Here is a 576,716-nt window from a genome sequence, read left to right as displayed (position 1 = left end):
TGCCACAGGGTGCAACAAGGTGACCCTCCTTTTCAACCCAGCAGAGCGTTTCTAAGGATGGTGGCAATGAGGGAAGCTTCCTATTGCATCAGAGGCAACAAGGTTCTGGGTCAGCTGGAGCAGTAATGCCCTTCCAAGACTAATTCTGCAATGTGGCTCTGGAAGATGTTTCTGAAAATTCAGCCTTAAAAACTGTTTATCCATCGAACCTTTGAACTATCTGATATCTCTCAATAAATTCCTTCCTGGTTAAACTAGCTCAAGTGTGAGTATCTGCTAAAGCTTAAACTATGCCTACCCTATGATTCAGCAATTTCACTCTTAGATTAATACACGACAGAAGGATTGCATATATATCTAACAGAAGAAGGATTGCATATATATCTAACAGAAGACTTGTAAAAATATTTATAGCAGCTCTATTCATAATAGCCAAAACCCAAAATGCCCATCAAAAATAGAATGAATAAATTTTAACATACTCTTGTCGTGAAACAGCACATATCAATTTAAAAAAAGAACAAACTACTGCCACACATAACAACATGTAAGTATCTCATTGACAGTGTTGAGCAAAAGAAACCAGGGACAGAAGAGTCCTTACCATGTGATTCCATGTGTGTGAAAGTTTAGGAATAGGTAAAATTAAAACTAATCTCTGGTGATAAAAGTGAGAATAGTGGATACCTCAACAGAGAAGTATGTAATGAGAAGGGGCACTGAATAGGCTTCTGGGCTTCTAAAAACGTTCTAGTCTTGATCGGGGTGCTGGATATGGAGTGTATACATATGTAAAACCTCACTGGGCTCTATTTATGTTATACTTCAATGTAGCAAGAAAGAAAGGAAAAGAGGCAGGGAGAGAGGGAGGGAGGGAAGGAAGGGAGGAAGGAAAGAAGGAAGAAAGGAAGAAGACTAGCTACAGTGGATTCTATGGCTGGCAACCAGAAATCCTGACTAGAGCAAGAGTAAATAAAAAAATGAATAACAGTCTGATGTATGATTAGATAGCAAGAATATATAGTGGGCTTAAATCCGTACTTTTTCCAGCAACATCCATCAGCTGTGGAGTGTAATTAGAGGAAGAGGACTAATGCTGAATGCCTATAGCATGTATTATATGAGGGTACTTTTCATGTGCCTTCTCATTTAAACCACATAATCACTCTGAGGGAGGTGTTACCATCTTTATGTTTAGAGCAGGTGATAGATTCAGAAAAGTCAAATCATTTGAGAGTAAAGAGTAGTAGAGTGGAAATTTGATTCAGGCCTACCTGACTTCAGTAACCATTTGCTTTCTGTGACACTCTGCTTGGAAGAGTAAGAAGCCTGGGCTTAGAAACTAGAAAAGCAGTTATAAAGGAAGGTCAAGGGTCATGGTAATCTAAGGGTAAACTCTTCACTGGATACAGTCTAGGTAAAAGTGAAAATGTCATCAGGAGATAAATCAGAAAATAAAATCATGTTAAAGGACCAAAGACCATACTTAGTATGAAAAGTCGATGTAGTATGAGAGAAGAGAAGTTAGGGTGAAAGCTTAGAATCTTAGAGATGGAAAAATCAAGAGTAATGAAAATGTTCAGCTGGTAGAGAACAGTTGAATATATGAGTACTCAAGGTATATGGAATTTTGCAAGCTTTTAAAAGCAGATGTTGGAAATGTAGCACAGGCCTACCCTCGGTCACAGTTTGTTGGCAATAAATCAAGAGAAATATGCCAGAAATTACGGAGTGTCTCATAGCTTCATGGAAATAAGGAACAGGCCTGGTTCCGTGAACTCATGGTTCACATGCAAAGAAAAATTATGAAATGTAAAGGATAGCTTACAAATGATATGTACAAGTAGGTCTGTCTTTCAAATTAATTTTTTTTACATTTTCTTTTGTAGACCCACATACCTATTTGATTTATGTATTTCATTTTGTTTTGTTTTAGTTCTTCCATAATGAACACTTCCCACAAATGCAGTGTTTGGGAAATGTCTGGTCGTTGTCCTGGTTTGGCAAATACTGGCTGTTTCATTCTTTCTATTTGTATAACTACAAATGGAAATGAAGCTGAAATTTTAGAAACTGATAAAAACTTATTCTGAATTTTCCTCTCTCAATATCCTCATCATCTTTCTCTCTCTTCCTACTATTTCCTTTTTATATAAATTATGAGGGAGAAAGGTAAAAGGGAGAATGGGAAATTCCTTTGTGATGAAGGTAACACAGTTAGGAAAGGGGCATGTTGACTGCTTACTACTGTTGGTGCATCGTCATTTTAGGTTTAAGTCATTCCTAAGTTAGAATCAGTGTATAGCATATTCATAACTGCTTTCATTTTAGGTTAGTCAAAGTGCCAATAAGCTGAACTTTTGTATACTGCCTTGGGTGCTTCCCAGCGTCTTGTAGTTAATTCTGTCTGAAAGGTGTAATGAATGATCTCAAGCCTATAGGTCATGAAGGGACCACTATTTGAGCCTACAGACCATGTCGGGAAACCAAGTTATCTGGTGAGAATCCATCAAAATTGCTGGAGTAAAATTATTGTTTTTTCCTGTATTTGAAATAAATCTTCTCTCTGTGTACTTTAATATCTTCCTTGAACAAAAAGGGTTGCTCCATACCACACCTCTATATTCACATACTTATTATGTTGAGGTTTGTTTCTATGGTCATTACAGTAAGTTTTTTTTTGTTTTTTTTTTTTTGCGGTACGCGGGCCTCTCCCGTTGTGGAGCCCAGGCTCCGGACGCGCAGGCTCAGCGGCCATGGCTCACGGGCGCAGCCGCTCTGCGGCATGTGGGATCTTCCAGGACCGGGGCACGAACCCGTGTCCCCTGCATCGGCAGGCGGACTCTCAACCACTGCGCCACCAGGGAAGTCCCCTACAGTAAGATTTTGATTTTTCTTATTCCTGACTGCCTTCAGGAAGGAAACAGAAAATATAATGATTAAGGAATCAAGTAAATGTTTTGTTTTTGCTCTTGTGTTCTAAGTAAAGCACAGGGAAACACCCTTGTAAATGGAGCCCACATACTTAGTCAGCTGGACCCTCCACAACTTCACAAGTGCACATCTTTGAGAATGACTTACATTTTCAGGCAGAGAATTCCTTCTAGAAGTCCAGTATTTTGAAGGCATCTCCATCAACTAGAAACATCCAGAGATATAGAAATTACTCGAGTGTCACACTGTGGTGAATTCAAAAAAAAGATGCTATAATAACCTCTGCCTCTTCCTATAAATAAGCAAATAAAAAGAGACCCCCTTTATCAGATCAACTGGTTTCTGACATTTAACATATATTTGTGGATATAAAATAAGGTGATTAAATGTGAGTTTTTTGCCAATGCTCAAGAGCTATTATTAAAAGCTACATAAGAATTGTATCATCAAATAGACACCTAGGACCCCATACAGGCTTCACTGATGGGCACTGATGGATATGAGAAGACACATTTAGCTGTTTGACTTTTTGTTACAACTGACCAGCAAATTTCTCCAATTAGTCATTTCAGTGATATGATATTCTGTATCGTTTCCCCCCACCCTTGAAAACTGATAAAAGGTATTTGCCTTTTCTAATCCAAGTCATAGAAGGTGAAGACAGGAAAAACCCAGGGGAGTAATTAAATCGACCATCTTTGAGTTGGCAGTTCTATAAACTGCTGGAGGCAACTTAGGGTCATTACTGGTACCTGGGTTAGTTCCACACCTGAAAGGATTTATTTTCAGGGCCTATGGAAAGAGAACAAGGAGTAGTGCTGGCAGTCTCCAAGGGCAACAATATAGAGAGCAATGCCCAGGTTGGGTCATCCCAGTCAGAACTAGCTCAGCTGTATAGGCTGTGTGTTGGGAGATGCCCCTTTAACTGCCCCAATTCACTGCTTCTTGTCAAATTCATATTAAAATTTCAGATCTTTCAGAAAGACACCTTCAGCTTGGCTAAAAGAAGATTCTGATATATTTTAATACTAGCACTTATTCAGATTCCTTGAGGGCAGAAATTTTATCTCATTCATTTTATATCCTTAGTACCCACCACAGAGTCTAGCAAAAAAAGGTGCTTGATCATCTTTTGTGGATAGAATTGTTGATAGCTGCTAAAGGCACTTAACCAGATTCCTAAATATGATATTCTGGCCAATACCACTGTCCCATTTTTTTTTTACTGAGTTAGATATTAATGCATATATGGTTTAGAAAAAATATAATAAACTTTATTTATAGAATCGCCTCTATTGGACCAATGTCACCTGGAAAAATGGCATTTCCATGTGGTTCAACTTCATAACTCAATTTGGTTTTATAGCATTTATATTTTTCAAGGCATGTTCTTAGTAGGAAAAAATTCTCCACTACCTCTTAGAGTCTCCAGCTGAGCCTAAGAAATAAACTGACAGAAAAGAGATTAACAGGAGAAAAGCATACAAATTTTACTAATTTTTTACATGTACATGGGAAACTTCACAAGAGAATAAAACCAGAGGAAGTAACCAGAGCAGGAAGCTTTTATACACCTTAGACAAAGAAATGATCAATTTGTGCAGAAATTGCAAGACAGAGGGGTTTGGGCTAGGGGTAGCAAACGATGAAGTAACTAGGAAGATAAGTGTTAGTTAACAAGATTTGTTTGTACAGATTTTTCAGCCCCCAATTCCCCAACTCTAGTGATAAGAATGTCTTCTTTCCTCCTGGTACAGGGAGGGTACCTTTCATTTGAGAGTTTTTTCTCCTGCTTTCAGGAAGAAAAAGGAAGGTCAGAGTGTCTTTCTTACACCTACTGTTTCTTAAGTCCCTTTATTTCAAAATAATCAATATGCCAAAGGAAACATATTCTGTTTTCCTTCACCATGTATAGTGTTACTATGAAGTAGGTTAAGACAGGAGCATGCGCATTTTACAGAGTGGTTAAGTGCTTTCCCAAGGTTTCCCAACATTGCAGACAGGGCCGAGGTTAAAATCAGCTCTTTTGCCTCAGTTCATTCCACCATCCTTGCCAACAGTACTGAAAGTAAAATATGTATATATATATATATGTATCTTTCCTCCTTTTCATATATGTTCCCCTAAAGAGCATTAGATTCTGTGTGTTCCTCAAGTTATAAGGATACCTGTCACTTTAAGAGCTGATGGACCAAGATGCAGTTTGAACACTGAAAATGCATATTTAAATACAGAGCAATAGGGAATGAAGTATTATAACCAAAACGTTATTCAAACCATTTAACAGGCTAAAATTCCTAAATCCCAACAAGCCCTAAATCACCCCTACCAAAAGTTGGAATCATTTTTAAAGAGGTTACCAAGACATGTTTTGTTATTATCCATCCATACACTCGTTAGGTTTCAAAATGAAACCTTATAAAAGATTTTCTACCCCTATCCTCTGGGAAATTTTCAACTGCCCAGTTTTATTTTTTGCCCATAGCCAAAACTAGAATTAATTTACATAAAATATTCCCCCAAGCCGTAAACCATTTAAGCATTTTTTTTCCCAGAAGTAATCTTACTATTACTGTTTTCTGTTTAAAAAACAAAAAAGTATATATATATATATATATATATATATATATATATATACACACACACACACACACACATATATATATATTCATAGTAAACAATCTCAATGACATCTGGGGTTTTTTAAGAAGAAATTTAGTTCTTGAATAAGGATAAATATTATTTTCATCTAAAAATCTGATTAAAGCTCATAAAAGTCTGACATAGTGAAAAACAAAACCTAAATAAATTTTTTTGGTATCAAAAATTCAGATAAACCTGGAACTAATGAGTATTTTTTTCATATTTTACTTAAATTCTGAGCTATTCTTACCCCCCAAAGGTTTAAATTAATAATCACTCAAATTCCCCAAAACCTCAAGTTCATATTTTAACATATTTAATAATGTCCAAATACTGTCAAATTCTGATTTGACTAAAGTTTTCGCAATTGACTTGTCCCATGGGTATTCGAAATCAAGTTTTCATATTGTATTTTTAGGAGCAGGTGAAATAGATATAATAGTTCCTAAAAATACCCTAAAGCTCATTATAGTTTTCTCCCCCAAAGTCTAAAAGTACAGTGTGTCTTCTGTGAAGGCTATCTCTGCTGGGCAATACTGTTTCCAGAAGACAATTCTAGAGGTGACTGTCCTGGGTCTGTGAGTGGAACAGCAAGGCAGGGGAGAAACAAGAAGGTTTGAGCCATCTGGAGGCTTGATTCAATGGACATACTTGCATAAAAGATTTGATTCAGAGCAAGCGTTTGAAAGAGATTTTACCTCTGAAAGAACAGCAGCTGAGGAAGAGAAGATGAGATTTGAGAAAGCAGAGGGGTTGCTGTCTGGGCAAATGGATAGGTAGCCAAACAGTGAACCACTTCTGTGCACTGTGACAATACCCTGAAGTTCAGCCACCCTCCTGGGATCTGCCTTGTTGCCGCAAAAGTGACTGTTTCCCCAGTTAAAAAACAAACCAAAAAAACCCCACCCGTGTTCCAAATAACATGTGCTTCACAGTTCACTCAGCCTGTTATACGATGAAATCTTGCTGTTTATGCACTGCCAGGAGTGGACCCATTTACATACAATCCACATGGCATCACCAAATTTTCAGAATTACCCCAGATGGTACAACACACGATTAACTATGTGCACGTGGGAAAAAACTCGTAACTGTCACTCAGTCTCCCTGCCCCTTTGTGATGCATGGCACTGCGGGGTTAACATGACATCCTAATTGGGGGTTCCAGGGAGGACCTAAATTTCTTTTACATTGTATCCCTATTCCTTAAGGGTCATCCTGCCCTCAGACAAGCTAATCCGTTCACCACCTCCTTTAAGCAAAAATATACTACCTCCTAAGTATAGGATATCTTACAGTAACTAATCTTGTGTGTATGTCGTGTGTGTGTGTGTGTGTGTGTGTCTGTATGTGTGTGTGTGTGTATGTGTTTCATTCATCAACAAATATTTACTGAGTATCTCATAAATACGCTAGACCCACTCCAGGTAATGGAGATAAAAAAATAAAAAAGAAAGGCAAGGTCCCTTCTCCCATAGAGCTTCCTCTAGTAGAAGACAGATAATAAGCAAGGGAAAAAATAAGCAAGGTAGTTTCAGAGATAGTAATTAGTCATTTCATTTACAATGAGCTATGATTTCTAAGAAATCATTTTACATACTAAAATAAATTTAACCCATAAATTGTTTTCGTATGTAATGGAAATATGAAATATGAAGGCTGACCTGTTCCAGTGTTTAGACACTCAGTTATATTTTTTTCTTTTCCATTTTGCAGTTTCCTTTTCATATTTTGGGGCCATTAGTTGCCTTTTCTAGTCACAAACATTTTTGTAGACTCTTAAAAAGAGCCTAGAGCCTTGGCACTGTGTTCATAAACCCTGATGAATAAGTGGACTCTCCTTGTAGACTATATAAAGGTCGGTATTTCATGCTGAGGGTAATGGGAAGATTTACTACATACCAGGGGAGCTCAGCCTTCTTCTGTCCCAACACACGAGGATGCACACTCCCTTTAGTTACAGGGTTCAACTCAGAGGGTATTTCTAACTCAGGGGCTTATCAGAAACTCCATAATTCAAAAAGAGTCATGTACCAAAATGTTCATTGCAGCTCTGTTTACAATAGCCAGGAGATGGAAGCAACCTAAGTGTCCATCATCGGATGAATGGATAAAGAAGATGTGGCACGTACATACAATGGAATATTACTCAGCCATAAGAGGAAATGAAATTGAGTTATTTGTAGTGAGGTGGATGGACCTAGAGTCTGTCATACAGAGTGAAGTAAGTCAGAAAGAGGAAAACAAATACCATATGCTAACACATATATATGGAATCTAAGGGGAAAAAAAAAAAGGTCATGAAGAACCTAAGGGTAAGACGGGAATAAAGCCACAGACCTACTAGAGAATGGACTTGAGGATATGGGGAGGGGGAAGGGTAAGCTGTGACGGGGCGAGAGAGTGGCATGGACATGTATGCACTACCAAATGTAAAATAGCTAGCTAGTGGGAAGCAGCCGCATAGCACAGGGAGATCAGCTCAGTGCTTTGTGACCACCTAGAGGGGTGGGATAGGGAGGGTGGGAGGGAGGGAGACGCAAGAGGGAAGAGATATGGGAACATACGTATATGTATAACTGATTCACTTTGTTATAAAGCAGAAACTAACACACCATTGTAAAGCAATTATACTCCAATAAAGATGTTAAAAAAAAAAAAAGAAACTTCAGGATGTTGGAGATTAGTAAATCAAAAAGAAGCATACATATGGAAAGCCTCTGGTGGGATGTATTTCCACTTTGAAAATTACTGCAATATACATCTATAGTAACTTTTGTTAAAGTACTTTTTTGCTTGCATGTTAATCAGTGTTGAAAAGTTAAACAATAGCATCCCAAGCTGTTGCTCCAGGAAGGGAGGACAGTTAATGATGTTGCACAGGAAACATCATGGCTGTCATGGGATCACCAATGGGGGAATTTATTTTCAGTTTTTCCCCTAATCAGAAAATGTATGCTTCTCAAAAAAAAAAAAAAAAAAAACACAAGTAGTTTTAACTCATTGCTTATCAAAACAGCACACAGAAAGCAAAGAGGCCAGATCACAGGAAGAAACACAGACAGCTTAAAAGGCCACAGGTTAGTCCAGGAAGACAGTTCAGCTTTTCACTTCTACAATCAGACTTGTGAGTCATATCCTGTCTGTGAGACCCTGGACAAGTTAGTCAGCATTTCTGAGCCTCAGTTTGCATATCCATAAAATGGGATAGTTATTATCCCTACTTCATGGCGTTGTGATCATTAAGTGAGGTGATCCAGGTTTGCACCAGCAGCTCAGTAAATGTTAGCTGTTAGCAGAGAGAGTGGCTGCACTGAGCAGAAAATGACGTTTTTGGAGGACTAAAGAACAAAGTAGGTAGGTGGTATTTTGCAGAATTTATTATTTAGAAATTCCCATGTCAAAATTTGGTATATGGGAGAAATTGTGACTAATCATATCAGGCTGATAATTTTTTTCATAATTAGTAGTTAGAATTATAAAAAGAGAAAGCAAACTTCCAAATGCACTACATCGTTTCAGAATAGCTTTGAATAACACTTATGTTAGAAGCTCAGAAGTGGCCTAAGTTTGAGAAAAACAGGAAAAAGTAGAGTCTAGTTTCTTTTACATCAGTTCTTTATAGAGGAGGAACTGAAATCCAACCACCATGGTGTCAGAAACCCCATGTATATACGTTAATTAATAAAACTATAACGTGGAAGTAGTTCTCGTTCATTCTCAACTAATTGTTATGATGTATTCTTAAAGTTTTGATTGAAAGATTCCTTCAAGTTATTGGAATTGATAGAAACGTGGCCTGAATAAAGTCTTCCTGGTGCCCAGATGGCTCTGGCATCAACCAGGCGTGTTTTTATCTGACCATACTGCAACTGTGTTATACCTCTACATTTGTCATCGGTTTCGTTTGTTCATGTGTTCATTTTATGATGAGAAACTGACATTTAGTAAAAGACCATCATTAATCATCGACTTAGCAGAGCCATGATAGAACCCTGGACTCTTGATGGCTCCTAAGGACTCAACCCACCTTCCCTGACTAACTCTAGGATAGGGAACCAATCCTGACCACGTCAATGATGGATTCTCCTGTGGACATGCCTGACTCCAGGACCATCAGTCAGGCTACAACACAGCTTCAAGCTACATGGGAATACCATGATTCTTGGGAAACAGACTGCAGAGCATCATAAACCAAACCTACTTGAAAATAGGGCTGTGTACTTTCAGAAAGGTTCTGGGAAACTGGCCAGACATTCATGTACATTTTTTTATGTGTTAGCTGTGGCACAGGTATTTTGAGAAGCACTTTGGGAAGTCACAGCAGGAACTTGGCTTTTGTGTTTCGAAAGTGCCAGCTTTATTGCAGCTCAAACAGAAATAAAAGGGAAACAGCATCATTACCTGGCAGGTTTTTCAGTGCAGTTTCAGCAGGGATTCTCGCTTTTCTAGCTTTAACATGCTTGCCTCCCCAGCTTTATGAAAAAAGAATGCTAACTGGGAAGAACCTGAACCAAATATGAAACATGGTTTCAACAGTTTCATACCATTTTTACCAGGAAGTGCTTTCACTGGAACATTTTGGTTTACTGAGAACATAGGTACCTCTTCTTTTGAGAGACAGAACATTCTTTTATTTGATGAACTTAAGAGCCTTTTTACCTTCAGCTAGACAGAGGGAGGAGAGAAATGGAACTCCAGTGGAAAAGTAATTGTCCATCTCTGTCATGCACTTTCTTGCTGAGCTACATAATGGTTCATAAGCTCTTAACTGAAACTTATAAAAGTGTTCCCAATTGTTAGTTCAAGGTCTGTAGCCAGCTTAGAAATTGTTGAAATGTACAAAATAAATGAAAAAAAAAAAAGCAGCAGGGAAAGAAATTCTAGGTCATGCTTTTAAGAGCTGCTTGACCAAAAGAAAAAAGTTTCTTTCAGAGAATGGGAACAATTTCAGTGTTCAGTTTTGTATGCCATTGGTTTTGTTTGGGCACAATATATGCATCTCTGGTGCAAATGACTCAGTGATTGAAGAGGGTTTAATTCTAGGTCCCATGAAATGCAGGTACATTGAATGGTGTGGAATCCTGCCTAATACCAGTAATCCTAGATTTGTGTAGTTTAGTTAAACCTCCATTGCACTGTCTCTTGTAACAGTGGTTAGAAAGAAGAATTTTGAGTTGAGGTAAGAGACAGGAGACGAAGTGATAGCATAGCAAGAGTATATTAAATTTTCAAGACAGTCCTAAAATTTCTGCAAGAAACCTGAGGAAAAAGATTGCAGTGCCCATAGGAAATGGCACGCATGAGTGAACTGATGGTGCCAAGTCAGGATATTTTGCTGTGTCAGGGCACGGAGTCATCATCTGCATTGGGTAGAATGCACTGTGGTTTTCCCATTAAGCAATGCAGAGCCTAAGGGTTCCCCAAATAAAACATTCCTGTCACTCTGCATCTCTTCCCTTCCTTCCCTCTGATCACCCAGCTCTGATTTATTTCTAGTCAGGTCTCACTCAAACATCACTTCCTCAGAGAAGCCTTCCCTGATTTGGTCTCCATGGAGCTGAATGTCTCTGTAGTATACTCTCTGACCTCATGTAGTACCTGCCATAGTTGATTTTGTATTTGCATGAGTATGGGGTTCGTGGTGGTCTCCCATTGTCTCCTTAGAGCTCAGCCCAGGGCCCGGCCAGGTCTTCAAGAGATGTTGGTTAATGAATGAATAAGTGTAGGGATGAATAAACAAGTAAATTGAAGGAAGGCTAGAATAGAGGCACTGGAGTGAATGTATCTCCTACTGAGAGGGAAAAGAAGTCAACAGTCTTGACTGTGTTTTTAGAACCAAAACAGACCATCCTATCTTAACTTTCATAATTTATGCATAAAATTCAGCAAAATTATGTTCTTTTCCCACTCTTTATAGAAGTTCTGAGGCTGCCCATCTTAACATTTCACACAATGCCCACCATTAAAACACACTCATGCTATATCAAAAAAATTAAGCCATATCTGATATGGTGGAATAATTAGTCTGTACCTGAGATTGGTGGATCCCTGACAGGGAGACTTCAGAGAAAGGAGACTGCTAAGGCAGACACAGGGCTTCCACATTTTCTCCTGGTGTCTCCCATGAACAGTAATCACACAGCTCTCTATACACTGAACACCCTGGTGACACAGCACAGACCCACTTCCTGAACCTGCATTAGCCTAGTTTTTTACTGTGCACTTTTAAAATGACTTGACTATAGAAGAGTAATATCTGTATCTCTGTGGTAATGAATTAAAGCAAAAACTAATCATCTCCAAGGATTTAAAGTTAGATGGTAAAAACAGGCTGTAAAACTTAGTTCTTTCTACCCTCACTTTCCCCCTTTCCTCAGAAGCACAGGGCTTTCCACCCACTACACAGCTGCCTGGAAGATGCTGCATTCTAGATTCAACTTCAGTGACAGTCATGGAGAGAAGTCTAACATGAAATCCCAGTGAAAATAAAGATGGCTGAGGTCATAAGTCAGCAGTGATAAGTTTAGATAATGTTCTAGCTCTTGAAATGTCAAATACTGGCATATCACTTTTAATGTAGGTCTGATTCAATGCTCATTAAATGAACTACCCAGTCCTTACTTCTTTTGGCTCTGTTTTCAAAATTTTTTGTAAAATAAAGGGCATGCTCTTATGATTCTCAACTTTTTCAGACATATGCAGCTGTGTTTCATGAATGATCATACGATTTGTAGTACTTCATTTAAATTATTACACACTGGCTTCCCTTCTTCTCCTTTTTTTACCCTTACAGACACTGTAACTGTCATATGTGTTCCAAAGCCCTGTCTAAATTGTTCACACAACCTAAAATACTTTTAGAATCTCACCCATTCAAGAAAACTTGACTAATTCCCTACGTTCTAGAATTACCATTAGACCTAAAATTATCTTGAATATTTTCTGTAAAATTTATTCAAAATACTTGCTCATTTATTCATTTATCTAATAATTTTTGAGGTTGAAAATATATTTACTTCTAGGAGTCAGTAGCCCTAAGCTTGAGTTCTACTCTGGATGGTGTAAGACCTTTGAAATTGAACTTAGTATCTCAGTCACTAAGATTTTTACTCTTTTGAACTAAGGGGTTAGACCAATGCACTGTAAAGGTCTCTTCCAATTATGATATTTACGATTAAATTATAATTGTGTATGTTGATGAGTGACAGGCATTCTGCTTCGCTTCTAACATATTTTATCTCACTCAAATCTTCTCAAAAATGAGATAGATGCTATTATTATTATTGACATTTTACTATTGAGAAAAGGAGGCACAAAGAGGTTATAAAACTTTCCTAAGATCGTACAACAGGAAGCAGTGGAGCTAGGATGGAAATCCGGGTGTGATTTAAACTATCCTGCATGATGTCTAAATCAGAGGTCAGGAGAGTGGAGATAAATTTACCCAAATGTTAAATTCAGTCACTTCAGAAAATGTCAGTGTTATCTCTGGTTATGAATTATTATGGATTATTATGAATTATTCAGCCACATAGAAACAAGTAAGAATATGTTATGTTTCCAGCTCTGCATGGCCCCTAAGCTATACTCTATCCACACACCTCCCCACGGTGCCTCCCCTCAGCACACGCCACCACATAAATATATAGGCTCATGTGTGCATATGAGTGTGTGAACCTGCACACAGTTCTAGATGAAGAATATCTTACCTACCATACATCTATCTTAAACCACATAATGATTTTTTATAAATTGACCCTTACATAATAAGATTAATGTGCTTGAAATTGGAGTTTTATCAAGATAATGGTACTTTTGATTTCATTTCTAAGAAATACCTACAGAGATAGCCACACATAGGCAAAGCCACTGCCTAAAACTATTTGACCCCCTTTCTTAGTTCCAAAATTTTTTTTCTCTCTCATTATTTTTGCTTAAGGTAGCAATAGAGGAGAATCAAAAATATATTCAATTTGATAAAAATCAGTTAAACAGGATACTGAGCTAAACTCTGGGTGACCCTTATTTTTATTCCTGGTTCATCAATTTTGAAAGCAGTCTCCATAGTCTGTAGTAGTGTTGCAATACAATACATTCTAATGTAAAACTGAAAAAATGTGGGCAAAAGAAAGTGTATAAATTTCTAGTCATTAGCTTAAGCAACTAACTTAGCTATTAGAGTGCATATTTTTATTATATTCTGGTAGTAATTGCTTAGTTAACCTAACATATTCTCATTTAAGTAATTTCAAATTTGACTCAAGAAAAATAAATAATATGTGGAATTTTAATGGAATGATAAATTTAGTTTCCCTTAGGCAAATGTATGAGTAATTAATAGAGAATTACATACCCAAATATTGGTTGGAAATGGATTGAAGAAATAATACACAGGGCTTCCCTGGTGGCGCAGTGGTTGAGAGTCCGCCTGCCGATGCAGGGGACACGGGTTCGTGCCCCAGTCCGGGAGGATCCCATGTGCTGCGGAGCAGCTGAGCCCGTGAGCCATGGCCGCTGAACCTGCACGTCCGGAGCCTGTGCTCCGCAACGGGAGAGGCCACAACAGTGAGAGGCCCGCATACCGCAAAAAAAAAAAAAAAAAGAAATAATACACATATATATAGATATAGATATATAAGTTAAAGCATATAAATTTTTAAAAAACTGAATATTTGTCAAATCTCTGGAGGAAAATGCTTCCTAAGTTTAAAATCTTATAAAATAAATAAACATGCAAAAATATCATAAAATTAAAGTTGGGGAATTCCACTTTCAAAATCAGTGTACTAGATAATTTGGACCAGCCTCCTACTAAGAACTAGGAAAGCTGAATAAAATACAAAACATATACTCAAAAGCATGAAAAAGCTAAAAAATAGTAAAGAATTGGCTGCCCAGCATCTAGGGAAATAGTGAAATTGAGCAATGCAAGCCTGTCATTTGAGACTACTTTTGCCTTTACTGATGCAGCTGAAAGGCTGAGTGGCACCTTTGAAAGCTTCATGAGGTTAGGGAGCAAAAGTTCAGGTACAATAGCTGAGCATGAAGGTCCTGATAAAACACCTCCCTTTAAGTAGGAATCCTGAAGGGCTGTACCCTAATAATCAGGAAGAGCCAGAGGTAGACAACAGTTGGCACACAATACAGACCAGCTTGGCTGGCATCATTCATGTAACTCGGAAAATCTTATTTCTTGAAGTTGAATTGAAAAATATCTGAAATTGCTATTGGACTGAGACTAGAAGAATCAGATGAAACATTTCTCTTGTATGAAGAAAATATTACCCTAGGATTCAAATGATTTCTACAAACAGGTTTCTAAATGCCATATCAAGAGTACCATCAATGAAGATACACCATGAATGAGGAGATACATGAGGCAAGAAAGCACCATGAATGACAAACAGTGAAAGCAACAGCCGGTAGAAATAGGGGCTCCATAAATTAGAATTATCAGGCACAGACTTTAAAGTGACTGTATTCAAGAACTAAGAAAAATGGCAGCCAAAGATTTAAAACTATAAAAAATTACATAGCCAATGTGAAAAAGAACCAAATGGGAGCTCCATAACCAAAACATATAATAACAGAAATTAAGAACTCAGTGTTTTAAAAGGCTGACCCTCCTGCAAGTAAGAAGAAATCTTCTCCTGCCAGATTGCCTTGGGCTGGGACATCAATTTTTTTCCTGCCTTAAGACTTTAACTGAAACTTTGATATTTCTCGGGCCTCTAGCCTGCTGGCATTTGGACTGGAATTACAGCATTAGCTGTCCTGGGTCTCCAGCACGCTGACTGCGGGTCTTGGGACTTGTCAGCCTCTGTAATTGTGTAAGCCAAGTCCTTATAATAAATAATATACAGATATGTAGATAAAATAACTCAGTGCTTGGTTTCAGTAAACTTGACTGAAGAAAGAATTCATGAACTGGAAGATCGCTCACAATAAAATATCTAGAATGGAGACAAAGATTAGAAAACAGAGAAAAGTGCTTGAGAGACAAAAGGGATATAGTGAAAACATGTTACATACAATAATTGGAGTTTCAGAAGGAAAGTAAAAAAATGAATGGATCAGAAACTATATTTGAAGACAATGCCTAAGAATTTTTCAAAACTAATGAAACTGTATAATTCATAGATTAAAGACTGATGAACTCCAAGTTGGATAAATAAAAAGTTCACATCTAGATGTATCATAATGAGACCAATGAAAATAAAAGACAAGAAAGCTTGAAAGTTGCTGTGGTAGGCAGGATTCTGAGATGACTCCCAAGGTTCCTACCCCCTGGTATACATACCCTGTATAATCTCCTCCCATTGAATCAGACCCATGAATATGATGGAATAGTCCTCCCTTGATTAGGTTACATCACATGGCAATTGTGGTGGGATAGCCACACCTCTGATTATGATAAATTATGTGACTCACTAGTAGCAGACTGTGGAGAATGATTCTCCTACTGGACTTGAATAAGTAAGCTGCTGCCATGTTGTGAGATGGCCACGTGGCTAGGACCAGATGGCCTCTAAGAACTGATAGCAGTCCCAACCAATAGCCAGCAAGAAAACAGGGACTTCAGTCCTACAACTGCAAGGAATTGAATTCTGCCAAAACCTGAATGACCTTGGAAGAGGATCCTGAGACTCATGAGATTGCAGCCCCAGCTGCCCCTTCGACTGCAGCCTTGTGAGACCCTGAGCAGAAAATCTGGCTAAACTTTGCTTGACCCTGACCCGCAAGAACTGAAGAACAGTTCTCACAAGAACTGTGAGATAATAAATGTGTCTTGTTTTAAGGTAACAAGTTTGCAGTAATGTGTTACACAGCAACTGAGACTAATACAGGAATACTTGGGAGATATTGCAGGTTCAGTTCCAAACCGTCACAATAAAGGAAATATTGCAATAAAGTGAGTCACACAAATTTTTGGTTTCCCAGTGCATATAAAAGTTATGTTTACACTATATCGCACACTATATCTATTAAGTGTGCAATAGCATAATGTCTAAAAACATGTACAGACCTTAATTTAAAAATACTTTATTGCTAAAAAAGGCTAACCATTTTCCAAGGCTTCAGGAAGTCATACTAGTAACTCAAAAGATTGCTGAGGGCTTCCCTGGTGGCGCAGTGGTTGAGGGTCCGCCTGCCGATGCAGGGGACACGGGTTCGTGCCCCGGTCCGGGAAGATCCCACATGCCGCGGAGCGGCTGGGCCCGTGAGCCATGGCCGCTGAGCCTGCGCATCTGGAGCCTGTGCTCCACAATGGGAGAGGCCACAACAGTGAGAGGCCCGCATACCGCAAAAAAAAAAAAAGATTGCTGATCACAGATCACCATAAAAATATAATGAAAAAGTTTTAAATATTGCAAGAACTAGCAACTGAGCAAATACTGTTGGAAAAATAACTTGACACAGGGTTGCCTTCAATTTGTAAAAAACACAGTATCTGCAAAGTGCAATAAAGTGAAGTGCAATAAAACAAGGTATGGCTGTACAGTACCCAAAGAAAAATATTCTCTTCAAAGGAACAACAGAATTGATAGCCATCTTATGAGAAATGATGGAAGCCAGAAGACATGTACAAAAAAGAAAGTAACTGCAAAACTAGAACTCTATACTCAGCAAAAATATCTTTCAAGAATGAATTTGAAATAAAGATATTTCCAGACACACAAAACCAGAAAATTTGTTACCAGGAGACCCACATTAAAGGAAATTCTAAAAATGTTAGTTGAGAAGTAAACAAATGATCCCAGATGAAAACTGGAAGCTACAAGAAGGAATGGAGACCAAAAGGTAAAGTAAGTATGTGGGTAAAAAAAAGTAAGTATGTGGCCTCTCACCGTTGCGGCCTCTCCCGCTGCGGAGCACAGGCTCCGGACGCGCAGGCTCAGCGGCCATGGCTCACGGACCCAGCCGCTCCGCAGCATGTGGGATCTTCCCGGACCGGGGCACGAACCTGTGTCTCCTGCATCGGCAGGCGGACTCTCAACCACTGCGCCACCAGGGGAGCCCCTGCTGGGTCCATATTAAACATAATTTATGCAGTATTGGTATTTTTACAATAATGTCTTTCTCGCTAAGAACAAGATATGTATCATTACATTTGGTCAAATTGTCTTGGGCCCTCAGAAGCAATTTAAAGTTATTTTCACATAGATTTTACAAAGTTTGGTAAGGTTTATTTATAGATATTGCTGGTTGTTACTGTAAGCGCAATCCTTCCATTAAGTTTTGTGGTTTTTATATGTTATACAACTATTGCTTTTTGCATATTAATATTATAGTCAGCTACTTTAAAAAGTTCTTACCTATTGCTTCTATTATTTTATCATCTGATTATTTGGAGTTTCTATATATATATAGTTGTTATGGACTGAGCTGTATTCCCCACAAATCCATATGTTGAAACCCTTACTGCCAACGTGATGATATTTGGAGATGGGGCCTTTGGGAGGTAATTAGGTTTAGATGAGTTCATGAGAGTGGGACCCTCATGATGAGATTAGTGCTCTTATAAAAAAAAAAAGACATTGGAGAGTTTCCTTACTCTCTCCACCATGTGAGTACATAGCAAGAAGGTGGCCATCTGCAAGCCAAGAAGAGAGTTCTCACCAGAACTCTACCGTGCTGGCACCCTGATCTCCGACTTTTAGCCTCAGAACCATGAGAAAATTAATTTATGTTGTTTAAGCCACCCAATCTGTGGTATTTTGTTATGGCAGCCTGAGCCGACAAAGACAACAGTCAAATCTTCTGCAAATAATTGTCATTTGCTTCTTTCCTTCCCATTTTTATATTTCATCTTCTTCCTATTTAATTGCATTAGCAAGTACTCCCAGAAAAATATTAAATAATAATGAAGATAGAATGGCTCTAATATTTCACCATTAAACATTCTGTTTAAGGCTTAGTTTTCAGGTTCTGTATGATGTAACATAATATTAATAACAATAACTAATAATTATTGAATGCTTAGTGTGTTCTGTGCCCTTCATATATAGTGATTGAATTAATCCTCACATTAACTCTCTGAGGAGGTTCTATTTTCTCCATTTTACAGATTAAGAAACTGAGACACAGAGAGGTCATGCAAAATGTCCAAGGTCACACATTCTCCTCCTATAACTAGCCTTGCATTAACCATTACATTATAGTTACTGTTTCATGTATCAGTTTCCTCACTATTCTGTACTTCTGGAGGGTCGGAGCTCTTAAGGCAAAGCCTAGAATATTATACATTAAGCATTCAGTAAATGCTTGCTTGGGGAAGAAACGAAACAGCAGGTTTCTGAAAAAACAATAAATTCTGTGTGGGATATGACAAAACTGAGTGGCCTGCAGAAATTCTGGGGCAATGTCCTATAGACAGTTGAGTAAATACATCTTGAGCTGGGGAAACATCTTGGCTAAAGCTAAGATTTGGAGTCACAAATTCCAGTTTATTAATTTGCTCACGCTTCCTAACATTAATTTTACATTTCATTATTAAGGATATAGAAATGCTAGTCAATAGAGAATGGCATTGAATAGGGGCTTTGAAGTCATGAGAATGTTTGAAAGTACACATGGGGCACATGTAAAGTAAGCAGAAGGGGTAAGGAAGGGGCATGTGGTATTTCCTGCCAGTGCTGAGGATATGGCTAAGCAATGTGCTAGGAAACAAGCAGTGTAATTTTGTGCGCACACATTTTCTTAATAGATTTTCTCAAGAAAAACTTTATATATTTTTAAATTCTTCTGGTCTGAACAAGAATAAATTGTCTGGAAAAGAAACTCTTTCTCAGCTCCACAGATACACTTTATCTTATTCTTCCCTTCAGTGATCCTTATTGTTTTTCCCACTGTTGATACTACTTAAGCTACAGCAAATGCACTTAACCTATTGCTTTATTTCCTACTGCATTATCTAAAATTGCCCACAGTGTCTTTAGTATTCCTTCGTTGACACAGGGAACCAATTCATATCTTAAAACCACTGAGTCATCAAAATAAATTAAAACATGAGAAACCCTGGCATGCAGTAGAGTTGCATGCTCACTGATGGGACCAATTTTAATGAGAGCAAACAGTGCAAGGTACAAGCCAGATGTCAGGGGCTGGAGAGTCAAGGGGAGTAAAGATAGAAGGAACCAGGCAAGATGACAAAGTAAACTGGCAGAAGCACGGCTCCAGGGTCCTGTATCAGCTTCTGTTTCTCCCAACACTAAATTCCAGCACTGTGGCCTCCCCAGAATTCCCAGCAAACATGTTTGTCCAGAGCTGTGTTTAAACACAGAGTAGCATTAAGAGAATTCCAAGGTAAAATCTAGGATTAAAAAGAAAACTGTAACGACTGCCTTCTATATTTATATCTGTAATGCCATTTTGTTTGTTTGGTGGGTTTTTGTGGGGGGGGGTGGAGGGAATGATTTGGGGGTTTTTTGCAGAAAATAACGGAAGCCCCAATTAAGACTAGGTTAATCAATAAGAAATTTTCTGTGTTACATAAGGGCAAGTCTACAGATTGATTCAGCAGCCTGGTGGTGTTAACAAGGGTACAAGCTCTTTCCATTTTTCTGGTCTGCTGGCCTTGCTTTTCCCTTCTCTCCGAAGCTACTTCACCTTGTGGTCATGGCTGGCAGGGGGCAGGAACGGAAAGGGACTTCCTTAATCACATACTGCAGGAGGGGAAGAAAATATCTCCCCTAGTTAGAGAACATAAGATACTCATTCTGTTGAATTGGGCAAACCTGAGATGCACATACCAACAAAAGCCATTAGGTGTGTTCTAGGTGCTCATCCTCCTTAGGCAAATCAAGATCCAGTCCTGGGGTTTCAGATGAGAAATATACATGAAAAAGAGGGATTTTACTTTGGGGGTGGGGGGGTGGGAGAGATGAAAGGGAAAAATTGAAGCTAAATAGGAAACAGATCAGGTCCTCTACATTCCATCAGAAAATCTGACGTAACAATAATAGGCACAGAGTTTGCTATGTTTTCCAATCCAGTATATTCTGTCATTTCATTGCTATCTAAAATACTTTAATTGTACATTAAAATATCATCGTTTATTGTAATATTTTTATGAAAATACTGACTTTAATGTAGAGTTGAGTATGATTGCATTGCATCATATTCATAGAACCATTTTGACCAGAAAAAAAAAGTACTACTAATTTCTAATAAGACTCACTGTGAAATTCAACAGAGATCCAGCAAACAAGTAACATGAGATACACATGCACTTTTGTATTATGGAAGGTAGAAAGATAGAAAATCTTTTAAATCATAATTATTTTCTGAGACAATCAATGGCATGTTTTGTTTATTTAAATATTTCTTGTAGCACCTATACCCTTTATCAGTAGTTTTCACAGTGATGTTAACACAGGAACATTTTTTGAAATGAAAGCTTGCGTGAAATGCTAATATATAAGACAAGTAAAAAGTGGAATTGTTCTGATTGAAGTAGAAGTTCCACCTATCTTGTCTGTTTTTTGTTTTGTCACCACCTCTCACCATGGTGGGAATCGGTGCAGTGGGGTGGGGGCTGGGGGGGTGGGATCTGGTCTGTGAAGCAGCTTGAAAACAATTGCTCTGTATTATTGTCAATTATCATGGAAGGAGAAAAAAGTAGAGGGCTCTTGGTATTAAAATGACACTGCCAATAATGCTAATTTTTCTATGAAGACTCAGCTTCACATCCTTCCTAACATTAATTTTACATTTATTATGAAAGATGTAGAAATGCCTGTCAATAGAGAATTCCATTTAATAGAACGTCATATTATTATCAAGAGGATGCTGCACTGTGAACCAAAATAACATAATAAACCATGTTCATGTTCATGATAAAGAAATACGAATAAACTAAGTGTTGAAAAGGAGTGATTCTTTTGCAAATGCATTATTATACACTTTTTTGTATGTAAGGTTATTTTCTTTTTTACCTTATCAATTATGTACTGTAGATCAATTTCATTCTGGTTTAATTATGGTTTGGCTCACACACTTGCTGTTACCAAATCAATACAACAGAGTATAATGCATTATAAGCAAATATGCTATTGTGTGATTAGTGCTATCGGAAATTTCAAATAAGCCATTTGTTGGAATCACCATAACTCTTCCTTAACATGATAAAGAATTTAGTTTATCCTCGTGTTTGGGTGTTTTGTGTGGGAGCTGGGATGGCCTTTCAGATTTGTCATGATTTAAAGAGAACAGGTCAAGACGTTACCCACCGCACATCCTAACTTCCCCACAGCTGGGGTAGTGAGTATCTCGGTCCTGCAGGGATGGCTGATATATCACAGAATGAACTTCTGACTCCAGCTTTTACCTCTGAAAATTGATCATTAAAAATAAATAATTAGGCATTTTTCTTGCTTTTTTGAAATGGACCAGCAGAATAACCACACAGCGTTAATGGATGAGGGGAAGTTCTCTGTAAAGAAGAATCCCAGCTAACAAATGTAAAAGGAATAGAATCAACATTTTGTAACCCTGAACTAAAAAATTATTTCAGACAACAGTCATCAATAGATGCCAAAATTATCAGGGGATATGCTGAAGGAAAACTGTAGTGAAAGGACCAGAGTGCCATCCCCTGAAAGTCATGAATTAATCTTACTATCATAAAAGTGGCATATTATGGGCAAAGGAAGTATACATGCCATGTATGAAGTATTTTGGTCCAAAAAAAATTGGAATCGGACTTTAGATCTAACTTTAAGTCTACACAATAACAGAAACAGGACTTCCCTGGTGGTGCAATGGTTAAGAATCCACCTGCCAATGCAGGGGACACGGTGTCGAGCCCTGGTCCGGGAAGATCCCACATGCCGTGGAGCAACTAAGGCCGTGCGCCACAACTACTGAGCCTGCGCTCTAGAGCCCGCGTGCCACAACTACTGCGCCCGTGTGCCACAGCTACTGGAGCCCGCGCGCCTAGAGCCCGTGCTCCACAACAAGAGAAGCCACCACAATGAAAAGCCCGCACGCCACAACAAAGAGTAGCCCCCGCTCACGGCAACTAGAGGAAGCCAGTGAGCAGCAACGAAGACCCAACGCAGGCAAAAATAAATAAATAAATAATAGAAACAAGTTAAACTGCACCACGAAGAAGCAACAGTCAAATCCAGGAAATGGGATTTTGTACGGGTCAATGGGATATTTCTTCAATATGGCAATGGCTTGAAAAAAATAAGACCAGTGTCAGGGAGAAGGGGAGAGGAAGGCGTAAGATAAATAATAACCATAAACAACATGCGAACTATCTTGTTTAGATCCTAATTCAAAAAACTGTAAAAAGACATTTTTAAGAAAATCAACGAAAGTTGAATATGTAGTGGGTATTAAATAATTTAGGGAATTATTTATTAACTTTTTTTTTTTTTTTTTTGCGGTACGCGGGCCTCTCACTGTTGTGGCCTCTCCCGTTGCGCAGCACGGGCTCCGGACGCGCAGGCTCAGCGGCCATGGCTCACGGGCCTAGCCGCTCCGCGGCATGTGGGATCTTCCCGGAGCAGGGCACGAACCCGTGTCCCCTGCATCAGCAGACGGACTCTCAACCACTGCGCCACCAGGGAAGCCCATTTATTAACTTTTAAGTATAAAATTGCCATTGCGGCAATATTATAAAATATCCAAACTTTTTTGGAAATTAATGTTAAAATATTGAGAAGTGAAATGACATCACGTTTTGTATTTATTTTAAACTACTCCAGCCAAAAAGAAGAAAAGGTGGGGTGAGGTGGCAGGGATGGGAAAAAGAGATGAAACAAATATAGCTGACTGTTGACAAGCATGAAAGCTGTGTAATCAGTAGAGGTGTACACAGGACTATTGGCTCTACTTATTTGTACATTTGGAAATTTTCATGACAAATTTTTAAAGACAAAAAATTTATTTTCCAAGTTTCATGAGGTTTTTCTTTCCCATCTGGAAAATAATGGGAATATTAGAGACTTTAGTTTATAATATGTTTGAGAACATGCACGCAGAATGGTTCAATTATAAATACAACACACATCTCTGAATTTATTCATAATTAAATAAGAAGTATGGGGCAATTTGGAACTTTCATTATATGAAAAGAAAGGAATACTCATTATTCCTCCCCTGATATATATGTTGACTATTCAGTGACACTGTATAAACATAGAGCAAATGATGGAAGAATATACTTCCTTTAATAAAACCCCATTATTCTGCTTGTAAAGAAGGGATTGTATCTCAGACTTCTAGCCCCAAGATGAAACTGTCCAGCATCATTAAAATTGTAACACAAACTTCTTTTTAACTGAAACTCCCATTAAAATATGCAGAGGGAAATTGTACTTTCATAATCCACTTATTTCATATCAATTTCTAAGGGTTAATCTGTATATTTGTATTAATTTCTACAAATCTAGGGGCATGAGAAAATTGTAGGCCCATGCCTACATGGGGCCTACAATATATGTTTGAATTGATTAATATATGTTTGAATACTTTGAATTTTTAGATAGGGTGTCATAGTATTGACTAGAAACATCATTGATAATCACATCTGAGGAGAGAGAATGGAAGATGGAGAATACTGAGTGTCGTTGGATTCACATATTTGTGCAGAAGGAACATGTTAGACTCCCGGCATTATAAGCCTTTAGACAGAATAGGCTCTTTCATTACTAAGGTGTTCACTATAGTGGAGATAATTTGGAATCTTTATATTCTCCTTTACAAACCAAGGGTGCGTAGGTAAGCCTTATCACTCTTCTTTTTTTCTGTCTGCATTTTAGTGCAGTTTACACTCTTGAAAAAAACACTAGCTGTCATTTAAAAGAATACATCTTTTCTCCAGCTCTGGATTTTTGTGATTCTGTCTTCATTATACCATTTGTGATGGACTCAGAGTCATAATAAATGAGGTTTTATGGGATAATCCTTAACCATTTTAGGGTTACAGATCCTTTTGAGTGTCTGTATCAGTCGGAGTTCTAGTTACAAGCAACAAAAGCCTATTCTGCCCAGTGTAAGTGGAATATTGATTCATTAAAGGGATATTGGGTAGTTCACAGAATTTCTGGACATGGTGATGAATTAGCTTTGGGGCTATGCAAGCAGAAACCATATCCAAAATCTTTCTGCAGAACTGGTGCCAGTAAGGACAGCCCTGCGGCCTCTCTGACATCCTCCATGGCGTCAGGACTCACTCTTGGTATGACTGCCACCACCATCAGAGTGTACCCTACATGACCCCCCACCATGTTTTCATCTCCAGTTCCGGAACAGTGGTAAAGGGACCAGTGTTCACAACTCCAGCTCTGCATTTGTCTGGTATTTTTAGGTTTAACAATGGGAAATGAACAAGGCTATCATATCCCAGGCCAATGAAGAAAAAAGGATAACTATCTAATACAAAATCTCTAATGAATGTAGATTTCCCCGCCCCCAAACACACACACACACACACACACACACAATTTTACGCATTTCTGAAGGTTCTTGAATTTTCAAGACTCATCTGTTGGGCTCCTAGAGAGAAAATGGGTCCTGGTGGTGTTGGTGGTTGTCATCATTATTTGAGAAAACAAATCCTGCTACACAATATAAAGCCTATAGAGAATTAGCTCTAATTTTCTTTTTTTTTTTTTTTTTTTGGTACGCGGGCCTCTCACTGTTGTGGCCTCTCCCGTTGCGCAGCACGGGCTCCGGATGCGCAGGCTCAGCGGCCATGGCTCACGGGCCCAGCCGCTCTGCGGCATGTGGGATCTTCCCGGACCAGGGCACGAACCCGTGTCCCCTGCATCGGCAGGCGGACTCTCAACCACTGCGCCACCAGGGAAGCCCTAGCTCTAATTTTCTAAATGAAATATTTAGACTTATTTATATAACGGTTTGAGTTCTAGATGAGAAGTGTGGATATGGCTGTGTGTTTAAAATGAAAAGAGTTTATGTAAATAAACTCTTTCATTATGAGCTTCATGTCCATAAAATTCCTCAGTTATCATCATGTTAATGAAAGGATATTTTTATTACTACCCATGTAACTGTAATATTAGTCAGGGCCCCATGTGTCCTGTCCTCAGCTGTGAATCATATGTATATGTATATCTATATCTATATCTATATGCAATCCAGCTCTCAGAACTAATTTCAAATGAATTTCAATTTTTTGGTTACATTTCTCAAGAAATATTAAGGATCTAATTTGCAATTCATGACAATACTTGTTAAAATCTGCTCTCCTTACCTTCCTTCCCTCAGTCTCTCATATCCTCTAGAGTCTCTGGAGTTGTGCTGTCTCATAAAATAGCCACTAACCACACATAACTATTTAAGTTTAAATTAATTAAAATTAAATGAAATATAAAAGTTCCTCAGTCACACAATCCACATTCATGTACTAAATAGTCACGTGTAGCTAGTGGCAATGTTGTTGGACATTTCAGGTAGAGAACAATTCCATAGTCGCAGAAAGTTCTACTGAACAGTACTGCTCTAGGGCCTCACCTCAACAAACCACCAAACTTTCTGACACCCACCCAAATTGCCATCTGTCACCCCCAGCATCCTCAACTCTTTGAAATGAAATGGCAACACTCTGTTTCAACCCTTTCTCCTTTACTTCCATCTCAGATCACCTCCTTCTCTACTATTCTTTTTTTTTAATTTTACATCACAAATAGATCCAGGGACTGAGCTAACAAAGACAGAAAGCTCTCTGAGATATAAGCATGGAGTCAGGCAGGAAATATTTACATGTTAAGACGCCTTTTCACAATCATATCAGTATAATAATACTATTATGTACTAAATGTCTTCTGATGTACTCATCACTTCTAATGCTTATAATGACCCTTCAGAATAAAAATTACATTAAAGTTACATTAAATTTTATTTAAAAAACAAAAACCTGAGGCTTGGAGAACTTAAATCTGTTACCTACAGTGACACAGCTAGTAAGGAGTTAAGGCCAGAGGCAGATACATTATTTCCTAAATGTAAGGCCCACTTTCTCTCTGCTCTACCACACTGAAAAACAGTATCTCTCTGAAGATATAAAAATGGACATTCCCATGGCAACACAAGAAGACAAGGGTAAGATTCCCAAAGAGCTCCCTTAGATACGCTAAATGAGAAGCCTCTGCCACATACATTTTTAAATAAGCTCCTTGAGGAAAGAAAAACCGACTTGATCATATCCCGGCATAGTCTGGCCATGGGCATTTTAAAGATTCAAAATTCACTATGAAAATGACTAAGAAATGTTTTCCATTTTGGACTTCAACACCACTTTCCAGCTCTTATAGTTTGGCCTTAAAAATAAGTACAAAATGTATAGTCAAATAAGCAGATAGAAAAACGTCAGTTTTACCCTCATTACTGATAGTCTATGCAAAACCATCTGATTTTAATCTCCCCCCTTGATTTACCTTATGTTTTAAAAATTCATCCAGCCAGTGAGAAATAAATGCAAAACGAGTATAGTGTTATGTTCTAGGGTTTGCTAGAAATTCAAATGTGGGCGTTACCAGTTTGCTATAAAAATCGAGGTAGGGGGGCCTCCCTGGTGGCGCAGTGGTTGAGAGTCCGCCTGCCAATGCAGGGGACATGGGTTCGTGCCCTGGTCCGGGAAGATCCCACATGCCGCGGAGCGGCTGGGCCCGTGAGCCATGGCCGCTGAGCCTGCGCGTCCAGAGCCTGTGCTCCACAACGGGAGAGGCCACAACAGTGAGAGGCCCGCGTACCGGGAAAAAAAAAAAAAAAGTTAAGAAAAAATATTTTCCTCTTCTGGAATTTAAGAAGAGCTTGGTTTAGAAAAATAAAATGATACATTTAGAAGAGAAAAGGGGAAGTTGGACCTTGCTAACCTCTCCATTTTCCTTTTCCCAGTTGTTCAGCACATTTCCATTTTGTCAACAGCAAAATTGTTTTTTAGAGTGAAATTGGACCAAATTCCAGCCCAGAGTATTGGTATTTGTCTCTTCCTGGCTTAGGAAGTGTGTGTGTATCTCCAGACAGAATTTCACACACATTATTTAATCAAGCTACACAATGGTTTTGCATGTCAAGTGAATTTGGGGAATTATATTCACTAATGTCTGAGAGCTCTTTACCAGCATCATATGTGGTTTCAAATATTAACAACAGCTGTTGAATGGGAGATACTATAATTTTCAGATACTCTATCTGTTCAGTGAAGAAAGTATAGATTAGGTTTTAATGAATCTTGATAGACTAAAGAATGAATTTATTCTCCTCTTAAATGTGGATTATCATAGAACCAAGTTGAGAAAAAGAGATAAACACAATGAGAAGAGACTGCTACAGTGACTTTCAGGGTAGAAATAAACCTCTTCTCAGTTGTAGTTACATCTGTAGCCCTATCTTTTCTATTTTTTAACCTAACTAATCCTGAAATATTTTCCAACTCTACTGCCCTTGGTTTGCACTTAGCAAAGCATTAAATCTTCAGGATTTGTGAACAAGCTTTCTAATTAGTTCACAAACTACAGAAATGGTTCTAGTAGTGGTCTAAAATTAGAAATAATAGGATGTCACCAAACACCAAACTGAAAGTCCTCAGTTACTTACCCTCACCCCCTTTCCAGGTCCCACTCAAATGTCACCTCCTTTCTTCCCTGACACCTACAAAGTGGCATCTCCTTTCCCTTCGGGCTGCCATTGCCACATACACCGAGTCTAATGAACTCATGAAGAAAAGGAGTTTATTCCCAGCTAAGAGCATAAGAATTGACTGGAAGGCTAGAGATGGCTCAGCAAAAGTCAGCCAAAGGGGATAACGATTTTATCAAAAATTTCAATCCTCAAGTCACTCTGGAAGACAGGCTGGTGGGCATGACCTGGTTCACAAGATCACACCTTGGCTAGAGAAATGCAGAGCAACTGGAGTTACAGCTCCCCAAGACTGCAAGGGAGAGATAACTCCCAAACCAGAATCAGGCACTGTCGTGAAAGAAGGGGGAAAGCAAAATGAGCTGCGCCGTTCACTTGGCAACTTGTCAGGCTCTGCCTACCAATGCCCTCTGGTGTTCGTCTTCAAATGTTACTTGAGTTGCATTTTATTATGTAACTTATGATTAATTTACTTACATTTTATTTTTCCTACTAAATTGTTAGCACCTTAAAGGCAAAAATAACATGTCTTTAAATTACCTACAGTGCTTCATACAAAGGAAGTGCTCAATAAAATTTTATTGATTTAAGACTAAAAGCTGTAATTGCTTAAAGGTTTGTTCTACATCACTGTAAAATCACTTTCGAGGTTCTTCAACCATTTACTTTGGAAACCCCCTTAAAAAGCTAGGTTTTTTGATATTTGCAGCTGTTTTTTCTTTCAACAATATTTGGTATTTCCTTGGCAAGAGAAGCTGCTGGAATAGTTGCTGAGTATGAGAAGAATGTGTCAACAAATGAGGAGTTCAGCATTCACATAGGGCTTATTCAAATCTTAAATACTTACTGCACACCCTAAAGATATGAGTTATTGCAAAGTAATGAGACTGTAGCCAGTAAAGGATCTGAGCTCCAAGAGTCAAATTATGTCAGACCGCTTTCAATTCTCTGCTGAAAATACTGCAAATTAGATCAGGTCCTAACCATCTACAGTGAACAAAAGGCTCTGCACAAGTGGCTATCAACCAGAACCCCAGAGGCTCATCTCCCACAGCTGCCCTTCACAGGCACATGCTGGCTGCAAGGCAAGCCATGGAAACGTGATGCCTTCCTTTTCCACTAACTGGCTTTTTCACTCTGGGTATTATTTGCTTCCTTTGGTCTTCAGCTTCCTCTCCTGTAAAATAAAGATGCTGGATCAGAACATCTCTATGGTCCCTCCTGACTCTACTATTCTTTGAATCTATGTATCTATGTCTCTCATCTTTAAATGAGCACCAAAGCATACTTTATACCTAATAATAATGATAATAATAATGTCTAACATTTACTGAGTCTACACTATGAGCTAGGCTGACAGTTTTACATAGCTGTTTATTGTTATTTACCACAGTCGTATCAGGTGCTACTGATAATTGCCATTTTCTATGTGAAAAAAAATGAACCTAATGTCTATATATGAGAAACTAGGGTTGTAACTAAGTAGCAACTTATGTAAGATCACAAAACTAAAAAGTTTTTAGGGTAAGGATTTGTATCCAATTCCATCTCACTCCAGACCTTGAGTTACCAATTCCTACAGTCTACAGCCTTGAAAATGTCCAGTCACCATACATTCAGCCTTGTTAAATCAACGACAAGTGACGAGAGAGTATTTACCTAAACTACTGACTGGAGACTGTTTCAGAGCATTGAGCCTAGATTAACCAAATATCCACAACTATTTTAATACCAGAACACGGATGCTTTTTTTTTTGCCACAGTACTACATTATCATTTCCTCATCATAATTCCTCCACTCATCATCACCGTGTTCAAATGCATGCTGTGAAAGAAGAGTAGGTGAGAAACCATCACTCGGCCCACCATCATCTGTGGAATGTCTATTTCCATGGGTCGTAACTGTCTGGAGTGCAGCAGGAGACTTCAATCTCAGTCATTTAAAGGAGTAGTTGGTCAGACTCATAGATACAGAAAACAAACTCTTGGTTACCAGTGGAGAGAGGGAAGGTAAGAGGGGCAAGATAGGTGTAGTGGATTAAGAGGTTCAAACTATTATGTATAAAATAAGCTACGATGATATATTGTACAACACAGGGAGTATAACCTTTAAAATTTGTGAATCACTATGTTGTATACCTGTAACTTATATAATATTGTACATCAACTATACTTCAATTTAAAAAAAATCAAAAAGTGAGGGACTTCCCTGGTGGTCCAGCAGTTGACTCCACGCTCCCAATGCAGGGGGCCTGGGTTGGATCCCTGGTCAGGGAACTGGATCCTTCATTCCGCAAGTAAAGATTCCGCATGCTGCAACTAAAAAAGACCCTGCACACAGCAACAAAGATCCTTAGTTGTGCCACAGCTAAGACCCACTGCAGCCAAATAAGTAAATATTTTTTTAAAATAATAAAAAATATAAAAAATCAAAACGAGGGGCTTCGCTGGTGGCACAGTGGTTGAGAGTCCACCTGCCGATGCAGGGTACACGGGTTCGTGCCCCGGTCCGGGAAGATCCCACATGCCGCGGAGCGGCTGGGCCCGTGAGCCATGGCCGCTGAGCCTGCGCGTCCGGAGCCTGTGCTCTGCAACGGGAGAGGCCACAACAGTGAGAGGCCCGCGTACTGAAAAAAAAAAAAAAAAAACGAGAAAAAACAGTGGTTGGTTTTTACAGATGATTCTCTGGAAGGAATGATCAAATCTGTGTTTGATTATTCTATTGCCTGAAGCAAAAACCTTACCTGAAACAAAATTGTACAAACGTAAGTTTATTTCTGTCACCCTCATTTTCTCCATGCTGCCCAGGCTACCCTTTATCAATAATGCTGCTTGTCTCTCCTCAGGCTTTATACCCTCATCCTCTCTCCTTTTCAAAACCTGTTCTTGGAAACTATTGAGACACATAATATTCCAAAGTATTTAAGGGTGACAGTAATTAAAAGGTATGAGTGCTGAGACCATCTGTCTTAACATGGCTTAATTAAGAATATACATCAGCTGAGGCCCCCGGACCGGCTTCCGCGGTTGCCATGACGGCGGCCGTGTTCTTGGCTGCGCCTTCATTACCTTTGCGCCTGCGCTCGCCCTCTGCATTTTCACCATCGCCACCGCCATTGCGCATCATCTTCCCCGTCATTGGAGCTTCCTTCAGGTTGGTGTCTCTACTGCTTTACTCCGTTGTTTGGTTCATGGTAGCAACCATTGCTGACGACAAAGATGGACCAATACAGAAATATCTGCTGATCTTTGGAGTGTTAGTCTCAGTCCTTATCCAAGAAATATGCTGTTTTGCATATTATAAACTTTTTTTTTTTAAAGCCCGTGTGGGCTTGAAGAGTATAAACCCAGGGGAGACAGCACCTTCTATGTGATTAATGGCTTATGTTTCTGGTTTGGGCTTTGGAATCATGAGTGGAGTATTTCCCTTTGTAAACACCCTGTCTGACTCTTTGGATCCGGGCACGGTGGGCATTCATGGAGACCCTCCCCAGTGCTTCCTGAATTCAGCTTCCATGACGCTGGTGATCATATTGCTGCACGTGTTCTGGGGCGCTGTGTGTTTGGATGCCTGTGAGAAGAAAAAGTGGTACGCCCTTCTTGTAGTTCTTCTCTCCTATCTGCTGGTGTCAGCCCGGAGCTTCATAAATCCTCGTTATGGATTAAAGCTGGTGTCGGCATACATCATCCTGGTGCTCATGGGCGTCTGGACATTCTTCGTTTCTGCCGGAGCCTGAAACTCTGCCAAGACTAGGACTCGGTCCTCTTCAAGCAGCGCTCCAGATAACCTCCAAGGACCGGCGCTTCTGAAACAGTAAGCTGAGCCTTTAGAAGAAGCGCAACTGTGTCTTCTTCTAAAGGTACATTTTCCTGGTGAAATTTAGAATAAACAGTACTATCTAGATACGATATGGCTTTCATGCAACGGCTTTCTGAAAGGGATACATCAGTGGTGTGCAGCCTGGCTGCAAGTTGGAATCACCTAGGAAAACAAAGACTAATGTTCTGGGCTCCACCCTCCAGATTTAATTTGTCTGGGCATTTGGTAATTTTTTAAAGCTTCTTAGATAAAACTCCGATGTGCAGCCAGGTTGAGAACTGTCCACGTCCAAATAGGAACTTTCTGAGAAAGTAAAGTAAATAAGAATGAGATGTTTAGCTATCTCCTAACTCAGTTTGTGTTGAGCAGGTGACTATCTGAATGTCAAATAGAAGTCCTAGTTGGCCCTTGCCTTTTTAAGTTCTGAAGTCACAAAAGGCTAAAGGGCTATCATCTCTGAACTGTTTTCTTGTACTTCATTAGTACTGTTTTATGAGAACTTGGTAGGCTGTGCTTCTAACTACATCTTCTGTAAGTCTTTCCTGGGTCTGCCCCAAAGCAGTGTTTACTCACTGAGTGCTAGTTGCATCTCTGAGCAGCTCTGCAGGTTGCTGAGTGATGTACCCTGGGACAGGCTTCACTGCAGCTGGTGGAAGTTTACTGAAAGCAGGAGGAAAGCAAGCCACTAGGGTGGTGTTGCCACTTTGAGTTTGCTCCTGTAATACTGACTAGCGCTTCCGCCCAAATAGTATAGTGGAAAATTGAAAATACGTCTTAAACTGCCATGTTCATGCTTTTACATAATCCATGTAATCTTTAGATCCAGTAAATGTCTCTGGGTTTTGGTAGCAGATAAAGCATTCACTTTATAGGAATATCTAAGATGTTTTTTTATCCTCCAGACAACCCTTTTGGTTTCCTTTATAAAGAGGAATTGTGCCTTTTCTAATTAGAAATTGTTCCAAGTTGATGGTTTTTAGGGAGCTGATGGTGTGAAATGGAAATTCCCTACACGTTAAAGTGAGAACTTCAGTGAATCGCATATGTGCAGTAGAACAGCCCAAAGAAATAGAAGCAGCAATGAAAGGGCTCACCAGTGACATGAGGGGTGGAAGAAATTTGACAATACTGTGGTGGGGAAGAATAATGGACATGTTTAAAATGGATGTGGCCGGTATTTTGGGCTAGACTCACATCTTTCCATGGACCAGAACCTTTCATGCAAACTAGACCTTTATCAATGAAATCCCCTCTCATGTTTAAATTATTTGAATTTCTCAATCTAGGGGTTCAGGAGGAGTAGGGTTTCTAGCAAGACCTTAAACAGTCCCATAAGCAATTATAGTTATTCCCCTAAAGTTTATTTCAGCACTAATACCAATGCTACCTCTGGGGTATGCAATTTTCCACTTTTACACAAGATTTTCTTTAGACTAGGTGAGTCATACAAGCGTCAAGGACATGGAGACTGAACAGTAAATTTACTTTGTAGAGCTGAGGGGAACAAGATACCCACTGAACTGGGGTTCATTCCTATTGGAGCGAGGTGTTGTTTAATAAACAGAATAAGAAAAATGTGGAGTTGGTTTATTACTGTTGACTTACAAATCTCTTAAGTGGATAGTCTGATAAAATATTTGTGGATCTGCAAAGTCTAGAAAAATCTGAGAGTATTAATATTACTCCTGCTTGAGCTCTGAGGATGTCCTCGGTGCATTGGTAGTTTAATATTAAGTAAAGAATCTGGGATATTGGGAAATCTCATTTATAAAAACATCTTGGGCAAGAAGAAAATTTTCTTTGCTGGTGAGACTGTTGTCTTAGTTCCAGAAATTATTTGATAATCCTTGATTACCTGGGAATAGAGAAACTTTGTAATCCTTATTTCCCTCGCGAGCATGGCCGTAGTCAGCTTAGGCACTATTGTTGCAAACAGTCTTGATTTGCCTATGCCAAGGAAGCCCGGGGGAGAGTAGTCTACCTCTGTTGCTGTGGATATATTGAGATGTGCTTTTTTAATTTTAAATTTTATTTTTGGCATGTGTTATCTGTGATGAGCTTTCCGTGCCCTGATGCTGTTTGGAGAGGAGGTGGTGGTGGTAATCTTGTATGTTCTCCCCTACACAGGGCTTTCTCAGTTTGGAGGGAAATGTGGCTATATTCCAAGCTGACCTTGGAATGTGAATGTCATTGCAGCCCTTGACTATGTTGCCACGGGAATAACAGAGATTGATTTTGGATCCCTAATAAGTTTGTATTTTAACCCATTGGAATTAGTGGTTGTAACTGGAGAAGTTTTGTTACCCTTGATCCTGGCCTGCCTGACTGGCAGTTTAGTAGTAGCAGCCTCTTTTAGAGCATCTTCATGAAAACATGGCTAAAAGGAATAAATGGTATTTGCAGACTGTATAGAAAGTGGCTTTTGCTCCCAATGTTTTATTTTTGTTCTCAAGCACATTTCAGTATTTGCTCAGAGTGGAAGATACACATCAAAAGTGCTAGGGGTTCTTATCCGTAGAGTTGGTGCGGTACAAGCAGTCATGATAGAATCTGCCTTCTACCTGGTATTCTTCCCACTTGCCTCAAACTAGCCCCAAGACAGGGACTGGCAGTTAGAGTGGGTCTGATGGCTCCAGGGAAACCAGGGCTCCACCATTCCTAACTCCAGGTAGACAAAGAAGATGTCACAACAAAACTATTTTAAAGTTCTTTGCTTAGTGCACTTTGTTTATGATTGCAATGTTTATATTATATTTCTCATTTAATAAGAGACCTCATACCATTAAATTTAGTGTTTAGAGGGGTGGGAACTGTCTTTATGGACAATATGTAGCATTTCATATAAGTTATACTGTTATGTCATATATACCTTGCAATATCAGACCTTGCATTCAATACACAATGCAATAAACTCTTTCCAGCCCTGTATTTTTCAAAGAACAATGAAAAGATTGTCACTTAAAAAAAAAAAAGAGGACTTCCCTGGTGGTGCAGTGGTTGAGAATCTGCCTGCTAATGCAGGGGACACGGGTTCAAGCCCTGGTCTGGGAGGATCCCACATGCCGCAGAGCAGCTAGGCCCGTGAGCCACAACTACTGAGCCTGCGCGTCTGGAGCCTGTGCTCTGCAACAAGAGAGGCCGCGATAGTGAGAGGCCCGCACACCGCGATGAAGAGTGGCCCCCGCTTGCCACAACTACAGAAAGCCCTCGCACAGAAACGAAGACCCAACACAGCAAAAATAAATAAATTAATTAACAAACTCCTACCCCCAACATCTTAAAAAGAAAAAAAGATTATAGATCAGCTATGTCAACATGAATTAGTTGTTTGTTCCAGGAAACTTTGCCTGGGAAAGATAAAGCTACAAACCAATTAAAAAAGAAAAAACTTGGGCTTCCCTGGTGGCGCAGTGGTTGAGAGTCCACCTGCCGATTCAGGGGACATGGGTTCAAGCCCTGGTCCCCAGGAAGACCCCACATGCTGCAGAGCAACTAAGCCCGTGCACCTAGAGCCTGTGCTCTGCAACAAGCGAAGCCACCGCAATGAGAAGCCCGTGCACTGCAATGAAAAGTAGCCCCCGCTCACCGCAACTAGAGAAAGCCCGCACACAGCAACAAAGACCCAACGCGGCCAAAAATAAATAAATAAATTTATCTTAAAAAAACAAAAGAAAAGCATTTGTTTAAAAATAAAAGAAAGCTAAAGTCTTTACAATGGGCCACAAGGATGACAAAGTCTATACAACACAGCCCCACCCCAGCCCTATTGCCTCAATGACTTCACCCCTACTGCCCTCCTACCAACTCACTCTACCTCACCATTCCCACATCCTGCTCTTCTCAAACGTTCCAAGCATGAGCTTGCCTTACAATCTTTGCTCTTGCTATTTGCTCTGCCCAGACACCAGTATGGTTCACACCCTTGCCTTCTTCAGGTCTTTTTTTAAAATATCACCTTTTCAGTGAGGCCTCCCCTCATCATCCTACTAAACATTTCAGCCTCCATGACAGTAATCCCAAGTTTCCTCCTTAATACCTATCACTTTGTGATTTATAATATACAGTGATTTACTTATTTATTTTGGTATTGTCTATCTCCTGCTACTAGAACATAAGCTCCTTGAAGAAAGGGATTTTTGTCTTGTTTTGTTCATTGCTGTATTCCCAGTTCCTAGGACAGCCAGTATGTAGTAAGCACTCAATTTTTATTGAACGAATTAATGGGCAAACCCCGTGTCTGTAGCCTGACCAGCTGGTCAGATGATGGTTCTAATCACTGATGTAGAAGTATGAGAGGTGGGGAAGAGGAGCTTATGAACTCAGTATGGGATCATTTGCCCAGTACCACAACTGTAATATTAAAAGCATGACACTTTTACATATGTCAAAACTGTTAGCAAAATTTCAACTTTCTTAGAAAAACAGGGGCCAAACTCCTCTCTGAGAGAACCACCTACAGAATTACAGAGCTACACTCACTGATGGGGCATGTGCATTGGTTTCCTGCAAGTCAACCAATAACACAGTGAATCACTATACATCAAGGAGATGCCAGCAACTCTGCCACTGTTCAGCATGGCACAGGACATATAGTGATGTGGATACTCGGAATAAATATGTTTGGGGATTCTGTTTGAGGTCTTGTGTATCTAGACACAGGATTGGCAAATAATCGTCAGATAATGTTAAGGTAATTTACTCAACTTTTCATCTAACAAAGGTTAACATTTATTGCCCAAATTATAAATCAAATATCAAATAAGAGGTAGACTAATGGAGAATAAAATGGGTTAAATTGCAGAGAAAATGCTAGCAAGGTGCAGTTAACTTCTTGGTACCTAAATTTGTTTTCCTTTGTTTCCTTCACAATTTAGAAACCTAATCAACTCTAAATAGTGTTTTTCAGCCCTGGCTGAGAACAAGTTTTCATAAATCTGTATTTCTCAAACTTTAGCATGCATCAGAATCACCTGGAAGACTTGTTATTGCTGGGCACCAAACCTGGAGTTTCTGATTCAGTAGGTCTTGGATGAACCCCAAAATTTGCATTTCTAACAAGTTTCCAGGTGATGTAAATGCTTCTAACAAGTTTCCAGGTGGGACCACACTTTGAGAGTCACTGTAAGTTAATAAGACTTTCCGGGACTGATTTGTGACCCATTTGACCATTTCAACTGGGCTCTTTGCTGACTCCGAGCTGAAATTTGTTGAGTTGAATATATGAATATAGAACCAACAAATGGTATAAAATTAATGTAAATTATTTTTTAAACCTTTTACTTAATTTGGTTTAATTTTGACATTTTTCATCATAAGTCTGTCAGTTTCTTTTTCTTCTCTTTTTTTGTAATTTTTGGTTAAAATGGAAGTGAGCATTTACATTTGTATGATGGGATAAATATTTTTCATTGCTGAGCTAAAAGCACAGTACCATGTGCTTTTAGTTTTCTCTCGTATACTAACTTTTTGTTTTCTCCTAAAGTTAGTAATTGCCTCATTTTTAATTTTGCTTAGTTTTCTGTGACCTATCACTAATGTGATAGATCTTTCCAATGCTTCTTGATATTTTCTAAATGATCAGACACATTGGATGATCACATAATACATTTTTTTTTCTTAGATACCCCACTCCAACTTCCTGCTCTAATCTGACAAGTAGTTTTCTAGGTTGGCTGCATAATTGTTATCCTAGAATATGCGTTGTCATTTTCCTGTGTTGGATCCACTATTTCCTAATCCCATGTCTTCCTATTTCTTGATTTACTTCCTTACTTTGTTGAAGTGTTTACTCCAGTTGCATCATAAGAAAGAAAACAGGGTGAAATAAATTGTGTGAGCTGACACATGCCTGAAAAATTGCGTGTTCTTGACTAGATGGGTACAGTATTTTGACTAAAATTTATTTTCATTTCAATTTTTGAAGATTTTGCTCTATTTATTTTTCTAACTCCATTGTTGCTAGTGCAAATTCAGATGCTATTCCAATTTTCTTTTTCCTTTCTATGTGACTTTTGACTTTTCTCAAACTCTTAGGATCTTCCCTTTCACCAGGTGTTCTGAAGTTTCACATTAATGTGCCTTATTGGAGTTTTTCTCATGGGCTGGGCACTGAGTGGGATATTTCAGTTGAGGAACTCACACATTTCAACTTTGAGAAAATTTTTTATATGGTTTATTTGATAATTTCCTATATGTGTCTGCGGAACTCCTATTAAGTAGATCTTGAGGGTCTTTTATTACCCTTTAAATCCCTTATTGATTCTTTCCAATTTTCCATCTGTCTTTTTTTTAAAGCTTTATAGGTGTTTTGCAACTTTATCTTCAAAGCCTTCTGTTGAATTTTTATTTTAATTAAATTTTATTTTATTTTGTATGCAAGTTTATTTTAATTATTTGAATTAAATATTTATTATATATTTAATTTCAGGGAGCTCTTCCTTTTCTCTTTCAGAGCATCCTCTTATATCTTGAGATCATTAACTATAGCTTCTTGGATGTTCTTTGCTGCTTCATGTATTATTTCTTTTTCATCCAACAACTTTTTTTTTTCATAGTTTGATTCCTCTCTTTCATTTTGAAGCTATTTCTCTACATCAGCAGATCTCAAACATTAACCTACATCAGAATCATCTGAAAGGCTTATTAAAACACAAGAGTACAGGGCCTCATCCCCAGAACGTTTGATTCAGTAGGGCTAGGATGGGGCCAGAGAATTTGCATTTCTGACAAATCCCCAGGTGCTGCTGATGCTACTTGTGCAGGGACCACACTTTGAGAACTACTGTTTGAGGTGATATAGGGTTGTAAACCTCACAGAGTAAAAATTACTGATGTGTGTACAGATTAAGGACCTGCTTCTGGGTTCTCTGCTTAGATCCTTCATCAGCAGAACCCCTGACACTGTGGTTTTAACAAAACCCCAGAATTCAGTGCTTTGTGAATTGGGCTCAGAATGGACTCAGTTTGGATGATAGTGATTTTAAATTTTTCAATATATTTTATGCAAATAAAATCTATAACATACAAAAATATGACACCCTTATAATTCCAAATTTTGTGCTTATAAAATAAACAGTTTTCATAGAAAAGAGCAGAGAATACATTACCAAGAAGTTTCCAGAAAGAGTTCCAGATTTAGGATATCACTCTGACTTTAACTACTATAATATAAAAGAAGGAGCAAATTGTATAATGCATCCTGATTATTCTTTATTAGCTATTGAAGTCTTCCTGGTGATGAGTGGAAGTTTGAAAACTGAGTTGCAGCCTCCTGAATGATAATGACAGAACAATCTGGAAATTATGTACTACCCACAGAAAAAAAAGGGCTCTAAGTGTGTACTTTAAGAGTACCTATCTCATAAAAGATATTATCATTTATAGTTTTCTCTTTTCATTGGCTCTACTTCTCTTGAAAATCCTAAACTCTGCAATGTTCAAAAATAAGACAAACAGCTCTGTCTAGTGGCAGATTTGATCATTGCAGCCAAAGTCAAAAATAGTATTCAATTCAGACCCTTTTTAAAAATTTGTCTACAACTTGGCAAGCAACATTGACAGGAGGTGGCTATTTTATCCCAACTCAGGAGACACAATGGATAAATACTTAAAGCCATCAGTCATGACATTTCCATTTGGGACTTTTTCAGCAGTTTAAGAGAGACAGGTGCAAAACCCCACTCAGTTATTTAACTTAAAAGGAAAATGTTTTTATTTGTAAAATTGTGCTTTTCAGATAACTTTGTTCAAAACATAAGTATACACCTTAGCCTGTTCTTATCTTCACTCTGCTTTCTTTTTTCCCTTCTCCCCTTTCCTGCCTTTAAGAGGAATCTGGAATTGAACTGTAAGTCAGAATCTTGTCTTTCCTCATATGGCAGAGATGAGCTGCCCCGCAGGACCTGGGGTGTCCTGCCTTTGACAGCTGTTTCCACAGAGCACTGTAGAATGTGAATAGGATACCATGTGGAAAAAATGAAGAATAGCAGCTATTTGCTCCTGATTCTACCATAAAGCATTCAGAAAACAGTCGTCCTTTTCTTGCAAGCACTGGTACATTGAGACAGAACCTTACTATTTTCCATACATTTCCACTTCCAAAAATAATGTGAGGTATCTTAGAATAAATTTAAAAGGATAAGTAAAATCAAGTTTTTTTTTAAAAAGGAGATGATGAATCCAACAGTGGATGAACACTGGGCCCATGGTATGTCTGGGCATAGGATAGAGGTGAAATTTGCTGAATTGAATTAAAATTTATTGGACATGGAGGATGAGAATTTGGTTGATTTTTAATACATAACAGTTACAAGATATTAAGCATATGGCTGTACCCCCAAAGTGAAATGATCAAACGTTAAAATAACACGTGTTTGCTAAAGATGATCTTCAAGAGTGTAATTAATATTGAAGAAATCAGGGGGGTGGAGTCAAGATGGCAGACTAGGAGGACGTGGAATTCGCATCTCCGCACAAATAGGGCACCTACCAGGCACCAGTGGGGGATCACAGACACCTAAGGAGACAGGAAGAACCCCCAGTGACCGGGTAGGATGGGGGGTGTGGGAGGAGTGAAGGGGGAGGAGAAGTAGAGGCGGGACAGGACTGGCGCCCCTGAGGGGCGGCTGGGGGAGGGGAAGGGATCCCATGCCCGAAGGGGGAAACTGGGGAACCATCGGGAGGGCAGAGGATCAAAAGGGAGTGTGGCCAGGTTTCCCCTGCCCACATGGGTCCCCAGGAACCTGCTGAGATCCCGGACCTGATCCTCTGCCCACCTAAGCCCCCTCCAGCCGTGTGGGTCCTGAGGGAGGGAAGGGGGAGCAAAAATAAAGGCCGCACCTCTGAGACCAGCACCCCTGGGGGGTGGCTGGGGGAGGGGAGGAGTTCCTATACCCGGCAGGACTGACCCACGGTTAGGGGTCCAGCAGTGATGGGGGAGACTCTGGTGGAGACCGTGGAGGGGGGGCGTGAAGGAACGGAAGGGAATGGGGCCAGTGCTTTCCCTGCCCACTTAGGTACCACAGAACCTGTTGGGCTCCTGGGCCTAATCCTCTTCCCTCGGAGCCTCCCTCCTGCCGCGCAGAACCCAAGCCCCGCCCCTACACCCCCCACCCAGGGCCCTACCTCTATACTCGGAGACCCCCTCTGAAATCCCCTCCAACCGCACTGGGCCTAAACCCCACCCACACACCCTCACCCAGGGCCCTACCTCCAAACTTCAGAGCTCCACCTTCCGGGAGGCCCCCCTTTGGACGTGCTGCATCTCCTCTTCTGCACAAGTCCTAAACAGAGGCCCCGCCCCACGCTTGAATGTCACCCCTCCTAGCCCCGCCCCCAAGGCCTTTTCTGGATGTGTGGGACCTGAGGCTAGGCCCCACCCCATGCTCAAACATCACCCCCAACCCACCTAGGTCTCACCCAACCCTAAACCCCGCCCTTGCCTAATTTCCACCCCAGCCTAAACTCCACCCCCCATAGCCAAGTCTCCGTTTTGGGGTTTTTTTTTCCTCTTTTAGATTGGGGTTCTTTTTTTTTTTTTAACATCTTTATTGGAGTATAATTGCTTTACAATGGTGTGTTAGTTTCTGCTTTATAACAAAGTGAATCAGTTATACATATACATATGTTCCCATATCTCTTCCCTCTTGCGTCTCCCTCCCTCCCACCCTCCCTATCCCACCCCTCTAGGTGGTCACAAAGCACGGAGCTGATCTCCCTGTGCTATGTGGCTGCTTCCCACTAGCTATCTATTTTACGTTTGGTAGTGTATATATGCCCATGCCACTCTTTCACTTTGTCACAGCTTACCCTTCCCCCTCCCCATATCCTCAGGTTAATTCTCTAGTAGGTCTGTGTCTTTATTCCCATCTTACCCCTAGGTTCTTCATGACCTTTTTTTTTTTTCTTAGATTCCATATATATATGTTAGCATACAGTATTTGTCTTTCTCTTTCTGACTTACTTCACTCTGTATGACAGACTCTAGGTCCATCCACCTCACTACAGATATCTCAATTTCATTACTTTTTATGGCTGAGTAATATTCCATTGTATATATGTGCCACATTTTCTTTATCCATTCATCCGATGATGGACAGTTAGGTTGCTTCCATGTCCTGGCTACTGTAAATTGAGCTGCAATGAACATTTTGGTACATGACTCTTTTTGAATTATGGTTTTCTCGGGGTATATGCCCAGTAGTGGGATTGCTGGGTCATATTCTAGTTCTATTTTTAGTTTTTTAAGGAAACTCCATACTGTTTTCCATAGTGGCTGTACCAATTGACATTCCCGCCAACAGTACAAGAGGGTTCCCTTTTCTCCACACGGTCTCCAGCATTTATTGTTTCTAGATTTTTTGATGGTGGCCATTCTGACCAGTGTGAGGTGATATCTCACTGTAGTTTTGATTTGCATTTCTCTAATGATTAATGATGTTGAGCATTCTTTCATGTGTTTGTTGGCAATCTGTATATCTTCTTTGGAGAAATGTCTATTTAGGTCTTCTGCCCATTTTTGGATTGGTTTGTTTGTTTTTTTGTTATTGAGCTGCATGAGCTGCTTGTAAATCTTGGAGATTAATCCCTTGTTGCTTCATTTGCAAATGTTTTCTCCCATTCTGAGGGTTGTCTTTTCGTCTTGTTTATGGTTTCCTTTGCTGTGCAAAAGCTTTTAATTTTCATTAGGTCCCATTTGTTTATTTTTGTTTTTATTTCCATTTCTCTAGGAGGTGGGTCAAAAAGGATCTTGCTGTGATTTATGTCATAGAGTGTTCTGCCTATGTTTTCCTCTAAGAGTTTGATAGTGTCTGGCCTTACATTTAGGTCTTTAATCCATTTTGCGTTTATTTTTGTGTATGGTGTTAGGGAGTGTCCTAATTTTATACTTTTACATGTAGCTGTCCAGTTTTCCCAGCACCACTTATTGAAGAGGCTGTCTTTTCACCACTGTGTATTCTTGCCTCCTTTATCAAAGATAAGGTGACCATATGTGCGTGGGATTATCTCTGGGCTTTCTACTGTTCCATTGATCTATCTTTCTGTTTTTGTGCCAGTACCATACTGTCTTGATTACTGTAGCTTTGTAGTATAATTTGAAGTCAGGGAGCCTGATTCCTCCAGCTCCATTTTTCGTTCTCAAGATTGCTTTGGCTATTCGGGGTCTTTTGTGTTTCCATACAAATTGTGAAATTTTTTGATCTAGTTCTGTGAAATATGCCAATGGTAGTTTGATAGGGATTGCATTGAATCTGTAGGTTGCTTTGGGTAGTAGAGTCATTTTCACAATGTTGATTTTTCCAATCCAAGAACATGGTATATCTCTCCATCTATTTGTGTCATTTTTAATTTCTATCATCAGTGTCTTATAGTTTTCTGCATACAGGTCTTTTGTCTCCTTAGGTAGGTTTATTCCTAGATATTTTATTCTTTTTGTTGCAATGGTAAATGTTTCAGATTTTTCATCATTAGTGTATAGGAATGCCAGAGATTTCTGTGCATTAATTTTGTATCCTGCTACTTTACCAAATTCATTGATTAGCTCTAGTAGTTTTCTGGTAGCATCTTTAGGATTCTCTATGTATAGTATCATGTCATCTGCAAAGAGTGACAGCTTTACTTCTTCTTTTCTGATTTGGATTCCTTTTATTTCTTTTTCTTTCTGATTGCTGTGGCTAAAATTTCCAAAACTATGTTGAATAAGAGTGGTGAGAGTGGGCAACCTTGTCTTGTTCCTGATCTTAGTGGAAATGCTTTCAGTTTTTCACCATTGAGGACGATGTTGGCTGTGGGTTTGTCATATATGGCCTTTATTATGTTGAGGAAAGTTTCCTCTATGCCTACTTTCTGGAGGGTTTTTATCATAAATGGGTGTTGAATTTTGTCGAAAGCTTTCTCTGCATCTATTGAGATGATCATATGGGTTTTCTCCTTCAATTTGTTAATATGCTGTATCACGTTGATTGATTTGTGTATATTGAAGTATCCTTGCATTCCTGGAATAAACCCCATTTGATCATGGTGTATGATCCTTTTAATGTGCTGTTGGATTCTGTTTGCTAGTATTTGGTTGAGGATTTTTGTTGATTCATTTATATTTTCTCTAATAAACCTTTTACTTTATTCTTTATATTTTGTTATTGTTCTGCTCATTTGGCATGTTCCCCCTTTTTTTTTTCTTTTTTCTCTTGTGGTTTTATTTTACCTTGTTGCAGTTCTTTCAATTATATTTTTATTTTTCCTAATATATTTTTTAATCTTTCTAAATTTGATTTTTATTCTTTGTTATTGTACTGCTCCTTTTTTTTTTTTTTTCCCATGCCACACAGCTTGCAGGATATGAGTTCCCAGGCCTGAGGTCAGGCCTGAGCTCCTGTGGTGGGAGCTTAGAGTCCAAACCACTGGACTAACAGAGAACCACAGACCCTGGGAATATTAATCAGAGTGAGGGCTCCCGGAGGTCCTCATCTGAGCACCAAGACCCAGCTCTATCCAACTGCATGCAAACTCCAGTGCTGGACGCCTCAGGCCAAACAACCAGTAAGATAGGAATACAGCCCCACCCATCAAAAAAAAAAAAAAAAAAACATGAAATGACAGAAACATATGTTACAGACAAAGGAGCAAGGTAAAAACCTACAAGACCAAACAAATGAAGATGAAATGGGCAACCTACCTGAAAAAGAATAAAGAGTAATGGTATAGATGATCCAAAATCTCAGAAACAGAATGGAGAAAATACAAGAAACATTCAACAAGGATCTAGAAGAACTAGATGGCAAACAAACAGTGATGAACAGCACAATAACTGAAATTAAACATACTCTAGAAGGAATCAATAGCATAATAACTGAAGCAGAAGAACAGATAAATGAACTGGAAGATAAAATAATGGAAATAACTACTGCAGAAGAATAAAAAAAAAGAATGAAAAGAATTGAGGACAGTCTCAGAGACCTCTGGGATAACATTAAATTCACCAACATTTGAATTATAGGGGTCCCAGAAGAAGAAGAGAAAAAGAAAGGGTCTGAGAAAATATTTGAAGAGATTATAGTCAAAAACTGCCCTAACATGGGAAAGGAAATAGTCAATCAAGTCTAGGAAGCAGAGAGAGTGCCATACAGGATAAACCCAAAGAGGAACACGCCAACACACATATTAATCAAACTATCAAAAATTAAATACAAAGAAAAAATATTAAAAGCAACAAGGTAAAAGCAACAAATAACATACAAGGGAATCCCCATAAGGTTAACACCTGATATTTCAGCAGAAACTCTGCAAGCCAGAAGGGAGTGGTAGGACATATTTAAAGTGATGAAAGAGAAAAAGCTACAACCAAGATTACTCTACCCAGCAAGGATTGGATTCAGAGTTGATGGAGAAATCAAAAGCTTTTCAGACAAGCAAAAGCTAAGAGAATTCAGCACCACCAAAACAGCTTTACAACAAATGCTAAAGGAACTTCTCTAAGCAGGAAACACAAGAGAAGAAAAGGACCCACAAAAGCAAACCCAAAATAATTAAGAAAATGGTAATAGGAACATACATATCAGTAACCACCTTGAATGTAAATGGATTAAATGCTCCAACCAAAAGACACAGACTTGCTGAATGGACACAAAAACAAGACCCATATATATGCTGTCTACAAGAGACCCACTTCAGACCTAGGGACACATACAGACTGAAGGTGAGGGGATGGAAAAAGATATTCCATGCAAATGTCAATCAAAAGAAAGCTGGAGTAGCAATTCTCATATTAGACAAAATAGACTTTAAAAAACAGACTATTAGAAGAGACAAAGAAGGACACTACATAATGATCAAGGGATTGATCCAAGAAGAAAACATAATAATTATAAATATTTATGCACCCAACATAGGAGCACCTCAATACATAAGGCAAATGCTAGCAGCCATAAAGGGAGAAATCGACAATAACACAGTAATACTGGGGGTCTTTAACACCCCACTTACACCAATAGACATCTTACAGACAGAAAATAAATAAATAAACACAAGCTTTAAATGACACAAAAACCGGATAGACTTAATTGATATTTTTAGGACATTCCACCTGAAAGTCGAAGAATACACTTTCTTCTCAAGTGCACACAGAACGTTCTCTAGAATAGATCACATTTTGGGTCACAAATCAAACCTTGGAAAATTTAAGAAAGCTGAAATCGTATCAAGCATCTTTTTCTGACCACAATGCTATGAGATTAGAAATCAATTACAGGAAAAAAACAGTAAAAACACAAATAAATGGAGGCTAAACAGTGTGCTGCTAAATAACCAAGAGATCACTGAAGAAGTCAAAGAGGAAATCAAAAAATACCTAGAAACAAATGACAATGAAAACACGATGATCCAAAACCTATGAGATGCAGCAAAAGCAGTTCTAAGAGGGAAGTTGATAGCAATTCAAGCTCACCTAAAGAAACAAGAAAATCTCAAATAACCAATCTAACCTTATAACTAAAGCAACTAGAAAAAGAAGAACAAAGAAAACCCAAAATTAGTAGAAGGAAGGAAATCATAAAGGTCAGAGCAGAAATAAATGAAATAAAAACAAAGAATAACAAAGATCAATAAAACTAAAAGCTGGTTCTTTGAGAAGTTAAACAAAACTGATAAACCTTTAGCCAGAAAGGTTTCCTCAAGAAAAGAAGGGAGAGGACACAAATCAATAAAATTAAAAATGAAAAAGGAGAGAGGGCTTCCCTGGTGGCGCAGTGGTTGGGAGTCCGCCTGCCAATGCAGGGGACGCGGGTTCGTGCCCCGGTCTTGGGGCATCCCACATGCCATGGAGTGGCTGGGCCTGTGGGCCATGACCACTGGGCCTGCGTGTCCGGAGCCTGTGCTTTGCAGCGGGAGAGGCCGCAACGGTGAGAGGCCCGCATACCGCAAAGAAACAAAAACAAAAACTAAAAAAGGAGACATTACAACTGACACTGCAGAAATACAAAAGATCATAAGAGACTACTACAGGCAACTATATGCCAATAAAATGGACAACCTGAAAGAAATGGACAAATTCTTGGAAAAGTACAACCTTCCAAGATTGAACCAGGAAGAATTAGAATATATAAACAGACCAATCACAAGTAATGAAATTGAAACTATATTTAAAAATTTTCCAACAAACAAAAGTCCAAGACCAGATGCCTTCACAGGCGAATTCTGTCAAACATTTAGAGAAGAGTTAACACCTATCCTTCTCAAACTCTTCCAAAAATTTGCAGAGGGAGGAACACTCCCAAACTCGTTCTACGAGGCCACCATCACTCTGATACCAAAACCAGCCAAAGACATCACAAAGAAAAAAAATTATAGACCAATATCACTGATGAACATAGACGCAAAAATCCTCAACAAAATACTAGCAAACGGAATCCAACAACACATTAAAAGGATCATACACCAGGAACAAGTGGGATTTATCCCAGGGATGCAAAGATTCTCAATATACGGAAAACAATCAATGTGATACACCATATTAACAAATTAAAGAATAAAAACCATATGATCATCTCAATAGATGCAGAAAAAGCTTTCGACAAAAGTCAGCACCCGTTTATGATCAAAACTCTCCAGAAAATGGGCATAGAGGGAACCTACCTGAACATAATAAAGGCCATATACAGCAAACATCATTTTCTATGGTGAAAAACTGAAAGCATTTCCTCTAAGATCAGGAACAAGACAAGGATATCCACTCTCACCACTGTTATTCAACATAGTATTGGAAGTCCTAGCCACGGCAATCAGAGAAGTAAAAGGAATACAAATTGGAAAAGAAGAAGTAAAATTGTCACTGTTTGCCGATGACATCATACTATACATAGAAAATCCTAAAGATGCCACCAGAAAAGTACTAGAACTAATCAACGAATTTGGTAAGGTTGCAGGATACAAAATTAATGCACAAAAATCTCTTGCATTCCTATACACTAACAACAAAAGATCAGAAAGAGAAATTAAGGAAACAATCCCATTAACCATCACAACAAAATGAATAAAATGCCTAGGAATAAACCTACCCAAGGAGGCAAAATACTTGTACTCAGAAAACTATAAAACACTGATGAAAGAAATCAAAGATAACATAAATAGATGGAGAGATATACCATGCTCCTGGATTGGAAGAATCAGTATTGTGAAAATGACCATACCCAAAGCAATCTACAGGTTCTGTGCAATCCCTATCAAATTACCAATGTCATTTTTCACAGAACTAGAACAAGAGATTTTACAATTTGTATGGAAACACAAAAGACCCCGAATAGCCAAAGCAATCTTGAGAAAGAAAAATGGAGCTGGAGGAATCAGGCTCCCTGACTTCAGATTATATACAAAGCTACAGTAATCAAGACAATATCATACTGGCACAAAAACAGAAATATAGATCAATGAAACAAAATAGAAAGCCATGTACATATGGTCACCTTATCTTTGATAAAGGAGGCAAGAATATACAATGGAGAAAAGACAGGCTCTTCAATAAGTGGTGCTGGGAAAAATGGACAGCTACATGTAAAAGAATGAAATTAGAACACACCGTAACACCATACACAAAAATAAACTCAAAATGGATTAAAGACCTAAATGTAAGGCCAGACACTATAAATCTCTTAGAGGAAAACATAGGCAGAACACTCTACGACATAAATCACAGCAAAATCCTTTTTGACCCACCTCCTGGAGTAAGGGAAATAAAAACAAAAATAAACAAATGAGACCTAATGAAACTTAAAAGCTTTTACACAGCAAGGGAACCCATAAACAAGATGAAAAGACAACCCTCAGAATGGGAGAAAATATTTGCAAACAAATCAATGGACAAAGGATTAATCTCCAAAATATACAAGCAGCTCACGCAGCTCAATATCACAAAAACAAACAACCCAGTCCAAAAATGGGCAGAAGACCTAAAGAGACATTTCTCCAAAGAAGACATACAGATGGCCAACAAATGCTCAACAACACTAATCAGTAGAGAAATGCAAATCAAAACTACAATGAGGTATCATGTCACACCAGTCAGAATGGCCATCATCAAATAATCTACAAACAGTAAATGCTGGAGAGGGTGTGGAGAAAAGGGAACCCTCTTGCACTGTTGGTGGGAATGTAAATTGATGCAGCCACTATAGAGAACAGTATGGAGTTTCCTTAAAAAACTACAAATAGAACTACCATATGACCCAGCAATCCCACTACTGGGCATATACCCTGAGAAAACCGTAATTCAAAAGGAGACATGTACCACAATGTTCATTGCAACACTATTTACAATAGCCAGGACATGGAAGCAACCTAAATGTCCATCAACAGATGAATGGATAAAAAATATGTGGCTCATTTATGCAATGGAATATTACTCAGCCATAAAAAGGAACAAAACTGAGTTATTTGTAGTGAGGTGGATGGACCTAGAGTCTGTCATACAGAGTGAAGTACGTCAGAAAGAGAAAAACAAATACCATATGCTAATACATTTATATGGAATTTTAAAAAGCGGTACTGATGAACCTAGTGGCAGGGAGGAATAAAGATGCAGACGTAGAGAACAGACTTGATGGCATGGGTGTGGTGAAGCAGAAGCTGGGATGAAGTGAGAGAGTAGCATTGATGAATATATACTACCAAATTTAAAATTGATGGCTAGTGGGAAGCTGCTGCATAGCACAGGGAGATCAGCTTCGTGCTTTGTGATGACCTAGAGGGATGGGATAGGGAGGGTGAGAGGGAGACTCAAGCGGGAGGGGATATGGAGATATATGTATACATATAGCTGGTTCACTTTTTTGTACGGCAGAAACTAACACAACATTATAAAGTATTTATACTCCAGTAAAGATGTGAAAAAAAATATTGAAGAAATCAATTAGAAATTTACAGTTTAATATATACCCAAGAAACATTCCAGTGTTAAAAGAATATTTACTTTCTGAAGATAAGTGTAGCAATATGCTTTTTGTTAAAAAATTATAGTACCCCGCAATATAAAAAAGGTAAAAGAAAACCATAATACAAGATTTACAGATGAGCACTATTAATATTTAGTGTAAATCTTTTAAGGTATCGTTCCTATGCTAAAAGTAGTTAATTACATTCTGAGGAGAGAAATTATTCTTTTGTATGTATTAATATTGTGCATATGGGTGAAGACTTATCGTGAACATAAAAACGAAAAAGTTGATCCAATAGGAAAAGTAAGTGAACCTATTTTTTTAAAGTGCGATTTAAAAGATTATTTTTGAAATATATCAAAAAGGTGAATTTGTGGAGTCAGCATTGTGAAGTCAAAAAGGTAGATTTAGAAACCCCCAAAATGGCAATGATGCACATGCTGTCAATTTTGACATTATATTGAGGCTGGAAGGAGAAGAAATATGTTGTCAAAATTTCCCTCAATGGCAACATTCTAAATTTTTAAGCTATGAAATTATCACAATATTGTGTAAGCAACAAACCATGAAGTCTAAGAATCCTGAGCATGATTTAGTGTTATAATCAAATAAAACCCACCACAAGGCTAATGTGACACATATTTAATGATACACATAATCACTGTAGTATTACACAGCAATTTGGCATAAATGGCAAATGATTACATAAATGACTGAAATTAGCATGACTTTCACATAGTCAAATTAAGCATTTCTGGGGTCAGCTGGGGAGAGGGATAACAGAATAGAGTAAAAAGCTGCTTCAGTAACTTGCCGAAGAAAACCTGGCTGCTGGGGGTTGAAGAGAAGAAAAAGAAAAAAGGTGGGGCGTCCAACAAAGGAACCAAGGAAGTACTGTTTGTGGCTCCCTGCTACTTTCTCTTGTCTGGTCTCATCTGGGGGTTTCTAGAAGATTCAAGACAATTTGATCTTTCCTGCAGATAAATGGTAGGACTCTCCAAGCTCCAGACTTTTGGACTTACAGAGAAATCTTCAAAGCCAATACCTACAATTACTGCTACTGTCACTCCCATCATCACCACTAAGCAGAGCCCCTATACACTGTCTGAAGTATCAGCCATTTTTCCAATTAACAAAAAACAGCCCAGGGATGGTTAACAGGTGCACTGCTGGGTGTTCACGCTTGGACACAGCAAGAGCACTGGATGTTTGGGTTTCTGGGAAGGGGCTTACAAGGTGAGAGATAAAGGCAGCACTGAAATGAGAGTAAGAATGAAAAGACAGAATTTCACCTCCTTCAAAAATTTTCCCAAAGCTAACTCTGCCTATTAAGGCATCAGAAAGTAATAAAAAGATCATAAAATCTTAAGTAAGACTTTAAAAAGTTCAATTTGCAATTGCACAACAGCTGTATGAACTTGGATAAGTTACCTAACCTCTCTGAGTTTTAGTTTCTTTATCTTAAAACAATGAATAAATAAGAGGAGTATACCTATCTAATTCACAGAATTGTTCAGAGGATTAAACTGGTTAGCATTCATCATGCTTCTCACATGCTTCCACCAAAGGAACTGTCTTAGCTCAGGCTGCTATAATAGAATACCATTGACGAGGTGTCTTAAACGAAAAATATTTATTTATCATGGTTCTTGAGACTGGGAAGTCCAAGATCAGGGTGCCAGCAGATTCAGTGCCTAGTGAGAGCCCTCTTCCTGGTTTGCAGAAGGCTGTTTTCTCACTTTGCCTTCGAAAGGGAAAAAGCAAGTGTCTCTTCCTAGAAGGGCACTAATACCATTCATGAGGACTCCACCCCATGACCTAATTACCTCCCTAAGGTTTCATCTCGAAACACCATCACATTGAGAATGAGGCTTCAGCATATGAATTTTGAGGGGACACCAACATTCAGTCCATAGAATCCAATAGCAGTTGAGAGTATGTTCATGCCTGTGGAGGTCCTGGGAGCAGAGACAGTCTCGAGGGACCCAACCCAGGTGCAGCATTTATTTCAAGTTTCATACTTTAACTTCACTGTTTATGCACACTTTATATTCTACTCTTTGTGCGTGTGGTTTAATATAAAAATGAACATTGTAAATATCTACATCAAGTAAAATTGATACTATAATGCTTACCTTCTGGTTTAGCGTAGCCCTGGCCCACACTCCAGTTTGAGACAGCCACATGTATGTAAAAACACAAATAGAGTGCATCTAGTGCTCACCAAATGCAAAGTACGTATTCTTTTTCCTTTCCCCTCCCCTCCCTTATTGTCTCAGAAGCCAGGAGCAGCTATCTTCTCACCTTTTGACAGGTTTCTCCCTCCCTCTTCCTGCCAAAAATGCACAGATGAGAGTAGAAAATGAACCAGCGACTGAGTAGTTCTCAATGAAGAGTGATTTTGACCTCCAGGGGACATTTGGCAAAGTCTGGAGGTATTTTTTGGTTGTTGCAAATGGACACGGGATATGGAATAATGGCATCTGATGATGGAGGCCAGGGGTGCTGCTAAATACCCTACAATGCACAGGACAGCCCCCACACCAAAGAATTACTCAGCCTAAAATATCCATGGTGCTGAGGCTGAGAACCTCTGAGTACCAGGTAACTGGCCCCATTATGAGCTTCACCAGCAGAGACCCAGGCTACCTGATCTAATGTAGGAATGTTCTATGCTTTGCCAGGCTGTAGTCACTCCCATACTTCAGGGGACCTAAATTTAAAACTGAGCTGCTGAAAACTGGTTCAGAATCTTTACTCGATTCTGATTTTGCTCAGAATTTCATGTATCCAAGGAATTAAAATAAAACTCTGCCAAATAGTCAGAGGTGTAATTTTCTTCTTCCTGTATGTCATATTCCCCTGCAGAGTACTGAAACACCTATAAGCTATCCATTTATCTACTAAGGGTGCTTGGTATTCTAACTTCGTAAGATTTCTACAAAAAGTGTGAAAGATCAAAAGAGTTTGATGCCAATTCTTGATTCAGGAAGACACACACGCCCATAGGCTTGTCAGGGAATTTAAATAATGCTCTTCACCCTCAAACACGAAGTGGAATGTGACATTTCACAATATGGTCGTTGAGGAATAAACTTGCGAGTGTATCTGCCCTTGCCACTCCCCTGTTTTCTCAGCTTGTCATTCTCAATCAGTTCACTGACATAATGCCCATGGTGTGTGGTGTTCAGAAGCCCCAGCATCAACCAGGCCTGAGCTGAGAAGTGTTTCAGAAAAGACAATATCCTCAAGAGGGGAAGAGAGGTGAGAACTAATAAGTGAGACAAGTCTTAATGGAAATTAATCAAATAGGTATTTGCCTGATGAAAATGACAGAACGTATATTCAGTTATATAAATTGTCTTTTTGGGTTTTTTTTTTTTTGCGGTACGCACACCTCTCACTGTTGTGGCCTCTCCCGTTGCGGAACACAGGCCCAGTGGCCATGGCTCACGGGCCCAGCCGCTCCGCGGCATGTGGGATCCTCCCGGACCGGGGCACGAACCCACGTCCCCTGCATCGGCAGGGGGACTCTTCAACCACTGCGCCACCAGGGAAGCCCTATAAATTGTCTTTATACTATACTAGAGTGTGCTACAGCCCAAGCTCCATATGTATCTGAGTGCAGACAATTTCCTTTTTTCAAAGATTGTTCTACTTGTCAATGTTTGCCACCTTTTCATCTCTGGTGACAGCAAACACTCAACCAATGGTCATCAGGTGGAAACCAAGAAAGAAAGCCTTTGGAACCCAATGTAAGCTAAAGGTGACCAGAAAACTTGAATCAACAAATGAAATATCAAATAAGAGATAGACTAATGGAGAATAAAATGGGTTAAATTGCAGAGAAAATACTAGCAAGGTGCAGTTAAGTTCTTGGTACCTAAATTTGTTTTCCTTTGTTTCCTTCACAATTTAGAAAGCTTAATCAACTCTAAATAGTGTTTTGCAGCCCCAGCTGAGAACAAGTTTTCATAAATCTGTACTTCTCAAACTCTAGCATGCATCAGAATCACCTGGAACACTTCTTATTGCTGGGCAGCAAACTCAAAGTTTCTGATTCAGTAGGTCTTGGATGGGCCCCCAGAATTTGCATTTTTAACACATTTCCAGGTAATGTATGTAAATGCTTCTGGTCCATAGAAGAGCTTTGCTCTAATAGGAACTATTTTTTCTATCTCAGGGGTAAGGACTCCTGGTTTAACATTACAGCGTTCGTAAACAACAAGTACCCTTAGACCTGGGCAAGAGGGCAGCTGTCCTGATCTCCACACTCTAGAGGCATCCAGAGACCCTGCTCTGGTCATCCCCGCTCTGAGGGATGAGGAAGGCAACAGAGCCAGGACTGCCCGCCTGCCCACAGGCCATGCACTGGATGTTCATTACCTGGAATTCCTTGCTGAACAGCCCAAATACACTTCTAAGGACGATGTTACCCTTTTCCCAAGTCTGTTCTTTCTTTCCAAGAAGCACCTAGGCCTGAGGAGTGAGCAAAAGGCAGTAATTTTACATGGTGTTTTGAGATGGTGACAGGAATTGGAATTTGGAGATACAACCAAGGGTTTCCACCCTTAGCCAGCCACGCCCTCATGGTGCAGGACAGAGCAAAGGATGGAAGAGAAGCGTGGATGGCGGGGTGAGAAAGATACAGACCAAGGCCCTGGGCCATGGGTCAGCTCTCCAAATACTGCCATATTCTGGTTAACTCCAAGAAGTCCAAGTATCCTAAATATGAACCTGGTCTTTGGTGTCTTTATGGAGTTATTTTGTCAAGGTAGGCAGATAGTACATTTCATTTAACAGTTTGGTAGTTTGATTTGTAACTTTTAAAATATTTATCGGGGCTTCCCTGGTGGCGCAGTGGTTGAGAGTTCGCCTGCGGATGCAGGGGACACGGGTTCGCGACCCAGTCCAGGAAGATCCCACATACTGCGGAGCAGCTGGGCCCGTGAGCCATGGCCGCTGAGCCTGCGCGTCCGGAGCCTGTGCTCAGCAACGGGAGAGGCCACAACAGTGAGAGGCCCGCGTACCGCCAAAAAACAAACAAACAAACAAAATATTTATCAATGTATGTGGGCTTCCATTTGACCTCTCGCCCCAGTCCCCACGTATAAAACAACGTGAAAGTGATTTCACCAGCTCTTTGCGCCATCCCACCTGCCATGGTAGGCCTAATCTGGTTCAGTGGAGGTGATGTTGCTCTCTACTCCTCTGTACCTCCACTGCGTTTCCCCTGCCTCTTAGAGTTTAGATGATGACGTGCATTCCGATGCACTGGACATTCACAGTCTGTTCTCAGAACTGCAGAGCAGCTCTTTGTTTCTAGGTAACTTCTCCAACTAGCTCTTATCTTTGAAGCTGCTTGTGCTTTGACCCTTTCCTTACTGTTCTCACCCTCCTCTGTCCCGGGTGCCCACATGCACGCTTTCATGCTCCCTTCCCTGGAATTCCGTTTATAGAGTCTGACTCATTCCAGGCCCTGTGTGTGTTCCTTTCTGGCTCTGTCTATTGTGACTCCCTGCCAATTTCTTGCAATCTTTGTCTGCGCCTCCACTCAGCATTCTTTCTGGCGGCTTCTCCGTTCTCATTCTTTGGCAGTTTTAATCGCTTTCCCTGTGAGCATGTTCCTCCTCCCTTTGCTTCTTGTGTCTTTATAGGAAACAGGGGATTATTGTTTTATTTACAATTTTGTTCTTCTCCCTCCTTCTACCACTCAGATATTGAGTCTCCACCCATTGGAGAGAAAAATTATAATAAACTTGCTTTCACTCCAAAACTGACTAGATTGCAACTGGCTTTTGAAACTGAGGTATTGCCATATTCACCAGTGATTTTCCAGTCATTGCTCAACTTTCATTTCCTCTCAACTTCATATTGTTTTTCCTTTAGTAAAAGTTGCCGAACAGCTCTATAGAGTAACTGGAAATATACCAAAATTAAGGTCATTTTTTTGGCCTCAGACTACTTTACATAGCTAAATATCAGTTACTCAGATGACAGAAGGGCTTCCCTGTTCTTTGTGCTTATGTGTTTTATTTCACAGGAAAGATTGCTGTAATTTTTAGGTTGATGAAATGACTTGAGACCTTTTGAAAATTAATCTTGGAATTTTAAGACTGTGCTGGAAAGAACCTTAGAGATTCCCCAGCTCCAATTTTTTTATTTACAAGTAGGGAGACTCGGAACAGAGAATTTAAGTGGTTTGACAGATAATAAATAATAGCTATTATTTGTAACTTATGAGCTGATGAAGTCATTTAATACTCAAAGCAAGTCTGTTCTACAGTAAATATTCAATTTTTTGGTGAAACTTTAGAAACATTCCAGTCAAAGTTAGGAATAAGACAACGATGCCTGTTACTACTGCCACTCTTTGTCATTGTTCTGGAGGGCCTAGCTAATCTCACTAAGCCAGGGGAACACTGAGAAAATAGTTTTTAAGATCCATAAAGTGAAAGACTAACAGATTTGAACCACATGAAAAAGCAAAACTTTTATATTAAAAAAAATGACAACATAAAGTTATGAAACCAGTGGGAGATGGGGGAAATATTTGGAGCCTATGTAGAGATAAAAGATATATGTGCACAATATACAGATCAATGAAAAGGAATCAATACCCAAGAGAAAAATGAGCAAAAAATATAAATAGCTAATATACAGAAGAAGAAATGCAAATGATCAATAAACGTAAAGACTTGCTCAACTTTAGTCCTTTTAGAGATTTCATCAATATTTATTTTCTCTCACATGAGGTGGGTTTTTATGGGTTTTGTCTGTATGTTTTTAACTTAGTGGATGCTACCTTGAAGTTTCTGTGCTAATATGGGAAGACCATACTTTAAAAATATGTTTTTTTCTTTTCCATTATGGTTTATTACAGGATATTGAATATAGTTCCCTGTGCTCTACAATAGGACCTTGTTGTTTATCCATTCTAAATGTAATAGTTCGCATCTGCCAACCCCAAACTCTCAATCCATCCCTCCCCCGCCCCCGCTCCCCCTTGGCAACCACAAGTTTGTTCTCTATGTCTGTGAGTCTGTTTCTGTTTTGTAGCTGGGTTCATTTGTGCCATATTTTAGATTCCACATATAAGTGATATCATATGGTATTTGTCTTTCTCTTTCTGACTTACTTCATTTAGTATGATAATCTCTAGTTGTTGCATCCACGTTGCTGCAAATGGCATTATTTCATTCTTTTTTTATGGCTGAATAGTATTCCATTGTATATGTATACCACATCTTCTTTATCCATTCATCTGTTGATGGACATTTAGGTTGTTTCCATGTCTTGGCTATTGTAAACAGTGCAGCTGTGAGCATAGGGGTGCATGTATGTTTCTGAATTAGAGTTTTGTCCAGTTTTGTCCAGATATATGCTGGACAAAATACGCAGATACATGCAGGAGTGTAATTGCTGGATCATATGGTAACTCTAATTTTAGTTTTTTGAGGAACCTCCATGCTGTTCTCCATAGTGGCTGCCCCAATTTACATTCCCACCAACAATGTAGGAGGGTTCCCTTTTCTCCACACCCTCTCCAGCGTTTAATATTTGTAGACTTTTTAATGGTGGCCATTCTGACTGGTGTGAGGTAATACCTCATTGCCGTTTTGATTTGTATTTCTCTAATAATTAGCAATGTTGAGCATCTTTTCAGGTGCCTATTGGCAATCAGGATGTCTTCTTTGGAGAAATGTGTGTTTAAGTCTTCTGCCTACAATTCCAGTCATTTTTTGATTAGATTGTTTTGTTTTGTTTTGATATTGAGCTGTATAAGCTGTTTCTGTATTTTGGAAATTAAGCCCTGTCAGTCACATTGTTTGCAGATATTTTCTCCTGATCTGTAGGTTGTCTTTTCATTTCATTTATGGTTTCCTTTGCTGTGCAAAAGCTTATAAATTTGATTAGGTCCCATTTGTTTATTTTTGCTTTTATTTCTATTGCCTTGGTAGACTGACCTAAGAAAACATTGGTACAATTTATGTCAGAAAATGTTTTGCCTATGTTCTCTTCTATGAGTTTTATGGTGTCACATCTTATATTTAAGTGGGAAGACCATACTCTTAATCTAACATTTTCCTTGAAGCTGTTTAGTTACCTCAGAGGTTTTTAAGGCATTTATTTCTGAATGCCTTGTTTAACTGTCTCTTACAGTTAGGATCTCAAAGCAGTTGGCTTTTCTAATAATGTAAGGCCACAGACTCCCTCTGTTTACCAGAATGCTTTACTCAGCTTATCTCTTTTCTTATAATACCTTGCTGAATGGAACCAACAGCACCCAACACACACAATTAATGTTGTGTTTTCCAACCATTTCCTTACACCTGCTAGCCTTCTGTGTTACCCAAGATGATAGTTTTAACATATTTTGATACTGTATAACATAAATCTCCATCTTCTCACCCGCCAATAAAAATTTCCTTGCCAGCCACTACGTGAGAGTGCAGCCAATGACACGTATGTTAGGTTTAGAAGGCAACATCCTCCTTACAATAACCAAATTTTACGTAGTCAGGGTAACAACAAACCATGCTGTCTTACTTAACAAGTTAACCTTGGGAACCTGAGAAAGGGGTATTGCTCATTCACACCATGTCCATTGTGAGTTTCACATCTCTGAAGAGCAGTTGTCTCAGAGAGCTAGTTCCTTGTGCTCCACCAGCTAAACACAGAGCCCTGCTGGTTGTCACAACAGGTAAAGAGGTGGAGCTGGAAGGTCATACCCCAACTCATCTATGGCTCAGCTTAGAAGTAATGCAAGTCATTTCTGCTCACGGTTCATAGGTCAGAACTGGCGCCACCTAGCTGTGTGGGGCAGAAAATACAGGGGAGCATGTGGCTATTTGTGAGCACTCCGTGACTCTGCCAAACTCCTTTTATAACAAATGTTTTGTACTACCCTCTTAACTAACCTGAAAGAGGTAATAATAGACTATTTTCACCTGCCTACATATATAATATTTGTATTAGTTTGCTAGAGCTACCATAACAAAACACCACAGCCTGGGTGGTTTAAACAACAGAAACTTATTTTCTCACAGTTCTGGAGGCTGGAAGTCTGAGATCAAGGTGTCAGCAGGTTCGGTGTCTCCTGAGGCCTCTCTCCTTAGCTTATGCATAGTCATCAACTTGCTGGGTCCTCATGTGGCCTTTTCCCTGTGTGTACACATCCTGGTGTCTCTTCCTCTTCTTGTAAAGGTACCAGTCCAGTTGGATTACAACCCCACCTTTCTGAGATCATTTAACCTTAATTACCTTTTTAAAGGCCTTATCTCCAAATAATAATATATAGATATATTGAAGTGGTCAGATGTTTGCAACTACTTGTAATAAAAACATTGAGATTTAAGAAAAGTAAGATGATGAAGAACTCTACAGAGTAGTTGGAGGAAATAAAGATAGCAGCATGAATAGCACTAGAATAAAACCTATTGAGATAAGTAATAATAGACCAGAATTGTTTGTATATATAAAATTGGGGAAAGAAGAAGATAACATTGGATAAAGTAGAATAAATGCCAAGATTAATTACACCCTGTCAAAGTGGAAAGAATGGATAAGATAATCTCACAAATGAGCTAGACCATATTTATAAATGTACTGTTAAAATAATCCTTTGTTACGACATGAGATGTAGTAACACTAAAATATCTCTCCTGAAATCTCTCCACATGTTGAAGCATACATTTAAACTCAGAATTTACAAAGACTCTAGAAATCGTAGCTTTTGATAGGTAATGGAGACTAGAGTATGATTTCAAAAAAGGAACTTAATGCAAAAGACTCAAGACAACTAGTATGCTAGGCCTCTGGCGACAGTATCAGAGTAATGTTGAAGAGCAACAGACAGCCCCGAAACAGTAACTAATTCCATTATATAATTTTCAAAATATATATTTATCATTGTGCCACACACAAAGAAATAAAAATATACAAAATGGTATAATAAGAAACTCTTTAAAGAAATAGCTTATTAACAAAATTAGTTAGATCCTCATGTTCATGTGATCCCATTAGTTACATGATATTTTATTCTAAATCTGTTCAAAATGATCTCTTATTTTCTCTATTGCACATGAAAATCACGTGAAAAAACGGCTTAGATTTCCAGTTCTGGAGATTAATATACCATAAGCACTGCTGCTATCAGCATTGTTTTTCTGTAATGGTGAATAATTCTTGGTTAAGTTCCAAACAAAACACAGTCTTCACTGAATTAACATGGTAGTTGTACTCTTGAAAAATTCAGTGTATAATAAAATTTTGTGGGAAAATATTAATATGTAAATTATATAATTTCAAATAGGTGTTTCACCCACATGAATGTCTGGGATATCTGAAAGTCATTCAAGACATAGGATAGTCCTTCCAAATACAAGACCATTCTGCACATTCTAGGACATTAACCATGGCTGGCTCCCACCTACTAAATATCAGAAATTCTCCCCCATAACTATGACAACCAAAAATACTACCACCAATTTCCAAGACACTCCCTAGGGAGCAGTATAGTCCTGTTGAGGACAACTGCTCCATCTGTCCTTGGATAATGTTTTCCAACTCTCTATTATTCTTGTCACAGACCATTCTTTATCTTTTTTCCTGGAATCCTTCAGAACAAAACTGGTATCTCAAGCCTCAGTGCCCTCTAATCTACTACATACACATTCCAGACTTATCTTTCTAAAACACAAATCTGAACTTCTGGTCAACATGGTGTGGGATTTCTTGGAAGATCACTCTTCCACCTCCCACCTCCACCCCCAAATAGCAAAGATATAACACAAGAAAATATGAAAACACATAGCCATTCTCACAAGTGGCTCCACTGGGAGGAAAAAAAATAGAACAAAATTATAAGGTTGTAAGCAGTAGCTCTGAGATCCAAAACAGGCAGAGAAATTTCACCTCTACTGTGGTAGCTGGGCTGGAAGTCCCCAGTCATTGTGGGAAAAGAGAGTAGACAGACCTACTATGTCAAGCCTGATTGTCCTGCCATGGGGACTTCCCCATTCATTAACCAAAGCCAGTGCTATTACCTCTGTAGAGGCCTATAGTGAGTCATGGCTTAGAGTGGCTAGAAAGGAGTGGCAAGACCTGTGCCAAATTATTACTGCCCAGAAATTGATCTGCAATATCTCTTCAAACAAAATCCTGATCCACCAATATAAGGCTATTTTTAAATGGTGGGCCCTGTTGAGACTAGTGGAAGCAATTGTAAAGCTACCAGACACCAAGAAGTGGGAAGATGGTGAGAAGTGGGGGAGGTGGAGAGGAAGACACAAAAAATTTCTTCACAAGATGAAATTGCAAACTAAAATTCTAGAGCACCTAAAGATAATAGAATAAAAAGATAACAAAAGGAAAATAACCAAAACAATTTAAAACCAAGCAAACGAGAAGACCCAATTCCAAGTAAATACAAAAATTAAAAAGTCTTTTAGAAAAATTTAAAAAGTGTCCTTAAGGTACTCAAAAATTTTTAAAAAGGAATAACATTCCCACAAAAGCCAAAATAAAAACTATATAACAAAACAAGTAGCTATGCATCAAGGACAGTAGAGATCTTGAAAAAGCAGTAGGGAGGAAGAAAAGAAGAAGGAGAGAATATGAATGGGAGGAGAAGCAGTACTTAGAAATCCTAGAAATTAAATTTTAATCATTATTATTAGAATATTAATAGACAATATCAGTCCTGGCAAAGAGAGTATTAATAAATTGGAACAGAGTACAGAACCTGCACAAAGATATGAAGAGATTTTTTAAAATATGAGGATGATTTAAGAGTCTTGGGGGATTGACTTAAATGCTCCAACCTTAGACTAATTGAAGTCCCAGATATGAAGAATAGTGAGAATGAATAAGAAGCAACAGATGAAAATACAATGCTGATAATTTCCCTGACTGCAGAAAAATGTGATCCTCACCTATAATGTGCACAATGACTTTTGATTAGTATAGATAAAAGTAAATCCACAGGGAATATATGTATATATATAACTGATTCATTTTGTTGTGAAGCTGAAACTAACATACCATTGTAAAGCAATTATACTCCAATAAAGATGTTAAAAAAAAAAAAAAGTAAATCCACACATGGACACACCTGTTATAAAGACAGAGGAATAGAGCAGTGAAGTAGAGAGGGTCCCCAAACAGTTCCATTCTTACATGGACACTTGGACTGTGCCCATAGGGAGTGATACAAATCAGCAATTATTTTCAGTTTTGAAAGTTTAGCAACAACTCTATGAAAAGAGGAACTCCCACCCCATATTTTAATACAGGTGTGTTCAGAGATTTGGGGAGATGAAAATAAGTGAAAATAAATTGCACTATCTCTTTCCTACAGCCTCCCTTTAATACTCACTATGAGAGTCTTTTAAATACTTTATGAAATAACCATTCTAAAATTTTTCACATCAACAAAACTCTCTGAGCCATTTGAGGAATATTTCCCACTTTTCTAAGTGATGATAAAATAAAGGTCATGCTATCTGGACACAATTGAGAGACTGGCGGAAGAATATTTTAATTCTATGTAAAAAGAATAAAGTTCATTCTGTATTTTGTTAAAAGTTATTCTAATTTCTGAAAAAGAGAAAAAGACAATCAACATGGAGAAAATTTAATTCCCAATTAAAATAATTAGAGCATTGAACTATTCATGGTTTATTTGTTGTCCAATGAAAGAAATTTCAGCCAAACCCCTTCTTAGAAGAACAGAGACCACAGCAATTTCTATACCTTGGAATGGACACCTGGTTTAGATACTGGAATAAAAAGTAGCAGCCTTTCCATAGACAGAGAAATTTTACAATAAAGAGGAGAAATTAACCAAGCTTATAGAAGACAGTGTGGGCCATAAAGACAGGTTGAAAACTGGGAGAGATGCAATTCCAAAATTTTTTTTTTTACCTAGCTCACAAATCACCTTCTTTCACTCAATTATAGGAGCTGTGGAGGAATCTAGGACCATAGTCTTGCATAATTTCACAGTGATTGGATCCCTAGAATTTAGTCTGAGTGAATCTAAAGATAAAGCAAAAATATCAAAACTGCAACTCAATCCCTTCCCAATTCGAACACAGACAAGATCAAAAAGGCAGCTGTCCTAGATGTCAAAGGTTGGGTTAATCACAAGTGAACTCAATCTAATGAAGGCTGTAGCCCAATCTGGAACAACTTAACTTGAATAGCGATCTGCATGATCAGCCTCTCACTTTCTGTAAGAGACAAAAAGCTTCCACTGTTCTTTTTATACACAGTATCTGGAATACTGTCAGAAATTTTAAGACATACATGGAAATTGTTCTCCATAATCAAAAGAAAACATTCAATGGAAGAACTATGATGACCCAATTAATTAAAAAGCAGATAGGACTTTAAAACAATTACTGTAAATACATTATAGAATGATATAGTAGGTGAGAAGCTAGCATATTTTAGGAAAGAAAAGACACATAGAGTACTAAAACCAAATGAAAAATACTATATTTTAGTTTCAAAATTCACTAGATGAGGGACTTCCCTGGTGGCGCAGTTGTTAAGATTCCGCACTCCCAATGCAAGGGGCTTGGGTTTGATCCCTGGTCAGGGAACTAGATCCTACATGCATGCCACAACTAAGATTTTGCATGCCACAACTAAGGAGCCCACCAGCTGCAACTAAGGAGTCCATGTGCCACAACTAAGGAGCCTCTGTGCCGCAACTAAGGATACAGTGAGCCACAACTAAGGAGTCCATGAGCCACAACAAAGGAGCCCACCTGCCGCAACGAAGACCTGGCACAACCAAATAAATAAATAAATAAATATTTTTAAAAATTCACTGGATGAGATTAACAGCAAATTGGACACTGCACATGAAAAGCTTAGTGAATTTGAAGACAGAGCAATAGAAATTATCTAAACTGAAATAGAAAATGAAAATAGTTTGGAAAAAATAAGCACCCGAGGCTTCCCTGGTGGCGCAGTGGTTGAGAGTCCGCCTGCCAATGCAGGGAGACACGGGTTCATGCCCTGGTCCGGGAAGATCCTATGTGCCGCGGAGCGGCTAGGCCCATGAGCCATAGCCGCTGAGCCTGCGTGTCCGGAGCCTGTGCTCCGCAACGGGAGAGGCCACAACAGTGAGAGGCCTGCGTACGGCAAAAAAATAAAAATAAAAATAAGCACCCATAGTTTGCGAGAGATTTAAGTGGTGTTGCACGTGTGTAATTGAAGTTACAGAAGAGGAGAAAGAGTATAGAGCAGAAAATATTGGAAGAAATTATAGCTAAATATTTTGCAAATTTGATGGGAAAACATCAAGTCACAGATGCAAGAAACTCAACAAATCCCAAGCACAATAAGTATGTTAAAAGAAACCACATCTTTGGGCTTCCCTGGTGGCGCAGTGGTTGAAAATCTGCCTGCCAATGCAGGGACATGGGTTTGGGCCCTAGTCTGGGAAGCAACTAGCCCATGCCGTGGAGCAACTAAGCCCGTGATCCACAACTACTTAGCCTGCGCGTCTGGAGCTTGTGCTCCGCAACAAGAGAGGCCGCAACAGTGAGAGGCCCGCGCACCGCGAGGAAGAGTGGCCCCCGCTTGCCACAACTAGAGAAAGCCCTCGCACAGAAACGAAGACCCAACACAGCCAAAAATAAAATAAATAAATAAAAAATAAAAAACAAAGAAACCACATCTTTAAAACCACAATTTAAAAGAAACCAAACATCATTGTCAACTTGCTAAAAATTAAAGTTTAAAAAGTAGCTAGAGAAAGAAAGTCTCAGTGCATAGAGCAGAACAATGATAAACATAATGGCTGACTTTTTATTAAAAAAAAAATGAGAGCCAGAAGAAAATGAAATGACATCTTTAAAGCACTGAAAGAAAACTGGCTGCCTAAAATTTCATATCCATAAAAAGTATCTGTTAAAAGTCAAAGTGAAATAGAGGCATTATCAGATAAATGAAAGCTGAGAGAATTTTTGCCAATAGATCCATTCCATAAGAAGCACTTAATAAAGTTCTTCAATTTGAAGAGAAATTATACAGTATGGGAACTCAGATTTATAGGGAAAATGTGGAAATGGTAAATACGTAGGCAAATTCAAAGTACTATTCTTTTAAAAATTCTTTCAAAATAATTATTTAAAGTGAAAAGACTGCATTGTGGGGTTTATAACACATGTGGAAGTATAATATATGACAGATTAAAACAAAGGAGAGGAAGGGGTGCATGTAGGTTCTGACATCATGTGTGAAGTGGTATAATATTAATTCAAGGTAGACTATATCAAAGATACATATTGTAATTTCTAGAGAAAATGTTAATAAGGAAAGAGGTATAGCTATAAAGCTAATAGAAGAGATAAAATAGAATTTTTTAAATTACTTGATTAAAATGATACCAACTTCCTGCTTTAGATAATTGGTGTGTTAGTTTTCCATCATTACTGTAACAAATTACCACAAACCTAATGGCTTAAAACAACACAGATTTATTATCTTACAGTTCTGTATGTCTGATACAGTTCTCACTGGGCTAAAACCAAGATGTGAGCAGGTGCATTCCTTTCTAGAGGCTGTAAAGAAGAGTCTGTTTCCTTATTTTTCAGCTCCTACATATTCCCCATCAGTGAGGAAAGTGATGTTCAAATTGTTGTAAGAAATTTTTCAAAGCTGTATGGCTAAAGGTACAATTTGAACTCAAACCTCTCTAGTTCTAAAGATTAGGTTCATCCTCCATTGGGCCATACTGCCCAAATCAAGGAAATCTTTTCAACTGTTAGGCTTGATATTATAATTGAGCAAAGCTGAAAAATAAACTCTTTTCCTCATGAAACAGCCTGGGTTCAAACTCTGGCTCAGCCACTTACTAGTTGTGTGACCTTTGTGAAATCATTTCACCTCTCTGTACCTCAGTTTTCTTATCTGTAGGTTGGAATGTTAATCCATACTTCACAAGGTAAAGATGAAATGAGTTAATGTATGTCAAGTTTTAGAAGAGTGAATACTGCAGAAGCCTGGGGTCTCATCCTAACTCTACCATTAATTTATGATCATTTGCAAAATATATATTTTTTTGAGGATCTCAATTTGTTGAAGATTTGGCATAATATGTTCAAAAGGAATAAATTTATCAAAAGAACATTTTTAGCTGTGTAATTTATGGTCTAGTTTTCCTGCCTCTCTCTTTACTCCAGAGGCATCAAAATTCTCAAAGCCATATTGCTTCCCTTCATCATTAGGGAGAAGCTAGACAAAAATAATAATAATAATAACAGGAAAGGAATATACAAGACAGTCCTTATCTGCTGACAACATGATTGTCTACATAGAAAATCTAAGAGAACTCTCAGACCTATCTTTCAAATTAATAAGAGAGTTCAGAGGAGTTGCTGAATATAAATCAGCAAATTAAAATAGCCTTTCTATTGCCATTAACAAGCAGTTAAAAATGTAATAGAAATTTATATTTAATAATATAATGTAATAGATGTAATATATTACATTATAATATAATGTAATAGAAATTTATTCTCTATAGCAATAACATTTTTAAATGTTTTTAAAATCCAATAATAAAAACTGTGCAAGATCTTCATGGAGAAATTTGGAAGACATTATTGAAGATCTAAATAAAAGAATAGCAGTACTGTATTTATGGATGCCAAGGCTTAAGACCTGTCAAATGTGATAAGTCCTCAAATTAATATATAAATTTAATGTAATTCCAATCTAAATCTCAACAGGGATTTTCATGCAATTAAACAAGCTGACCCTAAAATTATATGAAAAATCAATGGGAAAGAATAATAAAGAAAAATTTTAAAGAACAAAAACTAGGGCTTCCCTGGTGGCGCAGTGGTTGAGAGTCCACCTGCCAATGCAGGGGACACGGGTTCGTGCCCCGGTCCGGAAAGATCCCACATGCCGCAGAGCGGCTAGGCCCGTGAGCCATGGCCGCTGAGCCTGCGTGTCCGGAGCCTGAGCTCCGCAATGGGAGAGGTCACAACAGTGAGAGGCCCGCGTACCGCAAAAAACAAACAAACAAAAAAAAAACTAAAGAGCAGATATTAAGATATTTAATTTTTAAAGTTTTATCATTTAAGCTAGGAGAATATTGACACAGGGGAACACTTATAGGCCAGGAACAGAATAGAGTCCCGAAGCAGATAAAAGAATATAGGGACTTGACCTATAATAGAGGTGGCGTTGTAAATAATTCAATAAATGGAGCTAGGACAATTGGTTATGCAAAGTGAATAAATGCAATTATATGCTTACCATACACCATACACCAAAATAAATATCAAAGGATTAAAAGCTAAAATGTTAAAACTAAAAGTTTAAAACTTTTGAAAGAGTATATAGAATTTTTATGACCTTGTTATAAGAAAAAATTCCCTAAACAAGACACAATTGCACAAATCATGAAGGAGGTAAATAAAATTGACATTGGCAAAAACTTCAACACAGCAAAGGCTAAGGGGTAGGAGAAGACATTTGCAACACATAACTTAAAAAGCACTGTGATAAACACAAAAATTCCTAAAATTAATAAAAATAATATTGATATTCAAGTTTTAAAATAGGTAAAGAATTAGAACAAATACTAGTCACAGAATAAGAAATCTAAATGGCCAAAAATAAAACATGTGAAAAGGTGATTGCACTGATCAACAATGAGAAAAAGGCAATTTAAAAATAAGATACCATTTCTCACTCATCAAATTAACAAAAATGTAACAATATACAACTACCAAGTTTTGGTATGTAAAGAAGCAATCATAAAAAAAGAAAAGCAATCATAGGACTATAAAACTGGTACAAACACCTGGAGAAGCAATCTGTCAATATTTAATAAAATTGGTGTACATACCTTATGAATTCATTAGCTATTGCCATAATGAAGCTGCATAGCAAACCACTCAACAGCCAGTGGTGTAAAGCAATAATTACTCTCATGCTCATAGCTCCACGGGAGAATGGATGACATACAGTACATTCCTATAATGGCCTACTACGCATCCGTTTAGATGAATGAACTAAAGCCATACGTATCAAAATAAATAAATGTCTAACACATAATGTGAAGGGAAATAAGGAAGTTACAAAAGAATGCCATTGAGCATCAAGCCATTTATATTTAATGAAATTTTAAATTCCAACCGGATGTGGCAAAAGCATTTTCACGGCCCTGTGCATTTATTACAGTGGCCTGTCAGGCAAGTAGATTAGCTGACCCAGAAATATCACTTCCAGAAAAGTTATTCTGAGAAAGCCCATGGATATTTTGATGGTTTCAAATCCCACATGTAGTCCCTCTCAACAGTGAATGTGCTGCATATTTTATGTCACTCGTTTAGGCATCTGTACTAGAACCTGTAGGCAGCCAACAGTCTGTTTGCTTTTCTAAAGACCTAAGTAATAGTTTGAGGTCATGCTGGGAAAACTCAGAGCCAATAAATTGCAGCCCTGCTGTACTTATGTCATAGCCTCCAGATGATTGTACTAGCCTGAGTTGCCCATTTACGGTTCAACTGTACAGCCGACAGTTGAAAAAATACCACAGACCTAAAAATACTAACACTGTTACATGTTTTCTTGTGACACAGCCACCACACTTGGAAGAGTTAACCATATTGCAAAGAGGAGACAGTTTGGGTTAAGACAAGAACTGGGTGTGCCCAGTGGTGCCAGGCTGCTACCAGATGGGAAGCCATTCTTGGCTTCAGAAAAAACTCCTTCAGGAGTTAGCAGAGTTCCAGCCATAGACTGAGCTTCATGGGCAGAGCTCAAAGGCCCAGAAATGAAAGAGATGACAAGAAAAAAGCCAGGACACAGGAGAAGAAGAATTGAGTGCCATCCAATTTGTAAAGCAGGACCTGGGGCACAGGGATCAAGGCATTCAGGCATCAGTCAGTCATCCTAGAGTCCTTTTCTGAGACCCCACTGTGGGCCAGGCTGGGAACAAGGACCTGCTCTATTTTTCCATCTGGGCCAAAGAATTCCTATATTTTTATATGCAGGTAAAATTATTGAAAGTCCATAAGTTTCTGGTAAGAGAGATTATTACTGGTGAATAAAAAGTAAGAATTGGGGGCTTCCGTGGTGGCGCAGTGGTTGAGAGTCCGCCTGCTGATGCAGGGGACTACGGGTTCGTGCCCCGGTCTGGGAAGATCCCACATGCCGTGGAGCGGCTGGGCCCGTGAGCCGTGGCCACGTAGCCTGTGCTCCGCAACGGGAGAGGCCATGGCAGTGAGGGGCCCACGTACCACAAAAAAAAAAAAAGGTAAGAATTGGGAATCTGAGCAAAGAATCAAGTATTTTACTTTTGCAATTTTGGTACTACTTGACCTTTTTACTGTGAGCTTCTATTACTTTAATATTAATTTATAAACATATCCTTTCTTAAAAATAAAGTAATAGAATGATTGTTCCACAATCAACTTTACAGATGTGTAAACTGAGGCCCAGAGATATTAATTGACGTATACAAATTGATGTGCCAAATTAGTCCTAGAGCCAATGGTAGAATTTAGGTCTTCCATGTTCTAATTCATGTCTTTTTCTCTTAAGCTGCCCCTTTTATTTTAGCTGATCAAGATATATACTGTAAACACCAACATACTCAATTACATGAGGCCAGGATTCCAAGAAACTTTCTTAAATTTGAGAGTTTGTGGAAAAAACTACTTGATCTATAAGTTTGATAAATTGCTTTTAAGGCATGTTTTCACAATGTTCTGTTTGAGAGCCAAAAATCTCCTTGGTTTTAATAATCACATTTATATCTGAATTCTATAAGTACTTCAAAGTAATGGGAACAGCATTGAGCCAATATTACTGAAGCGTATTATTTAAGATTTGATAGGCAGCTTGGATTTTATAAGAAAAACATAAACAGCAACATCAAAGCCTAGTTCACTAAAAATTTTTCCAAGTTGCTTCAAAAATCCTCTCTAAAACATCAGATACAACCCTAACTTTCCAATTCTTAATATCCACCTGGGACTTCACATCCTTTTTTCCTGTCTCATCCTTCCTGGGCCACATCAACCTTGCACATTCTCCCACTGTGCTTTCCACTCCACTTCCTCTGCTGATTTCAGTCAGTAACTATTGCTCCAAGGAGCCCTGCCCAGAATAGGCTTTTGTAATGGCTATTGATTTGAGATCCTCGTTTCTGCTTTCGCTTTACATCTTCAGTCTTAATTCATTTACTCTTTTATCTAATCTTATTTCTTGATTCTTACATTTAGTAGATGAGGTTGTAATCTTGATAGTCCATATTTAACATTCACAAAAATACCATTACATTTTTCATTTACTTAACATCAGTCAAAATTAAATGGGGATACTGGAAATGACTAGAATGTACCATGGCGATCAGGGGAACTCCCAGCAGAGAGCCAGAGATGGCATCAGGGGAGTGCGGCTGGAGCCAACAGGTGCCTGTCCCCTTTGTCCTCACACTTCCTGGAACTGGCTTGCCCTGGGCTACTAGACAAGTAGCTCTGACTTCCAAATGCTACCCTAGTTCCTCAACCTGCCAGATGATTTCATAGTATCCCCTCCAAACACAGGTCATGTTCCTCCAAAATGTAGAATTGATCTCCATGTCCTTTTGTTGTTGTTGTTCAAAGTTAGTGTTTAGGACTTCAGCAACACAAAAAGAAAATGTATTGAATAGTCCCTGTATGTTAGCATTTGAGCCACTGATCAATTACATCAAAGCAGCAGGGGAAAAAATATCTTGGCAAAGTCCAAGGCAGAATTCTTACTGCCTTGGGACATCGGGGCCTTAGAGGATAGTAACATAATAAATATATGATCACTTTAATGAATACGGAATTGAATTTAATTTCTATACAGTTAAGTGAATGTATCAATTAGGTTTCCTTGGCTGCAGGTGAAGGAAAGTAACTCTTGCTAACTTCAAGGGGAGAAAACAAGAAATATAATGAAAGTCTCTAGGGATAGTTCAAAGAATTGAAGGAAAAGCTGTGGAACAAGGCCTCAGGAAGGACAGGAACCTGGAAAGCTCCAGGGATCTAGTAGAAGTAATTAATAGGCTGTTCCTTGAGAGTATCAGTACCAGGAATACATCAGTCTCAACTGGTTTTTGTCCAGAAGGAGAGTATCTGATGCCTAGGGGAAGCCTAAGGTACCAGCAAAGGGTGTGAGGTAATTCCCTAAAGGAAATTTAAGGACTGTTATGAAAGGAACGGCCCATGAATGCTGAATGAAGTCAAGTAATGTTCACCAGCGCACTGACGTATATACACTACCAAATGTAAAATAGATAGCTAGTGGGAAGCAGCCACACAGCACAGGGAGATCAGCTCCGTGCTTTGTGACCACCTAGAGGGGTGGGATAGGGAGGGTGGGAGGGAAGTGCAAGAGGGAGGGGATATGGGGATATATGTATACACATAGCTGATTCACTTTGTTATATAGCAGAAACTAACACAACATTGTAGAGCAATTATACTCCAATAAAGATGTTTAAAAAAAGAAATGTTCACCATAATGACAAAATTACAAAGTCCCGGGTTCCATTTCCCTGGGAAGAACAAGGCACCAATAAGGGGAATTAAGTGTTAGAAAGAGATGGAGAGTCAAAACAGAGCTTGCATTCTATTTAACAGACTCATCTACTTTATTCTTCCTAATATAAAGGATAGGAAGTAAAATCGGTAAGAGAGTTTCCACTTTCTAAATTAGCATAAGCCATCTCTAGAGAGTAAAGGGCTAAAAGTTGTTTCTGCAATTGTTCGTCCTTGAAAATAAAATACTATTTTTTTAAATGTTTGTCCTGTGGACACAGATGGTCATTTAACTTTCACATTTGAAATGGTTAGTATTATGATCATATCTATATCATGAGACTTTCTAAATATTTATTTTTCATAGCATAAGCGAAGTGAGTTACATTTTATAAAAGCGAAGTAGTTATTTCATTTCATTAAAATGACAGGAGAGAATTAATTACAGGGATTAGCACAATCAGAATCAATTAATAATTGTTCAGTATTCTTCTGGATTCAAATCGGTATTTCCATATAATAACAGTAGAATGCAAGTACAATCATGTATTAAATGCCATGTCAATTAATCATGTTAAAGGTGCTGATTTAAATGGCAAAAGAATTAAGATGACCTTTCATTTATCAAGAACGGCTGGCATTTTGAAAAGAAAGGATTTAGAAAATACTTTCCTGTGCATACTTCAAGACTGTCAGTAATTACTTGAACATATTTTTTTTTAACGATAGTTTTCTCCTCAAAAGCAATGTTATAAAAAGAGCTAAACATTTTTGTGGAGGAAAACTTAAGCATTCCTCCAAGTGAGATAATCATATTAACAGTCAAAAGTTCTTCTGAGTATGTACTTATCTTTTTATATATGAAGTATGTGTCTCAACTATAGTATAATTTGAAATTCTGATACATATGAACAAACTCTCAAGCCAGAGGGGAGGGTCCACCAGAAGCCTATATTTCAGGAGATTTTTTTTTTTTTTTTTTTTGCGGTACGCGGGCCTCTCACTGTTGTGGCCTCTCCCGTTGCGGAGCACAGGCTCCGGACACGCAGGCTCAGCGGCCATGGCTCACGGGCCCAGCCGCTCCGCGACATGTGGGATCTTCCCGGACCAGGGCACGAACCTGTGTCCCCTGCATCGGCAGGCAGACTCCCAGCCACTGCGCCACCAGCGAAGCCTTTTCAGGAGATTTTTGAAAGCTAACTCATCCTTAAAGGAGAAAAGGGAAATAAAAATGAGCAGGACTGTGGTAGACATGACTCTAAAATTGCTCCTGAAGACATTCTGCCCTAATCCTATGACCTTTGAATATGACGAGCAAGCACATCTGTGATTTGTTATCTTACACAGCAAAGAAATTTCCAGAAGTATTTAAAGTTGCTAATCAGTTGACTTTGACTTAATCAAAACCAAGGTTGTCTTTATGTTCCTGATCTAATCACACAAATCCTTCATAGACAAAGAAGTTTCTCTGGTTGGTGGTAGAAGAGGAAGTCAGAGGATTCAGAGCACAGGAAGGATCTGAAGCACCACTGGTTGCTGTGAAGATGTAGGGGAACCCATGTTCACGGTCTGGAGAGAGACTCCTCGCTGACAGCCACCGAGGAAATGTGGATCTCAGTACTATACTCACAAGGAACTAAATTCTGCCAATAACCTGAGTAATCTTGGAAAAAGATTCTTCCTAGGAAGCTTCCTCTGAGCTTCCTCAGATCTTCCAGATAAGAGTCCAGTCTGGAAGACACTTTGTTTCAGCCTTGTGAGACTTAGGCAGAGGACCAAGTGAAGACTGCCTGGACTTCTGATCTACAGAACCGTGAGGCAATAAATGAATGGTGTTTTAATTTACAAATTTATGATAATTTGTTATGTAATAATAGAAATTTAAATGTGGACCTAAGTTGAATTTGTTCTTTGTCAAGGATTATAGGCCAGCTGCCTCTTGGACTCATGTTTGAGTCCTGAGGAGAATATTTTGGGTAAGGTAACTGCGGACTCTATTACATGGCCCTAATTAGGTATATTTAGACAAGAAGCTGAATTGCATACGATTTGCTGTAAAATAATCCAGAAAAAAAAGTTGGGGTGGGGTGTTACCACAGTTGTGAATCATTATTGAATATATGTTTAAATTTTCTATAACGTATGATATATTTCCTTATGAGAGCATATTATATATTTCTATATGATAGCATATGTTTCCATAAGATGACAGATATGTTTAAATACATATTGTATGGTAAACTTATAGTATGCCTTTAAAATTTCCAAAGGAAAAACAGTGAGAAACACTGAAGGACCAGAAATAATACATTTCTGAAAGACAGAAGGTAGATATGACTGAACTGAAAGACAAAAGCACAACCCAAAACAGGCCAGAGAGCCCTGTTGCAAATAAAGTAGGAAAGCTTAAGAGTTGGGCCAAACTTCTCCATTGTGAGCCAGCTCTGGGACAATCATCAGAGCAGTTGATTGGGAGACTGCTCAGGTGGCAGCCAGCCAATTTGCTACTGACCACCCAAACCCTCATCCCTCCTCCTTGTGACAATCACAGGACAGTGGGCTACTGAACCCAGACAGTAACAGTGCCTGAAGGTGCTCAGGATGAAATGGCAGAAACCCAGGTGGCTACCAAGACCCAGAAGGAAGAGGAAAATCTTTCTAGCCCCTGGCATATCCTGCCTGCCTCTATCCCATAATTACTCAAGATGGGCTAAAGTAAGCAGTGCTACGTGTACACTCACCAGGGTAAAAAGAATATCAAATACAAGGAGAAGCAATTTTTTAAAAGAAAACCAACACTGTTAAAGTGAGGCATCAAAAAAAAAAAGTAGAATAAATAGCATCTGATGCAGTAAGGTTAATAGAACAAAAGAAAGAAAACTTCAAACGAAGTATAACATTCTAAGGTGGATACAAGATAATACCACTCCCATGAAGAAATAACAGAGTCATTTTAAAGTATAATTATTCCAAAATAACAACAAAAACATACATATTTTAATAATATTTCAATTTTAGGATTAATTAAATACGCATAATATGAAAAGCAAATAAGAAATTATGCTAATGTCAGTAATAAGATTTTAGTGGAATAGAAAATTAAATCAAAAAAATTAAGTGAAAACTCTGTAATATTCTTTTTAAAAATTCCAGTAAAAATCTCTTTTAATTGGAAATATCAGTAGACACATATTTCTTAGCTCTGTCTGCTTAAAGGGCATGGGAACATTGACAACCCAGTAGCAATGAGTACCCCTAATACCGGATTATGGTCTCCAAATATCTTTTCTCACCAAGAAGAACCAAGGTTCCTCGAAGAATGCCCAGTACGAGCCTTGCAGAGAATGCACTAGATAAGTCTGGAACATCTTGCTGTGCTAGAAAGCAAGGAAGCTATGAAGGAGTACTAGAATCATTTCAAAAAATACAAAGCCTATTTTGACTCCCATTGGCTAAAGAATAGAAATTTGAACATCAAAAAAGAATCATGACTCTAATGGATAGAAACACAACAAATATATAAAAATCCATGGCTTCATAATAAAACTCCAAAATTTATATGGCTAACAAACTTTAGAGGTTTTTTTTAATTCCAAAAACTGTGAAATAAAGTGAAATTATCGGTAGTTATATTTTCTGTATAAACTATTTCAGGGTGGGTAGCTAAAAAGTTGATAAGGGAATATTCTCCTTTGTAGAATAATTATTTCTGTTATTGGCAAAGTCAGCATTTTTCTGCTGCTAATAATGGTTAATACAAGATTATTAATGACTGTTAAAGATAAAAGGTCAATAAGGATCTTTATAATGGCTGGGTCAGGCAGACAATACCTGAATCCAGTGAATGATTTTAAAAACATTAAGAAAGGGGCTTCCCTGGTGGCGCAGTGCTTGAGAATCTGCCTGCTAATGCAGGGGATACGGGTTCGAGCCCTGGTCTGGGAAGATCTCACATGCCACGGAGCAACTAGGCCCGTGAGCCACAACTACTGAGCCTGCGCGTCTGGAGCCTGTGCTTTGCAACAAGAGAGGCCGCGATAGTGAGAGGCCTGCGCACTGCGATGAAGAGTGGCCCCCGCTTGCCACAACTAGAGAAAGCCCTCGCACAGAAAGGAAGACCCAACACAGCCAAAAATTAATTAATTAATTAATTAATTAAAATGTTAAAAAAAAACACTAAGAAAGAAAGAACTATCTTTGTATTATGTACCTAGTAACACCTATGGATTAACCTTGTCAAAACCTGTGGATTAACCTTGTCAAAACCTGTGGATTAACCTTGTCAAAAGTTGAATCTGAATCTCATCAAGCAGTTAAATCAAAATGTTAGTTTACAGGGAATTCAGGTGACAGGAAAACATGTTAAATGATACCACAAAGATACAATCAACAAAATCCAAAATATGAGAAGTTATACAGAACAAATAACTTTATTCCTTCAATTAACAAATAACAATTTTTAAATGATTGGGGACTATTACAAAGAGACTTAAGAGACAAATTAACCAAATGCAAAGTGTGGACTTATTCTTATTTGAACAATCCAACTGATATAGATACTCAGAGAAAATTGTTTATGAACCAGGTACATATTAAATGATATCAAGGAATTATTGTTAATTCTATTAAGAATGATAATGGTACTTAGTTAAATTGAAATGTCCTTCCCTATCAGAAATATTTAAGTACCTACCAATGAAGTGATATATCTTGTATTTGCTTTAAAAATACTTCAGCAAAAATTATATATTTATGTAATGTTATATTATATAATATTTGACCTATATCTACACATGCATATATATGGTACATATGTAAGAATGGCTCAAAGTGGGAAATATTGATAATTCTTGAGATTGATGATGAATATGTGGGGTCTCATTATACTTAGGCAAAAAACACACACACGTATACACACACAGCTTTAATATTTCACTCAAAATGCAGCATGAAAAGGCCAAGGAAGTAGATTGAAAGGTTTCAGAAATCTCTCTGGAAATGCAAATGGAGGGACCAAAGAAAATGGAAAGGGGAAATATTTGCAATGGTTGTTTTAATTTCAGAATTTTTAAAAGGCAGAAAATTTTAAAGTGCTGAGTAGAATAAATGAAAAAGATCCATTTCCTAGACACATCCTGGTGAAATTTTAGGACATCAAAAAAATCTGAAAATCCTTCAGAGAGGAAAAAAGACATTACCTATTAAGGAGCAAGAATTGACATATAACTTCTCTGGTAAAAATAAATACACAGCAGCAGAAGAATATCTCCAGTGGTTTAAGAGAGAAATCGTTTTTTTCAGCTTTATTGAGATATAATTGACAAATAAAATTATAAGTTATTTAAACTGTACAACATTGATGATTTGTTATCCTGTACATGGTAAATGTATCCCCTCCATCTAGTTAACACATCTGTCATCTCACATATTTATCCCTTGTGTCTGTGAGAACATTTAAAGTCTACTCTCTTAGCAAGTTTCAATTATACAATACAGTGTTATCTACTATAGTCACCATGTCATACATTTAGATCCTCAACCTTATTCATCTTATAACTGAAAGTTTGTGCCCTTTTACCAGACCCTCCCTAGGGAGAGAAGTAATTTTGAAGCTAGAATTTCATATCATTTACATGAAAAGGCAAAGACATTCTCAGTTAATATAATACTCATAAACCCTCCTTGAAAGATTAATTAGGGAATTTACTTAAGAAAAAATCAGTTATAAAACAAAAACATGTAACGGTAATTACAAAGTATTGTTTGTAAGGAGTAATAAAAAAAATAAGTAACTAAAATCCCAGATGATCGCAACATGGGCAGAAAGGGAAAGCAGGAAAAAAAGGAATTAGGTGTTATGGATAGGATTAGCCCAGCGTTATTTATAAAAGTATATTTAAATATGTTTAAAATTTTTTAATTTAAAATATAAATGCTAAAATGAAAAAGACATACAATATCAAGTGTTGGCAAAGATATGGAGCAAATAGAACTCTCATACACTGTGGTGAGAGTTCAAATTTGTTACAGTCACTTTAGGAAACTGGTCTTGTCTACAAAAGCTGAATGTACACAAGCTGTATGACCCAATAATTTCATTTATAGAAATACAGTGACAGAAATGAATAGTAATGTACATCAAGAGATTTGTACTACACTCTGTATGACAGTCTCTAGGTCCATCCATTTCTCTACAAATGACCCAATTTCACTCCTTTCTATGGCTGAGTAATATTCCATTGTATATATGTACCACATCTTCTCTTTTGTTTTGTTTTGTTTTGTTTTGCGGTATGCGGGCCTCTCACTGTTGTGGCCTCTCCCGTTGCGGAGCCCAATAGTGGGATTGCTGGGTCATATGCTAATTCTATTTTTAGTTTTTTAAGGAACCTCCATACTGTTCTACATAGTGGCTGTATCAATTTACATTCCCACCAACAGTGCAAGAGGGTTCCCTTTTCTCCACACCCTCTCCAGCATGTAACCCAGCAATCCTACTACTGGGCATATACCCAGAGAAAACCATAATTCAAAAAGACGCATGCACCCCAATGTTCATTGCAGCCCTATTTGCAATAGCCAGGTCATGGAAGCAACTTAAATGCCCATCGACAGACAAATGGATAAAGAAGATGTGGTACATATATATATACAATGGAATATTACTCAGCCATAAAAAGGAATGAAATTGGGTCATTTGTAGAGACGTGGATGGACCTAGAGACTGTCATACAGAGTGAGGTAAGTCAGAAAGAGAAGAACAAATATCATATATTAATGCATATGTGTGGAATCTAGAAAAATGGTACAGATGAACAGGTTTGCAAGGCAGAAATAGAGACACAGATGTAGAGAACAAGTGTATGGACACCAAGGGTAGAAAGTGGGGGTGGGAGATGGTGGTGGTGGTGTGATGAATTGGGAGATTGGGAATGACATATATATACTAATACGTATAAAATAGATAAGTAATAAGAACCTGCTGTATAAAAAAATAAAATAAAATTCAAACAAAATAAAACATGAAATAAAAAAGACTTGTACTAGACTATTCATGACTGTATTATATGTATTGATAATTGCCAAACACTGGAAACCACCCAAATGGCCATTAACAGTAGAACAGATAATTTTTGGCATAGTGAGATAATGAGGTATTGTACAACAATGAGAATGAACTAAAACTACATGCAATAACATAGATGAATCTCACAAATATAATGTTATCAAAAAAAAAGATACTGCATTACTCCATGTATATAAAGTTCAAAAGTAGGCCAAACTAATCTATATGGTAAATGTCAGGATAGTGGTTATTCTTGGGAAGTGGATTAGAATTGAAGAGAGCTCAGGGAACCTCTGGATGCTATTAAAGATCTCTGGTCTTGATCTGGGTGTGAAAAATCATCAAGTTGAAGAACTCTGAAAACTCAAAAAGAAGAAAACAAACAACATGATTAAAAAATGAGCCAAAGACCTTAACAGACACATCACCAAAGAAGATATACAGATGGCAAATAAGTACATGGCCATGATATGTCATCAGGGAAATGCAAATTAAAACAATAGTGAGATACCACTACACACCTATTGGAATGGCCAAACCCAAAACACTGCACCACAGCCACTTTGGAAGACAGTTTGGAGGTTTCTAACAAAACTAAGCACATTCTTCCCATATGATTCAGTAGTTGCGCTTCTTCCTATTTACCCAAAGGAGTTGGAAATTTGCGTCCACACAGAAACCTGCACGTGGATATTTATAGCAACTTTATTTGTATTTGCCAAAACTTGGAAGCAAACAAACTGTACTTCAGTAGGTGAATGGATAAATAAACTGTGCTACATCCAGATAATGTAATATTCAGCGCTAAAAGGAAATGAGCTATCAAGCCAAGAAAAGAAATGGAGGAATCTTAAATGCATATTACTAAGTGAAAGAAGCCAATCTGAAAAGGCTACATACTGTATGATTCCAACCATATGACATTCTGGAAAAGACAGAACTATGGGGACAATAAAAAGATCTGTGGTTGCTAGGAAAAAGGGGGATGATGGGGGAGTGAACAGGCAGAGCACAGAAGAGTTTAGGGAAGTGAAAATACTTCGTATGATATTATAATGACAGATATACGTCATTATACTTTTGTCCAAACTCGTAGAATGTACAATACCAAGAGTGGTGCCTGAAGTCAACTATGGACTTTGGGTGATTATGATATGTCAGTGTAGGTTCATCCTTGGTTATAAATGTACCATTCTGGTGAGTACCTGTGTGAGGGCAGGGGGCATAGCGGAAATCTCTGTACCTTCTTCTCAGTTTTGTTGTAAAACCTAAAACTAATTTTAAAGATACACTCTTTTTAAAAAATCATCAAGTTGTATGTTTGTGACTTCTTGCTTTGAAATCAATAAAATATTCAAAACTTTAGAGAACCCTTGAAAAATAGAATTTATTTAAAATGTAGAACTTCCAAACTATGAATGGAAGTAAAAATAGAATGATTGACCAACCCAAAAATAAATAGAAAAGGAAACATCAAGGAATAAGAAGCATGGTAGAGTACAAAACATGATGTGTCAAAAATAAGTCCAAACTTATCAGTAATTCTTTTTAAAGTGTGAATGGCTTATATTTACTTCTTAAAAACAGAAACTCTCAGATATAATTCAGTTCTAAATCTAGTTTGTAGGATTTATAAAAGACCCATTTAAGCAAAATGACACAAAAGATTTGAGTTGAAAAAATCTGTAACATAAATATTAACAAAAAACCTGATGTATTAATATTTAATAGTAAAAAAGTAGACTTTAAGACATTTAAAAAGGACAAAGCTATTTCAAATTTATCAAAGAAATAATTTACCAAGAAGGAAAAACAGCCAAGTATGTCTTCAAAGTATAGAAATCAATAGAGACGTTGGCAAAACCATATTATGTGAAGAAACTTTAATATGGGCTCTCTCACACAGAAAATATATATACAGTCTGCTCAAAAACAAATGGAACATTTACAAAATGTAATTACATACTACATAATTTTATTTCAAATCCTATAAAAATGAAATTTTAAAACCCTTTACTAAAGATAAGCCAAATTACCATATGATTATATCAATCATGAGTGAAAAATATATTACCACAATAATTACATGTTTTTTCTGTCATAACTGCAATCTGGTTTGTTAAAGAGTAGAATTACACAAGACCGTGATAAAGCTCTAGTTATTGCTCAGGGCTATCAGTGTGAAAAAAAATAATGTGAATGAATAGAAATATGACCTAAGTCTCAGAATTTTTCTTAATAAGCAGCCTTGAGAGAATCTTGGATTGCACTGGTCTGCATATCAATCTTACAAGTCTCTAAATTCAACAACTTTTAACATGTGAACTCTGGGGCAGAAGAGAGGAATTTCAGTATTACATTTTGAAGGCTATTTAGGCACAATAGATGCTAATGTCAGCTAATTCACACATTACCCAGTTTTGCTGCCCAGGAAGCAAATGTGTGCAACTCATAAGACCACCACCAATATTGACTCTTTCCTTTCCCTGTGCATGTATTCCATTAGTTACAATAAAGGCCCTTGTAACTGGGAACAATATAAGCAACAGTATTTGGGACAGTGTGCCTTGAGGCTAATTCTCTATTGGCAGAATAGCTCTATAATTCTCTTGCTTTGCCAAGAAACATTGCCTCACATTAAATGGGAATTGAGTCTAAGTTTGGGCTCCTTTTTGAGGACAGAAGAATCTTATAAGAAATTTCCCCTGAAAAAGACAGTAGCTTAGTTGTAAATGGAGCCCTTGTTTCTTAAGATGATAAACCAGTTACTTATTTTCACTGAACATGTTTTTCAAGTGGAGAGAGAATCTAGAACTGTATGTTCTAAAACCAATTTATAAATTTTCTGTAAGACATCTTTTGTCCAGCCTTCATCTTTTTCTCCCAAGAATATAGTATATTTGATTCACAACTTTACAAAGGAATAGCCAACTGGATACGAATCATTGAATTTTTTTACCCCAAACCATACAAACTTCACTGTGTGTGTGTGTGTGTGTGTGTGTGTGTGTGTGTATGCATAGTTATGCTGGTTAATGTTTAAGAACTGGCCCCTCTGGAAAAGAAAAGAAAAAATGCTGATTTGTAACGTTTGCTGGTTTTCATACTCCCTTCATTACAGATTTCAAGCTACCAACGTTGGTCCTGAAAATTTAACAATCTGCTCTCACAAGCTAGTGCAAGCAAGTTCCAGCACACCAGTTGTGAGGGGGGCGGAGTGGGGGAATACCCTTGCACCATCAAAATTGAATTGATAGTTGTATCTGTATCTCGCTAGTCTGAATATGTAGTTTAGGGTATCTGATTTATGGTAAATGTAACTTTTGATAATCTACTCATTATATTTTTACTTAGGCAAAAATTCTGCAGCATAAGTATCATCTCTTTATACCATCAGATCTCAGTGGGAGTTGGTTAAATATAATAGCACAAGAGAAAAATCAACACTACAGTTGTAACTCTACAGAATACGAGCAGATTTTAAAGAAATATTTTAAGGGCTCCCTAAAGCAGAGCCTAAAGGCAATAAGCAGATCTTTGAGTTCGTTTTTTTTTTTTTTTTTAATGTGGGGTAAATAATAATCATTACCTTCGTGCTCTGTTCTGCCCTGAAAAGAGCTTCAAGCTGTATTTCGGAAATGTAACATTTAAGTCATACTGAGAGCTTTTCCTTTTAAAGCAGACAACAGCTTTTATCGATGTGAGGGGATGTCATTCACCTCCACTCTGGGTCTGTGTCACTCCGAAAAGCTTTGTATGATTTTCAAATAAGAGGAATGATCTTACCTATATCTTCTCCCAACCTAGAAATGGGCTCCTTTTAATTGGGAAACTAGAGGGCATGAAGCCTGGTTTTTCCCTAAGTTATTGTACCATCTAATTGCTATTCAAATTTTTGAAACAAGACATCATTTTCTAAACATTGGTAAATTTGTTCTATTCAATTTTATGCATTATACCAAACAACACACATAATTTTTTTTTATTTTTCTGTTATTTACTGTATCTCAAAATGCTAAATGTTCACATTTGTTGTTGTTTTTTTTTAACATCTTTATTGGGGTATAATTGCTTTACAATGGTGTGTTAGTTTCTGCTTTATAACAAAGTGAATCAGTTATACATATACATATGTTCCCATATGTCTTCCCTCTTGCGTCTCCCTCCCTTCCACCCTCCCTATCCCACCCCTCCAGGCTGTCACAAAGCACCGAGCCAATATCCCTGTGCCATGCGGCTGCTTCCCACTAGCTATCTACCTTACTACGTTTGTTAGAACACACATAATTATTAAGAAATATTAGAAAATTTTCAATTCACAGCATTAGTTCTCCAAGAAATTGCAGTTCTTAAACAAAGAATTTTAGGAATGAAAGGAATTTAGATGATACGTTAAACATCAATCAACACTGCCAGTTCACCTGGTACAGCCAAGAAATTTGGTAACTAGGATGGTATTCCACCTATGAAAAGAACAAAGCAAGCTGGAGGTAATAACCACAGTAATGATAACTAACACTTACTGAAGCACTTACACATATTTATCCACTTAAGGGTTTTTAGACTGTATTTTATAAAGTTAGTTAAGATTACATTTCACTAGTAAGAATACTCCACAGTATTGGTAATATTAATTATCTAAGTGAAATGAAATAGCTTACAGGTAATAGGTGTCAATCTTTTGCTATCTGTTGGCTCTTTTTAAAAACTGGTTTATCATCATGTTCTAACATCTTTCATGTCAATCTATAAAAGGAGTTATTATCCTGAAAGTGAAGAAATCACTTTCAAATACAACCATAATTTTGAGCACTTAATACTTGAGAATCTGTTTTTGCACTTTCAATTAATTCATCAAATGTTTCTGAAGCCCCTGCCTTATGCTAAGTCTGGGAGAAACCCTGGGCTATTGCATCAAAAATAATTGGGTTAGGTGACTTAAATGTTGTTTATACCCCTTTTCCTGATGTATGACCTAAAGGAGAGTTTTAGATATTTCAGCAAACTAATTCCAAAGCATAACTTAAATGTGTACTCTTAGTAGTAAAACAAATGATGAACATCAATTACTCAGTTGAGTTTGATATATTAACTAGAAATATGTAAAAATTTATTATTAAGTTGCAAATGAACCAAAAGGAATTTGATCAAAGTGCCCTAGTTTGAAATATGTTTAACTGAGTACCAATAACATAATTAACATTACAAAAATATCATTGTTTCCAAATAAATCATCATCATTGAATTTTTCCTTATTTCTGAGCTTAATCATTCTTATTATGTTTTATTTCTACCATAGCCAAAATGCTGTTCTTAAATAAATAACAATAGAAGAAATATTTAAGAATATAGGTAGCAAGATGGTTGACATCAGCTGTTTTCTGACTAGAGCTGAGGCTACCATAGATTTTCCATGGAGTATTGGGACAAAGATAGTTTTATGGAAATAAATCCATGTAAAATGTTTCTCTTTCATGATTGTCCTGCTTCACAAGAGAAAGGACATTGCTTTAGGGATATAAAAGCCTCTGGAGCACCAAAGACACTAATTTGACATGTTGGCGTAGGTGCTGAGCAAGTTAACAGCTGGGTAAGAAATCATTTTTTTCAATCAGGGAATATTCAATTCCTTGCCCTAAAATATTTTAAAAGGAACTAAATCAAATGTCACATGATAGATCATTATTTTTTTTTTTTTTTTTTTTTTTTTTTCTTTGCGATACGCGGGCCTCTCACTGTTGTGGCCTCTCCCGTTGCGGAGCACAGTCTCCGGACGCGCAGGCTCAGCGGCCATGGCTCACGGGCCCAGCCTCTCCGCGGCACGTGGGATCTTCCCGGACCGGGGCACGAACCCGTGTCCCCTGCATCGGCAGGCGGACTCTCAACCACTGCGCCACCAAGGAAGCCCAAAAATATTTTTAAGATTGTATTAGACAGGGTCCTCCAGAGAAACAGAACCAATAGGAGATGTATATTTTAATATATAAAGCTTAGGCAGATCCCAGAAAAATAGTCTTTCCACATATTTTCATAATCTGGCTACACTGTCACGTTAAGCTTAGGAGGTCAAAAATCATTATGGAGATGGATATATCCTTTTCTTAAGGAAAGAATTCCAGAGTATCTTGACTAGATTTGTTCTTCTTAGGCAACATGATTCCTAACTTTAGCAGTCTTGAGTCTAAAATCTGCAGGGCATACCAGCTGGTTGAAAATTCAGGCAGAATTTCTACGTTGTTGCAGTCTTGAAGCAGAATTGCTTCTTCAGAAAACCTCAGTCTTTTGCTCTTAAAGCCTACAACTGATTGCATGGGCCCATCATGTTTAAGGTCAACTGATTATACATGTTAATCATCTTCACAAGTGACTTCACAGCAACATCTAGACTAGTATTTGATCAAATGACTGGGCACCATAACCTAGACAAGTTGACACATGAAATTAACCATCACAAAGATCGTATATGATTTTTTGCATAGGACTCAAGAGTTCAAAAAACTGAATGACATTGCTATAACAAAACTTCCATTCCTATTTACTTATATTTAAATAGACACAATCTTTCCACCTGAAAATATGAAAATTAGAGCAGAATTGATACTCAACCCTGTCTCATTCTAACAATAAGTAACATTCATCCATGTCTATGTAGGGTTATTTGTAGAAAATTTCCATCCATCTCCCTAAAAAATGCATTTCCTTAACAATTGTATGTAGTATTTTATAATATATATTTGTGCTATTTAGTTCAATTGTGTACTAATAATTGTAATTAAAAAACTCACTTCAAAGAATCTTTAATAGTGAGACCCTTATAGACACAAATCTTTAAAAAATTATTTCCAAATGGGTACACATAATTTTATTACAGAGTAATCTGATAATTAATAAAATATGTTTAAGCATAAAAATATGTTAGGATAAAATTCTGTGGGAGGAGGAGAATGGAAACACAAGTACAAAGCAAACTAAAAGTGGAATTCTAGTTTGAAAGGTTGATTCACTGATTTTTTTTTTAATGGATTATGGTTAGCAACACACTGCTGTGATTTTTAGGTTATACTGAGTGTTTTTAAAGAGTTTTATTTTAAAAGATCAGTATTTGCATCATACTGGAAATGATACCTTTGTTTATAATTATGATGAGAAATTTTAAATGTACATTTAGATGGGCAAGAAGGTATATATTTTTTCAAAATTCTTTTAGCAGATATTTAAGGAAAAAATGTTAGAAGGCTAGTCTCATATGTCTTGAGAACACAAAAGACATTTCTGTCTAAAAATAACTCTGTCCTAAACCAAGGAAACTCTTCAAGTTCTCAACTGTACAGAATATATTGCTGAAATAGGACTGAACCTTAGAGATAATCTAATTCTGTTCCATTATTACAAATGTGGAAATTGGACCCAAAAAGGGTAAAAAGAGTGTCTCTCCACCTACTCCAGTATCTTTGACTACATCATGATGTAGAGATGTCTTGACGAGGAGATTTGGCACGTCATCTTGCTATCCAGACAAGAATTTAAGAGGCAAATATGCAGCCTCATAATGTTAAGTATATGAAAAATATAGACATTATAATGATATCTCATTAAGAAATATTATTTTTTTAGCACTTTCAGGATTACCATTTTTTTCTAAGGATAAATTTAGACTTTGTCCCAGGACTTTCAGAATTTAACAGATCTTAACATGAAACTATTTAACAGTCTGATTCTGACATATAAACTCCTAAAGTGTATAAAATAGCTACTAATAATCATCCTCCTTAGATCGCAAATGCCTGAGAGCCATTGTGTTAGTGTGAAAGGTGAACCTAAATGCTTTTTCTGAGGTAAAGTGTTTAATATAATAATTAATAGGATTTTATTAAATGAAAAATAGAGAAAATAGGCAAAATAATATCATATTCATTTGTGGCAATTTACTACTGTAGGTGGTATTTTCTTTTCCTTTTTTTTTCCCCCAAATTTTCTACAATGTGATTGTATTACTTTTACAGTGGAAGACAGTTTTCAGGAATGTTCAGAGAATATACACTGCTCTAGGTCCACATTTTTGGATTTTAGACAAAAGGTCAACATTGGTGGAGGGAGAGGAAAAATTTTAGGGCTTTAAATAGAGGGGTACTAAGAGATATAAGGTATAAAATGAGTATTAAATGCATTTATGTCTTCACATGTTTTATGTAATACAATTATTTCGTGTAATCGATTGAAGAAGAAATGAAGTCTAACCCTTTTGGGTTGTAACCCATGAACTTTAGCCCCAGAGTAGTATCTGTGAAAGATGCACAGTCCAAACTTGCAAATTCCATTCTTTAGTTAAACCTCTGTAAAGACAGTAAAGGGGATCCATTTCTGAGCATTCAGCCAAACATCACAGCTGACGTCTCACTTCCCCCCATCCTCTCCAGTCCTGTCAAATTCCATACCCACTAGAGCCTTTCACTTGCCAAAACCAAGGGAAGGGAAAAACAAAACAAAATGAAAAAAAAAAAGAAAATTATTTTCTCTTTAAGTCCTGGCCCAGAACTGTTTTTTTCTCTGTCCCTACTGTTTTATGCAGAGATTCAAACACTTTTGTTGGGTCCTCCTGCCTCTCTCCCTTTTCAACTGTATTGATGAATATAGATGGGGTGGGAGAGCATTAGTGGGTTAGGAGTTGATTCTTGAATGGTTTTGCTTCACTTGAAACTATCCAAGTTTACCTTTAGAAAAGAAAAAGAAAAGCTAAATGGTTACTCACAAAACCTTAGCAAATGCATTTTACTTATGATTTGTGCAATAAAAATCAGAATTCGGAGAGAATATTCACCTCCTAAAAAAAGTGGCACTAACAACAAAAAAAATCTCATAGTCACTGAAGCTCTATGAAATGTGTACTTTGCAGGAAGTTAGTGTCGATGTGCATATGCAATGTGTTAGAATCACTAACTACAGGTATATAGATTCAACACATGCAGAAGCCTATGGAAACAATGATGTAGCAGTGCCTGGAAAGACCCAGCCATTTGATCTTCCTCATGTTTGCCTAGCAAATTTCTCTTTTGGCTTCTACGACTTGATACCTCCTGCTCGGTAATAAATCATTTTTATTTCATAAAATGGCCTCTTAGAGAATCTTTGGTCTACCCGTGATGATATACTTGATCACACCCATGTCTGGTGGCAACAGCACCCACGGTGTGGTTCAGCACCCACTGCCTCCTGCCCCAGGTTCTCAGCCTCCTGGATCACACCATTGCCTAGCCCTGAGGCACTGGTGCACAAGAGCAAATAGAAAATCATTCTTGCACTGATTTAAAAAAATGAAAATAATGAATAAATTTTAAAATACTTAAAAATTCCATTGTGTAGATCTTTATCTTCCAAATAAATGATCTCTGTAGATAAATTCCATAATTTACTTTTTTAAAGGAAAGAAGAGAAGATACAAAAGGGAAGGTAGTGATGGAGAGCAATATACAGGCAGGACACTACATAGATTAGCCCCTTGACCAAAATATAGTCCTTCACACTGCCTGAACTGTGTGATTTAATTAGCCAGACTATGTAAAACACCACTACTGGAGACACTTTAGGGTTAACATATATCTTCCTTTGAAGTACAAACAATCTTGGAGTCTTACATTTAAATCAGATTATTTTCTAATCGTAAAACTTATATGAACCATAAAGCATCCACAATTGCCAAAGCAATCCTGGGGAAAAAGAAAAAGGAGGAAGCATAACCCTCCCAGACTTCAGAAAATACTACAAAGGTACAGCAATCAAAACAGTGTGGAAGTGGCACATAAACAGACATATGGATCAATGGAACAGAATAGAGGGCCCAGAAATAAACCCATACACCTACAGTCAATTAGTCTTCGACAAGGAGGCGAGAATATACAATGGAAAAGACAGTTTCTTCAGCAAGCAGTGTTGAGAAAGTTGGACAGCTGCATGTAAATCAATGAAGTTAGAACACACCCTCACACCATGCACAAAAATAAACTCAAAATGGCTTAAAGACTTAAATATAAGACGTGACACCATAAAGCTCCTAGAAGAGAACATAGGCAAAACATTCTCTGGCATAAATCGTACCAATGTTTTCTTAGGTCAGTCTACCAAAGCAATAGAAATAAAAGCAAAAATAAACAAATGGGATCTAACCAAACTTACAGGCTTTTGCACAGCAAAGGAAACCATAAACAAAATGAAAAGAGAACCTATAGACTGGGAGAAAATATTTGCAAGTGATGCAATTGACAAGGGCTTAATTTCCAAAATATACAAACAGCTCATACAGCTCAATAACAAAAAAACAAATGACCCAATCAAAAAATGGGCAGAAGACCTAAATAGACATTTCTCCAAAGAAGACATACAGGTGGCCAACAGGCACAAAGAAAAGATGTTGACATCACTAATTATTAGAGAAATGCAAATCAAAACTACAGTGAGGTACCACCTCACAACAGTCAGAATGGCCATCATTATAAAGTCTACAAATAACAAATGCTGGAGAGGGTGTGGAGAAAAAAGAACTCTCCTACACTGTTGGTGAGAATGGTGCAGCCACTATGGAGAACAGTATGGAGGTTCCTCAAAAAACTAAAACTAGAGTTGCTATATCATTCAGCAATCCCACTCCTAGTCATATATCTGGACAAAACTCTAATTCAAAAAGATACATGCACCCCTATGTTCATACCAGCACTATTCACAAAAGCCAAGACATGGAAGCAGCCTAAATGTTCATTGATAGATGAATGGTTGAAGAAGATGTGGTACATATATACAATGGAATATTACTTAGCCACAAAAAGAGTGAAGTAATGTCATCTGCAGCTACATGGATGGACCTAGAGATTATCATGCTAAGTGAAGTAAGTCAGAAAAGGAAAGACAAATAACATATATCACTTATATGTGGAATCTAAAATAAGACACAAATGAACTTATCTATAAAACAGAAACAGACTCACAGACATAGAGAACAGACTTGTGGTTACCAAGGGAGAGGGGGGCAGGGATAGGTTGGATTGGGAGTTTGGGTTTAGCAGATGCAAACTATTATATGTAGAAAAGATAAACAGCAAGGTCCTACTGTATAGCACAGGGAACTATATTCAATATCCTGGATAAACCATAATGGAAAAGGAAAAAAACTCAGTTCAGGGGCTTCCCTGGTGGTGCAGTGGTTAAGAATCTGCCTGCCAATGCAGGGGACATGGGTTCGAGCCCTGGTCCGGAAAGATCCCACATGCCGTGGAGCAACTAAGCCCGTGCGCCACAACTACTGAGCCTGCGCTCTAGAGCCTGCGAGCCACAACTACTGAGCCCGCATACCACAACTACTGAAGCCCGCACGCCTAGAGCCTGTGCTCCACAACAAGAGAAGCCACCACAGTGAGAAGCCCGCGCACTGCAATGAAGAGTAGCCCCTGCTCGCAGCAACTAGAGAAAGCCCGCGTGCAGCAACGAAGACCCAATGCAACCAAAAATAAATAAAATAAATAAATTTTTTAAAAAACGATTTGAGCATTTCACTATACATAAATTATACAAAAAAAAACTCAGTTCAAAATCAATCAATCAGATTCTTTTCATACTAAAACATGACTAGAAAGAGTTTCAGAAAAGAGATGATTTTGAGTGGTATGAAGAATCCACTCAAGTAGAGAAGAAATAAGCGATATTGGAGCAAGGAGGCCTTCTGTGAACAAGGCAAGACTATAGTGGTGAACCTAGGTTGATAATGGAAAGAGGTCCTGAAGAGGCTGGAAAGAAGTATAAATAGGGAGGTAGGATACAAAAAACATTTCATGAGCTGGTCCTAGTTTTGCCTAGGACCAGTACTTTGCCCAGGAAAAGAGGGGAAAATGCCTTCCAGCACTGAATATCACCCTCAGATTCTCTCTGTGGACCAGCCCTCCATCCTGCCTAGCCTATCCAGTTTTTCACTTATGCAACACTTACTATTAGTTATGCTTATACTTTACAGGCAGTGTTAAGTGGATTTTTGGAGGTCTGATGATCAGCTAACCATCATCAAAACTCCACTTTGTAGGGAAATATGCAACAAGTACCCCCAAATACAAACTCAACTTTTTCTGAGAGATGCATATGAGGAAAAAAAAAACTTAGAATCTTTATATAGAACATACAGAAAGAGAAAAAAGTATTATAAAAGTAGCTAAATAGAATGCATAAAAATGATTGTCCTATTTATACAGTAATGCACATTAGTTAAATTGGATCATTTTCCCTTAATTTTTAGCTGATACTATTGCCAGGAAAGGGAGTTTTTCTTTGGGGTTTAGACCTAAGCAGAGGAAGAACAGTATTTTGCAGTATGGATTACTTTGGGGGGTCTTATAGACCAAGTTACAGAGATACATAACAAATCTTGGGATGATATAAAACTTAAAGGTCCAGTAGGAACTCAAACATGTTTTTGGACAAATAGGCTATATATGGTTAATTTGAGAGTTAAGTGTAAGTAGCAAGATGTTTTATTTATTTAGTTTTATATATTAGGGATTATTCTATAGAAGAATGGAAAAGGACATTTAAGGGAAGGGAGAATTGCTAGTTAGTGAGTTTGAGGAAGGGGTGCAACAGAGTGATGTGGAAAAGGGCAGGATTAGTGTGTCCTACCTGATACATTAACCCAGACAGGACAAAAGGAGCAGACAGGGTGAGAGGGTTTTTATAGGGTTATATTTCTTAAAGTAATTCAATACCAGTATTAAGGCCTTAAAGGATCTTGTTGTTGTTGCTTTTTTAACATCTTTATTGGAGTAGAATTGCTTTACAATGGTGTGTGAGTTTCTGCTTTATAACAAAGTGAATCAGCTGTACATATACATATATCCCCATATCCCCTCCCTCTGCGTCTCCCTCCCACCCTCCGTATCCCAGCCCTCTAGGTGGTCACAAAGCACGGAGCTGATCTCCCTGTGCTATGCAGCTGCTTCCCACTAGCTATCTATTTTACATTTGGCAGTGTGTATATGTCCATGCCACTCTCACTTCGTCCCATCTTACCCTTTCCCCTCCCTGTGTCCTCAAGTCCATTCTTTACGAAGGATATTGTTGTTAAAGGGAATAAGAAACTGAGTCATAAAATGACTTCACAAAATACATTTCACACCCTGAACTAGGCCTTCTATTTTAGACAAGCTGTATATCCCTCAATTTGTCTCCATTTATAGATGGAAGAACACACAGAATTAGATTATTAACAAGACACCCAAGGCAGCGCCTCTCCATTATATAAAACCATAAAAATTCTTTCTGGGGAAAGTAACTCCATCCTTGGACATCTTAGTTGTTGAATGTTGTGCCGGATTAGATTGCAAAAATTACATAATCTCTCTGAGGGCTACAGTCCTTTCATCCTCTTAGCTGGCATAAAAACAGCTAAGCACTGTCAAACAGCACGGAACAAATGTGCGGGTATGTTCTATCACTTCATTTATACCACAAATCCAATTCTTGGCTTTTAAAAAATGAACTTGATTTATCCTTCCTCCAAGTAGTGTTCTGTCATGATCCAAGACTGGGGGAAGTAGGTTCTGATTTCAAGAGTGTTTAATCCCTTGAAAGAAGAATTCTTTAACAGGATCAGAATTGTAGAGTTCAATGGGTCTTAGAGTTTTTCTAGTCTAAGTCCTTCATTTTACGGATGAAGCCACTAAACACCAGAAAATTATTTGTCCAAGATCACACACCTAGTTAATGGAAGAACAGAAACCAGGTCCTAGACTTTTGAGTCTCAGGTTTACATACCTGTATACTAAAATTAAAATAGTTAAACTCACTCAGAGGTGTTATGGTTCTTAAACTTGTCTATGCAATAGAATCAGCAGAGGAATTATCTTTTAATATGAAATTCCCAGATTTCACCCTAGACAATTCAGTCAAAATCTCTGGGTAGGGAGACCTGGCTTCTATATTTTTTTTTAGTTTCCCAGGCAAATACGATATGAAACCAGTTTGAAAACCACTAGTCTACAAAAAGAGCCTTTGGCTAGAATGACCATATACTCCTCTTTTCCCAGCATGTTCTTGGTGTGCATCTATTGTCCCAGGTCTGTTTATTAACAGAGGCCCCTTTCACTCTCAGAAGTGTCCCAGAATGTATGAAAAGCTACACCCCATCTTTAATCCATCTGATTTATAAGCACTGAAATAACATCGCCATTGGCGAAGGTAAAATTCACCTTAAAGTGTTAAGAAGCTAGAGCTAGGAATTATGATCCTCAAAGAGAAACCTGTTCAGCAACTCTGGAATTCTCCCCTTAGGAGAGAGATATTTTTATCTCCATAATGATTTTTGGCTTCCTAATCTTAAGGTGACAGTGTAGCCAGATTATGAAAGAATTTGGGAAGACTGTTTTTCTGGGATCTACCTAAACTTAATATTATAAGCGTCTCCTATTTCCCTCATCAAGAAATAGCAATTTATTAATGTTGAACACATGAAGAGTAAAGGAATCCTGACACAAAATCAAGGTATAAATGAAAATGTCAGGGCCTGTGACATATCCAAAAAACTCACTTATACAATTCAAGAGATTACTGAATTCTTGCATTTTAAAAAAAGTTCCATTTATATTTGTTGTTTCTGATGTCGTTGCTTAATTTAGTCTGGACATTTTTATTTGTAAGTAACAGAAACCCAATTCAACTAGCTTAAGGTTAAAAAAAAGAGGGAAAGAAAATATTGACTATGTAACTAGGAAGGGAAAGAGTAGCCCCAGCATCAAGCATAAACATATTCAGGACCAGGTCATCAAGATCCTTTCATTCAGATATCTACTCTTCTTCCATCTGAGAGTGGGCCTCATTTTCTCCTTTTGTTGGTAGACTCCATCCACATAAGGAGGGTAGTTGCCAGTGGCCTAAGATTTATATCCTTCCAGAGCAAGGGGAATCACAAAGGCAAGAAGCAATTTTCTACCCTTGTCCCAACAGAAAATATCCCAAGGAATTTGATTGGTTGAATGATGTCATTAAGTTAACTCTGAACAAATTTATGTGGCCAAGGGAATGGGTTCATCTATTGGACAAGGCCGAGTCTCATTCCTATTCACGAATACTGGGGTAAATAAAGAAAGGGCCCATTGTATGAAGTTGGGAGGAGCACATAGGAAAGCGTACTGTATGGCTAAAAACAATATCTATCACATATCTCTGCCACTATCCTCATAGACCCTCAAAAAATAGATGCTTCAATAGATTAGTAGAGGAACTCTCACAACAGCTTTGGGGGTAGGGGAAGACTTGCTTGTTTTAAAATTGAAAGTAAGAAGGTAGGCAAGATGGAAAGTGTAAAGCTTCTTCTCCTAAATGCGTTATTCTAAATTCAAGATATTGTAAGGATGGCCTTTCTTTACGTAAGCCCCTGTACCTCTACTGGAAAGTTGCTATTAGAAATGCAGTTACAAACCAATGAAAGAAAGTGACTGAAATCTCTCTTTTATTCTAGTAGAACACTTAGTGCAGATGGAGGAGCATAAAATTACACAGGAATTCTAGAAAAGAATGAAATCCAGTCCCAGGATCTTCCCTGACCCCTAAAACCAAAGACTTTGCAGTCAACACTTTAATGCTTTATATTCAAGTATCAGAATTTGTGGATTACTGAAATGGAGCCTGAAGAGAACAGATCAATGGAAAAGAGACTTGAGGTTAGGTAGTTAATTCTCTTTCTGATCAATTTTAGATAGGTGTGAATCCATAATTAATTCACAGGGAAGAAAACTAGAACATGAAGAAGTTGGCCTTTTTCTGGGAATTCCAGCCAATTATTATGGAGGTTAGAAACTGGACGCTGAAATAGGATATGCACTGGTCAGCACAATCACAATGGTCAGAGAAAGAAATGTTTTACCAAACTCAGCCACTAACTAACGACTCATTCCCATGCTTTAAGGAGCAAATTGTGATTCTTCATATCAAAGTTTTCCCAGTTTGAGATGCTAGTGTAAAAGGCACATTCCTGGGCATCACTCCCATCCTAGCTGACTTAGAATCTCTGCTAAAAGGAACCTTCCCAGGAAGCTTAGTTAATTCTTAAACAAGATAAACTTTAATAACTATTGCTTTACTATTTATTAATTACTAGTATAATATTCACCAGCTCCAATAGATCATTGTTTTTTCACTTTACATTTGAATCTTAATAAAAACAATACTTGATCAGTCTTGTCTTAAGTTTCTTAAGGAACTTAGAAAAGCCTTCCTTAAGTAGAGTTTAACTCGTGACTAGCCTACCTTAGGAAGAGACAAAGCTTCCCCGATCCTTTCTTCAGCAAACATTTACTGAATATTTATCATAGGGCAGCCTCTACTTTCTGTATTGGGGGTAGAGCAATGAACAAAATAGGAAAAGATGCTGCTTCCATAGACTACATTTTAGGTGAAAGAGAGGCACCTAATATAAAAAATGAAAATATACAGTAGGTTAGATAGTAATGCTTGCTAAAGCAAGGAATAAAACAGAATACAGCAACAGACAGTATATCAGGTGAGAGGGAAACAGTATTTGAAATTTAGGCTAACAGCTAACTCCACAAGAGCAACAGTAGAAGCTTAAGGAGTAAAACATCTTTACCATACTGAGAGAAAAATAACTGCCAATATAGAATTTTATGCACAGCAATATTATTTTTCAGATATAGAGTGGGAAAGTACATTTTTAGGTAATAAAAAACTATTCAAAGTTAATTCAAGATTAACTTCTAGTAATGGTAGAGGAAAGAGTGGTCTCATGAACAAGCAACAGAGAACAAATATAAAGCATGGAAAAATTTTTAAATAAAACTATTTAAATTCAATAATAACTGTCTAAAAGCATAAATAAACTCAAGAAAACTAGAAGCACTGGAAGGACTAAGAGTTTTTAACTCACAGCATGAAAACAATAGACCCAAATTTAGAAACTAAACTTCCCAAACCCCTGACTGATAGCTAAACTATTCATGTGTTATGGGGCCCCAGGGGACACCACAGAGAAGCAGACAGAAAACAGAGGGTCATCTATTCTTGAAAAATAGAGTGATGCGGAGCTAGATATGTGAATTTAATCCTCTTCTTAAAGGAGTACATTCCAAATTTTGGGAAGATCAAGTAGCAGAAAATCTAAAGCTCAGAATACAGATTCCAAAGCAAACAAACCAGCAGTGACTTACTTTATCCTTAGAATCTTCCCTTGCTTTTTTGCCCTGTTCTTATGTCTTTGCCCTCCTCTTTAACCCTGTCCTCTGTGGGTTTCTCCTAGGTCTAAAAAATTGGCTGTGGGCCAAGTATTTAGACATTTATGGAATCCTCACCACAGAAAGGGTTATCACATCTATAAATATGTTCAAAGAATTAAAGGAAAATATAGTAGCAATGAATACACAGATAGGCAATCTCAATCAGGAAATAAATTTTTAAAATAATATTTTTAAATGATAATTCTCAAGCTGAAGAATACAAATATTAAATTAAATCTCTGGATGAACACTACAGCAGTTTGGAGATGGTAGAAAAACAAGGAGAACTTAAAGACTGCAATTGAATTACCCAATCTGAAAAATAGAAAAAAAAAAATAAGACTAAAGAAAAGTAAATAGAACCATAGAGTCCTATGGGACAATAAAAAGCAGTGTAACACATCAGTAGTTGGAATCACAGAATAGGAGAGAGAGAAAGGGGAAGAAAATACATTTGAAGAAATAATGGCTGACAACTTTTAACATTTGATGAAAACTTTAATTTACATATCTAAGAAGCTCAATAACTCAAGCAAGAAAAGCACAAAGAAATCCACTCCTAGACATATTGTAGTGAAACTGCTGAAAGTCAAAGACAAAGAGAAAATCTTGAAATCAACCATAGAAAAATTACCACAGATATAGAGTGAGAAGAAGAAGATTAAAAGCTGACTTCTCAGAAACTATGAAAGCCAGAAGACATTGGGACAACCTTTAAAGGGCTGAAGAAAACAATGCTATTAACCAACAATTTTAAGTTCAGTGAAGCTTTTCTTTAAAACTGCAGGTTAAAAATCATATAAAAATCTCAATCATTGCAAAGAAAACTAATAAAATTCAAAATTCAATCATAATTTTTTAAAAAGTCTTTACTAAGAATAGAAGATAATGGCTTTAATCTCATACAGAAAATGTTTGTACACAATGATGAAATAGTGTAAGATTTCCTTTTCTTAGAGCAGTTTTAGGTTCATAGCAAAATTGAGAGAAAGTTCCTTTTCCCCTCCCCCTGCTAGAAACATGAGGGGAAATTTCTCTGATATTTACTGTGAAAATCTGTGTGAGCTCCTGGAGGTAAAACTACAAAAGAATGGGGCTCCCCTATTACTGGGGCCTTCTGGAGTTTTTAACTCTCAGATTTGTCTACACTGAGCCTCCAGCAATTCATTATTTACAGTTCAGGTTTTCCGACCACAACACTGGTTCCCACAGAGATTTCTGTTCCAGTGTATGGTGATTCTCTGTATCCTCCTGTCTGTCCCTTGAATTTGGGGGCAGTCATCTGCCTTGTGACTTCACTTTTCTTATATAGCTAAGAAGAGTTGCTGATTTTTCAGTTTGTTTGGCTTTTTACTTGTTAGGACAGAGTGGTGACTTCTAGACTCCTTACGTGCAGAATTGAAAGTGTACTTTCCTTTCGAGATTGAGAACAAGACAAAGATATCTGCTGTCACTGTTTCTATTCAACATTATATCAGTTGAATAAGCCAGTTAAATAAGGGAAGGGGAATAAATAAAAAGGATAAAATCGATAAACTGTACTACATTAAAATGAAGAACTTCTGTTAATCCAAAACACCATTAAAGAGTGAAAATGCAAGTCACTGAGTGACAAAAAATATATAATTCTAGCCAAGGGCTCATATCCAGAATACATTAAAAACTTCTGCAAGCCAATAAGAGAGAGATGACCACAATAGAAAAATGGACAAGAGACTTGAACAGGAAATTCAGAAAAGAGACTCCCAAATGGCTAACAAAGAGAAAAAAGGTTCTCAACCTCATTAGTAATCAGAAAATTGCAAATTAAAGGCACAGTGAGTTCTCACGATGTACTTATCAGAATGGCTAAAATGAAAACAATGAAAATTCTTACACTCTGTTCATAGGAATATAAATTGGTCAACAATTTGGAAAATCATTTGGCATTAGCTACCACGTTGAACATACACATATCCTATTACTCAGCAATTCCACTGTTAGGTATGTCCCCTCATGTGCTTCAGGAGATGTGCCAAATGTCCACAGTAATATTCATATTTCAGCCAGATACTGAAAACAATGCATGTCCATAGAAAGTAAATGGATAAAGAAGTTGTACTATATTCGTTCAATTGAATACAGTGTACCAAAAAGCAGTGAACATGAAGAACTGTAGAAACAATTAGGATTAGGTAAACTAAAATTCCAAAGACAGAAGAGTCATTCCTAGGTGAGATGTTGATCACTGGTCACTGGTAATTTTCTTCCCTGGGGCATTTGCCAAATCCTGGTAGGAACTGAAAACAAAAGCCTGATTTGAGCAAAGAGACTCTACTAGTACAAATGTAAACAGAGAGAGAAACCAGAAAGGGTTTGGTGGTTTTGATGAGCTCCTGCAATAGATTAAAAAACTACAGTAGCCCAGTTTTTAGCACAGGATATGTTTTACAATATATGCAACTTGAACATGTTTTTGTATTTTCACACTTTGTTTTGCTGGATTCTGTGCTAATATTTTGTTTAGGAATTTTTGAATATATGTTTTTGAATGAGACTGTCCTATAGTTTTCTTTCATTATAATATCCTAGTCTGGTTTTAGCTTCACAGTTTACTAGCCTCATAAAATGAGTTGAGGAGTGTTCGCTCTTTTAATATTGTCTGGAAAAGTTTTAAAGTGTTGCAATTCAGTCCTCCATGCAAACTTGATGGAACTCACTAGTGAAAGTATAGGTGTCTACTATTTTCTTTGTGACATTATGTTTTAACTGCTGCTTTAATAGTCACACGAGTACTAAGGTTTCTTGTACTTTGCGTTTTGTGAAGTTATGTTTTCTTGGAAATTGTTCATTTTGCCTATGACCTTTTATTCATTGGCATATATTTGTTCACAAGAAACTCCTACAATATTTTAAATATCTGTCACGCTTCCAACGACATCATTTTTCTTTGACTTTCCTTTTTATTGTGGACATTTTCAAACATACACAAAAGCAGAGAGTTCAGTGCAAATCAAAATAGTCACCTTGGAACTGTTTCTATCTTTTCATTTTGACTTGTGTGTCCTTTTCCGTTTGAGATACCTCTTGGTGACAGCATATCTTAAACCCTGTTTTTTTTAATCCAACCTGACAACATCTGTCTTCTAGTGGAGATTTTAGCCTCTTTTCTCCCTTTCTTCCTTTGTGAGTCTAATTTTTTAATTTCATTTTTTCTTTAAACTGTTTCAAAAATTACATACACTATTTATATTCATTTAGTTGTTAACCTTAAGATTTCAACATGCAAACTTATTTTAACATCTAAAATTGTTCAATATTTTTTTCTTTTTAGGTCCTAAGCTAGTTATTTATTTATTTATCTAACATCTTTATTGGAGTATAATTGCTTTACAATGGTGTGTTAGTTTCTGCTTTATAACAAAGTGAATCAGCTATACATATACATATATCCCCATATCTCCTCCCTCTTGCGTCTCCCTCCCACCCTCCCTATCCCACCCCTCTAGGTGGTCACAAAGCACCGAGCTGATCTCCCTGTGCTATGCGGCTGCTTCCCACTAGCTATCTACCTTAGGTTTGGTAGTGTATATATGTCCATGACACTCTCTCACTTTGTCCCAGCTTCCCCTTCCCCTTCCCCGTGTCCCAAGTCCATTCTCTATGTCTGTGTCTTTATTCCTGTCCTGCCCGTAGGTTCTTCAGAAACGTTTTTTTTTTTTTTTTAGATTCCATATATATGTGTTAGCATATGGTATTTGTTTTTCTCTTTCTGACTTACTTCACTCTGTATGACAGACTCTAGGTCCATCCACCTCACTACAAATAGCTCAATTTTGTTTCTTTCTATGGCTGAGTAGTATTCCACTGTATATATGTGCCACATCTTCTTTATCCATTCATCTATTGACGGTAAAATTGTTCAATATTTTAAAGCTCCTCCCAAACACAAATATTTTACCTTTAATTCCTATCATCTCCCCTTCATTTTACATGTTAATTTTGCTAAATATTTATATCTTAATTATCCAAATCAAATATTAGTATTTATACCATCAAATTATTTTTTTCCAGATTTACCTATATATTTCCTTGCTCATCAGTCCTCCTTGCCTCTCCTAAATCTTGGAAATTTTACTTTCTTCTTCAAGAACATCATGTGTATCAGCTTTAGTGACATATAATTCACATACTGTATTAGTTTCCTGGGGTTGCCATAACAAATTACCACTTAAAGCAAAAGCAATATAAATTCATTCTCTCGTAGTTGCAGAGGCCACAAGTGTGAAATTAAGATGGTAGCAGGCCTTCACTTCCTCCAGAGCCTTTAGGGCAAAATCCATTTGTTGCCTCTTCCAGCTTCTGATGGCTTCCAGTGTTCTTCGGCTTGTGGCGGCATAACTCATTCTCTGACTCCATCTTCACCTGGTCTTCTCTCTCTGTCTCTGTGTGTCTTCTCCTCTTCTTATAAGGATACTAGTCATTGGATTTGCAACCCATCTTAAATCCAGGATAATTTCATCTTGAGAACTTTATCTAATTACGTCTGCAAAGACCCTATTTCCAAATTAGGTCACATTCTGAGGTTCCAGGTAGACATGAATTTGTGGGGGGACGTTATTCAACCCTCTACACATATCATGCAGTTCACCCATTTGTACACAATTAAGAGTACAATACAACAGGTTTTCGGGTATTCAGAGTTTTGCAACCATCACCACAATCAATTTTACAACATTTTTCTCACTCCTTAAAAGAAACACTGTATCCTCAAGTACATCTCCTAAGTTTTCCTTTAGTGAGTGCCTAGTGGTTGCATTTTTTTTTCAATTCTCTATGTCTGAAAATGTCTTTATTTTCTTCCTTAAAAATTTAGCATAGGTTACAGCTCTACATTGATGTTTATTTTGCCTCAACAGTTTAAATAAATTTCTCCACCACATTCTGGATCTGTTATTATTGTTAAGAAGTCTGCTATTAGTCTGTCTTTTTTTTTTAATAGCATCTGTCCTCTCTGTTTTTAAAATTTTCTCTTTACTTTTAAACTTCTGTCACTCTACCATGGTTTATCCAAGTATGATTGGAATTTGTTGTGATTACCGAATCTCTAAATTTGTGTGTTTCATCACATTTAAGAAATGATTGGCCATTATCTTTTCACATATTGCCCTTTTCCATTCTTCCTACTCTGCCCTTCAGGAGATTTACATTGCGGGGGGGGGGGGCGGGGAATTAACTTCTGGTTAGCTTAACAGATTGCTGTGTTCTAGTCCCTCTTATAGTGCAGGGACTTTATGGGACAACACTCTGATGACAGTCCGCCAACTACAGATATGTGTAGTTAGTCACCGGAGAAACTGTGGAGAGACACGAATTCCTCAGTATAAATCCATTCCATGACACTGAGAGAAAACTCAAAACCCATGCCTTACTGAGAATGGTGGATACATTAAGCCCTAATTTCCTATTAAAGCCTGTGTTGCTATATCATAAATGAAGAGAATTGTGTAACTTGTAAAAGGAACTGGAAATAATTGCTTAGCCTATAGATTGAATATTAGAGTTTGGCAACTGGTCTCTGTTGATTATTTCCCTAAATGTTCCAAGTAAAGGTGCTTCGGAAATCTAATCAATCAAACTGCTGTTTTCAAAGAAAACACACGACATTAATTGAGCAATTACTGTAGCCAATATCCCAGTATATAATTCTAGTTAGTTACTGCCAGTTAATTATGGTTTTTGACAATATTTCTCTTTCAATAGCAATACTCAGGCTCAAAATAAGATATTATCTTATTCATTATGCCGGAAATGAATTCCTAGAATAGACGATTAAAATAAACTGCTACAAATCCAACTGTCTAAACGGAAGTTATGTCTTTGTCATAAACCTTACTCAGGATATTTGGAAGCTATAATTTGAAAAACAATTCAAATATGTCCAAGGGCAACAATCCATTTATGAGAACATTTTTACATACACACTTGAATTTTCTCCCCCTACATAGTAAAAGATACTAAGATATTTACATATGTTTGGCAGAAGTTATTGTTTTTTCTTCTGCATTTTCCCGTCTCCCTTTCCAAGAAGGTAGACAGGCTCTTTGTAATATCCTTCCCTCAGCGTGGTGGCCGCTGCCAGGGCTGCCCACAGAAGTCCCTAAGCAGATTTAAGTGGGAAACTCAAGGAAAGTCTATGTGCTGGCAAAGCAACCGTTCCAAGGCCTGGAACCCAGATTTCTGATCCGGTTCACGTGGTTTGCGAGGGAGGCTGAAGTATTCCTTTTATGGTAACCTGTTGCTTCTGGCTGCTGATGTGGCTGGAAATATAAAAGGCAGCGAACCTATCTCCAACCTGGCAGACATTTCCTTTCTCAGGGGCTGTCAAGACGCCAGAGATTGGGTGTGCATCTGCCTGCCACAAGGGGGCGGTGGAGAGCTGCACCTACAAGTTTGCGTCGTTGTCTGTGTGTTTATACTCTGCTTTTACCCTGCGTCAGGAGTAAACAGAGTCCAAGGTATAGCTCTTACCTATCCTCGAGCCCGAACCCGACTCCACGTGGATATTGTAGGGCTGGAAGGTAATCTTTGGTGAAGGTCTGTACTCATCAGATATACTATGCTGGTTCTCCTGGAGTCCCTTTGAGGGGAGTGTGCATCTGTGTCTGTGTTGGGAGTGGGACATGTATCTTGGCAGGCTGGGGAGCAGTTTGGAAGGAGAGGGAGTTCAAAAAGATCTACATCCTGCTCCCTGGCAAAGGCCCAGAGAGTGGCAAGCCCAGACAGTTTTGTTCCGCAGGTGGCATCAAATAATAGAATTGATGAATTTCAAGGGTCCATGGGCGCTTGGCTCATGAGGGTATCAGTAAAAACCACAATGGACTAGAGTTTCGAGACCCTGCCTTTGTTTTCTAAGTACCATGTAGACCTCTGAATTCCTGCCTGATCCTAGAAAGAGGAGAGAGTCACAATTGGGATTGATACCACATTTCTCAGCCAATTCTCAGAATGGAGAAACCAGGTTAGGGTTTAAGTTGATTTGAAGGAAATAAAGTAATGCGCTATTCTTACAGATTTGGCCATGTGGCTTAAGATTAATACTTACTATATATGGAATGTATTTATAATTTATCTTTCAAACATTATTTCAAAAATATCGTCTATCAATTTCTTATAAAACACACACACACACCCAAAGGCATATACACATATGCACATCCACCCAGGCACACATGTCCCTTATTCTGTTTCTCTTTCATGAGTGTGTGTGTTGCTTTTCATATATTTCTCATTTTCCATGGTATCAGATTTAGTATGGCCTTCACCACCATGATTGTGACTCTCCCGTCTACCTTTTTCTCTTTCTTCAGAATAGACTCTGCAGATGCAATGAATCCACTCTGTCCTTCCCCTCACCTCCTTCATCCACCAAGAACCATTGGTAACTGGCTCCACTGTCCTCATCTTTGGCTGAAGTGTAGTAAGAGTTGCTATATCTCCTCTCCTGCATGATTTTCCCTTCTTTTGAAACGGAACACTTTTTCTTTCCCACTTAAAAATTTTAAATAGTTAACCTGTAGATTGAACATATGTAGACTTCTTTTACAAGAAGCTTTGTAGTGAAGTGAAAGATATAAAAATGTATACTCCATGGTAATAGCAGATAGAGGAACAAGATAATTTTGGCCCAGGAGAGACAGGAAAGTGCTTCTCCTCAGAAGCAAAGAGGTCGGAAGAGTAAGAGGCATTGAATATGTAAGAAAGAAACGGATAATTAAAGAGCTCCTACAGCAGATAAGAGGGAGTGGCATCAAGGGTACCTTGAAAAAGAAGGGACATTTTAAAATTAGAAAAAAGAAGAGACGATCACTAAATACAGAGACAATTTGACGTAAACTTGAAGGAAGTTGATGGAGTTCATATCACTCACCTCACTCTTCTCAACAGAGTAGGAGATACTGTCACTGGCTGAGAATAGATTAGAGGTTTTTTTGTCTTTTTGTTGTTGTTGTTGTTTTTGCGGTACGCGGGCCTCTCACTGTTGTGGCCTCTCCCGTTGCGGAGCACAGGCTCCGGACATGCAGGCTCAGCGGCCATGGCTCACGGCATGGCCCAGCCGCTCCGGGGCATGTGGGACCCTCCTGGACCGGGGCACGAAGCTGTGTCCCCTGCATCGGCAGGCGGACTCTCAACCACTGTGCCACCAGGGAAGCCCAAGATTAGAGTTTAAGGAGTTGAAAAGGTTTGAAAAAACCACTCTGGGAAATTACGAAGAAATAATAATAACAACAATAACCACAACAATAAAGATAACAATAATGGCATTGTAATATGATGCCATATTACAGAAAAAGTATAAAGAAAAAGTCTTCTCTTTAACCCTCTAATTAACCTCAGCTTCTGTCAGATTCTTCTACTTCCTCCAACTATATTCCTACTTCTAGGGCCTTTGCTCGTCTGCCTCAGGCCTGTTGGCCTCATTTGATTTGGTCTTTCCATCCATTAGCTCTTCTACACTTTTTTCCCCTCTTCCTTTTCTCCTCTATTCACAAAGCCACGTCCACTATTTCTTTTTTGTCTGCAAGAGCTCCCTTCTTATTTTCTTGCTACATTACACCCAATTCCACCTTTACTTTCCCTCACATCCCTTCCAAAATCCACAACTTGCATATATTAATTCCTGAAGTGAAATCTACTATTTTTCCCCTTCCTTTCAAGCCCCAAGTGGCTTCTCTCCATTCACGTGGCAGCTGTTACCATCTCACTTTTTCCATTTGACCTTCCACTTGACATTCGTAAAGCTAGGCCAGCTCTTCCTACCTCCTCGTTTCTTCCCAGGGTAATCATAAGCATTGATATAACTAGTCCTCTTTCCTCAGAGGTTACCACAGTCCCGTCTCTTAAAGAAGACACTGGAATATACCTTTCCTCTATCAAAAAACTCCATATTTGACAGCTAGGTAATTTCTTGAGCCACAGTGAAAGAACATTCCACCTTAAACCTTTTCTATCTAAAACAATATCTACCTTCTTCTGCCCTGCCACAGTTATTTTATTCAAACTGGTCTCCCACTTTTCCCGAGACTAGTGATTTCCTTAAACAGGCCTTAGCAGCTCCTATAATCAGCCTCTCCCTTCCCAAGATAAAGAACTATCTTCACACTTGGTTAACTAAGTGAATTGCCTCATAAATCCTCTAGCATGCTGTAATTTCCACACCCCTGAAAGCAAGGGGGAAAATATAAATCCAGACTACAGTCCATCTGGGCTTGCTGGCTGTGCCCTGAGGGACTTCTTCCGCAGCTGAGTCTGTGGCAGATTGAAGATGGTTTCAAATTCTCCGATATTCCTCTCAGCAAAAGATCGGATCTATATCCCCGTTCCTTGAATGTGGTTGGTTCTGTGACTGCGTAGACAAGTAGCCTATGGCGGGAGTGACACTATGTTAGTCTCTGGGCCCAGGCCTTAAGAGACTGAAAGCTTTCACTTTCTCTCTCTTAGAAGATTCACTCTTGACACCCAGAGCCACTAGGTAAAAGAGGAGAGACCAAGTGGAAAAGCCTGAGGCCATATCGAGGAGAAGGACCCAACAGAGTTCAGCCTTCCAGCCATACCTACTAAGCCACCAGGTGTGCTAGGAAAGCCTCTAGCGTAGACCAGGCAATCTGCATAACACTGAGTAACCCCAGTCTACACCATGTGGAGCCAAATCTTGTCTAAATTCCCAAGTCATGTAATATATAAAATTAGGATTTTCTTTTTTTATTATTATTTATTTGGTTGCATCAGGTCTTAGTTGCAGCACATGGGGTCTTCGTTGCAGCATGCAGGATCTTTCGTTGTGGCGTGCAGTCTCTTCGTTGTGGCGTGCGGGCTTCTCTCTAGTTGTGGTGCGCGGGCTCCAGAGAGCGTGGACTCAGTAGTTGTGGTGCACAGGGTCTAGAATGTGGGGCCTAGAGCGTGTGGGTTTAGTTGCCTCGCAGCATGTGGGATCTTAGTTCCCCAACCAGGGATCGAACCCACGTCCCCTGCATTGTAAGGCGGATTCTTAACCACTGGACCACCAGGGAAGTCCCCTAAAATTAGTATTTTCTGAAGGTACAGAATTTGGGTAATTTGTTATGCAGTGATAAAGAAACAATGTCTATATGGGCACACCCAAACACCACTCATACACAAATAGATGAAGCTCATTTGTTCTTCAATGGCCTTAGAATATAATGTTATCCCCATTTTACATATAGAAAAAATATAGCAATAACACAATTGGAGTCAGTATAATGTGAGGTTAAAAGTGTGAATGTTGGACCCTCCTGCACTGTTGGTGGGAATGTAAATTGATACAGCCACTATGGAGAACAGTATGGAGGTTCCTTAAAAAACTAAAGTAGAACGACCATATGACCCAGCAGTCCCACTCCTGGGCATATACCCAGAGAAAACCATAATTCAAAAAGATGCATACACCCCAGTGTTCATTGCAGCACTATTTATAATAGCCAGGACATGGAAGCAACCTAAGTGTCCATCGACAGATGAATGGATAAAGAAGATGTGGTACATATATACAATGGAATATTACTCAGCCATATAAAAGAACAAAATATGCCATTTACAGCAATATGGGTGGACCTAGATATTGTCATACTGAATGAAGTAAGTCAGACACAGAAAGACATATATGATATTGCTTATATGTGGAATCTTAAAAAAAGTGTTCAAATGAACTTATTTACAAAACAAAGTAGAGTCATGGATGTGGAAAACAAACTTATGGTTACCAGGGGAGAAATGGGGGAAAATATAAATTGGGAGATTGGGATTGACATATACACACTACTACATATAAAACAGATAACTAATAAGAATCTGTTGTATAGCACAGGGAACTCTACTCAATACTCTGTAATGCCCTATATGGAAAAGAATTAAAAAAAAAAAAAAAAAGAGTGGATATATGTATATGTATAACTGATTCTCTTTGCTGTGCACCTGAAACCAACACAACATTGTAAATCAACTATACTGCAATAAAAAATTTTTTTTTTTAAGTTTGAATGTTAGAATCAGGTTATCTGGTATTGAAGCCCACCTTTGTCACTTACCAGTTGTGTAAACTTCTGAAGCTGAATTGAGCTTCAGGTAGTGTCTAAATGAGCTGGTCGCATTGAATTATAGACCATTAAAAGTAGAAGGGATCCTGGGATCATTTAGTCCAGTGGCTTTCAAACCACACTCCTAGGAACCCCCTTAAGGGAAAGAGTGGAGGGAAATGGATAGAGCTCAACCTCACCCACACTCTTTTGATGAAAGCAACTACCCCTTTATGTGTGTTACGTATGTATTTGGCTTCCAGATAGAATTTCCGTTCAAAAATTGCTACTAAAACAAAATAAAGTACTAAAATACATGCATGTATTCTAATCTGATCTCAAAACCCCCAAATTCAAAGATGAGGAAAATGTCATGGAAATTGACTTCTGCCTGGAACCCTCTTGTCTACTCCCTTCACATCCCCCTGCTCAGCCTTCACGTCTCAGACTAGACCTTACTTCCTTCAGAAAGACTTCTTCTACTGTGGACGTCCATGTCCATGGCTGTTTCTGTGTTTTTCCCAGCTTCTTTATCAAAGTGCCTGCTGCTATTTTCCATGAATTCCAAGATGTACATTTTCTCATATTTTTACATTTCTGAAATGAGGAGGTATCGTATAATTGATAACATCTTACAGTTATTGCCAGCCAGGTGGCAGTTATGACACAGTTGTGTGAAAACTTTCTGCTGGGAGCTTCTGGTATAAGGTAATTGAAAAAGCATCGAAGTACCTGAGAGGGCTTCCCTGGTGGTGCAGTGGTTGAGAGTCCGCCTGCCGCTGCAGGGGACGCGGGTTCGTGCCCCTGTCCGGGAAGATCCCACATGCCGCGGAGCGGCTGGGCCCGTGAGCCATGGCCGCTGAGCCTGCGCGTCCAGAGCCTGTGCTCCGCAACGGGAGAGGCCACAACAGTGAGAGGCCCGCGTACTGCAAAAAAAAAAAAGTACCTGAGATTCTTTGAAATGCAAGCTCTTTGTAATGTAATTGCATATTTAGTTTGTCTCTTCTACTGGGTTGGAAGCTACAAAGATACAAGTCTTTCTTCCGCACTCATTTTTTATTTTTCATGTCTTAGCATCAATATTTTTTTTGAATTCTTGAATTTTATTTTATTTATTTTTTATACAGCAGGTTCTTATTAGTTTATTAAGTTTCAAATCCCTAACTACCTGCTCAGCGAATATTTGTGGAATTGTCCAAGTAGATTTTACTTCTTGTTCTAAGAATTAAGAAATTGATAAAATGTTTAAATAGAAACAACAGTAACATCTTAATCTTTTTACAATTTAGGCTCGTATTTCCAGTCAGTGAAAATCTTTTTTATAGATTAGATATAATTACTTTAAGGCTCGTTTAGTATTTGACAGAGAAAAATGCAATATTGTACAGAGAAACTGGTATCTTCAAACACTGCTAGTGGTTTTGTAAATTGGTGCCAACTTTATTTATTTATTTATTTATTTATTTGCGGTACGTGGGCCTTTCACTGTTGCAGCCTCTCCCGTTGCAGAGCACAGGCTCCGGACGCGCAGGCTCAGCGGCCATGGCTCACAGGCCCAGCCACTCCGCGGCATGTTGGATCTTCCCGGACCGGGGCACGAACCCGTGTCCCCTGCATCGGCAGGCGGACTCCCAACCACTGCGCCACCAGGGAAGCCCATAGTGCCAACTTTAAAAACTGACCAATCAACTTAAGTAAAAAGCAAGATTGAAGGGATTATTGTTGAAGGGGTAGTTGAACTACCAAAGGGCTATTCTGTGTGGAATACAGGACTGAGCATGTATGCCAGGGTCACCTGGAGCCAGTGCTGCTTACAGACAGTGGCTGGGGAGAAAGAGCTCTTCTGTGATTCTCAAAAAAGAATCTTCTTTAACAAATGCCAGCTAAGAGAAAGAATGATAGAATTAGAAAATCATCATTTTATAACCCACAATTTATAAATTCATTCAGCAAAGATCACCAGTTATCACTAACCAGTTATATTGCTTATAATCCTGTTGGAGAAGACTATATCCATAAATCTCATGTCACTCCCACAAATTTCTTAATAACAAAGGAAGAAGAATATATTTTTACAGTGGAGAGATGGGGAAGACATCACTTTAAACAGGTAATCAAACTTGCTTCACCAATAATAGGACACTTGACATTTACCTCTAGATGTGATCAAACAGAAGTATAAAGCATGACCTGTGTAGTATACTTGACAAAAATTTTATTTTGCTTTTACAGTAGAAAAAAATTAAGTAGAAATGAAAATTTTTTAATGCATATTTCTTTTTTTTTAATATCACTAGACAGTCACAACAATATAAAGTATTGCAGCAGTTTTACATAATCCCTCCCTGAAAATACATTAACATCTGAAAATACTTTTTTCATAGTGCTTTTCCTCTAAATTACTCTATTCATCATCATCTGCATATATGCTTTGGAAAAATGTTTGGAAAATAACAAATCCAGTTGGCACTGAACTAGCCACTTTTGTTTCAATAAAAACAAGTAACCAAATAATTGATATTAAATATTCCTCTTGAATTACAGTATTTAGTTTGGAATGATGTGTGTGTTTATTGCAGATTCAATGTCTGTGCAGTTTAATAAAATGTATTTTGTTTAATTCCTCATCAGGCAATGACTAACTAAGTTGTTTTGTACAAATATACTCACTGAGAACAGTTAGAAAAGATAAATTAAACATAAAATATATGTTTGAGGCATCAAGTAACTAATGATACAGAGAGAAATTGAAAGGCTAAGATCTGTGATTGGAAGAAACCCCCATTTGAGGCTGCTTTTTCCTTCCAAGAGACTGATAATTTTTAAAGTGCCAATTAACCAAGAAAAGGTAATGATTCTAATTTGTATGCACCTAAAAAAGATCTCAAAATATATAAAATCATTAAACAACAAAAGTTTTGAGAAAATTCAGTTTGTTAATATTGGTCAAAAATTAATACTTTCTACGTTTTATTACTTTAGTAACCATAAACTAATGAAAAGATCTCATTTAAGCTATAAAAAAGACGAAAGCCAACTTCAAGATTTTGCAAATTAAATTTGTAATTATATTGCAATACAGTCCCATTACACGGGTGACTTGGCAGAAAAAAAAAATTCACACTTTGTTAAAATCTCCAAATGGCTGCAAAAATCTTATTTACTTAATTATAACAACACTCTTCAAGGCATATATACTCTCCTTAATTTTAAGAACAAACATATGTTTGTAGCCCATGATGTGTAGAGTGAGGCCGTCGTCATGAATTGAAAGAAAGCGTATCTTGAGTCTCCTACTTGACATTTAAGTCTTGGCCAAACATCTTCAGATAATGGCATATGTTAATTTAGTACAATCCAGGAAATTTCAGCTAACGAAAAGCAGTCAGGAAGCAGACACCTGGGCAGGGTCTGGAGTTCAGGCCATGGGTGAGTAAGAATAGAAATGCTAAGCCAGGAGGGCAATTTCTGATCCAAATCCACAGACTAATTTTTTTTTTTAACAGACTATTTTGTTCCCACTCTGTGTAGGTGGCCATGGGCCCACTGGCTTTCAACATCATAAGAAGCCCTGACAGCGTAAAATTTATGAGGACTGTTTTATTCCCCGAGTATCAAACACCTAGGGAACTGAAGAATTTGGAATTGGAATATTTCAGATTTGAAATCCAATTGAGTCTTAAACTCCATTTCTGTACCCTTACTTGTTAAAACTCCTTTGTTTATATTCACATTTTGGTATCTAAATAACCCACATGATATTGGCTCTAAAACAAACTCCTGAGCTTCTGTATCCAGGAAGGATGTTTAACAGACTCCGACAGGAATTACCATGGCATTACTCTTCTTGCGCAGTGGGAGATCTTTTGCAGTTCAAGCTCAAACTGCAAATTACTTTCTTTCCCTCACAAAATAAGTGAAATAAATCCCCTCACATTGCAACGCGCAGGTAGAATACAGAGGCAATAGAGAGTATTTTTTAAAAAGCCAAAAGTTGCATTCCAGCAAATGAAAATGGAAGCCATTTCCAGGGAATAATTAGAATTATCAGAAGGCATTTAGCAGAAAGCCTGGATAGAAGCCACCTCCTTTAAAAATAGTTAAAGTGTTTCTATACTTAGTGAACTCAGAACAATAATAAAAAAAATTTTGTTAACCCTCTGTAATTGGTAATTAAGGCACAGACTCAAGGATATCCCTTTCCTAGCACAGATAGGCACAAGGCAGGAGGCATATGTCAGAACAGCACAGATAACCCAAGAAAAGAAACCAAGATCAGAGGTAAATATGTAACTTCACTTGGCTCGAAGCTTTAGCAGCGACTTAAAAAGGAAGATATGAATATTAATTTCACAATTCATTATTCATGATTAATTATTAACTCTACAGAACACTTTATATAGTTCTCCAAAAATGTAGGCTTAGCCATTATTAATTAATTTCTCTTTTTGCTGCTGAAACTTTTCAAATTAAGAACCCTCCAGCCATTAGGGTTATTAGGACTAAATAGACCCCCTTCTTTATTTTGGTCAAGACACTGCTGCCCAGAGAAGCAAACAAGGGAAGCAAGCAGGGACCTGATCATACACGTTGGGACACCAGGGGGAGGAATGGAGAACAGCAACACATTTCAGGTTGTTTGGGTGTGCGTGCAAGGCTCTTCCATTGCACACCAGACACCAGACCTATAGCAACTAAGCTAGTTCAAATCTCCACCAAATGCTGATCCCGAAGCTTTAACTATACTTCTTGACCTGATTAAGGATTGTTGTTGTTGTTGAACTCGCCTCTGAGCCCATATTCACCTCCAGCTACTCTCCTATGACTCTTCTCCTTTATGCAAGATGTTGATAAGTTGACAGATTGGAGTAAGCTGAAGAGTAATATGAGAGATGCGGAAAGGGATCAAGACAGAAGACAGGCAGATCTCAACAGACGTTTTGTACGTAGGGAGCCTCAAACCCAATCTGCCGTGCTGTGATTTGACATGGCTGCATTCTTCTGCTTAAGGCCACACAGAGTGCCTCCGAAGACTCATCAATACATATTCCCTTCCTCTCTCTCTCTTTTTTCCTTCAATGTACTCTTTAACTCACTCTAAGATACAAACTGTTGATGTTAGAAGAATGAAACCACTGTAGTACCACAGCAGAACAGGAAGACACCAGGGAAATCGATCTCATCTCTCTCTTCTCTCATTGGCTGAGCCCAGCATCAGGCTGAGGCAACTCATAGAAATGAGCTCCCCAGGGCACAGGACAGCATGAAGGAGGGTGGAAAGACGAATGGAGAATATCAGCCACTATTCTCTCCTGGTTTTCCTGGTTTTCTCCTAATTTGTCTGACAACCTTTCTCAATCTCTTTAATAATTTCCCTTCCTCCTGTCTGGCCATTAAACGTTGGAACGTTCTCAGCCCTAGGTCGTCTTGTCTTCTCACTCCACAGCGTCTCCTCAGGGGAGCTCATGCATACTTGTGAATGCAATTAGCACCTATATATACAGCAGTGATCCACAGATCCAGCAGTGATTACAATTACAGTGTAATTGCGGCAGCCCAGATCGCTCTCCTGAACCTGAGACCTGCATGTCCAAATGCCTACTGGACGTAGCCGGCTAAATGTCTCAACTCAAATTGTCCACAACTGCCTTTATGATTTTCTCCTCCAGATGGACTCTCTTCCAGTTTCCCCTCTCTGTGAGTGACTGAACTAGTCAGAAAGTTCAGTTCCAGTATCCTCTCCTTTACACATCATACACAGTCCATTACGATGCCAATGAATATGCCTTGGGAAATCTCTGACACCCCTCCACTACTGTTTATATCCACCACCACGATCCTGGGATCTTCATCTGCACCGGGACTGTCATTGCCCATCTCACTCCCACTTCTACTCTAACCTGTTTTCAACATAGTAGCCAAGGTGATCTTTAAGCGTAAGTCTGGCCGTTCCACTGTCACAATTTAAAGCCTTCAGTCATTTCTCTTAGCCTACTCATCAGAATCTTTATCCTGATCTCCAAGGCCTCCTCCAAATCCTCTCCCATCCTATTTCTTCTCACTGTCTGTGCTCTTGTCAAACTGCTCTTACTTCAGTTCCCTTTCCCAGCCTCTTCCTACCAGAGGAGCTTTGTGGATAGCTCCCTCTGCATGAAATGCTCTCCCCATCCAAAACTCACTCCTACTCACTCTTTTGTCAGCATAATTCCAACTCACCTCACACAAGCGGGAATTTTTCTGGGACAAAGCCTTCCTGCTCCCCCCACCCCTCCCTGCTTCAACCTGATAAGCTCTTTCATAGCCCCATGTACCTTGTCTTCATAGGACCTACCTCGTTTCTAATTTTAAATTTATTACGAGGGGTGGGAGGTGCTTATCTCCTACCCTCAGTGGACCGTAAGATCCCTGTGGACAGGACTATGTCTGCTTTTGCTTATCACTGCATTCACAGTACTGTGCTTATCACTGTATCGCAGTACTGTGTACGGTACAAGATTGTCTTAGTGCAAGATGCTCTAACAGAATACCAAAGAGACTGGGTGGGTTATAAAGCACAAACATTCATTTCTGACAGCCTAGAGCATGGGAAGTGCAAGGTTAACGTGCTGGCTGATTTGGTGTCTGGTGAGAGCCCTCTTCTTGGTTTATAGCCTGCAGTCTTCTCGCTGTGTCCTCACATGGTGGAAGATGATCCCTGGAGTCTCTGTTTTGAGGAGCCCTCCCAAAGGTCCCACTTCCAAATACCATCAATTTGGGGATTGGGTTTCAACATATGGATTTGGGGGGTGGGGCATATACATTCAATCTATAGCAGCGATCAACAGACATATTTGTTCAGTGACAACATGGAGAGATAACTGGATGAGTGAATAAATAAATGAATGAATGGAAATTGTCAATGCTAATCCTACAGCTAAAAAGCACTGTGATTCCAGCTGGGAGGTCTTGGGTGGAGGCTAATAGTACAAGACTGAGACATGAAATAGAATGTAGAAACAGAATTCTTAATGATTTCAAGATTTGTGTCTATTCAAGCCATCCCTTGGGTGGGTCCTGCCTCAAGGCATTCTGGGACCTCAACATCCCAGGCCAGAAGAAAAGGGGAGGAAGCCAGGGCCAGAAAGAATCTCACCTCCTCTGTAGCACACATTAGTGTAGGGCCTGCTGTGAGGTGAAGAGCTCAGGGAAACAGTCCAAGCTGCTGAGATGAACACTTGGGTGCTCAGAGTTAACGGAGAGATGAATACAGAGCTCAGTTTCTGTTACAAAAAGCTGTCTTGCAGGAGTTTGCCATACCTGTCACTCAGTTACAAAGACTTTCCAATCAGATAACACACGGGAGAAGCTGGCAAGTTGAGGGCGAAGAAACTGGTCAAACCGGCCGTCTTTACATGGCTGAGCGCTCTCGTTTCAAGGAATCCATTTTGTGCATCTTAATGTTCCCACGTGGATGCCAGCATTCTGTTTTCCACTTCCAACATGTTTTGGAACTGTCCTATAAACCCAGCCTAGAATTCAAAATAATCTGCAAAATTATTTTTGGGAAGAAAACCTACCGTTCATCATTTGATAACCCAAAGTGAATAAAAATAATTAAGAAATACGTTTTGGAAGTATTATAGTTCATCTCTTCCATATCTGAATATAACATACTACCAGGGTGAAAGACAAAACCTACAGCTCCAACTATAATACCTAAAGTTGAATTGTGAGCCTGAGGACCTACCAAGGATATATGGAGTTGGGATTTTTTTTTAATGCCAGGAAGACTGTTATTATCCTACATCAGATGAATTGTGTGTTACCTATCTTCAGAAGATATCAAGTCTCAGACACCCTGGCAAGTTGGGCATTACTTGCTTGTGGTTTGTTTGCTTGTTTGTTTAACTTTCAGAGCTTTTCTCCATTTTTTCAGTGTATGTGGTAGTCCCATCTCGGTGCAGTCGTTTTCTGTTATTTGTGGAGTCCCATGCAGCACGCGTACAAAGGAAAGAAAGAACAGGGCCAGGTAGTGCCTTCCCTCAGAGGCATGATAATGCCGGAGCTCAGACTTGACTTGCAGTTTTCCAAACTTGTCTGTTTCCAATGGCAACTGCGAAATACAACCAGCAGAGTGTTTCACATTTAGATTGCTTTTGTCAGTGAGTTGCATAATTAGATTAAATGTGCTTAATCTCTCTGAGAGCTAAAACATGGAAAGATTTCATTTGATGAAAGGAAAAAAAAAAAAACAGTGGAAAATATTTGAAACTGAAGCATTTGTGGATTTCTAACATCAATACATAGTGTCCTTTCCTGTTTTGGTTTCAGAGGTTGCAGACTGGAACTGCTGCCACTAAATGGTGAGGTTTATAGAAAAATTTGTTGTGGTTGCTTCTTAAAATCAGAGCCAGAAGAAAAAAAGGGGGGATTGCATCATAATATCTTTCATTATAGGGTTAGGGAAAGAAAACAACGCTGTCCCATTCAACAAACCTTTCTGAGGACCTGTGATGCCAAGGCATCGTGTTTGGCCTGGTGGGGCAGATATGAACCAGACAAATCCTGCCTCTGTGAGTTTGCAACCAATTAAGAAGAATTTGGCTGTTAAAAATAATAAATAACATTTACAGTGACTATTTTGTGTGTCTTAAGATTGTCAAATCCCTCTGTGCTGACAGGTTCAGAGAAGACTTCTTGGGAGAAAATGTCAGTTGAACGGAGCCTTAAGAGAAATGAGCAAATGCATGGAAGCAAGAAGCACAAAATGCCATCCAGTATGTGCCCTTGTCTAAAAGTCCACTGAAACGATGATCAAAGTACCCATTTTGAAAATGGCAAGCAGCTTTTCTGAGTGTTTAAACTCTCAGGTTTATCTCCAACAAGGTCTGACTGTCTTTCTTTCTTCCTTCCTTTCTTCTTTTCTGGTTGCAAGTAACCAGATTTCAGTTACTGGAAATCCAGCTCAAACTGGATTAAACAATACAGGGAATTTATTGTCTCACGTAACTGAAAAGTCCAGAGTAGGTTTTGTTTCAGAAGTTTGATCCAGTGATTAAAACAATGTGAGTGGGGCTTCCCTCGTGGCGCAGTGGTTGAGAGTCCGCCTGCCGATGCAGGGGACACGGGTTCGTGCCGCGGTCTGGGAAGATCCCACATGCCGCGGAGCGGCTGGGCCCGTGAGCCATGGCCGCTGAGCCTGCGCGTCCGGAGCCTGTGCTCCGCAATAGGAGAGGCCACGACAGTGAGAGGCCCGCGTACAGAAAAAAAAAAAAAAAAGTGAGTGGAATGTAGTTGCTACCCCTCATTCCTCAGCAATATTTCTTTAGTGGTTCCCCCATTCTCAAAAGACATTCTTCTTGGCATTTCAAGAAGGTTTCCAGGCCACATGTTTCCGACAGAAAAGGGAAAGTCTGCTTCCCACAATTGGAATCCCAGAACTTAGTCTTATTTGTCCTTCTGGTTGACATAGCTTATCAGTATCCACTTGGGCTATTATGCTGACTGGCTTAAGAACAAGGACCACAACAATCCACCCATGGATGGGAATTTTGAAATATTTTTAGAAAAGAGGAAGCGGGAGTGGAGGGAACAAGGCAACAACAAGTGAACATATTATACTGGCTATTCGAAGGTATAGTATCTGAATCTAACTGAGTAACCCAGTAAGCGTGAATGCAAATGGGAGATGTTGATTTTTAGAGTTTATTAAACATTCTAATATGAACACCGAAACATTCATGGTGGTAAGGTTTCAGGTTATGTCTATTTTTGTTATAGTGTTATATAGAGTTCAGATTATATAAACAGTGAAAAATGTGACAATGCACATTTGACTCTTGTACATCCAAAGGTATTTTGTTTTGGTTGTGACGTAGGTGGCAAATTAAAGTTGTTGACTTATTCACAACGTTGCCTCAAGAGTAAAAGTTTTTTTTTTTAATTAATTAATTAATTTATTTATTTTTATTTTTGACTGAGTTGGGTCTTTGTTGCTGCGTGCAGGCTGCACACAGGCTTTCTCTAGTTGCGGCAAGCGGGGGCTACACTTCTTTGTGGTGTGTGGGCTTCTCATTGTGGCGGCTTCTCTTGTTGCAGAGCATGAGCTCTAGGCCCGTGGGCTCAGTAGTTGTGGCTCCCAGGCTCTAGAGCACAGGCTCAGTAGTTGTGGCACACGGGCTTAATTGCTCCGCAGCATGTGGGATCTTCCCGGACCAGGGCTCAAACCCGTGTACCCTGCATTGGCAGGCGGATTCTTAAGCACTGCACCACCAGGGAAGCCCAAGAGTAAAACTTGATCTATTCACTCTTGCTTGCTGAATAGCCACAAGCAAAATACGCTATTTTTTATTGAATATAGTTGATTTACAAGGGTGTGTTAGTTTCAGGTGTACAGCACAGTGATTGAGATATAAAATATGTATTCTTTTCCCCTATAGGTTATTACAGAATATTGAGTATAGTTCCCTGTGCTATATAGTAGGTCCTTGTTGGTTATCTATTTTAAATATAGTAGTCTGTATATGTTAATCCCAACTTCCTAATTTATCCCTCTCCCTCCTCTTTCCCCTTTGGTAACCATAAGTTTGTTTTCTATGTCTGTAGGTCTGTTTCTGTTTTGTAAATAAGTTCATCTATGTGTGTAAATAAGTTCAGTGTGATACACCACATTAACAAGTTGAAAAATAAAGACCATATGATCATCTCAATAGATGCAGAAAAGCTTTTGTTAAAATTTAACATCCATTTATGATAAAACCTCTCCAGAAAGTGGGCATAGAGGGAACATACCTCAGCATAATAAAGGCCATTTATGACAAACCGACAGCTAACATCATTCTCAACAGTGAAAAGCTGAAAGCATTTCCTCTAAGATCAGGAGCAAGACAATGATGCCCACTCTCACCACTATTATTCAACACAGTATTGGAAGTCCTAGCCATGGCAATCAAAGAAAAAGAAATAAAAGGAATACAAATAGGAAAAGAAGAAGTAAAACTGTCACTGTGTGCAGATGACATGATACTATACATAGAAAATCCTAAAGATGCTACCAGAAAACTATTAGAGCTCATCAATAAATTTGATAAAGTCACAGGATACAAAATTAATACACAGAAATCTGTTGTATTTCTGTACACTAACAACAAAATATCTGAAACAGAAATTAAAGAAACAATTCCCATTTACCATCACATCAAAAAGAATAAAATACCTAGGAATAAACCAAACTAAGGAGGCAAAAGACCTGTACTCCAAAAACTATAAGACGCTGATGAAAGAAATTGAAGACAACACAAACAGATGGAAAGATTTACTGTGTTTTTGGATTGGAAGAATCAATATTATCAAAATTATACTATCAAAGGCAATCTACAGTTTCAGTGCATTCCCTATCAAATTACCAATGCCAGTTTTCACAGAACTAGAACAAATTTTTTTTTTAATTTGTATGGAAACTCAAAAAGACTCCAAATAGCCAAAGCAATCTTGAGGGAAAAAAATGGAGCTGGAGGAATCACGCTCCCTTACTTCAGACTATACTACAAATGTACAATAATCAAAATAGTATGGTATTGGCACAAAAACAGAAATAAAGATCAATGGAACAGGAAAGAAAGCACAGAAATAAATCCACGCACCTATGGTCAATTAATCTATAACAAAGGAGGCAAGAATATACAACAGAGAAAAGACAGTCTCTTCAATAAGTGGTGCTGGGAAAACTGGACAGCCACATGTAAAAAAAAAATTAGAACATTCTCTACACCACATACAAAACTAAGCTCAAAATGGATTAAAGACCTAAATGTAAGACCGGATACTATAAAACTCCTGGAGGAAAACATAGGTAGAACACTCTTTGATGGAAATTGCAGCAATATCTTTTTGGATCCATCTCCTAGAGTGATGAAAATAAAAACAAAAAGAAACAAATGAGGCCTAATTAAACTTAAAAGCTTGTACACAGCAAAGGAAACCATAAACAAAATGAAAAGACAACCCACGAATGGGAGAAAATATTTGCAAATAATGCAACCGACAAAAAATTAATTTCCAAAATATACAAACAGCTCATACAGCTCAATATTAAAAACACAAACAAATTAAAAAATGGGCAGAAGATCTAACTAAACATTTCTCCAAAGAAGGCATACAGATGGCCAATAGACACATGAAAAGATGCTCAACATTGCTAATTATTAGAGAAACGCAAATCAAAACTACCAGGAGGTATCGCCTCACACTAGTCAGAATGGTCATCATTAAAAAGTCTACAAATAACAAATGCTCTTGGTGGGAATGTAAATTGGGGCAGCTACTATGAAGAACAGTATGCACGTTCCTTAAAAAACTAAAAATAGGGCTTCCCTGGTGGCTCAGTGGTTGAGAGTCCGCCTGCCGATGCAGGGGACGCGGGTTCGTGCCCTGGTCTGGGAAGATCCCACATGCCGCGGAGCAGCTGGGCCTGTGAGATTTGTTCTTCCATAGACCACACAAGATTTGTGTCATTTTTCCTCTCTTCCTAGAGCAGAGATAAGTGTTTTCTTCCCAGCTACTACATTTCCATAGTGTAGATGAGGTATGTGTTGTTCATTGTAGGATTCTCTGCCTCCTAGAAACTAATGGTTGCTCTATTTCAACCAACTATGTGGCTTTTTTTTTTTTAAAGCAAGTATATTGGGTAATACTATTATGGCTGTTAATGAGAGAAAGCTAATTCAATCTAGAACATGTAAAGAAAAAAGTGGAGGTGGAGTAGAATAGAAAACCGATTTCCTCATGAGACTGGGTAAGTCAGGGGAACTTTCCTGACCGGAGTAGATCAGCCTTAAGAAATGACTTCAGGGACTTCCCTGGTGGCGCAGTGGTTAAGAATCCGCCTGCCAACGCAGGGTTCAAGCCCTAGTCTGGGAAGATCCCACATGCTGCGGAGCAACTAAGCCCATGAGCCACAACTACTGAGCCCACATGGCACAACTACTGAAGCCCATGCACCTAGAGCCCGTGCTGCACAACAAGAGAAGCCACTGCAATGAGAAGCCAGTGCACCACAACGAAGAGTAGCCCCCGCTCGCTGCAACTAGAGAAAGCCTGCACGCAGCAACGAGAAGACCCAACACAGCCAAAAATAAATAATAAATAAATAAATAAATTTATTTTTAAAAAAGGAAGAAATGACTTCACTTTAGAACTCAACTTTGTCTTTTTGGTTCTCTGCATTCTTTGGTTTTGCTTCTCTCTGTAAATATTGGTTCCATTCTCTGCTGCTATAGATGACTTCCTCCTTGAAGCAGGGGAAGGAGAAGCATGGCTGCAGATGAGTCCAGGTATAAATCATTTAAGTTAATGAACTCAGAGGAAAGAGAGATCTTCTCATCCTCTCAGTGTCCACATATACCATTCTAGGGCAGTAAGATGGAACCCAGCAGTTCTTGACTGGCAGACACCAGAAATGCATGGACTGGAGGAGTATCAGTTCACCAGGTGAAGGGGAGATGCCATGACCTAAAGTAGTGGGTAAGAGATATTGACCAGATGAAAACAGGTGTCCTGGTTATTAGTGTGGCAGATGCTATAGATGTCCACCCTATATCCTCTTGGTCTGCCTCAAATTTCACCTGTCGCTGTGATAGATTGTTTCTCTCACAAACTCCCCATCTCAAGTTTCTGGCTCTCCCCATTCCTCTGCCTGAGGGCTTTTGCCACATTGTGATACCGTAGGCCATTGCAGACAGACCCAACACAAGTGTTGGGGAGTTCACCTCTAGGGATGGAGTGAGCCCTCACCTAATGGAGAATGAGATGTGGAAGGTAAAGTCCTAGCTTTCCCACTGTACAAGGGGACAGTTCTGAGGCATGTTCCACATGGTTTCTTAGACGTCCCCCGTGAGATTGAAGTCCTGTTGCCTACAATGGTAGCTGGCTTGTTAACATGCCTTTTATTGGTTCCTTTCCTTCCCCTGTTTAATTTCTCTACTTCCTTGCTTGGCTGCCTGGGTTCACATCTGAAATAAACCATCTCTGCCCAAGTCCTTATGTCAAGATCAGCTTTGGAGAGAACCTATAGGAAGACAACCAAGTTATCTATTCAATTTGCCAAACAGCAATTGCTCTAGATACTGGGAATATAACAATAAACAAAGATAGGTAGGGTCTTCGTGAGAGAGGATAGCAAGGAAATATAACTTCTAATTATAATTGTCACCATATTAGTCTCATGTGCATTCTTCATGCCAATTAAAATAAAGAGATTGATTACCTAGGCTTGCCTCACTTATTGATATATTGGTATATAGCTATTTATTTAGATATATTAAAATTCTTATTTCAAAATATTTAAGTAATTATTTATGTACATTTATGTCTTCCTTTGTCCTACATTATAAAATTAGACCTTAAGTCCCTCTCAAACTCTCCTTTCCCAATTCCAAGAATAAATCAAGTTTAGGAGTGTTGTAAATGGACTGAGACCCAGCCTGTTTCTTAGCCCATCTTCCTCCTGTAAATTTGTTGTCATCTGCAGGCTCAAGTTTCACCTTAAATTCAACCAATTAAGATGCAACCAATCCTAATCTTCAGCAAAAGAAATTTAAATAGTTCTTGCCCAGTACTTTGGGATTCAACATTAAGACATCTCTAACCTTAAGTCACCCTAATCATAACGAGACTGGTCTTATCGCCGAGACTCGGTGCCCACCATGAATCATCTAACAACTGTGTTTCTTCATTATTCCTGGCCAGCATCTAATGTATCAAGTGCTTTCAATCACAAGTGACAGAAATCCCAACGCAAATGGCTGCAACGAAAAAGGAATTCATTGGTCCAGACAACTAAAATGACCAGAGAGATAGTGCTGTCTTTAGTCATCACAAGATCCATGGTTTACTGTATCCTTAGTGCTTTGTCTTCATTTCCCAGCCAATTTCCAGTTTTCCATGTTCACAAGTCATGTCAGCTTTTTCCTCAATATGGCTCCCCTCATGATACTAGAACTGACAGTAGTTCCAAGAAGAGGAGACTGCAATGCTAGCAGTCTTAGTTAAAGTCCCAACGGTTCACTGTCATTGATCCAGCGTAGGTCATAGACACTATGCTACTTGACTTAAGCCATCCAGGGCTCACCCCAGGAGCTGGATGAGGTCAACTCCATGCTCATTATCTGGCTGGCTTCCCAGAGGAGACCTATGATAAGGAAAAAGAGAATGAAGGCTGGGCGCCGTGGACAGTTGTCCACTCCACCTACCTCATAGTTCTGTGGCTCAGTGTTTTCTGCCTTGATTCTGGACTTTAGTCTTTTTATCTTAGTTACCTGCCTTCTTACCCATGCTATTTAGCACTGGGTCTTGCCTTGTTCTTTCCAACACCTCTGCTAGAAATCTGGGTACTGAGATCTACTAACTTCACTGAGGTTGAATGTCTGGGCTTCTGACGATAGAGCATCACTTGATTTCTTCTTACTCTACCCCATGAATCTCTGAGGATACCTTCATGAAACCCCAACACTTCATTTTTCTTATACCATACCATTTTGACTACCCTAACTTGCCCGTCAGATGGATCCACTCAGCATCTGTCACCAGGTCTCTTTCATAGGCCAAGTGTCAGAGCTACCTCCACCCTCACTCTAATCCACCTGCCATAGTTTGTCAAGGTGCTGCTGGGCCAGACCCAAGATATGTTATTTTAAAATAAATGAATGAATTTTTTTAACCCTTGAAATTATATATTTAGAAAGAAGGAAAATCTAATAAAACACAAATAAGGTATTCAAAATAATTTACAGATATTATTTTGAAAAACACTGATTTAGACTCTTTTCTAAAAAGCACAGTGGTCATTATAGAGTGCTTTAAGAAAAGTAATTACGTTATTAACTAGTGACATTTTAAGCAAAGTATTCTCAAATAAAGGTATTTATGGTCATGAAATGCTACTGAATGACCTTTCAAGTTTCCCTCCAAATATGACAGGGCTAAGAATAGGTTTAAATAATTTGCACATGGCTCATCTGTTTATTTAAGTCCATACTTCCAAAGTGTTTGAGAACAACTTGTTCTTCTTTTTTTTAATCATCTTAAATATCTCATCTGCAGACTCATTTATAACATTAAGCTGCTTTAAAATTCTTTTACCCTGTCTTAGATGGTTCAAAAACAAATTTTACCCTGTGTCCCATATGGTTTATTATAAATTATGAATTAGCCAAAGCCAGAATTACTAACATTTTACAGAACCGGGAACTAGCTCTTGGAACCAGAATTGCAAGTAGCTAAGGCACGTTATGCAGTTTCCCGGTCCTGAAGATCGTGTCTCCGATCAAGGTACATATTCCCTTCTGAAATGTCTCTCTTACATCTTTCATCAAAAAAAAAGAAAAGAAAAGAAAAAAGAATGTAAAATAATGCACTATAGTGAGTGACTCAAAACAATGTGATCCTTTCATTTCAGGACCTCTGTGTTGCTCACATTAATGATTGTTAAAACGCTAATTAAACTAGTTTAGCAAGTTTGTGATTGCACATTTATTCTGGTTTCTTTTTAATGGGATATATCTGTATCAAGAAGAAAATGTTGCCTTACAGAAGTGGAATTTCAGATCTCAGAAAGATCGTGAAGGTCTTCAAAAGTAACCATATATCTGAATGATTTTCAAGGGTATTTCTAAAAAGTTTAATTATTTCGCCACTGAAATGTGCATATAAACGTTCTCTATTATCTCCTGATGATAAAATCTGTTTCTCTTACTAAGGAAAAGGTAGTCTTATCTGATGATCAGATAAAGGCCTGATATATTTTCCCAGTCTGAGAAGTAAATAAAACAATGACTATAATGTCGACCTCCTTTATTGTTGGCTGGACAGGTACTTTTGTAGTTTTGCAGTAATTTTTTCTGTCAGATGACGTGATATTTTCTAAGGAAATAAAATTTTTCATTATTTGGCAAACAATCTTTTTTTGCTTCCCCAAACATTTTCAATCCTAAGTGGAAATATTAATGCATTTATTGTTTTCCACAGCATGAAGCAGAATAAGGTATAGAATTACTATATGTTTCTTTAAATTTCAATATTTGCTTTAACCACTCTAAATGATAAAGTAAATATTGAAAAAACTGTTTATCTGACCTCTTAGGTTTTTTTCATTACTACCTAGCAATGCCATGTCACCTCCTCTGAGAAGTCTTACTGGATATAGGCTCCCTTAATTTGTTGCCTTACCTCTGTGCTCTCCTAATATCTTGGACTCATCTCTGTCATCATATTTATCCCATTGTATTATAACTAGATGCTTATGTGTCTATCTCCAACCAACTTTTAAGGGAAGGATCATTTTACTTATATCTGTGCCAATGAGGTACTGTTAATACTGAATATACAGATATCAATACGATATGGGAGCTGCACCCTGGGAAGTCACATCCTTATAATCTGGCTTCTGTGCCCTCCCTGCTACTCACGAAAATAGCAAATTAACAACCATGGCTTACATGAGGACTTTAGGTATGTATTCTTTGACTCACATGATATTTTAGAAAAATCTGAACCAACATTAAAAGCTGAGTGATTTCATGCAGTTCTCAGGATTTCAGCCACTCTTCAGAAATCTAAATGTCTGGAAGCACTTGGCCCGATTTCTCGTGTGGAATTACTCAAGTGCTCCTGAGCAGTAGTAATTCCTTTATACCCTGTGTGTACTCTCCAATTTACCTCAGTCCCTACTGCTCCCTTTCATCTGCCTAACACCAAGACCAAGATTCAGTTGCCATTTATATTTGCACTGATGTTCTTTTGGTATAGAAATATTTTTCTATACCCATGGGTTTTTTTTTTAATCAAAAGAAGAAAACCAAAGACATCTAGAGAACCATAGGATTTTACAAACTACACTAACCAGCTTTATTTACCTGCTCATCTGAACTATAATCTTCTGATTAATTCATTTCAATAATCTTCTGATTAATTCATTTAATACACTTAAATACGTGCTCCTGGATCTAACTGGTTCTCCATCTCCACTCTCTCCCCCATTCTAACCCATCCTATGTGCCCTTATGGTGATATTACTCTTTGCTAAGATCTTCAATAGTAGTAGTACAATTAGTAGAAGTAGTAGTAACAATGATAATAGTTATTATCTGTTGAATGCTAGTGCCAACTAGGTGTCCCCCACTGTTCTATGTACTTTGCTTTTATTAACATTGAATTCTTATGTCAACCATGTGAAGTAGGTGTTATTATTACCGACTCTTCATGGATTCTGACTCATTCCAGCAGACACAACTCAATAGTGCCTTGCTTTACGCCTGCACCACATACCTCTCCTGTCCTGCCCAAGGCTTCCCTCTGCTTGCTGATGCTGTGGACCCTAGGCAGCCATACGGTGCAACTTGGAAGAGCAGAGAATCAATGTCCAACCAGGCAAACCCTTGACCATTAGGACACATCTCATTGTGTCCATCCTGCCTTTGCTGTCTCCCTCCGCTTTCCCTCATACCCAGCCCTAGGACTGCACTCTCTCATAGGGTAGTAGTACAGTCTCCTCTGTCTCAAGCTCTGCTTTCTGGGAAACCCAGACTGAGACATTCTTTTGTACTTCCCCCTGCCTCTTTTTTTCTTTTTTTTACTTAAATTATTTATATTGCCTTCAAAGACTACCTTATCATACTACTCATTTTTTGGTTGCAAGTGATAGAAAAACACACTTGAACTAAGTTACCAAAGAAATTGGAAGGATGAAAGGATTTTGGAGTATTTCCCATAGCAGGAGGGAGGAGAAAGCTAGAATTGGGCCTCATGAAAACTGGAAATAACTCTCTCTCTCTTTTTCTCTATTTCTCTCTCTCATTCTCATTCTCACCTCTGCTCTTATCGGCATATCAGCTTCATCTTCTCTAGTATGGTCTAGTTTCTTCCACATCATGGCAGACATGGTAGATAAGAGTTCTCAGTACACATTCTCCACAGCTCCTACCCACCAAGTGTGATTGCTTCTGTTCCTTAAAATTCAGTCTGATAATTTTCAAGAGAAGACTCTAACTGACCTGGCTTGCAATGGGTCAGCGAGGAAGGGAAGGAGAGAAGCTCACAGAGCACTGATCAGAAGGGGAAACCTTACAGGACAGGATTCTACTATGGACAAGGTCTGTAAGGCCCAACCCCAATGTTACTTCCTGCATGAACGTCCTCTGCTTCTGGAAGGCATCATGTGATCATTAAAAGAGCTGCATGCATCCAGCACAAAGTGACAGCTATGAATTGTTCACATGCCTGCCTTTCTGAGCCTCAGTTTCATCATCTGTGAGGTAGGTATAATAATGTCCATCTTTGTGAGAGAAATAAATTTCAAAGTGCCTAGCATGCAATAGGCATTCAACAAATTCCATCAGCCCAAAGTAATATCTCCCTTGAACATGTACACAACATAACACACCTTTATATCACTATAGCTTTGTCACCACTTGCTTCTGCATGTTTTATCTCCCCTGTTTGATCCACTCTTCCCTGAGGGCAAGGAGTGTCTCATTCCTCTTCTGAGCTATCTTAGCCCTTGTACATTATCCAGCACATTGGAGTCAAAGAATAAACATTTGGCAAAAGGGTAACTTCAACTGCATTCAATAAAATGATCTGGTTTTTATTTGTGGATTTTTACCACTTTAGAAAATGATTAGTTCTTCCTCAGCGTCAAGCAAAAGTGAGCTTTTTCCCAACTGTTTTATGGGGGAAAGCTTTTCCTTCCTCTCTCAAAATGTACCAAATACCTTTTGTGTAGCAAGTACTGTTGGACGTACTAAGGATTGAAAACTGAAGGAGACCATTTCTGCCCTTGAAGAGTTGAGTATTAACTCACTGGTGTAGTTATTTAATTTTCAGATGTATATTTCTATATACTTAACTCCACGTGTTCCTCATAAGCTGAAAAAATAAACATCTTTAAAGTTGGCTCCTTCCTTATTCTATGTTGCCTTCAAATCCACGCCCATGATACAAGTGGAAACTGTTCATGTGTATTTGATTATGTGAAAATATGTATTTCCTTCTATTAATTACAGTGACTCTAAAATTTATAAACTATTTCCTTCTCCACCCCATTTGCCATATTCTCACAATATTAGTTACACATCCTTGCTTAACATAGCACAGAAATATTGGAGATAATATTTATAAATATTATGTGGTATAAATATGCGGGTTCAGTCACATTAATTTTTAGGGTTTTATGTATTAAACTTATTTCTCAAAAGTTTAAGAAGATTTGTTCTTATGGACAATGCAGAGAACTCATTTTAAGTGAAGAATGGCAAAGTTAAGTCTTTCAAACTAAAAGAAACAGGTTATTCTGTTATAGCCAATTTCACTCTTTAAGGCTTAAATCATGTTTTCTTTGACTATTGCAATGGATTCACTACAATTTAGCCAGTTCTGTGTAATTGGAGGCACTGGATGAGATAAAGAACCTCATCCACCTGAACACCTTAAGCCAAATGACCCTCACTTCACTCACCAAGATGTAGATTCTGCTTGAAGCTGGAAACACCAAGCCAATCTCTTTTTTGTTTCTCCTTTCTTATATCAGGACGGCCCTTTATCATTGGTGATAAACAGAACCATTCCAAACATCTGGTCTGGACATCACTGGCATCCCCTGGACCTGTTAACTGCAAAGGATCCCACCTAGAAACATGTACCTAGAGCTGGAAGAAGCCATGGAGATTAAGAGATCCAGAGCCTTCACTTTGCAGATGAGGACAAAGCTCTGGTAAGATGAACATTGAAATGAATTGAGTGACCTGCCCGAATGTACATACAAATCAGTGAAGGAGCCTGGATGAAAGACCACATGACCTGTTTTAGGAAGACGACTTACTACCCTCTAAGGGCCAGCCCTCTTTGGTTCACTATTACTCCCCACGCAAGACAAGATTCTGAAAGGAAGGGAAAATATCTCGGGGTCTTGGTCCCGCTCTTCTCTGAGGGTTTTCACGCAGCTCCACACCCAAGCAGGCCAGCTTTTCCAGGTAGTGACAGAGATTCACATTCTTTTCCAATATCAAAACACCTTCCTTCTCTAGTCTTCCCAGCCGCATTGGTCAAAGCAACCCTTCCTTCACTGTACATCATTGATTTCATCCTTGCAGGAGGGTTTGCCTGCTGTTAGCCCTGAGGAAGGAATCTAATGATAGCACCGGGACAAGATCAGGGTCAGGCCTTGGCAGCAGCTGTACACCTTCTGTAAAATGAATTTTAGCTGGGGGCTGCTCCAGAAGGTTTACGTAAGAGGCATTCAGAGGAGCCATTCTGGTTGAAAGGGGGTACTGTGGGGCTTTTCCTAGCAAAGCCGGTTTTTACATAGATTTTACAGGAAATTTACTTGGAGTGGCTTTGGGGACAGTGACTGAAGCCAAGCCACCCCTTGGACGCATCAACTGATTATAGTACTTTTCAAAACTGGTAGTACTTAGTCATAGGAGCTGATCCAAAATCTTATCTCACTTTTCTCACAAATTCCTGACTTCCCAATCCCACTTGTGGTTGTCTTAACCTTTTCCTGAGGTAAAAAACAGTCAGCATAAGCCATGAGGACTGGCCTAAAACACTCTATATACTTTTTTTTTTTTTTTTTTTTTTTTTTGCACTACGCGGGCCTCTCACTGTTGTGGCCTCTCCCGTTGCGGAGCACAGGCTCCGGACGTGCAGGCTCAGCGGCCATGGCTCACGGGCCCAGCCGCTCCGTGGCATGTGGGATCTTCCCGGACCGGGGCATGAACCCGTGTCCCCTGCATCGGCAGGCGGACTCTCAACCACTGCGCCACCAGGGAAGCCCCATATTTAAGCTTTTACATAGTTTATAAGTTCCTGAAGACTCATGCACGTTTTTCCACATTTTATTAAATTGTATTATATATTTTAGATATCCATAGTTGATAAACCAGCAATTCAAAATAGCCATTAAGCCCTCCCTGTAGCTCCATTGCCCAGCAGCACTCTGGAGAGTTTTGAAAAAACATCTCTCTCACCATAGTTTGTAAACTTGATTTGATGGATGCACAGCAATATCTCATCTGTTTGGCCTCCAGTCCAGATCTCATGTTTGCACTTACAGCTTCTTGGCAGAAGAAAAGGGCTAGCACACATCTAGCTTTAATGTCAGCTCCCCGCACTCCGAGCTGTCCCTCTGGCTCCCGTTCCCCTTTAATTCTTAAACCCTTTCAAAGCCTTTCTCATCTCAGCTCTTAACGCTTCATTACCACTAGGACTCCACTGAGTCTCCTTTTCCGGTTATTTAACAGGTGGTGTGAAGAATTACAAGGGCTGAGGGTTCTCACTCCTCCACCTAGGGTAGCTAGTACCTGGATCATCTTCATCCTTTCACAGCCATCATGGTACACTGACCATCATCCTCTCATACACCAAGAACCAACTAGCCTTTCTCCAAAATTCACTGACCTTCGAATTTTCAGAGCTTTATGATTTAGAAGCATTAGATCTGGAGTCAGACAGTTGGGTTCAAATCCTGACTTACAACATAGCTGCCATACGACCTTGGGCAAGTTAGCCTCTCCTAACATTTGTTCCTCACTTGTAACATGAGGATAATGAAAACTAATATTGACACCAAAGGGCTGTTTTGAGGATTGAATGAAATAATATATGTAAAGCACTTAAAATACAGTGTACAAGATAAGCCCTTAAACCTATTACTGTTACCATCCCCCCCCTTTAGGAAACATATGACAGTTATAGATTCAGAAGATTCACAAATGGAAGAAACTGGAAAATCAACTAGTTCAGGGCTAAAAATATTCGAATAGCCGCAGAGCCCAGATAGGCAATATGATTGCTGTGGTGGAAGCAAACTTGAGGGATGGAAGGACAGAAAGGAGGTGACCTAGCTAGAGGGACAGCGATTCTCAAGGTGAAGCACATTGCTGTCACGTGAGAGCAGGAGCCTAGTGTTACCAGATCTTCCAGTTTTTCATGAAAAGCCAGAAATCCAGATTTGTGTGTAATCCCAATGTGCAAACGTTGATAGATGTAATTCAAATTTTTATAAAATGCGTTATTGTTTTAATTTAAAAAAACAATAAAGCATAGTGGCTTCTACTTTAGAGCCTCTAATCTAATCAAATTTCATTTGAAAACTGAGAAGACAGGATTAAGAGTTGGAGTGTCATACCAAAAGGCACACAACTGATAAACGGCAAAACCCTGATGGAGCTCACATCTCTCACGCTGTCGTCCAGGGATCTTTAACAGCCTTTGATTCTTGACATAAAGGAGACACTTTTTATCCTCCTTACATCTATGTATAATCTGTCACTAGATGCTGTTATTCTGTACTTTCTGGTCCATTCTCATGGCCACCATGCGTCCTGGGCCCCCATTGTCTCATAATCTCCTCACTAGAGGCTCATCTGATCTGATGTACCCTGTCTGTTTGCTAAAATCTAAATGACCTTTATATTTGATCACACCCCTGCTCTAAGTCCTTCAAAAATTCTGCATCAGAGCCAAGTGCACTGGTCTTTCAGTCATGCAGTCTCAAACTGATTTCCTTTTGCTGACCTGCATCCTGGTTCCTCCATGAACAAGATGTGTCACCTTGGGTGAGTGAGTCACTCTACATCAGCATTCCTCAAAGTAAGATAAAAATAATGGGAGAGTATAATAATAGCACTCACCTCAGTGTTGCTAATGGATATTGAATCAGTTAACCCATGTAAAGTGCTTCATGTATAGCAAGCACTGTAAACTGCTGGCTTTTTATGAGTGTACCCGTGTTCTCTCTCCTACCCACTAGAGTCTAAGTGTCTTTAGAACAGAATCTAAGTCTAACTGGTATATGCTCTTCCCACCCAAATATTAAGCACATGTTATGTACTCATTAAATATTTGTTCACAAAAAGAGAAACTGAATACACAGGTAATTTAAGAATCTGTATAATCAAATAAACATAAACATGAACCAGAAGTGGAGCAGAAATGAACAGTAGTGAGTGGACTCAAGGTCGCTTGGGTTCCAGGGACAGAAGCAGACAGACACGATAGGATTTTGTCTCCTTCCAGGTAAAGGCAATTTTAGAAGTTTCATTGTAAGTGACGTGTTGGGGTGGCAGCAACCAGAACCAGGTTTATTGCTTGAATAAGTGCCATGGATGGGGTCCCCTTATTTGTAAAAGGAGGCCTTAATATTTGTCCCTGTGCCTAAGATTACAACTTAGCTTGGACCAGAGACGTGAGAACCCAGCCACAGCCTCGTGGCTGGGAACTGAACAAGCCAGTGGCTATTCGTGTGGCTGGACCTTTGGTATCCTCAATAGCGCTGAAGGGTAGGAGGCCCAAATCACCATTATTAAACATAGTTCTGGATCATGGGCACAGGGGAAGCCGCTGGAGGTTTTATTTTTTTTATTTTTATTTTTTTTTTGCGGTACGCGGGCCTCTCACCGTTGTGGCCTCTCCCGTTGCGGAGCACAGGCTCCGGACGCGCAGGCTCAGCGGCCATGGCTCACGGGCCCAACCGCTCCGCGGCATGTGGGATCTTCCCAGACCGGGGCACGAACCCGTGTTCCCTGCATCGACAGGCGGACTCTCAACCACTGCGCCACCAGGGAACCCCACCACTGGAGGTTTTAAACAGCAGAATGCCATCCTCTGACCCATATTTGAAGATTTTTTTTCCTTTGTCTTTTGTTTTCAAAAGTTTAATTATGATGTGTCTTAGAGTGGATTTTTTTGCATTTATCCATTTGATTCATCTTGAATCTTTAAGTTCATATCTTTTGCCAACTTTGGGAAGTTTTTAACCATTATTTCTTCTGATACTTTTCAGTCCTGCTCTCTCTCTCCTCTCCTTCTGGAACATCAGTGATATAAATATTATTTTTTTTGTTATTATCTCACAGGTCTCTGAGACTGTTCATTTATCTTTTCAGTCTATTTCCTCTCTGATGTACAGATTGGATAAGTTCTACTAATCTGTCCTCAGTTTACTGGTTTTTATCCTCTGCCATCTCCAGTCTACTATTGAGCCAATCTATAGGGTTTTATATTTCAGTTATTGTATTCTTCCATCTATAATTTCCATCTGGTTCTTTTTTTGTGACTTCTGTTTCTTTGCTGTTAATTTCTATTTTTCACTTGTTTCAAAAGAATTTGTTATTGTTTGTTGAGACATTTTGTGATGGCTTTTTTAAAATCTGTGTCAGGTCATCCCAACGTCGAATTCATGTTGGTGTTCACATCTGTTGATTTCCTATTCTCATTCAAGTTATGATTTGTTGTTATGACACGTGATTTTCATTTTCCATTGCATCCTGGACATTTTGGATATTACGAGACTCCGGATCCTTTTTAATCTTCTTTTTTAGCAAAAAGTCTCCCTGTTGAGATGTAGCACAAGGGCTGAGTGGTTCCACATGCTTACCTTTCCTCTGGGCCCTGCCGAAAACACCCCCAGAAAAGTAGCATGCCGACTCACACTGCTTTATTGTAGATGGGCTGGCGGGGAGTTCAGCTTCTCCTCAAACCTGTTGACACCTTCCTCTTGAAACTGGAGGACCAACTATTCTGTCTCATTGTATTTGAGTGGGTGGCATAAGCTCAGCTCCGTCCTAGGCTCTGCTGACCTCAGAGAAGGGGAAATCATGGTGCAAAGTCACATACTTTGTTGCTGCAGAATCTGGGCAGAAGCTCTGCTTCCCACTGAGCCTGCGGATACCTGGGTGGGGGATCATGAAGTACTGATCCATTCAGTCTCATTGCCAGATGGGAGTGGAGGCTCGGCTTGCCACTGGACCTCCCTGATGCTACCCTGGCAGGAGAATGGGAGCAATGTCCGCTTCCATTGGAAAGATCAACTCCTCATTCAGCCCAGCCAACACCACCCAGGCAGGGGCATCAGAGCATCAACTGCTTCCACTGAGCTGGAGATGAAAGATCAGCTCCCACTCAGTCTCACCAACTTCACCCCAACAGGCAAGAGAAGCAGAGCACCACTCTCTGCTTCCGTGGGGTTGGGGACAGACGATGGATGGAAAATCAGCTTCCTCTTTGATTCCACTGAAAGCAAAGGAAGCCAGGCAGTTTTTCTGTTGGTGTTGGTTGGAGTAGGGCAAGTATTGCCAAAAAAGATTTTCTGTTGTTAAGCCATCCTTTTCCTGATCCTTCGGCTATAGAAAAGGCTTTTTCTTGGAGCTTTTCTGTCTGTGCCTGTTGACAGTTCCAGTTTGGAGGAAACGACCTGTCTGGAACACGTGAGCGGCAATAAAGAATCTCAGGGACTCATTGCCATGTCGTTCCTCAAGTCCCGAGGTCCCTAGGACATCTGCCTTCTTTCCACTTTTCAGAATCGTCCTATGCTTTATTGTTGTATTATCTCCAGGTTTTTTTTTTAGTTGTAAGGGGAGGGCCTGGAAAGAATGGGGCTACCGCATCTTGGCTGTGATCCGTGTTGTTAAATGAGTATTATAACTAACAAGCAAAATGTAAAAGAGATTTTTGAGACAATTAGAGAAATTTGAATATGGACTGAGAAGTAGATGATATTGAGGAATTATCTTTAATTTGGTGTGTTGTATTAATTAATGTTATGGCTACATAAGAAAATATCCCTATTCTTTATTCTTTAGAGATGTTTCTCAAGTAGAGGGGAAATTTTATGATGTCAAGAATTTCCTGTAAAATATACCTGCAAAAATAAATAAGTAAAAGAAAAAGATAGAAAGAGAGAGAGAGATAAGTGAGGGAGGTAGGGAAGAAGGAAAGAAAGGGGGGAAGGAGAGGAGAAGGAAAGAAAGAAGGGGAGGAGGATGGAAGAAAGGGGAAAAAGGCATAGATTAAGTGAGTAAGCAAGATGCTGGTAATTGTCGATTCTGGCTGATGTGTTATATGAGGTCATTATACTATTTTTTTTCTACTTTGGGGTATGGCTAAAAATTTTATTTTAAAAATTTGTATAGGGCTTCCCTGGTGGTGCAGTGGTTGGGAGTCCGCCTGCCGATGCAGGGGACACGGGTTCGTGCCCCGGTCTGGGAGGATCCCACATGCCGCGGAGCGGCTGGGCCCATGAGCCATGGCCGCTGAGACTGCGCGTCCGGAGCCTGTGCTCCACAACGGGAGAGGCCACAACAGTGAGAGGCCTGCGTACCGCGAAAAAAAAAAAAAATTTGTATATTTAAAGAATCACCCTGGCTATATTGAGGACAACAGATTGAAGGGGGAAATCTCAGAATTGAAGCTATGAGTTAGGGACAAATGTAGTCAATCAGATGAGAAATAATGGAGGATTTGACTAGGATGATGGCCACTGAGATGGAAAGAAGACAGAAAGAGTAAGCAGAAGATGTGAGAATTTGTGGCAATGGCTTCAAAAAGATATTAGAGGGAAGGTAAGTATCAAGTATGACAAGCAGGTATGGCTTGACCTACCTATGCTGGAAAAAATGGGAGAAGGTGTAGGGGAAAATAAAAATTTGGTTTTGAATATGCAAAATAGTCAAGTAGGGGTATATAGGTAGCACGTGATATAAAATCTGAAGCTTAGGAGCGAGGTCTATGTTGAAAGTGGTACAGCATTGGAAGTTGTTATAGAGATGATATACGAAAGCATGGGGATGGTTGAGAGAGTTGATGGTAAAGAGAAAAGGGGCTCAGCACGGAGCCCTAAGGAATATTAGCATCTACAGGTCAGGTGGAAGTGACTTTTAAAAGTGACCATGCAACAGGAGTCCCTAGCACCCAGATCTTGGTTTCTAAATACCATTCATTCAATCATTCTTTAGTTAGTTGGTTGATTAGATGTAATTAGTTAAGTTAATAAGTAGGTGGGCCCTTAATCCAATATGACCGGTGTCCTTATAAAAAGAGAAGAGATGAGCTGCATGGAAAGACAAATCATGGTTTAAATAATCCAGTTTTATTTTTGTCTTGTGCCCTGGAAAAATCTGACATGTGGAGTTCTTTTTCTTTTTAATTCAAAAGTTATGACTTTTATTTTATTTTTATTGAAGTGTAGTTGATTTGCAGTACTTTCTTGGTTTCAGGTGTACAACATAGTGATTCAATATTTTTGTAGACTATACTCCATTCAGGGTTATTGTAGAATGTTGGCTGTATTCTCTGTGCTGTGCAATATATCCTTGTGGCTTGTTTATTTTATACATAGTAGTTTTTTAAAAACAAAGAAGAGACACAGACATCCAGAAAGCACGCCATGTGACAGAGGCAGAGGCTGGAGTTATGAAGCTGAAAGCCCAGTAACACCAAGGATTGCTGGCAACCACCAGAAGCTAGGAAGAGTCAAGGAAGGATGTTCCCTTAGAGCCTTCAGAAAGAACATGGCCCTACTTACACCTTAATTTCAGACTTTCAGTCTCCAGGGCTATAAGACTACAAATTTCTGTTGTTTTAAGACAGCCACTTTGTGGTAACTTGTTATGGCCTCCCTAGGAAACTAATACACCATTCATTCAAACACATATAAAGGAACAAACAAACACATATAAAGGAACAAACAAACACATATAAAGGAACAAACAAACAAACAAAAAGTTCTCTCCCTTCCTCCTTACTTTCCTGAAATTTTAGTCTTAAGGCTCTAGGGATCATTACCGTTCCCCCTACCAACCACAGGGTCTATAGAAGCCCAAGTGAGGAAGACATCCTTGCATGGGGGGAAATTGGGACAGGGTGACAGAGCCTGATGAAGGTGAGCAGGGCTGGGGAGTCAGCCACCTGGGCACAGAGGATATCCATACAGCAGTAACCCTGCAGGGATGTCAGAGCTGGGGTAAGGAGAGCAAACATGCATAGGAGCAACATCTAGGTAAATTGATTAAGTAAATCTATCAAGGAAAACAAGGGCCAAGTTCCTCACTCAGAGAGGGGAATTACAGCAAAGGAAAAAACACAACTAGAATTAACTCCGTGTTGAACTGGAATCAGTATGAACTTATGGTTTTGAATAAATATAGTTAGATATAGAAATAAATACTGATGTAAGTGTGTGTGTGTGTGTGTGTGTGTGTGTACGTACATATGTACGTACATCTAGTCCGTAGCTCAGTTTTCTGAGAGGGCAACAAGAGCACCTTGCCCAGATCTTGGTTTCTAAATACCATTCTCTACTTAAAGGATTCAGGAACTCCTTGGAAAAATGACTGATTCCAGAGCTGGAACTGGGAAAGTATCAGTATAAGATGATCAATACCAAAAGAAAACAAAAGCAAAAACAAAAATTAAAAAATGGGACTTAATTAAAAGCTTGTGCACAGCAGAGGAAACCATAAACAAAATGAAATGACAACCTACAGAATGGGAAAAAAATATTTGCAGATGATACAACTGACAAGGGCTTAATCTCCAAAATATACAAACAGATTACACAGCTTATATAGCTCAATATCAAAACAACAAACAACCTAATCAAAAAATGGGCAGATCTAAATAGGCATTTCTCCAAAGATATACAGATGGCCAAAAGGCACATGAAAAGATGCTCAACAGCGCTAATTATTAGAGAAATACAAATCAAAACTACAATGAGGTATCATCTCATACCAGTCAGAATGACCATCATCAAAAAATCTACAAATAATGAATGCTGGAGAGGGTGTGGAGAAAAGGGAACCCTCCTATACAGTTGGTGGGAATGTAAATTGGTACAGGCACTATGCAGAACAGTATGAAGGTTTCTTCAAAAACTGCAAATAGAACTACCATATGATGCAGCAATCCCACTCCTGGGCATATTCCCAGAGAAAACCATAATTCGAAAAGATACATGCACCCCAATGTTCATTGCAGCACTATTTACAATAGCCAAGACATGGAAGCAACCTAAATGTCCATTGACAGATGAATGGATAAAGAAGATGTGGTACATATATACAATGGAATATTACTCAGCCATTCCAAAGAATGAAATAATGCCATTTGCAGCAACATGAATGGACCTAGAGATGATCATACTAAGTGAAGTAAATCAGAGAAAGACAAATATCATTAATATCACATATGTGGAATCTAAAAAGATGATACAAATTAACTTATTTACAAAACAGAAACAGACTCACTGACATAGAAAACAAACTTATGGTTATCAAAGGGCAAAGGTGGTGGGGAAGGATAAATTAGGAATTTGGGAGTGACATATACACACTACTATATATAAAATAGATAGAGACATCCCTGGTGGCACAGTGGTTGAGAACCCGCCTGCCAATGCAGGGGACACGGGTTCGAGCCCTGGTCTGGGAAGATCCCACATGCCATGGAGCAACTAAGGCCGTGCGCCACAACTGCTAAGCCCGCGCGCCACAACTGCTAAGCCTGCCCACCACAACTACTGAAGCCCGCGCGCCTAGAGCCCATGCTCTGCAACAAGAGAAGCCACCACAGTGAGAAGCCTGCGCACCACAACAAAGGGTAGCCCCTGCTCGCCACAACTAGAGAAAGCCCGCGCGCAGCAACAGTGAAGACCCAATGCAGCCAAAAATAAATAAATAATTAAACTTATTAAAAAATCATAAATAAAATAGATAAACAACAAGGACCTGCTGCATAGCACAACGAACGATACTCAATATTCTGCAATAACCTACATGGGAAAAGAATCTGAAAAAGAATATGTGTATAGCTGAATCACTTTGCTGTACACCCCAAACTACCACATTGTAAATCAACTATACTTCAATAAAAAATAAATAAATTATTTTAAAACCTCAAAAGACAATGGAAATGTCAGAAGGACACAGAAGTCAACTTGCAGGAGCTCCTATTGACCAAACTGGGGAACTTTGAGCAAAATAAATACTGTTATTAATGGATCCTTGAATAAAATTAATTCAGTTGAATAAAATCAAAACCATGAATCTAAAGAGATATAAGTAAATGAATAAACTGGAAGTTTGATGAAAAACAGAATATTTGTATAGATTAAAAGAACTCCAAACAAAGCACGTATAAATTACCAAGTGAAAAGAGTAACTTTACGGTGGAAGAACCTGGCAGACGCCACTTTAATCAAATGATGAAAGTGAAAATCATTGATAATGGGGCAAACTGAAATCATGTGTCACCTGATAGGTGAACACAGCATCACTTCTGCGTTACTCCTGCCGATGATGTACAACCTGAATCTAGTTGTGAGGAAACATCAGACAAACCCAAATTAAGGACCATTCTACAAAATAACCAGCAAATAGTTTTCAAAAGTTATCAAGGTCACGAACGTGAAAAACTGCTCCAGAGTGAAGGAGACTACAGAGAAATAACTAAATGCAACACATTATGCCGAAATTAATCTTCGTGCTATAAAGGACTTTAATGGGACAAAGGGCAACACTTGAATGAGGTCTGAGGTTTAGTAACATATCAATGTTAATTTTCTGATTTTGATTGTATTGTGGTTATGTAGGAGAAATCTTTATTTGTAGGAAATACATATTAAAATATTCACAGGAGACAGGGCATTATATGTGCAACTGTCTCCTAAGTGGTCCAGAAAAAAAAAGGTACTTGCAACTTTTCTTAAAGTTTGTCACGGTTTGAAAAATTGTTTTAAATCTTCTGTATGCAAGGCACATTTTGAGATACGGTACCAAATACCAAGTTCTAGAAGATACAAGACCTGTATACATGGAAGTTACAACCAAGCAAAGAAATCAAGACAGGTGCACATATATTCCTGGCAAAATTAAATCAAGCCAACAGTCAGATTTGACTGAAAATTCCTCTACCCTGGCAGCGCTCTTGCCATACCATATATCACAACATGTGTTAAGTAAGGCAATACCCCTTTCAAAAATGATTGCCCTAACTCGGTCCAACTTACTTGCAATACTGGATCTGTGAAGAATTCTTTATGCCTAAATCCAATCCCCTGGTAATAGACTAGTGTGGAATTGACGATATCAGTTTCACCAACAGCCCAAATTTATGAAGGAATTTATAAGTGAAGAAAAAGGGAGCTCCAGAGAACAGAAAATAAAGAGCTTCTTGTTTCACATTCACTATATCTATTTCCTAGAAGCATTTATTTTCCAGAGTAGCAATCATCCCCCACAGAAAGCTAATTTCTAAGATAGAAGAGGCACTCAGAATACATTTGCTTCAGTATTTTTCTGGTCTCCTAATAAAGCAACAGGACAGCATGATCACTAGGGGGCACAGCTGGGCTGTTCTCAGGCATGTACGTATAAGGGAATTTATCCAATTTTATATCTAAAAGTTTATACCATCACTTCACCATTGAAACACAATAGATAAGTGAGTTCATTTCCAGGTAGGTGTCTTGCATGATACAGATTATTTAGTGGCAGGAAAAAAAAATGCTATCAAAAAATTAAAGCACTCTCCCATTTCTGGATTCCAGTGTCATTTCAGTTTTCCTGGTTCTCATATCTATTATGTTGTAGCATTTAAAATAGGACAGTATGTCTACCCACTTTTGATTTCTATTTCATTGTTAAGCAACCCCTTTGCTTTTCACAACTTCTAGTCAGCACCATAGACACCATTTCCTTGCTGACATTTTCCCATTTATTTTACATTCAACTTTTTACTGACAATCTCGAAGAAGTTTTTAAAAAGACATTCTTGGTAACTCAGAGTGATCATTTCTATGTCACTCTCACTCCTGAGTTTTGAAATCTTAGTACCTAATATTCTGTAGAAGTGTCTCTTTTCAACTAGATGCTCCTATTTTTTTTAATTTATTTATTTATTTATTTATTTATTTATTTCTGGCTGCGTTGGGTCTTCGTTGCTGCGCACAGGCTTTCTCTAGTTGCGGTGAGCAGGGGCTACTCTTCGTTGCGGTGCACGGGCTTCTCATTGCTGTGGCTTCTCTTTGTTGCGCAGCACGGGCTCTTGGCGTCCAGGCTTCAGTAGTTGTGACTCGCGGGCTCTAGAGCACAGGCTCAGTACTTGTGGTGCACGGGCTTAGCTGCTCTGCGGCGTGTGAGATCTTCCTAGACCAGGGCTTGAACCTGGCTCCCCTGTATTGCCAGGCGGATTCTTAACCACTGCGCCACCAGGGACATCCTCACCTAGATGCTCCTATTAATCAAGCAGTTGGAAACAAGAGTTTGCTCCACAGTCACTACCAGGCTCAGCAGCCTGTGGTGTGTGGTGTGTGGGAAGTGGGCTGAGGGCAGGCCCACTGTCAAGGTACCCCGCTTCCACCTGCCCGACCCCTTTCCACCCCCGTATCCTATATCCCCACACTCCTGGGCACATCTTTCCCTGGTCCTTCTCAAAAATAATCCAGCCAAAAGCATCTGTGGAGCATCTGAGCAATGCAGGGAGAGGTAGAAAAATGTAAAGAATCGCACACACGTAAGGACCTTATAATCCAGTTAGAAAGACAAAGCAAAAGCTAGGGGAAATGTCAATAACATAAGGCTACTTAATGAGTAATTAATTATTTAATAGCCAGATATTCTAAATTCTCCAGAACAGCATCAATTTAACATATTCTGACTCATTGTCACTTTATGTATTAAAATAGATCTTAACATAGTGTTTAGCAGTAACATCATTGAGGCATCTGAAAACCTGGACTAGAGTATGATTTTTGCCACCTACAGGGTGACTGTAGGAACTCTTAATTGCTCTGAACTTCAGATTCCTCATGTGTAAAATGGGAAGCATAGTGCCCATCTTTTAGAATTAATATGATGATTACATTTTCTGAGACAACATACGGCAAACGTCTAGCTATAATGGGCAATTATATCATGATCACGTTTGAAAGTGTATGTTCAAAATTTTTTATTTGAGAATCCTGTCACCATAGCATATATCAGGTACTGGGCTAGGCACTGGCTAAAGATGACACAATAGCCACTGTCCTCAAGGGCCTCGCCATCTAATGTTAATAGTAACATAAGTATTATAAATATGTAATAAGTATATTTCTATTATAAATACATGTAAGTATAAATAAATAAAAATACATATAGAGGAGGCTGCCCCCAAAGTTTTGACCAATAAGAGTGCATGATCAATGAAGTCTAGAGACCATTGACAGATTTAACAACTAATTACAGTATCATGTTAAAAGATTCTGCAGGGGTGTGAGTGAATTGTAATGGGAGCCCCAAGATGCATGATAAATCTTGACAGGCTTAAGTGTAATTGGGAATTCACAGTCAGGAAAATACAGGAAGACAATTTCAGGCAGAGGTAATGAGCGTGGGCTTTAGGTAAGACACAGCTGTGTTGAAATACCAACTCCATCACTTTCTAGCTGTATGACCTCAGTTTTCTCCTGTGTGTATATGGAAATACCACCACCCACCCCAGGGTCGCCTAAGGACCAACTTTTGGTTAATTAAATGAGATGATATTCATTAGTGCGATGCAGTTTCCTTGCCCTAGGTCTCTTCTTTCCTCCTTATCTCAGAAGGATACTCCTGAGCAGATCTCTGCACATACTAGATGGGCGAAGCACATAAGGATTTCTGGAGTTCTGAATTCTTTTGTTATTGCTGCTCAAACATTTGTCTGTGATTCGTGCCTGGATTTTTAACCTCTTCTGACCACTCACTTTATGTGGGTTTCTGGGACCCTCCATCTTTCTCTGTACTGTTACTAACTATAGTGGACATTTTTTTGTGCACCCACATTTTTTCTCCCCACTACTGGTAGCAGCACCCTGGTTTCCTTTGACAACCCACCTATTTCTCATTCAGTCCATATGGTTCTGGGGATCCTGGCCAGTCACAGCAACTTAACCCCTGGTTGCAGCAGTTGGGTCCAAGATGGAACGCAATGTAAGTCCATGAGAGCCAGGCCCAAGACTTACTGGAACTTGGCAAGAGAGACTTTCTCTTTCTTCCAGACTTAGAGATTCAGTTGCCAGAGGCCACCATTAAAGAAATCCTGGCTAGAGGCGAGCCAGTGTAGTAAAGTATAACCAAAAGGTAGAAAAGAACAGTTTTCTGAGGACTTTGTTGAGCACCTGGACCTAACAGTACTGAAGCCAGTAGATTTACTGCTGCATCTTTCCATACGTAAACCAATAAATTATTTTTTCCAAAAATCCTGGTTTTGATTTTCTGTCACCTGTAACTGAGTCTTAATACTGCTGAAGTTTGACAGCCAATCTAGTCTTCTGTCTCCTTCTTTTAGTATTGGCTGACTCCCTAAAACAATTTTTCAGCTTTACTGCCATCATTGACAATTGAATTTAGGTACAGGATAAACCCACCTGTTCTCTTAGAACTGGTACATTTATAATCATCGTGGCAATTTGCCTTGTGTTTATGGACTACTTCCACGCTCTGAAGCAGGGAATCTACCCACCTCCCTACTGTTTTTAAAGGGCACTGCCTTTAACCACCTTCTCTCACAATCTCAGTGCTACTACTAATACCAATAATAATAATAGGAAGAGGAAGGAGAAGGGGGAGGGAGAGGAGGAGAAAGAAGAAGTAGAATAGCAAAAATAATAGCTACCATTTACTGAGCATCTGTTGAGTGTAAGGCACGACACCATTGGTGGGTTGTGTTTGGTGGGCTGTAACCATCATTAAAAAAAAATAAAATGGAATAGAATAAAGTAGATAAGAATGGAATTGTATAGAAAAGAAAATACTGGAATGCATCCGAAGTAGTAAGAATAAGTATTGTTTTGAAAATTTTTCTTTCCATTAATACTGTGTCTGTGTGTGCATATGATTACTGATTTGCAATATAAAGCACATTTTTAAGAGTGGTTGTGATGAAAAAAGTAACTTGTCCAAAGTCACATAGATAGTAATAACAGAGCCGCTCTAAATCCAGGCATGTGGCTTCCAGCTGACAGTCTCAACAGTATCCCATTTATAGAGAAGGAAATGAAGTTAGGAGGAGTTAAGTAATATGGGGAAAATGATAATAACCACTACATAGAATTGTAAAGATTGGGCTTCCCTGGTGGCACAGTGGTTGAGGGTCCGCCTGCCGATGCAGGGGACGCGGGTTCGTGCCCCGGTCCGGGAGGGTCCCACATGCCGCGGAGCGGTTGCGCCCGTGGGCCATGGCCGCTGGGCCTGCGCGTCCGGAGCCTGTGCTCCGCAACGGGAGAGGCCACAACAGTGAGAGGCCCGCGTACTGCAAAAAAAAAAAAAAAACCGAGAAAAAAAGAATTGTAAAGATTAAATCGGATAATACAACTGTCTGGTGTATAGTAGAGTATAATAAAAGCTAATTAATCTTGAACCATTTTGGAAGTTGTTTTTTCATGCAACATAATATTATGAACAGATTTTCATTTCTTTAAATACTCTTTTACAGCAGCATTTTAAATGGCTGCAATACATTCCTTTGTTTGTATTTGTAATGATTTCTTTGCTTACCCAATCTTACACTGTGAGACGTTTGGGTTGTTTCCACCTTTTTGCAACTCATAACAGCAATTAAATGCTTACAGCACAATCTCCATATATAAATATTTCCTTAGGATTAATTCTGAGAAGGGGAATGGCTGAGTCAAAGGGCATACTCACTGTAAACTTCAAAAAGTTTAAACCAATTTATACTTTCCCTCAGCAATTGCTCTAAGTCTGGCATCTGTTAAAAAGTGTTATTTGTCAGGAGTTTTCTATTAACTTAAAAACCCATTTGTAGGACAAGTTACCTCTGTCATGGTAAGACCAACCAAGTTGGCTTTGTGCAAAAACTCATCAAAGCATTCCCTACCTCATCTCCACCTCTCCTCACCCCCATCTCTCTCCTGTCCTTGACACCGCTTTATGTCTTTCCTTAGAGTATTCTGTTTCCTCATAAATAACCAATCTTGCCATCGCTGGATACACTCTCCTGGACCTCAACCAAGCCTATCTCCTGAATGCACAGGAACTGAGCAGGTTCCTATTCTATTTCCCAAACATAATCATACTGGGCTGCAACAGTATTGGTTGTGTAATTGCTTTAGTGGTCTCTGATAGCTATTATTTATAAAGATCCAATATTCTTGCCCATCCTCATTTTCCTAGTGAAGGCTTCCATCTCAGTACCTCATCTTTCTCCCTGGCAGGGTCGGAAACAGGATGCAATCTGGACCCTATAAAACAGTAGCATATTCTTCTGGACACAGAAATTGGTCCAAGGGCCAGACACAAAACACAAGAATCAGAGCCTTCCTCTGAGAGTGACATACAAATTTTGAGAGAAGGAACTTCTCTCCACTTGGTTACTAAATTTGATTATGTAAGCCTGGTGCTGCTGGCAGCCATCTTCCCAGCTGCATAGAGGAAGCTTTCGGCTCCAGAAGAGAAGGAAGCCAGTGCACCAAGAGAAGCAGAGAGGACCAGGTGACGTCACTGAACCCTTGCATCCAGCAGTGCCACCAATGGACTTCTAAGTTGAAAAACAGAAGTTTTTGGCTAAGGCAAGTGTACTTTGGCTTTTTGTCTCTAGTAGCTAAGAGTCTTGATTGATACAGTTGTAAAATGAGTGGTATTAACATATTATTTTGAGTTCAGAGGGGGGAGGTGTATTATATGGTAATAGGGTGGGAATTAGGTCAAGTTTTAAAAGTATGTAAATAATAATAGTTGTAAGAGAATTATCGATGCAAAATGCCTCTAAGCAAGTTGTTTGTTTTTAAAGGTAACATAATGAACTTAAATAAAGCAGGTAAAGTGCAGAGACTGGTTATGGTCTCCTTTCTACCTCTAGACAGCTACATAGCCCTGGCCAGTTGTATCACCTGTTTAGAGCTTCATTTCCTCATCTGAAAATAAGTGGACTGAACTGGTTAGGCTCCAGGGTCTCTTCTAGCTCTAAAATCTGTAAACCTCATCCAGTAAAGTCTCCGTGGCCGATCTGTGCCTCGGAAATGTTGTTTGCTGGTTGGCTCAGGCCTGGGTTACTATTGATGTGGGCAAGGGGGATGGTGTATCAGAAGTGGAGAAAAAAAAAAATCAATCTCCCCCAATGGGTTATAGGGAAGAAACTTCGTGTTCTGTTACAAGTTAATCGCTAAAGGGATGTTGCCTCTAAGCTTAAATTATACACAATGGCCCATCTCTGGGAACCCTGCCTCCCAGGTAATGAGTGTTAAGCTAAAACACCTTTGTTTAGCTCACAGGAAACATTCTGACCAGGCCCACCTGTGCAGGAAGGAAGAAATGAACACATCCCCTCTAAAGTCTGGCTGGAACCAGGACTCTACCCCCTCCCCTGTTAGTATAAAAAAGTCTGAATTCTAACTTGGGGAAGATGGTTCTTTGGGACACGAGTCCCCCATCTGTTCGGTCTGCTGGCTTTCCGAATAAAGTTGCTATTCCTTGCCCCAGCAACTCTTCTCTCGACTGATCAGCCTCTCAGGAACTGTGAGGGACAATGAAGCTGTTCAGCATTTCACAAAATTAATCCAGGCTCTTAGTGATTAGACCTCGAGATGTACCACCACCCTCTCTAAATAAACCTGGCCTCCTCTGAAACAACTCTTACTGCAGAGGTCACAAACTGGTAGGCCACAGATGGGTTTTGTAAGGACCACACATTGTTGGTCCACAGAATATTTTTAAAACTTCAAACTGTTGCCAAGGTTTAAAAAAGTGGGAGATTTTGCATTAAAAAAAAAAATCTGGGTTTCTGGCTTCTCTTGAATCAAAAGCTCTCTCTGGCGGTGCTGAGCCCACATTCCCACGTGCCAACAATAGACTGAAGCTGAGTAGCAGCTGCTCCTTTTAGACAAGGAGTGCATTTTCCAGGCTCCCACAGGTCTCCCTGGGCTATTTTGTACAGGTGAGTTACCTTTTGGCCTCTGTGGACTCATTAGTCTCTGATCAGTCTTAAGGTCTGGATATGAACTTTCCCACCCACTGGATGGGAACAATAGAGCGTCCCCAGTACTGACCCTGGACTCCAGATGGCAGAAATGCTGTAAGTTGTGGCTAAGAAGTAACAACTTAATCAAGAGCTACTTCCCACAGGCTCTATCTGCAGTCAACTGAATACCCAATCTAGAACGTAGAACTACAGAAAATGGAAAATTCTTCTTTCCCCTTTATTATTATTATGGGCTAAAAGTTTTAATAAGACAAAGTTTTTTTTTCTCTTAATTGGCAAATTCTAATCCTGGACTCTTTAAGTAGGAGTAGAAAAAAATCAGTAGTCAAATAAAAGGATCAAAAGTACAAAGGGAAGGGATTAATCTGAGGAATCATAAATTTATATATATATATATAAAAAAATTTTATTGAAGTATAGTTGATTTACCATGTGTATTAATTTCTGCTATACAGCAAAGTGGTTCATTTATATATATTCTTTTTCATATTCTTTTCCATTATGCTTTATCACAGGATATTGAATATATTTCAAACAATATAAGTGATATGATATTGATGCTAATAAATAAATACATCCAAAAATGATTTTTTAAAAAAATTTAAGACCACTATTAAATATGTATTTATTAAATATCTACCCTGTGCCAGGCATCTAGGCAAATATACTATGATAAAAATTGGATATGCTCTTCCAAACTCCATTAATGAGTGTTTATGTGTCAAAAGACTCAACATAAAAATAAACAAAATAAAATTTGTGGGAAATTATAGTAACAAATTGAAAACAATCACAGAGGCATTAATCTCTCTGTCAGTTCTCTATAGACCAAGTTAACAAATATAATAAACATTATTTAATTAAACCTTAATTAGTATATGTATTGAGCTTTTTGCCACATAGACAATATATATTCTTTTCAAAAATCCATGGAGCATTCACCAAATGTTGTAAAGGAAACCTTAATAAATCTCAAATAGTATAACTAGTAAGGGCACATTCTTTGACTGCAGTATAATACAAGTAAATATTTGTAAAGCAAAAAAATACATAAGTAAATAAGAAATGAAAGTCCACCTATAAACTAAAAGTAGAGTGTATATCTATAACTATTGAGTCATAGAAGGTGAAAGAATTAATAATGTTATTGAGCCTGGAGCTTGCCTAATGTGCAGCAAAGCCAATCTAATGACAGCTGGTCACGGTATAGAAAAGTACAGTGTTTATTGCAGGTCACCAAGCAAGGAGAATGTGCAGCTAGTGCTTAAAAGACCTGAACTCCCTGACGGCTTTCCGGGAAGGGTTTCTGAAAGGCAGTGTGAGGGAGGGGGCTGTGGGGAATGTGATCAACTTGTGCTCAGTTCTCAGATTAGTTGGCATCAAGGTGAAGTTTAGAGCATCGTCAATCTTCTAGTTTCAACTGGTCTGGGGTCTACAGGCTTGCAGTCAGCAGTGTTCATCTGGTGAGGGTCTGCTTCCTATAAAAACAATTTAGGAATGTGGGCCAGACCTTTATAGCTTTCAGAGACCTGGGAGTGCAGGGACTCTGCTATGTGGCTGATTTATAATCTAAATTGTTACCAGTTTTCCAGCCCAACAGTTATTCTTTGTTTCTACATCTTCACATTTCCTGATCATTACCTCTCTGAGCCAGCCCTTTGCAACTCAGGGGAGGCCTGGAAGACCAAAGCAAAAGCCTTTTACTTCAAAAACAGGGTCACAGGGGCTTGTATACGGTTTCAATAACAGACTAATTAGAAAACAGTAGTAACATATAAATATGACAACACAAAATTTAAATTTATGAGAAGTGTACTTGGGACAAAATGCATCTCTTTCAATGCTTTTATTATTCAGTAAGAATTAATGAAAACACGTGTGCTAGTTACCTATTGATTGCCTCTTATCTCCAAATTCACCCTTTTAGACAGCTCAGTGAAAATGGACCTGGGCCCTTTAAATATATTTTCTTTGCTAGCTGACACTGAAGTTGTATGAGTATAGAGTGCTGCAGAAACACTGCAGAAGGAAAGGGGCTTGCTTCCTTGTTCTGTGGCACTTGTGAGGCGGGCTCCTGCACTGTAAGTGGGTGGCTTACCTCCTGCAGAGGCCTCAGGTTCTGTAGTGCATGGCAGCCAGCAGCACCCAGAGGTCAGCAGCTACCCCCACCCCCCACTGCCATGCACCCTCCCTTGTAGGTTTTGTAGAGGAGCTCTTCTGCCTGCTGCAGAGCTGGTAGCTTCTCCAGGGCAGGCTCCTGCAGTACTCTCAGCTTCTCCATCCAGAGCTCTGCTCCTGATGTGTGCAACTGACCGCAGCACCCCATGGCCAGAAGCCTGCCCTAGCACCCACCTTGGGCAGCTCCTCAGCTATGTGCCTCCATTAAGACACCTCCCTATGAATAGCTTTCCCTGGCACCCTCAAGGGCAGATTTTTAGCAAACTCCAAGAGGACAGATTTCTAGCAAGTTTCACCGGCACAGCAATACAATGACTTTTCTGCTACCCGGTGAGCCAGGGCAGCAACCCCTTCAACAAGATCTGCATCTCAGCGCCATCCCACGCCCTGGGGGCTCCATCTCAGCCCCACGGGTAGTGGCTGTGCCTTACATTTGCTGTTTCTGTAATCTTTAGAGCGCTCTTTCCTTCTTACTGGACAATGCAGAATTACTTTAATCCTTTGTTGTGGTTAATAATTCTTCATACTAAACTTTCCCTGTGTAAATTATATGGTTTCTGTCTCCTGACTGAATCCAGGCTGATACAATGTGTGAGCAAACTATTCAAGAAATTAGAAAAAGAACAAAACAAATAAACAAAAGAAAAACATAGACATTATTAAAGATAAAAGCAGAAATTAACAAATTAGAAAAGGTCAGTAGGATTGATAAATAAACTTGAGAAGCATTTGGAAAACAATGCCAAATTTAAACAGACAAACTTGTATGGCAATGTTAAGTAAATAATAATGCAAAAAGTACAGAATGTTAATGATGAGACAGAAAATATAACTGATCTTAGAAACAGAGGCAGTTAAGACAATTAAGGAAAAAGCGAATCTAGGAAAATACAGAAACAAAGACTGACTCAAGAAAAGCTATAAAATCCAAGTAGTTGAGTAATACTGAAAGGAATATAAAAAACTACCCTCCAAGGGGTGGGATAGGGAGGATGGGAGGGAGGGAGACGCAAGAGGGAAGAGATATGGGAACATATGTATATGTATAACTGATTCACTTTGTTATAAAGCAGAAACTAACACACCATTGTAAAGCAATTATACCCCAATAAAGATGTAAAAAAAAAAAAAAAAACTACCCTCCAAAAAGTGTGGTTCAAGCAGTTTCATCATTAACTTTTCCAGCTTTCGAAAAACAGACAAGTCTTCTGCTATTGAAACTCAGAGGATAGGGAAAGAAGGAGACTCCTATTCATTTTAAGACTTCTCTAGGTCTCATAGTAAAGTTCAGACAGTAACATCTGATGAGGTGGTAATATTAAGAGTTACTATAAATAAAGCAACTGATTCAGTGATTTATAGAACTTAAGTGGAAAGAAGGGAAAGAAACCATATTTGCTGAGGTCCCTATGACTAGTGCCAAAACACCCACTATAAGATATGCCCTCTGGCCATAACTGCCCAGAAGAAAACGTGGGTAATTTTTAAAATAATCATAGAATGGGATAGACCTTTTAAATTATGACATAAAAGAAAATACTGAAACCTTTTATTTGGATCAGTAAAGCAATGAGTACATAGTGAAAAGACAACAAACTGGAAAAATATTATAAAATATATAATCAGCAAAGGACTATTTTTCTAGATATGCAAGTAGCTCATGTTCAATAAGGAAAGGATTAACCAGCCAACATTAAAATGCAAAAAGAATATAAACAATTAGCTCATGGTATATATATATATATATATATATATATATATACACACACACACACACACACACACACACACACACACACATATTGTATAAATGTATACACACGTTAGACCTTTGGCCAGGAAAAACCTCCTCTTTTTGCTTATTCAAATTCTATTTATCATGCCATCAAGAAAGTTTTCCAGTTTTCCCAGAGAACTCCTATAGCATCCCTAACTTGATACTCAATATTAATGTCCCCTCTGTTCATCTGGAAATGCTAGGAATTTCTTTGAACAAATAATATATGTATATGAAATAGTTATTATTACCTAAAGTGAAACCAGTGTTTTCTCAGAGTGAGGTCAAAGGATGACCTGCATTAAACTCACCTGAGTACTTTATAAAATACAGATTCATGGGCACTGACCCAGACAACAAAATGAAAATCCTCTGGAGACCGGAAGACCATGGTGGCCTAGGCAGGAGCTGACCTTGAGTGTTTTGAAAGTTCTTCTCAGGTGATTCATATGTGCACTAGCCTTTGAGAATTCTGCCCCTGTGAATCAGTAATAAAATGTCTGTCTTTATTTTGTATAGCGTTTACAGAGTCTTTCCCACAAGCATTTTCTAATTCCATATTTACATTTGATCTGGGGATTGTCCCAGCTGGTATTATTAGCGCCACTTAAAGATAAGGAAATAAAGTTCAGAGAGATTTAGGGACTTCCTCAGAGACTCGGCTAGAAAATGGTGGAGCTCAGATTTTGATTATCTTTTCACAAGTACAAACTCCATCTCCACCCCTTCATAGAAACCCCCTAAAATTCACAGTGCTTCATGTTTGTAGAGCAAACTCAGGGTGATTCTTCAGAACAAACTGATGACAACAGGCATAAGTGGCAGTAGTGAAGGATGAGAGCACCTCTGGAACTCATGGGTCTAGGAGGAAGGAGCCGATGTCACAGATGACAGAGAGGTATGTGATCACACAGTAGTTAGGAAAAGAAGGCAGGGCCAGCAACACACCACTACAGCAGGAGACAGCAACAGGAGTTAAGGAAATAGTCAGAGAAGATGAGAGAGCCAACTTATAAAAAAGGGAGGTATGTCTGAAACACAACCTGAGTTGAGCACAAATTCATATGTGTTTCAAGAACAACTGGGCCTAAGACCTTCAGCGGCAGAGGCAGCAGCAGTCATAAGAACAGCAACAATGACCCCAGGCCACAGACAACTGACCCAGAGCTACTGCCGCTGTGGATTCCTTAGTCTGCAGTTTCTGCAGCCTGTGTTTACCAAGGTGCTTGAGAATCCCCATCTCAGCAAAACTCACTCTCTCAACCCACAGCCAGGCCTGAGAGCCCCAGGGCACAGACCCCAGTAGAGGCTCTGGCAGCCTCAGCCCCAGACTTGCCCTCTGATCTCTATGTCAGGGACTTCATGTCACTGTCAGAAGGTTTTCCTGGCTTCACAGTCTACCCTTTACCCACAAACCCCTTTAGTGACGTTATATGAACCTCTTCTCCCCTCACCGAGCCCCCATGACCCTTCAGCCCTCGGGTGGAGCTGGCTGTCTACATGGAACTATTCCAGCCCTGGGGCATTTCTGAATTGCTAGAGGAGTCTGTCCACTGAAGCCACCTGCTGATCCCCTAGGGAAATCATAATAAAACTTTATGACGACTGCATGTCAGTGAGCTTTATCCATATTGTTGCCTGAAGATGACCTTTGTTCGTTTTCACTGCTGTGTAGAAGTCCGTGGTAGGACTCTGCCATATTTTCAGATCCATCTTCTGCTGGCAGATCATTGGGTAGTTTTCAATTTTGGCCAGTTTCGATTTTGCTGTGTTAATGAATTTCTCTTGCATACCTAGGGGTGGAATTGCTGTATATTCAGCTTTGGAAGATAATGTCGTGGACTTATCTACACAGAGTTAAGCAATTTCCACACTCACAGACCATATATGAGCATTCCGGTTGCTCAGGATACTCATTGCCGTTTAGTATTGTGAGACTTCAACGTTTTTGTCCATCTGTTGACTGTGTGGTTTTAATTTTCATTTCTCTCATGATTAAATGAGAGTACTCTTCATATGATTTTGGCCATTAGGAGTTCCTCTAATATGAGATGTGTGTTCAAGTATTTTGCCAGTTTTTCTAATTGATTGGAACGAGTTCTTTACATATTTTAGGCACTAGTCCTTTGCCAGTTACTATCTGTTATGAACATTTTCTTGCCTTCTGTTGCTTGTCTTTTCATTCTCTATGATATCATTCAATTAACTTTTTTAAAAACATACTTATGATGACACTTTTACTCCTTAAGAAGTAAATGATATGTTCTTTTATTTTAAGTGACTCGAATAACTGATAATTGGGAGGAAAGAGATTAGAGGAAATTGACATTCTGTACCATATTTTTCTGTGATGCTTGAATTTTTATATTGATCATGTATTGCTTCATTCAACAACTGTTTATTGAGCATGTGATATGTGCCATGAACGGCTCTAGGTCCTAGGGATCCATTACTGAACAAAAGAGACAGACACCTGGCCTAACAGAACTTACAAGGTGGGATTCAGTATTGCTTTTATTTTTTTAAAAAAGATATAAAAGACTGATGTAGTTTCCATCAAATTTTCATTTTGAGCTTTATATACCTATATGTAAAAACAACATGGCACCGAACTCAGAGTAAACATTTAAAAAGATAAGCAAACCTTTCTGTCAAGGGTTAATTTGTCATTGATTTCAGGAGCAAATTTTCCAGAAAGTATGCTGAAATGTCAGATTCCAGGCCTCTTTAACAGAGACAGTATATAAAGGCATTTATTTTAAAACACCTTATTGTCATGAGTCGTCTTAAATCAAAGATGCAAGTTGAAACATGAGTCAGATTCTGGACTGAATTTATCATAGTCATCACATTTAAATTTTTATTTTGAGTCAGTAATATATACACATAGGAAAATAAAATCAGTGAGTATGCAAGGAATGGGAGCAAATATACCTCCATTCAAAACCCCGCCCAACCACTGCCATACTCCAGTCCTCTCCCCGCAGGTAGCCACAGCTATCAGTTTCTTTCTTTTTTTTTTAATTAAAGTATAGTTGATTTATAATCTTGTGTTAATTTCTAGTATACAGCAAAATGATTCAGTATATATATATATATATTCTTTTTCAGATTCTTTTCCATTATAGTTTATTACAAGATATTGAATATAGTTCCATGTGCTACACAGTAGGACGTTGTTGGTTATCTATTTTATATATAGTACTGTGTATCTGTTAATCCCAAACTCCTAATTTATCCCTCCACCCCTTTCCCCTTTGGTAACCATAAGTTTGTTTCCTACGTCCATCAGTGAGTCTGTTTCTGTTTTGTAAATAAGTTCATTTGTATCACTTTTTTTAGATTCCACATATAAGTGATATCATATGATATTTGTCTTTCTCTGACTTACTTCACTTAGTATGATAATCTCCAGGTCCAGCCATGTTGCTGCAAATGGTATTATTTCATTCTTTTTATGGCTGAGTAAAATATTCCATTGTATAAACATACCACATCTTCTTTAGCCATTCATCTGTCCACGACACTTAGGTTGCTTCCATGTCTTGGTTATTGTAAATAGTGCTGCTATGAACAATGGGGTGCATGTATCTTTTTGAATTAGAGTTTTCTCTAATGTATGCTCAGGAGTGGGATTGCTGCATCATATGGTAGTTCTATTTTTAGTTTGTTGTTTTTTTTTTTTTTTTGCGGTACGTGGGCCTCTCACTGCTGTGGCCTCTCCCGTTGCGGAGCACAGGCTCCGGACGCACAGGCTCAGCGGCCATGGCTCACGGGCCCAGCAGCTCTGCGGCATGTGGGATCTTCCCGGACCGGGGCACGAACCCGTGTCCCCTGTATCGGCAGGCGGACTCTCAACCACTGTGCCACCAGGGAAGCCCTATTTTTAGTTTTTTAAGGAACCTCCCTACTATTCTCCATAGTGACTCCACTGATTTACATTCCCACCAACACTGTAGGAGGGTTCCCTTTTCTCCACACCCCATTTAGCAGTTTCTCATGTGTCCTTCAGGAGATGTTCAATAATGTGCAAACACATAGGAAACACAAATGCATTCTGTTTTAACTATTTTGTGCCACTGGGTTAACAAGCAGAGGCTGCAGATTTCTGGGGTGGGGATGGGGGCTGTGATCTGGATTGAAGACAAAGTGACAGCCTCTCCCAAGCTCAGAACTGGGCCAGGTGAAGCTGGAAGGGCAAGGCCTTGACAAAGCCTCGCAGCCCCAGGCTGGCTCTCCAGGCTGCTTTAAGCGACCTAAGGATTGTTTGGACGCTGCGTGGAGGTGGCAGTGACCTCTATGGGATGCCAGGTTGCACCTCTTCCATCTCAGCCCAAGCTTCAGAGGGCACATTTACGTAGAGGGCTTTACTTTCCCTCCTCTGTTCCTTAAAAATGAAATGAATGCTGACATCACACCACTCCCCCTTCCTCCAGATGTCTAGGCAGTGCCCCCTCCTCACCTGGCACCATTCCACCCTGTGAGACCTGCTCCTGCACAGCTAGCCCCTTCCTTTGCCTGTCCTCCCCTCAGTTTAGCTTCCCAGCGTGTAACATTGGGTTGATTCCTTGTCCCCTTCTGTTAGCTCCCGCCCTACCTGTGGCCTCTTATGCTTCAGCCTTCCTGCTAGGTCCAATAGCCAGTGCTCTGGGAAAGGTACTTTAGATCCATAACATCAGTAGCCTTGGGGGATCAAGTGAATATATGTGATGTATATTCTATAAATATGCCCCCACTCTGTACTACAAAATTCTCTCCAAAACTGAGTTGACAGATTGAACAAATAAAAATACAGACTGCACAGTCAAATTTGAATTTCCGAGAAGCAACAAATAATTTTTAGTACAGCATGTCTGGGGCAATCATTAATTTGTATTTAACCTGCCAACTCTATTCCAAAACCCAGTTGAGCAGTTAAATTAAACAATTCTTCTCATCTGCATGTCTTTGCCCTAAAAACAAAGTTCTAATCCTCCCTTCAATGACTGTGGCCCACGCACAGCAAAACACCCACCAATTTTAAAACTGGGCATTTTGAGTAGTCTTGGGCCAGCACAGGAAGCTTTTCAAAGTGGTTGCTAGGTGGCGGATCTCAACTCTGGAAAACATTTTTCAAACTCTGTCAGTACTGCTTGGTGAGAGTAGCTTGGTAATGAGCCCAAACGGGTATGTTTTATAGAGCTTGACTCTGTTACCATTTTTCTTCCAATTTAAAATCTGTAGCAAAACTGAATTTAAATAACCCTTCTAAAAAGCTTTGTCTTTTAAACCAAATGCCAGAATGTCTAGGTAAACACAGAATTTAATAATCACGGGTTTAATTTAGTTCAGCTGCTTGTCCCTGCTGAATTTTTGAGATAGGTAAGACTGGATTTCTTCCAAACAAATCTGGGCAGGAGAAAACTTGAAAATATCGGCCAGTTTTAAGTATCCCCACATGATTCCTGATACAGTTTTACCTGGAAAATGGAGGGCACACAGCAGAATTTTTTTTTATCTTGACTTCTCTTGCAAACACCAAATACTTCATACAAAAGGAACAGTGTGGCCTATTCAGATAACTCTTTGTTCAAATTACTTAACAAACTTCATGAAACAAGAGTTATGATTCTACATACCGTTTTGATAATTCAGAGAAAGGACAGGGTCCAGAAAAGGACAGAAAAGAAGGGGGCATAGACGCTGGGAAATTATCACCAAGGGAAATTAGTGATGATATCACCCCTAACTCAGTTTCCCCAAAAAAGAACACAACTCTCCTTAGAGCATGTTCACCATATTTCACCATTAAGATTGTATTAAGAGCAGACTTCTAATTATACAAAGCAGAATTAAACCATACCTGTATCTTTGTTCCATAAAGTATTCTCTTTTACTATCTTACCTGTCCCAGGCATCGAAGAATGGGAACAAACCAAAGAATTACGGAAATTTAGGACTAAAAGGAACTTTTTTCTTAATTGGTGCTCAGATTTTGTGAAGAAATAATTTAAATGTTTAAATTTGCTAATCAATGATGTACAATTAGGTGGAACCATATGAAATTGCTGGTATTTGACTCTTTTTGACTTATGAAAATGGCAATTCCATCTGATTCTACCTAATGCTATGCAGATGTTAGAAAAATATATGGTGGCTCTATAAGTACTGGTGTAGAATGGTATCCCACGTAAATGATAAGAACCCCGTTATAGGATACTAGTGTGTGTATGGGTGTCTAGTGTATGTGGGGATATATATGCTTGTTTATGTCCCACCATAAATCTGAAAATTTATAAAATACACAAACTGTTAACAGTGAATGCCTCTAGAGGGCCGAGTGGGAAACTAGAGACAAGAGCAGGGGGTATTTTTTACTTTTGTACAACCCCAATTTTAATACCACAGAAATGTATTAAAAGTTTAAAAGAAAAAAAAATACCAGATTGGAATTAACATAGATACACTAATATGTATAAAATGGATAACTAATAAGAACCTGCTGTATAAAAAAAATAAAATAAAATTCAAATAAATAAATAAATAAAATACCAAACCAGCAAGGAAGCTACTGTTTAAAGAGGTGGAGGGTCTGTCCAAGCCATGCAGTGACCTCAGACTAGAACCCATTGAAGAAACTGGCTGCTCAGTTGCTTATGTCATCCCTACAATTCAAAGAACAACAGTGAACAGGAGCTTCTGGGGCCTGACCAGTTCAGGGAGTCCCTCTCCACCTGACCTTGTGCTTCACTTGGGATCTTAATCACTCTAGTTCAATGGAGAGCTTCCCCCTCAAAACACAGTATCACTGGAGGGTCAATAGATCAGATGTAAATCATTCTTCCTGCAGTTGTGAATTAGCAGATTGGATGCTGCTGGAAAAAACTGGCAGCAAGAAGGAAGCCCTTCCTCTCGAACAAATGTCACCGTTTCCTTAGGTCCTGTCGAGAAGAGTCCTCTGAGCCATTTTCAACAAGATCTAATCCTTTTCTCATTATGATCTTTTTTCTTTAGGCTAGAGTAGGAGACAGTAGCCTAAAGGACAACTTTATTCTAATTATTTGCTGTTCAAGATAGGGGAAGAGTTAATTAGGAATTCGTTTTTGTACAATCATCTGTCAGATCTCCTCCGCTCCCCGCCCCACTTCTGTGTCCCATTTTCCCCAGCCATTGGACTGGCCTCATCCAAATTATTCTAATTGAACCACTGTTTCTCCAGCTGTGCTGAGGAGGGGGAACAATTTCATTTTGCAGTTGAAGAAACTACGGTCTTCAAGATGAAGTGTCCTCATTCCCACAGTTGGAAAGTGGCAGACACAAACTGAAAACCCAGCTGCCTGACTTTCAGCCAAGTGTCCCTGGTCTTGAAATAAAGCCACTTATTTCTCCCTTTCCCTCCAGCAACTGTCCTATTTCTCTCCTCCCTTTTCCTGTCAAAATTCCCACACTTGCAGTTAGGTGCCTGTATTAAGTGTTCACGCTGACTGCTTTCTCCAGAAGCCCTGCATGTTGGCTTTTATGCCCAGCAAGACGGGAGGGGCTGGTTGAAAGGGCACTGAATGAGCAGCATGGCTAGCGTTAGATGCCATCTGGGGTTGGTCTTTACCGACAGACTGTTAGCAAGACCATGGCAGGGACGGTTAGCAGGATCATACCTACTTTCTTTACTACTGTATCTACGGTGAGCCCAGAGCCTGCTACCAGCCAGGAGCCAAATAAATACTAGCTGACAAACAGGACTACCGATCTGACTTTCCTCTCAGAAACTCTTCCTTTCTAAGGCTTTAGCGTTTCTCTTCCTGATTGGATGACCTCCCTTGGTTTGCCTGCTGTTCCTTGGGACGTTATCATCGATTGATCAATCTGTTCATTACTGAAGACCTATAGGAGATAGAGCAAAAACTGACAATGGGGCGCTTACATTTTATTTGTGAAAAAGATGAATATAAATGAATAATGGAATCACAAATAAAATCAATATAATGGTGTAATAGTTATGAGGCAGATTGGAGCAAGACTGCATGGGTACTTAACCTCTCTGTGTTTTAGTTTCCTCATCCATAAACTGGAGACAGTGGTAGTTTCTACCTCATAAGGTTGTTGTGATGGTTAAGTCATTTAACACACTTGAAGCAGTTCAACGAGGGTCTGGTATATTGTAAGTGCTCAAAAAAGCATTTTAAAAAACACAGGGTAATATATAAATCATTATTGTAAGAGCTGTAAGAAAGTCTCTCTTTTTTTTTAACATCTTTATTGGAGTATAATTGCTTTACAATGGTGTGTTAGTTTCTGCTGTATAACAAAGTGAATCAGCTATACATATACATATGTTCCCATATCTCCTCCCTCTTGCGTCTCCCTCCCACCCCTCTAGGTGGTCACAAAGCACTGAGCTGATCTCCCTGTGCTATGCGGCTGCTTCCCACTAGCTATCTATTTTACATTTGGTAGTGTATATATGTCAATGCTACTCTCTCACTTTGTCCCAGCTTACCCTTCCCCCTTCCTGTGTCCTCAAGTCCATTTTCTATGTCCGTGTCTTTATTCCTGTCCTGCCCCTAGGTTCTTCAGAACCATTTATTTAGAAAGTCTTTTTTTAAGAACTTTTTTTCCCAGTGAGAACTAATCAATTCTCAAAACCTCTTTTTCAAGTATCCTTTCCAGATTTTTTCTTTGTCATTTTGACTCATCACTTCATTGTACCAGGGATACTAAGCCTGTCCAGGATATTTAAGATCTGAGAAAGGGAGAATTGAGGAGCCCCACCTAACAGCCGGCACCAACCAACCGTCCGACGAGTGAGTGAGGCTGTGTGCCCTTCCAATCCAGCCTACCCCACAGTTGGCAGCAGCAGCGTGCGAGAGCCCCAGGAGACCTGCAGGAGAAGCAGAAGGACACACCACACCAGCCCACTGAATGGTGAGGAACAGTAAATAATAAAATTTGCTATGTTAAGCCTCTAAGTGGTAAGGTGGTTTGTTTCACAGCAAAGTATAACTGAAATACCACCTTTAATTTTGGTACCAGAGGTGGACATGCTAACGTTTTGAATATTACAAATCTCAGTATTAAGTATTTACACATAGCTATTTGCATTTTAAAAAACTCGGGACTTCCCTGGTGGCGCAGTGGTTAAGAATCCACCTGCCAATGCAGGGGACACGGGTTTGATCCCTGGTCCGGGAAGATCCACATGCCGTGGAGCCGCTAAGCCTGTGCGCCACAACTACTGAGCCTGCGCTCTAGAGCCCGCAAGCCACACTACTGAAGCCCGTGAGCCTAGAGCCCATGCTCCGCAACAAGAGAAGCCACCGCAGTGAGAAGCTCGCACACTGCAGCGAAGAGTAGCCCCCGTGCTCCACAGCTACAGAAAAGCCTGCGTGCGGCAATGAAGACCCAACACAGCCAATAAATAAATAAATAAATTTAAAAAAAACCTCAAAGTAGGACATTCTGCATAATGTGTTTAAAAGTAGCTCTTCTCCCCCACTTATCATGTTTTGAATTTCTGTATGAGTAATTATATATCTACACTATTATTTTTGGTGGTTGCATTTTACATCATGATTTACTAGTGAGTCGTCGTCTTTTTTTTTTTTTTTTTTTTTTAGCGGTACGCGGGCCTTTCACTGTCGTGGCCTCTCCCGTTGCGGAGCACAGGCTCCGGACGCGCAGGCTCAGCGGCCATGGCTCACGGGCACAGCCGCTCCGCGGCACCTGGGATCTTCCCAGACCGGGGCACGAACCCATGTCCCCTGCACCGGCAGGCGGACTCTCAACCACTGCGCCACCAGGGAAGCCCTACTAGTGAGTCTTCTAATGATAAAGTCTGCTTCTAATCTTTTGCCACCATAAGAAATGCTTTGACGGACATCTTTGAACAATATACTTCTTTTTACACATCAAAGATTATTTCCTCAGGATTATTCCCTGTGTATGGAATTACTAGGTTGAAGATTTGCCTGTTTTCAAGGTTTTGATTAAGTATCATCTAATTGCTCTTCAGGAAGGTTGTTTACATTGTTACCATGAATGAGTCCGAACCCTCTTTTGCCTGCACTTTTACCAACAGTGTTTTTTTTTTTAATCTTTGTTGATCTAATGGATGAAAAACTATGATCTCATTACTGTTTTAATTTTGTTATTACTATTGGGCCTGAGTGTGTTTTAATGTATAGAAGGCACTTGTGTCTTCTCTAAAATTTGTATTCTCACTCTGCTCATTTTTCCACTGTTATCTTTTCCTTATAGATTTGTGAGTGATGTTGACATAACGCTTTGTCTGTTATGTATATATTTAAATATTTTTCTGTAATTTCCTTCCAAGAGAAGATTTCCCTCAGATTTTATGGGCTTAGGTGGATTTTTTTTAATGCACAAACAAATCTGTTTATTTTTATTTATTTATTTTATCTCTGAGACTGGTGTTATCAGATTTATTGTTTTAAAAGATAGCAAAGTTTAAATATAATACTTTCAGAGAGTGTCAGATGTTATCTAAGTAAAATCCAGACCCCCTCAGTTTATGTAACACACCACATTCTGTTCTCCCCACATTTAGCCAAATCTATCTCCCACAACTTCTAAATGCCAATTCCCTGTTCTTGTGATTTTAGTTTCTGGTATGTGGAGCTCACGGGCTCTGGAGCCTGACAGATCTGAGTTAGGATTATGACTCAACCCCTTTCCAGCAGTATGAGAAGAGCCTCAGCTTCTTCATTATTTAAGTGGAGACAGGATTAATTTGAGATTCAATTAGTTCCTGCAATATAGTTGGCACTTAATAAATATTAGTTCCCAAGCCATGCTCCCATGTTTTTGCTCATGCTGGGACATGTCTCTCAGATGCCCTTCTCTTCTTCTCCATCTCGTGATATTCTACCTATTCTTCTGGTCTACTTCTACCCAGACTCCTTCACAGAGGCTTTCAGAGAACAGAGAGCTTATCATACACCTTACTCAGCTTAGGTGCCTTAATTTTTTATTTTAATGGTTCAGATGTTGTTAATCAGCAAGTTATAAACTTCAGGAAGGCTTGGCCCAGTGCTTGGCACTTAAATGCACCCAATAAGTATTAGTGGTTAGAACTCCGTGCTTTCACTGCTGGGACCTGGGTTCGATCCCTGGTCTGGGAACTAAGATCCTGCAAGCCTCATGGTGTGGCCAAAAAAAAAAAAAGAATGCATGCGATTTAACTTCAAGGTAATAACACTAGTTAGCAAATTGCACTTTAAAATTAGCCTAATTATTATTCCAGACACATAATTGGTGATAAGTGCAAATTTGTTTAGTAAATGTAGCAATAATTGGTATCTCAGCCTCTAAGACCCTGAATATTTTAATAGTTCAATATGTCATTGGGGGAAATGGGTGAGGGTGGTCAAAAGGTGCAAACCTCCAGTTATTAGAAAAATAAGTTCTGGGATGTAATGTACAGCATGGTGATTACAGTTAACAATACTGTATTGTATATTTGAAAGTTGCTAAGAAAGCAGATCATAAAAGTTCTCATCACAAGAATAAAAACTTGTAACTATGCAAGGTAATGGATATTAACTAAACTCATTGTGGTAATCATTTCACCATACAGTAAGTCCCCTACATACAAACCTTCAAGTTGTGAACTTTCAGATGTGAACGTGTGTTCCATCAACGTCAGGCATGAGTGAAATTGCAGCTTGCCCTCCATCTCCTATTGCTGATTATCCTTCAGCTCTACCATCTCCCACCTCGTCGCCCTCCTCCAGTCAGTAACTCTTCTTGCCTGTTCGCTTGATGCCAGTCCTTGGATGCCAGCTGTTGACTGTACTACTGTACTTTTCAAGGGACTGTACTGTAAGATTAAAAATGTTTTCTTTATTTTTTGTTTGTTTGTTTTTTATGTGTTATTTGTCTGAAAAGTATTATAAACCTATTACAGTACAGTACTATATAGCTGATTGTGTTAGTTGGGTACCTAGGCTAACTTTGTTGGACTTACGAACAAATTGGACTTATGGACGCGCTCTCAGAATGGAACTTGTTTGTATGTACGGGACTTACTTGTATATACGTATATCAAATCATGTTGTATACCTTAAACTACTACAATGTTATATGTCAATGATAGTAAAACTGGGAAGAAATTAAAATTTTTTCATTAAAAATATATACCATCAGAATTTACCAGTGGAATGTATCATTCCTAATAGTTTAACATACTGTATTTCTGCAATTCTAAGAAGTACTTTGGTCTCACATTGTAATATCTCTGAAACTGGGATGTGTCTTACTATTAAAGAAACAGCCAATGGCCAGGTGGCAGTCCTGATATAGTTGGCATTGCCTTGGTATTTGTGAACATGGTTATAACTACTCGAATTTCATCATCTTACTGAGTTCTGTGCAATTTAATACTACATTTGTCAAAGCCATATGCTAAGAAATGCAGTTGAAGGCAGGAGAAATTGCCAGATGTGTCAGATTAGATGAAAGAAATTCCAAAACAACAAGAGGCTAATATAACCAATTCATGTATCACACAGGTCAATAGTGAAGGCCTGGAACTTGTTTGTCAGAAACTTCCTTCTGGCCATTAATAGAGAGGCTACATAGGTTGTAGTGACATATAATTCAGATGAACAAGAAAACTCTGCTTTTAGTCAAATAGGATTATGCCAGCATCAAACTTGAAGAATGAGTGTCTGGCTAGGAAGCAAATCTCAGAGACAAGGCTAGGACATCCTTTTAAGAAATGCTATATTATCAATGATATTGTGTGGAAAAACACACTTATTGATGCTCTGTGTGAAAAGGGATTCAGGAGAAGTAGACTCTGTGTACAGAATTTGTAGAAATACTTTAATCAATTTATTTTGCTTATATTTTCCTTTTCTAAATATGCATATTACTGAAAAATTTATACCTAAGTCTAAAAGCACTGTTTCAGTAAGTATTAAAAAGATCCTATGTGACAACACATTGTGTCATAGTTCAATTGGCAGCTCTCTTTCTTTCTCCATGGTACATACAATCAAAGATGTCCTAGATTTGAATAGATGTGGCAAATGGAATGGAGGCTAAAATGGGCAGTAGATCTGTGAATTTCCAAGCTTCCCTTAGTGAAGGAACAGAGCTTGGTGTTTTGTCGTTGTTCTTGTTTTGGTGGGTATTATGTTGTTGCTTAGGAATGAGGTAGGGAGATCCTGCGATTTCTTCACAATTATCAGTTAGGCTTGTTTTCAGAACCAACATAATTTGAAGAGAAGCTAGCTTCTCACATCACCATTTACAACTTCTTAACGTAAGTCACAAATTGCATTCTGAATTAGGTAACATTTCATTTGTCATTAGCTAAGCACTTTTAAAATTAAATGTATTTTTCCAATATAAAAGTAATATGGGTTAGTATAGAAAATGTCCTATATTAAAAAGTGGGTAGGTATAAGTATGCAAGCAGCCATATTTCTTCTAACCAAAATATTTGGTAAATTTCTTTTTTTAGAAAAATTTCTTATAAATGTTTTGATGCCATTTCTTCTAGTTTACAAAAATATTTCAGATCAAAGTAACATATATTTAATGTACAGTATTTGGAAAGTATAGCAAAGTATAAATAAGCATGAAAAACATCAGGCTTCATCTCACCACCACCCAGAGATTGCCTCTTAATATTTTTGGCCATCGGGCTTCCCTGGTGGCACAGTGGTTGAGAGTCCGCCTGCCGATGCAGGAGACACGGCTTCGTGCCCCGGTCCGGGAGGATCCCACATGCCGCGGAGCGGCTGGGCCCGTGAGCCATGGCCGCTGAGCCTGCGCGTCCGGAGCCTGTGCTCCGCAACGGGAGAGGCCACAGCAGTGAGAGGCCCGCATACCGCAAAAAAAAAAAAAAAAAAAAAAAAAAATATATTTTTGGCCATCACATTCAACCTGTCCAGGGCAAACAGGAGCATTCAGTGGGTGCTCGATACATCCTTACTGAATGCGTGAATGCCAAAAAAGAGAACTTGGAGAACAGCCCATATGTCTTGCTAATAGAATTAATTATACAGATCTTATGGTCTAAAAATCATCTGTCTTCTCAACTTTGCCTTATGCTTCTCACATAGCTGGAGCTTGTCCAGGACACAACCAACTTTCTACCACTTGGCAAAGGAGCACCCTGGGGCAGTTGGCCATTGTCCTCACATCACTCCTCTCATTCATTCATTCGTTCATTCAACAAATATTTGTTAAGTGCCCTCTATATGCCTGGAATACAGAGGGGGTAATAAAGAAACATGGCCCCTGCCCTCTTGCAGCTTTCAGTCAAAAGAAGATAAAACAGATAAACAAAAATGAATACATGATTAAATATGTTTGTGTATTGTGGCAAGTGGAGAAAAGGAAGAGAACAGGTGGCTGGGAAAATAAATAAGCCATAATCTGATTCAAGAGGGAAGGCCTCTCTGATGGAGTGACAGGTCAAAAGGTCAAGGAGGAACAAAAGGGAAGATTCTGAGGCTGTCAAACTTTAAGTGGGTGTGGCTTAAAAACTGAAGGAACAAGTGTTGCGGGGAAAAGACCGGGCTACAGACGTAAGCGCTTCCTGTAGGGCCTCATAAGCTATGGAGAGGATTTTGAGTTTTATTCTGTGTATGCTTAGAAACCAATAAGCTTTTTTTTTGTAATTTAAATTGCGTTTACTTTTAATAGGTAACATTCGCAATCCAAAGTATACAAGATACAAAGATTATTGAATGAAAACACTCCCTCCCTCCAGTTTCCTAGGCACCCAGTTTCCCCTCCCCCGAGCTGGCTGTAAGTATACCTCCGGAAATACTCCAGGCACAAACAAGAAAACTTATCAGTCTGTAAGATATTTTAAGCAGGGGAACAAGGCATCGGATTTGTGTTTTAAGACAACCTGAATGCTGAGAGGCGTCTGGCTTTCTGCGTTCAGAGCTACCCGCTCCAGCTCACGCATTTCACAGACCCTACTCTGCTCGGCATTCCGGGTTTCTACCGGGGAGATCCCCCGGGGACCCAGGGCTTCGTAAATTACATCCTGGCAGGGCTCCCACGCTCGTTCCCACGCTGTGCTCCAGGCAACGGACCTGCGCGCTCGAAGCTCCCACGCCGCCCCTTTCCCGCATCTCGCGGCCCGGAACCCGGGAGCTCGGCACCCAGCCCAGGTGCGCTAGTGTGTTTTTTAACGAGAGACCCAGGCAGGAGGGCAGCTGCTCCAGGATGGCTGCGACTGAGGCGGGCCCGGGCGTGGCCAAGGCTGAGGGCGGGGTCAAGCTTAGGGGCGGAGCCGACGCCTGGTCGGCTGCAGAGCTCTCCAGAGCTCCTACTGCCGCGATTCGGTCTGGGACCCGGGCCACCCACGGGGCGGTGGGTGCTCTTTGGCCTTGGGCTCTGCAAAGCCCTTGAGGTAAATCCGCCTGGGAGACGGGCAGCTAGAGCGCTAGGGGACCAACGACGGGGGCGGGCGGCTGGCTGGCGGAGGAGGGGAGCGTCCCGCGGCGAGTTTCCCGAGAAAGCTGAACTCGTCCCAAGCTTCTTGTGCATCAGTTTGCACCCGGCGAATTGGTGGCTGTCTCTTTCCGTGCGGGTGGTCTTTGGGCGCGGGAAAGACGCGGAGGTGATTGGATTAATCCGCCTGGGCACAGCCCAGATATCTGTACTGGACTGCTCGGCGCGGTGGGCGCAGTTTTTGCCCCAGAAAGGGCGGGTAATTGACGCGCAGTTGTGTCCCGCGCGGCAGCCGGGTGATCCCCGGGCTCAGAGCGCGCGTGTCTGCAAGGCGTGCCTGGTTGTCCGGCGGCAAAGTTCCATGACTTCTTTCCTCTTTAGGCAAGACTCACTGGGTGCTGTTCCCCCGCCCCCCGGGGCTGACGCCCGAGGCTCTGCTATGGACGGCAAGACCGAAGTAGATTTTTCCAGCAACAGCTTAACCCCTTTGTGGCGGAGGCGTTCAACCCCTCAGCCCCAGCTGCTGGGCCGGAGCAAGCCGAGGCCCCAGTCCTATCAGAGCCCCAGCGGGTTGCTGATCACGGATTTCCCGGTGGAGGACCGAGGGAAGCCCCCCGCGGCGCAGACTCCGGCCCAGGTGCCCACCGCCTCCGACGGCAGGACGATCCAGAGGAGCCCCCTGCTTCTGTGCGCCCATCGGAGGTTGGTGACCAATGGGAGGACCGTCTCCCCGGAGTACAGGGCTGTTTCTCCTCGGCTTCGACGGCCCAAGTCACCCCAGGAACCCAGAGCGGCGTCGGGCGGCTACCCCAAATCCCCAGCGAACGGCACTGCGACTTCGCCCGCGCAGCTGCCGCTGCACCGCCCGCGGACTCCTCATGCGTCTGCCCCCTGCAGCCCCGAGGGGGACAGGGCCGGATTCCCCGCCAGCCCCCTGCTTTCGCCTGCTGTAAGTGCGCTTATCCCTAATACCGCCTCCTCAGGCGCGCGTTCGCTGTCAGGCCAGATGGCTAAGGACCCTGAGCGGGGACCTTCGAGACTCTCTCCCGCGCCCCACAAAAGGTCTTTGGAGCAAAAACTCCCCCTCCAAAGGCTTCCCTCACAGGAGAACGAGCTCCTGGAGAATCCTTCAGTGGTTTTGAGCACAAACAGCCCCGCCGCCCTCAAAGTGGGGAAACAGCAGATCATTCCGAAGAGTCTGGCCTCGGAAATTAAGATAAGTAAATCCAACAGTCAGAATGTGGAGCCCCACAAGAGACTGCTTAAGGTGCGCAGCATGGTGGAGGGCCTTGGAGCGCCCCTGGGCCCCGCAGAGGACGAGGGCGAGGCGGAGAACGACTTGGACAGTCCGGGGTCTCTGCGGAGAGGCTTGAGGTCCACGTCCTATCGCAGGGCGGTGGTCAGTGGCGTTGATTTTGACAGTCCTACCACCTCGAAGAAGAAGAACAGAATGTCCCAGCCTATTCTGAAAGCGGTAATGGAAGATAAGGATAAGTTTTCCAGCCTGGGAAGGATAAAGGTAAGAATGGGCAAGAGTGTCGCAAGTTAGGCGTTCACTAAGCCACAGGTGAAGGTGACGGGGGTGGGGAGGAAGGGCACAGAGGTTATTGTTATTTTTATTATTTTTTTGCGGTACGCGGGCCTCTCACTGTTGTGGCCTCTCCCGTTGCGGAGCACAGGCTCCAGACGCGCAGGCTCAGCGGCCATGGCTCACGGGCCCAGCCGCTCCGCGGCATGTGGGATCTTCCCGAACCGGGGCATGAACCCGCCTCCCCTGCATCGGCAGGCGGACTCTCAACCACTGCGCCACCAGGGAAGCCCAATTTTTTAATTCTGTGGTTTGTGGATCAGACCCGTGCACATTTATCTCTTGCCCATTCTGTTGCTGGCAGGCACAGCCCAGTTTAATGCAGCTTCATGGGAGGAGCTGAAACTCTTATTGTTTTAATTTTCTAAGTTCGGGCAAAAAGTGGGGGACAAATGAGGAAAAAAAAACACAGAAAATTAAGTATTGGCTGAGTGAGCCCCGAACAGTTTTAACACAGGTAGCTGAAAAGGGGATGGTGGGCAGGCGTGGCTCTGCACTCTTGATTATGTGGCCGCGCTGCCTGGTGCTTGTTTAGCAATGTCAGTCATTCGTTGCTGATTCATCACAGCTGATACAGGAAAACTGATTTCCCTTGAGCCTATTGATTATTTTAATTACTTACACTAATGAGTTAATTACTGAATTATGTTTTTCAGTGGTGATCACATACTAAATACCATTCAGGTAAAATGTAAATTTTAAAAGTCTGTTGCCAGATCACAAAAGACATAGTTTGTCATCTTTGCTGTTTCTGGTTTCTCTCACCACTGCCTGTGGTTGTATCTTATTCCCATTTTGTGCCCACTTAATCCTTGAGTGCATTTAACAACCTGGTAGCTGAAAACTTCAGGTTTCAATGAATGGTATGGTGTTGCTCCCAGATAAAGGCCTAGGAGCTGTGCTCATTAAAATATTACTAAATATGACATAAAGAAATAGGGAAAACTAGGGAAGGAGATTTTGGAGTGTGCATGTGCTGTCTTCTCCAGACACAAGACAGATCTCAGCAATCGGGCAGGAATTCGTTTTGGCAGCCACATCTTTTCTTGATTAATCAGAGAGTCTATATAAATATCACATGTGTAATACACAGGCAAGCCTGTTTTATTTTAGATCCCATGGCCTTAAAGAAGTTCCATAATATTTTATGTGTTTTTTTTTTTTCCCCCTCCAACTCTGCAAGTATAGCAAAGTTCAATTTAACAGTGATGGTGAATCATGAGTAGTGAAATAAGCTGGACTACTGGTCATTTGAGGATCCTCAAGCTGTATCGACAGAGCATGGGGGATGTTGTACATTTTATTTCACCTTTTTGGTGAGTTGTAGTAGTGTTACGAGTGAACTACTCCAGGGATCATCTGCTGTATGCCTTTGGAAATCTAATGAATGTAACAACAACAAAAAATACTTTTTCTTAAAATAGCTGTATTTTCTGTTTGGCTCATTCATACATAGTTTGCTTTGCTTTTCCTCTTTTTGCTTTTCTTGTTTCTTAGAAAAAAATGCTGAAAGGACAAGGAACATTTGATGGGGAAGGTAAGCATTTGATTTTCCAGACTTTTATTGCTGTTTCAATGTGGAATATCAATTGTAAGTTGAAATCCAACTGAAGTTACAAAAAAGTCAAGATGAGAAAAATGTACAACTTCTTCACAAATTATACAGCACAGAGCTCTGCGCTAAGCTAAATTCACCAGCAGTGAGTAAAATTAATGGCGTTCTTTGTAAGCAGATGACTTTGTCAGACCAACGTTCTGGGATTTTTAATTCTTCTCTACTCTGGCTCCATCCCCACCTCCCTCAAAAAGTGGAGAAAGAGTAAGGGCAAGCTCTAGCCCTTTAGTTAAAAGTTAAGTTTGGCATTTAGATCTTAAGTCATATTTCCTTTGACTTAATGTTCTTTTCCCCATATTTCTACATTTTAATATCATTTCTGACTTCCTGTTTCCTAATCCAGTTTCAATTTGGGGGAAATCTAACTCTCCTGGCTGACAGAAACATACTCCTAAGAATTTCGAACCCATATAATATTTTTGTGAAGGGTCTCAAAAATAAAAGCAGCTTTCTCCAGGTGTTCAAACCCTAATCAGATTAGCAGACTTCGTGTAAATAGATGGATCCTGTGTCAGTGGTCTGGAAGGGCACAAAGGGAGAAGCCCCAGGTGCAGTGCTTGTAGGGCTGGGGGAGTGTGGTGCAGGTGAGGGTAGTTACTTTCTGTCCTGCTTTGAAATGCTGAGATTTCCCAACCTTTAAAGAACAATGAAGAAGGGTATGCCCCTCTATAAGTAAATCTAAGGTAAAACCACCCGGAATTATATCACCTTGGCTGACTACAAAACATTTCCTTATATAACTCTTATAAACATCAGTTCTCATTGGATCATTTAAACAAGACCAGTTTATAAAAGTGTATTTACTGTACCAATCTTAGAAAACTGTTCTCTATGAGGAAGAAACCAGGATACAGTACTTTAACTGGCTGGGATAAATTCAGATTTTATAATTGAGGAAACTAGAAGCTCGGAGTGTTTAGTACCTTGTCCACTTTCACACAGCCAGGACTAGGAAGAGATCTGGTTCTTAGTCCCATTTGCTTCCGCTTATACCCCGTTATGACTGTGCAGTGAACAGAGCATCTACCTAGTATCAGTTCTGAGAGATGCTTTGCATCTTCTGGAATTTGATAGTGGTTTTGGGACCTTTGCCTCAAAGGGTTGAAAATGTCAAGCTTTTGTGAAGTCCGAGGACAGACCTTCACTATAACTAGTTTTATGTTGTTTCCTTTTACAAGGAGCTGTTTCTGTGCACCCTCTCCTCTCTTCTCAGATATGATGACCTAGAAATTCTTTTTCACATATATGTACATGAGGAATGCAGGAGCCTTACAGTTAATGACTAACAAGAATGTAAGTCAGGAAGCTGTGTGGTAGAGTGGTGAGAACCTGTGCTATTGGAACCAGGGGCCTGAGTTCCTGTCCTGCTGCTTCTACTCATCAGTTGAGTGACAGTGAACAAGCCTCTTAACTTCACTGAGCCTCAGTCTCATCCTGGGTAAAATGAAGTTAATGCTATTGCCCACGTTGTTGTGAGAATGAATGAATGTATATCAACAACGTCTGCATATATTTTGTGCCACACACTAAGTACTTTAAAGGACACCACAGAGGTGGGGGGGAACTCAGTCTACACCCTCATAATCTGCTTTACATATTTAGAACAATCAGAGAACAGTAAAATATTGCATAGATTCCAGTATTACTTTAGTAATGGTGCATGTGGAACATGCAGTAGTTGCTGAGAGATGAGGCAGATGTTTGCTGGCTTCAGTAGATGGGAAAAGCATTTCAAACTCAGTATATCCCAAACCAAACTCATAATCTTTCCTCTAAAGGTGAATCTCTTCTGGAGTTCCCATTTCCTACTTCTCCATTGTGGGACTTATAGAGCTAGGACACATCCTTACCACCATATCCAGTTGAGCCCCGTATCCAGCCCATCCCCCCAAGTCTCCATTGTCTTTCAGTGACCACTTCAGTAGCATCCTAATTAGTCCCTTAAGTAGTCAATATTTTGCTTTTCCAGTCTAATAAAGTCCTTTCCTTTTAGTGGATTCCCATTGCAATCGGGATAAAATACAGCCCTTACAGTATGAAAGAAACTCAGTCCTTTTGGACTCAGGGTAAAATCCAGTTCTTTAACATTGCCTGCAAAACTCTGCTGCTTTGGACTGTCTGGCTCTTCCCCTTAAACTCACCTTACACCCTTTGTCCGCTAGACACCCACACTCCAGTGAATGACCTTCCTTTGTTCTTCTTAGGTAACATATGTCCTCTTGCCTCAGGGCTTTTACATGTGCTTTTTTTCTGTAGCTCTGTAGTTTCTCAGCTTTCAGATTTTAAGATATTCCTCATTAACACCTCTCTGATCCCCAGACTAGATCATATCCTGCTGACAGTCTGTTCTCAGAGCCCCTGTATGTAAATCTTTGGGTTTGTAGGTATGTATTTGTGCAAGATCATTGTGTCCTCAACTCTAAAATGACTTGCCTTCTCACTTGGAGTAAAAAACCAAAGTCCTTTCAATGACATTGAGGCAAGTCTGCCCTCTAATCATCCCAAGCCCCAGCTCCTGTACTTTCTCCCCTCCCTTACCCTATTCCAGCCACACAGGCCTCCTTGCTGATCCTTGTACATATAGATGCACCAGACTCCTGCCCCAGGGCCTTTGTACTTGCTGTTCTCTCTGATGGGATGTTCTTTCCCCAGCTGTACAGGTGGCTTACTTTCTCACTTCTTTTAGATCTTTGCTTAAATGTCACCTCTGTGAGGGCTTCCTAAACCACCCTGTTTAAAATCTATGTATCACCCCTTGTAACATGCTCCTTCTTTCCCTGTTTTATTTTTCTCCATGGTACTTATCAGCATCTGATATATTATAAAAGTTACTTGTTTATTTATTGTCATTCTCTCCTCACTCTGATGTCAGCTCCACAAAGAATGAGATTTTTATCTTTTTCTGTTATTGTTCGTTGCTGTAGCCCCAGTGCCTAGCAGTCGCTAGTGTCTAGTAGGCATTTTCTTTTTTTTTTTTTTTTTAGTAAGCATTTTCTAACTATCAGTTGAATAAATACATGAATGAATGACTTCGACTATTTTTCTCATTAAATTTTTAGCTCATGAGGGCATGGGAAATGTCTTTCATTTTCTATTTACTCTCAGCCCTTGGCACATTGTGGATGTACAGTAAATATTTGTTAAATAGATAGACAAAAGGGTGTAAATTCAATTTAACCTAAAAAACAGTGATGTAACGGGGCATGACCTTCATGGGTAGTGGACAGAGACATGGAAACTCTGCTTCAGTTGACATTTCATGTATGGGCCCTTCCCCTTCCCCTGCAGATGAATTGGGGGTAGAGCTGTGTGAGTGAGAAAATCACTTTTTGGTAATGACTCTTCAGTGACAAAATCCATTTGTCTCTTGTTTAACTGGAGACCAAACATCGTATACGTATAAATACAGATGTTTGTTTAGAACAAGTAGCATCAAGATGGGGGGGCAATTAGTGACATGTAAGATTTGGTTTTCTTGCAGAAAACGCTGTTCTGTATCAGAACTACAAAGAAAAGGCCCTTGACATTGACTCTGATGAAGAGTCAGAGCCTAAAGAAAAGAAATCAGACGAAAAAATTGTGGTTCACCATAAGCCACTGAGGCCTACGTGGAGCCAGCTCTCTGCGGTGAGTGTGTACCTTCTCTTTTTGTATCTGCGGGAGTGAGAAGACCAAGTTGTGGACATTATGCCTAGTTGTGGTTTTAATTTTTTCTACCAGTGATCCTGTAACCCTAAGGAGAAAGACTCTTCTTTTTAGATTGTGAAATATTTCTTGAAACTCTGCAGGCACTAGTGAGAACATGAACTTTGACAGTTCTGATCAGGAAAATTTATCAGGTTTTTATCAAATAAAAGACTGATGTACCATGGACTCTGGAAACTCTTCCTACTCAGTATCTTTTTTTTTTTTTTTTTTTTTTTTTGCGGTATGCAGGCCTCTTACCGCTGTAGCCTCTCCCGCTGCGGAGCACAGGCTCTGGACGCGCAGGCCCAGTGGCCATGGCTCACAGGCTCAGCCGCTCCGCGGCATGTGGGATCTGCCCGGACCGGGGCACGAAGCCGTGTCCCCTGCATCGGCAGGCGGACTCTCAACCCCTGCGCCACCAGGGAACCCCCTTACTCAGTATCTTTTCTTGTTTTCTTTATAGAGTGTGTATGTAGTGGTAGCTTAATATATCCTGAGCTTTATCATAATTATGGCTCTATATACATATGTATGACATATGTATATATGTATATGTACCTACGCACAACAGGGAACTTATTACACTTCTTCCTTGGAAATTTCATTTGATAGGGACACGTTTATATTTTCTTGAAAATGGTTAATGAATGGCATTCTGTTCTGTCTCCCCGTGTGCATCTTTTGTTTGCGAGTATCTGACACTTACTTTTGTGTTGATGAGTAATTTCTCCTCTCTGCATCAAACATCTTTTGTTTTTAGCCGTAATTTCTTTTCCTCCTGGCTTAACAATGTCACAGTGTGATGCGTAGTTTACTTGATGTGACTTTGGGTACAGCATTTGTGGGCATCTGATGCATTACCAAGTAGGAAGGAATTCCCGTGGCCAGCTTGGGTGGTGGGAGCGTTGCATGAAAAACAGGCCAGTGCACCTCTGTGAGTCCGTTGGCAATATGGGAGCAGAAGTGATTCCCTCTGAAGCCGAAATGAGCATTGTTCAGCGTCAGGAATCTTATGTATTTAGGGAACCCGTCAGCATAAGTGAAGAAGTTGTATATGTTGGCGCTCATAAATTTGACCATGGAAATGGGTGCATGTTGATAATGGGGATGACTTCTGGCTCAGGCTCTTCCTCCCCTCTTCTGCCCTGTATTGGAATTCAGAATTCTAGAAACCAAGCCCTTTCTTCCTGTCTCTCTCACACCCCCTAATTTTGTTCTAAGGAGAAGTTATGTATTTCCACTCCCCTCACCGTGTGACACCCTTAGTGTTATGCCACAGATTAAAATGCCTACAGGGCAGAGCAGGTGGTGTTATAAGTGATGCTGGTGAGTATAGGTGAGGGGAAGTGGCGGGGACTGTGGTCCATAGGCCTTGTATGAATTGAGCAGCGGACACTTAGTTCAAACCAGCCCCGTGTTACAGTATTTTCTGATATTTAAAAAAGAGAATACAGAAAGCCAGATTTTTACGAGTATTATCCTAATTCAAGTTTTAAAAAATGTTGTATGAGGGCTTCCCTGGTGGCGCAGTGGTTGAGAGTCCGCCTGACAATGCAGGGGACATGGGTTCGTGCCCCGGTCTGGGAAGATTTCACATGCAGCAGAGCGGCTAGGCCCGTGAGCCATGGCCGCTGAGCCTGCGCATCCGCAGCCTGTGCTCCGCGGTGGGAGAGGCCACGACAGTGAGAGGCCCGCGTACCGCAAAAAAAAAAAAAGTGTTGCATGAGCCCAACAATATCTATGGGCCAGACTTGGCTCCTGTGCTAACAGTTTGCAACTTCCGTGATGCTTCTGTGAATTTCGCAGTGGTGAGGTGGTATCATCTGTCCACAGAACCGGCATGTTGGTAGCCTTATTCCCTAATCTGATGATCTTGTGGTATTATATGCCAATGCAGATACTTGGAAAAACTGGTGACAAGGCCCACACAGGCCAAGATGGCTCTAAATGGCTGTCATTCCATTGTTGGTATGGACCATTTGGTAGTAGATCCTCAAGAAGAAAACTATGGATTTTTTGAGTTCTTTCTGTGGGACAGCAGCTGCGTTTGTTAGCACAGGCCTAAATCCTTCTGTTGTTCTCTGAATGCTAAACAAAAATGTGTACTTCTGTGTCACTTACACTCTGCTCCAGCTTAGCTTTAGTACCAAAAACCAGGCTGCCATATTTATGCCTCCTGGAGTTTGGCTTTCATTTAGATTAACAAATGCGCACTGAAATAATGCTACATATCCTCAGTACAACTTCAAATATGGGCATGTGTTTTATTTGGCCAAGGATCAATGTGCTGATGTGCCTTTTGTTAACAAGACTGATATCAGAAGACTATCTGGTGATAAAATGTAAAGCTATAAAATGGGTTCTAACCGCAGCGTGTGTTATCTTGGATTTGAGTGTTCCCGGGAGGCTTGTGTGTATTTATTGTGTTGGTGACAATTACACTTAATCAAAGCAGCATGATTGGACTTTGCCACTTTGCATCACTTGGGCACCGGCCTGCATTTTCTTTGTGCCTTTTGTGTCTCTGTTTCACTTTTTTTTTTTTTTTTTTGCGGTACGCGGGCCTCTCACTGTCGTGGCCTCTCCCGTTGCGGAGCACAGGCTCCGGACACGCAGGCCCAGCGGCCATGGCTCACGGGCCCAGCCGCTCCGCGGCATGTGGGATCCTCCCGGACCAGGGCACGAACCCGTGTCCCCTGCATCGGCAGGCGGACTCTCAACCACTGTGCCACCAGGGAAGCCCTCTGTTTCACTTTTAAAAATCTTAATTTTTTTTTTATTATAAAGTACTTCAAGCATGTAGAAAAATTAAAACTTAAATTTGTGTAATAGATTTCCAGGTACCTGCCATCCAGGTACCAGCTTGAACAGATGTTAACATTTTAACATATTTATTTCACGCTTTTATTTTTTGAGACAGATTCAGTTAACCATCCTCCTTTCCAGTCCTTTTCTCTTTCCTTCCTCCCCAGGGGTCATCACTGTCCTGAAGTTCTCTTCTGTCCTTCCCACGTGGGTTTTCTACCCACTAAAAAGTTGCAAGCAGCTCTGGCTTTTAGGGAAAACAACAGAAAGCAGCGATTACTTTTCTAGAAGCCTAGCAATTAGTAAATATCCAGGTTGCAGTTAGGACCCTAAAGAGAAGAGGCTTCATGAATTATGAAAAATGTCAGGATGTTTTCCGTAAGGGGTAGACACCTCTGTTTCTCTGTCTGACCTTGTGCCCTGATCTCCCTTGTAAAGGGGCTACAGTGTTTAGGGCAGGTTTTGGAACACTTTGACTTTCCATCATCTTTCCATGCTTAACTTTTTTTTTTTTTAATAAATTTATTTATTTATTTATTTTTAGCTGTGTTGGGTCTTCGTTTCTGTGCGAGGGCTTTCCCCAGTTGCGGCGAGCGGGGGCCACTCTTCATCATGGTGTGCAGGCCTCTCACTGTCGCGGCCTCTCCCGTTGCGGAGCGCAGGCTCAGTAGTTGTGGCTCACGGGCTTACTTGCTCCACGGCATGTGGGATCTTCCCAGACCAGGGCTCGAACCCGTGTACCCTGCATCGGCAGGCGGATTCCCAACCACTGTGCCACCAGGGAAGCCCCCATGCTTAACTTTTAATAATATGAAATAAGTAAGGTAGTCCCCATCCTGTCTTTAACACAAAACTCTTCCTCGAGTAAGGCCTTGATCCCAGAAAGGGAAGAGGACAAAGGGTTTTCTGGCAAAGGGGTTAGGTCTCAATTTGGCATGTATCTTGACTTTCTACTTGGGAAGGGTGCGTGTGAGCACACCTGTGCATTAGCTGCTGTTGATTGTTTTATTTTGTAAAAATCTCTTATCTTTTTTTTTTTTTTTTTTCTGTACGCGGGCCTCTCACTGTTGTGGCCTCTCACTGTTGTGGCCTCTCCCGTTGCGGAGGCTCCGGACACGCAGGCTCAGCGGCCATGGCTCATGGGCGCAGCCGCTCCGCGGCATGTGGGATCTTCCCGGACCGGAGCACGAACCCGTGTCCCCTGCATCAGCAGGTGGACTCTCAACCACTGCGCCACCAGGGAAGCCCAAAAATCTCTTATCTTTGTTGCCAACACATGACTGCCTCCTGAGGTGATGAAACTTTTATCAGTTGACTGTGAGGAGCGTCCAGTATGCAGGAGACTCTTTAGAAGAGCCACAGTTTGCAGTCATTTCTGGTTGTTGTGTAAGGTCCTGAGGCCTTCAGTCTGTATGTAATTTGTCTTCGTGTGTGTGTTTATGATGTGTCTCCTTTGGTTTCATTGGACAACCACGAAAGGTGGTTCTCCGTGTATGGTGTTGGGACAGGTTTAACTGTTGCATTGTGGTCACCTAGGAATGAGGGAGAGTTAGAACTGAGTAAGAGAGGCATTTAGTTGGGCCTTCATAGAATAGAGAAAGTCTAGGCTTCCCTAGTTGGATTATAGTGACTTAGTGGTGAATGTGGGTAGCAGTGTGGCTTTGCTGACAGGGTCTCCATGTAGAAGTGGGGTGTTCTCCATTGTCAGGAACACAGCCTGAGCTCCATGCTGTCATCAGATGGTGCCAGGCTTCCTCTTCCTTCACTTGCTTGTCAGAGGATATTGATCTACTCTTAATCAGAAATATAGGATTTCTTCATTCCAGGGAACATAACTTTATGCTGCCCTTCAGGCCTTGGGGAACACTAATATATGAGAAATAAATGATCGTGGTTACCAGGTTTTAGTTGATCATAAGTGGAAGAAATTTGAGGTTTCAATTTGAAAAGTCATTTTTGTCCTCCAGAGATCTGTGCCCAGAGATAAAGGAACCTGCCATACACAGGTGAATGGCCCAGCGAATCACCTAAAACGACATCGTGAGGACTGAGACAGCAGTTCTTGGATCTCTGGGCAAAGCTTGTGGGTTTGAAGAAAAATATTGATTGTATTATTAGTGTGGGATTGAACACTGAGTACCTGCTACAGTTAGTGCTAGGTGGGTAGCAGCTGAGTCCTCCATGCAAAGTGAGCTTCAGGTTTCTAATCAGTTTCATCCTTTAATGGGCTCCCAGAAGGATTTACAATATTACTGAAAATAAAAAATCAATCTTGAAGTCTTTTTGCTCTTTGTCATAACTTGACCCCTCCCCCCATCACGTACTATGCATTGGACTAAAAACTGACAGTTGTGAAACCCATGTTTGTTTTGTTAAGTTCCGTGACAGCCCCAAAGCCACACTTGCCAGCCATGCCCTGACCCCATTTGTTTGCCATGGGGTGTGTTTGTGTAATTTCCACCGCCTTGACACCCCAGGTACCTTTGACAAGGGTGCTCAGGCTCCAGAGTCAAAAACAAGCACACAGGCCAACTTTCTACTTGGATTCAATACCGAATGCAGTCACCTGACATACACCTGCTACAGTCATCCTCTTACTGGACTCTTCCTTTATACTTGCTGACACGTGGCTTTATCAGTAATCTGAAATCATTTTGAATGTTTCTTCAGTTTGCTCAAAAATTTTAAACTCTATTCTGGAACTGGTTTTTTATGTTTTCTTTAAAGTACGTCTTCAGCTGTCCTTAGTGTGGCTAACTAGGTTCATAGCTAGAGTTAGGACTTTGGTCTCTTGAGTTCTGGAATCAGCTCCTAAGACACACATAGTTTGCTCTGGTTGACCTGGAACTGCCAAATGAGAAAGGGCGATTTGAAAAATGGCCATTTGATTACCAATGTAATTTCATTCAGTGGAAAATATAACACGCTTTGGAGTCTTTAGCAGTTCCATTTGGTGGGACCTATTCTTTTAGAATCTACACCATGTTTATTGTGAAAGACACTGTTTTCTACTGAAAATCAGAGCTCAACAGATGTAATAAGTCTGAATATCCTCCTGTTTGCAGAAATGCTTAATGCATTTAGAGGTCATCAACAATTTCATCCTTTTCCCTTACATTTTCACACTTGTCTGAATTAATTTTCAGTTGTTCAGTGAGTTGCTGCTTAAAATAATCTCTTCAGTCATAGAATTTTCCATTTACATTTTTGCAACATAGCAGTCTCATAAAATTATGTTTTTACCTTAAATGGTGATTAATACCTTTTATCATATCTATCTTTTATGTTTAAAAAATAGAAAAAACATTCCCATTTTTCACATCTGGCTTACTTTTGGTACTTACAATGTAGACAGTTAGTCAGGGCTTTAGACGTGTACTCGTGTACACTGTTACATTGGAGAGTAGGTGTCCTGGAGTGTTTGTATCTTTATAAACACAACTGGAGGTCCATGTGCCTGGACCTAGGAACCCCAGCAGAGATCCTGGTCCAGCTAAGAGGGCTGGAGCTGGGATCTGCTTAGCCTGGGGCAGGGAGCGGGCTCTGTTACACTCTTGTCATTTCAGTACAATTAGATTGTGGTGTTCCCTCAACATTTTTGAAAATTGATTTTGACTATATAAGCAATATATAGCACATGTTCCATGAAAAAAATTAAACATTTCAGATGAGACCAAAGTCTCTTTTTTTTTTTTTTTTTTGCGGTACGCGGGCCTCTCACTGCCGTTGCGGAGTACAGGCTCCGGACGCGCAGGCTCAGCGGCCATGGCTCACGGGCCCAGCCGCTCCGCGGCATGTGGGATCTTCCTGGACCGGGGCACGAACCAGTGTCCCCTACATCGGCAGGCGGACTCTCAACCACTGCGCCACCAGGGAAGCCCCCAAAGTCTCTTTTGATCATATCTGCAATCCCAGTCTCTTTCGGCTTCTGTCTAGGCAGTGCCGTTCTCAATTTGGTAACGCTCTTCTTGAAATCCACGTATATACATGTAAGGAAAAAATAAAGATTATGTGCATTTACATATGTGCAGCTGTTACAACTTGTTTTTTTCCTGAACAGTGTGTCTTATAAATCGTTTCACGTCTCTACACGATGATCCTCAGTGTTCTTTCTAGTCTCTGGGTTAGGCTGTAGGATAGATATGCATTTCGCCATCTTTCTTTTCTGGGGAGCTATACCTGCTTTGAGAATCTGATAGAAGTTGTGAGCCATAGACCTTCTCTTTAGAAAAATGCACACACAAGTAGATGTGTGAAACTAGTTTATACTTTTTGTTTTTTTCAGTTTCAGTTTGGGAGTATTTTTTTCTTTTGACTTTATCTCCAAATACTGGGGATACCTCACTGTAGCTTCCTGTGTATTGAGTACATTTCCATGTTGTTCATGTCACCTTTAGAAGTTTTTCTTTTTCTGAATTATAGCGATGGTGGAACTGTAACCCCTTCTGAAAAATATATAGAGATTGAGAAAAGAACTACTCTGGTTGGAGCTTAGTAAGCAAAGGACAGTTGAGTGGTAGATGTGCCAATATTTATGTTGTTGATTCTATGGAGAGAACAATGGGTTGTGAAAATGTGTGTGTGTGTGCCTTAGGCCCTGAGGGCAGGTACGGAGCAGAAGAGACAAGTGCTCCAAGAAAGTGGGAGGACATGAGCACAGGGGTGTTTCATATTGGTTGGTGTAAGTACAAAAGGAGGTGTTTCAACTGGAAACCTAGACCTGGGTCCCAGACAAAGAGGGTCTTATTTCATTGAGCAAAAAACTGAGGAGAGAGATTGATGAATGATTCCTTCATTCACGTAGTCTTTGTGGAGGCCCCTGTTCTAGGCAGTGGAGATAGAGCACAAACAGACTCCACTTTGCTTTCATGTCCTTACTGACACCCTGAATGGCAAGACAGACACCAAATTATCCCACATGTACGTGTAGAATTGCTGTGTTAATACTGTGAAGGACGTACTTGTGCTGCTCTGAGATCCTGTGGGAAGGGCACCTGTCTGGGCAAGATGCTGTCAGTCAAGGGAAGGTGGCAAAGGAGATGACAAGAACTGCCATCTGATCAGCTACCAGATAAGTGTCAGGTCAGAGATGTTGTTAGAGGGGCGGGTGCAGGCTGGAGGAGTCCCAAGCAGAGAAAACATCACGTACGCTATGTGGACCCTTCGGGGTGATGGAGGGTCAGAGGATTTGAGAAAAAGTCAGTGCACCTGCAGCTTCTTGATCTCTTTTCTTCCAGCCTCTACCTGTTGGGGGGTCCAGAGGCTCCATCCTTGGGGCTCCTCTTTTATCTGCACTCCCTTGGTGATCTCATGCAGTCTTGTGGCTTTAAATACATCATCTACTCTGATGACTTTCAAGTTTCTGTCTCTAGACTGGACCTTTCCTTGAGCGTCAGACAAGGATATCCAGCTTTGTTTCTGGTATCTAACCAGCATCTCAAAGTTAACCTTTCCAAAAGTTGACTTCTGATCACTCCCTTCTCTCCCACCCAAATCAGCTTCTCTCATAATCTCTTCTTTTTCTCAGCAAATAATGACTCCATTTTCTACTTGTGAAGGTCAGAACCCTTAGAGCCTTTGCTCACTCTTCTCTTTCTCCCATAACTTACTTAAAAAGACTTGATGCAAAGTCTTTTGCCTGTAACTTCAGAATAGAGCTACTTCTCTGCTGCCACCCTGTCACTGTGGAGGTGGATTGTCCCCATTGCTTCCCAGCTCAACTCCCTGCATCTATGTGGGTCCGTTTTGGTCTCTTCTCCGTATAGCAGCTATATAGTTATATTGTTGAATTGTGATCCTGTTAAAATGTACTGAGATATTGTCCCTTTGTTCTGAACCTTCAAGTTATTTCTTACCTCTACTCAAAATAAAGGCTAAGCCTTACAGGGGCCAGGGAGGCTGTGTATTCTGGCCCCTGGTTACTCTCTGGACTCATCCCATGCTTGCTGCTCAGTTACACTGGTGTTCCTCCAATACAAGGTGCACGCTGCCTCAGGGCCTTTGCACTTGCTGTCTCCTCAGCTTCCAATAAATAGCTCTTCTTCCAGTGTCTTCCTGACGCTTACCCCTCTAACATACTATGTGATTTACTTTTCTTGTTAATGGTCCATCTACTCCCACTGGAATAAAATCTGCATGAAAGCAGAGATTTTTGTCTGTTATGTTCCCTATCCTATTCCTAGCACATCATTGCCTGACTTACAGGAGGCTTGCAGTAAATATGTGGTGAATTTATGAGTGAATGTATAAATGAATGAGTAAAGGCAAAAACCTAATCCCATAAGTGAAAATAACAGCCAAAAAACTCAGCGGGGAAAACAGCCAGGAAGTTTCCTATTTGGGGCTATTTGGAGGCTGTTTTAATTTTTATTTTAAAGGACAAATTCTTGACACTTTGGCTACCTCCTGGATTTAATAAATGTCTTTGATACATTAGGAAACTTGGTATCTTCATAGTTTAGAACTACCTATGGTAGGTATTTGCATACTACGAAATCAAATTAAATTACAGCCTCCCTCATCCTCCACTTGGTATTTCTTTTGGGGAGGTAGATGGATGCATTCAAGAACAACAGGAGTCTGTAGGAATATAGTGTAATTAGGTAAAAGGAAAGAAGGCTCGGTTACTTTAAGGAGTTCTGAATAACTGTGGGGAAAGGCTCTATAATACTCAGCTTGCACTTGGGAAAATCATCCATTAGATTCTTGTATCTGCCCTCTTGACCTTAAGATGTCCCCTTGTGGTGTCTCTTCTTTTGGTCCAGTGATGGGGCTATTCATCAGAGCCATATCCACAGAGTGATTTGTCTCCATGTTGATTGATTAGAGAAATTGTCACCATCAAAATTACCGTTGAGGGCTTCCCTGGTGGCGCAGTGGTTGAGAATCTGCCTGCCAATGCAGGGGACGCGGGTTCGAGCCCTGGTCTGGGAAGATCCCACATGCTGCGGAGCAACTAAGCCCGTGCGCCACAGCTACTGAGCCTGCGCGTCTGGAGCCTGTGCTCCGCAACAAGAGAAGTTTGCGACAGTGAGAGGCCTGCGCACCGCGATGAAGAGTGGCCCCCGCTCGCCGCAACTAGAGAAAGCCCACGCACAGAAACGAAGACCCAACACAGCAAAAATAAATAAATTAATTAAAAAAAAAAAATTACCGTTGAATCTTTAAATGTGGAACTAGTGCTTAAAAACTTTTTTCTCAATTTTGGTTGATTTATCCAGAGTACTTATAGCCTGTTGATGTTCTACGTGATTAATCCGTACTCTTATGTCTTACAATTATTATGGCATTTATTATCTGTATATCTGTTATCTGGGGGGATAAGGACCATAGCCAATGGACAGCTTCTGCAGAAGGAAGTATTTTTGCCAGTAAAAGGAAATTGCAGATTATTTTCCCCTTTAGTGTAGGAGATAAACTCTGCTACCCATCCAACTGCAATAACATAAAAATGGAGTAGTTCATATTTGGGGCGGCAGGAAACCGTGCTTCTGGCGGTTATGTGCAAAGGAGTATGGCTGTTGTCTGTTGTCTGCTCAACTCATATTCAGCTGGGGTTAAGTTCTCAGTGTGAGCAGGCAGTGCAGATAACTGTAGCTATGGGACCTGTCATTGGATCATCATAATATTAAGTTATTTACATGCAGTTAACTTATTAACACAGTGTTTGCAGAGGAGACTGTGCACCAGGGATTATACTAGGTCATTTCACTCAGCTTATGTCGAGCTTGTGACAATACCATGAGAGCGGGTACTATTTCTCTACTATATATTGAGGCAGCTGAGACTCCGAAGTGACAAATAGGGTTACTCTCCTACTGTTTTCTTTAGGGTCTTGAGGTTACCTGGAACAGAGCCTCTAAAGTTTCGCTAAATACCAGATGTGTAGCCAGGGCTCTGGAAGAGCAGGAACAACATTTCTATCTGGTACTTGGCCAGGAATGTGACTGCGTCTCAGAAGTGGCCTGTTGGCTATTTCTTCTCATGAATTGGCTCATTTGCCCTTTCTGCCAGGTCTGTCTTCTGTCCTGAGAGCTCCTGCATACTCAGAGTTTCTGAGTTCTTGTAAATTAGATTTGAGGTTACCTAGCATGGTCCAGCGCTGCCTCATGTTATCCTCTCAGGTTCCATGTATAGTTACCCAGGTCAATTTCTTTATTTTTTAAACATCTTTATTGGAGTATAATTGCTTTTCAGTGGTGTGTTAGTTTCTGCTTTATTACAGTGAATCAGCTATACATATACATATATCCCCATATCTCCTCCCTCTTGCGTCTCCCTCCCACCCTCCCTATCCCACCCCTCTAGGTGGTCACAAAGCACCGAGCTGATCTCCCTTTGCTATGCAACTGCTTCCCACTAGCTATCTATTTTACATTTGGTAGTGTATATATGTCCATGACACTCTCTCACTTCGTCCCAGCTTACCCTTGCCCCTCTCCGCATCCTCAAGTCCATTCTCTACGTCTTTATTCCTGTCCTGCCCCTAGGTTCATCACAATCTTTTTTCTGATTTCATATATATGTGTTAGCATACAGTATTTGTTTTTCTCTTTCTGACTTACTCCACTCTGTATGACAGACTCTGGGTCCATCCACGTCACTACAAATAACTTAATTTCATTTCTTTTTATGGCTGAGTAATATTCCACTGTATATATGTGCCACATCTTCTTTATCCGTTCATCTGTTGGTGGACACTTAGATTGCTTCCATGTCCTGGCTATTGTAAATAGAGCTGCAATGAACTTGGTGGTACATGACTCTTTTTGAATTATGGTTTTCTCAGGGTATATGCCCAGTAGTGGGATTGCTGGGTCATATGGTCGTTCTATTTGTAGTTTTTTAAGGAACCTCCATACTGTTCTCCATAGTGGCTGTACCAATTTACATTCCCACCAAAGTGCAAGAGGGATCCCTTTTCTCCACACCCTCTCCAGCATTTATTGTTTCTAGATTTTTTGATGATGGCCATTCTGACCGGTGTGAGGTGATATCTCATTGTAGTTTTGATTTGCATTTCTCTCATGATTAGTGATGTTGAACATCGTTTCATGTGTTTGTTGGTGATCTGTATGTCTTCTTTGGAGAAATGTCTATTTAGGTCTTCTGTGCATTTTTGGATTGGGTTGTTTATTTTTGTGATATTGAGCTGCATGAGCTGCTTGTATATTTTGGAGACTAATCCTTTGTCAGTTGCTTTGTTTGCAAATATTTTCTCCCATTCTGAGGGTTGTCTTTTCGTCTTGTTTATGGTTTCCTTTGCTGTGCAAATGCTTTTAAGTTTCACTAGGTCCCCTTTGTTTATTTTTGTTGTAATTGTCATTTCTCCAGGAGGTGGGTCAAAAAGGATCTTGCTGTGATTTACTTCAGAGAGGGTTCCTCCTGTGTTTTCCTCTAAGAGTTTTATAGTGTCTGGCCTTCCATTTAGGTCTCTAATACATTTTGAGTTTATTTTTGTGTATGGTGTTAGGGAGTGTTCTAATTTCATTCTTTTACATGTAGCTGTCCAGTTTTCCCAGCACCACTTATTGAAGAGGCTCTCTTTTCTTCATTGTATATTCTTGCCTCCTTTATCAAAGATAAGGTGACCATATGTGCGTGGGTTTATCTTTGCACTTTCTATCCTGTTCCAGTGATCTATATTTCTCTTTTTGTGCCGATACCATATTGTCTTGATTACTGTAGCTTTGCAGTATAGTCTCAAGTCAGGGAGCCTGATTCCTCTAGTTCCGTTTTTCTTTCTCAAGATTGGTTTGGCTATTTGGGGTCTTTTGTGTTTCCATACAAATTGTGCAATTTTTTGTTCTAGTTCTGTGAAAAATGCCATTGGTAGTTTGATAAGGATTGCATTGAATCTGTAGATTGCTTTGGGTAGTATAGTCATTTTCACAATGTTGCTTTTTCTAATCCAAGAACATGGTATATCTCTCCATCTGTTGGTGTCATCTTTAATTTCTTTCATCAGTGTCTTATAGTTTTCTGCATACAGATCTTTTGTCTCCTTAGGTAGGTTTATTCCTAGGTAGTTTATTCTTTTTGTTGCAGTGGTAAATGAGAGTGTTTCCTTAATTTCTCTTTTAGATTTTTCATCATTAGTGTATCGGAATGCAAGAGATTTCTGTGCATTAATTTTGTATCCTGCTACTTTACCAAATTAACTGATTAGCTCTAGTAGTTTTCTGGTAACATCTTTAGGATTCTCTATGTGTAGTATCATGTCATCTGCAAACAGTGACAGCTATACTGCTTTTCCGATTTGGATTCCATTTATTTATTTATTTTTCTCTCATTGTTGTGGCTAAAACTTCCAAAACTATGTTTAATAATAACGGTGAGAGTGGACCATCCTTGTCTTCTTTCTGATTTTAGAGGAAATGGTTTCTGTTTTTCACCATTGAGAATGATGTTGGCTGTGGGTTTGTCATATATGGCCTTTACTGTGTTGAAGTAAGTTCCCTCTACGCCTACTTTCCGGAGAGTTTTTATCATAAATGGGTGTTGAATTTTGTCGAAAGCTTTTTCTGCGTCTATTGAGATTATTATGTGGTTTTTATCCTTCAGTTTGTCAATATGGTGTATCACATTGATTGATCTGCATATACTGAAGAATGCTTGCATTCCTGGAATAAACCCCACTTGGTCATGGTGTATGATCCTTTCAATGTGCTGTTGGATTCTGTCTGCTAGTATTTTGTTGAGGATTTTTGCATCTATGTTCATCAGTGATATTGGCCTGTAGTTTTCTTTCTTTGTGACCTCATTGTCTGGTTTTGGTATCAGGGTGATGGTGGCCTTGTAGAATGAGTTTGGGAGTGTTCCTCCCTCTGCTATATTTTGGAAGAGTTTGAGAAGGATGTGTGTTAGCTCTTCTCTAAATGTTTGTTAGAATTCACCTGTGAAGCCATCTGGTCCTGGGCCTTTGCCTGTTGGAAGATTTTTAATCACAGTTTCAATTTCAGTGCTTGTGATTCGTCTGTTTATATTTTCTGTTTCTTCCTGGTTCAGTCTGTAAGGTTGTGCTTTTCCACAAATTTGTCCATTTCTTCCAGGTTGTCCTAAAATGGACATATAGTTGCTTGTAGTAATCTCTCATGATCCTTTGTATATCTGGAGTGTCAGTTGTTACTTCTTTTTCATTTCTAATTCTGTTGACCTGAGTCATCTCCCTTTTTTTCTTGATGAGTCTGGCTAGTGGTTTATCAATTTTGTTTATCTTGTCAAAGAACCAGCCTTTAGCTTTATTTATCTTTGCTATTGTTTCCTTCATTTCTTTTTCATTTATTTCTGATCTGATCTTTATGATTTCTTTCCTTCTGCTAACTTAGGGGTTTTTTTTGTTCTTCTTCCTCTGATTGCTTTAGGTGTAAGTTTAGGTAGTTTATTTGAGATTTTTCTTGTTTCTTGACGTAGGATTGTATTGCTATAAACTTCCCTCTTAGAACTGCTTTTGCTGCATCCCATAGGTTTTGGATTGTCATGTTTTCATTGTCATTTGTTTGTAGGTATGTTTTGATCTCCTCTTTGATTTCTTCAGTGATATCTTGGTTATTTAGTAGTGTATTTTTTAGCCCCCATGTGTTTGTACTTTTTACAGATTTTTTCCTGTAATTGATATTTAGTCTCATAGTGTTGTGGTCAGAAAAGATACCTGATACGATTTCAGTTTTCTTCAATTTACCAAGGCTTGATTTGTGACCCAAGATATGATCTGTCCTGGAGAATGTTCCATGAGCACTTGAGAAAAAAGTGTATTCTGTTGTTTTTTGGATGGAATGTCCTATAAATATCAATTAAGTCCCTCTTGTTTAATGTGTCATTTAAAGCTTGTGTTTCCTTATTTATTTTCATTTTGGATGATCTGTCTATTGGTGAAAGTGGGGTGTTAAAGTCCCCTACTATGAATGTGTTACTGTCGATTTCCCCTTTTATGGGTGTTAGCATTTGCCTTATATATTGAGGTGCTCCTGTGTTGGGTGCATAAATATTTACAATTTTTATATCTTCTTCTTGGATTGATCCCTTGATCATTATGTAGTGTCCTTCTTTGTCTCTTATAATAGTCTTTATTTTAAAGTCTATTTTGTCTGATATGAGAATTGCTACTCCAGCTTTTTTTTGATTTCCATTTGCATGAAAAGTGTTTTTCCATTCCCTCACTTTCAGTCTGTATGTGTCCCTAGGTCTGAAGTGCGTCTCTTGTAGACAGCATATATACGGGTCTTGTTTTTCTATCCATTCAGCCAGTCTATGTCTTTTGGTTGGAGCATCTAATCCATTTATATTTAATTTAATTATTGATATGTATGTTCCTATTACCATATTCTTAATTGTTTTGGGTTTGTTTTTGTAGGTCGTTTCGTTCTTTTGTGTTTCCTGCCTAGAGAAGTTCCTTTAGCATTTGATGTAAAGCTGGTTTGGTGGTGCTGAATTCTCTTAACTTTTGCTTGTCTGTAAAGATTTTAATTTGTCTGTCAAATCTGAATGAGATCCTTGCTGGGTAGAGTAATCTTGGTTGTAGGTTTTCCCCTTTCATCACTTTAAATATGTTCTGCCACTCCCTTCTGGCTTGTAGAGTTTCTCCTGAAAGATCAGCTGTTAACCTTATGGGAGTTCCCTTGTATGTTATGTTGCTTTTCCCTTGCTGCTTTTAATATTTTTTCTTTGTATTTAATTTTTGATAATTTGAATAATATGTGTCTTGGCATGTTTCTCCTTGGATTTATCCTGTATGGGACTCTGCACTTTCTGGACTTGATTGACTATTACCCTTCCCATGTTAGGGAAGTTTTCAACTATAATCTCTTCAAATATCTTCTCAGTCCCTTTCTTTTTCTCTTCTTCTTCTGGGACCCCTATAATTTGAATTTTGGTGCATTCAGTGTTGTCCCACTGGTCTCTGAGACTCTCCTCAATTCTTTTCATTCTTTTTTCTTTATTCTGCTCTGCAGTAGTTATTTCCACTATTTTATCTTCCAGGTCACTTATCCGTTCTTCTGCCTCAGTTATTCTGCTATTGATTCCTTCTAGAGAATTTTTAATTTCATTTATTGTGTTGTTCATCATTGTTTATTTGCTCTTTAGTTCTTCTAGGTCCTTGTTAAACGTTTCTTGTATTTTGTCCATTCTATTTCCAAGATTTTGGATCATCTTTACTATCATTACTCTGAATTCTTTTTCAGGTAGACTGCCTATTTCCTCTTCATTTGTTTGGTCTGGTGGGTTTTTGCCTTGCTCCTTCATCTGCTGTGTGTTTCTTTGTGTTTTCATTTTGTTTAACTTACTGTGTTTGGGGTCTCCTTTTCGCAAGCTGCAGGTTTGTAGTTCCCATTGTTTTTGGTGTCTGTCCCCAGTGGCTGATGATTGTTTAGTGGGTTGTGTAGGCTTCCTGGTGGAGGTGAGTGGTGCCTGTGTTCTGATGGGTGGGGATGGATCTTGTCTTTCTGGTGGGCAGGGCAGCATCCGATCGTGTGTTTTAGGGTGTCTGTGAACTTAGTATGATTTTAGGCAGCCCCTCTGCTAATGGGTGGGGTTGTGTTCCCATCTTGCTAGTTGTTTGTCATGGGGCATCCAGCACTGGAGCTTGCTGGCCTTTGGGTGGAGCTGGGTCTTAGTGTTGAGACCGAGATCTCTGGGAGAGCTCTTGCGAATTGTTATTATGTGTGGCCAAGAGGTCTCTGGTGGTCCAGTGTCCTGAACTCGGCTCCCCCACTTCAGAGGCTCAGGCCTGACAGTAGGCCCGACCACCAAGACCCTGTCAGCCACACAGCTCAGAAGGAAAGGGAGAAAAAAAGAAAGAAAATAATAAAAGAAAATAATTAAAATAAAAAATAATTAAAATATAAAAGTAATAAAAAAAAGAAGAGAGTAACCAAACCAATAAACAAATCCACCAATGATAACAAGCGCTAAAAACTATACTAAGATAAACAAAATAATCAGAAACATGTCAGTCGCAGACAGCAGAACCCCAAGTCTACAGTTGCTCCCAAAGTCCACTGCCTCAGTTTTGGGTTGATTCGTTGTCTAATCAGGTATTCCACAGATGCAGAGTACTTCAGCTTGATTGTGGGGATTTAATCTGCTGCTCCCGAGGCTGCTGGGAGAGATTTCCCTTTCTCTTCTTTGTTCGCACAGCTCCTGGGGTTCAGCTTGGATTTGGACCCACCCCTGCGTGTAGGTCGCCTGAGGGTGTCTGTTCTTTGCTCAGACAGGACGGGGTTAAAGGAGCAGCTGATTCGGGGACTCTGGCTCACTCAGGCCGGGGGGCGGGATGGGTACGGATGTGGGGCAAGCCTGCGGCGGCAGAGGCCAGCATGACGTTGCACAGCCTGAGGCACACCAGGCATTCTCCCAGGGAAGTTGTCCCTGGATCCCGGGACCCTGGCAGTGGTGGGCTGCACAGGGTCCCGGGAGGGGAGGTGTGGATAGTGAGCTGTGCTCGCACACAGGCTTTTTGGTGGCGGCAGCAGCAGCCTTAGCGCCTCATGCCTGTCTCTGGGGTCTGCGCTGATAGCCGCGGTTCGTGCCCATCTCTGGAGCTTGTTTAGGCGGTGCTCTGAATCCCCTTTCCTTGCACACCCCAAAACAATGGCCTCTTGCCTCTTGGGCAGTTCCAGACCTTTTCCCAGACTCCCTCCCGGCTAGTTGTGGCGCACTAGCCCCCTTCAGGCTGTGTTCACGCCACCAACCCCAGTCCTTTCCCTGGGCTCTGACCTCCAAAGCCCGAGCCTCAGTACCCAGCCCCGCCCGCCGCGGTGGGTGAGCAGACAAGCCTCTCGGGCTGGTGAGTGCCGGTCGGCACCGATCCTCTGTGCGGGAATCTCTCCACTTTGCCCCCCGCACCCCTGTTGCTGTGCTCTCCTCTGCGGCTCCGACGCTTCCCCTCTCCTCCACCCGCAGTCTCTGCCCGCGAAGGGGCTTCCTAGTGTGTGGAAACCTTTCCTCCTTCACAGCTCCCTCCCACTGGTGCAGGTCCCGTCCCTATTCTTTTGTCTCTGTTTATTCTTTTTTCTTTTGCCCTACCGAGGTACGTGGGGAGTTTCTTGCCTTTTGGAAGGTCTGAGATCTTCTGCCAACGTTCAGTGGGTGTTTTGTAGGAGCTGTTCCACGTGTAGATGTATTTCTGGTGTATTTGTTGGGAGGAAGGTGATGTCCGTGTCTTACCCCTCTGCCATCTTGGAGGTCCCCCCAGGTCAATTTCTTGAGAGAGAATCATATAGGCTCAGCCACTTTCCCCCCACTTAAATAGGTCACTTAAACATTTACTGTTATTTGATCAGGTGCTTAAGTAGCTCTTTTCCAATCAGCTTTGGCCTCCATGATGGTGTGAAATGTCGGCTCTTGGGCTGCTGCTTTTGCAGAAGCTCAGAGTAGAACAGCTTTTCTTCTGAGGGTGAGTGGGAGTGTTACGTGACATGACCGACATATCTAGTGTAAATTTACATATGGTGGAGTTGACATTGCAACCATGGTCTATATCAGTGGCTTAACATAATGAGAAATACATTTTACTTGTAAGCCAGTAGGTGTGTTCATGGGTGCACGTGTGTGTATCTCAAACAAAAGCTTTACAAAACAGAAGTTACCCTTAATACATGCAGTGCGCTATAGTATTCTCTATTCTGTCCTTTCTGTTTTGTTACCTTTAAGTAGATGACAATCAGAAATTCTTGGGTTTTATTTTGCTATTCACTAAGAGGTTATAAGCTTGTAGCTTGAAAACGCTGGTATCTGACTGCAGAATTCATTTGTGTTGCACTGCATTGTGCTGGATGGGGCAAACAAATCAAACTGAAAACCAGTACCTGCGCTGCAGGAACTTAGAAGCTGGTTTAGGAGACAATAGAAATGAAAGGTTTAAGTGATGTTTTTGAAAGAATGTAGGACAAAATGCGAAAATGAATGACACAGATATCATAGAAAGCAGTAAAGGTCAGGAAAGTGCTCTCTAGAGACTCTGACTAAAACTAGACGGGCTAGATGGGCACAAGAGTGGAAAATAAAAGCAATAGAAGTATAAACTATTGCTTGAAGGAAGCTTGAGATATAGGTAAATGGGAGAACAGTGGTAATTCTGTGCCTATTTCTCAGGTCTCCTCCATATAATAAGGTAATTCCTGTCCAGTGGAACCACTGCGTGCTTTGAACATCTCATGTAAAACATCAGTCCACTTTTTTTTTATTTTTAGTTTTTTGGCTGTACCATGCGGCATGTGGAATCTTATTTTCCTGACCAGGGGTCGAACCCGTGCCCCCTGCAGTGAAAGTGCGGCATCTTAACTACTGGACCTCCAGGGAAGTCCCTATTAGTTCCCTTTAGTATCCATTTTTCCAAAACAGGTTTTACTCAGCTTAGGTTTTATTGTCAATCTAAGAAACTAACTTCAGGGCTTCCCTGGTGGCACAGTGGTTGAGTCCACCTGCCGATGCAGGGGACACGGGTCCGTGCCCCGGTCCGGGAAGATCCCACATGCCGTGGAGCGGCTGGGCCCGTGAGCCATGGCCGCTGAGCCTGCGCGTCTGGAGCCTGTGCTCCGCAACGGGAGAGGCCACAACAGTGAGAGGCCTGCGTACAGCAAAAAAAAAAACAAAAAAAAAAAACAAACTAACTTCAGTGTCAGTGTTGTTCTAAGGAACTTACTGTTTGGAGGTGATCATTTCTATCCATCTGCCACGTTCCGAAAACAAGAAGCAAAAACAAAATGGCAGCCAAGGTGTTGGCACCACCTTTACAAACAGGTGTCCTCTTGTGCAAGAGGAGCCCCTCAGACCTGTTCTGCTTCGTCAGCCCCTTCCTGACTCACGCCTTCACTGTGTCATCGGCGTCATTGTCAATTATGCGACTCCAGCCGAGTCCTCCTCTGCTCGCCCATCTGCACACCTGCCTGTCATCACTCACTTTCAACACTGCCTCATAAGCCACTGCCCGGTTTGGGCTTGACTGAAATCTCTCTCCTGGTCACCTCTCACTTAAGAGTTTTCCTGTGGGCAGAAACAAAGAAATGCAGGTATTATTGGCATCCGTAAACAGTTCCATTTGCCTGTCCTACTTGCTTTGTTTCTTTTTTGAGAGAGGACTTTGAAACATATTTTAGTTTTTATTAAAAATAATGCTTTAATTCCAAAGCCAAGAGATGCTTATTATAGAAAAGTCAAAAAGTACCAATAGATAAAAAGAAGAAAATAAAAATTAGTTGCAATCCCTCCCATCCAATCACTGTTGACATTTTGGTATATAACTTTTCAGACTTTTTTTTTTTCTTAATGTGTATTTAGAGTTTTCCTTTTCCTTTAAGCAAAAATTAACACAATAATATTGTCTTATTACTCATATTTTCCCTTTAACAATGTTGTAGATATTTTCTCAGGTCATTAAACCTGCTGTTTTGTAACCTATTTTTTTCTCTTAACAATGTTGTGAATGACTTTCCATGTTATTAAAGTTTCTTCCACAACAGCCTTTGTAAAGCTCATGTTATATTTCATCAAATAAGTAGGTGTTTGATTCTTTTAACCAATTCCCTTTGTTAGTCATTAGTTTATTCCTAGTATTCCAACTTAAAATCAAAATTTAAATTAAGTTCTTTGAAACAATTATTTTTGAATTACAAAAGTAATGCAAATGCACTCACCTTCTTACAAAACTAAACACAACAGTTAAGACTGAAAGTTGCTCTGATTTTACCACCATTCCCAACCCCCTCCACTGTTCACCACTGTTATTAGTCTGGTCTCCTCCTCCGTATTTTATTAAATATCCCACTTTTAAAAACTGTTCATCTTTTATTAAATAACTTTATGGAATCGCCTTTTTCCCCTAAAACCAGTTTACTTTTTATCCTCTCTACTTCTGTGTCATGAGCTTTTCGTATATGTCCTAATCTCATTTTCTCCTCCTGATTGCAGATAGAAAAAGGAGAACTGGGTTTCTCTCTCACGGGGGAATAGAGATTGAGTACACTTGGGTCCAGGCTCAGTAGCCCACAGGGGAATGACAGTATTGAGAGCCACAAGTCAGAGAGAGGAATTTGAGGAGATTCCACAAATGTCAGTACTAATCAACAAGTTAAAAATTGCCAGGCGCCCTGCTAACAGCTTAACTTTCTCTGCAGCAGGAGCTGGGAATTCAGTTGGGGATGCAGTTTCTGCGGCATCCAGGGGGAGGACCTTAGTTTAAGGGAAAAGTAGCTGCAGGTCACACCTCTTAAGAAATTCAGAAGCATGAGAAGGCAGTGCACCATTGTGGTTAAGAGATTAGTCTTTGGGGCTTCCCTGGTGGTGCAATGGTTAAGAATCCACCTGACAATGCAGGGGACACGGGTTCAAGCCCTGGTCCGGGAAGATCCCACATGCCACGGAGCAACTATCCTAGTGCACCACAACTACCAAGCCTGCACTCTAGAGACCACGAGCCACAACTACTGAAGCCTGCGCGCCTAAAGCCTGTGCTCTGCAACAAGAGAAGCCACCGCACTGAGAAGCCCGCACACCGCAACGAAGAGTAGCCCCCACTCGCTGCAACTAGAGAGAGCCCGTGCGCAGCAACGAAGACCAAACGCAGCCAAAAATAAATAAATAAGTATATACATACATTTATTAAAAAAAAGAGAGATTAGTCCTTGGAGGCAGCAAGCAGGCCTGGGTTGAATCCCAACTTGGCCACTTATTAGGGCTAACGATGATTTAACTTTCCTGTGTCCCCATTTTCTTTTTTGTAAAATAGCGATAGTAATAGCTTCCTTGCGGCATTGTTAGACGTTTTAGATGCATGGAAAGAACAGTACCTGGTGCATGGTAAGCATTTGATACATTGGTAGTTGGAGAAATAGATTCAATTCTCTGAATCAGGAATTGGCTAGATATAGGATGCTGGTTTACGAGGGCTGGCTGCAAAGGAAGCAATGCATGCTCATCTCCCAAATCATACAAAGCACAGCAACTTATTCTTGGACATTTAATGAGCTTGCTGTTTGTGGTCTGTCCCCTCGGCCTCATATCTGTACTGAAGTAACTGGGGCTCAATCAGGAATCCTGGCTCTGTCTGCAGAGGGTGACTCAGGCCATTACAGGGTAAGAGCCCCAAGCCCTGGCCTGTCTTATCTGAGTTTGCCACGGTTTTAGCAGACCTGAGGTTACCTCTGGGAGGCTGGGGGAGCTTTGCTGTTTCTTGAGATGCAAGAACTGTGGTGAGGATTATAGAATTAACCTTAACAATGTAGATCAGAGAGGAGATCTGGTTTTTTGAACAAATGAATGAGAAGGTCCCTGGCATGTTACTGGACATCTTTTTAAATTAAGCATATGATTTTATTAAATGGGCCATTGTCTTCTACCTCTCATTATTCTAAAAAATAGTGTTCTATTTACCAGCCCCTCCCTAAAAATATGGCACTGTCCCCATCTTGACCTCATTTATCTGATCTTTGGTTATCCAGATCTCTGGCTCTTTGATGTGCATGTTCTGCGGTAGCTTAGGTGGAAGGTATCTCAGTGATTTCTCGGTGGACATGGTGGGGCCCGAGACAGCCTGCAGGGACTGCTTACAGAGGACAGTGTTTCAGGCCTGTGGCAGACTTTTCATTTTAGGAACTTCAGACATACACTCAGAGAGCCGCTGTTCCCATGTTGTTGGCAGTGAAAGAATTCTAGCTCATTTATAATTCAGGGGCTGTTCGGCTTGTGATAAGTCTGTAGAAAGGACCTAGGAGTGATTGTGTCACGTGGTGTAGTTTTACTTTGCAATTCATTTTCTTCCCACTTGAACTCTTGAGAATAGAAGCCCATGAATAGCGAATCACCAGGAGGCATGAATAAAACAGTCAATTTTCAGCAAGTGGGTAACTCCAAGTTTAAAGGTCTTAGCTCCCATGGGTATTCAGTGGACATTAGTGCTTTCTGGAGCCTGTGTGATCTTGGATTATAAATATCTGATCTAATTTTTAATTGACTACTTTTCTGAGCCTTTTTGGTTGGTCAGTCTTTTGGGGGCCCTCCTATTCTGGTTTCTCTGGCTGGCGGTGAAAAACAGAAGGAATGTGCACCTGTCTTATCTAGAAACACTGTCAAGTCACAGAGGGCCTGAGGACATATCCTCGTTTGCCCCATAGAAAATGGTCATCTGATCAGCCAGGTGACTGGTGTAGTTCATCTTGGCTCTGTCCACAAGTACAGGGCCGACTCTATCCTGTAGATAGGCTCTGTATAAATGGCAACCTCAGGGCTCTGTTGGAGGTGCAGAGAACCTGGCTTATTACCTATTCCAGTCAGTGGCGTCAAAGGCCAAGGAATATTGCACAAAGCTCATGGTTTTCCTAACACAGTTCTTCACGAGGTGAAAACACCTGTAGCTGTGGTGAATGCGGGAGTGGAATTACTACCTAAAGCCTGGTTGTTCCTTTGTGGGACAGTCATCTAACAAGCTCAGATTGGCAAAGTATCAAGAAGGAAATCGGCATCCATTTTATTTTATTTGTTTATTTTTTAACCATTTTTAAAAATTAAAGTATAGTTAACTGACAATGTTGTATTAGTTTCAGGTGTACAGCAAAGTGACTCAGTTGTACATATACATATATCTATTCTTTTTTCAGATTCTTTCCCCATATAGGTTATTACAGAATGTTGAGTATAGTTCCCTGTGCTATACAGTAGTTCCTTGCTGTTTATCTATTTTATATGTAGTAGTGTGTTCATGTTACTCCCAAATTCCTAATTTATCCCTCCCTCCCTTTCCCCTTTGGTAACAGTAAGTTTGTTTTCTATGTCTGTGAGTCTATTTCTGTTTTGTAAATAAGTTCATTTACATCATTTTTTTAGATTCCATATGTAAGTCATATTATACGATATTTGTCTTTCTCTGACTTACTCGCCGTCAATTTTAGGTGGAGTATCCATTAATTAACTTTTGGATCTGTACTTTAGGGAGTTTACGCTTTTATAAATTTCAGAAACTATATCTTGGGTTTAGTAAGACTATCATATCCATAGATGAAGTATCTTCTACTGTCCCTTATTAGTTTTAGCCAGTTGTTAACTTCTGTCTCTTTGAACATGGAAAATATACTGGTTACAAAAATCATGGGAGGAGAATTTCAATCCAGTTACAGCAGTAAAAATATAATTTGTAATTATGAATTTAGGACTGTTACGACATTAGTGAGTTCCCTGCATCCACTGCTTGGCGGGCCATATAATATATGTTCATATTTTTCAACTTATCTCAGAACTGTAGTTGTGAGCTACAGTTTTGTTGTTTTATTTGAATTAATTTTTATCCGCTTCAAATGTTGACAGTATTGACACATATTCACACTTTCTCCTTAGAGTCTGTCGTCTGCCATGGCAAGACCTGAAGAGTTTTGTGAATTGCTTAGATTATACGAAATCAAGAACCCCAAATGGAATCTAGTTCTTAATGTTTCATTAAACTACTTATGTCATTCTACTTGATGAGATAGTTAAATAAAAAATTTAGACCAGTGAGGAATGAGAAAGTTCAAGTGAGGTCAGAAGAGAGCTGTAAAGGAGTGTTGCTTGGCTGTCTGTGTGTTCCCGTTTGTGCTGGGCCAGAGCCCCCACTGCAAAATATATATTTAAAAAACAAAAAAAGGCTGTACAATTTAATTTCTTTCATTTTAGATAACAAAGTAGGAATCCATTTTGGAAGCTGATGTATTTTCTTTTCCATACATGGAAACAAGGAGAACCCTTGGAGAATTTTGCTAGATTCTCTTAGCAAAACTGTGCAAACTGCAGAAAACATGTAAATGTAAAAACTATAGGTATAAACATATGCTTTATACACATTTTTTTTTGTGCAAAAGAAGAGCCTGGGCCTTCCAAAGATTTTTACTTCAGTTTAGCAGTAAGGTCACTGGTTTTGAATAGAAAATTTCCAGAGATATTTACTATTAAAATCTTTGCACGCATTCTTTCTCCTCCTTTCCTTTCCCTCCCTCCCTTACCCCCTTCTTTCCTTGTTTCTTTCCGCTTGACACTTTGCTCTGTGTTTTCATTCTCCCCCAGTTTTCTCCTGCCTGCCTTCTGCCAGTCTCTGTGAGGCCCTGTTTTATAACCTCTCTCCCCTTCTTTCTCTGGTTTCATCTTCCAAATTCTTCAGTCTCTGAAATAATCTTGCTGCTCTTGACCTTCGACCTCCAGGCACCTGCTCTGCTTAATTTAGAGTTGAACGTGGAAGGTCTCAGGTGGACAAAATGCTTCCTCTTGGCTCAGGAGAAGAACCTGTCCAGCCAGGACCTGGAGCAGTGGTCTGGCAGCCAGCCAGGAGGAGCTGGCTCATCACAGCTCTCCAGAGCCAGTTTTCAGATTCCCCGAATGTGCCTGTTTTCTTAATTATAACCCAAGACTGCTTCATGGAATCTTTTTTTCATTTTGGTCAGTTTTGTATGGGCTGCTGGGCTCTTACTGATGACTTTTTTGGGTAAAGGAATATTTTATCATTTTTTAAATTAGTAGTATTAGTGAAAGATGATAATTCTATGCAATTAGTACTTTGCCTTTTTAAAAACTACCTTCTCTCCCCCATCAGAAGAGCAACTACTTTAGCTGGGGATTTTTTTCTTTTTCTTTTTGATAGGATGAAGGACTCTTCATCCCTCAGTAAACTAGCTGTATCTGGGTAGGTCTCTAAGCCCACATGCTTCGCTCTCTTCCCCTTAAGATTTCCGGGTTTGAAGTCAGCAGTAGTTGTGGATAGAGATGCCGGTGGCCTGGAAATTCTTGCTGGTGACCTCACCTGCAGAGACAGTGGGCGTGATGCTGGGATATTGATCTGTCAGGACTTTGTGTCAGGCAGGAAATCCTGTGAAGTTCCTGCTCAGGGTTAACCAAATGGGAGCAGCTCTGAACGGTTTCATTCTTCTGTCCAGTCTCCTACCTTATTAAAATGTTTGAAGAAGCCTTTTTAGCCATGAGTTCTTGCTGACAGGCTGACCCAGGGTCAGGATGGTGGGTAAGGCATTACAACATGCCGTGATATGGGTGGATGAAAACAAACATATGGAGACTTGGTACAGACCTGGCATTATTAGGGGTTGTAGTGATGATCATCCAACCTTAGAAATGGGGTGCCTCTCATAGAAAGCTGGGGGTTCCTATCCCTGATAATATCATGATTAAGAGTGGGAGCCCCGAAGTTGACAGGCCTGGATGGGGATCCTGGCCTTGCTACCTATTAGCTGTGTGATCTGGGATCCTAAGCCTTAGTTGTTATTCCCATCTGTTAAATGGGCATAAAAGTAGTATTGGCTTTTTAGAATTTTTATGAGGATTCAGTGGGAATGGGATATAAAATACACAGCGTATTTCCTGGTGCTCAGTAAATGATTGCTGATTTTACTATTGATTTAGGACTCTTTCTACTCTACTGCACTGCTTTCTAACCTTTTCCAACAATCAGATTAAAGGCAGTAACATGTAGTTGTCTTTATTACCCTGACCCCACAATGTAGCGAACTGTGTGCCAGCGGTCTTCACGCTGGGATATGCATCACACCCCAGGGCATTCAGCAAGATGATGTGAGGTGGGCAGGAATAGTTTTAAGGGGACCATTTTCCAGATTCTCAACTTGTAGGTATTCTTTTTTCTAAAGCTGAGACTGTATCTGCAGTTAAAGTGTTACACCAGGTTTTTAATTTTTTTCCAACTTCCACTTTCACAGTTACCCCTTTTGCCATTTTTCTAAAGAAAGCCATCTCTCTCAGCCGTATCAAATCTTACTTTGGTGCCCTGTCTCAACGTGTTAAATCACAGGCACAAGATAAAATGGGGTCAATTTGAAATACTGGTTTCAGCAAAGCCTCCTTTAATTAAGCCACCGTCTCACTCAGAGTTGCACTGTCAGTAAAATTTTACTTTTAGGGCTAAATGCATTGAAATTAGAAGTAATTGTGTCATTTTGATTATAGATTAGTAATGCTATTTGTAGTGATTGTACAATACAGAAGAGTCTTTATGCTTAAAGCTTATTGAAGAAGCCTTTTAGAAAATTTTAGAAAATTAAATGTAAAAACCTATTTTGTGTTAAAGTATGCTAGGGTGACTAATAAGACACCCTGACACATAGAATTATACTAGGAATCTTAGGGGGGTGGGATTGACATCTAAATGAGATTTCAAGGAGAAAGAAGAATAACGTAAAATCTCCAACTGTTAAGAAAAGCTTATTTATTTTTGAATGAATGATGTTATGCAATAGGTATTTAGTCATCATGGTTTTTATATTTCATTGGATACATTTAAAATAACACACGGTTAAAATGTCTAAATTTACAATTAGCAGCAAAATATATCTTTTTTTTTTTTTTTTTTTTTTTTTTTTTTGCCGTACGCAGGCCTCTCACTGCTGTGGCCTCTCCCGTTGCGGAGCACAGGCTCCGGACGCGCAGGCTCAGTGGCCATGGCTCACGGGCCCAGCCGCTCCGCGGCATGTGGGATCTTCCCGGACCAGGGCACGAACCCGTGTCCCCTGCATTGGCAGGCAGACTCTCAACCACTGCGCCACCAGGGAAGCCCCAAAATATATCTTTAAAATTCTTTAAATTTAGGATGAAAATCTGAGATGCCAACTTAAAAATGGGTCTAAGGGAACATGGTTTTTACGGGTTTTTTTGAGAAGTATGGTAGCCAAACGTTTGAAGACCTTTGTTATTTTTTATTGCTATTAATTTTTCACACAAGGGGAAGGCACTGTCTTCCTGCTCTTCTTCCTGTGAAGGGCAGGATTTAATTGGTCGGTATTTTGCATAGGCCTTACCTTTTGCTAATTAAACTTTAACTGAAAAACATGAATATCTTTCATGTGCCAGACTCAGTGCCGGGTATATCAGAAGAGACTCCAGGTCCTGCCTCCATGGAGTTCATAGTTCAGCCTCTACTCTTTGGGTTAGAGACTGAATTTTGATAGGAACTACAGCAGTCAGGTAAAAATGTGTGGCAGTTGAGTCAGGAACCGCAGGGATTCAACTAGGGATACAACTGTATTACTGCAAGTATGCTACTTGCAGAAGAAGAATGGTAGCATTCTTGGTTCTTGTAGGTACTGTGGCTTCTCCAAAGACTATCAGGTTAATATCCTTATTTGTCAAAATTAAATATGCCTGAAAGACTGCTGAAATTGGGCCAAGGGGACTGTGTTTTCCTTGTTTGATTGGGTTTTTATAAAGAGCATTGCTGTTCCACTGAGTCTTTGTGAAAAAATAGTGTTAAAATTACTCTTTCAATGAGATAAGGACACCATATTACTGACCAGGGTTCTGGGCAGTAATCTCTTAGAGTGGCGACTTCATTTTCTTTATTATCAGGAATTTCTTCACTTATGAATCAGAAGATTAATTTCATAAGTATTTTAGGAATAGCCAGAACTAAGAGTAGAACAGATTAACTCAACCTGATAGGATAGTGTTCTAGACACTTTTCATTTCTTTAATGTTGAGCTATGCTAATTTATTAGTGTAATTAAATGTCATTTGAGGGGTGTGAGACTCAAAATTAGTATGTACTGAATTCAACATTTTGCGTAATTTCTCTTAATTCATTTTTGAAGGGCATAGGGTTCTGTCTTACATAATAAAGAAGTTGTTTAAGTAAATGCGCTCAACTTTATTTTGCTTTTCCCCCTAGGTGAAAAGAAATGGATTATCTCAGACAGTTAGCCAGGAAGAAAGAAAGAGACAAGAGGTATGTTTTCCACCAAGCAGATGCTTTAGGGTTCCAAGGGGTGCCTGTTAGGTTCAGCATTTTCCTTTGACGATGTATCCATTTTGTTGTTTTTTTTTTTTTTTACAAAAGGAGTATGTGATCATTGTCAAATAAAACTACACATAAGCCCCCATAAAAGAAAATTTAAAATATACCAATGTCATTTTAACTTAACAAAGCACCTAGTCTGCGTGTATTTACACTGGAAGAAATATGTTGAAAAATGAAACAGGCATTACTTAGATCCTGGAACTGAAAAAGGGTGTTAGTGGAAAAACTGGTGAAATCTGAATAAAGTGTGAATATTTGTCTGCAGACAAAATGTAATGTACCCTGGATAGGGAAAGCCAGGTGAAGGAAGTATAGGAAATCTGAACCCTCTTTGCAAGATTTCTATAAATCTAAAATTATACCAAAATAAAAGTTTACCTAATAAAAAGTAAAACATAATAAGCGGGTTTCATAACTTGAAGTTTAATAAATGCAGTTTAAGAAAATTGCTCACTGTAATAATATTGCGAAGTTGTCAAAGTACTTTCCTTCTGTTTTATGCATGTGAGTATGCAGATACAGAAGCTTAGGCATATACATGCATGTAAATCAATTCCACAGAGGACATGAGATACCTTTTTCTTATTTCATTGGCCTGAAATAACACAAAAATATAAGGATGCTTTGTAGTGCCATATTTTTAACTTTAAAAAAACAAAATAGTATATAACATTGGTGTATACGTCTCTGAGAATTAAAAATGTATTACATTTATAATTTTTTTTCTTATTTTTATTTGTAAAGAAACTAAGACTTTCACTAAATTAGAAGTCCTACATTCTCCTCCTCTGTCTCATTCCCTTCCTGTCCTCCCCAGAGGCAACTATAATTATGAATTGATGTGTATCCATCCAATCATGTATTAGGTATATTTATGTACATATACTTGTGTGTATCTGTTAAGATGTAGATAAGTGGTATGATTCTGAACATGTTTTGGTTGGTTGCTTTTTACATTCAACATTGTTTTTGAGATTTATCCATGTTAATGCATGTTAATCTAGATCATTTATTCAAACTACTGTATAGTATTCCATTCTCTAAATACTACTTTAAAAAAAAAAATCTGTTCTCCTAGTGAGGGACAACAGGCAGTACTTCTTTTCTTTATGGTTAACATTGTGGCATAAACAATATTTCTCTCTGTTTATGGACAAATTCAAGAGCTTCTCCAGGGTCCTAGTCCCATTTGAATATTTCTTTTCTTTTAAACCTATTCTGTTTCCCTTATATTTTGAAAATATTTATTTAGATTTGTGATTTAAAAAAGTAATGACTGGGAATTCCCTGGCAGTCCAGAGGTTAGGACTCTGTGCTTTCACTGGCAAGGGCCCAGGTTCAATCCCTGGTAATGACAGCAAATCTAACTATGGTTTCTTTCTATTCCTGTACAGATATTTTAACAGGTCTAATGTGATTTGCTTTTAAGTAGTTGATGACCCAATTGCATGTTTTAAGTTATTACATTAAACTTATTATATTAAACTACCCCTTAGTCATCTTTTCCTGTGATCTACTCTGTATAGTTTATCATATCTTTTTGTTTGAATCTTCACATTTTGGATTTGATTACAAAAGTCTCTGCTTTTGAAAATATTTTTTAGTCATTCCAAGGCACTATATCCATCAACAACCTGAAATCCATTATTTTTGGTCAGGATGGGTGAATTTTCTTTAGTTTGCATTACATTTCCTGATGATAATTGTATTGATTGAATAGAATCACACGAGATACAGGTTAAATGAGACTCTTAATGTTCTTACTCTTTACTCATTAGATGATTATATCACTTAAGTCCCTGGAGCGCAACTGAGGTTAGACCAGTATGACTTCTCTAAAAGCTTATGGATGCTAAAAAGAGAGGTGAACCCCGAGACTAGCACCACTAACCTGACTTAAAGAATTATGGCTCACCTACTGGCAGCAGGGTGTCCACCTGCCCGTGCCTAACTGCTCCCACCCGGCCTCAGCTAGAGCACAGGGTCTCACGGGGAGAATCTTCTGTGCCCTTTGGGCCAAGCACTGAGGGGAAGAACACTGGAGGTCGAGGGGGTTGATGGCAGTGTTACTAGGGTAGGTCTCCAGGAAGGATGGGAACCTCAAGCCTGCAAGGATGTTCACTACCCCTCCTTGAGGAGGAATTCTCCCTGCCTGGCCATTCTTGGAGAATCTGATTTTGTTAAGGTGCTAGATGAATTCCTTACACAGGGCGCTGGTGTCTCTCCACATATATGGGTTGGCTTTTGATAATTAATGAACGCTTATCAGGTAAACCACTGTGTGCCTGACACCAAGAGTTTCTGCCGAGGGTCCTTTGCTCCTTCTTGAGACACTGATGAGAGCAGAGAGGGTGGCTTGTTGGACGGAATTACTTTCAGTTGTATGAGTTTATATAAAAGAATTCCTGTGGCTGATAAGAACCTTTTGAGGGTAGGTCCAATCATGCTCTTTAATGAACCCAGAATATTTGTTCTTATTAACCACAAATTAGTTGGATTAAAACATAAGGAGAGAAAGGAGGACCCACAAGGGAGGGAAGAAATGTATTTGTGAGAAATTTTCTCTGAATCCCAAGTGAGGTCCATAAATCTTCACTGTCCCAGAGCAGCATGCTTTGAAATCAGGGCTGGAGGAGATGACCTTAAAGGTTAATTAATGTCACACTGAGATTTTACGACATGCCCTAGCTTCCTCCCAGAGATTCTGCCCCCTGGCAAAGTGTGACCTCAGGATGCAGTCTCAAGTCATCCAAATACTTTCATTTTTTCCTAGTTACACTCTAGGCAGTGACTCTATTTCTCAAAATTTGGGTATATGTGCCTTATATAAAGACAGTAGTTTGGAAATGTAGTTTTTAATACTTATCTTTTTGTATTTTTTAAGATATTATGTTATTCTTATAGCAGAATTATGAGAGCTAGGTTTAATTCTTTAATTGAAGGAATGAATAACACATTTCTTCTTCCTTCTATCAGGCTATCTTTGAAGTTATATCCTCTGAACATTCATATTTACTCAGCTTGGAGATCTTGATACGAATGTTTAAAAATTCTAAAGCACTGAGTGATACGATGACCAAAACAGAGAGTCACCATCTTTTCTCCAATATTACAGATGTCTGTGAGGCAAGCAAAAAGTAAGTTCACTTTCATTTGCCTTTGGTCATGCCAAGACATTACTTTTTAACAAACAGCTGCGTTATGTCAAAAGGAAGACATTTAGAGGTGTGAAGTCTCTCATTTGTTCAATTGGCTTTTATCTTTATTCCTTGAAATAAATTTTAAGATGTGTTTCAAGGTGTTGATGTATAGACAGATGCTAAGTGTGTAATTAATTGTCACAGAAGACAGTTATATCTAAGGTCTCTATATTCCTTCCCTTTCTCCCTATTTCTCCTTTTTCCCTTTTATTTTTCCTTTTTAATTATTGCCAATAATATAACAACATTAGTTGGAAGGAAACAAGGTAACTCACTATCAAACCATTCAAATACAGACATTATTTCTGTTTACATTTTCATAATAGTCTTGTCCTTGTTAAGATATGTATATATTATTTTTAAAATGCAGTCATAGTGACCATAACGATTTTTACAGATTTTCCCTATTTCACTTTCCATAAGCACTATTAGAAGAGTTTCCATTATTATTATTATTATTTTTTTCTATCGGTACGCGGGCCTCTCACTGTTGTGGCCTCTCCCATTGCGGAGCACAGGCTCCGGACGCGCAGGCTCAGCGGCCATGGCTCACGGGCCCAGCCGCTGCGCGGCATGTGGGATCTTCCCGGACCGGGGCATGAACCCGTGTCCCCTGCACCGTCAGGCGGACTCTCACCCACTGCGCCACCAGGGAAGCCCTCCATTATTATTCTTAATGAGCGCAGGAAGCTCAGTTTGTACACCAGTGGTGAGCTCTTCTGTCCTTCCGAGGGAACTACACAGCCTGTACTGGAGCCATGTGCCAGCAGGGTTGAGCCACCCGAGTTGCTATTTTGGTAGATCAAAATGGATTGAATATTGGCAGTTTTGTATGGTTGCGTCAAAGGTAGGTTTACTGTACAACTCATGGCTTAAGCTTCAAGGCTCCTCATTTGCAAGGGCACCTTTTAAATATTTGCTTTTGTGCCTAAGTTTTTTCTTAGAGGGCCTCCAAATTGTACAGGCTTCAGGGCCCACAAAAAACAGGATCTGTCCCTGGGGTGAGTACCCCTTGTGAATCTGGACGTTGTTCATTTGTCACTTTAGGGAAAATCCAAGTGGGCAGTGACGGTAACACGTTTGTATCCCTGGCTCCATCGCTGTGTGCAGGTAGATTTTCCTTTTGAACTGCAAGATTGAACATCTGTGCTGAACAGGTTAGCATGTGAGTTGGGGCCACTGCAGAGATGCAATTTGTGGTCAGATCAGCGAGCTCTCCCAATATTTTATGGTAGTGACACAACTTCAGAAGTCAGATTCTGCCACAAGAAAAGATCTTGACAATCTTATTACTGGCATGGATACTTAAAAATATGTGTCCAGAGGACCTGCTGGGCCTTAGAGAACAGGGGCCTGTGGTGTGCAGGTGGTGACACACACTGCAGCTTGGAAGTCTTTTTTCAGAAGCTGGGTCATTGCTTGTGTTCAGCCTATTGGGTTTTTTTTGGTACCAGTCTTGCCCATTTTGGTAAGAGAAATGAAAAATCTCCTTTCTCCCGTTAGTGAAGGGGGCAGAGCAAGAGCCTTAGATGGTGTGTCCCTGTTCAACAGGTATTCAGATTTCAAAATGAGTCTGTTTCATTTTAACTTGTACTTTGGTTTAACTACGAAAATAAATCTCCATGTTAGCTATATCGCTATAAAGAATTATTTCTGTTTTGACAACCATAAAATGTAAGTTATGATTTTAATTAGAATATGTTTCCTGAAAACTATGGTGGCATGTTTTTCACTCCTCTCTGGAATTGTTCTTTGAATCGTGTGGCCATCAGTCCACTTCTCGTAGCGTATAAATGACTCTAGAGAAAGCTGTTAGTTCTGACTGTTGAGTAGCAGCAGTTCTTGAACAGAGTACGTTTTGGGTCCTGAGAGTCTTTGGGCCTCGGCAGCACTGCTCGTGTACCAGGCATGCTTCAGAAGGAGCCTGGGCCCCAGCAATCACATCTTGTCTTGGTAGTTGGTTAACCTTGAGAAGGTTGCTAAACCTCTCCAACTCATTTCTTAGATATAAAATGGGGATAAAAACCATAATTGGTTAACCCTGAAATAAGTCATTTTATTTAAATTATAGATGAAAATTTTATTATTTTAATTTCACTCATTTACAAAATATAAATCTCTTATGATTTTATTTAAATGTTTTCATTTCTGTAGTAACTTAAAATAAGAGGCTATTCTGGACATTTTTTCCATTTTTCATTTTTAAAACAAAACTCAAACTTCTCGGCCTGCATTAAATGATAAAGAAAGAAATATCTTTATCCTTTACATTTTTTGTTTTGTTTTTATTTGAAACACAGTGTTTTAATTTGGAGAGATGCCTATGTAATATTTGATCTCTGTTATATTCCAACTAAGAATGATCAGCTTCTGCATGGTAATCCTGTGTCTGTAGCATAATAACTTACATTACAAAAGTTTATTGAAGTTTGAAATACTCATTTCAGATACAGCCTTTTTAAAATTCAAAGTTCTCAGAAGATTTACAAAACCTATTTCATTATGTAAAGCCTGCTTGTTGAATTTCCAGCATTTGGGCTCCAAGAGTGACTGACTCTCAAGTGGTAATGCCTTCATGTGCTACCCGGGAAAGAGTTTCCAGTCTTAAGAAATCATAAAATTTTCATTTTTTTCTTGAATAAACAAACGATCAGTGTCTGAATTAAGTATTGACTAAGTGGGGCATTGTTAAGTGTGGTATAATCAAGACTATGTTCATTGCTTTACTTTTACCTGATGAAAAATTGCAGCTATAGGTGGCGGGATATTCACTGGAGGCTTAGGTCACAACATGCTCAGCATTTGACTTAACAATGTGATGTCTGGTCCTCTTTCCAGTGGCTCAGGTTCTTCACTGTTTTCCAGTAAACGTCACCAAGAAGCCCTTATGTGTAAGAGGATGCTATATGAAAACGAACAGGCAGGGACAAGGTCATTCTGATTCTGGGTGTGTGCATTTATCAGTGGATGTTCCTACTGAATTCTTTCCTGCTTTATAAAGAATTGTTCATTTCAGTCAACACTTGTGGAGCCTCCTATTCTGCCAGATGCCTGGATTCTAGAGCATTTCAGCTGGTGGCATCTGCCCCGTGGCTCTTGGTCCTCAGGGGCCAGTGGCGGCCAATGGAACATCCCCAGTGTGTGTGCAGAGGCATCCTGGGGCAGGGCACTTACTCGAAATGGGCAGGTTTGGGTCATGCTGGAGGTTATGGGCCTAGGGCCCCTGGTGAGAATCACAGGTGAGGATGAGAGAAGATGGTAATGGCCTTTGTGTGCCTGCTGAGGAGTTTTTACTGTTTGCTGAAGGCTGGGTGGACACAATGGGCAATTAAGTAGGGGACTGACGTGGTGGTCTGGGAGATGACAGTAGAATGGTGTTTGCATAAGAGAGGAGGTGAAGATGGTGAAAGGTTTGGGGCCATTGCAGTAACACAGCCAGAGGTGATGGGAATCCTATAGGAGTCCTAAGAGGAAGGACTTGAAGGATATTTAGAACCTGCAATCCTGAGGACTTGGCAAGAGAGAGGGAGGAGTTTTGTTTACCTCCCAGTGTCTGCCTGGTTGACTGTGGATGGTGGTTGTATTATCCAGGGTGTAAGAGAAACAGGTTGGGGCTTAATGAGGGAGATAAGGAATTCAATTTGGGGCAAGTTTGAAATGACTGTGGAGCATGAGGGGAAGGTGTCTAGTTGAAAGGAGAAAAAGATTAGAATTCCAGAAAAATCTTGACTTGAATGTAGATTTGAGTGATGTACGTTCTTGGCACAGTGGGTTTAAGTGAGATACTAGAGCTTGTAGTGATGGTTTTTAAGTGGTGGTGGTGGAACTGGTGGTGGTTATGTTTGCCTCCTGGGGGCATTTGGAATGTGTTTTCGGTTGCCCCAGTGATGTGGAGACTCTATTGGCATTAGTAGGTGGGGGCCAGAGGTGCCAGACGTCCTACAAGTGGTAGAACTGCCCTAGACAAGCATGAATTGTCCCACCCAAATGCCCGTTGTGTCCTCCTTGAGATGCACAGATCGAGCAAAAAGAAAAAGAAAACCAAGGTCAGAATTTTGGCACAGAAACATTTAAGGAGACTACATCGGGGGCGTGGGGGACAAAATTGAAGCAAATAGGGTAAGAATTACTGCCAGGACCTTTCTCAGGCCCCTTGGCTGTGGAAGGTTTGCCCCTGTCTTTAATGCCTTCCTGTCACCCCCTGTGTCAGTGCCATGGGCAAGGCAGCTGTTTGCTTTGTAATCTTCTTTAAAGGCATATGCGGGGAGGCAGCTGGAACCCTACTGGTTCTGTATTTGACCCCTCCTACAAAGAGTGCGGCCTTTTCTTTTTCTTGGGATGATTAGAACTAAATCCTCCTAAGTTCAGGCAGTCCCAGTATGCCTTCGACCTCCCCCCTCTGGACCTACTTCCTTCTACCTTTGACTGTTTTAACTTCCCTCTGACTCAAATGCATGAAATCTCCCTGGATTCATGGTCTCTCTGTCTTTTAAGGCCAAAAGATGTCCTGAAAACCTAATCATCCCATGAAAAAAAGGGAGTATTAGATACCTTTTGTTTAGAAATGAATAGGCTTAATTCATAAATAAACAGCACACATTGTCTATGCTTTGCCTATTTGCATATATCCTTCGATTATTTTTTTTGTTCTGCTTTTACATATCTGTGTTCATTTAGAATAATTTATAGATAGTTGCCATATTAATAGAAAAAGACCTACAAGTATGATTAATTTTCATGAATTAGCAACAGAATATGATCTTATTCAGTAATTCCACTTGTCTTTAAATTTAAGATCTATTGATGGTAAAAGACTGATACTATGGAAAGGAGATTGCCTTTTGTATAAGACTGAAAATTAATCCCACTGCTGTGTTTAGAAACATTAAGGTCTAAGTAAGGTCTTTTGTATTAAAGTGTTTTCTGCAAAATGAAAACTAGATGAACCTCTGTTTTGATGTTTTATAAAATGATATTTTTAATCTTTTTTTTTTACATCTTTATTGGAGTATAATTGCTTTACAATAGTGTGTTAGTTTCTGCTTTATAGCAAAGTGAATCAGTTATACATATACATATGTTCCCATATCTTTTCCCTCTTGCGTCTCCCTCCCTCCCACCCTCCCTATCCCACCCCTCCAGGCAGTCACAAAGCACCAAGCTGATCTCCCTGTGCTATGCGGCTGCTTCCCACTAGCTATCTACCTTACGTTTGGTAGTGTATATATGTCCATGCCTCTCTCTCGCTTTGTCACAACTTACCCTTCCCGCTCCCCATATCCTCAAGTCCATTCTCTAGTAGGTCTGTGTCTTTATTCCTGTCTTACCCCTAGTTTCTTCATGACATATTTTTTTCTTAAATTCCATATATATATGTGTTAGCATACAGTATTTGTCTTTCTCTTTCTGACTTACTTCATTCTGTATGACAGACTCTAGGTCTCTCCACCTCATTACAAATAGCTCAATTTCGTTTCTTTTTATGGCTGAGTAATATTCCATTGTATATATGTGCCACATCTTCTTTATCCATTCATCTGATGATGGACACTTAGGTTATTTCCATCTACGGGCTATTGTAAATAGAGCTGCAATGAACATTTCGGTACATGACTCTTTTTGAATTATGGTTTTCTCAGGGTATATGCCCAGTAGTGGGATTGCTGGGTCATATGGTAGTTCTATTTGTAGTTTTCTAAGGAACCTCCATACTGTTCTCCATAGTGCCTGTACCAATTCACATTTCCACCAGGAGTGTAAGAGTGTTCCCTTTTCTCCACACCTTCTGCAGCATTTATTGTTTCTAGATTTTTTGATGATGGCCATTCTGACTGGTGTGAGATGATATCTCATTGTAGTTTTGATTTGCATTTCTCTAATGATTAATGATGTTGAGCATTCTTTCATGTGTTTGTTGGCAGTCTGTACATCTTCTTTGGACAAATGTCTATTTAGGTCTTCTGCCCATTTTTGGATTGGGTTGTTTGTTTTTTTGTTATTGAGCTGCATGAACTGCTTATAAATTTTGGAGATTAATCCTTTGTCAGTTGCTTCATTTGCAAATATTTTCTCCCATTCTGAGGGTTGTCTTTTGGTCTTGTTTATGGTTTCCTTGGCTGTGCAAAAGCTCTGAAGTTTCATTAGGTCCCATTTGTTTATTTTTATTTCCATTTCTCTAGGAAGTGGGTCAAAAAGGATCTTGCTGTGATTTATGTCATAGAGTGTTCTGCCTATGTTTTCCTCTAAGAGTTTGATAGTTTCTGGCCTTACATTTAGGTCTTTAATCCATTTTGAGCATATTTTTGTGTATGGTGTTAGGGAGTGATCTAATCTCATACTTTTACATGTACCTGTCCAGTTTTACCAGCACCACTTATTGAAGAGGCTGTCCTTTCTCCACTGTACATTTCTGTCTCCTTTATCAAAGATAAGGTGACCATATGTGCATGGGTTTGTCTCTGGGCTTTCTATCCTGTTCCATTGATCTAACTTTCTGTTTTTGTGCCAGTACCATACTGTCTTGATTACTGTAGCTTTGTAGTATACTCTGAAGTCAGGGAGCCTGATTCCTCCAGCTCCGTTTTTCTTTCTCAATATTGGTTTGGCTATTCGGGGTATTTTGTGCTTCCATACAAGTTGTGAAATTTTTTGTTCTAGTTATGTGAAAAATGCCAGTGGTAGTTTGATAGGGATTGCATTGAATCTGTAGATTGCTTTGGGTAGTAGAGTCATTTTCACAATGTTGATTCTTCCAATCCAAGAACATGGTATATCTCTGCATCTATTGTGTCATCTTTAATTTCTTTCATCAGTGTCTTATAATTTTCTGCATACAGACCTTTTGTTTCCTTAGGTAGGTTTATTCCTAGATATTTTATTCTTTTTGTTGCAGTGGTAAATGGTAGTGTTTTCTTGATTTCACTTTCAGATTTTTCATCATTAGTGTATAGGAATGCCAGAGATTTCTGTGCATTAATTTTGTATCCTGCTGCTTTACCAAATTCATTGATTAGCTCTAGTAGTTTTCTGGTAGCATCTTTAGGATTCTCTATGTAGAGTATCATGTCATCTGCAAAGAGTGACAGCTTTACTTCTTCTTTTCCGATTTGGATTCCTTTTATTTCTTCTTCTTCTCTGATTGCTGTGGCTAAAACTTCCAAAACTATGTTGAACAATAGTGGTGAGAGTGGGCAATGTTGTCTTGTTCCTGTTCTTAGTGGAAATGGTTTCAGTTTTTCACCATTGAGGACGATGTTGGCTATGGATTTGTCATGCATGACCTTTATTATGTTGAGGTAAGTTCCCTCTGTGCCTACTTCCTGGAGGGTTTTTTATCATAAATCGGTGTTGAATTTTGTCGAAAGCTTTTTCTGCATCTATTGAGATGATCATATGGTTTTTATTCTTCAGTTTGTTAATGTGGTGTATCATATTGATGGATTTGCGTATATTGATGAATCCTTGCATTCCTGGGATAAACCCCACCTGATCATGGTGTATGATCCTTTTAATGTGCTGTTGGATTCTGTTTGCTAGTATTTTGTTGAGGATTTTTGCATCAATGTTCATCGGTGATATTGGCCTGTAGTTTTCTTTCTTTGTGACATTTTTGTCTGGTTTTGGTATCAGGGTGATGGTGGCTTTGTAGGATGAGTTTGGGAGTGTTCCTCCCTCTGCTGTAGTTTGGAAGAGTTTGAGAAGGATAGGTGTTAGCTCTTCTCTAAATGTTTGATAGAATTCACTTGTGAAGCCATCTGGTCCTGGGCTTTTGTTTGTTGGAAGATTTTTAATCACAGTCTCAATTTCAGTGCTTGGGATTGGTCTTTTTATATTTTCTGTTTCTTCGTGGTGCAGTCTTGGAAGGTTGTGTCTTTCTAAGAATTTGTCCATTTCTTCCAGGTTGTCCATTTTATTGGCATAGAGTTGCTTGTAGTAATCTCTCATGATTCTTTGTATTTCTGCAGTGTCAGTTGTTACTTTTCCTTTTTCATTTCTAATTCTATTGATGTGAGTCTTCTCCCTTTTTTTCTTGATGAGTCTGGCTAATGGTTTATCAATTTTGTTTATCTTCTTAAAACCAGCTTTTAGTTTTATTGATCTTTGCTATCGTTTCCTTCATTTCTTTTTCATTTACTTCTGATCTGATCTTTATGATTTCTTTCCTTCTGCTAACTTTGGGGGTTTTTTTGTTCTTCTTTCTCTAATTGCTTGAGGTGCAAGGTTAGGTTGTTTATTCGAGATGTTTCCTGTTTCTTAAGGTAGGATTGTATTGCTATAAACTTCCCTCTTAGAACTGCTTTTGCTGCATCCCATAGGTTTTGGGTCGTCGTGTCTCCATTGTCATTTGTTTCTAGGTATTTTTTGATCTCCTCTTTGATTTCTCCAGTGATCACTTCGTTATTAAGTAGTGTATTGTTTAGCCTCCATGTGTTTGTATTTTTTACAGATCTTTTCCTGTAATTGATATCTAGTCTTATAGCGTTGTGGTCAGAAAAGATACTTGATACAGTTACAATTTTCTTCAATTTACCAAGGCTTGATTTGTGACCCAAGATATGATCTTTCCTGGAGAATGTTCCATGAGCACTTGAGAATAATGTGTATTCTGTTGTTTTTGGATGGAATGTCCTATAAATATCAATTAAGTCCATCTTGTTTAATGTATCATTTAAAGCTTGTGTTTCCTTATTTATTTTCATTTTGGATGATCTGTCCATTGGTGAAAGTGAGGTGTTAAAGTCCCCTACTATGAATGTGTTACTGTCGATTTCCCCTTTTATGGCTGTTAGTATTTGCCTTACGTATTGAGATGCTCCTATGTTGGGTGCATAAATATTTACAATTGTTATATCTTCTTCTTGGATTGATCCTTTGATCATTATGTAGTGTCCTTTTTTTTTCTCTTCTAATAGTCTTTATTTTAAAGTCTATTTTGTCTGATATGAGAATTGCTACTCCAGCTTTTTTTTGATTTCCATTTGCATGAAAAGTGTTTTTCCATTCCCTCACTTTCAGTCTCTATGTGTCCCTAGGTCTGTAGTGGGTCTCTTGTAGACAGCATATATACGGGTCTTGTTTTTGTATCCATTCAGCCAGTCTCTGTGTTTTGATTGGAGCATTTAATCCATTTATATTTAAATTAATTATCGATATGTATGTTCCTATTACCATATTCTTAATTGTTTTGGGTTTGTTTTTGTAGGTCGTTTCGTTCTCTTGTGTTTCCTGCCTAGAGGTAGGTTCCTTTAGCATTTGTTGTAAAGGTGGTTTGGTGGTGCTGAACTCTCTCAGCTTTTGCTTGTCTGTAAAGGGTTTAATTTCTCCATCAAATCTGAATGAGATCCTTGCTGGGTAGAGTAAACCTTGTTGAAAGTTTTTGTCCTTCATCACTTTAAATATGTCCTGCCAGTCCCTTCTGGCTTGCAGAGTTTCTGCTGAAAGATCAGCTGTTAACCTTATGGGGATTCCCTTGTGTGTTATTTGTTGTTTTTCCCTTGCTGCTTTTAATATGTTTCCTTTGTATTTAATTTTTGACAGTTTGATTAATATGCGTCTTGGCGTATTTCTCCTTGGATTTATCCTGTATGGGACTCTCTTTGCTTCCTGGACTTGATTAACTATTTCCTTTCCCATATTAGGGAAGTTTGCAAGTATAATCTCTTCAAATATTTTCTCAGTCCCTTTCTTTTTCTCTTCTTCTTCTGGAACCCCTATAATTCGAATGTTGGTGTGTTTAATGTTGTCCCAGAGGTCTCTGAGACTGTCCTCAGTTCTTTTCATTCTTTTTTCTTTATTCTGCTCTGCAGTAGTTATTTCCACTATTTTATCTTCCAGGTCACTTATCCGTTCTTCTGCCTCAGTTATTCTGCTACCGATCTCATCTAGAGTATTTTTAATTTCATTTATTATTGTTCATTGTTGCTTGTTTCATTTTTAGTTTTTCTAGGTCCTTGTTAAATGTTTCTTGTATTTTGTCCATTCTATTTCCAAGATTTTGGATCATCTTTACTATCATTATTCTGAATTCTTTTTCAGGTAGACTGCCTATTTACTCTTCATTTGTTAGGTCGGGTGGGTTTTTATCTTGCTCCTTCATCTGCTGTGTGTATTTCTGTCTTCTCATTTTGCTTATCATACTGTGTTTGGGGTCTCCTTTTTGCAGGCTGTAGGCTCGTAGTTCCCGTTGTTTTTGGTGTCTGTCCCCAGTGGCTAAGGTTGGTTCAGTGGGTTGTGTAGGCTTCCTGGTGGAGGGGACTAGTGCCTGTGTTCTGGTGGATGAGGCTGGATCTTGTCTTTCTGGGGGGCAAGTCAACGTCTGTTGGTGTGTTTTGGGGTGTCTGTGGACTTATCATGATTTTAGGCAGCCTCTCTGCCAATGGGCGGGGTTGTGTTCCTGTCTTGCTAGTTGTTTGGCATAGGATGTCCAGCACTGTAGCTTGCTGGTCGTTGAGTGAAGCTGGCTGCTGGTGTTGAGATGGAGATCTCTGGGAGATTTTTGCCATTTTATATTATGTGGAGCTGGGAGGTCTCTTGTGGACCAGTGTTCTGAAGTTGGCTCTCCCACCTTAGAGGCACAGCACTGACTCCTGGCTGCAGCACCAAGAGCCTTTCATCCACATGGCTCAGAATAAAAGGGAGAAAAACTAGAAAGAAAGAATTAGTAGAAGAAGAAAGAAAGAAAGAAAGAAAGGAGGGAAGGAGGGAGGGAGGGAGGAGGGAATGAAGGAGGGAAGGGAGGAAAAAAAGAAAGAAAGAAGATAAAGTAAAATAAAGCAAGATAAAATAAAATAAAGTTATTAAAATAAAAAATAATTATTAAGAAAAAAAATTTTAAAAAAACAAAAAAATGGACGGATAGACCCCTAGGACAAATGGTGGAAGCAAAACTATACAGACAAAATCTCACACAGAAGCATGCACATACACACTCACAAAAAGAGGAAAAGGGGAAAAAATCATAAATCTTGGTCTCAAAGTCCACCTCCTCAATTTGGGATGATTCGTTGTCTAAAGGAGGGAAGGAAGGAAAGAAAGAAAGAAAGCAAAAAGATAAAGTAAAATAAAGTAAATAAAATATAAGTATTAAGAAAAATTAATTAAAAATCAAACGAACAAAAAAAAACCCGGACAGATAGAACCCTAGGACAAATGATGGAAGCAAAGCTATACAGACAAAATCTCATACGGAAGCATACACATACACACTCACAAATAGAGGAAAAGGGGAAAAAATCATAAATCTTGCTCTCAAAGTCCACCTCCTCAATTTGGGATGATTCGTTGTCTATTCATGTATTCCACAGATGCAGGGTATATCAAGTTGATTGTGGAGCTTTAATCCGCTGCTTCTGAGGCTGCTGGGAGAGATTTCCCTTTCTCTTCTTTGTTCTCACAGCTCCTGGGGCTCAGCTTTGGATTTGGCCCCGCCTCTGCGTGTAGGTCGCCGGAGGGCGTCTGTTCTTCGCTCAGACAGGACGGGGTTAAAGGAGCCGCTGATTCGGGGGCTCTGGCTCACTCAGGGCGGGGGGAGGGAGGGGTACGGATGCGGGGCGAGCCTGCGGTGGCAGAGGCCAGCATGACGTTGCACAGCCTGAGGCGCGCCGTGGGTTCTCCCGGGGAAGTTGTCCCTGGATCCCAGGACCCTGGCAGTGGTGGGCTGCACAGGCACCCGGGTGCCTCTGCAGCCCACCACTGCCAGGGTCCTGGTAGGGGAGATGTGGAGAGTGACCTGTGCTCGCACACAGGCTTCTTGGTGGCGGCAGCAGTGGCCTTAGCGTCTCATGCCCGTCTCTGGGGTCCGCGCTTTTAGCCGCCTCGCGCCCGTCTCTGGAACTCCTTTAAGCAGCGCTCTTAATCCCCTCTCCTCGCGCATCAGGAAACAGAGGGAAGAAAAAGTCTCTTGCCTCTTCGGCAGGTCCAGACTTTTCCCTGACTCCCTTCCGGCTAGCCGTGGCGCACTAATCCCCTGCAGGCTGTGTTCACGCCACCAACCCCAGTCCTCTCCCGGTTCTCCGACCGAAGACCGAGCCTCAGCTCCCAGCCCCGCCCGCCGCGGCGGGTGAGCAGACAAGCCTCTCGGGCTGGTGAGTGCAGGTCGGCACCGATCCTCTGTGCGGGAATCTGTCCACTTTGCCCTCCGCACCCCTGTTGCTGTGCCTTCCTCCATGGCTCCGAAGCTTCCCCCCCTCCGCCACCCGCAGTCTCTGCCCACGAAGGGGCTTCCTAGTGTGTGGAAACCTTTCCTCCTTCACAGCTCCCTCCCACTGGTGCAGGTCCCGTCCCTATTCTTTTGTCTCTGTTTATTCTTTTTTCTTTCGCCTTACCCAGGTACGTGGGGAGTTTCTTGCCTTTTGGGAGGTCTGAGGTCTTCTGCCAGCGTTCAGTAGGTGTTCTGTAGGAGTTGTTCCACGTGTAGATGTATTTCTGGTGTATCTGTGGGGAGGAAGGTGATCTCTGCGTCTTACTCTTCTGCCATCTTCCTGGAAGCCTCTATGATAGTTTATTTATGAAGCTTTAAACTGCTAGTGTTGGAGGGTATCCTGCAGAGGTGTGAGGTGGCTGTGGTTCACCGCGGGGACAAGGACACTGGCAGCAGAAGTTCTCTGTTTTTAATCTTAATTCTGCGTTTTCATTCTAAATATCTAGATTATGCTAACAGTACTTCATTTGCATTTTTTCAATAATGGAATATACTGTTATTTGTGACCTCTGAAAATATGCTGCTAAAGAACTTTGCAAGATGCTTGTTTTTCTTGTTTCCATTACAAAGTTAAAATATTGGTATTTCTTTGGAAGTAATTTAAAGCTAAAACTATGCTGTCTTCAGTTTCTGCAGAGCAAAATAAAAATATCCATCAATGTGCTTTTGTGTCCTGAGGAACTGAATTTGTTCCCAACATATAATGAGCAGCTAATGCCAAATTCTCCAGTTTCTGCTTTGTGTGGAGGAGTAAGTTACAGTAATAGTAAACAGACAAAATGAGACTTACCCAGAACTTGCTTCTCCAGAAGATTCTTTTCCCTAATTTAATCAGATTATATTAAAATTGAAGTATCATGGAACACTGGATACTGTTAATGCATGTTGCAACATTATTTTATAGAATGACTTCATATTATAAAAAATGACATTTTACTCAAATAATGGCACAACGTATCTGCATAAAGTGTTTTCTCTATTTGGTAATTAAAATTCTCAACTTTAATGCATTGATAGCAAACTTTCAGAAGTTTTGTAATATTAATATTAGCATTTCGTCTTTCCTGACTAGTTCGTAAAGCTAAATTTTAAAAGAAAAACATATTAAATTTAACTAGGCCAGAGAGTATGGAATTCCTTATGTTGTAGAACCTGTTTAATTTTTTCCCTGCAGTAATGGCTGTTGCCATTGTTTCTCATTAGCAAATGTTCTTTGCTTTCACAATATCCAGTGTAAGTTTACCAAGTTTATTTGGTACCAACTTTACAAAGTTTATTTGGTAACTAAAGCAATTGCCCTATTTCACTTAATGTAACAGAGAAACTTTATTCTTTCTGAAACCAAACTTCTTTAGCTGACGTTTGAAAGACAGTGACATTCAGAAGCTACTCTTATGACATTCTTTGACATTTTCTCTATCCTGAGATGAGTAAACAAAGAAGTTCATTTGAAATTCACCTCAAGAACACTACAATAATGTATTTTAGTCTACCTTGTTCAGCTTTTACCAATAACTGGTGTCTGAAGTAATAAAGAAATAAGTTATTTAAGTATCATTTCAAGTAAAGAAAAGGCAACAAATGTTTTAATAACAGATGCAGTCCTTTTAGTTAAGACTGAAGGAAAGCAGGGGGGGCATCTGAAATCTTTGTAAAAGTTAGTGGGAGACAGATGACTGGGTAGACACATGCCCTAATATTCATTCCCTTCTGAAATCCCATTAAAAATGATGGGATAGTCAATGCACAAAGGCACAAAAAGCTTTAAAAAATTAAACAAAAACAAGAAAAGAGACATCAGGAACAATATTTTGAAACCGGAGAAACATGAGTACTCTCTAAATATTTCAGGAAGTCTGAGAAAGTTTACCTCTAAATAGTTGGTAGTGAGGAAAGCCAAGAAGGAACCAGATTTAAACCCCAGAACCTCTGGAAGGTGCAGGAATTGATGAAGTTGGGGTAAAGGTGTGACTAAAAACATGAGTTTTTTGAAAGCCGGTTTGAGAAACAGGCAGAGCCCAGACCTTCTCTTCAGCACCGCACAGCTGGAGGACACCCTGCTTCACCCCAGCAGCGGGGCAAAATAGATGAACTCTGGACCAGGAGATCCAGCCCCAAGTGAGGAAGGGACCAACGTACAGCAAACAAGGATATAATGACAGTTGACACCTGAAGGCTTCTGCCCCAGTCTCCTCTTGGAACATTGGTAACCAGGCGTATGTGTAACCTTCACCCTATTTTTGTCAAATGGTGACTGGCATTCGTTCAAGTTAAGTAACATTTTATAATTTTCAACACTAGTATTTATATTTGAATATGTTATTATTATTAAGTTTTGTAGGAGTACAGCACAAATATATAAAACCTCAAACTTTAATAAATATATACATTTCAATAACATGTTAGGTAAGTACTTATTAACCCTAAATCTTTTTTTTTTTAACATTTTTATTGGGGTATAATTGCTTTACAATGGTGTGTTAGTTTCTGCTTTATAACAAAGTGAATCAGCTGTACATATACATATGTTCCCATATCTCTTCCCTCTTGTGTCTCCCTCCCACCCCTCCAGGCGGTCACAAAGCACCGAGCTGGTCTCCCTGTGCTATGCGGCTGCTTCCCACTAGTTCTCTACCTTACTTAACCCTAAATCTTAAGTGTCTGCCTCTGTCTAATGGGGATGATAGTATATCTAACCCCCTAGGCTTGGTATAGAATTAAATGAGATAATACAGGTAGAGGGCTTAGCACAGCACTTGGTAAACTCTCAAATTGCAGTGGTTTTGTTGATATCGTTACTGTCATTTTGATAATCTAAATCTGGTATTCTGAAATATCTCTGGATTTCGTGTTTATTGACTTTGGTGTGTATGTCCTCTAGATTAGCCTCGGCTGGCATTGGTCTAGGACTAGGTTAGAGAACAGGTCTTGTTTTATAAAGACCCTCGCGCGTTGGTTTGCATGAGTTTGTATTTAAAGATGACTGTGGCAAGTTTTATGACACTGTAGCGATCGTCTTTATTTTGACTTTGAATGAAGTAAAAAAAAAAAAATGGGTTCTTCCCTAATCATAAAGTGTATTAGTCATGACTTAGTTTAGGACTAAAACCTGTGCTGTTTGCTTCCTCCCAGCCTGGTGTTTGCTTGTGAGTGGTAGATTCCTTCAAAACAGGCCCTGACATGCTCCAGCTGCCAACTGGGCCATTTTCCTCGTTATTTTTTTGCAGACATTTGGGCCATTACATGCTTTTTTGCCTTTTTGCATTGCTTTTGCAGGCTCCAAGAGTCTGTGGATTTTGAGTTGTCACATGGAGATTTAAACTTGGGTAATGATCCTGGTTGGGACAGATGAAAGTGTTACCAAGCTTAGTCATTAACTGTTATCAATCTTAAACTAGAGTAGAACTTTGTGGAAAAAGAAACAAGGGCTGGGGTTTAGTTGCGGTATTTCATCTGCACTGCATTTGCAGCTGTGGATTTTGAACCATTACATGGATTTTTGACTCTGCCAGTTGTAAGTTAAACAAGCGCAGGACCACACAGTTTTTCTGGCTGATGGGAAAGACTTTAATGTAAACTTTGTGATTTAGCCAAGTTAAATCTAGCACTTGATTTAAGAACAAGGAAGATGGTTGATGAATTAAGTTTCAAAAGCAAGCTCTTTCAAGCTTTCTGATTGCTTGTTTATTGTGAGATGTTGTCTCTGATTGCTGTGCATTAATCTTTAGCCTCTGGACATCAATTTTGTGTTTTTCCAACACTTTTCATATTTCATCTGATTTAATCCTTTAGAGCATCCTGCAGTGTACCATCATTTCCCTTTTGCAGGTGAGACTGAGACCCCAATTAATTATATGAATTTGTTTAAGATCATTTGCTTAAATGGAATTGAAACTGGTGAGGTTTTTTTTTTTTTTTTTTTTTTTGCCGTACGTGGGCCTCTCACTGCCGCGGCCTCTCCTGCCGCGGAGCACCCGGACGCGCAGGCTCAGCGGCCATGGCCCACGGGCCCAGCCGCTCCGCGGCATGTGGGATCTTCCCGGACCGGGGCACGAACCCGTGTCCCCTGCATCGGCAGGCGGACTCCCAACCACTGCGCCACCAGGGAAGCCCTACTAGTGAGTTTTTTGATTCTTCAGAATGAACTCTCCTAGACCATGTTTGCAAAAATACACAAGTTTTAAGTACAGTTAATATTTCAGTCTAAAGAACTAAATTTCAGTTTAGACTTCTGTTAAGGATTACTCATCTGGAAAAGAATTAGGATTTGCTCTTTTTGATGTACATCACCCATGAAGCGAGTCATGGAGAGTGATTAGACTCTTATCTCATATTTGAAAGTCTTTGACCCTTTAGAATGTGGAGACCTTAAAAGCAAAGAGCAGCTAGTTTTCTGACACAGCTCCGTGGCATGTCATAGACATCATTGTCTCGTCATTGCCCTGTGGACATGGTTCCCTAAGTGAAGGATATTTTCTAGTTTCTTTATCATAAGCAGTCTCTGAATGTGTCTCCATGGTTGAAGTATTGCAATATTCTCTAGAAATAAGCCAATTGATTATGAAAGTGCCGTATGTAGTTCCTATCTCATCAGATGCCCTAACGTTCAACGCTATAGTAAAATTAAAAAGACATCCACGTTGCTTATAGTAAACTCCTTAAACTACGTTTACAGTGATTTGAGGAAGAAAAGAAAATGCATGTTTGAGAAGTGCTGACTGAATTCACATTATAATCTTCTGCGTCTTTGAAAAATCTAATGTTTCCAAAATAAACTTTCGTAGAAAGTGAGTTTGCAAGTCTCTCTTAGGACTTAAATGAAAGAATTCTTTATCCCTTAGTTGGTAATGTAAATACTGAGAAACCTTATGGCAAAATGTTTTATTTTTGAAAATGTCAACTTTGTGTTAAAAGCTGTGAAAATATGATTTTATTTAAAAATTCTGTAATCACTTTCCATATGCTAAGAAGACAGGTGAATACAGTTTTAAATATTAATTCAGTATATTATTACCATACTCTGAGTCTGACTTTTTAAGAATGTGGAGTAAATCATACAAGCCTTGTGATTTTAGATTTTACAAGTATATTTATAGAAAAATATGTTGAGGAAAATGTGTGTCATGAGTGGTATTTGTTAAAGAATTTACCCGATACTTTATCTATACAGTGTTTTCTTTGGATTTCAAACAGGTTTCAGGAAATGATTTGAACTTGGAAAAAAGTTTGGTGGAAAGGTTCCATAGAAATGTCAAGATTGGCTAAGATTGACCTCGTCACTTGTGGGGGGATTCAAACAAAAGTCCCTTTGTAGCAAGAAAACTGTCTCTGTATCGGGAGTTCATTGGAATTTCTTTTCTAGCAGAGAAGTGATATGAGCAACCAGAACAGGGCACAATAGTAGTGTTTGTGTTTATCTGCTGAAGTTGTCCCGCCGTTGTAACTCCTACTTCTTCTCTTCCATCGTGTGTATGTTTGATGTCCGACACTTAGTTATATACATACTTAAGGTATGCATTTGTGTATATACGTAGATATCTTTGAAAAATCTGCCAGGAATAAGATGTTTTCCAGGACATCTTTGATAGCCGTTCTCAACAAGTTGAAATTTTACTTGAGTCTGTCCTGTTGAAAAGAGATCAGAAATGATTAAACCGTGAAATCATTCTCTTGGATTTCACTAAGTAACATTAAGTTAAAAATCTTCAGGGCTTCCCTGGTGGCGCAGTGGTTGAGAGTCCGCCTGCCGATGCAGGGGACACAGGTTCGTGCCCCAGTCCGGGAAGATCCCACATGCCGCGGAGCAGCTGGGCCCGTGAACCATGGCCGCTGAGCCTGCGCGTCCGGAGCCCGTTCTCCACAATGGGAGAGGCCACAACAGTGAGAGGCCCACGTACCGGAAAAAAAAAAAAAAAAAAATCTTCAGGAGGAAAGTTTTTTAAACACCTATATACCAGAATAGAGTTACAGATGTAGAAAATAAACTATGTTTACTGGGGGATAAGTGGGGGGAGGGATAAATCGGGAGATTGGGATAGACATATACACACTTTTAAGTATAAAATAGATAACTAATGAGGACCTACTGTAAAACACAGGGAACAATACTCTGTAATGGCCTATAATGGGAAAATAATTTTAAAAAGGGTGGATATATATATTTGTATAACAGATTGACTTTGCTGTACACCTGAAACTAACATAACATTGTAAATCAACTATACCCCAATAAAATTTTTTTTTAAATCTATATGATTTAGCTATCTTATCTTTAGTTTTTGAAACATCTGATAGAGTCATTTGAGAATTCATGTTTTGTGGGTTTTAAAACACATTAAATTTGGGCTGAGTTTGGTTTACCTTGTTTCTGTTTATGCTGTCCCTGGGGGTCACTTGTATTGAAATGCCTTCTGTTTTGAACCTTTGGTTATCCCTTTATCCCTTTTTCATTTTAGTCTTCCTGGCCAATATCCAGTTTACTTCCACAAAATAGCTTTTGTGATCAGAATGTAATTTTATTAATTTAGAATATCAGAATTTTACCGATTTATTAATAAATTTAAAGATGAGAGTATCATTTTATTAATATTTCTGAGAGGTATACTAAGTGATTTTCTGCTTTTGGCTCCCTTTCCAATTTAGGGAGGAGGGAAAATATAATTCTTTAGACTCCAAACACTCCTCCCCTGCATACTGTTGAATAAAATGTACTCTTCTGGACTCTCTGAAGACCCTGTATTTGGAAACTTAGATGTTCAAATTGCAGAAACTTTGGCTTGCCTTTCACGGTTTTATTGCAGAATTTCTTGGCATGAACTTATCGCCAACTTTGAACACTAGTTTTTATTGATCACATTTCTCTTTCCTGAGACTAGAGCAAGGAATCCTCCTAATCTCATCCTTAGGAAGATCACTTCATCCCTTTGCATATCAGTTGCTAAGTGAGCACCGAGCTAATGGTGAATAACGAAAGAATCTAAAACCAGGGCTCTGAGGTCCTTGCCTACTGTGAGTTTGTTATCACCAGCTGACACTGAAGAATTACTTATTCCGACCAGTGCTTTTTCTACACAGTATATTCTCTCTACAGCATATGAACTCAGGCAAGTTGGTCTCACGGAGGGTGGACTTTGCAAATGCCACCTTAGGCTCAGAAATCTGACTTCCATCAGAGCCTGGATATGGTTAAAGCCTTTTGGGGATGGTATGAAAAAATGCAGCTGTACACGTTGCCAGTCTTTTTTTTTTTTTTTTTTTTAAATGCCGGGAAGGTTGGCTGGAGGAAGTAAAGATGTGAAGAACCCTCTAATAGGAGGATAATGTATGAAAACAGTTTTCTGAAGGTGAACATCCAAACTATGAAAAACAGATGGGGCAGGGCTGTCTTCTTCTTCCTCTGGGAACTGTTGAACACCGTATTGGAGGAAATGGGGAATGGCATTTTGATAATCTTAGTGGCTGTGTTTCTTTTAACAAGCCTAGAATTGAGTGGTAGGCAGAGCTTGACATAGGGGGCTCCTGACTTGTCTAGAGCCGCTTTGGTCCGTTTGAAATACCTGTTTTTCCCTTGTGAGGTCTGTATGTCCTTGTCAAGGGCTGGCTCGCTGTTGATTCCTGTGGAGGAGGCCGCTCCACTTTAATCCAAGAGACAGTGGGTGAGACACCCCGCCCACCACTGCCCCAAATAATACATAACCTGGTGAAGAATTCGACTTCTGCCAAAGCGTATGCAGTGAAAAGTCCCCCAGTACATCTGGTTTGTGATGTAGCTTCCAGAGATGTCTTCTGCATATATAAGTATGATTTTTAAACTACAATTATATCCATTTTTTCTCTTCCTATACTCCCCAAAATATGCCAGGGTGTCCTCAATCTAGCTTCTTCTATTTAGGCACTTTAAATGAGTGGTTCCACATGAGTTGTGGAATTTATTTTCTTGGGGAAACAGTCATTATTCTGAATATGAGATTTTTTATTGAGCATTACATCTTTGTTCTTTAATAAAATATTTTAGGGTGAGTTTTTCAGTGTAATTTGTAGGAGACCTACTGTGTACCAGGCAGTGTGCTAGGCACTGGAAATACAACAGTGAAGATGACAGGCAAGACCCCCCAGTCCTGGTGATCTAGCGGGGTAAACGCACATGGTACAGGTGCCTGAGAACAGGGTACCCCTCAAAGCAGGACCAGATCTGGGGAACTGGGGCAGTGTTTTTCCTCTAACTCTTCATTACTTGTCTTTCCTTATGCTCATCAGATTAAGCTCATAAGATTAATGGTCTTTAGTAGATTTCTATTTTAATTTAGATACCATTGACATATAACATTCGTTTCAGATATAAAATGTAATGATTTGATATTCGTATATACTATTGCAAAATGATCATCACAGTAAGTCTAGTTAAGATCCTTCACCATGCACAGTAATAACATTTTTTTCTTGTGATGAAAATGTGTAAGAGCTATACTCTTAGCAGCTATCAAAAATACAATAAAGTATTGTTAACTATAGTCCCCAAGCTGTACTTTATTAACAGATGTTTTAGTTCAAATGTAATTCTGTCTCGTTTCTATTTGTGGAAATCACACACTAGTCATTTGTTGTTAATTAGTTTATATTTGCAAGTAACTTCATTAGATGGGCAATTGGGATGTATGGAGTGGAGCTTAAAAAACTAACATTTCTGCAACATAATTGGTCATTTAACGACAATACGAAGATTTTCTTTTGAAGAATAATGGAGCCTGGGTTATGTCTGGGTTCAAAATACTAAACGTACTTCTAGTTTGAGTGCATAATTCTTTGATTTCCTTGCCCTGAATTATTTATAAATCTGGGAGATATGGATGCCTTCAGTTAATCTAGCTTAAGGGAAAGTCATCTTATTTATGCTTCAGGTTTACTAAGCACTCCTTTTTCATCATGTCCTTACGTAACATTTGGTTTTGTTAAAATTTCTCATGATTACTGTCTTATTTATAAAAATTCAGGTAACTTATTTGAAATGAGACAGAAAGTGTAAAACCTGTGAATCATGTTAGCTTGGCTAAGAGATAGCTCACTTGCTGTTAATTTATTTCTCATAGTAAACACTGTGGTACAGCTGAGCTCGGTTTACTCTTTTATTTTGTCTTGTGACTAACAAACTATTTCCATGGAATTTTGGGATGGAGAGGGAGCTTAGAGGCCATCTATCCCATACTGGGACTTACAGACAGTAGCCAGGCCTCACAGCTAATTAGAATCAGAGCTAAGGCTAGAACCTAGGACTTCTGACCCTTGGTTCATTGGATATTTCATTGTGGTTTTAATAAGTTACATATTTACATGGCTTAAAAGTACAACCATATCAAATGATATATACCTGTATTTGTTTTTTTTTAAGATTTATTATTTATTTATTTATTTATTTATGGCTGTGTCGGGTCTTAGCTGGGGCACGCGGGATCTTCGTTGAGGCGTGTGGGATCTTTGGTTGCAGTGTGCGGGCTCTTCATTGTGGTGCTCGGGCTTCTCTCTAGTTATGGCGCACAGGCTCCAGGGGGCATGGGCTCTGTAGTTTGCGGCACGCAGGCTCTCTAGTTGAGGTGCCCGGGCTCAGTTGCCCCGTGGCATGTGGGATCTTAGTTCCCCAACCAGGGGTCGAACACGTGTCCCCTGCATTGGAATGTGGATTCTTTACCACTGGACCACCAGGGAAGTCCCTATACTTGTATTTGGAGACACCTGCTTGCCCCCCTCTCCCCGTCGACCCTGTTACCTTTCACCTCCTATTAATGTATTAGATGTCTTATTTCTGCTTCCAGAATTTCTTTATGCAAATTCAGGCAAATATAATACAAATTAGTTCTTATTGTCCCCCATTTCTTAAAAAGTAGCATACTGACGATATACACTATTCTGTGTCTTTTTTTCTCTCATTGAAGTTTAAATGAAAGCTTTTGAGAAGAGTCTGTGCCTACAGATACCACTTCATTTGCTACAGTTAGATCAGGACCAGGTTGCTCTATTTAGCCTGACTCCATAGCGTATGACAAATACGGGAACTTAGCTCTGGAAAGACTATGTAGTGAAAAATGATGAGAAATGGAAAATAAAACTTAAGATCGAAAGTTACTGAAATTGCTCTCACTTGACCCAGGGAAGAGAAGGTTTGGGGCATTACTAGTTTATAGGTGAAAAAAAGAAGGCTCAGAGGGAGGTAAAATAAGTTACCCATAGTCACCCAACCAGTGGGTGTCTGACTGGGGACTTGTACTCAGATTTTCCTGCCAGAAGTGAAATCTCTGTGCTCCTTCTGCATCACGAGCTTGATACCTTTATGAGTGAGTGACATGTATAGTTGATACTCATTATTTGGGGTTTCCATATTTGCTAATTTGCCTCTCACTAAAATTTATCTGTAACCCCAAATTTATCTGCTGTGCTTTTGTAGTCATTCAGACACACGGTCTATTTAATGCCACATTTTTTGCATTTTTTTTTTTTTTCATTTTTTGCATTTTTGTGGAGGTTATTTCTTGGTGATTTTGCTGTTTAACATGGCCCCCAAGTATAGTGCTGAAGTGCTGTCTAGAGTGCCCAAGTGTAAGAAGGCTGCGATGTGTTTTATGGAGAAAATGCGTGTATTAGATAAGCATTGTTCAGGCATGAGTTATAGTGCTGTTGGCATGAGTTCAATGCTTAGGAATCAATAACAATATTAAATAAAATATCTTCAAGCAGAAACACATATAAAACAAGGTTTCATATTGATTAATTGATGAAAATGCTGTGACCAGAGGCTTATAGGAACCTAACTCTGTTTCCACGCAGGAGTAATGGTTCGGTGTTTGCTAGTTCAGTGATCAGAGTAACTTTATAGAATACAACTATCATGAATAATGAGAACAGGCAACACATTCAAAACTTAAGTGGCCAGCTCCTTGCTAGCTCTAGTTGGGTTTATTTCTGCTCTTTCTTTCCAGAGGTACAGCAGAAATAATTTCAGTTAGATGTGAGAGAAAAAAATATTCTCAGGAATGAAATAACTCAGGACTGTGAAAAACTACAATTAAGCTTTAATGGCTTATTCTAAAACACTGTAAAGATTGAGACTTCTAGAATGTTGGGAAGCGTAGTGTTACTGACAGCATTAGCATTGTGACTAACGGTGTCATCAATCTGCCTGGGTTCCCATCCCTGCTCTACCTCTTGCCCTGTGTGACCTTGGGCAAACTTCCTAACATCTTTGTCTCTCAGTATGCATGTGTGCAAACTGGAGATGATGGCAATACCTGCTTCTTTGGGTTGTTGTGGAAATTAAATTAGTCAATACATGAAAAGCAGTTAGAATAGTTCCTAGTATATAGTAAGTGCTCTTTAAATTATTAGGATAATTGCACATCCTTGTTTGCCCGGGATAATTTCAGTTGTTGGGTGTAATTATTAATTACTCCTTTCTCACTCAAGAGGTATCCCAGTTTGAAGGATAAACTGTGTGGTGATGCCAGTCAGCTGTGAGGATGATTCTTAATCAGTGGCTACTTCGGCAAATACAAGCTGGGATGATTAATTTCTTTTTCCTCTTCAAGAACGAAGTTGAAAACTGACTCCTCTTAGTTTTGGACAGCTGCTTGGAGAAAAAGAAAAGGAGAGGGAGGGACAGGTTGAGTGTTCAGATGTGGCACGAAGCTGCGTGACTCTTACTCATTTTGTTTCCTGCTCTATGAAAGAGTGGTCCAGAGTCTGGTTCTGGTACTAGAGTAGAGAGGCCATGTCTTTCCCACTGGTCAGCTTTTTCTCCAGGAGACAGGAAAGACTTGTTGGAAACACTACTGATCGGGGGATCTAAGAGATCAAGGTCTTGTTAAGAAAGTTCTCATGAAGTTTGTCTTAAATTTTAACCTCATGAGAAGAGCCAGGGTGCCTATGATCTCCATTTGATGTCAGCAAGTAATACTGGTGAACTTGTGTCATCACTACTGAAGGATGCCTAGGACCCTCCTTTCTCCTGGAGATCTTTTAGGAAAAGCATTACCTTTCTAGCTGAGTTGCTGTAAATACATTGTGGTACAGAGGAACAGAAATGGAGTGATGAGTTTTTAGGTGTCCTTCTTCCCTTTGTTCATTCACTGTTGAGCTGTATTTTTTTTAAATATACTTTACTTTTTAGGACAGTTTTGGGTTAGAGCAAGATTGAATAGAAAGTGCAGAGATTTCTCATATACTCCCCAACATCCCATAAGCATAGCCTCCTTCATTATTAACATCCCCACCAGAGTGGCCCATTTGTTACAACTTTTGAACCTCCATTGACATCATTATCACCCAAAGTCCTAGCTTACGTTAGGGTTCACTTTTGGTGTTGTACAGTCTGTGGGTTTTGTCAAATGTGTAATGACTTGTATCTACCATTACAGTAACATGCAGAATGGTTTTCACTGCCCTAAAAATCCTCTGTAGCCTGGCTGTTCATCCTTCCCTCTCCCCAGGCCTCTAGCAACCACTGATCTTTTTACTGTCAACATAGTTTTGCCTTTAACAGAGTGTTGAGTTCTGAAGCGGTTCTTTGTCCCACATGCCCTGTACCTTTGGGGATGGCCGTGAGCCGTCAGAGGCACTGTTGTATAGGCAGTTCGATATGTAAGTTTGGATTGGGGCAGTTGGAAGGGTGAAGACATATGTGGGAGTGGTTGGCATATAGATGGAATTTCAAGGGATGGTGCTGGCTGAGGTTACTGGAGAAAGAATGGAGATGGAGGAGAGAGCAGCGAGCACCAAGCCCTGGGACCTTCCAACTCTAAGAGATTGGGAAGATGGGGGAGAAGCTGGCAAAGGAGACTGAGATGGAACGGCCAGTGGGGGCAGAAGGAAACCCAGGAGAACGGTGTGCTCTAGAAGCCAAGTGGCATCTTGGTTTTGTTTTTTTTCCCTTTCTATCTTTATAAAGGAAAAAAATCAACATCTTAAGAATGACATTAACCTCTTGTGGAATCCTTTCGAGGATCCATATTTTGTACTATGTCTGTGAGATGCAAAGTTCTGCACAGGAAGCAGTAGATGAAGTTGCACTTCACCGAGTAATCAAGGATGTACCTTCAGAACCCCCATGTCTCGCTGTGGCTTTTGTGCCTAAGGGAGGATTATCAGAGTAATTGGCATCACTTCCAAATGGAGAAAAGAAGGAGAGGGAGCTGTACTCTACGTGGCAGTAATGCTGCTGTTGAAGGTTCCCTGTGGCAGCGGACATGGATGTTTCTTCCTGGCTTTCACTTGTTTTCTGAATGCAGGAAGTACAGGTTGTATTTAAAAACAGGTTGGCTTAAGATTCACACATAGCACAGATACATTCTAAGGGGGAGCATTTCCACACCCATTTCTTTTTACAAAATGAACCATCCAAGGGTTTTTCTGGTTATTTGTAGTGATTTGATTTGCAAAAAATATTAGCTTTATAAAAACATCTATTGCATAAATAAGGTGCCTGCTTTTATAACTTCACATTGTTGTGTAAGGGATGGGCTGTGCTTTACTATTGTTGACTTTGAAGTAGAATGCTTATAAGAATCATAATTTTGCCCTTGTTTATACCAATTTTCAAAATGCAGTAGCCAACATCAACATTTGAGAAAAACTTAAGGCTTTATAACACATTTTGCTTATCATCAGAATATGGTGTGTTCAGCCAGGTGCTATTAATATCTAAATACGCCATTGCAAGAGAATTTATTAGTAAGGTTTCCATGGATTCTTTTCCTCTCTTCCCCCCAGCCTGTCTAAAAATTCATTATGGACTTTTGCCAGAATGCTATAAATAATTGGACTTAATTTCCCATCTAGTTTCTTCTGGCTCAGATTACAAATATAAATTGAAAAGACTTTTCCACTGATTTCGACTCACAGAGATTGCATTAAGATTATGAAGTGATGGCTGGGTGTAATTTTTCTTCCTTTATTCCTTCTGTAATTGAACTGTGAAAGTTCCCAATTAATTATAGTTCTTACAGAGGTATCAGTTATTGCAGTTTGCAAACTCCAAAGCCTTTATAATGAAAGACAAACATGTTACCACTCTACATTTGTTAAAATTTGCTACTAATTGCAGCAATTAATTCTTCCTCACAGTTTAAATAACATTTTGCAGGCTGATAAAAGCTTATATTCTTTATATTTATATTAATATGTCTCAGGGGTAGGGATTGATTCGTGCAAAAAAGTATTTCTGATGAACAATATGTTGCTCTTCTTAGGAATTAAATGAAAACCAGAGGTTACGTAGGTTTTTGTTTTTTCCACATATGTGGAGTCTGGGCTTGCAAGATCCTGATACATGGAAGCAAAAGTTTAATGAGTCCTTAATCACTTATGCTTCTAAAGTTTAATGAGTCCTTAATCACTTATGCTTCTAAAGTTTAATGAGTCCTTAATCACTTAGGTTGCTTCTAAATAATGCATGCTTTTAAGGGGGGCGGAACAGTGATTTCAGAAACCTTTTGACTTGGATGGAAATTAGCATCTTCTCAGGTATCCCTTGGATGCTTTGTCATTTGATGATGATAATAATGACAATGTCTGTCACCATTTATTTAGCCCCATGTGCCAGGCACTGTGCTAAGTCCTTTCTAGACTTTGTGTTATTTAATCCTTGCCATGATCTATGCAGGAGATAAATCTTTTTAGTGGATGAGAAGCACAGAGGTTGAGTAAATGGCACCCAAGTAATCAGTACTCAGATACTAAGGGATGAGCCAGAACTGAGAGCCCAGTCTGACTCTGGAGCCCTCTGTAGAGGGGGACATATTCAAATCCCTGTGTTGGCAGCCAGGTCACGGAGCTGAGTAAAGCAGGATGGGTGTGAGATGGTCCTGAGTGATGGGGGTCACTGTACACGGGGGTGTGAGTGCGGTCGCAGCCACTGTGGCTGCTGTGGGGATGTGAGCTCAGTGTTGAGATCTGATATTTCAGGAGAAGTGGGAAATTTGGGTGTGTGGGTGCAGTCTCTTGATTTTTAAGTGTTGGGAGATAATTCAGATTTTTTTTAAAAAATAAATTAATTTTATTTATTTATTTTTGGCTGCATTGGGTCTTCGTTGCTGCACGCGGGCTTTCTCTAGTTGCGGAGAGCGGGGGCTACTCTTCGTTGCGGTGCGTGGGCTTCTCATTGCGGTGGCTTCTCTTGTTGTGGAGCACGGGCTCTAGGCGCGCGGGCTTCAGTAGTTGTGACATGAAATTTTTTAAAACATACATATGTAGGGCGGTTTCAACCCATCAGCCACCCATCTGAGACCTCTGGTAGTCACTTTGTTGGTTTGATCATTTGTTCTGAATTAGCCTGATAAAATCAGTGGGCCTCATGCCTGTGCACAAGGTCACACTCTTGAAGTCCCTCAGAGCCCCTCTCTATTAACTTAGCAGTATTGGAGGGGGAGGAAAGGGGAATATATATTAATGTATTGAGTATTAGGGTGAATGCTTTCACCAGGATTTAGTGAAATTAAGCATAGGGACTTTCATATATACCTTTGTCTATAATATTATGTAATTTGAGGCATTAAGAAAATACAGTTGTATAAGTTTCAATAACACATGCTTATTTCTTTTTATTTTTTCCCTCTGTTAAAATTAGATGGGTACTCAGTTAAATAATACTCCTTTGTCAAATTTTTGACGTTAGAGCAACTAAAGGATCGGGTCAATTTGCCTTTTTTACAGTATTAACATGGGAGTAAAAACAGTGCCCCCTTTTTTAAAAAAAAGAATAGGGAAACTTATATACATATACACACTTTTTTTTTTTCCTGGTTAAAAAAATTAAGAAACTTGAGTTGGCTTCTAGGTATTAGTCTGGCAAGGAGGTAAGGCAACTACTGAAAACTGAGAAATGCTTAAAATTAGGAAATAGCTCGATAAGAGAAACATACCTCGTATAAGCACAGCAAAGAAAGATGATGATGGAGGCTATTGTTATGCTGAGTCTCTGGAGGTCCTAGATGTAGTGGAAGTGCACTCGGCATGCAGATTGGCATTTTACCAGTGAAGGGTCTCCTACTTGTAATGCTTCAAGCATTTATTTTTTAAAAAATTGAATTTACCACCCTGTGTCATAGAGTAGAGGGTGAAGTCCAGGTTTTGAAAGTCTAAGAAACAGTGACGGCATCCCTTTCATCTTGTTTTAATGGCCTCTGTGAAAGGTCATGGTTAGATTTTTGACCTCTGTCCCCACACCTGCAGCTGCACTTCAATCAAACTGTTCAAGTCTGACTTGGCCTGCGGCCTGCGCTTAGAGCTGAGAATGTGAAAGCTGCTTATCATAGGCCATTTAGGCTATTGGAGAAAGAGAGCAGTCATGGTGGTGACCCTTTTTACCTAGAATGCCCTATGTTCATCAACTTTCCAAGGAAATGAAATCCTTCCCTCTTCTTTTTCTCTTGTTTATCTTCAAGCCAACCTTAAAAAAACAAAAAAGTATAAGGAATTAATATACGGAAACCTGAAGATTTATAAAAGAAAAGCAAACCTTAATAAAATTGTATTTTTCAAAGGTCTTGAATTCTTTTAAAATTCCTAGAGATAAATTCTGCATACTTTTTTATAAAGCTGACTGCCTCCGATTTATTTAGTGTATCACTGATTCATAATAATAATAAAACCCACAAACGATCTTTTGTTTCAGAAATGCCTTCTCATGGAGTAATTTGCTATCGCTGAATTATGATTTTTCAGTTTGCCCCCCCAAAAGAAAGTATTTATGCTGTATGTTTTGTTTCAGAAAGGAGCCAATGGGGATTTATTTTACATAGCTAAAAGCTAAGGACAGCCCTTGGAAAAGGTACTACTGTTTAATAGAAAGGTGTATAAAACCACTTGGAAACTGTAAAGCACTATCCAATGTCTAGTTAAGCTGTCAGGTGTAATAACAGATAACAATTCTGTAGGTGAAATTTATGCTGGCCTTGTTAACACAGGTGCTCGGGCATTTTCAATTTCTAGAGAAAACTAGAGAAGCTGCTGACAACTTGAGCAGTCACATGCCTCAGCAGGACTTGGATCCTGCAGTCCAGCTCTCCAGTAGCATGTCCCTTCCCTCCTACAGGTGAAGCCGCTCACATTCCTTTTAAACTAGAGACCATCACCTTGTGAAGCGATCACAGTTCAGCTCTCCCTTGAATAAACCACAAGTAGGCAGTTTCTTTCGTCTTTCTCAAGTTCCTGCAGCTAGCTGGTAGCCTGCCCTGCTTCTGTGGCAGAAAGTAAGTGAGGACGGTTGGGAGCTACTCTTTGGTGAAGTGACCAAAAGCAAGTGTATATATATGTATCTTGGTGAAAGTCTAGATTAGCTTTTTTTTTTGCGGTACACGGGCCTCTCACTGTTGTGGCCTCTCCCGTTGCGGAGCACAGGCTCCGGACGCGCAGGCTCAGCGGCCATGGCTCACGGGCCTAGCCGCTCTGCGGCATGTGGGATCTTCCCGGACCGGGGCACGAACCCACGTCCCCTGCATCGGCAGGCGGACTCTCAACCACTGTGCCACCAGTGAAGCCCTAGATTAGCTTTTGATAGTCGTTTCCACAACTGTGAAGATATCAATTAAGAAAAACAAGAGGGAAAACTAGAGAATGACAAACTCCTGGCAAACTGTAAGTGGTCACCTCTCTACAATCCAGCCACTGTGTATGCTGGTGAATGACAGTTGTGGTGATCTAGTGTCAGCATTCTTAACAAGCAATAAAAGAAGGTTCTGCGATGACATCGTCCTTCTGCAGGATGTAGGTGGGTGCAGGCAGTAGACTGGCTTTATACAGTGGCTCAGAGAGCTGGTTAGGAAGGAACCAAGAGGAGGAGTGCATCATGGGCTTTTCTTAGAGGCAATTATGTGGTTAGAAGCCAGCAGTTAGAGATTTGGTTTGGACAGCTGGGTCTCATTGATGGTTCAGAGGAAGTGGGTGAGGGAACCAGAGTTTTTAGAAGCGGTTTTGTTAAGTTCTTTAAAAGTGGATTGAAACAAGGAAAAAAAAAAGAGATGGAGAATATGATGGAGAGGAAAATACCATTGCAAAAGATGTGTGTTTGGGGAACAGGGTTTTGGTAGAGAAATAAGAGAAGGAAGGGGTATGGGTGTAAAACAGAACACAAACATTGGTGAAATGTGAGTGCTCATGGTTTATAGGTTACTGACTGGCCCCAGGCAATGTAGATTTAAGAAGTACACATGCTGTAGAAATTTCTTTAAGGGAATAGATAATGTATTTTGCAATCCTAAGTTCACCATTATTAAAGAAAGTTAAAGCCTGCCAGCATCTTGATTGTGGTCAAACGCGAGGTAAGAGTTTTGGGTCATTTTGACTCTTCTGGACTCAGTTGCATCATTGATGTTCTTTGAAAGCCTTATGGGAGGATGTAAAAAAAAACCTCTCTTAGCTTTCTATAAATGAACCCATTACTCACCCTTACGAGGGAGTCTACATGGTGAGGAGGCAGAAGGCTGACAGTTGTCACTTGGATTGAAGGCGTGAGCAGTGGGGCAGGGCTGCTTTGGTGTGGACACGCTGTCTGCCGTTCCCTGGTGTGACTGGGAGATTCTGGCTGGATTCCTCCCCACCGCTGCCCCACTAACCCTACAAAGATGCTTCACATTCCCACATCTCTCAGCCCTTTGGATCCACTGAGTGGTTTCACATTGCATTCCTGGGGGCCTGGAATTCTCTGCAGGCACTTTAGGGTCAGCCAAGTTGGGTGTTGGTCCAAACAACTGGACTCTGGGCCTCCTGACCTGGCCTGAACCAGAACAGCTCTCGTTTATTTAAACCTTGGGACTTTTCGTAAGAATCGCTTGAAAAGAGATGAAACACACACAGAATCTGCTCTCTGGGAAAGTAGGAAAAGAGAGGAGAGCTCTATACATGAACAGAATGCATGGATATCAACTTGTTCCCCTTCTGTCCATTTTCCAGCTGCTGTGCTTTTTTTAAGAGAGCTTTATTGAGAGAATGATTCACATGCCATACAAGTAACCCATTTAAGTTGTATAATTTGGTGGGTTTTAGTATATTCATAGATTGAACAGACATCACCACAATCAACTTTACGTTTTCATCACCTCAGAAAGAGACGCTACACCCATTAGCGCTCACTCCCCATTTCCCCACAAACTTCTCCAGCTCTAGACAACCACCAGTCCACTTTCTGTTTCTATGGGTTTAGCTATTCTGGATATGGCATATTAATGGAGTCATATAATATGCGATCTTTTTTTTTTTTTCTATACGCGGGCCTCTCACTGTTGTGGCCTCTCCCGTTGCGGAGCACAGGCTCCGGACGCGCAGGCTCAGCGGCCATGGCTCACGGGCCCAGCCACTCTGCGGCATGTGGGATCTTCCCGGACCGGGGCACGAACCCGTGTCCCCTGGATCGGCAGGCGGACTCTCAACCACTGCGCCACCAGGGAAGCCCTGTATACAGGTTTTTGTGTGAACATACTTTTTCATTCTCTTGGGTATACACCTAGGAGTGGGATTGCTGGGTCATATGATAACTCTTGTGTTTAACATTTTGAGGAACTGCCAGCCTCCTCTTCTCTTAAGTGGATCACGTATGTAGACTTGTGGTTGGCCTCCTTTGCCTTCTTCTTTGCACTCAGTTCAGCCTGATTCAGCCCTACATCCTGTTCTTCACCCTGCTACCTCTAGGTTACTTTCCTAAAATGGAAGAAACTTCTGTGGTTCTCTATTACTTAAGGAAGGAATTGAAACTACCTGAACATGACAGTCCGAGTTCCTCCCAGTCTAGGTCCTGGCTACATTTATAATTCATCCTCCAGTAATTTCTCAGTTTTCATTTCACGACATTTTATCTCCTTGCCTTCATTTCAACAAAAACATAAATTAAGTTGTAACAAAGATTTTCACGTATTTGATTTTTCTTTTGATTTCAGTGATCGAAAGATGCGCTGCCCTGTGTGGCAGCCACTAGCCTTATGTGGTTATTGAGCACTTGAAATGTGGTTTGTCCAAATTGAGATGGGCTATAAGTGTAAACTATACACTGACTCCAAGACTTAATATGAAAAACATGTAAACTATCTCATTAATAATTTTTATATTGATCATATTTTGAAAAGATAATGTTTTTACTGTATTGGTAAATAAATTATTAGAATTAACCACCTGGTTTTTGTTTTTAACTTTTTTAATGTTACTACTAGAAAATTTTAAATTACTCATATGGCTCACATATGTGATTCATATTTCTATCTGATAGTGCTAATCTAAACAATTATAAAGTAAAATGTCATTATATTCAAAGTATACACAATTTTAATATATTAATATTATCATTAAAATGTGTATTAAACTGAAACGCAAATTTTTGAATTATTTATCATAGTTTCCAGTAAAAATTGTTTTCTTCTAAAACATTTACAGTTATCTATTTAAGTTAAAAAGCAAGCTGTGGGCTTTCCTGGTGGCACAGTGGTTGAGAATCTGCCTGCCAATGCAGGAGACACGGGTTCGAGCCCTGGTCCGGGAAGATCCCACATGCCACGGAGCAGCTAAGCCTGTGCGCCACAACTACTGAGCCTGCGCTCTAGAGCCCGCAAGCCACAGCTACTGAAGCCCGCACACCTAGAGCCCGTGCTCCGCAACAAGAGCAGCCACCGCAGTGAGAAGCCCGAGCACAGCAGCGAAGACCCAACACAGCCAGAAATAAATAAATTAATTAATTAAAAAAAAAAGCAAGCTGTAACTAATAATGGATTTCAGACTTTGAGATTTTTGAGGAAGTAATGTTTATGGGATGAAATGGGCAAAAGTCATATTGCACAGGGTTGGAGTGAATCAGACCTCTTTGTAAGGAAGTGACCTTCATGATAATGAAAGGAAGGAGAAATGACTGTGGTAGGATGTAAAATAGATGAGATGGACATTGAACTCTATAATTGGACTTCTTTTTTTTCCAAATGTACACCTTCAGATTCTTTTCTGTTATAGGTTATGGCAAGATATTGAACATAGTTTCCTGTGCTGTACAGTAAATCCTTGTTGTTTGTTTTCTATATAGTGGTATGTATCTGTTAATCCCATACTCCTACTTTATCTCTCTCCCTCTCCTTTCCCCTTTGGTAAATGTAAGTTTGTTTTCTAAACAATCTAAAAAAATAACACAAATCAACTTATTTACAAAACACAAACAGACTCACAGACATAGAAAACAAACTTATGGTTAGAAGACTTTTTTTTTTAATTTAATAAGATATAATTAAATTCTCAAATAATTAGAAATTCAGCTTTATTTAAACTATTTTGATTCAAAGCCAGTGGTTCTTAAACTTCTTTGTGTCATGGACCCCTTTGAAAGTCTACCATGAACAAGCCCATCACCACATTCCCTGGGCATAACCTGCTAGTTCCTATCTTTCTTTCTTTCTTTCTTTCTTTTTTTTTTTTAACATCTTTATTGGAGTATAATTGCTTTACAATGGTGTGTTAGTTTCTGCTGTGTAACAAAGCGAATCAGCTATATGTATACATATGTCCCCATATCCCCTCCCTCTTGTGTCTCCCTCCCCCCCATCTTCCTTCGTATGTACCACTCCTGCCCCCACCCCCCTCTTCTCCTTCCTCCTGGTCACCTAATGTGAAAATCTCTTGCCTTTTTAGAATGTCTTTTGGAGGACTTAAAAGAGAAAGTGTTTTGTTCTGTTTTTCATCAGTGGTGTTAACAGCTATTTGTGCCAGCTTCCAGCAGGGCCCCAAGGGAGCTGAACAAGGAGGGGTTCACCTCCCTAGGAACTAGATTATAAGTGCTACGAAGGCAGGGGTTTTTGCTGTAATTGCCTCGGGCTGTGTGTTCTGTGTGCCTAGAATAGAGCCTGGTACATAGTAGGTGTTACGTAAGTAGTCACTGAATGAATGAGTAGGGGAGAGAGCTGGGTCTGGAACCTCCAGCTTTCTAGACTTGATGAAGCTCTAAAGTTGGGCCCATAAGAATCAGGACGCCTTAATGCAGACAGTGGATGTTGGATACTGGAGAGGGAACAGGAGGTTAGAAGAGGGAGAGGCTTAAAACAGATTAAGGGGATGTATTAGTTTCCTATTGTTGCTGTCACAAACTACTCCAGACTAAGTGATTTAAAACAATACAGATTTTTTTCTCTTGTAATTCTGAAGGTCAGCAGTCTGAAGTCAGTTTCACTGGGCTAACGTCAAGGTGTCGTTAGGGCTGGTTCCTCCTGGAGGCTCTAGGGGAAGATTTGTTACTGAGCCTTTTCTAGCTTCCAGACGTCACCTGCATCCCTTGGCTTTTGACCATTTCTTGCATCTCCAAGGCCAACTGCATCATGCCTTCTTTCCTCTCTGATTTCTGCTTCCCATCCTTAAATCTTCTCTCTGATTCTGACCTTCCTGCCTCTGACCCTTGTGATTACATTGAACCCACCTGGATAATCCAGGATGCTTCCCAATCTCAGGATCCTTCATCACATCTGCAGGGTCCCTTTGACCACGGAAGGTAGCATATTCACAGGACGTGGACATTTTTGGAGGCCGTTACTTAGCCTACCAAAGGAGACTCTAAAAATAAACATGGTGCCCTTTGTGTTTTTGCCAAGTATGTCTGGGCCTTGCCTGGCTTAAAGCCTCTTAATTGACAGGACTTCTTCCTCACAATGACTAGGAGGCCAAGGCTAAGAACAGTGTTTATATATGTTCCACCACTTCTCGACAGCATATTGTCAGTTTGCTTTGGTCTGTTGCTTTCCCACTCACCAAGGAGGTACCAACACATAGACCCTATAAAGGACTGAGCTAATCCTCCTCTAATTTTGTCATTGATAAGTGCCTATTACAGTTCTTAAGAAGTTGATGAGGAAGTGCATACCTGTGACTTTGAACAATTCGGTGTATGGAGGGATGGTATTACACCTGTCCACTCAGACTTAACTGATGGAGATATAGGAGCTAGACTTGCTGTCCTTGAACAGAGTGGACTGCAAAAGCAAGAAAGCCAACTGACCTTAAGAACCTGCTCTATAAAAAAATAAATAAATAAAATTAAATTTAAAAAAGAAGAAAAAAGGAATCCAACTGGCTTTATTTAAAAGACATGTGGATTGTATAAATTCACACAGGAGGGAAAGGCATTCTTTTGTACCTTAAGTAATAATTAATGTTGATGAGCATGTACCAGGTGCCAGACCATGTTCTAACTACTTAACATTTTTAAATTCATTTAGTCATCATGAGAACCACATGAAGTCATACCATTATTCCCACTTTATAAATGAGGAAATAGGGCATGGAAACGTTAAGTAGCCTAAGGGTACATGGCTAGCAGAAGAGGGGGTCGGGATTTGAACCCAAGCCATCTGGCTCCAGAACCTGCACTCTTAACCAATATCCTGTATGCATCTTCCAGCAGTGTGATGTAATGGTGCACGATAGCCTTGCTGTAGTAGGTACAGTGCAAAATGGACTTTAGCTGGAAGTGTATTTACTTACAGGTATTATTATCTAATGGACTTTACTCGTGAGATAAGAGGTCACATATAGCTAATGTTGGAGGAAAGCATAAAGGTTGAGAGAAAGAAAGTGGAAAGCCTGGTCTTTGATATTGACGAGGTGATTTGGAGGTTTAATAATTGCATGTTCTCCCTTTTCATGCCTTCACGCCCCCTTACCATTGGCCCGTAGGATCTGTTCCCCCTTCCCGGCATGTTTCCGGCTTCCCCGTGTTGCCAGTGGTCTTTCTTGAGCTGATTGCTGCATGCGGCAGGACTAATGGCTGACCCAGTCTTCTCTGCGCGGTTCCTTTTGTTTTCATAAATGAAGAAACAAATTTATTGTTATCCCAAATCCACTTAAGACCAGGATAAGAACTTGTTTACCCCATAGATCCTATTCTTTGGCTACTTTGCCAACCTGTGCTAATAACCATCTAAAAAGAAAGTATTTTAAAAATCCTTGATGAAAGGTGAAGGAGAGGGTTGTGTGAAGAGGGGCAGACTGGAGCCAGCTGCTGATAAACTGGAGCAGGTTTGAAACATGTCAGCGAAGACATGGAATTCTCCCCCCGCCCGCCCCCGCCTCCCCCCCCCCCCCCCCCCGCCGTGCAGACAAGCATCCTTTGTCTTAGGAGGTTATGGCTTAGGAAACCAACCTCTAGAGTTTTTCAAAATTCTGTGTCCTGATTCCTTTTTCTTCTTGATGAAGCTGATGGGAGCAGTAGGAAGCATTTCCCCCTTTTAGGAAGACAACTTTTGGGGGCATATTTAATAAAGAAAAACCAAGATGCAAAGATTTGGGGCTTATTTTAAATGTTACTCTTCCTTGTGGATTGAATTCTGACTTGAAATACCAAGGGTGCCACCCAAAAAGGATCTGGAAATAGTGCCTGAAGGCAAACATGTTCTTCCCTGTGCTGATTTGATTCCAGAATGACCCGTTCATAATAGGAAAGGGGGCTTCAGCATGACAAGATGTCATTGTTTTATTTGACTTTGTTCCAACGTTCTGTAAATTCTTTCTCAGTGCTGTTTCCAAGCAGCAACCAAGAATCCACGTTTTCTGGGTGTGTTTGTTTGTAATTGATAATTTATCCTCCAGCTGCATCCACCAAAGGCTCAAGTCTACTTGCAGTAAGTGACATGTGTGCAGTGCACTGTTTGAGTGGGAGACAGGAGACAAGACAAGGATGAAGGGAGTCAGCATTGCCAGCCAGCTGTCCTGCTAGAGCTACTACGAGTGAGGGTTAAACACAGCAACACCCTTCCAGGCAGCAAAGAGGAAAGGGTCACAGAATTGGTTATGTAACTGTCATCTAATAAAAGGAAACAGTTCCTCAGAAAGCCATAAATCTTTTCTAGGTTTGGAGTTTTCAAAGAATTTTGGCTAGGCAGTGGGTTAGCAAAACTATTCTTGAGGTTACAGCCCTGTGTCTTGGATGCTGTGTCAGGAGCATAAACACCCACCTGCTGTACTTGCCAAGCAGTATGGGCCATTTGGCACGGCCTCACCCCAGCTCGCCCACCTTGTGAGGACCCTGATCATTTAACTCATGCCTGAAGTTATTAACTCATGCCTGGAAGATCCATGTTTTATATTATCACTGTTCCTCTCCTTGGAAGACAGTACTTTAACAGTGGGGCAAGGAGGAATAATAGGTACCTGATATTGATTCAGTCAGCACGTTTATAGAGTCCTCGTTCTTTATTAGGTCCTGGAAATCCAGTGATGAACCAGGCATACTCGGTCCCAGTCTTCACAGTCATATATAAAATCGGGAGTGGGGGTGTGATTTTCTTTTAGATGGAAATGTATAGTTGTGCTCAAATTTTTAAAAAACATAATTAAAAACTGCAAAACTGTCCGTAATAACTCAGAGCATCCCAGGCCCATGCATACACAAGCTTTCTTCTCTTCTCAGGACGTTTTGATAAGAGTGCTGGCACAGGCTTCCTGTCATTCATTCATTAGAGTGTTATCTTCATTTCTGGGAGAAATTGAAATGTGGAGGAGTACATGAGTAGTGCTGAAACAAAAGAATCAGGTGTGCAGAAGGTTACCATGGGAACAAGACCCTTTGCCTCCAGCTTCTGTGAAGTAGATTCATATGATAAGTACTTTAAATTCTCATTTTTAAGCCAAAACTTGGTCTAATGATATTAAAATTTCAAGAACTTTAAGCATACTGGTTTTGTATATTTGTGTGCTCCTGTTTCTGTTCTCTCTAGCACGTGTATGATCCCTGAGAGGAAGGACTAAGCAAATGGGAGCCTTAACCGATGCAAGGGAGTCTCCAGGACACTTGGTTCTGTATTCTCTCCATGCCCCTCCCTTCCCCGGCCCCCAGCTCCACCTTTCTTCTTTGGGATTTGCTGGGTGCCCTGAACTGAAAGTGTCTGTGGGGAGCTGTATTTAAACCTAGCAGGCTCTGTGTTGTGTGGTATTAAGGGTAAGAAAACCCTTCGTTTATCTCTTCACCCCAGTCCTTTCCGTCCTATGTCCAGGTTGATTTTAAAGGTTTTTTTTTTTTTAATAGTGATCTTGGGGTCTTCTTATTTATTTTTTTATTTTATTTATTTTTGGCTGTGTTGGGTCTTTGTTTCTGTGCGAGGGCTTTCTCTAGTTGTGGCGAGCGGGGGCCACTCTTCATCGCGGTGCGCGGGCCTCTCACTGTCGCGGCCTCTCTTGTTGCGGAGCACAGACTCCAGACGCGCAGGCTCAGTAGTTGTGGCTCACGGGCCCAGTTGCTCCGCGGCATGTGAGATCCTCCCAGACCAGGGCTCGAACCCGTGTCCCCCGCATTAGCAGGCAGATTCTCAACCACTGCGCCACCAGGGAAGCCCGATTTTAAAGGTTTTGACAGGATGATGAGAATCTTTTTTTTTTTTTTTAAAGGAATTTTATTTTATTTTTTGCGGTACACGGGCCTCTCACTGTTGTGGCCTCTCCCGTTGCGGAGCACAGGCTCCAGACGCGCAGGCTCAGCGGCCATGGCTCACGGGCCCAGCCGCTCCGCGGCATGTGGGATCTTCCCAGACCGGGACACGAACCCGTGTCCCCTGCATCGGCAGGCGGACTCTCAACCACTGCGCCACCAGGGAAGCCCGATGAGAATCTTTTAACAAAAACCATCCTAGAGATTTTAAGGATCAAACAGTAGCTCTCAGGATGGGAATGAGGGCTACCAGAACATTTTTGTTGAGAACATTTCTTCTCACATTCCCATTTTTAGTTCAACCCTTATCCCTTTATTATCAACCCAGAGAGAAAATTTCAGAGAACACTAAAATGGAATGGGAGAAGATGTACAGTCTGCTGGGGAGGAAACCCTGTGAGACCTTTACCAGATCAGGATGTAGGGTATTCTCATTGAGAAGCAACAGCCCTGTATTTCTGTTGAGTTAACAGATTTCCTATCAGTGTGAGTCTGGTGAAGGATTCATAGATGAGCTTCATCTTGTTCATCACTGATTTAGATTGATTGATGATGGCTGCCTGGAGTACAGCTCCTGCGTGTGGGCAAAGCACCATCATCAGCGATGCCTGCCGTGGCTTAGTGGAGTTACTCTTGCCATGCGTTTGCTCTTCCTGACCTAATGTATTAAAAGAAATTGATGCTTTAGTGTCAACGTGACCACTAAAACAAACAAAACAAAGCAAAGCCAACCCCCCAAAAACAAACAAAAATCCAACAAACCCAAACAAATAAGCCCCAAATCTCACTTATCCACAGCAGAATAGAATTTCATTTTGGTAGAGAACAGAATGTTCTGTTGTTGCTCTGTTAGGAAAGTATTTCCAGCAGCACATAGTTTGCTGCCACTTATCTGGACTATTTCTTTGTTTAGTGAAGATATTTTATTATATAATAGCCATTTAGACATGTGAAACCTGCCTGGTATGTTACATGTCTCCAGCATAAGTGAATATGACCCTCTCTGGTGGGATACTGCAGCCACGTAGACTGACAGCTCATTCAAGTGAGGAAGGTATCGGGGAATGATCTGAGTTTGCTTTAGGCAGATGGATATTAATGAAGGAAAAGTACCTGGAAAGGATGCCATTCCGAGAAAGGCACAGGACAGCGCTGATTATAACCAGAGCCCTGCTTTCTGTGCTTCTCCAGCTAGAGCGCTCAGTGCTGAGCTTCTTAGTGGCCTGGAATCCTCCCTACATCAGGTGAGGGAGGGGCCGGTCTGGTAGGGTTTTCAGTAAGTGCAGCTGGCATTGAAGAAGCGTGGGCTGAACTGGGTCTCATTTTAGTGACCCTACTGGACAGGATTGTAAAAGCTTGTGCTGGGAGTTCGTTGTCTTCACTGGTGACCTTCACTGTGCCTCGAATAGCTCTGGAAATTCCGTGTGTGGTCAGTAAATATATACTGATTTGATTTACCAGTGAGTAGAGCAAGGTAGAGCCTGACTTCTTTGCAGGGGTTACATTCTTGGTAAAATAGCAACAGAACAAAATTCCTTGAACGGGTTCCATCTTCATAATTTTCTTTAATTTGTTTAGAACACAAATTCGATGTATTCACGCATCAAATATTTGGCTGTCTTTTGTATTCCAGGTGCTACGGCCAGGTCCCGAGCATAGAGTGTTGAACGAAACAGACATGACCTCTGTCCTCTAGCCCTTGCTAAGAGAGACAAAGGTAAACAAAATCATAATATAATTAATTATGATCATAGTAGGCACACCAAAGGAAAAGCACAGAGGTTTATTAGGACATAAAATAAGGGTGCCTACCCCAGCCCAGAAGGGTCAGGGAAGGCTTCCTGGAAGAGGCGAACTTTAATCTGAGACTTGAAGGATGAGTGGGGCAAAGGGGAGGCAGCAGGGAACAGGGAGGGCTAAGATGATGACTCCCAGAGGGTTTCACCTGGCACCCATGAAACAGTATTTGTTCATGCTGTGCAGCTGGGGATCAGAACACATTGCTGGCTGCCACCCTCCTGGAGGCTGCACCTAGGGAGGCTGTCAGCTCTTCTGCCGTCTTGCATATCTTGCCGTAGGATAAATCTACTGTGAAAGTCTTTACTGTGTTGATGTGTGTAAATTATTTGCTGAGATAGTTAAACAGTTGGTCTTTTTGGAAAGTAATATATTTCTTCTTCCGTTCCAGCTGTTAGCCTTTTTTTCTGGATGTCTAGGTTGAGGGCTGGCCAGTAGTAACAGAGTGGTGGGCACCTGCAAGCAGAGGCTACAGTAGGTGTAGTAGTTCAAACACAGGCTCTGGACTCAGAAAGCCTCTGGCTCTGGGTTCAAACTGAGGCCCAGCTGTTTCAAGTTTTGACTTAAGTACTCTTAGCCTTGGTTTTCTTATGGGTTTATTGGCCGTCTCATAAAGTTGGCTTGAGGATTAAATTAGATGAGGCAGTGCATGAGAAGCCCTGGGCTTGGCGTAGTGACTGGCGGTCATGATTATCAATTGTTTGCTCCTTGACATCCACCGAAGCATGTCATCCTGTGCTAGGCACATGGGAAGAAATTTTGTTGGCTGACTGATGAAACCAGATTTGTTGTCTGCATTAAATAAGTTTTAATCTCTTTTGTAGCTGGGCGGATTTACTGTACCGTCTTCAAGAGCTCTCAGGAATGCTCGTCCCTGACATGCCAATGACATGACCTGATGAATTTTCAGAAGACTGTTAGTAATGGTATGGGGACATTTAGCCTCAATTTGTAGGTCTTTTCGGCCTCCTACGGAAGGGAGAAAGTGATGCTCACAAAAGTGTATGTGCTGAGTGTATCAGAAGCGGCTACATCACTGTTGACTTTGTTTTTTCCCTGAAAATGGAGTGCCACATTTAAGACCATCACTTGATAAAGCAACCACAAAAAGCCTAAGGAGTATCCGGTCCCTGCAGCTCTAGGAAGTATTAGAGGAGAGGTTACAGGCCTTGAGCAAGCTCCTCAAACATGGCCGTGTAGTTCTCATCTTGAAGTCCCCACCTCCTGGGAGGCTGCCTTTGTGTTTCTTGGTGGTCTGACCTTTCTCTGCATAGCCAAGGAGCTCACCCGGGCAGGCTGCAGTCATTTGCAGTGCTCATGTGAAGTATGGATGTGATTAGGTGGAGGGAGAAGCAGCAAGAAGCAAGCAGTTTAATTTTCCTTTGGACGTGTCAAATAGCTGAAAATACGCATCTGTGAGAATTCAGAGCCACCGGATGCTGGTGATGGTGAGTCAACAGTCAAACAGGGCTAACCTGGGTTTCTGGTTAAGAGGCAGTGCTTCCAGGAAGCCTTTCCTGGATCACCAGAGGTTTCTCAAAATCTAGACGTTAGCGATGATGACATTAGAATTTTGGTGGGAAAAAAAAAAGAAAGGTTGTGTAACATGATTGGTTGTAAAACATGATCATTTTGGTAATGCTACAAAGAGGAAATAATGAAGGTATTGTGCCAGAAAGAAAAATTCACTGGGCTGAAGTAGATTTCCATTAAAAAGTTATCCTTCAAGTAAGCCAAATTGCTTCACAGACTCATTCAAGTTTCATCTGGGGAACCAGAATGCTTTTCTCTTTGCTTCATTTGGCTCTCCGGCTTTCTTGGTTATTGAAATAATACCTCATTCTTTAGTAATACTTTCTTGGCCTGTTTGTAGCTCAGCTCACTTAGTAAAATATGCAAATTTGCCAAAAATAACCGATATAATTTAACATAGAAAGCTTTGAATTATGTTTTAATTGTGCCAGTGTCTAAATAAAAGATGGGTGGCTTCGTTTATATTATGTTAAAATAAGTAGCATAGATATTTCATTAGTATTTTGTTTTTAATCTTGTACTTTGGCAAACCTTCTAGAGTGATAAATGAATTTTCCTTTTCATTGGGAAAAGCCAAGTTACTGTTGTTTTTGGTCATGTAGTTGCATTCCTCAGACTGTAACAGTTAGCGAAGACAAGAAATTGGAAGAGATCTTTGCCGCTAAGATATTTATTTCCGAGATTTACATGATAATGACCTTATGAATGGTTTCTTATTTTTTCAATTTTCTTTGAACATTTTCTTAAACGACACTTGGAGCTAAAAGAAATTACAAATATTTTGCATTTATATGAAAACCAGCTAAAAACGAACCTGTCCTGATTACATAATACCTAGAATTCCTGTGGCTCTGAATTCTCACACATGCATATTTTCAGGGAAAGTTAAACTCTTGTTAAACTCTTTTCTTCTCGCTTCTCCCCCTTCCTCCTAAGTCCCTGTCTACCTGAATAGTTTCATGACCCACCTTGATGCCCAGCTAGAAACTTTGACTAGAAACCACAATGTCTTCCTTGACTTTTCCATCTAATGAGTTTCTCTATTCTATTAACTTCCCCACCAAATTATTACCCTAATGTGTCCTCCCTTTTTGATTTCCCACTGCCAAGGCTTTATTTTCACTTGCCCAGATTAGCATCTCACGGGCCTGCTTATGGTCTGTCTCTCCCCACTTCTGTCTCAATTGTCTCTGTCTGATTGGATGGCTTCAGCATCTCCATCCAGCAGGTTCTCCTTATCCATAGCATAGATTAAGCCCAAGTTCCTCAGTAGACAGTGAAACCTTTATAGTCTAGCTCTGACCCGCTTGCTTTGCAGCCCTCGTTCCCTGCCCCTGTTCCTCCTGTGGTCGACACCTCGCCTCGCTGAACCCCACAGTTTTCCCAACGAGATTCACGCCTGTGCCCACGTTGTGTCCCTGCCTGCAGTGCTCTGCCCCCCTTCTCCCCGTATTGCCATCCTCATCCCTGATGACTCCTCACACCTTTCCTCACCTCACGCCCTGCCCTGAGCTTTTCACTGTATGTTTCTGTTAATAAGTCCTATATCGCAATTAGTTGGTTCCATGCCTCCCATGGGCCACTCAACTCTGAATGTCAGGACGTAAAGGATCGTTTCTTACTCCACCTTCACTTAAGGAAATAATCTTTCCTTGGCATGTAACTCAGCTTATTCTGTATTGGTTCTTGGTTTTATACTATCATTTCTTGATATATACTATTAGTGGCGGAGTCAGAGAGCTTGAAAATCCACCTGTGGATATATATCCCAAAGATTTGAAAACAGTGACTCAAACAGATACTTGTATGGGAATGTTAACAGGAGCATTATTCACAATATCCAAAAGGTGGAGACAACCCAAGTGTTCATCAACAGATGAACAGATAAACAAATTATGGTATGTACCTACAATGGAATATTATTCAGTCATAAAGAGGAAAAAGTTCTGGTATATCCCTTAACATGAATGAACCTAGGAAACGTTATGCTAAGTGAAATAAGCCAGACAAAAAGTACAAATATTGTTATGATTCCAGAAATATCTAGAATAGGCAGATTCATAGAGATAGAAAGTAGATTAGAGGTTATCAGGGGCTGGGGAGAGGGGGAAATGGGGGATTATTGCTTAATGGGTACAGCATTTCTGATTGGGGTGAGGAAAGTATTTTGGAAATAGTGATGATGGTTGCACAGTATTGTGAATGTAATTAAAGCCATTGAAAATGGTTAAAATGTATATTTTACCAGAATGAAAAATATATAGTTCATATAATTTTTAAAAAGTTACTGCCACCAGCACCCTTATGCATATATGTTCCAACATGTAGTTAGTTATATACAAGCATTTTTTTCTTCCTATATCATTTATGTTTATCATTCTTACCTTCTTAATATATCACAAATTTCTCGAAGTCAAGGACCAGTCTAGATAGAAAATATTCTTTAAGAAACATGGTTTTTGTTTGTATAGGGTTTGAAGTTGGATGTTTTTGAAATTCTGAAACTTTTTGGAGAGGGTTTGACATTTTATTTGAATCTTAATAAACTCAGAGTGACAAAGTGACATGAAGTCACTGAGTTTTGAAACGTAGATGTGTTTTTCTGACCTGCTGTCTAGGAACTGTGTGTATGAACCCTGATCCCATTGGGAGGAAAGCCAAATAGTCCAGCAAAGTGTGCTTTCACTTGCTGCTCTTGCTGTTTTTTTTTTTTTTTTTTTTGCGGTACGCGGGCCTCTCACTGTCGTGGCCTCTCCCGTTGCGGAGCACAGGCTCCGGACGCGCAGGCTCAGCGGCCATGGCTCACGGGCCCAGCCGCTCCGCTCCGCAGCATGTGGGATCTTCCCAGACCGGGACCCGCGTCCCCTGCATCGGCAGGCGGACTCTCAACCACTGCGCCACCAGGGAAGCCCCTCTTGCTGTTTTAAACAAGGGTACTTGGATGATGAGGCCATGTAGATGGGAACCATATTGATTATTTTCCCTAAGTCCCTTTTAAAGGCAATTAAAATGTAGATGTTTACCCAGAATATAAATAGATTTATTCTTCTAGGGAGTTAAAATGCATTTCTTTGTCTTTTAAGCTCCTATGGAGACTTTTAAAAATAGAATAGATAATGATGACAAACTAATACAATTTACATTAAAATGAGTTTAATGTACATGTACATTTATAAAAATAAGACCTCTTAATTTTTTTACTTGAGTGCCAGGATTTTCTTTGAAAAGAAGTGAGATATAAATGGGAGAAAATGTTAGCCTGTGTTTACTATTAATCATCTCATATAAATCCCTGGTGTCTCATTCACTGCGTGCCTTGAATTTTATATTATGGAGTCCACCCAGAAAACTGGTAAGGAGCAATGATGTGCTAAATGCTGAAGGGCTTATGGAAAACTAACCTTCCCTTGTACTACTATTCCAGAAGTCAACGTTAGACATTATTGTTGGTTTCACCTTCATCACACTTTTAAAGAAAATGCTCTAGTCCTGTGTGATAGTTATTTCTATCCAGCTTTTCCTGCCGCTCTGAACTTGCTCAGGAAGTGTGCTCTAGGGAAGATCCCAGTTTTTAGTGTGCATTCGCATCATCGGGCGATCTTGATAAAATGCAGGTTCAGATTGGGGGAGGTAGGTGGCGAGATTCTGCATTTCTGGTGAGCTGTCATTTTTGATGAGCTGTTAGATGATACCAATGTTGCTGGTCACTGGACCACATTTTCAGCAAGAATACTCTGTTTCAAATATCTGAGTTGATGTTCTGTTAAAATTGGATGCAATCTAAGGTTGCCAGAAAAAAATACAAGACATCCAAGATGTCCTATGCAGTATTTGCACATGGTTGTATTAAAAAATTATTCATTGTTTATCTGAAATTTAATTTTAACTGGACTAGACACAATACATGTGTGTGCAAGTACACACAGCACACACACTGGCAACTCTAAATCACAATCTTCAGTCATATACGAAGTCATTTAAATGTCATATATTAGATTTAAATGATATGATTATTTTTATTTTGAGAGAAAGGACACAGAACTAGGTTTGTTTCACACCTATTTTTTAGGCACTAACTTAGGTGTTTTGCTCATATGCTTTTCAATACAGTAAAATACGTAAGCGTGAACCCTGTCCCCCCCTAGTATCTGTGGAATTCTTGAAAAATAGTGAAATCTGTACATTCTAAAATATACCTGAAAGCACAGAAATGCCCTGGATTATTAATGTTTTAAGCCAACCATACGAAGTAATAAGGTCTTTATATGATAGATTTAAATTTAGACTCTTTTATAGTTTTTTTCTTGTATTTTTTGGTACCGTGTACTGTTGATATTTTCAAATCCTGTACGTATAATAGTATTACATGAGGATGATCTGTCGTCTATTAAAGCACACAGAAGAAAGTGTAAATGATTTTCTTTGTTTTTTTTTCCAGATTCTTTACAGAGTTAGAAGCAAGACATCAGAATAATATTTTCATAGATGACATAAGTGACATTGTGGAAAAACACACAGCATCCACATTTGACCCATATGTGAAATACTGCACAAATGAAGTCTACCAACAGCGGACACTACAAAAATTGTTGTAAGCAATATTGAGTGTTACGGTTTTAATTATCTCATTTTAATTAGGTCACATAGATCGAAATTAATGGATCTCTTAAATTATATTTAGAAATGCCTCCTGATGGTCTGTTTTCCAGAGAGAAATTTTTTTTCTTTTTATAAATTTTTATTTTTTGATGTTGGGGCTAGGAGTTTTTAATTAATTTATTTATCCATTTTTTCTGTGTTGGGTCTTCGTTTCTGTGCGAGGGCTTTCTCTAGTTGCGGAGAGCGGGGGCCACTCTCCATTGCGGTGCGCGGGCCTCTCACTGTCACGGCCTCTCTTGTTGCGGAGCACAGGCTCCAGGCTCGCAGGCTCAGTAGTTGTGGTGCACGGGCCCAGTTGCTCCGCGGCATGTGGGATCCTCCCAGAGCAGGGCTCGAACCCGTGTCCCCTGCACTAGCAGGCAGACTCCCAACCACTGCTCCACCAGGGAAGCCCCAGAGAGAAATTTTTAAGAGAATTGCTTTTAGGGTGAGGGCATTTGATTTAAAAAAATCCAGTTTGTAGAGAATTTTGTCTCTAAAGCAATTATGAAATTGTAGTTTGTTGCTGTTTTCCTTCTTTCTTTCTTTTTTTTTTTAATTGCTGCAAGACACGGGGTTGGGGGGTGGGAGGGTTGGTGATCAGTGATCATCATTCTAAATGGTGAGAAGATTGTTCTCTAAGCTGTTATTTGACCATTAAGTAGCCTGAGGCCAAGATAGAGTTTTTGAGTAGGTTGAACTAGGGCCTAGGAGCCAGAGCTTTCTCAAGTATCCTAATCTTCCTCCATTCAAATGACAACTCTATTCAGTTGTTTATAGGAATTGCTGATTTTCCCCCCTCCGCGTAGTTAGGGGTTAAGGAGAGCAGGGGAAGGTCTGAAGGAAGGCAGTTTTTAAAAAAAGTTCTTAAAGGCTTTAACTATGAAACAAAAAAGAGTTAAACTTTAAATTTCCCCCCATACTTTTTCCCTTTGTCTGTTTAGGTTACTGAGCATTTTGTGATGTATACGCTATCTCTATCCTTAAAAGAGTCAGCAATGGTTCAGTAATGTCTGTATTGCTTTCTTGCCTGGGTCGGGGGCTTGTTTATCACAAGGGGCTATCTATTTGACAGTGCAATTGTACATTGCTGTAAACTCAGTTTGAGGGCTGACTGGCTGTCATCATTCTCCTCCCCTCCTGTGCGTTGTGGCATTTATGACGGCAGCATGGAACCCAGGTCAGTTTCTATGCAATGTGTGAGACCCTGTGGTCATGGCTGCTTAGAGAAACAGCCCCCAAGTTGGTGAGAAAGGCTGATTATGCCCCTTCCCCCTCCACATTCTCATTAAAATCTCGTCCAGGCAGGGTAGAAAACCCACAGCTGCCAACGTCAAAGGAGGCTATTAGTACAAAGCAGGGTTTGTAGGCACTACTGACATTTTGTCCTAGATTAGTCATTGTTGTGGAAACTGCCCTATACATTGTAGCATGTTTAGCAGCCTCCCTGGCCCCTGCCCACAAGATGCTGATAGCACCACCACACCCCAGTGGTGATAAACAAAAACATCTCCAGACATTGCCTGACATCCCTTGCAGGGGTGGGGGATGGAGAATCACAACCCTCACTTTCCCTAAATTCCCCTCCATCCCCCATGGGAACTGCTGATGTAAAGGTTACTCTGTAACTGTTGGAAAATCCAAGTTACATGTGTGAAAACAAAGTCTGGAATTAGAGCTAAATTTCACTTTGTATTGCAGGATTTCAAAAAATGCGAATAGGTACTGCTGTACTTTATGCAATTCTTGAGAAATAAAGGTTTTATTTAAATTTGCTCAGTGATACCATCATTGGAGCTTTCACATGGAAATTAGTAGCTGTGTTTTCAGAAACTTTGTTGCAGTTGATGTAAATTTACATTTAAGGCTGTGACTTTCAAGTTCAGTTGCCCTTGGGAATCTGGGAACCAACAAACAATGCCCAGGGTGCATCCTAGACTGTTTCATCAGAATCTTTGGAGGTGGGGGGGGTGGGTGGGGGGAGGGGGGCCTGGGGCCTAAGTAATTTAAATATGCAACTGGTTTAGAATTTGTTTTTTTTTTTAAACTTCCTAAAAATCTTTTCCAAGCTAGCAGGAAACCTAAAACTCCTCAATTTAAGAAAATGAGATTAAAACCTTTCTGTGTTCTTTCTTTTACTTTGTTCTTCTGGGTATTTCCTAATTTATTTCTAGCAGCCTTGAACCCAGCCATCCAAGTTTCAAAGTGTATTTTTTTAAAAAAGGTTACAATTGCCACTACCCTGCTTCTTGGCCTCCCCCCACCCCACCCGCCCTCCTCACAAGTCACCCTGGAACTCCTCAGAGCTCCCTTTGGGGTGAAGTGAGGTGACAGAGTGAGAGATACAGTGTCAGGGACCCACTGAAAGTCAGAAGACCTCGGTTTGACTTCTGTCTTTACTGAATACTAGATCTTTTATTTGGCAGGCTGGGGCCCTTTCTGAGGCTCCATTCTTCCTGGAATCCCCTCTTGGCCTTCCCTGAAAGTTATAGGGTGGTTCCACATGAGATCCTTTTTGTCGATGTATCTTGCTAAACTCTGTAAAAATGTTCTGGCAGTATTAACACTGTTCTAACGTCAGTGGGAGAGGAGGAATATTCTGGCTGGCATGATCAGAAGGTTTTCTGTCTTAGAAGCTTTGAAAAAGTCCAAAAGCCTCCTAGTAAGTAAATCCAGTCTGACATTTCTCTCTTAGATTATTATCTCGGGCTAGAGAAGTGGCTTAAAACATGTGTTATCTTTTAAATGGAATGTTTATAGATTATCAGATATGAGTTCCAGTGTGTATACTAATTTATAATGTGTACATTCACCATTATGATACCATTGCTTCTTCATTAGTGTACTTTCTACTTTTAAAAATTTCTAGCCCATACATTTTCATCTTATTGTTCATATTGTTACCTTAAATTTATATCTTATATTCAGTCTTGACTGTAAAAGGCAGATAAGCCATGCATGTCTCTCTATGTAATTATGTGTTTGTTGTTTCCATATTTAAAAATCATTGGTAATATATGAATGTATCACAATATTTTATTATACATTTTTACTTCTTAACTTGAAGAGGAAGCATGTTGAAGTTTTGTCTTTCTTTGTTTTTCCTCAGAGCCACCAACCCATCTTTTAAGGAAGTTTTGTCCCGAATCGAGTCCCACGAAGACTGTAGGAACTTACCCATGATCTCTTTTCTCATTCTCCCCATGCAGAGGGTGACCCGCCTTCCCCTGCTGATGGATGTAAGATGTGATCTGGTGTCTCTTTCCTCTGTGGATAGCTGTGCTGCTGCAAGTCCGATTAAGAAAATTATTCTTACCCCACTTAAATTATATCCCTTCTATAAAATCCCCCAATTAAGTGAGAAGGTGCTGTTCAGTTGGAAAGTCCCACCTGTGTCTAATATCTTTGGAAATTATCTTCAATTTAGGCTTGTGGGGTCACTCTGAAGAAGTTAGATTATCCCTCATTTTCTTAACATTTTTTGAAATGGGAAGAATATTGACTTCTTGTAGTCAGGAGTCCCGGATTCCTTTTCCGCTGATCCACTAGGCCTGTGACCTTGGGCAAGTCACTTAATCTCTTTGGGCCTCAGTTTCCTCTGGTTGACCACTAAGATCCCTTCCCTGTCACATTCCAAGATGCTGAGGTGCTTCCATTTCGCACAGGAAGGAGGTCCTCTACAGAATCACAGGGCATAAACCTGCCCTATTTTGCATTGCTCAGAATGAGTGAGGAAAGTCCAGGCATCCGTCTTATCTTAGGAAACATTCATGAAGAAAACAAGCATGTGATTTTGAATAGTGGTAAGATGTGGCTGGGAGAAGAGTTGAGACTGCCTGGTGGGAAACACAGCTGGGAGGACAGCCAGACGGTAGCTCAGGAGACTGCACACTGGCTGGGCTGCAACTGCAGGGGCATCCGTGAGAGAACGGGGTGGCCCGACATGACTCCCATCCAGCTAGAGGGGCAAAGAGTCTCTCTTTTTTTTTTTAATTGAAGTATAGTTGATTTACAATGTTGTGTTAGTTTCAGGTGTACAGCAAAGTGATTCAGTTTTATACATATATATTTTTTCAGATTATTTTCCATTATAGGTTATTGTAAGATATATACTGTGTTTTATAGGAACTCCTTATCTTGCTTATCTATTTAATATATAGTAGTATGTATCTGTTGATCCCAACTCCTAATTTATCCCTCTCCTGCCTTCCTTTCCCCTTTGGTAACTATAAGTTTGTTTTCTGTGTCTGTGAGTCCTTTGTTTTGTATATAGATTCATTTGTATTATTTTTTAGATTCCACATACGTGATATCATGTAATATTTATCTTTCTCTGTCAGACTTACTTCACTTAGTATGATAATCTCTAGGTCCATTCATGTTGCTGCAAATGGCATTATTTCATCCTTTTTTGTGGCTGAGTAATATTCCATTTTATGTATCACATCTTCTTAAACCAGTCATCTGCTGATAGGCATTTGGGTTGCTTCCATGTCTTGGCTATTGTAAATAGTGCTGCTATGAATATTGGGATGCATGTATCTTTTTGAATTAAGAGTTTTTGTCTTTTCTGGATATATGCCCAGGAGTGGGATTGCTGGATCATATGGTAGCTCAAAGAGTATCTTTTTGATCAAATTAAAATATTTTGGCATAGTTCTACTTTACAATGGATAATATTACTATAATGTCAGTTTTGACATACTTGGTTTTACAAGTCAAAATACAGGGTAAAAATAAAGCAAAAAATTACAGTCGAGTAAGATTACAAAATAAATTCCATTTTCTCAATTCCATTATAAATTCTAAGAGCTATTCTGAAGAAGCACTGAAGTTTAGAAACGAGTGAAAGCGTGCGATCACGGTCGCTTTGCTGGCTCTGCTGCACGGTGAGGGCAAGGCTCAGCTGTCATTTCAGAATTCACAGCACCTGCTGCTCTCCAAGGCCACCTCAGTCTACTCCCTTTACACCCTTCCTTGTCCCTTCCCTGTGATTTATGAACTTCTCTCCTTGTAAATATTGGGAAACTTGCAGTTTTGTGAATCTAGCTCTGAGTTTTTAAAAATCAGTATTTATCATGTCTAAGAATAAAATGAAATCAGGTTATCAAAACTAAATTTTGGCTCTAAAAAGTTTATTTCCTGTGCCTAATAAGACTTTTATAGAAACAATGAAACTTTGACACATATAGGAAAATATTAATTTTCAAACTTTACTATTTTTTAACAAGACATGGTTGTTTTCTAAATGTAACATTTCTAGTAATGTTATGAATTTTCAGGATTGTTTCTTTTTCTTCTTCTGAAAACGCATTTTAGCCGAGTTTCCTTAGATTCTGTATATTCTGTGATCTCAGCCTTTTTTAATATTCTCTCCCTTTGTGATTCTGAGGAAATTGCTTAGATAGATTGGGACTCACGAAATCTAATATACATGTTGTAGATACCATGTTGGACGTTTATGCCATGATTGCCCAGTAGGGTCTAAACTTTTTGGGGTCAGAGACCGTTTTGAGATTGTGAGTGAAGCTGTAGTCATTCTCCCTAGAAAATTCAGTGTGCAAAATTTTACCTAAAATAATTGAAGTGTGGAAAGAAACTATGGACTCAGGATGCCTGCTCCCAGAGACAAAGACTAGTATTTTTCAAACTGCTTTTGTACCCATTAGTGGGTCATGAAATTGATTTTTGAATCACGAGCAGTGTTTTAAAAAAATGAATATAGACTAGAACATGTGGTATATGATATATACATCGTTCATAATGTGGTTAAATACTATTTCATAAAAAAACTTGTTTCATTTTTGTGTGCATGTCTACTGGTTGCAGTGTAAAAGTATTTCTTGCAGTGGGTCATAGTCAAAAAGTTTTGAGAACCATTAATATAAATCCATCGATGGTACACTCTACGCTTCTCACATATCACATGTAACAATCCTGACCCCTGACTTTTGGATTTATAGACTTGGGTTCGTCTGCATTTAAGGTACCAGTGGTTTGCTAGTTCCTAGTATCTTCCACCTCTGCTGGATGCCTGTTGCCCTAATCTGTTTCCCATGTGTGAGAACCTGGCCACCTGGGCAGAATTTAAATGTACCTAAAACATGGTCTCTTCAATGTTACTTCATTTGGAGATTTAGTGAAGCTTGTTAATTGAGGTGAACATTTTTAACAGTTGAAATGGTTCTGTTGGCTTTGAATGGGTATAGTTTCAAAAGTTTTACGTAATTCAGTATACCTTCAGTTGACTTTCTTTGAACCCGATTTTACCATCGCAAAAATAGCAGTGTAAACATATCAAGGGGAAATCCAGCAGCCGTTTTTTTGATCGTTTTATTCACATTATATCATCTGCAAATATAATAAGCTCTAATAATAATGATGGTGATCATTAATTTTGTCATTCATTGAGAGCCTACTGTATGCCAGGTATTCATAAAAAACGTTACATGCATTATCATTTAACTTTTATAACAACCTTGTGATGTAATTGCATTATCCCAATTTTACAGATGAGGAAACTGAGGTTTATAGAGTCAGGGTAGGTGACTTGCCCAAGGTCAAGTAGCTAGTCAGGAGCAGATCTGGAATTTGAAACCAGGTTCACCCACCTCTGAAGTCTGTCCTCTTATTTAACTATCCTCTGGATTAACATGGACCCTGTGCTTTTAAAGACTGTCTCCTAGTTTTGTAATCGGATTTTAATGTCATCTTCAGACTCATCCGTAGTATTGTGTTCAGCGTTGTTAAGTTTGCTACAAGTAAGACTCTATGACTGGACGTTGGTTTTGTTTTACTTAGTAAAATAAATCAGTTGATTTTGTTCTTCTTTTACTTGATTGCAGACTATCTGTCAAAAGACACCTAAGGACTCTTCAAAGTATGAAGTCTGCAAAAGAGCCTTAAAGGAAGTAAGCAAGGTAAGTGTTGAGAGGCTCATTACACAGTAATGGGATCACCCATTCAGATGTCTCTGAAGAGAACATGTCTGAGTTTGATGCTGAAAACTGGTAGATTCTCATAGCCATTTGCACACCATTCTTTGGGTAGTCGAAAAACAAAGCAATGTTTGCTGTACTCAAATGAAACTGGTATTTTTACTGTTTCAGACAGTCTTGTCATAAGGGCCTTTAGATATCTCATTTTCTTTTGGTGTCTGAATTCGATAAGTGTTTACTGAGTATCCACTACAGTGCCAGGGACAATGCCAGCCCCTGAGACTATGGGGATGAATAAGACATCGGTGGTTACTGCCCTTGTGGAATGTGCTGTGTAGAGGGGAAGGCAGACATTAAATAAGAATTACAGTAAAGGATGATGAGTGACATAAGAGGGAAGAACATAGTAATGTTGAAGCTGAAGCCTGACGCAAGAGTAGCTGTTGAATTCTCCACATTCTATAAACATGTTCCCAAAGACAGGAACGTGTTTATAGAATTTGGAGAACTAGGATGTTCTTCATGTGATAAGAGCCCAGTTCAGGAGAGAGAACACTGAGGAACCATGTTAGGGAATTGTGGACCTTATCCTAGGATGCTGTGGAAGCTGTAAATTCTTGTGCTGTGAAGGTGACAGTGGGGATGAGCTCCAGTGATGAGGCCTTTGTAGTTGATGAGGCTACAGATGATGTCATAGTAGGATGGAGAGAAGCAAACCTACGACATAGGGGAGGTGGGCGTGGAGAGGGTTTGGGTGGGCATATTTGCGGACAGGAATCAAGGAAGATCGTCTCTGGCTTGTGCAACCAGATGGTTGCTCTTGTTTATCTCTACAGTAGGAACATAGGGAGACGCTGATGAGCTCCATTTAGAATGTGTCGGAACTGAGATTCCTATAGAACATCCAAGTCAGGAGCTCAGCGGAGAGACCTGAATTGGAGATGTGGATTTGCGAATCACCAGCCTAGGGATGATTTTTGAAGCTGGGAGAAAGGATGCAAGTACCAAGGAGTATGTATAATAAGAAGAGTAGTTAGTGAGTCCGAAGTACAGCTGTGAAGAGCACCGGACTTCGTCTTGTTTAGGGGAAAGGAACCAACAGAGGAGACTTGAAAAACAAAACAGAATGTACCCAAGAAGGAGGAAAGCTTAATCAGTGGTCTGGCAAATTGCATGTAATATGGTGGAAGGAAGGTCAGCCCCACTGGGTGCTCCTGAAAGACAAAGTGGGATAATGATTGATGCGTTCACTGGGTTTATTTATCATCAGGTGGGTTGTGTCCTTGGAGAGGTGGGTGTGGAAGCCAGGTTGGAGTGTGTTGAGGGCTGAGTGGGAGGTGGGAACATGCAGCCAGGTAGTGTAGCTGTTTCAACAATCAGGCTGAGGGTAAAAAGAGAGCTGTAGTTGAAAGGGAAGTGAGGGAGGGTCTTTTTTTGTTTAAAAGATTAGAGAAATGTGGGTATGTTTAAATGCTAACAGGAATACTTAGCTGCGAGAAAGCAATGGAAGTTATGGGAATCAGTGAGGATACGGCCCAGGGGAGCAAAGCTCGTGATCGCATCAGAAGCATCCGAAATATCTCGAAGCCGCACATTACTTCTGAGTTTGGTACATCTTTGTACCAGTTTATTGTGAAGCACTTTTTGTTTTAATCAACTTTAAATTGACTCTATTTTACTTTTCCTGGCCAATAATAACTACAAAATCATGGGTTTTATGAGCTGGTTGTTTCTTTATATATATATGTATGTATATATTTTTATTGGAGTATAATTGCTTTACAATGTTGTGTTAGTTTCTGCTGTACAATGAAGTGAATCAGCTATATGTATACACGTATCCCCTCCCTCTTAGACCCCCCAGTCCCACCCATCTAGATCGTCACAGACCACTGAGCTGAGCTCCCTGTGCTATACAGCAGGTTCCTACTAGCTACCTATTTTACACACAGTACTGTATTTATGTCAAACGTAATCTCCCAATTCGTCCCACCTTCCTCTTCCTCCTCTGTGTCCACACGTCCTTTCTCTACATCTGTGTTTCTATGCCTGCCCTGCAAATAGGTTCATCTGTACCAAGTTCTAGATTCCACATACATGCATTAATATACGATGTTTGTTTTCCTCTTTCTGACTTACTTCACTCTGTATGACAGACTCTAGGTCCATCCACATCTCTACAAATGACCCAATTTCATTTCTTTTCATGGCTGAGTAATATTCCATTGTATATATGTACCACATCTTCTTTATCCATTCTTCTGTTGATGGACATTTAGGTTGCTTCCATGTCTTGGCTTTTGTGAATAGTGCTGCTGTGAACATAGGGGTGCACGTACCTTTTTGAATTAGAGTTTTGTTCAGATATATGCCTAGGAGTGGGATTGCTGAATCATATAGCAACTCAAAATATTTTTAGTTTTTTGAGGAACCTCCATATTGTTCTCCATAGTGGCTGCACCAATTACATTCCCACCGACAGTGTAGGAGGGTTCCCTTTTCTCCACACCCTCTCCAGCATTTGTTATTTGTAGACTTTTGAATGATGGCCATTCTGACTGGTGTGAGGTGGTACCTCACTGTGGTTTTGATTAGCATTTCTCTAATAATTAGAAATGTTGAGCATCTTTTCATGTGCCTATTGGTCATCTGTATGTCTTCTTTGGAGAAATGTCTATATAGGTCTTCTGCCCATTTTTGTTTTATATTAAAAATAAGTTTATCTGTGTCTTAGTCTGTTTTGGCTGCTAGAACAACATACCGTGGACTGCATGGCTTATACACAATAGAAATTTATTTCTCACAGTTCTAGAGGCTGGAAGTCCAAGATCAGGGAGCCAGCGTGGTTGGGTTGGGGCCCTCTTCTAGCCAGGTTGCAGACTTCTCCTTATAGCCTCACACGGCAGAAGGGAGCGAGGGAGCTCTCTGGGGCCTGTTGTAGAAAGCGCTACTGTAAGTCCCCTACATATGAACAAATTCAATTTGGAGAGCGCGCTTGTAAGTCCAATTTGTTTGTAAGTCCAACAAAGTTAACCTAGGTACCCAACTAACACAATACTGTACTGTAATAGGTTTATCATATTTTTCACACAAATAATACATAAAAAACAAATGAACACAAAAAATAAAACATTTTAAATCTTACAGTACAGTACCTTGAAAAGTACGGTAGTACAGTACAACAGCTGGCATACAGGGGCTGGCATCGAGTGAACAGGCAAGAAGAATTACTGACTGGAGGAGGGAGACGAGGTGGGACATGGCAGAGCTGAAGGATTGTCAGCAGTAGGAGATGGAGGGCAAGCTGCAATTTCATTCACACCTGGCGTTTTTGGCACAGGTTCTGGTTCCTATGTGGGACTAGATGCATGTTTGCATCTTTGAAGTTCGAAACTTGAAGGTTTGTATGTAGGGGACTTACTGTAGTCCCATTTGTGAGGGCTGTATCCTCATGACTTCTAAGCACCTCCCGAAGTCCCCACTTGCTAATACCTAATATCATCTTCAGAGGTTAAGAATTCAACACATATTTTGGGGGGATATGAACATTCAAACCATAGCAGTCTGTCAACCACTTGAGTGCATCTCTTGCTCCATCAGTGGTCTGCATATCCCACTTTGGGAAACACTAAGTGAAGAAATTTGGGCTGACAGGTATGAAATTACCTAAGGTCCTACTGCCCATGGGTCTCTCCTCCAGGACCCCAAATCCTATGGGGGGGGGGTCTTTAGGAGAAGCTATTGTACTTAGAGAAGTTCCAGCCTTGGCCATGAAAGAGATTGTGTCAGATTTTGTTTGGTTGTTACTGAGAAGTTGGAAAAGAATTCACACAGAAGAGAAAGGAGGAGGGTAATAGTAATTGAATTGAACAAACAGTGATCCTTAATTTTTTTGAGACTTTTACATCCCAGTTACAGTAGACTGCTACATTCCTTTAGGTATCTCTGGTTCACTTGATGTGACACTGGTTCTTTTAGGAAAGGCTGGCAAAAATGTAATGTAACTGCCTTACCTTGATACTTACTGTATGAAGGACCCTCTGTGAAGAAGTGCTGTTCCAGAGAATTGTTTTTTCTAAGGCAGCGTTTCTCTCTCTTGAGTAGGAGTCCTGAATATCAGGATTATTCCTGCAATCTCCTAGTGTTGTAGGGAACTGAGGTTATCAATACAGCCAGCTTAGGGCTTCATCTTCTTTTTCATTTGTGCAGGTTACTGATGGGGTTTTATAGATTCTGGGAAAACAATGTCAGTATTTTTAACAAAAAAACTGTGTACATAGAGCATTTATGGTTCAAAATCAAAATGCAGAATTTCAATAAGAATTGGTTCCCTTATCGGAAATGAAAGAAATTGGAAGTTCCCAGTATTTATTTTAGAGAGTGCGATTTTGTATGATGAGGCCCAAGTTTTTAGAACCGGACTCCACCTAAGGCCCTTGGGCAAGTCTCTCTAGATATTCATTCTTGGAAAAAATGAGTAATATTTTTTTTGGTAATTAAAATGCTAATGAAATTTATTTGCATAGTGTGAATAATACTTCAGTGAAATTGTTCCTGTATGTGGCTGACATGACGGTGACAACTTACTGAATTGGGGCTTTGGAAAGACTTACAGACTTAGTCAAACAACTCAAAAACAAGAAAGATGTTTCTATCAAGTGAAATGTGTATTTATTCCAGATTTTCGGCTCAGATGCTGGGGCGGAGCCGGGGGGAGGGAAATTTCCAGGGAATCTGATAGTTCAGCTGGTGCAGAGTCGTGTCTGGTGTCTAAGGAGTGGTGCTCAGGACATGGTTTCTTATGCCAATGAAATCGTCCCTGCTGCTCTCTTTTATTTACTCTCCCGTGGAAAGAGAATAACTGCTTTAACGTGCACCTCATAAAAATTCTACTTCTATTTGGAGATAATATTAAGTTATAAGCTTTTCTCATAGTAGCAGAAGAGCCAAGTTCTCTTGAATCTTTTCTTGTAACTTATTGCTTCAGCTATTTAAAAGAGGTAGATATCTATCTATTAACATGAAAAGATCTCTAAGCTGTGTCAAGTGAAGAACATTAAGTTGCAGAACAGAACAGATAGTGTAATGACATCTACGTAATAAAATGTTTATTTTGATGTGTTTAAATTGATGACATATGTATGTCATCAATTTATAGAAATAGTACCCAGAATCATACACATCAGACTTTCAACCGTGGTTACTGATGGTAAAGGGAGAGGAGAGCAGAAGGGAGGAATTAATGAGGTTTTTTTCCTTCACTGCAAGTACTGCTCTGAAAGAATGCATTTAAGGTTTACAAAGGTAACATTTTAAAAATAATGTACTAAATGTCCATTACAGAAAATTTGAAAAATTGAAATAAGAGAAAATAAAATGTAATCAGTAATCTTGTCAAAGATAGTGACTATTGCCATTTTATGGCGTGTCCTTCCAGTGGATGTAAATGTACACTTACACATGGATTCATGTGGTACCCATTTCATTTACTCTTCTAAATAGTGCTGCATGGACTATGGCCTTACATAAATGATTGTGCTCCTCTGATGATTTCTGTTGAAAAGTTTCCAGAAATGGGTTTATTGGGGGGAAAAAAAGGTAGGTATGATTTAAAGACCCCCAAGTGCCTTCAAGAAAAGTTGTCCCTGTATCCATGACAACCAGAAGTATTTCTAAGTGTCTGTCTTACTGTGCACTCCCCAGCATCCAATATTCTTTTCATCTTTGTGAATTTGATAGATCGAAAATATTTTATTTTTGTTTTAATTTATATTTCTACATTAGAGAGATTGAGTTCTTTTTTGGACACATAAATTTGGCCTAAAACAAAAAATTCAGTCAAATTTAATAAAGCTTTGACAGACGCTAAAGGAAGGCACGGCTTTAGTATGCGGAGGCTGATTTTAATAAAAACACTATATCCAAATTAGCGCTTGTCCCTTCAAGATAGTCATTAATCAGAGTCCCCTAATGATACCATTGCTTGCTATATTTTGAGGGAACTTTTTTGTTTTTAATACGCCTTTGGAGGTGGCGGCTGGTGGAGTCTATGGAAGTTTAGGGAATAAAGATTATAACTTTATTTTCCATTTTCCCTTTCATTTTAAAGTGGGATAACTAAAAAGGAATTGCCCCCCCCCCTTTTTTAAGTGGCTTATAAATGATCCCTGAAGGCAGTTTACACATTAACATTTGCTGAGCGTTCCTTTGTGTCTTAGGTACTGGGCTGGGCACTGAACTAACAAATATGGAAATTTCACAATCTCTGCTCTCCAGTCTTTTTAGAGAGGTAATACCCAAGATGAGTCCTGAAAGACAAATAGGGGGGTATAAGTCTAGATAAGAAGGATAAGAAGGAGTCAGTGGGACAGAGTGGGGTGAAGAATGTTCAGGTAGAGGGAAACACACGTGCAAAAGTGCAAAGGGACGTGGAAGGGTGTGCGGCTCTGAGCAGACATTTGGTAAGACTGAGTGAGGCCCAAGATAAGAGAAGCAGGAAGTTAGGGATCAAGTAAGTAGGTGCCAGATCGTGGTCTTGCCAAGATTTAATTCTGAAAGCTTCGAGGAGCCTTTTAAGGATTTCAAGCTGACGAGTTGCATGATCAGATTTGAATTCAGGGGCTTCCCTGGTGGCGCAGTGGTTGAGAGTCCGCCTGCCGATGCAGGGGACACGGGTTCGTGCCCCGGTCCGGGAGGATCCCACATGCCGCGGAGCGGCTGGGCCCACGAGCCATGGCCGCTGAGCCTGCGTATCCGGAGCCTGTGCTCCGCAACGGGAGAGGCCACAACAGTGAGAGGCCCGCGTACCGCAAAAAAAAAAAAAAAAAGATTTGAACTTAGAAAGATTGAAAATGTTTTTCTGGACGACACATAAGGGTAGGGCAGAAGTGATGGCAGTGAATTAGGAGGCCAGTAATCCAAAGGAGAGGGAGTTTGAGCCTGAGTGCGGGGACGGGGCTGGTGGATGAGTGGACAGCAGGACGGCAGCATGAATGAGACTTTATGAACTGTTTGGATGTGGAGGACAAAGGAGCCGGAGGCATCTGAGAGGTGAGGACCCAGCTCTTTGGCTTGGGGAAGCGGATGATGCTGGGATTGATCACATAGAGAACACTGGGCCGGGGGAGGGGGTGATAAAGGTAGTGTTGAGGTTTGGTCATTCCATCCTGAGTTCGAGATGGCTCTGGGGGACCCGAGAAGAGATACCATCCAGGTAGCTGGATGTAGAGTTTAGGGAACAGACCAAGGCAGGGAGCACAGATTTGGGAGCTATGAACATATATTCTTCAAGAGAAATCATAAAAATGCCCTGAGCAGAGGCCGCTTGATTGGATTTTGTTCTGTCTTCATCCTTTTAGGATATATATATTATTTTAAAGTCCCTTTTTTTTTTTAAAGGTTTTTTGGAGGTGGACCATTTTTAAAGCCTTTATTGAATTTGTTACAATATTGCTTCTGTTTTGCTTTTTTGCCACGAGGCCTATGGGATCTTAGCTCCCTGACCTGGGATCAAACCCGCACCCCCTGCGTTGGAAGGTGAAGTCCTAACCATTGGACCACCAGGGAAGTCCCCCTTATAGGATATTTTAATTACAGTTGCCCCAGCCCAGCCAGGATATTTTCTGCGCCTAGCTTTGATCGGGGGCAGCCATCAGTCCCTGCATCAGTGAACTCCTCAAGACCATTCAGACCTAAAGATATGCTGGAACTGAAGATAGGTGTACCCTTTAAGCCTAGAATATCTGTTAAGTGACTGGAAACATCCAAGTGTCCATCAGTGGGGGACTGAATAAGTACACTGTGGAAAGCACATATGGTCGTAGCCTATGTTGCATCCTATCACTCCTCTGCTGAAAGCCTGCTGGTGGCTTCTCTTTGCACTTAGAATACAATCCACACACCTGAAGAACTTGCATGCTTTGACCCTGGGCTGGTCCTCTAGTTTCCTCTTGTGCCATTTTCCTGTGTCCGGACCTTTTACTTTCTCAGGCACACGGCACTTTCCCAGTGTCAGCCCTTTGCTCCTGGGGTTCACTCTGCCTGGACCAGCGCTCTCCATTGATTTGGGTGCTAACTCCCTTTTCTCCTTCAGCTGTCAGACGAAATGACCTCTCAGGAGAGGTCCCTGGCTCCCTCCTCACCCTCCTTCTCCCAGAACCCCTGTTTTTTTTTCCCCCTTTAAGATTTCAGTCTGTAATTATTGTGTCTGCCCTTCTTTTATGAGGATGGGGATTGTGTATCTCTTAAATGTTGTAACCCTAGCATCTGACACATACCGTGTACAAAATAAACTTTTTTTTCAGTGAATGTTAAATTTATAAGGCGAAATATTGGCAAGTGAAAAAATTAAGTCACAGACAAGCATTGAATAATCCATTTACAAAAATTAGAATTTCTACACATTATATGTGTGTGTTTATATGTTCATATAAGCATAGGAAAAAAAGAGAAAGTGTATAACCCATCTTGTTTCCAGTTACCTCCATGGAGTAGGATTAGGTCAGAGCCTTTTATGGCCTGTTTTGTTTACTTATGTATTATCTTTTTTTTTTTTTTTTTTACGGTAAGCATATGTAACTTAATGGAGCAGTAATATTAAAGTAAATCTAATCAGAATTTCTAACTTCGCTTTTAACAATCACATGTCTTTATGGCCAATGATCCTTGTTATGGACAAGTTTTATAGATTTTTCAGTTAATAAGAAATTAGAAATACAAAGTTTGTTTTGGTTTAGGCCAGTGAACTAATAATTATGTATTAGGTACAGCGTAAAGGAGAAACTCCTGTGTGTCTCCTCTGTGCTCAGTACTCTACCCACAGAGCACTTCATTTCTGACCCTTGTGGTCACCAAATGTGTGGGGTTTTCCCCCACACCAAGTACTTCTGCTGAACCAGCTGGGTGTCTTACTGTATTCAGTTCAGTCCTCACTCCACCTGGAGGTATAGCATCAGATCCCACAGGATAAGGGCTCAAGCCCGCAAGACTACACCCCCAACTTCATTTCAGTTACTAAATTTCAGTCACATTGTTACCTGTGCTTCTGACCCACTGGCTATAAATCAAGTTCCCATGACCCCGTCCTCAGGTTTGATTAATTTGCTAGAGGGGCTCACAGAACTCAGGAAAACAGTTTACTTACTAGATTAGTGGTTTATTACAAAGGCTATTCAGGGATAAGAATGAACAGCCAGATGAAGAGATAAGGTGAGGTCTAGAAGGATGCCACCCTCCCAGCACGCACGAGTGTTCTTGTTTACCAGCCTGGAAGCTCTCCAACTCCGAAGTTCAGGGATTTTTATGGAGGCTTCACTATGTAGGCGTGAATTATTCAATCATTGTCCAATAGTGATCACATTATCTCCAGCCCCTTTCCCCTCCCTGGAAGTCTGCAGGGCTGAAAGTTCCAGCCTTCTCTTTAATCACTTGGTTGGTTCCCCTGGCAACCAGCCCCATCCTTAGGGGCTTACCAGAAGTCACCTCATTAACACAAACTCAGACGTGGTTGAAAGGGGGGGCTTGTTACGAATAACAGAAGATACCCATTTCACTTTTATGCCCTGGAGCTGTTTCAGGAACTGGTAGCAAAACTAAATTATAGCCAGAGATGCCCCTGTGGTTCTTACGTAGGAAATTACAAGGGTTTTAGGAGCTGTGTGCCAGAAACCATGGAAAAAGACAAAATATATATTTTGTTTATTATAAATCATGATATCACAGCTACTCATCAAAGGACTATGAGTTTGTTCTGTTTGTAGATAAATCAGTAGTTCTAATTAAACTGAATTTCCCTTAGCTTGACCATCCTTGAAGAATCATTGACCATTAGGTTCCAATGGAAGACTTTCCTCTTCCAGCATCCAGGTTACTGGTCACCTGCTTTGCATGTAGCATTCTGCTAAGAATTTGTCTTTGAAGTCAGTGGTCTGCCCTCAGCTGCTCTGATATGAAGTGGGGAGAGAGGTGCAGCTTGCTGTGAGGTTGGTGATGTTCCCATGGGTGAAGGCAAGGAGGAGGGGCAGAGGAAAGGAGCAGAATGGAGCGGACTGGACCATGAGAGGAATCTGCCGAGTGTATGTGGAGGGCATCGTGTGATAATGCACAGAGGATGTGTGTCCCTGAAAATTCTCAGGACGTTTTTTTCCCTCTGTCTTCACATCCTGAAGACGCCACTTCCAACTGGGTACAAAGTCTTGACTGTGTGAAACTGTGAGTTCTTTAACTGTCTGGAATGAGTCTCTGGAGCTTCCACAGTGCTAATTGTTTCCTGTGAGATCTGCATTTGAAAGTGAGGTTTCTCTCGTTCACCTCTTAACCCTCCTTATTATCCTCTGTTTCCAGTTGGTTCGACTCTGCAATGAAGGAGCTCGGAAGATGGAAAGGACTGAAATGATGTACACAATTAACTCCCAGCTGGAGTTTAAAATTAAGGTATTCTCTCATACTTCTTCATAAATAGATTTGTTACTGCTCCTGCTTAAATCTTATGCGAATAAAGAGATAGTTGAGGGCAACAAAGTGGAGAGGAATTTGCTTTTCACAGCAGGGCCATAAATTGATTACAGAGAGGCTGGCAGGGGAAATAGCAGATGCTTTGCTTTGGACAATTCAGCTCTTGCTAATACCAGATAAAGTGACCTTTCTCTAGGCCACAGAGTTAGGTATTTTCTAACTGGCACTTTCTTCTTTCCCTAGGAAGACACCAAACTTGAGAAAAGGGTGGTTAAAAATAATAGAATTTTAGAATAGAAAGGAGATTTCTTTAGTATTCTCAAAGTATCCTGCAAAACAGTGGTATCCCACGAGCTGGACCAGGGTGTTCTCCTAAATCAAATAAGGACACTGCTTTCTCAGTTTGCACAAAAGGATTACTAGTGAATTGTTCTTTTCAAATTTGTTTTTCTCCCATAATTCTTTTGTGCATATATGCTGCCTGCTACTGCGTGTCTCATACTGCTCAGGGGCAGATGACAGGATGGACAAAGAAGGAAATAACAATTAATGGCGAGGCTAGGCCATGGTCAGCTCCTTTGCTGGCTCACAGTTTAGTTCTTAATGGGTGTGAGTGTTCATGGTTGTGATTCTGTTTCGTTTTATGCCACTTGAATTTAATGAAGCAACTTAAAGCGGTCATATTTTTTCATAGTGAAAGTGTTCCTAATTTGTGCAGTGGGATTAGAGCGATCGTGGCATTATGCAGATAACTCTCTGCTGTGTCATATAGTTTGAGGGCCACTGATATAGTACAGCTACACCCTTTTATTTTATAAATGAGAGAAATACAACCCAGAGAATAATTAATTGTTAACAGGGTCATTCGGCTCGTGGTGGCAAAATCAGGACTAGGGTCCAGACGTCCTGACTTGCAGATCAGTGTAAACTCTTCCACTGTGACACCCTGACTATAAAGATTTAAATGCAGAAAGGTGACCCGTGATTCTTCTCAGAAAATGATGGGTACTTGCTAAAAACAGGGTGCGCGTGCACGCGCACGCACACTTTAGCTATTATACCCTCATATAGAAATTTACGGCAATTTCAAAACCCATTTTTTCCCCATCCTTCAAAAAGAATCCTGCCCTTCACTTTCATTTGTTTCTAAGTATTTTAGAAAATATATCTATACATCAAAAGGTTCTTTTTAATCCCCTCCTTTTTAAAGATGATAAATCTCTAACCATTTCCGTTTTAAAAGTTGATAAGCCCCTTCCCTAACCATTTTTCTTTTTCTTTCTTCACTGATAATCAGTTGTTTTAAGATACCTTTAAGCTCTGTTTCTCTAGAACCACAATTAATTTGTAACTGAAAAAATGCTTACCCCAAGGGTTCTTAAAAATAAGTGATTAACATCAACTGAGTGCAGGAGTTTTTGTTTTTTTGTTTTCTCTTGGTTCAATGTTAAGATTGCAAACTTAAAGGAAAGTATTCTAAGTTTAGATTTATAATGAAGGGCTTAATTCAGACCACTTAGAGATACTAATACAACCTTAGGACCTCATTTCTATAACACTTTATGGATAACAATGGACATTTTTATTCAGTTCATTTCAAAGACGCGAAGACAGATGTTCAAAGAAGTTAAGTGGTTTGTCTAAGCATGTGCATTCTTTCAACAAATTTCATGAGCACTTTTGTGGACTGAAGTGGGAAAACAAAAGCATGATCCCTGCCCTCAGGGAGCTTACCATCTAGTAGCAGACTACAGAAATACAAAGGAGTGAGCCAAGTCTACAGCTGTTATGGGAGATAGAAGAGTTTTGAGAACACCAGCAATGGAGAGGGCGTGGCCGGCCCTAAGAATGAGGGACAAAGGGGTGGGGAGCTTGTAGCAACCAGGCAAGGCTTCATACTGGAGGTACGCTTGAGCTGATCTTGAAAGGAGAGAGAGAAGGGTCTTCCAAGAGTGAAGAGCAGGAGCAAATGCACAGGACATGGTTTCAGCTGCTGTAGCCCAGGAATTGCACACATTCAGTGGGGTCGAGGTGAGCAGGGCCGAACCAGAACTCATGGGAAGGGCCTTGTGTGCCAAAAGAAGGAGCAGAGCCGGATCATCTGGGAGCCACTGAAAAGTTCAAAGTGTGGAAGTGACACAGTCAGATGTGCATTTAGTAAAGATGACCTTAGCATCATAGTAAAAGCCTTTTAAACTTATTCCAAATCCAGAAGTCATTAAAACAAAAATTGATCGATGTGAAAATTTTAAAAATTTCTCCATAGAGTGAAAATTAAAGGGTATTTAAAAAGTGAAAAGGGAAATAGGAAACTGGGGAAAAAATTTAGAACTGCCATATAGATAAAGCATTAATATTCCCAACATATAACCTCAAAGTGATAAGAAGAAGATAAGGAAAAAATCCATTAGAAAATTGCAAACTAGAAAACTGTCGTCAGAAGAGGAAATACAAATGACTGTTAAACATCTGAAAAGATGCTTTACTTCATTCAGAAGAAAATTGCTAATTGAAATTAAAATAATGTATTCTACCACTTAGATTTATAAATAATTCAAAACATTTTATCAGTGAGTTGTTGGGAAAGCCATGTTTATCTGTTGCTCGTGGGAAAGATTGTTATAACCCCAATGGTGGGCAATATGTCAAAAACTATCAAAATTACAAATGCAAGTTACTATGACCCAGCAATTTTACTTCTAAGAATTTATCCTATTGATATACTCATGAATGTGTAAAATTACACACACACACACATATACAGACATACACACAAAGTTACTGATATGGCATTGTTTTAACTGCAAAAGATTAGAAACAACCTAAACATCTATCAATAGGGGACTGATTAAATAAATTATAGTATACCTAAATTATGTAAGACCACTCAACTTAAAAAAAATGAAGAATTTTAGGAATCGATACGGTAAGCTTTCTGTCTTACATTATTAAGTGAGAAAAGTAAGGTGCAGAACAGGAGGAAAAAAGAGTATAAAAATTGCTTATGTGTAAGAAATCTCTGGAAAGTTATAGAAGAACAGTAACAGTTACTACCTTGTAGGGGCTGTAATCAGTGGTTGGAAACTGAGCAGATGAGGTACGGTGTGGGAAGGAGGTTGTTCACTTAATAGGTTTTCATAGGACTTTTTTTTTTTTTTTTTAACAACCCCCCCTTCCCACTCTACACACATACACCAGATTCAGTTTATTATTTTAAAAATGTATTACAGCAGCTATGTGGAGGGTAAGTTGGGAATGTAATAAAACCGGAGGCAGAAAACCAGTTTGGAGACTGGAAGCAGAGGCAGAGAGATAAGCGGGATGCCTGGAGGAGGGCTGTAGCGGTGGTACCGCAGGTGTCTAGTCTGGTCGACTGGATGGAGAGTCACACCATCCACCTAGGTGGGGAATCCAAGAGGAGGAACGACCCTGAGGGAAAGGTAGCGGGTTCTGTGTTGGTTCTGTTTGGTTTATTGTCCTACCGTAGCCATTACTGCCATGAAAATATTTACTGAGTATTTACTATGTGCCATTTTCACATAGTCTCATTGAATTCTCACAGGAACCCCATGAAGTATCTAATTATTATTCCCATTTTATCGTTGAGGAATTCGAAGCTAGAAATAGTAAATTATTTGCTCAAAGTCATACACCAAGAAGTCCTGAAGTCTGGATTCAGATCTGTGACTGACTGCAGCATCCACATTCTTAACCGTGGCAGCAAAATAATGCTAGTCTTTTCTCATTTGAAGGGGATAAAAGCTTATATATGTGTCTGTCTGTGTGTGTGTGTGTGTGTGTATTAGATATATGTATGTATGAATGTATGTATGTATGTTTACTTACATGTGTTTTTCATTTTTAAATTAGTAAGTTTCTGGCCGAGTATCATGTGCTGCACGTGGTAACGTGAGGGGTGAGGAGAGTCCACCAGATCGGCACAGGAAGCCAATATTAAGAGCGTGGACTCTGGAGCCAGCCTGCCTGAGTTCCAGTTGTAGCTCCACTACTTACTAGCTGTAGGACTTTGGGCATTACTTAACTTTCATTTCTTAGTTTTCTGAACCGTAAAGTAGGACTGATAATGGTACACTCCCTCATGGAGTTATTGTAAGGATTAACTTAATTAATGGGAGGGCAGAGTGGAGAGTGACTGCTCAGTGCATATGGACTTTCTTTTTAGGGTAATGGAAGTGTTTCTGGAATTAGATAGTGATGATCACTGCACAACACTGTGAATGTACTAAAAGCCGCTGAATTATATGTATACTTTAAAATGGCTAAATGATGCATTTTTGTCTCAATTTAGAAAAAACTTGTTCTTCCTTGTCTCACTGGCCCATAAAATTAGTTAAATTTTATGCTGAGGCTGGTTTTCTAGGATGCTAAGTAACACCAAAAAGAATGGAAATCTTTTCTCCATGGGAATTATATCAGTACCTTTAAGGATGTGTTTTTGTTCATGAATTTTTCTATCTTTTTTTTTTTTTCCTGCGGTACCCGAGCCTCTCACTGTTGTGGCCTCTCCCGTCGCAGAGCACAGGCTCCGGACGCGCAGGCTCAGCGGCCATGACTCACGGGCCCAGCCGCTCCACGGCATGTGGGATCTTCCCCACCGGGGCACGAACCCGTGTCCCCTGCATCGGCAGGCAGACTCTCAACCACTGCACCACCAGGGAAGCCCTCTTTTCTTATTTTTGATTCACACCTGGATTCTAGTCTTAGACGAAGCTTCTAAACTGTGGGAATTCACTTAGGAGCAATTTGGGCTACTGTGATTCTTCTAAATATTTTGGTCATTTTTATAGCTTCTTCTTAAAAGAAAGCCATCTGAATGAGTTTAATCTTTCAACAATAAACTGAAACAAAAAACATTTATAGTATCAGATTTTTGTTTTTTAAAGAAGCATAGACATATTGCAAGCCACTGTCAATTTTAGATATACATTGGAAATTTATTTTTGCCCAGTGGAGTATGAGGTGTTCATAAAACTCAATCTGTTTTAAGAACAAGAGTTAACTGAAGCCTGCGTGCCCAGAGCCCCTGCTCTGCAACAAGAGAGGCCACCGCAGTGAGAGGTCCGCGCACCCCAATGAAGAGTAGCCCCTGCTCACAGCAACTAGAGAAAGCCTGTGCACAGCAACGAAGACTCAACACAGCCAAAAATAAAAAAAAATTTTTAGAAAGAAAAAAAAGACCAAGAGTTAAAAAATCTTTTTTTCCCCGTCCTCTAAACTAAGAACAGTCATAGGGTGCCATTACATAATACTGTCATTGGTTTATCCTATACACGCAATAACAAGATAGCAGTGCGTTCCCAGTAGTTGCAGCCCTGTGGCAGGACCTAACCTGACTCTCATTGTTTGTGGTGACCTCTTGTGTGTGCTGGTGGGGTCCTCCTGAGTTATCTAAGCAACCTCTCTGTCACCTTTTAAGTCTCAGCCATAGTCTGATTTGAGATTTGGAGGCTGAAAACTACATGAGCTCCTTGAAATAGCCAGTTTTGAAATTTTGAGATCAGCCATACTGTTTCATCTTACATGTTAAATCTTCAGGAAAATAGTATATAACTGATGAGCAACCTTCTTATAAACGTCCTTTATAAATTAAAAAAATATGAAATCCTTTCTTAGCGTTCTTATTTCCTCCCTAATATCCTCAATTTCCTTTGGCTATTTTAAATCATTATTCCCTGAAATGGATGACATTTGGTTGCACCACACTTACTAGAGTTATCTTTTGTGTGTCCAAGAACTTTTGCTTATTTTTATGGATGTCGTTTTTTCAATCAGATTTTTGGCAGTAAGCATTTCTGCTCACTTAAAAAAAAGCTCTCATGGGTAAGGATCATTCTGAGGTTTTGAGAGTTTTCCAGTTGGAAACTGTAAACTGAATAAAGAAAAGACAGTATGCAGTTCCTTGAATATAGCTTTTTCTATGAGAGTAAGATGGATTATTCTGAAAGAAGTTCATTTTCACAACCAGAAAATGGCGTGATGCTTTCAGGGATGAACTTCCATGAGGGAAACTACCATAAACTTAAGCAAAGGTTTTCTCCAGAATACAGCTACGTAGATAATCAATAGGCAAAACATTCGTTTGCAGGGTTTCTTCTTTCCTTTTGAATAAAGTCTTTTTAGTTCATGAATTGAATGCAGACTTTTTAATTTGTCTCTTTTTAACCGCAGCTATCAATGTTTTTTTCATATGTTTGGATTCTGATTTGTGATATTTAAAATAACTTCAGTTGATACCAATAGGTTTCCTTTTGAGGCTTTTCAGTTTTAAGTGACTCCTTATCAATCTTCTTTTTAGTTAAGAGTTAATGGAAGGGTAATAACTTTTGGTTGACCCAATAACATTTTCTGATTGAGTTTTAGTTTTTATATAGGCAAGTTAATATTAATAGTTTATTTATTTATTTTGTTTTGTTTTTTGTGGTACGCGGGCCTCTCACTGTTGTGGCCTCTCCCGTTGCGGAGCACAGGCTCCGGACGCGCAGGTTCAGCGGCCATGGCTCACGGGCCCAGCCGCTCTGCGGCATGTGGGATCTTCCCGGACCGGGGCACGAACCCGTGTCCCCTGCATGGACAGGCGGACTCTCAACCACTGCGCCACCAGGGAAGCCCTAATAGTTTTTATATTGGAAAATAAATTGTTCTTCCTGATTTTCTCTTGGAGAATGTGCTATCCTTCTCTAACTGTATTTCACTATTACGTACTTGTTATATACACTATTATATAAAATAGTGATGTATCATTTGTTTGAATGTAAGTTTTATACTTTACTTTCAATAATCCTAAAAGGACTTTACTTTGGCTTTGGGTACTGAGTGTTTCTCTTTTTGTAGCCTTTTCCTCTAGTCTCCTCTTCCCGCTGGTTGGTCAAAAGAGGTGAGTTGACAGCCTATGTGGAAGACACTGTGCTTTTCTCAAAAAGGACGTCCAAACAGCAAGTCTACTTCTTCCTCTTTAACGACGTGCTCATTATCACCAAGAAGAAGAGGTAAGCCTTCTTGTGGCGTTGCTCGCTGTACATCCAGTTTTGAAACTCTGTAATTCAGACACCTGTTGGAGGTGATCATCCTTTAAAAGCTTGAGATGTTAGGTGTATAGTTTCTACACATGGACTCATACAAGCCTCTGTGCTTCATCTTTTTAAAATTACCTCTACAGCGAAGACTTGAATTGTTACCAGCCTCATTATCCTAGCCAACTGCTGCTGGGCTTTTATAGCATGCAAACCTCTGCTCTAAACATTTGACAGGTTTATGTTATTGGATTCTCTTGACATCCCTGGGGAGGCAACCCTCTTAATATTTTGGGGTTTTTTTTGGGTTTTTTTTGCGGTACGTGGGCCTCTCACTGTAGTGGCCTCTCCCGTTGTGGAGCACAGGCTCCGGACGCGCAGGCTCAGCGGCCATGGCTCACGGGCCCAGCCGCTCCGCGGCATGTGGGATCTTCCCAGACCGGGGCACGAACCCGTGTCCCCTGCATCCGCAGGCGGACTCTCAACCACTGCGCCACCAGGGAAGCCCCTCTTAATATTTTTGATCAGCATTTTTCACAGTTCTTCTGCCATAGGACCTTTGTATAAAACAGACAAAAGTTGCTCCGGTTGAGAACAAGCTGGGGTGTGACTCTAGCGTTTCTTGTAACTTAATTTAAAATCCACTGCTCTTAAAGATTGTTAGAAAATCTTTAGAAAGATTAGATTTTTTTTTTTTTTTTTTTTAGAAAAATGTTTCCCCGTGACTGGGAAGATGTTAGCAATACTCCAATACTCCCTGCTTCAGGGAAGAAAGTCAATCCCTTGGTTGGCAGAGTGTTTATTCCTCTTACTTTAGACTTCTGGTTGTGGAGTCAGGTCCTGCTCCAGAAGGAATACTGTACAAGCCTTTTCTTTACAGCATTTGTTCTAACTGTTCCCACTCAAAACACACACGCACATGCACATACACATATACATACACATACACATACTCCCCTTAGCCCTTAGCTCTGCCTTTCTCTAGGGAGCATTCTTTATTAAATGTACTCAGTATGTGTTGGATTATAAAATATTTTCCTGCTGTTTCTCCATAAATAGTCCGTCTTTCCTAGAATATGAACTTAGAATGAAATTATAAATCTGTGGTTTGTTATTTCCACATACGAAGGCGATGAAGGTAGGCTGAATTGCTGGCATATGATAGGAATAGCAGTAGTTAGTTCACGGGGTACAGTTTAGACAAAGAAAAGAGAATCATGGAAACGGGCTTCTGTGAATATATAAAATTAATGCCCAAATTTATCATGAAATGTTTATTCAAATTCTACTTCTGAGTTGCTGACATTTTAGCTTGAAAGTTCAAACTAAATTGAAACGGAGGTTGAGCTTTTCTTTCTGCTCCTTTTAATCAGACTGTATTATGAATTATTTCAGCTGGTCGGCTGTCGAGGTGACATGAAAACTTTGTATGGTCTGCCCTGAAGAGCCATAATGTGACAATGATGAATGCATAAAGACGCTGATGATTATTTTTCATACTTAGGAAAATAGTGTTCCCATAACTTCAGGAAGAGATTATTTCTCTTACCTGGGACAGTTTACATAGTTCTAGTAGTTAAGTAAATTTTATAAATACAGATTGGAGAGGAATTATAATTTTTGTATTTTTGTGTTTTGTTGGTTTCCTATGAGATAGCATGTTTCTTTGGCTTTCTTTGCGATGTTTTGTTTTTAGAGGAGGGTGATTATATATGACTCTTCAAATGCCAGAACTCTTGACTTTTAACATCTTCCAGCTGTTGAAATATTTTTTCTGTCTCAATGGACCAAAAGCTTTCACTGAATTTTTGATTTTTAATGATAAAATATACATTGACAGTACCAAGCCAATTTTTTTTTTTTTTTTTTTTTTTTTTGGTGGTACACGGGCCTCTCACTGTTGCGGCCTCTCCCGTTGCGGAGCACAGGCTCTGGACGCGCAGGCTCAGCGGCCATGGCTCACGGCCCAGCCGCTCCGTGGCATGTGGGATCTTCCTGGACCGGGGCATGAACCCGTGTCCCCTGTACCGGCAGGCAGACTCTCAACCACTGCGCCACCAGGGAAGCCCCCAAGCCAATTTTAAATGTAAATGTAGTTTTGCTATGGTGATGAAAACATTAAGGGTATTAAACCAGTATGTCACGACTTTTATTCTTTTTTTAAAAAAAAAAAAGAAACGTTTTTAAAAAACTTATTTATTTATTTGGTCGCACTGGGTCTTAGTTGCCGCACACAGGATCTTCATTGCGGCATGTGGGATCTTTAGTTATGGTATGTGGGATCTTTAGTTACGGCATGGAAGTCTCAGTTGTGGCATGTGGGATCTAGTTCCCTAACCAGGGATCAAATCCAGGCCCCCTGCACTGGGAGCGTGGAGTCTTAGCCACTGGACCACCAGGGAAGTCCTGCAACCTTTATTCTTGAACTTGCCTAGAACCCAATAAATACAGACTTTTGAAAGTTAGAATTAAGATATATGCTATTCTACTTAGCAGTGTACTTTGCCCTCCACAGGAGATTTTGCCATTATATTTAATGTTGCACTGTGAGCTATCCCATATTTGTTTCCGTAGATACATTTGCACTTCTGTGTTAATAAAAGAAAGAAATACAGCTTCAATGGAGAGGGCAACCCTGAGTACCTAACTGCCTTTACCAAAACTGGGGTTTTCTTGCCTTTACCAATTAGCTCATCATATTTCTGGTGCTCTTGACTCCGAGAATAGCATTGGAGGTTCAAGTTGTTTATGACCTGAATATTTGGTGAGGGTGACAAGCAGACCACAGAGTCTTGATAAACATACTGGGTTAAAAATGTACAGTATGCACAGCCGTATTTCTGTTATAGCTTCAAGGAGGCAGCTACAAATGCTTTGCATGCCAGAGACAGCCATGAAGGGGATACAGCAGCTTTGAACAAGGCAATCGCTTGGGCTTGGCTATGAGGTACAGATGAAAGATAACTACGTATGCCAGCTCTGTAGGACTGATCTAACCGCCCACTGCCTAAGTCTAATTCTAGGATTCAGTCAAGGAGCTTAGCTGCTGGGACTCCAGTGGTTTTCAGCTTCAGGGAGGCTCCCTGGCTACTGGGAGGGACCGCTTGGGAGGACAGTTACTCTTCCAGTCTGGCAGATGGTTTATGCTGAGATGGTTTATGCTGGCGGATGGGATGAGTGGCTACCTCAGCTCTGCAGTGTGTGTGTGTATCACTGCTAGTGCTTGCAGAGTGGCTAGTGACCACGCCCCTGTCTTCTAGGACAGAAATTTTCACTCTTTTTTAATTTTATCTTATTTTATTATTTTTTTTATTTTTTATTTTTTTTGCGGTACGCAGCCCTCTCACTGTTGTGGCCTCTCTCGTTGCGGAGCACAGGCTCCGGACGCGCAGGCTCAGCGGCCATGGCTCACGGGCCCAGCCGCTCCACGGCATGTGGGATCTTCCCGGACCGGGGCACGAACCCGTGTCCCCTGCATCGGCAGGTGGACTCTCAACCACTGCGCCACCAGGGAAGCCCTTCACTCTTTTTTAGACTATCAAAAAGAAGTTTAAAGTTTCCATTAGCTCTGGACAGCTTGTGAGTCACCGTATTGATAGTCTGTTCTGTCAGATTTCAGAAGGATATGTGATCGGTTTGACTACTTTGGATGAGAAAGTGAATTCTTGGTACTTGAAGCTTTGACTGCACGTTGTCTGGTTACTTCCAGAGCAGAGTTCTCAACTCGGCACTATTGAAGCCCTACAGTTCGTTGTTGTGGGGGCTCCCTATGTGGTGTAGGATATTTTCGCAGCATCCCTGCCCTCTACCTACTGTTTGCTAGTGGCGCCTCCCTCCCAGTTGTGACAACCAAAAATGTCTCCAGACATCATCATATGTCCCCCGGTTGAGAACCACTACACTAGAATGATGGCAAACCGTTAACCAGCTTTGCCTTCAGAGGGAGGAAGGTGTGCCAATCTGTCAGACCTGTCACAGCAGTAGCAGTAACACTGTAATAAAAAAGGAATAGATTGCCATGTTGTACTCATAGATTAATGAATAATAACGTTATAAAATCCAAGTTTTGCCCAGCGATAACTTATAATTAGTTATCCATTACGGCGCACAGACTACACCCGATGTACAACCTTCTGGATTAAGTACCATTGTCCCTGGTTTTGAAACGTGAAAACTGAATTCAAGACCTAAATAGGCTCAAACTCCCCAAACGCTTACTTTGCAAGGTAGTTAACTGTCTTCTTGTCTCATTCAGTGCCTTGTATCTGGCTTAGGTCTTCCTTTTCAATTTCTTCTGAAGCTAAAAACAGTCTTCCTCCCTGTAATAGTTTCTACAGCTGCTGTAGCAAAGTACCATAAACTGGATGGCTTAAAACAATAGGCATTTATTCTCTCATAGTTCTGCAGGCAGAATTCCGAAATCAAGAAACTGGCAGGGGCATGCCCCTCCGAAGGTGGTGCTTGTGGCAGCGTAACTCCAGTCTCTGCCTCTGTCTTCCTCTGGCCTTCTTGCCTCCTGTGTCTCTGTGTGTCTTAAAATCGCCCTCTCCTTATAAAGACATCAGTTATTGGATTTAGGGCCCACTCTAATTCAGAATGGTCTCATCTTAACAGATTCCATCTGCAAAGACCTTATTTCCAAATAAGGTCACATGGGACAGCACCAGAGGTTAGGGCTTCAACATATTTTTTGGAGGACACAGTTCAACCTCCTGTACTCCTCAGCACATCACCACTGCCTCACTTAAACACAGAATGAAGAAATGTGCTGTAATGTCTTAGCTAGTTCTAGAACACACATTTTTTTTTTTTAACATTGATGCCATTTTTCATAGATTTCTGAATGTCATCATGGTCATGTGATGTGAACAGCTGTATTTGGAGTTTTCTCAGGTTACATTCATGTCCCAGTCTCCTTCCAACCTGTTCCTTCTCCAGGGTCTGTTCCCTGCTTAGTAAAGGGCACTTCCATCCACCCAGTTGCTCCACAGTAAATCTGAAAGCCCACTTTGTCCTTTTCCTCACCATGTTCCCCGTCCGTCGAATCCCCAGTCTTCTACTCATGATGAAACAGCTTCTTTACTCACACATTGCAACGCCCTTGTACCACCTCCTTGAGCTCGCCCAGAAGACACACCTAGCTGGATTCATGCCACCATCCCTCCATCCATTTACATTCCATAGCCGGAGTATGCTTTTTAAAAGACTCAGTTTGTCCTTTGCAAACAGCCCTTCCATGGTCGCACCTTGCACTCACTGAGGCATTCTAGCCCCCAGGACCTGGCACGTGCTTCTTTCTCTGCCTGGAATACCCTCTCTACCTCATAACCCTGTTCCACCCCAAATCTTTTCTAGGCAAAGTGCTTTTCATTCTTTAGGTCTTAGATTAATTGCCACACATCCACTGGGAGCTCTTATCCATTCCTCTAGAGTGGGTTGATTTCCGCTGCTCTGTGTTCCCATAGAACCCTGCACTTTCTCTGTCATAATATTTGTGTTACTATGTGTTCACGTCTGTCGTGTTGACCTTTGCATCCTCAGTGCAGAGACTGTGCCTGGCCCGTAATGACCATTTAATAAATATTTGTCAAACGTGAACCAATCCATCTAGATGGTTAAATATAAACAATTTGAGTGGCTGCATTACTCAGTGGGCAGGCTCCCCCCATTCCACACGCAAGTTAAAATTTCTTTGAATTCTCTTTTATTTTTAAAAGACATGTGATTTTTGTATTCTGCTCCATTATAGATTCATTTTCAATTAATTTTGGTAAAAGCAAGTCTGGAACTTTATCATGTGGCTTCTCACATCTTCTGGAGTTTTATCTATAAACTTATCCATAAATGACAGGTAACCTCAATCTGAAAAACAGTTAGGATTGTATTTGCAAAACTGTGCTCTATAGAGGAAGTTATTTATTTTTTTTAGCTTGTTTTTATTTTGTACTATTGTGTCAACTAATGTTTTGAGCTACCCATACAAAAGGGTTTAAGAGATAAAAATGTTGAATTATCACACACACACATACATAAGAAGTCAAGTGAGTTTGGAAAACCCTACATACTCCATCCCCCTTTGGAAGATTCACTATTGGATCATTTAGGAAGGCTTTTGGCTACAAGTGACAGAATTCCCAAATAGCAGTGGCTCAAGTGATTAAGACATTTACCTCTCTCACCAAACATGAAGACCGAGGGTGGACAGTCCGGGTCCAGTGGTCACCAGTAACCCAGCCCCTTCCCATTCTTCAGCTGCACTGTGCTCTGTTCACTTTTTGCCCCTGTGCACGTAGCTTCATGGTTGCAGGTGGCTCCTGCAGGTCCAGGCATCATCATTTCATTCAAAGACATACGAGGGAGACAAGGGTGAAGAATAGAGCCTGGCCAAAGGGACTCTTTTTCTCAAGTGGCTTCTCTTTTTATCAGCAGAGGAAAACCTTTCTCAGACAGTCTTCAGAAGACTTCTTTTTTTAAAAAAAATTATTTATTTATTTTTGGCTGAGTTGGGTCTTCCTTGCTGTGCATGGGCTTTTCTCTAGTTGCGGCAAACGGGCTACTCTTCATGGCGGTGTGCGGCTTCTCCTTGCGGTTGTTTTTCTTCTTGTGGAGCATGGGCTTTAGGTGCGCAGGCTGCAGTAGTTGTGGCACGCAGGCTCTAGAGCGGAGGCTCAGTAGTTGTGGCTTGCGGGCTTCAGTAGTTGTGGCTCGCGGGCTCAGTAGTTGTGGCATATGGGCTCAGTAGCTGTGGCTTGCAGACTTCAGTAGTTGTGGCTCATGGGCTCAGTAGTTGTGGCACACGGGCTTCAGTAGTTGTGGCACACAGGCTCAGTGGTTGTGGTGCATGGGCTTGGTAGTTGTGGCTTGGGGGCTCTAGGCCCACAGGCTTCAGTAGTTGTGGCACACGGGCTCAGTAGTTGAGGCGCATGGGCTTTGTTGCTCCGTGGCATGTGGGATCTTCCTGGACCAGGGCTTGAACCCATGTCCCCTGCATTGGCAGGTGGATTCTTAACCACTGCACCACCAGGGAAGCCCAGAAGACTTCTTGTATCTCACGTGTCAGTCTTGGTTCACAAAACTTGTCCTTATAAAGGAGGCTGGGAAAGCAGCATACGGCAGGGGAATCAGACAGCCAGGGTTGTTTTAGATTAGCTGTGAAGCAGGGGAGGAGGCAGTGGTTTGATAGTAGGTAGTTCCAGCCACAACTAGGAAACCCTCTTTTCCACAGAATACCAATTAACATGGGTAGTTTGGAATACAGGAGGAGTTTTTATTTTGGCCACTCTGTGTGGCTTGTGAAATCTTAGTTCCCCAACCAGGATTCCACCCCCTGCAGTGGAAGCACGGAGTCCTAACCACTGGACCGCCAGAGAAGTCCCAAGAACTCTTTAAAAGAACTAATACATTGCCTTTGAGATAAATGGGGTTGGGGGTTGGGTTCAAAAAAAGCCAGAAGTGACTGGAGATTTAGAACCCACTTCCCCTTGACTGGTATTAGTCCTCCCGCTGTGGTTCATGTAAGTATCTCGTTGGTAGTGCGTTTTTTTTCTCCAGTCAGCCCTGCTATGCCCTTAGAGCTGCAGATAGATTGGCCTGGTCTGGGTGTTAGGCACAGTACCAAAAGAATGCAGAAATCTAGTCTAGTCTTGTTATCCATACCAGTAAATGTAATCGTGTCCTGATTTGTTTCTTTCATTCTTCTCCTGGATTCTGTACCCACAAATGATCTAGCCATGATGTTTTTGGGTATCCCTATAGTTAGATGAGTAGTAATAGTAATAATGATGATAAGCGCCTATATTATTGCGCGTTACAGTGTGCCATTCATTGTGCTCAGAGTGTATATGCAATATACCATTGAGTTATCACCGCAACCTAGTATTATTTCCGGTTTACAGATGAGGACACTGAGGCAGAGAGAGATAAAGTCTCTTTTCAAGGTCTCTCATCAAAGCCAGGATTCTAATCTGAGTCTTTGACTCTAAAACCTTCTCTCTTAACAATTTATGTTCATTACTTCTCAATTTCATTTTTCTAGAATATTTTCACCTTTCCGCTATCCTATAATGTTATTGGGAAAAATAGCCTAGAAACTTGCACCTTTTCTGTTTGCTTTGATAAACAACTTCTTCAAAGCAAGATTTTTTTAAGTGAATATTTTTATAGTTTTACTGGTCATGGGAGAAAGTTAGAAGTGGTACCAAACTGCTTTTGTGAGCTTTTCTCTACCTTTAGCTAATCTAGTGTCAGAGTGTGGGGAAGAGCATTTCCTTTTCATAACATTTCCTTCCCGCAGATATTTAAGAAAGGAGCTTTCCACTTCCTGATTCCTAGTTCCATAAATATTGTGTGTATTGACATAACTTGAACGCTGTGACACATTACAAATCCTCGGGTTTTAAAAGAAAGATTTTCTGTAATAGAATTCTACCTGATCATTATCAGGAGTGCAGGGATTTACGTTAGAACTTGCATTTCCCTAAGTAGTTTGACTGCCCAGTAGCTTAAAGCGGTGCAGACTCCCTGGAAAGCGTCATGGCCTGATTTGGCCCCGTTTTGAGTTTTTCCATTTTGACAGCTTTCCCATTATAGAAAGCTGAGGCCACCTGACATTGTCCCTCTGTCTCTGCAGAATAAACTCCTTCCTTGGAAAATTAACTTTGAGTATCTTGGATAAAGAAAAGGCAGTAGGACTCTGACTCAAAGCACTTTTATTCCTGGAACATAAAACTTGGTTGTTTCTGACCACTTGGGTCAGGTCCTAAGATCAAGATGGAGAGATGAGGTGGGAGAGAAATGAGAGCCCCCTTTCCTCTTCCTGCTCCTCTTTTACTCTCGCCACCTCACCTACCCTTGATCCCCTGACATCGCGAGTAGTAAGAGTATTGTCTCCTCTGTGTCTGTAAGAAGAATTGATGTTGCCATTCAGTGTCAAAAGATTCACCAACTGAGAAGCACAGTATCAATGTCTGGGGTCAGACAGAACTGCGCTCAGAATCCTGGCTGTGTGACCTTGGGCAAGTTGCCTTTAATCCCTCAGTCTCAGTGTTCTCATCTGTAAAATGGGGATAACAGTGTCATCATCTTCCTGGAATGTCTATGAGAATTAAGTGAGATAGTGCACACAAAACTCTTAACACAGTGAATTGTCCCTGCTGAGGGACGGATACCTGCTGCATATCATCATTATTCCTAGTATTGTGTATCTCCCCAGAGTTTTGGCGCAAATCAGATTATTGCTCTTCTGCTTCTAGAATATTTTCTTGTTTTAAAAAAATGGTTTGAAACCTTAAGCCACTGCTACACAGCTGAAGGTTTGGTGCACTCCCAGGACAAACCTGGATTATGGCCTCTGAAATATGGCCTTAGGAATAATTACATTTAATGCCATGCCTCTCCCTTCCCATCCCCCATCAAGAACCCATGTCAGATGGCAAGTGAGTGAGAGATAACCATTGATCGACTCTTAATCTTTTATAAATTGTTATGAGTCATGTGTATATGTTTGTAGTAGTGATTTTCTTGTAACATCCCTCATACCCGATTAGGAGACACTATAACTTTGTGGCTGACAAAAGTGAATTCAGTATATTTTTCCCTTTATTCAAGGAGGTCAGTGGAGATAAACCTGGATTGCAGTGTGGGGATTACTCCCATAATTTGGAGTCACCAGCTTCAGAAGCTGCCTACTTTTTCTTCAGAGCTTGCTTAATTCTGGTTATGCCAGAGAGGAGGCTTCAGTAACGTCAGACAGCCTCTTGGACCTGCCCATCTCCTCTTTGTCAAGGACCATGGGTTCAGGATGTCCTGTGGCAGCCAGGGAGGTTCCAGGTTGGAGAATCTGGAGATCCGTGGTGCCAGGAATGGGGGCTTTCTGGTCCTGTTGTGGATTATTGGCCATCATTCTTGGTGTCAGTGAATCACAGCAGATCCTTATTTTACCAACAAATGTGACCTGCTTCTCCACTATTTGTTATTTTCTCAACAATGAAATAGGAAGCGTATGGCATTTTTTTTTGTTTTTTGTTTTTTTTTCCTTTTTGGAAGTCTAGTCTTTAGTCTTTTAAAAGTCTTTTAAAAGCTGGCTATGCTGTAAAGTGGTCCTGAACAATGTATTGATACACCTGAAACTTACATAATAGGAAAAAAATCATTAAGAAAATGAATTGACAAACCACAGACTGGGATAAAATATTTTCAAATCATACTTGATAAAGGAGTTATATCCAGATTACATAAGAATTCTTAAAACTCAAAAGTAAACCAACTCAAATTTTTTTTAAATTAATTAATTAATTTATTTATCTATTTATTTATTTTTGGCTGTGTTGGGTCTTCGTTTCTGTGCGAGGGCTTTCTCTAGTTGCGGTGAGCGGGGGCCACTCTTCATCGCAGTGCGCAGGCCTCTCACTGTCGTGGCCTCTCCTGTTGCGGAGCACAGGCTCCAGACACGCAGGCTCAGTAGTTGTGGCTCACAGGCCCAGTTGCTCCGCTGCATGTGGGATCTTCCCGGACCGGGGCTCGAGCCCGTGTACCCTGCATTAGCAGGCAGATTCTCAACCACTGCGCCACCAGGGAAGCCCCCAACTCAATTTTTAGGTAAGCAAAAATTTGAATAGACATTTCAGCAAAGATCTCCAAATGGTTTTGTATATGAAAAGGTGCTGAGCATCACTAGTCATTAGGGAAATGCAGGTTAAAAGCAAAATTAGGTACCACTTCACAGCCACTAGGATGACTTTATAATAAAGACAAAGATAGTGTTGGTGAGGGTGTAGAGGGACTGGAGCCCTAATCCGCTGCTGGTGAGAATGTATTCAAAATGATACAGCCACTTTGGAAAGTGTTCTTGCAGTTTCTTAAAAAGTTAAGCAGTTTACCATATGACCCAGCAATTCCATGCAGTGTTCCATCCTAAGAGAAATGAAAACTGTTCACAAAGACTTGTAGGTTAATGTTCATAACATGCGTGTGGCATGTTTGTTAGTCTTCAGAATTATTTTGAGGAGCTGAGCAAATAAGTCTGTTTGAAATCAGGTTTTGGGTAAATATCATGCCTTGTTTTGCTGGTCGGAGCCCCTGCCAAATTATGAATTTCTTGACACAGGTATTTAGCTCTAATTATGCTTAGTCCGCTCACTCATTTGCAAAGCACCTATAATTCTCAGGCTTTTAACAAAATGCCAGGCAATTTAAAGGCATGATGTTCTGCAGGAAGATTTGAAATAATAGCTAATAACATTTACTGACGGTAAGCCAGGCATGACTGTAAAAGCTCTACATGCAAAAAGATGATAGAGGCTTCCCTGGTGGTGCAGTGGTTGAGAGTCCGCCTGCCGATGCAGGGGACGCGGGTTCGTGCCCCGGTCCAGGAAGATCCCACGTGCCGCAGAGTGGCTGGGCCCATGAGCCATGGCTGCTGAGCCTGAGCGTCCGGAGCCTGTGCTCCGCAACGGGAGAGGTTACGACAGTGAGAGGCTCTCGTACCGCAAAAAAAAAAAAAAAAAAAAAAAGATAATAAATGTATTATCTCATTTAATTCTCCCAGCAATCCTAAGAGATGGGTATCGTTATTCCCAGTTTACATATGAGAAAACACAGACAGGATCAGTAACTTGCTCAGGATCACAAAGCGAGTGAGTGATGGAATTGGGATTCTTACCAGACATTCTCAATGAAGTCTGTACTCTTACCTGTTATACTGTACTTTATTACTTTAAAATTGTATATTCTTCTACTAAAAATGTGTTTAATTCTAAAACCAAGATTTAAAATTGAAATCAACTTCAGTCATGTGAAAAAAGTGTTTTAACCTCTTAACTCAGAGTAAATTTCAGCATAATCCAATCTCCTCCATCCTAGAAATGTTTAACTAGGGTATTCTTATTCCAGTTAAGCACAAGATCAAGCGTGGGGATTTAGCAGTCATGTTTTCAGAAGGGGAAGAGAAACAAGTTGAAATCTGCAGAGGAAGAATTCTTGTACGTGTCTTGAAGGGAAATGGGAAGAATCTCTTTGATTTTATAAAACCCCACAGACTTTTGTGAATCTGCACATGGGGAAAATGGCAGAGTCGTTGTAAATCCCTGAGAGAAAAGCAGGAGGGTCTACGAGAGGATCTTAGAGAATGGCCATAAAAAAGGATGACTTAGAACTGTTGCAGAAGGCATTAGAAGAGGAAGATAGAGTTTCAGGATGTCACAGGTGCTCAGCCTCATCCAGTTCTGTAGATGAAAGTGGTGACATCCGCTCACTGGATTTGGTAGCGTGTTGGGCCGCCATGGCTTTGGGGAGCAGTTTCACTGGCATGTGGGCACAAAACGCAGGCAGCTGCTAGCTCAGGAGACGTTTGTCTTTTTTTTTTTTTTTTTTTTGCGGTACGCGGGCCTCTCACTGTTGTGGCCTCTCCCGTTGCGGAGCACAGGCTCCGGACGCGCAGGCTCAGCAGCCGTGGCTCACGGGCCAGACGTTCCGCGGCACGTGGGATCTTCCCGGACCGGGGCACGAACCCGTGTCCCCTGCATCGGCAGGCGGACTCTCAACCACTGCGCCACCAGGGAAGCCCGACGTTTGTCTTTTGACAAGCAGATTCAAGTAAAGATTTTTTTCAGCACCGGGAAACTGTGTGGATGTTTTAAACAAAGCCTATGGAAAAGGAGCTACCGACTAGGTGAAAAATAAATGTTATTTTTGACGATAGAGCCAGAAAATCATTGTGTTTTCTTTTGGATAATCCTTACTAGCATCTTTTCTTTTAAATTTAACTCTTTTACAAAAGGAAGAATTGGAAGTTCTCCTTCCAATCTGTCAGATTTTTGCTCTGAAAGAAAGTTCAAGAGCAACGCAAGGTGGAAGGTGAGACAACTCACAGATAAGGCTGACTTGAGCAGGAGGGTAGGAAAGCTGGTCTTTATAGTCTAACCCTTCTTCTCGTTTTCCCCATCTCCATCTTTGCTTTCATATTCCTGGTTCCATCTTGGTCATCTAGCCTATTTCTCATTCCTGGTCATCCTTATTAACGTAAGATGTTTGCTCATAAGGGGTAAGGTGGGAACTCTTCCGATGGTATTTGCATGTGTAAAAGCAACCCCCTGGTCACAAGGCCCCACAGAAAGACCTGTTCCATCACTGCCTCTTCTTCATGACTGTTATGTACCTAGGTCTTGGACCCAAGGAAGTACCCAGGTTTATGGAGTGAGATTGGGAGCCAGCTTTTAAAAATTTTTCCGATGTTTCTCCAGATGTCCCAATATGATTGGTTGACTAAACCGTCAGTATTCCACAGATTTGAAATGTCATTTATATCATGTAGTAAATTCTCAGATGTATTTGGGGTCAATTTGTGAAGCCACTGTTCTGTTTCACTAGTCCGTCTGTCAGCTAATACCTATCAGTCTCAGTCTTTGAATTACTGTAGCTTTAAAATATGTCTTTAATATACCATATGGTTAGTCCACTCTCATTTTCTTTCACAATCTGACTGTTCTTACGTGTTTATTTTTCTGTATGTTTTAGAATCAGCTTGACTATTCCCCGTCCTTGCTGCCCCCCAAAATCCTGAGATTTCTTTCAATGAGATGGTGGTAAAATTATATATTAATTTAGGAAGAATTGATACCTCTTTAATATCAAACTTTTCTATCCATTCAGGCCTTCTTCTAAAGTATTTGAAAGCTGTCTTCATATAGGAGAAACGTGTTAAGTTTAATCCTAAATATTTTGTGGGTTTTGTGTCTATTATAAATAAGATCACTTCTACCATTATATTTTCTGAGTGTTATTCATTCATATATAGAAAATACATTTATTTATTCGTTTGTTTATTTGTTTATTTAGCTAGCTGAGCTGGGTCTTAGTTGCAGCCTGCGGGATCTTTTTGTTGTCGTTGTTGTTGTGGCATATGGGATCTAGGATCTAGTTCCCCGACCAGGGATCGAACCCAGGCCCCCTGCATTGGGAGCGTAGAGTCTTAGCCACTGGACCACCAGGGAAGTCTCAGAAAAGCCTTTTTCTTTTTAACCTAGCCACTTTAGTGAATTCACTCTTGCCTTATATTTTCAGTCAATGATGCTATATGCAAATAATCAGCTGTTTATAGGGCCAAAAAAATTCCATCGCCCAAGAGTCCCTTCACCTATACCCTCAGGCATCCACAGATACGTGGAATGATGATAGTCTTCACGTCTATGCATTTATTATTAAATTTTTTTTTACCTTGAATTGCAAAATATTTCAAACATACAGAAAATTATCGAACACTAACATGCCTATCATCCGTGTTTAACACATATAAATTTTTTGCTACATCACTGTCATATCCCTTCTTTTTAAACAACAGCCCTGACATAATACTGCAGGTATACCTAAAGCCTCTTCATCATCATGCCTTCTTCCTCCCCCTCCTTCCCAGAGTAAGTCCTGAGTGGAGCTGGGTGTCTGTCACCCTGCACTCACTACTGAGTATGTACATATGCAGCTTTGGTATTCTAAAAATGTATGTATGTTGTATGCAGTTGTAAATACTGTCCTGATTTAAAAGTAATAAATATATGCCCAGTATGAAAAATCCCACCTTTATAGAAATCTGTGGGAGAGAAAGTTCAAAGCGCTCCGTAATAATCACTTTAAGAAATCCACTGTTGGGACTTCCCTGGTGGCACAGTTAAGAATCTTCCCTGCCAGGGTTCCAGCCCTGGTCTGGGAAGATCCCACATGCCGCGGAGCACCTAAGCCCGTGCGCCACAACTACTGAGCCTGCACTCTAGAGCCCACGAGCCACAACTCCTGAGCCCGCGAGCCACAACTCCTGAGCCCACGTGCCACAACTACTGAGCCCGCGCATCTAGAGCCCATGCTCTGCAACAAGAGAAGCCACCACAATGAGAAGCCTGCGCACCGCCACAAAGAGTAGCCCCCGCTCGCTGCAACTGGAGACTAAGTCTGCACACGGCAACGAAGACCCAGAGCAGCCAAAAATAAACAAATTAATTAACTAAAAAAAAAAAGAAACCCACTATTCACAAAAAGGTGTATCAGGTTTCAGCCCATGCTGTTAGGTAGCATGTCGTAGAACCAAACACTATCGAGCTGCTTAACAAAGAACGCCTTCCAAGGGAAGAATAATTGAGGTACTTATTTACCACCATATCCTGTTCTCTACTGATAGTTTTTTATCTTGTTAAGAAAAGAAAGGAATCTCAACAAAGGTTACTAGGACTTTCAAGTGGGTTTCAACAGGGAGACCCATCATTGTTTATACCACAGAGCAACAGGCTTGTATAGATTGGATTGCTGCGCCTGATAGGAGCCTCTGTTGTTTCATGAGCAGCTGGTAAACTTGGAGCCCGTCTAAGACAATCAGAGGAAGTCTACATATAAACTTCTCTGTGCGAGGAAAGGTGGTTTTTCCATTTGCCTTTTTCCGAGCAGTTTAACTTCCTAATTGCTTGATCCAAATTGTTTCAGAGACTGTGTAAACCATATGTTTGTTAAATGGAAGAAACAAACATGGGGAAGTCTGATTAGCATCAACTTCCCTAGGAAAGGAGCATCTTCCCCAGCCCAGCTGAGCTCTCTTTGTACTTACTGGACACAGTAAGTGGGTCGGCAGAGGAGGAAGTGGGGTTGTAAATGGCTGCATCTGACTGTGGATTCGTTCCTCTTCTTTCTGCTTAAGCCCATATTTTAACAGTTATCCTTCTGTATTAGCATGAGAGAGACAGTAGGTGCTGGCTGACATGAGGAGAATGAATTTCACTCAGTATTTAGCAGATTTAGAGAGGGGAAAATATTATTTTGAACCTTTATGAGATTAAGTGTGTGAATGTGTCTGTGTGTGAGAGAGCACAAACACGCTAGCAAGAGTGAGCTCCTTTTCAGTTTTTATTCCATTGGGTTTGAATAATAGCTGACAGGGATGAATCATCCACTTACTTGACTACTGTTAAATCAAGTTTTTTATATTAAATTCATTAAAGGAGTAGTGAAGAAGTGGTGGACATTGTGTATCACATAATGAAGATGTTTGCAGGTCTAGATGAAATAATGATATTGGGTGACTGCTATTGAATCAGTTAAAAAAAAGAGCAGACTTGTTTCCTGCATCCTATTTTGGATACAGAAGGCAAAACAGTGGGGAAGTTCTGTGTGCAGGCACATTCAGTGACCCAGATGTGCAGGTGTGTAGACGCGGATACCTTGAGGTGAACTCACATAGCTATAAATAAAGTGGCTGCTCTCTATCATCCCAGCCGGACACCTGAGAGAACCACAGGTGTAAACTGGATCAAACGGTCACCCTAGGTCTTAATGGCGTTGTAGTTGTCATGGCTTAAGAGAACAATTAAAAAAACATTCTATTAACTTGTCTACTTCTTCTGTCTCTAATTCCACCCCCCAGCCGAAGACAAAGATTCAACACATCGATGAAACAACAGTAGCTGGTATTGTTTGTACTTAGGCAAACACTGGGAGAAATATGAACTCTGAAAATTAAGAGGGAAAAAAAGACCTAACTAGTTTTTTCCTATTTGTTTACATTAGTTTCCTGTGAACTCTTCGTCTTGAATTCTACTGGGGACTACCTAGTAAGTAAGGCCACTTTACGCTGAAGACTTTTTGGAACTTGAGTCATCTTGAATGATGGCTTTATGGCATAGAGATTTCTTTGCCTTTTATTTCTTTGGGAATACAAAGAATACCTTTGCACTGTCATTATTTAGGGCACTGCCTACATACCCTATGTGCACAGCATTAAGGAGGTTGGATTTCTCTGTCTGAAGCAGAATTATTTTTAACTGGAAATGGGCGTCTTTAACTAAAAGGTCATCTTTTTAAACTTGTGAGTTGGACCGAAAGAGTAACTCAGAGGTGCAGAGAGAAGACAGTAACAGGCAAGTCCTTGTTCATCTTGTTTTTTTCTCGTTTTTGATGTTGTTGTTGAGGTTTTGCTTTTGTCTTTATTTTTTACTTTTTGGTTTTATCCTGAGTCCTGGGTTTTACTACATCTGTGTCTGAGCTATCTAGACAATATTATAAGCTTTACTTGCTGTATGGTCAGGCCACTCAAGATGGCTGTTCTCTTGTTCTCTGTACATCCCCTGCTGGAGCAGTGCCACCTACCTACACCTTACTCACAGGAACGTGCTTGCCCCCTGCCCCAGCTAGTGATTGTTCTAATCATCAGGCCAGAATGATTCCATCTGCTAGTTTATTAAAGAGAAACATCTACCCTTGTGATAGTCATTAACCTGAGGGGCTGTGAGTGATGTGCCCCAGCTGCTGGTCTCCCTGGTAACTGATAAGCCCACCTGGCGTCACTTCCCCCTATAAATGGTAGCCTCCTTCTCCCCCACCCGAGCAGTGAAGACGGCTGCCCTGTCCCGCCTGCTGTCTGCAGCACAGGGCGCAGATGTTTCGGATGTGTGAGATCCCCTCTCCAATAAACCACTGATGTCTCTGTCGCTGTTTCTGCGCTCTTTCTTCGATCTCGAGGCTGGGCAGCTACAAAGCTTGTAGGCCTGCAGGGAGCAGCCTGACACCAGCTTTGCCAAAAATCGACTGCTTTGTTTCTGGTAAACACAGTCTTTTAAAAGTATAACGTTGTTTGTTTGTAAAGTGTGTTACCCTGGTTCCTCCTTTTATAAAAATTATGTGACCTTTGATAAGCCTCATTTTGATATGAGAAATATTTTATATATTCTGAGTATGGTTGTGCTGGTCTGTTGGCAGTCTCAGGGGAGCTTTGGAGGTGATCTTGCCATGTGAACTTTCAGTTAATACAGATGATTACCCTAGCAACAAACAGACTTGATCAAAAGGCAGTGTTTTGCTTTTATAGTTGATACAACTGTGTTTGCCGGTTTTGGAGGGGGAAGAATCTATCAAACTAAATTTTAAAAATGATTATAAAGTTTTTAAAGGAGAGTTACAGGGAGTGGTTGACAGGCAGATGCCCACCCCCGAATGAAAAACTTTCTAAGAAATCTTGAACAAAATGGCCTGTTCTGAAATTCCTAGTATAGTTGGGCACAAGGATTTTGTTTTATCTCTTAGCTCTCCTGAGTTCATACATTTGCATTTATTATTAGGTAAGGTTATTATACAATATGGTTCCTAGAATACATTAAAATGTATTGCATGGTCATCCATTTACTCAGCAGTTATTATTGAGCTCTGCCGTGTTCAACTGAGAGTACACGTAGAGAATAGAGGGGAGGTGTATCTAAGCAGAGTTGGGATTTGCCAAGGAAATGAGTGTGTCTGCAAGGAGTGATTGTAAGTAGGTATCAAGAAATTCAAGTTGGATAAGTGAATAAGCATGAATGAGAGGACATGAAGGGTTTAAGGATGGAGGGAAAGGTGGTGGAGTGAGTGGGTTGTAGGAATGGTGGGTTAAAATTGTTGAGGTTGAGGATTAGAAGAGGTGAGCCAAAGAGATTGGCGGGGCTGGTTAGACAGAGGTGTTTGACGTTGGGATGGCAGAGAGGTTGCAGTTGGTGGTAGTGACAAGGTTGATTGTTGGAACTGAGTAAAGGAACTAAGAGGCTGGGGTAATGGAAGGATTGCCACATGGAAATTCAAGAAAGTAGTGTTGGAGAGTGACAGTAAGCCAGTAACTAAACGCATGAGTGAGGATGAGGCATGATCCAGGGCCTGGAGATGACTGTGGGGATGAGATAGAGACTGATGGCATGAGCATCAAAGCTGGGGACCTTCTGGGAGGACAAAGCGATCATTGTCTAGGAGTAATGAGACTCAGGAAAGGCAGGCAGAGAGCCTTCAGAGGAGGCTGTGCTCTCTAGAAGAGCCAAGTTTCTGTTAAGGCAACAAGGTAAAGGGAGAGTTCAGAGAAGAGGCTGAGGATTTAGAAGATTTTGTTGGCTTCCCTAAATGAGGTGCATTTCCAGAGGATGCAGGGGAATGCTTCAGCCGAGGGGCTTAGGGAGGTGAGGCCCGATTAGGCATGTTCATAGCACTGTGCAGGTGACAGTACATTCAGGGGAATGAAGTATACCAGGCGGTCTTGGGCATAAAAGCAGGGATAAAGGGCGTGGCGGGATCAGTCCTGGTGGTTTCTGAACAGGTGGTGAGGCCATGCATGTTAGAGAGAAGGATGGGTTGGGCGTCTTGCCGGAAGCAAGCAGACCTCTGGGGCTGTTCTTCCCTCCTGTGCCTGGTGGTTTGGAGGCTGCTAGTGCAGCTTCGCTACCCAGAGTGTGAGTAGGTTTGGGACGACCTCTATCCTGCGGATGGGGGTAAGGCTGGGGAAGTATAGCTGTTCAAGCCTTACCATGATGCACGCGTGTCTCACTCGTTGCAAGGAAATGCCAGGAAAATGTAAAATAAAACCTAGAGGGTTTAATAATTGTTTTTTAAAAATTTTTATTGGAGTATAGTTGATTTACAATGTTGTGTTAGTACAGCAAAGGGCATCAGTTAAACATGTACATATATCCACTCTTTTTTTAGATTCTTTTCTATATAAGCCATTACGAAAAATTGAGTAGAGTCCCCTGTGCTATACAGTAGGTGCTAATAATTGTTTTTAATATTGCTTTTATATGTAAGATACAATTTAGTATACTACAGAAAAATAGTAATTAACAGGTTTAATTTTGGAGGGTTATATTGATTCATAATCAGTAGATTAATTCAGAGTCCAATTCCTATTTTTAAAATAAATCATTCTCAGGCTTCCCCGGTGGCGCAGTGGTTGAGAGTCTGCCTGCCGATGCAGGGGACGCGGGTTCGTGCCCCGGTCTGGGAAGATCCCACATGCCACGGAGCGGCTGGGCCCGTGAGCCATGGCCGCTGAGCCTGCGCGTCCAGAGTCTGTGCTCCGCAACGGGAGAGGCCACAGCAGTGAGAGGCCCGCGTACTGCAAAAAAAAAATAAAAAAATAAAATAAAAAATAAAATAAATCATTCTCTCCCTGTCCTCCTTCCCTCCCCTGCCACCTTCCCCCAAAATGTGATTTGAAAACCGATAATGTCACAGTCTCATCCACTGAATTACTGTGTTCTTTTTCCCTCTTCCTTACAGTGAAGAAAGTTACAATGTCAATGATTATTCCTTAAGAGATCAGCTACTGGTGGAGTCTTGTGACAGTGAAGAGCTTAATTCTTCTCCAGGGAAGAACAGTTCCACAGTGCTTTATTCGAGACAGAACTCTGCTAGTCACCTCTTTACGCTGACAGTCCTTAGTAACCATGTGAACGAGAAAGTGGAGATGCTGCTGGGAGCTGAGACTCAGTAAGTATGTGCGAGGAGAGGGTTTCAGAATATCGGCTGTCGGTCTTCCCTACCTAATTACCCTTGGTCCACAGACTCCCTCAAAACAGTAAACTCTACCTACTATTTATTTATTTTTATTGATTACCTGTTATGCACCAAGCATAGGTCTGGGTGCTTTATACAGATGCTTGTCTTCTCACTGTCATCTTCTCAGTGTCCTGAGAGATGGATATTATTATTTTCATCCCCATGACTCCTGATGGGCGTGTTGTGCTTTAGGTGGTGTGCTTTTATATTTACAGTGTTTTAAAAATCATTTTATTTTAATCATTGATAAAATTATGACCCGGGAGCCCTAGGAATATGACCTAACTGGCAGTGTGATCCTAGGCCCTGAGTTTTCTTAGGTACTGAAATTGAAGTCATTTTGTATCACCTACCTTCGACCAGGCAGCAGAAAGACCAGTGATTTCTGTCAAAAGAGATAGATACTCAGTTTGGGGAAATATGTTTGTTGCAGGAAGGGGAACCCCTTCCAGGGCCTGAGAAAATGGGCTCTTGTCTAACACTTGGAAATGAATTGTGTGAGGAGACATACGTACTGACAAAGCAGAAGACTATTGGGAAGGGGTGCCTGGGCGGAGAACAGCAGGGTAAGGGAACCCAGGAGGACTGCTCTGCCATGTGGCTCTCGGTCTCAGGTTTTATGGTCATAGGGTTAGTTGTGGGGTTGTCTCTGACCAGTCATCTTGCTTGTGCCCATATTTGATCTGACTCAGGGTCCTCCCTGGTGGTTCTCGCATCTCTCAGCCAAGATGGGTCTAGCATGACCGTTTCTGGGAGGTTGGCGCACATTATGGGCTGGCATCTCCTCCCTGCTTTCGGCCCCTCCCGAAAATTCTCCTGGTTAGTTTTCCACGGCAGCACCGTGTCCTTATCGGCACCTCCTGTTGTGAGACCACTCATGCAAGTGGTTAGCGTCGTGCCTAGCCAAGGTGGGCAGCTTCCATCAACGGTTCCCTCACGTGTTGATCCCTCTTTCCCATCCAGAGTTTATGCAGAGGCAGAAGCCATCCTGTTTGCGCCTGCAGTTTCACCAGCAGTTAGTAGGCAGTCCATCCTCACACAGGATGAAGGGAAGGGGGCTTAACTGTCAAGTCCACCCGTGCTGCTACTGAACCAGACTTGGGTCTGCTTGCCCGTGCACAGTAAAGCCAATCTACTGACACCAGTTTGTGGTGAAGGAAAGTGCAGTGTTTATTGTAAAGGCACCAATACAACGAGGATGGGTGACTCACACTCTAAAAATCCCAAAATCCCCGAAGGCAAGGCCACGTGAGGGAGGGGGTCGCAGGGTATGTGATCAGCTCGTGCATAATTCTCTGATTGGTTGGTGTTGAGGTAAGAGGGTGGTTGACATTATGAATCCTTAGGTGCCAGTCGGTCTGGGGGCTCATGATCATCAAGTAGTTAAGTTCTTCCATTTGGTGGTGGTTTTAGCATCTGTAAAACAACTCAGGAAATGTGCATCAGATACTGTTACCTAGGTACTTCAGAGAAAGCAAAAACAGAGGGTTTTGGCGGGGTCGGGGTGATGTCTACCTTGGGAAGGCCCTGTAGGGTCCTGTTTGGTTACATTGCGATTTTGTCCACTTAGAGATAGCTGACCAATTTGTTTGGAAACTGGAAACCTCCTCTTAGAACAATCATCATAGGCAGGTATTATGTTGGGTCAGAGGGTGGAACAGTGGAGGGAAAGGAGAAGTTCCCTAATTCTTGGTCCTCTGGGGTTCCTTCACCCTCTCCCACTTGGCTCCTACATGGTGTGATTAAAATGGATCAGTAGCTCTTGAATAACAACCCTAAGACTGTAACAGAATCTTAGCGAAAGCCAACCCAAAGAGATAATCTCCACTTTTTAAGAGTATTTTAACAGGGTCCCTGGATTGTTAGAGAGATATAAGAAAAGAAAAAGAAGGAAAAAAGCCATCCACATAAAAACGATAAATGCTCATTTCATGTTTTTGGCACTAGAAGTAACTTTTCCAAAGGTGAAGAAAACCAAGAAGGGCAGGGTGATAGAAAGCTATTTGAGATTTAAAAACAGCCGAAAGAGAGTATTACAAATGCGCTCAAGAGCTAACAGAGGGAATGAATAAGAAAAGGAGCGGCATCCTCTGTGTTTGTTTATAAAACAAAGAAATACCTCTTCCTAAGGTCCCAAAATTCTTCCAGGAAACTGATGGAAAGTCCTGCTGCATTCCAAGGATGCTCCTCTATGTTTTCCCCTCTGGGGAGGGCACCTCCGGTGGGTGCAGTGCTTGCTGGTCTGTGCAGGTGACCAGCAGGGGACACACCCAAGACCAGGGCTGAGGAAGGCGTTTCTTTGACTCTAAAAATGATTAAACCCCTTGGCCTGTGAAGACAGACCTAGACCTCTTCTGTTTGGGGAAGCCTCTCTTAGAAGAGAGAATTTAGTATGTCTGACCTTTGGACCTTAAAGGACTTTGAGGATGAAAAAGTCTTAAACACTTTGGAGATTACTGCTTATTATAAAGAATTCTCAGAAATGAGATTTGATTTTGTCTTTTTTAGTCAGGGAGAAAGTGTTGTTGGTTTTGCTTTACGTTTTCCTTTTCTCTGTGTTTATAAGGATTGTTTGCTCTTTATCAGCAGAGCTTTTCCTGACCGTCTCCTTCATAATTTATGTAATCTCTACTGCTGGTTTCTGAGATTATTCCAAGAGAGTAGGCCGTAAACCTGGCATGTCCAGTTTTTACACCAAGGCTAGATCCTTTCCTGGGACGTTCTGTAGCCTTTGTTCCACCCTCTTGCCTTTTGATCTTGCCATAGACTGAATGGATGTTCATTTCCTCAATGAGAAATGTTCTCAGAATATCTAGTTATGTCACCCGTAAACCCGTGGGTATGACTCATATTTGTAGTTCTTTAATAGCAAGAGAACATTCCAGAAGGGGCAGAGGGGCGGCTGTCTCCTTGGGTATGGAAGGAGTGACTCCCTCACTCCCTCCCCCCCCCAACTCAATTACAGTTAAAGTAAATAACTGGACAAATACTTTTAAACCTACAAGGCATAAAGTATCATTAGTGCTGAAAGAAAATATATGACAGCCAGGATGCACTTTCCTTAAAAGAAAACACAACAAAACCAAAAAAAACCCAATCAGCTTTTAAAAGTCTAGCGAGTTGTTAACATGCTGTATTTGGAAATGTGCAGGCCAGCTCTGGGTTACCTGGTCTTGAGTAATCAGAGTTCCGGCCTATGTAGAATGTTTTCTTTGCTTCTAAGATTTGCCAGATGTATATAGGTGAGTATGTTTTTTTTAACTTTTCTCTCTTTGATGTTATACTTGGTTAAAATGGTCCATTAGCAATCTAGTTGAGAAGGTTTTCACCACCACCCAGGCCTTGAGTAACTGCAGAATTTCAGACCAGTGGATTACATTCTTTGGCTACTTATTCTTTGGTTTGAAAAAGAATAGGGTTTGTACCTAAATATTTACCTTCTTTGAGAAACTCTTCCTAGTAGAGGCACCTGGGGCTATACGGAATGTGAAATCGGCCGAAGGAAGGGTACAGCTGTTTGGCACAAGGACGGTTCAACTATTATAAGGCAGTGAAGTTGTGGAAGAACAGATCAATAGCTTTGATTACATAAAGAATGCAGAAAAGCTCACCAAAAGGAAATGGGGCAAACGCTTAGTGAGCATCTGGGATGTGCCAGGCACAGGACCAGCTAGAGAGCATGAAGGGAGCCTTGGGTGTTTCTAGAGAAGGATGGTGCTTCCGAGCTGAAGCAGTTAAGTAAGATGACTGTACATCTTGGTTTCTTTGGGATCAGTGTTATTATGTCTCTTGTTCTGGCAAAATTAAGAATAGCACCCTCTTTGACTTTCCAAAGTGCCTTTAGACGATAAAATATGTTGTGACCCTAATTATAGGTCTGTAGTCCAACTCCCTCAGTTTTCTCCCAGATGTAGGATGAGACTCAAAAAGGTGAAGTGATTTCCCTAAAGCCACACAGGAGGTGAGTTACTGCCAAAATGGGACTAGACCCTGACCTTCCTGAATCTGAAATTCTTTCTAATAACAAATTTTAAACTTCTTACTGAGAAGCTGCCATCTCGGAGACTATTCCACCCCCATCTTGCTGTTCAACTTGGCCTTTTTCTGGCTCTGGAAGGGAAACTCCAGGAAGCTAGCAGCTATTAAATGTGAAAGACTACTAAAATGTGACTTTTTAAGTTCATAGACTTAAAAAGTTTGTGGTAAATTTAAGGCATCATATGGTTTGAAATATTTTATAATAAAATGCTGACTAGATGTTGCATCCCTCAAACTATCTTCCATTTAAAACTTCCTTTTTTGTTCCTTTGCCTATGTTTTTCCTACTTCCTGGAATGCCCTTCTCAGAACTCCTCGAATTACCAAATGTCTTACTTCTCAGGGCTCACGCCAAGTGCCAAGTCTTTCCTCTACAAGGAGGCCCCTCAGTGATCTTGTCCGCAAGAATTCCAAGTGCTTGCTGTGTGTGCCCCTCTTGTTAGTTCATTTTTCTCCTCCTGTTTTCTGTCTTGCCCACCCTCTGCCGTACAACTGCGGGCCCCCAACCCACCCCTAAGCCTCTCCTTCCCTTTACGGCTGCACTTCTCAAGAGAGCAGCTTTCATTTCTCCCTATTTACTCAGTGAATTTTTATTGTGCACCAGCATCCTTTCAGGTGCTATTCTAAGTGCTGGGACGTAGCAGTGCACAGTGCAGAGACCGGATCCCTGCCCTCTGGGGGCTTCTGTTCCACTGAAGAACCTATGCCTGTGTGCCTCCTGCCCTCAAGGAGGTGGCTTTGGTGGCACTGAACTTTTGCCAGGCTGCCTGGGCAGATGGCCTACAGTGAACTGGGATGGTGGGAAAGCATTTCTTCATCCAATTTTAAAAATAAATAAGTGCAGTGGAAACAGTAAAGCCAGGAATGTATTCCGGAGTGTGAAGTGCTGGGATGGGGATCTGTCCTCTAAATTAGATGGCAGAGGAAGACTTCTCCAGGTGACATTTGGGACTGAGCCCTGAGTGCCTGGAAGGAATCCATCCATGGGAAAATGCAGGGCCAGAACGTTCCAGGCAGAGGGCACAGCAAGTGCCAAACTCCTAGGGAAACAAGTTCGAGGCCATCAAACTTGGCTTGAACATAGTGAAATTGGCTAGATCAGAATAAGCCAGGGAGAGAGTGGGTGGTTGAGAGGCTGGTGGAGCCCAGAGCATTTTATTTATTGATTTATTTAAATTTATTTATTTGGCTGTGTTGGGTCTTCGTTTCTGTGAGGGCTTTCCCTAGTTGTGGTGAGCAGGGGCCACTCTTCATCGCGGTGTGCAGGCCTCTCACTATCACGGCCTCTCCTGCTGCGGAGCACGGGCTCCAGACGCGCAGGCTTAGCAGTTGTGGCTCACAGGCCTAGTTGCTCTGCGGCATGTGGGATCTTCCCGGACCGGGGCACGAACCCGTGTCCCCTGCATCGGCAGGCGGACTCTCAACCACTGCGCCACCAGGGAAGCCCCACCCCAGATATTTTGAGAAGCACTGGTTTAGAGCCTCGTAGACTGGAATGGGGAGTTCCATGGAAGACTGGTGTGGGCACAGGAGTTTCAATGGGGAGAGCAGTTAGGGTCCTGTTGCATTAGTCCAGGGGAGTCTTTTAATGATTTTTAAAAACTTATTTTTAAATTTATTTTTGGCTGCATTGGGTCTTCGTTGCGGTGCGTGGGCTTCTCATTGCGGTGGCTTGTCTTGTTGCAGAGCATGGGGCTCTAGAGCGCAGGCTCAGTAGTTGTGGTGCATGGGCTCAGTAGCTGTGGCTCATGGGCTCAGTAGTTGTGGCGCACAGGCTTAGTTGCTCTGCAGCATGTGGGATCTTCCTGGACCAGGGCTTGAACCCGTGTCCCTTGCATTGGCAGGTGGATTCTCAACCACCGCGCCACCAGGGAAGTCCCAATCCAGGGGAGTCTTGATGTTGGGATGGACTGTGGTCTGTGCGAGGAGATGGAAACCTAACATTGTGGAGGTGGAGACAACAGGACCAACTGAAGGACAGGATGAGTTGGGGTGGCTGTGAGTGAAAGAGAGGAATCGATGATGCTTTGGGTTTTTGGCTTGAGCAGCTGACGCCCTATATTGAGTTACTCCTTGACCGTCTTCAGTATGGCGTCTTCCTCTGCCACCCAGTTGAGGGCGCTCCATCAGAAGATGAGCAGTGGCTTCCTAGGTACCACACCCAGCAGTCCAGTCTTCCGCTTTCTTTACCTCTAATATCATTTAATTTTGTTAGCTGCCCAGCTCTCTGACGCTAACCCCCTTTTTGAGATGTTCTCAAGCTGTTATCTGTGTGCTCTTAGTTTTTCTCCCACACGTAACCTTTCCTCTTCACTTCCCCTTCAGAAATGCAGCCTGTCTGGAACCAGTCATCATCAGTACGCTCCGCTTTCCCTGACACACACATTTCTGTAAATGGTACCCTTGACACCATTTCAACTTACCCAGTCTGGAGACTTGGTGTCATTTCTGATGCTTCTAGATCTGGACAGATCCACCCTGGACTGGTTCTTCCTGTATGAAATGCTGTTGCATCTTCCCACATGTTTCCATCCCACTACCTCCTTCCCAGGGCAACCCATATATCCTTTATCTTTTGAACCACCCTCAAAGCCTCCTAACCATTCTTCTCTCCAATCAGTTCTTCACAGTTTTATTACTAATCCCCACACTCAGCTTCAGTTTTGTCCTTGTCTCACTTTGTATGTAGCAGGTTCCCAATAAATATTTTTTTGGAATTGCCCTACAATTAATACAATTTACTTTTCTATATCCAAGGCAAGGTAGCAGCATGTAGAGAAATACTGCTCCTCTATGTCTCTATTCACTGGGGTTTTTGTTTGTTTGTTTTGTGCTGCTAGAGCAAGTTTTATCTAAATTCCACTTGTTTTTCAACATTTGCTGTCAAGGATGTAGTTAAACTTTTTTTTTTAGCGTGTACCTCTAAGCCATACTGTGTTATATCTGTTTGCTTGTTAAAGATCTTAGGTCATTGCATTATTAATGAGACAGTGTTTGGTGGAAAATACAGAAGCTCACCCCTTGGTAAAAGGACAAAGGAGGAATGTTTTACTAAAGTCATTTTTCCCTCTGGGCCTTGCAAGAGGAATGTTCAAGGCCGAGAGCCCCCTTTGTCTGCCTTCATTAAAATGAAGCCCAGACAGCTGCAGCTGGCACAGAGCAACGCTGTGGCAAGTGGCGTCCTTGGCTTCCTGCGTCCATAATGGAATTTGGATGGCATTTGGGTCCAGCCTGTGCAGAGATGAGACACAAGGACACGTTCAGTAATGAACGAAAACTTTCTTCACCCGTTCTATTTAGCTATGAGATATAATCACCTTAAGCTGTAAGCAAAGGCCCTTCTCAAAGTTTCTGTCTCACAAATTGAACCAGATGCCTAATAGTCCTGTCAGCCATTCTGACAACCCATTCCTGGGCCCTCCTGATAAAGGGGCATTGTTTGCAGGCAGTCTTTTGCTCTCTTCCTGCTTCTGTTAATGATTTAATTAACAGGAAGTAAATAGGATGGGATAAAATTGTAAATAGTACGTCTGACATACTCTTCATCCTTTAAGAAAAATCCACATAGAGATCACAATTTGTATGGAAAAAAATGTATTTATTACAGATTGTAGTATTTTTTTCTTCGTTGAATCTGGAATCTATGTCCAATAATCTTTTACATTTGTACAGTGCCCGTCAAGATACTTAAATCTTTGGTGATTCCTCATCACTGACCTCCAGTAAAACAGGAGAGCAGGTGATGGTGTGGGTCTTTTTTCCAAGGAAACAGGTAGTTGATCCACTTAAGGTTAACTTCAGGATTCTGGACCAGACTAGGTCTCATGAGCTGTTTGATATGATAAACAGGAAACAGTTGATTTAACTATATAACATGTCATGGAATCTAAATTTCTAGAACTCTTAGTGGGCTAGGGGAACTACTTTGCTTTGGTTAGATTTTTTTTTTTTTTTTTGCGGTACTTGGGCCTCTCACTGTTGTGGCCTCTTCCGTTACGGAGCACAGGCTCCGGACACGCAGGCTCAGCGGCCATGGCCCACGGGCCCAGCCGCTCCGCGGCATGTGGGATCTTCCCGGACCGGGGCACGAACCCGTGTCCCCTGCATCAGCAGGCGGACTCTCAACCACGGCGCCACCAGGGAAGCCCAGATTTTTTAAATTAGTAAGTTGAGCTGGTGTCCAGCTTTATAAGGCTTTGTTGCACAGCATTCATGAGGACTATTTTTGCCCTGTGGGTTTTCTTTAATGGATCAGCTTATTGAACTCATCTCGTTGAATTGAATGTGTGAGAGAATGAACAAAAACAGCCATCTCCATGATCCTACTCCTTAGGAAGACTTTTTTCCCAAAGGCCATGGGTACAGGAGTTTCACAAGGAACCATAGGTAAGTTTGTAGGCTGTGAAACGGAGCACAAAAGGTATACATCTGGTCAAATGCCATTTTTAAAGGGACAAAAGAAAGGTTAAACAGCAGCTGAGGTCTCTTCCCTTCTATTGAAAATCCAGGGAGACCCCCCTCCAGTGGTGAAGCCCTTTGTGGGCGTTTGTTCCATTCCGTCTCATTGACGGTCCTAACCTCTGTTTCAAACCCTGCTTTCTACTTTCTTAGTGTGGATCTGTGTTTTCTAGCAGATGCCTGGTATTCAATGCGAAGTCCAGCTTGGCTGTATCTTCAACCTTTGTGTAATTAAGTTTAAACCTACGGTGCTTAATCAATCATATGAGGGACAGGACAAGATACTGTGACAGCTGACTCCCGAGTGGGGAGCTTCAGGATGGTTCTGTAAGGAACATCATTTCATGCCGTGCAGAGAGAAAGGACTGCGCTTCCAGATATTTATGTTGAAAGGGCCTCTTCTCAACTCTCAGATGGGTTTTATTGAGAGGGCGCCATCCCAGCACATTGCACAATGTGTTGGATTCTGTGTGCATTTGTCTTTTGCTCCGTCTGCTCCCTCATTGAAGGAAGGCTGTGAAGTGCAAGAGGCTCCATTTTACTCACTTGGCAGCCCCAGCCTGGCACAGGACTCCTGTAGAGGCAGGGACTTGGTGAATGTTGTTTGAAGGAAGGGAGGGGTCAGGAGCGCCTTAGAAGTTGATCTGCCCCAGGTCCCCATTAGCGGCATTGCTGACTGTGGCACTTTGGGCAAAGGGAAATCTCAGTAAGCTGGGTGTGGCGTGGATTGTGAATTCGTGTTGATTGCCTTACCTGTCCCTGGAGATAATAGCTGTCTGTGTGTGAGCCTTGGACTTGATATCTAAATTTAATAATGGGTATGTCTAGGCCCGGGGTTTTCTTGTTCTTAGAGTTCCATTTTATGTGGAGTGAGTCTCCTCCCTGCTTTAGAGATGCAGTGCTTTCTGCCTCATGATAGGAGGGGGCTCCTTGGCATGGCTCTCGGAAGCCCTGGGTAATGTCGTGTGGTTTTAATGGCATCTCAGAGGGGGTGGGACTGATTCAATTGAAGCCATTTCAAGAAGCGGCTCCTTTCATTGAGGCAATAAGGACTGTCTTGCTCTGTCCTCTGGAGCCCCTGTGAGGGGCTGCCTTGTCGAAGGGATGCCATTAGCATCCAGGCAGCATGCAACAGGAGTGAAAGATTTCACCTGGACTTCTAGAAACTGGCTGCAGGGTGAGGCTGCCCCTAAAACCGGCCACTCAAATGCCAGAGACGGTCCATGGCTGGGAGATCTGACTAGAAGGACTGCAGACAGCAGTTAGGGCCATGTGAAAATGTCATGGTAAGCCAAAGATGAATCTGACATGTCTGGGTATGGCACGTGGAGACGCAAATGGATCGTTTTAGGTTACTCTTGGCGAACAGCTCTTCCATCCTTAAGACATTGTTTAGCTTTCAATTGCCTTTGTACTTTGGAAATTCTAGTTGAGCCTGAATTGTAAAAATCTTACCCAACAAAGAGATATCAAAGATTTAAGTGTTTGCTTGGGATTATCTGAAAGGAGGTTGTGCTTTACTTGTTCCTTATAAAACCACCCTGAAGTCTTTTTGTCCTGTATTAGAGACAAAGTTTTTAAAAGCAAGACAGTGTCATCAGTTTTTACATAAACTGTGCATATTACTACTTGACTCAGCAGCTCGACCAGGGCCCAGCCTCAGTTTCTTCTTTTAAGTCAGTCTGTCTTTCAGCAGACTACAGTTTCCACCCTTCCTGCGGTCCCTCGTTATCTTGTAAGCACCTGCTAGGGGGCACCACCTCTTTGATCCCCGGCTGCCTGGCGTATATTCTGACTCTACCACTTAGCAGTTTTACTGTGAGCAGGTACTTAAGAGTTCAGACTTCAGCTTCGTCCTCTGAAAAAAATTGGGAATAATAACGGTAATACTTGCAAGACGGTTGTAAAGATTAGACTAGATGGTACTTGCCAAATATAAAAAAGCACAGTACCTGGCGTATATGTGATCCCTTATGCTATTTAGAACAAGATCCAGTTACTGTCCTTGGGGAGTGTATGGCCCAGTCAGAGAAACAGACAAGTCCATAAAAGATCGGGTGTCAATGAGTAGTAGTGATTTATATATATTATATATATATATATATATATATATATAGTATACTATATATACAGTAGTGAGGTCAGGGTTTACAGAGCTCCTGTTATGTGCAGGCAGTTACGGAGATAAGATGCCTGGCTTCAGGAGGCCTACAGCTGCCAGGCAGTGTGACAGAGCTGTGCAGAGGGGGGGCGTGAGAACAGGATTCTCAAGAATGGGATGGGGACGGAAGTGTGGGCTCACACATCAGAGGCAGCCACCTGGAGGAGGTGAGGCTTGTGTTTTCAATATTGAGTTAGATGTGTTGAACAAAAGAAGCCAGATACCAAAGTGGATATTAAAGGATTCCGTTTTCATAAAGTTCAAGATTGGCAAAACTTGTCTATGTGATGGAAATCAGAATAGCAGTTACCTTTGCAGGAGGTTACTGATTGGAAAGGAACAAAAAAGGAACCTCCTGGCATGTCTGTGTCTTGATCTGTGGGCATGTGTACGTGGTTGTACCTAAGTAAACACAGATCTGTATACACTTAAGATTAGTGCAGTGTTTTATGTGTGTGTTCTTCAATAAAGCAATCAAATAGGGATGATGAGTGGGCCCAGCTCGGTAAAAATGGGGAAGGAAGGTCATACTTGAGAGTGAGAAGAACAACTAGGAAAGGTGTGGAATAGCATGTTGAGTTCCAGACTGTAAGAAGTCTGCTCTGTCTGGATGGAAGGATGGATACACGTCGCGGAGTGAAGATAGAGTGATGGTGAGAAGCATCTTTTAGGTGCAGGCCGTTGTGGGAGAAAAAAAAATTTTTTTTCTCCAAGTTTTTTTGTTTAAAGTACCAGGCGTAAAGGCATCCTTTTTTTTTTTTACTTTTTAAAAAATTTAAGTATAGTTGATTTTACAATGTAGTGCCAATCTCTGCTGTATAACAGAGTGACTCAGTTTTACACGTTTACATTCTTTTATTAATATTCTTTTCCATTATGGTTTATCCCAGGAGATTGGATATAGTTCCCTGTGCTATACAGTAGGACCTGTTGTTTGTCCATTCCAAATATAATAGTTTGCATCTACCAACCCCAAATTCCCAATCCATCTCTCCCTTTCCCCCCTCCCCCCGACAACCACAAGTCTGATCTCTATATCTGTGAGTCTGTTTGTTTTAGAGATAGGTTCATTTGTGCCATATTTTAGATTCCACATGTAAGTGATATCATATGGTATTTGTCTTTCTCTTTCTGACTTACTTCACTTAGTATGATAATCTCTGGGTCCATCCATGTTGCTGCAAATAGCATTATTTCATTCTTTTTTATGGCTGAGTAATATTCCATTGTATATATGTACCATATCCTCTTTATTCATCTGTCGATGGACATTTAGGTTGCTTTCGTGTCTTGGCTATTGTAAATGGTGCTGCAATGAATATTGGGGTGCATGTATCTTTTTGAATTTGAGCTTTGTCCGGGTATATGCTCAGGAGTGGGATTGCTGGATCATATGTTAGTTCTATTTTTAGTTTTCTGAGAAACCTCCATACTCTTTTCCATAGTGGCTGCACCAAGTTATATTCCCACCAACAGTGTAGGAGGGTTCCCTCTTCTCCACACCCTCTCCAGCATTTGTTATTTGTAGACTTTTTAATGATGGCCATTCTGACCGGTGTGAGGTGATACCTCATTGTAGTTTTGATTTGCATTTCTCTAATGATTAGTGATGTTGAGCGTCTTTTCTTTGTGCCTGTTGGCCATCTGTATGTCTTCTTTGGAGAAATGTCTATTTAGATCTTCTGCCCATTTTTTGATTGGGTTGTTTCTTTTTTGATATTGAGCTGCATGAGCTGCTTGTATATTTTGGAGATTAAGCCCTTGTCAGCTGCATCATTTGCAAATATTTTCTCCCATTCCATAGGTTGTCTTTTTTTTTTTCTGGTTTCCTTTGCTGTGCAAAAGCTTGTAAGTTTGATTAGGTCCCATTTCTTTTTTAAAATTTTTATTTTTTATTTCTATAAGGCATCCCTTCTTAAGAAGGTAGAGTGGCATAGTAGAAACTGACGTTTCGTTTGGGTCGCTTACCTCTGAACTTCTGTGCAGTCTTCTCATCCCTTAAACAGGCTTTTGGGAAGCTTACAGGAAATAATGGATGTCAAGTGCTGTATCTGCCATGTAAATGCTTCTTAAAAGATTTTCAAGTGTGTATGTGTGTGTGGTTTATTTAATCACAGTGCTAATACCTGACTTTCCAAATCAAAAACCTGGTTACTATATTATGGAGTAATGCTTGCTCATCTGAAACTTTTGATCCTTTAGTTAAATAATTATTCTGTTTCATGTAATTGTAGCTTAATATTGTTTAAAAGCTTTTGGTTGTTTTTTATCTTAAAAAATTTTTTTTTCCTGTAATCACTAAATTATTTTAAGCATTTGACAACAAAGAATTTTTATTTCACTAAGGCTCATACTTGGCAACATTTGTTGTATGAGGAACAGAACAACTTTAAATAATGTCAGGTTTCTCATTTATGTGGAAATGGGTTGTGAGTGTGGGGGAAGGAAAAGAGGGGAGGGAGTGGCGAGAGACTGATTTACTAGGATTTTTTAAAATGAAATTTACTTTTTTGAAATGTTAAACATCAGATTGTGAGTGTATGAAATATCTTTTTGTGATTATAATGTATTAGTGTAATCAGATATTTGTTAAATGTTAAACTGTTATATGAGAAATTCCACTTAATAACAAGCTAAATTCATTCAGAATCTTTTGACAATGACTCATTTGAGGCCTATTTGAGATTTCCCAGATGATCATTTTTATTTTAGTAATTGTTTTTCATTTTTAAATAACTCTTACCCTAGCTTTGAAGGCCAGCCACTTACCTCTCTAGAGCATGTCTGCCCTGTTTTCAGGGAATGCCTTTGCATTCTAGAACATACTTCATTCTGTGTCTAAGCACCACTGAATCTCTCAACGGATCTGCCCTCTGTGTTTAGGAGCGAGCGAGCCCGCTGGATAACTGCCCTGGGACACAGCAGCGGGAAGCAGCCTCCGGACCGAACCTGTAAGTACCTGGAGAGCCGTCTGCTCTGGAACGTGGAGGGCTCTGCCCCCTGCTGGTCGCTGGGTTATTAGTGGTTAACCTCCACAGTACCTGCTTTGTAAGTTTTCTCCAAGATTTCCTTCCTGCCGCCCCACCTCAGGTCTGGATGCTCCCTGCTTTGGAAGTCAAGGGGACTGAATCCAAAGTGCAGTTCTTTGCTGTGTAAACATGGCAGATCACTGCATAGCCTTTCTGAGCCTCTTAAATCATCTGCAAGTTAGGTGCATTATTATATACAACACGGCGTTATGATAGTGAGGATGAAGTTAAATTCACATTGAAAGCCCTGCTTATACTATAAAGCTCTTAAATTTCTAGCTGCTATGGGCAATAGTAGCATGTTTAAGCCTTCTCCATACTGACAGTGTGAATCTAAGCTGAAATGGATTTTTAACCTTAAGGTAAATTACTTTACCCTTCCTTTTGACTTTATTAATATTAAAAAATATATTTTATTTTTCTAGGGAACTCGGTACTGGTACAGTAAAGATTAGTGTCATATGCTGAGCATCTTGTTATGCTGCTCTGCATGATTCCAGCTGGAAGGTCAAATTCAAAGAATTAGGGCAGCAAAAGTGGATTCCTGGAGCACTCAAAAATCATAGCTTTAAGCTTAGAGTCAGAGCTGAAGAGACTGGTTTGAAAGTTCTCTGGAATCAAGTTTCATAGTAAAAAAAACGAGTAAAAACTCAGGCCAGCCAGTAGCAAGTCACTGAAGTAAAAACTGATTTGTTATGATCGAGAATTTGGGGAAAACTAAAATGTTTTCTAACCAACTTTTGCTTGGAGCTCCTTTTATTTCTAAACTCTGGCAGCTTTTATGTGCTGTTGGGTGGGCTGGGCGAGCACCCTGGATGAGAGCCAGGAGCACTGGATAGATTTTGGATTTTATCCTCATGGCCTTGGCACATACCTAATCTATCTTGACTCAGTTTCCCCAATGCCCAGTGACTGTTTTCTGCTCTATTGTGTGATGTATCTAATGACTTTTTATCAAGGCTATTTTTGAGGGGATTCATGTATCGTAAAAGGCCTCTCTCAATTCTGAGCTTCTAAAAATCCTAAAGCTCTTAGCCAAGTAAGAGAATTCCTGGGAAAGATTTTCTGCTTTTTAGGAGTCTACCTTGTTTCTATCTGTGCTGGCTCTGATTGCACAGAAAGACTAAGTGAATGCAGAATATTGATTTGTACCTGTTTTGTTTTTCCACTGCTACCGGAAGTTCATTATGTCCCCTTTTGCCCTTAGCACTGACCCAAGTGGAAATCATTAGATCATTTACTGCCAAGCAACCAGATGAACTCTCCCTGCAGGTGGCGGACGTGGTCCTCATTTATCAGTGTGTCAGCGATGGTGAGTGGGAGTGTTCTGATGGGGGCGCTGGTGGACCAGCGTTCAGGGTCTCATTTTGTCATCACTGCTTATATTCCCTATCCCTTTGGTTTCCTCATATGCGCCTGCCTCTCCTTTATCTACACTTTATTGCTTCTAAATGTTTTTTTAATAGGATCTGGTCACATGGTTGTTCACTTAGAAAATAAAAGTCAGTTGGGAGACAAGATGGCAGAGTAGAAGGACTCGTAAGCTCACCTCTTCTCACGAGCATACCAAAATCACAGCTAATTGCCGAACAACCGTTGATTAAAAAAAAAAGGACTGGAGCCTACCAAAAAAGATTTTCTGTATCCAAAGGCATGAAGAAGAAACCTAATGAGACAGTAGGAGAGGTGTGCTCGTGATATAATCAAATCCCATACCCCTCCCCCCGCCACCAAGTGGGCGACCCACAAACTGGAGAACAATCATATCACAGGAGTTTTCCCACAGAAGTGAGAGTTCTGAGCCCCATGTCAGGCTCCCCAGCCTGGGGGTCTGGCATATAGGAGGAGCAGCCCCCAGGGCATCTGCCTTTGAAAGCCAGTGGGGCTTGAGTGCAGGAGCTCCACAGGAATGGGGGAAACAGAAACTTTGCTCTTGGAGGGCTCACACAAGGTCTCGTGTGCACCAGGACCCAGGGCAAAAGCAGGTCTGGCCCAGGCTCCTATGAAGTCACTACCTGTGGGTCTTAGAGGGGCTCCTTGGAAGTGGGGGTTGGCTTTGGCTTACTGTGGGGACATAGACACTGGTGGCAGACAGACATACTGGGCTACATTCAACCACATGAACAATCCTGGTGGATGACATATTGGCTCATTAGTACCAAGACCTGGCTCCACCCAACAGCCTGTCGGTTCCAGTAGTGGGACACCTCAGGCCAAACGACCAACAGGGTAGGAACACAGCCCCACCCATCAGCAGACAGGCCGCCTAAAGACTTCCTGAACCCACAGGGACCTCGAGACCCACCCCATGACACGGCTCTGCCTCCAGAGGGCCAAGATCCAGCCCACTTCACCAGGGGCAGACACCAGAAGCAAGAAAGCTACGATCCAGCAGCCTGCAGAACCGAGTACACAAATGCAGATCAGAACCTACCCTGAGACCAGTTGGTCCCCGGCCCTTGGGTGATGAGAGGGGAGTGTACTGCTGAAACACACAGGACATCCCCTATAGAGGGCCACTTCTCCAGTGCTGAGAAACATAACTAACTTTGCTCATACATAAAAATACAAATAGAAATTTAAACAAAGTGAGATGGCAGAGGAATATGTTCCAGAATGAAGGAACAAGATAAAAGCCCAGAAAAACAACTTACCTGATGCAGAGATAGGCAATCTACCTAAGAAAGAATTCCAAGTGATGATCGTAGAGATGATCCAAGAATGTGGGAAAATAGATGCACAGAGCTAGAAGTTACAAGAAGTTTTTAACAAAGAGTTAGAAAAGATAAGAACAACCAAACAGAGTTGAAGAATACAGTAATTGAAATGAAAAGTGCACCTAGAAGGAATCAATAGCAGAATAAATGAGGCGGGAGAATTGATAAGTGAGCTGGAAGACAGAGTGGTAGAAATCACTGCCACAGAACAAAGAAAAAAGAATGAAAAGAAATGAAGACAGTACAAGAGACCTGGGACAACATCAAATGCACCAACATTTGCATTATAGGGGTCCCAGAAGAAGAGAGAAAGGTCCTGAGAAGATATTTTAAGAGATAATAGCTGAAAAATTCCCTAACACGAGACATGAAATAGTCACTCAAGTCCAGGAAGCACAGAGTCCCATACAGGATAAACCTAAGGAAGAAGACACTGAGAGAATCCCCATAAGGTTATCAGCTGATTTTTCAGCAGAAACTCTGCAAACCAGAAGAGTGTGGCATGGTATATTTAAAGTGATGGAAGGGAAAAACCCACAACCAAGAATACTCTACCCAGCAAGGTTCTCATTTAGATTTGATGGAGAAGTCAGAAGCTTTACAGACAGGCAAAAGCTAAGAGAATTGAGCACCACCAAACCAGCTTTACAACAAATGCTAAAGGAACTGCTCTAGGCAGTAAAGAAAAGGCTACAACTAGAAACAAGAAAATTACAAAATGGGAAAGCTTACCGGTAAAGGCAAACATACAGTAAAGGTAGGAAATCATCCACACAGAAATATGATATCTAAATCAGTAATCATGAGAGGAGAGTACAAATGCAGGATATTTGGAATGCATTTGAAATTAAGAGATCAGCAACTTAAAACAATCATGTATATATATGGACTGCTATATGAAAACCTCATGGTAACCAAAAATGTATAATAGATATACACACAAAAAAGAATCCAAACGACACTAAAGATAATCATCAAATCACAAGAGAACAAAAGAGAAAAGAAGGAAAAAGACCTACAAAAACAAATCCAAAACAATTAACAAAATAGCAATAAGGTAACATATTGTTACCTTAAACGTAAATGGATTAAACGCTCCAACCAAAAGACATAGGCTGGCTGAATGGATACAAAAACAAAACCCGTATACAGGCTGTCTACAAGAGACCCACTTCAGATCTAGAGACACGTACAGACTGAAAGTGAGGGGATGGAAAAGGGAATTCCATGCAAAAGGATTTCCAAATCAAAGAAAGCTGGAGTAGCAATACTCATATCAGACAAAATGGACTTTAAAATAAAGACTGTTAAAAAAGACAAAAAAAAGGACACTACATAATGATCAAGGGATCAATCCAAGAAGAAGATAGAACAATTGTAAATACATATGCACTCAGCATAGGATCACCTCAATATATAAGGCAAATGCTAACAGCTGTAAAGGGAGAAACTGACAGTAACACTATAATAGTGGGGGAACTTTAACACCTCACATCAATGGACTGATCATTCAGACAGAAAATCAATAAGGAAACAGGCCTTATATGACACTCTAGACATCGACTTAATTGATATTTATAGAGCATTCCATTTGAAAGCAGCAGAATACACATTCTTTCAAGTGCACATAGAACATTCTCCAAGGTAGATCACATGCTGGGCCACAAAGCAAGCTTTGGTAAATTTTAAAAAATTGAAATAATATCAAGACATCTTTTCTGACCACGACACTATGAGATTAGAAATCAACTACAAGAAAAAAACACTAACATGTGGAGGCTAAGCAATATGCTACTAAACAACCAATGGATCTCTGAAGAAATCAGAGGAAATCAAAAAATACCTAAAGACAAATGAAAATGAAAACATGATGATCCAACCCTATGGGATGCAGCAAAAGCAGTTCTAAGAGGAAAAGTTTATAGTGATACAAGCTTACCTCAGGAAACAAGAAAAATCTCAAATAACCTACCTAACCTCACACCTAAAGCAACTAGAGAAAGAACAAAACCCAAAATTAGTAGTAGGAAAGAAATCATAAATATCAAAGCAGAAATAGAGACTAAGAAAACAATAGAAAAGGTCAATGAAACTAAAAGCTGGTTCTTTGAAAAGATAAACAGAATTGATAAACCTTTAGCCAGACTCATCAAGAAAAAAAGGAAGGGCCCAAATCAATAAAATTAGAAATTAAAAAGAAGTTATAGGGGCTTCCCTGGTGGCGCAGTGGTTGATAGTCTGCCTGCCGATGCAGGGGACACAGGTTCGTGCCCTGGTCCAGGAAGATCCCATATGCTGTGGAGTGCCTGGGCCCGTGAGCCATGGCTGCTGAGCCTGCGTGTCCGGAGCCTGTGCTCCACAACGGGAGAGGCCACAACAGTGAGAGGCCCACATACCGCAAAAAAAAAAAAAGTTATAGCTGACACCATGGAAATACAAAGGCCCATAAGAGACTACTACAAGCAACTATATGCAAATAAATTGGATAACCTAGAAGAAATGGACAAATTCTTAGAAAGGTGCAATCTCCCAAGACTGAATGAGGAAGAAGTAGAAAACATGCACAGACCAATTACAAGTACTGAAATTGAATCTGTGTTTTAGAAACTCTGAATAAACGAAAGTCCAGGACCAGATGGCATCACAGGCGAATTCTACCAAACATCTAGTGAAGAGTTAACACATATCCTTCTGAAACTATTCCAAAAAACTGCAGAGGACGGAACACTTCCAAACTCACTCTATGAGGCCATGATCATCTTGATACAAACCCTCAGCTAACATCATACTCAATGGTGAAAAGCTGAAAGTATTTCTTCTAAGATCAGGAACAAGACGAGGATGTCCACTTTCACCACTTTAATTCAACATAGTTTTGGAAGTCCTAGCCACAGCAATCAGATGAAAAAAAAAGGAATCCAAATTGGAAAAGAAGAAGTAAAACTGTCACTGTTTGCAGATGACATGACACTGTAAATGACACTATAAATAGAAAATCCTAAAGATGCTACCAGAAAACTACTAGAGCTCATCAGTGAATTCAGTAAAGTCACAGGATACAAATTAATACACAGAAATCTGTTGCATTTCTATACACTAATAGCAAAAGATCAGAAAGAGAAATTAAGGAAAGAATCCCATTTACCACTGCATCAATAAGAATAAAATGCATAGGAATAAACCTACCTAAGGAGACAAAATACCTGTACTCTGAAAACTATAAGATGCTGATAAAAGAAATTGAAAATGACACCAACAGATGGAAAGGTATACTGTGTTCTTGGATTGGAAGAAACAATGTTGTCAAAATGACTCTGCGAGCCAAGGCAATCTACAGATTCAACACAATCTCTATCAAATTACCAATGACATTTTTCACAGAACTAGAACAAAAAATTTTACAATTTGTGTGGAAACACAAAATACCATGCATAGCCAAAGAAAAGAGAGCTGGAGAAATCAGGCTTCCTGACTTCAGACTATACTGTAAAGCTACAGTAATCAAAACAGTACAGTACTGGCACAAAAACAGCACATAGATCAATGTAACAGGTTAGAAAACACAGAAAGAAACCCATGCACCTATGACCACTTAATCTACAACAAAGGAAGCAAGAATACACAATGGAGAAAAGACAGTCTCTTCAATAAGTGGTGCTGGGAAAACTGGACAGCTACATGCAAAAGCATGAAAATAGAACATTCTCTAACACCACACACAAAAAGAAAGTCAAAATGGATTAAAGACCTAAATGTAAGACCAGATGATAAAAACTACTAGAGGAAAACATAGGCAGAACACTCTGACATAAATAGTAGCAATATCTTTTTGGATCTCTTTCTTAGAATAATGGAGGAACAAAAATAAACAAATGGGACCTAATTAAACTTAAAAGTTTTTGCACAGCAAAGGAAACCATAAACAAAATGAAAAGACAACCTATGGAATGGGGGAAGATATTCGCAAATGATGCAACTGACAAGGGATTAATCTCCGAAATATACAAACAGCTCTTACAGTTCAGTATCAAAAATACAAACAACCCAATCAAAAAATGGGCAGAAGATCTAAATAGACATTTCTCCAAAGAAGACATACAGATGGCTAAAAAGCACATGAAAAGATGCTCAACATCACTAATTATTAGAGAAATGCAAATCAAAACTACAATGAGGTCACCTCACTCCGATCAGAATGGCCATCATTAAAAAGCCTACAAGTAAATGCTAGAGAGGGTGTGGAGAAAACGCAACCTCCTACACTGTTGGTGGGAATATAAATTGGTGCAGCCACTATGGAGAACAATATGGAGGTTCCTTAAAAAACTAAAAATAGAGCTACCATACGATCTAGCAATTCCACTCCTGGGCATATATCTGGAGAAAACCATAATTCAAAAAGATACATGTGGGCTTCCCTGGTGGCAAAGAGTGGTTGAGAGTCTGCCTGCTGATGCAGGGGACACGGGTTCGTGCCGTGGTCCGGGAGGATCCCACATGCCACGGAGCGGCTGGGCCCGTGAGCCATGGCCGCTGAGCCTGCACGTCCGGAGCCTGTGCTCTGCAACAGGAGAGGCCACAACAGTGAGAGGCCCGTGTACCGCAAAAAAAAAAAAAAAAAAAAAAAAAGGATGTGGTACATGTATACAATGGAATACTATTCAGCCATAAAAAGGAATTAAATAATGCCATTTACAGCAACATGGCTATAGCTCAAGATTATCACACTAAGTGAAGTATAGCCAGACAGAGAAATATATGATTTCACTTACATGTGGAATCTAAAAAAAGATACAAATGAACTTGTATACAAAACAGAAACAGACCCAAAGACATAGAAAACAAACTTACGGTTACTACAGGGGAAGGGTTGGGGGCAGGAGGGATAAATTAGGAGTTTGGGATTAACATATACACACTACTATATATAAAATAGATAACCAACAAAGACCTACTATATAGCATAGGGAATTATACTCAATAATTGTAAAAACCTATAAGGGAAAAGAGTCTGAAAAAGATATATATATATATATATATATATATGTATAACTGAAACACTTTGCTATACATCTGAAACTAACAGAACACTGTAAATCAACTATACTTCAATAAAGTAAAAAAATAAAAGTCATGATCTTCCTACCCAAAACATCATCCCTTTCTGCAACTCAGCCCAAGCTCAATACTCTCCTAGACACCTCACTTCAGGGCCTCTGATCGTGTTCTGCCTCTCATCATGATATGCCATTGAGTCCCTCTTGAAACCTTTCCCCCGTTCCACCTCTCTCTCTCACCTTGCATCATCCGTGGTACCCAACCTGGGGCAGGATACTGCCTCTGAAATTTGCCCATATCGTCCTCCCTCGGAGCTGAACAGTCAAGATTCATCCAAATACTTGGTGCCCCATGAGGACTCTGCTCTTCTTTGCAGGCTGGTATGAAGGGGAAAGACTGCGAGATGGAGAAAGGGGCTGGTTTCCTATGGAATGTGCCAAGGAGATAACATGTCAAGCTACAATTGATAAGAATGTGGAGAGAATGGGACGTTTGCTGGGGCTGGAGACCAACGTGTAGCCTCTCTGATGGTATTTTGTCACTGGGAGATTTGCACTACATCATGGTGGGCTGGTTGGTTCAAGGCCGGTTTTGATGTTAATTTTAACACAGCCTATTTAATTAAAAGAAAGGAAACACTTGCCTTTAAGCTTGCCAGGTGGTTCTGTTCTCTCAGGAGAACAGCTACTGGATAGTTAATCCACGAAGCTCAGTTTGTGCACAGCAATCCTTTTGCAAACCTCTTTAGGTAAACAGAATAGCTGAGCAGTCCACTTCAGGGATGAGGCAGCCTCAGCTACTCCTAGTTGTATCATGTTCTGGCATAAAAAAATATATATGTATGTAAGATGCTGTATTCTGGTTTTCTCTATCCTCACTTAACCAAGAATGTATGCTATCCCTCTTTAAACATCTCCTTCATATGGTTCTTCCAGTATTAGCAAGGTTTTATATCTTTAAGGAATACCCAGTTTTGTAAATATTGCTCCTGCCTCTTATATTTTAGATCTGATGCTAATGCTTTCTTGATTTCAAAAGGAACTGGTAGAGTTCTGAAGGTGAGCTCAGTTTTTCTAAACCTCTTCCCAGGAAAGGGAAATTGACACTTGAATTTTTTCCACCTCTTTCCTCATTAGAAGGGAAGTAAGGAGCCTTACTTTAAAGATTTTTTTAAAAAATCCATCTCACCCAACTTCGGTCTTTGGTAAGTATATTCTAATAAAACTTAAGCTACTCTAACAATATAGAATTTAGATGGTTCATATATGTGAGAAAATCCTGAATATGGGACAGGGGTCGTACTTTTTAAAAATAGACCTATATGAGATGATAAACTGACGTGAGGCTGCTTTGCCTTCAATAATGTACGGTTTTTGACTGTTCCTACTCCCATTTCCAAAAGGAAATTGGCTGAAACACATTTTAACAATCTCAAGGAAGATAAAATTGGACCTTAAAAGGTATCAAGAAGGCAACATGGTGTACCTAGTTGCAACATAACATTTTGAGCTTAATGGGAACTCATTTTATTTGCACTAAAGGCTTTGCTTGCTGGATTTGAAGTCTCTCTTAACTGCGGGTGTCTGTAGAACTTTATTTCTTCCACTGATGCAAGGAGAGAGAAAAGTCATTGTAATAGTACGTTTCATAAAGAGGGAATTGGAGGGTTTGGAAGAGTGAGGGGAGGAGTGATTTTTTTACTGGCAGCTACGTTCCTTCTCTACTCCATTCTCTTTCATGAAGGGGTAAAACCTGGCAAAGGGTACATCATTCAAGGACTCAGATCCATGTGTGACATGTCCCCAGCCACTGACTGCCAACCAGTTACTCAATTGTGAGTAACTTTGCAGAAGCCCAGTGCGGGAGGTGAGTGTGCTCAGCCCACATGCTCTGTGTCCTGTCACTGCAGCAGTGAGCCTGCAGGGGGCATCTGCAGCTGCCTCGCCTGTGGATTGCTCTCCTTTATCAATGCACACATTTCTGAGTATAAAGACATGCCAGGCCCCGAGCTCCTTGAGTTCTGGGCCAGTCTGTCAATGGAGAATAGCAGTGGACCCAGCAAGCAAGGTCTTGGGTTTGGTAAAACAAGAAATCTATCTCCTCTTTGATGTCACAGAATTTCTGGAGGAGAAGCTAACAAATTGAAATCTAATCTAATGGAATGTTTTCATTTAGGAAGGAAGGTAAATGTGTTGCTTGCAAAGAGACCATTTCGTATTATTTTTGCTAACACCCTGTTGACACTAAAAAGCAACTATGTGAATCCTGTGAATTAATTTATCAGTAGAGATGGTGAACAGTTTTGGAATATGTGCATCTTATAAATCAGAGCCTATTTAGCAAGCAGGTTAATACTGTTATTAGATAAAGTGTTGTTTTATGGCAGGTATTAACTCATTCACAGTGTTTCAGTTCAACTGTGAACATGACACAGTATTGTTTTTCAAACTTAGTAGCTTCTCTGAATTGTACAATGACTTCATTCAGTGACCTGTGGAGAACAAAAATATTCATTTTTGTCCCAATGAATTGAGATTGCTTGTACACTTTTGGCAAAATATGTGAGCTTATAAAGATTTTGTATATACTTGTTCTTTCGTGCTGATGTGATTTAATTTACTATAGGATGTGTTCATTTAAGTACATAGTCTGCTGAATTTTGAGCCAAATCAGAGTTCTACTCAAAAGGTATCTGCAGCTAACATTGAAGGTGTCTGATCTTTCTTTTTTGGGTACATATGGGCCTTAGCTGCCCTAGAAGGCTGGGGCATTCTTAAGAACTGGGCTATCCTGTTTCTTCTTATAGTTTCCACAAAACTGCATGACTGAACAGCTTACCTCAAATAGTTCATAGCTTCCTAACTGCTGCTGACCCTTGGAGTATATACCTTATCATTCATTTTGGCCACTCAGTGTCTGAACCTTTGTGCTTGGGACATTTCACCACCTTGTGCATCTTGGTGGAAGACAAAGAATGACTCTGTGTTATTTTCTTTTCCTGAATAAAATTTCCACAAACTTAGTGGCTTAAGACATTCCTGTATGGTCTCACAGTTCTGTAGTCAGAAGTCTAGGACTGCTTGGCTGGGTTCTCTGCTTAGAGTCTCAAAAGGCTGAAATGAAAGTGTTGGCTTAACTGCTTTCCAGCTCATACCTGTTATTTGCAGAGTTCCATTCCTTGTGATTGTAGGACTGAGGCCCCTGTTTCCTTGCTGGCTGCTGGAGGGCGGGGAGATTGGAGGGTGCTCACAGCTTCCAGGAACTGGAATTCCTTGCCACGTGGCTCCTTCCATCTTCTAGGCAGCAGTGGCGTGTTCAGTCCTTCTCACACTTGGAATCTCTCTCATTACATCTTATGCTACCAGCTGGAGAAAACTCTGCTTTTAAAGAACTCATATAATTATATTAGACCCATAGAATAATTTCCCTTATGAACTCAAATTCAGCCGATTTGGGAGCTTAATTAGATCTGTAAAATTCCTTTGCCATGCAGTGTAACCTAATCGTAGCTGCAACACCAAGGAAGCAGAGATCATGGGATCATCTTAGAATTCTGTCTACAACACCCTCTATAAAACCTTAAAATGCTAGTTTTCCAGCATTCTTTGCAGCTAAAATACAGCTATGTGATAGGATACATAAATCAAAGGCATCTCTGTTGGATTTTCGCTCAAGGTAGTGACGAAAGAGGGAAGAGATGGGGAATATCATCTTTGGAAGTAGCAGGATGCATCCTCCTCTTTGGTCCCTCCTCCATCCCAAATTACTGCTGCATTTTCCTTGGACTCTGGAAAGCAGCAGAGAGGCAGCTGTTTGTTTGGTAGACTTGCAGTACTAAATAACACAGGTCAGAGTTAAATAACACAGGTCAGAGTTTAGTGCCTACCATAATCTCCATTGTGGGTTCGGTCTCCAAAGGGCTTACTCTGGAGTGAGGAACTAAACCTCAAGGGCCTCGAGCTTCACTCTTCAGGCATCTAGCATACCAAGTTCCTGACTGGAGGAAATAAAACCTTGCTCTGGGGAAAGCTATCATCATCTTAGTTCTCAATTATTTCCAAAAAAACAAATTCTCAAATGAAAGGATCAGCAAAAAAACAAAAAAAAACCTCTGAGAGACAGCATCTGGATACAGGAAAAACAAAAACAAAACAAAAAAACTGATACATTCACAGGGACTCTAGACAGTCAAATCATTAGTAAAATACAATTGCTTCGTTTATGGAGATAAAGCCAAACTTCAAAAAGCAATATAGAACAACCAACCAAAAGAAGTGAGAGGAAAAACAACTAGAAAATATGGAACTGGATTTAACATCAGATTTGATAGTTAAAAGATTCTGGTGAACTGAAAGAGAGGCTAGAAGAAACCTACAAGGAAGCATGAAGAGGAGAGAGATGGGAAGTGCAGGATTTAACTGGAGTCTCAGAGGAGAGAGAGGGGAAAGAGAGGGAGCTTTGGCAAGGAGACTAGGTCTTTCTAACCTTGCTCTGACCAGTCACAGGATGCAGGCTGTGGCCTTGGGTGAGGCGAGGACAATTCCTGCAGAGGACTGGTGAGTGAAGGCTGTCATCTGGTAGCACTTCCAGCAGCTAAGGGAATACCATCAGTCCTGATGGAGGATCTGGGCAGAATATCACAACATTCACTACCTGTAGCTATGTCAATATTAGATAAAACAACTCTGTAAGATAAAGGGTATGACTAGGGATAGAGCCTACATAATGATGAAAGTTTCATTTAACCAGGAAGATACAACAATTCTAAATATATATTCTTCCAACAATATGGTCTCAATAATAAGACAAAAATGAGCAGAAATATAAGAATTAAATCAAAAGTCACAGAATGAGACTTTAACACACCTCTCTCATTTGATAGGAAAAATAAAAAATCGATGAAGATGTAGAAGCTTTGGACAAGAATAACATAATAGGCTTATATAGGACACGCTGCAATTTCAGCATATACATTCTTTTCAAGCACACGTAGAATATTTACTTCTGACTACTTCCTGGGTCATAAAACAAGTTTCAACAAATTTTAAAGGATTGAAGTTATATAGAGTGAGGTCTCTGATTACAACATGATTAAGTTGGAACTCAATAACAAAAATTAAGAAATATCCATTTATATAGAAACTCTGACCTAAATTTAAGATGCAAAACTATAAAACTCCTAGAATACAGGAGAAAATCTAGGTAGTCTTGGGTTTGGAGACGACTTTTTAAATATAACACCAAAGACATGATCAGTGAAAGAAAAAACTGAGAAGCTGAATTTCATTAAAAGACAGGAGAATGAAAAGACAATGCACAGAGTTGGAGGAAATCTTACAAAATATACCTGATAAAGGATTGGCATCCAAAATATACAAAGAACTCTTAAAACTCAATAATTAGACAACAAAACACCCAATTAAAAATGGGCAAAAATCTGGAAAACTCACCAAAGATACACAGATGGAAAATAAGCATATGAGAATATGCTCAAGATGAAACATCATTAGGGAACTGAAGAATTAAAATGAGATACCACCACACACCTATTAGAATGATTATAAAATCCAAAACCCTGACAACACCAAATACTGGTGAGGACACAGAGCAAGAGGAATTTGCACTGACTGCTGTTGGGAATGCAAAAACCACTGGGAAGAGTTTGGCAGTTTCTTAGAAAACTAAACACTTACCATATGACGTAGCAATCACACTCCTTGATATTTACCTAAATGAGTTTAAAACTATGTCCACACAAAAGTCTACACACAAGTTTTTATATCAGGTTTATTCATCATGGCCAAAGTTGGAAGCAACCAAGATAATCTTCAATAGATGAATGGATAAACTGTGATACATCCAGACAATCGAATATTAACCAGCAATAAGCGAAATGAGCTATCCATGAAAAAACATGAAGGGGTCTTAAATGCGTATTAGTAAGAAAAAGTTGCCAATGTAAAAAGGCTATACGCTGTATGACTCCAACTACATAACATGGAAAAGGCAAAACTATGGAGACAGTAAAAAGAGTTCAAGGAGAGGAAAGGAGGAATAGGTGGAGCACAGAGGACTTTTTTCAGGGCAGTGAAAGTATTCTGCATGGTTAAGTTATGGTGCATACCTGTCATTATATCAATACATTGATCAAAATATACAACACAAAGAAGCTAATGTTAAGCTAACTAAACTAAGCTAATGTTAAGCTAACTAAAACTATGGATTTTAGTTAATAATGTATTAATATTGGGTCACCCCTTGAACAAGCGTACCAAGATGTTAACAATAGGGGAAACTAGGAGGGAGTAAAGGTGATACGGGAATTCTGTACCTTCTGCTCAGTTTTCCTGTAAACCTAAAACTGCTCTAAAAAAATACAGTCCAGTAATTAAGAAGTTCCTCTAACAAAGGAAGTGGCAGAAGTAAACTTGAAACATCAGGAACAAAGAAGGAACAACTGAACAGGTAAACATTTGGGTAAATATAATAGACTATCCTTAAGGTTTTAAAATGTTAGTTGGCTGAAAGCTGTATTACATTGTCTGATATGGTTGGTTCTCAACGTATGTAAAGGAATTATTTGGGACAACTAAATGGTGGTGTCTTTTTTAAAAAATAAATTTATTGTATTATTTTTGGCTGCACTGGGTCTTAACTGCTACACGGGGGCTTTCTCTAGTTGCGGTGAGTGGGCTTCTCACTGCAGTGCCTTCTCTTGTGGAGCACGGGCTCTAGGCGCGCAGGCTTCAATGGTGGTGTCTTACACATATTTTACTTGAAGTGGCAAAATGTTGCTACTTGTTCACTATGATAAGCTATACATGTATACTGTAATCCATAGAGCAAGCAAAAAATGCCCCAAACTTAAAGAGATATACTGATAAACAAGCACGCAGGCTTCAGTAGTTGTGCCATGTGGGCTCAGTAGTTGTGGTTCACAGGCTCTAGAGCACAGGCTCAGTAGCTGTGATGCACGGGCTTAGTTGCTCCACAGCATGTGGGATATTTGGACCAGGGCTCGAACCTGTGTCCCCTGCATTGGCGGGGGGATTCTTAACCACTGCACCACCAGGGAAACCCCAGAATAGTTTTTAAAAGTGACCTAACTATATGTTTGGAAACACATTTAAAATGTAATTATATAGGTAAGTGTAGAGTAAATGAATCGAAAAATAATATCAAGCAAATGCCAATCAAAAGAAAGCTGGAGGGGCTATACTAGAACAGATAAAGTGGACTTCAGAGCAAAGAAGATTGCCAGGAACAAAGAATACTACATCACAATAAAAGGGTCAATCTGTGAGGAAGACATAACAACCCTAAATGTGTATGTACCAAATAAGTAAAGCTTAAAAATACGCGAAGCAAAAACAGAACTGAAGGGAAAAAACAGACAAATCCATAATATAGTGGTTAAAGGTACAGAACAGAACACCATCAAGGAATGGGACCTAACATTTATTTAGCGAACACTCCACCCAACAACAGATTATACTTCCTTTCCATGTAGGTATGTAATATTCACCAAGACAGATCACATTCTGGGTCATAAACTGACAAATTTAAAGGAACAAATCATACAAAGTATGTTTTCCAACCAGCATAAAAGAATCAAACTAGAAATTAACAACAGAACCACCACAGGAAAATCTTCAAACAGTTGGAAATTAAACAGCACGCTCAATTTGTGGATCAAAGAAGTAAATATATAAAGAAATAAAAAACCACACTGACTGAATGCCATGAGAATACATCAAAACATGTAGTTGGCAGCTAAAGCAGTTCTTAGGAATTTATGGCACTAAAACACTTAAATACAGAGAAAATCAATGAAACAAAGAGCCTAGTTCTTTGAAAAGACGAACACAATTGATACACCTTTTAGCAAGACTGACCAAAAAAGAGACTGTCCATGTCAAGAATGAAAGAGCACATATTGTTACAGATTCCAGAGCTATAAAAGGGTTAAGAGGATATTCAAGCAACTCGACATAAATTTAACAACTTAGATAAAATGGGCCAATTCACTGAAAACCACAAACTACCAAAACTCTGAGCAGTCTTAAAGGTTGGCTCTGCAGTGCTTCCACATCAGCCGTCTTCCTTCGCTCCCATGCCTTGACCCACACCAGAAATGTTTTGTATTATGCCCTATTCATCATCTCATGGTGGATGTGCAACCTCCTGACATCATGGACCCCTAAAACTGGTGCTTTTCTCTTCTGGCACTTGGTAACGGTGGCTTAACTCTTGCCACTGTACTAGCCAATTGAAGAGTGGCACATTTTGCCATTTTAAAGGTCAATGAACTTAAAATTTTCTGCAGCTCTAAAATTCATAAAGAATAATCCTTTTTCTTTTTAATCAGATATATCCCTAAAGCCCCAATTACTTAACATATGAGGTGGGAAATCAAAACACACATATAAGTATATAAGACAACCAAGGAAAATGGCAAGTAAGCACATGAAATATGCTCATCAATGATTATTATATTCAATAGAAATAAAAAACAAAACCACAACAAACTATGAGACTCCACATCCGTTAAAGGCAAAAATTAAACAAAACAACAAATAACTAAAAATACCCAAGTACTGGTGAGAACTTGTAACACCTGGAACCATACTATATGGAGGGTGGGTGTATAAAACATGGTATACCCACTCTGTAAGTCAGGTTGGCAATTTCTTATATGACACAACAATCCTAATCATAGGTATTTACCCAAGAGAAATGAAAACATCTATCTACACATAGACCTGTATACACATATTCATAGCAGCTTTATTTATAATAGCAAAAACACTGAAAATAACTAAAAAGTCCATCAACAGGTGAATAAACAAGCTATGGTACAACCATACAATGCAATACTAAATAAAAAATGAACTAACTTCTGATATACACAGCAACATAAATCTCTCAAAAGCATTATGTTAAGTGAAAGAAGCTGGACACAAAAGACTACATATGGTTCCATTTATTTGAAATTCTAGAAAAGGCAAAACTAGTGACCAAATGGTTGCCAGTGGGAGCAGGGGACTGACTGTAAGGGGAAAAAGGGAGATTCTTAGGTGACAGGAATGTTCTATATCAAGACTGTGGTGATAGCAATTACATGACTTTATACATTTGACAAAATTCACAGAATTATACTTGGGTAACTATTATATATAAAATAATATCTTAAACCTTATTAAAAAAGAGTTTGTAACAGCGGTAACATTTTTTTTATATGTTGCACTTCCAGATACTCTATAATGAATATGTACTTTAAAAATCAGAATAAAAATGCCATGTAAAAACAATTAGCATATTATAAATATATTACACTACATGATCACAGTTACTTAAAAATATACACAGACTCAGAGCTAAAAGAGGGGAAGGAAAATTACCATTTACTTTGGGTAACAGAGTACGAAAATAAATTCTTCCTACAGCTCTTCTATGATTTCTAACTTGTAGGGTGGACCTTGTTTTGAAAATGAAGATGTGAAAATCACTTGCAATATTGGTATAAATGTATCTAGAGCTTTTGCCCAAGTTAATGAATTAGGAAGGTGTCGCATGGACTCACTTTTCGAAGACACTTCGTAAAGATTATCCAGTGGTTTATTTCTTGTTTTGTTTTTCTGTAAGTTTCTCTTTCAGGGTCATTTTTTTTAAGAGTTATCCTTGGTATCACTCAGAATGGTGAGGCAAATAGTTTTCTTCGTAATTTAGTATCTTATTCTTTAAAACTACCAAATAGCAGATAGTTCTGAGACCTGGAATACATTTTTCACTAAGTAACACCCTATTCTGTAAACAAAAAAAAAACATAAATAGCACCTTCAGGCAAAATTTCCATCTTGACTGGCTATAGAGAAGACATAAATTGGAGGTGATAATAACTCCTCTGATCTCTCTGAATAGCTCATCTGTTAAACAGTTCTGCAGGAACATTTTCCCCATTTATGGAGATTAAATATTTGTCTATGAACATGCAGCCAATTAACTAGTAATCTGTTTTTACAGATTTTTAAAATGCTTTCTGCCAAGACCGTTTTGGCCAACTGACTGAATTTAAACTGGATAGTAAAAGCAAGCCAAAAAAAAAAAAAAGCACAAACATAAAAACAAACGTTCTTACAGAATAGGACCTAATTATCACCTTCAGTTTAGGGGCAAAACTAATATGCCACAAAATGACCCAGTATAAGAATTCAGTGAGAGGCAGATCACTTTTGGGATACTAGCCAAGAGAATGGACTTAGAACACACAAATACATTCAAAACCCTAGAAGGCAATGATAGGTTGACATACATTCCCAGAAATGGAAGCAGTACCTGAACCAGTGCTGTTAAGATCACCATAGAATTATCAATCAACCCCAGTCATCATATGATACTCCTTTCCTTTGGCTTCTTTGGAAGGCACAATACAATCTGTAGTTTTTAGGGTGTAGCAGGATGTTCTTCCTATGTCTATTTTTTCCCAATATTTCCAGTACTACAACTTTTCTCAGACATAGGGTCAGACTGTTAGATCACAAAATAAGTGACAGAAGCCTCAGCAAACAACACTCAACAACGGATAGTATGTGTTTCAGTTAATACCCTTCTGCCAAGTTATACAAAAGATCCTACTAAAAGTGGCTAGAACAAAGAAGGGTTTATTACATCAGAATAAGTCCATGTGCAGGGCAGTTGCAAAGTCTGGATAATTCAACAGCTCACTAGCATTATCAAGGACTCTGGTGATTTCCACCTGCCCGCTGAGCCAACCTTGTGATCCTAAGAGGGTTGCAGCAGCTCCAAGTGCCAGAGTCAGAGAAAACAATGTTCAAAGGAGGAACACAGAATTTCCTTCTTTAAGTCTATTAGTGAGGAAAATCTTCTCAGATGCCCCCTTGCAGATCTCTTCTCAGCTTCCATTAGCCAGGACAGGCTCACATATTCATGCCTCATCAGTTACTTATAAGGAGAAAAAGACCATGCATGATTGGCTTAGAACAATCCAATTCACCCTTGGGGAAGAGGGTCCAAAATCCCTGGGAACAAGGCTGCACAGAGGAGGGGACACATGAACAAGCAACCAGGAAGGGAGGGACAAAATGGTTGTTGGATAGCAACTAACAGTATTTGTCAAAATCTGACAGGGCTGAAAACATACAGTACATGTCACACTAGCTTCCACACTGGCTGAGAGGGTAAAGTAGCACTCAGAGCATGGGGAAGAAAAGTCTAACATAATGGATTGTTTAAAAAAATGTTTCAAATAATAACTGTAACTAAGTACACAATACATGCCAGACACTAGTCTATGCACTTTACATATGAAAACATATTTAATCCTCATAATTGTTACCTGTATTTTACAGATAAGGAAAAGGAAACAGAGAGAAGCCAAGTAATTTGCCTAAGATACGTGGTAAGTGATGGAGCTAAAATTTGAACTTAGATAGGCTCTAGACCCATGCTCTCAATTGCTACATTACACTGCACAGGGTGATGTAAAAGTGGTACAAATATATTCTAAGATAAAAAACCATCAGATAAACCAAGGGATAGGTGGAGATGCAGAAAGCAACCCGAAAAGCTAGCCGAGATTTACACACTGTACATTTTATTAAATACTGGGCTTTATTACAACAAATTAATTTACTTCTGATAGAAGTTTCATTAGAAGAAATGTGGATGTGTTCAAATTCTTATTTGATACTGCTTTTTGGCTAACCATTCTATTTTTACTGATTCTATACTCAGTCATTATGGGCAGAGAGATTAATCTTTCATAACAGAACAAAGGAATTTCTCAAGTGGTACAACATTCAAAATATATGAGGAATACTCTCAAAATGTGGACATGACCACTACAGAGTAACTTTTTTATGGTATATTTATAATAGCTACAGATGACACTGTTAACTCATGCACATTAAGTCTTTATTTACTACCTACTGAAGGTTTCTACCTTACACATGAAAATTATTCATGTCCTGGGGTTTGACATCTACTCAAAAGTTAAACCATGATGGAAAATGGCTATCAAACTGGCTTTTCAGGGCACCACAGAAAAGCCATCAGCTGTAATATCCATCCTGAAATCGTGGTGGCAAGTTCCTGGGAGTTGCTTTTTCCTGTGTTTTGAGCAAGTCTATAATAGCTGAGAGTACTGCACAGTCTCTGGATTTAGTGTCCTTCCAGTCTACAGGATGGGGACTTTCAATCTTCTCTTGCAGAAGGATATCTAGTTCCTTTCTTAATTCCTGAAGTTGGAAAAATTATACATGTTCAACAAAGGCAGATGTACTATCAAACAATGTAATAAATAAAAGTGACTTCAGCTGGTACAAGAAATTTAATAAGCTATTATACAAAAAGACTGAAATATCTAATGAGCAACTAACTAAAGTGTGGTTATGAGTAGCCAACTTAAGTAAAAAAATTCAAACTTTTATCACATTGAGCCATTTAGAATGGTTGGTCTGTAACTATCTCAAAAACCAATTCAGAAAAACTATGAATCAATTTCTCAGCACAATTTCCTCTGTTGAAATAAAGCAAGAAATATTTAACGTAACATGTATAACACTTGGAAGAACAAAACCACAAGACCACATACTAACTTGTATGCAGAATCAAAGACAATCATGTAAAGTCAGTCACCTTAACAAGATGGGCAATTCTTGCTGGAGACTGAAAGATAATCCATTCATCTACAGCAATAGTCTCCTGATCATTATCCTTCTGAATGGAAATATCACCTCCAAAGAACAAGAGACAGTATGGAGAAACTTCTGTGCAGTCATACAAGTATATCTATAATGAGAATTAAGGCAAATAAATACATTAAGGAGTCTGAAAGAATTATTGTCACATTAACTCAATAATATCACTAGTATCAATCTATTAGTGCTTTCCTTCTAAAACAGGTATTATCCTTTTAGTGTAATTACAGAGACTAAATTTGAAGAAATACCATTTAAACAAGCCATTCTTACTTCAGAGAACAAAGGAGTTTTATATTTTTGTTTCAATTTAATCAATAGCACTGTTCTGTAAACAAAATATTGCCTAAGTGATAAAACCAAAACACTAATGTAGCTGAAGTTCTTTTTATTTATATATTAACAGAATTCCCACTTAATATTCTGACCAATACTTGTATATTGACAGGCCAACAAAATTCTCTGAAAAGTGTAAACTCTTATATACCATAAGATGCCAGTATGTCTTGAAAGCAGGCTCTGAAAGAAAATTATGCAAATCAAATAACCATCCCAATTAATTAAAATACAAAGATACATCATGACAGATCTGCACATTAAAAGTATAGGTTATCTGCTTAAAGAAGGTATAAGTCATGTCATAAAAAAAATTTTTTTAAAGAACAAATTTTGTTTATAATTATGAAAACTATACAATTTTAAAAATACAACAAGACTGTTATTCAGACCCATGGTTACTTTATGTATTCACTTACACTACTTGTTCTCATCTTCAGGTGATAGATAAGCCAGTTGTAGTGAAACTCTGTTTGCTCCACATTAACGGATTTGGGATGAATAGCAACTAGTCCATCAGTTTTTGTGTAAACTTTCACCCTTAAAAAAAGTTAAAATGTAGTTTAAAAACAAAACAAAACAAAACTCCGGAGGATTCCAAACTAATGCCAGAATCAAAACAAACTCCACAGATGAGTTCAATTTATTTTTGCAATATAAATTTCCAAATTTTTGTTTTAATAAGACATAGAAAAATAATTGGCTAAATAAGAGTACTCTAAATCATACAACAAATCCTTTTCTTATAGGTGTAATTACTCAACAAATTAGAAAGATGACAAAATATTCCTTAATTATGTTAGTATATATACTATACCAGTAAAGTACAAAAAATGAAATACCTGATATAATTCTAAGTGAATCAGACCAAGAGAATAGTCTGTACATTTTACTGTAAATCATGCTACTGATAATTTACCGTCAATTTACAGAGTAACTGTGAAATGATCTAAAATTTAAAATGAAGAATTTTGTTTAAAAGGGAGTTAGCTAAAACTGGTTTTTAAAAACCTATTCTAAAATACGTTTTAAATGGTCTCACATTCACTGAACTCCCCCCACCCTTCAAAACAGGAATACTTGGAATAAATGTACACAGCTCTAGTTCAATCTCTCCATTTTTACGGGTCCTTCCTTTGATAGTCACAAAAATTTCACCTCAATTTGTAGGAGTCTTTAATTAATATTATTCAACAGGGAGATGTCTGATAGTTTATATAGTCAGTGGTAATTACAGAATAAAGCTGATAATCCATTAATCCTTCCTCTTTGTTTTTAAGAGCGTCTTTTTCATGGTTCTAGGAATCCATAATATGTCTACCAAAATCTGAATCACAGTCATGAGCCATTATTCAGAATAAAATGAGCAACTGCTTTTCCTCACCGCACAGTCAATTTAACCAATGCCATCCTGCAACCCTACATCACCAGAACAGCAGGGTTTGGCAAACTTTTTCTATACAGGACCAGAGAGAAAATATTTTATGCTTTGCGGACCTTCTGTCACAACTACTCAACTCTGCTAGTGCAGGTGGAAAGCAGGCACAAACAACATGTGAACAAACAGGCACAGATGTGTTCCAACAAAAACTTAAACTCTTAGCCAGTATGCCAAAATGTGCTGACTAGACCAAAACAAAGCATAAACCCAAAGAAACTACCTTTCTTTCATAAAGCCTTCCCAGGATGGCAGAGGGATATATAAAATGTTTGTATTTCAAGGAGTCTCTCTGTTAAGCTACCTGTAAGTTTAGGGATAGATATGAAGAAGAATTTGACAAAGTACTGATGTCAAAAAAGTACTCAGATCACTTAAAATGTGGATAATCCAACTACAGTGATTAAAATTCATGTTACCCATAATCTTCCACGTGAGAATAGGGTTTCTCAACATCAGCATTCTTGACATATTGAATTTTCTGTTGTGGGGGACTGTCTTGTGCATTATGGAATGCCTAATAGCATCCCTGACCTCTATGTACTAGATGCTAGTAGTACATACTCCTCCACTTATAACAACCACAGATGTCTGCAGACATTATCAAATGTCCCCAGGGAGGCAAAATCACCCAGGTTGAGAACCACTGCACTGCTGCACTCTAGGCTATCTTTGAGGTCTATATTTTTTCATGTTTACAGAACATCCAACTTTTTCATCTAACATCAGTTCAAATATTTTATGTCAATATACAGTGATGTTTTATACGCCTAACAGAAATGCCATATAATATGGTCTTACAAAACCATAATTTCCCCACTGCTACTAGACATCTATGTTGTTTATAATATACCTGTCAAAAAACATTTGGAATTACTTCCTTAGAAAATATTAAATTCAAATATTCACTTATGAATCCACGGGGCCAGTGACTATTTTAATGACTGCTGATACATAATTCTAATCTAAACTGTCTTCCAAAAGCATGGCACCAGTTCACATACCACTAGCCATTTGTGACTTTCAGTTTCTCTTTTTTCCTCACTGGAATGAATTCTTTTACTGGGCAAAAATATGCCTTATTTGTTGTCTCCAATTACAACTAAGCCTGACTCTATTTGTACATACATTTAAAGTTATACTTTATTTCTCAAAATAGTAAAATCACCACAATTTTATTCAAAGATCTCAAGTAGAAAATTACTTGTTTTAAAAGAGAGGAAAAGGGCTTCCCTGGTGGTGCAGTGGTTGAGAGTCCGCCTGCTGATGCAGGGGACACAGGTTCGTGCCCCCGTCCGGGAAGATCCCACATGCCGCGGAGCAGCTGGGCCCGAGCAGCTGGGCCCGTGAGCCATGGCCACTGAGCCTGCACGTCCAGAGCCTGTGCTCTGCGGCGAGAGGGGCCGCAGCGGTGAGAGGCCCGCGTACCGCAAAAAAAAAAAAAAAAAAGAGGAAAAAAATATCCTGAAACAAAATTTACTCTAAACAAGGTATAGCTGGCTTACTGTTCTCATATTTACATTGATATTATATTTCACTAACATTCTTTGTGAAAAATGGGTGATGAAGCAGCAGACTCCAGGGATGTGCTATGAGGGAAAGTGATGCCCATGGTAAACAGTTTGCCTCCTCTTCAATGACCAAAAGTAACAAGAATATGGCCCTATTATTAGTAAGAACAAATGTACAATATAAGCCCTGTTGCAGTAGAGGATTTCGAAAGTTTGAGAGAACTACAAATAATTCATAATAATCTTCAATGCTTACATTTTTCTTTTTTTACCCAAATTTAGTCGGATTTTAGCAACTTTGGGATATAAACCAGCACAGATGACAGCTTTAATTATCTTCTCATTATCTATTGGGGGTGGGAAGGTAGAGAAAAAAAAGTAAAATATGGATACAACTGACAACAGCAGCAAGTTATTTACACTGTACTTTCTGCTTTACCTGAATTTATATTAGATTTTGGATCTTTAGGATTTCTACTGCTTACAAATCCAGCTCCAAGAAGATGCTCAGCAAACTGCCCTTTCATGTTATGCAGCATCTAGGGAGCAATGGTAACAAACAGAACTAGAATACCTTTCACACAAATTGATAGGGGTTATAAAGCATGTACTCATAAATAAATTTAGCTTTGAGCTTTCCCTGCTTTATGAAACACTTTTGCAAAAATGTGATGTTTTGGAGCAGGGGTTGGTAAACTACAAAATTTATAAAAACCTGTTTTTGTCAATAAAGTTTTACTGGAACAAAACAACACCCATTCATCAACACGCTATCTTTGGTTGCTTTTGCATTATAATGGCAGAGGTGAGCAGTTGCAACAGAAACCATATGGATTGTAAGCCAAAAATATTTATTGTCCAATCTTAAGGCTTGCCTGCTGTAGGGAATAACAACCGATGTTTAAGGATCACTTCAGTTTACAAAAAGGCTCATAATTTTCAAAATTGCTCTCTACCCCATATTTTGAAAACAAAACAAAACAGGAAAGCATAGAGAAAATAACCAACATCCATATATGTACTACTGAAAATTAACTACTGTTACATCCTGGCACAAAAGCTTAAGGCCTGTTTCTTGTGTTTATTTATAAGAAAAATCACTCTTTGGGTAAAAATGATACGTGACTCATTATAAAAAGCATTCAAGTAGTATAGCAAAGTACAAAAGAAGACTACCCTAATCTCAATACTGTCAGAAATATCATTAACTAAGTAAATATTGCAGACACTTACTATGCATTTATACGGACAGAAGAATTAGACAAAAATGCTATCCTAATAACGGGATAACGTAAATATAGAAGCTGTTTTTACAAAAGCATTCAAATTAATTTTAGTTCAATTTAAGGAAGTTAAAAAGAAATGAAACTGAACTAGATGAATCTTAACATTCTTATAATCATGAGATATTTAATAAAGGATCCTTGCGAGCTTAAAGTAAGAGATTATGAGACATAAAATTGTCACATTTAAATATATATCCCTTTTATGAATTATGTGACTTTAGTTTCCCCACCTACATTCTCTTATAACTGACTCTCTAGGTCATCTCCTGGTTTCTATCACCATTATTTTATATTGTTCAGGATAATAACCTTTATTCTGTATCCATAATTCCCAATACTGTTTTGCATTTTTCCATATTTAGTTTCAGTATCTACCACCAGCTGACTTAGCATGTACTCTCCATTCCTGAATTCTTTCTGATTCACTTCTTAATAGGCAGCATTTCATTGTCAGTAAATATTTCAAGATCAACTCATGGGTGCAGTATTTCAAGTGCTTTCTTGAATGCCTGTCATTTTTCTTTATACTTGAATTAGTATCTTGACTGGATATAATATTTTCAAAAAACACTTGGTTGGATTCAACCATCTTTTTTCATACTGTACTTCATTTTTTCCACTTAAGGGAAATGTTCTTACAATATATCTCTAAATACATATTCAATTACTCTTAAATTTTCTATGTAGAGACACCTATTACCTTTTTTTCCATTGGCTGTAGTATCTTTCAGAGTTATTACCCTTCTTTTCATTCTGTTAATGTTTGGGCACTTTTGATTAAATATTCTAGATTCTGGATTCTTTTACTCCCGTAGATTTGTTAAATCTATGCCACAAAGATGGAGTGTACATGTAATGGGGGAAGGTGAGGATATTTCTACTCCCACTGGCTTGAGATCACTTCTCCAGTTCAGTGCAGAGTTTGAAGTCTGATGTGCATCTGCCCTGTTAATTGTTCACTTTCTTCTATTTCACAAGTGCCTCCTGTCCAGTGTTTTCTCACTACACTAAGTCAGTTGAAGATAAAAATACCTACCCAAAAGTTAAAGAAAAGATACTCGCTCTGAGATTTTAAAACAGATTTTAGGAGTATTAGTGAAAATTTTCAGGATGAATCATCAAAATGGTGCAGGAACAGTAATCGAGCCTCTCTGTGTTTTCCTGCTAAACTTTGGGCTCATTTTTTTTCTTAGCCGTTAGTTTTTTGTTTATTATGCTATACACCTTTTTTTGTTTTGATGCAGTTGATGTAATAAAGATTCCTTTTATGATTCTGTATAATGATTCAACTTCATAAGACACACTCACACAAAAGTTAAGCAAAAACTTAACTTTTTGCTATAGATTTGACTACACAAAATACATATAAGTCCCTAACCTACCATATGAGAAGCACTTCAAAACATTCACCATTACCTGCAGTGTGTTTGAAGACAGAAAATATTCCCAGCAATAGTCTTTTTCATATCTGAAACCACGTTGTCTAGCTGCTTCCCAGCCCTATGAAGAAAAGTATTGATATTGTTCCCCAAAGCAAAGACTGCTTACCAGTTTGTCTTTATTTTGGTAATAATTTTACTTTCTACTGATATTTCATTTTCTTGTAAAAAATTCAAAGAATTTCCAAATTAACAAACTAAAAAAACATAAACTCCCCATGATCCTAGTTGTTAAGAGATAACCAAAACTGAATTTGCAGACCTTTCTTTACACAAAAAAGAGCAAGTTATATAGTAACATACTGTGCATTTTACATAAAATAGCATCATTCTGTACATGATTGTATTAATCAAAATGAGCACTCTGTTGAACAAATTTCAATGCTATTATATATTTTCAACTTCAAAAATATATTGTTTTACTTTGCTTTAAGCTAGAGAAGGAGGGAAGATGGGAAAAAAGAAAATACTGAATGAGCTCAAAAGGATAAACTTTCCCATAATAGGTAGTACAAAACTGAGACTAGAACTACAGTAAAAAGATGCTGTCTCTATACACCAAATTACATTTAAATGTTGCAAAGATGGATGATAAATGTTTATCCTCGGATAAGCTTGTCTATAAGAGAAAAAGTCTCTTTATCCTGAATAGTGTACATGACTATCATGCTCTATCAAAAATGTTAAATCTGAATACATGCATAGTTTATTAATGAAAAGGGACCTTCTGTCATAAATGTAAGACAAAGATACAAAAGAATAATAGCAAATAAAATTTTAAAATAAATTGTTCACTTGTTCTATTGTTATCAAAACACAAATATAGACTTTTTTCCAAAAGGGTAAATGTAATGAGCTATCACAAAATTGAAAAATGATGTACAATTTTTTTCCAAATGTTCACCTAATTTTAGGCATTCTCACTTAGCAGTTTATTCCTGATAACTATAATACAGATTTTTAAAATTTAAAGATATTCCTTTTACCTCAAATGCATTCACAACTGTCAAGTGATCACTTTTAGTATCCTTTGCCAATTCCTTTCTTCTTGCATCTGCGACCTTTTCTTTTCCCTTAAAACAGATGAAGGCAACTTAAATTGCTCTGATGGTATATAACAGAGAATGGCATTCTAATAAAAAGCCAATGAAAAATCTATCTAAGAAAACAACTACCCTGTGTATCTAAAAATACCTGGGCTTTTACTTGTATCTTTCTTACCAGTGGAATCACAAAGGGATCTCTGAAGCTAAGACTAGCAGCAATGGTGAGCACCGGGTCGAGGCAACAGAACAGAGCTCCAAAAAGAATCATTTTTCCAATGTGTGGCTCAACTGGTAATCGTGCTAAGTGGACTCCAAGAGATGTCAATTCTTCTTGTTTATCCAAAGCGTTCTGTAAAGTAAGAGCTTATGTTTAAAACACATTGTAAGCACCACATTTTAGTTTGCTTAAGAAAAATATAATAGGCCACTCTTAAGTCCAAATGCCCTAATATTGTTCAGCTTTAGTTCTCTTCATCAAAACATAAGTCTGCAACATAAGTTTTGAGGTCAGCAAAGGTTAGAAACTTAAACAGAAACAACTTGGCTTTACTATAAATGGTGGAAGAGAAATGAGAGAAATAACACACCAGTAAGTCTTCAAATAAAATCACCCAGTAAAGTACAAGAGTTGTAGGAGAAATAAAACGAAAAATGAGACACTATTACATATTTGGAATATAGAATGCATAGCCCCTAGATTCTAGTACTTTAGGAGACATGAGACAGGAGAGCAAGAGATAAAATATTTATCTAGAACCCCCCACAACGGGGTGACTTCTGCTCTGATTACCTAGGTAATTTGATCCAATCATCCTACTGAGCACAGATGGAAAAGCTGCTTGAAGACTGAGGAGTTACAAAAGAATTACAAAAATCACAAGTCCAGGATTAGGGGAGGGACAGAAGTCCAAGGAAGTGAACCCAACATTGGGGCATCTTTTCCCAGAAGAAGCAACATAAATCCTCTCTGGAAGAAATTACCATCACCCCAAGCTCCAAGTTTTTATCTACAAAGACCTCTGTAAATACAATGTCTAGTACACATTCAAAATAACAAGATTTGAACAACAACAAAAATAATAAAAAATATAACTCAATTGCCCACCCCCCCTCACTGGCAACCAACCACTAGTTTGTTATGGGGTGGGAGAGTGGGAGGTACAAACTACTGGGTGTAGAACAGACTACGAGGATGTATTGTACAACATGGGGAATATAGCCAATATTTTGTAATAACTGTAAATGGAGTGTAACCTTTAAAAACTGTATAAAAATGTAAAAATTTAAATTAAAAACCAGAACAAAAATAACTCAAATGTCTCATTAGACAAAGATCTCTACTAAACATTTATGGAGGAAATAACCTCAATCTTATAAAAACTCTTTCAGTGAATAGGAAAAAAACAAAACAAAACCTCTCCACTTGTTTTCTGAGCCTAGCATAATCTTGGTACCAACTTGACAAGGGACATCTGGAAAAAGGGAAACTAAATAATCTTACGCATGAGAAACTCAAAATAAAATAATGGCATACTGAATCCCAGCAAGATAGGTTTGTTTCTGGAATGAAAGTTGGTTTAACAATTGAAAAATCAATGTAATTCAATATATTACAAATTTAACATAAAAAAACAGCATAATTGTATAATCTCATTAGAGGCAGAAAAGGTATTTGATAAAATCCATTATCCATGCATGATAAAAATCTCTTAGTAAATTAAGAATAGAAACTTCCTTAATTTGATAGTTTCCACCAAAAATCTTCAAAAAACATGCTCAACGAATTTTTGACAGGTTTTCCTTTGAGAATAAGAACGTAAGAGTGCACACTATCATAACACTTCTGCTCAACATTGTACTAAGGATCCTGGATGACAGCTGGAAAGAAATAAATAAAATTGCAATTATTTATAGATGTGACTGTGTACTCAAAAATCTACATATAGTTATCAGAGTAAGTGGGTTTCATAGCATTGATGAATGCAAGGTCAACATTCAAAACCAATTTGATTTCTGTATATCAGACTCACAAGAAAATGAAAAATTTTGAAGTCTGAATATAATCCAGAAATACTACAAACCAGATATAAATCTTTTAAAAAGTTCTATAATACACAGAAAACGCTGAAACACCAAGAGATTAAATAACTAAATCAATGGGACAGATCATGTTCTTGTTTGGTAAGACTCAATATTATAATTAAGGCAGTGTGACACCAGCTCAAGATAGAAATATACACCAATAGAATAAAGGAGAGCCTACAAACGGACAAATAAATCCATAGACACCTGATCTATGACTATGGCTGCAGAACAAAGAGGAAAAGGATGAACTTTTCTATAAATGGTTTCGGTCAACTGCTCTACATATCTAAAAACTTTGATTCCTACCTCACCTACACACACACACACACACACACACACACACACACACACACACACACACACACACACACACACACACACACACACACACACACACACACACAGCAGATGGATTATATAGCTAAGTGTGAAAAAGAAAACAAAGTTAAAACAATATATCGTCATGACTCCAGGGTAGAGAAAAACTTATTAAAGGACAAAAAGCAGTAACAATAAAGAAAAAGACTGATACATCTGACCACATTAAAATTAGGAATTTCAGTTTATCAAACCACTGTTAGAAAGTGAAAAGGTAAAAATACAGACATGTGCAATACACAGCTGACAAAAGTCTCAGATCAAGAGTACACAAAGAATATATAATGACCTCCTACAATGTAATAGAAAAACAGGCATCAATAATTTATAAATGAGACTATCCAAATGGGCAATAAGCATAAAAAGCTGCCTACAAATTCAACAGCAGTCATGGTAATGCAAACTAAAGCCACAAAACTACTACATACCTATCAACATGCTTAGAATAAAAGACTACAGGTTGGTGATGCTATAGAGCTGAGAATGCTCACCTACCACTGATACTGGTAGGAGTGTAAGTAGTTTGACAACTTTGGGAAATGGTTGGGCATTACCTACCGAAGTTAATCATACACATACGTTATGACTCAGTGAATTCACTCAAGTGTACACCCATGAGAAATACTTAAACACGTGCACCAAGAAACAATAAATATTGAAGAACAGTCATACCAGCACTATATGTAACTGCCTCAAATTGGAAATAACAAAAATGCCTTTCAGTAGTCATATAATAAAATATGGTAAAGAAATGAAAATGAATGAACTATAGCTGAAAGCAATAATGCACATGAATCTCACAATGTTTCAGTGAAAGAATACAGAACCCCATTCCCCTTGCAAAAAAAAAAAAAACAAACACATCCTGTGTGAGTTCATGTAAAGTTCGCAAAAGGCCAAGTTAAACTGAGCTCTTTAAAGATGTATACTGGTATGGTAAAACCATCAAGAAAAACAAGCAAGAGACCACCATTAAAGTCATGATAGAGGTTATTTTTGAGCCTGAGAGTAGAGTAATTGGGCGAGGGTAGGAAGTTGGTTTTTAGGATACTGGAAATGTTCTTAACTTCTTGACATGAATAAAAATAAGAGTGCTCACTTTGTGATAAACCATTAAGCTGGACATTTTTGTTTTACTCTTTTACCCTGGATGGGCATGCTATATTGCACAATAAGAAGTTTTTTTTCAAAATGTAGGCTTCAGACCCTACTGTTGGCAAGGATTTTCCAAGCCTTTTCACAATTTCGTTGCCTACAAATGGCTAAGTAAAGACTGGTTCTTAAATTCAGTTGGGAGAGGAAGTCATCCCACTCTGGCTTCAGACTCCAGCCGCCCTCTGGTTGTCTGTCTCTACCACAAATAATACGTTGATTCTCTGATCACCCCGTAGCCCTCTACTGCTGTTCTATTCGATAAAAGTCTGGAGGGGAAGAGAGGTCAGGAGTAAAACCGCACTGCTCCCTAAAATACCAGTAACCTCACTAAATCTAATCCAAATTCCAACAAAGATGGTCAGATAAGTTACAATGCTTTTCATTTAAACAACTTAATACTCACATTAAGAGCTTATTTTTACATGGACCAAATTCTCAAATTTATCTACATGGATGGGCACAAATAAAATTGAAATACGTAAAATACATCTTCAGCATCCTCTAGCCCAGTACTAACCAACAGAACTTGCAGCATTGACAGAAATGTCTATTTCTGCACTGATTATGTGGTAGCCACTAGCCATATGTGCCTACTGAACATCTAAAATGTGCAAGTGTGACCAAGATATTGAATTTGTAATTTAATTCAAAATTTAAATTTAAACAGTCACCTGTGGCTAGTGGCTACTGTGTTGGAACGCACAGCTCTATTCTTTCTCTCCACTTTGGGTGTTAACTCACTCACTAATTCTCTCCAGTCCTGTGCCGCTTCTCAACATGGTCTCATGAAGGGATGGCTACCAACTAAGTGGTCACTTGACTAAGACACTGAAACTAGTTCCTCAAAACACTGACTTCATAAAAGAATCTAAGGGAAAAAGCTGTAAGAATAAAATGATAGGTAGGGGGATAGGATATTTTGGAGAAAAGCCACCTGCTAGTATTCCTTCAAAAATAGAAGAGCTGCCTTTATAAAATGTTCACACTGTTATTAAGTTACCTGGATTTGACAAAAGCTCTAAAAACATTATGGTAATCAGAAAGAGTAGAATAAAGCAACCAAATTCATTTCTAGAATACAAATGAAGAGGACCAGTAATTGAAAGATTTCAAAATTTTATGTAATTTGAAATCAGGCCTATAATGAAAAAACTTGTGTGGAAAGAGCCCAGTATAAGAAAACTCACAAAGGTATCATTTTATAACTTTCTAATTTATATTTCATATTCCAAGCTGAATAGCCAAAAAGTGAATCAATCTGGCACTGCACATTCATTGGCCTACCTTGCCACAATGAAAGTAAATTTTATAATTAGCTGGATTACTTACTTTAACACTCTAAGTTAGAATTTTTTTAAAAATCAAACTTACCAGTTCCATCAGGTGTTTTATGGAAAGTAACACTGCTTCATTCGATGGTGGATCCATTAGCCTACTCAGAAAGTAAGCAATTCCACCTAGCCTTAAAATCTGGGGAGAGACAAATACAATTAAACATATATCATATATTGACATAACAGTTTAATCCTGCCTGTGTCACTGACTCAAAATAAAGCATCAAACCTATACACGATTTTCAAGTTAGTTATTTTACCAGAATAAGTAAAAATTATATTTGTGATTCTATAAAAACATGTTTAAAGGCCAACATACTACTTTCTAACACCCACCAACTCTATTAATGAGAAAAGTAGCTGGTTAAAATCTCAACAAACAAGTTGATTACCAATTACCTACAAAATAAGGCAGCTAATTTTATCAAAATACATTAAGATGCTGAAAAAATGGTAAGTAGTCTATAATGAGGGATCTTAAGACATAACAACAGTAGCTAACAATTACTGGACACTTACTATGTGCCAGGCACTGTTCTAAGAATTTTATATGAAGTTAATTTAAATAACTTGCCCAATATAACAGAACCAGCTTGCCACAGGATGATGTGGGATTCAAACCCAGGTAGTCTGGCTCCAGAGCAGTATGTAATTTAAAACTGTTTAGTCAATAACTGATCAAAGCTTTAAAAAATATAATTTACAGTTGACCTTTTTTGAACTGCATGGGTCCACTTACACACCAATTTTTTTTCAATAAATATAGTACTTGCATTTTTATTTTTACAGATTTTTAAATTAAGCGTGGGGAAAGGTTTGTGTTCAATCAGAGGTCACAATATGTAGAATCAAAAGAACTAGGGTTTGAGTCCTGATTCTACCCAAACTGTTTCAACTAACCACCCTTGGGTGAGTCATTTATCAATTCCTTTGTTTTTGAGGCAGAAAAGGCAGCAAGTGGATTTTTGGCAACCCTAATCCCCACGCTGTTCAAGGATCAACCGTACTAACACACAGAGAAAAACAAATGCACGGTAAAAATTCTTTCTGGCAGATTAGTATACTACTTTCCTCTATAAAAGATGCTGAAAACTAGAACCCTATTTACTTTCTTAACTCTCCCAGCTAATTTACCTTTATTTGTAAACAAAGTTCTTCCAAAGGCGTTCTCAAAATTTCTGGCAGTTGATAGTCATCTAGAAGGCTTGCTCTAAGACCATTATACAGATGATAGCAATGACCAGGTTGAACTCTTAAAAAAAAAGGGGCGGGGGGTGTATTATCAGTGACTTTTTAGAACTCCAGAGAAAAGACTAGGCAGGGGAAGTAGTCAATATTTCTTTCAAGCCACACCATAACTAATTTACTTATTATTTCATTTTTATTAATCACATATTCTTTCTCCCCACCTGTTTTGAATAAGCTTAAATCCATTAACCCTAAGTCCTAGTTCTAAAAGATACAGGATTGCCTCCCCCTACCAATAATTTGGTTCCCTGTTTCTATCTTACAGATTCCAGACTTTTATTCACAATAACAGCAGTATACGTAGGTTAATCTCTTTGGGCCTTGTGAGCATTTTATGTTATATTTTTATAAATATATTTATATATTTATAAAATATAAAATGCATTTATATATTTATAAAATATAAAATGCATAATCCCGGTATTATGTTAACCTGTCTATATTATTTTAAAAGCTTTTAGGTATGTGCTATTTATTGAGTTCTCAGAGGGATGTCAGAAATGGTTATTGTTTGCACCTAGTGACCTTAATGATACTATTCTTTGTACAATGTTAAGGACAGATATGAAGAGGTTAATGAATTCATTCATCTTCAAGCAGAAAAAAATATTTCTGTAGGCGCTTGCTGTTAAAGGAGGGGGAGGCCCTTTCCTATAGGAATAAATTAATTCTAAAAATCTTACCTATTTCTGTCATGAGTCTACCAAGACCCATTATCTAGTATATTACATGTCTGCAGAAACTAAAAGTAAGAGGGTCTCCACTGAGGACCACGTAGTTAATATAGTTTGCTCTGGCCTCCAACATAATTATCAATCTAATTAGCTTTGCTAAAGGAATTTATATCTAGAGAGTCCACAAGGGACTATTTTCCATTTGAATTAAACACTGTGTGTGTATATATACATATATACGTATAACCGAAATCAGTTTGCTGTACACCAGAAAATAACACACCACTGTAAACCAACTATACTTCAATTAGGAAAAAAACCCACTGTAATTCCACAGTTAACCTTCACCAGGATAGTGGGGATGAAGAATTAGATAAAATGTAATACTTCATTTACTCTATTTCCATAATTGTTCTCATGGATCAAATCTAAGGCCTAGTGTGCCTAGTGTGTTTACTATTCATTTATAAAAGTGTGCCAAAACCCATTCACCACAGTGAATACTTTTTGAATCAGTATCCAGTAATGACAGGTCTGCATGGGAAAACTCTAATCCTGCTAGGTCCCCAATCAAGGTATGCCCTGGTTAACTGATTAGAAGGTACACTTCGTGAATTAAGCCGTGACTATGCTCAACAGCACCAAATGCATAATCTAATAAACTACCTGGAAGTCAAGTTATACTGGGATAATCAGCAAAGATCATAGCAAGTGAGTCAGAGCTTTAAAGATATAGTACAAACTTAAAGGACTGATAAAATGGTCTGTAAAATTTTCTTTCAACTCTCCTTTCTTTACTTAAGGCAGTATTTGAAGATTAATAGGAATCTTTTTATTCTACGTGTAAGAGGCAAAATAAAAACTCTCTTCTAAAACTCCAGACATGATTCTACTACTCATATGAGTAAGAGTGTAAAAATACTGTGAAGTATGCATTACAACAAATAATAAGTGCAATTATTTGTGTTAAAGGCAAATCTTTTCTCCTACCATTAAAACAGAGATATTTCTATTTCTTCTGTTATCACCACATCAGTGGGGAAAAGGTATTTTCCCTGTGCTTTCATCGGTAACTGATAGTGAAAACCCAGCACAGCTGTGAAGTATACTCATGAGGAGCACAGACTGTGCAGCCAGACTGCCTGGCTTCAAATCCTGGCTCTGCTACTTACAAAACTGTGTGACTTTGGATAGATGACTTAATTTCTTTGTACCTTAATTTCTTTACCCTTAAAATAGAGATAATAACCTATACTTCATAGCATTGTGGTAAGGATTAAGCAAGTTAATGTATATAAAGTATCCATGAGATGATCTGACATTCAAATATTATTAATAGCTATCATTATTAGTAATATATGCTTTTTAAAAAGAAACACAATTATAAGTAATATAGCTAATAACATAAATAATATTAATTTTAATTAAGCAGACTGAGGAATGAGAGGTAGAAATATCATAAAATAGAAAACTTGGTAGGATAGTTTTTCCAAAGCAACTATGATTAAAACAACTTTCCCATTTAAAAACGTGCTGCAGTTAGTTTTAAAAAATATGAAAGGTAACTGTCCTAAATAAATATTTTTAAATGCCACCAACACATTTTGCTACACAAAATTTTTTTGTTTTTAAGGCTTCATTCAAAGGTCCCATCTTACCTTCCAGCTCGACCTTTCCTTTGTTTAGCATTAGCTTTACTAACCCACTCAGCAGACATTGTACTGATGTTGTTCTGTGTGTCAAAGTGTGTCTCCTTTATTTTTCCTCCATCTATTACATAAACTACATCATCTATGGTAATGCTGTTTAGAAAATAAATATTTAAAAAATGTTAAAAACACATGAAGAATACATTAACCGATAACAGGCCTACAAACAGGGATTTTAAAGCATTTTTTATTAAATCAATTTGATTTTTAGCAGTTCTGGATTTTCACCACTCCTCCCAGTTACCAACATAAGGGGGATCAAGCACCAAATCACAGGCAGCATCAGCAGCTTCAGTGGCAGCACATAGGGCCAATCTTACAGATCATGTGCTAAATTCTTATTTGCCTACAGCCAAACTTCACAACTTGCCTGAGGACTTTTGTACCTAGCTTTATGAGCCCTCCAGTTCCATGATTTAATATCAGTTTCCACAGAACAATCTGTTCCAGCTACCATACTGGTATAGTAGTACCTCCAAGGGAATACAATATATTTTAAATGTTGTATATAACTAATTACCAAACTACCGAACAATTCTACTCCCAGCCAGAAAAACTGACCTCAGTCCCCATGCTTCTTTAGGAAAGCGTTAAAACAACCACTTAATAGGCTATTTCTAAAGAGGCTAGAACATTAGTATACGCTGAAAAAAACTCCACGAAACCTATGTTCACTACCGTAACTAAATTAAAATAGCTTTACTTTTAAGAAATTACAAAGTATTTTGTAGAAGAAAAAGATTAAAGTATGTTGTTAATTTATGGGGCTCAAAACTAATGTAATCATCAGTAGTTGGTAATTAAAACAATTTTTACCTAGTCTCTGCAATGTTGGTAGCAATTACTATTTTCCGAACACCAGGAGGGGTTCTTTTAAATACCTGTAAGAATAAATACATCAAAATCCCAAAAGTAAACTAATTTCTGATACATCATTCTTGCAAATAGAGGAATTACTTCAGGAACTGTTCATTTTTAGCAATTCTGTGTTCACTGACATATGCATCTAATATTTATAGATATATTTATACGGTATACATCATCTTCAATACCAGAGAATTCTTTTGGTAAACCAAACTGAATCTCCCACAGATGTCAGAACCTTACCACAAACAAGATTTCAATGAAATGTGATAATTTAAATATAGAGATAATTTGAATTTATAGATATTTAAGTAGTATATAAATTACTAATAATATTTAAATATGATAATTTAAAATTTGTTTTTTAACAAATGCTGGAGAGTATAAACGTCTTATTGTACATCAAACTTTTAAGGAAGAGGGACAGAAGTTTAAAGATAAGAATTATGAATTACCCAAAAGTATAAAGGTAAGATCACCAACCAACCAGGCAGATGCCCAATCATCAGAATGAACGTCAGCTGGCTGTGCCACCGTATACTAGCTTTTTGACTGGATTAAAAAAAAAAAATCCCCTTCACATAGCGAATCCTACAATGTCATGATGGCAAGTACCACCTTGAGTGAAAAGCAAAAAAAATGCATAAACTTATCCCCTCGTTTATAAAAATGATAATGAATAAAGAAAATGTTGTTTGCCAGTCTAGTCACATATTCTCTAAGAAAGGAATAAATAATTTACAGTGAGGGTGTCAGAGATGGCAGTACCTCCACACTGGATACAATTTTGTCCAATCTTTGGAATCAAAAGTTCTCTTTCCTCTTCTCTTCCCTCAGGTATGCACTCTGTATCTAATCCAGCTGGCTGAGCCTTACTCAGGACTAAGGTACCAGCAGAAAGGATATTAAAAAGCTCTCAATAAAAAATGTCATGATATTTTCTTACAAAGAGTGGAAAAATGGATCCATCTCATTCTACCAGGAACTGCAAACAATAGAAAATCACCTTGCCTTTGAGAAAGCAGTGTTCATTCTAACTAGAGAAATCCCTGCATCTGACAGAGCCAAAACATCCAAAACCATAATAATACATTATTGAAATCTCATGCCTGCAAATGTACTAATTCTGTTAAATCAAAATTTCAAATATCAAGCTGTACATGTCGATTATTAATTTCTAGGTTGAGTTATTTTTATTGGTATTCACATACCTTTTTCTTTTATTCAGGAAACCCAAACAAGTTCTTGGTAAAACCAATCTTTAATCGTTTCCCTAATGCTGACAAAACTAATTTGATTTGTGGATTAGCCTCTCTTATTCAACTTTTTGTGCAATCATTCCCTGAAGACTTATTTGCAAAGGTTCTCAAAGAAGTATTTTTTTATATGGATTACTATTTGAAAATGTGCATTAAAAAAATAAAAGAAAATAAAACCTACAATAAGCAGTCCTTAAAGCCTGCCGCAGTTTGAAAGATAAATTTAACAACATACCTGTGTCTGGTTAACTGTAGGCATCAGTGAATGTAAGGGTATAATAAGAAACCTGTCTGAAAATTAAAAAGAAAATTAAACTTTAAGACAAATACTTGCAGAAAAGCTCCATCAAAAAATATGGAACAGGGACTTCCCTGGTGGCGCAGTGGTTAAGAATCCGCCCGCCAATGCAGGGCACATGGGTTTGAGCCCTGGTCTGGGAAGATCCCACATGCCGTGGAGCAACTAAGCCCGTGCACCACAACTACTGAGCCTGCGCTCTAGAGCCTGTGAGCCACAACTACTGAAGCCTGCGCACCTAGAGCCTGTGCTCTGCAACAAGAGAAGCCACCGCAACGAGAAGCCCGCATACCGCAAGGAAGAGTAGCCCCTGCTCTCCGCAACTAGAGAAAGCCCACGCGCGATACGAAGACCCAACACAGCCAATAAATAAATTTATTAAAAAGTATATATATATGGAACAATGAATTCAGATGCTAAGCCACCTGATAATCAGACCAACTTTATTCTTTTTATGTTCTTGTTAATATTTTTTTGTTAATTCTAAATTCCTAAAGAATGCTTAAAAAAGTTGGAAGCTCTCTTTTCAAATTATATTAAAAAAATCATTAACTCCATTCCCACCACTAACTGAAGACCAAAGGTTTTGCTTAATATGGATGAATATGTTTGTAGACTTTGGGTAATCCTACTTTAATCATACAAAGAATAAATTTTTAAAGCAAATTACTTACTAAATTTCCATGTCCTACTTAAAAATAATTGAATAGCACTGGTTAAATGTAATACATTCCAAAAGTGACCCACATTAAAAAAAAATTGTTAGGAATATAAGAAGTTTTAACTTTCAAAATGAAGTTGCTCAAGCCCATTCATGATTATTAGCCAATAGACAGAAAGTTTGATGTAATACAGTAATGGGAAGGATAGAATGTTAAGGAAGCAAGGGTAAATTTCAGTTAGATATAGTTACCAAAGTGCAACCTGACTTACATCTCCAGCAAGAGTGTCCAAATGACCCCTAGATAGCTGTATTTCCCCCAGATAAAGAACTGTTGTTATTCAAAGGAGACATGGTGCTCCCCCATAGACTCTCTATGACCCCTCTGAACTTAAAAAAGCAGTAAAATGCTGTCAAACAATTGGTATTGCTAAAAAAGAATGCTCTTAATTACTTGTCTCTGTGACATGATATGAAATACATCAACTCTAAATACTTAACTCGAATTGAACCAAGCCTTCAGATATAACTTTCAGTTTGCAAGGGAACAGAGGTAAGAGAGGATCAAATGAAATGATACCGTAAAGATTGAGACAGTTCCAGAATGTTGCAGACCTAGTCTTTTCCACTATGGGTAAAGTAAGGAGAGGATGGGAGTGATGTTCTAGAACTACAGTAAACAATCTATCAGTCTGACTTTTTCTACAGTCTGAGCAAGCTAGCTGTGAAAGACACTTTAGGGGAAAAAAAATGAGAAAATCTGATTATAGACGATTATCAGATGATGTTAACGATTAGGTATGTTAAATTTTTGAAAGATTTCCTTTAAAAGAAATTAAGCTCGTGGTGGAAGTATAAATTAATACCTCCATCCTTGAGAATAATTCAATTAGAAAGTTAATCAAGTCAATTATAATAATGTATGTTACACCCTTTCCCCCACTCCCCCCAAAATGATCTTCCCTGCATTTTTCTAGAAAAATATATACACATCTATATTTTTAAAAACGAAAAGTAGATCATACAATAGTGTTTATGACGGGGGAAGGAGAGGCCAAAATTGGAAGGTTCAGCCAAAAAAGTATTCCAATTGTTTAAAAAAATAATTTGGTTGTATAGTTCAATCACGGCTATACTTTTTCTATAGAGAAAGATTATCAATGACAAGGAGAAGAGAAAGCAGTATTTCATTAGAGAGGAATCATGGTGATCAGATAAAAATATTTTTCCGGCTAGAGAATAAATAATTCTAATTATAAATAATTTTAAATTATTAATAAATTTTAAATTATTAATAATTACAAATAATTTTAATTATAGAGAATCCTTGAGGGCATTACCATGATGGGATTTAACAAAGAATAAAAAATATTTTAGCCAATAAAATTAGATCAAGAGGGCTTCCCTGGTGGCGCAGTGGTTGAGAGTCCGCCTGCCGATGCAGGGGACGCGGGTTCGTGCCCCGGTCCGGGAGGATCCCACGTGCTGCGGAGCGGCTGGGCCCGTGGGCCATGGCTGCTGGGCCTGCTCGTCTGGAGCCTGTGCTCCGCAACGGGAGAGGCCACAACAGTGAGAGGCCCGCGTACAGCAAAAAAAAAAAAAAATTAGATCAAGATATTTTTTAGTGTTCTGTAAAAATAAAATGTATCAAAAGCACTTCAACAGAGTAAGGTTAGGAAGTATATTCAGAACTATAAAATAGTAAATAGAATTTGCTTTGTTAAAGTTAATGACGACTCCTGAAAAAGCTTTAACTGAATTTCATAGGAGAAAAATGTTCCCATGCATTTCTCTAAGATGTAAACATGCTGTTAAACAATCAGAATCACCTAAGGACTTTTTTTTTTTTAATTCAGATGTTCAGGTCACATTCTAATATTCTGGGATGTGGGTATCTGCATTTTAATGAAGTGCCATGGGTGACTCTGCTGTATAGGCAGCTGAGAAATAGTGGACTAACGGATAAATTCAAACTTCTGCCCAACTAAATGCAGAAGTGAGTGAAAAACAAAAACTTCAAAGCTAACATCTTAACTTTATGAACTCAATTTTATTAGGCAAATTTAGGAAGAGAGGAAAAATAGTCTCACCATAACACTAAATAAGGAACTTCACTACATACCTACCATCTTCATCTCTGACGTAGAACTTCCAAGAAAAAAAAAAAAAAAGAAAAAAGTAAGATCCAACTTTTGAAAAAACCCAACCTGGACTAAGACCACCAAGCTCAAATGAAAGAAAATAACCAGGCTACATATGATTCAAGTACCACTCTTGGAATTACAATAAAATGCATTTCTATAATACCTGATTTAAACATCACTTGTGACATCAAGAGATCATGTAAAGTGCTGATATTGTCCCAACCTGGTAGAAAGACCAATATTGCACCATCCTATATGGAGGGGAAAGAACCATTACAAAGGATCACATAACAAAATACACTAAGTACAATTCTGTGCACAATTAAGTCTTCATTAAAATTATACTAGCTCAAGATAACTTTAGTTACCAATTATAACTAAAGAACATAAGTTCACTTTTTAAAAACAGGATTTATAATCCAGACATTTCACTTGTTTAGTCTTTTCTTCCAACAGGTCAAATGCCTAAATCTTTGGTATTTTGAAATTCCTATTTCTGGTGTCAAAAGCCATTTCTTCTATAGGTTATTATTTTTTTTATACCATTTAAGAAAATTTTTTTCATGGCCTTGATACAAAAATAAAATTGAAATTATATTTCAATTTTGAAACTTAAAAACAAAACTAACCTCTTCTTCCAAAACAATGTATCGAATAAGGGCAGCAATCAAATTCAGATCAACTTTATCATCATCCATCATTCCTATAACATCTATAGTGCTTGGAGAATACCTGTCAAAGTCAAATAGAAAGCCATGAAATACTTGATAGTTTCCTGAAGTTTAACTTGCTATAAAATCTTATAATTAACTCAATCTGCAAATGGGAAAACATAATCAATAAATAGGAAAGAATTACTGGGATTATGATAGTGTTTACAAGTCAAATCCGTATTCAGCTAGAATGAGACTTGCAATGCTATCCTTAAATGCGTACGAAATCAAGACAATCCTGCTTTTTGTTTTAGTCATTTAGCCACCGTGTTCACTTTCAAACAAAACAGACTTACCTTTTTCGCAATTCCCTTACATAACCTGGCCAGCGTTCTTTATAGATTGCTTCTTTTTCTTCTTTTTCTTGTCTATTTACATGCCCTTGCATGAAACCCCTCTTAAACTGGGATCTGTGTTCTTTTTGTTCTGGAACATATCTAAAATAAAAACATTCTTAAATAGCTTCACTTTTTTGAAACTCTGGTTTTAGCTAATATTCAATATCTCTATTTTACATTTAGGATTTTAAAAAGAAACTTTAAAGAACATCTTCACTATCCTTTCTAGTGAATGCCAGTTAAACATAAATTTACTGCCAAGTATTAACATATAAAATGACATTTTAGATAAAAATCATTCTTCTCTATCAAAGTATATAAACTTCTAGATCATCTTCAGCAATAAAAATTTAAAAATAACTAGAGTAACTTCCATCTTTAAGTTTGAATTTGCTTTTAAATCAAAAGTTAACATTAATGTAAGTCTAAAATAAGTTAATGATTGCCTAGAAGACTCAGATTTTGAATATAGGAGGTTTCCAAACCTGAGTGCACATAAGAATCCCCTGGGGAGTTTGTAAAATAGACTCCTATATCCTATATTGTGATTTGGATTCAGTAGGTCTGGCTGGGGTCTGCTAATCCAGGAATTTTAATTAGTGCCCCAGGAGATTCAGACAGTGTAGAGATCTACAGACCCATGCTTGAGAACTACTTAGTTCTGCTCAGTCTCACAGACATAGTAACAGCAGAGCGAGAATCAGCATTCCAATCTCTTTCGTGTCAGTCCAGTGCTATGCTTTGACTCCACCATGCTGCAGTGACTGCTAAAAACAGAGGGCACATCTGCCCAAGAATGTCACCTACCATAAGTGGGTTCTCAGAGGCATGGGAGTAGAGAGGGACAAAGAAAAATGAACCTACACTTTAACCCCAAAGCCCCTCAGAGTTCACCTGGAGGAGAGCATCTAGATGGAATGGGGGATTTGGAGCATGGGCTTCGTGAGTCAGACAGAATGGGACTGATGTCCTTGCTCTGCCATTGACTAGCTGTGTGACCTTGGGCAAGGTATGAACCTCTGGTCTTTAGTTTCCTTATTTGAGAGACGAATACTCTTTTAACAGTATTGTATGAGAATTAAAAAAACAAAAGTGATAAAGCACAGTGCCTGACACATAGCAGACACCCCAAAAGTATTAATCAATCCCCTTCCCTATTCAGTACCTGTGACCCAGGATTCCCCTAAGTCTTCGATACATATAGAGGCACCAACGTGAGGTAGGACAACCTGAGACAGAGATTAGTCTAGTCAGCAGGATGGACCCACAGTTGGCTCCCTTCCCAGCAATTCCAAAAACAGAGGTAACCTTTAACCCCCCTCCCCAAGAACCCAATCACAACCCTCCATAACACCTCACCTACTTTCTTCCTTACTTCCCTGTAGTGCAGGTCTTCTTCTGGGAAAGGAACAGCTGGGGGCCTCTGCTGAAAACTTCTATCCAATGACCACCCTACTTCACCTCCCCTCTTAGGCTGGCTAAAGAATGACAAGTGCACAGATACCATCCTTTTGCTTCAAGAGACTCCCCTTCGCTACCATTCCTTGTACATTCCCTGCCTTATGGGGACCTTAAGAAAGCAATCCGTCTTTATGTAATTTTAGATTACTGATCCCTGGAACTTTGTTTTTATTGTCAAGCTGTTGCCTATTATTATCTTAGAAAACAACTGGTAAATGTGCTATGGTAGGAAATGGGACACATGGTAGAAAGTGGAATTGAGGAGGGAGAGCATAAAAATGTATAAGCATTGATGATAAAACCAGAGCATGGAAGACCAACATACACTTTCACTTTTATATGTTCCTCCCTGACATACACACTTCCCTCTTTGCTACACTGATTTCACTACTTTCCTGACTTATCCAGCCTATCCCTGCTTTATAAACTCATTTCCAATGTACTCTCACTTCCCCAGAACAGGTCAATCACACCTTAGAGTAATAGCTTGTATGTCTCCCTATCTAGATATAAGTTCTGAGGGTGTGTAATGAGTCTTTCACTTGTTTTATGCTCAGATCTTAGTGCACAGTGCAAGCCATAAAGTTTAAAAAATATCTGTTAAATAAAGTCCACTCAAAAGCTGACTTTTCTCCATGTGAAATACGCAGCAGGATCTTTGTTCTCACCTTCCCACTATCACTTCCTGATTTTCTCCTTTAACAAGTAAGCTGTGGAATCTTGAAAAAAAATCTCAGCACAAGTATTTCTACATCTGTCCATATATTTTTCAGATGTTTACTACAGGCCAGGCACTATGCTATGCACTAATCACAAAGATGAACAGGACAAAATCCTCGACCTTGAAAATTTGAAATCTAGTGCAAGAGGCAAATATAAAAAGACACATTACATGGCAATAAGTGTTACAAGAGATATGATAGAAGTGCTCTGGGAGTCTTGTTGAGAAGGTAACTCACTCTGTGAGAGGTATCAGAGAAGGCTTAATGGGCAATGAAGCTGGAATTTGTTCTTACATAACAGTTTATAGATGAAAAGATGAAGAAGGTGGCAAACGTAGCTCTAAAAGGAGGAAATAGCACGTAACAAAGCATAAAGTCATGAAAGGGCACAAGATGGCAGACTAGAGAATAGTGCATTTAGGATGGGCAGACCATGGGATGCATGAGGCTAGAAAGAGAGGACAGGGCCAGACTGTAAAAGAGCCTTGGGGTGACAGGCTAAGGAACTGGAACCTGATCCTACGGGGCTGTGCTTTCCCAGCCCTTCCTCATCAAGGAATACTAACATAATTTTGTACAGCTCCTCGAGAAGCCTGCTAGCAGCTAATGACCAGTGCTGAGGGGATCAATAACTTGGGCCTACCAGCTGAGGTGCTCTGCTACAGGCCATGACACACCAATAAAGGATCCTCAATCAGTTTTCAAAAAGAAATCTAAGGGGCATGCCCTGGGGGAGAAAGCTCCCATGACCAGATATGTTTGGAAAATAGATGGCAGCAGTTGTAAGAGTGAAGACCACAGTGCCAAGAGAGGAACTATTATATTAACACAGGAGAGATAATAAGGACCTTAAGTAGAAGAAATAAAAATGAGAAGGTATGTTCAAGGAGAAAGCTCTCAGGGTTTTTGAGGGGCAGAGTGGGATGGCATATAGAATGACTTAGAGTAGTTTGGTTACTGAGCATGTAAAGCAGTTAACATATCCTGGTATATAACTGCTTGATAAACACCAGCTCTTTTGATTTACAGCTTAGACAACTGGGTGGAGGATAACAGGAGTAACCATTATAATAAGGCATACTAAGCAACACAGACTGCTTTAATTTTTTGGTGGAAGCATGGCGGGAATCAAATATAAGATCATGATTTTTGTTTGAAAAATGTGAGGTTCAAGAAATCTGTGGTACTGCAATGCTGTTGAGTATAGAGTTAGATAAGTTTAGAATTCAGGAAGAGCTTCAGTTCTGAAGCTGTAGTTCTGCAAGCTACTGGAAAATAGTTCTGAAAATTTGGAACTATGGTCATGGAAAAAAGATTTAACAGTGAAATAAAAGGCTGAGAAAAGTATAAGTGAGAACTCTAGGGGGAAATCATATTTAAAGGGTGGGGAATAGAAGCCAGCAAAAGAGAATGAATACCAGGTAGGAGAACCAGAAGAGAGGTTCAGTGCTAAAGACAGAGTTCCCAAACTTTACTGCCCAGGGGTCCTTAAACAACACTGACACTTAGCTACCAGCCTAGACTCTGTAATATAATTATGGTATGAAGTGTGAATGTGGGTTTTAAAAAGCTCCAGGTCATTTTAATGTGCAACCAAGTTTGGGAATCCCTGATTTAAGGAAAAACAATGTTTTAGAGATGAGTTTGAAACAGTTTTAAGGGTGAGTTTCTGAGACTAAAGTTTGACAAAATGGTGACATGTTAGTATTTTTAATCTCTTTTAGTTCCTAATATTTACTTACCTTGTTTTTTCAATTATATCTTCCAAAAGATACTCCACAACCGGAAAAGTAAAACCAGGTATATGTATCATTGGACAGTTACCTATCATGGTAGATAAAACATAAATCTGTACTTGAATGTTCAAAAAAAAACCCAAAAATAACTCAACAGACTGTAAATAGGACAATGACTCCATTAGTTTTAACTTCAGAAAGTGGTCCTGACACTTTTACAGCTCTACCTTATTTTTCCATATCTAATTTAATAAAACCAGCAGTCTAGTGTTCACTCAGTACCGATTTACTGTTACCAAACTGTACACACATCTCACAGTTCTACAAAGTAACCCAGAATACCAAAAAATAGAGTATTTTAAGTTGGATTCAAGACCTACTAAGTCTACTTCTCTTCATCATTAGCCAAGATGGTGCCACCAGAACCTAAGTTTTAGTGAAATCTACATAAGAAACGTAACCCCTGTGGTATCCAGAATTATGGAAAGAAGAAACGTAGTTAAAGCAAGACCTGACCAAATATTAAACTGTTGCTTACTATTTTAGAATCATTAGTTAAAAAGTAAGTCTTAGTATTGTTATTTAAATGCTATTTAGGGTTTTTGTATCGAACAAAATAAACCATATACACTGTAAACAAAGGCCAACACTGTAGACACATATCAAAGTATCTGAGGTGGCACCAAACTTCGCCTCTGACTTGCATAAGTTTACTCAAAGTTAGTTCTGGATTTCTCATCAAAAAGGACTGAGACAGAGACAAAGACAAAGTATAATATGCTCAACTAATCTCACAAGGCTTTGAGGGTCAACCGGGCTGAATATAAACACATTACAGTTCTATTCCATTTTAATTCCCTTTTCTCCTTGCCCCAACAATTTAAGCAGGAGAGACAGTAAGGCATAACTTTAAAAGAATGTACTCTGCAGCTAGTCAAATTTAGTTTCTTTTTTTTATATTTTGGCCACTCTGTGCAGCTTGTGGGATCTTAGTTCCCTGACCAGGGACTGAACCCAGGCCCCAGAAGTGAAAGCACTGAGTCCTAACGGCTAGACTGCCAGGGAATTCCCTCAAATTTAGTTTCAAATCATCTTGACTCTCTGTTAAGTATGCAACCTTGGGTAAGCTACTTAACTACTCTGAGGCTGTTTCCTCATCTGTAAAAATAAGAATAGCACCTACTTCACAAGGTATTATGAGGACTGATGAAGACATGCCAAATACACTACCTGGCACATTGAAGGTATTCCACAGTGGTTGCTAGTTATTACTGTTATTAGCAAACTGCCACCCTAGCCTGTGATATTACATAAAAGCCGCAGAAGAATCACAAAAAGTTTATAAAATTCAAATCTGTGGTTTGACTTCATTGATGTCACCTTAATTATCTGGTGGAAGCACCAAAAGGCTACATGTCTTCACTATAAGAACAGAGATGATGCCACATTTTTAAAAAACAGGCCCAATTCTCTGTGAGACTAGAGGGTAGATGAATATTCAAATAAAATGAACTGCTAAACATTTATTTTGACTACTCTGTACCTAGCACTATATTAGTTTTCTTTAGAAAACTGTTTCTAAATTCAATGGCTTTGTGATAACTTTCTAAAGTAACAACCATAAATTTTACTCACCAAAATATTCTGAAAATTTCTCAGCATTCAATGTTGCACTCATCAAAACTATTTTCAGGTCAGGTCGATAATTAAGAAGATCTTTAACAACAGTCATTAAAACATCTGACTGTAGATTTCTCTCATGGATTTCATCAAGCACGATATGACTAACACTGGACAAATGCCTAAAGCAGAAGTGTAAAGTTCGTTACTCAGCACAAAATTCAAAAACAGAATCATTTTACTTTTCCATAAATTAATAAAATCCAATTTCCTAATTACATCTTCTGATAACATTTAACTAAATGTCCTGAGTTGAAACATACTCACGGGTCTGACTGAAGCCACTGAAGGATAATTCCTGTCGTACAATATAAGATAGAACCCTGTTTCCTTGGCAACCGACTGTGAATGAAAGATATGAGTTAATTCTTGGTTTTCTTTACTAATAAATTACTTAAGTACTACAAAAGTTTAAAAGAATATCTTCAATTTAAAAAATTTTTTTCAGTTTTAATGAAAAACTTCATACTTAAATTTTAGTTACTGGAACCCTTACAATGATACAGTAATGAGACATACTAGCTTCAAGTTCATTATACATTATTTCTGTTATGATACTATGTTAATGATTTCTTTTTAAAAGCAAAAGTGCTACCATTCAGAAAAAGACCAAATATTTAGAGAACTAAACTTCTGTTCAGTGATTAGAAAATCAATTCATTTAAAAAGGTAAATGGAATCTTGACCTGCAGAGAAGGACTAAAGAAATACAGTGGAATGGGATAGGGGGTTAAAGACACAAAACTAAATTCAGTCAGTCAGTGGCTGCATGGTGGTATCAAAATATACAGGAGGTCAACTCCTTTTCAGGGTGAGTGATGGTCTACTAACATATAACCAGGAAAAATGTTATCTTTCTAATCATTCCATAATGTAAAAGACATCTTAAAATGGCAATCCAAATCTGAATTTGGGTTAAAAAAATGATTTTGTGGGTTGCAAGCCTCATATGTTGCAGTTACTTTAAATGTTAATTCTAATAGCAATAATCAGCATAAAAATAGGGGAAAGATCTTTCTTTTGGATCTCTAATTTCAAAGTTTCACTAAAATCTACCTGTAAACAAGTGAACATTCTTTACCTCTGGAGGCGAATTTGGTATCCGGTACTATTACCATTGCCACAAGATTCTGCCCTTTCTGCAGCCACTCTCTCTGCAACCTTTAATTAAAATAAAGTACAGTTACAAAGAAAACATCTCCTTTATAGTAAATATCGTGAATGCCTATGAAAATCTGGTTGCTGAAACACTATCCATTAGATTTTCAGAACTAAAAAAATAGAAACAGATATTAAAATCTGAGGTATCTAAAATTGTGTCCCTTAAGAGCTGAAGACTACCTGCTTCTTATGTTTACTTCTCATTTCCTCTGAAATTCTCCCTCATAACTATTTTCAAAGCAACTTTCTATAAATCCTCTCTTTGTCTTTTTTAAAAAAAGTTGGAAATCGTAATCTAAACTTGTAAAACTTGTATATAATTTGAGGGTAAACATACGTTGATACTATTTTTCATTTGTTTCTTTTTCGTAGAGATTGGTAGGCTTAACTTCTAGTTCTTGGTTATGTTCTTAAAGTTATGGCTGCCAAAGATAAGCTCTAGACAGATGAAATCTTATAATCCAACACTGATTTGTAGAACTAAAAGTAACCAACAGTCATCTAGTGACAGAACAGTGATTTATGAGGTTAGAAAATGACATGATTAGTTTTTAAGAAATAATACTTCAGAAGGAAAAGTTTTCAATCGTTCTATCCCATATAAACTGACTTGGACCATTACTTCACTTTCTGCTACTGATTAAACTGCCCATTCAAATACCAACAGATCTTAGAAAAATAAGCAAAGAAATAACCTAATTTGCATTTCTCCTTACTGTCAATATATATACTCATATATTAGTGAAAATGATAAGATTAGATTTTTAACTTAAGTCAGGCTATATAACAGTGTTATGACAAAAATGGCTTACTTTTCACCATTCTATGAACCTATGCCATTTCTAGGAATATCGTCCTCCCGTAAAGACTGCTGCTTTACTTTTTTAAAAATAGTATCTCTTAGAAACCATAGTTTAAAACGTATATAGTAGCTCCTACAAAACAATGCTATAATTGGTAATGCAGTTCCTGACCAGATTCTGTATTAAATGACTTAGAGATGTAATAAATAGTACTATCATAAAACCAAATACAACCGTAAATCTTCGTAATTTAAATTCACACACAGAATTCCGTAACACTGAAATAAATGTACTATATACAATGAATGTTGTAAGAAACCCCAAACATTTTTAAAGAACATGTAACTCATATATTTAACTAGGTCATCTAACTAAACACAAAAAATGTTATTTGTAATAAACATGTACTTATACTTGCTTAATGATAAACCTGAAACAATGCCTTATTTTTTTATGATAAATTCCCTCTTACTGAATTGCATTAAAACGTCAGAAATACAGCTACCGCCACTCAGTGTACTTATATACTGAAAAAAACAATCAGAGAGTGCCGAAAATAGTATTGAATGAATCAGGGAGTAAAATGTAAAGCATCTAATGATGCAGATTATTTGAAGCTCCTAATCAATTCTATAAACATGATCAATTTTTTGTTCTTTTACTTTTATACTGAAAATTGTCTGGATCTTTAATTTATCTTGACTCCTAAACATCTATTATCACTAACAGAGAGAGGTTAATTTTTTGGGCTTTACTACCAAATACTTGTTAACCAAATTTTGCTTTTATAGCAACATATCTTAAACCTAATAAAAAATCACCCCAACCTTCAAAATCAGTAAGTTCTAGCAGGACTACATAGGAGAACAGAAAACAAAGTGGGGAATTTTAAAAAGTGAGAGATTACTTACTGAAATGGCACTAATTCTTCTTGGCTGAGTACAAACTATCCTGCATGCAGATCCTTTTCCTCTTTCAATGTAGTTATCCAAAATGAACTGAGTAACTTGAGTGGTTTTTCCACAACCAGTTTCACCACTTACTACTGTTACCTGATGGTTATCGATCATATTTACCAATTCCTATTTCAAAAGGGAAAATAAGTGAAGAACATCACATGTTGACTAAGTCTGAAAAGATAGTTACCAAAATCCTACCAAACTGAAGGTAACTGTTTTTAACAAGCATATTAATACTTTTAAAATTCTGTTATATGCAATGCTGGCAGTTTGGATATCTGGATCTACCAGTTTTCAAAAGATAAGAAGCACCAAATTATAAAAAGAACAGAGCTATGGCTCTGTTAATGAAAAACACACTGACAAGAACAAGAAGAGACAGGTTATAAACCCATACATAAGAATTAACATAAATTAAAAAGAATGGTGACATGTGGGGCTACTGAGTACAAGGCAAATCCCCTGATACCTAAAAAACTACTAGGAACATTAAGGATTTATATCATAAATCATAAATATGGCTTTGTCTGCAGGACAAGTTTTGTATACTGTTTTCAAAAACAAGGAAGAGTATAATTTAAGACGACTCCCTTTCAAATAATTAAAATAAAGACAAGTTGTAAATACCTAAATCAAATGACTAAAATTCAGATATCTAGAAAACTGCCTACTTGGGAAAGATCTTCTTTATTTTAAGGTTTAGATAAACACGAGTATTTTTAAAGTAGTATTCACCATACTAACAAAACCATCCCACTACTTCAAAGGGGTGTCATGAGGTATCTTTATCTATGAAACAATCTAACATGAAAACCCACCATTTAAAAATTTCTTATCTATTCTACCACCTCATATATATCAGAACAGGTTCCAAGTTTGAACACTGAAATTACAGGTGGCAAGTACTGAGAAGTAGAATGTGATTCATTCATTCAACAAATATTTACTGGGGGTCTATAGAATGTTAGGCACTGTTCTGAGTCAAGAGGTACATAGTGAACAAAATAGACTCTGTCCTCAAGAACTTACACTGCTAGGAGGGGAAGATACACATGTCAGGTGGTAGTAAGTGCTATAAAAAGGAAAGAAAAATAAAGGAAGGTTGAGAAGTCAGAGAAGGATAGGAGACTATATTATTCTACACAGGATGATTGTATAAGGAAACATAATAAGTTAATTAAAGCACTGTATTTTCAGCAGTGCCCCAATTTTAATTAAAATATTTGATCTCAAATTAAGAGCAAGGGTTATTTATCCAAAGCAACTTACAAGTGAAAATTCTATTTTTAAACTCATGGACATATAAATATGAGAAAACTTCAGGAAAATTGTTTCAGAACTGTTTTTTTTTTTAAGTCCTTCAACAATTCAAAGGAATAAAATGAACTTCCAAGAATATCCTTTAGCAAAAGGTTCATTAATTTATATTTCTTCTTGATATAGAGCTTTAAAAAAATGTATTTAAACATTTTGCAAATCAAATTAAGTAGTGTATATTTATTTTACCTTTTGCATTCCATATGAAGGCAGCTTTTCCCTGAAATGCTGAAATTAAAAAAAAAGTTTTTAATTTTTTTACAAAAGAAATGTAATCAAATTATAATCCTGCTAAACAGAATATATCATAGATACATATGTTAAGAGTGCAAAAGTATTACCTCACAGCTTATGTGAGGTGTCAAGACTTAAAAAAAAGAATTTTTATAAAAAAGAACTAAAGAACTTAGCAATGAGATTATAAGCTGTCTGAGAACAGGGAATGTCTTATTTAGTCTTTGGTAAACACAGGAGAATGACAGGCATCTAGAAAGTGGAAAAATAATGTTTAAAAAAATTTATAACTGAAAGAAAAATATGGCATATTACCAAGGATTAAAAAATTGAGCTCTTAAGCACACCTAAATTCTAGACTTGGTTTTGTTACGAGCTGTGCAACCATAGATACGTCACCTAACCTAAGATTCTTTTTCCTCCTCTGTAACAGACATGCGTAATCTCTTGTACAGGGCTGTTGAGAGGTTCAAATGACATAGTACATGTGAAGCTTTTACAACAGTGCCTGACCAAAAGGAAGACCACTAACTGTTTGTTTTGCACATTTCTTCTAACTTTCTCTGAACTAGATCAATTACTCATCTTCAATAATATTTGAGTTCTGTCCTCCATACAAAGCAAACAGAGACAGTAGCTAACTCTTCTTGTTCCTAAGGGTATAAGACAACTAAAATATTCTGAATTAATACATCTTGAAAACTCCTGTCCCCAAATCATATTTTCACTCAAAAGGCATCAAAGAGCTACACAATTTGGTCCTGGATAACCTCAGCTGATCTGTTCTAATGAGGATATCCAACCTGCAGTGATAGTCAATAGATCCTTTCTTTCGTACAGGAGATGTGATAATCTGCCTTTCTCAAAAATGGCAGTACATATTTGCATATTCAAGACATAGCCCTCAGAATTGCCTCAGTATTTTCTCTTAAAAAAAAAGTGAACGTTTTATTACATCTCTTTCTAGAATATCCATAAAGCATTCAATTTTATGTTTTAACAGGAAAGGACTTTAAAATATCTTGCCTAGCAGGAAAAGAAAATACTGGAAAAACTCAGGAGAATTTCAGAATTTAAAGACACCTCTGTCTTTAAAGTGTTGGTGAACGTAAGCACATCATATAACTTTTGAGGAATTTAATTTTAACATCTGTAAAACGAAAGAGTTGGATTAGATGTTCTAAAAGAAAAAACTTTACAATTCTAACCACCCTTGTCTCTTATGACATCTCACTAAAATGGCCTAGAAATGTTAAACTTAAGTGTGATTTTTTTTTCATCTGCACTACCATTTCTCAGATATTTCTTCTTGTCACCATATATATAAACTATTGTAGATGAGATAGGCTACTTATGTGTAATTCCATTCCCACTACTTTTCTGTACTATAAGGGGGAAAAAAATTCCCAGAGGATGGCTTGTTGAGCAATCTCACTGATTTATATCAGGCAACTACCTCTAACCATAAATACATTTTTATCAAGTGTCAGAAGAGATGACAAGTAAAAATTTTTTCCCCATCTTGCTTTCCATTACCTGCATTTCAATATACCGAAGGTCAGTTTTTTTCTTTTGTAAATCTTCCAATAATTGTTGGTCTAAAGTTACATCTGGTTCATTTTCTTGCAAGAGATATTCAGAATCGCGGTCAATATATTTGTCCCTGATTCTAAATGGCCTCTTTTCTTGATTTATCAATTTTTTTTCCTGATCCTCAACTTTCTTTACTGAGTTTGGTTTGTTCTCAGCAGGAGCTTCAGTCCCATATCTATTATGACAAAATAAAAAAATGATAAAGATTGAATGAAGAGCCACTCAAGCCCTGAAACAAAATAATATGTTGTTTAATGATTTCAAAGTCATCAAAATCAAAAGCCTTTATTCCTTTCTCTTAGTAGAGCAATTTGAAAATACTTAGATTCTTATAATGAACTCAATTTTTTTTCCACCCTACAAATAAGACACTGCCAGACAGGATATTCCTTGTGGTAGTTAAGAAAATAAAAATCCACCCAATAGTAATTCCTCCATTGCAAAGACTCACAGTGTTTCTCTTTATCAAGTTTTCTGAGCCATGTTTTATTTCACAACTTTATTTTCCTGCCACCCTTTCTGAGCTATAAGTGGGATGCTACATTACACAGTCCCAGAGAAACTACTTCTAATTTGCCCCTGATGATACAGTTCCTATGATTTTCCTAAAACAGCAGTAATTTAACTTCTTACAGATCTCCTCCACAAGAAAATTCCGGAAATACAAAGATGATGGGTAGGAAGAACTAAGTAATAACTTCATCAACATCCTATATAGACAATTCCTACCATTTAGATCTCCTGTGGGAATAAATATGCCACCTAAATTTTTAAATATTTCACCAAATTTGCTCAATCTACATAAGAAAAAAGATTACTTTGAGGCTAAATTTCACTTATAGAAGAGCCTAAAGATGTTATTTTTATTATCTTTTTTTTCCGGCCAGTGCTCTGAAAGAAGTGTCACTCTTTGTTCATCTTTAAAAGAATACTTTTTGTTTTACCCGTGATCTTCAGGAGCAAACCAGGATATTTGTGCTTCCGAATCTTTATCATTCTTAGCCTGCACAGAATGTAGCAGCTGCACAATTTGTTCTTCTCGACGTTCATCCATATGTACCACAGCTCTCTATTTTGTGCAAAGAAAAAGCATCCTCATCAGGGTGAGAAAGCGTGTGCAAAATTATTTGACGACTAAAACAATAAAGGCAAAGTAACATGCGTTCAACAAACATATATAAAAGAAAGTTAAAGTCACCCCACACTTGCTCTCTAGACCCTTTTCTACTATATGTCTATAAAATTAGCTTTACTATTACTGGCAAAGAAATCATATTTACATCACTTATTAAAACTTTGGTTCCCTTACTTCCTACCCTTGCATAATACTAATTGTTACAATATTTTCCTTATCTTAAATTTTAAAAGATACTCACAATTAAACTTATTAAAACCCAAATGTTCTGGTAAAAACAAAAGTTAAAAACTGCAAATACTATTTTGGCTGCAACGAGCATTTTAAGAGCATTTAATCTCTTACATTATGAGGAGGAGTAAATTAGGAAGTAAGAAGGCTGAGCTCAGAGGGAATAAATAAAATGATCAGTGCTCATGAAAATAATATTCCAAACGATGCAGTTACCTCAGAGAATGAGATTTACTTAAAAAGAGACACCAGAGAAAATATGAGTTAGATTGTTTTCTTAGTATAGAATACATGGAAGAGAAAATATGAGGTACACTGTACACAGTAAGAATAAGAACTTTTAAAGACTGCCCTTTTATAATTGCAAATTATGATTAGCTGAATTATAAGTAAACACAGTAAGTAAAAAAGAAGAGTGCATAGATTTTTTTTTCCCAGGTGTGCAGACAGGAAAGATGGCCAAGTTATTGAATGAAAAAAGCCAGATGCAGAAAACACGTGCAACGGGATATTGCTTTCACTACTATTAATTTTTAAAAAGGTTATTCTCTTTTCATATTCTATGCCTTTTGCAGTATTTCTTCAAGATATAATTCTGGCACATAGTACATACCCCTGAGAAGTCTATCAAATGCATGGATGTATCTAGCTTTTTGAATGAGCATATGACTTTTGTGTTAAACCATTTTTCTCTTTAAAGAAGTAAAACACACACAAAAAGAATACACCTAGATCTCCAGGGAATTCCATAAGACTTCTGCTGATAAATTATTAAAGGATTTACTAAAACCATCATTATGCTCATACACTTAAAAAGTCCAATACAGCAAAACTCCAGCTGATAAGAAAGCATTAGGAAATTACAAACTGCAGCAAAACCGATTTACCGACAGACACAAAAGTCCAAAATTGTAAGTCACAAAGAGAAAAACAGATCAATATGATACAAAAAGACTTTTTTTCAACACCCGTGTGGCTGACAGGGTTTTGGTGCTCCAGCCAGGTATGAGGCCTGTGCCTGAGGTGGGAGAGCCAAGTTCAAGACACTGGTCCACTAGAGACCTCCCAGCTTCACGTAATATCAAACAGCAAAAGCTCTCCCAGAGATCTCCATCTCAACTCTTAAGACCCAGCTCCACCCAACGACCAGCAAGCTACAGTGCTGGACACCCTATGCCAAACATTTAGCAAAACAGGAACACAAACCCACCCATTGGCAGAGAGGCTGCCTAAAATCATAAAGAGGTAACAGACACCCCAAAACACACCACCGTACATGGACCTGCCACCAGAAAGACAAGATCCAGCCTCATTCACCAGAACACAGGCACTAGGCACCTCCACCAGGAAGCCTACACAACCCACTGAACCAACCTTAGCTACTGGGGACAGACACCAAAAACAATGGGAACTATGAACCTGCAGCCTGCGAATAGGAGACCCCAAACACAGTAAGTTAAGCAAAACAAGAAGACAGAGAAACACACAGCAGATGAAGGAGCAAGGTAAAAACCCACCAGACCAAAAAAATGAAGAGGAAATACTCTACCTGAAAAAGAGTTCAGAGTAATGAGAGTAAAGATGATACAAAATCTTGGCAACAGAGCAAAGAAAATACAAGAAACGTTTAACAAGGACCCGGAAGAACTAAAGCCCAAACAAACGATGAACACAATAAATGAAATTAAAAATTCTCTAGAAGGAATCCACAGTAGAATAACTGAGGCAGAAAAATGGATAAGTTACCTGGAAGATAAAATGGTGGAAATAACTACTGCAGAGCAGAATAAAGAAAAAAGAATGAAAAGAACTGAGGACAGTCTCAGAGACCTCTGGGACAACATTAAACTCACCAACATTTGAATTATAGGGGTTCCAGAAGAAGAAGAGAAAAAGAAAGGGACTGAGAAAATATTTGAAGAGATTATAGTTGAAAACTTCCTTAATATGGGAAAAGAAATAGACAATCAAGTCCAGGAAGCACAGAGAGTCCTACACAGGATAAATCCAAGGAGAAACATGCCAAGACACATATTAATCAAACTATCAAAAATTAAATTCAAAGAAAAAATATTAAAAGCAGCAAGAGAAAAGCAAAAAATAACATACAAGGGAATCCCCGTAAGGTTAACAGCTGATTATTTCAACAGAAACTCTGCAGGCCAGAAGGGAGTGGCAGGACATATTTAAAGAGATGAAAGGGAAAAACCTACAACCAAGATTTCTCTACCCAGAAAGTATCTCATTCAGATTCTACAGAGAAATTAAAACCTTTACAGACAAGCTAAGAGAATTCAGCACCACCAAACCAGCTCCACAACAAATGCTAGAGGAACTTCTCGAGGCAGGAAACACAGGAGAAGGAAAAGACCTACAATAAGAAACCCAAAACAATTAAGAAAATGGTAATAGGAACATACATGTCGATAATTACCTTAAATGTAAATGGATTAAACGGTCCAACCAAAAGACACAGACTGGCTGAATGGATACAAAAACAAGACCTGTATATATGCTGTCTACAAGAGACCCACTTCAGACCTAGCGACATACAGACTGAAAGTGAGGGGATAGAAAAACATTTTCCATGCAAATGGGAATCAAAAGAAAGCTGGAGTAGCAGTTCTCATATCAGACAAAATAGACTTTAAAATAAAGACTATTGCAAGAGACAAAGAAGGACACTACATAATGATCAAGGGATCAATCCAAGAAGAAAATATAACAATTGTAAATATTTATGCACCCAACATAGGAGCACCTCAATACATAAGGCAAATGCTAACAGACATAAAAGGAGAAATCGACAGTAACACAATCACAGAAGGGGACTTTACTAATGGACAGATCATCCAAAATGAAAATAAATAAGGAAACACAAGCTTTAAATGATACATTAAACAAGATGATACATTAAACAAGATGGACTTAATTGATATGTATAGGACATTCCATCCAAAATAAACAACAGAATAGACTTTCAACAGACATTCTATCCAAAAAACAACAGAATACACTTTCTTCTCAAGTGCTCATGGAACATTCTCCAGGATAGATCATATCTTGGGTCACAAATCAAGCCTCGGTAAATTTAGAAAAATGAAATCGTATTAAGTATTTTTTCTGACCACAATGCTATGAGACTAGATATCAATTACAGGAAAAAATCTGTAAAAAATACAAACACATGGAGAGTAAACAATACACTACTTAACAACCAAGAAATCACTGAAGAAATCAAGGAGGAAATAAAAAAATACCTACAAACAAATGACAATGAAAACACAACGACCCAGCATTGGGGACCTTGAAGATGGCGGAAGAGTAAGACGCAGAGATCACCTTCCTCCCCACAGATACACCAGAAATACATCTACACGTGGAACAACTCCTACAGAACACGTACTGAAGGCTGGCAGAAGACCTCAGACCTCCCAAAAGGCAAGAAACTCCCCACGTACCTGGGTAGGGCAAAAGAAGAAAAAAAAAAAGAAAAAAAAAACAGAGACAAAAGAATAGGGACGGCACCTGCACCAGGAGGAGGGAGCTGTGAAGGAGGAAAAGTTTCCACACACTAGGAAGCCCCTTCGCGGGCGGAGACTGCGGGAGGCGGAGGGGGGAGCTTCGAAGCCGTGGAGGAGTGCACAGCAACGGGTGCGGAGGGTAAAGCGGGGAGATTCCCGCACAGAAGATCGGTGCCGACCGGCACTCACCAGCCCAAGAGGCTTGTCTGCTCACCCGCCGAGGCGGGCGGGGCTGCGAGCTGAGGCTCTGAGGCTCCGGTTTCGGTTTTGGACGGAGCGCAGGGAGAGGACTGGGGTTGGCGGCTTGAACATAGCCTGAAGGGGTTGGTGCACCACGGCTAGCCGGGAGGGAGTCCGGGGAAAAGTCTGCACCTGCCGAAGAGGCAAGAAACTTTTTCTTCCCTCTTTGTTTCCTGGTGCGTGAGGAGAGGGGTTTAAGAACACTGCTTAAAGGAACTCTAGAGACGGGCACGAGCCGCGGCTAAAAGCGCAAACCCCAGAGACGGGCACGAGCCGCGGCTAAAAGCGCGGACCCCAGAGACGGGCGCGAGCCGCGGCTAAAAGCGCGGACCCCAGAGACGGGCAGGAGATGCTAAGGCTGCTGCTGCCGCCACCAAGGGGCCTGTGTGCGAGCACAGGTCACCTTCCACACCCCTCTTCCGCGGAGCCTGTGCAACCCGCCACTGCCAGGTTCCCGGGATCCAGGGACAACTTCCCCGGGAGAACGCACGGCACGGCGCGCCTCAGGCTGCTGCAACGTCAAGCTGGCCTCTGCCGCCGCAGGCCCGCCCCGCACGCCGTGCCCCTCCCGCCCCGCCGGCCTGAGTGCGCCAGAGCCCCCGAATCAGTGGCTCCTTTAACCCCGTCCTGTCTGAGCAAAAAACAGACGCCCTCCAGCGAACTACAAGCAGAGGCAGGGCCAGATCCAAAGCTGAGACCCTGTGAGCTGTGAGAACAAAGAAGAGAAAGGGAAGTCTCTCCCAGCAGCCTCAGAAGCAGCGGATTAAAGCTCCACAATCAACTTGATATACCCTGCATCTGTGGAATACCTGAATAGACAACCAATCATCCCAAATTAAGGAAGTGGACTTTAGGAGCAAGATCTATGATTTTTTTCCCTATTTCTCTTTTTGTGAATGTGTATGTGTATGCTTCTGTGTGAGATCTTGTCTGTATAGTCTTGCTTCCACCATTTGTCCTAGGGTTCTATCCGTCCATGGTTTTTTTTAAAATTTTTTTCTTAATAATTAATTTTAATAACGTTACTATACTTTACCTTCGTTCTTTCTTTCTTTCCTTCCTTCCTTCCCTCCTTTAGACAACGAATCATCCGAAATTGAGGAGGTGGTCTCTGACAGCAAGATTTATTATTTTTCCCCCTTTACCTCTTTAAGTGAGGGTGTTTATGCGTATGCTTCTGTGTAAGATTTTGTCTGTATAGCTTTGCTTCCAACATTTGTCCTAAGGTTCTATCCGTCCCTTTTTTTTTCTAAAAAAGAATTTTTTAATTCAGTAACTTTATTATACTTTATTTTATTTTTACTGTATCTTTTCTTTCCCTCCTTCCTTCCTTCCTCCCTCCCTCCTTTCTTTCCTTCTTTGCTTCTTTCTTTCTTCCTTCCTTCCTTCCCTTCTTTCTTTCCTCATACTTCTAATTCCCTCTACTTTTTCTCCCTTTTATTCTGAGCCGTGTGGATGAAAGGCTCTTGGTGCTGCAGCCAGGAGTCAGGGCTCTGCCTCTGAGGTAGGAGAACCAACTTCAGGACACTGGTCAACAAGAGACCTCCCAGCTCCACATAATAGTAAACGGTGAAAATCTCCCAGACCTCCATCTTAACACCAGCACCCAGCTTCACTCAACGACCAGCAAGCCACAGTGCTGGACAACCTATGGCAAACAACTAGCAAAACAGGAACACAACCCCACCCATTAGCAGAGAGGCTGCCTAAAATCATAATAAGTTCACAGACACCCCAAAACACACCACCAGACGTGAACCTGCCCACTAGAGAGACAAGATCCAGCCTCATCCACCAGAACACAGGCACTAGTCCCCTCCACCAGGAAGCCTACACAACCCACTGAACCAACCTTAGCCACTGGAGACAGACATCTAAAACAGCGGGAACTACGAACCTGCAGTCTGCAAAAAGGAGACCCCAAGCACAGTAAGATAAGCAAAATGAGAAGACAGAAAAACACACAGCAGATAAAAGAGCAAGATAAAAATGCACCAGACCTAACAAATGAAGAGGAAATAGCCAGTCTACCTGAAAAAGAATTCAGAATAATGATAGTAAGGATGATCCGAAATCTTGGAAATAGAATGGACAAAATGCAAGAAACAGTTAACAAGGACCTAGAAGAAATAAAGATGAAACAAGCAACGATGAACAACACAATAAATGAAATTAAAAGTACTCTAGATGGGATCAATAGCAGAATAACTGAGGCAGAAGAATGGATAAGTGACCTGGAAGATAAAATAGTGGAAATAACTACTGCAGAGCAGAATAAAGAAAAAAGAATGAAAAGAACTGAGGACAGTCTCAGAGACCTCTGGGACAACATTAAACACACCAACATTCGAATTATAGGGGTTCCAGAAGAAGAAGAGAAAAAGAAAGGGACTGAGAAAATATTTGAAAAGATTATAGTTGAAAACTTCCCTAATATGGGAAAGGAAATAGTTAATCAAGTCCAGGAAGCACAGAGAGTCCCATACAGGATAAATACAAGGAGAAATACGCCAAGACACATATTAATCCAACTGTCAAAAATTAAATACAAAGAAAGCATATTAAAAGCAGCAAGGGAAAAACAACAAATAACACATAAGGGAATCCCCATAAGGTTAACAGCTGATCTTTCAGCAGAAACTCTTCAAGCCAGAAGGGACTGGCCGGACATACTGAAAGTGATGAAGGAGAAAAACCTGCAGCCAAGACTACTCTACCCAGCAAGGATCTCATTCAGATTTGATGGAGAAATTAAAACCTTTACAGACAAGCAAAAGCTGAGTGAGTTCAGCACCACCAAACCAGCTTTACAACAAATGCTAAAGGATCTTCTCTAGGCAAGAAACACAAGAGAAGGAAAAGACCTATAATAACGAACCCAAAACAATTTAGAAAATGGGAATAGGAACATACAAATCAATAATTACCTTAAATGTAAATGGACTAAATGCTCCCACCAAAAGACACAGATTAGCTGAATGGATACAAAAACAAGACCCTTATATATGCTGTCTACAAGAGACCCACTTCAGACCTAGAGACACATACAGACTGAAAGTAAGGGGATGGAAAAAGATATTCCATGCAAATGGAAACCAAAAGAAAGCTGGAGTAGCAATTCTCATATCAGACAAAATAGACTTTAAAATAAGGACTATTAAAAGAGACAAAGAAGGACACTACATAATGATCAAGGGATCGATCCAAGAAGAAGATATAACAATTGTAAATATTTATGCACCCAACATAGGAGCACCTCAATACATAAGGCAAATACTAACAGCCATAAAAGGGGAAATCGACAGTAACACATTCATAGTAGGGGACTTAAACACCCAACTTTCACCCATGGACAGATCATCCAAAATGAAAATAAATAAGGAAACACAAGCTTTAAATGATACATTAAACAAGATGGACTTAATTGATATTTATAGGACACTCCATCCAAAAACAACAGAATACATATTTTTCTCAAGTGCTCATGGAACATTCTCCAGGATAGATCATATCTTGGGTCACAAATCAAGCCTTGGTAAATTTAAGAAAATTGAAATTGTATCAAGTATCTTTTCCGACCACAACACCATGAGACTAGATATCAATTACAGGAAAAGATCTGTAAAAAATACAAACACATGGAGGCTAAACAATACACTACTTAATAATGAAGTGATCACTGAAGAAATCAAAGAGGAAATCAAAAAATACCTAGAAACAAATGACAATGGAGACACAACAACCCAAAACCTGTGGGATGCAGCAAAAGCAGTTCTAAGGGGGAAGTTTATAGCAATACAAGCCCACCTTAAGAAGCAGGAAACATCTCGAATAAACAACCTAACCTTGCACCTCAAGCAATTAGAGAAAGAAGAACAAAAAAACCCCAAAGCTAGCAGAAGGAAAGAAATCATAAAAATCAGATCAGAAATAAATGAAAAAGAAATGAAGGAAACAATAGCAAAGATCAATAAAACTAAAAGCTGCTTCTTTGAGAAGATAAACACAACTGATAAACCATTAACCAGACTCATCAAGAAAAAAAGGGAGAAGACTCAAATCAATAGAATTAGAAATGAAAAAGGAGAGGTAACAACTGACATTGCAGAAATAAAAAAGATCATGAGAGATTACTACAAGCAACTCTATGCCAATGAAATGGACAATCTGGAAGAAATGGACAAATTCTTAGAAATGCACAACCTGCCAAGACTGAATCAGGAAGAAACAGAAAATATGAACAGACCAATCACAAGCACTGAAATTGAAACTGTGATTAAAAATCTTCCAACAAACAAAAGCCCAGGACCAGATGGCTTCACAGGCGAATTCTACCAAACATTTTGAGAAGAGCTAACACCTATCCTTCTCAAACTCTTCAAAAATATAGCAGAGGGAGGAACACTCCCAAACTCCTTCTACGAGGCCACCATCACCTTGATATCAAAACCAGACAAGGATGTCACAAAGAAAGAAAACTACAGGCCAATATCACTGATGTACATAGATGCAAAAATCCTCAACAAAATACTAGCAAACAGAATCCAACAGCACATTAAACGGATCATACACCATGATCAAGTGGGGTTTATTCCAGGAATGCAAGGATTCTTCAATATACGCAAATCTATCAATGTGATAAACTATATTAACAAACTGAAGGAGAAAAACCATATGATCATCTCAATAGATGCAGAGAAAGCTTTTGACAAAATTCAATACCCATTTATGATAAAAACCCTGCAGAAAGTAGGCATAGAGGGAACTTTCCTCAACATAATAAAGGCCATATATGACAAGCCCACAGCAAACATCATCCTCAATGGTGAAAAACTGAAAGCATTTCCACTAAGATCAGGAACAAGACAAGGTTGCCCACTCTCACCACTCTTATTCAACACAGTTTTGGAAGTTTTAGCCACAGCAATCAGAGAAGAAAAGGAAATAAAAGGAATCCAAATCGGAAAAGAAGAAGTAAAGCTGTCACTGTTTGCAGATGACATGATCCTATACATAGAGAATCCTAAAGATGCTACCAGAAAACTAGTAGACCTAATCAATGAATTTGGTAAAGTGGCAGGATACAAAATTAATGCACAGAAATCTCTGGCATTCCTATATACTAATGATGAAAAATCTGGAAGTGAAATCAAGAAAACACTCCCATTTACCATTGCAACAAAAAGAATAAAATATCTAGGAATAAACCTACCTAAGGAGACAAAAGACCTGTATGCAGAAAATTATAAGACACTGATGAAAGAAATTAAAGATGATACAAATAGATGGAGAGATATACCATGTTCTTGGATCGAAGAATCAACATTGTGAAAATGACTCTACTACCCAAAGCAATCTATAGATTCAATGCAATCCCTATCAAACTACCACTGGCATTTTTCACATAACTAGAACAAAAAATTTTGCAATTTGTATGGAAACACAAAAGACCCCGAAGAGCCAAAGCAATCTTGAGAACAAAAAAAGGAACTGGAGGAATCAGGCTCCCTCACTTCAGACTATACTACAAAGCTACAGTTATCAAGACGGTATGGTACTGGCACAAAAACAGAAAGATAGATCAATGGAACAGGATAGAAAGCCCAGAGATAAACCCACGCACATATGGACACCTTATCTTTGATAAAGGTGCCAGGAATGTACAGTGGAGAAAGGACAGCCTCTTCAATAAGTGGTGCTGGTAAAACTGGACAGGTACTTTTAAAAGTATGAGATTAGATCACTCCCTAACACCATACACAAAAATAAGCTTAAAATGGATTAAAGACCTAAATGTAAGGCCACACACTATCAAACTCTTAGAGGAAAATATAAGCAGAACACTCTATGACATAAATCACAGCAAGATCCTTTCTGACCCACCTCCTAGAGTAATGGAAATAAAAACAAAAATAAACAAATGGGACCTAATGAAACTTCAAAGTTTTTGCACAGCAAAGGAAACCATAAACAAGACCAAAACACAACCCTCAGAATGGGAGAAATTATTTGCAAATGAAGCAACTGACAAAGGATTAATCTCCAAAATTTACAAGCAGCTCATGCAGCTCAATAACAAAAAAACAAACAACCCAATCCAAAAATGAGCAGAAGACCTAAATAGACATTTCTCCAAAGAAGATATACAGACTGCCAACAAACACATGAAAGAATGCTCAACATCATTAATCATTAGAGAAATGCAAATCAAAACTACAATGAGATATCATCTCACACCAGTCAGAATGGCCATCATCAAAAAATCTAGAAACAATAAATGCTGGAGAGGGTGTGGAGAAAAGGGAACACTCTTGCACTGCTGGTGGGAATGTGAATTGGTTCAGTCACTATGGAGAACAGTATGGAGGTTCCTTAAAAAACTACAAATAGAACTACCATATCACCCAGCAATCCCACTACTGGGCATATACCCTGAGAAAACCAAAATTCAAAAAGAGTCATGTACCAAAATGTTCATTGCTCTATTTACAATAGCCCGGAGATGGAAACAACCTAAGTGCCCATCATCGGATGAATGGATAAAGAAGATGTGGCACATATATACAATGGAATATTACTCAGCCATATAAAGAAACGAAATTGAGCTATTTGTAATGAGGTGGAGAGACCTAGAGTCTGTCATACAGAGTGAAGTTAAGTCAGAAAGAGAAAGACAAATACCGTATGCTAACACATATATATGGAATTTAAGGAAAAAAAAATGTCATGAAGAACCTAGGGGTAAGGCAGGAATAAAGACGCAGACCTCCTAGAGAACGGACTTGAGGTTATGGGGAGGGGGAAGGGTGAGCTGTGACAGGGCGAGAGAGAGTCATGGACATATACACACTAACAAACGTAGTAAGGTAGATAGCTAGTGGGAAGCAGCCGCATGGCACAGGGATATTGGCTCGGTGCTTTGTGACAGCCTGGAGGGGTGGGATAGGGAGGGTGGGAGGGAGGGAGACGCAAGAGGGAAGACATATGGGAACATATGTTTATGTATAACTGATTCACTTTGCTATAAAGCAGAAAGTAACACACCATTGTAAAGCAATTATACCCCAATAAAGATGTAAAAAAAAAAAAAAAACAAAAAAACCCACAATGACCCAAAATCTACGGGATGCAGCAAAAGCAGTTCTAAGAGGGACGTTTACAGCAATACAATCCAACCTTAAGAAACAAGAAACATCTCTATTTATATAAACTACCTAACTTACATCTAAAGCAATTAGAGAAAAAAGAACAAAAAACCCCCAAAGTCAGCAGAAGGAAAGAAATCATAAAGATTAGATCAGAAATAAATGAGAAAGAAATGAAGGAAACAATAGCAAAGATCAATAAAACTAAAAGCTGCTTCTTTGAGAAGATAAACACAACTGATAAACCATTAACCAGACTCATCAAGAAAAAAAGAGAGAAGACTCAAATCAATAGAATTAGAAATGAAAAAGGAAAAGTAACAACTGACACTGCAGAAATACAAAGAATCATGAGAGATTACTACAAGCAACTCTATGCCAATAAAATGGACAACCTGGAAGAAATGGACAAATTCTTAGAAAGACACAACCTTCCAAGACTGAACCACGAAGAAACAGAAAATATAAAAAGACCAATCCCAAGCACTGAAATTGAGACTGTGATTAAAAATCTTCCAACAAACAAAAGCCCAGGACCAGATGGCTTCACAAGTGAATTCTATCAAACATTTAGAGAAGAGCTAACACCTATCCTTCTCAAACTCTTCCAAACTACAGCAGAGGGAGGAACACTCCCAAACTCATCCTACAAAGCCACCATCACCCTGATACCAAAACCAGACAAAAATGTCACAAAGAAAGAAAACTACAGGCCAATATCACCGATGAACATTGATGCAAAAATCCTCAACAAAATACTAGCAAACAGAATCCAACAGCACATTAAAAGGATCATACACCATGATCAGGTGGGGTTTATCCCAGGAATGCAAGGATTCATCAATATACGCAAATCCATCAATGTGATACACCACATTAACAAACTGAAGAATAAAAACCATATGATCATCTCAATAGATGCAGAAAAAGCTTTCGACAAAATTCAACACCGATTTATGATAAAAAACCCTCCAGGAAGTAGGCACAGAGGGAACTTACCTCAACATAATAAAGGTCATGCATGACAAATCCATAGCCAACATCGTCCTCAATGGTGAAAAACTGAAACCATTTCCACTAAGAACAGGAACAAGACAACATTGCCCACTCTCACCACTATTGTTCAACATAGTTTTGGAAGTTTTAGCCACAGCAATCAGAGAAGAAGAAGAAATAAAAGGAATCCAAATCGGAAAAGAAGAAGTAAAGCTGTCACTCTTTGCAGATGACATGATACTCTACATAGAGAATTCAAAGATGCTACCAGAAAACTACTAGACATAATCAATGAATTTGGTAAAGCAGCAGGATACAAAATTAATGCACAGAAATCTCTGGCATTCCTAAACACTAATGATGAAAAATCTGAAAGTGAAATTAAGGGAACACTCCCATTTACCATTGCAACAAAAAGAATAAAATACCTAGGAATAAACCTACCTAAGGAGACAAAAGACCTATATGAAGAAAACTATAAGACACTGACAAAAGAAATTAAATACAGATAGAGAGATATACCGTGTTCTTTGACTGGAAGAATAAACATTGTGAAAATGACTATACTACCCAAAGCAATCTACAGATTCAATGCAATCCCTATCAAACTAACAATGGCATTTTTCACAGAACTAGAACAAATATTTCACAATTTGTATGGAAACACAAAAGACCCCAAATACCCAAAGCAATCTTGAGAAAGAAAAACGGAGCTGGAGGAATCAGGCTCCCTGACTTCAGATTATACTACAAAGCTACAGTAATCAAGACAGTATGGTACTGGCACAAAAACAGAAATATAGATCAATGGAACAGGACAGAAAGCCCAGAGATAAACCCACACACATATGGTCACCTTATTTTTGATAAAGGAGGCAAGCATATACAATGAAGATATACAGCCTCTTCAATAAGTGGTGCTGGGAAAACTGGACAGCTACATGTAAAAGAATGAAATTAGAAAACTCCCTAACACCATACACAAAAATAAACTCAAAATGGATTAAAGACCTAAATGCAAGGCCAGACACTATCAAACTCTTAGAGGAAAACATAGGCAGAATACTCTGACATAAATCACAGCAAGATCCTTTTTGACCCACCTCCTAGAAAACTGGAAATAAAAACAAAAATAAAGAAATGGGACCTAATGAAACTTAAAAGCTTTTGCACAGCAAAGGAAACCATAAACAAGACGTAAAGACAACCTGCATAATGGGAGAAAATATTTGTAAATGAAGCAACTGCCAAAGGATTAATCTCCAAAATTTACAAGCAGCTCATGCAGCTCAATAACAAAAAAAGAAACAACCCAATCCAAAAATGGGCAGAACACCTAAACAGACATTTCTCCAATGAAGATACACAGATCGCCAACAAACATACGGAAGAATGCTCAACATCATTAATTATTAGAGAAATGCAAATCAAAACTATAATGAGATATCACCTCACACCAGTCAGAATGGCCATCATCAAAAAATCTACAAACAATAAATGCTGGAGAGGGTGTAGAGAAAAGGGAACCCTCTTGCACTGTTGGTGGGAATGTACATTGATACAGCCACTATGGAGAACAGTATGGAGGTTCCTTAAAAAACTAAAACTAGAACTACCATACGACCCAGCAATCCCACTACTGGGCATATACCCTGAGAAAACCATAATTCAAAAAGTCATGTACCACAATGTTCACTGCAGCTCTATTTACAATAGCCAGGACATGGAAGCAATCTAAACGTCCACAGACAGATGAATGGATAAAGATGTGGCACCTATATACGATAGAATATTACTCAGACATAAAAAGAAACGAAACTGAGTTATTTGTAGTGAGGTGGATGGACCTAGAATCTGTCATACAGAGTGAAGTAAGTCAGAAAGAGAAAAACAAATACCGTATGCTAACACGTATATACGGAATCTAAAGAAAAAAAATGGTTCTGAAGAACCTAGGGACAGGACAGGAATAAAGATGCAGATGTACACAATGGACTTGAGGACATGGGGAGGGGGAAGGGTAAGCTGGGATGAAGTGAGAGAGTGGCATGGACTTATATATAGTACCAAATGTAAAATAGCTAGCTAGTGGGAAGCAGCCGCACAGCACAGAGAGATCAGCTAGCTGGGTGCTTTGTGACCACCTAGAGGGGTGGGATAGGGAGGGTGGGAGGGAGACGCCAGAGGGAGAAGATATGGGGATATATATATAAATGTATAGCCGATTCACTATGTTATAAATCAGAAACACAGCATTGTAAAGCAATTATACTCCAATAAAGATGTTTAAAAAAAAAAGAAAAAGAAAGAGAAAACCAAATATCGTATATTAACGCATATATGTGGAACCTAGAAAAACGGTACAAATGAACCAGTCTGCAGGGCAGAAATAGAGACACAGATGTGGAGAACAAACGCACAGACACCAAGGGGGGAAAGTGGCAGGGGTGGTGGTGGTGATGGGGTGAATTGGGAGATTGGGATTGACATATATACACTAATATGTATAAAACAGGTAACTAATAAGAATCTGCTGTATAAAAAATAAATTTGAAAAATTCAAAAAATAAAGTCCAATTTTTTTGCTTTTTAATAATTGTACTACATAGAAATCTTTTTAAAATGGTTAATAAATTAGACTAATGTATCTTTTCTCCGTAGTATAGAATATGCCTTCTCTACTAGGACTGGAAGCTTGCACCTGGTTTCTCCTGGACTCTACCGTATGCACCTTTACCTCTGCCAATTTTAATCTGTAATAATTTGCTGTTAAGAACAGCTACTGTGAGTACACCAGCTTTTCAGAGATTTGTGATTGCTTCCAGTAAATTTCAAACCTGAGGGTGGTCTTGGGGACCCCCAACACAGAGGATCATTATTAAAACACTTTTACCTCTGCCAATTTTAATCTGTAATAATTTGCTGTTAAGAACAGCTACTGTGAGTACACCAGCTTTTCAGAGATTTGTGACTGCTTCCAGTAAATTTCAGACCTGAGGGTGGTCTTGGGGACCCCCAACACAGAGGATCATTATTAAAACACTTTTGCCCTACGCTTTAAATTCTGTAGGTCTTCAGTACGTATTAACATTTACTGCTCTGTGTACTTACATAAGATAGTTATTGATTACTGTGTTTTTTCTTGGCCCTTAGAAATTTAAGAATCCTCAGCAATACTTAGATTAAAGCCTCCACCGAAAAGGAAGCCCCAGGACATAAAGTCATCCTTAAGCACAGGTTCCTTAATTTTTACACCCCTTCCAAACACCTCAAGGGTTCATAGCCATAGTTTCTTTCATTCACCTTCAAAATGGCAAAGATTAAGTAATTTAAGACTGATTGCTTTCCCAATGAAACTCATTCACACTAACGCATTTCTTCAACCAAAGAGAACTTCACATTTTGAAGCTTTTACCTCTACTAGCAGAACAAAGTTCTCCTCCTCACCTTGTTAAATGAATTTTAGATATCCAGAAAAAGGTGGGATGACTGAAAACTGCAATAGCCCCTGAAAATTTTATACTTTTTAATAAAAACATAATATACACTTTAAAAAATATATTTTCAACGTGGTTCTCTGCACAATGAGCCCCCAAAGGCTGTGGGCAGTGAATTTAGGAATGCTGAAATTCCAAACCTGGATCTAGCCTGATTCTCTGTAGGTTACCTCCCTCCTAACCTTTTTCCAGTTCCATCATCCTTCACTTTACCTCATCCCGCCTGAAGAATCTCAGACACACATTTTATGGTTCACGACTTTTATTTTATCAAGGCATTTGATTTTTTTATTATTTTCCCCCCTTTTGGACATCTTCAAATATTCTTTCTGCTTCTAACTGGAAATTCCTAGCAAAGGAGACCCCCAATTACATCCAGCAAATTGTCTTTCTCATCAGCTTCTAATTATCTGTAACTGCTTCAAACTTTCTCCATTCTCTGTAACACACCGATACCACTTTCCCGTTCACCCTTGACATTTTACACAAGATATTTCATAAAGAAAACAAAACCCAAAGGAAAAGTCCTCAATCGCTTGCCACCAAACCCAAACCCACCTGTATCAGAACCCATCCTTTGCTACCTTCTTTCCTGTTAAAATGGAAGAGGAATACATTTTCCTAGTTAAAGTTAATCTCTCCACTTAAGCCCTGCAGCCTTCCTTCCACCTCCTCAGGGCTATCTCCGATTAAGATTTATCTTCCTTTCCTAGATCTCTTTCTCTCTAGTAGTCTTTAGGCTGTACATCAATATTCTGGTTTGCTTCTTCACAGATATAAGGCAGAAGTGCATTTCCAATGGCCATGTGAATGGGAATTTCTAGGAATCAGGGGCGATTTACTGTATCCCTCCCTGCTGCCACCAAAACCAGTTATGCTCCAGATGGGTGGGAGGCTATATGGACCTCATTCTCATGAGAACTCTAGCGAACTCCAACGGTCAAGTAATGTGAGTAGAAAACAAACCTTTGTTGTTATAAGCCATTAAGATCTGTGGGCTGTCTACTACTACTGCATGATAATTTAGTCTTCTCTGATATATTTACTTTTCCTCTCCACTGGCTCCTTACCATCAGTATGTGAACTTGAACACAGTCAAATCTCTTCACTTTTAAAACAATAAACACAAAAATCCTGTCTTGAATTCTCCCACCCCTACTTCTCCTCCTCCTTCTCACAGGAGAACTGCCTGGAGGTACCCCCATTTCTTCCTCTCTCCTTCTCTCGCCACTCCAGTGTAATCTGGTTTTTACTTCCACCACTCCACAAAAAGGGCTCTCATCAAGGTTACCAATTACCCTGTTGCTAAATCCAAGACACTCTGAACTCTTACCTCACTTGGTATCAGTGCAGTGTTTGCCACTATTGATTACTTTCCCTTTTTCATATACTCTTTTCTCCCTAAACGATACTCCTGGATTCCAAAACAACATCCATCTCCTTATTTTTCTCTTCTCTGGCTGTTCCTTCCTAGATTCTTTCAAGCTTCTCTTCCTCAGTCCATACTTTCAATTTTCTTGTTCTACATTGTACAGCCCGAGTGCTCTGCAGACCAGCAGTACTGACATCATCCGGGAGCCTGTGAGAAAAGTTGAATCTCTGGACCCACCCCAGTTCTACACTGCTACAAGATGCCAGGTGATTCAGGTTTGAGAAGCAATGGTCTACAGAGTTCAGGCCTGCACCCACTCCTCTTCTCATTCACTTCTATATTACAACTACTATCCATAGGCCCACAAACTGTCAAATGTTCACCTGCAGTCTAGATTTCTCTAGGCGTCAGGTCCACACAGCCTTTAACTTCCTTGAAATCACCACTTGTATGCCCTATAATATCACACTCAGTGTGCTTAAGCTGAGTCCATTGTCTTCCTCCATCAAGCCAATTCTTTTTTTTTTTTTTTTTCCAGTACGCGGGCCTCTCACTGTTGTGGCCTCTCCCATTGCGGAGCACAGGCTCTGGACGGGCAGGCTCAGCAGCCATGGCTCACGGGCCCAGCCGCTCCGTGCCATGTGGGATCTTCCGAGACCGAGGCAGGAACCCGTGTCCCCTGCATCGGCAGGCGGACTCTCAACCACTGTGCCACCAGGGAAGCCCCATCAAGCCAATTCTTTATATAGTCATTAGTGTCATCCATTCACACCTGCCTTCCCCTTCCCTCCAGATAAAATCATTTTGAGTCTACCTCCTAAATCACTTTAAGCTGTCCGCTTCCCTCCATCTCCACTAGCAATGTCCTAATTCAAGCTGTCATTTCTCACCTTAATTACTGCAAGAGCTACTTAACTGGTCTCCCGGTCCCAGGATTGCCTCTTTTTCAATCCATTCTTTATGCTGCTACCTAGGGTGAATTTAAACACAAATCCAATCATTTCATGTTTTGCTTGAAACACTTTAATGACTTGCCAGAGTTCTTAAGGGAAAGAATTTCAAAGCCCTGCTTATTTTCTAGTCCAGGAGCTTTCATACTGCGATCTGTAAAATTAAAGGATCATGACCAACATTAATTTTAAAAAAAGGCAGAAAGGTACAAACAACAAGAACAAAAGCCCCAGGGCAATGTACAGGTATTTAAACATTATTTCATGAACTTTTTGTTCACTTACACACGTGTGTGCACTGGGTTGCAAATTAAAATATATCCCTTTTTGTGGGAAACGGTCAAAAGTGTAAAAGCCACTGCTCTACCCCCTTCTCAGTTCCTTGAACGTGGTCTTCCTGACCTCTAGGTTGTGGCACATGCTGCTGCCTCGTCCTAAAAATCCCTTTCCAAGCCCCCAAATCACAAACACAGACATACTTTGCTATCTTTCAAGTTTCAGCTTAAGGGTTACCTCTTCTGGGAAATCTTCTAGGCTCTTCCTAATTTGAGTTAGGGGATAAGCCCACATCCTCCTTATTATAATTCTTTAACATTGTATTCTAACCGCCCTATAGTGCCTAACACACCACAATTTCTGTAGGGTAGGTACTATATCTAGCTTATTAACACAGTGCCTATGATACTGTTTCAAATATATTAGATCCTAAAACATATCTGTTGAAAGAATAAGCATGCATCCTTAGAATGCAGTCACTTTGTAAACACAGGTATTACTTAAAAAGTAAAAGCTGTGGAAATTCTGACTGGGAAGCGATCACAAAGGGCTTGAACGTGATCAAAGAAAGAGGCAGGATGAGCCAATTACTGAAATATGATCATATTTAGTAGAGAAAATGGAGACATACATTTTAAAGAATGATATGAGAACTACAATAAAAAAGCAAAAATAAAAGTATGATTACAAAAGCTTTAATTACATCTTGGGAACATAGGCTCAGAAAGGTTAAGTACATAGAGGGAAACCTGATATGTAGAAACTAAATTGCCAAGATTCCTGGAAAACATGTTAGGATGCACTGAAACATATGAGACTGAGACGGAACTGACTTGGCTTTCAAATTGTGAGCTAGAGAATGAGATGATCTAAGGCTCTACAAAAGACAGACTTAATAACGAGGAGTAGAAATAGGAGACCAGTTAAGAGCCATGGACAGACAACAAAATGGTGGCTTGATCTATGGTAATTACTGTGGAAATAAGTAGTTAGATTTGAGATATATTAAAAAGGAAGAGAAAACAGACTTGCTGAAATGAAAGAGAAGAATCAAAAATAAATCTCATTTTGGCCTTGGCAAGTGAATAAATGGTAGTGACTTTTACTAAAATGGAGGTTTGGGGAGGTGGTGGAAATCAAGAGTTTAATTCATAATGACCCACTGCACAACCGGCTTCAGATGGAAATAATAATGAAGAATTTTTCCTGATTTACTTAATGTTTCGTCTGTTTAGTTCTTACTTTTTCCAACTAAACTGTAAGCTCCCTGAATATCATACTTCTTCAGACCCCCATAGCAACATGCAAAAAACCTTGTGTGAAAAAACGGGTAAATAAAATTTGATAAAGAATTCTTAGGAAGTTACTCTGTACTAATCACTCAATTATTCTTCCAATTTCAAGATGACTTAGATGTGCTTCCCTTTAAAAAAAAAAAGTTTGCTCAATGAACAAGTTAATTTTTAGTTATTGAAGAAATATATATTTAAAGAATATAAGTTGTGAAGATAAATAGATAACGCCCCCCCCAATTCAACAAAAATGACATGGATAAAAGAAAAGTAAAGAAATGGAATGATTTAAAAACAGAAGCCTAAATGGTGATTCAATTACTCTGTATCTAATATGAAAGATGCTTTTAAAGTCAGTAAAAAGCTTTTATAAAGCTTATATTAAGAAAACTTCAGTTTAATCACATATATAACTATTAGAACAGGCCACTCAGGGAACTTTGTTTCCTTTACTACAAGTCTTCAGGATACAAATCAAATGGACAATTACCAACCTGAAGACAAGGGACTAAGCCAAATCATCTCTTGAAATTTCTTCCACTTCTAGGATCCTAGGTTTCCTTCTCAAAGAGGAGCTGCTCATCAGCAGAAACCTCCATAGCCCAACGCCCAACGTAAAAACAAAAAACCTGTGTGCCTATTTTAATACTAAGTGGAAGCTGGAGTACTCTTCTGAAGGAGCTACAAAAATAGTGCTTGATAGTTTTTGTTCCGCGCAAACCAGTGTCTAATGTATAAAACCGTAATTTTACAGCTCATCAGGCAAAGAACTTAAAGTGACATTACTTATATTAAGGGAAAGGATAGCCAGATATACTATGACAGTGACACCCCCCAAAAGTTAATTTCGGATGGACCCTGAATTTAACATTTGTTTTGTCCCCAGTTCTCACGTCTTTTAAGCAAAGTATACACTCGCATAAATCCCAACTGCTTCAGGTCAGATGCGCATGGCTAACGTTCACCGCTATTAATATCCACTACTGGAAGCTTCAACACTTGCACTTCACAAAGCACATGCACCAGTTAAAAAACCGAAAAGGAAAGAAAAAGTTAGGGGTCGAAGGATGGAAAAGAAAACCTGTCCGCTTTCATCCCCCTCCGCTACCGAGTCTCAGATTACCTCCTGCCTCTCCGCTTCCTTGTTCTTCTGGCCTTGTTTCTTCGCGTACCACAAGCCGATTTCGCGGCCTTTCAGGTGCCCGGGATGTCGGCCTCGGCCGCCTCGACCACCCCCTCCTCCGCCGCCGCCACCTCCGGAGCCTCGATTCCCTCCGTGGCCCCCTCCATAGCTTCCTCCGTAACCCCCGCCGGAGCTGCGAGACCCGCCATCGCGGCCCCCGCCATCGCGGCCCCAGTTCTGATGGTAGTCATAGCTCATCGTCCCAGCAGGCCAAAACTCGTGAGAACCTGCAACCGCTAGAAATGGCGACCGGGTCCGGAGGCGGGTGCGCGTCCACTTCCGTTTTGCTTCCGGCGCCGCGTTCAAGAGGGAGGGACGTTGAGCGTCACAAGCAGACGTTTCCGGTGACGTCACGGGCCGTAGGCCCTGGAGCTCCCTGGGTTGGATCAGGTGAAATCTTTGGTGTGCCCTCAATTGTTTACGTTTGTACCTTTGGAGGCAGAGCCAGCAGGAGACGCACAGGTTTTCTTTCCCGACGCCCAGCATGTGAGGAAACGGGTTTTGGGTTTTACTTTATTTCTCACGGTAAAATCCGGAGTTTGCTTCCCAGTAGGCCCTGTAAACGTCGATTGGCACAGTAAAAGAACCTGTGGATCGAATGCTTTGTCTCCTAAAGTCCTTAAAAAAAATGAAATGAATTCCTTTTTTTTTCTTTTTTTTTAAACTAGTGGTTATGTCATGAAAACAGCCTAGCATCTGTTTCAAATCTATAAGTATAAAAATGTCCCTGCCTCTTTTAAAGGGTTATCGTCGTTTACCACCTTTATCCAAAGGCATAAGATGAGCCTATCTACCCAAATTCAGTGCAGAGCACTTAGGCAATGTAAATAAAACAGCAGCTGAAGATTCCTATGTTCATGTGAAGCCGTCTATTGTTGATTAGCACAGGCTATTCTTGTATAATCAAGTGTCTGCTCCACATAGGCTGGCAAGTTTACCAGGGAATATCTAGTTCATTTACACATGTGACTGATTTAAAGGTGCTGGGAATACTCACTGAACAAGAGAAGATTGGCATCAGCTTTTATTTGCTTACAGTCTTGAGGAGAAGATAAAGGCTAAAGAAATGTGTGTTGTGAGTTAAGGAAGGAAAATGCCATATGAAGGGTTCCAGAATGCATCTCTGTGGCAGACAAATTATTTTGAGCAGAGGCATTTGAGTTCCTGAAATCTCTTATCTGCCTAAAAACAGAGCCTCTCAAAAGAACTCAGAAGAACTCTTGCCATAAATCCCTTCCTTGGGAGAGGAACCAGGGAAGACTGACTTTTGTCATTGGAGACTGCAAATCAGCACCACACCTAAAAAGACTTTATAACAAAACCAACATATTTTCCATCTACTCTCATAAGAGCTCATTTATCTTTCCCAAAAGTCATTTGTTTTCCCATAAATACCATTCTCCTTCTTCCCTTCCTTAAAAGATGGTATATAAGCCCCAAGTTCTAACCACTGCCTCGAGTCACATTTTTCTGTGAACTCCCATAGATATATGATTATATCTGTTTTATCTCTTGCTAATCTGTTTTTGTCAGTTTAGTCTGCAAGTCTCCAAGAACTAAACATGGGAGGGTAGAGGAAAAAGTACCCCTTCGCAACAGCCATGAGATGTTACAGCAAAAAGAATTTAATTTTGGAGTCAGGTTCTTTCTAAGGAATGAGAGGGTAAGCAGTGACTGAGATAAGTAGACTTTAGCTAAACTGATGGGGAGGGAAGAGATTATTACAGGTGGAGGGAATGATGTGCTTGAAGAAAGATGATAAAATGTTGAGGAGTGGGAAAATTCCACACTGAAACTTAAAGAGACTGGTGGTGAAGGCCAAAGGGATAGAAAGGAGCCTGACCATAAAAGATCTTACATGCCACAGAAAGAACAATAATACATTTTAACTAGGGGAGTGATTACTTTGACTGCTTTGAGTAGAAAGGAATGGAGGAGGCAAGAGTGGATGTAGAGAGACTAGTTAACAGGCTGTGGTGTAGGGGAGACAAAATGAGATGACAGAGCAAGATAGAATATAGGAAGGACTGGAATTGAGTTGCTAGGAAAAATAATTGTCAAGATTTAATGATTCATTGGATGTAGAGAATTAGAGGAAAGGGTCAGATGGCTCCCAAGTTTAAGATTTGAAAGATGACCTAATAGAAAGGTACCATATCCTGAGATATGAGGAACATAGGACAAGGAAGATTTTGGGGGGTGGGGTTGGGGGAGGGTTGAGTTAATGTGTATAATTAACACTTGTAGAGTTTGAGGTGCCTGTAAAACATACAAATTGAGATGTCTAGAAAGCAGTTGGTTATATGAGTTAAAGACGCAGAGAGAGCAGACTGAGATTATACATTTTGGGAGTTCTGGCAAATATTAATATTATAGGAATGAATAGTTCCAATAAATGTACCCATTGGGCACGCCTGATATGACAAGTATGTGAACTGTTCAGTAAGAAAGACTGGGTAGTCATACTGGAGATGGTAGGGACAAAATGAGAAGGAAATAGCATGGACTGTTTGAATGTTTTAAAAGAAAAGACACAAGAGCTTGCTGTCTTCCCTCTGAAGGAAGGCCATGTGAGGACAGAGGCTGTCTACAAGCCAAGAAGAGAGCTCTTACCAGGAGCCAAATCAGTCAACACCTTGATCTTGGACTTGTGTCTCTGATGAAATGTTACTTTAATCAGTGAAGCCTTTCCTCACTAAAATATTTGAAAAAGCACTCCTCCTGTCATTATCCCTTTAGTCTAATTTTTCTTCTTTTCATTTTTATTATCTCTGGTGCCTATTTCCTGTCAAAATACTTAGCATTACCTGAGATGTATACACACACATACACATATACATATATATGTATATACATTACATATGTGTAGTGAAGAACTTAATCCTATCCAAAGAGAGGGCTAGCCTTTGCCCTTCTGAGGAGGTAATCTCTAAACCCTTGGAATGTTATGCCCGATAGGAGTGACTTTGTTTGTTTGGAGGCCTTGGACCAGCCAGACAGTAACAATATGATTTAGGGTGGAGGCTTTGAGTTATTCGTTCCATATAAGCTTGACCTTCTGAGGAGCTGGATACTGAGATCACTCTTATGAGCAGTCAACCATGCTTACCCTACTCCTACCATGATCAAGCCCCATTAAAGATGGGACACCAAGAGTTGTTCCTTGTTGGCAGTACTCTATGCGTTTTGTCACACATTGATGCTAGGGAAGTACTGCTGTTCCTGACTCCACGGGGAGAGGAAAACAGAAGCTCCACACTTAGGCCTTTTTTCTGGATTCTGCTGTATGTGCTTCTTCTCTTGGCTGATTTTGATCCATATCCTTTCCTTGTAATATACCATAACTGTGAGTATACAACTTTCAAGGAGTTCTGTGAGTTCTTCTAGTGAATTATTAACATTGAGAGTGGCTTAGGGAACACCCTGAACTTGCACGTGGTGTCAGAAGTGAGGGGAGTATCGTGTGGACTGTGTGCTAACAGTCCGTTCACAGTATATATGTTTGTTTTGGTTTTGTTTACAGTTATAATCCTGTGTACCTAGAGCTAGTTTTAGCATGAAATAGGCATTCATTAAATATTATGATGAGTACGTGAATGAGAGTAGCTGAATAGTATAAGAAATTAAGAGAAAATCTATTTATGAAATCCAATACTACAGAACTATGTTGAGAAAAAGCTTCCAAGTAATGCATAACCAAGCCTTTTTTTAAATTATATTCCAAGTAATACTGTGATATTCGCTGTCTTCAAAATGGTTGCCTCAGTCATAATTCTTGGAAATCTTTGGGATTATGTAATACGTGTTTATATTTTGGGAAATCTTAGGGATTATGTGTTTTCAGTTTATAAAAGTCACCACCAGATGGTGATATTTTTATTAGGTAAATAGTTTTTGTTTTCAGATACATCAATTTGTAGAGAAAAGAGATAAACTATATGAAATAGAGCATTTATTAATAATAACAATATAACAATGCAAAGGTAAGATATTTAAATATAGCACAAAATATCTATAAGGGTATGTCCTATACCAGAATGCATTTTTACAATTGTAATCACATTAAAGAGAAAGTAGACTTTATACCGGTGTAGCTGAACCATCCCCTCTCGTAACAGGGATTGGTAGAAGCTGTTCATGCTTAGGCATAGCCCCCTGTAGAGTTTTCTTGTAGATTCACTACTGTTGCCTTGAAGTTTGAACTGTTACAGGTTAGTAATGTGATGCCAAAGTCTGTGGCTTTGCGGTAAATAATCCTGGTATTGTATGAATACGTCTGAACTTTTAAGTGTATCCATTATACAGTTAATTCAACAACCAAGGACAGTTAAATGGGGATACAATATCCTAGGTTTTTTGTTTGTTTGTTTTTCAATTCCCCCAGAATAGGCCCAAGTCCAGTGAAAATAAAATGGAACACAGGAGAGAAAATGGGTATTACTGTCTTCCAATCCAATTCTTGTATTCTTTAAATCTTGTTTTTCATCATCTCCTCTCCACTCAAAGTGCTGTGCAGTTATAAAGGATTTCTCTTTATTATTTTGTTCAGTTTTATTATGATTCTGTTTTTAATTTTCTTGCTGCCAGAAATTATACTTTAAGCAGCAAAATCACTTTTCTCTTTTATAAAATTATACATCTAAATTTAATATATCAAAACCTGTCTTTTACAAAGCATTATTAGAATATTCAATTCAACTTTGGCTTTTATAACAGACATTTAATGCTGTTGATTTATAACATCAGATTGATCTGGCCATTTGTCGTTATGTTAAATTAACCCTCAAGTTTGGAGATAAAAAGTATTATCTTAAGTTAAATGTATTTGTAATGAGAATACATCTGAATTTGAATTTATATGTTATGCATTATTTGAGGCTTTCTTTACAAACATGACTAGTGGCATTACATTTGCTTCCCAAGTTTAGATAATGATATATTGAGAAGTTAGGTGAAAGATAGGGAAAGTCCACTGAGATAATTATTTTGAAAATAACTTCTTGGTAGCAAAATAATCATCTGAAGATAAAACAGTCTGAAAGCCCATGTCAAGTAATTTAGAATTCTGATTCAATATAATGAAATAGAAACCAGAATAAATCGTTTAAAAAATAATTCACTCAGTTTGTAAATAATAACTAAGATATGTGAGTTGAGAGTGTACAAAGTTTAAAACGTAAAATGTCAACTCAATAACTTTGGAAATAAACATTTAGGTAATACATTTAATATATGTTTACAGAAAGATCAGAATAAAGCAATGTGAGGAAAAATCACTTTCTAATTTTTTTTTTGAAATATACGTCACTAATATTCTGACAAGGTGATATCTGCATTTTTGCAATGTAACATTTAAAATTAATCTTGATATGTGTACCTCACAATCACTTAATAAAGTATATTGAATTGTTTCTTTGCTTGAGATACACATATCTTTGGGAAGGAAATGAAAAAGCACCTAAACTTAGAATAATATGTGAACTAAAATTTTCTGTGCTTCAAGAGTGATGAAGAAGGTCTGCCATATCTGCCACTTTAGAAACAGATACTTTTGTTTGGACTTAGAGGATTTTCCCTCTGCTCTGCCCAGAAGTTTTTTAGTCTACTTGGGTGCACCTCACAGAACTTAATCTTATGGTGTTTTTCCCTAGTTTCTGTTCAAATAAACAAAAGAATTCTAGAAATGATAAGTATACATCTACAAACTTTTCCAATATGTTTAAGAGCTACTTCTAATTCTACGTCTAACATACAACATATCTGTTTGAAGAGCAGTCAACATACTGAAAAGGTGAAAGGAAAACTCTATTTAAGAGAGAAAGAAAAAAAATTCAGTAAACAATTTGTATTTTATAGAAATGAAGGGAACAACTATTTACAGACTAGGGACATGCATGTTTCAAAGTTGGAAGCTAATTTGCCGTTTTATACAGGAGTATATTTCCTAGACATCAGTGTAAAGCTAAAGCAGTAACTGTAATAATAAGCTTGCTTTGCTAGCCACATTTAGGGAGCCTCTTCAAATACAACTCAGAGTTTTGCTACATTTCTTCCATTCCCAAAATATTTTTCCCCTTGCTGTAAAGGCCAACTTTATGTGTAGAAACACATGCATGAGAACAGTATATTCATTGAGCTTATACAATTTTCTGTTTACTCTGAGGTTGACAAACATAGGCGAAAACATTAGTAAACAAGACCAAGGTTTGATTTAGAGAAGGTTTTTAGAAATCAGATAAGAAACAGAATCTTATAATTGCCAGAGTGTGCACGATCTATAAGTAACACTTAAAAAGCACTCAAGTGTTTGCACTAGTTCCAGCTGTTTGCACTAAAAATAATTAACTATTAAGTCTGTAAAGCTTATGTAAACCAACAAATAAAAAAGGAAATTAGGGCTTCCCTGGTGGCGCAGTGGTTGAGAGTCCGCCTGCCGATGCGGGGGACACGGGTTCGTGCCCCGGTCCGGGAAGATCCCACATGCCGTGGAGCGGCTGCGTCCGTGAGCCATGGCCGCTGGGCCTGCGCGTCCGGAGCCTGTGCTCCGCAACGGGAGAGACCACAACAGTGAGAGGCCCGCGTACCGCAAAGAAAAAAAAAAAAAAAGGAAATCAAATAGCCTCAGAACAAAGGTGTTAGTTTAGTAGTTTGAAGTTGCAGAGCCATTCTTGCCTTTATTAGGCCAAATGATCACTAGTTATCCTTGCTTTCTTCTTCTCTTCTCCTATAAGCTTTATTTAACAACTGGATTTCCTCCTGGTAGCCGTCCCTCTCTTGGCTCTGCCTTTTACTGTTCTGCCTGTGTGCTTCAACAGTGTCTGGAATGGAGATGTTGATATCACCATCAGGATTACTTGTGGGTAAAAAGAGAGAATATGAGGCTGTTTCCCCTAAATCACATGAAACAAATCTGTTTTCTTTCCGTGAGTAGCGTAGGGAAGGAGATCTGATCTGTGTGGAGGACTGGCTGATGTTGCTAATAATTGACACCGTGTCCAAGGCCTCTTCATTATCACAAATTTCAAGAACCTCCAAGTGTATTTTCACACTGGTGTCCGCAAATGTGGAGGGAGAATCTTCTGAGTTTGGTTCATGGCCAACACTTTTGGATCGATAGACTTCTATCTTCTTAGAGGCTGGGGTAATTTTTTGTCCTTCTGTGCTCACCTCATAGGTAGAAAGAGATAGGGTTTTCCCGGTTGGGGCTTGGAGAGACACGGTCCCCTGGAATGCACATAGGGGAATGGCCAGGGCACCACCGGAACGCTGGGGACAAAAACAAAATGGTTATTATTGAAACCTGGTGTCTGAGATTGGACCATTTAGTAATTCATTTTATTCATCAAAATGGTAAAGTTTCTCTATTTCAAACCCAATTCCATAGAAACCTTTTACAGATATGGGATTGAAATTCTGTCATCAAAGCTCTGTAGCTTAGTTTCTCCTAGGTCAAATACTACATCTAAATGAGGGCAGTCAGAAACCTATCTTTGATGATAAAGGGACATATTTCCACAGTTTAAGGTAAAATTTGTGTACTGTAGCCAGCAGGAGATGGGCAGAATACGGGCATAAAATCGAATGCATATTTACACTCTGGAATTGTTTTTATATTTTTGTAACATGTTCAGTTACATTAAAAAGCTTTCATATAGGTTGAAAGAAATGCAGAATGTGTTATCAAAATGCACTTTTTTTCCTGTTTAGTATGCCAGAGAGAGTGACACCTGTGAAACTATGGTTCAAATTAAATACAAAGAATATTTCGACTGTAGGTTTGAGCACACAGAAGAGGAGCCAAATGTCACCAGAACTGTGTGGTACAGTGTGCTTACTTTTCCACAGAGAAATCACAGTCATTAATGTAAACCCAGTAATAGAGAATGCCCTCACATCCCTGCAAAACTTTTATATTATATTTAGAAGTATTAAAATTTTGTTTTTAAATTGTACTCACCACTGAGGACTGCTTAAGAAATGAAGACTAATTCTTATGATAGTCTGTACTTTATATTGTTGATTCATGCCTTCATACTTTCGGTTGACTCTTTTGGATTACATGTTAGTTTCAGAAGAAGATAGTAATATGCCAACCTTAGAGCAGTGGTACTAAAAGCTAGATCCCCAGACCAGCATTATCTGCATCACCTGGTAACGTATGAGAAATGCGATTTTTGAGTCCTACCCCAGGCCTACCGAATTAGAAACGCTAGGGGTGGGGTTCAGCAGCCTGTATTTTAACAAGCCCTCTAGGTGATTCTGTTGCATGGTGAGATTCAAGATGCATTGCTGTAACTAAAGAAATGCTGTAGCCCAGAAAGAGAAGGTGAGGGGAGGGGTGGTTAACAGACACTTCTTATACGTGTGCCCACCATCTGTAAAGCCTGGAATTACTCACTGGATTGGCTTAAATGTGTCTTTCCACCAGGGGAATGGGCGTGAGGGCTCTTAATGTTTTGCCAATTTAGGATGATCACCCTTCCCAGTTTGCCTGTGACCGTCCCAGCACTGAAATTCCTGCATCCCAGGAAGCCTCTCAGTCCCAGGGAAACCAGGACAGTTGGTCACCCTATTTTCCATGGGCATTTTGTATCTGGACCTAAGAGTAGCTAGAGAAAGCCTAGGACCAGGGTCCCACATTAAAGAACAGTTTGTATTCTCATCTACTTAGGGAAATTTTTTTTTTTTTTTTTTTTTTTTTTTGTGGTACGCGGGCCTCTCACCATTGCGGCCTCACCTGTTGCGGAACACAGGCTCCGGACGCGCAGGCTCAACGGCCATGGCTCACGGGCCCAGCCACTCCGCGGCATGTGGGATCCTCCCGGACCGGGGCACGAACCCGCATCCCCTGCATCGGCAGCCGGACTCCCAACCACTGCACCACCAGGGAAGCCCATAAGATCAATTTTTAAAAATACAGGTTTCCCTTGCTATCTGAAAGTAGACTGTTCTGGTGAAAATTTACATAAGATGAAATGGCGTAAAGTGAAGAAGCAATTACCCTAGGACACATCTTGCCAATAGATGCACAAAATTAATTGAGGTAAAGCACAGATGCTCATAGACACAGTTCAAAGCTATGGCAGCTTGATGCCGAGATGCTGAGTATATTTTCCAGAGAAGGAGCTGAGTGCTGCGATTCTCGCAGCTCTGGGTGTGCGCTGCTTCTATAAAGGCTTGTTGCAAAACAAAAACTGAATGTTATTTTCACTTTTTGCCTTTCTTATTTAAAGCAAAAATCCTCTTTGGATTTCTTTCAGTTAGTGAAAACTGGTTCTAATGTAGGTCTTTCGTAAAAGCGAAGTGGAATAAAAGTGAATTTTCGAAAAGCAGGGGATACCTGTATTATTGTTTAAAATTTATCTATTTTTATTTTAACAGCCCTATATAATACCTGATGATAGTCACAAGTGCATCAGAAGGTCATATTGGAACATATTCTTTTTTTTTTTTTTTTTTTTTTTTTTTTTGCGGTACGCGGGCCTCTCACTGTTGTGGCCTCTCCTGTTGCGGAGCACAGGCTCCGGACACGCAAGCTCAGCGGCCATGGCTCATGGGCCCAGCCGCTCCGCGGCATGTGGGATCTTCCTAGACCGGGGCATGAACCCGCGTCCCCTGCATCGGCAGGCGGACTCTCAACCACTGCGCCACCAGGGAAGCCCGGAACATATTCTTTTTTGAAAATAAAATAGAATATTGAGGGACTGAATTGTATGTGAAAGTTTATTGCATGATAAAAAGTGGTAGATTCAGAGAACATAAAACTACTCATTTCGTAGTCTCTGCTTTCTTTCCATTTAAAAGCCTATGAATTAGCATATGCTGTCAGGAATAGTGCCAATCCATTATTGCTGTATTCCTGAGTGTAGGTGGCTGGGAGCATTTTTATTTGAAAATGAAAAGCAGTTTTCAAAACCTCAGAAATGCTTCAGGAGGAGAGATCATGCCATGGAAACACATTAGCACAAAAAATCTGCTGTGATAATTGATTCAGACTAACTGACCTTGAGCATAATGAACTTTTTGTTTCTTCACTATAAGCCTCTAAGTGAAATCAGGGTGAAATTATAATATAAATGAGTTGCTCCAAAATATCTCTCCTAACAGTTGAAGTTTCTGTTGATTATCTGAATCATTCAATTTATGGAAGATGTATTACAGCATGTAGGATCATAGGACTCACCAGAGACCATTTTATAAAGGGAGAACTGACAGCCAGAGAGGTGAAACTACCTGCCCAGGGTCACACAGGTAATAGTAGGAGGACTGGCACCAGGACTCAGGTGTCTTAACTCCCAGTTAAATGCTCTTCCCACTGCACTATGTTGTTACTTTGAAAGAAATCTGCTTTAGCCAGGGATGGTGGATCATGGGTTTTCTGTCCAGGAAGCTAGAATTCTATCACTAACTCATGAATAATCCAAGTGACTGACAATTTTAATCTAAATTAAAATCATATAGATGATCTTTATGTGATTTAGGTGATTTTCAGGCATCAAAAAGTACAGACATTGAGGAATTAAGTCAAGCAGACCATCTAAGAGAGCTTGGAGGAGAAGAGATAGGGACACAAAAAAGTAGCAGGGAGAGTAAGAACTTTGTAAGAAAAACAATAAACTAGACTTTTTTTTTTTTTTTTTTGCGTCACGCGGGCCTCTCACTGTTGTGGCCTCTCCCGCTGCGGAGCACAGGCTCCGGATGCGCAGGCTCAGCGGCCATGGCTCACGGGCCTAGCTGCTCCGCGGCATGTGGGATCTTCCCGGGCTGGGGCACGAACCTGTGTCCCCTGCATCGGCAGGCGGACTCTCAACCACTGTGCCACCAGGGAAACCCTAAACTAGACTTTTAATAATTTACTTTTGGAATTTTATTTAAAACTGTGTGATTACTATATTTTCATATATTCAAGTCCCCAAATATTCCTTGTGTCATCCTGTCTACTTCATTTAAATCTTTAGTAAACCAAAAAGAAGCACACACATGAATTGCTTAAAGAAAAGAGTAAGAGTAAGAAAATAAGGGCCTCTATAAAGGTCCTATTATGTGGCATGGAAAATGTTAGGTATTTTAACACATTTCCCATTTAATTCTCACAGACCTTTGAGCTATAAATTAAGATTTGCCTTGTTAGTGATGAAAAGTCTCACAACTGAGTGACAGATTTAGAATTGATATTCATCATAACAAATATTTACTGATCTGCTGAACACAGCCCATATATCAAACTTCTTACTAAAGTACTTTATATACATTTTCTTATTTAATTTTCACATCAACCTTATTAAATAGAGACACTCGTCACCCCAATTTTATAGAGGACATAATTGAGTCACAGGGAGGTAACTCCAGTTAGTAAATGGCAGTCAAATCCAAATCCAGGATTATCTGTCTTAAGCCCTCTGTTTTTAGCCGTTTTGCTACTTCAAGGCGTAGTGTTAGGGAATAAAACATGAATAACACCTCACTCTCCTAATCCAGCTGGAACCTGCGGTGTCATGTGGGAACAAGGGAGAAGGGGGATTTATTCACTTTAGGAAGTGAAGGGAGTCTTTAGAGAAGATCTTTAAGAAAAGGGTTTCTAGGGCTTCCCTGGTGGCGCAGTGGTTGGGAGTCCGCCTGCCGATGCGGGGGGACACGGGTTCATGCCCCAGTCTGGGAAGATCCCACATGCCGCGGAGCGGCTGGGCCCGTGAGCCATGGCCACTGAGCCTGCGCGTCCAGAGCCTGTGCTCCGCAGCGGGAGAGGCCACAACAGTGAGAGGCCCGCGTAACGCAAAAAAAAAAAAAAAGAAAAAGAAAAGGGTTTCTATACTTGACTGTAAAAATCCATAAAACTTTATAAACAAACATTTTGTAAATAGAATCTATGCTACAGTAAAAGAATTAACACAATTATAAGAAAAAAAAAAGGAATTCCTTGGTGGTCAAGTGGTTAGGACTCGGTGCTTTCACTGCTGTGGGCCCAGGCTCAATCCCTGGTTGGGGAACTAAGATCCTGCAAGCCACTCGGTGCAGCCAAAACACCAACCAACCAACCAACCAAAACAAAACAAAAACCCCACAACAATTATTTACATGCAATACTGACATATTTGGCACTTACTGAAAATATATGTACAAAACACTTGCCTGAAAAAGACATTTAAAATTAGAAAACTCAGAGCATTACTATAATGCACTTTCAAATATCTCACAAGCACTTATGGCACAGCGAGTGAAGAGCACCAGGCTCCCTGGTAATATTTAGGTAACTTTAATGTGCTTCCACAAGATTGTTGTAAAACCACCTGAACGTTGTCAAGAATAAAGTCAAATGCCATATTCCAAACTGAAAAAAAGAAAATGGTTTCTAAATAGGGTCCTAAAAGATAACTTCAGTTGGCAGAAAAGTAGGAAAAATGTAATCCAGGATGAGGGAACAGTAAGAACAAAGGCAATTGGAATTTTGGGGAAATGACATAGTAGAGGGAAATGAGACTGACAACAGAGTTTGGGCCCAGGGCCAAGAGCCCTGTCCACCAGGATAACAAGTTCTGATTGTATCCCATAGGCAAGCAGGAACCACCTATTTTTGTTTATCGAAAGGAAGGAAATTAAGATATATGGAAGGTCTACTATGTACAGGCGCTTCATCTTGGCACTTTACATGTGAAACCTAATTTAATATAATACTCCATAAGGAAGGTAAAATTATTTTCATTTTATAGATAAATTGAGGTGTGAAGAGGTTAATTAACTTGCTTAGGTTACATAGGAAGTTAAGTTTTGATTTGTGATATATACTCATCTCAGATTCCATATGCTTTCTGCTATGCCTCTTCTGGTCTAACATGATAATTGGGTAGCCTGTGAAATACAGATTGGGAAAGATGAGTGTGGTGGTAGGGAGACCAATTAGGTAGTTTTTAAAATCATTGTGTACAAAAGAAAAGGGAATCTGAACTTCAGTACTGATAGTAGAAACACATAGGTGGGATGGACTATAGGGGAATTGCATAGGCAAAACTCTTGAGATTGTGGAGGGTCCTGGTGAAATATGGCTATGGAGTCATGTATACCTGTCTTTGAACTCGGTTGAGTCACTGTCTTTGTAGTCCTTACCTCTCTAAGCCTCAGTTGTTTCATTTGCAAAATATGAAGAATAAATGAGTTAATGAATGTAAAATGATTAGTTGAGTGCCTCACACAAAGTAAGTGCTCCATAACTATTAGCTATTTTGGGGAGGTAAGAGACAGGAAACCACGATGTTTTTGAGATTCTATTGCTAGTGTCTAGTACTAGTAGTTGAGATAAGGAGCTTAGGAGGATGTTGATGATTTAATGCTACTTTAACAATCTTCATCTCCTAGTCATTTTATAATGATTTAAAATTTTGCCCTGATACTAAAACTAAACAGAGATAATCCAAAAAAGAAAACTACAGAGAGCTATAACTCATTAATATAAATGCAAACATTCTTAACAAATATTAGCAAGTGGCATTAAGCAGTCAATAAAAAGAATTAAACTTCGTGATTAAGTGGGGTTTATTCCAGATGCAAGGCTAGTTTCCATATTCCGGAATAGGTTGATGTGACCCACCATATTAATAGGCTAAAGAAGAAAAATCACATGATTATATGAATTGATGCAGAAAAACTATTTGACAAAATTCAACATCCATTCATGATAAAAAAAAAGTAAGATCAAGAGTAAGTTCCTTTCCTTGATAAAGAGCATCTATAAAAACCCTATAGCTAATGTTACACTTAATGGTAAGAGACTCCTTTCTCTTAAGAGCAGGGATAAGGCAAGGATGTCAGTTCCTACCACTTCTGCTCAACATCGTGCTGGAAGTTCCAGCCAGTGCAAGAAGTCAAGAAAAGGAAGAACTAAAACTGTCAGTACTTAGATCACTTAGATTGGTTTAAGCAGAAAACCCCAAGGAATCTACAAAAACTCCTAGAACTAATAAATGAGCTAATCAAGGTTGCCTGCAAGTTAAACATAAAAAGTCATTTCTATTTCTGTATACTAGCAAATGAATGTATGGATGTGAAAATTGGTAATTACAGTACTATTTACAATTGCTCAAAAAAGTGAAATACATGTTAGTCTAACAAAACCTATGTAGAACTTACATGCTGAAAACTACATGACTCATGAAAGAAATCAAAGAAGTTCTAAATAAAAGGAGAGACATAACATGTACATGGACTGAAAGACTCATTATAGTAAAAATGTCAGTTTTCCCCAAATAGATATATAGATTTAATGCACTTCCCAATAAAATTCCATCAAGATTTTTTTTTGCAGATACAGACATGTTTATTCTGAAATTAATATGAAAAGACAAATGAACAGAAGTGTGAAGTTATTTTGAAAAAAATGAATATAGTGGGAGTAATCAATCTACCTAACTTCAATAGAGCTACAAAAACCAAGACTGTGTTATTGGTGGAGAGATATACACATAGGTCAATGGAATAGAATAGAGAACCGGGAAGTAGTAGACCCACACAAATATGCCCAACTGCTTTTTGACAAAGGTGCAAAACCAATTCAATAGGCTTTTCAGCAAATGATGCAGGAGCAATTGACATCCATAGGCAAAAAAATTAACCTAGAACTAAGTTTCATACTTTATTCAAAAATTGACTCAAAATGGATCACAGACTTAAATGTAAGATGTAAAACTATAAAAATTTTAATAAAAACATAGGTGAAAATCTTTGAGACCTAAGGCTAGACAAAGAGTTCTTAGACTTGGTACCAAAAGCATGATTCATAATAGGAAAATTAATAAATTAGACTTCATCAAAATTAAAAACTTTTGCTCTGTGCAAATGCAGATTTTGATTCAGTAGGTCTGTGGTGGTCTGAGATTCTGCACTTAATAAAATTTCTCAGATGATGCTGAGGCTGCTGGTCCATGGACCACACTTTAAGTAACAAAGGACATAAAATCTGTAAGCCTCCTTACAGTTCTAAAATTACATGATTTCACAGGTGAATAGATTTTGTTATTTTATAGTGTTAGCAGTTTAGAAAAGTAGAGAGAATTCAATATCAGTTGACAGAATAATAGAAAGCCCCTCCAAAGCTAATTTATAGATGAATAGGATGGGAAACAAACTCATATCTTTTCACATGCCTTTAATATATTCTAATATTTTATTCAAATGACACATTTCAAATGATGAGCCATCCTGATGAAAAATGATCAAGTTTCAGCATGAATCTTCATTTTACGTTGATCTTACAACCAAAACATAAGCTTCTGAAATGAATATATCATTGCATTTAAATTGCTCTATTTTTTATTTATGGAAATTGGTATTCTCATATTTTCAATTCATACTTTTGGGCTTTATCTGAGCCCATGAGCACAATCAGCACAGGCTATAAGAAATCCTATGGGAATTTTTTAAAAAATTTATTTATTTTTGGCTGTGTTGGGTCTTCATTGTGCGGGCTTTTGCAGTGAGCGGGGGTTACTCTTTGTTGCGGTGTGCTGGCTTCTCATTGCAGTGGCTTCTCTTGTTGCGGAGCATGGGCTCTAGGCACGTGGGCTTCAGTAGTTGTGGCACGCAGGCTCAGCAGTTGTGGCTCATGGGCTTAGTTGCTCCGGGGCATGTGGGATCTTCCTGGACCAGGGCTTGAACCCGTGTCCCCTACATTGGCAGGCGGATTCTTAACCACTGCGCCACCAGGAAGTCCCCTGTGGGAATTTTGAATTTAAGTGTGTAAAATTGGAGCTCTTGGGATTATTGGATAGGTTTTCTATTCTCTGATCTAATAGAAACTAAATCTCTTGTAACTCTAACAATGACATTTCAGTTTAGATCTGATATGTATCCAAATTTATTTCCATGTGAAATAAATGGAAATAAAGAATAAATAAATTTCTTCTTTATTTCCAGAAGAAACCAATTCTTTCTGTTTTATAACAAAATAGAGAATAAACTGTAACTTGAAAGAAAGCATGCATTGTTTCTATTTGGAATATACAATTTTATCAGGAATAAACGAATCCTAAGAAGTGAAATAGTTTTTCTCATCTAAATGATAAACACCCATTCAATTGGGTGTTGTACCAGTTAGGGATACCCTACTAAAAATTGTTGCACAAATATTTTTTCTCATACTTCATGAACCTGAATTAGCTCAGGAATGAATGTATATTTTCATTTGTAAGACAGTTTCAAAGGATAAATACAGTGTTTTTGGTAAGATTACTATACTTCAGAAAAGGTGTTAAAATTCATGTTGATGGTATTTATAAAAAGTACAGAAGACAAAATGTTTTTATTAGACAGCATAATATAAGAAAAAGATAAAATCAAAAGAACACAAATCTATGGAGATAGTAGTTTAGGGGTATCCTGGGACAGGTGATGGTGATGGATTAAGAGTAAATGGGTAGGGACTTCCCTGGTGGCCCAGTGGTTAAGACTCCGCACTCCCAATGCAGGGGGCCAGGGTTCGATCCCTGGTTGGGGAACTGGATCCTGCATGCCACAATTAAAAGATCCCACACACGGCAACAAAGATCCCGCCTGCCACAACTAAGACCTGGCACAGCCAAATAAATAAAAATTTTTAAATAATTTTAAAAAGTAATAAATGGGCACATGGGATCTAATTGGTGTGATGAAAATGTTCTAAAACAGATTTACTAGAAATCATTGAATTGTACACTTGAAATGAGGGAATTATATAATATGTAAAATGTTCCTCAATAAAGTTTTGTTTTAAAGAACATTTGACTGATACTCAGGAGACCCTGAACTACACCACTTGTTCTGCCACTAAACAAATAGCCGTGTGACCCTAGACAAGTAGTGTATTCACTCTAGACCTTTATTTCATTATCTATATAAAGAGGGGGTCAGGCAGATGACCTGCAAAGTATCTCTCATTTCTTCCATTTCAATATTCTTTGCCTCTGTTTTGGCAAAGTTAGCCTCAAAGAAAGCACTTTGTTCCTTGAAAAATATCTAAGCAGGGATGCTCTTCTGAAAGAAATTGAAATATAAAAATTTCCTTTAAAAACTTGCTCCCAAAATTATGGATCCAAGCCCCTTCAAAGACCCCTCCCCTTTTTTACCAATAGGACATTGTTGCTGATAGAACATTTTTTATGCTTTCAAAATATATTAAACCTAAGCCACCATGCATTCTGTACAATGAAAATGTCTGTGGTGGGAAAATAAAATAGCAAGAAAGAAAGTGAAGAAGATTATAAACCACTGTTTAGAAAGAAACCTGTAAGGAGAGTTTCATGATGCTTATATAGTTCTAATTTAACTCTTCAATCATAGGAAATATTTATTGAACACTAGATATAGTTAAAAGACCATGTAGAACCCTGCATATATGAGTATATATGGGGTTTGTGTATGTGTGTATTATATATGTGTGTATAATAATTTATAGCTAACTTTTTCCTGATGATAAAAATAATACATTACTGTAAATTTTTACAATTACAATAATATCTGAAGAATATGGACCAAACAGTCCTTAGGTTATAGCAAATTAAGGATGACTTCTATGTGACTATAGTTTTAAGAATTTTAATCCTTTTGAAAAAAGAATCATTCAACTCTATACAGCCTATGCGGATGGCATGAGTTATTTAAATTAATGGGATTTCCTCCTAACTTTTTGCAAAATTTTTTTTTTGCAAAACAGTGGCGAAATTCTCTGGAAACTTTTTTTATACTTCTTGTCTAGAAAATCATTTGATAAATCTAATATTTATACCTTAAAAAAAGACAGTACATGCCATCAGACTCCATTCTCCAGAATTCCCTTCCTTGTATGCTTCCAGGTTAGAACTGGCCAAGACGGGGCTTGCTTAATATTTGGAAGGTAGGAACAAGGTAGTGGTCATAACCACCTGGAACTATTTTCACAGGCAGGTATAGAGACAGAAGAAGAGATACGTGGCAGGTGCCACCATGTCATCTCACTCTCCTGCCCCACATCTAGCTTTGCTTACTGACTCCTGGCAGTGTTGACCGGCAGTGGCTCAGATCCACCCTTAGGTGCTTGGCTATGGCTCCACAGAGGTTGTGGTTTATTCGCAGGCAACAGTTTTTCATAGACCTCTACACAGATTCCCCCTTCGTGTTCCTACTTTGGGTCTAGACATATGTGGCTTCTTAAATTGACTAATTGGTAACTCCACATCTGGCCCTCCAACTTCTCTTCCAGACTCTTCTCTTCCCTAGATTTACCACAGTTCTAAATAAGTCTCTTATCCCATAACATAGTGCTTTTGCTCCCCTGACTAAACCTTAGCTGACCAAAATCCTATTCAATGGAAGAGAAGCCCCAACCTTAAGAGTAAAAAAATGAGATTATTTTTAATTAACTCAAAAACCCAACTATGCTTATGGATGAAGGCGTTGGAATGTAGTCCAATCACAGAATCTCTCTCATCCAGTAATAACATGAAGAAAAATAACAGCCACGGGTTCAAGCAACAACGAAATAAAGGGCTCAGCCTCATGTACAGTAGTGGCTACAAAAAGAAACAAAGGAGTCACCCACTTCCAAAAGCAGTTGTACAGAAAGAAGATGACTTAATATCCTGATAACTCTGGCTATAAATTTTATTTTGGCAAGAAGTGGTTTGAAAAGTGGTTCTCAAAATGAGGGGGTCTGTATAGTCAAAACTATTTTCATAATGATACGAAAGCTTTATTTGCCATTTTCACTGTGTTGGCATGTTCACTGCTGGTGCAAAAGCAATGATAGGTAAAACTGCTGGCACTTTAACATGTTTCATGGCAGTCAACACCAAATCTACTAGTAGGCATTGTATCTTCCACCACTGTACATGCATGTGCATGCATGCACACACACACACACACACACACACACACACACACACTCCAATTTCAGTTAAGACTGTCATTGATGAAGGTGAGTAGTAGTATTATCCCCATTTTAAAGATGAGTTAACTGAGTTGCAGAGATGTTAAGTGTCTTTTTCAAGGTCAAACACATATTAAGTGATAGAAATGAGATTCCAATTTGGGCAGTATTGTTCCAGAAAAAAACATCATTTATTTTAATCAATTATTTGATCCAATTCATTCATTTACTGTATTTTTATTGAGTACCTACTATAAGCCAGACACTATTCCAGGGACTGGGGGTATGAAATGATTTTCCATCCATCTATCCATCCAACCATCCATCCAACCATCCATCCATCCATCCATCCTTCCATCATCCATCCATCCCTCTCTCTATATATATGCACATAGAGAGCTATGGTTCTTCCTGGGTGGTATAATTTTAGGTTAATTTCTCTCTTCTTTGTACTTTTCTGTATTGTTTGAATTTTTAAAATAGTGAGCATGTGTTATTTTTATTAAAACAATAGTCATTATTCTTAAGATAAAACCTAATGTGACTCGTTTCTCTTTTGAAGGAAATAGAAAGTAAATTTTCAAATCTTAAACTCAAAGGAGTATGAAAAGACTGCTTCGTTCTTTCTTCTCACTACATACAAAGCAAAAGAACATGACATGTGGAAATTGTTTTCTCAGACTGATTTAGAAGTCAAGGTCTCCAAAATCTTTCCATCCCACACAACAAATACTAAAGCAATTCTTTTAAAAAACATTACAAAGTTTCTTTAGAAAAAATTAGCTAAAAGTCTTAGTGATATTATTTGATCTCAAAGAAGGAGAATGCTAATGATACAGTTATACATCACCCATATGAACACTCTTCAGAAATTAACCACTTGCCTTCAGAGGAAATGAGCCCTGTGGAAGTGAAAATGCCATATCTAACTAGTCTTTTTATTTCTGGGAAGAGAATAATATACACATATAAAACAACATTAGGAATAGATTAAAGTCTCTGTCCTAATCTACAAGTTTGTAACATGCCTGATAGTGCATTTTTAATTGATGGAATTACTCAGATACTTAAACTTTTCCTGGATTTTCGTTTTAATTCCTGTAAATCACTTGTGTAGTAGATGATAGGACAACCATATGCACAAATGCATGCTTTTAACTTCACAGGGTGAAAATTGGTGATGCTCCTGTCTTTTTTTAAAAATTTGAGCCAATGCATAGTGTTTCTTCTCTCTTCCCTATCAGTTAAGGTTTCAGAATAAGTTGGCAGTCCTATCCTAATGTGGCAGTCCTAGAAATCTGCAATAGACCATCTAGGTTCTTAGAACCAATGATTCTCTGTATTATACAAGTGTTGGAAGAAAATTTAATCCACCGATTGAGACTATTTATTCTTCAATGAGTGGGGCCTTTGACCTGGCTTCTTCAGTTCTTTAGACCAGTTGTTTCCAAATGTCATTTTTAAATTGGTGCTGAACTGACTCCATAAGAATCACCAGCAGAGTCTGTTAAGAATACAGATTTTTGGCCTCACTGTGGGAGAGCCAAACTCAGTAGGTTTATAACTGGAACCAAAAATTTATATTTGTAAAGAGCTCTCCAAATGATTCCTACATATAGCCAGGGTTGGGACCCACTAATTTAGAAGATACAAGAAAATGAAGATAGAGCTGTGATGTCACACAGAGTAAATAATTTCCTGGTTAATTTACTGAACACTTCAGAAAAGGACGTTAAGAAATATCTTGCTACAAGCCCCTGTTCTCTGATTTCCAAGCTTTAGTCAGAATGACAAATAAAAAAGCAAATGGGCATTTGCATTGGCTGGGACATGTAAAAACTATTAAGGAGGAGACAGATATATCATAAATTTAAAGTTCCAGAGCCACTCACAAGCATGGGCTACTCTGAAAACTGATTACTGTTGGAAGCTGTAGCGTCCTGAGTGGGGAGGGGAAACGAGGTTACAACCAGAAAGCATTTCTAGGTGAGTGTACCTGGGAAATGGCCTAACAAGATCTCAGAAAAAAGACACCTGAATCTCCAGGGCACCAATACATTTGTTATGATTTCTTCTCTTTTCTAAATAAATATTCATCTTCATACCTTATTTTGTATTCATGATTTGTATACTTTATTATTTTTTTTTATTTTACTTTTTTTTCCTTGGCCGCACTGTGTGTCATGCAGGATCTTAGTTCCCCGACCAGGGATCGAACCTGCACTGGAACTGAAGAGTCCTAACCACTGGACCGCCAGGAGATTTTTGATGATTTGTATACTTAAAAAAAAAAGATATCTCCCCCAAAGATGTAATGTTCAATTTCCACATAACCTGTATACATACCTGTCTTAAGGGTCAGTAGTAAGAAATCATAGTGTGAATATCAGGCTTATTTAGAGACACACCACTGGTGAAGCATGAGACATGAGATCACATAATAGTATACAGTACTAGGTAATCTTTGAAGAATACTCTGAGAGGGAATCCTTGACTAGAGGGTTCAAAGCTCTGGTGGAAAGAAAAAGCATGACATATTCAAGAAGTAAAATTATTAATAGTTAGAAAACCTGGAGCAAAGAGTTTAAGAGGAGAGATGAAACCACAGGAACCAATCACTTAGGCTGCATTAAAAACTTTCAACTCTGTCCTGAATGATAAAAGAACCACAAAGTGTTCTAAACAAGGGGTTGATGTGATGAAAATTGCATTTTTGCAAATTTATTCTGGACTGTGGTCTGTAAAATGGACTAGAAGGGTTCACACTGAGAGACAGGAGGACCAGCAAAGAGGCAATTGAGAGAGAAAGAATGGTGATTTAAATTAGGGGAGAAACAATGGCTATGGTGAGTCATGAGAATAGCAAGATATTTTTAAGATGTAGGATTGGTGACTGATTTGATGTGAGTTGTGACAGAGAAAGAGAAATCAAGGAGGTTGACCAAGTATCTGGCATAGGCAACTGGATGGGCGGTAGTGTGATTGCCAGAGAAAGGGAACACAGAGGAGAAGCAAGTTTGGAGCCATGGGATAGAGGGGTCAGGAGAAGATTAAGAGTTCAGTGTTGCGAAGCTGGAATTGAGATGACTGATGGGTGTCCAAATGGAGAAACTCGGCAGGAGGTTGGATATGGGGGCTTGGGGTTCGGGAGAGATTCAATCTGAAATATACCTTTATATATATATTTGAGATGAAATTGAATCAGGAGAGTGTGTGAAATGAGAAGAGCATCCTGAAGAATACAAACATTTAAGGAATGGGCAGAGATAGGGGAGATCATAAAGGGGTCCATGAAGGAGTAAGCAAAAGAGATAGGAGAGTAATCAGAAAAGTAAAATGCAATGGAATCCAAGGAAAGAGTAGAAGAAAGATAACAACAGTGTCAAATGCTACTGAGATGTCAGGTAGGATAAAGACTGAAAAGTCCATTGATCCCTGGACAGGCAGGGAATACGAGATGGAGAATCAAGCTTCCACAAATGGAGTCAATGCAAAGATGCACATATATACTCTTTTCTCTCAGGGCCCAACATGGGGACAGTGGCTGATGAAACCCATGTTGAGAAGCCCTTGGGAAATTTTAAAGGAAGTCCATGAAACTTCATCACTAATTGTCAGACACTTTAATCAAATAACCTGGTTTTGTCTGACAGTTCCAGCTTATAAAATCCATTCTTGTCATATGTGTTTATAGTAGTCAGATTTTTTTGCTGGTTGTTGAAGGAAATATGGTCACCGTATATTTTTAGGAATAGACATAATGAGAACAAGAGATGCAGTTTATCCTGCTTTCCACCTTCTTGTATACTGAAAGCCTAAAGAGAAGGCACACAGTTTGGTTCCAGAATTCTGAACCTTTCCTGCTTCCCTCAGGACTCTTTTTTCAAGAATCTACATGTCAACCTTTCTGCACCAGTATGATGTGTGGGATTTTAGGTAACAAAAATATGCTGCAAAGAGAAGTAGATGACTATTCATTGCTACATTCTCAGTGTCTAGCACATAATAGGCCCTAAATAAATATGTATCGAATGAAAGGAAAATGTAGGAAGCAATTTTAGTCTTTATGACTAATAGAAAAGTGGGGAAAAGAACTGCTACAGAAAATATCTTTTGCATGCTTAGAGTTTTCTGACCAGTTTTTTAAAAAATTATGAACTCTTTGAGAGCTAGACCACATATCTAAAGTGGCTCACACAAGTCTTAACATTTTCCAAGAGCCCCCAAATGGCAAGTGGTTGAGGGCAAGGGCTCTAGTCTGTCACAATATCCAGGAATAAAGGGGTGTTCCAGACTCAAACCAGGCTCGGTCAAAATGTCCAAAAATGAATATCCCAATATTTTTAGTAGCAAAGGGGGAGGCACACAGACATGTCAAATCTGGGTTAGTATATATAGCTCAGGGGTCATGTTTTAGTAGAAGAAACCATTCTTGGCAAATCTTAGAAAGCAAGGAAAGATTGGAAAGCAGTTGACTGTTGGCCCATCTCTTGCTTTTTTTTTTTTTTTTTTTTTTTTTGCGGTACGCGGGCCTCTCACTGTTGTGGCCCCTCCCGTTGCGGAGCACAGGCTCCAGACGCGCAGGCTCAGCGGCCATGGCTCACGGGCCCAGCCGCTCCGTGGCATGTGGGATCTTCCCGGACCGGGACACGAACCCATGTCCCCTGCATCGGCAGGCGGACTCTCAACCACTGCGCCACCAGGGAAGCCCCCATCTCTTGCTTTTTTGATAGCATCATTGGAGATGCAGACTTTGGTCCTTAGAGAAACTCTTGAAATGGGCTAAGCAAACTTACCAGCATTTCCAACAACCCACCATCCTTTCTAACAGAACGCTATTGCAGAGTTGCTTAATAGACTTGTTCTCTCTGGTTAGCCTCTCAAGTCTTACATGATGTGGTACAGTTTGAACAAAGAGAACTATTTAGGACTAGCTCTATAGCAGCTTTTGACAGAGGTTTGTTTCTAAAAATTCTAATATCCTATGTTCCTTAGGAAATATTCAATATGAAATTTTAATCCAAATATTCACCCAAGAGCCACTTTTTAATATTGCTTTTTTCCTTTTCTTTTCCTGGTAGAGGTACACTATTTAATATGCAATTTTATTTGTGTTAAGTAGGAAACATTACCTTAAAACGGTTTGAGAACATTTTGTCCTCAATAGTTCCATGCCAAAATATTACATTGTGTAAATATTTTATTTTTTCAAATGACTTGCATCTTTTTAAAACGTTTTTTCTCCCCAGTGAACTCTCTTCAATACCATCATCAAAGCTTACCACAGGGCATCTTTGTTGGTATTAAATCTGTATAAATTCCTGTCCAAAATACCTTTAGGCTATTTTGTCAACTTGAAAGTAGAACACTATTTTCACCAGAGGACTAGATGTGCCAGAATGTTAATTTTTAACATGCTGAATAGATCCTAATACTGAAAGTTATGAATCAAATTATATTTTCTCATAACTCATAATCCATAGTGGTGTCTAAAATGTCATAAAAGGAGTTATACTGAAGTTGGGTGTATGTTCATATCCCTGATTATGAAAAGTATACAACAATTTCCTTATTTTTATCATTTGCTCCTTAATTACTCAAACTTTAGTTGCTGGAAGAGGCATTTTTCACAATGCCCATCTCGTTTACAAAGAAGTCTTAGAGTCAGGCTTTTGATTTTCTTAAAAACTCATTTCCTCCGCTACAACTAAAGTTTCTAAAAATGCATCTATAGTAGCTTTGTTCTTTCACAAACCAATTCTTCCTGTTCAAGTTATTCCTCCTTATATACGTTATACATGTCAGGATGAAGTAATGTGTATAAAGAGATTAGTTATTGGGGTTAAATTCAAAGTTCTACCAGGAAGTCAAATAACCAATGTGTGTGTATTCACATTGTATGTATCTTTATACTTTTCCCCAATTACTAATATGAAACAAATGCTATTTTGGAGGAGTGCATAACAAATTCATATAATGTGCCCACACATTTCATGGTTTGTCTTAAGGAACCAGGAGGAAAACAGCAGTATACACTTCGAGCATTCCTGTTTTAGAGAGCTTTATGTAAAAATATGCAAGGCAACAAGGCCATTGTAATAGAAATGGAAGATAACTGCAAAACATTCCCTCTCTGTCAATGCTCTAGAGAGACTTTTCAGCTCAGTGGTTAAGAGGTTGGGCTTGGGAGTCATATCTCGGCCCTACCACTTTAGATATGGGTTTAGATATTAAGCGACTTCCCTGTGCCTCCGTCTCCTTTAACATATTACAGGGATTACAATAATGTTATTTCATAGGGCTATTTTGAGAATTAAATGAAATAAGGTGAGAAGTAAATAAAACAGATGTGTAAAGTATTGTAGAAGAGGGTATGTTTCAAGAAGTGTTTATAGTTGTAAGCCCTACGCACCAGTACTCCTGAATTTTAAAACAGAAGATAATAATAAAATACACAGGGTAAATGGGGGTGGTAAATTGTGGCAGGAATTTAGAAATTAAAAAGATGTAAATTGTCAGTGGAACATAATTTTCTTTTTTTTTGCGATACGCGGGCCTCTCACTGTTGTGGCCTCTCCCGCTGCGGAGCACAGGCTCCGGACGCACAGGCTCCGGACGCACAGGCTCCGGACGCACAGGCTCCGGACGCACAGGCTCAGCGGCCATGGCTCACGGGCCCAGCCGCTCCGCGGCATGTGGGATCTTCCCGGACCGGGGCACGAACCCGGGCGGACTCTCAACCACTGCGCCACCAGGGAAGCCCTGGAACATAATTGTAAAGTGAGTGGGAAGAGAATATGTTGTACTTAATGAATATTACTTAATGAATATTCAATAGTATGGCCCTTGAGCAAGAATAAGGTCTTAAAAGAAAAGAAAGATTTTAGGCAAAGGATGTTTAGGCAAAGGATTTCAGGCGAAGGATGTTTTGGTTTTAAATCTGTAAAGCATATCTGTGTAAGTCAATATGAGCAGTGTGCTCTGGGCTAGAACATCATCTTGCTCTGCAATTATTACTTTTTTTCAAACATTCTTTATTAAGGTATAATTTACATACCGCTAAACTCACCCATCGTAAATATACCATGCAATGATTTCTAGTAAATTGAGTTGTGCAACCATCACCACAGTTTAGTTTTAGAACATTTCCATCACTCCACCCCAAAAATCTTTCCTCATGCCCATTTGCAGGTATTCCCCATTCTGGCTTTCAGTCCCTGGCAACCACCAATCTGCTTTCTGTATACATAGATTTAAATCTCATGGGCATTCCATATAAATGGAATCATACAATATATAGTCTTTCAGGTCCGGCTTCTCTCACATAGTGTTTTTGAATTGGTTTCATGTGGTAGTATGTATTGGTAGTTGATTCCTTTTCATTGCTGAATAAAATCTCTGTCTTGTAGGGGTACACCACACCTTTTATCCATTCTCTACTTGATGGACATCTGGATTGCTTGCAGTTTGGGGCTATTATAAATAGTGCTGCTATAAACATTCAAGTACATGTCTTTGGGCATATATTTTCATTTCTCTTGTGTATAATCCTAGGAGTGCCGGATTGTATAAGTTTAAGTTTACCTTTTTTTGGAACCACCAAACTTTTTTCCAAAGTGGGTATACAATTTTACATTCTTACCAGCAATGTGGAATGCTCCAGTTTCTTTACATCCTTGCCAACATTTATTACTGTATTTTTAAAACTGCAGCCATTTTAGTGAGTGTGTAGTGGTATCTGATTGTGCCTTTAATTCGCATTTCTCTATGATATTAAGGATCTTTGCTTATTAATCATTCTGTATCTTCTTTGGTTAGGTATCTTTTCAAATATGCTCATTTTAAAAACCGAGTTGTTTTTCTTCTTATAATTGCTTGTAAGAGTTCTTTATATATCATAGATAAACATTTCTTTATCAGAAGTATAATTTGCAAGTATTTTCTCCCAGTCTGTGGCTGTTTTATTAATTTTCTCAATCATGTCTTTTGGAGCACACAGTTATTTTTTACTTTCTTTTATAAATTAAAGCTATTTATTTATTTTCATGTTCAACTTTATCAGTTTGTTCTTTAATGGATTATGCCTTTGATGTCATATCTAAGAATTCTTTGCCTAATCCAACGTTATAAGGATTTTTTTCCTTGTGTTTTCCTTCACAAGTAAAGTTCTTGCATTTATATCTTTGACCTATTTTGAGTTAACTTTTGTATATGGTGTAAAGTAAGGGTCTAAGTTCTTCTTTTTTTAACATATTGATATCCAATTGTCAGCACGATTTGTTAAAAAGTCTATCTTTTACCCATTGAATTGCTTGGTTTCTTTGTCAAAAATCAATTGTCCATTAATGTAAGGATTTTGTTTTCTGGACTCTCAATTCTGTTTCATTTGTCTATGTTTTTATCCTTGTGCTGGTACCACACTGTATTGATTACTGTGCCTTTATAGGAAGTTTCGAAATCAGGTAGTCTATGACCTACAACTCTGTTGTTCTTCCTTTTGTGCTGCTATCATAGCATCCTTTACATTTAAAAAATAGAAGATGTGGGCTTCCCTGGTGGTGCAGTGGTTGAGAGTCCACCTGCCGATGCAGGGGACATGGGTTCGTGCCCCGGTTGGGGAAGATCCCACATGCCGTGGAGCAGCTGGGCCTGTGAGCCATGGCCGCTGAGCCTGCACGTCCGGAGCCTGTGCTCTGCAACGGGAGAGGCCACAACAGTGAGAGGCCCGCGTACCGCAAAAAAAAAAAAAAAAGAAGATGTAAGTGCTGGGGCATGTGTGTGTGTTTTCTGTTCATCTTTTTGGTCGCAACACTCAAACAAAAAACAAAATATCCCCAACCTTCTTATATATTCTAGAAAATCAAAGGTTTAGGATTGTATGGTAAATGAATATAAATGTTTTTATTTGGCACACAGTTTTTACATTAGCTAGTCCTTGTTCATTAACACCTCTGTTAAAGAGTGTGCCTTCCTATTGGTTAAACTTGTAAGTATCAATGACGTGCAGTTCCTTATGAAACTGAACTTTTATTCTGAAAGTCTGCTTCCAGGGAGTTAATTGCATGCATTATTTTGTATGAGAGAAACCCAAATAATTATTGCAAAATTACTGTTTGGTGGAAAGATTTTTCTACCATTTGAACTGATTCCCATTTCCCCAAGCCCCTGCTGTTGCCAGTCATTTAACACAAATAGGGAACAAAACAAAATAAAATTAAGTAAGCAGGAAAGTTGTGCTTTTTGCAAGAGAATTGCTTCTACACTATTTAATCCTACATATATGTGATTACATTAAATTACTTATTTACATGATTTATAGATATAAAATGATATTACTCCATCTAAGGCCCCATTTAAACTACTTTTTACATGAAAAATTCATATTATGACACATTCTTTGACTTAACTATTGTGCTCTCCACCTCTCATCCCAGAGTTCCATCTACATACAGTGCTATGCTCAGTTTACTGTTATGGGATCATACTGTTATGGGAGCACAGTACTGCTCTTACAGGATGGAAATATTAAAGCATGAATAACTCAAAAGATAACTCATAAAGATAGTGATTTTATTATCTAGATGCCTGACTTCATTATTAACAGGTGTGTCCAAGGAATCATGACAAATCCATTTTCTGAATCTTCTAAAAGCATTTTGTGATTCTCTTTGTACCTAATTTAACTAAAATTGTAGAGACAATTGCTCATTAATGATAAACATTTACACTGATGGGAATCATTGGGTCTTATTATGGCTGAGAAAAATAGAGGTCATTCTTTCTTCAGGTGCTTCTTCAAATAAGCTCTTTTATTCTGCAAATAGCCCTTTAAACCTCCCCAGATTAATTTCTCTCTTTCCCATCCTTTTTTTAGAAATGACTATGTTTCAAATTTAATATTTAAACTAATAATTAACACTAATTATTTCAAGGTCAAAATTGTTGTACCTAAGTAAATTAAATCCAAACTGCCAATATCCAATTCTGTAAAAGCACTTAAGGGTTAGATTATACATACAGAGTTAAAAAAGAAAAGCCTGTTAGCTTAACTACCTGCCATTAGGCCGTGTGTCCAAATAAATGCCAAGCAAACCCAAACCCACCATATACTGAGCTAAGCCAATGTCAGATACAGGATTTTAAAAGTAGGAACATGAAAGCTAATAGCCAAGGCCCAGGGGCAGAAAAAGCAGGAGGAAAGTTTCTACAGCTATTTTACTTTTTGTATCTAGCAGATATTATGCCCTAAACCAGTGGTTCCCAAGTCTAGAGAGTCATCAGCATTTCTTCAGGAAAATTTAAAAAGATACAAATACCAGGAATCCACACTCAGAAATGTTTATTTAATTAGTCTAGGTAGGGACTAGGTTCTAATGTGCACACAGGTTTAAGAATCACTGTTCTAAACAAAACCTCAAAAAGGCAGCTAAGTGCGACATCGTGACAGATGCAAGTGAGATTTTTTTCCTGGTTAAAATATATTGAAAACAACATGGATGCCCTTGGGAGCCGGTCACTGCAGACTATCAAGCTGCATTCACTAGACCTCAAAGATGTTTGCTATTCATGTGAGCTTGTCTCTTCCATTCATGTTGCCACTGACAGAAAGTAATCTGAAGATTTGTTCTTGTTCCTCATCGTATACTTGCTTGTCAGATAACTGTATGTTATAAATGCTGCAGATCAACAATCACTACACCATTTTGATTTCAGAAATCAAGATTTTTCAGGTAGCATTTTTCAAGAGTGCCAATAAAATAAGGTTTTACTGTTTAAATTGTTGTATTTTTAAATTAATTCAGTTCTGTTGGTCTCCAAATAGTTAGGGTTTCGTTTTCCGTACAATGATTGTTTTTAAGTGTTCCCTACCATACCAGAAATGTCTAGTTGCTTTAATATTTTTAATATAAAGTCATTATTTTGGTGGTGGTGGGAGTGAGAAGCTTCAAGATTAAAACAGACTTTAAGATATTTTATGTGGAACTAACAGCTAAGATCTAATTGGAGAAATAAAGGTAATGATTTGAAGTCCTCTTATGCAAGAGCATGGAAGTCATATGTTGTTAAGTCATAGCACTCAAAATTGAATTGGTGATATGCACTAATCTTTAAAAGATGTGATTACTTTCTAGCACAAGTTTCTTAGAAATATGCATTTGTCTTTAGAAGAGAGTAAGGGGTAATATTCTCAACCTAAATGAGTCCAACTGATGCTAAAATTACCTGTTTTGCTGCCCAACTACTTCTATCATCTCCAAACAATAAGACATCTTCCAACAGAAGTTATTCTGCTAAAAGTCAAAGTTTTTTTTCAACATAGGGAGCTAATATTTCCCTGTGGGCTTCAAGGTTTCTTATAACTCTGGTATTACTATGAGAGAATAGGAAACGTTTAAAAACTGCTTGTTTGAAAGAAAAGAGGACAGGCCTTTGGATCTGTTTTATCTTGAAAACTGACAGTGAGCCTGAGCAGGAGGGAGTGAGGAGAGAAGGAGTTGAGCCCACTGGTGAGACAAAATAGCCAGCAAAAACATTTCAGACATATGGGTACATCCCACCTATTCAGGAAGTGACATTCATTTTCCCATCAACACCTGGTGCCAGATGTAGCAGAGTTCAGCCAGGGGTGGGTGGTGAAGGAAATACTCAGAAATCCAGGAAGTTACAGGAGACTGTCCACGGAAGCATGGATGCAGCACCCTGGTGAATCTAGATCCCTTTACCAAAAGTCATTTTGCAGAAAGCCAACTTACTAAAAGGTCAATTTGTGAAATGACCATTTAATCAAATTTACCACTTATCAAAAGCTCAGACGGAGAAACAGTTTTCTTGAATAATTAATGTGTTCTACTCTAGCTATACTTTAAATAATATTCAATTTATTAAATGCTGAGGGTCATAGGATCATTAACTTTTCTTATGAGTGTGTTCATGAAGAATAATTTTATAAGGTGAATATTCATATTTAATATATTCAAGAATATATTCTTGATCATATTCAAGCCAAATATATTTTCAAATATATTCTCAATAAGAATATATCCAAATTCATTTAACATTTTCAAAAAGAATGTTCCCTAAAACAAATTGTGAGTATGTTGATACATTTATTAAATTCAGTGAATCAGTCATTCAGAAAATTGTTCTTTCAGGAAGTTGACTTTTGGTGAATTGCTCTGTGGGCTGGATTGGGGGAGGATTAGGGCTGAGATGGGGGTGTCAAGGTCTGGAAAGAGTAGAAAATTGCTCTAGTATAGATCGTCGTGAGGGTAGCCCAGGACACAGTGCCCATGCCCCATATCTGGAAAAGGGCTGCTATAATAAGCCTGGATGTATGGAGGCATTGGACCAGAGGCTACTTATTTATAGCCTCAGATTGCTCTGAAAATAAATAGGCTGGACCTGCAGAAGATGAAATTATTTGACCCAGCTGTGGGAGAACTGGGGAAAGAGGAAACTCAGAAAACAGCCTTGGGGCTGAGAAGCTTTACTGAGCAGGCCACATTTAAACCATCTCAGGCCACACAGTCATCTCTGCTTCCTTTAAGTCATGGGCGGTCCCAAGGTAGGAGACAATTCAAGTAGGGTTTGCCTGAGGCTGCAGGCACCTACTTCTCTACAGATTTCTCTGCTTGAAAGGAAGCAGTATTTTCAATTCTTGTTTTGTTTCAGTCCCTGGCAATGAATATGGAGCACAGTACTGGGCACGCCCAAAATAGGTTAAAAAATGCTCGTTGACTTGATATAGTTATATCTGGACTCTTGAAAACTCACGTCAAATCATTTATGGCCTTTCTCATGACAAATTCTAATTTATGCTTTCTATGGCAAATTCCCTAGGAATCAGAATCTCATATTTCACAGGCATATGCTTGAAACACAGAGGTGTTACGGTTGTACCTTGACCTTTGAGGAAGAAAGTTACATACAGATACTGAATTGAAACCAAGCCCTCTGCACTTGAAAGTTCAGAGGAGATTTAGAAAATTGTGACAATTTAAAAGCTCGAGGCGGGCTTCCCTGGTGGCGCAGTGGTTGAGAGTCCGCCTGCTGATGCAGGGGACGCGGGTTCGAGCCCCGATCCGGGAAGGTCCCACATGCCGCGGAGCGGCTAGGCCCGTGAGGCCATGGCCGCTGAGCCTGCGCGTCCGGAGCGCTCCGCAGCGGGAGAGGCCACAACAGTGAGAGGCCCGTGTACCGATAAAAAAAAAAAAAAAAAAAGGCTTGAGGCATCTTCCTGAAATCTCAGGTGAGATTTTATTTCTAGTAAACTAAACTTCAAAGAAGCAAAGTTATAAATAGCTATTACTAGTAAAGGTCTAGCCATTTTCTCATGTAGAAACATTTCCAGACTCTTTATTTATATAAAGTAACTAGGAACAGCTCAAACCTAAAAAGATTTATTCAAAACCAAAGTCTGTTTGCCTCATCAGTAACTACCTCAAGATATACAGCTCAGTAATAGATACAAACATCTTCAATAAGAAATGCCAACTGAGGCGATGACACGGTTGCCATGGAAGCCTAAAATTTGGGCTTATATAACTGGGATAGAGAAAACCCTACTACACTGGAAGCTTTTTGAAGTGAAATGTGGGTACAGCGCAATGTATGAAAGAATTATAGACCATAGCATTCTAGGGCTGGAAAAGACCTGAGGTTACCTAGTTCCAATCTTTTCATTTTTCTCAAATGTCTCATTTTTCAGGTGAGAAAAAATGGCAAAGAGCCTGCCCAGTGTCACAAAATCAGTCCCTGAGCCAGAGATAGAGCCCAAATTCTGTCCAGCAACAAGAAAGCCAACCAAGATCCTGGGCTTGTGTGCCTTTATGTATAACTACTGTGTGTCAGGGTAGAGCTAACTTGGGGTTCATGGTTGGAATTCCATCATCAGTATGGCTATTCTTTCTGGCTACAGAATAACTATAGAATAGTTACTAGCACTTCTCCTAGGCGGAAGAGGATGATGTATGAGACATTGCTGATTCTTCTTCACCTCTTCTCTCCTACCAGCTTCTCTTATGGACTTCCCCTAAATGGACATGTAAGTAAGCTACAGCCTTGAATGCATATTATTTGTTTTGTGAGTATGGTTGTGTGTATGTCTGTGTTTCGAGAAATACTATTTCTTAAATGATACGAGTATGTAGTGCATATCTAAGCTTATGGGTTGAATATGAGTCAGTCTATGTCTGAGGTCTTGGTGTTTAGATATTGTTAGGTAGAGAAGTTATTTGCTGAAAAGAAACTTGAAGTATGCCTGCTATAGGGTAGGGAAGGATGATGAGTTTGGAGGTTATCTGACCTGGTTTTCATCCCCAATCCCTGGGGGTCCTTTGGAGATGGAAAATCCAGAGTAGGAATTCATATATATTTTTTGTACTGGTGGTGAGTACTAAGAAGCTTAAAACTCACAAGAGGAACTCTTAACATAGGCATGACACCCTTACCATAGGCATGACACTCACCCCTTGTGAGTGACTGCCTAGTCTTTTCATAGCTACTGGTGGGGGAGTGAGTAGGACAAGAAGAGAGGTAAAAGAGAACCCTGGAGCCTGACATTCTGAGTATAATCTTGACCAGGTGCTCACCAGCTATGTGATTTTAGGGGAGCTCCTTTTTGGTTTGTTTGTTTACCATCAAGTCTACACATGGACTCTATACCCTTAAGAACTGGTTGAGGGACAGGCATAAATCCAAAGATCTCCAATGTGGTAATTTTCACAAATTTCTGTAATTTTCTGACTCTTTGCTATAGATAAGGGGAATGACTAATGGCTCATAACAAATATTAGTTAAATGAATACATGAATTAATACATATTTAATCAACATTAAACTCCTAGTATTTGAAAGATGCTTCATACTTTTAGCTTGTTCCACCTCAATATGCTGTGAGGTGAATCTTTTTATCTCCCTTCACAGTTGAGGGAATTGAGGGTCAAATAGAGGTTGAAGATTGGTCATAAAGCAGAACTAGAAAGTGCTAGCTTCGAGCTCCTGAGACCACAATCACAACTTACACAACTGCAAAGAACTAGACGTCGCTTCTTAAGACCCAAGAGTGCCCCCTCTGCTTTTGTTTGCACCAGTATAGGATCAGCATGACAAGTAGCCCCCAAAAAGACTCAGACTTGACCTCAAGAGAATACTCTTTTGAGGGAGGAAGATGATGCTGTCTCATGGGGTGACTCTGTGATCACAGGAAAGGGCTGTTTGTACCGATGTTTTAAAAGAGATCAGATCTCCACAGTGGAGCCTGTATCCATCTCCCTAACAGAACAGGAAGCCCTTTGTAGTGAAACCAGTTCCTTAAGGCAACATTCATCATATCTTCAGAAGAGACCACCTCTCACTCTTTGATTCCACCCAGGGACTTGCCTTAGAGAGACTGTGCATTCTGAACGGGCAAAATATCCCTGTGAAAGACGTTGCTGAAGAAAACACAAGATTAGGGACAAAAAAGAAACATAAGCACTTCAGATTTAATCCTTGTAGAGCTGACACTAAGATTTGGTCGTCTAAAAAACATTAATTTATATTTTTCTTGCAAAGACATTTATAATAAAGTTAGGAATGTCTAAATAGGAGAGTCAATATTTTAAAAATATTATAATAATCTGTGTATTTTCTTTCTATCCATCCGGGAGAAATTCAGCTTTTCTCTTTTGGAAGAAGGGTTGAAGTGTATTTTTCTTCTCTTTTTCCCTTTAAAAGAAACATCCAAGAGACTCTCAGGATTATGCTCACTAGATGTTAAATTTTAAAATGCATAACTGAATATATATAAACAATACCTATCACTGCAATTTTTGAATAGAAATTTTGTACCAAAAAAGAAGTGGAAAGTTCTTGGACTTTTCATGCCTCTTTGGGTTGAAATGTGCTCTCTTCCTCCCTCTCTTTCTGCAGGATGAACTATTATCCCTTTCAAAGCTCACAATGAAAGCTGTGATTATTTTAGTTCTCCCTTCAGCAGAATTAAGTGTGCCTGTAGCATTTTTGCCCAAACCACAGTAATCAATTATCTTGAAATATTGTCATTATCTGTGCCCTCCTCCCTTCCTTATCCCTGAGTTACTTGAGAGCAAGGGCTCTATCTTATTGCCTTTGAATATTAATACCTAAGCCCTGGGCTCAATGAATATTTTTTGAGTGAATAATCTAGACCCAGTCGGAAGTACCGATTTCTCCCCACAAGGTCAAGATGCAGTGACCTGACATAAACTCAAACCTGAGTGGACCCAAGCATACATCAGATCTCATGTCTTCTTTAATTTTGGTAGAGTAGGAGTCAGTGAGCCTAAATTATTTCCCTAGTTCAATCATCTACTATCTCTGGATGTCTTATTAAACTTCAAAAAGCTATACCTTCTCCAACATGGGAATGGTGGAAAATACATAAGACGACATCTAGAGAACCAGAGTTTCTTATTAGAGAGTACATTATTATTGTCACATCAAGCAAGCTTCCGGCACTCTCCAGAGTGCTGAAAAATTTACCCCGAGAACAAAAAACAACCTGGAAACATTTTCACTATACCTGTGCTTTCTATTATTAAATAGTACACATCCTGTGAACTCCTAGAAAAAATGAAGCAAAAAATAAGACAAAGAGTGAAAAAAAATAAGCCTGAGCATTAGTTTTGTGGAGGACCAATGATTTTTTATAACTTGCCTCAAGAGGCAGAGGCTTTTAAAATAAAGAAATAATATTATTTTGCCTATTTTGAGTTGGAGGAAAGCATACTGATGTGTGAACCATACACAGTTTCTAATAACATGTACTTTTAAAAATACAACTGTTTGTTTTTTTTTTTTGCTGTACACGGGCCTCTCACTGCTGTGGCCTCTCCCGTTGCGGAGCACAGGCTCCGGACGCACAGGTCCAGCGGCCATGGCTCACGGGCCCAGCCGCTCCACAGCATGTGGGATCTTCCCAGACTGGGGCACGAACCCGTGTCCCCTGCATCGGCAGGCGGACTCTCAACCACTGCGCCACCAGGGAAGCCCTGCAACTGTTTTTTTAGGTTGTTTTGAAAACTTATGTTTCAGTTAATAACTTATTTAGAAAATCCCTATGATCTATGTTACCTTAAATTTTAGGTACATTTATATTTAGTTTTCCTCTTCTATAAAATGAGTTGTGGAAAATAGCAACATTCCAAAATCTATGGACTCTTATGAACTGTAATTTGTGGGAAAAGTACCAGTTTGGAATCCAATTTTCCTTTTGTTTCTCCTGTGTTTTATCAGGACAATTTCAAACAACTTCTCTCTGTTTTTGTCCCTGTCTCTCTTTTTTCTCCCCATTTCCCCAATGTACTCTAAGCTTTTATTTCTGAGTTTTCTGTGTCTATAAGTACTTGGGCTTCTAAGAATATGCTGTTACCTGAGGACTGACTAAGGAATGACCTTCTGGTATCTTGGAAGCGGCATTCAGAAAACATAACCATAGCAAGGCCTGTGGAGTTGACAGGCAGAAACAGGGCAGGCAGGCCATGATTCATTACTTACTCTCTTGCCCTAACTTGACTCCAATCCACGTGACCTGCAGGTTGACTATACTATCACAGAACCATATCATTCATGGCACAGAGGGAAAGCAGAATTTTACCTCATGAATTGGCCACTGTCAGGAAAACCAGGACCACCGTTAAGCTAAACACTTCACAAATAGAAATACGTATTCAAATAAAGTGAAGAAACCACTTTGTTTGTATGAGGGCACTTCCTGGTGAGTGTGAGTGGGAATTAACACAGGAGAAGAGGAAGAACAAAAAGATTACCTCAGGGTTTCAAGAAAAAGGTAACCACTTGTAGGAAAATCATTATGGAGTATTAAGCTCACACCAGGCACCACATAAGACTCCGGGAGACACAAAGATTCAATCACAATCTAGTGGAGATGGCAGACACATAATTACAAAAAAGCATGATGAAAGACAGGGTAGGTGCATTTAAAAAGGCACAGAGGAAAGAACAATCACTTATGCTGGGGACACAGTCCATCAAAACTTACTGAAGTCACCTGGGAAATGGGTCCAAATCATCTTCGGAAATGACCTTATGAGTCTTCCAGATCAGACATGAGCAAGGGAAACATGGGTCTTCTGGGATTAGTATATATGAAATCAAATGTTCTATAGGCATTTTAGTGCAGACTGAAGCCTCCTGAGTTTGGGTTGGCACTAATGTTGGATTGAAAATAGGTAGGATGAAATTTGAGGTCTGAAACTCTCTGATTTCTTCTTTATAATAAACTGATTTTGGCCGTAACAGATGAGGAAAAAATGCACTTTAGCTATTTAACTAAGCTTTAATACACAGAAGCTATAGAGCAGTTCCATCCAATAGAACTTTTTGCCATGACAGAAATGTTGACTTCACTCTCCAGTGAAGTAGCCACTAGACACGTGCAGTATTTGAGCACTTGGAATGTGACTAGTGATACTGAGAAAATTATTTTTAAATTTTATCTAATTTTAATTAATTTAAGCTAAAGTTTAGCTACATTTGGCTAGTGGCTACATTACTAGACAGTGCATCTTCAGAGCATAGAAGACCTGTCCCAGAAAACTGAGATGAAAAGCCCAATTTAGATTAACAACTAAATTAACAAGTATGACTTACTCTAGAATACAATTGGAATAAAGTTTTAGATACTATGAGGCTTCTACCCAAACCTGAATGTTTTAAACATTCCAGCTATATAGATATGCAGATGTTCATTGATTAGCATTAACCAATCAGCTGCCAGAGGCCTTATGATAATTGTCTTCTAACTAGCATTCCAGCTCTCCAATAAGTAGTTTCTGTCTCCTAGTTATCATTCAAGCTGATTCCTCCCTTTTGGCTTTGTAAAAAGAGTAAGTACTTTCTTACAGATTGCACATCTGAAATATATTGTTTTAGATGAGTAAGTCTATAATTCATATATGTGAAAAGCTATAATGGGGAAGACATTTTAAAAGTTGGAATATTTTAGAGGAAAAGTGAGTTCTGGGATATTAACCTGCTAGGAAACTAAATCAGACTTGAAGATACTGACCTACAAAAGCAAATAAATAATACTCTTAAAGAACTGACTTATTCTTGGGAGGTAGACAAAAAGCTTAGGAAGTAGATTTGGGGAAATATATTTAAAATCATGTTGTTTAGTAATTTCTAGAGCAAGACTAAAACCATGGATACCTAAAAAATCATACACTCTGTCAAGTAAAGATAATGTTTTCCAAACCTTGATGAATACAGCAAAAAAAAAAAACAAAAAAAAAAACAAAAAAGAAAAAAATCACATATGGGAAAGCAGGAAATCATGTAAGAGTAATTTATTGATATGAAAACAGGGGCTTCAAAATATTTATTTAATATTTGAAAGTTGTATGTTTCTTGACTATTAATACTTTTCCTGATTCCTTAGACTCATATGGGGCAGCAACTATCAAGAATTATAAACATGCTAATGTGTGTCCGGTTTTGAATCTAAATCTAGAGTACTTAGGTGGTTGGAAATCTGTAAGATTCTCACTGGAACATTTCATTCCAAGCAGGTATTTTTAAAATGTTGCCTAGATGAGCTTAAACTTATAAATTACATTTAAATTTTTTATTCAGATCAACTTCATTTCTTATACGGCAATCTTTGTTTAGTGAGAGACCAATGTAGCTATTGTCATTTTTATAAGTCAGGTAACTTATAAAAATGATAATAGCTAAGAAATAAAGCCAAACACCTAATTAATTGTCAAGAAATAGTGGAGCTCACATGTTATTGGTTTCTGTTATTAAGGAATTTATACTTTTATTATATATCTAATGAAACAGTATTCTTAATTATAAATATATATGCTCAAATGTATATATATATGTGTGTGTATATATATATATATATATATATATATATACATATTCTTTTATTTTGTGACTTTTAACTTACTATAATGGGAGGCTTAAAAACTTTTCTATTTGTAATGAGTTGACTTTATTACTCTTCTTTTGCTTCAAAGTTTCCCTAAATCTAAAACTTCTTATGACTCAGTATAGGAGCTATCCATCTAAAGTAAATATTATATAATTTGAGAGGGTGTCTTACTCAGAGGGTTTAAAAATATAAATTATATCTGAAGGTGAACAAAATATCATGATTCTAAAAACAGAATTTCAAATAAAACTTGACATCAATAAAATATTTTTAGGAATATAAATATTAAGATTTAGATTATGTATATAAGGACTTTGTTGGAGCTAGAGATCTTTTCTCTCTTCCCCTTATCTTGTTAACCCTTTTTCGATAATTTCCACCAGCCTGAGATAGGGAGGGAGAGAGGTAAAAAAAAATGAGAATGGTTTCTGTCAATTAGTTCCTTATTTTAAATAATATCGTTTTTAAAAAGATGTCTAAATATTGAACCAGAAGATATAGCCTTGAGTTTGAAGTATCAATGTTAGCCTTGTAACTTGGGTATTTGAATCCTTCCCACTGTTCTGTAGATCCATTGGGAGTGGTGGGGGGAAGTAAGTGTTCATGAATTACAGATCACATCTGAAATGGAAGCAAATCCAATTCCTATTATTCGGGAAAAGTTGAGAGTCATGTTAGGAAGACCAAATGCCTAAACCGGTTCTGGGGTGAGGTGCCTGGTAAAGGACAGACCCATGGCAAAACAGAGAAAGAATCAGATTCTAAGAAGGGATAGAGTCAGAAACGTTCATGCCAAGAGAAGGCAGGCAAGGAAGAAGGGGTCCAGGACAGCCAACTTGGAGGGACTGTGGCTCATGTAATCAGACACTGGGTGTTACTGCACGTGTTTTATGTTGAGTCTTCTTAAAGAATGGAGTATGCCAGTGGTGTGCTGGAGCTGACTTTGTACTGACGTGAAATTTTCAGCAATCTTGAGAGTCAGTTGCTAAAAATTAAATTATATAAACTTATAATAAGCTATATTATATTTAAAACAAAGATAATGAATACTCAAATTTCACCCTTCCTATTTATCTTATTACATTTTGTTATTATATATGCTCTTGAGATTATTTACATCTATTGTATCTGTACATTGGAAGTACTATATAATGTGCAGCTGCACATTTCTTCCTAACTCTGCATTCAGTGATATTACTTTGGTAATTTGAAATCAGCTATGGTGGGAGTATTTATACCATGGAAGTTAGCAAATGCTACAAATTAGTACTTGATTTTTTTTGTTTTATTAATTCCCTAGACTTAAGAAAGTAGTGGAGAAAATATTAATACTACTATTAGAATTAAAGTGTGTCTTGTCCATAGTCATTACATATGAAGAGCACAGAAAATTGAAAACTATTATCTGATTCAATAAAGGTTTTCTTATATCATTGGCAAACAAAAGACAATATGCCTTTGTTGTTTCACTTTCATCTTACTCATTAACGTATGAGAATGTTAACCAATATTCATATTAGAAATACATCTATTTGCCAGTTATAACTTGGCTATGGATTTGAAATTTTGGCAAAAATCAGTGAAAGCATTTTGTGATAATCAAGGAACTATATGGAATTTACAATAAAGAGTAGTATCTTTTTAATATTATTTGTAAAAGGATTGTGCGCTACATATTCTTTATATCAGTTAAATTTATAATAATCGCATGTACTTACATACGTAGGTATATATTCACACCATTGGAATATTAATCTCATTTCAATTTACTTATCCCTCAAAGCAGATGAAAACATCTGTGACTGTCTAGGGGGAAGATAAAATTAGGCAATATATGTGAAAGTTCTTTATACATTGTGAAGTGCTATACAAATTCCAATTAAGATTATGATTAGGGAAGCTAAAGCACCCTTTTTTCTTTTCATCCAGATTTTCTCAAAGGCTTTAAAAGGAAAGAATCTTTACTCTATGAAATAAAGACTCACTGGGGAAGAAAGTTGCTTTATGGGGTTAAGTAAAGTTTTGTCAATTTTATCCATGTCTGATATTTTTCTTGCTTATTTTTGTCCTAACTTAAAAATTAGACCATTTAGAATGGTTATTTCTATTTGTATCTGAATTGAAACCATTATAGTTTCCCAATATACACAAATGAGAACAGGAAGTTTTGGGTATAATTTAAAAAAAGAAGACAGGAAGAAAGAAAGAAACAATAACCTTGAAATATCACGGGGAAATGAGGTAAGCAGAATATAGTTACTAAAATTGAAATTTGGCTGAAATGACAAGTTCTGAGGCCCAACGTTTTCATTTATGATCTTGGATCTCAAAATAATTGTGTCCATTATTCAGCTTATCGATGTAGGAACTGACTCAGAGGAAGCAATGTCATTTGTTCAGTGACACAGTTATTAGCACTCGATTGACTTGGCCAACTGAAGAATGACTGCATCAAGTCAACCCTGTTTAGTTTTCACCATTAAGGCATGAAAGCATTAAGGCATGAAATGATGTCTCATCCCATTCATAGAGCTGAACGTAATTCCAGTAAAAATAAGAGGTGGAGGCTGGGATTAATTACAACTGGGGCAGTTTTTCTCATTATTTTATAACTTTGGTTTATAAAGTACAGACTAGTGGTGCTCAACCTAAGCTGCTTATTGGAATCAATAGTTTAAAAAATATTGAATACTAGGGGCTTCCCTGGTGGCACAGTGGTTGAGAGTCCGCCTGCCAATGCAGGGGACACGGGTTCGTGCCCGGGTCTGGGAAGATCCCACATGCCATGAAGCGGCTGGGCCCGTGAGCCATGGCCGCTGAGCCTGCGCATCCGGAGCCTGTGCTCCGCAATGGGAGAGGCCACAACAGTGAGAGGCCCGCGTACGGAAAAAAAAAACAGCTGAGATCCTCATTTGGTTGGTTTGAAGTGGGGCCTGAGTATTGGTATTTCTTAAAAGCACTTCACATAATTTTAATGTCCAAATGGAGTTTAGAACCACTGGCTGGATTTAGGGTGTTTTTCTTTATTAGGTACTTCTCCAGAGATTAGGCTCATTAAACATAAATCAAAGCTTGTATTCATAATGTGAATATCTTATCAAATATTCAGGCTATAATTTCCCACATTTATACAAAACTATAATTCTCATGTAAAAGATAAGCTTAAGTAACATTAAAAAGTGAATAAATGCTACTATAAAGTTAATATTTTGAGGATAAGAAAAGCAAGTTGTAACCTATCTTTTCCCATAAATGTTTAAAAATTGTCAATTATTATTTTGTGTAACAAACATCATCTTTATCCTTAGACTAGTTTTGGACTCCTCCTTTTTTTTCTTTTTTTTAATATTTATTTATTTTGGCTGTGTTGGGTCTTTGTTGCTGCGTGTGGGCTTTCTCTAGTTGTATCTATATAAAAATCCTGGAGCCTCCCATGGTGATACAATACTATATTCTATTGAATTAGGTGACATCATTTCTGAGTGATTCCTCCCTCATTTATACTGCAATGAAACAGAAGTTGTAAAACCACCTTCCTAAGTTCTTGGAATTAAGTTATACTCAATTGATAAGCATTTTATAGGTACCCTTGAATATTTTTGAGGGGAATATAAAGCAATTCAATAGATTTGGGAAAATGTATCTAGAATGTCTGTCATCCTCTTTCATTTATTATAAGATTGTAGAGATGAGGGAATTCTACAAAGAAGATAAACTTCGGAGTTTGACAGATCTTTTCCTGGTTGTGTTCTCTTCCATTTTGCGTGGGTAATTCCTGCTTGTCATTCAGGTCTCTGTTGAAATAAATTCCTTATATTCTGGCACGTCTACCCTAGGTTTTCAGTTAGACACTCCTGTTATACCCTCTATTTATTAAATACTCATTTATTTAATTTTTCTCTTTTATCTTAGGAATTAACTGCACGATGACAGAGAGGATGTCAGTTTTGTTAATCGCTCTGTCTACCACCAGCACCAAGTGTAGTGCCTGGCACCTAGTACGCATTCATTGAACAGCTGCTGAATGAATGAAGGAATAAATAACAATAGTATCAAACATTATTTCTATATTATTATGAATTATACACTGAAATAAATATTTGATATGCATTATCTTATTTAAGTTCACAACATCGGTTTTTTATTTGCTTATATTATTATCTAGGGGGATAGAGTACAGGCAGGTGGAGGCAAGATGATTCAGTCCTGCCTATTTACAAAGCTCATGCTCTACTTGCAACATTCCATCAGAGACTAGCCACTACTAGAGTGGAAATGTATTATAATTCATGATTATATAACTCATCAAAGTGTATTAAATATCATTTTGTTTAAAGTAATGTTTGCTCCAGAAAGAATGGATGTCGATAACATACTTACTGGACTTTTACACTAAAATACTATTGAATTTGTTGTTTCACAGGATGACCCACATGTTTGAGCCCTCGTTTGACCATTTGTAGCTACATGATTCATGGGATGAGGGGACTGGTTCAAAAGTTATCTTTCTTTGAAGAATGAAATTCAAAAAGAAATTAGTTATTTTCTAAAATTCTTAAAAGCTTTTTAACCCTTTTATTCCTATAACTGCTTAAAATCGCTGACTATCATAAATTGATGACTTGACAGTAAGTGGTATTAATTTAGTGGTTGTTTCAAAACTGTTCTGGCTTTGCAGATAATGCCAGTGAACTGAATATAGATTTACAGATCATAGGTAAAGATATAGAAAAGTGGCTCTTGAACAGAGATATATTCATGAAGGCAGAGCATCTATGTTTGCCCAGAGGCAAGGCGGTGTTTTCCAATGATTCTGCTTAAAGGTATTTTTAAATATAAAGCAGATCATCTAGCATACTTTTGCCTTGCTTTGCTGATAGTTTCACCTCACAGAGAGTATAGGAGGTAATAGGGTACAGTTTCTTAGACTCTGACCAATAAGGGGAAATGACTGGCAAAATTGGAAGAGTTGAACATACAAGGAGAAAAACGTTTATTCCTAGAATATGTGCTATCTGGGAGGGCAAGTTCAGACATAGTAATCTGTGTACCTTTAAACTTGAAGTTAAATTTGAAAAAAAAAAAGAAAAACAAAAGTGGTATGAGCATCAAGATTACAATTCCGGCTATGTAATCATAAGTGATCCAGCTAAGGAAGAAAAGAAGATTGTATATTAAAAATTCAGTTCAGGTCAGGTCAGGCTTAAGGAGAACTATAGAATAAATGACTCATCACCAAAGATGGGAAGATTGGTATTCAGAAGGACAAATGAAGAAAATGATCTTTGGCTTGTGAAAATACTAAGGGCAACAAAAAAGGCCTTTGGAAACATGTTCAGATGAGAAGATCAAAGAAAGGGGTAGGCCACTGCTTGCAGTCAATGCCATAAGTGAAGGATGATGGAGGAACAGCAGATATCCTCAGATCCTAATTTGCTTATGTATCCTTTGTAAAGGAATTTTAAAACATAAAGAAAACACTTGTGAGAATAAAGGAAGAACGATTTAAAACAAGAAATAATAGAGGATCCTGAAGGAGTGGGAGGGAGGGAAGGGGGAGCAAAAGTAAACGCCGGACCTCTGAGACCGGCACCCCTGAGGGGTGGCTGGGGGAGGGGAGGAGTTCCTACACCCAGGGGGACCCACCCACGGTTAGGGGTCCAGTGGCGATGAGGGAGACTCTGTGGGAAATGGGGCCAGGGTGTGGAGGAACGGAAGGGAAGGTGGCCAGTGCTTTCCCTGTCCACTTAGGCACCAAGGAGCCTGTTGGGCTTCTGGGCCTAATCCTCTGCCCTCGGAGCCTCCCTCCTGCCGCGCAGAACCCAAGCCCCGCCCCTACACTTCCACCCAGGGCCCTACCTCTACACTCGGAGACCCCCTCCAACAAGCTGGGCCTAAACCCCACCCACACACCCTCCGCCAGGGCCCTACCTCCGAACTCCAGAATTCTACACTCCAGAGGACCTCCTTTGGACGTGCTGCCTCTCCCCTTCTGCGCAGGTCCTAAGCATTGGCCCCACCCCATGCTCAAACCTCACCACGCCCCCACCTAGGTGGCACCCCACCCTAAACGTCAACCCTAAGTTCCACCTCTGCCTAAACTCTGCCCCCCATAGCCAAGGCTTTTTTTGTGTGTTTTCTCTTCTCTTTTAGATTGGGGTTTTATATTACCTTGTTGTTGATTCATTATTGTTGATTCATTTATATTTTTATTTTTTCTAATAAATTTTTTATTTTTCTAATTTTATTTTATTCTTTATACTTTGTTATTCTGCTCCTTTTGGCTGTTCCCTTGTTTTTATTTTTTCCGTTGTGGTTTTCTTTTACCTTGTTGCAGTTGTTTAATTATGTTTTTATTTTTCCTAATATATATTTTATCTTTCTAATTTTATTTTGCTTTTTATTCTTGGTTATTATACTGCTCCTTTTTTTCTTTCTTTTTTTTCCTCACCATGTGACTTGCGGGATCTTGGTTCCCAGGCTGCAGATTGAGTCTGAGCTCCGGTCATGGGAGCTCTGAGTCCAAACCACTGGACTAACAGAGAACCTCAGATCCTAGGGAATATTAATCAGAGTGAGACCTCCTAGAGGTCCTCATCTCAGCACCAAGACCAGCTCTATCCAACTGCCTGCAAACTCCAAGCTGGACGCCTCAGGCCAAACAACCAGTAAGGCAGGAATATGGCCCCACCCTTCAAAAAAAAAAAAAAAAGAAACGACAAAAAAACTATGTTACAGACGAAGGAGCAAGGTAAAAACCTACAAGACCAAATAAATGAAGATGAAATAGGCAACTTACCTCAAAAAGAATTCAGAGTAATGATAGTAAAGATGATCCAAAATCTTGGAAACAGAATTGAGAAAATACAAGAAACATTTAACAAGGACCTAGAAGAACTAAAGAGCAAACAAACAGTGATGAACAACACAATAACTGAAATTAAAAATTCTCTAGAAGGAATCAATAGCAGAATAACTGAGGCAGAAGAATGGATAAGTGAGCTGGAAGGTAAAATGGTGGAAATAACTGCCAGGGAGCAGAATAAAGAAAAAAGAATGAAAAGAACTGAGGACAGTCTCAGAGAACTCTGGGACAACATTAAATGCACCAACATTCGAACTATAGGGGTCCCAGAAGAAGAAGAGAAAAAGAAAGGGTCTGAGAAAATATTTGAAGAGATTACAGTTGAAAACTTCCCTAACATGGGAAAGGAAATAGTCAGTGAAGTCCAGGTAGCAAGGAGAGTCCCATGCAGGAAAAACACAAAGAGAAACACACTGAGACACGTATTAATCAAAGTATTAAAACTTAAATACAAAGAAAAAATATTAAAAGCAGCAAGGGAAAAGCAACAAAAAATATACAAGGGAATCCCCATAAGGTTAACAGTTGATCTTTCAGCAGAAACTCTGCAAGCCAGAAGGGAGTGGCAAGACATATTTAAAATGATGAAAGGGAAAAACCTACAACCAAGATTACTCTACTCAGCAAGGATCTCATTCAGATTCAACGGAGAAATGAAAAGCTTTACAGACAAGCCAAAGCTACCATGAAACCAGCTTTACAACAAATGCTAAAGGAACTTCTCTAAGCAGGAAACACAAGAGAGGGAAAAGACCCACAAAAACAAATGCAAATTAATTAAGAAAATGGTAATAGGAACGTACAAGTCAATAATCACCTTGAATGTAAATGGATTAAATGCTCCAACCAAAAGACACAGACTGGCTGAATGGATACAAAAGCAAGACCCTTATATATGCTGTCTACAAGAAACCTGCTTCAGACCTAGGGACACATACAGACTGAAAGTGAGGGGGTGGAAAAATATATTCCATGCAAATGGAAATCACAAGAAAGCTGGAGTAGCAATACTCATATCAGATAAAATAGACATTAAAATAAAGACAGTTACAAGAGATAAGGAAGAACACTACATAATGATCAAGGGATAAATCCAAGAAGAAAGCATAACAGTTATAAATATTTATGCACCTAACATAGAAGCACCTCAATACATAAGGCAAGTGCTAACAGCCATAAAAGGGGAAATCGACAGTAACACAATAATAGTGGGGGACTTTAACACCCTATTTACAGCAATAGACATATCATCCAGACAGAAAATAAATAAGGAAACACAAGCTTTAAATGACACAATAGACCAGATAGACTTAATTGATATTTTTAGGACATTCCACCTGAAAGTGGAAGAATATGCTTTCTTCTCAACTGCACATAGAACATTCTCCAGAATAGATCGCATCTTGGGTCACAAATCAAGCCTTGGAAGATTTAAGAAAACTGTAATCGTATCAAGCATCTTTTCTGACCACAATGCTATGAGATTAGAAATTAATTACAGGAAAAAAGCAGTAAAAAACACAAATACATGGAGGCTAATCAGTGCCCTGCTAAATAACCAAGAGACCACTGAAGAAATCAAAGAGGAAATAAACAAATACCTAGAAACAAATGACAATGAAAACACAATGATCCAAAATCTATGGGACACAGCAAAAGCAGTTCTAAGAGGGAAATTCTTAGCAATTCAAGCTCACCTCAAGAAACGAGAAAAATCTCAAAAAAAAAACCAATCTAACCTTACACCTAAAGCAACTAGAAAAGAAGAACAAAGAAAACCCAAATTAGCAGAAGGAAAGAAATCATAAAGATCAGAGCAGAAATAAATGAAATAGAAACAAAGAAAACAATAACAAAGATCAATAAAACTAAAAGCTGGTTCTTTGAGAAGATAAACAAAATTGATAAACCTTTAGCCAGACCCATCAAGAAAAAAAGGGAGAGGACTCAAATCAATAAAATTAGAAATGAAAAAGGAGAGATTACCACTGACACCGCAGGAATACAAAAGATCATAAGAGACTACTGCAAGCAACTATATGCCAATAAAATGGACAAGCTGGAAGAAATGGAAAAATTCTTGGAAAAGTACAACCTTCCAAGATTGAACCAGGAAGAATTAGAAAATATAAACAGACACTCACAGGTAATGACATTGAAACTGTGATTAAAAATCTTCCAACAAACAAAAGTCCAGGACCAGATGGCTTCACAGGTGAATTCTATCAAAACATTTAGAGAAGAGTTAACACCTCTCCTTCTCAAACTCTTCCAAAAAGTTGCAGAGGGAGGAGCATTCCCAAACTAGTTCTGTGAGGCCACCATCACCGTGACACCAAACCCAGACAAAGATATCACAAAAAAAGAAAATTATAGACCAATATCACTGATATAGATGCAAAACTCCTCAACAAAATACTAGCAAACAGAATCCAACAACACATTAAAAGGATCATACACCATGGTCAAGTGGGATTTATCCCAGGGATGCAAGGATTCTTCAATATACACAAAACAATCAATGTGATACACCATATTAAACAAGTAAAGAATAAAACCCATATGATCATCTCAGTAGATGCAGAAAAAGCTTTTGACATTTATGATAAACAACTCTCCAGAAAGTGGGCATAGAAGGAAACTACCTCAACATAATAAAATCCATACACGACAAGTCCACAGCAAACATCACTCTCAATGGTGAAAACCTGAAACCATTTCCTCTAAGATTAGGAACAAGACAAGGATGTCCACTCTCACCACTATAATTCAACATAGTATTGTAGTCCTAGCCATAGCAATCAGAGAAGAAAAAGAAATAAAATGAATACAAATTGGAAAAGAAGAAGTAAAAGTGTCACTGTTTGCCAATGACATGACACTATACATAGAAAATCCTAAAGATGCCACCAGAAAACTACTAGAACTAATCAATAAATTTGGTAAGGTTGCAGGATACAAAATTAATGCACAGAAATCTCTGGCATTCCTATACACTAGCAACAAAATATCAGAAAGAGAATTTAAGGAAACAGTTCCATTTACCATCGTAACAAAAAGAATAAAATACCTGGGAATAAACCTACCTAAGGAGGCAAAAGACCTGTACTCAGAAAACTATAAAACACTGATGAAAGAAATCAAATAACATAAACAGATGGAGAGATATACCATGTTCTTGGATTGGAAGAATCAATGTTGTGAAAATGACTACATTACCCAAAGCAATCTACAGGTTCAATGCAATCCCTATCAAACTACCAATGGCATTTTTCACAGAAATAGAACAAGAAATTTCACAATTTGTATGGGAACACAACAGACCCCGAATAGCCAAAGCAATCTTAAGAAAGAAAAACGGAGCTGGAGGAATCAGGCTCCGTGACTTCAGACTATACTACAAAGCTACAGTAATCAAGACAGTATGGTACTGGCACAAAAATAAAAATATAGATCAATGGAACAGGATAGAAAGCCCAGAGATAAACCCACACACATATGGTCAAATTATCTTTGATAGAGGAAGCAAGAATATACAATGGGGAAAAGACAGCCTCTTCAATAAGTGGTGCTGGGAAAACTGGACAGCTACAGGTAAAAGAATGAAATTAGAACACACCCTGACACCATACACAAAAATAAACTCAAAATGGATTAAAGACCTTAAGGTAAGACCAGACACTAAAACTCTTAGAGGAAAACACAGGCAGAACACTCTATGACGTAAATCACATCAAGATCCTTTTTGACCCACCTCCTAGAAAAATGGAAATAAAAACAAACAAAAATAAACAAATGGCACCTAATGAAACTAAAAGCTTTTGCACAGCAAAGGAAACCATAAACAAGATGAAAAGACAACTCTCAGAATGGGAGAAAATATTTGCAAATGAAGCAATGGAAAAAGGATTAATCTCCAAAATATACAAGAAGCTCAATATCAAAAAAACAGAAAACCCAATTCAAAAATGGGTGGAAGACCTAAATAAACATTCCTCCAAAGAAGACATACGGATGGCCAACAAATACATGAAAAGATGCTCAACATCACTAATCATTAGAGAAATGCAAATCAAAACCACAATGTGGTATCACCTCACACTGGTCAGAATGGCCATCGTCAAAGAAATGTACAAACAATAAATGCTGGAGAGGGTATGGAGAAAAGGGATCCCTCTTGCACTGTTGGTGGGAATGTAAATTGATACAGCCACTATGGAGAACATTATGGAGGTTCCTTAAAAAACTAAAAATAGAACTACCATATTACCACTACTGGGCATATACCCTGTGAAAACCATAATTCAAAAAGAGACATGTACCAATATGTTCATTGTAGCTCTATTTACAATAGCCAGGATATGGCAGCAACCTAAGTGTCAATCAACAGATGATTGGATAAAGATGAGGCACATATATACAATGGAATATTACTCAGCCATAAAGAGGAACGAAACTGAGTTATTTGTAGTGAGGTGGATGGAACTAGAGACTGTCATACAGAGTGAAGTAAGTCAGAAGGAGAAAAACAAATAATGTATGCTAATGAATATATATGTAACTTAAAAAAGCAGTACTGATGAACCTAGTGGTAGGGCAGGAATAAAGACGTAGATGTAGAGAATGGACTTGAGGGTACAGGGTGGAAGGGGAAGCTGGGATGAAGTGGGAATGGATGACTAGTGGGAAGCTGCTGCATAGCACAGGGAGATCAGCTTGGTGGTTTGTGACAACCTAGTAGGATGGGATATGGAGGGTTGGTGGGAGGCTCAAGAGGGAGGGGATATGGGGATATATGTATACATATAGCTGATTCACTTTGTTGTACAGTAGAAACTAACACAACATTGTAAAGCATTTATACTCCAATGAAGATGTGAGAAAAAAATATGAAAAAAAAGAAAAGAGATAATAGGGGAGAAACTTGTTACTGCAAGAGTGCAAGATTAATCCCTCAAAAGAATCATGTTCAAAGTTACTAGGAAAAGTTGTATATAAACACGGTTGATGACCTTTATGCAGACGGGAAATCGAACACTGGATATGTGCAAATGTTTCTCCTTTTTCAAATGGAAAGAAATGAAATCAACAAACTAGACAAGTAATATTTACATCAATTCCTGGGACATTTCTAAGATTTACTTGATGAAAAGATAGAGTTTGAGCGCCAAAAAAAAAAGAAGATTTAAGATGATGACACAGTATTAGTTTACTAAAACCATGTCTTAATAGAACAATTCCTTTCTTCCTCACGGTTGCTGGACATAATCACTCCATCCTCCATGGTCTAAAAATGCATTGTCTGTATTCTGTCCACTCTTTTCTCACTGAGGCTCAGCTGTTTGCTTGAAAGTCTACTTCCTAACTTGAAGGCAGGAAGCTTATATCTTTATATCCATAGTGTTTTATTAATAATATTTATTGAATAAATAAACGAATTAATGGCAGATAAAAGAGATGTGTTAGAAAATTTTATATTAGTGTTTCATTAAAGCATCGCATAATATACTAATTACATCCATGTGAACAAGAGAGAGTAAAAATATATTGATTGCAAGGGTAACTAAAGAGATTAATAACTATTGGAACCACAATACTAAAGGTGTTTTTAAATAAACCAAACTAAAGGAGGGACTTGTTTCTGGTGGTGTACAGCAGGCCTCTTTCTTTGGCCCTGTCTTGCCCCACATTTTTAGTCAACAGTTTATATAAGAATATGAAGGGTGGGGCTTCCCTGGTGGCGCAGCGGTTGAGAGTCCGCCTGCTGATGCAGGGGACACGGGTTCGTGCCCCGGTCTGGGAAGATCCCACATGCTGCGGAGCGGCTAGGCCTGTGAGCCATGGCCGCTGAGCCTGCGCGTCCGGAGCCTGTGCTCCGCAACGGGAGAGGCCAAAACAGTGAGAGGGCCGCGTAACGCAAAAAAAAAAAAAAAAAAAAAAAAAAAAGAAGGGTGATTTATTAAACCCATGGGTGACACAAATTTGGGAATTACAGCATAGAAGTCAGGTCTTAGAATCAGTATCTGAAAGCATTTTGATGGCATTAGAAAAGGTTATTGAAAATAATGGAAGAGTTAACTAAGTGGAACTAGATGAAATTGAACAGAGATAAGATTGAGTCTAAACAATAGACTACAAAGGTAGTCTAAGCAGCAGCATGAGCAAAAGGGCTTAAGGGTGTTGTCAGCTGATGTTAAACACACCAGCAGTGTGATATGGCTGCCGAATAAGTGAATGTGACCTTAAGATGCATTAAGAGAAGTGTAGCTCACAGAGTGAAGAAGAAAAGACAGCTTGAACATTCTGTTTGATTCTAGGTTTTACATAATTAAAGCCTATGGGCTACTGTAAGTGAATTTATCACGAGAAAGGCTGAGGAAAGTAACAATATTTAGTTAGCATAAATGAGAAAGGACAGCAATGTGAAGAACTGGATAACCATATTTCATTAACAGCAAGTGGGAGAGGTAACAGAATGGTTCTGGGTGGGCCCAAGAGGCAGAAGCAGGGCACTTGAGAGGCCTAGGGTGATGGGTGCTCATCAGAATCATCTGGACAAACTTTATTTTTAACTTCTTTAAATTGAATCACTGTGCTGTACACCTGAAACTAACATGACATTGTAAATCAACTATACTTCAATAAAATAAAATTTAAAAAAATAAAATAAAAAATAAAACTGGCTTTCTAACTATGACAAAATCCAGATGCAAGTAAATAAAAAAATTGATAGATTTTACTATAAACAAATTTTAAAATTGTGCATGCTAAAAAACAGCATAAGTAAAGTTAAAATACAAATGACAAGCTAGGAAAAAATATTTGCAATATATATCACAAAAAACTAATATCCCTAATATATAAAGAACTTTTAAAAATTGAAGGATAAAGGGACAAAACTCCAATAGAAAAATGGAGAAGAGATAAAAACAGTTTACAAAAAATAAAAAGATAAAAAAGGCTCTTAAACAAATGAAAACCATTTAAATTCACTTATAATTATATAAATATAAGTTAAAACAACCTGAGATAGTATTTCTCTACTATCAGACTGGCAAAAATTAGAAAGCATGGTAATATATGCTATTACTGAGGTGGTGGGGAAAAGGGTCTTCTGTTATACATTGCTGGTGGCAGTGCAAACTTTTATGACTATTTCTAACAAAATTACACTTAACTTTTGACCCAGAAATTCTAATTCTAGGAATTTATCCTAAAGATACACTTCCAATAATATGAAAATACATTTGCATGAGGTTATTCACTGCAATATTATTTTTAATTGCAAAATATAAGAAACAATCTAAGGTCCATATAAGAGAGTGGTTGAAATAACTATGGTGTATCCACACTATGGATTATCATACAGCTATAAAAAGAATGAGGAAGATCTCTATGAACTGATATGGAGTGACTTCTAGGATATTTTAGTGAAAAAAGCAAAGTGAGAAAGAGTATATGTAAGGAAGGAGAAGATATAAGAAGATATGCATGTATCTGTTCATTGTGCAAAAAGACATACCGGAAGATTGAACTAGAAAGTATGATATTGGTTACTTACAGGGGATAGGTGGGAACAGGGTGGTAAGAATGGGAAAGCGAGAACAGGGAAAAAGGAATGAGGGAGGATGGTATACCTTTTCTATAGTTCCGACTCTTGGAAACATGGTAATAATTTCACATACTTGAACATAAATAATCAAAATCAAAATGAATCAAAAGAACTCAAAATGTAATATAAAATGAAGGGAATGGAAATGAAAATAACTAACCTAATAAATGTAGAAGATTGTATTGTGACGATAAACTGTAAGGTTAAAGATAAAAAGAACTATACACAACTATTATACTCTAGTTAATATTTTTTTCCCACAGTGGTGTGTGGGTTAGCAATTCTAAAACTACTTTATGTGTATACCAGGATTGAGCAGATAAGTAAAGAAATTTGTAGAGAATGAGAACCAGTTTCCTCACTGTCAGAAAAAGAAGTAATAAGTAAGAAAAGGAAAAGGTGTGAATGAATTCTGTGGTATTTGATTGGACTTGGGACTATCAGTGTAAACTCATGGTTTTAAATGATTTATACAGAGAAACTGATATAGAAATATAGATTTCTACATGAGCACATATATATGTATTTCCTAGATCTGTCCAATGATAGGGTCTAGAAACAAGACACCTCTGTAACAATAAGCATACTCAGATGTTGGTTTCTAAATCCCATTCTCTAACAAAAGTGACTAGAACTCCTTGGAAAAATGGATGATTTTAGGGATGGGTCAGGGAAAATACAAAATGAGGCTGGAATATCTTGTGTTGCTAGAAAGTAAGGAAGTGCTCAAAAAGATGAGAATGGCATGTTGAGGATAAAGGCATCAACTTGAAGAAGCTCCCAATGGCCAAATTTAGGATAACTGGAGTAATAAAATAAATAATAGTATGGCTAATAACCTATAGATTAAAATAAATACCTGTGATCTCATACTGATACAAATAAGTAAACAGAGGAGAAGAGATAACTTTTTCTTACAGGAGAATTCCAATAATAAATATAGAAGAAATTATAAAAATAGAAAATCATCTTCACATAATAATTGTTACAGGCAAGGTTCATCAATTAATGTTAAAATTAGTGGGCAAAAGTATGATAGGAAACAGAATATTTGCATAGCCTCAAAATATCTCCCTACAAGATACTTATAAATTACAAAGGGAAAAATAGTAACTTTACATGGAGAAATCTGGCAGACCTCACCTCTACTAAGTGCTCAAAGTTTACATCACCATCATAAGACATATCAACATCATGTACCTCTTGATATGATGTGCTGGGAAGGGCAAACATCACTTCTGTGTTATTCTTGTCAAAAATGCATAAGCTCAATTGATTAATAAGCATATGTTAATTGCAAATTGAAGGATATTCCAGAAATAAACCAAAACAAAACAAACTGGCTGGTTGTCTTCAAAACTGTCAAAATCTAAGACACAGAAAGACTGTGGAACTGCTATAGACTGAAGAATCTGAGGAGACATGACAACAAATGCAGTAAGGAACTGAGGATCAGGTTCTGGACCAGAAAGAGGACATCAGCAGGACAGCTGGCAAAACTGAAATAAGGTCTATAAATTGGTTATTAATTCCCTAATAATTACATTATCATCATGTAACATGTTAACATTAATAGAAGCTGGATGAAGGATATATTAGAACTCTCATACTATTTAAAAAACTGTTTTGTAACTCTAAAATTAGTTCATAATAAAATGTTTTAAAAATGTAGTGTTTCCAGCCATTTGAGTTCAAATAAGGGATAACACTCAACAGGAGTTGTAGAAGAGATTCAAGCCATAACTGGGCGATTCCAACACATAGCCTGTAAGGCCTCCTTAAACCATGAGGCTTTCTTGAGGATATTAACAGAATCCTTAGCTTAAAAAGTGAATTATAGGATTCTACACAAGCTTTGACCCAATGCTAATCCCCTTGAATCCATAGAAAGTGAACAGTTAGCTCAATTTTACTTCATTTCAGCAAATGATACATGCTGTGAGGATCACAAAATCTGTTATGAAATATTCAAATTAGTTTACAATGAAATTCCCTTAGTTTCAACTTTCAAGACTTTAAATACTTGAGAACAAATTTACATTTGTGAATGAGTTTTAAATCACACTCTAAATAGCCATTCTAAACTATACCAGATAATCACACAAATGACTCAAACAATTTAAATCAGGTGAAAATTATACTCTTAAGTGGACAAAGCAGATGCCAAAACAGTACATGCAATATGATCCCATTTTTGTCAAAAGTGAAAATATATGCTTAGGAAAGAGCCTAAAGTTTTCTTTGATAAAATGTAAACAGTGATTAACTCTGGGTGGTTAGAAGTGGGTTTTTCTTTGCTTATCAGCAATTTCTAAATTTTCTACAATAATTATATTACCTTATAATCATAAAAAATAAGGATTATAAATGTTTTGAAAAAAGAAAGCAGTATAACAATTTTTCAGGTCTCTGAACAGTGAGTGGAACTAACCACTCCAAACAAACGGATGTAGCTAAATATAAAATATCTATATTCCAGACACTCATTTTGTGTTAGGATGAGGCTACATCTTTGCCTTGAGGCTACAAATAGGAGGTGATAAGTAAGTTTTTCTCCTAGTCACTTCAGTTAAAAATGTCAAAAATTACTCAGAGAACAAGTTTCAGCATTTGCAATTATCAAGCTGACAGTGTCACAGGAAAATAGTTTATTTTTTAAAATGAAAAGAGAAGATGCACTTTTTTTAGGGAGAGGAAAGAGATATGCATACTAGGGTATCTTCTTCAAGTCTTATTTCACTTTATGGGGCATATGTTAAATGAAGAGGATTGATTTTGCCCCACTCTTTAAACTAGTATCCATCTCCTAGTGATTAGATGTTAAAACTGTACTTCTTAAATTTTAGAAAGAAGTACTTAAATTAAGTACTTAAACTGGGGTTGGTTCATATACACATTACTGATTCTGTAGGTCTGGGATGGGACTTTGATTTTGCACCAGTCACCTGGGGGTTTGTCAGAAATGCAGAATCTCAGACCCTATCTCAGATCTACTCAATCATAATCTACATTTTAACAAGATCCCCATTTGACTTATTTGCACATTAAAGTTTGGGAAGCTCGGATCTAAAGAACCCAAAATCAGTTAAATAGGCATTTGCTTTCTATAGTTTTCTATGAAAAGGATTTAAAGAAATAATAATATTAAAAAAAGATTACAGAAACCAATATTGCCCCTGAACTCTGTGAGCAAACACAACTTTAATTTGTAAAACTATTTTTAGATAGTTAATTTTAGATAGTTAAATCATTTTCCTTAAAAGAAAAATTAAATTTCTTTGATTCCCCAGTGACCGTAAAGTTAGTTCTGTTGGTTTATTCATCCTTATACTAAATGGTGTGTAGCTAATTCAAAAGCAATCACTTCCCCCATTTGACTCTCATTTGAGAAGGATTTTTTCAGAATCTGGTTGGCTATATCCTATTGGCATAGTGAAGGACCTTTCATCTTTCAAATACTATGATGATACAGAATTATTAGTGGGACTAAGTGACATAGTGACAGCATATCTTTGCTTCTGATTTACAGTAATAAATGAGTTTCTAGAGCTCTAAGACAACACATTAAAACAAAAGAAAACGGGATCCATGGATAACTTGATGAGCTTAGTATTAAAAGAGAAAATTAGAGTGATCTCCCATAAGTTACTAAATTATTTTATAAGTACAATTTTCTTTATTCATAGATGACAAAACTTTGGGGTTGTGGAAAATCATTATTCACTTGAGGAACAGTCATACCATGGCGACCACATTAAAACTTTGTAACCGAAGAACTCTGGCATTTCTGACTATTTTTTCTGAATTTTTAAACAGTAAACTGCTTAGGACTTTACCTACTAGGGGTCCAAAAAGAAGTGATTGTGTGGCTAAGTGTAACACAATTTTAGTCTTACAAACACTCTCACCTGTGACATATTTTATTGGATCACATTTAAACCTACTGAAGCCATTCTACTCCCATTTCCTTTATAATTTAACCTTGATCTGACACTCTCACTCCTACCAGGATTTCCAACAAGATATACTGAGAATTTGTTTACTCACATAAACTCTAAAAAAAATTAAGCAATGTGTATTGTAAAAATATAGTAAGGCTCATTAAATACATTTTAAATCAAACCTGCTTTTTTTTATAGCCTAAAAACAAAGAACATATGCAATTCAATGTAGTACCATTAGATATGAACTGATAAACTGAACCTAAATATTTGAAAGTACAACCATAGAAAATAAAAAGAGATAGTGTTTTCATAGAGTTATTAGAGTATCTATCAGTTTATTGTACCACTGTAACATACATAAGTTAACTTTGCTTTCAGAGCAAAGAAGGAACTTGGAAGAAAAGGATGAAAAGAAAGTCACCACCTACTCCCATGAAATATCTGTTGGTGAAGAATAGGGTAAGAGTTAAAACCGGTCTTTGGTCAGAGGAAAAGTTGTCATAAGCTTTTCAACTCTAAATGTATTTTTGTTATAATATTAATCTTTAGGTCCACAGGTGATTTTGCTAAGGGAAAGTCATACCAATAACATCAGCCTGTGGCATAAGGACTTCTTACTGTTGTTTTAAATTTATGATAGTATTTCATTTAATTAGTTTCTTAAAATATAAATTTTACTTTTCCTGAATATTGTATTATCTATTTAACCACTAAACATTTTTTACAAGTATCATTTTAAATCAGTTTCCTGAACTACTTGCTCTTCATAAATGTTAAAATATTAATACTTAATAAGCAAATCTTTGTAGTTGAAAGATACCTGAATTGATAAACATTTTGTGTTTTCCATGTAGCATTTTTGTTTGTTTGTTTTACAGAGGTGTGTAAGTTGTGCTTCACCATTCTCATAAGACAACATGCTTATATGTAAACAGTATCTGATCTTTTCACATATTTCTGGATGTGTTTAATTGATTATATTCTCCAAAATATAACTCAGGCTTTTAAATGAGGGCTGTATGTTGTATTAGCTCAGATGACATTTCCCACTGCTTTGACAAAATACATTAGAAAATGAAGTCATTTCATTACATGAAATGTAATGAAGTAATGTTGAGTGGAAAAAAAGCAAGTCCCAGAAATGATACCATCTTTAGAAAGCTCAAAATAAGCAAACTAAGGAATATATTGCGTTAGAAATACATTCATTTGTGTTAAAACAGTAAAACAAGTAAGCATGAGCAAGATTCAACGTAGCTGAAACCCCTAAGGGGAGAGCATGAGGATGGAATAGGGGAGTGGCACACAGGGTACTGTAGTTGCAAGTTACTGCGATATACACACACATACATGCTTCATAATATTACTTAATTTTTAACTGCAAGAAAACCAGGAGGATTAGATTATTTAGGAACAAATTGATGATGATATGTAGGGATTCCCCTCTTAGCTGGGGTATCACATTGTTCTAAAAATACTGAGCAGTGTATACTGTCAGTAATACAATTTTCACTGTATTTTGCAATTTACAGCAAATATTTAGATTTTTTTGAGATACCTAATCACTAAACACTATGAATAGTTATTTTTAATCATATATTTTGTTTTATTATCCAACTTTTAAAACTGGTGATATCAAAGAAAAACTAGTAATTTTAATTAATCAAGGAGAATAAAGGAAATCTCAGATTATTCTGTTCATATTCATAGTTGGTGTTAGATGGTCATACTTGTGATCAATGACTGCACTATTACTAGCAGATATTTGAAAAACTATAGTTTTGATTCCAGAGATTAGGGGCAAGTGGACTCTGATTTACGTTGTCATGTAGAAAAAGATATCTTTTCCTAGTAAATCAATTGTGTGGAAAGCAAGAGCAACTTTAATTATCAGGTATGAGCGTTTGGAGGAAAGAACAATCTTATATCAATATCACACTACAATTTCAATAAAATAAGAAGTACCCCTCATCATTCTAGGCAGGCTTAAATCTAGGAAAGAATGGGATGAGCTTAAGGTACAAATTCTTTCATTATAAAACATCATATAGGGACTTCCCTGGTGGCGCAGCGGTTAAGGATCCACCTGCCAATGCAGGGGACACAGATTTGATCCCTGGTCCAGGAAGATTCCCACATGCCGCAGAGCAACTAAGCCCGTGTGCCACAACTACTGAGCCTGCGCTCTAGAGCCCGTGAGCTACAACTACAGAGCCCACATGCTGCAACTACTGAAGCCCACGTGCCTAGAGCCCATGCTCTGCAACAAGAGAAGCTACAGCAATAAGAAGCCTGTGTACAGCAACGAAGAAGCAACGCAGCCAAAATAAATAAATAAACAAATAAATAAATAAAAATTAAAAAAAATTATATAACTATTATTCAACCCTTAAAAGGATGGAACATTTAGCAGGGTTTTTGCAAAGATTCACTTGGGTCTATTCTGGAATAGGTTTTTTTTTCCTCGCTGAGTATTAGAGGGACTAGTTCCAGCAAGACTAATAGGCAAAATGGATACAGAAGGTGTGGTACATATATACAGTGTAATATTACTCAGCCATAAAAAGGAACAAAATTGGGTCATTTGTAGAGACGTGGATGGACCTAGAGACTGTCATACAGAGTGAAGTAAGTCAGAAAGAGAAAAACAAATATTGTATATTAACGCATATATGTGGAATCTCGAAAAATGGTACAGATGAACCAGTTTTCAAGGCAGAAATAGAGACACAGATGTAGAGAACAAACATATAGACACCAGGAGGGGAAACGGGGGGTGGCTGTGGTGGTGTGATGAATTGGGAGATTGGGATTGACATCTATACACTAATGTGTAAAAAATAGATAACTAATAAGAACCTGCTATAGGGGGGCGCCTTCAAGATGTCAGAGGAGTAAGACGTGGTGATCACCTTCCTCCCCACAAATACATCAAAACTACATCTACCTGTGGAACAACTCCTACAGAACACCTACTGAATGCTGGCAGAAGACCTCAGATTTCCCAAAAGGCAAGAAACTCGCCATGTACCTGGGTAGGGCAAAAGAAAAAAGGAAAACCAGGGACAAAAGAATACGTATGGGACCTGCACTTCTGGGAGGGAGCTGTGAAGGAAGCTCATTCACTGGCAGGGATGGGGGGTGGGCAGCATGGGCAGCAGGGGGAGCTTCAGAGCCGCGGAGGAGAGGGCAGCAACAGGGGTGCGGAGGGAAAAGCAGAGAGATTCCCGCACAGAGGATCGGTGCCAACCAGCACTCACCAGCCCAAGAGGCTTGACTGCACACCCGCCAGGATGGGCGGGGGCTGGGAGCTGAGGCTCGGGCTTCGGAGTTCAGATCCCAGGGAGATGACTGCAGCTGGCTGCGTGACCACAGCCTGAAGCGGGCTAGTGCGCCACAGCTAGCCAGGAGGGAGTCTGGGAAAATCTCCGGACCTGCCTAAGAGGCAAGAGACCATTGTTTCAGGGTGTGCGAGGAGAGGGGATTCAGAGTACCGCCTAAATGAGCTCCAGAGACGGGGGTGAGCCGAGGCTATCAGCGTGGATCACAGAGATGGGCATGAAACACTAAGGCTGCTGCTGCCGCCAGCAAGAAGCCTGTGTGCAAGCACAGGTCACTATCCACACTTCCCCTCCCGGGAGCCTGTGCAGCCCGCCACTGCCAGGGTCCCGTGATCCAGGGACAACTTCCCCGGGAGAACACATGGCGCGCCTCAGCCTGTTGCAACGTCATGCTGGCCTCTGCCACCGCAGGCTCGCCCCCCCATTCTGTACCCTTCCCTCCCCCCGGCCTGAGTGAGCCAGAGCCCCCTTATCAGCCGCTCCCTTAACCCTGTCCTATCTGGGTAGGGAACAGACACCCTCAGGAGACCTACACGCAGAGGCGGAGCCAAATCCAAAGCTGAACCCCAGGAGCTGTGCGAACAAAGAAGAGAAAGGGAAATCTCTCCCAGCAGCCTCAGGAGCAGCGGATTAAATCTCCACAATCAACTTGATGTACCTGCATCTGTGGAATACCTGAATAGACAACAAATCACCCCAAAATTGACACGGTGGACTTTGGGAGCAACTGTAGACTTGGGGTTTGCTTTCTGCATCTAATTTGTTTCTGGTTTTATGTTTATCTTAGTTTAGTATTTAGAGCTTATTATCATTGGTAGATTTGTTTATTGATTTGGTTGCTCTCTTCCTTTTAAAATTATATATACATATATATATATATATTTCCTTTTTCTCTTTTTGTGAGTGTGTATGTGTATGCTTCTTTGTGTGATTTTGTCTGTATAGCTTTGCTTTTGCCATTTGTCCTAGGGTTCTGACTGTCCGTTTTTTTTAGTATAGTTTTTCAGTGCTTGTTACCATTGGTGGATTTGATTTTTCTTTGGTTGCTCTCTTCTTCCTTTTTCTATTCTTTTTTTATTACTGTTTTATTTTTAATATTTTTTTCTATTTTAATAACTTTCTTTTCTTTCTTTTTTTTCTTTATCTCCCTTTTCTTCTGAGTCGTGTGGCTGACAGGGTCTTGGTGCTCTGGCTGGGGGTCAGGCCTGAGTCTCTGAGGTGAGACAGCCGAGTTCAGGACATTGGCCCATCAGAGACCTCCTGGCCCCATGTAATATCAAATGGCGAAAGCTCTCCCTGAGATCTCCATCTCAACACTAAGACCCAGCTCCACTCAAAGACCAGCAAGCTACAGTGCTGGACACCCTATGCCAAAAAACTAGCAAGGCAGGAACACAAACCCACCCATTAGCAGAGAGGCTGTCTAAAATCATAATAAGGCCACAGACACCCCAAAACACACCACCAGACGTGGACCTACCCACCAGAAAGACAAGATCCAGCTTCATCCACCAAAACACAGGCACCAGTCCCCTCCACTAGGAAGCCTACACAACCCACTGAACCAACCTTACCCACTGGGAGCAGACACCAAAAACAATGGGAACTACGAACCTATAGCCTGTGAAAAGGAGAACCCAAACACAGTAAGTTAAGCAAAATGAGAAGACAGAGGAACACACAGGAGGTGAAGGAGCAAGGTAAAAACCCACTAGACCAAAAAAAAAAAAAAAAAAAAAGAGGAAATAGGCAGGTTACCCAAAAAAAGAATTCAGAGTAATGATAGAAAAGATAATCGAAAATCTTGGAAATAGAATGGAGAAAATACAAGAAATGTTTAACAAGGACCTAAAAGAACTAAAAGCAAACAAACAATGATGAACAACACAATAGATGAAATTAAACATTCTCTAGAAGGAATCAATAGCAAATAACTGAGGCAGAAGAACGGATAAGCGACCTGGAAGATAAAATAGTGGAAATAACTACCACAGAGAAGAATAAAGAAAAAAGAATGAAAAGAATTGAGGACAATCTCAGAGACCTCTGGGCAACATTAAATGCACCAACATTCGAATTATATGGGTCCCAAAGGAAGAAGAGGAAAAAAAGGTACTGAGAAAATATTTGAAGAGATTACAGTTGAAAACTTCCCAAATATGGGTAAGGAAATAGTCAATCAACCCTAGAAAGCACAGAGAGTCCCACACAGAATAAATCCAAGGAGGAAACACACCAAGACACATATTGATCAAACTATCAAAAATTAAATACAAAGAAAAAATATTAAAAACCACAAGGGAAAAGCAACAAATAACAAACAAGGGAATCCCCGTAAGGTTAACAGCTGATCTTTCAGCAGAAACTCTGCGAGCCAGCAGGGAGTGGCAGAACATACTTAAAGTGATGAAAGGGAAAAACCTACAACCAAGATGACTCTACCCAGTAAGGATCTCATTCAGATTTGATGGAGAAATTAAAACCTGTACAGATAAGAAAAAGCTGAGAGAATTCAGCACCACCAAACCAGCTCTACAACAAATGCTAAAGGAACTTCTCTAGGCAAGAAACACAAGAGAAGGAAAAGACCTATAATAACGAACCCAAAACAATTTAGAAAATGGGAATAGGAACATACAGATTGATAATTACCTTGAATGTAAATGGATTAAGTGCTCCAACCCAAAGACACAGACAGGCTGAATGGATACAAAAACAAGACCTGTATATATGCTGTCTACAAGAGACCCACTTCAGACCTAGGAACACATACAGATTGAAAGGGAGGTGATGGAAAAAGATATTACATGCAAATGGAAATCAAAAGAAAGCTGGAGTAGCAATTCTCATATCAGACAAAATAGGCTTTAAAATGAAGAATATTACAAGAGACAAAGAAGGACACTACATAATGATCGAGGGATCGATCCAAGAAGAAGATATAACAATTGTAAATATTTATGCACCCAACATAAGAGCACCTCAATACATAAGGCAAATGCTAACAGCCATAAAAGGGGAAATCAACAGTAATACCATCATAATAGGGGACATTATCACCCCATTTTCACCAATGGACAGATCATCTAAAATGAAAATAAAAAAAGAAACACAAGCTTTAAATGATACATTAAACAAGATGGACTTAATTGATATTTATAAGACATTCCGTCCAAAAACAGCAGATTACACTTTCTTCTCAAGTGCTCATGGAACATTTTCCAGGATAGATCATATCTTGGGTCACAAATCAAGACTTGGTAAATTTAAAAAAATTGAAATTGTATCAAATAGCTTTTCCGACCACAACACTATGAGACTACCTATCAATTACAGGAAAAAATCTGTAAAAAATACAAACACATGGAGGCCTAACAATACACTACTAAATAACCAAGAGATCACTGAAGAAATCAAAAAATACCTAGAAACAGATGCCAATGAAATCACGATGACCCAAAACCTATGGGATGCAGCAAAAGCAGTTCTAAGAGGGAAGTTTATAGCAATACAATCCTACCTCAAGAAACAAGAAATATCTCAAATAAACAACCTAACTTTACACCTAAAGCAATTAGAGAAAGAAGGACAAAAAACCCCAAGTTAGCTGAAGGAAAGAAATCATAAAGATGAGATAAGAAATAAATGAAAAAGAATGAAGGAAAGGAGAGCAAAGATCAATAAAACTAAAAGCTGGTTCCTTGAGAAGATAAACAAAATCGATAAACCATTAGCCAGACTCATCAAGAAAACAAAGGGAGAAGACCCAAATAAATAGAATTAGAAATGAAAAAGGAGAAGTAACAACTGAGACTGCAGAAATACAAAGGATCATGAGTGATTACTACAAGCAACTATATGCCAATGAAATGGACAACCTGGAAGAAATGGACAAATTCTTAGAAAAGCACAGCCATCTGAGACTGAACTAGGAAGAAATAGAAAATAAAAACAGACCAATCACAAGTGCTGAAATTGAAACTGTGATTAAAAATCTTCCAACAGGGCTTCCCTGGTGGCGCAGTGGTTGAGAGTCCGCCTGCCGATGCAGGGTTAGTGCCCTGGTCCAGGAAGATCCCACATGCTGCAGAGCGGCTGGGCCCATGAGCCATGGCCGCTGAGCCTGCGCATCTGGAGCCTGTGCTCCACAACGGGAGAGGCCATAACGGTGAGAGGCCCGCGTACCGCAAAAAAAAAAAAAAATCTTCCAACAAAGAAAAGGCCAGGAAAGATGGCTTCACAGGTGAATTCTATCAAACATTTAGAGAAGAGCTAACACCTATCCTTCTCAAACTCTTCCAAAATATAGCAGAGGGAGGAATACTCCCAAACTCATTCTACAAGGCCACCATCCCCCTGATACCAAAATCAGACAAAGATGCCACAAAAAAGAAAACTACAGGCCAATATCACTGATGAACATGGAAAAATCCTCAATAAAACACTAGCAAGCAGAATCCAACAGCACATTAAAAGGATCATACACCATGAGCAAGTGGGGTTTATCCCAGGAGTGCAAGGATTCTTCAATATATGCAAATCAATCAATATGATAAACCATATTAACAAATTGAAGGAGAAAATTCATATGATCATCTCAATAGATGCAGAAAAATCTTTTGAGAAAATTCAACACCAATTTATGATAAAAACCCTCCAGAAAGTAGGCATAGAGTGAACCTACCTCAATATAATAAAGGCCATAAATGACAAACCCACAGCCAACATTGTTCTCAATCGTGAAAAACTGAAACCATTTCCACTAAGATCAGGAAGAAGACAAGGTTGCCCACTCTCATCACTACTATTCAACATAGTTATGGAAGTTTTAGCCACAGCAATAAGAGAAGAAAATGAAATAAAAGGAGTCCACATCAGAAAACAAGAAGTAAAACTGTCACTGTTTGCAGATGACATGATACTATACATAGAGAATCCTAAAGATGCTACCAGAAAACTACTAGAGCTAATCAATGAATTTGGTAAAGTAGCAGGATACAAAATTAATGCACAGAAATCTTTGGCATTCCTAAACACTAATGATGAAAAATCTGAAAGAGAAATTAAGGAAACACTCCCATTTACCACTGCAACAAAGAGAATAAAATACCTAGTAATAAACCTACCTAAGGAGACAAAAGACCTGTATGCAGAAAACTATAAGACACTGGTGAAAGAAATTAAAGATGATACAAACAGATGGAGAGATATACCATGTTCTTGGATTGGAAGAATCAACATTGTGAAAATGGCTCTACTACCCAAAGCAATCTACAGATTCAATGCAATCCCTATCAAACTACCATTTTTCACAGGACTAGAACAAAAAATTTCACAATTTGTATAGAAACACAAAAGACCCCCAATAGCCAAAGTGATCTTGAGAAAGAGAAATGGAGCTGGAGGAATCAGGCTCCCTGACTACAAAGCTATAGTAATCAAGACAGTGTGGTACTGGCACAAAACCAGAAATATAGATCAATGGAATAGGACAGAAAGCCCAGAGATAAACCCACGCACATAAGGTCACCTTATCTTTGATAAAGGAGGCAAGAATATACAACGGAGAATGGACAGCTTCTTCAAGAAATGGTGCTGGGAAAACTGGACAGCTACATGTAAAAGAATGAAATCAGAACACTCCTTAACACCATACACAAAAATAAACTCAAAATGGATTAAAGACTAAATGGAAGGACAGACACTATAAAACTCTTAGAGGAAGACATAGGCAGAACACTCCATGATATCAATCTCAGCAAGATCCTTTTTGATCCACCTCCTAGAGAAACGGAAATAAAAACAAAAATAAACAAAGGGACCTAATGAGACTTAAAAGCTTTTGCACAGCAAAGGAAACCATAAACAAGGCGAAAAGACTGCCCTCAGAATGGGAGTAATATTTGAAAATGAAGCAACTGACAAAGATTTAATCTCCAAAATATACAAGCAGCTCATGCAGCTCAATATCAAAAAAACAAACGACACAATCCAAAAATGGGCAGAAGACCTAAATAGACATTTCTCCAAAGAAGATATACAGATCACCAACAGACACATGAAAGAATGCTCAACATTACTAATCTTTAGGGAAATGCAAATCAAAACTACAATGAGGTATCACCTCACACCAGTCAGCATGGCCATCATCAAAAAATCTACAAACAATAAAGGCTGGAGAGGGTGTGGAGAAAAGGGAACCCTCTTGCAGTGTTGGTGGGAATGTAAATTGATACAGCCACTATGGAGAACAGTATGGAGATTCTTTAAAATCTAAAAATGGAACTATCATAACACCCAGCAATCCCACTCCTGGCATATACCCTGAGAAAACCATAATTCAAAAGGGTCATGTACCACAATGTTCATTGCAGCTCTATTTACAATAGCCAGGACATGGAAGTAACATAAGTGTCCATTGACAGATGAATGGATAAAGAAGATATGGCACATGTATACAATGGAATATTACTCAGCCATAAAAAGAAATGAAACTCAGTTATTTGTAGTGAGGTGGATGGATCTAGAGACTGTCATACAGAGTGAAGTAAGTCAGATAGAGAAAAACAAATTCTGTATGCTAACACAATCTATATGGAATCTAAAAAAAAAATGGTTCTGAAGAACCTAGGGGCAGGACAGGAATCAAGATGCAGACATAGAGAATGGACTGCAGGACATGGGGAGGGGGAAGGGTAAGCTGGGATGAAGTGGGAGAGTGGCATGGACATATATTCACTAACAAATGTAAAATAGATAGCTAGTGGGAAGCAGCTGCATAGCACAGGGAGATCAGTTCAGTGCTTTGTGTCCACCTAGCAGGGTGGGATTGGGAGGATAGGAGGGAGATGCAAGAGGGAGGGATATGGGGATATATGTATACGTATAGCTGATTCACTTTGTTATACAGCACAAACTAACACTCCCTTGTAAAGCAATTATATTCTAATAAAGATGTTAAAAAAAAAAGAACCTGCTGTATAAAAAAATAAAGAAATAAAATTTAAAACAAAAAAAAGACTAGTGGCCAAGCTATGTGAATAGTAGAGTTGCAAAAGGACTACCTGTTTACTCGTAGTTGGATAAACATTTGCCCCAAAACCTGTTTTGGACACTTGTGTAAACTTTTCAGGTGAAGAAAAAATATAAAACCTACAAGTTTACTAATTTGAAATAAGTTTTGAGAGTCTAGTCTGAATTTACACAGATTACTTGAGGTTAAAATAGAGGCTCATCTCAAAGATCCTGTTTAGCTCTGCCAATTCCAAAATAGATAGAATTTGACTGAAAATGTAGAACTAATTAAAAAAATTTAAAAAGACACTTTGAAATAAAACAGTATTATGGAAATTAATTGAGTTAAGTGAAGATAACCTTGGAGTTGGATGAATGAAATAAGCAACGGATAATTTTTTTGCATGCTGTCATATTTGGTATTACTTTTAATTTAAGAGGAATAACAACCTTTACTGTACCTGACGAGGGGTTCTTTCTGATTTACTCCTACACCATTCCCAGTCTGAAAGGTCTGGTTTCTGACTCTCCTCATGAGAAAGTCTTCTTTCTGGCCCTTCCAAAAGGGTGGTTTCATCATATTTAATATCACCTTCTGTTTTTTCAGAGAGCAGTGGATCAACACCCTTTTCATTGTGGGAATCCTGTTTAGCATCTATAATATCAGTGTTTGTGCATTTGTTGATGCCTTTTAGTGTGGAGCTGTCCAGAGAGGGCGTGGTGCTGATTTCCACCTTTATGGCATTGAATACATTATGAGAGTCTCTCTGAGAGTCTTTTGTAGTTTTGCACTCATAGTTCATGGGATTGTGATAGGATGTTGAATTTTCATCATCATCATAGTAATCTTCATGTGCTATTTTATAAATTCCATAACTTCGTTGAAATGATAGATTGAATTCAAAGCATCTCCTCTTGGCTATGTAAAAACAAAAACAAAATTTCATTATTAGGAAGATAGATATAAACAGTGCTTGGATATACAAAATGAATAAAAATAGGAAAGTGAATTCAACCTGATTAGTTGAATTATCTTCGTTTACTTCTTGTCAATTATGCAAAGCAACTGTGCCTCACAAATTCAACCATCTTATCACTCTGGGCCTAACTGTTCTCACTTACACAATGGAAGGCTTGAAATACATACAACCGCAGAACACTGAAGTCTTTAAAGAAATTTTATGTAAAATATTGATCCATAAATTAGAATAGTCTCATATCCAGTCAGTTTTAGTTTTAGCTCTATCAGTCTACCAATTATCTCTACATTTCTTTATTTGGGGATAAAATACATTGTTTATAAATTTTATTTTGCTACAACTTAATTATTAAAAAGCTCTTAATATTACTTGAGCTATTCTGCTGGCAATACCAACAACGATATAACTGCTTTAAATATTTTGATGTATATCATTCCTGACATTTATATGTTTATAAATGCATACAGTAAAAATTAGATAATGCTACAATACAGTTTTTAAACTTTTAAAAATAATATGTACATTTCTGAATAAATTTGAAATGAATTTTAAAGAAGAGTATATAGACATATTTCTGTGAACTGAAGCACTTTACAACATGTATATACCTGATTAACTACAAGAGCAGTTTAGCAGGAACACATAAAACTTTCCATGGTTTAAATCAGGTGAAATATGATGGTATCTTACATATAGCACTACTATTTGGTGAATACTGTATAAAGTCTTAGTAGAATAACACATGAGAATGTGACAGAAGTGATACAATTGTTGTATGTGAACGTCATTAAATACTAGATAATTTCTGTGTATTAAGAATGAAGCTATATCAAGATGGTAGACAAAATGCAATGTAATGTTTTGATTTTCATCTTTCAAACATGGCTCATTTCAAAACTTTTTTTCTACTTGGATAGTTCTGTGTTTTATTAGCACACATTTAGCTATCCTTGGTGGAAAAATTTATTAAAAACTATAAAATTTCTATGAGAACAGGTAAAATTTGATTCATTTTACAATACAACCTCATGTCATTCATATGCTGATTATATTACTGAAATAGTCTCAGAACTGAAGATTTACAAACCAATTCTGCTGACTGAAAGAGAATTTATAGTTATCACTCATTATTTGAGCCAAAACATTCAATGAGCCAGGATACAAACAAAAATTTCTATTCAAAGAAAATGGAAAAGTAGAAACAGATGTTAACATTATACACTATTTCATTTACAGTACTACTTAACTTTTTCTAGTAATATAGTCCAGTAAAATTAAATTAGAATTTTTAAGTTACGTTAACAGTGTGAAAGCTGAAGGAACTAAAAGGACGTTTTAGTTATTGTTGGGTTTCCTTTTTCTCTAAAAAAAAGTTATAAAGTGACAAGTGGTCAATTCAAGGATATTAAGCAAACAAAAACTGTCATAAAATCCTAATTTTATCATATAAATGGATATCTATGGCTATATATTTTATTATCTGTGTATTATAACTATGAAATATATAAAGCAAAAGTGAGTAAGGTTTTTAAAGAACTGTGCAGAATGTGTCGGTGGAGAATCTCCTTCCACATCACTGGGTGCAAGAAGCAGTCTGAGGTAGGCTATGAGAAGGAAGTGTGATTGAGAAAGATACAGTGGGGAACTAGAGCATTCCAGGGACAGTTATGCACAAAGGTCATGACATTTAACAAAACAACAACCCTACATAATAAAAGGCATATTGGTTCTATTTTGCATTTGAGAAAACTGAGGCTGATAGAAGAAACCTACCTAAGATTACTTACCTGGTAAAGAGATTTTAATTTAAAGCTGACTCCAGAATTGAAGTCATTAACCTCTATGTGAAATTGCTTTACTGCTAATCAGATCCATGAAATATGTTAATGGAAGCAGAATGTCCCTGATGTGCTATCTTTGAGTTAAGGAAAGTACATTAATTATGAAATGTAACCAATAGAACCATTTCTTGTTATTGACTTTTCCTTAACACTAGAGGTAAATTCTGACTAACCAATGAAGGTAATAGGCTATAACAACAAAACAGAGTTGACAATATTTGACTAGTAACTTACAAGAAACTTAGAAGAATAGAGTCAGGGTCTTTTGAAGTCTATAGTACACTTATGAAAAATAAGTATAATGTTACATTTGCTCTGAAAAGCAAAACCCTGGATAAGGCATGAAATAGCTCTAGTCTTCTGCTTTTAATCACATCTTACTAATGACAATTTTAGACATAAGTAATTATATCAGCTTATAAATATACATAATTCTTCAGCGTAACATGTCAGCAGATACTTTGACTTTGTCAAAAAACAGAAGCTGAAAATCTGATTTTTATAGAGAATATTTTAAGTGTTTATTTAATTTAAAAAAGAATGCATCATGTCACGAAAACCAAATGGGTCTGAAAGCCATATCCAATCCATATGTCTACCACCTGAGACCTCTGTGTTAAAACCAGCTTTTTTTAAACAACTTTTGTTTTGAGACACTAGTAATACAGATTACTGTTGAAAACAGGAGAGAACTATTATTTCTGGAAATTATTTTCCATTACTGACATTCATATTCTGGCTGCATGTCTCTCAGTATCCATACAGTGAAGCTGAGATGTAGAATTATGCTTACATCACCAAAATGAACCTACGGTAAATATGAGTTAGGAAAAAATATTTTCCTTTTCTTGCTTCTGGAGTTCCCAGCAAAAGAATGTAAAAGGGGGATATTAATTTGTTAAGGAGAAAAAGCTTAAATGTGACACTGGAGCCATCAAAGTACTATAACTACATAGAATCAAAGTACTATAACTGATCAAGCACCTGCCCACCAGAGGATGAGCCAGCTTTGGAGTTTCAAAATTCTGTTTTTGTGTCATCCTAGCAATAGGAAAATTTATGGTGGGTCCTCAGACAAGGAAAGTACATCATTCTTATAATTTTCCTGTGGCAGAGCCTAGGATCAAGTGAGAGAGTGCCATGGACATATATTCACTACCAAATGTAAAATAGCTAGCTAGTGGGAAGCAGCCACAGCACAGGGAGATCAGCTCAGTGCTTTGTGACCACCTAGAGGGGTGGGATAGGGAGGGTGGGAGGGAGACGCAAGAGGGAGGAGATATGGGGATATATGTATATGTATAGCTGATTCACTTTGTTATAAAGCAGAAACTAACACACCATTGTAAAGCAATTATACCCCAATAAAGATGTAAAAAAAAAAAAAAAAGAGAATGGAGCCATTTTAAACTAACGTTTCTCACAACATTTTATTTTCGAAGCCACGCCTCTCTAAGCTCACATTTCAACACCTTCCCTGAAATTTTAAAATGAATACAAATAAGGGCAACGATAATTTTAGAGGAAAAATATTATTTTGATCTTGAAAGGCATGGTTCTAATTTCAAACATGAGATATTAGCAGGATTATTGATTCTGCTAGTCTGCTGTAGTTTCTTCTATTTTGTGCAGTATAAGACAGAAGTGCTTCCTAGACCATTTATAGTGATAGATCTGTTGCATTGCTTTGTTTTCAGCTCTGATAAAGGTGCCCTTCAGTTCTTAAAAATGACTGCCCTAAACTCTTCTTGTCTCTCTCACAATTTTAAATACTGTAAGATGGGGTTAGTTCATTAATTTAGTGACAAAATATTAATGTTTGATAGAATGGTAGAACTTTCAGGCTTGTAAGTGATTTTTACATGTTCTATGTTCTTCTATGTGGTTCAAAAAGATTTGTTATTAATTTTCTGTGTCACTGTTGCTCTGGATATTAATATCCAAAAGCACATAATTATTACAAGTTCCATGGTTATTTTATTTTAAGGGCATAGATGAATTTGGCGTCTATTAACAATAAAACTTCATGGCATCCTTAACACTAAAAAAATCTTCTGGTCATTTGAAAATTATCTAGACATTAAATGTCATGAATACATGGAAAATGACCAGTTCATGACTATTTAATGCTTATAAAATAAACCTGTTGAAGAACGGATTGCAGAATATTCTTTAATAGTCTCCAGTTTTCATAGCCCTAAAATAGTCTAAGATGGACTGTTTTTATTTATTCTTTCTTCTCTGTTAAAGAATAATATACTTGCTTATTCTGAGCAAAGGACAATTAATGGAACAGTTAATTCAGCATACACTAATGCAGTCTTGGATTTATTAAATGGTAGAACATCCTATCTTTTGTCTGGAATGACAAAAAAATATCCTTTTCCTTATGGAAGAGTCAAAATATACAGGTCATTCTTCAACTTTTCCTGTCTCAGAATAGGAACAATTACACTCTAGTGAGTTTTATAATTGACCGCACTCCTGGTCTAGAGGTACTCTTTAGAACATAGTTGGTTTTTTTTTTTGGTTTGTTTGTTTGTTTTAAGTAACTGGCATGGCTAGATTCATACATGAACATACATTGACAAACTCTGCCACCTTTGTCCTTTTTTGAAATTATAGGTGTCTGTGGGGTTGTTTTGTGTATATATGTATGTTTTCTAAAAGCAGAGGCAAACACTTAAAATTTGTTTTGGAACTGTTTTTAGTCACTCCTATTGCTTACTCTGAAAACTTTCCAAAACCCTGGAAGAATATAAGCAGCAAACTAAAGAAAATGCTTTTCTTTACTGTTCCACTCAGCAATAATGAACTTTAATATAATGAGTTTTTAACTTTTCAAAGATGCAGACTTCTCATACGTAGATTTGGGAGGGGGAGTTATTTTCTACTCTAGGCTAAGAGCTATGGTAGATATAACACCTAAAGGCCTTTGTTGACTTCATGCTGTTTTGAATAAATTCTCTTCTTTCTTACCTAAAATAATTATTCAATGTACAAGCAGTTCACAGAGCTGTTTTAAACTTGCCTCATTTAAAACTTACTCCAATATTGTGCTAACAATTGTTTCACATTATAATTTCTTCCATTTACCACTTCATTTGTCCTTGGACTCTTCATCCCCTACTAAGGCAACTCTCTCAACAGACCACCTTTCTGTATTTGACCATATGCATATTGTTCCCAACCTCTGCACTGTTCAGGACTTACGTTTTTTCCCATCAGACGTCACTGCATATGTGTTCTGCTTGCAGTTGATGATGCAGCCACAGGGCAAGTGTGTCCAGTGTTTGGACAAGACAAACACTGGAGTTACAGTGGTGGCCAGGAGGGTTAGCAGAAAGCTGAGCGTCTCAAAGGGAAGGCTCTGAAACCCCACGACGTGCTGGACCACCATGTGGATCTGCAAAAGCAGAGAGCTTCAGACCTATCCCAGGATAACATTTTCCATTTTGCCAAGCCTTTCCCTCAAGCATGCTGCCCCAGCTCCCTCCTCCAGGGCCCTTTCCTGTCTGAGAGCCAGAAGCTCTATTCCTGGGCTGGCATCCTCAGTTTGGGTGATGGACTGGGAATCCTTGGGAGGAGGCCCGCTGCTCCAGACTGCACAGGCTTTGAGGGTTTCCACTCTTGACAGCCTGGTCTGTGCTAGCTGCCAGCTCAAGTTTCCACTAGGGAAACACAGTCACAATACAGAAAATGCTATCCCAGAAAACAGGCAAGCATGTGTGAAACCTGTACCTGGTACTCCAGATGTCCTTTGTCACATCCCTGGCCCCTCACCTCTGCCAGGTTATGCTTGTCACACTAGGGCACCACCTGCCACCTCTCAGCTGGGCTCTTTCCTGGAGGCTTGAACAAAAGCCTGTTTTCTCTACTTTCTGCTGTCTCTACTCCTGACCACGCCTCTCCTGTCTCCCTGCTGGGGATGGGCGGTGTCCTTACTAGGGAGGAATGGAGCAGAGAGAAGGGCATGACAGAGGATTGGGGGCAAAAACCCTCTTTACTGAATACTCCCAGATATCGCTACGAGAGAAAAGGACACCCTTGACCATGAGAGATCTCAGAAAACTAAGTCTCTCGCGCCTGAAAGCGCTCCCCATACTCCTCCCCATTTTTTTTTTTTTTTTTTTTTTTTTTTTGGCACGCGGGCCTCTCACTGCTGTGGCCCCTCCTGTTGCGGAGCACAGGCTCCGGACGCGCAGGGACCGGGGCACGAATCCGTACCCCCCGCACTGGCAGGCGGACTCCCAACCACTGCGCCACCAGGGAAGCCCCTCCTCCCCAGTTTTGAACCGAGAAGCACTTAGCAGCAAAGGCTTCGCGGCTGCTAGTCCTACCCGTGAACTGCCTTCCTCCAAGTGCTTCTCTAAAACCAAGCGAGATACATTCGTAAGCGGACTTAATGCACGTCTCTGGGTGACCCTCCAAACCGGGGAGGGTGGTCTCAACACGCACTCATACTGCCTGGCACACACCCCCGCGCGCTGTGAGCAACCGCACTTTTACCATCATGGGCAGCCAAAGGGTGACTTTTGTCATCGCTAAAATCAAAGAAAAGCGCTTCTGCGCTACGCTCACGGTGAAGCTCCTGGTGCCATAGAGAGTCCCCCGGTCCTCACGCCTGCAGGCTCCAGCCACAGCGGTAGCACCGCGCCCGGGCCCCTGCCCCAGCCCTGCCCTCGCGGGCAGACCCGGTCCAAACACGGTATCCGAGCTCGGGGAGCATCCTCCCGAGCACCGCAGGGCCGGGCCCGGAGCATCATCTGGGGACGGGGAAAGCACTCTCCCCCGCGTTGAAGGGGTCCCTGGAGTGGAAGCTCCGCGGGAAATTTCCTGGTAGTTGGCGTGGAGTCTTGGTGGCTCCTCCGAACACAGCAACTGGTGAGTGAGGGGGACCGAGAGGCCGGCGAGGAGTCCGAAGGCCGAAGTGTACACAGCGAAAAGTAGCAGCACGTAGGAGCTGGAGCAGTCGGCCAGGCAGCCCCAAGGCGTGCGTACAAAGGCGCCCCAGCCGCACAGAGGAAGCGCGGAGAGCAGCAGACTGGCTGCCCACACCGTCAGCGCCACGCCGAGCACCTGGCCGGATCTTCTGGAGGCTGCCTGGCTCCCCACAGCCCTGTGCATCGTGTAAAAGTTGTAGGAGACTAAGAGAGTCGCCTTCAAGTTGCTCGAGAGGCCCTGGCATAAATATAGTAAGGCAGAGGTGGTGCACAGAGACTGGAAGTAGTCAGAGACCTCATTTGGCCACTGCAAAAACATGAAGATGGTCACCGACAAGACGCTCATGAGATCATCCCCAGACCAGGAAGCCACAAGCATGGACACAACAGTTCTGTTCCGCGTTTTCATTAGGGAAACTAGTGAATAAATGCTGCCTGCCAGGGCTGCGAGAGTCATTAAGCATGTCAGGCAAAAAAGATATATATTCACGGTTCCTGGCGGATTTAAAAGATCTGTCGAATTATGATTTTCTTTCCACAGGCTAGAGTCATTTGTTGATAAGTTACTGAGAAATACAGACATTATCCTTGGTCAATATTTAATTTCTTTTTCAATGAGTCTATAAATATTCTCAAAATTAAGCATGGCTGTTAGTTGCAAATCAGATCTCATTATCTCCTACCAAGTTTCCCTCAAGATGTTCACCAGTCAGTCCCGGCAGAAAATGGACAACTCTCCTTTAGATCTGATTCAACCCATATTTTAAAATTGGGTTCCACTTAAAGCAGCAATAAGAAACTTTTCAACATTTCAATTAAAAACAGACAAACCAAAAACTCCCTCCTGAAACCAGCACGTTTCAGGCATGAAAGCAAAACCTCCTCAAGTAGATTGAAAAACAATGATGTGTGGGTCCTTTCGGGTCCTTCTTATGGAGCAAAGCAGCTTTGGCTTGAGGTAATCAAACGCTATTCAGTTTTTAAGAGCAGTAAAATGATGCATTTGGTTCCAGAGCTGGATTCAAAGGCAGAGAGCTTTTCAGGCAGTTTTCAGCTTTGCCGGTTCAGAGACAGAGAGACAGAGAGAAAATGAGAGAGAGAGTGAGTCACTGAGCACAGCTCCCCATCGGAACCGCTGTGTTCTTCAATCAGCCTGTGATCCTCAGAGCTGCAGGAAGGAGGAGTCAGCTCCAAGCAGGAGAGAAGCAGGAACAAAAGGGAGGGGAGTCCAGTGTGTGAGCGAATGATGTACATCTCCTCAGCCTGCCTTATTCGGAGCAAGAGACAATGTTTTTGCTAAGCCTTCCCCTTCGGTTTTGACATATAAAACTAACCCAAATACTTGCTCAGGCTTGATGTGAATGACAGATAACCGCTTTGAGAGTCCAAGCTACTCTACTAAGGGGCTGCTTTTACTCTTATCTAGACCGCTCTGTTCCATAATCCACTGCAGGAAGAATATCATCAATGCCATTTTTAAGAAAATAGGAGGTACCAGCTTTGTTTGTTTTAAAAATATGTATTGTACTTACTAATAAGAATGTCATTATGGTCCTCACCACACTAAAGATTTTGCAGAATCTTTGGGTGGAGCCGTTCTAACTTTAGCCATGTAACTATTTTATGTCAATGTCATAAAGTAAGCAAGCTTCCATTTGAATAAATAATATTTCTAGTTGTTAAAGTCAGATGGCATTATATAGGGAGTAAAAAGGAAGTTATCTCACAAAAACATTTTTAACCAGAGTATTGGGGTGTTTTGTACAACAATTGAGTCTCTGAACTCATTTTTTAAACTAATTAATTAATTAATTAACATCTTTATTGGGGTATAATTGCTTTACAATGGTGTGTTAGTTTCTGCTTTATAACAAAGTGAATCAGCTATACATATACATATATCCCCATATCTCCTTCCTCTTGTATCTCCCTCCCACCTCGTTGGTTTTGCAAGATGAGTGGTTTAGCAAAGAAGTAACAGACAGCAATAGTTCTGGTCAAGCATTTCCCAGGATGCTTTGGGGGTAGTATTCCTCCTCAGCTCAGCATCATGACCTGAGGGCTGTCTTTCCACACACAGTGCTGGAGTCTGAAGGAAAGCAGGGAAAGGGAAAGGAGAACATTCATTTGGTAATGGTCTAAGTACATGGAAGTGGCAATAGAACTCTGAACATTCCTTTCATTTTAGAGGTAACTGAAGCTACATTTTGAACCTGAATCTGTTCAAGGGAAAAGTAATTGTATTAGTCATTGCCAGCCATAACCTTCAATAAACAGTGGGCCCTTCACTTATCTTGACATATTGTTTGATTTCCCCTTCACTCAGCCACCTGTGACAGCTAGCTCAGCACTCTGGCTCTTCCTACTGATAGTAATAGACCTTGCAGCGTAGTGTGATTAAGAAGGCTCTGGGTTACCTTTCCATATGGTATTTAACCCTGGAGTTTTAGTGGGGTTGGACAATACGTATCACATTGTTCAAATGCAATGAGTGGAAATAAATAACGGCTGTCACAATACCACTTGAGGCTTGGGGACATTCCTTCTGTCATTACCATCATCTCTGGGTTTTCTATTAAATATATTTTTGAAAAGGGACAGGACACCTAACCACCATGCTGCCCTTGTCTCTACGATATGACAGAAGGGGCAAGAGTGTTAGTACATTTCCAAAGGTTGGTGGTGGAATTGCAGCCAGCAGGGAGCTAGGAGAGAAATCTGAATTTGATTCCAAACTGTGCTACTGCTGTCTGTGTAAACTTGGGCAAAAATTCTTATACTTTCTCTGGGTATCTGTTTCCACATCTGTAAAATAAGGGGACTTGACTGGATTATTTTTAGGTCCTTTCAAGTTCTAAAATTGAATGATATAATTTTTAAATAGTTCAGGTTAACTTTATCTTAATTTTCTTTTCTGCCTACTTCACAATAATCAATATTGAATTGATGCTTGGGTTCTCCATGCTTTCTCTTTCCCTGCTGTGATGACATAGAGGCCCTTGTCAATATGAAGAAGATATAAGATTCAAGCAGCCTGGAATGTTAGGCCAACTGAAGGATCATGGCTGCCCGGGAGGGCTGTGAGAACCTATAGTAAGTTTTGTGTGTGTAAGAAGTAAAGTTTGTTGTGTAAGTCACTGTGTTTTGGGGGTTGATTGTTATTGGATGGTAACTCAGCTCATCCTAATATGGTTAGGTATAGAGTTGCCCCAACAGTTAGTAAGTGGTAGAGCCAGTTTTTAAAATTGTAGCCTGGCTTTGCATTCTTAATCACAACACACACACATTTTCTAATTGCCCCCTCTTAGCACTTCATGATTGGGAACACTTCCAAGGAATGTTGACAATTATAAAGTTTTGTTTCTGTTTTTCTTTCTCAGAAAGCATGTTTGAAATATCTCATTTTTCAAAGTTGTAGTTTATTAACAACCTTTTACCAAACTTTATGTTTTATAATATATATAATATATATATACATACATTGTGTATATATATAATAAATATGTATATTATACATGAGTTTTTTGAAAGTTGTAAGCCTTCCCCTTAGCCATAATCTCATTTTCTTTGCAATATCCTCCTGAGCTAAAAAAAAAAAAAAAAAAAAAATCACCCTAAATGCCTTTCAAGTAACCAGGGTAACATTTAGGAGTCTGGGGAGAAAGATTTCTAAGAAGCCCTTTTGAGCCTTAGATTTACTCAGTTCTTGTGAATTAGCCTTGCTCCTCTTGTCTCATTTATGATAAATCTTTAAATCTTCAATTATTGAAAATCCTGTCTGCAAATTACTTAATAATGCAAATTTAAATTGATTTAAATTGACATTATGATTACACCAGAACAGGTTAAGTGAAGATGTTATTTATTGTCCCACTGCTGCTTTGGTTACTTTGAAACATATAGCATTAGAGACTATAAAACAACCTAGAGAGAATTTCATGGAAAAAATTTTGTTAGGCTTTCAGTTTACGAAGTCCTTGATGTGACTGTACCTTTGCAAAGAACTGCAGGCAACTCATTTTTCTAAAAGTCTACATTATATCTGAAAATCCTCAAAAAGTAGGTAACAGCATAAAAAATTCTGGACTGAATATGGTTAAATAACATCCTTAGCAATGCAGAGCTTTGGCAATAAAAAAGTAACCACAGAATCAGATGGAAACATTTAGTCTTGTATTATGAAAATTAAAAAAAAAAGCATCACAGATAAACTTAATCATGAAGATATAACATTTCTTTGTTTCTAAAAATATAGGATGTAACCAAAACCTTTTAAAGGACTGGCCCAGGTTAAGACTCTTACTAACTTATCATCAAAGCTCAAGCGAAAGATATCATAAATTATCCAATGCATATGCATACATATACATAATATGTAAAGTCTAGAATTTATGAATGTAAATATATAATACACATATAAATTTATAACGTATGTGAATATATATATGTAAACTACAGATTGTATTAAACATATGCATACTCTGCTTTAGCTGATAGTTTCCAAAAAAAGGTCACTAGCAATTTGGTGTCATAGGAGAGCCCAAATGCTGTGATTTATTTTCTTCTTTTTCAAAGTCTCATCAGAAATGTACAATATTTAAAACTGTCTAATAACTTTGAATAAGGACACAATTTAACTTGGCGCCAAGTCAGAGAGACTAACTTCATATATATATGAATGTGTATATATGTTAATGTAGAACAGTTACAGAGAGAAATAGGTTTACTGTTAATAGTCACTCTTTTTATTCATTCTGGGCAAAGATCTTGACCATGGTAGTTCTGAAGGTCCACCTAGTCATATAATAAAGATTATATCTGGAGGAGAGTTTTAATATAGAGCGGTGGGAAGCATTGAGTGGACTGAGAATGACTGAATCCACTCCATAGAATAAAAATATAAATAATATATAGTTATTCTAACCATAATTATACAGTGTAAACTTTCATTCATTCAACATTCGTTTGAGTGTCTAAAGTTCAGACAATGTGCATTAACGGTAAACAGAACATTAGAGTTCCTGCCCTTATGAAGCTCATGGTCTAGTTATTTTTCATACTATCTTCTTCCCTAAATTCCTCTCTGAAAATAATCTCTCATCCCAAGGGAGTCCACACAATAAATATTTAATGCTTAGGATGAGAATGTCCTTATGCACAACAAATTGACCAAGTCTTAAATTAGTAATGAAGTAATACAGGAGGGCCCCTGTACCTTATTTTTTGGGCTACAAGGTTTCAAAGAAATTATTTCAACATCTCAGTATCTTGAGGATAGAATAATATCCTCAGCTCAGTACTATGACTATAAGTGATATACGAAGCAGTTCTGATATTATTTTTTAGTTTCTTTGCACTGGGGAGCTGGTGCAATCTCTTAAGTAGCTATGAGAGCAGTTCTTGATTCTGGTCCAGATTTCTCTTCATCCCGCACGGCCCATGTTATGCTGATCCTTAATTTTTATGTGACCATCCCCCCTCCCAGCCCCACCACCACCTCCACGTTGTTCGCGAGCCATACCAGTGCGTGCTGGGACCTTGCTGCCTTTTAAATAAAGCCTTCCTTAGTATTTCTGAAACTTCTCAGTCTCTACATCTATAAAGGCTCAAGGTTCACTTTAAGTACCAAAACTTCATCAACCATGTTCTCAAAGATGATTGCTCTTTCCAGTCCTTTGCAAAATGAATGCCACTCATTGTCGTAGGAGTGGCTTCTCTCTCAGTGCTATAGCTTTGCTTTCTAACCTGAGCACTCTGTCCTGTAGGAGTATCATTGTCTTGCGTTGAGGTGATATCTGGGGCATAGTAATGGGCAACATGTTTTCTCTCATGTCTTTTGGCAGGAAGAGTAATTTCCTTATTAAGGTCCCAGTTTACTTCACCAAGTAAAAACAATGACTTTGAAAGATTTCTTGGTTTATTTTAGGGTCTGGCAAACTATGGTTTGTTTTTGTAAATAAAGTTTTATTGGAACATAGTCACACCCATTTGTTTAAGTCTGTTTGTGGTTGCTTTCAAGCTACAACAGAGGTGAACCCTGAGTAGTTGTGACAGAGACTGTGCCAAAAATATTTACTATCTGGCACTTTACAGAAAAAAATATGTTGATTTTTGGTTTATCCAAAACAGGAAAATTTCAGTGCAAAGTAACTCCAACTGATAGAATGTTTGGGTCATTTGTGAGAGTTAGACAAACCCACATCTTATGTGTTCTAACATATATAATAATATATAGTATATTATATAATTATATATTATATTTATATATAAATTATATAATTAATATCAATAACAAAAATAATAGCAACAGCTAACACAATTTTAGTTCTTATAATGTGTTGGACATTCTTCTAATAAAGTTAACTACATGTATTAACTAATTAACTAATACAATACTAAGATGTGAGTATTAGTTTTAATCGCACTTTCCAAACAAAGGAACTGAGGCACAGAGAGTAAATAACCCACCTAAAATTCCACTGCCTGTAAACGAAGACGTTAGGCTTTATTCAGGTTATTCAGACACACACCCCTCGCTTATAGAGGCAAAATTGTGTGTGGTTTATTTTTCTCTCCTATTCTCTAGATTTCTTGCCTTTGCAAACATTCTGTGAGCTTTAATAAATCAGAGGGATTGCTGGGGAAGACAACTTCCTGAGGCAATACAAATTTCTGAAGTCCTAACTCAGTAAGAGAATGATACAGACGGCCACCTGTTCTTTCTTTTCATTTAGTATCATTGAGCTCCAAGGGTTTTAAAGAAATTATCTCAGTAGTTCTTACTTCCCTAAGAAGTGAAGTTTTATCCAAACTCTACAGCCGAGAAGCTAGAGCATACAAGCAAAATCACTTGTTGAAGATGATGCTGTAATTCAGTGACTGAGGTGGAAATTAAATTCACCTTCCTCCTTTTTCTCATTTGTGTCTACTCACAGGGGCAGCAGTGTCTCAGGGTTATGTAGTGAGAAATACCGCAGGTTTTGGGTGTATTTGAAATGAAAAGGTTATGTATTTATGAAGTATTTTTTAAATCTCGCATGAAAGAGAGACACGGTAAGGACTTAGAAATAGTAGTCCTGCAGAGGTGAAAAGTGATATTGATCCTCTGGTCACTGTGGTAGAGAAGCCGGACTCGACAACCAGAATGATTGCTAACTCTCAACAGGCTTGCTTTGAATCCTTCAGCAAGCCACTTCATCTCACCTATGGCTTTGTTCCTCTATCTTCATAGACAGGAAAATAATACCTGTCCTGAAGAATTTGAAAAGCTCAGACGAAAAGCATCATAAAAGGTTAGAATAAATAATGATGAGTTTCTAGTATACTTATCTCTGAAACTGGCAGTTCCCTTTGAAGTGAAAGACTACACTAGCACCAGCTCAGGGTTCTCTGGTAGATGACAATAAAGGGGAAGCAGTTGTGATGGAGCATTTATCTCCTTCCTTTCCTTCCATGTCTGATGCATATCAGAACCATAAAGTCACCAAGCAATCGTGCTATTTCTAAATTTGATGCTCAAATTAATGAAATGTGCAATGAAGAGAGGATAGAGAAAAGGAGGGATGGCAGGGATAGGGGGCGGAGAGAGAGAGAGAATGAGAATGAATGAATATATAGTAGACTGGAGGTATCTGGGCTGATACATTATGGTACTCGTGGCGACAGGCATTGGAGTTGGAGGGAATACGGCTGGCCTAGCAAGGTTCAGGGTAAGAGATAAAGACAAACTGATAGACACAGATTCTATATTTTAAAATTTAAAATTGACTTGTTCCAGAAGGGACTGGAGGTGAGAGCCAGTAAGTCAGACCTGAAAATGGGTTAAATGTAACTGTAAAGCTATGGCAAAAAACCCCACCTAAAACTACAGAAGAAAACGTTGCTCTTCCTGTACAGAAGTGATGACAATGAGCAGTTTCATGTGTGCACAAAAAAGGAATCTATACACACATGTAATCATACTTACATTTTGTTTATGGATGAAATCATTTTGAAATCACTTCATACCAGCACTTCTTTATTATTTACAGAGATGTTTTATATTTGGCTATATAAATGAACTGTAATTTATTTAATTAGTTCCTTATGAAAGAATGTGTAAGGTTTTTTCCCTCTTGTTTTGCTCTAAAAAAATAATGTTGAGTGAACATCATTGTACACATATCAAGGCACCTTTTTGTAAGTACATACACAAGGTAAATTCTTAAAGTTGAAATTGCTGGGCCAAAGTTGCTTTAATTTTGACATATTTGTCTATGTGCCTACCAAAAATGTGCACCAATAATGGTACCATAAACCCAAATATACTAAGACTGCCTGCTTCTCCCACATTCTCACCAGTACTGAGCGATATGAAAGCTTTAAATTTTTTTGCTCCATCTGCTAGGTTAAAAAATATTGATTTATAAGTGTCTTTTGGTGTGAAAGAAATAACAACTTCATATGTTCAGATATTTGTTATGAATTTGTCAATTATATTATGATTTTGCTGATGATTAATTTTTTAGGAAATTATTTTATTCAGGCTATTGCAATTGGGAGAGCATTTATTAATGAGAAATAACTCAAAGAAAAGGAAGGGGTCTTGTTTGTACTGAGGGAAGTAACAGAGGAATTATTGATAAGGATGGAGGTGGGTTTTATTTGGGGAAATGCCAGAATATGGTGGGTCTTTGGATTTAGCCATTTCCCAGAGCATAAAGGGTGGGAATCTCTCAACCATTACTGGTTTCTGGGAGCAAAGGGTTCAGCTAAAGTTCAACATTGTCATTCTCCCATTTTGTTCAAAACAAATTTTGTCGCTGAACAACTTAGAGGTAATTGAAGACTTCATGAGTGGGGAGAAGCAGGGTCTAAGAAATAATCTCTCCAGGGTACTTGTTAATCTTTTTATGGCTTATTTTTAAAAGGAGTTTTTCTTTTAAGGCAAACTGATTGACAGTTTCCTTTGTGTCACACAAAATACTTCACATCAAAAGTGTAAAATAAATTACGTCATTTTAAAATACTATGGAATTTTAAATGGAAATTTAAAAATTTTAAATGGAATCACTTTTGCATTTAAAATTTTCCTGTTAAATATATTTTGGTACAAGGATGTAGAAAAGAATTTTGCTTGATTTTTATTTCCCAAGTAGGTATCCAGTTGCTCCAACGTAACTTTATATAGTCTATCTTTTCCCAACTGATTTGCTATGACACCTTTAAGATACAGTTATAATCATTTACTATATGAATTGTGTCTATTTTCGAATCTATATTTTGTTATACAGATTATTCTCTGTTGATTACTATCCCATAAAATAATATATATTTTTATAAATTCCATAACATGCATACAGAAAGGTGTGCAAATGATAAACACACAAATTAATAAATTCTCTCAAAGTGAGCTCACCTGTGTTACAGCACCTAGATGAGGAAACACATGACCAGGATGTCAGAAGCCCCCAAGTGTCCCTTCCAGTTACCACTGAACCACCCTCCAACAACACACCCCAAGTGTAACTAGGGTCTGACTTCTAATTTATAATTGTAGACTAATTTTCCTTGGAAAGATAAAGTATGTGCTGCTGTGAGTCTAGCTTCCTTTGTTCAATGTCATGTTTGTGAGATTCATCCATGTTTTTTAATATAGTGGTTCTTTTTCTTTGGTATATAGAATTCCAGATTTATGAATACCCTACAATTTATGTGTCAATTCCATCATAGATGGACATTTGTGTTGTTGTCAGTTTGGGGCTATTACAAACAAACACTTGTAGATTTTACCCTACTTGCAAGCTTGTAAGTTAACTTGCTGCAGTTTCGTGGCAAAATAAGGGGATTCCTGGTTCAGAAGCAAAGGACTTTATTATTCACAACAACAGCAGTAGAGTATCAGTATTTTCTTGTGCCAGTTTCCCAAGCCCAAATTCCCACAGGGTCATATGCAGAGAGCCAGGTGACACCTGCACACACAATGGAGGTTGTGTCAGGAGAGAAACCCTGAACTAGCTTAGGAACACAAACAGTTTATCATGGGCAGTAAGTATGCCTGTCCTTCACTCTGCAGGAAGACACTATCCCTTTCTTCCAAGGCTGTAAGCAAGTCTGCCTTTTATTTTGTATACAGACATCACTAAAAAGAAAATATAAAAAGACAGTCAGTGTCTCTGCTTGCAAGACATACAGAGATGCAAGATATGCATGGATAATTATCTCCCAATAGAAACAGGACAAGTATGTCCACGATTACCATTACTATTTAACATATTACTGGGGGTCCTAGCCAATGCTATGAGGAAAAAATACAAACAAGAGATTGGACTGGGTGGAAGTTCAGAAAGAAAATTATTATGTGCAGATTATATAATCATAAACCTAGGAAGCAAAAGAACTCACAGAAAAATGATTACAACTAAAAAGAGAATTCAATTGTTGGGCAAAGGATTCATTTTTAAAAATCAATAGGAGCAACAACCAACTAGTAAGTTTAATAAGCTGGAGAGGGTGTGGAGAAAAGGGAACCCTCTTGCACTGTTGGTGGGAATGTAAATTGATACAGCCACTATGGAGAACAGTATGGAGGGTCCTTAAAAAACTACAAATAGAACTACCATACGACCCAGCAATCCCACTACTGGGCACATACCCTGAGAAAACCATAATTCAAAAAGAGTCATGTACCACAACGTTCATTGCAGCTCTATTTACAATAGCCAGGACATGGAAGCAACCTAAGTGTCCATTGACAGACGAATGGATAAAGAAGAGGTGGCACATGTATACAATGGAATATTACTCAGCCATTAAAAGAAATGAAATTGAGTTATTTGTAGTGAGGTGGATGGAACTAGAGACTGTCATACAGAGTGAAGTAAGTCAGAAAGAGAAAAACAAATACCGTATGCTAACATATATATATGGAATCTAAAAAAAAAAAATGCTTCTGAAGAACCTAGGGTCAGGACAGGAATAAAGACTCAGCCGTAGAGAATGGACTTGAGGATACAGGGATGGGGAAGGATAAGCTGGGACGAAGTGAGAGAGTGGCATGGACATATATTCACTACCAAACGTAAAACAGATAGCTAGTGGGAAGCAGCCACATAGCACAGGGAGATCAGCTCAGTGCTTTGTGACCACCTAGAGGGGTGGGATAGGGAGGGTGGGAAGGAGAGGTAAGAGGGAGGAGATATGGGGATATATGTATATGTATAGCTGACTCACTTTGTTATAAAGCAGAAACTAATACACCATTGTAAAGCAATTACACTCCAATAAAGATGTTAAAAAAAGAAAGTGTAATTAAATATATATTTTCATAATTTAAATCCTTGAAGCAGTAAAAATCATGAAATGCCTGAGAAATTAATTTAACCATGGACACTCAAGCCCTATTTAGAGAAAACTTGAAAACCTGAATAAAAGATCATAGAAGGGCTTCCCTGGTGGCACAGTGGTTGAGAGTCCGCCTGCCGATGCAGGGGCCACGGGTTCGTGCCCTGGTCCGGGAGGATCCCACATGCTGTGGAGCGGCTGGGCCCGTGAGCCATGGCCACTGAGCCTGTGCGTCCAGAGCCTGTGCTCCGCAATGGGAGAGGCCACAACAGTGAGAGGCCCGCATACCATAAAAAAAAAAAAAAAAAAAAAAAAAAAGATCATAGAAGATGATCTAAATAAAGGAGAGATATTCCATGATTCTGTATAAAACATTTAGTATTAAAATGATATAAATGTTTCCTAAATTTATCTATGTATTCAATATAATCCCAATTAAATTCTAGTTGAGTTTCTTGAAAAACTCAATAAACTTAAATTTATTTGCAAGAATAGAGGTCAATGAAGAGCTTAGTCAGTGTCATAAAAAAGGAGTAATTCATACAATGATGCCATTGTTCTCAAGGTAGTGTGATTAGTACAAAAACACATTAACTTTGTCCCAGCTTGGCATGGACATATATACACTACCAAACGTAAAACAGATAGCTAGTGGGAAACAGCCACATAGCACAGGGAGATCAGCTCGGTGCTTTGTGACCACCTAGAGGGGTGGGATAGGGAGGGTGGGAGGGAGATGCAAGAGGGAAGAGATATGGGGATATATGTATATGTATAGCTGATTCACTTTGTTATAAAGCAGAAACTGACACACCATTGTAAAGCAGTTATACTCTAATAAAGATGTTTTTTTAAACAAAACACATAAACTACCAATGCAACAGAACAGAGTTCAGAGACTGGCCTATATATTTATATAACAACTTATATCACAAGTGTGGTCCCCTGAAGGATCATCACCTAACTCTATGGAGAAAAATAAAAATTGATCCTGATCTTATGTATGTATAGGTGATCTTAGATGGATCAAAGACCTAAATATAAAAGGTAAACTATTAAGTTCTTCTGAAGCCAGGGAAGTGAAGGTCTTATTAATTAACACTGAAAACATACAAATCATAAGGCATAAATATTGATGTAGCTTTTTACATCAAAATTAAGAATTTCTGCTAAAAAAACAAATACCAGGAACAAGGTTTCTGGAGTGGTAACAAAAGGAAAGAATATTTTTGCAATAGTTGAAAACCGAGAAAAACAAAAGATGATCAAAATCAATTAAAAGGAATCGCTCCATCTCTAACTGGCTTATTTCACTTAGCATAATGTCCTTAAGGTTCATCCATATTGTCCCATATTACAGAATACATGCAATATACGAAACTTCTAGCCCTTTAGATTCTCCCTCTCACTCTGTCTGTCTCTCTCTCTCTACTTCTCTCTCTGTCTCTGTCTTTCTCTCTCTTTTCGTTTTTCATGTAGCGCTTCCAAACACAGAATTCCCTTTTAGGAACTTGTGGAAATATGAATGACATAGAGGCAACATATAACTAGAAGTTTTTGTTTTCTCAGAAGGATTACAGAAAAGGTCTTTTTATCTTTTATTACACCCCAGCACCCTTAAATGATGATGCGCCTCAGTATTTTTCTCTACATAGCTCTTAATTTTTTTCTTTGTAAAGTGATTTACAGGTTACTAAGCAATTTCACCTACATTGTGATCTTTTTTACTCTTAATACAGTATAGCTGATTTAACAAATAGTTACAAGTGTTCACTATCATTTGCCTTTTGCATATGAAAACAGACCTTCAACATTTGCAGTAGCTGTACTTCAAAAATTTCAGTGTGTACACGACAATAATTTACTACAGCATATATTGTAATTTTCCCCATAGAATTTTTTTCTGGTTAGTATCTCTCTTTGGGAAGCTTATGATTCTCTGCATTTTAATCACCATCATGAGCAGCTGACTCTCCTTCAGAGGAGATTTTTAATAAAGAACAATTTTTTATGATGGCAAGTAGGTAACAACAAAACTGTTGTAGAGTTTGAGATGCTGTATGTTCAGCTAGCTTTACTCACTAGCTTAATGTCTCACTCCTACACAAAAGACTCATAATGTACAAACTGGGCAAAACTATTGATAAATTGATAAGTGGCATGAACCTTCTGGATTGCTTAGAAATACTCAATGTGATAAATGTTGCATTGAGAATGACAAGCTCCAGCTATATGTCAAAGCAAGAACTGAATTACAGTTGCTGGGAACTACTTTCATGTTTGAAGTGTTTATCTGAAGTCGATGTTGACAGGAACATGGTATTTTGTGGGGCTTTAGAGATCTTGATAACAAGAAAATATTCCTTATGGAGTTAGCAGAGCAAAGAACTGGTTTCTACCTTAGCTCTGTGGTTCTGATGCTATGCCTTTTATGGCCCCAATAGTAGTTGGGCTGTGAGTAATTTCTGAAGGAAACTCTGGAGGTTTGCTTGTGCTTTGGAGGTATGGCTTGAGTGCTTTAGAATTTAATGAAGTATTTCTCTGAAGCTATCAAGAGCCCTAGTATGGTGAACTTTTCTGCCAACTGAGACTTCATTTAACAATAATCAGAGATAGCACATTGGGGGCACAGTAGGTTTTGAGGTAAAAATCTCAAATAACTGATGTCTTTTTGCAAAGAGTTAGATTGATTGCCTAGAGGCTCCGAACCTTTGTGAACCAAGTAAATAGATAAATCAGTTTCCACCATTTAAACCTGTTTGACACAAATCCCTAGGTGTGATATGTGCAATTTGCATCGAAACATAAAAGTCACAGAATTGTGACTCACTCTTCTTACCTACCCACTTCAGAGTTAGTGGTTCAGTTTTGTTTGTTTGTTTTGTTTTGCTTTATTTTGTTTTGTTTTTGTAAGCCTAAAGAGCAACTGTAACTCAGATGAAGGGTACATCTGTTTAAGTTTACTAATAAATTGTTCAAAACTAAATAGGTATTGTAGTATTTTCAAGCTATTTTTTACAAAGACTCTTTAGAGATGTTACGATTTTCATAGCACATTGTTACGAAGTTGTGATGGGTGACTCAAAGTTAAAAATAAATTTGGTCTAGTGCATTAAGCTCTATTTTTTGCTAATTATCCTAAGCTGGGTGTCAGTCCATATCATTACAAGTGAAAGTCTAAAACACAGAATAAATTTTAAGAGTAGACAGTATTATTGCACACAGAAAGGAGATATAGAGTCCTTGCAATAGCTCCATGAATTAAAAAGAAAGTATATTATTTTTCCTTGGAAGAGCTTAAATTTTCAGTCTGCTGTTAGAATCAAAGAACTACAGAACTGCAAAGGACCTTCTGGATCATTAGTCAATGCCTTATTTTGGAGAGGAGAAAACTGAGGCTTAGAGAGACTTGGTAGGCTAGGTGACTCATGCAAGGTGAGGAGCTTGCTAATGGCAGAGCTGGCCCAGATTCCAAGTCTATCAAGTCTTAAATCATGCTTTAATTTCTTTGGCAGAATTTCTGACATTATAAAATTGCCCTATTCTTCTGCTAGGCTAATGAAAACTGCTTCAGAATGATTTTCTGGTTGTCTAAGTCTTTTTATTTTCCCCCTCCGCTCCAAATGTCAGTCCCAACCTCATTTCCCTGCCTCTGCCCCTCCCAGAATCTCTGATAGATCCTTCTGCAGGCCCAGACCTACCTGATTTCCTGGCTAGAGCTAAATGAGGTAGGATGTGTAGTGCAGTTCTCTTTATCTTCTACCTTCACCTTGGGACACTTTGGCTTAAATCATCATCCCGAAACTGGTTATTTCCACTTGGAAGATACCATATGAGATCTTATCTTCTACACAGAGTAAAACTTAATGAATGAAATGAATAATCCATCATGAGTTCATTTATTCAGTGAATATTTATTAATTACCATAGGCTAGGCATTGTGCTAGAAAGTGGGAATACAAAGGTGAGTAAGCCATGGCACCTGTCTGCAAGGATTTGGCAGTCTAGTTACAGGAGTTATAATGTTGTATGTGTCTCCTGGAGACACAAGTGAGGCTCGCCTGGTGCAAATTACTTCCCTTGTACTAGGAAGCCCTTGAATTGCCTTTTGATTTATACACCAAATGTTCCATGCTAACTTAAAAAAAATTTATTTCATAAAATTTACATGGCACTTACCATGTGCCAGGCACTCTTCCAAGAACTTTACGATTATTAATGCTTTAAATCCTCAGTCAGTCCTAACAGGTAGGTTCTATTGTTATTCCCACTTAAATCTGGAAGCCCCAGATTTTCTCTTAAACCTTCCCCTTTTCCTTGGTGAGTATCAGCACTATCCACTCAGCTCCCCAATCAGAACCAGCAGTCTACACAAGTGGACACACACTGAAATCAGCTGGGGGAACTTTAAAAATCCTGATGTCTATGAAAAACTGCTCATGATCACTAATTATTAGAGAAATGAAAATCAAAACTACAATGAGGTACCACCTCACACCAGTCAGAATGGCCACCATTAAAAAGTCTACAAATAACAAATGCTGGAGAGGGTGTGGAGGAAAGGGAACCCTCCTACACTGTTGGTGGGGATGTAAGTTGGTGCAGCCACTATGGAGAACAGTATGGAGGTTCCTCAAAAAACTAAAAACATAGATACCATACGATCCAGCAATTCCACTCCTGGGCATGTACCCGGACAAAACTATAATTCAGGGCTTCCCTGGTGGCACAGTGGTTGAGAGTCCGCCTGCCAATGCAGGGGACACGGGTTCGTGCCCCGGTCTGGGAAGATCCCATATGCCGCGAAGCAGCTGGGCCCGTGAGCCATGGCCGCTGAGCCTGCGCGTCCGAGCCTGTGCTCCATAACGGGAGAGGCCACAACAGTGAGAGGCCCACGTACCACAAAAAAACAAAACAAAACAAAACAAAAACAAAAAAAAACTATAATTCAAAAAGATACATGTAACCCAATGTTCATAGAGCACTGTTTACAATAGCCAAGACATGGAAACAACCTAAATGTTCATCAACAGATGAATGGATAAAGAAGATGTGGTACATATATACAATGGAATACTACTCAGCCATAAAAAAGAATGAAATAATGCCATTTGCAGCAACGTGGATGAAACTAGAGACTATCATACTAAGTGAAGAAAGTCAGAAAGAGAAAGACAAATACCATATGATATCACTTATATGTGGAATCTGAAATATGACACAAATGGACCTATCTATGAAACAGAAACAGGATCACAGACATAGAGAAGAGACTGGTGGTTGCCAACGGGATGGGGGAGGGGAGAGGGCTGGAGTGGGACGTTGAGGCTAGCAGATGTAAGCTATTATATATAGAATGGATAAACAACAAGTTCCTACTGTATAGCACAGAGAACTATATTCAATATCCTACAATAAACCATAATGGAAAAGAATATAAAAAAAAAGAATGTATATATATATGTATAACTGAATCACTTTGTTGTACAGCAGTAATTAACATGACATTGTAAATCAACTATACTTCAGTTAAAATATATATATATATATATATATATATATATATATAAATCCTGATGTCTAGGTTACAGTCTGGCCCAATGAAACCAGAATCTCTGGGGTGGGAATTTTCTTTTTCTAAGCTCCCCAGGCAATTCTCCAATGCAGCTAATTTTGAGAATCAACCGCTGCAAGTGCTTTTCAAACTGTGGCATGCATCGGAATTGCCTGGAGGGCTTATTAAACGTAGATTGCTGGGCTCCATATCCAGAGTTTATCTGGAAGGTCTGGAGCGAGGCCCAAGAATTTACATTTCTTAAAAGTTCCCAGGGGATGCTGCTGCTGCTGTTCCAGGTACTCTGCTTTAAGAACCACTAACTGCTTTTCTTACTCCATTTCCCTCTTTCTGCTCATTCACAAAGTCTCCTGAATCCTACCTTCTAAATATCCTCACGTACAACTTTCCCGTCCATTCACCTGTCTTTGTCCTAATTTTCCCCTCTTGAAATATCTTTCTTCCGGTGTTCTTGTTTCCAGCCTCAGCCATTCCAATCCATTTCCACTACTGCCAAAGTAATCCTTCTAAAAATATGTGTATTATGTGACCATGACTCTACGAATTTGAAATATTAATTTGGAGTATGTAATCTAATGACTCTCGTTTACAGTCAACTGTGCTTCTACTACTTATTTCATATTCTACTCAACTTTCCTTACTCTTGGACCCTGAGAAAATCTTAGCACCTCTTTTCCATCTTGCATAGCATTGAGTTTTTGCCTCTGTCATGGCATTCGTTATAGCATACAGTCATTCTTTAGACAGAGGTCTTCTCTTCTTCACTGGGCACTAAAGGAGGGGATGGTATGGTATCTTACTCATCATTGTATACGAAGGATTTCGAACAGTTCTTGGAGAAAGGAAGAATCATAAATATCTGCTGAGTTACTGGGTTGCATCTTTCAAATAAGTTACCCCAAGCTCCTCCTATATCTTTTGAACAGTATTTTTAGTGAGGGCTTAACTAAAAGGAAATTTATATATTTAATCATTACCAATGTAATTATCACTTTAGTGCTGTTTTCTGATACAGGCTGCCTTCTGAAAGAAATTAAGGGCTTTTGAAATCTTAGCCATGTAAAAAAGTCAGCATTTTTTCCAGAACAGAATATTTTAAGCCATTATATGAACAAAATTTAAAATACTATGTTTTGGTTTTCTTCATTGTAGTCAGACACTTTTATATGTGTATGGCAGAGTAAATTGTGGTCTTTCAAAATTGTATTTATGACTTTAGGCATATCATTCAAAAACTTATCCTATAACTTTGACAGTGACATTTTACTCAGTTTATATAAATTGTGAGATATTGATACATTCTCAAATTGACATTAGAAGATAATAATGTATATCTTAAAGAACTCTACTTGAAACTAAATATTAATTATTGTGTGATCTGACTAAAATTAATCACCGTAACATATACTCTAAATCTTTTCATAAAAATTTAGTTTGGATTTAGGATGTAACTTAAATGTTACTGGTATTACCCTATCAGTACTGAATCCTTAGTTTATATAAAGCCAAGTACCAGGCTTAAAGCAGAAGTTTCCTGTTTTCTCCATATGGTGGATTATTTTTTTTTTGCTACCCAGCCTCTGTTCTTTTACCTGTGGTGAAACATACCAATTTTCCCTTTTGTTTTGGGTAATTACTTCTCCTCTATTTTGTGCAGTGATGATGCTTGTGGCATAATCTCAATTTACCCCATATCCAGGAAGATTCTACTTTGTCTTTTCAGCAGCACTCACTTTGGATGCTACAATGGTCAAACATATAATAATAGTAACCATTATTTATTGGACAACTTTGATTTGCAAGACAATGGCTAGGAACTTTTTGTGTGTTATCTGTGACTTCATATCAAAACTGTAAGGCAGGGGTTATAGCAATGTTCTTTCCTTTTGATAACTTTTAACGTGTTTAGAATTGTGATCCTAACCACAAAAATTCATCCAAATAGGATGTCATCAAGGTCAATAGGTTTTTCTTAATTTTATGGAAATTTTTATATGTTAAAAGTAGAGAAAATAAAATAAGGAATCCCCATTATCCACCTTCAACAAACTCATGGTCAAATTTCTTTGATCTATGTTCCACCGGTTCTTTCCAGATTATTTTGAAAGAAATTCCAAATATCATGTCTTTCCATCTGTAAATACTTTAGTATGTATATCTCAAAGATAAATATTGCTCTTTTAAACATAACCTTAATACCATTATCATGCCTAAAAATATTTGCAAAAAGTCCTATCACATCGAGTTTATAGACTGGAGTTATGTTTTTCCACTTGCCCAATTTTCTCTCTCTCTCTCCCCCAGCCCCACCAAATCTGTTTCTCTCCCCTTTTCTTCCTTTTTTAGCAGATTGTTTAATCAGGATCCAAATAAGATTAGGTTAGCGTTTAGATTAGTTGCTGTCTCTTAAGTATCTCTCCAACTATAGGTTCTCCTTCAATCTTTTTCTTTTCTTGAAATTTGTTTGTTGAAGAAATGCATTGTTTTTCCAGTCTGGATTTGGTAGATCAGACTGCTTCCTGTGCTGTCAATTTGTAAGTTTCCTCTGTCCTCTGTGAACTGGAAGTTAGATTTAGAGGTTTGATAAGACTCAGGTTCACTTTTTTTTTTTTTTGAAAAATACTGCATAGTTGATGTATACTTCCATCAGGAGACATATAATGTCTGGTTGCCTCCCTTTTTGTGATGTCGCGAGCCACTGATGATCATTCCCCAGATCCATTAATGCATTAGAGGCTAAGAAATTCTGTCAACTCATTTTCATTTGTTAGCTCCCTCATCAACTATTGAGTTATCCTGAGGTACAGTATGTTTTAACAGCATAACAGATTTTTTATTCTTTTCCTTTGTTACCAGTTTTCAAAATAATGATTGAAACCCTAAGATCCTCCTAAGGTGACCAATTATTATTATCTTTAAAATATTATTATGAATTTATGGGTATACATTTTTAAATTATTTTCTATTAGTTGCAGTTTTCTTTATTGATACTCAAGTCTTCTTAACTTTGGCTAGTGAGAGCTTCTTAAAGTTGGTCCTTAAGTCCTTTTGACACAACTCCAGTAGCTGATAGTTTCCTAGCATATTGGTATGGCAAGAAATAATATTCTAGACTCACCTTGTATGTTTTCACCCTGGGTCTCGCAATGAATTGTTTTTTAGTAAAGGAAAGTTTTATTGTCAGCTTGAAGTGACTAAGGAAAGTCATTTAATAGATCATCCTGCCATACAAGTGCTCAAAGAACATTGGATGAAGGTAGAACTGAAGGCTCTCTTTTAAACCAACATTTGCCAAAGTCAGCTACTGAGGGAATGATAGTATCTCCTGGTTGTTTTCTTTGGACTGATTTGACACCTTTAAGGGCTCCATTCACATCCATGGATAAGACCATGGACAACTGAAAAAACTGTCCACGGTTCTACCTACTGGGTCTTTATCAGGCTCATCTTCTTATCTGGCTTCTTCATATATTTACCTCTATTTACAGACCTAGTGCCTTGTAACCATTTTCATCTCTGTGCTTGGTCCCTTTGGGATTGATTGTCTGTGAGGATAGTTTATATGGCTCTTGAGCTGCCCTCCTCCATGGAAGCTTGTCTCCACTTCTGCCTAGGATCCTTCCTGCACAAGGTAGGCTTGGCCCTATCTTACTCCTCATTTAAGCTCATCTCCCAGAACCCCAGCCTAGATAGACTTCTGTTCTCTCTTATTCTTACAGAGGAGTTTGAACTTTTGTCAACACTATGAAATAATAGGCAGTACACCTGAAAAGATGATTATCACATGATTTTGCTAGTTTTTGTGTGTGTGTGAGAAAGGAAAAATTAAAAACTAAAACTAAAAACTAAAACTAAAAACTAAAAAAGCTAAAAACCTGGACTAAAAACCTTTAATTGGGTATTTTTAAAGAGTAATTTTTAACATAGAAAAAAGAAGGAAATACCCTAAATTTAAAAACCTCTGATTTATTTACCACTTTTAAAGAAGAGGTGCTGCATGTGACTAAATCTACTGTTCAGAGTTTGCACTGTATTCCACTGTTTGTTTACTGTACACAAGGATGGACAAAAAATTTATCACTGCCTCACTTCAGATGCATCTGTGGAATCATTTCCTAAGCATGGCTGACCCTTGAACAACATGGGTTTGAACTGTGTGGGTCTACTTATATGCAGATTTTTTTCAATAAATATATCGGAAAAAATTCTGGAGACTTGTGACAGTTTGAAAATACTCTCAGATAAACCGTGTAGCCTTGAAATGCTGAAAAAATTAAGAAAAAGATATGATATGAATGCATGAAATCTATGTAGATACTATTCTACCATTTATCACCATAAAATATACACAACTCTATTATAAAATGTTAAAATTTATCAGAACTTATGCACACAGACCGTAAATGTAAACAAACATAAAGATTCAGTATTAAATCGTAGCTGCATAAAACTGTAGTACACACTGTCCTACTGTAATAATTCTGTAGCCACCTCCTGTTGCTATTGCAGAGAGCACAAGTGTTGCAAGTATTTGCTTAAAACACTCCACATGAGTTCACCTCTCCAGGAAATTTCATATTGCAGTGAACTCTCGAGGTTCTTGTGTATTTTTCATTGTGTTTAGTACAATACCATAACTTTAAATAACACCATGGTACCCATACGAAGTGCCTCTAGTGATGCTGGGAGTGCTCCCAAGAAGCAAAGTCATGACATGACAAGAAAAAAAGTTCAGTTGTTTAATAGGTACTGCAGATTGAGGTCTGAAATGGTGGTTGCCCACCATTCCAAGATAAACAAATCCAGCATAAGGACACGTTTAAAAAAAAAAAAAAAGGAAATTCATGAAACTGTCACTGCAGCTAGGACAGCAGGCATGAAAACCTTGCACTTTTCATGAAATACCTTTTTACCTCTTATTGAAAATGCAGCTTTTATGTGGGTGCAGGATTGCTATAAGAAAGTCATACCTGTAGACTCTAATATAATTCAAGAGAAAGTGAAGTCATTATATGATAACTTAAAAGAAAAGGAAGGTGAAGGATCTAAAACTGGAGAATTTAATGCAAGCAAAGGATGGTTTGATAATTTTAGAAAGTGGTTTGGCTTTAAAAATGTCAAGATAACAGAAGCAGCAGCTTCTGCTGACCAAGAGGCAGCAGACGAGTTCCCAGACACAACTAAGAAAACTATTGAGGAGAAAGGATACCTGCCTGAACAGGTTTTTAATGCAGACAAAAGTGTCTTATTCTGGGAAAAAAAAGTCACAAAATGCATTTATTATTAAGGAAGAGAAGCTAGCACCAGGATTTAAGGCAGGAAGGGGTAGGCTAACTCTACTGACCTATGCAAATGCAGTCGGGCTTATGATCAGGACTACCTTCATCTATAAAGCTGCAAACTCCTGAGCCTGGAAGGAAAAAGACAAATACCAGCTGCCAGTCTTTTGATTTTACAACAAGAAGGCCTGAACAACAAGATCCATTTTTCTGGATTTATTCTATCAATGCTTTGTCTCTGAAGTCAGGGAGTACCGTATCAGTAAGGGACTGTGTTTTAAAGTTCTTTCAATATTGAACAATGCCCCTGGCCACCCAGAACCCCATGAGTTCAAGACAAAAGGCATCAAAGTGGTCTACTTGTCCCCAAACACAACAGCTCTAAATTCAGCCTGTAGACCAGGGGGTCATAAGGACCTTTAAGGCCATTACACATGGTACACTATGGAAGGGATTGTCACTGCAATGGAAGAGAACCTCAACGGAGAGAACAACATAGAAGTCTGGAAAGATTACACCACTGAAGATGCCGCTGTTGTAATAGAAAAAGCCATGAAAGCCATTAAGCCTAAAACAATAAATTCCTGCTGGAGAAAATTATGTCCGTATGTTGTGCATGACTTCACAGGATTTATGACAGAGCCAATCAAGGAAATCATGAAAAAGATTATGGATATGGTTAAAAAAAAAAAGATGAGGGTGAAAGGTTTCAAGATATGGCTCTTGGAGAAATTCAAGAGCTAATAGACACCACACCAGAGAAATGAACAGACGACCACTTGATGGAGATGAGTGCTTCTGAACCAGTGCCAGATGATAAGAAAGAAGATGTAGAAGAAGCAGTGCCAGAAAAAAAACTGATGTTAGACAATCTGGCAGAAGGGTTTTGATTGTTCAAGACTCCTTTTGACTTCTTTTATGACAGGGACCCTTCTATGATATGGGCATTGAAACCAAAGGAAATGGTGGAAGAAGAACTGGTACCATATAGCAACATTTTTAGAGAAATGAAAAAGCAAAAATTCAGGTGGAAATTATGATGTATTTCCATAAAGTTACACTGAGTGTACCTGCCTCTTCTGCCTTCCCTTCCACTTCCTCTCCGTCTTCTGCTTCTGCTACCCTGGAGGCAGTAAGACCAACCCCTCCGCTTCCTCTTCTCCCTCAGTCTATTCAATGTGAAGGCAACAAGGATGAAGACCTTTATGATGATTCACTTCCCCTTAATGCACACTAAATAATCATCATGCTGTATAGTTCATAAGCTGATGTGTTGTGTTTGTGTGTGAGTGTGAAAATGTAATAACTACATGGCAAGAACTGTATGAGATGTTTATGTGTCATTATCATCATGCCTAAGTATTCATTGTGTAGAACACCGTGTGCAAGATTTGTATTGAGGTGGACAATCTATCCTTACATAGGCATACAGTGAGTGCTATTTAGTATACACTTAATAATGTGTAGGTTTCCTTACTGTTTTACAATTTGCTTTCAAAGAATTACATTACTGTACAGTATGCCCCTCTCTCTCATAATTGGAGAAACTACGTATTAGCCTATCATCAGTGGTAAGTGTTTTTTTAAAAAAAATGTAACAATCTTTCCAATATTGTGTTATGAATATGACTGTAATATTATACGCCATAACATTTTTATAACAATTCATCCATTAGTGTGTAAGCTAGGCTACCATGAGGCAATCGTATCAGTTATACTAGGCTACCATAAAGCCATCATACTGCTGCTTCTTCATTATCAAGGCATGAATTGTTTTACCTGAAAATATGAATACCTTTATCACACCATCTTTTCATTTCTAATGTCTAGTGTTAGTAATACATCTAATATCTATAGTGCTTTGTATTCTATAAGACAATATTGATGTAGGTACTGACAGACAAGATGATATCTTGTAAACAGATGACAAATTTATGGTATCCATAATTACAGTACAGTGCTGTAAATGTATGTATTTTCTCTTCCTCATGATTTTCTTAATAACATTCTTTTCTCTAGCTTACTTTATTGTAAGAATACAGTATATAATACATATAACACACAAAATATGTGTTAATTGATGATTCATATTATCGGTAAGGCTTCCAGTCAACAGTAGGCTATTAGCAGTTAAGTTTTTGGGGAGTCAAAAGTCATGTGCAAATTTTCAACTGTGCTGGGGTTAGTGCCCCTTACCCCTGCATTATTCAAGGGTCAACTGTATATTATTCTTCATTTATTGTGGATTCCATATCTCTTAAGTGAGCTTGGTTGCCTAAAAATATTAAGAAGCCACATGATAATGATATAGTCATCTGTATAAGACATCTCAAATTTGTGATTAATTCTCTGTAATAGAATTTATAAGCAATAAGGTAAATTTACAAAGAAATGGTAGAAGAATCTGAGAAGAGATGTTGAGAAAAGGAACGATATCATAGCTAAGAAGACTCACAAATCATGGAATTGTCCTGTCAATGCTTCAAATTCTAAAGGTAGCTTCAACAACAACATCAATCATGTAATGATTATTTATTATCTGTCAGTCACTATTAACTGCCCTACTTACTTACTGTATTTAATTTTCACAGAGGCCCAGAAGTTAGTAGGTACTATCTCATTGCAGGTAAGAATAAAGTCTCAGAGAGATTAATTACTATGTGCTGAATCACTTAACTAATTAGTAGTGGAACAGAAATTAAAAATCACATCTCTTTGAGTGGAAGGTTCATGGTCTTTCCATTAACACTACACGACCTGGAAATTGCCTTAAGAGGGTAAAAATGTACTTATTTTTTTTTCTAGTAAGACTAAATTTATTCAATACCCTAGTAAAAGTTTTGATTATAAGTATCCAACAGTATAAAGAGTACAAAACAGATTTGTAGATTTCTAATATATTAATACAAAGTGCATGACTACATACAGTACATCCTACAGGCAAAGAGAGGTGGAAGGGGAAAAAGAAGACTGTGGTTGAGGTCTAGTAATAAATACAGAAGTAGAGATGATCCATATTATAGTATATTCTACCACCAATACTGCAGCCAAAATGTACAAAAAAAAAAAAAGAGAAAAAAAAACCATTTCAAAATAACTCAGGAGGGAGATGATAATGGCCTGGATTCTTGTAATACACCTCAAAGTCTGTGGGAGAGCTGACCCAACTCACTGTGTAGTCTGTGCATATGGTGGCTTGTAGTTTTTTCCAAAGGAAGAAATATAAAATTTTAAGTTTAGATTAAGAACTATAAGGTACCCATAAAAATTGGCTCACTCCTTCTTGTTATTTATACTATCCAATCTTTAAAATCCAGCTTTAAAAATAAGCACTGAGTCATGTTATTACAAGGTAGGCAAATGATCCTCCCGCATTATGAACAGTCTGAACTGGTGATATATTCTTCCTGAACTTTTAGAAAAGAGGCAATAGATAGTACCTTGGTTTGGGTTCAAGTAAAAGGCTTTTAATGAAGGTTTTACAATTGAAGAGCTCCACATTTAGGATGTATCATCTAACACCTCAATGTTCAGAAAGCCTGACTAAAAGAAACCAAACCAAAACCAACCCACTCAGCATTAACACACACCTCTTTTCTTTTAGTAGAATTTTACTTTAATATAGAATGAAAAACAAAAAACAAAAACCCAAAACCCAAAACCCTAATAGGTTAAAACAAGTCAAACAACCATTCTACACAGATAAAACCTTCACAAAGGTCAACCGAAGTAATCCAGAGCTAAAACTGAATTGTGCAGATTTTCATTGAAGTCACCAGTCATGTAACATAAACAAATTATTTACACACTTGCAAGCCCTCTAAGAAATGTACCCCAAGAAGCATTAACCTTTGTTTTTTTCATGTGCCATCCTGAAGACTTGCACATTTTATTTTTCAGATAATTTAACATTTTAATAGAGTGCATTCTCTACCAAGGGGTAATAATGCTTTGGTACTATTCATATAGGATTGCCTATCCTAAAGATTTGACATTTCCCCAAGAGGAACTTTGATTCTGCTTTAGAAGTTTCATATAAATTAAAAACTTTATCAAATATCAATATGGAGGGAGGTGACACAGGATGCAACATATACAGTCAAGTTACCTCTGTATATTTAGAAATTACTCCCAGATATTCGCACTAGAGAGCTTAGTCTGTCCCGCTTAATATTCAGTAGTACAGGTTTGAATCATCAGAACCTTGGCAACACCTTAATATTTCAAAGTTATTAACAACTACCTCTAGGGGCAAGTCTGTGTTTACTGAGTTATGACAAATTTATTATAATGAAGGAAAACAAGTGTAGCCAGCCATCTTAAAAAATGCCCCAACCACTGCTTCTCAATATAGAAAGATTAAAACTACATACATTTATCATACAACAAATCCCATCTCTGTCCCCTGAAATTCCCCTAATTTCATTCATTAGAAGGGGATTTTTTAAAAAAGCCTTAAAGAGCACTTTACAGCAGCATTCAGCTTTCCTATGAAATACTCAGCATCTTAAATATTATGTACACTTCTTTTTTTCCTTTTAGTAAGCTAGATACTGGCCTCAGACTTTGTGGAACTGGAGGGAAAACAACCCACTCAAAACTATTCTAGAAATCATCTTTTGGCAGAATAACAGGTATCCAAGTTAAAAATAGGAGGGTCATTTTGTTGGTGTTTTCCAAAATTTAACTCATTTTTTGTTCCCCTTCTACATCAGCCTCAGTCACCACTCCTGAGTGGAGATGGGCAGAGGCTCTGGCCCCTGAGCCTCCGGCTTCTCAGCAGCTGCTTTCTTATTGCTGCAGCAAGGCTTGAATAGATGTGTGTCGATGAGGACTTCCCCAAAACGGCCTTTATAGATAATGCCACAGCATATTTTCTGTCTTTTCCAGTATGTGAGATCTAAAAAGGAAAACACTGGCGTTCTGTTAGAGCCAGAAGCCATCTCTGTATCTGAGCCATCATCTGACTGGTTACTATAACAAGGAGATTGAGCTGGAGAGGCACTTGAGGTGGTACTGTGAGCATCAGAATGGTGACGTTTAAATTCCTTCTGCAGTTTACTGATCTGGTTGCTTTTTATCCTGTTTCCAGATAGAGTTTTCACTTTCTTTGGTTTCAGGGTAGTCTTTAGACTGGGTCCTGCCCTTGCATCTACCACATGATTCCAGTTTTTTTTTTGATCCTGCTGGCAATTTCTTCCATCTTTTCACAAGCAGGACACAGGCATTACAGATGTCTCCTGAACGAGGCTCATGTAACCCAAAACAGCTCTGGAAGTCCTTTTCATAGCGTTTACTGTCAGTGAATCGAGAACTGGAGGATTTAGCTCTGCAAATACAGCAGCCCTCTATACTTCGGTACATCTTTGGCTTGTGAAAACCAAACATCTTTTCTTCTGGGCAATAGTCTGCCAAAAGCAGACGTTCCACGCGCAATAACGTTCCCGAGGTGCGGAGTGCACGCCAAGCCAAGCCCACCTCCCAATCGCTCCCTCCTCCTCAACTGCCTTCAAAATGTACTTATTTTTAATTAACTAACCCCATCTCCTTTTCCTTTTTACTTTATGGTGCATTAAAATAAAATCTAGACTCACAGACTTAGAGAATGAACTTATGGTTACCGGGGAAGAAGGGTGGGAGGGGGAGGGATAGTTAGGGAGTTTGGGATCGACTTCTACACACTGCTATATTTAAAATGGATAACCAAAAAGGACCTACTGTATAGCACAGGGAACTCTGCTCAATATTATGTAACAACCTAAATGGGAAAAGAATTTGAAAAAGAATAGATACATGTATATGTATAACTGAATCACTTTGCTGTACACCTGAAACTAACACAACATTGTTAATCACCTACACTCCAATATAAAATAAAAAGTTAAAAAAATAAAATCTAGTTTCTGATATTTATCTCACTACTTGTTAGATACTAGTATAACATGACTAGCCTTCAAAATAAATTATTTCTTTTTTTTTTGCTGTAATGTGTGTGTTGCTAGCAGTCAAAGAAAACATCTATTTTAATATTATATGCACATTGCTTGAGACATTATTAACTAAATTAATACATTCACACTTATCCTATGAATGTTTTCAGACCACAATGAATAACGTGCTTTTCAAATATAATACAGCAAGCTATAAAATAGGGCATAATTATATTGAGTGAGTTATGGTGTTTAAAATCAGGATCTGCCACAGTGTCAAATAGTAAAAAGGAATGAAGCCATGTATAAAAATCATTTATGCTTTATAAATCTGGTGAAAGAGTAATGTGAGTTCTCTAAATTACCTTTGGAGAAGAGTATGTATTATCTTTGGTGATCCACCAATGAAAACATATTGACATAGAAAAAGAAGTTATAATAAACTTGAAAAATTAAAAAATGGAGATTTTCCCCTTTTATATGCTATAAATCTTAAATTTGACTCACTGGGAAAATATTGGTTGGGGATCACCACTTACTACTCCTTAATTTGGATCACCAATATTCTTTCTAATAGTAAAGCTAAAGACAGCTTTACATGATGCTATAATCTCTCAATGTTGTTGAATAAATGAATTTTCTGGAAAAAAATTGTTAAATATGACTTAAAAAGACAGTTGATTACTGCCGTAAAGTGCTAAAATATTAAAGGAAAATATGTTTTTTAAAGCATTTGTTATTAATTGCAAACAAAAGCTTTAATTGAAAGCCATTGTTTTGATGGTTTATTATGAGGTTTTGCTATACCAATGATATTAAATTCAAATGATAAGACAGCTTTGATCTTCTAAAAAATGTACATAGTAATGGTCCTTTATATAGCAATAATCTAAAAGCTTTTAATTTGTAAATCGTTTATTTGATTAATCTAATTCTTTTTTCCTTGGAATGATTCTTTCTTCTAAAATGTGGCCAACCACTACCCCACCCAAAAAGCCCCCGAAAACAAAAGAAAAAAAGCCTCACCATTACCAATTATTATATACTGAATGTTTGTGTCTTCCCAAAATACATATGTTGAAATTCTACCCCAAGTGTGATGGTATCAGGAAGTGGGGCCTTTGGAAAGTGATAAGGTCATGAGGGTGGAACCATCATGAATGAGATTAGCACCCTTATAAAAGAGACCCTGAGATCTTCCCTGGTGGCACAGTGGTTGAGAATCTGCCTGCCAATGCAGGAGACACAGGTTCAAGCACTGGTCCGCGAAGACCCCACATGCCGCGGAGCAACTAAGCCCGTGCGCCACAACTACTGAGCCTGCGCTCTAAAGCCCATGAGCCACAACTACTGAAGCCCGCAAGCCACAACTACTGAAGACTGCGTGCCTGGAGCCTGTGCACGGCAACAAGAGAAGCCACTGCAACGAGAAGCCTGCGTACCACAATGAAGAGTAGCCCCTGCTTGCTGCAACTAGAGAAAGCCCGTGTGCAGTCACGAAGATCCAACGCAGCCAAAAATAAATAAATAAATTTATTTCAAAAGAAAAAGAGAGACCTTGGAAGAGGGTCCTCACCAGAACCTGATCATGCTGGTACCATGATCTTAGACTTCCATCTTTCAGAATTGTGAGAAAATGAGTTCCTGTTGTTAGTATGTTACCCAGTTTATGGTATTTTGTTATAGCAGCCTAAGCTAAGAAACCAACTGTATTCCAGTTGACCCTTGAACAACATGGGTTTGAACTGTACAGATCCACTTATACGTAGATTTTTTTCAGTAAATACTATAGCACTGCACAATCCGTGGTTGGTTGATTCCAGGGATGCAGAACTGTGGTATGGAGGGCAGACTGTAAAGTTATACTTGGATTTTCAGCTGAGCAAGGTGGCAGCGCCTCCTAACACCTGCATTGTTCAAAAGTCAACTGTAGCTTCCTAAGGCTGCCATAACAAATTACCACAATCCTAGTGGTTTAAAACAACAGAAATTTATTCTCATGGTTCTGGAGGCTAGAAATATGAAATATAATGTAGACTCCTTCTGAGTGCTCTAGGGGAGAATCCTTCCTTGCCTCCTCCAGATTCGTGTGGCCCCAGGCATCCCTACCTTGTGGCTGCATCACTCTAATTTCAGCCACTGTCTTTACATGGCCTTCTTCTCTTCTCCTTGTGTGTCTCTCTTTTGTTTATTTCCTATAAAAATGGCTTTAATTGGATTTAAAGCCCACCTGGATAATACAGGAACATCTCAGATTCTTTACTTAATTACATCCACAAAGACCTTTTTTCCAAATAAGGTCACATTCACAGATTCCAAAGGTTAGAATGTAGATATATCATTTGAGAAGGCAACATTTAACCCACTATACCAACGTTACCCAAACTTTAGTTTATGTTCAGGGTTAGAGAGTGAGCTTTGGGGTCTGAAACCTGTGGGATCAAGTCTTGGCTCCACCATCCACTAACTGTGTGATATTTGGCAAGTTACTAGTTCAGTGTGTACATATGGAAACTAAGGGTAATAATACTGTTCATAGAAGGCTGATGAAAATAACAATTGTAGTATGAATCGATAATTGACACTTTCCTTCCTGCCTACTAAGTCGGATTCCTTTTGACCATCTACATTTCACTTGGTCACTTTTACTTGATCTCTCCTTGTCTTTTGGCACTGTTGACCACTCCCTATTTCTTGAACATTTTTACTCCCTCAGCTTCTAAGACATCATGCTTTCCTGATTGTACTCCTACCCTTTTGACTATTCCTTCTTTTTCTTATGTTTTTATCTTGCCCCTTAAATATTGTTTTCCTAAAGTTCCTAATACAAGCCCATTCCTTAATTATTCTATACACTTTCACCAGGAGACTTAACCTAATCCCAGAATTTCAATTAACATCTGATTGCTGAAGATTCTGAAGTCTACTTCTCCAACTCAAAAATCCCCCTTCAGGGTCTCCCTGGTGGCACAGTGGTTGAGAGTCCGCCTGCCGATGCAGGGGACACGGGTTCGTGCCCCGGTCCGGGAGGATCCCACATGCCGCGGAGCGGCTGGGCCCGTGAGCCATGGCCGCTGAGCCTGCGCGTCTGGAGCCTGTGCTCCGCAACGGGAGAGGCCACAACAGTGAGAGGCCCGCGTACCGCAAAAAACAAAACAAAACAAAGAAAATCCCCCTTCAGTTAGAAACCTGTATGTGACTTGCCTTTCTACACCTAGATGTCCTACCTCCAAGTCTTCATATTCACATTACAAGCTAAACCATAATTATTTCACATCCAGAAATCTATACTTTCTTTGAAGACTTATGTGTTGTTACTCTTCAGCCATATTGGTCAACCAGTAGTTCCCCAAATATGTCATGCTTTTTTGCCTGTTCTTATCTTTACCCACAGCTTTCTCTCTCCATTAAATGCTCTTTTCCCAATCTTGTGAACACCTATCAATTGTTCAGAACTTAGCTCAAGCATCATTTAAGATGACCATTCACTCTTTTCTTTGTAGCCCCACTGAAATGTATACCTACTTCCATCACAGCAAATGACATGACATTTTTGGGACTTTTCTCCCCCACTAGACCATCAACTCCTTAAAAGGTAAGTAACCATGCTTCATTTATCTTTGTATTCTTACTTTACAGGATAGTGTCTGGCACATAGCACTCAATAAAAATTCATTAAACTGGTTTCTTAAGCCTACCAAAAAGTCATCTTGCTATTATTATTATTTTTGTGTTTAGCTTATTCTTAAAAGCACTTAATGATAGCAATAGTGGCTAACATTCATTGAGATCTATTGTTTCCAGCATCTGGGGTTAGGAAACCTTCTAAAATGGCTTTTAATGATTCTTGCCTCCTGGTATTCATGCCCTTGTGTAATCCCTCCCTTTGACCATGGGTTGGATTTAGTAATCTATTTCTAACAAATGGAATCCAGCAAATGTGATTGGCTTTCACTTCTGAGATTAGGTTACAAAGAGAACATGACTTCCATCTTGCTCACACTCTCTCACTTGCTCTCTCTGATGAAGGAAGCTGCCGTGCTGCGAGCTATTCTGTGGAGAGTCCCATGTGATAAGGAACTAGGGGCAACTTCCTTTCAACAGCCAGCATTGAACTGAGGTCTTCAGTTCAACAATCTGAGAATCTTGTCGACACCTACATGAATGAACTTGACAGCTGATTCTTCCCTAGTCAAGCCTTGACTGCAGCCCTGGCCAACACCTTGCTTGCAGTCTGTGAAGAGACCCTGAGCTAGAAGACACAGATAACTGCATCTGGATGTCTGACTCAGAAATCACCATATAATAAATATTTGTTGTATTAAGATGCTAAACTTTGGGGTAATTTTTTATATAACAATAGGTAACTAAAACTTATTGTTTCAAGCAGTCAGCATGAATCAACTCGTTAATCCTTGAAACAACATTATGAGACAGACACTCTTTTGAACCCTATTTTATAGATGAGAAAACTGAAGCACAGGTTGGGGTCAGGGTGCAACTTAGCTGCACCTCTGTTCATGTCTCAGAAGGCTACAATCAAAGTTTTGTCCAGGGCTGCAGTTCTCATCTTGGGCTCAAGCTCTTCTTCCAAGCTCTTTAAGGTTGTTGTCAGAATTCAGGTCACTGTGGTTATCTGATGAAGATCCCCATCTTCTTAGTAGCTGTCATCCAGGGACCATTCTCAGCTGCTAGAGGCTGCCCACAGTTCCCTGCCATGTGGCTTCCACAGGCAGTTCACAACACAGATTTTTGCTTTCTTCCAGGACATCAGGAGCATCTCTTCAATCTCTAGACCTCCTTTTAAAAACTCATCTAATTAGAATTAATTAGAATAGTCTTCCTTTTGACGAACTCAACTGGTTAGGAACCCTAATTATATCTGCAAAAATTATTTTGCCATATCACAGGGAACTCTACTCAGTACTGTGTAATGACATATATGGGAAAAGAATCTATAAAAGAGTGGATATATATATATATATATATATATATATATACACACACACATACATATACACACACACACGTATATGTGTATATATATATATATATCTGATTCACTTTGCTGTACAGCAGAAACACAGCATTGTAAATCAACTATACTCCAATAAAAATTTAAAAAATAACATAATATAATCATAGGAGTGAAATTCTATCATATTCACAGTTTTCACCAAGGGCATGGGTCATTGGATATCATTTTATTTTGTATTATTTTTACTTTTTATTGTGGTAAGAACACTTTACGTGAGATCTACTTTCTTAAAAAAATTTAAGTGTACAGTACAGTATTAACCATAAGCATGATATTGTATGGGAGATCTCTGCAACATAATCATCTTGCACCTGCATTTTTAATTTTTTAAATTAATTTTTAAAATTGAAGTATAGTTGATTTTCAATGTTGTGTTAGTTTCTGATGTATAGCAAAGTGAGTCCGTTATACATACACACAAATCCACTCTTTTTAAGATTCTATTCCCATATAGGTCATTACAGAGTATTGAGTAGAGTTCCCTGTGCTATTCAGTAGGTTTTTATTAATTACCTATTCTATATATAGTAGTGTGTATATGTCAATCCCAATCTCCCAATTTATCCCTCACCCGCTGCTCCCCCTGGTAACCACAAGTTTGTTTTCTACATCTGTGACTCAACTTCTGTTTTCTAAATATGCTCATTTGTACCATTTGTTTAGATCATTGGAGATCATTTTAGAATTCTGCCTTTCACTTATATTTCTTCTTCTAGTCTTCCATTAAGCTTGTTTTTATATAGTTGTAATAATGTAGTATATTTAAATATGTATACCCTCCTTTCAACTCTATCATATCACAAGCATTTTCCATTATTATATAGGCTTCATAACCATAATTTTAATAGGCTTACAATGCATTAAAGTTAAATTTGACAAATTTTTCTATACATTTTCATGTCTAATCCTGGGGAGATTAAGATATTTAACTTTGAAATGAGATGAGTTTCTAAACATTTTTCTCTCTATTTATAAAACAGAGGTAGTAAAACAACTTATTTCATGATATTCTTAAGATTAAATGAAATGATACATATAAAATGCTTAACATAATGTCAGGTACATAGTAAGCTTTTAAATAGCATCAACATCGTTAGAATCATTGTCATTTATTCTGACCTTATTTTCATTTTACTCCAGATTCTTGTAGACCTATTTGATACAAAGATTTTTTTTTGATGTCACTCAGAATGCAGAAATATTTGCGATATGAAGAATCAAATGGTGGGGACTTCCCTGGTGGTCCAGGGGTAAAGAATCCATCTTCCAATGCAGGGGCTGTGGCTTCGATCCCTGGTCAGGGAACTAAGATCCCATATGCCACGGGGCAACTAAACCTGCCTGCCACAACTACAGAGCCCACGTGCCCTGGAGCCCATGTGCTACAACTAGAGAAAAGAAAACCCTCGTGGCCACAACTACAGAGAAGCCCGAGAGTGACAACAAAAGATCCCACATGCCTCAACGAAGATCCTACGTGCCGCAATTAAGACCCAACACAGCCAAAAATAAATTTAAAAAAAATAAATTTTTTAAAAAAAAGAATCAAATGGTAATTTGAGTTTTATTTACTAGTTGTGTGACTTTGGGTGGGTCACTTAGCTTTCTCATCTGGAGATAGCAAAATACATCCCACAGCTTCTTTGATAATGTATATAAAAGGACAAATAGTGTAATTATCACATAATTAGTACTAAATAATTTAGTTTATTCATCTTGAAAACTTGTTAAGATATTCTAGGTACTTTGTACACATATTTATAGTCAAAATGATTATTAAATGATCTGTATTTCTCTTACGTTCAGAGTTTATGGAAATAACAAAACAGTTTATAAAAGATGGATTATAAAAATAAAGAGCGTTTGAAAGGAATAAGAAAATGAGCTGTTTTAAAGTATTTTTTTTCTTTTATTCTGAACAAGATCTGTAAATAAGAATAAGTGTGCAGAATGTCATAGTTCCCATGTTTCTTATGGATAATTTAAATAATAGTAAACATACATATACTCTTAAAAAATAGTCCTGTCTTCAATGAATAATATATTTTACTCAACCATTTTCCTTACAGATTTCTTGAAGTAGACATAAAAAAATTCTCATTCTGTTCAAAAAGATCTTTTGTTATTATTTACCATGTTTAAATCAATTAATTGCTATATTTTTAGTACATTCATCTTTATTTTTCATTGCGCTTTTGTCATATTTCAGTCTGAAACATTCATAGAAACTGTGTGGGCTAAAATGCTGAAATGTTCTGTAAATCACTGCATGCTAATGAAATTCAGTGTTACTGGGATCTTTTAGTTTCATTTTTACAGGAAAGATGATTGATGGAAATACTATATTTGGAGAAACATTTAGGCTTATGTGCATTATAAAAACAAAACAAAACACCGTAACTTTCAGCACTGAGGCTGAATTTGTGAGAGAAAAGCTGTTACTGATATTTGAAAAGTTTGTAAATGTAATTAACTGTATTTTAGTAAAGCCATTCATAAAACAGGAGTATCTGAAACTATCTTTTGCATTGATGCTAATGTTCTTTTACATTAGACAGTGATCACTTCAGAAGCCAGGATTCTATAGGTTGCTGAGCACACAGCATGGTGGGTTGCCATCCACGTGGTGGCTAAAATCAGAGTGTCAGACTGGCTATGTGTGAACCTGCCTCTTGGTGCCTCAGCTTCCTCACCTATAAGATGGGAAATACATTGGCATTTATGTTAAAAGAGTTTTGTGAGGAAACAATGCGATCATCTGTGTAGAATGCTGAGGCCCAGTGTATTATAAATAATCAAAGTTAATTTTATTCCATTACTATAATTTATGGTACCATTTTCATAGACAATTTCTGAAATGCTAACCCATTGCTTTTCTAATGCCTCCCTAATGGCATTTCTTTGAAGAAAACTTGATAATATTTAGGCATTAAATCGAACTGTGGCTGCCAGGCCTCAATTTTGATGGGATTTCTCTGTGTTTTAGTGCCACTCCTCATTCTAGATAAGCATGGGCAAGGGCTTAGTTGGCCAGGGAAGGGAATTTAAATCTGTTTCTTTTTAAAAGTTAATGAATCTAAATTTCCCCAAAACCATCCATGAAAAATTTTAAAAACTATTGTGATGTCCATTATGCAGAGGAAACTATGGGGTACATAGACTGATGTTATCTTTTGCCCTATAAAACCAGATGAAATATATTTAACTTAGACCAAAATGCTATTGTTCCAATGTGTGGAGTGTTTGTAACAACTTCTTCTTCTCCCACAGGAAATGTCTCTGGCACCCCATGAAGTCCTGTAGTTATCATCCCGTACCTCTGGGAATCACTCCTGGCTCTGCCTTCCACTTTCCATTAGTCACATGCTTGCTCTGCTTTACGGTTCCAGCTTCTTATCTAACTATCCTGATCACTTGTACTAGATAGTCTTTTTGATTCTGGTTTTACCCTTAGACAGTCTCTCTTTCAGTTTTTCCTCCTTGGTTCTATATTCTACAGCCCATGGACCAGCACTGTTCTACTCAGTCCCTAGTCCTGTCACCTAGAACCTTGGCTCTGGTAAATTATACCAGACCCTTGCCTGTCCAGAGACAGAGTCAGTAGGTGCCCTAACTCTTGAGCATTCCAGTCTAGATATCCCTGGAGAACTAGGAATTCATGTTTGTTTTTATGCAGAGAGACCCAAGATTGTGTGAATAAGGCCTTCAGGGTCAGTGTAGCCTCCCATCCTAGGAGAAAATGAGATGACCCTGGAATGCCAGATACCTTCAATTGATGGTAACAAGATTATAACAAATTTTGGGAATGTCTCGAGTTAACCCAGCGATGCTTCTGGAGCCTTGGAACTGCGTAAGTCTCTTGATATGGTGAAACAAAGTATTGATGGATATTTCTGAAGATCAGACTTTCAAGAGTTGAGGAACTATTCAAAGATGATACCCTTGCCTAGAATTTTTTTCTCCCAAAACTTTAGATGAGTTTTTTTTTTTTTTTCTTTTTGAGCCGTGCAATTCCTCTGACCCAGCCCTTGCGCATTCAAAAGTACTCATGGTTTAGAGGTACACTTTTAGAGAATTTTCCAGCCCAATGGAAGCTGGCTTCTGTGGGATATGAAACTATGCTCCCTAAGGCAATACCAATGCCACAGTTAAGAACTCTGTAGCCCCAGTCTAAATTACCAACACCAACTTCTAAAGTGGCAGGTTCTCTTGGAATACATTTCTTCCTCCATATAATTCATTGTTAGGTTTGTTAGGTGGGAAATACAAAAGATGTATGGATAGTTCTTATTCTTGGGCGTATTATGACCTATGAAAAGTCACAGAAACAATTAAATGATAAAACATGTTTTTGTGTTTAAGATATCAGAGGAGAAAATTATCACTTCAGGTTGGTGGCATATGGTTCCATGGGTGAGGTAGACTCAAGCTGGGGCTTGAACAATGTTGAAGGTTTACACGTATGGAAAATATTGGATGGCGGATATTCAGAAAGAGTCACATTGTAACTGGAACAAAGCCTGTTATGTCATTCTCATGCTTAAAATTTTTCAGTGTTTTCCAGTTGTGCTTCTTAAACTTGAATGTGCACACAATTAAACTGTTAAATGATTCAGATTCAGTGGGCCTGCAGTGATGTCTGAGATTCTGCATTTCTAACAAATTTTCAGCTGCTACTGCTGGACCTCAGATAAAACTTTGAGAAATAAGAATCTATACTGGGAGTGCAGGTAGGGCAAACTATAGTCCATGGACTAAATCTAGCCCACTACCAGTTTTTAAACACAGTTTTATTGGAACACAAGCACATCCATTTATTTACCTATTGTCTGTGACTGCTTGTGCACTGCAATGGCAGCATTACATGGTTGTGACAGAGACCATACAGCCCACAAAGCATAACATTTTTACTCTCTTATCCTTTACAGAATAGGTTTGCCAATCTCTGGTCTATACTATAGGATAAAATCCAAATTCCTTAGGAATGTATGCTAGGACCAGCAAAATTCCCCTTCAGCCTATCTGTCCAAGTTTATTGCTCTGCACTTGCCCCCTTAAGGTACATTACTGCCATATGATCAACTTGCTGGTACCCAATCCTACATGGTCTTTCTCACTTCTTTGCACATAGCCTTTGTCTGGAACAATGTTTGCAGTTATCCCCCCCTTGCTCACTCACTCATCTTTATTCAGTTCTGATGATAACTCTTCTGGGAAACTTTCTCAAAGCTGGGCTAGATGTTTGCTTGTACTTGCTGCTGGACCCAGTACTCCCCTCTGTCAGAGTACTCATCATTATGCATGGCTCTTTCTGTTTGTCTCTCACTGGAAGTCAGTGGTTGCATTTCATGGTACATAATATATAACAGATGTTCCATAAATATTTATTTAGTGAATGAATAAAGCATTAATAAGTTTAGCATATTTGGGGTAGAGGGAGGAGATAGGTTTAATGCAGGATTTATTTAGGAGAGTAGTGGGAAATACGGTTGTACAGAGCAGGATGGCTAAGATAGTGTAAGTAAAGTGCTTAGCCTGGCACCTGGCACATTGCAACTGCTGATACTGTCCTTTATTAAAATACTATTTTTTATCATCTTTATTGGAGTATAATTGCTTTACAATGGTATGTTAGTTTCTGCTTTAAAACAAAGTGAATCAGCTATACATATACATATATCCCCCTACCTAAGGAGACAAAAGACCTGTATGCAGAAAACCATAAGCCACTGATGAAAGAAATTAAAGTTGATACAACAGATGGAGAGATATACCATGTTCTTGGATTGGAAGAATCGACACTGTGAAAATGACTATTCTACCCAAAGCAATCTACAGATTCAATGCAATCCCTATCAAACTACCAATGGCATTTTTCACAGAACTAGAACAAAAAATTTCACAATTTGTATGGAAACACAAAAGACCCTGAACAGCCAAAGCAATCTTGAGAAAGAAAAACAGAACTGGAGGAATCAGGCTCCCAGACTTCAGACTATACTACAAACCTACAGTAATCAAGACAGTATGGTACTGGCACAAAAACAGAAATATAAATCAATGGAACAGGACAGAAAGCCCAGAGATAAACCCATGCATATATGGTCACATTATCTTTGATAAAGGAGGCAAGAATATACAATGGAGAAAAGACAGCCTCTTCAATAAGTGGTGCTGGGAAAACTGACAGCTACATGTAAAAGACTGAAATGAGAACACTCCCTAACACCATACACAAAAATAAACTCAAAACGGATTAAAGACCTAAATGGAAGGCCAGACACTATAAAACTCTTAGAGGAAAACAGGCAGAACACTCTATGACATAAATCACAGAAAGATCCTTTTTAACCCACCTCCTAGAGGAATGGAAATAAAAATAAACAAAATAATAAACAAAATAATAAAACAAAAATAAACAAAAATAAACAAAATAATAAAAATAAACAAATGGGACCTAATGAAACTTGAAAGCTTTTGCACAGCAAAGGAAACCATAAAATACTACTATTACCACAACTTGTGTCTACTGTTGACTTTATCACCATCAAAGCTTGTCATTGTCCATTTTTTTCTTGCCTTGTGCTGTGACTTTCAAAAAGCCTAGAACACACATCCTGGCTTATTAGGTACTGATATAGATCACTGTGTGCAAAATCAGCTTTAATGTTAAATAGGATAATATTTTATCCTATAATTTCAAAATATTATGTTTCAGTAAATTTTAGAAGTATTTCTCATATAACTGTGATGTAGTAGCTGAACTTATCAATGTAGTCTTCTGAGATCCATGAGACAAAGAAGGAATTTCTCATTTCATGAAAAGATGACATGAATATTTCTTAAATTTGTTCCCTGAAATTTATTATTGTAAAATGACAGAGAACTACACATTTCCAGAAGAGGTAGAAAAAATTTCTTGTTATTCACATAGTCAATGTCATCAGAATGTTAGGAAACAAAAGGATTTTTGGAAAAATGTTGTGTGGTATAGGCCTCTAGGAATTGAAGAAACACTTACCCTTGCACAGATCTTAATACTAATATCAATAATAGAGTAAAATTGTTCATATTTACTTTTTAAAACTGTTTTAATGACCTCATTTGATAATCAAGTGTATCCTTGCCCTGGTAACCCTAGATTTGGAAGTTGTACGTAGATTTATTCTATAAATCTGTGCATATGAGGAATGTATAAGCTCAGAATGTAGCAAAAATCTGTGTAGGCTACATCCTTAAGTATCTCTTATGGTTAAAATTAGAAGGAAATGCAAATCAAGACTTAGCAGAAGAGACTACTATATCACCCCTCAAACCTAGATGGCCCAAATTAAAACTCTCAAATGAAAAATAAACAGCAATTAAAACCTATAGTTAAAAATTTACAGGTGAATTATATTTTATCATTTACAAATAACTGAAACCTAAATACAATTTTTTTTTCTTTGTTTTTGTCCTCTATGTGACATCAGTATTTCTCAACTTGAGAATATTCATATTTTTTGGAATCACAATAGCAACAAACTGGGCCAGGAAGGAATGCCTGCCAAAGCCCGTCTACTAATCATGTCTTTGGCAGGCCCTTAGATCTCTCTGAAACCTAGTTAGTCATCTGCAAAATAGGTCAAATAATGTCGACTGTATTTTTTCCAAAGTATTATTGTGAGGATAAAAAAAAATCAATGTATGTGAAACAGAAGTGAAAACTGTAGATGACAATATAAATGTTAAGGGTTACTGTGTATCTGAACCATCTACATTGTTCTTGGCCCCAAGATCTTTGCAAGGCTGGCTTCTTCTCATCATTTAGGTTTTAATTTAAATGTCACCTCCTCAGAGAGGGCTTTCCTGAGCAATTAATCTCAAGTAGAAAGCCACAAACTCTACCGGTCACTCCTTGTCCTGCTACCCTTTTCATACCACTCATAACTATGTGAAATCAGCCAATTTATAGTTTAGGTGTTGTTTTCTGCATCCCTATCCTGTAATGTGATCTCCACGTGGCAGGGACTGTTGTCTGTTGCATTCATTGCAGACCTGCAGACCACCCCCACATGCAGTGTGTCTGGGATGGTGTACAAAGAAGGGATATGTTCTCTACAATCACTTCTGTCTCCAGGCATGTCTGTTCTAATGGATTTAGGTCTTAGACCTGTGTCAAGCTGAATATTTTCATGTAACTATAATTTTCCACGTACTTGGTAACAAAAGGTTTCAGAAAAATTCATGCATCCTCCCAGCCCAATGATAAATTCTTTTCTAAAGAGAATTGCTTTCTGTGTGGAATAATTTTAACCTCAGATAAAGTCACTTTACTCAAAATGCTGCAAAGAATTTGTCTATCTCCAGAAAACCAGAAGAGAGATTTATTTATTTATTTATTTTTTTGTGGTACGTGGGCCTCTCACTGTTGTGGCCTCTCCCGTTGTGGAGCACAGGCTCCAGATGCGCAGGCCCAGCGGCCATGGCTCACGGGCCTAGCCGCTCCGCGGCATGTGGGATCTTCCCAGACTGGGGCACGAACCCATGTCCCCTGCATCGGCAGGCGGACTCTCAACCACTGCTCCACCAGGGAAGCCCGAGAGATTTATTTTTTGATTCTCCCTGTTACAGTGGTTAAGATCGTATAGACTACTCTCTTGGTATTCCCCTCTCCAGGGCCAGCCTGGAATTATGATCGTAAAGCTGCCTTATCAAATGGCACAGCTGTACTTCGTATGTTGGTTAAAAGGCTAGGCCATTTATTCCTATCAAATAAAGAATCTCAAAGTTTATGTGATTGGAGAAATAAATTATCCACAACTTACAAAAATAATGAATAAACCCCCAAGTCTTCACAATCACTTGTAAAGTCTTAAACCGTCTAGCTTCCTGTTAGTCTCTCTGACTTTATGCCTATGGCTTGGCTCTTCCCATGATTCTTTCAGCTCTAGTCACACTGGCCTCCTTGCCATTCCTATAATCCTCTAAGATCTCCCTTCCCCCAGGTATCCACAAGGCTTGCTCCCATAGAGCCGTCAGGTGTTTGCTCAAATGGCACGTTAGTAGAGTTGCCTTCCTGTCCACCCTATTTAAAATCACAAAGCCCCCTCTATACTCCCTATCACCTTCCCTGCCTCTTTATTATTTTTCCCATAGCACTTATCACCATCTGACATATGTCCTACTTTATTTATTTAACTGTTCATTGTCTGTTTCCTCTCGCCATAATCTAAGTTCTACAAATGCAGGGATTTTTGTATTTTCATTGCTATGTACAGTCTGGCACATGGTAAACAGTGAATAATAAATTATTGAATGAATGAATGAAGAAATTAATATGCAAAAGAGCAGCATAATTTGAATAAAGTTCAAACAATTCAGTAAAGTTGATTATATGCAGTTCTCCAACACTTGAAGCTGATTGTTAATTAGATTGCTGCAAGGAACAGAAACTGCAGGGTTACTCCTAGATAACTCCTAGGCTTTTATCTTAAAGGATTTTCGGAAAGTTAAGTAAGGAAGCAAGGAATTGGAATGTCATTCTGACCAACGTTCAGGGTACAGTCGCTGTCCTAGTTTCATGGTTCTTGAACTTTATAGTACATCAGAGTCATCTGGGGTGCTTATTAAAAACATAGTTTTCTGGGCCCTACCCTTAGTAAGTCTGTGTGGGGCCTGAAAATTTTCACTTCTAACCAGTTCCCAAGTGATTGTACCGCACCCTGACCTAGTGGTATAAAAGTCACTGTGCTGACCTCAGGGCATCGTAGGGCTAGTGATTTAGTCCCTTCGACTCTGCTTCCATATTCCTGTTTGATCTTATTCTGATAGCAGTTCTCATTTTTATCTCAAGTCCTTGAAGCCACGGACTCATCGAATCTAGTGCTTCATGACTTCTGCTTTTTGTTTTTTCTCTCTGTGACCCTCTGCATTTGTACCTGCCAACTGTGCCTGGGAGTTAAAGGTTCGATTGGATATTCCAGTCACTCTTCAGTAGAGAGTACCTCTGTAGGGCACAGCTCTTATATTAGACACATTACATGCACCTTTGGTCATGCAAAGGTCCTGGACTAGCGAAGTCATGTGAAATAAAGCATAATAGCCTGTGTATAAGGTATTCTGTCTAGTTTTGTTCAGAAGGGGTCTGTGAGAATAAAGGCACTTGAGGATTTTCAGAAGAGGGCTCTGTACATGATAGATAACTTGTATAGATTATCTGCTTCAAGGTGATTAGGGATATTTTGAAATAGTGTGGGAGAAATTACCTGTATTTTACTGCCAAGTCAGCCATAAATTAGCCTAATAATACAGGACAAATTTTTTGTTTTTCTCTGGGCCTCATTTTCTTCAGTGATAAAGTAAAGGAATTTGACAAGATGAGCTGCAAGTTCCTTTCTGTATGCAGTGTGCTATGATTTGGTGAATCTAATTCATTAGTGTACATACATAGGTGCATGACTAGGTCAGCCTCAGTCTCCAGGTTGCTATGATCCAATCTATTATGGTTGAATATTATATTGTTTTCTCCTGTTTTTCTTAAAAGAATGAATACATAACAAACTTGCTTGCATTTAATTCTGGTTATGCCATTTACTAGCTTTTTGCCTTGGGCAAATTACTTTGTTTGATCCCCAATCTCCTCACCCATAAAATTAGGATCATAGTAATTTCCTTATAGTTTTGTTGAATTAAATGAGTTATTACATGTAAAATTATTTATAATAGTAGGGATGAAATGATTTAATATATGTGAAAGTATTTAGAAAGGTAACTGGCACACAGAAGAGACTATATAAGTGTTATTAAAATTACTTTTATATTTTTTCATCTGTGTAAATTTTGTCTGCTTTAACACACGTGACTATACTGTGCATGGAATTTTTACTTAGAATTGTGGTTAGAATATGACGTTGTTAGAGACTCCTATGATAAAATGCTATTGTAGTGAGTAAACTTTGAAGTGTTTTAGAAATACTAGATTCTTTTAAAATATATTTCTGGAAGCAAAGAGGCATATGACATTCCATAAAAGACAAAACTCTAAGAACATAAAATATATAAATCTTTGCCACAGGCTAGAGTGGAGGGGACAGGAGTGACTACAAATAGGCACAAAGCTTTTGAGGATGATGCCAATATTCTCCATCCCAATTGTGGTGGTGGTTACATGACCGAATGTGTTTGTCAAGATGCATATACAAAAGGAGTCAATTTTATTGCATTTATGTTGTAGCTAAATAAACCTGAATTTATTTAAAAAAATTTTTCTTGGTGTAATCTTTTGATCTGGGAGATCTTGTAGAACATACAATTGTGTTCTAATCTTGCAAATTGATTCCTAAACTTGCATTCATTTTTATTTCAAGTACTTGAAATATAATATAAAATGTCAGTAGAGACACTGTCACAGCTGCCGCCATCTTTGCAGCACCTGCTCTCCTCATGTTTGGTTAATCAGTCTGTAGAATTTTCTCCTTAAATAGCTCTTACCTCCCTCGCACGTCTTTGCCTTAAATGCCATCCGTACTCCACTTCCATATCCTCCTCCTCATTTCTTCTGGGGCGCCTTAGGCTTTCCCTCACCCAGCAAATTGGAACAAACATGCTTATTTGATATTTGTTGATGCTATTTTGAGTAGTACTATTTTATGAAGGTTATTTTCTAAATTATTGTTGCTGTTATTCTGAAAAAATGGCTTTTTTGAACTTTTCATACTCATTAACCTAGATAAATTTATTTAATATCTTGTAAATTATTTTTATTTAAAAATCATATTAAATAAACTTCTAGTTTGCTGAGTGCTTTTTAATTATTATAAATGGATGTCAAATTTTATGACACCATTTTTTTTCTGCATCTGCTGAAATCCCATGCTTTTTCTTCTTCATTTGGTTAATGTTGTGAATTACGCTAATTGATTTTCAACTGTGAAAACAACCTTGCTTTCCTGGAGTAAAGCATCTTGATTATTAGATTTTATTCATTTTATATCTGTTGAATATGATTTGCTAGCTAACGTCTTGCTTAGGATTTTTCTGTCCATGCTTATGGGTGGAGTTGGATTTAATTTTCTTTCCCTTTGGTTTCCTTATCAGGTTTTGATATCAAGACTATGATAACTTCACAAAACAAATACAGCAATATTCACTTTCCCCCTTAATTCTAAGGGTTTTTATATTATTGGGGACAACTCTTCCTTAAATGGTTGGAAAATTCCACCAAGGGAAGCTATCTTGGCCTGGAGTTTTCTTTCAGACAAGGTTTCAGTTATGGGTTGAATTTTTATAATAGTCAAAGGACTAATAATATTTTAATTTCATCTCTGTTCATATTGTTAACAGTTCTTTATTAGAATTTTGTCCATATTACTTCAGTTTTCAACATTTTATCAACATAAAGTTGCCTATAACATGCTCTCATGTATTTTCAATATCTGTAGGATCGATAGTGATGTTCCTTGGATTGTATGTGTTGCCTCTTGTTTTTTCTTTATCATTCTTCCAAGAGTTTTACCAGCTTATTAGCCTTTTTAAAGAATTAATTTGTGACTTTGTCGATTCCCTTTAACATATATTCATTTATTTCATTAATTTTTTTTAACATCTTTATTGGAGTATAATTGCTTTACAATGGTGTTTCTGCTTTATAACAAAGTGAATCAGGTATACATATACATATAGCCCCATATCTCCTCCCTCTTGTGTCTCCTTCCCACCCTCCCTATCCCACCCCTCCAGGTGGTCACAAAGCACCAAGCTGATCTCCCTGTGCTATATGGCTGCTTCCCACTAGCTATCTATTTTACATTTGGTAGTGAATATATGTCCATGCAACTCTCTCACTTTGTCCCAGCTTACCCTTCCCCCTCCCCGTGTCCTCAAGTCCATTCTCTACATCTGCATCTTTATTCCTGTCCTGCCCCTAGGTTCTTCAGAACCATTTTTTTTTTTTAAGATTCCATATGTATGTGTTAGCATACGGTATTTGTTTTTCTCTTCCTGACTTACTTCACTCTGTATGACAGACTCTAGGTCCATCTACCTCACTACAAATAACTCAATTTCATTTCTTTTTATGTCTGAGTAATATTCCATTGTATATATGTATCACATCTTCTTTATCCATTCATCTGTTGATGGACACTTAGGTTGCTCTATTGTAAATAGAGCTGCAACAAACATGGTGGTACATGACTCTTTTTGAATTATGGCTTTCTCAGGGTATATGCCCAGTAGTGGGAGTGCTGGGTGGTATGGTAGTTCTAGTTTTAGTTTTTAAGGGACCTCCACACTGTTCTCCATAGTGGCTGTATCAATTTACATTCCCACCAACAGTGTAAGGGTGTTCCCTTTACTCCACACCCTCTCCAGGATTAATTGTTTGTAGATTTTTTGATGACGGCCATTCTGACTGATGTGAGGTGATACCTCCTTGTAGTTTTGATTTGCATTTCTCTAGTGATTTCTACTCTTACCTTTTTTTCATTTTCTTTGGGTCTCTTTTTCTTTTTTCTTGAAATGGATGTTTAATTCATTAATTTTCAACACTTCTTTTCAAATTTATGCATTTAATTTTAATGACTGTAAATTTCCTTCAACTTTTAAAAAATCTGTACCACAAAAATGTTGATGCTTAAACTTCTGTGATAATTTTATAATTCAAATAAAAAACTTTTCTAATTTTTATTTTAATTTGTTATTTGACACATTTAGTATTTCTTAATTTTTAAATAGAGAGATATTATCTGGTTATCTTATTACTGATTTCGAGTTTAATTTCACTGAAGTCAGATTTTAATCACTTGAAATTTGCTTTTTGTCCCAGCATATGGCCAATATTTTGTTTGAGTTTTATTTTTTTATACAGCAGGTTCTTACTAGTTATCTATTTTATACATATTAATGTATGTATGTCAATCCCAATCTCCCAATTCATCCCACCACCACCACCACCTCCCATCCCTGTTTCCCCCACTTGGTGTCCATATGTTTGTTCTCTACATCTGTGTCTCTATTTCTGCCTTGCAAACTGGATAATCTGTACCATTTTTCTAGATCCCACATATATGCATTAATATACGATATTTGTTCTTCTCTTTCTGACTTACCTCACTCTGTATGACAGTCTCTAGGTCCATCCACGTCTCTACAAATGACCCAATTTCGTTCTTTTTATGGCTGAGTAATATTCCATTGTATATATGTACCATATCTTCTTTATCCATTCATCTGTCAATGGGCATTTAGGTTGCTTCCATGACCTGGCTATTGTAAATAGTACTGCAATGAACATTGGGGTGCATGAGTCTTTTTGAATTATGGTTTTCTCTGGGTACATGCCCAGTAGTGGGTTTGCTGAGTCATATGGTAATTCTATTTTTAATGTTTTAAGGAACCTCCACCATACTGTTCCCCATAGTGACTGTATCAATTTACATTCCCTCAACAGTGCAAGAGGGTTCCCTTTTCTCCACACCCTCTACAGCATTTGTTGTTTGTAGATTTTCTGATGATGTCCATTCTAACTGGTGTCAGGTGATACCTCACGGTAGTTTTGATTTGCATTTCTCTAATAATTAGTGATGTTGAGCAGCTTTTCACGTGTCTCTTGGCCATCTGTACGTCTTCTTTGGAGAAATGTCTATTTAGGTCTTCTGCCCATTTTTGGATTGCGTTGTTTGGTTTTTTTTTTAATATTGAGCTGCATGAGCTGTTTATATATTTTGGAGATTAATCCTTTATCCACTGATTCATTTGCAAATATTTTCTCCCATTCTGAGGGTTGTCTTTTTGTCTTGTTTATAGTTTCCTTTGCTGTGCAAAAGCTTTGAAGTTTCATTAGGTCCTGTTTGTTTATTTTTGTTTTTATTTCCATTTTGTTATTATTTCCATTATTTCTATTTTATTTCCATTATTTCCACTCTAGGAGGTGGGTCAAAAACGATCTTGCTGTGATTTATGTCAAAGAGTGTTCTTCCTATGTTTTCCTCTAAGAGTTTTATAGTGTCTGGTCTTACATTTAGCTCTTTAATCCACTGTGAGTTTATTTTTGTGTATTGTGTTAGGGAGTGTTCTAATTTCATTCTTCTCTATGTAGCTATCCAATTTTCCCAGCACCACTTATTGAAGAGACTGTCTTTTCTCCATTGCATATCCTTGCCTCCTTTGTTAGTTGACCATAGGTGTGTAGGTTTATCTCTCGGATTTCTATCTTGTTTCATTGATCTATATTTCTGTTTTTGTGCCAGTACCATATTGATTACTGTAGCTTTATAGTATAGTCTGAAGTCAGGGAGTCTGATTCTTCCAGCTCCATTTTTTTCCTCAAGATTGCTTTAGCTATTTGGGGTCTTTTGTGTCTCCATAAAAATTTTAAGATGTTTTTGTTCTAGTTCTATAAAAATGCCATTGGTAATTTGATAGGGATTGCATTGAATCTGTAGATTGCTTTGGGTAATATCATCATTTTCACAATACTGATTCTTCCAATCCACAAACATGGTATCTCTCTCCATCTGTTTGTGTCATCTTTGATTTCTTTCATCAGTGTCTTATAGTTTTCTGAGTACAGGTGTTTTACCTCCTTAGGTAGGCTTATTCCTAGGTATTTTATTCTTTTTGTTGCAATGGTGAATGGGACTGTTTCCTTAATTTCTTTTTCTGATCTTTCATTGTTAGTGTATAGGAATGCAAGAGATTTCTGTACATAAATTTTGTATCTTGCAACTTTACCAAATTCATTGATTAGCTCTAGCTAAGAGAATTCAGCACCACCAAACCAGCTCTACAACAAAAGCTAAAGGAACTTCTCCAAGTGGGAAACACAAGGGAAGAAAAGGACCTACATAAACAAACCCAAAACAATTAAGAAAATGGTAATAGGAACATACATATTGATAATTATGTTAAATGTAAATGGATTAAATTCTCCAACCAAAAGACACAGGCTTGCTGAATGGATACAAAAACAAGACCCACATATATGCTGTCTACAAGAGACCCATTTCGGACCTAGGGAAACATAGAGACTGAAAGGGAGGGGTTGGAAAAAGATATTCCATGCGAATGGAAATCAAAAGAAAGCTGGAGTAGCAATACTCAGAGATAAAATAGACTTTAAAATAAAGAATGTTACAATAGACAAGGAAGAACACTACATAATGATTAAGGGATCAATCCAATTTTTGTACAAGTGGAAGGGCTGGCTTTATCTCAGGTTTTAAATCTGGTATCCACCGACTTCCAAGAAGCCCACAGAAGGTTTGTGAACTTGAATGGGCAAAAGACTACATCCTTCTTTTTATTAATCTTTGATTGAAATTTAATATTTCCTTTAATAATGAATGTAATCAACAAATCAGAATTGGGTACTAATATAGATATTTTCAAATCACATAACTATTGGAAATATCTTAAAATATAACTTTCTCTCTTCACTACACTAAAATATGGTAGTTGTTAGACCACCTGCTAGATCTTCTTATGTAATGCATTAATAAAGAAATACATATTACTATAACACAAAATTTTAAACATCTTGATAGTTAAATTTTAATTTTTTTTGTATTCCTAGTCATTTTATTTTATGCATTCAAGAACATTACTCTGAAAAGAGTTTATAGTCTTTGCCAGACTGCTAAAAGTTCTCACAACACACACACACAAAATGTTAAGAATATATATTGTAACAGGAATGAAAGTAGAGTATATGGGAACAGAAGCAGGGGGTTTAGCAGATATGGTATTGGAAGTTGGAGAAGTATTTTTGCTATTACTTCTAATTTTCTGAGTGATAAAGGAGTCAAGGTCATCAGGACAGAGTGAGAAAGAATGGAGGAGATAATGGAGATTTGAGTATAAGAAATAAGATGTGAATTAGTTTTCTAAGAGAAGAAGAAAGTTAATTTATTAGGAGAATGCAACTAGATTGCAGAGCAGTGCCAAGTGCCCACTTGTATTTTCAAACCTAAAGGGACACCAAAATTGTGTGTCTTTCTCCTGCTCTATTCAGCTGCAGAATGAGTAAAGAGTTGAGTTAACCAGAGTTAGGATTTTTCAAAAGAGTAAGGTGAACAGAGAGAGGAGCAAGGGAATGAATGATCTATATAGGAGAGTGATACTAGAGATGGATTCCCATTGCCCAGTTGGATAAAGAAGGAAGTGAGAACACGAGGGGCATTATCATCAAGTGGCAAGGTCAATGGATAGGAGGTTTCTATGAGGTGGTTGGATTGGCAGAGTTGGGACCCCACAGTAAATAAACTGGAGACAGAGAAGATGGACTAGAGAGAATGAAAAAAATATGTTCTAAAACATACTAACAGAAATTATAGCTTAGGGCAATGAGAAGCAAGTGAATATTTTAGGGAGGTTTACCAGCTTACAACTCTAAAATTTTGAAATAGAAATCAGCGCCTCTTTTCTTGACTCTGTTCTTCCTAGGTTTCCATGCCTAACACATCATGCACACTCTCATCTTCTCTGCTTCTGATTCCTCCTGAAGAGAGAAAGTTGGCTTTCCACTCAGGATTCAAGAGACTCAAGGGTTATGGAGTAGCAGCCATGCCAATGAGTAAATCAATGGTTGAAAATTAACATATACTTAGTGTTTGCTATGCACTCTGCACTATTAGGCAATTTCTGTGTGTCTTTCACATATAATCTTATGAAATATACTGAAGCATTATGAATAAACTGAAACTTGAAGAGGGAGATTAGCAAGATTAATGTACTATAGGCAGCACATAATAGAACCAGAATTTTTAAAAACGTCTGACTATAAACCCTGGATTTTCTCATGCTGTTACCTTGGCCAGGAGTCTTATTTTACCACCATTTGTAGCATATATTTATACACAAGCCTAACTATGGTCATTGTTGATGACTCCCTGGAGAAATCCATTCATGCTATTAAATAACATGAAAACATAAATCTCATTTTAATTTTGCCATAGTTCATTAAATCAGCTGACAGTTCATTTTTCTTTTCTTTTTTTTTTCTTCTGTGTCTATTTTCCCTGAACCAACAATCTCAGTTCTAAGAAAATCTGAGACTATCTAAATAAAATATTCCCATACATTGTAAATCAACTACAGTTTGATTTAAAAATTTTTTTAAAAAGATAAAGTTCCCAAATTCTCCTGAAATTAAAAGTTATTTGTGTCTTCCTTTTTCTCTCTGCCATTATACTGTTCTTAGTGTTTTAATTTCTATAAGTTGTGATTTATGTTGTACTGACCTAAAACAAATAGACTGCAAGTTATTTCTCCAGCAAAAATAGGTTTATTTGTGATCAACAAAGAATTGCAGTTTGGAGGCTGCAACCATGGTGAGCCACTTTCAAGTCACTCCACAGCAAGAAGACAACTCTTTTAAAAAGAAGAAAGGGAAGCTGGGAAGGCTATAGTAAACAAAAAGTCCATTGGAGGTATTGACAGTTTGAAGTTTAGTGGCTTTTTATTGGCTGAGTTGTGACAGTCTCTCATTGGCTAAGCTCTTACCAAGCAGGAAGAAGGAGATGGCTTTGCTATTGTCATAGGGTATGAGAGTTCCCCCTTCTGGCCTCCTGACTCTATTTTAATTTAGGTTTCTGTTTATTAATTTTTACAGTTTTTTTTATACAATGCCAAAATGACCAACTTACTATGAAATCCTTGGAGGGAAAATCAAGTTATTTGTTTAATAGTATTATATCTAGTATGTTGATAGAGTGACTAGAGTTTGAAACTATCATTGGGTTGATTTTGTGCCATCTAGATTTAACCCATGTATTATGAAGATAAGTAGCTTAGTACAAAACTGCTGGTTCACATGAATATATTCATTCATTCACATGTTCATTCACCCACCCACTTATCCATTCATACATACATTCATTCAGCAATCTTTACTGAATTCACGCAAAGCACTGTGATAGGCCTAGGCAGTGTGGATACAATGCAGGACAGACTCAATTTTGTCCTTCTGGAGTATGCTATACATTTCACGACAGACAAAGGCAACAAAAACAACCAAAGTGGAAGGGGCTTCTGTGTAATAACACGCAATACCGAACCCAGAGACATCTCTCACAGCCTACACTCTGATTCCTATGTATTGAAAGGATGTTGTACGAGAAATAGTGCTATTTCTAAAATTGCCCTTAGCCATGGAGAGTCCTTAGGAATCACTAGGGGATTTAAAAAATAAAAAGTGATGGGGGTCTACTCCTATATATTTTCTTTTAGTGGCCTTAGGATAAGGCATCCCTCTGAGACTGCCGCCAGTTGGAGGCGTGGCTTGCCTATTAGAAGGCAGTCCCATGCAAAGGTGTGGGGCTTGGTGAGCAGAGCACAGGATGGAGCCTAGCTCTCTTTATCTCCTTGGTCATTCATTTTTGCAGGGCCCAAAACAGCAGCACTGGGGCTTGGCATCTGAAAACGCTCTCCTTCTATCATTGTTAGGGGTGCTTTCGTACTAAATGCTCTCCTTAAGTGAATGTTGGCTGTAGGCCTCTATCTCTCTGATCATTGTGTACATTTGTATTGGGATACTGAGTTATTTTTTCCATATGTTCTAATGATGTACAGAATTGACTCCACTCCATCATCTCTGTCTGTGTGATGCTCTGTATTAAAACAAAGGAAATATATTACTACTTATAAACCATCTATGTGTTTCTAAGTTCCAGATTTATCTAAAGTTTTCATGGCTGAGTAATTAATAGCTTTAATTTGCTAATAATTATGAAGTTGGTAAATTTGTTGCCTATTCTGAATTGACCACTATACTGAGTTCTGCATGGGACAATATTCTGTGATCACCAACACAAGGGTATGAAAAAATGATCCTGCTGGCAATATTAGCACCCAGGACTAGGAAAGCTTATGATTATAAACTTAAACTTTAAAACAGCTTTGTACTTTTGGAATTTTCCAAGCTATTTCTAGGAGGAATCGTATAAATTTGCCAAATCTTAGAAAAAAATAATGTCAGAAACAACAAAATAGAATTGATCAGGGAGATATTATCTAGGGCATAGGATAAAAATGGCTTTGAATTCTCAAGGAAAAAAAACATCAAGGATAATTGCTTTTTAGATACTTTGTCTACTCTGAAGTTTCTCTGTCCAAGACACAGGTAATGATTTTTGAAAGTAAACACAACAGCTCAAAATAGCTCTCCTTTTAAAAAGATCTAAATGTAATTGTCATATTTAGGAAACAGAGATAGATTTTGCACTTTAAAAAATGAAATCAGAGTTCTGAAGAGAAAGAACAAAGGAGAGAAAAAAGTGTAGAAAGCAGTTAAATAACCATGATGAAAGTTACTAGGAGACTCTGTCATAATTAAAAGTGAATCTAGGGCTTCCCTGGTGGCGCAGTGGTTGAGAGTCTGCCTGCCGATGCAGGGGACACGGGTTCGTGCCCCAATCCGGGAGGATCCCACATGCCGCGGAGCAGCTGGGCCCATGAGCCATGGCCGCTGAGCCTGCGCGTCCGGAGCCTTGCTCCACAATGGGAGAGGCCACAACAGTGAGAAGCCCGCGTACCGCAAAAAAAAAAAAAAAAAAAAGTGCATCTATATCTGAAATAGATCCTAAGGTTTGAACATCAAACTAAATAACCGTAAGCACAAATTATTTTTCTTGAAAGCTTCAGACTGGTTATCATGTTTCTACTTTATAAAATCTTGATGTGCATTTTCTGGTGATAAGTGTAATACTACTCCTATTGTAGCCCTTATTCTCCAACTAAAATTTAATTTTTTAATGTCAACTATCATGGGCATTATATTTATATAATGCTACCCACCATTCCTTTACTTTCCTATATATATATATTTTTTTTTTTACTTGTAACTAAAACCTTTATTAGTCGACTTTTCTTTTTCTAGCAACATTGCTCTAAAAATTTGGGGCACATATCTATAGGATTTGGGGGGACAATTTCAATTTTACAGCCAGATACATAAATATTATTAAATTTATGAATGACTGTAATTTAATTTGTCTGACTTTCTAAGACTTCCCATATGAATAAATTCTCACATCTGAAAACAAGCAACTTTTGTTTAACATATAAGAATTTTATCTTTTTTAAATTTAATTTCATTCTTTTAAGTTTTAAAAATCTTTATTTTATAAAGGGATATTTTATAAAGGATAAAGGATATTTTATTTTATAAAATCCCTTTATTTTAAAGGGATTAAAATAGGAAAATTTTCATATAACAAGATTTGTACTTCTTATTCAAATGATTAGGATTTCTTGTTAAAAAATAAAATTGTCCACAGATTAATAGTGAGATTACAAAGAATGAGCTGGCTTTATGATGTGATAGTAGTGTTCTCTTATGAAGGCTGGCAAATGAACAAGTGTCTGTTTTCAAGAGATTTAAAATTCAAGACCAAATGTGCAATCTGAAAAGCAGCCATTATTCTTTCAGCGAATATTATTGTCTGTTTACTACATGCCAGGCTGTAGGATTATCAACATGAAGCAGGATAACACCAATGGGGGAAGTCCTTGCTCATTGAAATTGTTCTCAAATGTCAGATAATGAATTAACTCAAAACTAGAGTCACGGAGGATTCATGGCTTCATTATAAAAGTTATTTAAATAGTCAAAATAACAAAATATGCTGTTTCCTCCTAGAACAGTTACATGTTATACTGGATTTTTATAAAACCATTTTATTTAAAAGTAAAACACAGATATAGAAAATCTTTACAAACAGATGGATAGCTTATTGATGTATTAAAGGTGAACACACATGGAATCAGTAGCAGGTCAAGAAATAGAACTTTGCTAGCTTCTCCAGGAGTCCTTCCATGTATGCAGTACCCCCAAATTAACCAATATCCTGACTCCTAAAGTAATCATTTCCTTTTTTTAAAAATAGTTTTATCACCCAAGTGTGAATCCCTAGAAAATATAGTTTAGTCTTGCTATTTATAATTTTTTTGGAAATGTTTTTAAAGTCTCCTTCAATTTACAATTTTCCCCTTTTATTTCCCCCTCCTCCCACCCACTCATACCCTTACACTGTATCTATTGAAAGACCCAGACATTTGACTAGTACAGTTTCCAACCGTCTGGATTTGGCTGATTGCATTTTCATGGTGAATGTCATTTATGTACCTCTGTCCTTTGTAAATTGGTAGCAGGAACATGGAGTTTAATCCATTAATTAAATTCAGATGGGATCTCTTTAGCAAGACTCTGCCTAGGTCATGGTGTGTTCCTTCATCAGAAGGCATTTAGTGTCTGCTTATCTCTCATTTGTGATGTTAAAAGATGTTAATGCCCAAAGTTATCTTCAAGTTGTTCCTTTTGGCATGACCCTAGAAGTCTTTTTATAGCTTTCTCACTATAAATTGGACAAGCTTTTTAGGTTCATCATGTACATTTCCTGCCTCAGGCCTGAATCAGCCATTTCTCCAGGAAACTTTTTTCTTTACTAGAGAATGGCAGGTGAGGACCACAATCTGGGTGGTAGGAATGCTCATTGCTACTGTTTCTGGGCTCCTCAGTAGACAGGAAATATACATCATTTTTTAAGGTAAAATACCTCATGATTTCATACTTATATTTGCAATTCAAATTCAGGACTACAGGATTTTCACATAACCTCATCCATATTACTGGTACTCCCAGTTCTGAAAGGCACAGGAGGTGGTAAAATTAGAATGGCTTACGAACTTTATCTCCCATCATACACACATCTGTTGTAGAACAACAATATTAATACTATCATCACCACTATAATCAATTAAAATATTTTTTGCATACGTTCTCCTTACTCTCCACCATCTTTTATAGTTATACTGTATCTACCTTGCCTCTTCTTATCACCATAACATATGGTACGCTCTTTTCTAACTCTTATTTAATCATTGTTTTAAAAGTGACTACATATTATACATGTTTAATTCTCTTTAGTCATTTTGGTTGCTCATTCTGTAGTAAGTTCCTTAGGAAAAGCTCAAGAGAACAATGTTTCCTGCATTTTGCATATGGGTAATAGTTTGTCTGTACCTAAAATCCTTGGCTCATTTTTTCTTGAATGTCTTCCATTTTATTATGAAAGAAAGTGTGACTGTGACTCTTGAAAAGTCTGTTAACAATTTAGTGTCTATAGGTCATTTGCTTTTTTTTTTTTTTTTGCCTAGCTGATCAAAGGATTTTTTCTTTTTATTTAAAATCCAACAGTTTTAATAAAATATGAGCTGGCATTAGTTTATCCAAGTGAAAATCTAAAGTACATGGACTGAACTTTCAATATATAGATTCAATTTAAAAAAAAATTTAACTGAAGTTTTTTTGACTTACAGAGTTTTAGTATTTGTCCTGTTCCCTCACTTTGGTTTTTTTCTTCAAGGATTCCTTTCATTCATACACTGGATTTTTTAACCTATCTTAAATATTTATCACTTTATCTCAAATTCTTTTGTGTCTTCTTAATTATTTCTATTTAATTAAAATATTTTCCCTCCTTTTCACCATGTATTTCTCATCATCTCTGGTATTTACTCACTTTTGTGTTCTGGTTTAGTCTCCATTTCCTTTTAACTCTTTTTTTTTAAACCCTGAGCTCTGTCATTTAATTTCTAAGGTTTTCTATCACTGATTTATATTATTCTTTCATTGTTTATATATAATTTTCTTAATGTCTTTTAGCTCTGCCTAAAATAGAAGCTTACTCTTTTGGTCTGTTCAATGAGCATCTTCCCAGCATTTAAAAAAATTATCTATAAGAACGTTATCCTGCTCCTTATTTTCTTTTTTGGTATATAATAGCTTTGTATGAGAATTGATCTCACTACTTAATCTTTGTGCATTTTTATATAAAATTTGTTTTCCCTCAATTTTTGAAGGAGGCTTTGCCAGACAGCTTTTCTCCTTTCATAGTGCTCTCTCCTTTCTTGGTTATTTGTAATGTTCAAAGAGATGGCAACTTACTTTCTGAGATTTCCTAGCTCTCTTCTCCTTCCCAACTTTTATCTGGACCTTCTATTTCCACCATCTCTGTTTCACATGTCCTGCTTGATTTTGATTCTGCTCCCAGCAGTTTCTCCTCAATGTGGGCTCTGTCCTAAAAGAGAACCATGGCAAGTTGGTTTCAAGAGTGCATGGAGTCTTCGGGCTGGACTCAACTATTTTAGCTCCCCTCATGGACTCCTTTCATTTATCCAACAATTGAATTGAGCAAAACCTCTCCCAATTTTAACTGCTGCTTCCAAATTAGTCTGATGTGCTTTCCAGTGATTAGCTGTTAGCTCTTTTGGGGTTTTCCTATTCTCAGATCCATCAGATTCCCTGTTTTTTCCCTCTGCTTTCTCCTGCTCAAATGCTAATAACATCAAGTGTTGTGGCTATAGTTTGTTTTCACTTGCTTGTATTTTGCAGTTCATGAGGCTTGTCTATCACCTAATTTTGTCCAAGGTTTGTTCTGTGTGGTTGTTCTGTCCCTTTTTACACTGGAATTCAAAGCTTGTTGCTGTCACCATCTTCCCAGAATCCTTTTACACTAGACTTTGATATAGATAATTTGTAGCAGGTATCAAATTTTAATAAATATGTATGGAAGAAAATTAAGATTGAGAAGATTCTATTTATTACTTATTAGTAGTAGTATTTTGAAAACTTGGGAAAAGTGAATTTCACTTGATTTATATCAACAAGCAACTTTTGATACTGGACACTGGTATCAGATAACCACTTGTGGTGCTGAGATAGTAATACAAAGACTATAGCTACAGAAAATAGAATAATACATTAAAACTTCCATGGCAAATAATCTACCTATAGTCATAAAATAGACTCCATGATATTTTTGTCATGCAAATACTGTAATATGATGATTTGATTATCTGATGAGGACCTACTTCTGAATGTTTAACTATTACTTTTGAAGCAATATCTATTTCTAACATCGTTGTGGAATACTTTTAAAGGAAAGGGAGAAAAAACTATTTCAAGGTTGTTCTTTTTAAAAATAAAATCCCAGTAAAGATAGCAAGCTCTGGGAAATTGAAATTGCCTTGCAGGATGAGTGGACTGAATAGCTCGGAAGGCAGCATCATCTCTGTCAGGTCATCAGAACATCATTTAGAAAATCACTGATAATACTACTAAAGATATTATCCCTGTGGCTCATAAGAGTTAATGCACCTTCCAGGGAAGGGAGGCAGAGCACAATAAGCAATGGTTTTAGAAACATAAGATCTTGCTTCAGTCTTGGTGTCACCATTTATGACCTATGTAATCTTGGGCAAGTCATTTAATTTCTTAAAGTCTTAACGTTTCACCTGTAAAATGTATATTCTATGTAACTGGTGGCAAAGTAAAGAAACTTGAGACAATTTTAAAAAACTATAGATGTTATTATGAAAAAAAAGTTTTATTTTCAGGGAGTGTCTTATATACATAAAAACCGCATCTCTTCCTCGGTTTCCAATATTCAGTAGGTGCACAGCACCTATCCAGTTGCCCAAGCCAGAAGTCCTGATCATTCCTTGTCCTTCCTGCTGGCATCCAACCAATCATCAGAGCCTACAAAGTCTAATTCTTAAATATCTTTCAAGTCAATCTATTTTTCACTATACTTATCACCACTACTCTAGTTCAGGCCACCATTGTCTTTTGTCTGAATTATTGCTACAGCATCCTTATGGATTTCCTTGCCTTGTCTTACATTTTCCAAGAGTAGTCTCCATGGTGCCAACCAGAGCAGTTGTTCAAAAGTGCACAAGATTATGACACTTTCTTTCTAAAACCCCCTTAATGAGTTATTATATTTAGATAGGTTTCCAACTGTTTAACATGATTTGTAAAGGCCTCGCCTTTCCAGCCCCATTGGTTACCAGACTATAGTCCTTGCTCATTACTCTGCAGCCCATCAGAACTAGTTTCAGTTCCCCAAAGGTGCTGTACTTTCTTTTGCCTCTGCAACGATGTCCTTGCCTGGAATATATTTTTAGCTCCTCCATGTCTCACAAAGCCAACTGCTAGCCTTCCCTGAATCCCAAAGACTGGGTTGGCTGTCCCTCCTATGTATTCCCCTATACCCTAATTTGTGCTTATTTTGCATTACACTTGCCTGTTTAGTTAACTGCCTTCCACATTTGAGCTCAATCTCCAAGAGGTCAAAGACCATGAAATTGGTCTTTTATAACTTATATAACTTTTATATCCCTTTGCCTCACAACAATATTCGTTGGATGAATGATTTACCATGTTGTTAGCAGAAAACTCACGCTCTGTAGCCATAATGGTGAGCTGCCATTCTCTATGCAGGCTTGGTTAGGAGAGTATTCTGAATTACATCACAAAAACAGCTCCAATTTTGAAGGATAGAAACACATTTTCCCCTCTCATATACAGATATTAAAATTGCATTCTAATATTTTAAGAAAATCTCTTACAGACATAATGATGATCTTCCCTGGAATTGTTTTGTTTCCTTTCTAGATATTAGGTGGAATCTGTATGCATTAATATATATGCCATGCTTGTTGTCTTTCCTTCACATGCATGACTGAAGCTCTTGAAAACACACAGCCATCCACGAATCATTCTCTTGTGTCCTATTGTTACTAAACAACTATCAGTCATCATTATACTGGTCTAAGTAGGATACTGAAAAGAAATCAAATAGAAAGCCAATGTGAAGCCTTGATACTTCTAAGGTGGAAAAACTCCAAAAAGTCAAAAATACAAATCAAGACACTAGTTGGGGAAAATATCAGTTGAAGTAACCATTTATTCAAAACCTCTGTGCTGGCTCTTTGCAAGGGAAAGCTACTACTCACAAGGAAAAATATTACTTACTATAACAGGGTCACATTATAGGCTTTTTCTCCATTTACCACAACCCTGAATATTCCTTTTCAGGAATATAGAAACATCCCTGATTGGAAGAAAGCCCACCTAATGCACTCACTCTTGTTGTGCAGCCCTTAATACAGACAGTGTTTCTTGACCTGTTTCACAACAGTATTTTTTTCCACTGTAGGGTTATCTGAAAACATAGGAAATAAAAAGAGCTTATTACTGTTTATATTGCCAAAGAGGCCTCTCACCCCACTCTGAAAATGTAGTGGATCTTTTTGGTAATGCATATATTGAAGAGACTTAGGACATAACTCATCTAAGCATGTGGATGTCAGGTTCATCCTCACATGTTTCAGACTGTACAGGTGTATTGTTTCGGTAGAGATATCATCAAATGAACATCAGTTTGACAAGAAAATCAGTATCATCATATTCAAGGCAAGAGCAATATATTGATGTTAGCACTGATAATTTTTAAAATGGAATGTTTAGGAAGGACCAAGGAAGTTCACAGGTGTAAAGAGAACTGACTTGAAAGGTAGGAGTCTTGGATATTAAGTCAAACTGCCACTAGCTGTGTGATTCCTCCAAAAACTCATGAATATATGATTCAGTTTCCTCTCTGAAATGTTATTTCGTATTTAGAAGGAGGTCAAATAAAATTTAAAAAGGCAATGGATAATATTGAGAAGTTAAAGTGCTTAATTGGTGCAGTTGAAGCACTGCTAGAATATAGGAGACTTGGACTCCTGTTCAGTTACTGGGTAACACCCTTAGTAGGACTGCAGTCAGCCAGGCACCTGAGGGCCTTATCACTTCCTACTGAGTCCCCTGTGCCCTCCTGGAGCACCTGAAGCAGGCTCCGAGTGTTGCGATATTACCACAGCCCCCACCCCAGGAAAGCTTTCAACAAATTACTGACTGGAGTTGGTGTATAAATACCCCAGCTCCCTTGCCCCTCAAGGAAAATTCTTAGGCATGTGTTTTACACTGACTGAATTTCTTGAAAGGATTAACCTCCAATTGCCTTCCCTTCCCTTTCTTAGTTCCCCTCTCCCTTACCAATACTTCCTGTACCTCCCAAATAACTTTGGTGTTTGAATTCTTGTCTCAAGGTTTTCTCTAGGAGAACCCAAATTAAGAAAATAAAATTATACATTGATATTTCTAGTTATATTATTAAATGATGCTCCTGGAGTCCCGTTCCTTTACTTTGTGAAGGGGAAGGAGCCCCCTGCACTTCTACCCTGTGGGAGGGTGGGGGTGAGCTGATGGAAATAGACTCTTTTAAAAAATGATGAATTACATGTCCATGCCTCTCTCTCGCTTTGTCACAGCACTACCAAACGTAAGGTAGATAGCTAGTGGGAAGCAGCCACATAGCACAGGGAGATCAGCTCAGTGCTTTGTGATGACCTAGAGGGGTGGGATAGGGAGGGTGGGAGGGAAGGAGACACAAGAGGGAAGAGTTATGGGAATATATGTATATGTATAACTGATTCACTTTGTTATAAAGTAGAAACTAACACACCATTGTAAAGCAATTATACTCCAATAAAGATGTAAAAAAAAATGCACTTCCTCATCCTGAAAAAAAAAAAAAGACGAATTACTCAAAAAGGCAGTCCATTCCTTTCAAATGTCTTGAACTGTGTGTGAAGTCCTGGTTGGCATAAGGACATAGTCTTTGAATGGACACCTCCAAATAGTCCTCGCAGTGAAATCGATGGCATAGCCTTTGATGGTTCTCTGAGCTCAGAATGTGGGACCCTTAGCTGGACTGCAGGAACGTCTCACTGAGCCTCCTGTAACAGGTCTCTGGGTTAGGTCCTCTCCAACTTCGAGGCGAGAGGCTCTCAGAAATTGATAGGGATGTGGGAGGAGACTGTCGAGACAAGGACAGCAACCTTGGGACAAGGGTGAGCGAGGACAGCTGGGGAATGGAAACACAAGTGATGGGGCAGCATGTCCTGAGGGAGGTGTAGAACAGCTTCTGTCAGTTGCACACTGGAAAATTAGCTTCTAGCAAGTCCATGGAGAGGAGACTAGTGGAGCCTTGGTCTTGAGTAGTAAGTACTTCACTGGCCAACAACAAGGTAAGGAGTTGTGGGGAGAGGAGGAGGACTTTATGTAGACAAAATGGAGTACGCAAAGGTGAAGAGGCTTAAAATAGATCATGTATTTACTTTGGGGAAACTGTTTCCACAGTCCTTGTTTAATGCCATTAAACACTTACAGCACTGTGTATTTTAATTTTTAGTTAATAAATTGGAAACTAATTCTAGATGCCAATGGTGTGGCAGGACTTATAACTATTTCTTAAAAATTTGAGAAGTAAAATATCCACCTCATTAAAATGACTGGACTCGAAACCTGCCATCTGATGGTTATTTAAGCCACAGCTTCTTGGCTGGCTTTCCTGACCTTTAACAAGACTTGTGGTGATGTCAGTGCTTGTCATCTTCATCATCACTCATCTCTTCTCCCTGCGGGCCATCCACACTCTGGATGTCAAGGCAGGGCAGCTGCCTGGCAATGTTAGGATGGCTTTCCTTCTGTTCTGAATGAGGAGGAATTGCCATATTTGAAATGACTCACCACCTTCTGCAGTGTTCCTGCTGACAAAGATAACCTTAAATTCATTAAGCATTTTGATTTGGATCATATTAAGACAGTAAGCTATCTTTTTAGTTATTTTTGCTTTTGTTTTTCATCACAACATAAGGAGTCACATTTTCCAGCCAGCTGGCAGGCTGGGTGTTAGTTCTTAAGGACATATTAGTATAAATCTTCCAGCTTTATGGAACCCTGTTCTTCAAGCAAGTATCCATCTGTCAAGAATCTCAAAAGAATTCTTACTCCAGAGTTGAAAATCCTTCTGTGAGAAAATGTCATTTTGCCTTCTGACCTCCTAAATCAAGATTATATTTTAATTTCTACTTTACATAAGTCTACCTCTCCTTTAAGTTGGAAATAACTTGAATATCCAACAGGAGAGAAAATGTTAAATTATATTACTCAATTGTACAATGGAAACAACTGTGAAAAGTTTCTAACTGAAAATTTATGTTTTAATTACTATGTTAGGTAAAACCGTTATTCCCAATTGTACAATTGTTGATTAATTACTTATAGATTCATAGAAAAGTGCCTAAAACTGAAAATCAAAGAACATGTTTTATATTTAGCATTAAGAATCACCAAAGAGAGTTGTAAATGGCTGTTTATGTGAGGCAAGAAATGGGGTGGGAGAGAGACAGTTTTTCCCCCACAAGCCTTGTAAAACTATTCGACTCTAAATTATACACATATCTTTATGAAAATTAAAAAGAGGGCTATAAAGAGATTTGAAAGTCTAGAAGAAAACATTTTTTAAAAGTATGTATTTGGTTTTTAATTAAAATTATATAAGAATTTAGCTCTATTGAATTTGAAGAGAATTGGTAGATAAGTGGTAACTTAATAATCAGTCTCTTTCAAAGATTAATATAAGAAAGTAGGAGAATACATGTCTTATCCCCTTAATTGTTTTGGTTTAATTCTTATATTGATGTCATACTTAATGAGTTTTATATAGTTGTGTATAGTATTGCATCTGCAGGAGTAAAGCTTCATCCATATGCATAGAAGGTAAAGCTATAACTGGGGTCTGTTTGACTCCTCTGGCCTGGGAGGATTTCCTAGTCCTACCAGGGCCTGCAAAACCTGGGGAGAAAGCAGAAACACCATCCTCACTATTTAAAGCCTGGGAGAAAAACTAGGTCAGAATCATGAAATATTGCTAGAGGAATGTGTCTGCAATGGATTCCCAGTGTAAGGCTTCTAGAATGAATATTAGGAGCCAAAATCAGAATTCAACGAGGGTCAGAACCGGAAAGATAGAGAATAAAAGAGCAAACAAGAGTCTGGTCAAGTACTGGCAACAATCCCCCTAAACATTAGATGTCATTGCTGCCATATTCTCTGGGTAGCCCTGTTCTGTTTATAGGGTTCTAGACAGAAGGGACTTCTATTTTCCCCAAGCCTCCATCTTGGGTCTACCTCTATAAAACCTGATGGGTTTCTGTTCTTGCTGGGTGGGAAGTGAGTTTTGAGGAACTGCTGTTCAATAACATTCCCAGTGAATCATGTCCTACAGAAGTCCTTGGTATTTCCAAGGGTTCTTGGTATTGCCACATGCCTCTTCAATGCTGGAATCTTCTCATCTTCTTCATTTTGGAATGTCACATGCTGTGGAGTGGGGCCAGAGGTGTAATTGTCATGGAAGCAGCCAGTTAAAGTTGGGAGGTCATCTCAATATGCCTGAGGTAATGGGTCACTCATGTCTGGCACGGATGGGCGATACATATTTGTCAGGAGGAAAGGTAGGTATCATTTATTCTTGGATAGTCTCCTTGGTGCTTGGCCCTGGATGTGCTGGAATGTGCTTCTAAGTCTCTTAACAGAGGGAAAAATTCCTTAATTCTGTTAGATAACAGCCAGTTATTCCACGTTGTTATGAAAAATGTTCAAAGAAGCAAATATGGAAATGACTGTGATGAAAGATGTAAATTTACATCTCATAATGATTTGGGAGGTAGATCAATTGCATTTTATGCAAAAGCAGTGTAAGAGAAGAAATATTTGTTGTCCTAATGCATGTATCAGCTGGCCATCCATATTTGAATAATGAATAGCAGACAGGGGGATTGCAAAAATGGGGGCTTAAAATGGCACCCTATGAAACCAAGATGCAAATTGGGATAGCATAAAGGCCAGGTAATTGGACAGCCCACTGAGCAAAGATCTTCTTAACAAAGGGGTAATGACTGGTGTGAGTAGGTCTAAATAATGACTTTACAAATGGTTCTGATGAGTTTAAACTGTAGATAAAAACTTTTAGGTATAACTGGAGAAAGAACTGATAGAAGTGGTGACTGATGCTGGAATTTGATGCCAAGGAAATTTATCAAATTTCCATCTATAAATATTATATGCTAATAATAATGAATCAGCAGGTTAACTGCTATGTACTAAGCACTGTGATTAAACATCTTAGGTGCAACCAGGTAAGGATGAGTATTATCCCACTTTTACAAATGAGGAAACACACATACACTACTGTTACATGGTTATTCAGTCAGTAGTAAAGTTGTACATAAAAAGTTCTGTAGGCCAAAGGGGGAAGAGAAAATGGCTTGATGGAGGCCTGACTAGGCTGGACTAGGGGAGTTTTAGCTCTGGCATTCCTGTTTCACACACTTAAACAGAATTAAATAAATGAACACTCATTTCCTTTCCCATTAGTATGTACAGTTAAACTACTGTATATTTTGTCCATGTGTATTTCCTTTTGCTTTTCTGCCATTTTTCCCTTTAAAATATTAAACACATGAATAAAAATTATGTTTCACTTTTAAACAGCTCTTTCCTTCTTCCGGCTGTTTGTGTCAGTGCTAGCCCTCGTTAATAAAGTAAGATGCACTAGTTAAATGCTAATGTCAAGGTGAGTGCTAGGGACCCTTCCCCTTGTGACATACTGAAACACGAGGTCTGGATGAGTAGCAATGACTGATTTTGTTCTTGGAGAAATTAAGACCTCTGAAAATTGTGGGAATGATTAATGGTTTCTTCATCTTCTGTTTACATGGCAGAGTTTACACTTTATTATTCTAGGCTTTTTAATTATAGGCTATATTTAACCAGATGCTTTCAATTTTAAAAATGATACTGTTATGATACATACATTATTCTCTCACAGATTCATATTGCTTGTTGTGTGCTAGGTGCTGTACTAGGTTCTGGGCATAAAGACTGAGTAAGATGACATAATCCTTATATTTTTAGGTGAATGTGAGTCTGAAAGGGACAAATATAAAACATAATTTTACAAATATTTGCTTAATTATAATGATGATAAACTGTCAAGGGATGATGCAGATTTATGAGATATCAGGGACACTAATTCTATTATCAAGTTTAGGGAAGGGAGGTAAGTGCCAGGTCATGCAAAGTTCTGTGGACTTTCAGTCAATTTTATTTTGAGGGCAATGAAAAGTCATCAAGTAGAGAAATTTAAAAGATAAACATTTCTAACTAGAGACCACTGGAATAGTGAAATCATCAGACTGCAGGGTCTTGTCTTAGTGTGGTGGTCTCTCAAAGAAAATGAAACTACAAGTTAGAAAGTTAAATATCTGTCAGAACAGCTTGGTCATTGATAAATTACTGCAATCTTACAATTAGAAAGAAAAGGCCATTTGGATGGAAAGAATTAATTTTGATTTGACATGTCAAATTCCACATAATCTTAGAGGATTCATAGGACCCCGTTAGAGGTAATCCAGGCCTGGTATCCTGGCTAGAAATGTAGGATTGGGAACCATTCACAGGTCTTCTGTATATGGTTTGTGTACCTGGCTGAGTCCAAGGCAGGTGAAAATCTTTCAAATTTGAACAAAAGTGGCTTGTATTCACAATCTGTGCATCTGCAGAGCTGTGTCTGCCTAGAAAGTCTGCCTTTTTTGCATTTACACAGGCACTCTGTGAGATAGTAGAAGGTCTGATCCATAAAATTAATTTAAACTGCAAATTGGATGAACTCTTGAGAAATGAGTGTAAAGAAAAATAACTAGGAGATCAATATAACTGAGTGGGAGGAAGATAAGGAACAGAACAATAGGATGGAAACGTAACATGAAGAGAAGGGATTAAAACAAACACAAGGGGCTTCCCTGGTGGCTCAGTGGTTGAGAGTTTGCCTGCCGATTCAGGGGACATGGGTTCGTGCCCCGGACCGGGAAGATCCCACATGCTGTGGAGCAGCTGGGCCCGTGAGCCATGGCCGCTGAGCCTGTGCGTCCGGAGCCTGTGCTCCGCGACGGGAGAGGCCACAACAGTGAGAGGTCCGCGTACCGCAAAAAAAATAAAAAACAAACAAACACAAGATGAAGATGTCAAGGATGCCAGTGGTACCAAATGCAGAAAAAATGTTCACCAGGGGTTAGGATTGAAAAACAATTATTGAATTTGATTATGGGGATGTTAATTAGGGAAGTTAGGGAAAGTTGAGAATAGAATCCAGATTTATTTCACTTACATGAAATAAAGTGAACCCCTTCTATGTTCCAGGCATGTGCTGATATGAGAAGTCTGCTTAGTGAATGCCTGATAAAGACACTCAAGGAGCTTAGCCAAGAAAAAAACATGGTGAGGGCTGGAGGAAGCCCCTTCATGAAGATTCATTCAAGAAAAGCAAAATCTAATTACCTTTAAGATAGAAGTAAGAAAAGCACTGTAGAGGGAGAGGTTAAGAATACTAAGGATATTAGGACGAAAAGGAAAAAGTATGGGAATAGGTAGGGACTTCAGAGGTTTGAGAAGGAAGAGAAGATAGTTATAAAATTAGAAAGATGTTGAAGAGGAGATATATAAATTTTATCATAAACACTGGATTTATTAATCAGTTTTTGTGTCTTACAAATATATTTCATAAACTAGCTTAAAATACTTTTTTTTAACCTCTAACATGAATTTGAACATAGACTAACTACTAGATTAAAAGATTAGATTAAGTTAGGGCTTCACTGGTGGCACAGTGGTTGAGAATCTGCCTGCCAATGCAGGGAACACGGGTTCGAGCCCTGGTCTGGGAAGATCCCACATGCCATAGAGCAACTAAGCCCGTGCACCACAACTACTGAGCCTGTGGTCTAGAGCCCGCGAGCACAACTACTGAAGCCCACATGCGTAGAGCCCGTGCTCTGCAACAAGAGAAGCCACTGCAATGAGAAGCACGCGCACTGCAAGGAAAAGTAGCCCCCGCTCGCCGCAACTAGAGAAAGCCTGCGTGCAGCAACGAAGACCCAACGCAGCCAAAAATAAATAAATAAATACATTTAAAAATAAATAAATAAAATGTACAATTCAATGTTTTTCAAACAAAGATTAGATTAAATTAAAATTTACTAGATTAAGCCTTGGTTGGTAAGCCTAGGGCAGAGAACATAGAAACTGAGGCATTTAAATAAATTCTTTGAGGGCTTCCTTGGTGGCGCAGTGGTTGAGAGTCCGCTTGCCGATGCAGGGGACACGGGTTTGTGCCCCGGTCCGGGAGGATCCCGCATGCCGCGGAGTGGCGGGGCCCGTGAGCCATGGCCGCTGAGCCTGCGCGTCCGGAGCCTGTGCTCCGCAACTGGAGAGGCCACAACAGTGAGAGGCCCGCGTACCGCAAATAAATAAAAAAATAAAATAAATTCTTTGAGTTTTTATTTCTGGTGCTATCTGTCACATTCCCCCTAGTAGTTTTATTATGGATGAAAAAATCAATTTATGAAGTCATTATTGGGAAATAAATTCTGAAAAATCAATTTTATGTGTAAGTAAACTATACTTGGTTTATATTTCTCATAAACTTATTGATTTGCTTTTTAAATATTTAAAAATATTTTTTCACATGGTAAATCTGAAAGAGTAGAAATATTGGTGTTTCCATGTATTAGCAACAAACATTTGGAAAATGGAACTTTAAAATAGTATGCTTTATAATAGCATCAAAACAATTTCATACTTATAAATAAATTTAATGGAAGTGTGCACGACTTCTTCAGAGTAAACTAAAAATATTTCTAAGAGAAATTTCAAGAAACTTAAATAAATGGAAGATCATACCATTTTTATGGATGGGCTCATCCAATATTTTTAAGATGTAAATCCTCCTAAATTGACATAGAGATTCAGTGCAATCCCACTTAAAATAGCAATGGGCCATTTTTTCTTTTGGGTGGATACCAACAAGGTGATTCTAAAATTTATTCTGAAATAAAAGAACCTAGAATAAACAAAATAATATTGAAAAAGAACAAGGTTTCTTTTATACTACTTGATTTCAAGACTTACTATACAGCTAGAGTAATTAAGAGTGTGATATTAGTATAAGGACAAAAAAATCAGTGGAACAGAGCAGAATTCAGAAACAGACTCAACTTCATGGTCAATAGATTTTTAACAAGGATATAAAGAATTTCAATGGAAAAAGGAAGTTTTTTCAACAACTGGTTCTGGAACAACTAGATAAATGTATGAAAGATAATCAACCCTGATCATTACCTTGTATCATTCACTAACATTATTTTGAGATGAATCATAGACTCAAACATAAAAGCTAAAACTATAAATATTCTAAAGAAAATGGATAAATTGTACTTAATAAAAATTTAAAACTCTGCTCTTTAAAAGATACCATAAAGAAAAATGAAAGGTAAGCCATAGGCTGAGCAACAATACTTGCAACACATATATCATATAAAGCACCTGAGTTCAGTAAATACAAAGAACTCCCACAAATCAATATTGAGAAGACAATCAACCCAATTAAAATGGGTAAAATATCCGAACAGAAACTTTACAAAAGAAGATATATGAATAGCTAGTAAGCACGTGAAAAACTGCTCAGCATCATTATTCATAAGGGAAATGCAAATTAAAGCTACAATGAGGTTATCATTTTGCCCCCGCTAGAAGCAGTTGATGAAGATGAGAAGGAATTGAAACAATGTGGTTAGGAGTATAAAATGGTAATATATCTCTGGAAAATTGCTTGGCAATTCCTACTCTATGACCCAGCGATTGTATTCCCAGGTATTTATCCAAAAGAGATGGAAATATATCCAAAAAAAGGACATGTAAAAATTTTCATAGCAGCTTTATTCATAATAGCAAAAAACTGGAAACAACCTAAGTGTCCATCAACAAGAAAATGGATAAACAAATTGTGGTGTATTCATACAATGGAGTACCAAAAAGAATGAACTTGATACGTGCTACAACATGGATGAAACTTAAACACATTGAGTGAAAGAATCTAGACACAGAAGACTACAAACTGTATGACTGCACTCACATAAAGTTAAAGAATAGACAAAACTAATCTATGGCGACAGAGATCAAAACAATGGTTGCCTATGGCAGGGTGTTTTCCAAACCGCAGGGTATATAACAAAATATACAAAATATAACCAAATAAAGTAGTTGCTTCTATGAAAAACAACAGTTAGGCTTTCTGTAGATCAGGTCATTGTTTCACTGGGGAGGCTGTGTGCTATATAGGTTAAGAGCACAAGCTCAGGAAGTCAGACTGTCTTGAGTTTGAATTCTGACTCCAGTACTGTATGCTAGGCAGATATTTAACATCTCTGAGACTCCATTTGTTCATCGGTAAAAATGGTGGGTTTTGTTTGCATTTTGTATTCACCTTTCTCTTGTGTATTTTTGTTTGTTTGTTTGCCTTCACCGGATCTGTGGCTCAGAAATTGGTGGCTTGAGATTCTCATTAAACATTTCATCCCATGGTGATGTCAGGGATAGTTACAGATTTAGTCTGAAAAGGACTTGACCCAGGTGCTCCCTGCTCCTACCACAACTCAAGGCAAAGAGCACTGGACAATGGTTACAGCTTGTTGGAGGTTGCATTCCTGGCCAAAAAAGTCCTCCACTCTACTCACAGAGGGCCTGTATGCAGCAACCATAACTCCAGAAGACTGAGTACCCCTGCCTCTTAACAATCCTGAGCTCTGTAGGTTCAAGGGCCAGCTCCACCTCTTACTGTCTGCTTCTGTTCTGTTCATGGCCCATGTACTTTTAAGCAGACATACGTATTTTTAAGTTAAAACATTTATTTATCTCTATTGATCTTTGTTGGAGGGTGTTTTGTGGGGAGATAATTCTGTATCATACTGATGAGAAGACATGCTTCTTAAGATTTTAATATAAATATAAAATATTACCAATATTACTGTTATAGAGAATGACACTCTCTCTTAAAACTCAAATTTAAGGGCTACTACATGTAAAAGTTATCAAGAAAGCAAATTGGTATCTGGGTGCTTGGACAGGTTCTGTCAACAATAGCTCTGCTCTCAAGGTCAAATCATGTACTTTTCGAGACTAAATGTTCTCATTTATAAGATTACTGGTCTGAATCAGATAATCTCTAATACCCTTTTTCACTCCAAAAATACAAGTTTATACTCTAGCTTAGAGGTTGTGAACTGGCAACCCAGGACCTGCTTTGATTTACCAATACAAGTTATTTAAATATTTTTTTAAATTAACGAACTTTATTTTTTAGAGTTTTAGGTTCACAGCAAAACTGAGTGGAAAGTAAAGAGAGATCTCATATATCCCCTGTTGCCCCTCCCCAAACCTTCCCCACTATCAATATCCTGCATCACAGTGGTACATTTCTTACAACTTATGAATCTACATTGACATATCATCATCTAAAGTCTACAGTTTATATTAGGGTTCACTCTTGGTGTCGTATGTTCCATGAGTTTTGAAAATGTGTTATGACATGCATCCACCTTTGTAGTTTCATACAGAATAGTTTCTCTGCCCTAAAAATCCTCTGTGCTCTGCCTATCCCTCCTTCTCACCCACCCCAACCCGGTCCTGCCACTCAACCTCTCTAACCCATGGCCAACATTAATCCTTTTACTGTCTCCACAGTTTTGCCTTTTCCAGGATGTCATATGGTTGGAACCAGCCAGTATGTAGCCTTTTCAGATTGGCTTCTTTCACTTAGTAATATGCATTTAAGGTTCCTCTGTGTCTTTTTGTGACTTGAGAGCTCATTTCTTTTTAGTATTGAATAATATTCAATTGTCTGGATGTACCATACTATTTACCTTTTCATCTACTGAACAACATCTTGGCTGCTTCCAATTTTGGCAATTATTAAGAAAGCGGCTATAAATATTTTTGTGCAGGTTTTTGTGTGGACATATATTTTCAAATCATTTGGATAAATACCAAGGAACACAATTGCTGGATTGTGTGGTAGGAGTATGTTTGTAAGGCACTGCAAACTGTCTTCAAAAGTGGCTGTACCATTTTGCATTCCCACCAGCAATCAATGAGAATTTCTGTTGCTCTGCATCCTCATAAGCATTTAGTGTTGTCAGTGTTCTGGATTTTGGCCATTCTAATAAGTGTGTAGGTGGTATATCATTGTTGTTTTAATTTGCAATTCCATAATGTTGAACATCTCGTATGCTTACTTGTCATCTGTATATTCTTCAGTGAGGTATCTGTTCAAGTCTTTTGCTGATTTTTTTTTTTTTTTTTGCCGTACGCGGGCCTCTCACTGTTGTGGCCTCTCCCGTTGCGGAGCACAGGCTCCAGACGCACAGGCTCAGCGGCCATGGCTCACGGGCCCAGCCGCTCCGCGGCACGTGGGATCTTCCCAGACCGGGGCACGAACCCGCGTCCCCTGCATCGGCAGGCGTACTCTCAACCACTGCGCCACCAGGGAAGCCCTCAATATAATATTGTTAACCATAGTCACCTACTGTACATTAGATCCCAGAATTTATTCATCTTACAACTCGAAGTCTGTACCCTTTAAACAACATCTTCCCATTTTCCTCAGCCCTTAGCTCATGGAACCCCCAATCTATTCTCTGTTTCTATGAGTTCATTTTTCATAGATTCCATATATAAGTGAGATCATGCAGTATTGGTCTTTCTCTGTAAGACTTACTTCACTTAGCATAACGCCCTCAAGCTTCATCCATGTTGTTGCAAATGGCAGGATTTCCTAGCTATCTCAGTTATAAAATCCACCGTCTTGGTATCGCAGTAACTGTGTTCAAGAAACCCTTATTTTACTTAATAATGGCCCCAACCTACAAGAGTATCGATGCCAGCAATTCAGATATGCCAAAGAGAAGCCGTAAAGTGCTTCCTTTGAGTGAAAACATGAAAGTTCTCGATTTAATAAGGAAAGAAAAAAAATTGTATGCTGAGGTTGCTAAGACTTATGGTAAGAATGAATCCTCTATTGTTGAAATTGTGAAAAAGAAATTTATGCTAGTTTTGCTGTCACACTTCAAACTGCAAAAGTTACAGCCACAGTGAGTGATAAGTGCTTGGTTAAGATGGATAAGGCACTAAATTTGTACAATAAGATATTTGAGAGAGAGGGAGAGAAAGACCACACTCACATAACTTTTATTATAGTATATTGTTATAATTGTTCTATTTTATTATTAATTATTATTGTTAATCTCTTACTGTGCCTAATTTATAAATTAAACTTTATCACATATATGCATACATAGGAAAAAAAACATAGTATATATAGGGTTCGGTGCTATTGGCAGTTTCAGGCATCCACTGAGAGTCTTGAAACATAACCCCTGGAGATAAAGGGGAACTACTGTACATACACACACACAGACACACACGCACACACACACGCGCATTCTTTTTTTTTTTAACATCTTTATTGGAGTATAATTGCTTTACAATGGTGTGTTAGTTTCTGCTGTATAACAAAGTGATTCAGCTATATGTATACATATATCCCCATATCCCCTCCCTCTGGTGTCTCCCTCCCACCCCTCTAGGTGGTCACAAAGCACCGAGCTGATCTCCCTGTGCTATGTGGCTGCTTCCCACTAGCGATCTATTTTACATTTGGTAGTGTATATATGTCCATGCCACTCTCTCACTTCGTCCCAGCTTAACCTTTCCCCTCCTCCTGTCCTGAAGTCTATTTTCTATGTCTGCGTCTTTATTCCCCTAGGTTCTTCAGAACCATTTTTTTTTTTAGATTCCATATGTATGTGTTAGCATATAGTATTTATTTTTGTCTTTCTGACTTACTTCACTCTGTATGACAGTCTCTAGTTCCATCCACCTCACTACAAATAACTCAATTTCATTTCTTTTTATGGCTGAGTAATATTCCATTGTGTATATGTGCCATACATTGTCTTTATCCATTCATCCACTAATGAATACAAGTTTTTTCCCTGTTTCAGCTATTGTGAATCATGCTGCAGTGAACACGGAGGTACAGATATCTCTTCAAGATAGTGATTTCATTTCCTTCAGATATATTCCCAGAAGTGGAATTGCTGGATTGTATGGTGGTTCCTTTAAATATTTTAAAACTAGTTGCCAGCCATTAGAAATCAGGAGATTTTACATAAAATCTGATGTTCATCTTCCCTTGAAAAAAATGAAAAGAATTGGAAATGCAGGGTCAACATTGCCATGTGGTAGTCATAAGCAAGCACTGAGTAGTGTTTATGTCCTTGAGCTACGTCATATGTCCCACTGTCTCCCATTTCCTATTGCATTATATATATTCAGTGTATTCACTTATTTGTGCAACTTCCTGACCTCCATAAGCATTTGAGTTTGTGCCATTGGTTCTCTAACTTTAGTATGTGTAAGAACCACTGATGGAAAAGAAAACTCTTGAGCACTTTCCCTAGAGATTCTGATTCAGGTCTCTGTCTCTGTGTGTTTCAGAAGCAGCATCACAAATATGTATATAACAGATACTACGGCCCACACTTCAACAGGCATTGCTTTAGGCTATTATACATAATTGAGACAGGAGGGAAAGGGGCAGGACACTGTTAGATAATGAAGAAGGGGCGCAGCTGTTTGGATGCGATAAAGAACACTTGGAACCAGCTGAAACCAGGGTAGCTTTGAGAACAGTACGGTCTTTGACCTCTGGCTCATTATACTTTCATTGTAATAGTAAAAAATCACTCCCCCTTACACCTGACAGTTCCTAGGGGGATCATAAATGGCCAAAAAGTGGGCAGCAGCCCAATTCTTGGAAAATCCCCACCCTACCCCGAAATAGCAAGAATATTCTTGCCACTCATTAGCCTATGAAATTACTTAACCCATTAGAACCTACAACCCCATGTTCTGGGGTCGCTCTCACTTTCTGACAAGGTCTGCATTCTGCCTATGGAATGTGTATCTCTCTAACTAAACTTGTTTTCCCTTTACCCTGGCTCGTCTTGAATTCTCTCCTGCGCAGAACTACGAATCCTCACTTGGCGGTCTGTCCTAAGGATTCCTGCGGGTCCCGGAATGTGACGTTTCCCTCTCCCGCAACACAATTATCATCCTACCACCTTAAGGTTAAAACATCGATTTCCAATCTACAGACCACCAACAAGTTTAATAAATAGGAAATCACTTGCTGCCTTACCTGTGGGTTGTCCTTCAATCAACGATTGTTAACCTGGAGTTGTTACGGACCCTTTCCAGTCGGGCTCGAACAAGGGTCCTCTTGCTCAGTGTCACTGGAGGCAAGAGAATGCAACTGAGTTTGGCTCAGAAGCAAAGGAAAGCTTTCTTCTTTGACCAAAGATGAAAACGTGCGAGCTCCGTCTCTGGAGCGCAAGCTCTCCTCACAGACCGCGGGCTTCTCATGGGGAGGGGCGGGGAGGGGGCGGAGTTCGCCTGCATACGGCACAGCTGTGCCGCTCACGCACCAAATCGCAGAGCGGGGCACAGCGTCTCTGCACACGGCCCGCCGCCGCCGCCGCCGCCATCTTGAATTGAGTGTCTCCCGCAGCGCTTCTGCGCTCTGCTCGCCAAGCTGAGGTGTCCGACGCGGCGGTTCTGTCCCGGGAACCCTAATCTGACGTGTTAGGTCCAAGGCCTCTGCACGAGGCCCCCTGTGGGCAAGTGAAACTAGACGAAGCACAAAAGAGAAGGTTAGACCTTATCACCTGGACTCCATCTCGTTTCCCCCCGGGGCCCTGTTGGGCTTTTCTGGTGAAAGGATATCCTTAAAGCAGTTCCACATTTTGTATATGGGCATTTGGCAAACACTGGATTTTGTTTGAGGGCAACAACGTGCCCGGCTAAAAATCTACATTTCTCGGCGTCTCCTGCAGCCAGCAGTGCCCATGTGAGACGATTCTGACCAGCAGGATGTAAGCAGAAGTTACTGGATGAAGCGTCTGGGAAAATCCTGTAAGACCCAACTAGACTGTTACTCAGAGTGACTCAAATGGCAGAAGTTTTTGCCCTTTATCCTTCTCCTTTCCTTGCCTGAAGCACAGACTCAGTTTTGGACGTGGAGCGTCCACCTTGCTAAAGACGGCTGCACAGAAAAGGGGAAGGACCTCAGATCTGCTTGTGTTGCTGGATTGCTATCATGGATTGCTTAACTCCGGAAAAAAAAAATCCCCTGCTTGGCTTAAGGTACCAGTCTTGTTTTCTTTTTCTTTTTTTTTTCATAGCCCAATTCTATCTTAACTGATACAATGCATAAAACCATTTTTCCTCTGTCCTCTTTTATCCTATTTTCAAAGGGGTCCATAATCCTCACTATAAAGAGAGACTTATTTTCTAGCCTTTATTCATTAGGACATCAAATTGGAATTCACAAAACAGGTTAATCATGGTACTGTGGCTTTTACTTTTTTTTTTAACAGTTAGTTTATTTGAGAAGAGAAGAAATGAGACTTCAACATGCATTTATTCCAGTGTCTGAAGTACCAAAACAGCAGGGAGACTTCCTCACAGTGCTACAGGAAATACTAATGATTTACTGTATTATATCACACTTTGTGTTTTTCAAGACACTTTCAGACTGATAAAAACGTGAACCTGTGCCTTAGTGACAATATTCAAGTGAATTGTGCTGCCTAACAATAGTTCATACTTAAAAGAAAATTCACTGGTCAATATGTTCTACTAGAGCCAAAGTCAAACTGTTTCGTAGTCTTAAGGTTAGAAGGGGCAATAACAGTCATCTACTGTCTAGACTGCTGACTTGCTGTAAAATTTGGTTGCAACCAAATGTATTTTTGACCAAAAGGATCAAGAGTCAAGACCAGGGTTAGTGAAAGTTTAAATATCGTGGGGCTTGGGGAGGGGTGCAAGGAGCAGAGCAGTTCAGAGAACTCAGGAATCCTGAGTGGATGAATCCAAAATGAAAAGGAGAGGACATTTGTCAGGAAGACAGCCAAATCCCTGCCTCAGTAGCCTTGGTGAAGATGAAAGTGGAAAGACAGGCAGGTTTCAGCACCAGCTGGGAAGTTTGCCTTCTCTTAATCCTGTTCGTTTCTGCTTAGTCTCTGAGGGGCACTGCCTCACTTTCTTAGAATAACCAGATGGCTCTAAGCTCTGGCTGGGGACAGTGGTCACCTGGGAGGGCTCTTACAGTCAGAGAGTACATGACAGCTCCCATTCTGGCCATGCTGTTGGGCCGACTTTCTTGTGATTGTTTCCTTGTTAGTTACATGGGTGCTGAAGAATTACAGTGTTTCAGAACATTACAGCTATAAGGGACTTTTTACATTCTGTACATTAGAAGGCATTTTGTGAATAAAAAGTTATGTCATGAAGTAACTTAGCTATTATCATAGCTAAACAAGTTTCTTAGTATGGGACTTCTCACAGCTTTCAGTATGTTTCATACACATTGTGAATTTCCAAGAGAGGGGGATATAGTATGCAGGGATTCTCAAAATTGCTTGATCATGGACCTTATTATTTACAAATTATTTCATGGGGCTGGTGCACCATAGAACACACTTTGGGAATGCTGATCTGGTAGAACTCATTTAATATACACTATAGTCAGTATCAAGTCATTTTGACTTTGTATGAAATAATGTGAAAATTTTAGCTTTAACCACCAGCACATGGATTTCTCTTAGAGTGCACTCAGATTCTTTGGGGATGGAAAGTAAGACCCTCAAGAACACTGGGGTCAGTAGGATCTTAGGAGACAACTAAATAAAAATGGTTAAGTTGTTCGGCATGACAAAGCAAGGGGGATCTGTTTTTCTCTTGAGAGGTAAAGAGACTCAGGGGAGAAAGGGAGCCGTGAGACGTATAAGGAAGACAACCAGATGAGGTGAAGGGCCACCAAAATTTCCCAGAAGTGGCTACTAAAAGACAGTAAGCTGCCTATTATGTACTTTGAAATTATTCCTGATGCTGTAATTTAAACCTCCTCTGTCATTCTCAAATCTTCAGGCAATTTTTCCATATCCACAAGTGTTGTGTAAAGGAATTTTTGGTAGAAATCACTGAAAAATTTAGATTTCATATCTGAGTCAAGGCAGTGAAGAATGGCAATAGCAGAAATTAAGCATGGAGAAGACTATGAGAATATAAGAACCCTGGGAATTTGCAGACCTATCTGGGGCATAAAATTGGGAGTTTGGGTAAATCTTATCTGGAACTCAGTGGGCACAGGGAATCTTAGCTGACAGTCTAAATATATATGCACACACATTACCACCACCCAGTCCAGGGGAAATGGTGACCAGGGGTAAGATGCATTGCTGCCAGGAGTAATAAAACCATAAATTAAAACAAATAATCTGTAATAGAGACTGACTAGCTGGTCACCAAAACCATTTCTTCTTTGTCCTGTACACCACCTCAACTACATTTTCTAGTTTGTCTTGCAGTTAGGTGTGACCTAACTCAGACCATATGAATGAGTTCTCGCCAATGGAATGTAAGCTGAAAGGTATGTGCCACGTCCAGACCTTGCCCTTAGAAAACTTTCTTATGAAATTCTACATGCTCTTTCCCCTTTGACTAATTTGATATAACCAAGGGCTGTGACACTGAACACTGCATGTAGAGGATGGAAAAACCACAAAGAAGAAAAAGCCAGAGCCTTCAAATCACCAGTTAGAGGAACACTGCACACAAATCAGGACAGTCATGTGAACTTGACCTGAACAAGTGTAATGGATATTGGTTGCCTCTCACCTCCAAATTCACGTTTCTGTATTACTCTATGAAAATGGATTTGGGCCCCTCATCTATTTTTCCATTGCCACCAACCATTGAGGCTTTGCAGGTAGATGGTGGAGAGACATTGAATGAGGAAGGGGCCATGCTTTCTGGTTCCAATGTGTGCTCATTCAGCAGGCTCCTGTGTGCTTGCAGCTTCTCCATCTTCTGTCTCCTTCTGGTGCATGATGGTCAGCAGCACCCAGCCGCCGGCAGCTTCCCCTGCTGCTTTTAGAGTGGGATGCTTCTGGGGAGACATCTCCCCATGAATAGCTTTTTCCGGCACCCTAGATGGAAGATTTCTGCAGAGTTCTGCTGACACCGTACCATAGTGACTTCTCTGCCATTCAGTGAGGCATGACCATGCCATCTCCAGTGAGGCCAAGGTCTCAGTCATAGGAGAAAGAGCCTCTTCTTTGGGTGCCCTATCTCAGTCCGAAAATCAGTGGCTGCTCCTTATATCTGCTATTCGTATATTCTTTAGTGTTCTTTTTACTTCTTATTAGACAATCTCTTGTTACTCCAATCCTCTGTTATAGTTAATAATTCTTTATATTAAGCTTTCCATGTTCACATCACCATGAGGTTTTTCTCTCCTGATTAGATCTAGACTGCTGCAGTAAGAAACTAAGATTTGAGTCATTATGCAATTTGGGGTTTAGTTATTATTGTTTCTAGTGTCGCCTTAACTAGTACATCAAATATTTAACAAAGATGATCTTTAAAAGCACTTATTCTAAAGCATTTTAGAGGTATTTGTTTAAAACCTTTTTGGGAATAAGGCAAATTTCCATTTATAGTATATATGAGTCCTGATGATACATTGTGCTCTGAAAGAATTCCTTTTTTTTTTTTTTTTCTGTGGTACGCAGGCCTCTCACTGCTGTGACCCCTCCCGTTGCGGAGCACAGGCTCCGGACGCGCAGGCTCAGAGGCCATGGCTCGCGGACCCAGCCGCTCCGCGGCATGTGGGATCTTCCCGGACTGGGGCACGAACCCATGTCCCCTGCATTGGCAGGCGGACTGTCAACCACTGCGCCACCAGGGAAGCCCCCATTTTCTCTTTTTTTAAGGGAAAAAGGATTGTTAACACATTTATTCAGAGCCAGTACTCATTATCATTATCACTTCTTTTAGTAGTCGCACATCTTTTTGAATAACTACAGAAATACCTTTACTTAATGCCTTCAGAGTTTTAGACTAAGTAAGAAAGAATTATATTTTGGGGGGGTACATTCAATACTGAGATCACTATTTTTGATAAGTATTCCATCTTAGGTTTATTCACAAAGAGTTTGCAAATTCTTTGGATAAATACAGAATATTTAGAGGTAGATGTTTAATTTATTTTGCCTCATTCTTATATGAAATATGATTGAATATTTTTGCCTCAAGGGGAATAGTTCACATTTTATTTCCTCTACATATCAAATAACAATGATTCTACAGTAATAGATTATAGTAATAAATATATCTACTTGAATTTTCTTACTCTAATACTAGTGACTACTATAATTTCTCTTTATCACAACAGTTTTCACAGAACTATCAAATATTTTGTGACATAAGATTAAAACCTCGATATTAAACCCATAATATATTTTTAAAATTTAGGCCTATATGAGTATATTTCCAAGCCAAAAAGTCATATAAATTAACTCAAATGGCTCTGAGTATACAATATAATTTTATTCCTAAGCTATGTAAGTAATTTTTGTACTATGAAGTGGGAATATTGATATTTAGGAACCAATAATGCATGGGCATATTATACATTTAAATGTGCTTTTACGAAAAACAGTGATTTAAATTTAGGAAGTTGATCATATGACTTGTATTGAAATTCTTATATTATCAGTATGATTTTAACATTTCCATGAATCATTTATGTAACTTCATAATAGAAACAGGTTTCTAATTTTGATTAGAGAATTTCAGAGATTATAAATAAGTGCAATGGACCAATTAAGAAATTAAACTAATAAAACTATAGTCAATCAGGCTTTTATTTAATATCATAAGTTGTGTACTACCTGATATTAAATGGTATAGAAATCTGTATTTACTAGATTTATTAAAATGGATAGAACTAAGATTTCTAACAAACCTGAATATGATCTATAATTTATCAGCCCATTTGCCCGAAGCAGTAGTCTCCATATTATTATTATAATTTAAAATTTTGGTTTCTGCTCTGTTAGATTCTTTTTTAAAAAATTAATTAATTAATTTTTGGCTGCATTGGGTTTTCATTGCTGCGCGCGGACTTTTCTCTAGTTGTGGCGAGCGGGGGCTACTCTTTGTTGTGGTGCGCAGGTTTCTCATTGTGGTGGCTTCACTTGTGGAGCACAGGCTCTAGGCTCACGGGCTTCAGTAGTTGTGGCTTGTGGGCTCTAGAGCGCAGGCTCAGTAGTTGTGGCACCCAGGCTTAGTTGCTCTGAAGCATGCGGGATCTTCCCGGACCAGGGCTTGAACCCGTGTCTCCTGCATTGACAGGCGGATTCTTAACCACTGCGCCACCAGGGAAGCCCTCCATATTATTTTGATGGCTTACTCTTTCATTCAAAATTTGAGTTTGCACCCACATGTATGCACTTACTAAAAACATATATTGTGTATAAATATACCAATTATTAGTTAATGTCTCAAACAACAGCATATTCTTAGATTCATGTTCATCTTCAAGTATAGTGGACAAAAATTTGTATTCTAAGCAGTATTTTTTATAGTTTTTGAGACTGGCATACTTCTTGTCAGATCTGATTAAATATTTGTTTACTTTTTTATGTCTTATGTTACTGATGACCTCATAACTCATGCTAGAATTGGGAAGTTTCAGCTCCATCATTTTCTTGTTTCTGTCTTGTGCTTGCATTGTTAATGTCATTGTCAATCTGCGGTTTCTTTTTATGCCACTCAATCATGTTGTGCGAGTAGTTTAATATAATCCAGGCATTCACACACTTATTTGGGTGCATATAAATTGCATCCACTGAAGGAGTGAAGGAGCTGCTGTGACTCCTGGGTGTTGTGGAATTCTCCTGCCGGGTATCTAGCATACTGAACTGACTCATAACCGCCTGTGTACAGGCCAAGCAAGGACCCTCCCTCCCCTGCTCACCTCCTCTCCCCTTTCTTCTGTTTCCTTCCACCCCCTCTCCTCCCCTTTTCCTCTCTTCTCATTTCTTTTCTCTTTATTAAAGTGCCTAACCGTTTAATTTGATGGAAACTTCAAGTAGATGATGAGTATTAAGACAGCATTTTTTTCCATTAAAAAATTAAATTGTGGTAAAATACACATAACATAAAAATTACCATCTTGAACATTTTAGTATATGTTTTAGTGGCATTAAGTACATTCACATGTGTAACCATCACCACCATCTGTCTCCAGAACTGTTTTCATCTTGCAAAAGAGTCCATTCCCACTAACCTCAGCCCCTGGCCACCACCATACTACTTTGTAATCTATGAATTTGACTACTCTAGATACCTTCTATAAGTGAAATCATACAGTATTTGTATGTTTTATTTCACTTAGCATAATGTCCTTGAGAATCATCCATGTTGTAGCATCTGTCACAATTTTCTTCCTTTTTAAGGCCAAATAATATTATATTGCATGTGTATATCACATTTGTTTATCTATCGTCATCATCCATCAGTGGACACTTGGGTTGCTTCTACATTTTGGCTATCGTGAAAAATGGTGCTATGAAAATAGTTGTATAAATATTTCTTTGAGTCTGTTTTCAGTTCTTTTGGGTATATACCCAGAAGTAGAATTGCTGGATGATATGGTAATTCTATTTTTAACTTTTTTATGAACTAAAACAGCATATTCCAACTCATCTAGTTAATGTAGGATTCATCTGGGTCAGTAAATTATCGCTAATGCCTTTAGGAAAAATTCGAAAGATTTGAAGTAAACAGCTATCTAATTGCGAAACTTAAGGTGAAAGGCACTTTTCTGTACCTTCTCCAGAATAGTACATTATCAATTTCACATTCTAATGGTGCTTATCTCAGAAGGACTCTTTTCATTGCACTATAGTGTTAATTCACTAAGGTATAAACATATGAATAGAATTGAAGTTTTCTACTTATTTCTTTGTCAACAACACCTTGTCAACCCACTCTTTAACTGCTAAATCTGGGACATTTAAACTTTGTCCATTCATCCTGAGACTCATTCTCACCCAAGACCATGGAACCAATGCTATTACTAGTTAGGTGTACATCAAATAACACCTGCTTAGTAGTTGGCTCAGTACCAAGACTTTATTCATATTACCTGTCTATAAGACCACCAGAGTGGGTATCAGTTTTAGATTATTCAAACTCACAAAACAGAATAGGCTTATTCAGCACAAAGCTCATAATTTTAAGAAAGTATAGAGTACAGGGAGCACAGAATCATGCATAAAATAGCATCATGGAGGCTGCAGATTCCCAGTTGCAGCTTCACTATCCTAGTTACCATGTAGGATGTGTTTTGGTCATTAGGGAAGACAACTGGTGTGTGTTTGAGTTGCATCAACACAGGACGGCTTCAGGGTCTTGGATCTTTTCAACTTAAATACTTTGTCAGTTCTCTAGCACCCAGAGGGATGTGGATTTAGCTTTCATTCATAGCTTAGCTGTGGTCCATAATTTACCAAGCTATACAATAAACAGTCCTGACAACCAGGTTCAATATGCTCAGGGACATCTGTTTCCAATGGATACATTGCTGCAGTTGGTATTGAAAAAAGTTTGATTAAGGGTCAAGCTTTACTTAAGTGTGCTTGTGGCTGGGAGGGAGGATACGCCAGTGGTTAACCCATTCCTTCCTGGGTAATATCCCAAGGAGATGGACTTGCCTTTTTTCTGTGACAAAATTTCTTTCCCATACTGTAATTCCAGTCACTTTACTCTGATTTGTGTTCATGCATTTACAACCTAAATTCAGTTCCTAGAAAAGTGGAGCTATGTTTGTTTTCACCAATTTTCCCAAGACTTGTATTCTGGTCGCTGAGCTTCAGACTTGCATTAAGGGCTCTATGTCTTCTGACCTTACAATTGTATCTACCTTACTACCTGCCCTCAGTAAATCCATGCTTGTTCTAGGAGAACCTTGGTCAAAGTCTCCTTTCTAGATTGAATTCCCCTAACATTCACCATAGTCTGTTTGAGGGAAGTCATCCCTGCTCTGGCACACATGCATGGTGGCATTCCCATAGCCATTCCTCCTTTCTTCCTTGCTGGTAAAACCCAGTTTTATTTGTGTGTCTACTTTTCCTCCTATGTCTCAAAGTTATAAGTAATTCTATTCCTCATGATGATGATTGGTTCAACTGTGCATGTGAACCCTTTCTGGATAATGAGAATGAAACTGGGAAATGTTTTTCTACTGACATCTAATCTAAGGATAAGCTGATAGGTATGATATCATTTAACCCTCACACTACCACCAGTTAGATCCTGTTGGCAGCCTCTTTTATACATGGAGATACTGAGGTTCAAGAAGTTAAATAATCTTACCACTCAATAAATGTTTGTTAAAGTGAATTGCACAGATAATCTCCATGGAATAATTAATATACTAAAAATAAAGCAAATCTGACATTACATTAGGAAACTTAAAGACATTTTAAAAAATTAATTATTAATTTTTAGCTGTGTTGGGTCTTCGTTTCTGTGCGAGGGCTTTCTCTAGTTGCGGCAAGCAGGGGCCACTCTTCATCACGGTGCGCGGGCCTCTCACTCGCAGCCTCTCTTGTTGCGGAGCACAGGCTCCAGACGCGCAGGCTCAGTAGTTGTGGCTTACGGGCCTAGTTGCTCCGTGGCATGTGGGATCTTCCCAGACCAGGACTCAAACCCGTGTCCCCTTCATTGGCAGGCAAATTCTCAAGGATTGCGCCACCAGGGAAGCCCTAAAGACATTTTTATAAGATCTATTCTCAAGTTACATGAAGCTGCACAGTAATACATGTCAGATTCCTGGAATAATATCAGGTGGTGAGTTTACCTTTTCAATTATTGAACCCTATGCATACCACGTTTTCTTTCAGAGCAGGGACCATATTCTATATCCAATTCCTAGCACACATAATTGAATGTCTGCCCTCAATAAATATTGATTAACTGAATAAAAGAATATATTTTAGGGCTTCCCCGGTGGCGCAGTGGTTGGGAGTCTGCCTGCCGATGCGGGGGACGTGGGTTCGTGCCCTGGTCCGGGAGGATCCCGTGTGCTGCAGAGCAGCTGGGCCCGTGAGCCATGGCCGCTGGACCTGTGCGTCCGGAGCCTGTGCTCCGCGGCCGGAGAGGCCACAACAGTGAGAGGCCCGCGTACAGCAAAAACAAACAAACAAACAAACAAAAAGAATATATTTTAAATGTTTGGTTTTGCTTATTTCTACATACATCAGGCTGTTGTGCAGTTGAGTTCTTAAGCAAGATACAAAAAATATAATGAAACAAAATATTTAATCATTAAATAAAACTGGTCGGCATTAAGGAAATAAGAATAGTAAATTAGCATCACCACTACGGAAAACAGTATGGAAGTTCCTCAAAAAATTAAAAATAGAACTACCATAAGATCCAGACATCTATTTCTAGTTATTTATCCAAAGAAAATGAAAACACTAACTCGAAGAGATATAGGTACCCCCATGTTCACCTCAGTATTGTTTACAATAGCCATGATATGGAAACAACCTAAGTGTACATTGATCGATGAATGGATAAAGAAATTATGGTGTATATATATTATAGTGGAATATTATTCCACCATAAAAAGAATGGAATCTTGCCATTTGCAACAATATCGATGGACCTCTAGGGCATTATGCTATGTGAAATAAATCAGACAGAGAAAGACAGATACCATATTATCTGTCTTATACGTAGGATCTTAAAAACAAGCAAACAAAAAATCAAGCTTACAGATATGGAGGACAGAGTGGTAGTTGCCAGAGGTAGGGGGTTGGGAGTGGGAGAAATGGGTGAAGGGGGTCAAAAGGTAAAAAGAAAAAAAAGACTGGTCTTATTTATATAAAGCTCTTTTCTGTTCCTGAGAGAAATTTATGTTAGTAAATAATACTTGGATTACTATTTTAGTTTATATTGTCATAGATTGTATTTCTTTTGATTCTTCCTCCAATTCTCATCTTCCCTAATCAAATGTTGCCAAGGTTAGGAAGGAGAAATACTAACATTTGTGTGCCAGATATTTTCTGAATTTTAAATGTAATCTATAAATACAAAAATTTATGTAAATATTATTAGCACCCATTTTATAGCCTTGGAATTTGATAAACCAAGCACAAATGTGTTTACAATAATGTTTACTTTCCATTATTCTAGCTACATCATAAATTATAATTTCTCATTATGCTTGGAAAAGAACTATCAAATTTACTAATGTCCTGTAACACTTGTAAAGATTTTAGAATTGAGGTTATGCTTTAAATTTCTCTTTTTATTATTCTTTTCCCCAAACATTAGCAAAAATTGAATCTTAGTATAAATATCTATTTTTATACCTTACCAGTTATATAATATATACATAGATTGCGTTTTAAAAATCAACATAATAAATTGGCATGACTTTAATATTTTGTTAACTTAGAATATTCCCTAATATTGAAATCATTTTTTTTTTTTTTGCGGTACGCGGGTCTCTCACTGTTGTGGCCTCTCCTGTTGCGGAGCACAGTCTCTGGACGCGCAGGCTCAGCGGCCATGGCTCATGGGCCCAGCCGCTCCGCGGCATGTGGGATCCTCCCAGACCGGGGCACGAACCCGTGTCCCCTGCATCAGCAGGCGGACTTTCAACCACTGCGCCGCCAGGGAAGCCCTGAATTCATTTTTTAAATTGACTTTTTTCCTTACAGTTTTGGTAATGCTAAGAGGTAAGCTTCAATTGAAGAATTTCTTTACATTTTAAGAATGGATAGACAATGAATATTCTATTAAATTGCGTGGGTCATCAAATTGAGTTTTTTTTGTTTTTTTTTGTTTGTTTGTTTGTTTTTTGTATAGACATATTGGCAGTGGGAGGACTCACAAAGCAGTTTTCAAAAGAAATTATATTCTGGGAGATTTCCAGTGAATTTGCCAATTGAGAAACTGCTTGTTATGTTATGAAACTGTTGTTTGTACTCATTAAAAGAATCTTGAATTATATCAAAAATTATTTAAAGTAAACCAAGATAAAAATCTAAATCCAATGCAAATAGGGAAGTTATTGGCTTTCTGTTCCAGCTTATGACAGCCTGCCTGCATGTGTACAGTCAATGAGTTATATCCTACTTTGCAGCTTGCACATTATAGGGACATAGCCTACTGGTCCCTCTGAAAGAGAAGCAGCCTTGATAGCATCAGGTGCCTAATTCCAAACTGAACCGTCCCTCTACCTATCTTTCTCTTACTTTATATCCTTCAGCAAAACATTGTCTCTGGAAGTAAAACTGAGATTTGTCTTATGTTTGGTCAACTTATCCATCTGGGGAACTGAGACATGTGTTCATGCAATTATATGCAGTATTGTGAATACCAGAATCTCCTTACACAAGTCTCTTGCATTAATTTAATAATAAAACAACCCTCAAGTGAATTGATTTCTATTGAGCTAGCCTTGAATTACACACAAGCATATAAACGGTTGCCTGGCAGATGTGATTTCAGGAACCTGGGGAAAACCATTTTCCCAGAAAAACAACACTACAGTTACAAAGATGTAACCACCTGTTCTCTGATATTTGTAATGTTTGGAAAGTACATATGGATATAGATTCAACAATTAGATAATTAGATATCTCTGAGAGTAATAAGCTGCTTTAATTTACACTAAATACCAATGGCAGATATTAGATTTTTTTCGGCAAGTTGCTATGGGGAAGGAGACAATATGGGGTACCTCTCAGGAAAGTGGGACCATACAGAAGGAAAGGGATGCAGAAAAGGGCTTTGGGGAGTCAATATAAATTTAAAACTTTGACTAAGAATCATACAAAAATTTGCATATTTCCAGAATTTTAAAACATGTTGACATTTTGTCATGTTTATTTCAGATATTTTTTCAAATGATGAAAATTAAAGTTGAAATCCCATTGTTTCCCTTCTAGTGTATGGGCTTCCTCTTCTCTCTGGAGGCGATCCTTGTGATGTTACTGTGTATCCAGTTCATATTTTAATGTTTTCATTACACATATATGTGTCTGAAACAAATATGTAGTCATTGTTGTATTTATTTTTTAAAATTTACATAAGTGGTTTCACATACTGATGTATTTTTCTACAACTTGATTTTTCACTCAACATATTTTGAACTGTATCCATTTTACTGCTGCGTTATGTTAATTTGCTTGAATGCATCACAAGGTATTTATTTATCCCCTTCCCATAAAATTTAGATTACTTACAAATCTTCACTATTGGCAAGTATTGCTGCAGTGAATATTCACGATCATGGCTCTGTATGCTCTTGTGGGAAAGCCTCTGTAGGGATTTGCTAGGTAATAGGGTATGCCCAACAGCCACTTTTCTAGACACTGGTAAAGTTGCTCTTCCTGGCAGTTGTGAATGTTTTTTTGAGGGCTGCCAACTTAAATAGATACAAACATAAAAATGTTTTGTTTTGTTTTTCTTCAAATCAATGCTCACAACTATGCTCCTTTGAATCCCCTCATGGAATTCCTTTTTTAATAATACAAGTTTTCCAACTTCTTTATTATAATAAGTTGATTCAAAATTTTGACTTATTCTTAAGTAATTTTATCTTTTGCTAGGAAATCATCCTCATCAAGAAGTTTATACACTTATAGAGTTAATATACTTTCTTTTTTATTGAAATATAGTTGATAGTACACTATTTTGTTAGTTTAATGTGTACTACATAATGATGTGACATTTGCATACATTATGGAATGATCAACATGATAAGTCTACTGACCATCTGTCCCCTCACAAACTTATTACAGTGTAATTGACCATATTCCTTATGCTGTATATTCATTCTTGTGACTTATTATATGCACCTTAATCCCCTATAACTATTCACCCACCCAGTCATGCCTCACCTTCTAGCAACCACCCATTTGTTCCCTGTATCTATGATGTGTTTTTGTTTTGTTTTGTTTGTTTTTGCTCTTTAGATTCCACATGTAAGTGAGATCATGTGGTATTTGTCTCTGTCTGACTTATTTTACATAGCTTAATACACTCTAGATCCATTCATGTTGTCCCAAATGACAAGATTTCACTTTTTAATGGTCGAGTATTATACTATTTTGTGTGTCTGTGTACACATACATACATATATGTGTCTGTATCTATCTATCTATCTATCTCACAGCTTCTTTATCCATATGTCTATTGATAGACACTTAGGTTGCTTCCATATCTTGGCTATTGTAAATAATGCTGCAGTGAACATGGAGTGCATATATCTTTTCAAATTAATGTTTTTGTTTTCTTCTGATAAATACCAGGAAGTGAAATTACTGAACCATATGGCAGTTCTATTTTTAACTTTTTGAGGAAACTCCATATTGTTTTCCGTAATGTTTGCACCAATTTACAATCCCACCAATAGTGCAAGAGGGTCCCTTTTTCTCATATCCTTGCCAACACTTGTTATTTGTTGTCTTTTTGATGATAGACATTCAGACAGGTATGAGGTGGTATCTTACTGTGGTCTTAATCTGCATTTTCCTGATGATTAGTGATGTCGAGCATCTTTTAATGTGTCGGTTGGCTGTCTGTATGTCTTTCTTGGAAAGGTGTTTTGGATATTAACCCGATTAAATATATCTTTTACACATATCTTCTCCCATTCAGCAGGTTGCCTTTTGGTTTTGTAAATGGTTTCCTGCACTATGCAAAAGCTTTTTGGTTTGACTAGGTCCCATTTGTTTATTTTTGTTTTCGTTTCCCTTGCCTGAAAACACAGATCCAAAAAAACGTTGCTAATACCAATGTCAAAGAGCATACTGCCCATATTTTTATCTAGGAGTTTTATGGTTTCAGGTCTCACATTTAAGTCATTAATTCATTTTGAGTTTCTTTTTGTATATGGCGTGAAAAAGTCATCCAGTTTAGTTCTTTTGCATGTAGCTGTCCAGCTTTCCAAACACCATTTATTGAAGAGGCATTCTTTTCCCCATTATATTCTTGCCTCCTTTGTCATAGATTAATTGACCATATGAAGTGTGGTGTCATTTCTGGATTTTATTCTATTCCATTGATCTATGTGTCTGTTTTTGTGCCAGTATCATACTGCTTTGAATACTATAGCTTTGTAGTATGGTTTGAATCAGGGAGCTTGATACTTGCAGCTTTGTTCTTCTTTCTCAAGATTGTTTTGGCTATTTGGGGTCTTTTGTATTTCCATACAAATTTTAGAATTATTTATTCTAGTTCTGTGAAAAATGCCATTGCTTATTTTGATTGAGATTGTGCTGAATATGTAGATTGCCTTGGTAGCATGGTCATTTTTAATAATATTCTTCCAATCTATGAGCATGGTATATCTTTTCATTTGTTTATGTTGTCTATAATTTCCTTCATCAATGTCTTGTAGTTTTCTGAGTAGAAGTCTTTTACCTCCTTCATTAAATCTATATGTAGGTATTTTATCATTTTTGATGCAACTGTAAATGAGATTGTTTTCTTATTCCTTCTGGCAGTTCATTATTAGTATACAGAAATGCAACAGATTTTTGTATAATAATTTTGCATCCTGCAACTTTACTGAATTCATTGATGAGTTCTAATAGGTTTTTTGTTGTTGACATCTTTAGGATTTTCATATCATCTGCAAACAGCAACAGTTTTACCTCTTCCTTTCCAATTTAGATACTTTTTATTCTTCTTGTTTGATTGCTGTGGCTAGGACTTCCAATACTCTGTTGAATAAAAGCGGTGAGAATAGGCATCCTTGTCTTGTTCCTGATCTTAGAGGAAATGTTTTGGCTATTCACCATTGAGAATATTAGCTGTGGGCTTATCATATTAGGCCTTTATTACACTGAAGTGTATATTTCCTCTATACCTACTTTGTTGAGAGTTTTTATCAAAAATGAATAGAATTAAAAGCTTTCCTCACGTCTATTGAGATGATAATATGACTTTTATTCTTTAATTTGTTAATGTGGTGTATCACATTGATTAATTTGTGGATATTGAACAATCTTTGTATCTCTAGGATAAATGCCACTTGATCATAGTGTATGATCCTTTTAATGTGTTGCTGAATTCAGGTTGCTAATATTTTATTGAGGATTTTTTCATCTGTGTTCATCAGCAATATTTGCCTGTAATTTTCTTTTTTTGTGTGATATCTTTGTCTGGTTTTGGTATCAGTGTGATATTGGCCCTGTAGAATAAGTTTGGATGTGTTCCTTCTTCTTCAGTTTTTTGGAGTAGTTTGAGGATAGATGTTAACTTTTCTATAAATGTTTAGTGGAATTCACTTGTGAAACTCTCTGTTCCTGGACTTCAGTTTTTTGGGAATTTTTAAATTACTGATTCAATTTCATTACTGGTAATCCATCTGTTCATATTTTCTATTTCTTCCTGATTCAGTCTTGGGAGACTGTACATTTCTAAGAATTTGTTCATTTCTTCCTGGTTGTACATTTTATTGGCTTATAGTTGTTTGAAGTAATCTCATATGATCCTTTTTATTTCTGTGGTGTAAGCTGTAACATCTTTTTTATTTCTGATTTTATTGATCTGAGCCCTCTTTTGTTCTTGATGAGCCTGGCTAAAGGTTTATCAGTTTTGTTTATCTTTTCAAAGAACAAGCTCTTAGTTTTGTTGATCTTTTCTATTGTTTTCTTAGTCTGTATTTCATTTATTTCTTCTCTGGTCTTTATGATTTCTCTCCTTCTACTAACTTTGCGTTTTGTTTGTTCTTCATTTCTAATTCCTTTAGGTATAAGTTCAGGTTGTTTATGTGAGATTTTTCTTGTTTTCTGAGGTAGGCTTGTATCACTGTAAACTCCTCAAGTCCCTTAGAACTGCTTTTGCTGCATCCTGTAGATTTTGGATCATTGTGTTTAGATTTTCATTTGTCTCCAGGTATTTTTTGATTTCTTCAGTGATCCATTAGCTATTTAGTAGCATATTTTTTAGCCTCCATATGTTCATGAGTGTTGTAGTTTTTTCTTGTAGTTGATGTCTAGTCTCATAGCATTGTCAGAAAAGATGCTTGATATGATTTCAGTTTTCTTAAATTAACTGAGATTTGTTTTGTGTTCTAGCATATGATCTATCCTGGAGAATGTTCCACATGCTTTTGTATGGAATGTTCTATGTATATATCTACTAAGTCCATCTGCTCTAATGTGTCATTTAATGACAGTGTTTCGTTATCGATTTTCTGTCTGGGTGATCTGTCCATTGATGTAAGTGGGGTGTTAAAGTCCCCCTACTATTACTGTGTTACTGTCAATTTATGTTACTGTCAATTTATGTTCCTTTATATATGTTAATATTTGCTTTATGTATTTAAGTGCTCCTATGTTGGGTGCCTATGTATTTACAATTGTTACATCTTCTTGAGTTGATCCCTCTATCATATGTAATGTCCTTCTTTGTCTCTTATTATAATCTTTGTTTTAAAGTCTATTTTGTTTGATGTAAATCTTGCTATTCCAGCTTTCTTTTGATTTCCATTTGCGTAGAATACATTTTTCCATGCCCTCATTTTCAGTCTCTGTTTATCTTTAGATTTGAAGTGAATCTTGTAGGTAACATATCTGTGGATTTTGGTTTTTTAATCCTTTCATTTATTCTGTGTGTTTTGATTGGAGCATTTAGTCCATATATATTTAAGTATTGATATGTATGTACTTATTGCCATTTTAATTGATTTAGAGTTGTTTTTATAGTTTGTTTTGGTTCCTTTCTTCTTCTTTTGTTCTATTCCCTCATGATTTGATGACTATCTTTAGTGTTATATTTGGATTCTTTTCTCTTTTTAGTGTGTGTATCTATTACAGATTTTTGTTTGTGGTTACCATGAGGTTTATAAATAGCAATCTATATATAGGTGTGCTTATTTTAAGTTGCTGATTACTTAATTTCCCTGCATGTTTATTCCCTTCTCCCATGATTACTGTTTTTGACATCATATTTTACATTTTTGTTTTGTGTATCTCTTAACTACTTATGGCAGATATAAATGATTTTACTAATTTTATCTTAACTTTTCCACTAGCTTTGTACATGGTTGATTTACTACCTTAACTGTGTATTTGCTTTTACCAATGAGATTTTTCCTTTCATAATTTTCATGTTTATAGTCCTGGCCTTCTGTTTTTCACTTTGAGAAGTCCCTTGAACATCTCTTGTAAAGCTCATTTGGTGGTTCTGAATCTTTTCGCTTTTGCTTGTCTCTAAAACCTACAACCAAGAATATTCTACCCAGCAAGGCTTTCATTCAGATTTGATAGCAAGATCAAAAGTTTTAGAGACAAGCAAAAGACAAAAGCAGTAAAATCATTTACCTTCAAAACTTATCTCTGCACTATTTCTTTCTGGGACTCCAATTACAGTGATATTAGAATTTTCACTGTGTGCTATATATACATATGGCTTGTACCTTCTTTTTCTGTAATAATTCTTAAATAACTCTCTGATGCTTTAGTATGTTGTATTTATTCGCTCTTGTGTTTATCCTTAGTCTTCATTTATGAAATAATTTTTCGTTCATTTCTAATTCTTCCCAGAGTCTGTCACCTCTCTTTTCAAATTTTTCCTTTCTCTAATCACTTTGTTTTTGACTTAAAAAAATTCTAATCTATATTTTTCTTTTATAATTTTGATAATTTAAAAAAAATTTCTTTATTCTCATTTTGAAATATTAGGCTATAAGTTTACTTATAGTTTTCATCTGTTTTGTGGGTATGTATGTAGAAACGTCATTCTGTTCCTTATTCTTTTTTTTCATCAAAACTGCTTTGCCTTGATTCGTTTATATTGCTTATCTTTCATCTACTTTTAGGAGGAAGAGTAGTCAACATAGCATTTATAGCTCTGTTCTGCTAGAGCAGGGGTTGGCAAAAGCTTTATATAAAGGGTCACATAGTAAATATGTTATGCTCTGCTGGCTGCATAAGGCCTTTGTCTCCTCCTCCTCCTCCTCCTCCTCCTTCTTCTTCCCACTCTTACCTTGTGGGACCATAGAAAACACAGTCCACAGGATACATTCACCCACTGGGCTATAGTTTTCTGACCCCTTGTTAAAATATTTCTTCTGTCATTTTTGCAAAGTGATTAAAATATGCCCTCATATTTTCAGAGCTCTACCTCCTTTGTGTCCCTCCTACAGTTGTATGGATCTCTTTCTTTGTCCATATTTCCCTGTCTTGTTTCTTTGTCCATTTTTACCTGTCCTGTTCAATTTGTATCCTACTAAAAGCAATTTTTCTATAGTGTAGGGTTTTCTATTGAAAAGAAATTTTGATTTGTCAGTATCAAGTGTTTATAAGGCCCAGACTGTTTCGGCACCATTATAGTACAGTCCATTGTAGTTTCCTTCACTCGCTGTGAATTTAAAAAGTTTCCACTGTAACTCTTCGATTGGTCCCTTGCACTTCCTAGAGGGTACTTATTCATGATTTTAGGGCTTCCCTGCTCAGGGCTAACAGAAGCCTATGTGCTTTCTCTCCACTTCTTCCCACATAAATGCTGATACCACATGAATTTCAGTGGTTTTTATCACCTCCCTATACTTTGTGGATATCTTGTCATCTAGTTTTATTATATACATTATCTGTGGGTCTTTGTTTTTGCTTTCCTAATTGCTCTCTCTGTTTTTATGAGGGGTGTTGGGAGATTCACAAACCAAGCCTGTGCAGCCAAAATCTTCCACAATGCCTCCTCTCTGACTTGCTTTTTCAATAAAAAATCTGGCTTCTGTGTGAAGAAGAGACAATAAGGAGAACAATAGGAGGTATTGCAATAACACTGACAAGAGAGGATGGTGGCATAGAATATGGTAATTGTGGTGGAGGTAGTGAGAAGTACTCAAATTTTGGAATCTCTTTTGGTGCTCCTATTATTACTTTTTAATTCAGGGTTACTTTGTGTCCTCCAGCAGTTCTGTTTCATTGGGAACTTGTTCAGTGATTCTTTTGGCTGATGGCCTCTTTTAGATGTAATTTTTCTTTGTTGGCTTACAACAGCTCAGGTCTTGCTGTGCGGATATTTTAAACTGTGGGATTCCAGAGGTGGTGGGACGTGGCTGATTTGTTTCCATCCCTGTGGTCTTCCATTTTAGGGGTAGGCAGGCTGTCAATTGCCTATTGAGGGACCTGGCAGAGCCTCTTTGATTGTTGTTTTCCTCCAAACCTCAAGTGCAAGAAAAATTCAGTTCTCCTATTAACTCCTTATTGGTCTCTTTCTAAGGTCAGGGACATCCACCACAGTCTTAAGGGGCTCATGGCAACTTTGCCTTTGGAACTCTAAGTGGCAAAATCTTCCCAGTACCTGTCACTTTCCATTCTTTGTCCTTGGCCTGACACTTGGATTAAGTCCCACATTATTTCCTTATGCAGAGTGAGCTCAGAATCTTACTTAAACCTGTAGATCCAAGGAGGTATTTGGCCAGAAAGACATATAGCTTAATGTTGACAGTGGAGGGGGAAGGAACTCTATTTAGGTCACTATGCTCCAAGAATTTCCTCTTGAAAATGATCATTCTATCTCCAAATAGCTTTAAAATCATAAGACCCTGATTAATCTTATCTTGATATTCATGTGAATTCAGCAGATTTAGTTAACAAATTGCCCTTATTGTAAGTGTTCAAATTCATTAATAAAACTATAAGATTATAAGAGAATAAGTATACTTTGGGAAGAAAGTAGAACTTTATGTTTCAATCTGAGTTTATTTCTTGAACTTTGTGCTTTATAAGAATGTTTGGGATTATAAAGAAACATATGACAGAGCTCCTATTCTCCAGGTGTTTAGAGTCTCTTTAAACAGATGGCATATATCAGATTTAAAAAGAAAGGAAAGAAGAAAAAAAAGAAAAATGTATCTAATTTAAGGCATTGCAAAGTTTCATATGTGTTTTCTAGACAAGTGCTATAGAAATTCAGAGGAAGGGCAGGTAGCAGTCACATTAACTTCAGAACTCAGGATATTCTTCATATTTTATGTTGATATGGGTAACCAGTGGTTAAGTTTTATTCTACAAACATCTGTTTATCAAAACTATGTGACAGGCACTGGGGATTCAACAAAAAAGGCAACAGTGTTCCTCCTTGCCAGAAATTCATGATATAGGAGGCTCTAATCAGGAGGGCATCTGTCTTGAGTTGATTTTCTTTAAGGCTTTGTCATAGATTTAGTTTATGACCAAGAGCATACGTATAGATATTATTGGTCATGTTTAAGTTGTAATGGGGGAACAGAGCAACAAAACTGGTCACTATATAATAATGAAAGAAACACAAAATAAAACCTTTGGTGTTATAAGCAGGTGCTTTGACCAGTCTATGGAAAACAGTGTCCCAGTGGCTGGTGCTTCCAATGAAATCAGCAAATGCAAAAGCCCAGATTTGTCAGTGATCCTTCATGAACATGTTAGTATTAAAACGTAAATTTCTCAACGCTTGGCAGTACTAGATATAGAGAGAGAACTTCCAGTCACTCATTTTTAGAGCTGATCTTGTTAGAGAGTATGTGGGAAATGTAAAACAATACACTTTGAGTTAAAAGTCAAGATTCATGCTTCACTAGTACTTAGACATTTTATTTAGATGCAGCCTCAATCATGTTTCAACTGAATCACTTTCTAAACTTATTTCAAGCGATTGATTTTCCAGTAATAGTACATTAATCATTGTGATGTCAAAATCATTAATTATAATAAAATCTTTGTACATAGTGCTCTGAACAATATATAATTCCATTATGGAGATAGATGACATGCATACATTTTGGCTGTTGATAAAAAACGTGAAGACAAATATGTGTTTTTTTCCCTTTTCTTTTTTTAAAGGTAAATGAATTCTATCTTTTTATTCTGTTAAAGAATTTACTTTTATTCTCCTTCAGATGTGAATAAATATGACAAGAAAGGTCACTGAACTAATATTAAGCAGTAAGTTATTAAATCCTAGAGAAAAGATGTACAGAAAGGAAATTTATTTCATTTTTTAGTTTCAGTCATGAAAGCATAATACTGCTGCTTCTAAATAGATTAGTGAATCCTGAAAAATGTTTTTCAGTAAACTCATGGAGCTGTTTTGAGGCCATTGGCCACAGTCTGTAAAAATCAAGGACTGAAAGATCCAGATATTATTTTCAGAGAGGTACAAATCTATTCATTAATGTGGTGATTTGTCTTATTCATGGCTTATATAAAGGTATGGAATAAAATTAAGTATAATGTCTTTACCTTTCAACATAATAAATTTTATAAGAGTTTTTTATATGTGCAAATTCAGAATACCAGACACTAAAAAAAATATGTCAAGAAGTCAAAGCTTCTATTTCTACAATTGTTTCATGGTTGCCATAGCTTTGAAAGAAATATTAAAGTATTTCAAATCCCTTCTGCCAGTGGTCTGTGGCTTTTCTAAGAAGCCAGTGTTGCTGCTATAATGGAACCAGGGGCTCTCGGTGGTTGTAGGAGCTTCGTTATTCCTGCCACAGCACATAACAAATGAAGGTCATGTCTGAATTTATTTACAGAATCGTATCTGTAACAGATCAACTATTGATTATTTATTCACAGAAAGTGTTGGAAACTCAGAAAAGATTTCTCTGGGGCTTACTTTAGAATTGATGTTTTCCCCGATTTGCTCAATTTTAAAATCCCAAAGTATAATGCATGGATATTTGCTTCAGGAAGACTGTTCTGACTGCCCTCTTTCTTGGGCCTCACTGCATCATAACCCCTGTGCCACTTGGATGCATGCCCATCACCACTGACTAGTCAGAAAGCTTCTCCAGGCAAGAAGCCCTGTCACATTTATCTTTGTACTTTCACTGCCTGGTCAGTGCCTGTATTATAGTGGGGGAAAACATACCTATAGAATAAATCAATCCCAGGTTTATATTCAGGAGGGACAACAAGCAGATTAAAAAGAGGAGTAAGATAATCTTTTGTGTAATCATATACTATATCAGCTTACTTGGATGTATCAATTACTTGTCCTCCATTTGCTCTTACAACTATTTTCATTCCCTTTATGGATTACAGTTTTCTACCAATGTTCTAGAAATATAGAAGAATGAACAAAAGTCCCTAGGGGCTGGAAGCTTAGGCTGAAAATTGCAATATTTTTATATTTCTTATTTTAAAAATGTAAAAATTCCTTTCTATTATACATGTTTACTTTATTACATTGTATATAAACATATAATCTTTCCATATTTATTTGATTATAAATATGAATTTTTTTCCTCAAAATCTTTAATTAAATTAGATAGTCCAGGCCTATTATTATATTTATCCTATGTTTTTTTCATAACCTTTGACTGATAAATGTGGCCCTGGTAGATCTCTCTTCAACAACCGGCCATTTCTAGAAACAAAGGTCACTTTCCAACTGTGAGCATCTTGAATGCTTTCCTCACACAACACATCTATACCCTTAGGCTTTTTCTGAGTTTGAAGTTGTACTGAAATATTATATTAAAATGAAATTTAAATGACAATAAATCAATTTAGATTTCTTTTTTTTTTTTTTTTTTTTTTGCGGTACGTGGGCCTCTCACTGTTGTGGCCTCTCCCATTGCAGAGCACAGCCTCTGGACGCGCAGGCTCAGCGGCCATGGCTCACGGGCCCAGCCGCTCCGCGGCACGTGGGATCCTCCTGGACCGGGGCACGAACCCATGTCCCCTGCATCGGCAGGCAGACTCTCAACCACTGTGCCACCAGGGAAGCCCTGGGCCTCTTTTGAAGCAGCAGTTTTATTATACCATACCTCAAACTTGTGTATTTAATCTTAAGAGGTACAGGCCTTGGCTGGAACTAAGAGATTATATTGGCACAATCAGTAATGTTCCATCAAGATTTTGAAATAAGTTAACAGCTTGTTATTATCTAATAGGCGTTGTTCCTTACTGATACTGTAGCTATGCCTGATCTTACTGACATGGCCATCCATCTGTTCCTCATGACATTCAGGGGCAACAGTACCAGTAGACTGTTCTGTCATTCTAGGTGGAGCTTTATGAAACCATCTTTGGCCATTTCTAAGGGAGGGAGGGAGACTTATAATAACCAGAGATGAATAGAAGTGGAGTAGGCTGAATGGTAAAATAATAAAGAATGAATTAAACTATGATAGCACATTTTATAGATTTTCCAGAGGTTGTAAAGAGTTTTACACAGGATCTATATAAATGGATAATGTTTTTATTTTTATTTGACAAATAACTAGTCAAGTGATTATGTCATAGTCATTCAGTTAGCATGCAACATAGGCTGCCCATGAACTAAATCTTGCTCCCTCGTCCCTTTGTTGCAATTGTTTCTGCTGAGAGAGTGGCTGTCAGTCAGGGATACTCTAGTATAGAGGAAATTTATATCCTGGGTTGATTTAGATGCCATTTCATGTCCTTGAAATTTTAAGAATCTTCGGTTCTGTGATAAAAGTTTCAACTCAGGCAGAGGCCTGTGAGTTATGCAGAAAAAGTTGAGGGATTTGGAAAATGCTCTGTCTGCAGAAGCAATAGTACTCAGATAGAGACTGGCTATACAAAGTAAAGGAGGAAAATAAGTGGAACATAATTCAGGAATTTAACCTTTTGTAAATTAGTTTAGGAGAGAATTAGAGATGATTCACATTTTAAACATCAGTTAATGATTAAAATAGGGTCTGAAGCCCCATTTGGCAAGACATTAAATAATAGAATTTATTTAAACCTCTCAGCAATGTCCCACTGTAACTCTTCCTCTTTTTTTTTTAATGTCTGAAACATTTATATTAACATATTTCCATACAAATAACCCAAAGAAAGTTTACTATTAGTTGTTTTGTTTGTTTTTCTTTTTATACTACAGGTTCTTATTAGTCATCAATTTTATACACATCAGTGTATACATGTCAATCCCAATCACCCAATTCAGTACACCACCATCCCCACCCCACCACGGTTTTCCCCCCTTGGTGTCCATACGTTTGTTCCCTACATCTGTGTCTCAACTTCTGCCCTGCAAACCAGTTCATCTGTACCATTTTTCTAGGTTCCATATACATGTGTTAATATATGATATTTGTTATTCTCTTTCTGACTTACTTCACTCTGTATGACAGTCTCTAGATCCATTCATGTCTCAACAAATCACTCAATTTCGTTCTTTTTTATGGCTGAGTAATATTCCATTGTATATATGTACCACATCTTCTTTATCCATTCATCTGTCGATGGGCATTTAGGTTGCTTCCATGACCTGGCTATTGTAAATAGTGCTGCAGTCAACATTGGGGTGCATGTGCCTTTTTGAATTATGGTTTTCTCTGGGTATATGCCCAGTAGTGGGATTCAGTAGCTGAATCATATGGTAATTCTATTTTCAGTTTTTTAAGGAACCTTCATACTGTTCTCCATAGTGGCTGTATCAATTTACATTCCCACCAACAGTGCAAGAGGGTTCCCTTTTCTCCACACCCTCTCCAACATTTGTTGTTTGTAGATTTTCTGATGATGCCCATTCTAACTGATGTGAGATGATATCTCATTGTAGTTTTGATTTCCATTTCTCTAATGATTATTGATGTTGAGCATTCTTTCATGTGTTTGTTGGCAATCTGTATATCTTATTTGGAGAAATGTCTATTTAGGTCTTCTGCCCATTTTTGGATTGGGTTGTTTGTTTCTTTAATATTGAGCTGCATGAGCTGGTTATATATTTTGGAGATTAATCCTTTGTCTGTTGATTTGTTTGCGAACATTTTCTCCCATTCTGAGGGTTGTCTTTTCGCCTTGTTTATGGTTTCCTTTGCTGTGCAAAAGCTTTGAAGTTTCATTAGGTCCCATTTGTTTATTTTTGTTTTTATTTCCATTACTCTAGGAGGTGGATCAAAAAAGATCTTGCTGTGATTTATGTCAGAGTGTTCTTCCTATGTTTTCCTCTAAGAGTTTTATAGTGTCCGGTCTTACATTTAGGTCTCGAATCCATTTTGAGTTTATTTTTGTGTATGGTGTTAGGGAGTGTTCTAATTTCATTCTTTTACATGTAGCTGTCCCGTTTTCCCAGCACCACTTATTGAACGGACTTTCTCCATTGTATATTCTTGCCTCCTTTGTCATAGATTAGTTGATCATAGGTGCGTGGGTTTATCTCTGGGCTTTCTATCTTGTTCCACTGATCTATGTTTCTGTTTTTGTGGCAGTACCATATTGTCTTGATTACTGTAGTTTTATAATATAGTCTGAAGTCCGGGAGTCTGATTCCTCCAGCTCCATTTTTTTCCCCTCAAGACTGCTTTGGCTATTCAGGGTCTTTTGTGTCTCCATACAGATTTTAAGATGATTTGTTCTAGTTTCGTAAAAAATGACATTGGTAATTTGATAGGGATTGCATTCAATCTGTAGATTGCTATGGGTAGTATAGTCATTTTCACAATGTTGATTCTTCCAATCCAAGACATGGTATATCTCTCCATCTGTTGGTATCATCTTTAATTTCTTTCATCAGTGTCTTATAGTTTTCTGCATGCAGGTCTTTTGTCTCCCTAGGTAGGTTTATTCCTAGGTAATTTATTCTTTTTATTGCAATGGTAAATGAGAGGGTTTCCATAATTTCTCTTTCAGATTTTTCGTCATTAGTGTATAGGAGTGCAAGAGATTTCTGTGCATTATTTTTGTATCCTGCAACTTTACCAGATTTATTGATTAGCTCTAGTAGTTTTCAGGTGACATCTTTAGGATCCTCTATGTATAGTGTCATGTCATCTGCAAATAGTGACAATTTTACTTCTTCTTTTCCAATTTGTATTCCTTTTATTTCTTTTTCTTCTCTGATTGCCGTGGCTAGAACTTCCAAAACTATGTTGAATAACAGTGGTGAGAGTGGACATCCTTGTCTCGTTCCTGATCATAGAGGAAATGCTTTCAGTTTTTCACCATTGAGAATGATGTTTGCTGTGGGTTTGTCATATATGGCCTTTATTATGTTGACGTAAGTTCCCTCTATGCCCACTTTCTGGAGAGTTTTTATCATAAATGGGTGTTGAATTTTGTCAAAAGCTTTTTCTGCATCTATTGAGAAGATAATATGGATTTTCTTCTTCAGTTTGTTAAGATGGTATATCACATTGATTGATTTGCGTATTTTGAAGAATCCTTGCATTCCTGGGATATATCCCACTTGATCATTGTGTATGATCCTTTTAATATGTTGTTGGATTCTGTTTGCTAGTATTTTGTTGAGGATTTTTGAATCTATATTCATCAGTGATATTGGTCTGTAATTTTCTTTTTTTCTAGTATCTTTGTCTGGTTTTGGTATCAGAGTGATGGTGGCCTCATAGAATGAGTTTGGGAGTGTTCCTTCCTCTGCAATTTTTTGGAAGAGTTTGAGAAGGATGGGTGTTACCTCTTCTCTAAATGTTTGATAGAATTCACCTGTGAAGCCATCCGGTCCTGGACTTTTGTTTGTTGGAAGATTTTTCATCGCAGTTTCAATTTCATTACTTGAGATTGGTCTGTTCATATTTTCTGTTTCTTCCTGGTTCAGTCTTGGAAGGTTATACCTTTCTAAGAATTTGTCCATTTCTTCCAGGTTGTCCATTTTATTGGCATAGAGTTGCTTGTAGTAGTCTCTTAGGATGCTTTGTATTTCTGCGGTGTCTGTTGTAACTTCTCCTTTTTCATTTCTAATTTATTGATTTGAGTCCTCTCCCTCTTTTTCTTGATGAGTCTGGCTAATGATTTATCAATTTTGTTTATCTTCTCAAAGAACCAGCTTTTAGTTTTATTGATCTTTGCTATTGTTTTCTTTGTTTCTATTTCATTTATTTCTGCTCTGACCTTTATGATTTCTTTCCTTCTCCTAACTTTGGGTTTTGTTTGTTCTTCCTTCTTTAGTTCCTTTAGGTGTAAGGTTAGATTGTTTACTTAAGAGTTTTCTTGTTTCTTGAGGTAGTCTTGTATAGCTATAAACTTCCCTCTTAGAACTGCTTTTGCTGCATCCCATAGGTTTTGGATCGTCGTGTTTTCATTGTCATTTCTCTCTAGGTATTTTTTGATTTCCTCTTTGATTTCCTCAGTGATTGCTTGGTTATTTAGTAGCATATTGTTTAGCCTCCATGTGTTTGTGTTTTTTACGTTTTTTCCCCTGTAATTCATTTCTAATCTCATAGTGTTGTGGTCAGAAAAGATGCTTGATATGATTTCAATTTTCTTAAATTTACTGAGGCTTGATTTGTGACCCAAGATGTGATCTATCCTGGAGAATGTTCTGTGCGCACTTGAGAAGAAAGTGTAATCTGCTGTTTTTGGATGGAATGTCCTATAAATATCAATTAAATCTATCTGGTCTATTGTGTCATTTAAAGCTTCTGTTTCCTTATTTATTTTCATTTCGGATGATCTTTCCATTGGTGTAAGTGAGATGTTAAAGTCCCCCACTATTATTGTGTTACGGTCGATTTCCTCTTTTATAGCTGTTAGCATTTGCCTTATGTATTGAGGTGCTCCTATGTTGGGTGCATATATATTCATAATTGTTATATCTTCTTCTTGGATTGATCCCTTGGTCATTATGTAGTGTCCTTCCTTGTCTCTTGTAACATTCTTTATTTTAAAGTCTATTTTATCTGATATGAGTATAGCTACTCCAGCTTTCTTTTGATTTCCATTTGCATGGAATATCTTTTTCCATCCCCTCAATTTCAGTCTGTATGTGTCCCTAGGTCTGAAGTGGTTCTCTTGTAGACAGCATATAGATAGGTCTTGTTTTTGTATCCATTCAGCAAGCCTGTGTCTTTTGGTTGGAGCATTTAATCCATTCACATTTTAGGTAATTATTGATATGTATGTTCCTATTACCATTTTCTTAATTGTTTTGGGTTTGTTTTTGTAGATCCTTTTCTTCTCTTGTGTTTCCCACTTAGAGAAGTTCCTTTAGCATTTGCTGTAGAGCTGGTTTGGCGGTGCTGAATTCTCTTAGCTTTTGCTTGTCTGTAAAGCTTTTGATTTCTCCATCGAATCTGAATGAGATACTTGCCAGGTAGAGTAATCTTGGTTGTAGGTTCTTCCCTTTCATCACTCTAAGTATATCATGCCACCCCCTTCTGGCTTGTAGAGTTTCTGCTGAGAAGTCCGCTGTTAACTGTATGAGAGTTCCCTTGTATGTTATTTGTCGTTTTTCCATTGCTGCTTTCAATAATTTTTCTTTGTCCTTAAATTTTGCCAATTCGATTACTATGTGTCTCAGTGTGTTTCTCCTTGGATTTATCCTGTATGGGACTCGCTGTGCTTCCTGGACTTTGGTGGCTCTTTCCTTTCCCATGTTAGGGAAGTTTTCGACTATAATCTCTTAAAATATTTTCTTGGGTCCTCTCTCTCTCTCTCTCTTCTCCTTCTGAGACCCCTATAATGCGAATGTTGTTAAATTTAATGTTGTCCCAGAGATCTCTTAGGCTGTCTTCATTTCTTTTCATTCTTTTTTCTTTTTTCTGTTCCACGGCAGTGAATTTCACCAATCTGTCTTCCAGGTCACTTATCCGTTCTTCTCCCTCAGTTATTCTGCTATTGATTCCTTCTAGTGTAGTTTTCATTTCAGTTATTGTATTGTTCATCTCTGTTTGTTTGTTCTTTAATTCTTCTAGTCTTTGTTAAACATTTCTTGCATCCTCTCGATCTTTGCCTCCATTGTTTTTCCGAGGTCCTGGATCATCTTCACTATCATTATTTTGAATTCTTTTTTTTTTTTTTGTGGTATGCGGGCCTCTCACTGTTGTGGCCTCTCCTGTTGCAGAGCACAGCCTCCGGATGCGCAGGCTCAGCAGCCATGGCTCACAGGCCTAGCCACTCCGCGGCATGTGGGATCTTCCTGGACTGGGGCACAAACCCGTGTCCCCTGCATCGGCAGGCGCACTCTCAACCACTGCACCACCAGGGAAGCCCTATTTTGAATTCTTTTTCTGGAAGGTTGCCTATCTCCACTTCATTTAGTTGTTTTTCTGGGGTTTTATCTTGTTCCTTCATCTGATACATAGCCCTGTGCCTTTTCATCTTGTCTATCTTTCCGTGAATGTGGCTTTTGTTCCACAGGCTGCAGGATTATAGTTCTTGCTTCTGCTCTCTTCCCTCTGGTGGATGAGGCTATCTAAGAGGCTTGATGGGAGGGACTGGTGGTGGGTAGAGCTGACTGTTGCTCTGGTGGGCAGAGCTCAGTAAAACTTTAGTCCACTTAACTGTTGATGGGTGGGGCTGGGTTCCCTCCCTGTTGGTTGTTTGGCCTGAAGCAACCCAACACTAGAGCCTACCTGGACTCTTTGGTTTAATGACAGACTCTGGGTGGGCTTACACCAAGGAGTACTTCCCAGAACTTCTGCTGTCAGTGTCCTTGTCTCCACAGTGAGCCACAGCCACCCCCTCCACCTCTGCAGGAGACCCTCCAACACTAGCTGGTAGGTCCGGTTCAGTCTCCCCTGGGGTCACTACTCCTTCCCCTGGGTCCTGATGCTCATACTACTATGTGTGTGTCCTCCAAGAGTGGAGTCTCTGTTTCCCCGAGTCCTGTTGAAGTCCTGCAGTCAATTCCCACTAGGCTTCAAAGTCTGATTCTCTAGGAATTCTTCCTCCCGTTGCCACAACCCCAGGTTGGGAAGCCTGACGTGGGGCTCAGAACCTTCACTCCAGTGGGTGGACTTCTGTGGTATAAGTGTTCTCCAGTCTGTGAGTCACCCACCCAGCAGTTATGGGATTTGATTTTACTGTGATTGCGCCCCTCCTACCGTCTCATTGTGGCTTCTCCTTTGTCTTTGGATGTGGGGTATCTTTTTTGGTGAGTTCCAGTGTCTTACTATCGATGATTGTCCAGCAGCTAGTTGTGATTCTGGTGTTCTCGCAAGAGGGAGTGAGAGCACGTCCTTCTACTCCACCATCTTCCATATATCACCTGTAACTCTTCCTCTTGATTCCAAACTTCTGGAATGATTTTTTTCAATTTTCATATATATGTACCTGCACATACACCCATGCATACATATTTTGACAACTCTGCAAAACATATTTTATCCTTGACTTATTTTGATTCTTTCATTCAAATATAGAAAAAGTATTGTAACTATTGTACCATAATCACTGAGAAATTGTCTGCTTTTATTAATTTTTCAGGGCTTGCTTTTGCAGCCTTCTCTAACCAGTGACTTCAAGGACAGCAGCTCCAAGGACAGTTGCCAGCTGCTATTTAAATGAGTTTAGCACTACCCTGAATCGAATGACTAAAATGCATGGTCTTAACCAATAAATATTGTGGATCTCAAGGGCTTCAGTCTTCTGAATCTCAGTTTACATGGCAACCATTTGAAGGAGAGGCTGTGGAAGAAAAACGTATATAAATATTTGTATAGTAATTTAAACACTATTAATTATAAACTGTTATTTTTTTTTTTCATCTTACTGTCTCATCCCTTTACCTGTGTGATTCCTATACCCTTTCTAATCCACTGTCATGGAATAACCAGTGCTATGGAATGAATGTTTGTGTCCTCCCCCACCGGCCCCAATTCATTTGGTGAGAGATCCTAGCCCATAAAAGTGATGGTATTAGTATGTGGGGCCTTTGGGAGGTTATTAGGTCATAAAACAAAGGTCGAGTCCTCATAAATGGGATTAGTATTCTTTATGAAAGAGCTACCACAGAACTCGCTAAACTCTTCCACCACATGATGTTACAGAGAGAGGTCGGCACTCTGTAACCCAGGGGAGGACCCTCACCCAACTATGCTGGCACCTTGATCTTGGACTTTCAGCTTCCAGAACTGTAAGAAATAAATTTCTGTTGTTTATAAGCCACCTAGTCCGTGGTATTTTGTTATAGCAGCCTGAATGAACTAACACAACTAGTAATCATTAATTCTGAAAGCAATTGGAATGGTGGAGGTGATAAAAATGCTACTAATTTGTAGTTTTCTTTTTATTAAAAACACAAACAAGGCATTTATAAAACTACTTTGTAGGAAAAATTAAATACACCCATATAGTCACTTATTTCTGGAGTTCTAGAAGAAAAACTCTTCCTGGTAAACCAACTTATCTTTTTGTTTTATTCCTGATAAATCTTTTTGGCAGTTCATTCAATCCATGGCCAGAATGCTGGCAGCCTAATCATAACCAAAGCAAAATTCCCATGCCTTTCTTGTTTCAACACCACCCCGGCCTCCTTGCTGCTGGTCTCCTGAATATCCCCCAAGGTCTAAATAGAAGTTGGATAATGGGGTACTAGGTCTGAAAGCTTCTTCAGAAATCATTTGGAAAATCCATTGTGCTGGCAAATGCATCTGTCTATATCTATTTCTAAGGCAGTAAATCCAATTCTGGGCCTTCCAAATGAAAATGCTCTATTTCTGGTACCAACTGAGAACATCTGTGATAAAATCTTACTCCCCAGGGACGTCACATTGAATGCTAGATAACAATACCTAGCTAGACAACAGATAAAATTACTTCCCCAAGCTATTCATGCAAAGTTTATTTTAAAAACTAGGTTTCCTAGGCCATGCATACCAAACTTGGTGATGCTGTATGGTAATTAGGACAGTGCCTGTAAAGTGTTATTCATGTAAGGATAGCTTCGGGAAAAAAAACCTAGTGACGTTCAACTGAATTTCTTTTATGTTGAGGTTGAGAAGTGAAACATAGGCTGATCTGAAAGGGGGAACTTTTTGTGACTGGCAAAGTGGCTTGTCCATTATAGAAGGCCTTTAATAAGTTTTAGGCTTTTTCAGTATAGGGGTTTTTTTTCTCATAGAAATTTAGATTGAACTTCATAGGTCAACACAAAAGATTTTTTAAAAAATCCTCTATTTTCCTGGCAAAAATTGATTATCTTTTATCCACAAAGCATGATTTTTCACTGAAACGAGTGCTTTTCTCCACATTTCCTAAAGGAAATATCCAAAAGAGTTCATGTCTCCCTTTTATTAACTTACCAACTTGAAGAAAAAGTTATTTCCTCCAAAATCTTTGTGACTGAGATCAGTGGCTATGGAATGAGAATTTAAATCAGGGAAACTTTCTTAGAAGTTGTCTTGAGGTCAGACCTCCATGTCAGGAAGCAAGTACCTGATATTATAATTTTACATGTGGCACAGGGGGTGGAGATATTGGATTATCAATCTAGAGATGTGAGAAAATTATTCTTTAGTGTGTTATCTGAATAGAACCCCTGTAATAATTCTAAGGCTATTTAAAATGAAGGGATCTGGAATGCCAGAAAAGAGATGTGTTTAACATATTAGAGCTTGCATTCTGAAAGGCTGGCTTTTGTGCCAAAAGAGGATTGACTTGGGGATTCAGACAGCTGACTCAGGTGAAAACAGAGTAAAAAATTCCAGTGGCTAAAAAGGTAACTTCTTCTTCTCTCTCTCTTTCACTGCCTTTCTTCTCTGTTTTTTTTTTTTTTTTTCTCACTGTTCCTGACTGCCCTACCTTATTCCATAAAAGATTGAAATATTTGACAATGATCATAAAGCATGTGCTCTTTAAGAAAAATGTAGTTCACATGCTTTCAACAAACCCTTTTTGAGAGTTCTATCAGTCAGAGTCCCAGTGGGAAAGACATAACACACTCCAAAGAGCAATTGAAATAATTTTAATGAAGAAGTTTACAAAGAGTAGGTAGGGCTGAAGGAACCAATCAAAAATAGTGAAAAACCAGGGACTGGCTAGCAAGAGCAGGAAGTTATCATCCTTAGGCTAAAAGGACAAGGAAAAATAACTGTTACTGGAATCCATAGGTACAGGCCATAGGTACAGCAGCTTAGCAGGAGCTGAGGCCTCAGGAGCTTCTCCTAAGGGAGAAAGCTAGTACCAAACTTTGGACAAGCAGACAAAACACAGAGAATAAATGCCATGACCTCTCTGTCTCCTTCTACCCTCTCTCCCCACTACTGGCATCTCTCATTGACTGAATCCCACTAGAAATCAGAATGTAATAGAGCCTGGCTGAAGCCAGTGCACAAAGCAGAACAGAAAAGGCTGCAGAATTAATTTGCAAGGGCAAAGAATAGCCAGCACACGAGTGTGCCAGACAGTATGTTAAACTTAGCATCATTTTTTTCTTGGTAGTCTAACTAAAGGAGTAGGTTGGGAGGTCATAGAGAGGGTAGACTCTAGTTTTAGGAAAGAATTTACAAATTGTTGTGAACAGAGGTGTCCGCGCTCTCTCCATCTCCTCGTCTTCCTTGTCTGTTGCACCTATTTTAAATGGGTGTGAGCGGGCCTCACTCCCTTACTCTACCCTAGTCAGTCAAGACTACCAGTGACTCTCATCTCACCAGACCAAATGGCCATTTCTTTATCTCCTATTGGGATTACACACGACTGATCATTTCCACCTTCTTGGAACCCTCTCCTTTCTTGTCTTTTGTGACACTTCACACTTCCGGTTTTCTTCATACTTAACTATCCACTTCTTCTCATGCCCTTTGGCTCCTGCCTCCTTCCTACCTGATTTCTAAAGACTAAAGGAAGCAGAACTTGGTTTTTGGTCTTCTTCCTTTCCCTAGGTGATATTTTCTGGTTTGATGCTATAAATATTCTAATTCGTATCTGCATCCAAAATTTTTCCCGAGAACGCTAATGCCTGACACCCACACTTGGGGGTCTGATAGGCATCACACACACGCACAAAGTATATCCAATACCAAACTCTTGATTTTATTCTCTAAACCTATACCATCCTCAATTTTACCACCTCAGTAAAAGATACCACCATTATTCAAGCCAAATTCCTAAGAATCTTGATTTTGTTTTTCACTTTCCTTTCCACATCCATTGGCAAGTCCTGTCAATTCCACCTCTAAAAAGGTTTTTGAATTTAGCTACTTCTCTCTGACTCCATTTGCCACCACTGTCTTCGTCCAAGCTGCCATCCTTGTTCAGCTGAATGACCACATTATCCTCTAATGGGTCTCCCTGCTTCCACTTATTCTTTTGGAGTCTATGTTCTGCATAGCTGCCAGAGCGGTCATTTAAAAATCTTCGTCTCTTCAGAGAACAGCCTTTTCCTACTCAGACCCCTCATAGAATATGTGCCAAATTCCTCGCTCCAGCCCCCAAAGACCCAATGATCTGGCTTTTTCTTATGACTTCAACTGTGTCTTTAACCATTCTCCATGCTGATGACTCCTGCAGAATGGTTTTCTTTTTGTTCTGGGAATATATCAAACTCTTTCCCACTATACAGTCTTTGTACTTGGTGTCGTGTCTGCTAGAAAAACTCATTAATTAAGCATCAGCTAAAATTTCACCTTCATGTGAAACTTTTTTGTTTCACTCTGAGTCAGGCTTAGTTACTCTATCTTTTGTACTCCCACTGCTCTCTGTGCTGATCTAGCATTAAAGAGCATCTTTCGTCACTCTTTTATACAGTGTTCTCCTATTCTAGAATATAAGTTATTTGGGAACAGTAACTTCCTTATTTTTTTTCCTGTTGTTTCTTTAGTGCCTGGAGCACAGAATATACTCACTAAACAGATGCAGCATCTATGAAAGAACTTTAAAGATATTTAGTGTGAAGAAAAAGTTACAGGGAAATACTCAAGATAGTTATTTTGAATGATCTATGTGCCTGTATATAGAAGGGATAGTACATTTGTTTCCTTTTAGGACACACCTAGGTTTAATGGGCAGAAGTTACATGGAAGAGGGGGATTTGTGCAACTTAAGAAACTTCTAAAGATTAGAACTCTCCAGCTGGAGTTGGAAGGGTATGTGAAATAGGAATGACTCTGTCACTGGAAATATACAAGAAAACAGGCTGGCTGTATGCAAATATCTTTAGGGAAGGAGATCCCTGCCTTGGGTATGAGGTTTTGTTTTGTTTTGGTTTTAATTTACCATTTGATTCTATGTGACTTGTATCACCCTTATTGCTATGTAAACTTCTTTTTTTAAAAAAATTTATTGGAGTATAGTTGATTTACAATGTTGTGTGAGTTTCAGGTTTACAGCAAAGTAAATCAGTTATACATATATATATGTATATATCCATTCTTTTTCAGATTCTTTTCCCATATAGGTCATCATAGAATATTGAGTATAGTTCACTGTGTTATACAGTAGGTACTTGTTAGTTATCTGTTTTATATATAGTAGTGTGTATATGTCAATCCCAATCTCCTAATTTATCACTTCCCCTCCACATTTCCCCTTTGGTAACCATAAAGTGGATTTCAAGATTGGGTTAGTCTGTTTCCATTTTGTAATGTAAATAAGCTCATTTCTATCATTTTTTATTAGATTCCACAACTTCTTCAGTCTACTATTATTTTGATTTCTGACAGCCTACTTCCTATGTACTCATGTGGCAGCTTTATTTTTTCCTTGATTTCCTCGAATTTACCCTTCAATTCTATACTGATCTCTTTACCTATGGAAATAGTTTTGAACTATTCTGTATGTCAAAGCATTTATATTAATAGCTATTTTATCACTGAAGTATATTCATAATTATAAATTTCTGCCTGATTTGGCTATTCAAACCTCATCTAAAATTTTAAAATCAATATACAATGTGATTCCTAACAATTAAACAATGGATTCCTTCCCATTTTCAAATAGGTCTTATTATTTCATTTAGCATTTTCAGTGTGAGTCTCTAGGTTTTCTACATGTTATATTCCCAAATCACTGTTGGGCTGGCAACCCTCAACACAAAATCTAAAATGTGGTATCCATTTCTAACATGAAAGTGAATTTCTAGTTAAGATTTTTAAATATTTTTATGTCATCCCTTGAGGTTATTTTAAGTACAGCTGAGATGATATATGATCATAGCTGGGACCCAGCTTCAGACCCTTCTGTGTGTTGATGCGTGTGGAAGGTGAAATGTAAATTACAAATGCTGTTGAAATTCAGATACACTGCATTTCTGCTCTCTCTGTCTGACTGGGGCAGCTAGCCACTGGAGGCAAATTTTGTTGTATTTAAGTCTTTGGAAATGCAAGTTGATCTTTACAAATCTAGAAGACTGTAAAATGGTTCCTGGATGAAATAGGTTTCATTTGTCCCTGTTCTTGCTTTGAGCATATCAAATCTTATATTCTTAACACTTTAAATTCAAATATAAAGTCAAATATCACTTTGAGGCATAGGCCAATTAAATCTATTTAAAAGCATCTTTGAGTAGAATAAAATTATTCTCAAAGACTTTGTGCAGTTCATAAATTTGTTTATCATACCATTGGATCTTTGTTTTTATTTTCCCTTTGATCTTTTTATTATTTGTTAGTTGTGATTATTCAACTTCTGAATTCATTTGAATTGCCAGCAAAATTCAAGTTTCCTTAAGCCATATTTTTCAATAAAGAATAGGCATTGAATATACTAGGAAGAGCCAAAAACTTTATACTTTCACAATTATAATCAGACATGAACTTAACAAAGACTTGTTGAGTTTTTACTAGGTGTTGTGGGGTGGTCCAGAAATGAAATAACTTTCTTCCTTTTAAGGGGTTGAGAATGAGGGAAGAAAGATAGTTATGATAACATGTAATGAGTTCTCTACCAGAGATTTGCCTAAGGTTTGATTGCAGCCTAGGAGACTATCTGATTCAGCATCAGGACTCAGAGGGCCGGTCCATGAAAAGTGTACGTGGTATGAAAAGTATATAGAGTGTTAAAGCTGCACGAAAAGATATTTCATTCCTGAAAAATCTTGTATGATGTTGCATTTCTTTCCTCCTGAAATTAAAGCGTAGCCATGAAAGATGTTAAGCAGTAGAATGATGTGATCCGGTTTGTGCATTTGGATATCACTCTGTCAGAATTGTAGAGGACTGATGAAGAGGGAGCTAGGACATTGTGTAGCAATTCAGTCAAGAGCTGAGAATGGCTGAATTCCTGTGTTGGCTATAGGAATGGAACTTTGGGAGTAGGTTTGAGAGGTATTAAAGAAATAATAAAGTTAGGATTTAGTGACTAATTGGTTGTAGAGGGGGTCAGAGCAAGAAAGGAGAAAAAGGTGGCATCCAGATTTCTCACTTGGGTAACTGGATAAATGATGAGCTGTATTCGGAAATATGGAACATAAAAATAGAGCAGATTGATAGGGATGATGACAAATTCAGATTGAATATGCTGAGTTTGAGATATCAGTTAAACATTCAGGGAAGGTGTTTTGTAGGAAGCTGGGAATATGGATTTGATAGTCAAAAGAAATTTGGGGTAGAAGAATATATTCTGGAGATATAGGTGACATAGTGATCTGTATTTTGGTGGTGGTTGAAACCATAAGTGGGAATGAAATGGCCAAGGAAGAAAGGGTAGAGTAAGAAGAAAAGAGTGTTGAGAAGGAAGACTGGAAGGTGTCAATATTTATAAGTTTGGTAAAGGAGCAGAAGTTTGCAAAGCAGGCTGTAAAGGAGTCACTAAAGAGATGGGAAGAATATTGTAAGAAAGTGATTTCATAAAGGGGGGAAAGGAGGGTGGGATGAATTGGGAGATTGGGACTGACATAAATACACTACTAAGTATAAAATAGATAATTAATGAGAATCTACTGTATAGCACAGGGAACTCTACTCAGTGCCCTGTGAACTAAATGGGAAGGAAATCTAAAAAAAGGGGATATATTTATACGTATAACTGATTCTCTTTGCTGTACAACAAGAAACTAACACAACATTGTAAACCAACTATACTCCAGTAAAAATTAATTAAAAATACACACACATAAACACACACACACACACAAAGAAAGTGATTTCATAGACTTAAAACTGAGAACTGAAATTTATCAATTGAATTGCTTATATTGGAGGTCATGGCCAGCTTGGTGAGAACAATTTTGTGGAGTAGTGGGGTTGGACACTAAATAGACTGGACTTCAGAGGTTATGGGGATGAAACAATTAGTAATGAATTATCTCTTCAGGATGTCTGTGCAGTACTGATGTTTCCATGGAGGCTGAAGATCATTAATTTGAAATGCAATCAAATTGCAGGTTTAAAAATTTTTTTTAAGTAATCTTCAGTCTCCAAGGTTAGGAGTAGAGAAATGTGGTAGGGAATTTGTGGCATAAGCTCATCAAAAATATGTCTGTAAGGAAGTTGAGGACATTGACATTGACATTTTAGATACTAAATGAAACAGAAAACAATAACCTAATATTGGCATAAATGCCCCTCCCCTCAAGTTAGACTAGGACAGGATGAAACCACATTATTTGGGTTCCAGACCTATGCCTTAGACAGGAAGACTGTTTTTTAATTCTATATGCAGCCTTTGGTAAATGCACAAATTCTCAGAAGGTAATGAGGAGGTGCTCTCGGTATGTCAAGGACACCAATACAGTTGACAGCATAAAGGATCCATGGTGTGCTTGCTGAATGATTAAAGTGTGTTCTTCCTCTTTACTCTTGTGTTTTATCCAGAGAAGCAGACCGCTCAATGTGACTTAGGGGTTTTCTGCCTCACTGTTAGATGGGAAGCCCCATCTGTTAGAACATAAATGTCAAGGCAAGCATGTCAAATATCAGTGATGTGTACAAGAGGAGTCACTGTCTGTAAATTACAAGGCTCTGGGGCTTTTGTCACATAAGACTCTGAAATTTAGCGGCAGAAACAGCTTTCAATTTTTTAGCATTTCTTTGAGAGAGGAAAAATGAACCTACATGAGACACACCAATAATCAAACTATGGATTCAGATTGATGAAAATAACCTACAGGAAGATAGGCAAGCAGCCAATACATAATTTAAGAATGGGGAAGCATCTGAATAACTGAAGGTAGCTAGCAAGTGAATGCAGAAACACCGTTTCAGCAGGACTAAGTTGATTGGATGGAAAAGATCTCTCTGCTATATGAGACAGATATGGCCAAATCTGGATTTGAGATAAATATCTTCTTCATTTTTTTTCTTTAGAACATTCTTTTTCAATATGAACAAAAACCCTGATAGCTTTCTTTACTCCAGAGTTCTGTTGTGACAAGCTTTATTACAGCTTATTAAGCAACTCCAGGGAAAGGGAAAAGGGAATATTCATTAGTGGTGAAAAAAATTATATATATAATAAACCCAACAGCAAATGCACAGTAAATTGAAAGCCAAGGGCTTAATAACTACTATAACTATAATATATGATATTCTCTTTTGGTTACTTGGACAATTATAGGAGTAATCTGGTACCTATAATTCTGTTTTGTTGAAGTTCATGAATTATGGATAACTTACCTGTCCATCCCTGTTGGTTAAAACAAAATAGCATCACCAAAGCACAATAGTAATTGTTACCGTAAGGCCTGAATGGTAGAGATGAGAAATTTTATAGTGCAGACTAAATTAGGAAAGAATTATAAGACCATACAAAATACATAAAAATTAGAAGCTGAGAAAAAGAATATAGCTGTAGGCTGCTACATTTATGTATAGGATGTACATTTGGCATCTGCAGTCATTTAGAAAATAGCTAGAGATGAAGAAGAAACTAAAAGAAAATCCATTAAGGGGACTAAATAGAAAACTCAAGTCAATACATTAAAGCCCATGTGTTGAATTCAGTTAAAAGCAGTACTCTTATTTATACAGCAGAAAAATTAGAAGTATTAAATATAAAGGAAAGTCAGCAGAAAAATTAGAAGTATTAAATATAAAGGAAAGATGTCTGTTGAAGAAGCATTAAATTTTGGTAGAAAAATAGAGAGCAAGACATGGTTGGGAGTAGGCAATAGAGAGGAACAATTCATACACATCTAGTCAATAAGGATAACTTGAGATTAAAAGGAGTTAAGCCCAATGTTACATCTGTTGAGTACCACCAGATGTGGGATCTGAAACACAGCATTTTGTGAGACCTAGGTTTGAGCCCTGGCTTGACCACTTACTGGTGGTGTGATTTTATGGTCAATAAGAGATTTACAGATTCTAATTTCCTACCCATAATGTGATGATACTAATGCTACATTTTGTTGATTCCAAGGAGCATTTGTCTACATTTTAACACCTCTGAAATGAAGATGGGTGTCTCAGTTGACGACATCTTGCCACTGCAGCGAGCCAGGCAGCTTTTGTGACGTAGTTGTTATTACCTGCCTATGCACAAACTTGGTTCCTGCTCTCATGATTAGACAACTACAACCCATCAATGATTCAGGCAACGAACCACTTAAGGACCACATAAAGAAGAAACATGCATTCTGATTGTTGATCTAAAACCTTTTATTATCATCCTCTTGTAAGATTAAAAAAACACCCGCATTAAAACTTACAAAATGGGGGGCTTCCCTGGTGGTGTAGTGGTTAAGAATCCGCCTGCCAATGTTGGGGACACAGGTTCTAGCCCTGGTTCGGGAAGATCCCACATGCCACAGAGCAACTAAGCCCATGCGCCACAACTACTGAGCCTATGCTCTAGAGCCCGCAAGCCACAGCTGCTGAAGGCCACGCGCCTAGATCCCGAGCTCCGCAACAAGAGAAGCCACTGCAATGAGAAGCCCGAGCACAGAAACAAAGAGTAGCCCCTGCTCGCCACAACTAGAGAAAGCCATGTGCAGCAGCAAAAACCCAACACAGCCAAAAATAAATAATAAATAAATAAATAAATTTATATATATTAAAAAGAAAACAACCTTACAAAATGGGTTTCAATGGCTAGGAAGAAAATTCTAAAGACAGAAAGAAGCCATGCCTCTCTGACATGCTACATCACCTATGCTCATGGTGGCACAAAGGACACATCGAGTGGAAAAATGGGTATTTACAGTGCTGAGTTGAAAAGTGATTCAGAAGAGTCAAGCCAATCATGAAAATAATTGAAAAAATGCTTTAGCTGATTTACCTAACTTTTATTATCCTTTTAAAATATGCACAGGAGTGATATATGTGATAGAAATTTATGCATAAATAAGTCTATAGAAACCCTTTGAATAAAAATTGTAAGCGATAAATTATTGTTAGGTTAACTGTCACCTTTTTGTTTCTTAGTGCTACATGAAATAGTAGTTTCTTAAAATCAGTGGCATTTTATATTTAAAAAATATGGCATTTGAGAGATTTGAAGAGATTATAGGAAAAGAAAAAGTGGTTTGCAGGACTGAAAAACAATGAAAACATCTGGG

General features: G+C 38.7%; 4 protein-coding genes, 1 long non-coding RNA gene and 1 pseudogene across 12 annotated transcripts; 2 read left to right on the top strand and 4 right to left on the bottom strand.

The window, feature by feature from the left end:
* The first annotated feature begins 31,226 nt into the window (after nt 1–31,226).
* Nucleotides 31,227–32,141, top strand: LOC101284635 (gamma-secretase subunit APH-1B-like; annotated as a pseudogene).
* Nucleotides 32,142–164,829: 132,688 nt separating this feature from the next.
* ARHGEF26 (Rho guanine nucleotide exchange factor 26) lies at nt 164,830–319,066 on the top strand. 4 transcript variants are annotated; one of them, XM_004284500.3, is made up of 15 exons: nt 164,830–164,985; nt 165,408–166,545; nt 168,112–168,151; nt 171,711–171,856; nt 200,364–200,420; nt 203,469–203,629; nt 250,073–250,225; nt 253,382–253,511; nt 257,118–257,192; nt 267,552–267,641; nt 274,515–274,669; nt 294,734–294,943; nt 308,553–308,620; nt 309,906–310,010; nt 316,850–319,066. In XM_004284500.3, exons 2-15 carry the CDS (start codon nt 165,466–165,468, stop codon nt 316,990–316,992), a joined length of 2,613 nt encoding a protein of 870 aa, XP_004284548.1. In that variant the 5' UTR covers nt 164,830–164,985; nt 165,408–165,465; the 3' UTR covers nt 316,993–319,066. The 4 variants fall into 4 exon arrangements, with proteins under 4 accessions (XP_004284548.1, XP_033270238.1, XP_033270240.1 ...); XM_033414347.2 differs by lacking the exons at nt 168,112–168,151; nt 171,711–171,856; XM_033414349.2 differs by lacking the exons at nt 308,553–308,620; nt 309,906–310,010; nt 316,850–319,066 and adding an exon at nt 291,233–291,276 and having other exon boundaries at nt 294,734–294,872.
* Nucleotides 305,228–321,529, bottom strand: LOC117198345 (uncharacterized). 3 transcript variants are annotated; one of them, XR_004479459.2, is made up of 4 exons: nt 320,360–321,529; nt 319,628–320,260; nt 316,713–317,291; nt 305,228–305,366 (listed from the first exon to the last, which is right to left on the bottom strand). It is a non-coding gene; the product is annotated as an uncharacterized LOC117198345 (long non-coding RNA). The 3 variants fall into 3 exon arrangements; XR_004479458.2 differs by having other exon boundaries at nt 319,628–320,470; nt 320,959–321,529; XR_007477541.1 differs by having other exon boundaries at nt 319,628–321,527.
* Nucleotides 321,530–325,234: 3,705 nt separating this feature from the next.
* Nucleotides 325,235–384,889, bottom strand: DHX36 (DEAH-box helicase 36). 3 transcript variants are annotated; one of them, XM_049710178.1, is made up of 26 exons: nt 384,556–384,656; nt 381,805–381,884; nt 363,719–363,843; nt 362,718–362,949; nt 361,137–361,175; nt 359,583–359,753; nt 357,789–357,868; nt 356,975–357,049; nt 356,663–356,829; nt 355,034–355,115; nt 351,067–351,207; nt 350,687–350,789; nt 350,221–350,308; nt 347,190–347,245; nt 345,648–345,712; nt 344,781–344,924; nt 342,335–342,452; nt 341,238–341,336; nt 336,424–336,597; nt 336,189–336,275; nt 335,180–335,263; nt 332,917–333,016; nt 332,734–332,824; nt 329,948–330,068; nt 329,131–329,283; nt 325,235–328,730 (listed from the first exon to the last, which is right to left on the bottom strand). In XM_049710178.1, exons 3-26 carry the CDS (start codon nt 363,826–363,828, stop codon nt 328,545–328,547), a joined length of 2,766 nt encoding a protein of 921 aa, XP_049566135.1. In that variant the 5' UTR covers nt 363,829–363,843; nt 381,805–381,884; nt 384,556–384,656; the 3' UTR covers nt 325,235–328,544. The 3 variants fall into 3 exon arrangements, 2 of the variants coding, with proteins under 2 accessions (XP_049566135.1, XP_049566134.1); XM_049710177.1 differs by lacking the exon at nt 381,805–381,884 and having other exon boundaries at nt 384,556–384,889; XR_007477537.1 differs by lacking the exons at nt 325,235–328,730; nt 381,805–381,884 and adding an exon at nt 331,190–331,270 and having other exon boundaries at nt 329,233–329,283; nt 384,556–384,882.
* Nucleotides 384,890–388,552: 3,663 nt separating this feature from the next.
* On the bottom strand, nt 388,553–461,020 carry GPR149 (G protein-coupled receptor 149). Its single transcript, XM_004283415.3, has 4 exons — nt 459,513–461,020; nt 458,217–458,409; nt 452,644–453,101; nt 388,553–391,881 (listed from the first exon to the last, which is right to left on the bottom strand). The coding sequence occupies exons 1-4, from the start codon at nt 460,527–460,529 to the stop codon at nt 391,309–391,311; spliced, it is 2,241 nt and encodes a 746-aa protein (XP_004283463.1). The 5' UTR covers nt 460,530–461,020; the 3' UTR covers nt 388,553–391,308.
* A 25,256-nt stretch (nt 461,021–486,276) lies between these two features.
* On the bottom strand, nt 486,277–487,626 carry LOC101279021 (SIN3-HDAC complex-associated factor). The gene is given in 2 exon segments (XM_004283416.3): nt 486,277–487,299; nt 487,301–487,626. Coding segments are annotated over 2 exon segments (666 nt in total). The 5' UTR covers nt 487,511–487,626; the 3' UTR covers nt 486,277–486,843.
* Between the last annotated feature and the right edge of the window lie 89,090 nt (nt 487,627–576,716).

This window comes from Orcinus orca, chromosome 5 (genome assembly GCF_937001465.1).
Source record: "Orcinus orca chromosome 5, mOrcOrc1.1, whole genome shotgun sequence".
NCBI classification, from domain to species: Eukaryota; Metazoa; Chordata; class Mammalia; order Artiodactyla; family Delphinidae; genus Orcinus; species Orcinus orca.
The sequence above is the reverse complement of the archived record's forward strand: the minus strand, read 5'-3'. Positions and strand labels throughout refer to the sequence as shown.

What these genes read in the sequence shown, in the direction of transcription:
- ARHGEF26 (XM_004284500.3), top strand. Translation starts at nt 165,466, where the DNA reads ATGGACGGCAAGACCGAAGTAGATTTTTCCAGCAACAGCTTAACCCCT. An exon ending in GTCTGTGAGGCAAGCAAAAA is followed by an intron (nt 203,630 to 250,072) that starts GTAAGTTCACTT and finishes TTTTTTTTCCAG; the next exon opens with ATTCTTTACAGAGTTAGAAG. An exon ending in GCAGCCTCCGGACCGAACCT is followed by an intron (nt 308,621 to 309,905) that starts GTAAGTACCTGG and finishes TTTTGCCCTTAG; the next exon opens with CACTGACCCAAGTGGAAATC.
- DHX36 (XM_049710177.1), bottom strand. Translation starts at nt 384,813, where the DNA reads ATGAGCTATGACTACCATCAGAACTGGGGCCGCGATGGCGGGGGCCGC. An exon ending in CAGTGGCTTCAGTCAGACCC is followed by an intron (nt 356,830 to 356,974) that starts GTGAGTATGTTT and finishes CTTCTGCTTTAG; the next exon opens with GCATTTGTCCAGTGTTAGTC. An exon ending in GATATAATTGAAAAAACAAG is followed by an intron (nt 351,208 to 355,033) that starts GTAAGTAAATAT and finishes TTTTTATTTTAG; the next exon opens with ATATGTTCCAGAACAAAAAG.
- GPR149 (XM_004283415.3), bottom strand. Translation starts at nt 460,529, where the DNA reads ATGTCTGTATTTCTCAGTAACTTATCAACAAATGACTCTAGCCTGTGG. An exon ending in CCCTTTGGCTGCCCATGATG is followed by an intron (nt 458,410 to 459,512) that starts GTAAAAGTGCGG and finishes CTGCTTTTGCAG; the next exon opens with ATCCACATGGTGGTCCAGCA. An exon ending in GACGTCTGATGGGAAAAAAC is followed by an intron (nt 453,102 to 458,216) that starts GTAAGTCCTGAA and finishes GTTTTTACATAG; the next exon opens with CCAAGAGGAGATGCTTTGAA.